Here is a 576,716-nt window from a genome sequence, read left to right on the forward strand (position 1 = left end):
CCAAGAGGGGTCCTGCACTGGGCATTATACCCAGTTGATCGTTTTGGTGGTGTTGGTTGAGTGAAAATGGTGCTCTTTGTTCAGAGGGAAATGTAGGCCAAGTCACTTGGAGAATTCCCCTATTGTCTTCAATGTCATCGAAACTTCATCAAACAGGTGGAAACTTGGTTTAAAGCTTACTTTGAAAAGTGGCATCTTTGAAACATCAAAGTAGTCTACAATTTGCACGATGGGGATGGAACTTCCCAAATTTAAGGGAACAAAAATTGCTATCAAAGCAACCAAAATGTCAGCGAAAAAGATTGTTATGACCAGTTTAACAGGGGTGAACTAACTTCTTTCTTTGTCCCACTCCTGAGATGGTCATAACAGAGTTTGAATTTTAAAAAGGCCTTATTCGCAAACCAAAATATATTTAACCATGTGTAGTTCAATGCAAGAAAGAAACCAGCAATTTGCCATAAGTTAACAAGTAAAGAGTTAATTTTATTGCTAAAACTCACAGGTCAAAATGGAGAAATTGTCAGAAGGTTCAAAATGTACAAATATGTCCAACTATCTACTAATGCAAAATCAACACACACACAATACCCCCCCCCCCCCCCCCTGCAGCAAGTGTCCTTTTCAAATAAGTTCAGTATATATTTATATCCACCATATCTTACATAACACATTTCCATAACAAGATGGCTGTGGATAATTGAGATAGCAATAGTAAAATGTGTTTCAGTTATGAAGCTAGACAACAATGAATAATTACTTTGTAGGGCTGCTAAAGGATTCCTCAGTGAAGATTCAGATGAACTCCCAGGAAATGGTAGAGAGTTGAAATGAATCAGTCAGTACTCCTCTCCCCTCTCTCCTTTAAGTCTGCTGACATCACTTCTCTCTTCAAAAAACACTTGACCCCACCTTCCTTGCAATCTGCTGCCCTATCTCCAACCTTCCTTTCTTTCAATTAAGTTTCAATCCCTGTCACAGAAACACCTCGTCAAAGACAAAAATGACATCCTATGTGACTGTGACAAAGATAATCTTTCCTTCCCCCTCCTTCGCGATCTGCCTGCCACTGTTGACCACACCATCCTCCTCCAATATCTCTCCATTTTAATTTAGCTGGATGGTTCTATTCTTATATATTTAATTGGTGCGAGAAAATCATTTGCAATGGGATCTATCTTCTTGCTTCCACACTCCAGTGACCCTCAAGGAATTTTCCTTGCCTGCCTCCAATTTCTCCTCATGCTTCTCCTCAATGACATCATCCAAAAATGTAATGCCAACTTGTACATGTACGCAGAGGACACCCAATTCTACATTACCACTTCCTTTCTCAACTCTTCCATTGTTCGCAAACCATCAGACTCCATATCTGACATCAGTAATAGATGAACAAAACTTTCCCCAATTTAATATTGGGAAGACTGAAGCCATTGTTTTCATTGTCCACTCCAACTGCATTGCCCATATACTGACTCAACCCCTCTCCCTAGCAACTATCTGAAATCAAGCTAGTTTGTTCACAAACCTGATATAATATTTCATCCCCGGATAAGCTCCCAACCTCACATTTACACCATCACTAAGACTGCTTATTTCCATTTTAGTAACATTGGACAACATCACTCCTGTCTCAACTCATTTGCTGCTGAAACCCTCACTCGTGCCTGGTTACTGTTAGATTTGACTATTCTAATGCACTCCAGGCTGCACTCACATGATTTACCCTCCGTAAGCTCGAACTTATTCAAAACACAGATGCTCTCGTCTTAACTCATAGAAAATCCCATCCATCACTTTATGTTCACTGACCTCCAATATCTCCCTGCCAAACACATCTTGATTGTAAAATTCTCACCCTTGTTTTCAAATCCCTACTTCACCTTGCCCCTTTCTAGTCCTGTAATCTTCTCCAGCACCACAACCTTCCAAGTTATCTGCACTCTAATTCTGGCCTGTTGAGCAATCTTGATCTTAATCCCTCCACCATTGGTGGCTTCATCTTAAGTTGCCTCAGCCCCAAGCTCTGGAAGATCCTCCTGCAGTTCTCCACCTCCCTTTCCTCCTTTACGACATTGCTTAAAAATTAGCTCTTTGACCGAGCTTTTGGTCATTTGACTGGTCATATTTTCTTTCATAACTCTCTTGAAGTACCTTGGAATGTTTTATGACGTTAAAGGTGCTCTATAAATATAAGTTGTTGTTGTATAGAACCAATAACGCAATATGCAGCTGGGCACTGAATGTTAATTTTCATAGATGACACAAATTTGACATTGAAAAGAATAGGGGATCTTAAACAGAAAACAACTGACATTGTTGATCCAGATGGTTCTACCCTAGATTGCGTACAAAACGATTGCTTGGCTAAGTGAGCCTGTACCTGTACGTTCATTGGTTTGTTGATGTTAGGGATGACAGGAAGAAGACTAATGTTTTAGCATCATTTAGTAGGAGGGTCAGAACCAGGAAATTATTGGTGCATTGGCTTGACATCAGATGCAGGAAAATTGCTAGAAAGGTTCATTAGGGATTAACAGAGAAAATTATATTAGGGACATGCAACATGGCTTCTGAAAAAGGCCCTGGCTCACTATCTTGGTGGAATTCTTTGAGGGAGTTAACAGTTCGTAGGATGAATGTGGCACAGTCGACATGATAGATCTGGACTGTAAGAAAGCTTGATAACTTGCCTCACCATGTGTTACGATGCATGATAGGGTTGCGTGGGTTTGGTGGACAGATTCTGGGTTGGATAAGGAGTTGGTTGCTTCCTCAAAGACAAAAGATTGTCATTCATGGTAATAGCTCCACAGAGAGATTAATTATTAGTGCAGTCCTGTGGGAATTGGTTTTGGGGCCATTACAATACACATCACTGACAGCGCCTGTAGGTTAACGGATAACAAGAAGATTTGTGATGTAAAGATCTTTTAAAAAATATGACATTGATCCAGTGGAGTTTATCGTGCTCGACATTTAAATTAAAATTTGTTGAGACGGCAAGGGACCTAAATTTTTTTAAGTATCAAGTCTCTGAAGGTTCCTGGCAAACATTAAATGGCTTTGGAAAGGCAAATATTAGGATGTATAGCTAAGATGGCCCATTATGAAAACACAGTACAGTGTCCCTGTACAAGACTATAGTATCCCTGTGCTAGTTATCTATCATCCAATACTGGGTGGGCAGAAATTTCCTTCACTATTAAGACTGAAACCATTGTTTTCAGTGTCCACTCCAAATTGCACTCCCTAGCTTCTGTTTAGCCCTGTGATGAATCTGAGAATAGTGTTCAGTTTTAGTCCACTTCCATGGTGTGAGATGTTGAGTACCCAAAAATACTTCTGAGGAGGAACACCAGAGCAATACCTAATTTGAAAACCCTGAGCTCTTTTGCTAGGCTCGGGGAGATTTTTTTTTAACCAGTATATTAGTTAGCATTTTCAGAGATAGTTGCGAAGGAAAGAGATGTGGCTGCGAAAGTGAGATTTTGAAGATAATTGTTCAAATATTAACAAAGAACCAAAAAGCAATAAAGATGAACAAGTTACGAGTCAAATGGAAATCCCGTTAAAGAGAAGAGCCGAACTTCTTCAAGGTTGGCATCCCTGGAAGAGAAATTACAGCAAATTAAACACAAACAAAAGCATACTATGGATGCTGGAAATTGAAATATTGAAATGAAAACAGGAAATGCTGAAATTACTCAGCAGGTCAGGCAGGATTTGTGGAGATGTGTCTATATTGTGCTTTAGTAATTCTAACCAAACAAAGCTGGAGAAACACTGGAGGTAACTTTCAACTTTATTGTCTGGGTCATAACTGAGCAAGAGTAAATCTCTAGTTTGTTGTAGAAAGTACATAATTTTTACTCCATTGATTTCAGGGGGGTGATCGGTTTTGCAAGGCGCCCATTTGATGGAGTCAAAGAAATTCTTCCATTGCCTTCTTACTGATCACATAGAGAATTCTTGCTTATTTATTCAAAAAGCTGTATGGAACTACCTTCAATCCTACTGTACCAAAATACACCTCATGTGTACTGCAGAGTGGCACTCAGTGGCACACTATAAGAGTGATCAGATATTTTATCATTACAGCATTACAGCATTAATTTCATACATTAAGAACAATGTACCTACAATCATCAAATTCTTCAACTATGCAAATTTAACTTTAATCTGTCATTATAAGTGTGGTAATACTACCGTCGTACATAGGTTAGAGCCAAGGTTTGTGTGTGTAAAGCTCAGGTTTCCCCTCCTGACAAGTTTTTAAAAATTGTATTCGAAGTTCAACAATTGCTTCACAGCTCCAGGGTCCCAGGTTTGATTCCCGGCTTGGGTCACTGTCTGTGCGGAGTCTGCACGTTCTCTCTGTGTGTGCGTGGATTTCCTCCGGGTGCTCCGGTTTCCTCCCACAGTCCAAAGATGTGCAGGTTAGGTGGATTGGCCATTCTAAATTGCCCTTAGTGCCCAAAATTGCTTAGTGTTGGGTGGGGTTACTAGGTTATGGGGATAGGGATGGGCTTGGGTAGGGTGCTCTTTCCAAGAGCCGGTACAGACTTGATGGGCCAAAAGGCTTCCTTCGGCAATGTAAATTCTATGATTCTACGAATATCATTGTAGATTTTTATATGATGTGCTCTGAGATTATATATTATATATTTTGTATAGCAGAAGTTAGACAAAGTTTAGGAAAGTTTTGATAGGGGGGCAGCACGGTGGAGTACTTAGTTAGCATTGCTGCCTCACAGCACAGAGGTCCCAGGTTCGATCCTGGCTCTGGGTTACTGTCCGTGTGGAGTTTGCACATTCCCCCCGTGTTTGCGTGTATTTTGCCCCCACAACCCAAAGATGTGCAGGGTAGGTGTATTGGCTAGCTAAATTGCCCCTTAATTGGTAAAAATGAATTGGGTGCTCTAAATTTATTGCAAAAAAGGGTAAGTTATGAAAGGATAGTTGTGCTCCTTGTTATGTGAATTTTGCAAGATGTGGAAACGCTTTAACAAAAATTTGAATAATTCGGACATTTTCCACTGGAGTAGAGAGGGTTCAAAGGTGAAGCGATAGATAAATAGTGCTAGATTATTTGAATGGGAAGTAAAATTGCATCCAGAAGGCATCAATTTTCACTGGAGGTGATAAGATGGCATGATGGCACAGTGGTCAGAACTGCTGCCTCACAGCGCCAAGGACAACTGTGACTGTGTGGAATTTGTACATTCTCCGGGTGGCTGTGTGGGTTTTCTCCGGATGCTCCGGTTTCCTCCCAAAGATGTACAGGTCAGGTGGATTGGCCATGATCAATACGTGGAGTTACAGGGATAGGGTGGGGGAGTGGTCCAAGGTTGAGTGCTCTTTCGAAGGGTCAGTGCCAACTCGATGGGCCAAAAGGCCTCTTTCGACATTGTTAGGGATTTGATGGATTTCTAAGCGGAGTGGTGAGAAATTATTTCTTTACATGGAGAGTGGTCAGAATGTTGAATGGCCACAAAGCACTTTTGAACCAGAATTCACACATGCTTTTAAAAGATTTGAAATGAAAAATTGTTAAGAAGGTATGGAGAACAAGACGAAAAATAAGATTAGACTGGTTTGTGTTGATAAAACTGGTAGAACTTGGTGGACCAAATTTCCTGTAATATTCTAGGATTCTGTGAAACTATTCCGATTTCTCAAGGGGAGATTCATGACCAAATAAACCTGTAAGAGTCTTGCAAAATCTATTTAATTCTTCGAGGTCTAGATGAAGAATATTTATTAACTTTCTCAGCAAGGGAAAGGATGGAGTGTGAGCAACTGAAGAAGAAAATGGGATACAAGAATAGAATATCATTGAAAGAATAAATAAGTTTGGAGAAGTGTCAACAATTGAACCATCAATTTTAGAAATTGAAACCCACCTCAATCAGCTACACAACAAAATGCTGAATTTTTATCACCAGTTGATTTGTAGTTTAGTGACTCAAATATAAGTTTCAGATAGGATTTTACAATCATAGATTATCACAAAATGTGGAATGTTTGTGAAGAGTTTGGTAATGTTTGCGTGTAATAATAATAATCTTTATTGGCGCAAGTAGGCTTACATTAACCCTGCAATGAAGTTACTGTGAAAAGCCCCTAGTCTCCACATTCTGGCGCCTGTTCGAGTACACAGGTGGAGAATTCAGAATGTCCAAATTACCCAACAGCACGTTTTTCGGGACTTGTGGGAGGAAACTGGTGCACCAGGAGGAAACCCACGCAGACACGGGGAGAGCGTGCAGACTCCACACAGACAGTGACCCAAGCTGGAATCGAACCTGGGATCCTGGCGCAGTGAAGCAAGAGTGAAAGGCTTTGAATGTAATAATGGACCAATTGTAGGTCACAACCCAGAATAAAACATGTAGGACAGAATTCAATTATAGGCTTATACGAGCAGGCTGGGAGGTATGGGAGGGGCCTATAGAATCGGGACGGAAAATGGGGGTGAGGATCCAAGAATTAAAACTTCCAGTTTTAAAATTTGATTTTATTAAACTTAACATGTGATTTAATATCAATATATATAGTAGCCATAAGAATATGAAACTTAAAAAAAATTAAAATATGTCTTAGATAACTTTTGAAATGACAATTTTGGTTAATGTTAGTACTGTAATGCAACATTATTGGTGGGTTAGATCTGATGAAAGGATCTATGCTTACCTGTATTTTGTGTTTACTTTAGAATTATGTAACTCAGCGGTTGCTTTGACTTTACAAACTTGTACATGCAAATGCTCACCAGAGTGATGCTGATCAGTACAACAAGAATCACCACAAAATCTGATGCAACATTTGAAACTACAAAAAAAGAAATCCATGTTACTACAGACAGGACAAAACAATATGTTGGTTAACAAATCTATCATGCTTAATTGTAACTTCATTATGAAAATATAATAAGCATCTCTATAATCCTCTTGCTAGATAGAAGGCTTGAAAAACATCTTTACTTGTAGGAGACAAGTTTCATTCTCTTGTAGCCCTTTTAAGTTACAGAAACGTAAAACAGGAAGTCGTTCTGCACATTTGAATTGAGGCCAGATCTGCACCAGTTACTGACAGAGTGAGCTGGGGCGAAGCAGCAAAGTACCATGACTCAGACCTGTAATCGGCACTGACATAATTTTGCTGCTGCTCACCTGCACACATCTTCTCCAGTTACTGGAAAACCCGAGGTAAAAAGGTTGTAAACCACACCTGCGCATTTGGTTTCGGAAAAAAATGTAAAAGCACTTACATTTACTGAAAATTTTTTAGTGGGTCTGGGGAATAATCTTGCGTTCAGTTTTAGGGCTGTTTGTATGTCATAGTGTTGCAAAGTGCCGCATAGTAGGTGGCACGGTAGCACAGTGGCTAGCATTGTTGCTTCACAGTGTCAGGGTCCAGGTTAGATTCCTGGCTTGGGTCACTGTCGGTGCGGATCTGCAAGTTCTCCCTATGTCTGTGGGTTTCCTCCGGGTGCTCCTGTTTCCTCCCACAAGACGTGCTGTTAGGTAATTTGGACATTCTGAATTGTCGCTCAGTGTACCCGAACAGGCACCGAAATGTGGCGACTAGGGACTTTTCACAGTAACTTCATTGCAGTGTTAATGTAAGCCTACTTGTGATAAGAAAGATTATTATTATAAAATGATACCGTTAAACAGGACACTGATAATAACATCTCAATATCCAGGGACATCAGGTTAACATTATATTTAAAGCATATTCACCTCTTGCTAAAGTAATACTTATTTCATTTGTTGTGAGATATTGCCTCCAATGACAAACGTGCTGACGAAAGCTTCAGCTTAACGTTTGAAGGCAACATACCGTTTTGAAAGTTGATTTCACTCCAGATTGCCCAGCCCCTTCCTGTCCTTGAAATAGCTTAGAACATAGAACATACAGTGCAGAAGGAGGCCATTTGGCCATCGAGTCTGCAGCGACCCACTTAAGCCCTCACTTCCACCCTATCCCTGTAACCCAATAATCCCTCCTGACCTTTTTTGGACACTAAGGGCAATTTTAGCATGCCCAATCCACCTAACCTGCATGTCTTTGGACTGTGGGAGTGTAGCCGTCTGGGATGGCCACTTACAAAGGATCCTGGGAAATACGACCACCTGCAAAGGACCATGGGAAATATGGTCAACTCAGGACTCAGACTCTCAGAGCTTATGTATATTGGCAACTCAGATAACCAGACGCTATCGAAACCCCCAGCTATTTTGCATTCTAATGGCCCATTTCCCCAGAACAAAAGACCTGTACTCAGGTAACAGATACAGAAACAGACTCATCGGCGCCACTCCCTTTGCTCAGGGAGCCCAAAAAGCCAAGGTCAATGACCGCTCAGGTCACGTCCCGCCATCAAGGCACCCGCCCCTTTATTGCCCAAAATAGAAGGCAGTAATTGAAGCCTGCCGAATTGTTGGGTCCAAAGCTAAGGACTTCCCAAAAGAGCGCAAAACCCCAGAAGGATAAAGAAAGACACTACCATGTGTTCGGTCTCTCTTGGCCCCGGCGCTCGGTCTCTCTTGGCCCCGAACTGTGCCCAAAACCAGGGTGCAGCATCACGACCAGAAGACAAGTTCAAAACCAACGATCGCTACCAGACGGATGAGCCCAGCAGAAACAAAGTCACTTCTCCAGACCCAGCCACGCAAGATCCGAACAAAGGCCTTGTTCCTCTGTATAAAGCCGGGTGCCTGAAGTTAAGTACAGGTTGTTGTAGTGTTAGGTGTAATTTAGCTTGTAGTGTTTTATGTTGCATGTCAAAGTAATTCTTGTGTGTAAATAAAATATCATTGAACTTGAACTAACTAACTGGTTGTTTGGTCTTTGATTGATATCCGGTAAAACCTTGTGGTGGTATCATTTGATACCTGGCGACTTAAGCAATATCATCATTAATAACTGTCATATTAGTATCCAGTTAAAAAGAGAATATTCTTGGCGTCTGTGGTGCGAATTGGCAACAGGAGGAAACCAGAGCACCCGGAGGAAACCCACGCAGACACAGGGAGAATGTTCAGACTCCACACAGACAGTGACCCAGCGGGGAATTGAACCTGGGACCGTGGCGCTGTGAAGCCACAGTGCTAGCCACTTGTGCTACCATGCTGCCCGACTTGTGCTACCGTGCTGCCTGAGCTGGTTTGAATGAAACCTCCCAGCTAGTGACGTGGCCCTAACTAATGGAAATACAATCGTTTTTAAACATCTCAAATGTGTTTGCTTGTGCATGTGCTTAAAACATTTTTAAAGAATGTGTTCTACAGCAGCACATGCTGCCATATCCATGGTGGGATAATTGAAGTCTGTAATGCAGATTCGTGGATCCCTAATCCACGCAGACCTTTTCCTCACATGACCAGAAATAAATTCACCAGCATGGGTCCGAGTAGTGGTTTCAGTTTTCTGCCGGCTCTTTAAATTTCAGCCCGCAAAGTAACCAGAGTGAATTTAATAATCCAGCGCATATTACAGAACGATTTGAATTAGAAACAATGATACCAAATAAAAATGATATAATTCAGCATTCATGGCTGAATTATATCAATGGAATTCAGTTGATTTCTATAAACATATACTAAAAGTGGGATTAAAGGCACCATCTCTAATATTTTATTCCCCAAACTGTAGATTAACATTGGATTTGGAGGCGACCTGGGAAGAGGCTAAACACACAAACACGCTTGGGCTTTATAAGAAACAAGTATATTGCTTAGAGACCAGGAAGATTGTGCATCTTTTAACTTTACTGGGACCACCTCTGCACGAGGATTCATCAACATTTTTCAAATAACATAGCTGCATTATTAAAGTATTCTGTAAAGTAGTTAACTTTTTAGTAAGGTTTTATGATTTCAAATAGCTATATTAATCAGACCATATCATCATGAACTGAAGGTTTTCATTGCTGGCAACTTCCATTTTGGATATCTTTTAATTAGGATACTTAAGTTTTAGAAAAATAGTCTCAAGCATGATGAAATTCTTAGAAGCCGCTACTGAAGTCCAACCATCGAGTAGGATGACAGTTTAAAATAAATTGGGCAGCACGGTAGCATAGTGGTTAGCACAATTGCTTCACAGCTCCAGGGTCCTAGGTTCGATTCCCGGCTTGGGTCACTGTCTGTGAGAGTCTGAACATTCTCCCCGTGTGTGCGTGGGTTTCCTCCGGGTGCTCCGGTTTCCTCCCACAGTCCAAAGATGTGCAGGTTAGGTGGACTGACCATGCTAAATTGCCCTTAGTGTCCAAAATTGCCCTTAGTGTTGGGTAGGGTTACTGGGTTATGGGGATAGGGTGGAGGTGTGGGCTTGGGTAGGGTGCTCTTTCCAATAGCTAGTGCAGACTCGATGAAAATGAAATGAAATGAAAACCGTTTATTGTTACAAGTAGGCTTCAAATGAAGTTACTGTGAAAACCCCCTAGTTGCCACTTTGTGGCGCCTGTTCGGGAAGGCTGGCAGAGGAATTGAACCTGCGCTGCTGGCCTGCCTTGGTTTGCTTTAAAGGCCAGCTATTTAGCCCTGTGCTAAACCAGGCCCTGGGCCGATGGGCCGAATGCCCTCCTTCTGCACTGTAAATTCTATGATTCTATGAAATCTTATAGCAAAAGTTGATAAAATACAAACTTTCTACAACCTCCTTCAGTTTCGTTTGATGGCCATTTGAGAAAATATATTCATCAAGACCAAACGGTGCTCTCCAGCTTATGCATTCCATCCCATATTTAGCAATTCACGACAACACAGGGTGGCACAGTGGTTAGCACTGCTGCCTCAACGCCAGGGACCCGGATTCAATGCCAGCCTTTACGACAGTCTGTGTGGAGTTTGCATTTTCCTCCAGGAGCTCCGGTTTGCTCCTGCAGTCCAAAGATGTGCAGGTTACGTGGATTGGTCATGCCAAATTGCCCCTTAGGGTGGGGTTACAGAAATAGGGCGGGGAATTGGGCCTAGGTACGGTGGTCTTTCGAAGGGTCAGTGCAACCTCGATGGGCCGAATTACTTCCTTCTGCACTGTAATGATTTTAGAAATTCATTCAGAAAAGAATAGCTAAAGTTGAGAGTTATGGTATTCAGATGAAAATTTATATTAGCAGTCAAATCCCCTAAATTAATACAGACCACTTTTAGCGAAATGAATAAATTGTCTTTTATTTATTTTTCAATTGGACTGTGATTAATTACAGAACCTTTAGAAAGTCAGATCTCTTATTTTCTACTGGCTGTAAATTAAATCATGGGATGATTGACATTACCATTCATTTTATCCTCAATTAGGATGAACTTACCGGCTGGCTTGATGAAAACAAATCTCTCTTGTTCTATTTCTTCACTTAAGACGACACACAGAAAATTTACTTCAAAATCCTTTGTTTTAACTTCTGAAAAATTTAGGTCAACTTCAACATAAGCTGCTTTCTTGTCTCTTCCTTCACTAGTGAATCAAAGGGACATGAACAAGAAAGAATTGAAATGCACATTGTGGTTTTCGGCACTAAAGCGTTCAAAATGTTAAGACATCATGCTAATGCATTCATATTTTGAGGATTAAGCTGAGTAATCATGTTGAATAGTTCATTTCCAATAACTTTAAGAAATTCACTTGTCTACGTAATGAGGAAATGGATTACTCACTGAGCTCATTAAGTTGTTGCACAATAACATCAAGATCACAACAGGGTTAATTCATCAACAATTTATCAAGAATCAGGGGCGGAATCGCCCGGGGCCGGCGTCAATCCCACCCCCGCCGTGGCCCGAATTCTCCGCCACCCAGGAATCAGCGGGGGCGGGAATTGCGCCGCGCCGGTCGGCGGGCCCCCCGCGACGATTCTCCGGCCCACGATGGGCCGAAGTCCCGCCGCTGACAGGCCTCTCCCGCCAGCGGGAATCAAAACACCTCTGGTGCCGGCGGGATTGGCGGCGCGGGCGGGGTCCTGGGGGAGGGGGGGGGGGAGGGCGATCTGACCCCGGGGGGGTGCCCCCACGGTGGCCTGACCTGCGATCGGGGCACACCGATCGGCAGGCGGGCCTGTGCCGTGGGGGCACTCTTTTTCTTCCACCCTGCCATGGCCTTCACCATGGCTGGGGCGGAAGAGACCCCCTCCCCTGCGCATGCGCTGGTATGACATCAGCAGCCGCTGACGCACCGGCGCATGCGTGGACTCCCGCCGGCTGGCGATGGCCTTTCGGCCCCAGCTGGCGGGGCGCCAAAGGCCATTCGCGCCGGTTGGCAGAGCAGAAACCACTCCGGCGCGGGCCTAGCCCCTCAATGTGAGGGCTTGGCCCCTAAAGGTGTGGAGAATTCCACACCTTTGGGGAGGCCCGACGCTGGAGTGGTTGACGCCACTCCAATATGCCGGGAGCCCCTGTCCCACCGGGTAGGGGAGAATCCCGGCCCAGGATCCTGAGCAATGCCTCGAGTATGTCACATTAATAAACATTAAAAGTCATCTAACGGAAAAGTTTCTAAATGTGGTAATGAGCAAGAATTGCCGGATGCTTGCCGACAGCCAACCCGCTGGGACTGTCACCTGTCTAATGCCAATTAGGGCCGGTGATAATGCCCCGCCGGCTTCATGTTGGAAATGACTGTCCCACCAGCTGATTTGCTAAGAACGTGCCTGGCAGCTCCCTGAACAGCTCTTAAACTGACCTCCCAGAGGAAACCCAGAGATCACCCAGATACGCCACCGCACAAAACCAGCTCCACTATTTGGAGATGCCCACTGGCCATACTGTTGGAAGCATTGAACTCCAGGTGGACATAGTCAGTGCTGCCTGAGAGGCAGTGGCCGTCAGCGCAGGGAGTTTCACCAGGAAGACCACCACTCAATGCCGCAAGAAGCTCAATAATATCCATCGTGTTGTATGGGTGAGTTGGCATCAGCTCCCTGGCACCGGTCCCACCTGCCATCCGCCCCCCCCCCCCCTCCCGACGATCGTGCAGATGGCACCGTGCACCCCCCAGAACAATACCGCACCTGTACCCCAGTACACCCTGGCACCCACCAGCACATTCCCAGCAGCGGTTCCCATGCCTATTCCCCAGCATCTCACCGCTCCCCCACTAGGCATGAAGTATACAGCTCATAATGCCCTCTCTCTGCCCCCACAGGAGAAGTTGCCCCATAACAGAAGGGAAAGGGTCCAGACGGGCGGCGGTGTGCTGAAGATTACAGTTCTCATCCCCTCATGCGGATGGCAGAGTGGTCACTGATGGCAAGGTTGGTCTACGCCGCATGTACTAAATGATCTGTTTGAGCTGTATGAGGAACACTACTTTCCAATGTACCACAGTACACGTGACAATAAACAAATCCAATCCAATCCAAAAGGGATATGTCAGCGATACTCCAGCGAGTCCATAGCTGATTGGATCAGTTCTGTAGCCGTCTGGGATGGCCACGTCCTGATTACAAAATGGACACTTTGCAAAGAATGCAGGGAAAATGGACAATACTGAGAAAGCAAGCAGGTGCAAGGTTTGTCTGTTGATTGGAGCTGTAGCTCCCCGACAAGAACAATACTGCAAAGCCATTACCATACGAATGAGCCATCTCCGGGGACAAGAGAGTAACATTTAGGTAAACAATACTGAGGCAGACACCCCGGCGCCAGAGGAGATTAGAACAAAGCAGGCCAACAGCCACCTAAGACACGCCCAGCCATCAGGGCACCCACCCCTTTATTAATTGGGGCCAAGTTTAAGGCCCGCCCAAAGTGCGCGAAGCCCCTTTTGAGTATAAGAAGAAGCCCCCAAGAGAGAATCGCTCCCTTGGCCTTGGCTCTCAACGAGGAGAGATCTGCCTAGCAGCTGCACCAGAACAAATAAGTGCAAAGTCAATGTACGCTACGAGACAGACGCTCCTAGCTACTATTCCGTACCAGCTCAACCCCAGCAGCCTCATAACCAGACAACGGCCATTGTTCCTCTGACTGAGTGGGCACCCAAAGCTAAGTATAGGCTTTAGTAGTAGTGATAGTTTAGTTGGTAGAGTTTTGTGCATGAGTATATTTGACTGTGTGTGTAAATAAATGAGCATTGATTTCGAACTTACTAACTGGTGTATCGAGTCTTTGATCAGTATTCGGTTTTGAACCTTGTGGGGGTATCGAAAGATACCTGGCAACTCTTAAGCAAACGTAATTAGAATTAAGGAAGCCGACCATATTAACCGCCATAAACAGAGCCAATTAAAGAGAGAACACAACGAGCAACAATCCCAAAGGCTTTGGGCGCAGAAGATGGCGACGGCAATGTGTGGCAGCATGGCCAACACTGCGAGGGTGGCATCCGCAGTGGAAAACCTGGAGCACAACATCAGCAGCATGAGTGATGATGCCAAGGCGTTGGCTCAGATAGTGATGTCCATGGCTGAGGGCCTCGACAGCATGTCCCAGTCCCTGACACAGGTGGACCTTGCAGAAGTGCTGCGGAACATGTCCCAATCTCAGGTGGGCATTGCCGAGGTGCACCAGAGCATGTCCCAGTGGCTGGGAACATGTCAGGTTGTGGAGGGCACAGCAGACTACCAAAAAGCGGGCGACCCTCCGAGGGGTGTACTGTAGTGACGCCACCAGAGCGGTCAAGGCATTGGAATCACATTTTCAGCAGTCAGATATCCCGTTGAACGACAGACCAGGTGGCCACATGGGCCTTATTGTAGCATGTTTCCGCATCAGTCTCTGGCCTCCGTACTGGCATCAGTAACCTGTTCTGAAGCAGGTACCCTCATCCTCTAGGGATCAACCAGGGATGTCCCTCAAAGATGCCAGGGAGCTCCGACTGCCATGGGATGCAGCTGTCATGCACACTGACTGGGAAGTGTGTACACACTTGCATGATTTTGAGGTGGTGGTAGTACACAAGTTGAACTTTCAGGGAGTGGAACCCTTCCTGTTAATGAAGAGCACTCCCGGAACATCCGGTGCGCACAAGGTGACATGCGTGCCATCTATTACACCCCTGCACCTGGGGCAGCCGGCGATGGTGGAGAATCCTGCTGCCTGGGTATCTTTGTGGGCTTGGTCCAGGTCAAAGTTTATCTAGTCAGCTTCCTAGGCAAACAGGGCACCCGTGACTTCATGGATACACTTGTGGGCCTTTGGTTGGAATATGCTGCACATGTCCCCACTTGAGCATGGAATAATAATCTTTATTAGTGTCACAACTAGGTTGACAGTAACACTGCAATGAAGTCACTGAATGAACCCGAGGCATAAACGTTCATGGTTGCCGTCACCTTGATGGCCACCGGTTCGGGTGTCCTCCTCCTTCACGTGAGGCCAAGTCCGCAAGACATGGCACAGGTGCCTCACCGGCTCCTTGTTGAGGTGAAGCCTCCTGGCGGCACATGCTGCCCGACAACTCCTCAAATGACCAGTGACGCCTGTACACTTGGAACATCGCTGGTCTACCCCTCTGGCCTGATGTGCACCCAGTTCCTCAGGTTGTTGGGCGGACCCCATGCACATAGGCTGCAGCCTCGAGCGTCTGTCCACACTTCTGCCACTGCCTGGCCGTCTAAGCTGCCACATGCAACTGCCACAGCGAGGGCAGCTGCTGTGCAGTCCATAATATCATCCATCATCTGATATCTGTAAGAAATTTAAGAGGGTGAGAGACCGACAGTCACCTTGGTACTCTCAAGTCCCCTCTGGCCTGCCTCACCCTTACATTCCCTCCCATCGCTTCCGGTGCCATCCAATGAACCCATTGTGCTGAGGCACCCCGCCCTGCACATGCACCCTTGGCCACAGCAGGGCCCTTGGGCACCGGATCCCAGACCCTTGCTGGGAACATTACCGAGACCGTGCGCAGGTTCCCTCCCCGAAACACTCACCCCCTGGTCACAGGGATGTCACTAATGCTGAGGCACAGCTCTTGGGTGTTTGACTGTTGGCTGCTGCCTCAATGGTATTGATGCCTCTAGTGTTCAGGCAAAGTGTCCAGACCTCTCAGGGTGCCATCCAATGAGCCAGTTGGGCTGGAGCACCCTGCCCTGCAAATGCACCCTTGGCCGCAGCAGGGGCCTCTGGGGTGCTAACCATTAACACTCACATTTGACAAGGCACGTCTACTCACTGGGGAGTTGTGAGTGCTCACGTAAATAACATTGCCAATTCCCTATTAGCAGTAGCCTTCAACTGTGCAGCAAGAGGCTGCGATACGGCTCTGTCCTTGGGGTGTTCGGGGGGACCGACGACAGCAGCTGAAGTTACCTCAGGTATGGGTATACACCATCTGGGGGATGGCATGACAGACCCGCAAGCGCTGAGCCCGTCACCCACCCCATCCCAGGGCAACCGCCCCACCGATGGCGGCCTTTACACCCCCCCAACTGCCCTCCCTCTTTATCTTTATAATCTAACTTACATCTGAGGACTGATTTAATTCTGAACTTCCATTTCCAGTGGTATCACTTTGAAGTTGTTGTGAGCCCCAAAAATGTTACTTATCTCCTCATCAAAAGAAAAGTCACTAGATAATCATTAAACAACTGATGAGTGTGGGTTTAATGCTTGTGAGGTGAGCAACAGCTATACCAACCTTGTCATAAGCAGTTTGGTGAGTAGCATAACTGACAATAGAATCTGGGAGTGAAGTGGCATTATACATCTGACCACAGCATGAACCCATCAGATCTAAGATAGAAGTTGTGTCAGATGTAGAATTTCCGCAGGAGCTACTTACCTATTTACAACCAATGATAATAGACACAGAACACTGGATTATCTTTAGTGGCACAGTGGTTAGCACTGCTGTTGCACAGCTCCAGGGACCGGGTTCAATTGCAGCCTCAGGTGACTGTGTGGAGTTTGCACTTTCTCCCTGCGTCTGCGTGGGTTTCCTCCAGATGCTCCCACAATCCAAAGAAGTGCAGGATAGGTGATTGGCCATGCTAAATTGCCCCTTAGTGTCCAAAAGGTTAGGTCGGGTCACTGGGATAGAGTGGTGGTGTGGGCTTAAGTTGGGTGCTCTTTCCAGGGGCCAGTGCAGACTCGATGGGCTGAATGGTCTCCTTCTGCCCTGTAATTTCTATGAAACAAATCCCACTAACCAGCTCAAATCTGAGTTTTCTCATCAAACAAGATGATGGACCTTTGTATTCAGAATGATAAGGGCCAACAATAAGCAAAATGCATGTGCCAGCCGCATCACAGAATCATAGAATTCCTATAGCTCTCTAAAAGAGACCCCCTAAAAGACCATACTACCAAGGCCCACTTCCACACTCTATCCTTGCAACCCCACCTAACCTACATATCTTTGGACACTAACGGGCAATTCAGCATGACCAATTCACCTAACCTGCACATCTTTGTTCTATGGGACGAAACCGGAGCACCATGCAGACATGTGGGGGAAGTGCAAACTCCACACAGTCACCCAAGTCTGGAATTGAACCCCTGTCTGTGGTACTGTGCTAACCACTGTGCCACCATGCCACCCCTACGTGTGCATGCAAGATATCCAAGTACAGTGTCGGATATCTCAGGTTTATATATCATCAATTATTTAATATGGTGCACAGTCAGCATATGACTCGGGCGAGAATGAGTAGGTTCTTCCAGGGGTTAGCAGATGAGTGTGAGATGTGTGGGCAAGGGTCAGCGAATCACGCCCACATGTTTTGGGGTTGCAAAATATTGGGAAGATTGTGGGTGGGAGTGTACGCGGTCCTAGCCAGGATAGTTGGGGGGGGGAAGAGGTGAACCCGGACCCTTTGGTGGCGATATTTGAGGTTTGAGAGACGCCGGAGCTCACGAAGAGGAGGAAGGCCGATGATGTGGCCTTCGCCTCTTTGATTGCAAGGTGGTGAATTTCACTGAAGTGGTGGTTGACATCGCCACCGGGGGTAGCGGCTTGGGTGAGTGACCTGTACGACTGCCTGCAGTTGGAGAAGATAAAGTATAAGTTAAGGGGCTCAACAGAGGAGTTTGAGAAAAGGTGGGGGATGTTTGTGACTGTGTTTGAGGAGCTGTTCGTCACGGGGGGGGGGGGGGGGGGGGGGGGGGGGGGGGGGGGGGGGGGGGGGGGGAATTGTACAGACCTGTATAATTAATTGCTGGGAAGTATACTTTCGAGCGTGTTTATTTGTTGTAAACTGTTTTGATACATGTTTGTATTAAAATACATTTAAAAAAAAAAATCAATTATTTAATCCAAATATTCAGGTCAGGAACTTCTGTAAATAAATGCCTGATATGAAGCTAACTTTTCCCTAAAGAGGAACTAATCAGAGTTCTCATTCTCTAAACCATTTCCTATTTTTGCTATAAGTTCATTTTGGTGCTTGGTCCTGGGTTTCACACTTGACACTGAAGAAACCTTTCCACTGTATGCTCGGGTGAACTAAGCCATGGAGGAGAATATTTTTGGACATAAGTTTAATCTGCAATCAGACTGAAGCACTGTCTCCACCCTGTTTATCTAGGTATATTTCCTGTCCAAAACGCTGACCAGAAGACCCACGAACAGCAAAGCAATCTTACATTTCCCGAAGTTTAATTGGAATAGAAAGTTGAAGAATACATACGTGTGAACTTCTTTAACCCTAGCACTTTTGCTGTAGTCTTCAATAAAACTGTAATTGGCTAGCCAGTACACAATTATCGGAACTGTTGGATGAAGTTCAGTCAATACTCTGCAAGTTATTTCTAGTTTTGAACCTGTAAAAACATGCACATTTCAAAGAATCTGGAGAAAAACTGAACAACATTGGGATAATTAACAGCTCCACTTGTAGTATACCAAAATTATTATTTGAAAACATTTAATTTTAGCCCAGTAGCTATACATTGTTTCCTCTAAATAAATGTTCCATACAATGTATTACATGGCTGGAAAAAGTTATGGAATTTTCCTATTTTATAATATTTGATTTTACATAGAGAAGAATAATCAGATTTCAAAATGGCTTCAGTTAATTTTATCTCCAGGGAAATGTGTTATTTTTGCATCATAATTGGCAAAATTAATTGATGAGTACTGTCATTGGAACGGACAATTTTTTTCTGATTGTTGACCCATTAAGGGGCATGTTTGGAGGAATGTGAAAACATATTCCTCGTTAATTCTATTGAGGTGTGGGATTTACCATATACTCAGTTTAATTGGTAACTTCAAAAATTGTAATATTAAGTATCTCCCACAGCTGGAGTTGCTGAAATGTACTTCCAACTGGAGCTGCAAACTCAGCCCCATCAGGAATATGTATATTAAAATACAATTTACAGCAGTAAAATGGTCAAAAGACAATTTCCTCTGAAGTCCCACCATTTATTAAACTAAAAAGGGACATTTTGGTCCTTTGTGGACTGATTCTATTCTCATTAATAAATAACGCACTGCGGCCTCATGGCGCCAAGGTCCCAAGTTTGACCCCGGCCCCGGGTCACTGTCCATGTGGAGTTTGCACATTCTCCCCATGTCTGCGTTGGTCTCACCCCCATAACCCAAAGATGTGTTTGCTAGAGCTGTTGGGGAGGGTTTAAACTAATGTGGCAGGGGGATGGGAACCGATGCAGGAAGTTGGAAGGTAGTAAAACAGGGACAGAAACAAAAGGAAGTAAGGGGGAAAGTGTAAGGCAGAGAAGCCATAGTCAAAAATCAAAAAGGGCGACAGTACAAGTTACAGTGACTGAGGGGAGCTCAATGAATAGGCCCAGTAATACTAAAGGGCATCACGGTAGCATGGTGGTTAGCATAAATGCTTCACAGCTCAAGGGTCCCAGGTTCGATTCCCGGCTGGGTAACTGTCTGTGTGGAGTCTGCACGTCCTCCCCGTGTGTGCGTGGGTTTCCATCTCGGGGTGCTCCGGTTTCCTCCACAGTCCCAAAGATGTGCGGGTTAGGTGATTGGGACATGCTAAATTGCCCGTAGTGTCCTAAAAAGTAGGTTAAGGGGGGGGGGGGGGTTGTTGCGTTACGGGCATAGGGTGGATACGTGGGTTTGAGTAGGGTGATCATTGCTCGGCACAACATCGAGGGCCGAAGGGCCTGTTCTGTGCTGTACTGTTCTATGTTCTATAAAAGGAATAAAACTGGAGATGTTAAGATTCAAAACAAAGGTAAAAAAACCAACATAAGTGTACTTTACCTGAATGCTCGTAATATTCGGAATAAAGTAAATGAGTTGATGGCGCAAATCATCGTGAATGACTATGATTTAGTGGCCATTACTGAAACATGGTTAAAGGATGGTCACAACTGGGAGTTAAATATCCGAGGGTATCAAATTATTCGGAAGGACAGAGTGGATGGTAAGGGAGGTGGTATAGCTCTGTTATTTAAGGATGACATCCGGGCAATAGTAAGGGATGACATCGGTGCTATGGAGGATAAGGTTGAATCCATTTGGGTGGAAATCAGGAAAAGTAAGGCGAAAAAGTCAATGATAGGAGTAGTCTATAGGCCCCCAAATAGTAACGTTATGGTGGGGCAGGCAATAAACAAAGAAATAACTGATGCATGTAGAAATGGTACAGCAGTTATCATGGGGGATTTTACTCTACATGTCGATTGATTTAACCAGGTCGGTCAAGGCAGCCTTGAGGAGGAGTTTATAGAATGTATCCGCGATAGTTTCCTAGAACAGTATGTAATGGAACCTACGAGGGAACAAGCGGTCCTAGATCTGGTCCTGTGTAATGAGACAGGATTGATTCATGATCTCATAGTTAGGGATCCTCTCGGAAGGAGCGATCACAATATGGTGGAATTTAAAATACAGATGGAGGGTGAGAAGGTAACATCAAATACTAGTGTTTTGTGCTTAAACAAAGAAGATTACAATGGGATGAGAGAAGAACTAGCTAAGGTAGACTGGGAGCAAAGACTTTATGGTGCAACAGTTGAGGAACAGTGGAGAACCTTCCAAGCAATTTTTAACAGTGCTCAGCAAACGTTTATACCAACAAAAAGGAAGGATGGTAGAAAGAGGGAAAATCGACCGTGGATATCCAAGGAAATAAGGGAGAGTATCAAATTAAAGGAAAAAGCATACAAAGTGGCAAAGATTGGTGGGAGACTAGAGGACTGGGAAATCTTTAGGGGGCAACAGAAAGCTACTAAAAAAGCTATAAAGAAGAGTAAGATAGATTATGAGAGCAAACTTGCTCAGAATATAAAAACAGATAGTAAAAGTTTCTACAAATATATAAAACAAAAAAGAGTGGCTAAGGTAAATATTGGTCCTTTAGAGGATGAGAAGGGAGTTTTAATAATGGGAAATGAGGAAATGGCTGAGGAACTGAACAGGTTTTTTGGGTCGGTCTTCACAGTGGAAGACACAAATAACATGCCAGTGACTGATAGAAATGAGGTTATGACAGGTGAGGACCTTGAGAGGATTGTTATCACTAAGGAGGTAGTGATGGGCAAGCTAATGGGGCTAAAGGTAGGCACGTCTCCTGGCCCTGATGGAATGCATCCCAGTGTGCTAAAAGAGATGGCTAGGGAAATTGCAAATGCACTAGTGATAATTTACCAAAATTCACTAGACTCTGGGGTGATCCCGGTGGATTGGAAATTAGCAAACGTGACACCACTGTTTAAAAAAGGAGGTAGGCAGAGAGGGGGTAATTATAGGCCAGTGAGCTTAACGTCGGTAGTAGGGAAGATGCTGGAATCTACCATCAAGGAAGAAATAGCGAGGCATCTGGGCAGAAATTGTCCCATTTGGCAGATGCAGCATTAGTTCATAAAGGGCAGGTTGTGCCCAACTAATTTAGTGGAATTTTTTGAGGACATTATCAGTGCAGTAGATAACAGGGAGCCAATGGATGTGGTATATCTGGATTTCCAGAAAGCCTTTGACAAGGTGCCACACAAAAGGTTGCTGCATAAGATAAAGATGCATGGCATTAAGGGTAAAGTAGTAGCATGAATAGAGGATTGGTTAATTAATAGAAAGCAAAGAGTGGGGATTAATGGGTGTTTCTCCGGTTGGCAATCAGTAGCTAGTGATGTCCCTCAGGGATCCGTGCTGGGCCCATAATTGTTCACAATCTACATAGATGATTTGGAGTTGGGACCAAGGGCAATGTGTCCAAGTTTGCAGATGACACTAAGATGAGTGGTAAAGCGAAAAGTACAGAGGATACTGGAAGTCTGCAGACGGATTTGGATAGGTTAAGTGAATGGGCTAGGGTCTGGCAGATGGAATACATTGTTGACAAATGTGAGGTTATCCATTTGGTAGGAATAACAGCAAACGGGATTATTATTTAAATGATAAATATTAAAGCATGCTGCTGTGGCAGAGAGACCTGGTGTGCTAGTGCATGAGTCACAGAAAGTTGGGTTACAGGTGCAACAGTGATTAAGGTGGTGAATGGAGTTTAAGACTAGGGAGGTTATGCTGCATTGTATAAGGTGTTAGTGAGGCCACACCTGGAGTATGGTGTTCAGTTTTGGTCTCCTTACTTGAGAAAAGGACGCTACTGGCACTGGAGGGTGTGCAGAGGAGATTCACGAGGTTAATCCCAGAGCTGAAGGGGTTGTTATTACGAGAGGTTGATAGACTGGGACTGTACTCGTGTGGAATTTAGAAGGATGGGGGGGGGGGGGGGGGGGGGGGGGTGGGGGGGGGGGGGGGGGGGGGGGGGGGGGGGGGGGGGGGGGGGGGGGGGGGGGGGGGGGGGGGGGGGGGGGGGGGGGGGAAAATTCTTATAGAAACATATAAAATTATGAAGGGAATAGATATGATAGATGCGGGCAGGTTGTTTCCACTGGCGGGTGAAAGCAGATCTAGGGAGCATAGCCTCAAAATAAGGGGAAGTAGATTTAGGACTGAGTTTAGGAGGAACCTCTTCACCAAAAGGGTTGTGAATCTATGGAATTCCTTGCCCAGTGAAGCATTTGAGGCTCTTTCATTAAATGTTTTTAAGGTAAAGATAGATAGTTTTTTGAAGAATAAAGGGATTAAGGGTTATGGTGTTCAGGCCGGAAAGTGGAGCTGAGTCCACAAAAGATCAGCCATGATCTCATTGAATGGTGGAGCAGGCTCGAGGGACAGATGGCCTACTCCTGCTCCTAGTTCTTATGTTTTTAATGTTATGTGCAGATAGGTGGATTGGCCATTCTAAATTGCCCCTTAATTGAAAACAAAAATGAATTGGGTATTCTAAACTTTCTTAAAATTAATTAATAAATGACAATAAATGAGATCTTGTCAGGTCCTATTTGCTTTGACATATTGTTCAAACGTAAATAAATTTATATGCATAGTCCGATGTTTTGGTATTTTTATTTTCACATAGTGAATGTTCTTACATGAGCCACTAACTGTTGCAACAATTAGATGATAATTGACAATCCTAATCTCTAATCCCCAAGATCACATGGAGAGGCAGTGATGTAGTGGTATTGTCACTGGACTAGTAATCAGAGACCCAGGGTAACCCTACTATGGCAGATAGTGGACTATGAATTGAACAAAAATCTTGGAATTAAAAGTGTTCAATGACCACAGAAGGATTGTCGAGTAAAATACGACTAACTGTGACTCCAGACTCACAGCAATGTGGTTGACTCAAATGCCCTGTCTTCAAGCCAAAGAGTTGTGAATGGACACCCAGCATGGACCTTGGCAATGACAACTCAGCATTAGTATCCCCAGAAACCTCAATCACCATCTGGTGGCAAGCAGTAGAGATGGTGGTGCAGTGGTATGCGGGAGGTGTGTTTCCCAAGGAGTCTTCAACATTAGCTCTGCAACCCACAAGTCTCATGACATACTTCAACCATGGGCAAGGAAACTCCTGACGATAACCATGTTCTCCCCAATCGCAGATGATTAACCAGTGCTACACCATGTTGAACATCACTTGAAGGAAGCACTAGAGTAACAAGGATACAGAATGAACTCTGGGATCACCAGCGTGGCTAGTAGCACCAGTAGACACTGAGCTGGCACAGTCCAAAGGATATAACTGTTAAGACTGGGTGAGGGAACCAAGAAGAGGGTGAAAAACATCCTCACCAACCTGCCTGTCGCAGATGCTCTGTTCATGACAGTATTGGTAGGAGTGGCCACCGCACAGTTCGTGCGGAGAGGAAGTCCCGGCTTCGCATTTAACGATATCATCCATTGCACTACCACTGGCTAATAGGGGGAGTCCAGCACATTAGTGTCAAAGATAAAGCTGAAGCATTTGCAAACCATCCCAGTCGCCTTGGTAGATCCCCCGCATCACAGATGCCAGTCTTCAAGCAATTTGATTCACTCTCCATTATATCAAGAAATAGCTGAATACAACATTCCAGCAACTGTACAGAAGGTGTGTGCTCAAGAACTTACTGCGCCCCAGCCAATCTGTTCCAGTACATCTATCTGACATGGAAAATGTTCATGTATGTATTGAACACACCAAAGCTGGACAAATGAAAGCCAGCCAATGATTGCACCATCAGTCCTCTCTTCATCTTCAGTAACAACAGTGTCGATCAAGTGGCAGACTTGTTTCGCAAAAATCTGTTCACTGATGCTTGGTTTGGGTTCCGCCAGGGCATTCAGCTCCTGGCCTCATCACAGCATTGATTCAACATGGACAAAAATGAGGGGAGAGTGGCTTCCCTCAATATCTTCAGCTTTGACCGAGTGTAAGCATTAAGGAACCCCAGCAGAACTGGTATCAAGTGGGATCAGATGGGAGACTGTCCTTTGGTTGAAGTCATCCTAGCATAAGGGAAGATGGTTGTGGTTGTTGGAGGTCATACTTCAGTCCAAGACAGCACTGTAGGAGTTCCTTGGGGTAGTGTCATCTTTGTCATCAATGACCATCCCATATCATAAAGTCAAAGTGCGGATGTTTGCTGACGTTTGCACAATGTTCAGATAATGAAGCCGCCTATGTCCGAATGCAGCAAGACCTGGATCCAGGCTTGGGCTGACAAGTGGTAAGTAACATTCACGCCACACAAGTGCAAGGCAATGATTGTCTCTAACAAGAGAGAATCTAACCATCATCCCTTGACATTCAATGGCATTACCATAACTGAAACCACCACTATCAACATCCTGCGGTTACCATTGACCAGAAACTGATCACCACCCTTTAGTCTTCCAACTCTTTCCAGGTCTCTGTGGAAGACATCCAGAATATCCCAGTCAGCAGCCCACAAATGCATAATACAGGCAACTTGTTTCCTAGAACTAACAATTTTATGGGGCGAAATTCTCTGCAGACCGTCGTAACGCCGATTTCCGGCGAGAAAAATCGGTGTAGATGACTCCGGCGTCGGGGCCTTCTTTTAGGCCGCTATTCTCCGTTCCCGGAGGGGGCAGCAGCTGACTGACGCGATACGCGTCAGTTTCACCAGCTGCGGAAGTGGTGAGACCCGGCGTTTTGGGGGGGGGGGGGGGGAGGAGGAGGAGAGAGACAGCCCGGCGTTTGGGGGGGGGGGGAGGAGGAGGGGAGAGACAGACCGGCATTTTGGGGGGGGGGGAGGAGGAGGAGAGAGAGACAGCCCGGCATTTTGGGGGGGGTGGGGAGGAGGAGAGACAGACCCGGCATTTTGGGGGGGGGGGGGGAGGACGAGAGACAGACCCGGCATTTGGGGGGGGGGGGGAGGAGGAGGAGAGAGACTGCCCGGCGTTTGGGGGGGGGGGAGGAGGAGGAGAGAGACAGACCGGCATTTTGGGGGGGGGGGGGGGGAGGAGGAGAAGACAGCCCGGCATTTTGGGGGGTTGCGAGAGAGGGGGGGCGGCGTTGGAGGGGGGTAGGGGTGGTGGGGAGGGGGGTAGGGGTGGTGGGGAGGGGGGTAGGGGTGGTGGGGAGGGGGGTAGGGGTGGGGGGGGGGGGTGGGGTGGGGGGGGGAGGGGGGTAGGGGCGTTGGAGGGAGGTAGGGGTGGTGAGGGGGGGGTGGTTGGGGTAGGGGGCAGCGGCGTACAGGGGGGGGCGCGATGGTGCGTTGGCCCCGGACATCCGTCGCCCCCCCTCTCTGCACGCCGCTGCCCCCAAACCCCCCTCCCCCAATGCCGCAACCCCCCCGATGCCGCAACCCCCCCCGATGCCGCAACCCCCCCCCCGATGCCGCAAACCCCCCCCCCCGGTGCCGCAACCCCCCCCCCGATGCCGCAACCCCCCCCCGATGCCGCAACCCACCCCCCCCCGACACTGAACGGCGTCAACCATCATCAATGGTTGACGCCGTTTTAAAGCAACTGTGATTTTCGCCGACGTGACCCTTGGCCACGTCGGTGGGACTTCGGCCCATCCGGGCCGGAGATTTGTGGAAACTAAAAAAAAAATGAAATCCCGCCGGCGCCAGCTGTTTTCAGAGGCTGCCGGCGGGATTTGCACAGCGCTGGTTTTTGGCCGGTCAGAGATTTAAAAACCCTGCGGGAGCGGGATTAACGCCGCTGCCGGCCGATTCTCCGACCCTGCATGGGGTCGGAGAATTTCGCCCATGAATTCTGCCTCTGTGACATCAGGTAAAATGAGCTAGAACAAGGGCTTGCATCTTTGACGATTTCTTACATGTGTAGAGCATATTTAGCTGCATTCATGTGGACCCTGACCAGCCGCAGATCAACTAGGTGCTGCTGTGTACAACCACCGCAAGATATTTATGTAGGTGTGTGTAAGACTCCCAACTAAACTGCCTTGATGCTTTCATTCCTGTGGCAATCCAACACCTCTGATGTCTTCAGACCACCAACCTCAGGTAAGGGGTGGCTTGCCAAAAGACAAGGAATATCAACTTCAAACTTGGCTGATGACCACTCAGATATGAACCAATAAAGCGCAACATGAAGGATGAATGTGCCATCTGACAATAAGATATATGACAGACCTAAACCATCAGCATGCTGAAGATATGCTTCAGGTGTTTTGACAGATGCCCTTCAGGACATAGTGACCAATGTGTCCCAGTGGGTCAATGTTTGCACTACTCTCCAACTGTTCCAGCAACCACGAGATGTGGATGGCAGGAGAAACTTGGTGCAGAGCTCAGACCTCTCGTAGATGATTCCAAAGATGAGGAAGTTTATACCCGTATACAACTATAAAGCTTTGTCTTTCATTTTCTCTCCAGTTCTGCTTGTTGCAATCCCTGTGACGTGGGGAGAGGTAAAGGCAGGTTTCTCAGATCCATGCTCTACTGCTGAGAAGCTCTTGGCCAAAGCCCTTTAGAATTTAGGATCTGTAACAGCCCTGCCAAAGACTGTTTCATTCGCACCTATGTGGGAGACGATGTGGCCAATGGAAGATGAAGTCTGGTATTGGTTGGAGGTGGAGGCAGGAATGGGTGCAGTGGAGGACCTCATGGGTATCCATGTCCCCTTTCAGTCATAGCTCTTCCATGGCCCAGCCTCACTCATTGCCAATGACATGCTGGACAACACTTGGTGCAGATCGTGCATGACAATAATGAGCAACTATCAAAGTATTTAAGGAGGGCATAAATGTTAACATTTGCACATCCAAGGTGTTGGTCTGTGTTTTTTTTGTTTCCCTTGTGTCTTAATAAAGTCCGTAGTCTTAAAGGTTGAGTAGAGATGCTTTATTGTTAGTTTTTGTTTCGCCTCTCAGGGTCCTCCTCGCTCGCTTCAGGATCAGAAACCATGCCCCCCCACCTCCCCCGTGACATCGTCGGGGGAAAACACACCCCCTGCCCATGCCCTCATTAAAACTTCCGAACCAACAGGGGGCCCAACAGGTTACCGCATATTTCTTATAAAATTCAACCGGGAACACCATCAGGTTCCCGACGCCTCTCCCCGACCGGCATGTTGGCCAATCCCAGCTGAACAGCTCCTCCAAACATCGATCGGTCCGCCCCCAGCTCCCTCCACCTGGCTCCTCCTTGCACCCTGTGGAAATTCGCAGCCTGTCCAAAAAGCGCTTCCATTCCCCTAACCAACACGCGGCTTCCGACCGGTAACAGTTCCCTGTAGAAGTCCCTAAAGGACCCCATTGACCTCTGCCCCCTGCCGCACCACATTCCCACCCCTATCCTTCACTCCACCAATCTCCCTAGCTGCGTCCCGCTTGCGAAGCTGATGCGCCAGCATCCTGCTCGCCTTCTCTCCATACTCGTAGACCACTCCTTGCGCCTTCCTCCACTGTGTCTCCGCCTTTCTGGTGGTCAATAAATCAAACTTGGCCTGCAGGCTACGCCGCTCCCCCAGCAATCCCTCCTCCGGGGCCTCTGCGTACCTCCTATCTACACTCAACAGCTCCCCCACCAGTCTCTCCCTTTCCCTCCTCTCCCCCCTCTCCCTATGGGCTCGGATGGAGATCAGCTCCCCCCCTAATCACTGCCTTCAGAGCCTCCCACCCCATCCCCACCCGGACCTCCCCAGTATCATTGACCTCGAGGGTACCTCTCGATACATCCCCGGACCCTCCTACACATCTCCTCATCAGCCAACAACCCCACGTCCAGACGCCAAAGCGGGCGCTAGTCCCGCACCTCCCCCAGCTCCAGATCCACCCAATGCGGAGCATGGTCCGAAATCGCAATAGCCGAATATTCGGCCTCCTCCACCCTCGGGATCAGTCCCCTACTCAGGACAAAGAATTCAATACGGGAATAAACCCTGTGCACATGGGAGAAAAAAAGAGTACTCCCGAGCCCTCGGCCTCCCAAACCTCCAGGGATCCACTCCTCCCATCTGATCCATAAACCCCCTCAACACCTTGGCCGCCGCCGGCCTCCTGCCTGTCCTTGAACTAGAACGATCCAGTAGGGGATCCAGCACCGTATTGAAGTCCCCCCCCCCCCACATGATCAGGCCCCCCACCTCCAGGCCAGGAATGCAGCCCAACATACGCCTCATGAAACCAGTATCATCCCAATTTGGGGAGTACACATTTACCAACACCACCCTCTCCCCCTGCGTTTTACCGCTCACCATCACATATCTGCCGCCACTATCAGCCACAACCTCAGACGCCTCAAACGCCACCCTCTTCCCCACCAGGATCGCCACCCCCTGATTCTTCGAGTCGAGCCCTTAAATGGAAACCTGCCCCACCCACCCTTCCTGAGACGGACCTGGTCAGGCCACCTTCAGGTGGGTCTCCTGGAGCATGGCCACGTCCGCCTTCAGCCCCTTCAGATGCGAAAACACCGGGCCCACTTAACCGCCCATTCAACCCCCTCACGTTCCACGTGATCAGCCGGATCAGGGTGGCACCCCGCCCCCCTCGACTAGCCATGGCCCATCGACTGCTTGCCCCCGGCCAGCACCCATTCGGCCCGTTTCCCATGGTGATAGACCTCACCCCGACTCCCCCGACCCACACCAGCTCCTCCCTGGGCCAATCCAAGCAGCAACCCAGTATCCCCCCCCCCCCCCCCCCCCCCCCCCCCGGCTAGGACCCCTCCTAGCCGCGACGCTCCCTCCATAGTACTCCCGTGAGCCAGCTGACTTCTGCTGACCCCGGCAGCTCCCGCCCTAACTCCGACCCCTCCTGATATGAGGTCACCCCTCCCCCCCTGCATCAGCTCCTTGGCACCACTTCAGCACGGGAAAACTGATCTGATATCCACACCCCTTGCCACCAGCTCCACCCCCCTCATCCCGCAGCGCGGGAAGCCAGAGGAAAGCCTTTCACACTGTCCCACCCCACCCCCCCCAATGCAGCTCCCAAACAGCAATCCCAACCCATCCACCAACCCCGTACAAACAAAAACAGATCAACCACAAACCCCAATACCCCCCTTAAGACACAAAACCATAACCAACATCATCCGAAAGCGAGAGAGAAAACAAAAAAAAACAAACAGAATAACCAGCAACAGCATAAACAGAAAAAAACTCCCACAGTCCCCAATCTCTAGTTCAAGTCCAACTTTTCAGCCTGCACAAAGGCCCACGCCTCCTCCGGGGACTCAAAATAGTAATGCCGGTCCTTGTAGGTGACCCACAGGCGGCAGCATGCCGAACTTCACCTGCTTGTCGTGGAGCACCGCCTTCGTCCGGTTGAACCCGGCCCTCCGCTTAGCCATCTCTGCACTCCAGTCCTGGTAGACGCGCACTACCGAATTCTCCCACTTGCTGCTCCTCACCTTCTTGGCCCATCGCAGCACACACTCCCGGTCACTGAACCGATGGAACCGCACCAGCACCGCCCGCGGGGGTTCATTTGCCTTCGGCTGCCTGGCCAGTACTCTGTGGGCCCCCTCCAGCTCCAGGGGCAGATGGAGGGATCCTGCCACCACCAGCGAGTTCAGCATCACGGCCACATAGGCCGGCAGGTCCGACCCCTCCAGCCCCTCCTCGAGGCCCAGGAACCTCAAGTTCTTCCTCCTTGATCGAAACTCCATCTCCTCAAAACGATCGTGCCACTTTTTGTGGAGCGCCTCGTGCATCTCCACCTTCCCCACGAGGGCCGAAACCTCATCCTTGCGCTCAGAGGCCTGCTGCTGCAACTCAAGTATCGCTGCACCCGGAGTTGTCTGGGTCTCCAGCAGCTTACCAGTCGTTACCTTCAGGTATTCCAACAACTCCCCTTTCAGCTCCGTAAAATAGTGCAGAAGGGCCGCCTGCTGCTCCTCCGCCCACTGCCTCCACTCCTCAGGGGCTCCACCGGCCGCTATTTTGTCCACCTTCCCCCGCTTTTCCAGGGGAGCTGCTGCCGTTTTTCTCCTCGCCCCACTCCGGGTCCGCACCATAAATCCCGGGGGGTTCTGCTCCAGACCCCTTTATCCACCGTGAATAGTCGAATCAGCGCTGTTTGGGGCCCTTAAAAGAGCCCACAAGTCCTATTAAAGCAGGAGCTGCCAAACGTGCGGCTTAGCTCCGCATAGTCGCAACCGGAAGTCATCTACACAGATATACAATCACCACATCCCCCCTTTTTTCTTTACATATTTTCTGTACATTTGTTAAAGAAAATTGTACAAACCAGTTAGATTACTTATGATATGTGTATCTATACAAGTGATGATGATATTGGATATTTTACAGAGCCAATTTATATTTATGAGTCCAATCTTAATAAAAACATTTATGAGTCCAAACTTGATGAATTTGTTCGTTGAGTTTTTTTCTTTTTCGTTTTTGACGTGGTGATATTGATATTGCAACTCCATTGGGAATGTTGTCGGTGTTCTTTTTTTTTTAAGTGACCAATTAGTCATCCCGAGGTATTTGAATGGTCAAACCACTGATGTTGACTGACATGGACTTTTTTTCTGTGCTTGTGGTATCTGTCTTGAAAGCTGGTGTGCTTGCTTGTCCAGGAGCAGATGTGAATTTGTGAGATTCGTTGTCGTGCCATGGCATGTTTGTAGTCTGGTCATTGTTTTGCAGTGTGCTGTGGCATTATCCTTCATGTGTAGAGTTGTACCACTTTGTACAGGCCGTTGTTTCATTGTTGTTGTTTCTGTCATTTCAGTCTTTGTTGTTTTCATTGTCGTTCTTGTTGCTGTTTTTGTCGTTTCTGTCTTTGTTGTTTTCATTGTCGTTCTTGTTGTTGTTTTTGTCGTTTCTGTCTTTGTTGTTTTCGTTGTCGTTCTTGTTGCTTCTGTTTTTGTTGTTTTCATTGTTGTTCTTGTCGTGCTTGGGCGTGGTCCGGGTCCTCTGACATCATGACGCTCATGACGTCATGCGTAGGAATCGATTGCGCCTGCGCAAATCGATCTTCCTTTACTGTGCGTTTTTTTGTCCACTGCGCATGCGCAGAACCATCTTCGAATGGTGCGATCTCTCCTTTCAACTGGGCATGCGCGGCTTGCGCATGCGCAGAACCATCTTCGAATGGTGCGATCTCTCCTTTCAACTGGGCATGCGCGTCTTGCGCATGCGCAGAACGATCCACGACCAAAACTTTTTTTAACTGCGCATGCACGGCTTCTGTTTCCTGCGCATGCGTAGATGCAGATTTTCGTCTTTTGTTCCCCAGAGACTGTAAAATGTGCTCAGATGCCATTTTACAGTGGATTTCAGCATTTTTTCTTGTAAAAAGTTCAAGTTACTTTTTCCTTTCGATCTGGGCTTTGCACTCGCGTTTTCTGGACTGAACCCTTTCTGTTCTGATAGTGATTGGTCGAGTTTTGCATCACTCAGTCCCTGTGCAGTTTGGTCTCTGAGCATACATAGAACATAGAACATAGAACAGTACAGCACAGAACAGGCCCTTCGGCCCTCGATGTTGTGCCGAGCAATGATCACCCTACTTAAACCCACGTAACCCGTATACCCGTAACCCAACAATCCCCCCATTAACCTTACACTACGGGCAATTTAGCATGGCCAATCCACCTAACCCGCACATCTTTGGACTGTGGGAGGAAACCGGAGCACCCGGAGGAAACCCACGCACACATGGGGAGGACGTGCAGACTCCACACAGACAGTGACCCAGCCGGGAATCAAACCTGGGACCCTGGAGCTGTGAAGCATTGATGTTAACCACCATGCTACCGTGAGGCCCCTCACGGTACTGTTCAAACACTGTTACAGTACTGTTCAAATTTTTTTGTATTACTTCTAATTTGGTTCTGTCTTCACCTTTGAAGTATTTAAAGCCATTATATATTTCTTTAGCTTCAAGTCCTGCGATGAGCAGTGCTATTTTCATTTCTTCTGAGGCTGCTTTTAAATCATTAGCTATGATATATATATCATATTTTTCATTCGTTACTTAAATTACCGATTGTGTTCAGCTGTGGTGGGGTTCCAATCAATATCATTGAATTAGCGAAGTCTTCCCACGTCGAATGTCCGTTAGGAGTTTTCCTTGCCATTTTGGTCTTTCTGTGTCTGCAGCTTGTGTAATATTATTGTAAGCGTTCTGAAGCCAGTCCTGGCACCATGTGTTGTTCCTTGTGTCTTTATAAAGCTCGTAGTCTTAAAGTTGAAATAGATGCTTTATTGTGAGTTTGTTCTCTCTTCAGTGCTTAACTTAAAGTTACATCCGTGATGCTAGTCTGTCTTGCTACCAGCTCCCGTTCCTGTGAAGTGTGTGCTGACTTCCTGTTTGTGTGTATTTATATCTCTCCCGTGCTCCCTCTAGTGCTTGCTCAGTTGTATTGCATCTGCACAGATATACAATCACCACAAGGTCATGGCATGCATATCTTTATTTGATTGGAGTGTTTGATATTCCATGGAGTTGGTCACTCTATCTGTGGAACAACATCACAATGACATCTACTCATTTTTGAGGTGGGCTCCTCCATTCTCTCTTTCCACTCTGTCAATGTGCTTGGAAGCCTATCTGTAGTTTCCACATTGTCTGTTCCTCAATTATTATGTTTTCATTGTCGGCTCCTATGGTACAACATCTGTGTTCAGCTAAACAGAGTTTATTTTACGGACAAACCCAGGAAAAATTAAAATCCGACCATATGGGAACAGCATTGGGAACTTGCTTCACTGCAGTATCACCCTGCATCAGTGGACGACACCTCAGAGTCCAGTTTAGATTCTGTTAAAGGACTGTGCATTTGTTGAATCAAGTGCTTTTATGTTGACCAAATATTTCCCCCTGCCAAGGCCAGTAATCTGCATGTGTCACTGCCTCTATTTACAAGACCACAAGATCTGCACACAACCAGCATTGGTTGGCAGCAGTGTGCACTATCCACTGGATGCATTGCAGAAAAACATCCAACTTCCAATCCCCACCACCTAGAGAAGGGCAGTAAGCGCATGGGAACATCATCAAGCCTACACCACACACCACCTTGACTTGAACATACAGCCAATACTTTATCCTCGATGCGTCAAAGTCCTGGAATTCCTGATCTAACACTATTGTAGCAAGAGGATTACAGCTGTCCAAAGTTGTCCCAACATTATCTCCTCGTCGCAGCTCGGAATGGGCAATAAATACCATCATTGTCAATGACACTTGCATCCCAAGAATACATTTAAAAAAAACATTTTTTTGAGGAATTGTTGGGTTCAAAGGCTCACTATATTGGGGGTACATTATTTTGGGCAGAAGTCAGGAAAAGGCAGAATGGATGCAAAAGTTTAGTTTATTGCTTTATTTTTCTTGACTTCACTTACCAACCAATGCTTCAATAGTATTATTGCATGGATATAAAATCTGGGGAACATGATCTGTGAAACGAAGTTTACAATAAAATGTAAGCTGTAAAAATGTAAGCTGTAAAAATCTGAGTAATATTTAAACATTGTTTATTATAAATTCAGAATTTAAAGTCACAAAACAATTTCCAGATGAAAGTATCCTTTTTCAAGCTTTCATAAAAAATATTTTCACGATCAATTATGTAATTAAAAATAAAATCGATGAAGAAAGCATAAAGAAAAGACAATCCAGGGTGAATTGGTGCCTACCAATGTGCACTGCAACAAATTATTACCAACTTAATTATTTTGAACCTTGCAAATGTCACCTTAGTTATATGTAATAGATCGCCATTGAGTAATAACTACATTTCTGGGAAATGTATATATTTTGATTTACTGCAAGTATTCAAACAAAGGAAACCAAAGCTACTCATGCATTTCAAGGACATTTGACGTTAACCGATATATGTTATTCATTTATATATTACTGGCAAGGCTATATCTAAACTATTGATTTTGTCAATCCTTTGAGGATAGGCTGGGAAGTGGAAAGGCTGGTAAAACATCTTCTCCCCACTACCATAACATCTTGCAAATCATGGAAAGGTTGCAGATCGATCACCTGCCTGGAGCTTATTGAGCCAAGTGGTCAATTAGAGCCTCCTTGCATCTTTGCTGGCATTTTACTAGTGCTTGTGAGGGCCCGCATGGGAAGACCACCAGGGAAACTCCAGTAGCCTCTTGAGGGGCAGGGTGGAGCCTCACAGGCCTCCAGAGAGGCCTCCAGAAGCAATGGAAGGAACAGCGCCACCTGCCCTCCTGGCCAACCCTTGGATAGCGTTGGCCCAACAATGGCCGTTGCCAGCAGCTTCATTGATACAACTACCTGATCTGCAGTCATTTACTTGGCTGCCAGGGACAAGATACAACCCGGGTACCACTGACCACTGAAGTGGGCTCATGTTCTACATTTGGCCACGGTGGTGGGACCTCTACCACCTTCATAAAATTAGGCCCATTCTGTACATTATACGCACCCTGCCTTTTATTATGATACTGGTGTGCTGGGAAGGGCAAGGATGGAAACAGATAATATAATTTACTCCAAACATAGAACAAATAGACATGAGATTAAATAGCATTCTCAAGCATGGAGATGACTTTCAGATATCTGGAAAATAAAGTTAAAGATGCAGTTACGTAGAAAGATGGTCAAATTCTGTGTGAAATATGACAGTTCTGGAGATAGCGAAACTTTAGAAATGCTGTGTTGAGATTGGCAATTTGTGATACGATAGGATAGAATGAATTGCCACAATTTGGAGAATTGGGGAGAATATTTGAGGGTGAAATATCAAAATACTATTTTCAGTTCTCTGAAATACTCTTCTGAAATTTTGCTCATCATTCACTGCCACAACAAATGTTGCAAAAAAGCTTAGTTAAAGCACAACCTAGTAATTACAGGCAATAGATCTTCAAGAGTAGTTTTTAAATTTCTATATATATATATGGTTAGTTCATAATTGTGCATTTCTAAAGGAAGTAATGGGAGACTAATTCAAATTTAGGAATGATCTATTACTGTTGGTTGAGCGGAAATCAACATTTTGGAAATTTCCTTCTTAAATTGTATACAGATCCTTCATGCAATTTCCATTTCCATTGAATGCAAAGTATTAGCAGCATGTGGTTGAGGAAATGGTACAAAATGATGCCACATCTGGATAAACTTCATCTGATATCAGACTGTTATCGATGTATTTGTAGTAATAAGTGGAGTGGGGAGAAACACAACACAAACCGGGAGTATAGGTGTGTACAGATGAAGTGAACATTGACCCGAGTTCAAAGTAACACCAACTGGACCATTACAGTTCACTTGATCAACATGTAAATATTTCCCATTTGGATATGATTGAGTCCAATCTTTCAACTGAGGTACACAAATTATATTTGTCTTATCATAAAATTCTCTAAAGTGCCTGATAATGGAGAAACAACTGTCAGCAATAACTGGAAGCGCAATGATGCTTTGACACAGATGGTAGAAGGATCCAATTCTTCCCCCAATCCTTTCCCTAATATGTGCCAGGTTGCACAATTCGCTGCTTGTACAGAAAATCTCCTCCCTTTCAGTTGCTATTTTTGTCCATTATCAAGTAAACGCTTCATCGAAGTGTCCTGGTTTGAGACGGGATGGAAAATATATATTAGTAAATATGTAGCGACTTCCGGTTGCGGCTATGACCAGCTAAGTCGCACGTTTGGCTGCTCCTGCTACAAAGGTGTTTTCGGGCCGATTCGAGGGCCCCAACGGCGCTGTAAGGACAAATCCCGGTGGGGGAAGGCTCCCTGAAGAGAACCAGACCAACTTTATGGTCGGTACCCGGAGTGGGGTGGTAAAGAAAGCAACAGCAGCTCCCAAAAAAAAGCGGGGGAAGAAGACCAAAATGGCGGCCGGTGGAGCACCCGAGGAATGGAGGAAATGGGCGGAGGAGCAGCAGGCCGCTCTCCTGCGCTTCTTTACGGAGCTGAAAATGGAGCTCTTGGAGTCAATGAATGCGACGACCACCAGGCTGATGGGAGCCCAGGCGACCCAAGAGGCGTCGATTCGGGAGCTGCAACAGGAGATGACTGTGAGGGAGGAGGAGGCCACGGTCCTCGTGGGAAAGGTAGAGGTGCACGAGGCACTCCATCTGAAATGGCAGAGCCGTTTTGAGGAGCTGGATACCCGAATGAGGCGGAAGAACCTGAGGATCTTGGGCCTGGCAGAAGGCCTGGAGGGGTCAGACCTCCCGGGATATGTAGCAGAAATGCTGAGCTCCCTGATGGGGGCAGGGGCCGTCCCTTCGCCCCTGGAGCTGGAAGAGGCCTACAGGGTCATGGCTAGGAGGCCAAGAGCAAATGAGCCCCCGAGGGCGGTGCTGGTGCGGTTCCAGCGACTCAGCGACCGTGAGAGAGTGCTGGAGTGGGCCAAGAGGGAAAGGAGCAGCAAGTGGGAGAATTCGACGGTGAGGGTCTACCAGGACTGGAGTGCGGAGGTGGCAAAGCGGCGGGCCCGGTACAAACCGGACGAAGGCGGTGCTACATGCAAAACGGATCAGGTTCGGAATGCTGCAGCCAGCGCGCTTGTGGGTCACCTACAGGAACCAACACCACTATTTTGAGTCCCCAGAGGAGGCGTGGGCCTTTGTACAGGAAGAGAAACTGGACTCGAATTAGACCCAGGGGATACTTGGCGGCCGTAGCCGCTCGGGTACTTTCAGCTGAATTCTTTGTTTGGATTTTGAACTCTTGCTGTGGTTTTTCTTCTGATGTTTTTTCCCCCTTTGCCAACTTCCCTTAGTTATTGTTATTGTGGTTATTCATGGTTATTTAGGGTTATTTATGCTGTTTGGTAGAGGGCGACTGTTAAGTACATTGTTATTTGTTATTTATCTGTTATTTATAATGTTAAGTTGGGGAGGTGGGACGGGGGGGAGAGCAGATCGGGGATATGGGCTCCTAGGGGGGGTTCTTTTACAGGCATGGACGGGGACGGGGGTGGAACTGAAGATGGCGGGGTGGGGTGTGGCAGGGCGAAAGCGCGGGCTTTCCTCTGTTTTCCCGCGCGCGGGGCAGAGGAGGGGGGAGGGGAGGAGTGCGGGGCGTGGCTAGCAATGGCGACCTTTCCCGCGCTGGAGCGGGGCCAGGGAGGAGTGGCAACGGGGGGGGAGGCCCCCACCGAGCCGGGGGGAGTCGGAGTGGGGCAGGAGCAGCCGGGTCAGCGTGAACCAGCTGACTTACGGGAGTACGATGGAGGGTACATCGCGGCTAGGAGGGGTCCTAGCCTGGGGGGGGGGGGGGGGGGGTTAGGGAGGGACACCGGGTTGCTGCTGAAAAGACCAGAAACGGGAAGTGGAGGACTGGAGAGGTGGGGGGAGGGGGACATCGCCATGGGGAGCGGGTCAGAAGGGGAGGGTCGACCCGGGGCGAGCAGGGAACAGGACATGGCTAATCGGCAGGGGAAGGGGGCGGGTCGTCCCGCGACCCGGCTGATCACTTGGAACGTGAGGGGGTTGAATGGGCCGGTCAAGAGATCAAGGGTATTCTCACACCTGAAGGGACTGAAGGCTGATGTAGCAATGTTACAGGAGACCCATTTGAAGGTAGTGGACCAGGTTCGCCTGAGAAGGGGGTGGGTGGGACAGGTGTTCCACTCTGGATTGGACGCAAAGAACCGGGGGGGTGGCGATTCTGGTGGGAAAGAGGGTGTCGTTCGTGGCGGAGGAGGTGGTGGCGGATAAGGAGGGTAGGTATGTGATGGTGAAGGGTAAGCTGCAGGGGGAGAAAGTGGTGATGGTCAACGTATATGCCCCGAACTGGGATGACGCGGGTTTTATGAGGCGCCTATTAGGCCTCATTCCGGGACTGGAGGCAGGGGGCTTGATCATGGGGGGGGACTTTAACACAGTGCTGAACCCCGGGCTAGACAGATCGAGCGCAAGGACCAATAGGAGGCCGGCAGCGGCAGAAGTGCTGAGGGGGTACATGGAGCAGATGGGAGGAGTAGACCCATGGAGGTTTGGTAGGCCGAGGGCGAGGGAGTATTCCTTTTTCTCCCACGTCCATAGAGTGTACTCCAGAATCGATTTCTTCGTGTTGAGCAGGGGGCTGATCCCGAGGGTACGGGAAGCTGAGTACTCGGCCATTGCGATCTCTGATCATGCACCGCATTGGGTGGATGTGGAAATGGGGGAGGCGCGGGACCAGCGCCCGCTGTGGCGGCTGGATGTGGGGCTGTTAGCGGACGACGAGGTGTGTAAAAGGGTCCGGAAGAGCATTGAGAGCTATCTGGACTTGAATGACACGGGTGAGGTGCAGGTGGGGATGGTCTGGGAGGCCCTGAAGGCAGTGATCAGGGGAGAGCTGATCTCCATAAGGGCGCATAGAGAAAGAAAGGAGAGGCAGGAGAGGGAGAGGCTGGTGGGGGAGCTATTGGAAGTGGATAGGAGATATGCGGAGGCACCAGAGGAGGGGCTGCTGGAAGAACGGCGCAGCCTGCAGGTCAAGTTTGACCTGCTGACCACCAGGAAGGCAGAGACGCAGTGGAGAAGGGCACAGGGCGCGGTCTATGAGTATGGGGAAAAGGCGAGCAGGATGCTGGCACACCAGCTTCGCAAACGAGATGCGGCTAGGGAGATTGGGGGAGTGAAGGAGAGGGGCGGGAAGGTAGTGCAGAAGGGGCAAGAAGTGAACGGGGTCTTCAGGGATTTTTACAAGGAGTTGTATCGGTCTGAGCCGCCGACAAGGAGAGGGGGAATGGAGGACTTCCTAAACAAATTGAGGTTCCCAAGGGTCCAGGAGGGGCTGGTAGAAGGGCTGGGGGCGCCAATAGGGCTAGAGGAGCTAGTCAAGGGAATAGGTCAGATGCAAGCGGGGAAGGCGCCGGGGCCAGATGGGTTCCCGGTGGAATTCTATAAGAAAAATGTGGACTTGGTGGGACCGGTACTGGTACGAGCCTTTAATGAGGCGCGAGAGGGGGGGGTTCTGCCCCCGACAATGTCGCAGGCTCTGATCTCCCTGATATTGAAGCGGGATAAAGACCCCGTGCAGTGCGGGTCCTACAGGCCTATCTCGCTTCTGAACGTGGATGCCAAGTTGCTGGCAAAGATCCTGGCAGCTAGAATAGAGGATTGTGTGCCAGGGGTAATCCATGAGGACCAGACGGGGTTCGTGAAGGGGCGGCAGCTCAACACGAACGTGCGGAGATTGCTGAATGTAATTATGATGCCGGCAGTGGAGGGGGAGGCTGAGATAGTGGTAGCGCTGGACGCGGAGAAGGCATTCGATAGGGTGGAGTGGGAGTACCTGTGGGAGACGTTGAAACGGTTTGGGTTTGGGGAAGGGTTTATTAAGTGGGTGAAGTTGCTCTACTCGGCCCCGACGGCGAGTGTAGTGACAAACGGGAGGAGGTCGGAGTATTTCGGGCTCCACCGAGGGACCAGGCAGGGATGTCCCCTATCCCCCCTACTTTTCGCACTGGCGATTGAACCGTTGGCGATGGCACTGAGGGGTTCAGGGGGGTGGAGAGGACTGACTAGGGGAGGGGAGGAACATCGAGTATCGCTGTATGCGGATGATCTACTGCTGTACGTGGCAGACCCAGAAGGGGGAATGCCGGAGATAATGGAACTATTAGCAGAGTTTGGGGACTTTTCGGGGTACAAATTAAATTTGGGCAAAAGCGAGGTTTTGTGATACACCCGGGGGACCAGGGAGAGGGTATTGGGAGACTCCCCTTCAAGCGAGCAGGAAAGAGCTTTAGGTACTTAGGGGTGCAGGTGGCAAGGAACTGGGGGACCCTCCACAAGTTGAACTTTTCCAGGCTGGTGGAACAGATGGAGGAGGAGTTTAAGAGGTGGGACATGGTACCGTTGTCGCTGGCGGGGAGGGTGCAGTCAATCAAAATGACGGTCCTCCCAAGGTTCTTGTTTTTATTTCAGTGCTTGCCCATCTTCCTCCCTAGGGCCTTCTTCAAAAAGGTGACGAGTAGCATCATGAGCTACGTGTGGGCGCATGGCACCCCAAGGGTGAGGAGGGTCTTATTGGAGCGGAGTAGGGACAGTGGAGGGCTGGCACTGCCCAATCTCTCGGGGTACTACTGGGCAGCAAATGTGTCAATGGTGCGCAAGTGGATGATGGAAGGGGAGGGGGCAGCTTGGAAACGAATGGAGAGGGCGTCCTGTGGCAACACAAGCCTGGGGGCCCTAGTAACGGCACCATGGCCGCTCCCCCCCACGAGGTACACCACGAGCCCGGTGGTGGCGGCCACCCTCAAGATATGGGGGCAGTGGAGGCGACATAGGGGTGAAATGGGAGGTCTGTTGGCGGCGCCAATAAGAGGGAACCATAGATTCATCCCGGGGAACATCGACGGGGGATTTCAGAGCTGGTACAGGGTGGGCATACGGCAGCTGAAGGACCTGTTTATAGAGGGGAGGTTTGCGAGCCTGGGAGGGCTGGAGGAGAAGTTTGAGCTCCCCCGGGAAACATGTTCAGATATTTACAAGTGAAGGCATTTGCTAGGCGGCAGGTGGAGGGGTTTCCCCTGCTCCCCAGTAAGGGGGCGAGTGATAGGGTGCTCTCGGGGGTCTGGGTCGGAGGGGGGAAGATATCAGACATCTACAAGATAATGCAGGAGGCGGAAGCAGCATCGGGGGAGGAGCTGAAAGCCAAGTGGGAAGGGGAGCTGGGAGAGCAGATAGAAGACGGGACGTGGGCGGATGCACTGGAGAAGGTCAACTCTTCCTCCTCGTGTGCGAGACTGAGCCTCATTCAATTTAAGGTGCTGCATAGAGCTCACATGACGGGGACAAGGATGAGCCGGTTCTTTGGGGGTGAGGACAGGTGTGTCAGATGTCTGGGAAGCCCAGCGAACCATGTGCATATGTTCTGGGCATGTCCGGTGCTGGAAGGGTTCTGGAAGGGGGTGGCAAGGACGGTGTCGAAGGTGGTGGGGTCCAGGGTCAAACCAGGATGGGGGCTTGCGATCTTTGGGGTCGGGGTAGAACCGGGGGTACAGGAGGCTAGGGAGGCCGGAATACTGGCCTTTGCGTCCCTAGTGGCTCGACGAAGGATATTAATTCAATGGAAGGACGCGAGGCCTCCAAGCGTTGAAACTTGGATTAACGATATGGCTAGCTATATTCAGCTAGAAAGGATCAAATTTGCCCTGAGAGGGTCGGTACAGGGATTCGCCAGGCGGTGGCAACCTTTCCTTGACTTTTTAGATCAGAGATAGACGTTCGGGGTCGTGGCAGCAGCAACCCGGGGGGGGGGGGGGGGGGGGGGGGGGGGGGGGGAGGGGGGGGGGGGGGGAGGGAGGGGGGGGAGGGGGGGAGGGGGGGGCAGCAAGGGTCGTGGGGGGACACGCACGACTGTAACGCGGGCAAGCCTGCTCGCTGCTCATGTCTGAAACTGTAGGCTGCCTTGGTTGTTAAGGTTGCCTGGGGGGGGGGGGGGGGGGGGGGGGGGGGGAGGACTGGTGCGCGCGAGAGGGCGGGCGAGGGAGGGACATTTGCCTAGAGGGATTGTGTTGTAAATAATTTAAAAATTAGTAGGGGTAAATGTCTGTATGGAAAAACTCTTTCAATAAAAATTATTTAAAAAAAAAAAAAGTAAATATGTAGCTGGATTCTCTGCCAGTAGCCAAGTTCCCAATGCGGCAGAGAGTCCAGCATCAGGGAAAAATGGGACCAGTGCCTAGCGCCATGTGCATCCTATTAACAAGCTTGACCGCAGATTCTCCACACCTCTGTGATTCTCCGGCCCTCTGGCCCTGGATTGTTACAAGGCTATTAGAATAGATGGCATTGAGGTGCGTAGGGTAGAAGTGTTGGCAATTCTGGACAAGGTGAAAATAGATAAGTCCCCGGGGCCCGATGGGATTTATCCTAGGATTCTCTGGGAAGCCAGGGAAGAGATTGCTGAGCCTTTGGCTTTGATTTTTAGGTCATCATTGGCTACAGAAATAGTGCCAGAGGACTGGAGGATAGCAAATGTGGTCCCTTTGTTCAAGAAGGGGAGTAGAGATAACCCCGGTAACTATAGGCCGGTGAGCCTAATGTTTGTGGTGGGTAAAGTCTTGGAGAGGATTATAAAAGATACGATTTATAATCATCTAGATAGGAATAATATGATTAGGGATAGTCAGCATGGTTTTGTGAAGGGTAGGTCATGCCTCACAAACCTTATCGAGTTCTTTGAGAAGGTGACTGAACAGGTAGACGAGGGTAGAGCAGTTGATGTGGTGTATACGGATTTCAGTAAAGCGTTTGATAAGGTTCCCCACGGTCGGCTATTGCAGAAAATACGGAGGCTGAGGATTGAGGGTGATTTAGAGATGTGGATCAGAAATTGGCTAGTTGAAAGAAGACAGAGAGTGGTAGTTGATGGGAAATGTTCAGAATGGAGTTCAGTTACGAGTGGCGTACCACAAGGATCTGTTCTGGGGCCGTTGCTGTTTGTCATTTTTATAAATGACATAGAGGAGGGCGCAGAAGGATGGGTGAGTAAATTTGCAGACGACACTAAAGTCGGTGGAGTTGTAGACAGTGCGGAAGGATGTTGCAGGTTACAGAGGGACATAGATAAGCTGCAGAGCTGGGCTGAGAGGTGGCAAATGGAGTTTAATGTGGAGAAGTGTGAGGTGATTCACTTTGGAAAGAATAACAGGAATGCGGAATATTTGGCTAATGGTAAAATTCTTGGTAGTGTGGATGAGCAGAGGGATCTCGGTGTACATGTACATAGATCCCTGAAAGTTGCCACCCAGGTTGATAGGATTGTGAAGAAGGCCTATGGTGTGTTGGCCCTTATTGGTAGAGGGATTGAGTTCCGGAGCCATGAGGTCATGTTGCAGTTGTACAAAACTCTAGTACGGCCGCATTTGGAGTATTGCGTACAGTTCTGGTCGCCTCATTATAGGAAGGACGTGGAAGCTTTGGAACGGGTGCAGAGGAGATTTACCAGGATGTTGCCTGGTATGGAGGGAAAATCTTATGAGGAAAGGCTGATGGACTTGAGGTTGTTTTCGTTAGAGAGAAGAAGGTTAAGAGGTGACTTAATAGAGGCATACAAAATGATCAGAGGGTTAGATAAGGTGGACAGCGAGAGCCTTATCCCGCGGATGGAGGTGGCTAGCACGAGGGGACATAGCCTTAAATTGAGGGGTAATAGATATATGACAGAGGTCAGAGGTGGGTTTTTTACGCAAAGAGTGGTGAGGCCGTGGAATGCCCTACCTGCAACAGTAGTGAACTCGCCAACATTGAGGGCATTTAAAAGTTTATTGGATAAGCATATGGATGATAAGGGCATAGTGTAGGTTAGATGGCCTTTAGTTTTTTTTTCCATGTTGGTGCAACATCGAGGGCCGAAGGGCCTGTACTGCGCTGTATCGTTCTATGTTCTATGTTCTAAGTATTTGCCAGTGTGGCCCTGATACAGTGAACCTCGTAGTGGGCCAAGAGGATAAGTATTTAAGGTAGTTACCCCATCGGAGTACATCAGAGATCCCCCTCCTCCCCACAATGCAAATCCTGCCCACCCCCTCCTCCCACCAAGACCTCATAAAAGGGACCCTCATAGCAGGGAACCTTAATGTTTATGAACAAATGAGTTAAGTGCTTTCATGTCCTCTTATTTCTCAGTAGAAAGCACTTAACTGCTTTTGTGTGGTCATTATTTGTCAATAATAGCTAGATGTTTATAAACATTGTGCTTCATTTCACAGCAAGGTACTTGCGATCCATTCCAGCATGAAGGGAAATTAAAATAATCAATCAAGACATGTCTCTGTCAATTGCAGGCTACTGAAAGCTATTTCTCTTTGAAGTAAATAGAAGCCTTGCAATCAAAGGATCTGAGGGGGTTGGAAGCCTTGCAATGTGGTTTTGGCTTTCTATTAAGTTACAGCTACTGGCACGGTGGTGCAGTAGTTAGCACTGCAGCCTCACGGCACCAAGGTCCCAGGTTCAATCATGGCTCTAGGTCACTGTCTGTGTGAGATTGCACATTCTCCCTGTGTTTGTGTGGCTTCACCCCCACAACCCAAAGGTGTGCAGAGCAGGTGGATTGGCCACGCTAAATTGCCCCTTAATTGGAAAAAAATGAATTGTATACTCAAAATTTATTTTTAAAAGTTATAGCTGCTGTTTTCTAGACCAGTGTTTTCCTAACTTTGTGCCCCCGGGACCCATTTTTGCCAACCAGCCAACCTTCAGGACCCATGCCAGCTGACCTTTGCAACATATGCCATGTTCACTTTCCTTTAATGCGAAAGGGGAACCTGCTTAGTCCTCACGATCTAATGCTAATCAGGTTCACATGAGAGGACACTGCGCATATCAGGTGCAGAGCTCAGCCTGTTATTTGTGCCATCTTCATGAGAATGGCAAATCCAGTACCCCTCACGTCTGGGGCAAGACCAGAACATGTGGGCGTGGTTGGCTGGGCCTCCTTGGCACAGTTCACATCTGTCCTTCACCTCCGGGAAGAACTACTCCTACGGGTTCTCGTTGAGTGGGCTCTCTGTACCACTTTTAGTTGCGTCAGGCTGAGCCTTGCGCACAAGGAGGTGATGTTGACCCTGTGCAGTGCTTCGCTCCAGAGTCCCCACCCTATTTCAATCCCCAGGTCCTCCTCCCATGCATTTACCTCCTCCGTCAGACTCGTGAGGTTGCATTTGTGGATCCCTTTCCAGTCATGGGCTATCTGGATCCCCAGGTAGCAGAATTTGTGTCGGGCTTGTTTAAACGGCAGTCCCGTTAGTGCTGCCCCCCTACTTGTGGGCATACCGGGAAGATCTTGCTTTTGCTCATGTTGAGTTTGTCGCCCGAGAAGGCGCCAAACTCTTTCAGGAGCACGATGATTCCATCCATGCTGGTTTGTGGGTCTGAAATGTAGAGGAGCAGGTCATCTGCATAGAGTGAGATTCTGTGCTCTCTGCTGCCCCTTCGGATCCCCCTCCAGCTTTTTGCTGCTCTGAGCGCGATTGCTAGTGGTTTGATCGCTAGAGCAAACAGCAGCAGGGCTGTGGGCATCCTTGTCTGGTGCCCCTGTGCAGCTGGAAGAATCGGGAGTTGGTGTTGTTGGTCCGTACGTTCACCATGGGAGCATTGCATAGGAGCTTTACCCAAGAGGTAAACCCTGTTCCAAGCCCGAACCGCTCCAGTACCTCTATGAGGTATTTCCATTCGACTAAGTCGAAGGCTTTTTCTGTGTCTAGGGAGATGATCGCCTCTGGTGTTCTCTCCCCAGAGTGGGTCATTATCACTTTCAAAAGGCGCCTGATGTTCGAGGTAAGCTGTCTACCTTTGACAAAGCCCATTTGGTCTTCTGTGACCACCTCTGGTACACAGTCTTCTAGCCGTTTGGCTAGGATTTTGGCCAGTATTTTGGTATCTGCGTTCAGCAGTGAGATGGGTCTGTGTGACCCACATTCTGTTGGGTCTTTGTCTTTCTTAGGTATCAGCGAGATTGAGGCCTGTGCTAGCGAGGGTGGCAGTGTGCCCCCAGCTAGCGAGTCTGTGAACATCTCCCGCGGGTGCAGGACCAGCGCTCTCGCAAATGTTTGTAGAAGTTCGCTGGGAATCCGTCTGGTCATGGCGTCTTCCCCGCCTGCATGGAGCTAATGCTGTCCATGATCTCTCCCAGTGCTAGTGGTGCTTCCAGGCCCTGTTTTCTGCCCTCCTCCACGACTGGAATGTCCAATCCATTAAGGAACCATTTCATCCTGGACTCTTCCACTGGGGGCTCTGAGGTGTACAGCCCTTGGTAGAAAACCTTGAAGGTTTTGTTGATCTTTTCTGGTTCTGTTTCTAATGTGCCTCTGGTATCCCTGATTTATGCAATTTCTCTGGTGGCTGCCTGATTTCTCAGCTGGTGTGCCAACAGGCGGCTGGCTTTGTCTCCGTGTTCGTATAGGGTCCCTCATGCCTGGCAGAATTGGTGCACTGCTTTCCTGGTGGAGAGCAGATCAAAGTTCCTTTGTAGCTCTTTCCTCTCTGCCAGGAGCTCTGCAGTTGGTGCCTCGGAGTATTTACGGTCTAACTCCAGTATGGAATCGACCAGCTTCTGCCTAGCCACCATTTCCTCCCTTACTCTTCGCACTTTGAAAGTGATGATTTCCCCTCTTAGTATGGCCTTTAGCGCTTCCCAGAACGTGAAGGGTGAGACCTTCCGTTTCTGGTTGTTCTCCGTGTGCTCTGCTATGGCCCGCGATATATTTTCATTGAAGGCCTTGTCAGCTAGTAGGGCAATGTCCAACCTCCATGTGGGGCGTTGGGCCCTGCCCGTCTCCAGCCTCACGTCCATGTAATGTGGAGCATGGTCTGATATCACAATTGCGGAGTATTCCACTTTGTCTATCCCTGTTTTGGGAGCTTGATCTATCTGTCGTTGGATCCTGTACACAGTTGAAGTCCCCCCCCCCCCCCCCCAATGATTAGTCAGTGCATCACTATGTTAAGGATTTCTGCCGTGGTGTTCTTGATGAAGCTCGTATCATCCCAGTTGGGTGCGTACCCGTTAACTAGTACTACCGGTGCCCCATCCAGGGCCCCGCTGACCATGACTTACTGTGCCCCTGGGTCCGTAACCGTCTTTGTCGCCCTAAACATCGTCCTCTTGCTGATCAGTATTGCCACCCCCCGGCCCATTTTTGTTCAGGGTACACTCACCGCGGTGGGGGCGGGGGGGGGGGGGGGGGGGGCTGGCATTGCCTCACCCCTCCCCTCCTTGTCGGCGTGTTGTTGACCCTTGCCAGGGGCCCCTTATTTCTACCCTAGCTGCTAGTTTTCCAGCCCGTGCTTCGGCGGGGGTTGTGAAGAAGTATTCTCTTTCTTGGTATGTGACCCAGAGTTTCGCTGGGTACAGCATACTAAAACGCACTTTGTTTTTGTGAAGAGCTGCTTTCGCTCTATTGAATTTGGCCCGTCTCCTGGCTAGGTCTGCCCCAATGTCCTCGTAAATTCTAATGAAGTGTCCTTCCCATTTGCTGATTCTGTTTTTCCTGGACCAGCGCAGGATTGTTTCCCTGCGTTCGTACCGGCGCAGTTTAGCTATAACTGCTCTCGGGTGGTTTCCTGCCTTGGGCTTCGGGCGCAGCCACCGATGTGCTCTGTCCATTTCTGGTGGGTTGGGGAAAGTTTTCCTCCCCACTAAGTTACCCAGCATCTCGGCCACGTATGCTGTGGGGTTCCTACCCTCAATCACGCCTGGTAGGCCCACTATCCTGACATTTTGCCTTCTCGAACAGTTTTCCTGATCGTCCACTCTGCCCTTCAGTCTCCCCTGTGCTGTGCCCAGTCTCACCACTGTTGTGTTATGCTGCTTCATGTAGCATAAGCTGCTTCCTTGATGTATGCTTTGACAAAGGAAGGTCCAGACTTTGAAATGAGTTCAATATGTTTACTGAACTATTAATACAGTTCTTAATTGAGTTCGACTTTCCTGCTAATCTAACTATAATAACTCAGTCTAACTAAACCAGTCTGCTCTAAGCCACGTGCTGGGTGTGATGCTTCTAATCAACCCTGATGTACTCTCTAGTTGTGGGCCTATGGAAAGAAGCAGGGCATGTGTGCCCTGTCCATTTATATGGGTTGTGAAGTGCCCCCTTGTGGTAATGCCACCTCTGGGTGTCCTGATTACCCATTGGTTGTGCCATGTTCTAATGACCCATTGGCTGTGTGTCTGTGTGTCATGGCATCTCTGGTGCTCCCTCTAGTGGTTACTTAGTGGCAGTGTATTTACATTAACCCCTTGTGTATATACAGTGATGCATATCACCACAGCCACCTCGTTCTCCAGGGCCGTGGTCCGATCGCTCATGTCAGGCGCGGCTTTGTCCAGCTCCTTAATGGTCGCCTCTTGGGCTTCCAGTTTCTCCTCTGCTCTGTCCAGGGCATGCTGCACCTCCGCCAGGGCCTTGGCCATTGCTGCCTGCACTGCGGCCTCTATGTCTGCCCTAGACTCTGCCTTGTTTTCCTGCTGATGTTCCCTCAGCGCCTTGGCAAAGGCTGCCTTCCAGTTCCAGTTCCCTCCTGGCCCAGGGGGAAAATGCTCCTGTCTGCCCAGTTCTTTTTGTTGCGGCAAACTTTCCGTTCTGCCGCTTCGGGTGCTGATTAGCTCGCCTGAACGGGTTCGCACATTGCCCAGTCTGCTTTTGGTGACCCTTCTCCCTCTGCTTTGACTCCCTTCTGGCAATTTTGTCCCCCCTTTATTTTATCTTTTTCCACCTTCCTTTTTTTTCCCCTTTCTTTCCCTCCCTCCCTCCCTTTTCCCCTCTTTTTCTTCTCCCCTCCCTTCACCACGTTTTTAAAACAAAATTCTTTTCAAGAGAATTTGGGGTTTTTTTAATAAAAAGGTGAAAAAAAGTGAAAACATTTCTTTCTCTTTAAAAGTTTTCTTTTCAAAGTTTGTTTTTGCAAAAGGGGAAGTTCTTTTTTCTTTTCCCTCACTCACCGAGAGTTGAGAGAGAGAGAGACAGAGCGGCTTCTGACCAGGAGTCCCTCTTTGTTCCTGCCTAATGGTGGTCGCTGCGGGGGGGAGCCGTGGGGGGGGGGCGGGGAGCCCTTGCTGCTGGCTCGGTCTCCGCTTTGATCCCTGCCTTGGTCAGGGCCACCGCTCGTCTTACCCTGCCGGGGGGGGGGGGGAGTCGTCGGTCGTTCCTGCTGGCTCAGTCCCCGGTTTGGGCCGGGCCGCCGCTCCTCCTGCCCTGCGCTCTGCTGCCATGCGTGGGTGGGGTGGGGGTTTGCTCCGCCCCCGTGCGCCCAGTTCGCCTGCTCTAATGAGCTTTGAAGGCCAGGTTTTTCTTCGTCCCCACTCTCTTGTTGCGGGGGAGGGGGCCGAAGCTGGTGAATTTGCACGCTTGGCTGCAGTTCTCGGCGAGGAGCGGGACGCAACTTTGTTCCCCTCCAGGAGCTCCTGCAGCCGCGACCATTCTCTTCCCCCGCCGGAAGCCCGTCTGTCACTGGACTGCTATTTAGCTTCCAGACCAGAGTAACTGGTGGAGAGGGAGGGAGGGTGTTCTTTGCTATGATGGGTTATTTGATGTGGGGAAATATCTGGTGGGATGGTTTAGTGTGGATTTCTGGGTCACCCCCGTGCATGTTCTGTAGGGAGGGCGTGACCCAACAACTCATGGGGCAGTGGGGTAAGATGCCCCTACTTGTCGGGGGGCAGAATCTGCATTCTGTGGGGGAAGAGGGGAAGCCGCTAGACCTGGTTATTGTGCTAGCCACTCAAAATGTTGGCCTGATAGCATGATTCGCAACCCAATCCCTCATGACTGCTGCCATGCACAAGATTGCATGATAAGGAACACTGAATCACTTCTGGGCGATGCTCCCAGCCCCAGTACGAAACAGAAGTGATTCAGCTCCAGTGGGAGAAAATAGTCTTCTGAAGCACAATCTAGTTCATAATCTCCGTCAGTTGAACTACTTTATAAGGGTATTTTGTCCATGTTTTTTCAAAATGGATGATTGCTGTGCTGATAAAATAGCTCCAGCGGATCACACATGGTTTCTGGAAGTTTCGGAGCAGTGTGAAAGTGAACAAATGCTAACACATCACACCTCCTGGAATTTAACACTCCCTGAATCGCATAAACATTCCAGCCAAGCCAACACAATGGCTGCACAGATGTCTGCCCCAGCCAACAAACACAGCTGTTTGAAACACCTCAGGCAGGATTCTCCCGTCCCCGACGGCAATTTCGTAATCGGCGATTGGGCAGAGAATCCCATTTTACAATGGAATCGATCTGTGGTGCCTGTTTTCGCATGGACGTTACACGAGGCCCTCCCCCGATGGGTCGGGTTCCCATCTGTGCGGGGGCGTGTGGTTTCCACGGTCGGAACCCGGCATGGCGGCTGCAGACTATGCCCAGCGCCGCCAGTCAGGCGGGTGTCATGTTGCTGGCCAGGGTGGCTTTGGCAAGGACCGGGGGGTGGGGGGGGGGGGGGTTGCAGGAGGGCACTATCTGGCAGGTCAGGTCCATGCTCGGCCGGCTCCATGTTGTACGGCACGACTGCTGCAGGTTGTCGCTCGGACCCAGCAATTCTCCACCCGTTTTTGTAGTGAAGGCCGGGCATTCTCGGTGGCGCGGCTGCTGGCCCCTCACCAGTCAGGGGATCGGTGCTGGGGCAGTGCTGATTTTTTTGACAGAAAACGCCACGGATATAACGGACATAGCCTGGAAATCGGAGAATCCAGCCCTTCATCTCTAATCTGTGCGAATGGCCTGAGGACTATCCGTTTTAACACACAATGGCTTTCAACCAGGGACCTCGTTCACCAAACTGAAACCAGTGTAACATGACCGAGACTTCAGCTGTCTGAATTCCTTTAACAAGCTGTTGGAAGTTAGGGCTTGATCTCTGAAGAGAAACAGTAGCTCCAGCAGCCGGCACTGTCTACCATCAAGCAGGTGGAAGCAGAAAGAACTCTGCCCCATGTCAAACTGTGGAACTACTAGAACATTGGAATCTGTACCTTCAAGACTAACTCAACTCTACGTATCTCCCAACGTGGTGGTCTCGTTTCTGGAAAAACGGATCATCTTCTAACAGTCAGTCAACTGCGATAATAATAATCTTATTGTCACAAATAGGCTTACATTAACATTGCAATGAAGTTACTGTGAAAATCCCCTAGTTGCCACACTCCGGCACCTGTTTGGGTACACAGAGGGATAATTCAGAATGCCCAATTCACCTAACAGCACGTCTTTCGGACTTGTGGGAGGAAACCGGAGCACCCAGATGAAACCCATGCAGACACGGGGAGAACGTGCAGACTCCGCACAGACAGTGATCCAAGCTGGTAATCGAACCTGGGACCCTGGCGCTGTGAAGCAAGAGCTAACCATTGTGACGTCCAGGCATTTTAGATGGCGTGGCTGCTAGCCCCTCACTGGTCGGAGGATCGGTGCTGGGGTGGCGCCTCTCTGTGAAGGAACATTCCATTAGACTTTGGATTCTGGACACACTTAAAATTCTAACTTCTATTTTATTGCAGTCTGGCCCTGAACCTGTCTGCTTTTCCCTTCTCCCTATTTGCATTGAATGGGTGAAAAGGGGCAGATGTTGAAAATCTCCTTTCTGCGTCGATTGTGCGTGCGAAATAAACTAAACCCTCAAGTTTGCTGTGCGAGTTTCATAGAATCTACAGTGCAGAAGGAGGCCATTCGGCCCATCGAGTCTGCACCGGCTCTTGGAAAGAGCACCCTACCCAAGGTCAACACCTCCACCCTATCCCCATAACCCAGTAACCCCACCCAACAATAAAGGGCAATTTTTGGACACTAAGGGCAATTTATCATGGCCAATCCACCTAACCTGCACATCTTTGTGACTGTGGGAGGAAACCGGAGCACCCAGAGGAAACCCACGCACACACGGGGAGGATGTGCAGACTCCGCACAGACAGTGACCCAAGCCGGAATCGAACCTGGGACCCTGGAGCTGTGAAGCGATGTGCTATCCACAATGTTACCGTGCTGCCCTAAGTTACTTATAAGGATCAGAACACTCCCAAAGTTAAGGGTTGGAGAACACCAGTCACCATTTATAAAGGGGGAAGTCAAACTCAAAACACCTGTTTACAGACAGGTAGTGAGAGGAGATATCAAGATTGCTTAAATTAATCCCCTGTCCGTAAGACAAGTAAACACAATACAAACTCATTTCAAAGCAGTACTTCAATTTGGAATTTCTGATCTCTCCAAACTCTAATATGTCGGTGTTTATTCCACTGTTTTATATAAATTAACATCTCTCATTTCTGTTAAGTATACTTTGGAAATACTTCAAAGTAAGCTGTACCCATAAGATTTTATTTTTGATTTGCCACATTGTTGCAGCTCAAAATTTCTGTTTCACCAGATTATAGCATAGATCTTCAGAACTGGTCACAATGAAACCTGTGCCTTCCTTTTCAAAAGATGTTAAAACGGACAAGGTAAAGACTTTTTAAAAATATAAATGGTATCTGCTCTTATCTCTTACCTGAAGGGTTACAGCACTGCACTGGCAGAGTGTACGCGTTAATGCTGCTGATGGATTCCCAGATGAAGAGAAACACAACCAATGGCACAGTCATCCTAAATCTGTATCAAAATGATACTGAATGGATTCTTCTCTTATTTTAGTTTCAAACAGTCAGTGTTAAATAGTTAAAATAAAAACTTCCGTGTAGGACATAGAGGAAGTAAAACGTGGATTAAACATTTCACTTAATTCAGCACAAGCAAGGCAATTATGCAATAGAGGAGTCATGCTTTTGAAATGCAGCTAATTGCGTCAGTTGCTGAAAATCAATGGTCCTTAACTCCCTTGGGGTTTTGTTGTCACTCTGGCAGCATAGGCTGGAGATGTGCATCGAGATCCCATGGAAGTCATGAGGCATGCACATTCACTCGAAAAGTGCACTGCCTTTAAACCTTCCGTCATTTTCTCTTGGTTGACAAATTGACCACACTACTACATTACAAATTGATGGGACAGTGCTAACTTTGCTTAGATGCCCAAATTGCAGGGGGGGATGCAGTAGGCATATCAGAGATTCTTTAGGTGGGTAAAATGTTTGTATATGTTTAAAAGATGTTGAAAGTATATGTGCAGAAATCAAAGAAAAAAATGTCAATCTTTTTACAACTTTGACATAATGGCATGAAAAATGCTTTCATATGTATTAAAGTGTTGATTTGTGAAAGTGTCTGTCATAAGCTTCAGCTAAAGTTAATTTGTAAAATGTGTTTTTATGATGAATTTTATTGCAGTGTGGTGTATCCAGTTTTAAGAATTTCTTTAATGAAATGTTGATCCTGAGAAGCCTCTGAAGTAGCAAATTTGATATACGTGAAAAGGAGTTCATAGAATTTACAGTCCTGAAGGAGGCCATTCAGCCCATCGAGTCTGCACCGGCTCTTGGAAAGAGCACCCTACCCAAGGTCGACACCTCCACCCTATCCCCATAACCCACTAACCCCACCCAACACTAAGGGCAATTTTGGACACTAAGGGCAATTTATCATGGCCAGTCCACCTAACCTGCACACCTTTGGACTGTGGGAGGAAACCGGAGCACCCGGAGGAAACCCACGCACACATGGGGAGGAAGTGCAGACTCCGCACAGACTGTGACCCAAGCCGGAATCGAACCTGGGACCCTGGAGCTGTGAAGCGATTGTGCTATCCACAATGCTACCGCGCTGCCCGAGTTCTGAATTTATTATGACAATTATAGAATTTGGTTATTTCGAGTGTTTTAGGAATGTTTAATGCATAAAGTGAATATGCAATGTCCTCTGGCAGGGAGTGAGGTTGAAAAGGCAGGGCCTTCATGAATAGTATTAGCCGGTACGGGAATCAAATCCGCGCTGTTGTCGTTGCATCATGAACCAACTGTCTGGCCAACTGAGAGAGCTAGTGGTGTCTATTTGTTTGGAATAGTGAGGAACCCTATACAACCCAGTGAGGAACCAGACCAGTTATTGTGTGAATATATATTAAAGTAAAAAAAGCCACGAGATTACTGTGGGGCAGCACGGTAGCACAATGGGGCAGCATGATAGCACAGTCGTTAGCTCTGTTGCTAACCACTGTCCCAGGTTCGATTCTCGGCTTGGGTCACTGTCTGTGTGCAGTCTGCACGTTCTCCCCGTGTCTGCGTAGGTTTCCTCCGGGTGCTCCGGTTTCCTTCCACAGGTCCCAAAAGATGCACTGTTAGGTGAATTGGACATTCTGAATTCATCCTCCATGTACCCGAACAGGCGCCAGAGTCTGGCAACTAGGAGATTTTCGCAGTAACTTCATTGCAGTGTTAATGTAAGCCTACTTGTGACAATAAAGATTAGATATACACAATGACACTTCAGTATATGAATAACTGGGAACATCCGTTGGGGGCATCGTGGCGGAAGTCTCACATTGGGTGGCTCCTGCTCAAGGCTTGATTTTTTTTTAGAATTTAATATCTGGTCCCAGGTGCAATTTGCAAACAAATAAGAGCAGGAAAAGACATAAGGAAGTTGGGGGGGGGGGGGGGGGATAGTCTGAAAACCGAAAGAAAACCACCGTGACGAAGAGGGAGAATGAAGGTTCCCATCGAGCGAGTCAGCTCAGCAACTGGAAAGATGGCGGAGACTGGGTCGCTGGGTGAGACCGCACTGCTCATGGCAGAAAAGTTGAACCAAAGTAGTGGTTTTGGAATTCGAGAAACAGTTTGCAAAGGTGTTGAATGAAAGAATGAAATGATGGCAGCATTGAAAGTGCTGGTGGAGGAATCGATTGCCATGGTGACGGTGGCGGTGTTGAGGACATTGGCTGAGATGCAGGAGCAGGGTGAGAAACTGAAGGGAGTGGAGGAGGCTTTGGTGCAACACAGCGATCAACTCCCATCGCCTCAATGGGTGAGGAGCTGCAGAGGATGGTCAAGGCCAACAAAGGTCTGCGAGGGAAGGTGGAAGACCTGGAAAACAAATCTAGGCGGCAAATTTTGAGGATCGTGGGCCTGCCCGAAGGTGTAACTGAGTATTTTGCCAAGATGTTGGCAGAGCTGTTGGGGGAAAGGATAGACACATCCCGGTACATCCTGGATAGTGCTCATCGGTCATTGAAGCCCGAACCAGAGGCGAATGAGCACCAAGAGTGGTGATTATTTGCTTCCACAGGTACCATGTGAAGGAGAAGGACCCGAGTTGGGTGAAGCAGAAGCGGGAGGTTCAGTGGGCTGGAGCTGTTATAACTATTTACCAGGACTTAACTGTGGAGTTGGCGAGGAGGCGGGTCGCCTCCGGCCGAGTGAAGATGGGACTGTATAACACTGGTGTGCAGTTCGGTGTAGCATACCCAGCTAAATTGAGGGTGATCTACAACTCCAAAGACTTTTATTTTGAGACGGTAGAAGCGGCAGAGTTATTTGTGAAGGCAGAAGGACTGGGCAGAAGTGAGAAATAGGACTGAGAATCGCTTCTGCACCGAGGGTAAGGGGAAATGAAAGATTGTATATAGTTCAATTTTTATTTCATTTTGGAATAGGTGTTAAATGGGGTGAAGTTGCCTATTTGGATGAGGTATGATTGGGGATTTTTTGGAATGCCAGTTTTCTGGGGCTTGTGTGTTTACACTGGGTTTGTTTGTTTGAAGGGGATTTCTTTGTTTTCCTCGGACCGGGTGGGGGGAGGGGATTGGGGTCTGGGCAGAGGCCTCCAATCTAGGAAGCTCCCAATGGGCAGCACAGTGGTTAGCACTGTGGCTTCACAGCGCCAGGGTCCAAGATTTGATTCCTGGCTTGGGTCACTGTCTTGTGTGGAGTCCGCACGTTCTCCCCGTGTCTGCTTGGGTTTTCTCCGGGTTCTCCGGTTACCGAAAGATGTGCTGTTCGGTAATTTGGACATTCTGAATTTTCCCTCCGTGTACCCGAACAGGCTATGGAATGTGGCGACCAGGGGCTTTTCACAGTAACTTCATTGTAGTGACAATAAAGAATATTTTTTAAAAATTAAGTTGACTCGTGAGCAGAGGTATGGTGGGGAGAGGTGGCAACAATAAGATGGGGTGTACCAAGCTTAGGGAGCAGGGCCTGGAGTTATGACGGTGGATAGGAGGGGCGGAGGAGTGAGACACCCCCGGTCAGGTTAGTTACGTGGAACATGAAAGGTTTGGGGGAGCTAGTGAAGATGTCGAGGTGTTTACGCACCTAAAAAGCGTAAAGTCCAATGTGGTTATGCTACAGGAGACTCATCAGAGGGTGAAGGATCAGGTGAGGCTCAGGAAGGGCTGGGTAAGGACAGCGTGATGACACAATGGATAGCACTGCTGCCTCATGGCACTGAGTTTCTAGGTTTGATCCCGGTTCTGGGTCACGGTCCGTGTGGATTTTGCACATTCTACCCGTGTTTGCGTGGGTTTCGCCCCATAACCAAAAGATGCGCAGGCTAGGTGGATTGGCCACGCTAAATTGCTCCTTAATTGGACAAAATGCATTGGGCACTCTAAATTTTAAAAAAATGTATATGAAGTCTGGGTAAGCCAAGTATTTCACTTGGCGTTCGACAGCAGGGCATGGGGGTAGAGGCTCGACAGCAGGGCACGGGGGTAGGGGCTCGACAGCAGGGCACGGGGGTAGGGGCTCGACAGCAGGGCACGGGGGTAGGGGCTCGACAGCAGGGCACGGGGGTAGGGGCTCGACAGCTGGACACGGGGGTAGGGGCTCGACAGCAGGGCACGGGGGTAGGGGCTCGACAGCAGGGCACGGGGGTAGGGGCTCGACAGCAGGGCACAGGGGTAGGGGCTCGACAGCAGGGCATGGGGGTAGGGGCTCGACAGCAGGGCACAGGGGTAGGGGCTCGACAGCTGGGCACGGGGGTAGGGGCTCGACAGCAGGGCACGGGGGTAGGGGCTCGACAGCAGGGCACGGGGGTAGGGGCTCGACAGCAGGGCACGGGGGTAGGGGCTCGACAGCAGGGAACGGGGGTAGGGGCTCGACAGCAGGGCACGGGGGTAGGGGCTCGACAGCAGGGCACGGGGGTAGGGGCTCGACAGCAGGGCACGGGGGTAGGGGCTCGACAGGAGGGCACGGGGGTAGGGGCTCGACAGGAGGGCACGGGGGTAGGGGCTCGACAGCAGGGCACGGGGGTAGGGGCTCGACAGCAGGGCACGGGGGTAGGGGCTCTGGTCAGTAAGAGAGTGAGATTCCAGATGGAAAAGGTGGTGACGGACCAGGGGGCTAGATATGTGATAGTAACAGGGGCATTGGAATGGAGGTTGGTGGCGTTGGCGAGTGTGTATGGCCCTAACTGGGATGGTGCAGGGTTTCTGAGGAAGTTGTTTGGGGCTATTCCAGACTTGGGTTCGCTTGAGCCAATAGTAGAAGGGGACTGGAACTTGGTACAAGGGCCTCGGTTAGATAGGTCATAACCGCGCTCGCTGCTGAGTCATGGGGGGGGGGGGGGGGGGGGGGATGCTGACTGGACTTATGAAGGAAATGGGAGGGGTGGACGAGTGGAGGCTTTTGCACCCGAGGGAGCAGAAGCATTCATTTTTCTCTTCAGTTCACAAGGTTTATTCGAGGATAGACTTTTTTGGTGTGGGGAAGGCTGGGGATCAGGGTATTCGGTGATAACAACATAGAACATAGAACATAGAACAGTACAGCACAGAACAGGCCCTTCGGCCCTCGATGTTGTGCCGAGCAATGATCACCCTACTTAAACCCACGTATCCACCCTATACCCATTACCCAACAATCCCCCCATTAACCTTACACTACGGGCAATTTAGCATGGCCAATCCACCTAACCCGCACATCTTTGGACTGTGGGAGGAAACCGGAGCACCCGGAGGAAACCCACGCACACACGGGGAGGACATGCAGACTCCACACAGACAGTGACCCAGCCGGGAATTGAACCTGGGACCCTGGAGCTGTGAAGCATTGATGCTAACCACCATGCTACCGTGAGGCCCCGATAATGATTGAGGGATGACTGTTGGCTCGGATACCCCTGCTTTTAATTTAAATAGTGCAGTGGGATCTTTTACATCCACCTGAGAGGACAGGAGAACCTCGTCGTAACATGTTACCCGAAAGATAGCATCTCATTAGAACGGTCCCTCAAATTTGCAGTGTTGTGCCTGCCTAGAAATTGTGTTTATGTCTCAACTGGCTGGAGTGGGACTTGAACCTACAACCATGTAACTCAGAGGTGAGAGCATTATCAATTGAACCTTGTTACTCATTGAGCTATGTCTGACACCCCACAACAATTTTGGATCACACACTGCATTGGGTGGACATGGTCCTGGAGAAAGGGATAGCCCAGGGACCAGGATAAAGTATACGAATAATGAAACACACTGTGTTACCTGAAGTTACTGCTGGTTCCCAAAATCCAGTTCATAGTTACCACACAAAACTGGTTCGGTGACCAAGTATTGAAAAATGCCTCTTCCTGGTTCAGCAAAGCCACAAACTGTGTCTTTTATTGGCGAATAGCCGAAATCCTTTGTGGCTCCAAATGTTAGATGGAACAAGCCTCCGAGGTTTGGCTCTCAGATGGAACTGGCCTGTGTGATTGTTGGATGGAAAACTAGCCTGCTTTCCCAATGAGGGTGCTCATAGTTATATTGATCAGTGTCTTTGATTTTCCCCCTTGTTTATTCTGCTGTCTACCTTGTTCAAAATCCTTGGGCTGGATTTGCCAATAATGGGGCTAAATCCTTGACTTTCCTTCAAAAAGTCAAGAGCGATTCCCCTATCTTCAGGGGGCTAGTGGGGCCCCGGGGAGCTGCTCGCAGGTCTGGCTGAGGAGCCGGCCCCCGCACGTCCAGTCGGGAGTTTGCACATGCGCACGGCAGTGGCCTGCCGCCAACGCCCCGTGCAACATGGCAGACTAGGACCACAGAGCGACATCCAAAATGTAGCCCCCCGCCCGAGATGGTTTGCGCCTGCGGGTCCGAGCTGTCCGATCACCTCCCTAGCCGCCCACGAGGCCCCCCCCCCACTGCTCGATCCCCCGCACCCCCCCCCCCCCCCATCAAGACGGCCACAGACTGAGTCCGCAGCCGCCACCAGAGGTTCCAGATGGTCAATACGTGGTTAGAACCACGCCGGGAACGCGGCCGGTTTTGCACGGAGAATCGTGGGAGGGACCTCTGTCAATAGCCCCCTAGCCGCAAACAGATGACTGGATATGCTATTTGATACAATCCACCTGTTTTTGGGACACTGGTTCACACTGCTACTATGCTGCAGCAACATGAATGATATTCACCACCAACATGATGTTGCAATCAAGCCAGAAAAATGTTCTGCCATTCAGACAATGAGTATTGTAGTATATGAATTTCAATGCCAGTGTGATGCTGGGTATGTAGCCTGCACATCCCATTGAGGTCAAGGCTTGCAAGATAGGGGCCTCTATTTGTGTGAACAATGGCTATTGCACATACTGACAGGAACATAAGAACTAGGAGCAGGAATAGGCCATTTGGCCCCTCGAGCCTGCTTTGCCATTCAATAAGATCATGGCTGATCATTTTGTGGACCCAGCCCCAAATACCTGCCCGCTCACCATAACCATTGGCTCCTTTACTGTTCAAAAATCTATTTATCTTTGCCTTAAAAATAATTAACTAAGTAGCTTCAGCTGCTTCACTGAGCAAGGAATTCCACAGATTCACAATCCTTTGGGTGAAGAGGTTCCTCCTCAACTCAGTCCTAAATCTGCTTCCCCTTATTTTGAGGCTATGCCCCTAGTTCTAGTTTCACCCGCCAGTTGAAACAACCTCCCAGTTTATATCTTATCTACTCCCTTCATAATTTTATATGTTTCTATAAGATCCTGCCTCATTTTTCTAAATTACAATGAGTATAGTCCCAGTCTACTTAGTTTCTCCTCCATAAGCCAATCCTCTCAACTCTGGAATCAACCTAGTGAATCTCCTCTGTACCCCCTCCAGTGCTAATATATCCATTCTCAAGTAAGCAGATCAAAACTGTATACAGTGCTCCAGGTGTGCACCCTGCACAGCTGCAACATTTTTAAACACCATCCCTCAAGCAATGAAGGACAAAATTCCATTTGCCTTCCTACTTGGTGCACTATCAATTGCACGAAAGACTCAGATTGGTACAACTGTGGCTTTATTACAGTCAGATGCATGGCCTCCTACTGCAGCTGGCAGAATGGCTGATCAGGAGGAGGTCATGCATATGTATACGGCTCCTTGTGGGCGGAGCTAGCCAGCAGGGTCTATCGGCGAACCTGTAGTGAAGGTACTACCGTACATCCCCTAATACAGGTGCACACAGTTAACACAGTGGATCACCACATTCACCCCGTTAAAAATGAGCCCGGCGGGGGTGGCGTGGAACTATGTACAGATTTGTGAATAATTTACAGAGGGGAGGGGAAAAAGGTATATGTCCATCTTGTAGTCCGGTGCCCGTCAGAGGTTAAGCCTGTCCGGTGGTTTGACGGTTCGCTGGGAGCGACGTAGCGGTGGTGGCGATGTCGGTACTGGTGGTGTCGGCGTCAACGACATCTGTGCTGGCGGTGTTGGTGCTGGCCAGTAGTTGGATGACTCCGGAAGCGTGCCGAAATCTTCCTCATCCTCTAGCGTGGGCAGGGGAAGGAGGGATGGACCTGGTGGGGCTGATGCTGGGAGCGCCGGGAGAGGGGAGGGTGGCACGTGGGTGGGGAAGTGTTTGGGAGTGGAACCAGAGGGAGCCAGGTCCCTGAGTGAGACTGTATCCTGGCGGCCGTCGGGGAACGCCACATGGGCATACTGGGGGTTAGCGTGGAGCAGGCGTACCCTGTCCACCAAGGGGTCCGCCTTGTGGAGTCAGACATGCCTACGTAGTGGAACCGGTCCTGGAGCTGCGAGCCAAGTCGGGAGTGACACCCCGGATGTGGACTTCCTAGGGAAGGTAAAACACGTTCATGGGGTGTGTTATTTGTGGCAGTGCACAGTAGGGATCGGATGGAGTGCAGTGCATCCGGGAGGACCTGCTGCCAGCGAGCGGCTGGGAGGTTTCTGGACTGTAGGGCCAACTGGACGGCCCTCCAAACCGTCCCGTTCTCCCTCTCTACCTGCCCGTTTCCCCGGGGATTATAGCTGGTCGTCCTGCTGGAGGCGATACCCCTGCTGAGCAGGAACTGACGCAGCTCATCGCTCATGAATGAGGGTCCCCTGTCACTGTGGATGTAGTCGGGGAAACCGAACAGAGCGAAGATGGAATTGAGGGCCTTGATGACCGAGGCAGGCGTCATATCGGGGCATGGAATGGCGAAGGGAAACCTGGAGAATTTATTGACCACACTGAGGATATATGTGTTGCGGTCGGTGGAGGGGAGGGGCCCTTTGAAATCCACGGTGAGGTGTTCAAAGGGGCGGGACGCTTTCACCAGGCGTGCGCGGTCTGGGCGGTAGAAGTGCGGCTTGCACTCCGCACAGACCTGGCAGTCTCTGGTGACTGTCCGTAACTTCCTCAATGGAATAGGGCAGATTGCGGGCTTTGACGAGGTGATACAACCGAGTGACCCCCGGATGGCAATGGCTGTCGTGCAGGGCACGGAGCTGGTCTACTTGTGCACTGGCACATGTACCTCGAGAGAGGGCGTCTGGGGGCTCGTTGAGCTTGCCGGGGCGATACAAAATCTTGTAATTGTGGGTGGAGAGCTCGATTCTCCACCGCAAGATTTTATCATTTTTGATCTTGCCCTGCTGCGTGTTGTTGAACATGAAAGCTACCGACCGCTGGTCAGTGAGGAGTGTGAATCTCCTGCCGGCCAGGTAATGCCTCCAATGCCACACAACTTCAACGATCGCCTGGGCCTCCTTTCCAACAGACGAATGTCAAATTTCAGAGGCATGAAGGGTGCGGGAAAAGAATGCCACGGGTCTGCCTGCCTGGTTTAGAGAGGCGGCAAGGGCGACATCTGAAGTGTCGCTCTCTACTTGAAAGGGCAGTGTCTCATCTATTGCGTGCATCCCGGCCTTGGCTATGTCTGCTCTAATACGGGCAAAGGCATGCTGTGCCTCGGCCGTGAGGGGAAATTGAGTGGACTGTATAAGTGGGCGGGCCTTGTCCGCGTAGTTTGGGACCCACTGGCCGTAGTAGGAGAAGAACCCAAGGCAGCGTTTGAGGGCTTTGGGGCAGTGGGGGAGGGGAAGCTCCATGAGGGGGTGCATGCAGTCGGGATCGGGCCCCAGGAGTCCGATTTGGACTACGTAGCCGAGGATGGCTAGGTGGTTGGTGCTGAACACGCAGTACTCCTTGTTATAAGTGAGGTTGAGGAAAGAGGCGGTGTGGAGAAATTTGGCAAGGTTGGCGTCGTGGTCCTGCTGGTCGTGGCCGCAGATGGTGACATTGTCCAGGTACGGAAATGTGGCCCGCAGTCCGTACCAGTCAACCATTCGGTCCATTTCTCTTTGGAATACCGAGACCCCGTTAGTGACGCCGAAGGGAACCCTAATAAATTGATAGAGGCGACCACCCACCTCGAAGGCAGTGTATGGACGGTCTGATTTACGGATGGGGAGCTGGTGGTAGGCGGATTTAAGGTCGATCGCTGAGAAGACCCGGTACTGTGCAATCTGATTGACCATATCAGATATGCGAGGGTGGGGGTACGCGTCGAGCTGCACGTACCGGTTGATGGTCTGGCTGTAGTCAACGACCATCCTGTGTTTCTCCCCAGTTTTAACCACTACCACTTGGGCTCTCCAGGGGCTATTGCTGGCCTCGATGATACCCTCCCGAAGCAGCCGCTGGACTCCCAACCTGATGAAGGCCTTGTCCCGAGCGATGTACCGTCTGCTCCTGGTGGCGACGGGCTTGCAATCCGCAGTTAGATTGGGAAAGAGGGAGGGGGTAAATCTTGAGTGTCGTGAGGCCACAAACGGTGAGTGGGGGTAGGGGCCTGCCGAATTTGAGGGTGAGACTCTGGAGGTTACACTGAAAGTCCAGACCTAGCAATAGTGCAGCGCAGAGGTTGGGGAGAACGTAGAGGCGGAAACTGCTGAATTCTACGCCTTGGACAGTGAGATTGACCACACAGAAACCTCGGATTGGAGTGGGATCCGGAGGCCAGGGGGATCCGTTGGTTGGCCGGGTGGACCGTGAGGGAACAGCGCCTTACTGTGTCCGGGTGGATGAAGCTTTCGGTGCTCCCAAAATCCAGTAGGCAAGAGGTCGCGTGGCCGTTGATTAGCACTGTCGTCGAAGCGGTGGCCAGGTTGTGAGGATGGGACTGGTCCAGTGTCATAGAGGCGAGCAGCGGGTGGTCGTCCGAGGATTCAGATGGAGAGCGACGGCGACCCGGGTCCAGCGTTCCAGTCCCATGGGGGAGACAGAATGGTGGCTATGGCGACATCCGGAGGGCCTGTTGAGGAGAAGATGGCAGCGCCCGTGCAGCGCACGTTGTCGGGGCGGGGCAAGATGGCGGCGCATACAGGCCGCACGTGGACCTGGGGGAAGAAGATGGCGGCGCCCACTGGTCGCACGTGGCCCCGGGAGCAGAAGATGGCGGCGCCCATTGTGCGATCAGCTGGGGGAAGGGAGCGATTTCGGGTGCGACAACGGCGACTGCACGGGCCTGGCACACCGCCGCAAAGTGGCCCTTCTTACCGCAGGATTTGCAAGTGGCGGCGCGGGCTGTGCAGCGCTGGCGGTGGTGCTTATGCTGGCTGCAAAAGTAGCAGCGGGGACCCCCAGGGTGCGTGGTGTGGCGGGTGGCACAGGCATATTGAACAGGAGTGGCCCCAGTCGGGGGGTCGTTTGCAGGGTCCAAGAGGAGTAGGAGGGGTGGGCCGCGCGGTGAGCGGGGTAGGATTGGACATTGCGAGATGCGACCATCATGGAGAGCGCTAAAGCTTTCGACTCCGCTAGGTCGAGCGTGGCCCCTTCCAGCAGTCGTTGTCGGATGGGGTTCGACGCAATCCACGTCACGAATGCGTCATGCACGAGGAGATTGGAATATTCCTTGGCCGTGACGGCCTGACAGTCACAGTCCCGTACGAGTGGGATAAGAGCCCGCCAGAAGTCTTCGATCGACTCACCAGGTAGTTGTACGCGAGTGGCGAGTACGTGCCTTGCGAAGAGTGTGTTTGTCTTCTGAATGTAGTTCTCTTTAAGGAGTGCCATCGCTTCCGCGTAACCCGAGGCATCCTGGATCAATGGGAACACGCTGGAGCTCAACCTGGAGTATAGAACTTGGATCTTCTGAGCTTCCGTCGGCGTAGGGGTCGCAGCATTGATGTAGGCTTCAAAGCAAGCCAGCCAGTGATTAACGTCCTTTCTGGCGTCTGGCGAGTGCGGATCCAGCTGCAGGTGATCCGGTTTGATCCTGATGTCCATAATGTAGAAAATCTGACTGTAATAAATTGATGCACTATCAATTGCACGAAAGACTCAGATTGGTACAACTGTGGCTTTATTACCGTCAGATGCGTGGCCTCCTACTGCAGCTGGCAGAATGGCTGATCAGGAGGAGGTCATGCATATTTATATGGCTCCTTGTGGGCGGAGCTAGCTGGCAGGGGCTACCGGCGAACCTGTAGTGTAGGTACTACCGTACATCCCCTAATATAGGTGCACACAGTTAACACAGTGGATCACCACACTCATTACCTGCTGGACCTGCAAACCAACATTTTGCGATTCATGCACAAGAACTACTCTCTTAATAGTAGCATGCTGCAATTTTTTACCATTTAAATAATAGTCCATTTTGCTGTTATAGCTACCAAAATGGAGGACCTCGCACTTACCAACTTAAACTATCTCTCTCCCTCTGCAAATTTTGTGTTCTCTCCACATTTTGCTCTACAACTCATCTTCATGTCATATGCAAACTTTGACACATTACACTTGGTCCCGAACTCCAAATCACCTCTGTAAATTGTAAACAATTGCGGTCCCAACACTGATCCCTGAGGCACACCACCAGCCACTGATCGCCAACAAGAAAAGCACCCATTTATCCACAACTCTTTGCTTTCTGTTAGTAAATCAATTCTCTATCCATGTTAAGACATTGCCCGTAATGCCATGCACCTTTATCTTATGTAGCAGCCTTTTATGCAGCATCTTGTCAAGTGCCTTCTGGAAATCCAGATACAACACATCCACCGGTTCCCCAATGTACACTGCGCTTGTAAGAGTTCCAGTAAATTAGTTAAACATGACCTGCCTTTCATGAACCCATGCTGCGTCTGCCCAATGTGACAATTTCCATCCGGATGTCTCGCTATTTCTTCTTTGATGAGAGATTAAAATATTTTCCCCACTACAGAATTTAAGCTCACCAGCCTATAGTTTTAACCTTTTTTATTGGGCACTAAAGGAAAATTATCATGGCCAATCCACCAAACCTGCACATCTTTGGACTGTGGGAGGAAACCCGCTAACCACTGCCCAACCAGCCTACAGTTACCCACCTTTCGTCTACCTCCTTTTTTAAACAGTGGTGCCACATTTGCTGTTTGCCAATCTGCCGGAACCGCTCTAGAGTCCAGCGAATTTTGGATAAATTACCGTGAGTGCATTTGCTATTTCCCCTGCCATCCCTTTTAACATCCTGGGATGCATTCCATCAGGGCCAGGAGACTTGTCTACCTTTAGCTCCATTAGTTTACCCAACACTACCTCCTTAATGATAATGATTGTTTCTAGGTCCTCATCTGCCATAGCCTCCTTGCCATCAATTATTGGTATGTTATTTGTGTATTCCACTGTGAAGACTGACACAAAATACCTGTTAAATGCCTCAGCCATTTCCTCATTTCCTGTCATCAAATCCCCCTTCTCATTCTCTCAAGGACCAATGTTTACCGTAGCCATTCTTTTTCATTTTACATATTTGTAGAACCGTTTGCTATCTGTTTTTATATTCTGTGCTAGTTTACTCTCATATAATCTATCTTACTTTTCTTGGGCTTTTCTCCTAGCTTTCTGTTGACTTTTAAAGATTTCCCAATCCTCTAGTTTCCCACTAAATGTTGCCACTTTGTATGCATTTTCTTTCACTTTGATACCCCTCTTTATTTCCTTGGATATCTATGTCTGATGTTCCCTTTTCCTATCGTCCTTCCTTTTCACTGGTATATATTTTTGCTGAACACTGTGAAAAATCACTTTGAAAGTGTTCCACTATTCCTCAATTGTCCCACCATAAAGTCTTTGCTCCCCAGTCTACCTTAACCAACTCTTCCCTCATCCCATTGTCATCTCCTTTGTTTGAACACAAGACACAGGTATTGGATTTTACCTTCTCACCCTCCATCTAGAACATAGAACATAGAACATAGAACAGTACAGCACAGAACAGGCCCTTCAGCCCTCGATGTTGTGCCGAGCCATGATCGCCCTACTCAAACCCACGTATCCACCCTATACCCGTAACCCAACAACCCCCTTAACCTTACTTTTTAAGACACTACGGGCAATTTAGCATGGCCAGTCCACCTAACCCGCACATCTTTGGACTGTGGGAGGAAACCGGAGCACCCGGAGGAAACCCACACACACAGGGGGAGGACGTGCAGACTCCACACAGACAGTGACCCAGCCGGGAATCGAACCTGGGACCCTGGAGCTGTGAAGCATTGATGCTAACCACCATGCTACCCTGCTGCCCTGTATTTTAAATTCAACCATACTGTGATCGCTCCTTCAGAGAGGATCCCTAACTATGAGATCATCCCTGTCTCATTACACAGGACCAGATCTAGGATAGCTTGCTCCCTCGTAGATTCCATGACATGTTGTTCGAGGAAACTACTGCAGATACATTCTATGAATGCTTCCTCGAGGCTCTCTTGACTGACCTGGTTTGACCAAACAACATGTAGATTAAAATCCCCCATGATAATTTCCGTACCATTTTTACATCAACTATTTCTTTGTTTATTGCCCACCCCAACTTGATGTTATTATTTGATGGCCTTTTGACTATGCCTATTAGCGACCCTTTCTCTTTACTATTTCTAATTAACACCCAAATGGATTCAACCTTATTCTTCATAGAACCTATTACATCGCTCACTACCGCCTTGATGTAATTCTTAAATATCAGAGCTATACCACCTCCCTGACCTTCCTGTCTGTCCTTCCGAATAGTTTGATACCCCTGGATATTGAACTCCCAATCGTGACCACCCTGCAACTATGTCTCTGCAATGGCCACTAAATCCTGCTCATTCGCGATGATTTGTGCTGTCAACTCTTTTAGCTTGTTTCAAATGCTACGAATATTCAGGTAAAGTGCCCTTATGGTAGTTTTTATACCTTCTTTTTGAATCCTACATTTCCATTAATAACATCTTCTGAGTTCTTCTTCTCTTCAACTTTTTTTGTAATTTTCCATGTAGTTGAACCCACCTCCCCACTTGCTAAACTGCTGCTTTCCTTCCCGTTTACCATTATACCTCGCTTAGTTTTATCCTTCCCCCATACTTGCTAGTTTAAAGTCCTTGAGTCCACCCTATTTATCCTTTCCGCGAGGACACTGGCCCCAGATCGGTTCAGGTGGAAAATGTCCCAATGGTACAGATCCTTCCTGTTCCAATACTAATGCCAATTTTCCATGAAATGGAACCCCTCCTTCCCGCACCACTCCTTTAGCCTAATGTTAATTTCCCCAATTTTCTCATCCCTATCTAACTTGCACGACGCTCAGGTAGTAATCCACATTATAATTAATTATAATAAGGATTATAATCCTTGAGGACCTGTTGTTTAATGTAGTTCCTAGTGCCTGATAATCCCCCAACGGGTCCTTTCCTAGTCTTGCCTGTGTTGTTTGTCCCAACGTGGACTACAACAACTGGATCCTCCCCCTCCCACTCCAATATCCTTTCAAGCCGGTCAGAGATGTCCCTCACCCTGGCAGCAGGCAGGCAACATACCGTGCGGACTCTCGATCCTGCTCAGAAACCAATCCTGCTAAATATAGAATCCCCTATAACTACCATGTATCGTTTGCTCCCCCTGCTTGAATGGCCTTCTGTACCATGGTGCAATGGTCGGCTAGCTCAGCCTCCCTACAGCCCTTTTCCTCATCCACATAACTGTTGGACAAGGTCAAGAGCGCAGGCTACTCCATTCCCGAATTCAGGATCCCTCCACCTGCCTCACTTGCAGTCACATGCTACTGCCCCTGACCACTGACCGAATTTGAGGTACTTAATCTAAGGGGTGTGACCACCTCCTGACACAAAGAATCCAGGTAACTTTCCCCCTCCTGGATGTGTCGCAGTGTCTGAAGCTCAGACTCCAGCTGATCAAGTCTGAGCCAAAATTCCTCAGGCAACCAACACTTGTGGTCACTGTAGCTCGCAATGAGCTCTGCCAGCTCCCACATCATGCAGCTCCAGCACATTGCCTGCCCAGCTACTTCTACTTAGTTAATTAGTTTTGCAGTGTGTTTTTCAAATTTAGCACAGATTCCTTATCAGCCAATCAGGCCACAGCTTTCCTGTGATACCACATTTTCAGTTTTTTTTCCAGCTTCAGTGGAATCCTTGAGGTAAGTTACTTTATACTCAGAGTTCGATGGTCCATCCACCAAGACTGCTCTGTGGATACTAGGCCGCGAAGTGTCTATTGTCATCGAGTTTGATGCTCTGCCCACCAAGACTGCTCCCTGGATACTAGGCCACGAATCTTCAAGCTAAGTTACTTTATACTCATCGAGTTCGATGCTCCACCCACCAAGACTGCTCCCTCGATATTAGGCCACGAAGCCCCGAGGTAAGTTACTTTATACACATGGAGTTCGATGCTCCGTCCACCGAGACTGATCCCTGGAGACCACCTCTCCTTATTACTTCAGTCTGAGAGCAATTTATAACAAGTAGGCCTTGCAGATTATAAACCACGAAATGTATTTTCAAACAATTTGATCAAAGTTGTAATGACTGACTGACCTTACCCACTACTTACCAATCAGCTCTCTCCCCTGTAGCCTCAGTTGCAGTCGAGCAAGACCCTCACTGAAGATTTAAAGTTACACAGCAGGGAGAAAAAACAAAGAGCACCTCTTCCCGCTCTGCACTGAATTCCCACTCTGCTTCAAATTCTCAAGTTTAAAGCTCCCTCTGTCTGTGCCACCCTCCAGATGGGCCCTCTCCCACTGCTCTTGTGCAAAGCTCACTTGAACTGAGATGTATGTCTCACACATGATTAAAAGTAACAAGATTAATGGTATATGTACATGACTAACTGTAAAAAAAGGTGGCTTCGATGAAAATCTTCAGAGTCAGTTTTTGAGGCCTCTCGTGAGATTCAACAGCCTTATTGCATCACTAATTCGGGTGCGACGAGGCCATTAAATTGCGCCCAACATCTAAAACTCTACTGAAATTATACTCAACATAGTTGAACTTTTCATGCGAAGTTTATTTTGGCATTGGAAGAGGTCAGGATTTTGAGGACGTAACCCATGTCTCAGGTGGTTTTGAGCAGCAGAATTTTTAATGACCTCAAGTGAATGGAAGATAGAATGCAGGACACCATATAGTTAAGTTCAGATATAACTGGTACAAATAATGGGGCCGAGGTTGTTTTACTGGGAAGAAGGTGCATGGTGTTTATTAAGACAACGTGATAAGACTGAGTCTCATGCTCCAGAAAAGTGCTGAGAATATCTTGTTGCAAAACAATTGTGCTTTAAACTGTTTATTTACTTGCAAGATAATAGTGCATTGTGATCTCAAAGATAGCTAGTCAGCATTTCTACCTGGATGCATGGCCCATGTGATTCACTTTGTCTAGCTTGTGGAAGGATCTCTAGTCACACTCCTCCCATAAAGGATAGTTCTGGGATTAGGATTTACAAAGCTAAGAATGGAAAAAGAACACTTGTCACTTTGGACTGACTTCCATTTCCAAGGTGGAATGTACAGCTGTGACTTGTGTTTTCAGTTGTGTTAAAAATGAGAAGGGCTATTCGTTCTGTGGTTTTATATGGAGTATTATGGGTGCACAACAATGGTGTTTTAACAGAGATTTTTGTCTAACATAATAGTAAATATCTTAAAATGGAAAATCTTGGGCGAAATTCCCCCATCGGGAGACTAAGAGCCGATGCCGGAGTGAAAACCGGAGTGTTTCACTCCGGCGTCGGAGGCCGCTCCTCGCCCCCTATTCTCCCACCCCCAGGGGGCTAAGAGCGGCACCGCGTCAATTACACGCCGCGTCAAAGCGTTACGCGGCCGGTGGCACGTACATGACATCACCCGCGCATGCGTGGTTGCCGTCCTCCCCGCGGGCGCGCCGCAAGACATCGAGGATTGATCTTGCGGGGCGACGGAGGAAAAGAGTGCGTCCTTTAGAGACGCCGGCCCACCAATCGGTGGGCACCGATTGCGGGCTAGACCCCTACTGAGCACCCCCCTGGTGCTCGATCCTCCCTCACCTCCCCACAGGCCGCACACGCAGCGTTCGCACGCTGTTCACGCCGGCAGCGACCAGGTGTGGTTGGCACCGGCGTGAACCCCTCGGATTGGGCAGGCCACTCGGCCCATCCGGGCCGGAGAATCGCCGCTCGACCGTTAGAAACGGTGAGCGGCGATTCTCCGAGCGGCCTGTCGTGAAACGCAGCACGCCGTTTTGGGGGTGGGGGCGGGAGAATCGCATGTGGGTGCCAGGGCAGCATGGTGGGAATCGCCTGGCACTCCCGCGATTCTCCCACCCGGCGTGGGGGTCGGAGAATTGCTCCCCTTGTGTCATTCTTTCAGCTATTAACTAAAGATCGAATTTCTTATTAAAAGTTCACTGTCTCTACAGGGTTTAAGGAAGGCATGAATGAGTGTTTCAGAAGCAAAAAAGCTGAGGCAGGGACAAAGATGGGTGATGTTATGGAGGTGGAAATGGATGGTTTTAATGATGGCATGAATGCATGGTTAGAAGCTGATCTCAGGGTTGAATATGATACCAGGGTTGTGAACAATCTGATTTCATCTCAACACAGCATTGTGATTCAGCTAGGGACCAGAAAGTTTGTTTAAAGTCGACAAAGTTTGAAATCCCAATTACCCACTACAGGAATAAAGCCATAAGATTCCAGTTTTAAACTAGCAAAATAAAATTTACTATACAAAAAAGTAAAACAATTTACAATATCGATCTCATAATCACATTAACATGAGGCAAATATGAATTAACAGACAGTGTTCAAATACACCTCACTGCACCATTGAATGGGAGATTTGACCAACACAGAACCCATGGATTTCTCAGTAATCCACACAAACATCAGTGATCACGGAGTGTCACAAAATCTCAGAAAACTCGAGGGATTTCAACTCTTCACTTTTATAGACCTAGCCTCTGAATTTCCTCAACACTGTTCCCAATCTGATTGCCTGAAAGACTGCTCACTTCCCAATGGTTCAATCTTTCCTCCTGAAACTACACTCCAAGATTCACAAAGCTGCAATCTCATTTCCAATTTCCAGCAGACCTCCAAGTCTTTCCCAGACCACTAGCTTCACTAAGCTGACACTGCCCCTTGGTTTCTCTGGACTCCAGTCTCCTAGCTGCATCCAAGTATAAATAGCCCGCAGGGCTTCTCTGAACTCTTAAGCATGGCATGGAACCAGTGACATTCTGCCACTTTCTCAGCTCCCCAGGGCCTCTGTGCCTTAACTGCCTGCTAACAGTCCCCAAGGCTTCTGTGAGCTGCAAACAATGCAAGTTTCAAACTTCAACCAATCCTTCCCCCTGAAAATACGCAGATAAACTGAAAGCAGAAAACCTTCTGAAACGCCATCCATTTCCATGACGATGTAGCCTTTCAGGATTCAATTCTGCTAAAAGTAATTTAGCTCTAACCCCAAAAAACATAACGGGCAGGATTCTCCAACATGCCAACCACGTGTCCCCCACCCCCACTGGCTGCAGGATTCTCCATCCCTGCAGTCGGCCACTGGGGGCTTCCTCATTGCGGCCATCTCATGCTGTCGGGAAATCCGCGGGCGTGGGCGTGCTGCGGGCGGGCTGGAGGGCCCCACTGAATGAGAATTCCACTGAACATCTCTCTGGACTGCACCTCTTTGCAAGCAGTGTAGAAAACACATCCAATTCTCCAGCTGAGTAATCCCATCTCCTGTTTTATGGCTCCAACTTCTGGGCTGCCAATTTCTTTTAGGTGTCCTGGCAATCTCTAAAGCCCAGCATTTTAGATATCTTATCACAACAACAATCTTCACAGGCGCAAACATTACTTTTAAAATATTAGCAGGTATTCGTCACAGCAGTTGCTAGGATCAGGGATGGAGTCAGTAGCGGGAAAAGGAGGATGAAAAGGGGATTCAAAACAAATGGCTTCAGTTTTCCCAATGTTTAATTGGAGGACATTTCTGCTCATCTAGTCCTGGATGTTGAATAAGCAGTCTGATAAGTTAACAACAGTGGAGAAGTTGACAGATAACAGAGGTAGGTGGCATCAACATACATGAAGATGTCCCTGAGAGGCAATATGTACAAAAGAAATAAGACCGAGGACAGCAGAGGTAACAGCGTGGAAGCAAGAGAAACAGCCAATTCAAGTGATACCCTCACTATGGTTACATAGATAAGAATAAAGTAAGACAAGAGCAGCCCCACCCAGTTGGACGACGAGCGGTTTGGTCAATGGTGCCGAAGGCCACAGGCAGATTGAGAAGGATGAGGACGACTAGTTCACTTTTGTCACAATCTCATGAGATGCTATTTATGACTTTGAAGTTTTGGGTAGGGTGTCTGGGATGGAAACCTGTTTCCAGTCTCAAATATGTTATTCCAGGAAAATGAAAATAGATTTGGGAGGTGACAACACATTAAAGGATGTTGTAAAGGAAAGGGAGGTTGGAGAGGTGACAATGACTTGCAAAAATGCTTGGTATTTTTGAGGCATGGTGATTGCAGCTTTAAAGAAGACTGGGGGCGCAATTCAGGGGCTGGTTTAGCTCACTGAGCTAAATCGCTGGCTTTTAAAGCAGACCAAGCAGGCCAGCAGCACGGTTCGATTCCCGTATCAGCCTCCCCGGACAGGCGCCGGAATGTGGCGACTAGGGGCTTTTCACAGTAACTTCATTGAAGCCTACTCGTGACAATAAGCGATTTTCATTTCATTTCATTTCAATTCAGCAGACCAACATTAAAGTCCTGCTTTGGATGCATTTGGCGGAATGTTTCATAATGGCCGTGTTGGCGAGATCGTGGCCCATATTCAACGGAATCTCGTGCCAAAAATGAATCCCCACGTGATTCTTGACATTACTGGTACCCTTGCCGTCTGATTCGCCTGACTTATGCCTCAGTTGCTTGCCGCTAACAAGGGAGAGCTGCTTTTAAATGCTCCTTGAACACTCATGCCCAGTCAAGAAATGAGGATGGCAGCACGGAGACCGACTCCTCGCTTTGTGGATGGCGACCTCACAAGGCTTCTCGGCACTGTGGATGAGGGGGGGGGGGGTTATATTGTTCCCCCGAGGGGGTCGGAGGATCAGCAGTAGGGTGAGCAATGTCACATGGAAGCAGTGGCAGTCTGTGCATTGCTGTTAGAAAAAGATGAACGATGTCCAAGGGCAATTTACCACCTTTCTTGGCATCAGTGCCGCCCGCCACCCCTCGAATACCCAAACTCCCGCCCCATCCACTGGCTGAAAACTCGCACCCTCCCTAGATCTGATCTTCAAACATGTGCCTCAGAACCCTCTGGCATCCACCAGCACAACCCGTTCACGGCCAGGTGTGGCCCACGTATGCCATCTGTTATAGACCTGGCCTATCAAACATGTAGATGACAATGTCCTCTCTTTGAACCCGCAGAAGATAGACCATAATAAACAGGAAATGGGGAGGGAGAAATCTCAGAGATTCAAGCCCCACCCCCAATGAGGAACGGGCCTGGGAAATGGCGAGGCTGACCAAGGAGACAGCAGTCACCAGCTGGGCGGATGGCCTGCGTCAGAGATGTGAGGACCACTGCCCCTTCACCCAGAAAGCCTGTGTCAATTGAGTTATTAATGTCAGACAAAAATGATCCTTCCCTCTCTGCCCACATTTCCATTGTCTCACAGGATCTCCATCTGATGAGGCTGGGCCATCTACAGTCACCCCACCTCAAAAGAACTCAGAGGCGACTACTGGGGAGGTGTCACAGCTATCACCCGCACCTTCCACCAGTGCAGAGACACACACCGCAGGGGCCAATATCAGGTGGAGGCAGGATCATCCAAGCAGACAGAGGTCTGCTGGATCCCTGGACACAGCTGGATCCCAGCCAGATGCTGAGCATCTGGGCAAAGTTCACCCAGAGCTTATGCAAATAATAGGACACAGCCGTGATAATCAGGAGGAGGTGTCAACAACTTTCCAGCGACTGCAAGGTCGATTGGAGGAGTTGCAAAGGCTTCAGATGCAGGAGAGGGCGCTGATAATGCGAGGTACTGAGGCTAATATTGCTAGGGTGACGACCACTGTGGAAAATCTGAAGCACAATGTCAGGGTCTTGAGTGGTGGTGTCCCAAGGTATAGCTCAGTCTACGAAGACCATGGCTGAGGGCTTTGGCATCACGTCTCAGTTGCTGAGGGATGTGTTGGGACTGATAAGATCTCTGTCCATGAATAAAGAGTGATTCGATAGACTTATAGAGGGGATGTAAAGAAAAACTTATTTTATCCAGAGGGTGTTGAGAGTTTGGAACTCACTGCCTGAATGGTGGAACGAGAGATCCTCATGACGTTTAAGAAGCACTTGTGATCCCAGAGCATATAAGGCTATGGGCCAAGTGCTGGAAAATGGGATTAGATTGATTGGGTGGTAATTTTTGACTGGAGCAGCTGTGATGGGCCGAAGGGCCCTTTCTGTGCTGTATGACTCTGTGCCACACAGGTCTCCACTCGAGTCCTGGAATGACCTAGTGGCATGGAAGTAGAGGGCTGCAATGACCTTCAGGGTCACTGGGAGCGAGTGTCCTCCTCCACGGGGTGCCATGTTTGTAAGGACATGGCACAGGCGCTGCAGTTTGTCTCTGCTGAGACAGACTTCTGCGGCATTTGGTGCCTGTCAGCTGATGGAACGACCAACAGCACCTGTACATCTTGGGCTATCGCTGACCTCCCCTTCTGGCTCCCTCCTCAGCCTGATGGGTGGCCTCCTGCACGAGGCATCACCTCCAACCTGCATTGTTGCTGCTACCTTCTACGGCATCTTCCCACCTTGGCTGTCACAAACACAGCGATGTGAGCCCCATGGGATACATACCAGCAAACATGGTTTTATCTGTAGTCTGTAGGTAATTAGAGGAGGGAGACCGACAATCCATCAGGGTTTCCACCCCGGGACCATCTTCTCCTTTCTCCTTCGACTGCCATTCAGCAAGCCTATTGTGCTGCCAAACCTCACACTGCACACCCACCCCCGACCAAATCAGGAGCCCCTAGTCCCTAGACCTTTGCTGGGGAAGTTAGGAAGACAGTATTCAGCTGCCCTCCGCTCATCCACACACTTACCCTTGGGCCGTGAGAGGATCCTCGGTGGTGAAGTCCTGCACTTAGTGTTTGATTGTTGTCAGCTCCTCTAAGTTGCTGATGCTCCGAGAGTACAGGCGCACTGTTAAGGATCAAATTTGTTGCATATGCTGTGCAGTAATCATCCTCTGAGACATGGCACTTGTGCCTTCGAGGAGGCATTTGAGCGTTGAGAAGCATTAAGTGCTGTCACAACTAACAAGGCTAACTCCTCATTTAAAATAGCCTTCAGCTGTGAAGCTGGAGGCTGCTCAGTCAAAGGGAGTGAAATTGACTTTCAGAAAAGAAGCTGCAGCAGGGCTCTGTCCTGGGAGAGTTTGCTGGAAAAACAGACAGGCTGCAGCTGTGGTTGCCCATGTTATGGGTCTCCACAGTATTTAAAGATGGCTTGAAGGCCTCACAGATGCAAAACCCCTCATCCCCCTGGCCCAGGGGTGACACCTGGCCTGAATTGCTTCAGTCCCCTGACCAAGCCCAAACACACTGGGGGGGGGGGGGGGGGGGGGTTCCCCAACCCGCCTCGGAGCAATGGCGTAGCAGCTCTGGTGCCCTGGAGCTGGTCCAGAAAATCAAAATAGCTACTTACCTCCTGACTTCCCCTCAGTCGCCATTGCGGCAGCTTCATGTTTGAAAGGGAGCACTAAATGACGCGCGGATGACTTCTCGCTGGGAGTCGGGTAAATCATGGGAGGCCGCTACATTCAACTCCAATCTTGTTAAGGAGATTGAAATGAATGCAAATTATGGTTAATGATATTCTCGCTATATTTGGAGGAGATCCGGAACTCACCCTTGGGGCCGGGTGAATTCCAAAATGGTTAACATCCAGCACGGTACTGTATTTTGCACTCTTCATCTGGCATGCCTGGAACTACACCGGGGCATGCCTGGGCGCAAAGCGGTCACTGAATAGTACCCAGGGACAACACCCGAAGAGAAAATTGTTAATACCAGCTAAAATGGGGATCAGGAAAGGAAGTTGGGTGGTCAGTAGTTCAGTGGGATTAGCGCCAAAGCAGGAGGTGAATATCATGGACAAGGTGAACTCAAAGGGCTTGAGGAAAGATAGCAGATGAACTGGAGAAAGATGCATGTTCACGGCTTGTGCAGGGGATAGTTTTAAAGGAAGTATGGGATTGTGGGAGGGAGAGATGGAGTAGAGGCAGCTAATTCGATATTTTTGTCATAGGGTCGAGGCAGTCCATGAGCTTATTATTTGCGGCGCGGTTAGAGGAGACAGGAATGAGGAATTTAAGATGTCAGTTTGCAGTAAAGCAGAGCAGCGGGGAATGATTTTGGAATTGTGATCAGTTTTAGCACGTAAACACAAGGCCCATTCGTGCTTTGTGTGGTTCAGCCAGATCCAGTGGTGGGTGGCAAAATCAATTGTCTGATATTCTTTCAAGCCCTTGGACTTAAGGAAGTAAATACGAATTTCAGATGGAGGGTGTATGGTTTTATGAAATGAATATCGCTTATTGTCACGATTAGGCTTAAAATGAAGTTACTGTGAAAAGCCCCTAATCACCACATTCCGGCGCCTGTTCGGGAAGGCTGTTACGGGAATCGAACCGTGCTGCTGGCCTTCTTTCAAAGCCAGCGATTTAGCCCAGGGTGTGGAGTCAGTAGCTGCAGAAATATTATTGCGAAGGAGTTCCCAAAGGCTTGACATGCACAATAAAAATATTAAGATTCTACACCTTTTATCCAAATATCAGTAACCACAATTACTCAACAATGCTCGGATAAATCAACAAAACAGAAAATAGAAGCAAAATGAGAAGATGGTAGCACAGTGGTTACAATCCCCACTTGGATCATAGTCTTCATGTTCTCCCGTGTCTGCGTGCGTTTCCACCAGGTGCTCCGGTTACCTCACAAAAGACGTGCTTATTAGGTCAATTGGCTATTCGGAGTTCTCTGTCAGTGTATCCGAACAGGCGCTGGAGTGTGGCGACAAGGGGATTTTCAAAGTAATTTCATTGCAGTGTTGCTTCACAGCTCTTTTATTACGCTCCTGTATTATCTTGATATACTACAGAGTGTAATATGTGTTACTCAAACCTTGGTTACTGATGAGGTCTTCTGAATCTCGATGAAGAAGACGCGAACTCGTCCAGTAGTAACAAAAGGTTTATTGAGTAACTATAACAATAATTGCATGAGTTCTTTACTTTAACATTGATACTAGTGATAAGGTTAACAAGATCTAACTAGTAACTATACGTAACTCCACTAACCCATCTGAACTATTCTGATACTGCCCTGGTCACAGTACACCCGCAAGAGAGAGACCCAATGTGGTTTCTTTTATACCCCTGTTGGTCCAGCCCTCTAGTGATCATGTGGTGCTACTGATTACACATTAACCCCTTATGTACATGCACAAACACAGATCACTACAAGCTCCAGGGTCCCAGGTTCGATTTCTGGCTTGGGTCACTGTCTGTACCGAGTCTGCACGTTATCCCAGTGTCTGTGTAGGTTTCCTCCGGGTACTCCGGTTTCCTCCCATAGTCCAAAGATATGTAGGTTAGATGGATTGGCCAAGCTAAATTGCCCTTGGTGTCCAAAAAGATTAAGTGGAGTTACTGGGTTACAGGGATAGGGTGGAACTTAAGTAGAGCACTCTTGTCAAGGCCTGGTGCAGACTCGATGGGCTGAATGGCCTCCTTCTGCACTGTAAAATCTGTGATTCTATGATTACTGCCCAAAAGAAAATTACTGCACCGCTGAAAAAGCTGGGGAGAGAAATCTCCTAGTCATGGTGATATCAATCTGTGCAGATACAGATGCAAGCTGTATTTGTAGGGCATTCGTAAATATAATTCATAAAATAAAAGGGAATTTGCACTTCACAAAAGATGAATATGGAAAAATAAAGATCACAATACTATAAACGATAGTAAGAGAAGGTTCTCAAGTTTTATTTCAAGCAGCAAGACGGCATTGTTGTCAAATGTGATATTGCCACGAATGGTGCCAAAAATATAAAATTTGAGCCTCTAAATTACAGGGCTAATAATTCCATAAAAAATAAAGTTTTGTGACACTAGTAAAATTATTAAATACTTAGGAGTTGTCTGAAAAAGGCAATGTATATTTTAAAGATTATAAATATTCACACTTGTACAATATTCACTTAGATTTACATAAAGTATACATTTCCTATTTAATTCAGGAACTAAAATTTAAGAAAATCTAAGCACCTTCGCTGTTAGACCATTAACCGGAGACTCCCTTTTTTCCTCCTTTTCTTAGCTGTTTTTTATAATTTTTTTATTCGTTCATGGGATGTGGCCGTCGTTGGCTGGACCAGGATTTATTGCCCATGATTTATTAGGGCATTTAAAAGTTCACATGAAGGCCAGACCAGGTAAGGATGACAGATTTCCTTCCCAAAAGGACATTAGTGAACCAGATGAGTTTTTACGACAATCGACAATGGTTTCATGGTCACCTTTAAACTTCAAATTCAAGATTTTTATTGAATTTAAATTTCACCATCTGCCCTGGTGGGATTCAAACCCTGGACCCCAGAGCATGACTTTGGGTATCTGGATTACTCATCCAGCGACAATACCTTATGCCATTGCCTCCACCAGGAGATGTCAGGCGAGAACTCTGACTGTTGCTGGGATATGTATAGGTACCTTGATAGTCAAAGTCAGCAACCTATCCGACTACAGAAAACTTAAAATCCAATGCAAATATTTTTCCGAACCAACATGAACAGATGAGCAGTTTCCAGTAGGATAACGGCGAGGAGTAAGAACAGCAATTAAATTTTATCCCCATTTCCCAAGACATTTGAGGTTAATTCTATCATTAAAATTTTTGTAATTCCCAAGATTCGCTAATTCAGCACATGGAAAAGATTGCCAGAATCACTTGCATGTCATCTCTGAAAATAGCCAGGCGGCAAGGTGCCACAGCGGTTAACACTGCTGCCTCAAGGCGCCAAGAACCAGAGTTTGATCCTGGCCTCTGGTCACTGTGAGTTTGCACATTTTCCCAGCGTCTGCCTGAGTCTCATCCCCACAACCCAAAGATGTGCAGGGTAGGTAGATTGGCCACATTAAATTGCCCCTTAATTGAATAAAACATGGGTATTTTATATTTATACAAATAAAATCAAGGAACTACACATCAATTACTCTTGCATCGACGGGAGGTAAATAAACTGACCTATCAAGAGAAACTTGGAACATTACCCAGGGATTCATCTTCTTCAATTAATAACCCTTTACCTATTATTTCTCTGTAAATGAGCTATATTCAGTAATTAAAAACTTGAATTTCGACATCGTCATTCATAATCTCAGGATGTCCGAAAGTGCTTTATAACCAATTATGCATTTTTAAGTGTACTCATTGTTGTCATGTAGGAACAATGACAGCCAATGAGAATTGCAACCTTCCAAAACAATAATATGGCAATTAACAGATAATCTGTTTTTAGTAGCAGATAAAAAGAAAATCAAATTCACAGACACACTAAATTAGGGCAACAGCTGGAATCTGTGTTCATAGTTCATAGAATTTACAGTACAGAAGGAGGCCATTCGGCCCATCGAGTCTGCACCGGCTCTTGGAAAGAGCACCCTTCCCAACCGCACACCTCCACCCTATCCCCATAACCCAGTAACCCCATCCAATACTGAGGGGAATTTTGGACACTAAGGGCAATTTAGCATCGACAATCCACCTAACCTGCACATCTTTGGACTGTGGGAGGAAACCGGAGCACCCGGAGGAAACCCATGCACACACGGGGAGAACGTGCAGACTCCGCACAGACAGTGACCCAAGCCGGGAATCGAACCTGGGACCCTGGAGCTGTGAAGCAATTGTGCTAATCACTATGCTACTGTGCTGCCCTGAGTTAGTATCCAAGGAGTTAAAGAAAGAACTGGACAAAAGTTGCCAGTAGGCAGAACTGCTGCAGATGAAATTTAATAATAAATACATGTTACAAAAAGAAAAATATGGGGAAACATAATGAATAATGTACTGATTGGGGTGAGGCTTTAAATGAGAAATGGAGTTAGCCAACTGCTGAACCAAAAACATATGCAGCCACAGATGGTTGTGTAAGTCATGCCCATTATTCTTCCAAAAAGGAAATCCAGATTGTACCTTTCAACTTACATTGGGGGTGCAAAACGGGCATTATCAGATCTGACACCTGTTGTACGTCCTACCTGAATAACATTGTCCCACAATATGCAGCCCACTACAGGGTAGCCATATCTTAGAAATGTAAGTGGAGACAACTGACATCATTTATATCGTTAATGAAACATGAACAAACCACTCACAGCAGTTCAAAAGAGGGTTAATCAGATGAAAATTAACATCAAACAAAAGGGATGTCATGAGGAGGTGAAAAACACCTTGGTCAAAGAGGTGGATATTAGGGAAAATCATCAAAAGTTTATGAAGAGGCAAGGAGGTTGGGCATGAAACTCCAGTGGCAAGGCCGAGGCAGCTAATTGCATGGCTGGCAGTGGTGAAGCAATAGTTATTGGAGGCTCTATAGTTCGGGATACACATCGGCGCTTCTGTGGACGTGTAAAAAAGTCCAGGATGGTATATTGCTTCTGTGGTGCCAGGGTCCATGATGTCTCTGAATGGTCAGAAAACATTCTGACGGGAGAGGGTGAACAGCCAGAGGTCGTAGTACACATAGGTACTAACGACATAGGCAGGAAGAGCGATGAGGTCCTGCAGCAGGTGTTCAGGGAGTTAGACAGCAAGCTAAAAACAGGAACTGGAGGGTTGTAATCTCAGTATTAATCCTTATGCCACGTGCTAGTGAGGCTAGAAATAGGAGGTTAGTGCAGCTAAATATGTGGCAAAACTGGTGGTGTAGGAGGGAGGGTTTCAGATTTCCGGACCATCTGGAGGGATCTCTTCCGGGGCAGGTGGGAGCTGTACAAGAAGGACTAGTTACATCTAAACCGGAGGGGCACTGATATCCTGGCTGGGAGGTTTGATAGAGTCACTCGGGAGGATTTAAGAGGTGGGAACCAGAGCGTTAGCTTTGAAGGTGTAATAACTGTTGGGGAAATAGAGAACAAGAGTAAAAGAACAACAACATTGCCCTGTCTGCTAAAACGCAGTGGTTTGAAGTGTATTTGTTTCAATGCCAGAAGTATAGCAGGTAAGGCAGATTAATTTAGAGCCCTGATTAGTATTTGGAATTATGATGTTGCGGCTATCACAGAAACACAGAGGTTGAGAGACAACCTGATAAGAGGACAACAAGATTATGAGAGACATGGAGAGTGGATGGGCAGGCACTCTTTCCCAGGATGAAAAGATCAGTCACTAGGGGGCTCAGGTTTAAGGTCCATGGGGCAAAGTTTAGAGGAGATGTGAAAGGCAGGTTTTTTTTTTTTTTTAAACAGAGTGGTGAGTGCCTGGAACGCGCTGCCAGAGGAGGTTGTGGAAGCACATACATTAACGGCGTTCAAAAGACATCTCAATAACGTGGATAGGATGGGTATAGAGGGATACGGCAGTAGGAAGTGCTGAGGGTTTTGGCCAAGGGTGGTATCATGACAGGTACAAGCTTGGAGGGCCGAAGGGCCTGTTCCTGTGCTGTATTATTCACCTGAGGAAGGAACTATGCTCCGAAAGCTAGTGATTCGAAACAAACCTGTTGGACTTTAACCTGGTGTTGCAAGACTTCTTACTGTGCTCACCCGGCATCTCCTCATCATGGTATTGTTCTTTGTTCACTATGTGCGTTGGAGAAACAAAGTTTGTATTGGGAGTGTGGCAGTTAGCAGATGATACAGAGGTAGGAGAGTTAAAGCCTTGAGAATTTAAAGAGGATGAAAATGTTGACCTGATGTTTTGGGGCGTTAGGAGAAAATGCAGGTCAGCAATGACAGGACTAATTTGTAAGCAGAATAACATATGCAGCTCTGAATAAGGTGTAGATTATCAAGTGTGGAGAATGGAATATCAGCCACAAAAGCAATAGAATGCCTAAGGATGGCACTGGCTTTGATGTGGCATGTTGCTTGAGTCAGGAGTGAAGGTGGGTTGTTTTGTGGATACAAGGAGGTGGTCATTATGATGGGGGGTGGGTATAGAGTCATTATCTCAGCCTCGGGTCAAATATGATGCTGAGGTGGCAACTTTCTGGTTTACGCTGTGACAATAGCTGGGAAGAAGTATGAAATCGGTGGAAACTGCATGAAAAGTGGCAATTGAGGACAACAAAGAAGCCTAGAACTGTGTGCTCATGTGGAAGCTGACCCATTATCTTCAGGTGACTATGCCAAGAAACATCACGCAGATGATAGAGAATGGGAGACAAGGATAGGTCCATGGAAAGCTCAGGGTAATGTCTTACATATAAAAGAACATATTTCTGAAGATACTCTGGCTACAATTTAGTTAAGAATGGAACCAAATTGCATTGAGCTGAACAATGGAGAAGAGGCACTGCAAGAGGACGGCATGATTGCCCATATGAAAGCAGTAGAGTGGTCAAGGAGGAAAACTGCATCATTGTCACAGAGGATGCTATTTATGACTAATTTTTTTCAGCCAGGTTACAGCACTGAAACACGGGATATCACACGAGGAGTTGCAGGAATGATAGGGACAGATTTGGAAGATCACAGTGCAGGCTGAGAGAGGACCTTGGAGAACAGGGAATTTGGAGATAGGAGATAGGCTTGCCCTTTTATGCCTCTAGTGGAGATGGCCTTGGGACAGAGGTGGGTTATATCTGTAAAAGTTTCAAATGCATCTGTTTTATTGAAAATGATTATACATGATAGTAAGTATCACTAGAATGCCAACATGTGTTGTCACCAAGATGGAGATTCTTACAGGTTAGAACACCTTTTCTACTGAGCTTTTAAGGCAATGCTCTGGTTTTGGCAAGAATGATTCACAGGAACATATTCTGCTGTCTTGTTTCGTTTGTGTTTAGTTTCCATCTAATCCAAGATTTCACCATCTGCACAGCAGACTACCTATGAAACTAGCAAATAATATCAGCCGAAAACCAGTTGAAGAAAGTTGGATGATGTGATAAACAGGCAAGCAGCAGGAGAGATAGCTCATTAACCTGCCACTTCTCAGTTGTTGTTAATTTTGTTTTTGCCAGTAAGTAAGTGTTTACCAGTCAGAACAGTCACCCTCTGATCTCATATGTATTGTGTTGGGGAGGGACCAAGTTGAAGTCCGGCAGACAGCTGGAGGACTGGTGGAGAGGTAACAATATTTTTACACATCCCTATGCAGCTTGGGAGCAGATCCTTTTCCCCTCAGTCGCAGGACATGGAATGGCACTAGGACAGCAAGTAAATAAAAAGTTGAAGCTTTGTGGACAAGCTTCACAAAACCACAGTGTTGTGTTATGCACAGTGTGCATTTAGTTGATTTTATTCAAGAAAAGATGAACGTCAGAGAAAATACAGGATTTCCCATAATACACAGAGGACATAAGTTAGATCACATAGCAGAAAACTGTTTGAAGAGGTTTACTCGTAACCATATTTCCCAATCTGCTTTGCAGCTAGACACAGTAATACCTCCATTTTGTTTTAGATCAGCTTCTCGGTTATCAGCAGAGTTCAGGGTTATAAACATCAAGTGTACTCATAATACAAAACTAAAACTTAGAACAATTTCAGAAAAAACATAAATATGTGATGCACATTAGTGTAACAAAACAATTTTTGTAAACATTTTCTCAAACATAACGTGCATAAGATAAAGGACACTGCAGTCATACAACAAGCGTTATTTGACAAAAAATAAAGTAGTAAAATTCAAAAATAATTATAGGCATTTTCACTAAATCTAGAAGTATTAAAACTTAATGTGTTGAAATTCTTCTTCAAACATATAGACGTAGTGGTTTTGTAATACTGTTACACCACCTTGGCACTTCTCATAGGTGGGAGTTACTAATCGCAGACTCTGCTGAGTGAGAGGATTACTTTTAACTGTCACCAGGACCTTTAACTGTTTTTATTAAATCCAAAAAATATTCTGCTCATGGTAAACCTACTTACGTCAAGAAGTTTCTATGATTACTTTTACAGTTCTTAACAGACGATATAGGACAAATATTGCAAATTATTCAGTGATCAGGAGCTAGGAAAAAAAATCACAGTGACATGAATGAATGAAAAATTCCCATGGTACATCTTTGATTTCACTGTACCACTAACTGAGAATATTTCATTGCAGAATGAACAGTCTCTATTGAGAGAACTAAGCCCTGTAGTGTTGAGATCCTGTGCACATAACAGCATAAGGCAGCTGTCCAAAAAGTACCAAAAAAGTTTAACATATCATAGGATCAATATAATGCTATTGTGCATTATTACATCACCAGTATAGTATATTATACACTATGGATATCTCAAGTAATTGAGTGACAGTTCAACAGATTATTACTGTAGACACATGTAAATGTCTAACATTTGTAAAATAAAATTCTGTTTACAGCAATATTAAAAAAATCTTTCCACGGCGAAATTTTGGATCTAAGTTTGGGAAGATATATTGTACTGATAAGCAGTTTCACTACATTCTTGAAATTAAGTGTTTTAGTGCATTGCATCTTAAATCAACCACCTGCTCCCTACTACATATACAGTTTACTCGAAAGCAACAGAATAGCTTAGTAAAACTATTTTCAAACTGCTACTTGAATCGGATTCTGACTGAGTAACAAGAAAATCAGTTATTACTATCTGCACATAACTGGAGGATTACAATTGTGCCAATCTATGTCAACCATATTTAGAACAGCTGATTATTTGCCTCCATTTTCTGCTTCTAACCACAACAGCAGACCACAGATCTGTCTTTCTGCTTTTAGCTGGCATTTTCCAATTACAAAACAGTCACACTGTTTGCCTGCTAAAATGAGCTGCAATTTAACCAACAGTAGACAAACATTTTGATCATAAATTTGGTATCAATAAACTTTAAATTAGACAAAGATGTGTAAGTTTTAGATACAAATAACATTAAAATGACTAAACCACCTCTTTTTTTCCTTGCTTAAACAAATGAGGTAGGCAAAACATTTTTTTTTTAAGTAGTTTGGGAGATTTACGAGTGCAGGATTTGTTAATCTGCTTTTGCACTGCTACAAATAAGTCAATTTTTGAAGAGAGGCATCTATAATACTGTAACATAACCAAACATCAAGTTTCTGGTCTGTCCCACAAAGCCGTACAAATCTGAAAACCTTGTCCTCCACGCAAATTTCAACTGACTTTTATTTTTTAAAAAGTTTTGGAGAACACAAGCGAAACCTGATATACAGAAAATGACAAAAAAACACCCTTCCCTTGCAAAGACCAACACAATTAATCGCTCTGACTCTGCCATTCACATTTCAATAAAAACTCCTAACTTGCAGTTTCTTTCTTCTTAACACTCTTGTCACCTTACAAAAGAAAAGTCACTTAGAATGATATACATTAAAAAAATTCCCCTATCCCATGTTACACATTTCTACTGTCAGCATATCACTGCTTCCACTTCCCATTTGCCTGGCCACATTAGAACCAACCTTCTGCATTCTCAGGGCACTTTTCTCAAGCAAACCGCAGTCATCTTAAGTCAAGGGATGTATAATTGAGATGAGGTGTTTTCTTCTATTCTAGACTGGCTTTAACCTGACAGTAAAATTCTAACAGCACCAGTAGCATTGCGTCCTTTTAACATCACCTCATTTCAGTGACAGATTTGGGCAATGCATTGCATCAGTGCAGTTTTGTTCTCCAGTTGTTAGTTAATTCAAGGTTTTGAAGATCTTCTGAAGACTCTGGTTGCTCTCAATGCATCACTTGTTTTCCTACCAGCTGAGAAGTGAACTCCTACCCAGAGTCATGAAGTAAACCTGGCTGCTTCCACCAGAACGGACTGAAGCAAAGAAGACCTTTTAAGAGAAAATTGAAACATGACACGTTTTCTACAGCACAGGCAGATGAGTAAAAGATTAAGCTCAAGTGCATGAATGCGCCTGACTGCACATACATTCATTTAAAAGCACATACCTTGTCATTTCTTTCACAAAGAAACTTTAGTCGTTGCGCTCTTTTGTGCATAAATACACCATCCAAATGTCCAGTTTCTACTGAACGGATTTCAATGGCCTTTTCTCCCCAACCCATAATCTGATTGGATCGAATATAAGCTGAGTTTTTAAAAAAGAGAAAAATGTATCAGAATTTCAAAATCCAAGTCAAATGTTTCTGGACACCAATGATAGTTACAAAGCAGGCACAGAATTCAACACTACTGTTAGCGACAGTATAAGCTCATGAGAACTACAGAGTTAGCAAGAAAAGTGCGTGATTAAAATATAATAAAAGCTTACTTCATATTTTCCTAGTGGACTCTGCTTCTTTTATGTGAATAAAAAGACTTTCTTTACTTGTGACAGTTTGATATTATTTCAATGTTTTTAATCAGTCGCAGTATTTAGCAGCACCCTTTCATCAATGTTACTGAAAGATTTGAGTCTAGATTCCCAGACACACATATGCAATGTAATTGTAAATGAAAAACTGCACAAATCTGTATACTTGAGCTGTTAAAAAATGGAAGGAATTTGTTGATGGCTCAGCAAGTTTACCAATCCAAGAGCTGAGGCACGCAGACCAAGGAAGTTGAGATATAAACGCCAATCCCGATAGCCTCAGTGATCAAACAGCCCATTTAAACTAAAACAGTGGGTCATTTTAGCCTGGAATCAGTGACATAGGCCGGGATTCTCCACCAGCATGGTGTAACGGAGACTCCCGCCGGCCGATCGGGCAGAAATGTGACGTGACGGGATGGAGAATCCCACCCATAGAAAGGGGAGAAAAATTGAGAGGAAACATTTACTTTAAGAGTTATTGATGTTCATAAAAATGTTTTCCTAATACAACTTTTCTGTTTCTCTGAAATGAATTTCCTAAACAATATATATATAATATGAAATTCCAATAATAGTTCTGCAGGGTTGGGTCCCAAGTTTTATTGTAATTGAAAGTTCAATACCTCCAAAATTCTTTGAAGAACGAACTGATCTTAATGTAGAAAATATTGAAGATGTTCAGTTTAAAAAGTAAATATTTACATTAGAAAGAATATTCGACAGTTGTGATTCACCCAAGGAGCAGTACTCTGAAAGCTAGTGATTTGAAACAAACCTGTTAGACTTCAACCTGGTGTTGTACGACTTTTTGCTCTTTAGTGAGGTAAAACAGGATTATGACAAATAAGGCATTACACAAACTGCTGGCAACTAGCATATTCAATAATACAAAAGGGTAAAATAAGATAATTACAAATTCAAAAGCACTAAGTTATTAATTTAATAAAAAACATTTCTTCTCAGAAGGCAATCAGTCCATGTGATCGCGGGTATTATTTTCCAATGATCCATCATTTACATACCGACAGATGTAGGCATCTCTCCCCATTGTAGAACCACATCTTTAGTAATTCGCCCATACGTGTTAACATAGACTCCTTCATCCTCATAGCAGACCAACAATTCCATTCCATCGGTGCTCGGAAGTATGATAATCGCATGTGGTTGGATGCTGCTTTGGATCTGCCAGAAAACAGCCTCAATGTAGACCATAGTGCTCAGTAACAACGGGAATTTCAATCTAGGTAATTTTATTGGATTTACTGCATAAATCATTTTAAATGATTACTGCAGCTTCATTATAGGTAGCTATTGATGCAGCAGTTTATTGACATATACATGAGGTGTTTAATGTTCTCCCACTTTCAAAGATCTCTTTTATATCCCAAGATTTTGGTTCCCCATAGTCAATTTAAGGCATGTTTGTTTTGTTGTTCTTTTCTCCACAATATAATGATTTATATTTTTCTGCATTAGAACTGCTCCAGCAGTCTAGCTTCCTGCATTATTAACCTGTCTTAGTCCTCCAGCAGATTTTTACATTCTTACTCTTTGCTGTACCCTGAATTAGATATCATCAGCAAATGTTATTATTCAACTTTACCATTTCCAAATCACTTAAATGAGTGGAAAGTAGATCAGATCGCAGTACAGAATGCCAAGACACACAATTGTCCACATTCCACCACCCAAAATATCTATATCTAACACATTTTCACAGAAGTAAATCAAAATGATAAAAATGGCCATCTTATTGTAAAAAGTATAATTTGGAAACTCATCGACCCAAATTGGAAGCTCAGGATATAAATGTGCTTCTTGTGATCTCCATTTTAAAAAAAAGGTGCAAATTAATTCAAAAAGTTGTGCATCTTATCTATTAACACTCTTCAAGATCTGCCATCAGAAGTGACTTCTGAAATGCAGTCTTGCACACTGTTTAGAAGAGTCTCAAATAGTCGTAAAACTAAATTTGTTAAATTATTCCTATTTTCTCCTTTTTTGTCTACTAGTCATCAATCGATTTAATCTAATCTATTATGCCGTTTAATACAGCAATAAATCTCTTATGTGGCTTTATACATGTACAGTATATTTATCTCTGTACATTGCTTGCTATTAGTATTTGGCAAGGATCTGCAAGGAAGGCGTGCTCAGCTAAAAATTGGCGGTCACAAAAAGCATTTGTTTTATGGATATTTTAGACCTGGTAGCGCAAAGCACAACAGTTTAAAACTCTTCTAAATCTTGTGCAGGCATCAACATGTTTCAGCAGTCATGTGTAATGCCAGAAATTTGGCGTTGCGAGACAAGATACACGTTTTTAAAAATTAATTTGGACTGTTGTGCAAAGGACTCAATCATTAGCAGCTCAATGATGCTTTCTGGTACTGAGCTTACACGAAAGACATTTTTATCCTGAGATTCAGATTTGCAACAGTTACTGTTTGAATTGTATTTTTTCAATAAGAAGCCCATTTCCAGCATTTTGGGTTACTTCTTAGAAATTATGAGGTGTTTATTCAGAATTTAGAGTTTCTTTTTAAGAAGATATATTTCTATAAGCTTGTATTAATCCACAATTATAGTGGGACAGAACAATTGGCCATTTTGACTACCTTGGATTTGCCATAAACGAAATTAAACTCTGAGTCATAGATCACAGGATTTACAGGGCAGAATGAGGCCATTTGGCCCATCGAGTCGGCACTGGTTCCTGGGAAGAGCTCCCTACCCAAGGCCACACCTCCACACTATCCCTGTTAGGCCACCTAATTTTTTTTGGACACTAAGGGCAATTTAGCATGGCCAATGCTAAATGTTTGGACATTGGGAGGAAACCGGAGCACCCAGAGGAACCCAAGCAGACATGGGGAGAACGTGCAGACTCCGCACAGTGACCCAAGCTGGGAATCGAACCTGGGACCCTGAAGCTGTGAAGCAACTGCACTATCCTCTGTGCTGTGTTACTGTGCCATAAGTTAGCACGTTTGTTAAAATAGTGAACAAACAATTTCAAATAAATAGTGTTAAACATTTGAACACCTTCATTGCATCCCATATCAGGACATGATTCTTAAGATGCTATTTTGTCCTCCAAGAAAGGGAATGAACATAATCTTACATGTGTTGGCAGATAAATATCATAGACTGTTCCCGAGTCCACATCAACAGCATGAAACCCAGCGCTGGAGCCGTAGATCACTTTCAGCCTCTGCCCTTCCTCCACTGTGAGATCTACCAGTAATGGCCTGTGCAACAGGTCTGTAAATGACTGCAAAAGAAAAAAAAAAACAGGATCAGGCATCACCACATACTTCTAATAACTCAGGCACATTTGCAGCAACCTCTTCAATCTATTGTCTACACATTTTCACATGTGCAGATAAACACTTGAACAATTTTTTCACCAAGTTACACATGGCTCAGGTCTTGACACTGAATGAAAATGGTATTCTGGAAATAGACATCTAGACTGTGTTCTTCTTCAGATTGATGTAGAATTAATGCTGGTACTAGGTACTAATGAAATAAGGAAAAGGCTGACTTGGAGTTGTAGCAAAAATTAAACTAACTAATTATTGTTAAATGTTCATAAAGGAAATCTTAAAATGACCTTCATTCTCAAGATGGTGTTACTGGAGTGTGCAACAGTTGAAACATTTTGCATCTATAAATACTACTTTGACGGTATGATTAGAATTCTTGATTTGAAAGAATCTTTAGTAAAAAGTTTGTTTTGGGGATCTGGATGAAACTGGTGAAGCAACATTTATTGTCCTGAAGAAAATAAGAATCAACTATGTTGGATGAGTGATCGTCATATGTAGGCCAGACAACAAGGGATGGCAGGTTTAATTTCCTGATGGGCAACCTAATCTGATCGCAGGAGATTCCTGTGGGTGAACAATAGGTTGGAAATAATAAAATTTCTACTTTACCACCACTCTAATCTTTCTTGCTGATCCTTAATATTTACAAGTCCATGTATTTATTTAAATAATTAACGTGCTCTTATGGCTTACATTATACAGTGCAATTTATATAACCTATACTGTTCAAGTCTTTTCCTTGGATTGCCACCTTGCTGTGCTGGAGAGGATTGAACTTTGCATTGATTCACGGAGTAATGCCGTTGGGTGTCTTAAATTCCTGGCAGGGTCACCCATGATGGTACGGTTGAAGGGGAGGAACCAGAAAATGCACAACCCAAAACAAGTCCTCAACGGCGGATCGGGGGAAGATATTAGTATGGTACCAAAAGCAGTGATGGTAGATATGACTACAGCAGTAGGGAGATCCCTAGTCATCAAGGTTCACTTGCTACTGAAACTGGAACTACCCTCTGCCAAGGACCGTGCGTCTGTTGAATGCAATGGCATACCCACGTTAAAAGATGTCCCACACCAGGCGTCCACCTAGTGGAAACCAGCACACCTCACCCCACACAGACAAGCCCTGCTGCAATCAACAAGAGGTGATTGGGACAGGACAATGAGATCTGGAAGCTCCTGGCTTCGAACTAGCACATAGGTGGTGGAGTTTGATTCAGTCATCTTGCTCTTGGAACAGGAGCAGGAGAGCGTTTTGGCAGCTTTCATGACTGAGCAGCCCTCTTTTGGATCCACTCTGCTCACTTTGCATGAGAAAAGGGCTAGAAAGATGCCCTAAATATAGTCTGTTCCATCCCAACCTGGCTGGAGAACTGTATCCAGCAGGCTCATCTATCTGCATGAACAATGACGGAAACAATCGACCGGAACAGAGAACTGCCCTCGTTTCCTGTGAACTCAAGTACTTCAACAGTGACGTTGCTGGCCTGCAAGAGACCAGAAGAACAGGCAAAGGGCAGCCAAGGGAAAACGGTGGTGGTGACTCATTTTTCTGGAGCGGAAAACCCAAGAATCAGCTCAGGATGCATGGAATTCGCCATCAAGAACAAACTTTTTAACCGACTTTCAGAGCTCCCTGTTGACATTAATGACATTCTGTCTACAACGTACCAAGAATCAGAAGACAATGACTGTGAGTGCTTACGCCCCCAAACCTTGATGCCAACGATGAATCCAAAGAAGCTTGTACTCTGCCCTGGACACCATACTCAGCAACATTCCTAATGAATTTATGAACCCAAAGGGCAAATATGCATTATTTAGTATGACAATACGAGTTGGTGTACTTTTCATGAAGCACCATTCTTTGTCCCGTACTTCAGCCACACCTATTTATAGACCAAATTAAAAAGAATGAAGCCATTTAATATTTTCAACTTAGAGCTCTTTATTTTGAAGGCAGGAGTGTCCAGGTTGTCAGTTTACCTGTGAGAACAATTTCATATTTGATTATTGGTTTGACGTGGGATTGTGCCCCAAAGCTGAAACTGGAGTGGGAAACAGAAGTAAGGACAGCAGAATATGATGCACTTTGAACTGGCGAGGCTATTGGGGGAAATCAAAGTGAGTCAAAGCAAAAAGAAAGAGTTCAATGGAGGACTTCATGATGGTAGGCATCGGGAGGGGAAGAACTAGAGTTGGCCAAAAACTTACCAGAGAGGAGTGACTGAGGATAGCAAAAAGTTCTGATCAAGAAATAGACACTTAAAAAAAAAATCAGGCCCACGGTCAATAAAAAAATTACTTCTAATATAATCAATACGTTGCTATTAAGACACATAGTTTTAAGAAAATGAATTTTAAGCAGAGGAGCAAGCCAAGCTGAGAAATGACTGCCTCACTTTACATACGCTGCACAGAAACAGGCTATTCAGTCCAACCAGGCCATGCCGGTGTTTATGCTCCACTCAAGCACCCTTCCCTCTTCCTTCATTGAAATCTACCATAATCACCCTCTATTCCCTTCTCCCTCAAAAGATTGCCCAACTTCCCCTAAATGCATCTGTACTGTTTACTTCAACTGTTTCCTGCAGTACAGTGTTGGTGGAATGGGCGGACTGGCGGCAGATGAAATTCGATGCGAGAAAGGAGTGTGATTCATTTTGGTAGGAAAAATATGGAGAGGACTGTATAAAGTAAAGCTGTTACGATCCCAGTCCATTTTACTACAAGACGGGAAGCTGCCAGATGGAACACTGGCTAAGACCATAACTTTTACTTTGATTTAGAAAGCATGGAAGAACAGAGTCATAGGAGTGCCAATGAGCTTTTAAGAACAAAAAAAAATATTTAGCAAACATGAAAGATAAACCATAATACAATACTCATTCACTCCCCTTATCTTCACAAACGGGGGAATGGTAGCATAGTGCTATTGTCACTGGACTAGTAATCCAAAGGCCCAGGATAATGATCTGGGGATCCAGGTTTGAATCCCATCATGGCAGGTGGTGAAATTTAAATTCAATAAAATATCTGGAATTAAAAATTGAATGACCATGAAACCATTGTCAATTTTCGTAAAAAACCATCTGGTTTAGTGATGTCCTTTCGGGAAGGAAATCTGCCACCCTTACTTGGCCTGGACTACATGCGACTCCAGACACACAATGTGGTTGACTCTCAAACGCCCTCTGAAATGGCCTAGCAAGCCACTCAGTTGTATTCAACAGCTACAAAAACACAAAAATGGAATGAAACCACATGCAGGTTTTCCAACTCGCCGTTACGTATTCCTTTGTCTTGAATGGCCACAGCATCCAAACCTCTATACAAACTCTCTAGGTACTAAGTCCCCAACAAGATACTATTATTTCCACAGGCTGGAAATAAGGACACCAAAGCAAGGATTGCTTTAGACATCTAGCTTTTCCCCAACCAACTTGCCCCAGGTCTGCACTTACAGCTCTGTCTTTAGTTTTAGTAACCAGTACCTAGTTCCAATGACAGCTCCTCTTTGTTCCTTTAATGTCAAACTTTCCAGAAACTTCTAGTTTCTAGAACTAACTATACTTTAGTTTCTCTGAAGTTTGCTTTTGTGCCCATTACTCCATTGTACAGTGTTCTTGCTTCTAGCAGAGCTGAGAGCTGTTCACTATCTAGCTTTCTACTTCCAACTGCCTAGATTCAGCTAAAACTAAACTCAAAATGTATCTTCTCTAAAAGTGGCCCTGGTTGCTAAGCAGCAACTCATTCTTTCACCAATCTCTTATTTACTTTACAGGTCAAACTCTCTCAGGACAATACAATCACAGTTTGAACTGAAGCCAAAAACCCTCCATACATGCAAACACTCCTTTGTCAAGGGCTTTACCCCTTCCTTACACAGAAATACAAAATTAAACTCACTTAAATCTATACCTATTTCCAATATCCAACAACACAAATGTAGATCATTTAAAATTATCTCTGCTTCTTGACAAAGGGTACAATTCCAAAGGAGGTACAGAAGCAGAGGGACAAGGGTGCATAAAACATTGAAGGTGGCAGGACAGCTTGAGAGAGCGGTAAAAAAGCATACAGTGTCCTAGATTTTATTAATAGGGGCATACAGTGCACGAGACCTGGAGATTACTTGCATAATACACTAGCTCGACCTCAGCTGGGGTATTTCATTCAGTTCTGGGCACAACATGAAATATCTGAAAGCATTGGAAAGAGTGCAGAAAGGATTCATGAAAGGGTTCATGAGAATTTCAGTTATGAAGACGTCAGGGAACTTGGGACTGTTTTCCTCTGAGAAAAAAGGCTGAGAGGGATTTCGATAGAGGTATTCAAAATTGAGGGGTCTGGACAGAGTAGATAGGGAGATTAGTTCCCAGTAATGAAAGGATTGAGAGCACAGATTTAAGGGAACCTGCAAAAGTGGTATTAGAAAAAAAATTCAAGCAAAGTGGTTAAGGTCTAGAATGCAGTACTTGTGCTTGTGGTAGAGGCAGGCTCAAGTGAGGCATTAAAAAGGAAATTAGAATCTTAGTTGAAAAGAAACAATGTACAGGATTATGGGGAAAAGGTGGGAGAGTGGCACTAAGTAAATTGCTCGTTCAGAGAGCCAGTGTAGAAACGATGGGCCCAACAGCCTCCTTCTGCGCTGCAAAAATTATGTAATTCAGAGTTCCACACTCTTAGGTAAAGAAATTTCTTCTGAATTCCCTATTGGAATTTGTGGGGACCAACTACATATTTTCAAGAGGTAGTGGAGCTGCCATGCACTGTTTGCCCTTGTCTTTTTAAGTGGTGGTGGTCATGCATTTGAAAAGTCCCTTAGTGAGTTGCTGCAGTGCATCTTTTAGATGGTACAGACTACAGCCATGGTGCACCAGTGGTGAAGAGAGTAAATATTTAATATGATGAATGGAGTGCCAATCAAGTGAACTGCTTTGTTCTGGATGGCATTGAGTGGTTTTAGAGCTTCACCCACTCAGCCATGTGGAGAGCAGTATTAATGATAATCCCAGCCGGCTGGAAAACAGTGGAGAGGCTGGTATGGTCAGTTTTGTCAAAGGCTGCAGATAAGTCGAGAAGGATGAACAGACATAGCTATTACTGAGACAAGCAATTATTCAATGACAACTCCTTCCTTAGCGTATCATTTAATATGTGATCATTAACTAATCTTGTTGCATGATTGGATTATGCAACGTTATTGCTGTAAAGAGTTATTCCTAATACACCATGAATTGTGCTAAAGACTACCTTTGCCAATATAATTTGTCCAATGTGTATGAAGATTGAAGTTGCTCACGATTATTGCAGTACCTTTCTAACACACCACTATTATTTTTTTGATTAATACTCTGTCCTACAGCTACCACTAGGGGGCATACAGATTACTCCCACCAGTGACTTCTTTCCATTGTTATTGCTCATCACCACTTCACTGATTCTACATCTCAACTTCTGAACCACGATCTGTTGTCAGTACTGTATTCATCTCATCTTTTATTAACAGAGCTACCCCACCTCCTTTTCTTTTATGCCCATCTTTCTGAAAGGCCAAGTACTCCCTGGTCACTTTGCAAACACATCTCTTAAGTGGCTATCAGGTTAAAGCTCTTTATTTATATTTGTGCCATCAATTCATCCATCTTGTTATGAATACTGCATGCATTTAAATAAGGAGTCTTTAATTATGTCATTTTATTATTTTTCCTGCTCTGACCTATGTTGGTACACTCTAAGCCTTCCTGCCAAACACCGGTTATCATTAGCTATATCGTCACCGTACACTATTGCTTTTCTCATTAACTTACTAAATTTTCCCTCGCTTAAACCTTTCCCCCAACCGCTTAGTTTAGCGTAGTATCTACAGCCTTAGTTATTAAATTCACCAGGACACCGGCCCTGCATGGTTCACGTGAAGTCCATTCTAAATATATAGCTTCCTCTTTCCTTAGCACAAGTGCCAGCACCCTATGAAAGTAAACCCATTTTCCCCCCACACAAAGCTTTGAGCCAAGCATTCAACTTTGAATTTATTGACCCAGTGTCACTTCACTTGTGGCTCAGGTAGCAATGCTGCATTGATTCTGCTTTTTAATTTAGCTTTGTGTCATATAGTTGTGGCAGTAGTACTTGTAGAAAATTGTCATCACTGTTGACGTGGCACAAACTTTCCAAAAACATGAACGACATTTAAACAGTGTCTTTCACAATCAGTGTTTCCTGGAACACATTGCAACAAACTATGTTTTTTTTTAAAAAAGTGTCGTCGCTATTGTCATGTTGGAAATTTGGGAGTCATTCTGCACACAGCAGGCTTGTAGAAACTGCAATGAGATAATGACCAGGCAATCTATTTTAGTGACATTGTTAGAGGGGTGAATATTGGCCAGAACACGCCTGCTCCTCTTCAAAAAAATGCCATTGGATCTTTTAAAAGCCTGAGGGGGCAGACGAGGCCTCAGCTTAACATCCCATCTGAAAACTGGCAAGTCCAACGATGCAGCATTCCCTCAGAATTACACTTGAAGGTCAGGATAGATTTTTGGGCTCAAGTCTCAAGGAATGGGACTTGAAACCACAATTTTCTGACTTGCGCTACTTATCTGAGCCATGGCTAATACCAAGTACAAACTAAAACTATGGCAAATATTCCACTTACCTTAAAGGCCATAAATTTGTGATATGGCTTTGGTGCCCATGCATAGACTTCCACAGAATTCTTCAAAGCAATCACTAAAAACTTGATCCTCTCATATTTTACTGGAAAAGGAAATTATTTTTTAGTATTGTATTGAAGCAAAACATCTTCAGCTTATAATCAAATAGTTGTAAGTATTTCAAGCAGTAGGTTAGCATGATGCTGCAATAAAGTTTACAATAAACAGAACATGTGATAGGGTGACTAAGGATTGAAGCAATTCAAAACTGTGGAACTATCTTGGGAAGAACTACAAACTGCAAATATCTTGGAAAACTCATTGCAATCAATTGTTAACCAAATTTGGGAAACCAGTACTCAGAAAAGGTTTCATTTTGACCATGAAAATTTAAATCTGAACAGTCAGAAATGCCTTATCAAATCTTCATGCTGCTGGGATTCAGAATAGAGCATCGATGGAAAAGGCACTAAATCTGTTGCGATGCTCCATTAAGCCGCCGATAGCTTCAGCATGCTACCCATCCCGCGCAAGATGATGCAAATCACCGAGCGCGCAAGATGATGCAAATCACCGAGGGGCCCCCCAACCCCCCCCCCCCCCCCCCCCCCCCCGGCAGAGCATGCATGCAAGTGACCCGACCCCCAATAGAGACCTTCCCTACACAGTAGAGAGCCCCATCAGTCACCCCTGCCAGAAAGTTGAAGACCAGTCCAGGCAGTAGAGTGAAAAATGACTATGTTTTCACTTACCCTTCCCTAATATCTGCTGCCTCAAACAAAAATGTTTAAAGCAGCAGCTGTTACAAGTTTCAGAGGCTTCCGTGAAAGCCAAGTACACTGGAAAGAGCTTCAAATCCCTTGACAGTGCTTGAAATGCAAAACATCCATTCAATTTCACACAGCAATACATTGCATTAGACAACGGTTGACAGTTTTATTACTCCAGAGATAGCTGCTTAGGGGGCTTGTTTATTTATCAATCTCTTCACGCTTGAATGCATCTCAATTACCCTGCTTTGGCGCCAACCACAATGTTTATAAATACTCTTGCTACAATTGACAGCTCCTCACCACACCAAACAGAAGTAAGTGTTTTCACTTCCTCTTTTCCCCCAGCAGAAAGGGTCTCTGATGAGGGAATTGTCTCTGATGGGGGGGTGGGGGGGGGGGGGGGGAGGGAGAGAGAGAGAGAGAGAAAAGAGAAGGAAGGAGCTCCGATGGGGTTGGGGAGGATGGGGAAAGGAAGGGTCTCTGCTCTGATGGGTGGGGAAATGAATGGTCTCCAGTGGGGGTCAGGTTTCCCTCATGCGCGTGTTCTGTGGGGGGGGGGGGGGGGGGCTGACCTGTTATTTCCATGGTTGGAGGAACTTGTCAGCTTGGGGGGGGGGGGGGGGGAGAGGGAGGAAGGATCTATATTGTGGGGGGCAGAGGAGCCTCTGGGAGACCTCTGCATTGGGCCATCTGCTCAAAATAGCGGCTCAATACCGGGATTCCGATGGAATCCAGCCAGCTCTCCCCTGTGCATAAATTAGCACGGCAAAGGAAAGGCTCTCATACCGGGCCCCACTCCTAAACCAGCGGAGACCTATAACAATTATCCGCTGCCGAGAGCACTTAGGCTCTAGAACATCGAATCCCAGCCAGTATCAAAGTTTGATTCAATTATACTGATTTATTTGAGTCTTATTGTATCTGCCAATTTAAAAATTGATATATGTCATTTTCATGAGAGCAACTCAATGAATCAAAAGAAAGATTTTAAAACAACTTCCTAACAGTTACAATAATAATGCTCTGAGAGCATGTGCAGTACAAAATAAAAGGTTAACAATTTCAACATAAACCAGTATACGGATTAAAGATTAGAGGGCTGAATTCGCCACCATCGGGATTCTCCGCTTTGCCGGCATCCCAGGGGTTTCCCGACGGTGAGGGACTGCCCCACAATGGGAAACCCTACTAACCAGTCGGCAAAACAGAGAATCCCGTCAGATTCTCCGAAATCTGGTGCAGCGGGATGGAGAAACCTGCCCATATTGTCAGCTGAGAAGTTAGACAGGAATTTCAGTTAAAATCTAGTGAAATTTTTTCCGCTTTATTTAGCGATATTTTTATTGTGTATACACCTACAGCACGGAGGCACAGTGGTTAGTACTGCTGCCTCACAGCGCTAGAGGCTCGGGTTCGATTCCGACCGCGGGTCACTTATCTGTGGAGTTTGCACATTCTCCCCATATCTGCATGGGTTTCCTCCGGGTGCTCATGTTTTCTCTTATAGTCCACAATTTGTGCAGATTAGGTGGATTGACCACATTAAATTCCCCTTAGGGTGGGGTTGCAAGAATAGGGCCAGGGTTTGGGTTTGGGTCTGGGTAGGATGGCCTTTTAAAGGGTCGATGCAGACCCGATGGGCCGAATGACCTTCTTCTGCACTGTAGCTTCAAACTTGCCACCATATCCTCCTATGCTTTTCTCTGTCATCTGCTTATCTGACTTCCCCTTAAAAGTTCCTATGCTATTTGGCACCTTAGAAACCAAAGGCCTATTGCAAATCTTAAAGAAATTATTAGCAAAGGAAAAGTACTGTGATATAAAAGGGACTAAAAAGCTGACAGATCTCCTGGGTCTGGTGACCAATATAGAGTTTAAAAAGGGATAGTTCCTAAGTTAATATCAGATTGATGCTGATCGCCCAGAATTCCTAGATTCTATATTGGAAAGTACTAAATGTAATCTCCCAGCACAAAAATGTGAGGGAGAGAGAACACAAGAGACTATTGTAAGAAGTCTTAGAACACCAGGTTAAAGTCCAACATGTTTGTTTCAAACACTAGCTTTCGGAGCACTGCTCCTTCCTCAGGTGAAGCAGTGCTCCGAAAGCTAGTGTTTGATACAAACTTGTTGGACTTTAACCTGGTGTTGTAAGACTTCTTATTGTGCTCACCCCAGTCCAACGCCGGCATCTCCACATCATGATGAGAGACTATTGGTCAGTTAGTATGACATCAGTAATAGGGAAAATGCTATAACAGAGGTTGCCGAGGGCAGCACGTTGGCGCAGTGGTTAGCACTGTTGCCTCACAGCGCCGAGGTCCCAGGTTCAATCCCGGCTCTGGGTCACTGTCCGTGTGGAGTTTGCATGTTCTCCCCGTGTTTCCATGGGTTTCGTCCCCACAAGCCAAAGATGTGCAAGGTAGGTTGATTGGCCACTCTAAATTGCCCCTTAATTGGAAAAAATGAATTGCATACTCTGAATAAAAAAAAACAGACGTTGCTTAACCTGAATAATTCCAGCATTTTCTTCTTTGATTATAGATTGTCAGCATTCACAGCATTTTGCTTCACAATTATGAAAGGAAAATGATGCCTGGCAAATTTTTTTGGAGATACAACTAATAGGGCAGGGTAAGGTAGAAACAGTGAATGCAGTATATTTGGATTTGTGAAGGCATTTGATAAGGTGTCATGCAACTGATGTTCCACAAGATTAGGACTCATGGATTGGGAGAAATATATTAGCATGGATTAAGGATTTGTTAATGGCGAAAACGTAGGTGGAGCAAACAGGTAATTTCTAGGATGGCAGGCCGTAACTAGTGGAGTGCTGCAAGGGTCAATGCGTGGGTCTGACCTATTTACTATTTATATCAATGACTTAGATGTGGGGACTAAGTAAAATACATCCAAGTTTTCCAACAACAGAAACCTATGTTGGAAAGTAAGCTATGAGGTTTGTAAGCTTGCAAAGGGTAAATGACTGTGAAGATGACATATAATGTGGTGAAGGGTGAATTATCCATTTTGGTAGGAAAAAATGAAAAGCAGAATATTTTTAAACGTGAGAGAGAGTAATAAATGTAGGTATTTAGAGGGATTGTAGATTTTTGTATGCAAGTCGCATTAAATTCAATGTAAGTGCAGAACACAATTAGGATGGTAAATGCTATGTCAGCTTTTATTTTTTTTAAAAATTGGAGTGCAACGAAAGAAGTCTTGTTGCAATTAAATGTGGCTTTGGTGAGATCAAACCTGATGTACTCTGTACAGTTTTTGACTCATTATCCAAGGATGGATACAATTTCCCGAGAGGAAGTAATGAAGGTTCACAAGATTGATTCCAATAACAAAAATTCTAGCCTATGAGGCGTGATCGAAGTAGATTGGGACCATCATCTCCAGAGTTTAGAACAATTAGAGATGATCAAATAGAAACTAAAGTACTTTTAGAGAGCTTGTCAGGGTAGATGCTGAGAGATTGTTGGACTTAGCTGGAGACTACTGAACCAAGGGATATAGGACTGGACTTTACATGCCTCTGCCCAACGTGTCTTTAGAGGGAGGGCACAGAAAATAGGGCAGGTGCCCACTCAATACACTCCCACCCACTGCTGAGCTCATCCTGATAATAAGGTTTGAGGGCAAGTTCTGAAATTGAAAACGTGGCTGTGATATTTGAATAAGTAATCAAGGGTAAATTTGGCTCATTATCAGCCGACCTGTTTGAGGCTGTTTAGCACAGGGCTAAATTGCTGGCTTTGAAAGCAGACCAAGGCAGGCCAGCAGCACGGTTTGATTCCCGTATCAGCCTCCCCGAACAGGCGCCGGAATGTGGTGACTAGGGGCTTTTCACAGTAACTTCATTTGAAGCCTACTTGTGACAGTAAGCGATTTTCATTTCATTTCATTTTCATCAAACCTGATAATATGCTGCCATGCCATAAAACATTTGGTGTGATTAGTAGAACAAGAGTAGGCAGGCAGATTGTTAAAATAATTCCATCAAAGGATGGGAAGGAAGGGTTTCTATCTATAGGGGATAATCCTTCTGGGGTGGGGCTGGGGAGTTGGTAGTCCCCTGTCTTCCTACCCACTTGCAGCCTGAAAGGTATCCCCCCCCCCACCTGTCCAACCCTCCCTGCCCAGGACATTGGACTTCCCTATCTCCAGAATTCATGCACTTTCTTCATCCTCCTCTTGCAGTAGTAATGTACTATTGTCGCTGCCAGGGCTGATGGAGCTGTCGGACATGCAGATTGACTGGCAGCTCCAGAAGATGGGACTTCCTCCCCAGTGGCAGGTGGAAGTCCCACAACCCTCTGCATAGTCTCAGGATAAGTGGTAAGTGGTTACCATTAGCACGGAGTTGAGGGAAAATTGCTTTGCTTGAGAGAATTGTGAATCTTTGGACTTTTCTAGTTCAGAAGGTTGTGGATGTTCAGTTAATTAATATAATCAAAAGTGTGCTCACTCAGGGAATCAATACATTTTAAAAATTATTTCATGGGATATGGCTGTATCTGGCTATTATTGCCCATCCTGAACTGTTGAAGGTGGTGGTGAGCTGCCTCCTTGAACTGCTGTAGTCCATGTGGTGCAGGTACACCCACAATGCTGTTAGGGTGGGATTTGGACCCTGTGACAGTGAAAGAATGGTCACACAGTTCCAAGTCAAACTGGCAGGTAGTGGTGTTCCCATGCATCAGCTGCCCTTGACCTGCCCATGGAAATGGGCAGGAAAATTGAGAGGACATGGTAGTTCAACATACACAATGGCAGAGCAGCTCAATAGGTCATATAGTTTACAACTTTTCCAGTATTTTAAAAACATAGTTTAATAAACATTCTTACCACTTTTTGGATCCCTATTTTATATTTATCGCCCCTAATTTTACTGTAAGTGTCTTTTCCATATCTACCTCATCAAGTCCCTTCATAATTTTCTATGGATACGTGGGTTTGAGCAGGGTGATCATTGCTCGGCACAATATCGAGGGCCGAAGGGCCTGTTCTGTGCTGTACTGTTCTATTAGGGGGTCACATCTTATCCTCAAGTATAAATGCTCAGATTTGGCATTATCCTTGTGAATTATATGTATATCTTCCCCAGTGCCTCTGTATAATTTTTTATATATATTTTATATACAAGGTAGCCAGGAAGGAACTCAAAAATGGACTTGGGAGAGCTAGAAGGGGGATGAAAAAGCCCTGGTGGGAAGTATTAGGGAAACTCCCAGGCGTTCTACACTTATGTGAAAAATAAGAGGATGATCGGAGTGAGAGTAGGGCCCATCATGGATAGGGGAGGGAACTTGTGCCGAGAGTCTGAGGAGATGGGGGAGGCCCTAAATGAATATTTTACTCACTAGAGAGAGGGACCTTGTTGCTCATGAGAACAGTGTGAACCAGGTTAATAGAATCGAACAGATTGATATTAATAAGGATGATGTGCTGGAAATTTTGAAAAGCATCAGCATAGATAAGTCCCCTGTGCCTGACGGGATATACCCAAGGTTACTACGGGAAACGAGGGAGGAGTTTCATGTGCCGTTGGTGATGATCTTTGCATCCTCACTCTCCACTGGCATAGTACCGGATGATTGGAGGGAGGCGAATGTTGTTCCCCTGTTCAAGAAAGGGAATAGGGAAATCCCGGGGAATTTCAGACCCATCAATCTTGCGTCTGTGGTGAGTAAAATATTGGAAAGGATTCTGAGAGATAGGATTTATGATTATTTAGAAAAACATAGTTTGATTAAAGATAGTCAGCATGGCTTTGTGAGGGGCAGGTCATGCCTCACAAGCCTCATTGAATTCTTTGAGGATGTGACGAGACACATTGATGAAGGTCGGGCAGTGGACGCGGTGTATGTGAATTTCAGTAAGGCATTTGATAAGGTTCCCCATGGTAGGCTCATTCAGAAAGTTAGGGGGCATGGGCTGCAGGGAAAATTGGCTGCCTGGATACAGAATTGGCTGGCCGAAAGAAGACAGCGAATGGTGTGGATGGAAAGTATTCTGTCTGGAGGTCGGTGACCAGTGGTGTCCCACAGGGATGTGTTCTGCGACCTCTGCACTTTGTGGTTTTTATAAATGACTTGGATGAGGAAGTGAAAGGGTGGGTTAGTAAGTTTGCCGATGATGCGAAGGTTGGTTGAGTTGTAGATGGTGTTGAGGGCTGTTGCAAGTTACAACAGGACATTGACAGGATGCAGAGCTGGGGTGAGAAGTGGCAGATGGAGTTCAACCTTGATAAATGTGAAGTGATTCATTTTGGAAGGTCGAATTTGAATGCTGAATACAGGGTTAAAGGCAAGATTCTTGGAAGTGTGAAGGAACAGAGGGATCTTGGTGTCTACGTACATAGATCCCTCAAAGTTGCCAGCCAGTTTGATAGGGTTGTTAAGAAGGCGTATTGTGTATTGGCTTTCATTAACAGGGGGATTGAGTTTAAGAGCCATGAGGTTTTGCTGCAGCTTTATAAAACCCTGGTTAGACCACACTTGGAATATTGTGTCCAGTTCTGGTCGCCTCATTATAGGAAGGATGTGGATGCTTTGGAGAGGGTGCAGAGGAGATTTACCAGGATGCTGCCTGGACTAGAGGGCATGTCTTATGAAGAAAGGTTGAGGTAGCTGGGGCATTTCTCACTGGAGCGAAGAAGGAAGAGAGGTGACTTATACAGGTGTACAAGGTGATGAGAGGCATGGATAGAGTGGATAGCCAGAGACGTTTCCCAAGGGTGGAAATGGCTGTCATGAGGGGGACATAATTTTAAGGTGATTGGAGGAAGGTGCAGGGGTTCTTTACACAGAGAGTGCTGGGTTCGTGGACTGCACTGCCAGCAGAGGTGGAGGAGTCCGAGTCATTAGGGACGTTTAAGCGACTCTTGGACAGGCACACGGACAGCAGTAAATTGAAGGGGGGTAGGTTAGGTTGATCTTGGATTAGGATAAATGGTCAGCACAACTTCGCGGGCCGAAGGGCCTGCACTGTGTTGTATTGTTTGAGTGCTCTTTCAGGGGATCGGTGCAGACAATAGCTAAAAGGCCTCCTTCTGCACTGTAGGACTTATTTTACAGAGAAGTATGTGATGGAGCTTACAGCAAATGGGAGGGAAAAGAGAGAAGAGCCTTTCAACAAAGTCAAACAGCCTTGCTTTCTCATTGAGAACAATGGTGAGGCTAATTAAGGCACCATTACGGTGCAGTAAATCAGACAGCAATTTCTGGAGTCAGTACATTTGCGGTTAAACATGGTAATCTGAATGTTGCTCTCCGAGTTATCTTGTTCCTCCACAAGCTGCTCCAAATTGACGGCTCGCCAACAAACCTTGCAGTAAACTAGATGCAGCCATGTGAAGTTGAAATGAGAAAGCAGCGAGACTTCGAGGGGGTGGGGCATAAAGCAGCGAGACTGTATGGGGGGCATAAAGCAATGAGACTTCGAGACGGGTGGAGCTTAAAGCACAAGACTGAGGGGTTGGGGCAAAAAGCAGCTGGACGTCAAGGGGGTGGGGCAGCACAAAGTAGTGAGAGTGAGAGGGGCGGGGCATAAAGCAGTGAGATGTGACATTGCAGGGGAGCACTGAATCGCTGGTCAGTATTTCCTATTTCTCTCATCTAAGCTAGGGAACGTCAATTGGGGAAAATAGAAGATCTGATTGAAATAAGAACTTAAGCAAAGGTAGAACGAGAGGCATTAATGCAAATTTATTTAATAAAATAATTAGTTAATTAAATTATTTATATGGCAGGACAAATTATGTGCTGCAGCACCTGGGAATTTTTGCACACAAGCATGATTCAAAATAAACATATCTGCAGTAACTTTATGACTTGAGGAACTTAGGTTCAGAGTTCATAAACTGGAGTCTGAGGTACGGACACTGCAATGCAATGGGGAAGGAGAAAGTCACCAGGACATTTTGTTCCAGGAGGTAGTCACACCCCTTGGGTTAAGGCCTTTAATTAGGTCCATAGTCAAGGATAGGAGGGCGTGACAAATGAGGTAGATATGGGGATCAAGAAGGTAAGTGTGGAGGAGCCGCAGACTTTGCATCTGTCCTAACAAATTTGTGGATCGTGCAGCTTGCGTGCATGAAAATGGGGGCTGCAAAATGGATGTTGTCTCACTGCAATGCAGGAACCCAATCAAGCGCTGGGGGGGGGGGGGGGGGGGAATGTAGCAGTGGTAGGACACAATATTGGTCAGGAGTGTCGGCAGCTTTCTGTCGCTCAGAGCATGTCAAGAAAACTGTGTTGCCTGCCCAAGTGCCAAAATTTGGGACAGCTGCTCTGGATTGGAAAGAACTTTCAGTGGGAGGGGGGAGGATCTAGTTTTCCTTGTCCATGGAGGTACCAACAACATAGATAGAACTAGGAAAGAGGTTCTACTTAGAATAGCAGTTCGGGGCTGAATTATAAAGCAGAACCACAAAGGTATTCATCTCTGGATTAAAAGCTGAGCCACGAGTAAATTGGCATACTGTAAATGGCTTTCGCTTCATGGAACACTGGCACCAGTACTGAAAAAGTGAGAGCTGTACTGCTGGAATGGTTTTCTCCAAAACACTGGGATCAGTGTTCTGGCAAGTTGTATAACTAAGGTGGTGGAGAGGACATTAAACTAAATAGTCAGGGCAACGGATCAAGTGAAGGAAAATGTGATAAATTAAATTGAGAGGACGGGGCAAGAAAGCAAGCTAGCAACAAGGGTAATGATAATCAGAGGGTAGCAGGTTACTACCAGTGTGAGAGATGGATGAGGTATCTAATAACTCTGCTAGCTGAACATCCATCTATGTGTGAGCAGGAAGGTTCAGACCAGCCTCGTGTTGGTGAATGAGCTGCAGCTCAGATCTAGGCATTCCTTTCAGGGTGCTCTGGATGATGGCAGCAGCTCCTCCACCCCTCTGCCTGAAACCAATGCAGCTGACAAGGCCACGGCAACTGAGGACTGTCCGGCCAGGACATTGGGCTCTCCCACCCAGAAGGGGCCTACACGAGCTCCAGTGACCAGAGGATGGCCGCCAAGGTCATCAAAGTAGTAGGCTGCCTCCAATCCAGCTGCCATCAAGGGACTTGTCTACTGGTCAACTTGTATCTTCCCATTAATTATATAAATGTAACATTATGTGAAATGGCCTTGCTGTACTTCATGGAATTGATAGGGAAAAGGCCTCTGAGTGGTGTGCGGCACGTATGAAGGGCTGCAAATTTTATTTCAGAGGGCAAAACTTGACTTCAGGTCACAGGAGTGCCTTATCATCAAAGATAATTAAGGTGTCGTAACCTTTTCCATCGCTTCGACTCCTTGATGTGGATGCCTACAAGACCTCCCATCAGGATCCTCACATTGGGATCCAGCTCCTCAGCCTAGGACTGTTCAGGCTCCTCCTAATACTAAGTACTCGATCAATCGTCTGGGGCCTTTCGTGCAGGTTCGCCATCTTTCTCTCTTCTCCACCCCCCCCCCCCCCCCCCCCCCCCCCCGGCATACTCAGGAGGATATTGCAGTGAACCGCCTGAGCCGGCAAGGCAGAAAACCCTAATTTGAGAAGGCCAATTGTCTTCTCAATTGTTGCCTTTGTGAAGGCATGACCGAGGTTGTAACTCTCCTCAGCTGCAGTCCTGGGTGTCTCAGCTAACTTTTCAGTGGAGAGCCTTTGTCCCCCAGGAGCCAACCATACAAGCCAGCTGGAGAAATAAAGAGTCTTGGCATCTGGGAGTGACGGGAGGATGTAGGCATCATGACAATGTCCTGTATCTCTGGCACAAACCTGCAGTATCTGACTCGTGCAGTTACGCACTGAATGAGCGAGTGGAAGCCCTTTTTATTGACAGAGGCCGCCGACTCAACTGCTGGTGCCTTTACGTGGGACACATGCATGTAGTCAGTGGTTCTCTGGATGCACAGGAATCCAATTTTCGCAGCAAATTCTCTGGCTCGCTCTGCCTGGCTAGCCTCAGTGGTCCTAAACTGAATTAAAGCACTGACTCTTCAGAAGTGCACCATCAGTGACTAGCTTGATGAGTCTGTGACCAGCTGATTGGGAGACACCACATAGATCTCCCACTAACACCTGGAAAGAACCTGAGGCAGAGTTCAGGCCAAGTCACCTTTATAGCCACAGGCATAAGGTGGCCACCTACATAGTTGGAGGTGATTTTAGGACCGATCATTTTGCAGAGAAGCTGTCAATCTCCCTGGAGTGGCAGAGTCTTCCTCAACACAACCTCATGTCCGGATAGAATGAGTAATGCATATAAATCCTGCCTGCTGGGTAAATGTTGCCTGCTCGGGAACCTTTTGATTTGCACTTCCTGCTGGCCCTGGACCCTTCTGATTGTGCCTCCCGGCCCCTGATTCCACTCGGGTGATGCCTGCAGGCAACTGGTCCACTCTCCGGTTTTGTTCATCTCAGGAGGTCCCCCCAGCAGGGTAGACAATCTCCATTTTTTTTCTAAAAGATGACTGCATAGAATTACAACACCAGGTTAAAGTCCAACAAGTTTGTTTCAAATCACTAGCTTTCGGAGCACTGCTCCCGCCTCAGGTGAATGCCGGCATCTCCACATCATGCATAGAATTATGCATTGAAGGCGGCACGGCCGCATAATGGTCAGCACTGTTGTTTCACAGCTCCAGGGTCCTAGGTTCGACTCCTGACTTCGTGCACTGTCTCTGCGGAGTCTGCATGCTCTCCCTGTGTCTGCATGGGTTTCCTCCAGTTTCCTTCCACAGTCCAAAGATGTGCGGTTTAGGTGGATTGGCCATGCAAAATTGCCCTTTGTGTCCAAAAAGGTTAGGTGGGGTTACTGGGTTACAGGGATAGGATGGTGGTGTGGGCTTGAGTAGGGTGCTCTTTCCAAGGACCAGTGCAGACTCGATGGGCTAAATAGCCTCCTTCTGCACTGTAAATTCTATGATTCTATGAAGGGGCCTCTCGGCAGAAAGCCTCTGCAAATCATGAGTCCACCAGAAACTATCTGAAAATAAACTGCATCCAACTCGGATCAAAACTCCTACTTACTCACCTTGCCAAGATCCTGTACACCTTTTTTCCTGCCCTGGATGTAGAATTCATGAACAATGTGAAGGCCTCCATGCTGAGTGACCCTTGTGCCAAGTGTAAAAGCATACGGATCATTCAAAATCAGTCGCTGTTTACATTACCTTAATTGGCCCTTTAACTGTCAGCAGCCACAGATTCAACTTCTGCGCATGCCTGCTGATTGAAATATCACACGTGGTACCTTCCAACACATCAGCTGTGTGCTTGTCCATCAAGCATAAAATTCTGGCCTTGGGGTCAGAGTTGAAAAATAAGGGCCGGGATTCTCAGAGCCTCGTGCCGAAATCGCGCTTGGCTCTGGGGCGGAGAATGAGGCGTTTGACTCACAATCGGGTCCGACGTCTTCCCATGATTCTCCGCGGACCGGAGAATCGCCGGCAGTCGTGCAAGCGTGATCGACACGGCACCAGTCGGGGGCCATTGAAAGAGGCCAGGACAGCCAGGGTTCTGATCGGGGGCCAAAGATCGGCGCACGATCTGGGGGGGGGGGGGGGGGGGGGGGGGGGTGCTCTATATTGTTGGGGCCGGCTTGCTGTGTGCGTCCGCCATGTTGCTCGGGGCCGCTGCCGCAGGCGGCCGGCACGCACATGCGTGGACCCGCGGCCAGAAGTGCTGGGTCCCGTATTGGCAGCTGGAGCTGTGCCGAGCACTCGGCGCCCTGCTGGCCCCCTTCAGGTAAGTGAATCGCTGGGTCAAGGGGCCCGTTGACGCCAGCATGAAACGCTCTTTTGTTTGCGCCGGCATCAACACTTAGCCGCCGTTTCGGAGATTCACGCCAAAGGATTCTCCCACTTAAGATGGAGATGAGACTCAGACTGGTCAGCCTGTGGAATTCTCTTCCCCAGACAGCAGTGGGGACAGGGTCACAGAATATTTTATGGATTCTTGATTGACAAGCAAGTTAAAAGGAGTCAGGAAAGTTGAGACCACAACCAGATCAGCCATGATCTTATCAAAGGGCTGAGCTGTCTCAAGGGACTGAATATTTGTATGTTTGTGTGAAGTACTTAGCCAATGTTTACCCATAGAATTCCTACAGTGCAGAAGGAGGCCATTCAGCCCATCGGGTCTACACCGACCCTCTGAAAGAGCACCCCACCTACGCCCACTTCCCCATCCTAACCCGCACATCTTTTGGCCACTAAGGGGCAATTTAGCTTGACCAATCCACCTAACCTGCACATCTTTGGTCTGTGGGGAAAAAAACCAGAGGAAACCCATGCAGAAAGTGCAAGCTCCACATAGTCATCCAAGGCCGAAATTGAACCCAGGCCCCGAGCACTGTGAGGCAGTAGTGCTAACCACTGTGCCACCATGCTGCCACTAAACATATAGGAAAAGCTTGTGTCTTCTGGTGTAAGTAAATTTTTAAGGGCAGCACGGTAGCATTGTGGATAGCACAATCGCTTCACAGCTCCAGGGTCCCAGGTTCGATTCCGGCTTGGGTCACTGTCTGTGTGGAGTCTGCACATCCTCCCCGTGTGTGCGTGGGTTTCCTCCGGGTGCTCCGGTTTCCTCCCACAGTCCAAAGATGTGCGAGTTAGGTGGATTGGCCATGATAAATTGCCCTTAGTGTCCAAAATTGCCCTTAGTGTTGGGTGGGGTTACTGAGTTATGGGGATAGGGTGGAGGTGTTGACCTTGGTAAGGGTAGGGTGCTCTTTCCAAGAGCCGGTGCAGACTCGATGGGCCGAATGGCCTCCTTCTGCACTGTAAATTCTATGTAATTCTATGTAAACCTTTCCAGCACTGAAAATGTAATTTCACAAAAGCAGAGTCTCAGTCTTTCAGAATTTAATTGGCGTTGCAGCATTTTAAAGTTAAAATAAAATGCTTTCACTTGATCTTTGTCTCTCAGTCCCACCTCTGTTTCCCGTTCTCTGTACCTGACCTTCAATGAGCTGAATCAAATGTACATATCCTGGTTTATACTTTTTGCACACAGTGTATTAGGCCAGGCGCAGAGTTAAGTAAGCAAATTCTGCTTTACAATGTTCTTTTGCCACAACATCAGTATAAAATTTCCAGCCGTACGAGTGCCATTTACACTCCCCGTTGCTCAATGCCAGTGAATGGGATTTCAAATATAGCCATAAGAAGTGTCAAATGCATATCGTGAACCCTGTGCTCAAGTCACTTCCAATCTGCCAATGTTTAGTTCACTCTGGGCTCCTGGCTGACAAATCTAGGAGGTTTATTTCCTCAGTTCGAGAGTGGTCTCCAGAGGCGTAATGCATTAACTGGCCAATTTCTCAAACACAATTACACTGTCAAATGATTTGGAATTATACTTTTTAAATGCAGGATATTTGTTCTTAATGTTTTCTTAGTCTAGTGACATTGCACACACTGGACGCTATTTTCATGGCAAAATTTAACCACTGCAAATGATGATGTGCTCGCGTACATACATCAAGACCCAGCAAACAATCAAACAACATGTCTGCAGGGACCCACACAGATACTACAGGCCAATTGCAGATGAAAATAATGTATATTTCATTGTATTTGTAATGCTGCAGACACGTCAATTTTGTTTCAACTTTGCAACTTTTAGTATATTTCAAAGTGCATATAATTTTCTCACCAACTTTGTAGTGTACACATCCTTCCAAGTCCCCAACTGTTGTCCAGCCTTGCTTTTTCTCTACTTCAGGATCATTGCGCAATATCTTGTTTCTTAACCAGGACAGATAATATACTCGCAATTTGTTTTTCTTCCCTTTAAGCAGATAATACAAAGTTATTGATGAATACAGCTTAGAATAGTTCAACTGTATAATGTAATACAATAAAATTATACATCAAAATATAATAATCTTTATTGTCACAAATAGTTGTAACAAGAGTATTAGATTACAAAGATATACTCATGAATCTGCAGACAACAGAGTTTTGAATGAAATGCAGCTTACAAGAGCTTAATGCACTCTAGGGGCTGGTTTAGCTCAGTGGGCTAAACCGCTAGCTTTTAAAGCAGACTAAGCAGGCCAGCAGCACGGTTCGATTCCCGTACCAGCCTCCCCGGACAGGAGCAGAATGTGACGACTTGGGGCTTTTCACAGTAACTTCATTGAAGCCTACTCGTGACAATAAGCGATTTCCATTTCATTTCATTAATGATTCATATCTGGCCTCGTCTCATTGCAATCTTTATACGTCATATGGTAAATATATGGAATGCGCTGCTTTGGGAGTTGGTAGGTGCAGGTACAATAGCGACATTTAAGTGGCATCTAGACAAATATATGAATAGGGTGGGAATGAAAGGATACAGACTCCGTAAGTGCATACGGTTTTAGTTTAGACAGGTACCATGGTCGATGCAGTGTCGGAGGGCCAAAGGGCCTGTTCTTGTGCTGTATTGTTCTTTGTACTGAAAAGTTAGAGAAATGCCTGCCTAGCTGATATTTGGAGGGGGTCTGAAGCAGAACAGAAGACAGCTTATGTTAAATAACTACACCTAGTGTTTGTTGTTTAACATGCTTATTTAACAACTAAAGTCCAAGTCATAATCTAATGTAGTTTTACTCTAATTCACATTCTCCCCGTATCTGCGCGAGTTTCCTCCGGGTGCTCCGGTTTCTTCCCACAGTCCAAAGATGTGCGGGTTAGGTGGATTAGCCATGCTAAATTGCCCTCGAGTGTCCAAAAAGGTTAAGTGGGGTTACTGGGATAGGGTGGAGGCGTGGGCTTAAGTAGGGTGCTCTTTCCAAGGGTGGGTGCAGACTCAATGGGTGGAATGGCCTCCTTCTGCACTGTAAATTCTATGTTTACTTGCAGTTCGAGTGTGTTTACATATCTGATAACTAGGTAGGAGAGTTTCTAAGTTTGAAGCTGACTTAACACGTTCACATTGACAAAACACGACAGGACAGCCTGTATCGATCACTGGGTAAGATCCACAATAAACAGTACAGGTTTTTAAAACTATCGATGATAAAGTAGAAGCTGTGCATGACTCAAACCAAGTAAGCCATTATAGAAAATGGCCAGGATTCTCCATTCCCTGTTGACAAGATCAGGAATCCCAATCGAGTGGAAAATCCCACATCTGCCCAAAAACGGGATCGGCGCCAGAGAGCAGACCCGTCCCCAATTCGGATCCGGTCGCACCATGCCGGCCATAGCAGGATTCCCACCATGCTCCTTCCAGCGCTAGAAAACAACTCCTTTGCTTTAATTTCAATGTGATTAACAGGCTGGAAGCCCAAATCTCCATGTCCCCATTATGCTCCACCCCTCCCAGCCAGGAGACATGTGACTTGTCAGAATTCTTTCTCTTTATACAGATGCTGCCAGGTCTGCTGTTTATAATCCAGAATTTTCAACAGGCAATATGATCTTGGCCAAAATGATATTCGTGGCTCAATAAAAATAAAATTACAGTACATTAATATTCTCTATAAGGAAGTCTTGTGGCGCAGAGGTTTTGTCAGATGAGTGGCAATCAGACTTGAACTGCTGGTCTGATCCTTTTCACTTAATAATAACAATACTAATAATCGCTTATTATCACAAGTAGGCTTCAATGAAGTTACTGTGAAAAGCCCCTAGCCGCCACATTCTGGCGCCTGTTCGGGGAGGCCGATACGGGAATTGAACCTGCGCTGCTGGCACTGTTCTGCATTACAAGCCAGCTGTTTAGCCCATGGTACTAAACCGGCTGCATAGGCTAGAATGCAGCTGCACCGTTCTCATCCGATGTTCAAATTGGGACCAGGTGAGAAAGGTGAAGTGCAGATGTTCAGTCAAGTGCAGGAGACCAGAGGGAATGGAAGCCAGGCCCCCTGTTTTTACAGCACTCGTGGGGGAAGGGGCATTAGATGCACAGCCAGGACATGGAGGGAGGGACACGAGAGGGAGAGCAGTTGGGGGACTCCCTGGGTGGTCCTGTGGAGTGTCGGGGGGTGGGGGACAGGGAAATCCGCATGATTGTTACCCAGGAATTACAAACGGTTTTAATTCTTCTAACCTTTCCCAGGTAGCTATTCGTTAAAGACAGTTGCAGGAACCATCTGAAGTCACTGATTTAAATCAGAGTATTGGCTGGTCACAGTAGAGGGTAATTGCCCATCCAAAGTTTGAACTTTGAACTGGCATGAGGATCTCCTGGGAGATCTCCCAGGGCACCTTCTGAGTATATCCCTACTACAAGCCTCTGGAGATTGGAAACTATGGGCCATCTATTTTTATTTAATTGTTCAAGTATAACATTATTGGCAGGTACACACTTTGAAATAATTAAGACATTTGAAATACATTTACGTACTTCAGAAATATGTGATATGGTGATTGTTGTACTATTGTTCCTATGCAAGATATCTCATGTGTCGAACAGCATTCATTTTGTATTTGTTAACCTGACTTTGCAAGACCCAATCAAAACCTTGCACAGCCTCAAAATCAGGTAGCACCCCCTTTTTTTCATGTATCAACATCCCTTTCTGTCACTTAATCTCAGTAGCTTTGACCCGTTTCACAGACCTTGCCTTTTGTTCTTCCCCCACTCCTCCCAACCGTGACCCCTGTACTTGCTAGAGACCCAGGCTATCTCCAGGCTTTTTAGTTCTATTGAAAGGTCATCAACTTAAAACAAATTATATTTCTCTCTCCGCAGATGCTGTCTAACCATCATTTTCTATGTTGAGTCATTTTTGGCATCTAGTAACTAAATTAAGCATTAATGAATGAAACCTGCTATAATCTGAACCAAACTACTTGATTACCAAACTTGTGGCACACCTTTCAACAGCAGTTTCTTTCCCCACATTGCACATCAGCTCTCTGGACAAGATTAGTCAATTTGGTGTCAGACTAGCAGTCTAGTGTGTGTTCCTAGTCGTATACAGACTGGGTTGAGACTACTATACCTTAATTATCAAGACCCTCATGCTTGCAAGGATGAGACCTTCATCTCAGTCTGAGACTGATTCTACCAGGGTTGTATGGATCAACCGAGGTCCCCCCCCCCACCCAAAAAAAAGGAGGCTACATCAACGATGCTGGTGCTTCACAGTGCAATAGAGGAGGAATTTCTGGGATGTATACAGGATGGTTCTCTCAACCAATACGTAGAGGAACTAACAAGAGAATAAGCTATCTTGGACTTGGTGTTGTGCAATGAGAAAGAATTGGTTGACAATCGAGTTGTGAAAGAACCTTTGGGGATGAGTGACCATAATATGTTAGAATTCTTTATCATGGTGGATAGTGAGGTAGTTGATTCTGAGACTAGGGTCCTGAATCTCAATAAAGATAACTGGTGATATGAGTCTTGACTTGGATATGATGGACTGAGAAACATTACTGAAAGGAAGGACAATAGACAGGCAATGTCAGGTATTAAAAGGAATCAATAGGTGAACTCCAAAAGTTGTTTAGTCCTATTTGACGCAAGAGTAGAAAGGGAAGCATGGCCAAGCCATTGCTTACAAGGGAAATTAGAGACAGTATTAGGTTCAAAGAAAAGGCATACAAATTAGCAAGAAAAAGCAATAGACCTGAGGATTGGGGACAGTTTAAATTTCAGCAAAGGTGAACCAAGGAATTGATTAAGGGGGGGAAAATACAATATTATAGTAAGCTAGCGGAGGACTTAAAAAATGATGTAGGCTCCTTACAGTCAGAATGGGGGGATTCATTAGGAGAACAAAAAAATGGCTGAGGAACTAAATTCGTACTTTGCTTCTGTCATCACAAAGGAAAACATGAAAAAAGAAGTTCTGAGAAATACAAGTTTCAGGGAGGAGCTGGAGGAAATTAGTATGAGCAAAGAAATGGTTTGGCGGAAATTAATGGGATTGAAGGCAGACAAATCTCCAGGACCTGATAATCTTCATCTCAGAGTACTTAAGGTTAAGGAAGTAGCCCTAGAAATAGTAGATCAATTGGTGGTCATTTTCCAAAATTCGTTGGACTCTGGAATGGTTCCTATAGATGCGAAGGTAGCTAATATAACCCCGCTATTCAAAAAGAGAGGTAGAGAGAAAACAGGGACCTATAGACCAGTGAGCCTAGACCAGGGAAGCTGCTAGAGTCCATTGTCAAGTATTTTAAATTACAGCATTTGAAAAGCAATAGTATAATCAGACAAAGTCAGCATGGATTTACAAAACGGAAATCATGCTTGACAAATCTACTGGAATTCTTTGAAGATGTAACTAGTAGAGTTGACCAGGGAGACCTGGTGGATGTGGTTTATTTAGACTTTTGATAAGGTCTCACTCACATAGCAGCTTACTATGTAAAGTTAAAGCACATGGGCTTGCGGGTAGTGCCTTCAGATCGATAGAAAGCTGGTTAGCAGATAGGAAGCAAAAAGGTTAGAATAAATGGATCTTTTTCCAATTGGCAGGCAGTGACTAGTGGGGTACCACAGGGATCTGTCCGTGGACCCCAACTGTTCATATGATATATTAATGATTTGGACGAGGGAATTAAATGTACAATTTTCAGATAGTATAAAGTTGGGTGGAAGGGTGAACTGTCAGGAGAATGCAGAGGTGCTTCTGTGTGGTTTTGACAGGCTGTGAGTGGGCAGAAAACATGGCAGATGCAGTATAATGTAGATAAATGCAAGGTTATTCACTTTAGTAGCAAAAAAAGGGCGGCAGATTATTATTTGAATTGGTATAAATTGAGAGGGGTAGATATTCAGCGAGATCTTGGTGCCCTCGTGCATCAAGCGCTGAAAGTAAGCACGCAGGTACATCAGGCAGTAAAGAAGGCAAATTGCATGTTTGGCCTTCAAAGCAAGAGGATTTGAGTATAGGAATAGGGATGCTTTACTGCAATTGCATAGGGCATTGATAAGGCCACACCTGCAGTATTACGTGCAGCTTGCTGTCCTTATTGGAGGAAGGATGTTCTTGCTATGGAAGGAGTGCAGCAAAGGTTTACTAGGCTGATTCCTGGAATGGCGGGACTCTCACATGAGGAGAGACTAAATTGGTTAAGATTATATTCATTTGAGTTGAGAAGAATGAGGGCATATCCTCGAAACTCTAACAGGATTAGACTGGGTAGATTCAGAAAGAATGTTCCCGATTGGGGGTGGGGTGGAAGAGTCCAGACCAAGGGGTCATAATTTGAGGATTAGGGGTAAACCTTTTAGGACTGAGGTGAGGAGAAATTTCTTCACCCTGAGAGTGGTGAATCTATGGAATTCACTACTACGGATAGTAGTTGAAGCAAAAATGTGCATTGCGAAGAAGGAATTAGATATAGCTCTCGAGGCTAAAGAGACCAAGGAACATCGGGGGGGGGGGGGGGGGGGTGTGGTGTGTGTGTGTGTGTGTGTGTGTGTGTGTGAATTAGGGTATTGAACTTGATGATCAGCCATGATCCTAGCAAATGGCGGAGCAGGGTCGAAGTACCGAACAGCCTCTTCCTGCTTCTATTTTCTATGCATGTGTCTATATATGTTTCATATCATTCATCAAATGCAGAATGGTGCTGCCACCAAGTGGCTCCACCAAGAGTTGCATCCATAAATATCTCCCACTGAGCATAAATCTGTCTCGAGCTTTGTTTGGGTGAATAAAGAGAAGCATTTTTTTCTTTCATGGGATTTGGGCAATGCTGGAAAGTTCAGCATTCATTTTTTTAATAAACATTTTATTGAGGTATTTTTGGTATTATAGCAACAACAAAATAAACAATGTACATGAAACTATAAACATGGTGCAAAAGCCGTCTCCCTCCCTTACAGGTCCCACCTTTATTAACCCCCTACACTAAGCTAAAGTAAACCCCCCTCCTCCCGCTTCTGCTGACGATTAATTTTCCGCGAAGAAGTCGATGAACGGCAAACCCCAACAGTGACCCTCTCGAGGCGAACTCGATTTTCTCCAGACAGAGAAAGCTAGCCATGTCCGATAGCCAGGTCTCCGACTTCGGGGGCTTCGAGTCCCTCCAAGCTAATAGTATCCGTCTCCAGACTATCAGGGAAGCAAAGGCCAGAACATCGGCCTCTTTCTCCACCTTGATTCCTGGGTCTTCTGACACCCCGGTTGATCCAGACACCCCTCTGGATTCAGCGCCACCCTGGTTTTTAACACCGTGGACATGACATCTGCAAACCCCTGCCAAAATCCCCTAAGCTTAGGAGATGCCCAGAATATGTGGACGTGGTTCGCTGGTCCTCCCGCACATTTTGCACACCTGTCTTCCACCTCAAAGAATCTGCTCATCCGGGCCACTGTCATGGGAGTCGAGTGAACGACATTGAATTGTATCAGGCTGAGCCAGGCACATGTTGTGGACACGTCAACTCTACTGAACGCGTTCGCTCATAGACCCCTCCCCTCCCTTCTCCTCCTCCCACTTGCGCTTCAGCTCCTCGGTCTGCATCGCCTCTGACCCCATAAGTTCCTTGTAAATGTCAGAGACACTCCCTTCTCCTACCCACCCTCTGGAAACTACCCTGTCCTGAATCCCCCTTAGCGGTAGGAGCGGGAAGGTTGACACCTGTTTACGTAGGAAGTCCTGGACCTGCAGATACCTGAATTTGTTTCCCCTCGCCAACCCAAACTTCTCCTCCAGCGCCGTCATACTCGGAAAGTCCCCTCTATAAACATATCCCTGCTCTCCGCGATGTCCAGAACCCCCCATCCAGTGATTATTACAGATTGGGGACCAGACCAATGCTCCCTCTGCTCCCACATGTCTCCTCCATTGCCCCAGACTCTCAGGGCCGCCACCACCATGGGGCTGGTGGAGTACCGTGCCGGTGGGAACGGCAGAGGCACAGTTACCAACGCCCCCAGACTGGTGCCCTTGCATGAAGCCGCCGCCATACGTTCCCATGGCGACCCCTCCTCCACCACCCACTTCCTGATCACCAGACAGGACACGGCTACTATAAAGCCAGAGGGCACTAGTTTTCCAGCTTTCTCGGGATGCAGCCTCTGAGACAGCCAGAGCCCGTGATCAGCAACACTAACATCTACCATATGCTAGCAGTATAGTCTGGTCAGGTTAGCCTCAGGTCTCCAGTCAACTTAACATAGTGTCAACCCATAGTGCAAGTATGTTTAACAGCTCATAGTTAAATAAAATAGAATTGTACTTCTACAAGTGTTGGTAGCCTGTCTCAATCACTGCTATGGTAAACGCAGTCCTCACAGACCCAGCATACCCAACACATCAGGGGAGACATTGAAACACGAACAGGAGTTTCGGGAGGACCGCCATCTTCACTGTCTGAACCCTCCCAGCCAGTGATAACGGAAGCGCATCCCACCTCCGAAAATCGTCCCCCCCGAACCAGCCCATTGAGGCTCTCAGAGCAATTGCCAACGGCTCTATAGCTAGCGTGAACAACAGTGGGGAGAGGGGGCATCCCTGTCTCCCAGTCCCCCGGTACAGTCTAAAATAGTCCGACGTTGTCCTATTTGTCCGTACGTTTGCCACAGGAGCCTGATACAGCAATCTGACCCAGTCAATAAAGCCCAACACAAATACCAACCGTCCCAGCACCTCCCACAGATAATCCTATTCTACCCGATCAAAAGCCTTTTCTGCATCCATTGCGATCACTACCCCCACCTCCCTACCTTTCAGGGGCATCATGATCACGTTTAACAATGCTCTTATATTGGCCACCAACTGCCTATCCTTAACAAACCCCGTCTGGTCCTCTCCAATAACGTCCGGAACACAATCCTCAATCCTGGAGGACAAAATTTTGGCCAGCAATTTGGCATCCACATTCAACAGGGATATCGGCCTGTAGGACCCACAGCGCTCAGGGTTCTTGGCCCGCTTCAGAATCAGCGAAATTGTGGCCTGTGATATCGTCAGGGCAGCACCCCTCTTTCCCTTGCCTCATCGAACATCCTCATCAACACCTGCCCCAATATCCCAGAGAACATTTTATAAAACTCCACTGGGTACCCGTCCGGCCCCGGGGCTTTACCCGACTGCAGGCCTTCAGACCCTCCACTATTTCTAAGTCCAGCATTCATTACCCATCCTTAATTCCCTTGAACGGAAGTGCTTGATGAGCCACTTCAGAGGGCATTTAAGAGTCAATCACAATTCTGTGGTCTAGTGTCACTAGGAGGTCAGACCAGTTAAGGATGGCAGATTCCCTTCCCTAAAGGACATTAGTGAACCAAAGGCAGTTTTACAACAAATCAATATTAGTCATCATGGAGCACGATTCTCCGGAAACATTTCTAAGCGTGGTAGGGAGTGAGAACTGCTGCGAGCTTCCCGGCGCTCGGCTGACAACAATATTCAATATTTTAAAAAATAAATTTAGTGTACCCAATTCATATTAAGGGGCAATTTAGCTTGGCCAATCCACCTACTTTGCACATCTTTGGGTTGTGGGGGCGAAACCAACGCAAACATGGGGGAATGTGCAAACTCCATACGGACAGTGACCCAGAGCCGGGATCGAACCTGGGACCTCGGCGCTGTGAGGCTGCAATGCTAACCCACTGTGCCACCATACTGCCCAGATATTCAATGTTAATTGGTCGACTTCACAAGGCCCCAGTGGCTTCGCGCCGCAAATGAAGGCTCGCCAGCCGATTCACCAGCACTGCACTTGCCAGTCCCCCACTAACAAGGTCGAGCAGCACTTGCTCAGTCAAACCCAACCAGCTCGCATCAATGGCACCCAGGAGGCTGGTCCCAAGATTCGGGGATGCAGATCTGGGGAGACTGCTAGACACAGTGGAGGCCAGGAGGAATGTCCTGTTCCCCCAAGAGTCCCGGAGGGTAGCTGTGGGGCAGCTAGTACTGTCTGGGACGAGGTGGTGGAGTGTGAGCCTGGGGGTGTGACCAGCAGGACTGGTCTTCAGTGCAGGAAAAAGGTAAATGATCTACACCGGGCAGGACGAGTGAGCAGACATCCACGTTCCCCCCCACAACGCAGGATGTCTTTCCGACCCAGGCAAGCATCCACCCCCCAACTCCCCATATGTACTCCACCCCCCTCTCCCTTAAACCCGCCCCAACCCTTCCTTCACACATCCCCTCCCACCGCTGTGAACCAGGTGTATGGCTAATGATGCCCCCTGTGTCTCCTCAGGAAAAGCTCTCCCACAATTTCCGGGAGAGGGCACAGCCTGGCGGTGGTGTGCCAACATAAGAATCCTCACCACTTTTGAGGAGCGGGCCCTAGAGGTGACTGGTGTGACAGAGGACAGGGCAGTCACCAATGCTGAGGTTGGCGGATGCCGCAGAGGTGAGGAACCACCGGGCTCCATCTGGAGGACCTGTCAAACACGCGTTGTTATTGCCTTGCTGACTGACCCATCCATCCCACTCACCATATATCCATTCTCCCGCAGGTCCACCAGCTGACGGAACCTGCCCATTCTGGGTGACCTCTCTCCAGCATCCCTTGAGACCACATTGGAGGAACGCTCCAAGGATGCCACCGCAATAGTAGTGTCACAGCTGTCACCCCACCCTCTACCAGCGCAGATAAATGTACCTCGGTGGGATATGTTAGTGGTCAGGCCTCTGGGGCACAATCTGGTGAGCACCTCACTGCTGCTGATGTACATCAGTTGGAGGTAGGAACCCCCAGGCGAGACAGCAGTCTGTTGTCTGCTGGATCCCAGGATCCAGCTGGGTCCCAAGCTGATGCTGAGCCTGTGAAAGAGGTCATCCTGGGGCTGTTGGAGACGTTAGGGTGCGGCCATGACATTCAGAGCAATGTTCGGCGTCACTCCAGCAGATCCATAGCTGCTTGGAGGAGTCCCAGAGGCTCCAGCACAGGAGATGTCGCCGGCAATGTGTGGCACCAAGGCGGTGAACGTAATGAGAGCCTGGTGCATGACGTTGGCACTATTAGTGAAGGTGTCCAAGGTGTTGCGCAGTCAGTGATGGCCATGGCTGAGGGTCTCGGGAGGAGGTCTAACTTGCTGGGGATGTCACTCTGTACCAGGCTGACCTTGAGGAGGTGCTGCGCGATATGTCTGGCTCTCAGATGGAAATGGCCAAGATGCTGTGGAGCTTGGCCCAGCCACAGGTGGGCATTGCCGAGGCGCTGCAGAGCATGACCCAGTCACGGAGGAGCATCACCAAGGGCGTCGACACCATGCTGCAGATCGTAGGAAACCGCCAGAGCTGGCAGAGCCAGATGATGCAGGGACAGCCACGACTCAAACCAGCTTCCCCTCCATCCCAAGGTGAACCCTGGGCACCGAGCAGGAGGAGGTGGCGCCAGTTGCCAATTTGGAACTGTCCAATGGAGTGGCGACAGTGGCCACCAGCTCTCCCGAGTTCCATCTCTCTGATGAGGCCACATCTCACAGCCAGCACCTGGGACAGGGCGGCACTGCTGTGCCTGTGCTGCCGACAAGTGCGCTGGGCCCTCCAGCCCTGGAGCCGCCAGATGGTACCCGTCGGGGCATCAAAGGCAATGGGACATAGTAAGCAGCTGGCTGCCTCCACCTCAGATGTGCATCCTGGGGACACACATAGACATAGTGGTACATGCTACATGGCACGTCCACCCATGGGAATCCACTTGGGTTGTGCGGCTTGTTCACTTAACCACAATTGCCAATTCCCTACTAGCGATAGCCTTCAGCCACACGGCCAGAGGCCTCGACAGTCGGTTGGGGGTATGGGTGGTCAGCGGGGAAGGCGGGCAGGGACAAGGGGTTCCCCCCTGACCGGTTACACGCGATCCATGGGTTGCCATGCTAGTGCCACGTGCAGTTGCCCGCCCTCCCCTGGTCGCTCCCCCAAACCAATGGTGGCCTACCCATGCGGAGGTTTCCCTAGCCCCAGCAGAGGATCCCCAACTCTGCCGAACACTAGGGTGACAAGCCCAGCACCTCTGGGCTCTTTGTCTGTGAGCAAATGTGGTGAGTCACCTCCTCGGCTGGACACAGAAGCCCTCCCCACCAGTGTGACCACTTGCTGGGGAGGCTACTAAATGACTGGAGGCCGTTGGCTAAGGGGTGGAGGGCCCAGCGCACTTGTCGGCAGCACATGCACAGCAGTGCCGCCCTGTCCCAGGTGCTGGCTGTGAGATGTGGCCTCATCAGAGAGATGGAACTCGGGAGAGCTGGTGGCCACTGTCGCCACTCCATTGGACAGTTCCAGATTGGCAACTGGCGCCACCTCCTCCTGCTCGGTGCCCAGGGTTCATCTTGGGATGGAGGGGAAGCTGGTTTGAGTCGTGGCTGTCCCTGCATCATCTGGCTCTGCCAGCTCTGGCGGTTGGATAAGGGGTGGCTCTCATTAATTGTATGGAAATAGGGCTTAAGTGGTGATAATTGGGTTTCTCACCATGCTACAGCGAGATTCCGATTTTGTGTACGGGAGCAGGCCGATTGCATCGCAAACTGATTGGTGCCTAGTGCGGTTCTTGTTTTCAGTCTCTCCTGCTATTCACCAGCCTCGCTTTGCTTGAGGGAGAGTGCACCGAGGCCAAAGAATCGTACCCATGGTCATGGTGACTGAGATTAGCTATATATTCTAGACTGGTTCACGGAATTCAAATTTCACAAGCTGCCATGGTGGGATTTGAGTCCATGTCCACGGGTCATTAGCCTGAACCCATGTATTACTAGTTCAGTGAATGTCGATCAAATTCATGCATTTATATGTTTTTTCTTGATGTCACAGCTTTCTATTGAGTGCAGAGTGTCTGCAACAGTTGTTGGAAAACAAAGGTAAGTTTAAGGGATTTATATTTGTGTTGGTAAACATTAGAAATAAGTTATAGTTTTAAATGTTCCTGTGGAAGGAAAGGTTAAACCTATAGATAGATTCATGCTGGGCAAAGGTGTCTGTACGTGTCGGGGTTGGTTAAGTTCCAACTGTGTCTCTATTGTGCTTAGAGGGGGTATGGCGAGAAGAATAAATAAAAGGCATAAACATGTGGGTGTTGCTTAGCAACTGGAGGCACTTGTAAGGATAGAAAAGCTTTTTAGTTTTAGCTGTATATATTGCAGTCGGAGACAGCACACTGGGAGTGAACAGCTCTCAACTCTTCCAGGAGAAGTGGGACAGATCAAGAGACCTGCAAAGGAACAAGATACAATCCAGATAACCAGGGAATTGGGGCATTTAGGACACCAGAAGTTTTTAAAAATAAATTTAGAATACCCAATTCTTTTTTTTTCTAAGGGCAATTTAGCGTGGCCAATCCACCTAATCTACACATCTTAGGGTTGTGGGGGTGAGACACACGCATATAAGGGGAGAATGTGCAAACTCCACACGGACAGTGACTCAGGGTCAGGATCGAACCCGGGTCCTCGATGCCGAGGCAGCAGTGATAGCCACTGCACCACCGTACCACCTCGGGCACTTGAATTTAAGAGGACAAACCAAGGTATTGTTCATAAGAATTCAAGGAAGAGTAAACAAAGTGCTCTGAGTTAGAGAGACAATCAGGGCAGACTTCAGAGGTGGATGAAACATTTGTTGTCATTTTTATAGTCTGGGAATTGAAAGTTAAAGCAATTGTGAGTAGTTTGCACTGCAGTCAAGACAAAGAATGCCCAAAAGGGGTTGGTGTAAAATCCTGGGCTGGATTTGTTGTGAAAAGGGGAGTGGAAGCTTTGTTTAAATGTATAATGTTTAAAACCTGGTCTGGGTTTCGTAATGCAAATTGCTAAGGAAAAAAAATTATTATTATTATAAGATGTTAAAGCAGGTGTTTGGAAATGGAGTTTGGAAACTCATGTGACAATCATTTGGGAGGATTCTAATGAGACACCCACAGACACTAATTTAGGTTTAGAGGGGAGTCTATCGCAGCCAAGCTGTGTGCTTGAAAGGGACTGTGTTTATGGGACCATTGTAGCTTAAAATACACTTTGCAATCCAAGTTCATCTTAAAATCGGTGTGTATTAGTTAAGCTAAGGGGGAAATAAAGGCGTACTGTCTAACAATGCAACTTTTCATTTATACAAAATATTTTTTCTTGTTGTTAAAACTAATTAGTGGTCCTGCAACTCTGATTCTCCGCGGCAGGGTCCTCTGTTTCAACGGCAGCGCACCCACGCCCGCAGGTTTCCCGACGGCGTGGTGCAGCCACAATGGGAAATCCCATTGACCGGCTGTCGGAACGGAGGATCCCGTTGCGCGAGGATGGCGAGTGCGCTCCGCACCGGAAAACGGGGCTGGCAGGACAGAGAATCCCGCCCATTGTCTTTTCAGCCAGGGCTTCATTCTGGAATCTTTTGATCCAATCGCACCATCAACTAGGATTGTAACACAGGACATTGAGATTTACAGTTATAGGCTGATGAAAATCTCTTTCACACAACTGTTCAATCTCGCAAAGATAAAGAAAGCAGAACAAGATCCTTCAAGCCCAATGACTCCTTGAAATTAATATTAAATGTAATGTGATACTTAAGACTATTTTATACAAAGAAAGTAGTAAAACAAGAACTCAAACTTCTCAAATCCTTTAATGAGCTGTGACAATAAACATACCATTGGCCTCATTTGGAGTCGGACATGGGGAAGCGACATCTGAGAGGTCAATGGTTCCAGTCAATCAGCATTAAGAAATAAACACAGGGTATAGGATTCCAAACACTAACCCTGACAGACCGGTTCGATTGATCTGACTAAGATAGCTTGGGTGCATGTGAAGAAAACCAAGGGGCAGGGCGCCAAGAGTAAAATCATGGGACCTGGTGCTTCTCCTGTTTCTGCACTTCCCACGTCCTTCTTCCCCCACCCCCCGCGTAAATCAAGCATTCTTCTTTGAACCTACTTAAATTTGTAGACGTTAGCCTGAAGCTAAATATCTAAAAGATAACTGCTTTTTATGTTAAGCCGATTTTGACAAGCTCAGGAATATACATTTTTAACCACCACCAGTTTTGCAAGTCATTCATAGCATTTTGATGGAGCATATGTTGTCTATGTTTCCTTAGACTTCATTTTCCGAGGTGAGATATTTTGGCACCTCCGCCCCCTTACCATGCTTCTTCTGCATTTATTTATTTGCAGGATACAGTGACTGAATTTCAATATGTACAGTTAACGCGCAGATGTTTAACTGCACTTTTCACCTGCTCGTGTGAACCCTACTGATGTCTTTATTTCCAACAGACCGTAATGCAGAGATGTCAATTAATTTACAACCATTTAATTTAGTTTGCAAGTATTTGCCTACATTCATTGTCCCTCATTATGATTTGCGTTAAGTCAGATATAAGAAATTAAACTAATTCTCTTTTTCAGTTTTGAAGTCGTTTGAAATCAAAACGTTGATGCGATGCACAGATGGTGCCAGATATTCTGAACTTTTCCAGCATTTTCTGTTTTTACTTTAGATTTTCAGCATCTGCCAAATTTTGCTTTTATTTTAGATTAAACACATTGTCTTAAATAAATACCATGAATATTATTTTTTTTTACGAACCAAAATGTGCTGGGTATCATCATTAAACCAAACAAGTGTATCTTTACAATATTTTTTCATCATTTATCATATCTGCATTTAATAATGTCATACTTGAGGAAATTCATTAAATCTTCCTACAAATCACGTCAGGGTTACAATAATTTCAACATCCAGATTTAAATCCTTCGCTGACACCTTTTGATATCATAAGACAAGAAATAGGCGCAGGAATGGCCTACAGGGCCAAGACAGCAAGAGCTTCTGTAAGCATATAAAAAGGGAGAGAGTAGTTAAAGTGAAAGTTGATCCCTTACAGGATGAGACTGAGGAATTAATAATTGAAAACAAGGAAATGGCATCGACTTTGGCCAAGTAGTTTGTATATTACCTCACAGTAGAAGCCATCCTTAATATTAATAGAAAATCGGGCGGGCCGGGGTAGAGGAAGAACTTAAACCATTTACTGAAGAAATTGGGACTAAGGGCCAACAAAGTCTCCTGGTCTTTATGGCCTGCATCTTAGTGTCTTAAAAGAAGTGGCTGCAAAGATAGTGTATGGATTGTTTGCAATCTTCCAAAATTCCCCAGCTTCCTGAAAGATTCCAGTGGATTGGAACACCACAAATATAATACCCCTATTTAAGAGAGGAGGAAGACAGGCAGCAGGAAACTATAAGCTAGTTAGCTGAACATCTGCCATTGAAAAAAAAGTTATTATCAGCATTGCATTTAAAAACCATTGTGGTTCTACTTCATTGAGAGGGAAATCATGCTTGATAAATCTGAGGATATAACAAGCAGGATGAATAAAGTGGAACCTTTAAAAACCACGGGGGCGATTCTCCCAAATAATTTTGAAGTTAATTTCTGGCGGGTTTTTCAGAGTTTCCCGCTGTCTCAGCCGGTGAGTTCCCCACCGCTATTCAATTACAGTTAGCCACTTTTTTGGGCCGTGGGGAGTTTCTCATCGGTTTAGCCCACACATAAGTTTTTTTTTAGCACCATGAAGCTGAACTCCGAGATCGTGCTGCCATTTTGAAAGGATGCCCTGATCTCTAATTGAGCTTCTGGGTCCCTCACACCACACCCCCCCCCCCCCCCCTCCCCAAACACACATGGACACTACCCCACACACCCCCAAGTGATCCAGCTATGGGTCCCCGTGTCCACCCTCTTCAGGCCCTCTCAAGCCCCCTTCCAGCACCATCTGCCTTCCAGGACCACCACCCATCATCACCTAACCTCCCAGAGGACCATACTTACCTGCCCTGTACCACCACCATCCTTCAAACACTCCTGCACCCTCATGTCATGGGCATGGACCCCCTCACCCCTGGCAGTGCCCCCCTGGCATGAGGGCATCCTTGCATTATCACCCTGGCACCCAGGCAGTGCGCCTGACGGTTTGGCAGTGCCAACTGGTACCTTAGCAATGCCAGGGCAGCAGTGCAGTGCCAAGCTGTCCACTTTCCAGGGGAAGGGCCGGGGGCCACACTGTACGTACCCTGACCATCCAGGGGTCTCCGATGGCGCAGGGGATCCCCCGGGTGGCGTCCCACCTGGCCCACATTTATATGGACCAGCACTGATCAGCGCCCGGCTACAGCCTCCCTGGGGAGACTGGAGAATCGAAGGATGCTGGTGGTTCCCAGGCAGGCAGATCATAAGTAGGTTTACAACATACTTCCGGGAGCAGCGTTTCATTGCACCCATTTGGGCCTGAGTTCCGACTCCGACATCTCGCGGGACTTTGGTGAATCTCGCGAGGTGCGAAGCTTGTCGGGAGGTTCTCTGCAGGCATCTCCCGGGATTCTCTGGCGGCGTTGCACCCTCGCTGGAGCGCAATGCGGCTGGAGAATCGCACTCCATGTATTTGTACTGCCAAAAGGTATTCAATAGCATGCCACAAAAGGCTATCATACAAGACAAGAGCTCATGAGGCTGGGGTGACATATTCGCATGAAGAGATTTGGCTAACTAACAGAAAGTCAGGGATAAATTAGTCATTTTTGAACTGGCACTAAGAAGATGCCACAGGAATTAGTACAGGAATTAGTACAAGGGCCTCAACTATTTGCAATCCATATTAATGACTTGAATGAAGGGATAGACTGTATTGAAGCCAAATTTGCCAATGATCAGAAGATAAAGGGAAAAGCAGGCTTGAGGAGGATCCAAAGGAGTCTTCAAGGGAATAGATAGGTTTAGCGAGTAGGCAAAAAAAATGGCAGATCGAACGTAGACTGGAAAAAATGAGGTTATCCACTTTGGCAGGAAAAATAAATTTGTGGTTCCCCCTGACATTGGTATTCTTGAAAATTGTCCTGATGAGTGCAAGATAAAAAGCTTTGACATGTCTCACTTTCAGCAATACTGTCCTACCAATAACTATTTTTTGAAATAAGGCATGGAAACCCTGGTCCTGTGACTAGGAGTGGGGCACCGTAGAGAGAAAGAGAGTTCCAGACAGGGGACAAGGTGGAGTCCCAAAGGAAGGTGGCACCGGGAGAAGTACCAGTTAAGAAGGAAAAGAGCAGAGAAAGAGGTTCCAAGCAGAAAAAGGGCAGCGGTTGTTCAACTTTAAGTAGTGAGGACATTGAGGAAACCCCGGCCAAAGAGGGTGCGGCGGAAGCCCTAGCCATCACAGAGGACATGGCAGAAGCCCTGGCCATCACAGAGGGCACGGGAGAAGTCCTGGCCATCACAGAGGACATGGCAGAAGCCCTGGCCATCATAGAGGGCACGGGAGAAGTTCTGGCCATCAGAAGAGGGCGCAGTAGAAGCCCTAACCATCAAAGATGGCATGGAAGAAGCCCTGGGCAGCAGAAAGTTCATGATTCCATGCTGTAGGACTCTGGGGCAAAGATAACTATTTGGAGCAGGAAGTATTTTGCTTGGCGCAGCTGAAGAGCTCAAGCTGTCTTTTAAGTTAGTGCTAGAATGTAGACTAGAACAGAATCTAGAAGAGAGTCTCAGGTGACAAGATTGGAATCCTGGGAGGTGCACCATCATTGAGGCTGTCCATGTTGAAGCAATGCTTGGAGATAATTTCAAGGTGGGATCTTGCGAGAGAGAGAGTGTTTTGACGATATTAGTTTACTCTCAGGCCGGGCATTTGCACCCATCCCCCATGACAGCGGTGGCAAGCCGTTGGCTACTGGTGGAATTTCCAGTCTTGTCTAAGTCAATGAGTGACCATTTGTGTGGCTCGCCAGTCTCACCGGTTGAGGAACCTGTCATGAGTCGGGCAGTGGCCGTTGACCTTGGCGGGACCAGAAGTTCCCGCCAGTAGGAAAAACCTGAAAATCTTCCCCTCCGTGTTTACTGACACCTGGGTCGAATCTATCGGTTGCATCTGCCGTTTATTGGTGTGGTGTATTCAACCATAGTTTATCTGTTAATTCACATGTGCCTCATATTAATCCTGAAAAATAGAGGAGAATACAGATGCTGTAAACTGTCTCATATTTCTGATCTGGTAAAGTATATTTTTGTTTGTCCAAAACCCATGAAATATTGTGACTTTATTTTCTGCAAGTGGATTCTCAAACTTTGTCTACTTTAAACAAAAGCATTATTGGTTCCTATCTGGATGTTGCCAAAAATGTGGGGTCTGGTCCAAAACCATAACAATAGTTTCAGAATATGGAATCTCCCATTTAAGGTGAAAGTTGAGGAGGAATTGCTTCTTCTAGGCAGTCGTGAATCTTTTGAATTTGCTACCCCAGAGAGTAGTGGAGGCTCACTCAGTACATATATATATATATATTTCAGGCTGAGATATACAGATTTTTTAATTATAGGCAAGTCAAGGGTTATGGTAATCAGGCAGAGAAGTGGAGTTGAGGGCAAGGTCAGATCAGCTGTTATCTTACCAAATGGTGTAGTAGGCTATTGGGACCACACTGACTATTCATATTTTAATAATAATAATCTTTATTATTGTCACAAGAAGGCTTACATTAACACTGGAATGAAGTTACTGTGAAAATCTCCTAATTGCCACACTCCAGCACCTGTTCGAGTACACTAAAGGAGAAATCAGAATGTCCAATTCACCCAACAAGCACGTCTTTCGGGACTTTCGAATGCTGAAAACTCTTTGCACAGGTAATACGTACTGATTTTCCCTAACAATGAATTTGAATTGAAATGCGCAATCTGATTTCAAGTGGCCAACTTCCGATTTTAGTTACCTGCAAATCACTTGACAAAAGCATGAAGCTATTTTCTCAATATACATTTAGTAAAGGCTGCCACAAAACAAAGTACTGCAACAAGTGTTTGATATGTCCAGGTGGCCAATTAACACTTACCTGATATTGTTACCAACACATTCAAACCCTCGAGCACATCCATCTGCTGAAAGCGTCTACGATTGATCAGAGGGTACACCTTCCCCTGACCGCTCCTGTCCAGCAGCATCAGCCCACTTTCTGTACCCACTAACAAATTCACACCTAAATAAAAAAAAAGCAGCAAAAAGTAAACACCCTGTTCATTTAACAATACAGAACATTTATAGCATAATTAATAATAATAGTCACTTATTGTCACAAGTAGGCTTCAATGAAGTTACTGTGAAAAGCCCCTAGTCGCCACATTCCGGCGCCTGTTCAGGAAGGCTGGTACGGGAAAGGAACCCACGGTGCTGACCTTGTTTTGCATTACAAGCCAGCTGTTTAGCTCACTGAGCTAATCCAGCCCAGTGGAGAGCAATTTTGTTTTGTGACGACAACTAAAGTTTGTATAAATCCAATGTCAACACAGAGCTGACTCTAGTCTCTTTCTATCCCATTTTATGATGTGGAGATGAAGGCATTGGATAGGGGTGGGCACAGTAAGAAGTCTTATAACATCAGGTTGAAGACCAACAGGTTTGTTTGGAATCACTAGCTTTCAGAGCGCAGCTCCTTCATCAGGGCACCCACCTGATTAAGGATCGCAAGAAACTGCAGAGTGTGGTGAACTCAGCCCAACACATCACACAAGCTTGCCAACCTCCCATTGATTCTGTATACACCTCCTGCTGCCTCAGAAAGGCAGACAGCATTGTCAGAGACCCCTCACACCCAGACATTGCCTCTTCCAGACCCTTCCATCAGGCAGAAGATACACAAGTCTGAAGACCTGCACATCCAGACATAGGAACAGCTTCTTCCCCATAGTTACTAGACTCCTCAACGACTCACCCTTGGACTGATCTGTTCCCTGTAAGAACACTATTCACGACGCCCTATGCTGCTCTTGTTTGGCCTTGTTCCGCATTGTAAGCAATCACTATTTGTTGATGCACCACTGTCAGTGTACTTTATCTACTATGTACGTACTGTGGATGTTCCATTGGCTGCAGAAAAATACTTTTCACTGTACTTCGGTACATGTGACAATAAATACCAAACAATCAATCAACTCAGATAAAAAGAGGGGCAGCACAGTGGTGCAGTGCTGCCTCATGGTGCCAAGGTCCCAGATGCCATCCCGGCTCTGGGTCACTGTCCGTGTGGAGTTTGCACATTCTCCCGTGTTTGCGTTGGTTTCGCCCCCACAATCCAAAAGATGTGCAGGCTAGGTGGATTGGACACGCTAAAATTGTCCCTTAATTGGAAATAATAAATTGTGTACTCTAAATTTCTAAAATAAAAACTCAGATAAAAAGACTAGACTGACAGGCAATGTGGACTTCATTATTCACACACACAATCTTACATTAATTTGTATTTTGACGTACAAGTAATATTGGACAGGTAAGTGAAAAGAACTTGCCCCATAAAGCAGCACAAAGAATCTCAGAGTTGAATCTCTTCTTGTACTTGCGGATTTCAGGTGTGTCACTTTGTGGCCTTATATTTGTTGGATTTACATTGACAACAGATCCTTTTCTGCTTGGATCTTGCTTCATCGACTCTGGTCTAATTTGATCACTAGAAAAAACAACTGGAAAAGACAAACATCAGAGTTCCAAATCAGTTCAACATGGTAAACATTCATACCTCCCCATAAATTATACTGATAAACCCAAAGTGAATATAACACTATTTGTGTTGTATTGATAATTTTCTCATATCTTTAATACTGCCAGACCACGAGCTTAAGCAGCTGAGTGTTCAAATCACAACCAGAAGTTTTTGTCACAGAATTGGCTGCCTTCCAAACTCTCTGGCATTGGTGCATTGCAGGAGTTCTCTGTTGAGTAGCCAGACTGAATGTTGCAAAGAAATTGAGAATTTCAGTTTAAAGAAAACGGTGGAAAGTTCAATTGGCTGCATCTTACCCCAGTATCACACCATCAGTGATTTGTGTAGCAGTTTTTGGTGCATCAGTGGAAAGTGTTCAATCACTTTCATCCTCTAGGCTAAAAGTTGGAATGTCACATAGTAAGTTCTCTTTTCCTAGCCAAGCTCTCTTTTCCTTAGCCAGTTTTTAAAGTACAAGATGAAACACTACACTTCTGCATGCAAGTAAGAGTTCTCCAGACTCAAAACGTTAGCTCCCTTCTCTCTCCACAGATAGAACATAGAACGATACAACGCAGTACAGGCCCTTCGGCCCACGATGTTGCACCGACATGGGAAGTCAAAAACTAAAGGCCATCTAACCTACACTATGCCATTATCATCCATATACTTATCCAATAAACTTTTAAATGCCCTCAATGTTGGCGAGGTCACTACTGTTGCAGGTAGGGCATTCCACGGCCTCACCACTCTTTACGTAAAAAACCTACCTCTGACGTCTGTCCTATATCTATTACCCCTCAATTTAAGGCTATGTCCCCTCGTGCTAGCCACCTCCATCCGCGGGAGAAGGCTCTCACTGTCCACCCTATCTAACCCTCTGATCATTTTGTATGCCTCTATTAAGTCACCTCTTAACCTTCTTCTCTCTAACGTCAGACCTGCTGAGATTGTCCAGTATTTTCTATTTTGCTTTTGGATTCTAACATCCGCAGTAATTTTCTTTTGTGTTTTGTTATTGCATGTTTGGTCTTTGAATTAGTGAAGAGATCTTTTTTTTTTAATATCATACAATGGGCTGGATATCAATTGACATAAGATTTTGCATTCTTGGGGTAGCCAATTCACCACTATAATGACAATTAACTGCCACCAATGTAATGCTATTTACAGATCTCAGTGGCCATTCTGATCAACTGCAGCTGGAGTTAACCTGGCTGATTGAAATCCCTTTTGTACGGTAACGGGGTAACAGATGTAGGTCATTTGAGACCTCACGGGCTGAAAATCCCTGCCCAGGTAAGAATCCCATGCTCATGGTTACAAACCATGGCCACTAGTGAAACCAATACACCTTTGACAGTGATGGTGGAGAAGCAAGAACCTTGAGAGACATTTGACAAAGTCATCGGACTCGAAATGTTAGCTCTTTGCTCTCCCTACAGATGCTGCCAGACCTGCTGAGATTTTCCAGCATTTTCTCTTTCGCTTGAGAGACATTTACTGCTTACATGTAGAGGATCTTTTGGGAGGAGGACTTGCATTTCCTTTAAACACACAAGGGAAACCACCTCATATATTCTTATACAGGGCCTTGGTAAGACCACACCTGGAATAGTGTGTGCAGTTTTGGTCTCCTTATCCGAGGAAGGCTGTTCTTGCTCTGGAAGGAATGCAACAACGGTTTACCAGACTGATTCCTGTGATGGCGGGACTAACGTACGAGGAGAGATCGAGTCGTACATTCGCTGGGGTTTAGAAGTGTGGGAGGAGGATCTCATAGAAACTTACAAAACTCTAATAGGACTAGACTGGGTAGATGCAGAAAGCATGCTCCCGATGGCGGGGGAGCCCAGAACCAGGTGTCAGCCTGAGAACAAGGCGTAACCATTTAGGGCTGAGATGGAGGAGGAATTTCTTCACCCAAAGAGAGGTGAGCCTCTGGAATTCGTTACCACAGAAAGCAGTTGAGGCTAAAACATTGTATGTTTTCAAGTAGGAGTTAGATATTTCTTTTGAGGCTGAAAGGATCAAAGAATATTGTCGTGGACGTTGTTTACATGGACTTCAGTAAAACCTTTGACAAGGTCCCTCATAGCAGACTGGTACAAAAGGTGAACTCACATGGGATCAGAGGTGAACTGGCAATATTGATACAGAACTGGCTTGGTCATAGAAGACAGAGGGTAGCAGTGGAAGGGTGCTTTTCTGAATGGAGGGTTATGGCTTGTGGTGTTCCCGCAGGGATCGGTGCTGGGAAGTTTTCTGTTTGTAGTATATATAAATGATTTGGAGTAACTGGTCTGATTAGTAAGTTTGCGGATGATACAAAGGTTGGTGGAGTTGTGGATAGTGATGAGGACTGTCAGAGTATACAGCAGGATACAGATTGGTTGGAGCCTCGGGCAGAGAAATGGCAGATGGCGTTTAATCCGGATAAATGTGAAGTAATGCATTTGGAAGGTCCAATACAGGTGGGAAGTATACAGTAAATGGCAGAACCCTTAGAGTATTGACAGGCAGAGCGATCTGGGCGTCCGGGTCCACAGATTGCTGAAAGTGGCAACGCAGGTGGATAAGATAGTCAAGAAGGCATACGGCGTAATTGCCTTTATCGGTCGGGGCATTGAGTATAAAAATTGAAAAGTCATGCTGCAGCTGTACAGAACCTTAGTGAGGCCACACTTGCGGAGTATTGCGTACAATTCTGGTTGCACACAGTCAATGGATGTGGAGGCTTTGGAGAGAGCAGATAAGAAGTTTACCAGGATGCTGCCTGGTCTGGAAGGTATAAGTTCGAAGGAGAGGTTGGATAAACTCGGATTGTTTTCACTGGATTGAAGGAGCTTGAGAGATGACCTGATAGAAGTTTATAAAATTGAGTGACATGGACAGAATGGGGAGTCAGAAGCTTTTCCCCAGGGTGGAAAAGCCAATTATTAGGGGACATAGGTTGAAGGTGCGAGGAGCAAAGTTTAGAGGAGATGTACGAGGCAAGTTTTTTTTTACACAAGAGGGGATGAGTGCCTGGAACTCGTTGTCAGGGTAGGATGGTGGAAACAGGTACGATAGCAACGTTTAAGAAGCATCTTCACAAGTATAGAAATAGGGTGGGAATAGAATGGTATGGACCCTGGAAATGCAGAAGGTTTTACTGTAGACAGGCATCATGATCGACCTAGGATTAGAGGGCCGAAGGGCCTGCTCCTGTGCTGTTCTTTGATATGGGGGAAAATGCAGGAACTGGTTTCTGAGTTGGATGATCAGCCATGATCATAATGAATAGCGGAAGACGCTTAAATGGCCTATGCCTGCTCTTATTGTCTATATTATTTCTTAGTCATGTTCATTGAAATTCCGAGCAACTGAAGGGGAAAGGACAAGATTGGAGCAGATTACCACCGGAGGTGCAGGCCACTGTTGTGACAGGATTTCAAATCTTTTGAGGTAACAGGGATAAGATGAGCTTCTAATGGATTCTGACACTGATTGTAAAAATGAAGTGATCAGCTTGGTATTACTTCATTAACTATTGAGCATGTCTATTATACGTTCTAATACTGACCCCATATCACCAATACAAAAGCATGCAAACCAAAACATGGCAATATCCCTAATCTACTGTTATCCTCAGATGGACAATAGCTACGACTGACAATGCCACAACTCCATTTTACTGCCACTGGGCTTACACAAAACATGGTGGTATCATTTTTAGAGTAGCAAACCAAGATCCAAACAGAAAACATCTATTATATCACTCAGGAATTGTCCATCCAGACTGCTCTGATTCGTTGCTTTAAGGGACACATCTGTTGGTGAGCAGTGCCTAGTATACACAGAGATCCATGCGACAAGCAGAGGTTTGGTGCACGTAAGACTGTTAGTCATGGTGGTGGCGTCTGGGTGAGGGGATGGCTGTAGAGAACAAAAACAGCATATGGCAAGAGAACCCAATGACAATGCTACCCTGGATGAAGAAACTTTTTCCCCCCATGAGACTGAGTGGGATGGCAAGAGCATGATGGGGTTGACATGGGGGGTGGAAGCAAAGGGTCAGATGGCATGAAGGGGATGGCATGAAGGGGATGGCATGAAGGGGATAGCATGGGAACTCAGAATGGCATTGGACAGGGGTGGCATGGGTCAGAAGAGGTGGCATAGGAGGGATGAATGATATGATGAAATTGGTCAAGTGTGGCAAAATGACACAATAATGACACAATGACATGAGATAATTATTTGATGCAGCTTATTGTTCAAAAGCTATTCTTTGTGCTAAAAATAAATATTAATTAGATTGTAACAAAAAGGTTTTAGAAAAGCTGTCAGGTGAAAAATATAAATCAGGGTTGACTAAGAGGAAAAGGGGATACTTTAAAACAATCCCGATCACTAAAAATCAAGTGCTAGGAAGACTAAAGACTGGCAAGTCCCCTGAAGCGGATGACTTGCATCCTCAGCTCTTAAAAGAGGTGGCTGCAGAGTTAGTGGATGCATTGGTTATAACCTTCCAAAATTTCCTGGATTCTGGGAAAGTCCCAGCAGATTGGAAAACTGCAAAAGTCTCTGAAAAAATATCCAATCTGAGTTTCAGGGTCCTGAAGTGCAAGGTATATCTTGAGGGTATATACAGGTTCCAAGAATCCAAAGACCAGAAGATCTGAGCGAATATAAATTAATAGTATGTATGTAAACAATATTACAATCACAGGGAATTTTAATTGCTCAAAAAGAGACTGGAATAGGTAATAAATCTGTTGAGGGAGCTAGTTCCAAGATTAACCAGCCTCTTACTGATATTTCAAATTAGTTTTTAATTCACCTTCCTTAAGCTCAAGGCATTCATTTCTTCTGGTTTTACTGAATTAGGTCATGTGACCTGTAGTGGTCTACATTTCCGAGCCCCTTTGAAATCCTAGTAATAGCATTCATATCAGATGGATGAATGAAGGAAGCCCAGTGACTTACATCCAAGTTTCCCGACTAAAACTAGCAAGGAAATGAGGGGCCTCGACTCAGATTTTCTAAAATTATGTGGAAAGGAAAATTGCGCTTGGGCATTTGAGTGGCACAATCACTCTCCTGATCATAATGACAGAAAAACAAGGCAATACTGAACAGGCATAGTTGAGTTGGTAAAATATTTCTAATACAGTAAGAAGTTATTCAGCACTTGGAGAAACAGGAGTTCATCAATTCAGCCTTGATTTCTAGCAGGCAAGTCACGGTCGACCATCCTTACACAACTTTTTGAATAAAGGAAAGGAACTGCAATTGTATGAATTTTCATAAAGTAGCTGATAATAGTGATATGATCAAGGAGAACATGACCATTTTGATAAAGATGGTTGATGGTTGGAAAACAATCGCAAGATACTTTCTTGTATTAAAATGTTTGGAGTCCTTTTAAGTTTTCAGTGTTCGGGCACATATATATATATATATTATATAATATACATTCACAAATCTTTGAGGTTTTAGGATACACGGATAAGACATTTAACAATGTCTTGGTTTTGTAGGCAAGGGCACTGAATGCGAAAACAATTAATTGCTAAACCTTTATAAATCATTGTAGTTAGGAGAGTAGTGTGCACAATTCTAGATACAACACTGTAGGAAGGATGGCAAGGCTCAGAAACAAACAGACAAGGCCGACCAAGATGATACCAGGGGTTTTACACTTCAGTTACATGGAGAATTTGGGGCAGCTGGATTGTTCTCAAAAGCAGAAGATTTAGATAAATTAGAAACTACTTCTGGCAAGTGGGTGGGTAAAAGATAATATTCAAAAATAGCTGGCAAAAGGACTGAGAAAATAAGGCCATTCACTCCTCCCCCTCCCCCCTCAACCCCACCCCTCAGACAGTTAAGATCTGAAATGCTTGTGCTGTGGAAACAGATTCTTTATGAACTTTTCAAAGGCAATTGAACAGTACAAATTTTCAGGGTTGACGGGGAGAAAGCTGGGATATGGAACTGAAATGGATAATTATTTCAAAGTGCTGGCAGAGGTACAACAAGCTGGATGCGCCCATTCTGTGCTGAGATACGATGGTCACAAGAAATAAGAGTTGGAGTAGACTAAACGGCCCATCGAGCCATGTATTAAGATCAGGGCTGATCCATGTTTATGCTGCACTTTCCTGCCTGTTTCCCATATCCCTTGATTCTCTGAAGCCAAACGTTTGTTCATCCCAGCCTTAAATATATTGAACAACAGAGCATCCATAACCCCCTGGGATAGCGAATTCCAAAGATTCACCACCATTTGAGTGAAATAGGGCCGAATTCTCCGGTCGGACCTGCCCGGCGACCGTAAATTCCCACCCAAGGTCAATGGACCGTTTCATGGTTCGCATCCCGCCCATGGTGATCTTGCGGTGGACGGGGCGGAAGAATCCAACCCATAATCTCTCCTAGCCTCATCCCTAAATGATTGGCCTCTTATCCTCAGGCTGTGCCTCAGTGGAAGGAATCGCGCAGCGTTCACCCCATCAACATCGAGGGGTTGCCATTGACCAGTAACTGAACTGGACTAGCCATGTAAATAATGTGGCTACAAAAACAGGTTAGGGGCTAAGAATCCTGAGGCAAGTAACTCATCTCCTGACTCCCCAAAGCCTGTTCATCATCTACAAGACTTAAGATGGGAGTGCAACAGAATACTCTCTCGCTGGGATTGAGTGCAGCTCCAACAACACTGAAGAGGTTTGACAGCATCCAGGACAAAGCAGTCAGCTTGATTGCAATCCCATCCACAAACATTCACTCCCTCCACCACCAATGCACAATGGCAGCAGTGCATACTATCTAAAAGGCACACTGCAGAAAATTAGCAAGGCACCTTAGACAGCAACTCCCAAAACACAACCATCTAGAAGATCAATGGCAGCAGAAACATGGAAACAACACCAATTGGATGTTCCCCTCCAAATCACTCTCCATCCTGACTTAGCAGTATATCAGGGACAGCTTGGCAGTGCAGTGGTTAGCACTTGGACTACAGCGCTGAGGACCCGGGTTCGAATCACAGCCCTGGGTCACTGTCCGTGTGGAGTTAGCACATTCTCCCCGTGTCTGTGTGGGTTTCACCCCCACAACCCCAATAATGGTCAACATGCTATTCACCTTCCTAACAGTTTGCTGTCCTTGGATTAAACTTCCTACATTCCTGTACAATCACATCCAACACTCTTTGAACATCAATACTTTCAAGTTTCTCATCTTTTAAAAACATTCTGCTTTTCTATTTTTATGATCCTATGACACCCAATTATGGTAGGTTATGACAAGGACGGCAGAAAACTGCAGGAGGACACAGGTAAATTAGCAGGTAAACTGTAGATGCCGTTCCATGTAAAAGATAAAGCTAAGTAGTGCAATTTAAATGCAAGAATGAGGATTCAAATTCACCTAAATGATAAGCAGATGAACTGGTATTGAAGGGTGGCTTGATACAGTACAAGAGGCATCCATTCAGTCCATTGTGCCTCTACTCATTCACTAGAGCAGCCTAGAAATAGTAGCCTCACTGCCATTTCTACACCCCATAATCTTTATTAGTATATAAAGACTTCTTAAAGTATCTTTCATTTGTCCAAACCTATTGGAGAACAATGGATGTATCCAAGGTCTTTAGGATGAGTGTTACAGCAAAATTGTACAATTACATTTCCTTCAAAAATGAATTACAGTCACAAGATTCTCACAAAATCTTGTATTATGACAAATTTTATCACTTACCCATGGAAGATATAGTGGTCCCACTAGATGGGGATATTTGCAATAATCTGGGATCTATAAATGGTGTGAATGATGAAGAAGATTTATGTTTCTGGAGTGTGTTTCCTGCTGACTGGGTCTGGAATAGGAACATTCAATTATAATTAAAAATTGAAAATGAAAAGTACAGAATGCATTCCTGGTTAATCATATTTACATATCTCTGAATGTTTTAACATATAAATGCTTGCCAAAATATGTATATACTTGTAAATAGAAATAAATTTTGCATTAACAGATCGTAAGTACTTCACACTAGAAAAAGAAAATTTGTAAGTTATGAGCTTATCTGACATGCACAATTTATCACACCTAAACCAGGTCAAGACATCTATGGTGTGTTGAAGAATGCAAGAATCCACGAAGAAACGTAAAGTGAATTCTGCACAAATTAACATATTATAACCTTAAAATATGTCAATTACAAATTGAAGTTGCATATGGTACACAAATAAAAATGTTGCAGGCAAGTTTTTTTTTAAATTTAAAAAACCCTGACATATTTAGTGATCAAAATAAATGGTCCGAAAGCTCTCTGGTCAAAGTTTAATGTAAATTAGATTTGATAGGCGAGATTAAATGGTGATTATGATCCTCAAATACCACATTTTGTTGTCCAGCTGTTTCAGTCTCATCTTTGTTACTGAATATTTTAACAATGCACAACTTCAACAAGGTGTACAGTAATTTAGGTTTAAAAACAGAAAATGCTGGAAATAGTTAGCAGGTCTTCAGAGTATATGTAGAGAAACAGAATTCAGATTTTAATTCTGTGACCTCTCATCAGTACTGGGTAAAGTTAAAAATGTAATAGGCTATCAGCAGGGGAAATGTGGGGTGAGAAGAACAAAAGGGAAATAAAGTGAGGTGAAGGAGGACAGGAAAGACAGAAGCATGCATGATGTCAATAGGGAATGAAAATGGGACAAGTAAACAAATAAAAGATGTGTCATGAGGTAGCATGAATAACAGGATCATGAATAGCTACCATCTGAAAGTAAAACCAATGGAAATAAGGAGAGAGGGACAGAGAGGGACAACCAGTGAAGAAAAAATGCACAAAATGGGAGAAGTTGCAACCTAAAATTGGAGATATCAATACCACCAAACAAATCTTCCGCTCAACTACTCTGTAGGCATTCCATTGGGGCCGATTCCCTCTGACATCCCGGTCCATTCCATCACCCCCCAACCGCAGCACTGTTCTATGCAATTGCAGGAGGTGGAACACCTTCCCCCTTACCTCCTCCCCACTCACTGTCCAAGGCCCCAAACCCTTCTTCCTAGTGAAGCAGCAATCACTTTCACCTTTTTCAATATAGTCTATTGTATTCGCTGCTCCCAATGCATTCTCCTCTATACTGGGAAGACTAAATGCAGACTGGGTGACTGCTTTATGTGGAACACCTTCGCTCAGCCCACAAGCATGACCCCTATCTCATACACTGCAGGAAAGGCTGTCCCAGGGCATGGTACATTGGCAAGACCATGCAGACGCTGCGACAATGGATGAACGGATATCGCGTGACAATCACCAGGCAGGAATGTTCCCTTCCAGCCGGGGAACACTTCAGCAGTCAAGGGCATTCAACCTCTGATCTTCAGGTAAGCGTTCTCCAAGGTGGTCTTCAGGACATGCGACAGCACAGAATCACGGAGCAAAAAATGATAGCCGGCCTCAACCGGGACCTTGGATTCATGTCGCATTACATTCAGCCCCCACCATCTGGCCTGGGCTTGCGAAATCCTACCAACTGTCCTGGCTTGAGACAATTCACACCTCTTTAACCTGTGATTATCTCTCTCTCCAGTTGCTCCATCTGGACCTGGAAAGAGTGAATTACCTGCAAAGACTCTGATTCAAAGTATCGTCTTGCATCTTTGACTTTGTCTATATATATGTTTCTGGATTCACCCGAGGAAGGAGCTGCGCTCCAAAAGTTTGTCATTCGAAACAAACCTTTTGGACTTCAACCTGGTGTTGTAAGACTTCTTACTGTGCTCACCCCAGTCCAACACCGGCATCTCCAAATAATTTCTGTCACTTGCCATTTCAATTCATCATTTTGCTCTCAACCCACATTTCTATCCTTGGTCTGCTACAATGTTCCAGTGAAGCCCAATGCGAACTGGAGGAACAGCACCGAATCTTCCGATTAAGCACTTTACAGCCTTCGGAACTTAACACAGAGTTCAGCAACTTCAGATCATGAACTCTGTCCTCCACTTCGATATTTCTTTGTCTCCCTCGCGTGGGGCGAGCCAGTCTGTAAATTGTTCTTATGTTTTCCTTTAAGAGAGCATGGACCCTGATTTTACTATCAACACCTTTAACTATCTGACCTTTACACCACTATTAACACCTGATTTAATTTTAGCACTACCATTAACACTCCTTTGTCTTTTGTCCATGACAACTTTGTCAAATCTCTCCTGAGCTTTCACATATTCCTGAACTATTTTATTTCCTGAACCTCTCTTAGCTCCTCTTATGCCATATGGACGTAAACTCTGCTTCTCTCTCTACATGTGCTGCCTGACCTGAGTTTTTCCAGCTTTTTCAGTTTTAATTTCAGGTCTCCAGCATCCATGGTGTTTTGTGTCCAGACAGCCTCGAGCTTGCATTGAGCTTCATTAGAACACTGAGGCAGGCCATACACAAAAGGTGGAGAATTAAAATGGCAAGTTGCCCTGGAACTCAGGGTCACACTTTTGAACTGAACAGAGGTGCTTGAAAAGTGATCACCCAAGTTTGCATTTGGTCTTCCCAAAAATAGATCATCTTGTAAGCAGGGAATATGGTATACTCAATTGAAAGAAGGACAAGAAAATTGTTGTTTCACTTAGGAGGAGGAGTTTGCCCCTTGAATAGGGAAAGGTGGAGGGTGGAGATAAAAAGGCAGGCATTGCATCCCCTGGATTGGTGCTGTAGGAATGTGTGGGTGTTCGGAGTGATTGAGGAGTAAACCAGGGTATTGCAGATGGAATGCTGAAAGGGGAGGCGAGGGGAAATGTATCTGTGGTAGTATCATGCTGGAGGTAATGGTAATTGTGGTGAATAATCTGTTGCATGCAGTGGATAGTGGGGGTGGAAGGGGACAAGGGAAACATATCATGGTTCTTGGAGAGAAGGGAAGAGGCAAGAGCAGAAATACATGAAACAGAATGACCAAGCGAGTGAGTCCCATCTAACATGACAGCGAGGAATACTCGGTTGAGGATAAAGGGCCTGAGGCTGAAACACCTGTCATTAGTAAAGGCCTCAGTTTCAACCTCTTAACACACACCTCAACTATTGCGCTTGATACGACACTGAGCTCACTTCAATTACCTTCACTTCTTTGCCCAGGCGCCTTCCCTTCCCATACCACATTCTTCCACCAGCCTCCAATATTCTCCCCCATATGGGTCCCTTCTTTGATTTTTTTACCCTCTCTACTCTCTTCCCCCCTCAGTCAATTCAACCAATCCTCTTTTGAGCTTGCTGCATTCTGCTACCTCAGGTCCAACCCTGATGTGGTCATAAAACCTGATGACAAGGGTGGTGCTGTTGTTTGGCATACCAACCTCTACTTAGCAGAGACTGAATGTCGACTGTCACTTCCTTCTACCCTCCCTCTAAACCATGATTCTGCCACATAACATCAAGCTATTGTTTACAGGACTGTAACTGACCTCAATGTCCTCTGGAAATCTTCTCCACACAACATCCATCCTGGTGGTCACCCAATCCCAAACATACCACTCATATAAAAGGTAGGAATGTTTTGCTGGAATTGCACAGGGCGCTGGTGAGACCATATCTGGAGTACGGTGTAGTTTTGGTTTTATTTAAGAAAAGTTCCAAGCAGGTCCAAGAACATGTACTTGACTCATACATGGGGGTGGGAAGGGAGCACAAGGGTTGTCTTACGAGGAAAGGTTTGACAGGCTGGGCCTGTAGCCATTGAGGTTTAGAAGATTGAGAGATAGAACATAGAACATAGAACAGTACAGCACAGAACAGGCCCTTCGGCCCTCGATGTTGTGCCGAGCAATGATCACCCTACTTAAACCCACGTAACCCGTATACCCGTAACCCAACAATACCCCCATTAACCTTACACTACGGGCAATTTAGCATGGCCAATCCACCTAACCCGCACATCTTTGGACTGATCTTAGAGAAACATATAATACCCTGAGGGACTTGACAGGGTAAATATTGAAATATTGAAAGGATGCTTCCTCTTGTGGAAGGAACTAGAACCAGGAGACACAGTTTAAAAGTAAGGGGTCTCCCATTTAAGACTAAGTAGAGAATGTCTTTTTTTCCTCAGAGGTTGTCAATCTTTGGAGCTCTCTCCCCCCGGAGAGCAATGGAAACAGGTTCATTAAATAATTTTAAGGTTGATACATTTGTGACTAACACGGGAGTCACAGGTTATCAAGGACAGGTGGAATATGGAGTGGAGGTGAAAATCAGATCAGCCACAATCTTATTGAATGGTGGAGCAGACTCGAGGGGCCAAATGGCCCACTACTGCGAATCATATATTTTTATGCTTTCTTTCTATTGAGGCTTTCTTTCTATTGAGGATTTCTTTCTCCCCACACCCAGTTTCTTTCTATCTACATTTGTGACTCTTCTGATGTCCTTCATCACTTAAACAATTCCCAGTTCCCTGGCCCTGTATGTCTCCTTGTAACCATGGAAGTCACATTACTCTACATCTCTACCCCACACCAGGCCAGTCTGAGAGCTTGTTGATTCTTCCTTGAAAAGATCACAATCATATCACTCCTCTGCCTTACTGATCTTGTTCTCATCTTGAACAACCTCTCCTCCACGTTCATTCAATTCCTCTAAATACAAGGTGTTGCTATGGTTATTTACATGGCTCTTAGCCATGCCTACCTTTTTGTGGGATATACAGAACACGTTTTGTTCCAGTTCTAACCAGGCTCACACCCCACTTCTTGTAGAACTCTATTCTATTCTCCCAGTTTCTCGGACATCAAAAGCATGATTTTGTCATTTATATGGACAGGGAAGATGGCGAGGATCCGAAGGGTGGTTCTGCAGAGGCTGCCTACTGGGTGGCAAATGTGGAGACGGCGTTGGGTTGGTGGAGGGGGACCAGGAGTCATTTGAGTAAAGGTGGAGGCCAGATCGTATGAGGGGACGGGATTACAGGTGTTGGTGACTGTCCTGCTCCCATTCTCCCCGAGGTGGTTTTTGGGTAACCCAGTGGTGATGGCTATGCTAAAAATATGGAGTCAATTACAGCAGCCCTTTGAAACAGGAAGAGGGTCGAGGATGATGCCGATCAGGCATAACCATATGTTTGAGTCATGGTCAATGCCAGGTTTAGGTGATGGGAGGATAAGGGGGTGGCAGTAATGGGGGAATTGTTCCTGGAGAGTGATTTGCGTGCTTGGCGGAGTTAGTGGCGAAGTGCAGGCTTGTGCAGTCTGGGGCATTCAGTTACTTGCAAGTCCGGAGTTTTGCGATGAAGGTTTATTTGGGTTTTTTTAGTTGCGCTGCCCACGTCATTGGTGGAGAAAGTGCCATCACTGGCCGAGTTGGAGGAGGGTATAACTTCGGGAATCTATGAGAGGCTACAGGCAGAGGACAGGGCCTCACTGGAGGGGATTAAGGGGCAATGAGAGGAGGAGCTAGGGGGTGAAGTGGAGAAGGAGGTGTAGTGTGAGGCTAATGGAGGGTGAATGCCACGTTGTCATGTGCGAGGCTTGGGCTCATACACTGAAGGTGGTGCATCAGGTGCACTGAATGAGGGCAAGGATGAGTCAGGTGTTTGAGGGGGTAAAAGATAAGTGCGAGCGGTGTGTGAGGGGCCCAGCAAATCACATTCAGATGTTCGGACATGTCCTAAGCTAGCGAATATTTGGGGCTCTTTTTTCAGCACCATGTTGCCGGTCTTAAGCAGGGAGCTGGAGCCAGGTGCCCGAGAGGCCATATGCAGGGTGACAAAGCTGCCGGAGTTGCAGGCAGGAGCAGATGGTCATAGGCGGGTTCTGCTGGAGTGGAGGTCAGCTTCTCCATCCAATGCCTCAGTGTGGCTGGGGGACCTCCTGGAATTTTGTATTTGGAGAAAGTTAAATACACACTGAGGGAGTCAATTGGAAGGTTCTTTGGACGATGGCAACTGTTGGTTATGTATTTTAAAGAGCTGGTCACTTTCAGCAGCTGGGGGTGGGGGGGGGGGGGGAGTAAGGGGTTTTGGGGCGTTGTTCCTATTTTGGGTTATGTTCAATAAAAAATTTGCAAATAAAAAGGTTTCTCGATCATCTGTTTGAATAACACAAATAACACAACCTGTCATGTGAGAGTACCTTCAAGAAATGAAAAAAATGAAAATCACTTATTGTCACAAGTAGGCTTCAAATGAAGTTACTGTGAAAAGCCCCTAGTCACCACATTCTGGCACCTGTTCAGGAAGCTGATACGGGAATTGAACCTGCGCTGCTGGCCTGCCTTGGTCTGCTTTCAAAGCCAGCTCTTTAGCCCTGAGCTAAACCAGCCCCATTGGGTGTTTTTATAGGTGTAGTGGGTGCACCTTTAAGAAATGGGTGTTTATTACTGCAGTGATGTCAGTATGGGTGGAGCTGAGCTTTTACTTTCGATTTGTGCTCGCAGCTTCAGGGTGTGCTTTAGTTTTGTTTTGGAGACGCTGCAGTCACAGCAAGATGTGTATGAATCCCTGCTAGCTTATGAATGTCCATTTGGAGATTTCAACGTGGTAACTGTTCTCAGTAGTGAAGTTAAACCTGATGTCTTTCTGTACAAAGGGTTCTTTTTGTCTTATGGATGTTGCAAGGAAAGATTAAGAGTTACTTATAGCGTACTGTATTCTTTGGGGATTTATTGGTGTTGATAGTTGTTAGGATGTTTACTATGGGTTTATAAAGTGTTAACTGGTTTCATAAATAAACATTGTTTTAATTTAAAAGTACTGTGGATCTCTGGTGCATCACACCTGTAAGATAAGCCTGTGTGCTCCCCATAACCACAATCTGTTAAAAGCTGTGGGTCAGGTGAACTCCATGATACATTTCGGGGTTCTCTAAACCCTGGCCCATAACAAACCTTCCATACAAGTGCTTCTTATATGCCTTCCATTTTGAGGATTTCCTCCAACCATGGTTGATGGAGCCCTGGACTGTGTGCATTCTACTATTTCATGCACTTCTTGTGTCACCCCTTCTGAACCCCCCACAACCCACTGTCCCAGATGCATTTGTGTTCCCTGTAACTACATCTTGCACACCATTAGGCTCCATTTCAACGGATCTTCCTCAAACATTTCCAACACCTCCAGCACTTTGCCACCTAACACATTTCCCCTTCCTTTCCAGTTTTACAAAATGGACAGTTTCCTCTGGTCCACTCCTCAGTTTTGCTCAACATCTGCTTCTTCTCCTATGACACCTCTCTATGAAATCATGAGTTGAAAGTGACTCTCATTGACATCAAGGCAGCACGGTAGCATTGTGGATAGCACAATGGCTTCACAGCTCCATGGTCCCAGGTTCGATTCCAGCTTGGGTCACTGTCTGTGCGGAGTCTGCACATCCTCCCAGTGTGTGCGTGGGTTTCCTCCGGGTGCTCCGGTTTCCTCCCACAGTCCAAAGATGTGCACGTTAGGTGGATTGGCCATGCTAAATTGCCCTTAGTGTCCAAATTGCCCTTAGTGTTGGGTGGGGTTACTGGGATAGGGTGGAGATGTTGACCTTGGGTAGGGTGCTCTTTCCAAGAGCCGGTGCAGACTCGATGGGCCGAATGGCCTCCTTCTGCACTGTAAATTCTATGATTTGGCTGAATGCATTATCAAAAAGCCCTAGAAAAACTGAAGTCAATGGGTTACCCGATTCTGCGGGCCCCGAAAATCGGTGTACTCAGGGAGTACTAGGACCGCCGAGGACCTACCTGGGACCATTGCCAGAGGCCCGCTCCGCCATTTGGCCGAAGTCCCAACGGTGTGGAATAAATGTGGCCCATCCGGTCGGGGATACTCGCGTGGCGGCTCCAGACTCAGTCCGCGGCTGCGCTGGTTGGGGTCTGGCCGATCCAAGGGCAGGGGGGCTTATAGGTGGCCGGGGAATGTTTGTGTGGGTGGACAGAGTCGGGCCCGTGGCCGATTGGGGGAGGTGTTTATTTTTCGAGTCTAGCTCCGCGTCCGCCATGGAGGCCGCCGCCATGCGCATGCACGACCACTGATCCGGAATTACGGGTGCCTGTATCTGCAGCAAAAGCTGCTGGATCTCCACCGGGTCACAGAATTTACAATACAGAAGGAGACCATTCGACCCATTGCGTCTGCACTGGCCATTGGAAAGAGCACCCTACTTAAGCCCGCACCTCCACCCCGTCCCCACAACTCCACCACATCCCCGTAACCCCACCTTACCGTACCTTTTTTGGGCACTAAGGGAAATTTAGCGTGGCCTACCTGCCTGCACATCTTTGGACTGTGGGAGGAAACCAGAGAACCCGGAGGAAACCTACACTTACACGGGGAGAACGTGCAGACTCCGCACAGTCACCCAAGCCGGAAATCGAACCTGGGACCCTGGCGCTGTGAAGTCATTGTGCTAACCACTATGCTACCCTGCTAGCCCATGCAGGGCTAGGAATTAGTGGTCCTTTCACGCCAGTGTTTCTGGCGTGAAACTCCACCGTTTTGACGCCGGCTTGGGGACATAGTCCCAGTAATGGAGAATCCAGTCCAAGATTTTTTTTAAAAATGTGACTACATTTTAGAAGTTTAACGTAATTGAATGTCTTCAAAGTTAAACTGGTTTACACTTTACGGTTCAAACAGGTTTTACAGCAGAAAGGTGCAGCTCATTTTTAAATAGGGGACACATGATTGCAGAGGGAATAGTTTAATATTATAGTACATAAATCAAATCATTCAGATTGGGTGACCAATTTAAAAAACTGACTAAAATTGCAGTCGCTAAAAACAGCTCTGTAAAAGAGAAGTTCAACTGCTTCTAATCTTCTATTAATGATGAGGTATATTGAATGACTAATGAAATTCATTGTTACACCTCATTTACAATGCAAACTGCATAATTTGGTGCAATTAAATCGGCAAGCATAATTAGACACAATTGTTCAGAAACGTGTTCAAGACAATTCATACATTAGGAGTTTGCATGTCAGAGCAATAAAATGAAAATCTGTAAAATTAATGAGTCCTTTGAAGACTTAATTGAAGGATTATGATACATTGTTCATCACTTCTTTTAAAAAACATGCTGAAAGATATATTTTGTATCCAGAAAAAAAGTAACAACAAAAATTACATTTTCGCACTATGAATATGCAATGCAGTTATTAACAGAAGGTCACTGTCTTAATCATAGTGTGTGTATATATATATATATATATATATTTTGAAGATTTAATTTAGAATGTGTGCATGCAGCTCATGTATGCTGAACTGAACAGCAACAAAATAACAAATTGTGCCGAATTCCTCCTTTAAAAAGTATTACTGTAGGACAGTGACCGTGTTATGGCATTTTGAACATTATCACATTACGAAATGTCTGATAGTATTAAAAGTTTTCACTGCCACCTACAAAAAAAAGTGAGGTTAATATTTAAATTACTTATTTTTCAATGTATTTCAACATATGAATGCTGACTCTGCTTGGATAGAGTGTTTTGCTCAAATCTGAACCAATAGCACGATGAAATCGATGATATGTATACTTAAAGCAGCAAGATGCTCAAACACTTTGGATTGCACTCGTGAAAGTTCAGATCCCTCACAGGCATATCCAATTAATTCCTCCAAGTTAAACATTACACATCGTTGCAAAGTCAATTAGACCACAGTGTATTTCCAATTACAATCAAGTTTTACTTTAGCTTACCCAAAACAGAATTATGAAGCCATATCCTGCAACGTTAATATTTCTGCTGTATATTCTACTTTGCAGCTACATTTTCACAAAAATAACCCAACCATATCATCCAAATGGAAGCTAAATTGTGATCAAGAGGATTAAAGAGAGGAAAGTCCGGAGTTTTTGATGGGGGGGGGGGGCAGGTAATGAGAAGGACTGGAGGGAGACAGACACACTACTAGTGTATGTATAAGATTCAACAATAGTGGGTTATTTTTGTGAACGTAAAGAATTTTACAATATTTTTCATTTAACCCTCTGAGTACTGAATGTCCTTCTTATAAAATACTTATATTTCCAAAAGCATACTTAAATGTACACATTAAAAATGGTCAAAGTTATGGACCAATAAATTACATAAGATTTAAAACACAGAAACAGACCATTCGGTCCAACAGGTCTATGTCGTTGTTTATTTCCACAACATCTCCCCACACCCCCTATTTCATCGTATCCTTGATTGAATCATTCAGAATTTGAATTTGGTGATGTCTCTTAAGCCAAATAATTCACAACAATTTCTGGGCAAATAAAATGTCTGAATTGCGAAATTGTGGCACAGAAATGTGACTGCAGTGATCAAAGGGTTAATATTGTTGTTTTCTACCCAAAACACACAAGCCTAATTGCACAAGCACAAGGAAATATGGAAGGTGGTTAAACATGAAATGGAAAATTAGTGAAATATATGAAATGGCAATGACACTTTTAAGAAAATAAAACTTGCCAGTTTAATGCTTATAAATGTTAGGATGATTACAATAAGATTAAAATGGAGTATGGAAGAGCTGATTGTTGTCTAAATGATGCTGCACGCTCGTCAAATCATCTTTTCTCAGCCAAAAGAAAACTTTGTTGTTTATACATCAAATGTGCTTTCACTATGCCTACACCTTCATATTGATTTTGTAATCTACAATAATTTGAGATTTAAATTGCTCATCAGGACTAAATATCATTGTGCCTTTTTCTTTTTATTTGCTGGGTGGAATGTGGGCATGGGAGAAAGGAGCATTGGAGAGAGGGCATCATACCCAGCTCCAGATCAATTATAGAAAAGTGGAGAATAACGTTTTCCTCAATAAACTTGGCATTTTAAAATCAATAGTTGATCAGAATCTTCAACCCCTCAAATTCCCATTGTCCTAATCTGGTTTAATTTTCAATTCTTAAAATATATAAAACCATTAGATCCACAAGGATTTTAAATGCACCGTTGAAAGTTAAATAACAATCTGGCCTAATTGGACAATGAATGAAACCATGTATTATTAACATATTTGAGAGGGCAAACTGGAGACAATCTTGGTTATCAGGTTAGTCACTGGATGAGACGGAGGAGACAGTGGATAATGAAAAAAGAACATACTGATTGGCAGGATGTGACAAGTTGCATTACCCAAGGGTGACTTGGATAAAGGAAGAGTTGTACATCTAAATTTTCAGATGTCAGTGAGGAGACACAGTAACTTGTATAGATAGTTGTAGAAAGCTACAAAGAGAGATACACAGAGATTGTGTGCGCACACAGATTTAATTCATGCAAGGAAGCACGGGGTCATCCACTTTGGAACTCTTTGAAGGCAAGAGTCCAGGAACTGAAGAGGCACAAAGATTTTGGACGTCCATGCACACCATTCACTAAAAGCTAGTGGGTAGGCACAAAAAACAAAATCAAGATGACTAATGAAATGTTGGCCTTTTTGTCAAGGAAATTGTAAAAGTGAGGAAGTCATGCTTCCGTTAGAGACCCCTGGTTCAGTCCTCATCTGCATTTAGATTTGGACACAAAACCTCAGCAAGAATATAGACTAACTTTGAAAGATGTACAATGCAGGTTCACTAGAATTATATCGGAGAGTTAAGGGGTAAACTATGAGGAGAGGTCACATAAACATGGTATATATTCTAATGGATTGGGAAAATGGAAGAGTGGTTTATTTAATGTTTTAAAGATGAAAAATGGATTTAATAAACTAGATATCAAAAAGTTATTTCCTCCGATGGGGAAATCTAGAACAAGAGGAACAAGCATAAAATTAGAGCTACGCCATTCAAGAGTGAAACCAGGAATAATTTTTATACACAAAGATGGTAGCAATCTGGAATTCTCTCCCACAAGACTGTGGATGCTGAGTTAATTGAAATGCTCAAAACGGAGATCAAGAGAGTGTTATTAGTTTAAGGATATCGAAGGGTGTAAATCAAAGGCAAATAAATGGAGTTGAAGTACAGAACAAGCATGAGCTTTTCAGGAGGCCGAGTTACTCCTGTAGGTGTCTATGTATTTACATAACGTGTTAACAAATGTAGCTTTATACCAACAGCTGCCTATGATCTCAATTAGTTTAAAAAAAAATTATGGTAATACACTTAATACTTTGAAGACACTTAATACTTTGAAGATAAAAGAAAAATGTCTGGCAAGTACAGCTTTAAAAGATGCAGTATTAATAATAATCTTTATTAGTGTCACAAGTAGGCTCACATTAACACTGCAATGAAGTTACTGTGAAAATCCCCTGGTCGCCACACCCCGGCGCCTGTTTGGGTACACAGAGGGAGAATTCAGAATGTCCAATTCACCTAACCAGCATATATTTTGGGACTTGTGGGATGAAAACGGAGCACCCAGAGGAAACCCACACAGGGGGGGGGGCGGAATATGCAGACTCCACATGCCAGTGACCCAAGCCGGGAATCAAACCCTGGTCCCTAGCAACAGTGCTAACCATTGTGCTACCTAATGTTAATTACTTATAGTATGATCATAATTACATAACACACACCCAAGTGGGGAAAAACACAAGAGATGAGTTTTAAATAATAATTTTAAGAATTATATAAAATGTTATCAATTTAATTTTTAAATAAGTTACAAGTGATAATTTAACTCTCACAAGGTGCTTCCCATGACCAGCATTTAATTTCATTGCAGAATCCTTCACTGGTTTTTGTGAGCAACATTTTACCTGGCACTATTGATATGGGGCATGAAGTGCACAGGGAACACAGAAAGAGTGGAGATAAGGGAAAGAGAGAGAGACAGATAGAGTGCAAGAGCAAGAGAGAAATAATTCAGAGATCAAAGCTCTGTGGACAAAGGTTCATATTCCATCATGGAATTCAAATTAACTTAATTCCGATTTTATGAATTAAAAGATCATCCCAGTAATGGTGACCGTGAAAACTGTCGGTAATTGCTGTAAAAACACACACAAGGATTTCAGCTATCCTTACTTGGTCTGGCCTCCATGTGACCCCAGCCGGACTGCAATTGGATTGGCTCCCAACTGATCTCTGATATGGCCTAGCAAGCCACTCAGTTATACCAAACTGCTATATTGTCAAAAAGGAATGAAACTGAATCGACCTAGATACCAGAGACAAAAGCACTCCCAGCCTTGCTGAACTTGTACAGTCCTACTTATGAACCTCCTCGGGCCTTGTGCCAAAACTGGGTTATCCCACAGATCAAATCAAGCAACAGCCTGACATAGTCATAGATCCCGAATTATACCTTACAGCCAATGCCTCTGATGACCATCACCATCCCTGACTATGTCCTGTCCCACCGGCAGGACAGATCCGCCAGTGGTGGCAGACAATGGCATACAGTGGAGAGGGAGTTGCCTTGAGAGTCCTCAATATGACTCTAGACCACATGAAGTCTCATGTCATCAAAGCCAAACATGTGCAAAGAAACCTCCTGCTGATTACCACTTAACTCCCTCCTCAGTATGAATCAGTACTCTATGCTGAACACCACTCTGAGAATGCACGGAGGGTGGCAAGACTATAGAATGTAGTCTGGATGTGGGCCCTCAATGTCCATCACCATGAGTGACTGGGTAGCACCTCTACTGACCGAGTTGCCGAATCCTAAAGGAGGCAGCTTCTAGACTGGGTCTGTGGCAGGTGGTGGAGGAACCAACAGAAGGGAAAAAAAACTATTTGACGTCATTAATTAAAGCAAAATACCGTGGATGGATGCTAGATCTGAAATAAAAATAAAGTGCTAAAAAAACCAGTAGGCCTGGCAGCATCAGAGCAGGGAGATAAAGGGTGAATCTTTTGTGCACCTCTTCTTTGGAACTCTACTTGAGCTTATCCACACCAATCTGCCTGTCACAAATGCATCTAACCATGACAGTATTGGCTGGAGTGACCACAGCACAGTCCTTATGGAGACAAAATCCCATCTTCACATTGGGGATACTCTTCATCATGTTATGTAGCACTATCACTGTGCTGATTGGATAGATTTAGAATAGATTTGGCAACTCAAGATTGGGCAACAATGATATGTTGTGGGCTATCAGTAGCAGCAGAATTATATTCAATCACAATCAATAACTTTATGGTTCAGCACAACTCCCACTCTATTATTACCATCAAGAAGGGGCGTGGGGTCAACCCAGGTTCAATAAAGAGAGCAGGAGAGCATGTCAGGAGCAGCACCAGCTATACTTAAAGCTGGGATGTCAACCTGGCGAAGCTACAACACAGGATTATTTGTATGTCAAACAGTGCAAGCAGCATGCAATAGATTTCAAAGCAATTCCACAACTGACAGATCAGATGGAAGGTCCGCAGTTTATGTGACATCCAATGTGAATGGTGGTGGACAATTAAACAACAAACCGGAGGAAATATTCCGATCTTCAATGATGCATAACAATGCAAAGGACAAAGCTGAAGCAAGAAGTGCGGAGTGGATGATCCATCTCAGCATCACAGATGCCAATCTTCAGCAAGTTTGATTTTCACTCCACGAAATCAAGAAATGGCAAAAGACTATGGACTCTGTCAATATTCCAGTAATAGCGCTGAAGACCTATGCTCCAGAACTAGTTGCACTCACAGCCAAGCTGTTCTAGTATAGATACAACACTGCCATCTATCAGACACTGCCCAGGTATGTCCCATCCACAAAAAGGAGGGAAAAAAAATCTAACCCAATAATTAGCGCTCAATAATCTAGCCTTCATCATAGGCAAAGGGGATGGAAGGTGTGTCTTTGACAGTGCTTTACAAATCACATACTCAAACAATAATGTGCTCACTGATGTTCGGTTTCGGTTCCACCAAGACTACTCAGCTCCTGACGTCATTGCAACCTTGGTTCAAACATAGAGAAAACAGCTGAACTCTAGAGATGAAGAGAAATTGACAGTTTTTGACATCAAGGCAGCATTTGACTAACCATAACATCAAAGCTGAAGTCAATGGGAATCGGGGAAAACTCTCCACTGGTTGGAGTTATACCCATCATGAAAGGAAGATGGTTGTGATTGCTGGAGGTCAATTACCTCAATCCCAACACATTACTGCAGGAGACCCTCAGGGTAGTGTCCTAGACTCAACCATCATCAGCTGCTTAATCAACACCCGTCCCTCCATCAAAAGATAAGTGGGGATGTTCGCTAATAATTGCACAATGTTCAGCACCGTTCTTGACACTGATATTGAAGCAGTCCATGTCTATATGCAGCAATTCAGTCTTAGGCTGATAAGGGACAATTAACATTTGTGCCACAAGTGCCAGGAAAATACCGTATCCAAAAGGAGGGAAGCCAACGTCTCCATGGCATTAGTATTCCTGACAAGGCAGAAGTCCAGAGTGTGATGGAATACTCTCTAATTGGCAGGATGCGTGCAACTACATCAACACTCAAGAAACCTGATGCCATCAAGGACAAGCCGGTGCATGGGTAGCCCAGCCAGGGAAGCCAACCACCCATAACTGAATAAATGAAAAAAGAGCAACCCCCCCCCCCCCTTTTTTACAACATCCTGGGTATTACCACTGACCAGAAACTTAACTGGATCAGTGATATAAGAACTTTAACTACAAAAACAGGGCAGAGGCTGGAAATTCCATTGAGAATAATTCACCTCTTGACTCCCCAAAGACTGTCAACCATCTACAAGGCACAATTCAGGAGTGTGATGGAATACTCTCCACTGGCCTGGATAAGTGCAATCAAGAAGCACATCACTATCTAGGGCAAAGCAGCCCGCTTGACTGGCACTCCATCCACCAGTATAAATATTCACTCCCTCCATCACCGACACAGTGGCAGTGGTGTATAATATATACAAGATGCACTACAACAACTCTCGAAGCTCCTTCAATAGCACCTTAAAAACTTTCAATATCTACTGTTTGCTTAGAAGAGCAGCAAATCATGGCAACATCTGCACACTCCCCTCCAGTTACACACAATCCTGATTAGAATTATATTGCCATTCCTTCACAGTTGCAAGATCAAAGTCCTGGAAGTCGCTTATTGGGTATATGTACACCACACGGACTGCAGTGATTCAAGGCACTGGTTCAACAACACATTCTGAAGGGGAATTAGGAATGTACAGCAAATGCAAGCCTAGCCAGTGATGTCCGCATCCTGTGAAGCAATAAAAAGAGGGGTGAGAGAAAGAGTGGGGGGAAACCGAGGGTAGGGACGGAGGGAGAGGCAGGGAGGGACGGAGGGAGAGATGGGCAGGGAGGGATGGAGGGAGAGATGGGCATGGAGAGACGGAGGGAGAGATGGGCATGGAGAGACGGAGGGAGAGATGGGCATGGAGAGACGGAGGGAGAGATGGGCATGGAGAGACAGAGGGAGAGATGGGCATGGAGAGACAGAGGGAGAGATGGGCATGGAGAGACAGAGGGAGAGATGGGCATGGAGAGACAGAGGGAGAGATGGGCATGGAGAGACAGAGGGAGAGATGGGCAGGGAGGGACAGAGGGAGGGGCAGGGAGGGACAGAGGGAGGGGCAGGGAGGGACAGAGGGAGGGGCAGGGAGGGACAGGGAGGGACAGAGGGAGGGACAGGGAGGGACAGAGGGAGGGACAGGGAGGGACAGAGGGAGGGGCAGGGAGGGACAGAGGGAGGGGCAGGGAGGGACAGAGGGAAGGGCAGGGAGGGACAGAGGGAGGGGCAGGGAGGGACAGAGGGAGGGGCAGGGAGGGACAGAGGGAGGGACAGAGGGAGGGACAGAGGGAGGGACAGAGGGAGGGACAGAGGGAGGGACAGAGGGAGGGACAGAGGGAGGGACAGAGGGAGGGACAGAGGGAGGGACAGAGGGAGGGACAGAGGGAGGGACAGAGGGAGGGACAGAGGGAGGGACAGAGGGAGGGGGAGGGAGGGACAGAGGGAGGGGCAGGGAGGGACAGAGGGAGGGGCAGGGAGGGACAGAGGGAGGGACAGAGGGAGGGGCAGGGAGGGACAGAGGGAGGGGCAGGGAGGGACAGAGGGAGGGGCAGGGAGGGACAGAGGGAGGGGCAGGGAGGGACAGAGGGAGGGGCAGGGAGGGACAGAGGGAGGGGCAGGGAGGGACAGAGGGAGGGGCAGGGAGGGACAGAGGGAGGGGCAGGGAGGGACAGAGGGAGGGGCAGGGAGGGACAGAGGGAGGGGCAGGGAGGGACAGAGGGAGGGGCAGGGAGGGACAGAGGGAGGGGCAGGGAGGGACAGAGGGAGGGGCAGGGAGGGACAGGGAGGGACAGAGGAGGGCAGGGAGGGACAGAGGGAGGGCAGGAGGACAGAGGGAGGGACAGAGGGAGGGACAGAGGGAGGGACAGAGGGAGGGACAGAGGGAGGGACAGAGGGAGGGGCAGAGAGGGGCAGAGAGGGGCAGAGAGGGGCAGAGGGAGGGGCAGAGGGAGGGACAGAGGGAGGGGCAGGGAGGGGCAGGGAGGGGCAGAGGGAGGGGCAGAGGGAGGGACAGAGGGAGGGACAGAGGGAGGGGCAGGGAGGGACAGAGGGAGGGGCAGGGGGAGGGACAGGGAGGGACAGAGGGAGGGGCAGGGAGGGACAGAGGGAGGGGCAGGGAGGGACAGAGGGAGGGGCAGGGAGGGACAGAGGGAGGGGCAGGGAGGGACAGAGGGAGGGGCAGGGAGGGACAGAGGGAGGGGCAGGGAGGGACAGAGGGAGGGGCAGGGAGGGACAGAGGGAGGGGCAGGGAGGGACAGAGGGAGGGGCAGGGAGGGACAGAGGGAGGGGCAGGGAGGGACAGAGGGAGGGGCAGGGAGGGACAGAGGGAGGGGCAGGGAGGGACAGAGGGAGGGGCAGGGAGGGACAGAGGGAGGGGCAGGGAGGGACAGAGGGAGGGGCAGGGAGGGACAGAGGGAGGGGCAGGGAGGGACAGAGGGAGGAGCAGGGAGGGACAGAGGGAGGGGCAGGGAGGGACAGAGGGAGGGGCAGGGAGGGACAGAGGGAGGGGCAGGGAGGGACAGAGGGAGGGGCAGGGAGGGACAGAGGGAGGGGCAGGGAGGGACAGAGGGAGGGGCAGGGAGGGACAGAGGGAGGGGCAGGGAGGGACAGAGGGAGGGGCAGGGAGGGACAGAGGGAGGGGCAGGGAGGGACAGAGGGAGGGGCAGGGAGGGACAGAGGGAGGGGCAGGGAGGGACAGAGGGAGGGGCAGGGAGGGACAGAGGGAGGGGCAGGGAGGGACAGAGGGAGGGGCAGGGAGGGACAGAGGGAGGGGCAGCCAGGGACAGAGGGACGGGCAGCCAGGGACAGAGGGACGGGCAGCCAGGGACAGAGGGACGGGCAGCCAGGGACAGAGGGACGGGCAGCCAGGGACAGAGGGACGGGCAGCCAGGGACAGAGGGACGGGCAGCCAGGGACAGAGGGACGGGCAGCCAGGGACAGAGGGACAGGCAAGGAGGGACAGGGATGGAGAGGTTATGAGCATGCACGAGGGGAAAGGAGTAAAGAGAGAAAGAGAGCGAAAATGGGAGTGATGGGTCAGGCAGAAGAGGATGGAGAAAAATGACAATGCAGTTTGCCTATGTCCAGGGGAGCGCAAGAAGGAAATTGTGTCTGAAATTGCTGGTGGGGTTGAAAGCGGAGCAATTTTAGTATTCGTGAAGAGCACCAATTGTATCATGCATGCGTGTGACAGTCAGGGGCTTTGTTAACTATTTGCTTGTGTGGGCCTTTTATTTTTAAAGTCTCCTAAAACATTCAGTGAAAAAGACAAAGATCAGTTTTAATGTTTACTGACTGCAAAAGTTGGGTTGGGTGTTGTCTACTCATGTTACAAGGTCATGTATCATTCAGTCACAGCCCCATCTACAAATGCAATACATTTGGACTGCTGGGATTTTCACTTTTAAAAAAAATTTATAGTTGGCTCTGGCAATAAGTTGAATGGGGGACAATGGGAGAAAAATTGATTTACTATATGCACTTACTTGTCATTCTGCTGCTAAACGAAGTCTAGCTTATTTTCCCCACAAGGATCTAGAGGTACACAGGGATAACATCCTGGATCTTCACACCAGCTTCACAATTTGGATTACAGATTATTGTTTTGACCACAGTTGAAAATCTGCGGTCAGAGACTTTATAAATTGCAATTTGCCAATGAGTACCAATCATACCTACTGCTGGAAGAGGATTTTTCTTTCTGCAAAATGTTGTGTCTGGTTACATTTCATGGTCATATCCTTAAAAGTCTAAATTTATTCTTTTTAAAACCCAACTCAAAACAGGTCATCATCTGCTTTCTTAACTCAAAAGCAAAACATTGCTCATGGCATAGTGAAAGTCTATTCTATTAGAACAGTTTGTTTTCCTTTTACTAATCCAACTTTTAAATATCCATGAACTGGCAAGTTTTGGAGTCAAAACATTCTACCATGTAAGAGGGTTTAGTGTTTTCTGCAATAGCAGTTTAGAAGTGATACACAGCAAAAATTAAAGATGAATAGCACCGAGATTGACTGGAGTGCTGTTGTGACTAACTAGTTTACAGGAGTGGTGCGCCGGAACAGCAGCCGGCAATGGTGTCAAACATACCTCATTAGTAGTAAGCTCGTCCTGGGGCAGCTGAGGGGACATGATGGGAGACTGCTGGCTGGTTGGGGAGGTGGAGGAATGGCTTTGCTGTATGAGATCTGGCAAGAGGTGAATGCGGGTTGCAAAGCCATTACTCTCATGGTGGCTGGCACGCTTTAATTCACCTGCGCTCTGTAGAAAAAACAGGCATACTTGTCTTGCTTAAGAGTTGCTTGAATACCTATCACCCTAGCAGTTAATTGGCAGAAGAGTTAATGCAGAAAAGTTGGATTGTGCCGCTTTTATCGCAGCACAATGCCTAGTTCTAAAAGCAATTAAATTTGGTATAATTTGACAAAATCACTTCAGTAACAAACACTTCACATTACTCCAAACAGAACAAACACTAGCTAGAGTTTCCGCAGTGCTTTCAATAAAAATGAGCATATTATCGTCATTCTAAAGCTCTTTTCAGATGAAATTTTAAGATGCTGATTAGATTAGAAGCATTATAATACTCACAGAAAAAGTGACAAATATTATAGCTTGATTTTGATGTGCTGTAGTGCAATGAATAATTTATACTGCTTGCAATATTTAAAGCAATGGAATTTAAAGAGAATATAATACGGGGAAGTCAACATACCCATCTCTCTCTCTCTCTCTTGGTTTTCATTTTTAAAGAAGGGCAAAAATATTGCTCAATGGAGTTAAAAATCTAGTTACCTGACTACAGCTGCAAATGCGAGATTTTAGTTTAAAAAATGTCTGAAGTTAGAGTTGAATGAATGGTGTCTTACAGACAGGTTAGTTTAATTTAAAAACATTTTGAATGAGTGTCAGACTTTAAAAGTGATGATTGCGTATCTCCATGATTTTTGTCCGCAGTCACTTCCTGTCCATCTGAACTCAAGTTATTAAAACTTTTACGATGGATATAGTAACACATGCAAGACAACTGCAGTGAACAGAGGAAACTCAAAAGTCCTTTGCGCTAATTAAAAAAAGGAAAACTAGTTTCAAGAACTGAAATCCATGTCAATTACTGAGCTATTAAGATAAAAAAAAGCACAGCAAAAAATAAGTTAATGGAAAAGAAACAGCTTTCGGCCTGAAAGACTGTACCTGTCGAACTATTAAAGTGCCATCTTTAGAGGGAGTAACAGAAGTTTCAGTCAGCAGCTCCAGATCATCATGAACTATCATTGTATCCACTGATTCAGTTTCTCCATTGCTCAGCTTTGAAGACCTAATAAAAGAAAATCACATGTATACTGCATGTAACGGGGAGCAAGGTTTGGAAACCCACATAAATTACAGATAAGTCCTAAAATACAAATTTGAAGCTCAGACCATTTATGGTTATTCAATCCCCAAAGCCTCGTACCAGCCCGTACCATTCCCGTACCAGCCTCCCCGGACAGGCGCCGGAATGTGGCGACTAGGGGCTTTTCACAGTAACTTCATTGAAGCCTACTCGTGACAATAAGCGATTTTCATTTCATTTTTTCATTTCAAAGCCTGTGTAAATACAGTGCAATCACCTCCAACCATTTTAACAATTATATATTTGAACCGATTCATTTAGGAAGAAGAGTTGGGGGGGGGGGGGGGGAAAGAGAGTCACAGGATGGCCAGGTCAAGGGATGAAGGGTGGGGGATTGAGGGAAAGGAAACTGCAAGGGAAGGAAAGAGGGGGAAATAAGTGGAAGAAAGAAAGGGAGGGAGTGTTTGGGATGGGTTTGGGTTGCAGATAGAAGCAGAGGGCCAAGGGTAGTAGCCCATTTAAAGTATAAACATTCTGGGCAGTGTTTACCTATGTCTGTGCATCAGGACTTCTGCAAGTTCCTGATGTACAGACATTCATCTTATTTCCAACAATCCAGAGTCAGGAAGTTGGGGACAATATGTACGAACTAATCATAGAAATTTAGAGGGTGTGTAAGAACAAGGAAACCTAAAACTAGAGTGCCCCAGATGAGAAAAGAAGTTGATAATAAAATAGAACTCTACAGGGCGGAATACAATGGGCAATAGTTTTCGGGTCTGTTAGCCACGGGTGCAAATCCCATATGGCTAATAAATCAAGCATGAGGGCCATAACTAGATTTGCACCTGCAAGATCTCGGTTTAAGATCTCCCCCCACTCCCCTTACGCCATAAATTTCAGCCCAGTGTAATGTTCCCCCCAGCGATGTGATATCATGCCGGTGCAAATCACTACTGTGTTTTGAAAACAAAAATGTTTAAAGCCCATAGGCAGGTGGTTTAGAAGGACTTAAAAATTCAATCTCTCTGATTAAGAGTTCAGAATGTTATACGGGCAGCAGAGCTAATGATCAAAAGCTGGCGCATAGAACCAAACCATTTTTCCATAATTTTTTAAAATCAAAAAACGATAGAAAATGGGAAGTTGTGAGAAAAGGTAGTCAAGGAATAGATGGAATGGCTGAAACTCAGTTTTCATGACCAGAGAGAGGACTGTAAACATTGTAATAAACTGGCCCACATGAAATCAAAATGCTGGCTATAAAGGGAAAGTCCGTTGGAGTTATCAATCTTGAAAAGAGAAAAACGATATCAGAGAATCGAGAACAATAGCACGTACGCATGGAGTGAATGAGCACCCAGTGGAGATTAACATGTGTGCACAATCTGTACAGGGGTAAAGTGAACAGTAGGTGGCGGATATCCTCAAGGATTCTGAGTGTTGAGGAAAAGTTTTTCTATGTGAACAGGATAGAACGGAGAAGGACATTAAAATTCTGAGATACACAAGGGAAAGTCAATCCTTAATGCTGGGGGGGAAATATATTTGTTGCCCTGAAAAGATGCTAAAAGAAGAATTTCTGATCACAAACATTCATGGGGAACTGAGGAACATTCCTCTAGGGATGATCAACTTAGGATAGGAGAAGTAACTGTAGGATGTACAGAGAAATTACCTATTGCAGGGATTCAGATTATTTTGGGTGATGATTTGGCAGGATCACAGGTAGGGGCTCACAGTGGTTGAATAACATGTTACAATCTGTCTTCAAAGTCCTTGTAAAATAATTTTCTGGAATGTTCCCAGATTGTGTAGTGTTGAGATCACAGCCACGCAAACTTAAAGAACAATCAGAATTGAAGGTGCCAAAAGCTAGTTTGCAGTCTGGCACAATAGGAGCAAGACCTAAATGCTACACCGTAGAGATTGGTAATGCTTAGAATGTCAGCAAGTACATTGATGATCAATTGAATGAAAGTAACATAAAACGAGAGCACATTGTTGAACAGATACACTTAGATAAGAAGAAAGTTAGTGTTCCAGTGGAATGTCAATCAGCCTGCAAAATCCCTATTGTTTACAGTTGGAATTGGAGTTCAGACAAATTCTGTATCTCCTTCCAGATGAAGAAAAGAAGTGATGTGCTACTTGGCGAAATGGAGAATTTCTATTCTGTTAGATACCCATCAAAATGAACTGAAGCAAACTATACCAGGTAAAACCAACTTAGAAAAACATATCCTCGAAATGGAAATTGACCTGGATGAATTGCAGACCACAAAGAAAAACATATCCTTGAAATGGAAATTGACCTGGATGAATTGCAGACCAGAAAGCAGTTTTAGGAAAATAATTCAAATCAAGTCAAAGGACCATTTCTGTTCAGGCAGAATAGTTGACTGAGCTTGAAACAGAAAATATTAGGGTTATTCAGGAATGCAGCACTTTAGCCAAGATAAATAATGAGTTTGAAGAAATGAATAAAAGGGGAGAGGTAAAAGTTCAAGAGATTGAAGGAGAGAACATCTATAATTTTGATACAATTGGGGGTTTAAAGCTGAAGCAAAGAAACTAACTAATCAGCTACAAGCTGTTCCTGAACAAATGGAGAAAGTTTCCAAAAAAAGGAGGAAGATATAATCCAGGCAGTCCAATATTTGGAGAAGAATTCTATGTTGGACACAGAAGTAAGGCAGGAATTGCAGCAGCAACTGAATCAGTTGAAGAAGGAAAACCTATCCATATTAGAGCAGACTGAAGTCATGCAAAAACAATATATTAATTTTGATAGCATCCGACCATATCATGACATTAGGGAAATACGCCATCGCTGATAAAGAGGGAATCAAAACAGTTTTCCGTTTACAAACACGTGGTGATATGAGTAATTAGTCCTGTCTGTAACACATCACATCGTCATAGAAAGTGGAGATGACATCAGCTTCATGGGGCATCCGATTTCCATCGGAGCACTTGTCAGGAGGACAGAGAATGGCAAATGGACAGACGATAGCAAACACAATTTAATGTGGTAAGTGTAAGGAAGTTAGTCTGGTAAGTCTTTGGGAGGAACTACATGGAGAAGCAGCATGATCCAAATTATACTATTCTGGGAGGGATACAAATGCAGAATGAACCTGTAAATACATGTTCACAAATTTTTCAAGGTTGTGGAATTGTGATAGTGAAGTTACAAGTTGGTAAAGTAACCATGTGGGATACTCAGCTTTGTATACAGAGACATGGAGTGCAATAAACAAGGAAGCCATGCGGAACGTTTACAAATGAATGGTTGGGCCTCAGTTGGCTTACTGTGTGCGACTCTGGGCACTACACTATAAGACCTCAAAGGCTTTATAGAAAACAAAGAACAAAATTACCAGGTAGATAGCAGGGATGAAGAACTTCAGTTGTGTTTTGAGATTGGAGAAGCCAAATTTATTCCCCTCAGAGTAAAGAAAATCAAAGGGCGACTTAATAGAGGTATTAAACATTATTTGGGGTTTTCACAGTTTCACCCTGCTAGCTCAGTTTCCTCTGGCACTTGGGTCTGTAAATGGAGTCAATGGAGTAAAATAATGGGCAGAAGAATCGCAGGGGAAATAAGAAGAATTCTTCCATACAGAGTCAAGATCTGGAAGGCACTACCTGCAAGTGTGGTGGAAGCAAATTACATGAGAAATTTCAAAAGCTAATTGGACAAGTACTCCCAAGAGGACTAATTTGCAAAGCTCATGGGGAAAAGGCAAAGACAAGGGAGTAAATTGGACAGCTCTTTCAAAGATCCAGCAAAGGCCAATGGATTGAATTGCCTTCTCCTGTGCAAGAATTAGGAGGCCTGGAGACACTTGGAGCCACAACTGTGCTGAGTGTCACAGGAAATGATATGCAAGGTATCCCAATTCATGCTATGAATGCACAGATAAATTAGTTTCACGATTACTATTAACTAAGATTACATACACTGCTCTAGCGTCATCTGACATGGGTCCGGTTTCATCCGTCCCTTCTTGTTCCAGATCCTCATCCTCCTCATCAGTAGTTCCTGAATCATCACTTGATGAAGAATAATCAGTAACCTTTTGAGGAGGTCGAACATCATCTACAGCTCGAAGCTCTTTAGCCAAGGCAGCAAGATCCTGAAACTAAGAAATTGAGTCACAGGTCAAGTATTTGGATTCAATATTCTCGTCTGATGCAAAATAATGACATGACAAATTGTGAAATACGAAGCTGCAAAATATTTTTCATGCCATGATCTAATCCTAGTATCTTAAATGATATCCATGAACATGGATATACTTTTGTCAGGTAAACAATCAAAATTAAAGTATTTCTAATGATCTGACAGTTTAACATTTTCTATTAAGTAAGCAATAAACGAGTTTGGAACCTGAAATGCATAAGTGAAGCTGAAGGGGAACAGTGGAATGAAATAAGGGTGGTCAGTCAAAGGTATATATGTATGTTCGAATGAGACCCCATTTGATTTCAAGTTAAAACATTTCAAACAAAGATAGATGAGGCAAATAACTAAACAAACATTGGTTTAGATTTGTACAGGAAAGTCCAAAGTTCTCACATTAAAAATGTCAAACCACAAATTGCAGTTTTCAAAAAGATGCAAGTTCAAATGAAACTAATTAAGTTTTACGGGACAGGGCAATCAAAGCATTTACTTTTCCACGCAAGCTATTTTAAAAAATTGGTAAAAAATAGTTTGCAGAAATACAGCCTTGATTTACATGAACTGCATCCCACAAGTCACCCAGCATACCATTAAGTATAATTCAGAATTTCATTGAACACAGCTTTATACCATTTTACTGTGAAAGTACAATGTTGATCATACTATTCAGAAAAGTTACTATCGTTTTCACTCCCTCCACTATTCCAAACGTTACAACTCCCAAGTGTTACATTTTCTGTTGATCCAAATACAATGTTCCAAACAATATAAAATCATAGGTTTAAGGTTAAAGAGATGGAAAATCTATTTTATCCGAACAAGATATTTATACCTTACATATTTACACTAATTATAAAATGGTTTCATTGTATCTCTGCAATTCCAATCTTGGATAAGAAGTCACCTTGACAAAAATAGTAACAGTACATCCAAAATGAACCAAAATATTTGAACCGCATTGCAGGGTGGGGCACAATTGTTTTATACAGAAAACTGTTTAAATTGTAATAAATGTAATTACAATCTTATAGGGTAAGAAACCAATTCACGCAATATAAAAAATGCTCCAAGAACTCAGGATACATTGGACGGGATTCTTTGGCCGCACCCGCCCAGCGACCGCAAATTCCTGCCCGAGGTCAATGGACCTTTACATTGTCCGCCTGCTGTCAATGGCGATGTTGTGCAGCCGAAGAATCCAGCCCATTGCTTATTAAAAATAGGGACTCGAACACAAAGAAAACACACACATATCACAGCTTTTAAACAGGGAAATAAATGCATGCAACTAAAAGTGCAAGCAAACAGATGAAGACTGCTAAAATGGCATAGCTTACCACATCCCCCTACAACATTCAGCAACCCATGTGTGGTCATGTGATTGAGTCATGAGCCATCATTGGTCATACCAACAAGGTGCAAAGGAAAGAGAAAAAGAAGAAAAACGAACATAAACAAGCATACACTTCTACCATATTTTTTTTAAAAAGAAATATATTTACTATTGCACTTACTGCAATCTGTGAATAATAAAAAACATATATGTAATGACCTGTGCTGTCATCTGGAGTACTGCTTGAACAGATTGAGTTGTGGTTTTAGAAATAATGAAGCAAAGATTTATGATTTCATAAACTGACTTTCAATATCAAATTGGATCATGCAATAACAGAAGGAATTAAAAGAATAGGTTGCACCTTGAACATACTTTAAAAATTAAAATCTTACTGTACTTTATTGAAAGTTTTCTCAAGAAAGCAAACTTTTAAGTTGGTATGAGCTGCATTTTGGAAAATGTGAAATGGAAATTTACAAGAAAGTAAGCGAGCTTTAAGGAGCTTACAGCTGGTCTACTTGGCCTGAAGTCCTTTTTCTCCTCTTGTTTTTTGTTAAGATTTTCATGGCGTTGAGATGGTGAACCTTCAGACTTGGATGATGCTGTAAACAAAATAATTTGATCAAAAGCCTAAGTATTGATGCACTAAATGTCACGATTTCCAAGCACATGAACCACAGCACCTGTAAACTGTTAACAGCTGAAGGAACAAAAACGTGGTAAACTAACATTTTCATATAATACATTAAAAATTATGTTGATTTATTAATGTGAGACTGGACAACATCAATGTCACGATATGCAATCAAGTTTTTTATTGATATTATAGGTGCGACTTTCCAGAAAAATATCTAAGTTCATTTGTGGCGAGTTTATCAGGGTGTTTCCACTGGTTTTGCTAACGAGTTCCCCTCGCTATCCAATGGCACTCAAGTCACTTTTTTGGGCCCTGGGGAGTTTCTCACCAGTTTAACCAACAATTAAGAATTTTTTTCAGCACTGGGGAGCTGAACTCAGAGATTGGGCCACCATTTTGAAAGGGTGCCCCGAACTCTAAATGAGCTTGTGGGTCCCCCACAACCCCCTCCATTGGGAAATGTCACCCCCCATACACACGAGCGCTACCTCACATCCCCCAAAATGAGGACACCCCACTATGGGGTCCCTGGGGGCCATCCATATCCCCTTTACAGTAGCCCCTCGCTTCCAGGACCCACACCAGTCGTCCCACCAACCTCCGGAAGGCCCCTGATCTGCACACACCCTTCAAACCCCGCTCTAGCTGAACGCAGCCAGAGAATTGCACCCTTTATCTTTTACACAGATACATAGAAGGTAGGAGCAGGGGGCCTTTCGGCCCTTTGAGCCTGCTCTGCCACTCATCACTATCATGGCTCATCATCCAGCTCAACAGCCTAATCCTACTTTATCCCCTTAGCCTTTGATCCCATTCTCCCCAAGAGTTACATCCAGTCACCTCTTGAATATATTCAAAGATTTAGCATCAACCACTTCCTGTGGTAATGAATTCCACAGGCTCACCACTTTTTGTGTGAAGAAATGTCTCCTTATCTCTGTCTGAAATGGTATACACTGAATCCTCAGGCTGTGACCCTTGGTTTTGAAGTACTTGTATTCATTTACTTCACAGTCTGGATGGTGGCATAAATTAATACAATATATCGTGATGCCACTAATTGTCCTGTACATAGCAGGGCATATGTCTTGTTTGAAGGAGCAATTACTTTCAAAAAGAAAACTCTGTTTCCTTGGCACATAAATATTAAATGATAATAGTAAGGGTGTCTAAATATTAGATTTCTATTAGCCTCAGACATCTAAATGTTTATTCTTAACAATTAAAATTGTGTATCTCAGATCAACATGGTCTCCAAGGGAACCAGTTTTTCAAGGGTGGGGAATGAGCAAAGCAGTGAATCATACACTTAAATAATTCGAAAAGGAAAATCTCACATCGTAGCCTGTAGCGTTCACCAGATCCAGTTTGAGAGCCAGGATGGGATCCTGGCTGTGAGCCAGAGTTGCTAGAGCCCGAGGAGCTGCCACTGCCTGGTCTTGGTACAAGTTTCTCCACCCTCTCCCACAACAGTCTGGGCTCTATATTGCTAAAGAGGGAAAGAATTTAAATGAAGAACTTTCACTCTTCACAGCTGGCCTGTCAACATAATATAAATAGATTAAATAGACACAAAGCAGTCGCAGTTTTAGAATACAATCTTTAGGTTGATTGTAGTGGAAGAGAAATGAAGGAAAAGCTCTGTGTATCTGAAACTGAAATATTGATGCAGATTGTTCTTAGGCCACAATTGAAGCTCCAAGACAGCATGTACAGCAAAACCTGCTGCCATTGCACTATCGATACCAATTCAGACACTCCATGAATGGGAATTTAAAACTTCCCAATGTAGTATTTTATAATAAAGAAAGAAGATAGTGTGGTTGTTGAAAATCTCAACTTAGAAACAGAAAATACTGGAAATATTCAAGACAGGCAGCATTGGAGGACATTTCGCTTAAGTTCGAAATGCAAAATGCCCAGGCATTCCTTAATATGCAGGTCTCCAGAATTCAAGAAGTGGTAAAAACAATATAATCTGTTTTTATAATTTTCCTGGTTACTTTTTTCTAATTTTTCCTCATGTTGTAAATGTGTCCTCCTCTCTGGAGGTCTCCCTTGTTTGGGTGATTTGCATGCAGTTTGAAACTAGCATCTTGGGCCTGACTACTAAGAACCATCATGTGTCACAGTATTCCCCAGCAGAGGGTAGATGCATGACTCATCAGACCAGCCTCAGCAGGCATTTTGTGTTGTTGAGTAAAATGCATGTGCAAAAGACATAGATGTTGCACAGTAAAGTTGGTGACCCTAGTGAATATCTCCAATGAACAACAACATGGCACTGACAACTTACTCTGAAGTGAATTAAAGACACCAACAAAATCTGACTTCTCAGTCAAATGCATTCCATACTTATGCCTCAGTATGGAAATTTTGATTTTTTTTCTCCTTTCCTTGGGTCTGCAGCTTGAAATTAGCGTTGTGAGACTTACTAGCAGAATTAACAAATTCTTTCCTCAATAATCTGTTATCAGTAAAACATGCAGGTTACCATCAGAATATTAAGGCAATTAATTGAGAGCAAACTCATTTTCATTATTTGGCGAATGAAGCGGATGTTGGCTGCAGCACTGAAAGGTCTGGATTTTGCAAGTGTCTAATGAAGGGCAAGGTTGCCGTTTACAATTATTTGCTGTCAATGGATAACTTTCTTCCTAAATTTGTTATTGCTCATTAGGAATTAATAGCACATGATATCAAAAAAATAACCAAGATCCGAACCTTGTGACACTTTTTGGACAACTCTGTCCACTTGGCTGACTACTGCCTTGCAATGGAGAATCCCGACGAGACAGCACAGGGGATCTAGGTGTTGCCCTCACTGCAACCTTACAGAAACAAAAATCTCAATTTGTTATTCATTCTGGAAAACACCTTCAATTAAAAACATAAATAACTCTTGCTGTTAATATTTAGGAAAAGATTTCCAAATTACAATTGACAAAATGATAAAACACCCCCGAGATGAATCAATGGCAGGAAACAAGAGGTGGTGGGGTGGACGGATGCAAAATTAGAAAAGGAAAAATATAGATCTTCAAGTGACCCTTGTTGAGCATACAACAGCGAATAAATGCAAACAGGATGCTAGAAAAATAGTGTTCTGTGGTCAGTTACATTACTGAACCACAAAAACAGTGTGAAAATATCTAGATTAATATCTTGTTAACCTGCGCTTGTTCTATTATTATTGATGCTAAAATTAAAATACTTTATGTTTCTATATACTTAATTAAGCTGTTGATCTATAATAACCAAGCATAAACGTGCCTGACAATCAAATCCATTGCAAAATAAGCATCACCATTGTTGCACACATATGACTTCTGCCTACCCATATGGAATCAGTATTCAAAATCTTCTCTGTCCCCAATATCACAAAAATTCTTTACTAATTGGAACTAATTCTGCAGTATCTGCTGTTAAGTACTGTACACACGTCAGCAATGGAGCTAAAATATAATGACATCCACATTGCTAAATTAATTTTAGAAATTAACAATGCTCACCTTAGAGACTAGAATGCTGCAATTGGAATTAACCAGCAACAACTTCATATTTATAATGAAATTCTGCCTCATAAGAGACACACAAATAGTCAGATAATATGGAGGGGAATTTGTAACTATTTTGCAATTAATATCTCTAGGCACCTATCCAATCCTTACCCTTAGAGGTGCCATCTCACTTTCTGATCTACCCCAGACCCCTGCATATTTTGCCTTCACTTAGTGTGAAATAGTCATAATTGCATAATTACAAATACTATGCTATAATACCACAATCTACTTTTAAGCTTATCAGAAAATCCATTCAACATAAAATACTATCTGCTACATAAAGCAGAAGTGGCCCTAATGCTAAAATGATTTTCAGATATTTGAAATAAAGTGCAAGATTATTTTCATTGGCTGTCCAATGAAAGGCTAATTTTAATCAATAAGTGATTTAATCGAATAAAATAAGACAAAAGACATGGGAGCTCTATAAATAACTAAGAAAGATATGGAGGGAAGCATTTGAAAACAAACTGCTTCACTCATGTAAACAATTATCCTCATACAGCAGTGTGCAGTGTTTTTGATTCTGTACCTGTGGCTCTGTAGGCCTGTGCAATGCAGCTGGATTGGATTCAGAACTTCCATTAGAAAATGATTCTGATCTAGAAGGCACTGGAGGCTCCAAGATTTTGCTATTCTGTTTTGATTGTGCTTGAGGTGAGCCCTGGTTACTCTTCCTGAATCTTTCATCAACCTGGATACAAGATTAAAATTCAGTTCACGCATTCCTGGAGAAAAACTGTTTCAATCAAATAGAAATGTCATGTTAAAGATAATTAAGCATGTACGACTTCTCTGATGATGGCCCAACATTTATCAAGTGTGTTGCTCAGTCACGCAGATCTGGAAGGTTCCCAGTGTAATTTGGCCTTTTACGGTCTCTTGTCTCAAAGTAAGCTGCGAGAAAGAGACAGGGAGTCTGCAAAATGATATAAACCATTTAAGTGATTGGACAGGAAGGTAAGATGGAGTATACATGAGGAAATGTGAAATTATCCATTATAAGAATGGAAATGCAGATTGTTTCTTTTAAGAAAAGTGAGACACAAATATATGTTGATGTGCACAAATCATTGCACAGATCAAATCATAGAGTTGACAGACAAATACAGCAAACAATTAGGAAGACAAATGGCCTTTGTCATGAGGGGGTTTCAGTATGAAAGTACTGAAATCTTGTTGAAATTATATGGGGTTTTGATCAAGATCACACTAGAGAGTATACAGTTGTGGTCTCCTTACTCACCTCAATGGCAGTACAACAAAGGCCCACTAGATTGATTCCTGGGATGAGATGATATCCTAGGATTCGAAATTTAAAAAGGGACATTTTTTCTGAAGTTTAGAAAAATGATAGGTGATCTCATTGAAAGCAATACACTTCTGAGAAGCCTGGAAAGGGTAAAAACTGAAAATTTGTTTTCCCTGCTAGGAATCTAGAACTAGGAGCCATAGTGTCAGAATAAGGGGGCAGTGATTTAGGCGTGGGATGAGGAGAAATTTCTCCACATGAGATTGTGAATCAGTGGAGTTTTCGACACAAAAAGGTTACAGGTTCAGTTGTCGAGTATAATTAAGACAGAGATTGATATATTTTTGGCCACTCAGGGAATCAAGGGATACGGGGACAAAAAAGGAAAGTGAAGTTGGTGTAAAACCTCAGCCATATTATTGAACAGCACGAGGCTAAGGAAAAAATGGTCAACACTTATTTCCCATGTTCTTAGTAAAGCTAATGGTAGAAGAGCTGCAATTATTCTCACTGGATAAGGAGGTAAAAATCAAGCAGTAATCTCTGGTTTAACAGAGACTCAGGATCATAATGCCTGTAACCTAACATTAGTGAAGCTACTGTTTCCTGCTCGTAAACATCAAAAATAACAGGTTAAAGCAGTGCCTCACCAACTGATAGCAGCAAAGTTCGACCACCTTCCTTGAGGTTACAATGAACACAAGGGTGCTTCATGAAAATCTCATCATTTATGGTGGTGCCCAGTATGTCGGTACAAGAGAAAAGGGCTGAAGTAACTGCACATCTTCAGCCAAAAATATCAAGTGTGCAAACCCATTCGGCTTCCTCCTGAAATCCCCAGCTTGGATGCCATGATCCTGCCAATTAGAGTCAATCCATGCTATATTCAGAAGTGGCTACGTGCACTGGGCTTGGCAAAAAGTTATGGGTCCTTGACAGCAATCTGGCTGTTGTACTGCAGACCTGAGCATGAAAGTAAGCCTTTCAGCTTGCCAAGCTACTTCACTACTGCTATAGGAACACAAGAAATCGGAGCAGCAGAAGGACATTCAGATTCTTAAGCCTGCTCTGTTAGTCAATAAAATGACGGCTGATCAGATGTGGACTTAACATCACTTTCCTGCCTGTTCCTCATTTTCCATGACTCCCTTTGTCAATCAAAGATCTGTCAACTCAGCTTTGAATATATTCAATGACTGAGCCCCCATTGCTCGCTAGGAGAGAGAATTCCAAAGACTAATAACCCTCCAGGTGAAGGAAGTGTTCGATGAGTAAATTGGGCCTATATTCTATGTGCTGTTAGAATAATGGGAGGCAATCTCAATAAAACATACAAGATTTTGAAGTGACTTGATAGAAAGGGACGAGATGGTGTTTCTGCTGGTCTGGGAATCTAAAACATGGAGGAACAATCTCAGGATAAGGAGCAGATCAAGAAATATGGTAAGAAAATGGTGTTGAAACCCAAGAGCAGCCAGGATCACACTGCATGGCAGAGCAGGATCGAGAGTTTGTCTAGTGTATTTCTGCTTCTGTTACTTGCTTTTTAAATGGGGGCCCCCTTATTTTGATTACTCCATCAAGGGAAACATGCTCTCAACATTCAAGGTTGAATTTACCGTTTTCCAATCCACTGGGACATTTCCAAAACCTGGGGAATTTTGGAAGATTACAACAAAGACATCCACCATCTCTCCGCCAATTTATTTTTTTAATAAAGACTTTAGGCTGCAGGCCATCAAGTCCAGGGCAAATGCCAGTCTCAAGTGCCATGAGCATTACCTTACTTTTTCTCTAGTGATCATGATTGTTCCAAGTTCCTCCCTTCCTTCTGCCAATGAATTTCAACTATTTTTAGGATGCTTTGTCTCTTTTGTAAAGATAGATCAAATACTTTCAAAATCTTCGCTGTTTCCTCATTTCCCATTATTAATTCACCAGTCTCACAGTTAAGGGACCATTATTCACTTTAGTAACCTTTCCTTTGTATACATTTACAGAACTTTTTACTACCTGCTTTTATATTTCATGCTAGTTTTCTCTAGTAGTTTGTTTTCTTCCCCTTTTCATACTGTTATCCATTGCTGGTTTCTAAAACGACAATCTGTTGTACCACTAGTCTTTGCAGTATTGCAAGCCCTTTCTTTCAATTTGATACCACCTTTAACTTCCTTAGGTTAGCCACAGATGGTGTAAGCATTTGATAGTATTTTTTCCTCAATGGAATATCTTTGTTGAGAGTTACGAATGATCTTAAATGACTGCTGCTACATCTCCACTTTTAACCTATTTTTCCAACCCACTTTGGCCAACTGTCTCCAAACCCCTGTTATTGCCTTTTAAGGCACCCACACTTTTCAATCATGTCATGATCACTCATGCCTACACAATCCTTTACAATGAGGCCTACAGAATAGCCTGGCAGCTTCCAGAATGTATTTTTCTAAGAATCTGTCATGACTTCACTTTAATTAATATTTTAATATTCTTTAATATTCTTTATTGTCACAAATAGGTTTACATTAACACTGCAATGAAGTTACTGTGAAAAGCCCCTGGTCGCCGATTCCAGCGCCTGTTCGGATAGACGGAGGGAGAATTCAAAATGTCTAAATTACCTAACAGCAAGTCTTTAGGGACTTGTGGGGGAAACAGGAGCACCCAGAGGAAACCGACGCAGACACAGCGAGAACGTGCAGAATCCGCACAGACCCAAGCCGGGAATCGAACCTGGGACCCTGGCGCTGTGATTTATGAACTCCTCCTATAGTCTACCATTACTAAAAGTCAAAATTAAAATCATCCACAATTATTGCAGTACCTTTTTTGCATGCCCCCATTAATTCTTGATGTACATGCTATCCTATAGTGTTGGTACTGTTAGGGGGCCTATAAACAACTCATCCCTGTAACTTCTTTAATTTGCTATTTGTTATCTCCACCTAAACGGATTCGACATTTTGATCTTCTGAACCAAGATAATTTCTCACTACTGTACTGTATTAACAGAACTACCTCATATCCTTATCCGTTCCTCCTGATCTAGGAAAATGTCTAAATATCGTTGAATATTCAGGTCCTACCCTCAGCAACATTGCAACCATGCCTCTGTAATGGTTATTATATCATACTCATTTATTTCTCTGTGTGCTATTAGTCATCCATCTTGTTATCTGAATGTTCTCCGAATTCGTGAAGAGTCTTTAACTCGGTCTTTTTTTTCCACCATTTTTGCTAACTCTGGCTTTATTTGCACAATTCTGTTTGTACATTCAATCCCTTCCTATCACACTCTGGTTATCATTACCTGTAGCATTAACCTGCACTATTGGCCTGCCATTTTTTTTTTACTTTCTAAAGCTCCCCATACACGAACCCTCTCGCCCACTATTTTGTACAATACCCACTTTACAGTCCCAGTTTTACGATTCACCAGAACATTGATCCAAGCGATTTAGGTGAAGGCCACCCCAATGGCACAGCTCCCTCTTTTTTCCTATACTGGTGCCAGTGCCACATAAAGCAAAACCCACTTCTCCCACACAAGTCTTTGAGCTATGCATTCCACTCTCTGATCTTATTTGCCTGTGGTAATTTGCTCATGGCTCAGATGGTAATCCAGAGATTATTACATTTGCATTTCTGCGTTTTAATTTAGTCCCTAACTGGTCATACTCTTTTAGCTGATCCTCTTTCATAATAATCTTTATTAATGTCACAAGTAGGCTTACATTAACATTGCAATGAATTTACTGTGAAAATCCCCTAATCGCCACACTCAGGCGTCTGTTCAGGTACACAGAGGAGAATTCAGAATGTCCAATTCACCTAACTAGCACGTCTTTCAGGACTTGTGGGAGGAGCTATGGGCCAGGGTTTAGAAAACTCCAAAGTACATCATGGAGTTCACCTGACCTACAACGTTTATTGAGTTTATTGAATGCTTGGATGAGCACAAGAGTCTGTCTTTCAGGTGTTATTCAACAGTAGGCGCTTTTAATAATAAAAAAAACTTTATTCTACAAATGTAGTTAACATTTGTATGACCACACACATGCAAGAATTTTATCAACTGCAAACATAAATACCCCACACAGCTACAGTAATCTATTTCTAATCCTTAATGAATCTCCCTTAACTGTTCCAATTTAATAACAAGATACAAATAAAAAACAGAACCCCCCCTTTCAAAGGTGTGGCCCAGCATATGGCATTCTTACTGGTGCATAACTTGATACTGATACTCTTGTATTCTTTTCCAAACAGCAGGTTGTAATTCCTTCCAGAAAGCAGTTATATCTTTTAAGTTATCAAGCAGTCTGGGAACAGCTTTTAACATGAAGATAGAGAAAACTTTCTTTCAACCTGTGCAGTACAAACCAGTCCAAACTCAAAGCGAAAGTAAAAGTCAAAAGCGAAAGTAAACTCAGAGCCACAACCCAGCTCCACCCACACAATAACATCACTGAAGTCCTGTGATAAGACAAAAAACATTTCTTAAAGGGACACTCCCATGACAGAGGAAACCGGAGCACCCAGAGGAAACCCACGCAGACACGGAGAGAACATGCGGACTACACAGTGACCCAAGCAGGAATCAAACCTGGGACCTTGCTGCTGTGATGCAACAGTGCTCACCACTGTGCTACCAAACTGTCCATATTCCTACCTATGTCATACTGGATGCTTCCCCTCCACTCAAAATCCCTCTCTAGCCCCGAGCTATTATCCTGGCATCGGGTAGACAACACACCTTTTGGGAATTGCTTTCAGCTGCAGAGAATTATATCAATCTCACTACCTATACTGCTCCCTACTACTACAGTGGAAAAGTTTAATAATTAGTGTGTAATTTGATTATGGTAATGGTCAAATCATCAAAATATATTAATTAACACAACATGATATTTTGTTGAATTGTAGTCAATACGGGACACTTGTAAGTCACATGACTAGGCCCCTGTTAATATTGCGTTTAGTAAAACAACTGTAAGATTCTATAGAATTAATCAGAACTAGCTCAGCCTTTTTAACTTGTACTAATGTAAATATGTAATCATCTTTGGTTTTGAAAATTTAGAGTTAAGTTTTGTAATCTTTTTTCACATATATATATATATATAGTTTTTTTGACTTGGATTCTTAATAAACCTGTAATGTATATCGTGTATCTATATCTTTCCATCTTAAGTTTAACACAGCAGTCATCTCCAGGCACTATTTTATAAGTATTTTTCAAAACGTTATGTAACCTCTGCAACTTTGTAATTTCTGGAAGACTATCCACTACTCTGTACACCTTTACTATATTTTCCTGAACTTGTACAAAGCAAAGACCGATAAGAGTTCTGCAGGACTTATAGACATCGATTAAACATTTGGACCGCAATCCGATGACTATGCCGTGCCAGAAAAGCAGCTCGCCACGGTGCAGCGCAGCCGATAAAAGCCGGGGGACCTCACTCCCAGAAGCCTAACTGGAAGAATCAAAAATACTCCGGCTGCTACAGCAGGTCAGAGGGTAGGAATTCTGCGGTAATTAATTCACCTGACTCACCAGAACAAATCCACTACTTATAAGGCACAAGTCAGGAGAGCGATGAAATACTCTCCACTTTCCTGGATGACAATTAGGGGGTCTACCAGGCTATCGGAGGCCCCCAGGGGGGTTGGGATTTGGGCAGGGTGGCACCCTGGCATGGTTGATGCCACCTGGGCACCTTAACACTGGTATCCCTAGCAATGCCACTTGGGCACCCTGGCAGTGCCATTTGGGAACTCTGGCAGTGCCACCTGGATGCAAGCCTGCAACTGCTAGGATGCCCAGGTGGCACTGGCAGGCTGACACGGCACTGCCAGAGTGCCAGACTGGCAATGCCAAGGTGGCATTTTGCACGCTGTGCAAATTGGACCCAGGGGTGCCCTGTCTGTGTGAGGTAGGGTGCAGGATCTCAACACCATGCAGGACAAAGCAACCCACGTGATCAGCACCTCATTATTCAGCTTAAACATGCACCTCCAACAACAGCACACCATGGCTGCAGTGTGTCCCATCTACAGGATGCATTGCAGCACTCACCAAGGTTTTTTCTGCAACACTTTATAAACCTGTGACTTCCAATATTTCGAGCATGGCATATGGGAATGCCGCAAGCTGCGAGTTCCCCTCCAACTCATAGGCCAAGCTGGCTTGGAAGTATATCATCATTCCTTCACTGTCACTGGGCAAAAACTCTAGGGGGGAGGCGATTCTCCGAGCCCGGTGCCGGGCCGGATAATCGGCGCAACCGCACCACGATGCCCCAACGCCGGGCGAGATTCCCGAGGTGTGGAGAATTGGCGCCGGCGCATTTGACGCGGCGCCGGCTGCGGGAATTGGCGGGGCTGCCGATTTCTCCGGCACGGATGGGCCAAGCAGCAGTGCGGATACGACAGAGTCCTGCCGGCGCCGTTCACCCCTGGTCGTTGCAGGCGGGAACTCTGTGCGAGCGTCGGGGGGGGGGGGGGGCCTCTCTTCTCTTCTCCCACCCCCGGGCCTACTACCCTGCTCGGCCGGCCCCTGAACACCGACGCCATATTGAATCGGGGACGGCACGCTACAGAAGTCCCCCGCACATGCGCATGTAGGCGGGGCCCAACTGCGCATGCACGGGTTGGCGTGGCACCCATTTGGCACTGGGAAAGGAGGCTGTAGCGGCGCGAACCGCTCCAGCGCCGTGCTGGGGGACAGAATAGGTCGTACCCGGGTCCGGTTCGCGCTGTCGTAAAATGCGACGGCGTTCACAACGGTGCGAACACTTGGGGTGAGATTCTCCGCAAATGTGGAGAGTCGTAAAGGCTGCCGTGAAACTGCCCGTGTTTCACGGCAGCCTTCGCGCCCGTTCCCGGGACCCGATTCTCCCCCCCCCCCCCCCCCCCCCAATCGGGGCTAGGAGCGGGACTCCGGGAATCACGGCGTCGTGGCCTTAACGACCGTCGTTAAGGCCGCGCGCCAAGATGACGCGCGGCCGGCTCCAACCCGCGCATGCGCGGGTGACTTCATCACGCCATTGACGGAACTCGTGCATACGCGGTTCCGCATTTCTCCACCGCCGCCCAACAAGATGTGGCGGCTTGATCTTGTCGTGCGACGAGGGGAAATAGTGCGTCCCTTTTGGACGCAGGCCCGACGATCGGTGGGCACCGATCGCGGGCCTGTCCCCTCCCGAGCACAACGGTGGTGCTCCCGATCCAAACGGGCCTCTGGATGCCCCAAACGGGCATCCAGCGCCCGTTTTTACGACGGCAGCAAGCAGGTGTGTTTGCTGCCGTTAACAAACGGGCGCAAAGGCCCGGCCGCTCGGCCCATCAGCCGCAGAGAATTGCCGCTCGCTGTAAAAAATGGCGATCGCCGATTCGTGACGTGGGTCGGGGGGGGGGGGGGGGGGGGGGGGGGGGAATAGCGGGAGGGCATGAAAAATGTCGGGAGGCCCTCCCACTATTCTCCCAACCGGCGAGGGCAGCGGAGAATCGTGCCCTTGGGCTCCATTTGGGAAAATCACCCCCTAAGATCTCCTTCCCGTCACTACTGTGGATGAACCTACACCCGATGGACTGTAGAAGTTCAAGGCAGCTATTGATTACTACCTTCTTGAGGGCAATTAGGGATGCTGGCCTTGCCAATGAAGTTCTCAAACCACAAACATAAAAATAATTAAGCTTGGTAGTAGCGGCTGTGCGAACCCACCACAATCAAGAACCAATACCGTTAGAAAAGAAGAAGAAAGGGATAGAGAGGGCGTTCGCGAGTAGAGCGGCTGCACTATAGAGGCTCCCACAGGTCCACAAAATCGCGGTCTTTTTCGGGGGGGCTCTCGGGGTTTGTTTTAAAAGAAAATTAAAACGTCCCCGAAGTCGCCCCTGCCTCATTTGCCCGGCCCAAGCGGCAAAGCTCCGTTTCACAGAGCAACAAATAAAAAACAGCGAGAGAGGACAGACTGGTCCCGGTGAGCTCAGCGGAGCGGCTACATGTGGAGGCGGGGTGGGGATCGCAACTTTGTTCCCCAAGAAACAGCGTGAAGGTCAGAGGACTCAAAGACCACGGAGAGGATAAAACTTTTTTTTTCTCCTCTCCTGACAATTTTGGGGGAAATTTTTATAAAAATAAAAAATCATTGGCGGTTTAAAAACCAAATTTCCACCAAAACCCTGCAAAAGGTGAAAGGCACATAACAGAAATATGCCTGCAAATAATAATAAATCGGGAGAACGGCGGGATGCGAGAAGGAGCAGCAGCGAAGTCGAAGGAAAAAGGCAGGAGCTGCGGCCGCGCAGGCAGGCTCGCCCCACAAGGCAAGGCTGAGGTTCAGGAAGCGGCAAAGCTGGCGTGCCGAACAGTGGAGCAGAAACAGGACCATCCCCCCCTACCCTGGGGGAGGAATCGGGAAGTGTGCTGAAAACAGAGCTGAACGCCATGAAGGAGGCGCTCAGGATGGAGCTCCTCACTATGATGAAGAAGATGCTGGCGGAGACAACGGACAAAATGCAGTGAACCATCGAAAGCTTGGGAAGGAAGGTGGAGGTGCAGGAGGAAATGATTCTGGAGTTGGAGAGGGCCGCCTCCGACCAGAGCGACAGGATGGTAGGTTTAGAAACCGAGGTGAAAAGGTTGGTAACAACCCAGGGGAGCCTAATTGGGAAAGTGGAGGACCAGGAAAACGGGTCCAGGCGGCAGAACATTAGAATAGTGGGTCTGCCAGAGGGGATTGATGGCAGAGACCCAACAGGCTACATCTCCCATATGATGGGCAAGCTAGTGGTAAGGGAAGGACTTCCAATCCCCCCAGAGATAGACAGGGCACACAAGTCGCTCACACAAGTCGCTCCGACCCAAGCCCAAAGCCGCCGAGCGGCCCTGAGCGATTATCGGAAGGCTGCGCTGGTGCCAAGACCGAGAGAAAATCCTAAAGTGGGCCCGGCAAACTAAACAGAGCACGTGGGAAGGGAAGACCATAAGGGTGTGTCAGGATATTGGGACGGACCTGGCCAAAAGAAGGGCCGAGTTCCAAAAGGCGAAATCAACACTACACAAAAGCAACGTGAAATTTGGGATGTTATTCCTGTCCAAACTCTGGGTAATATTTCAGGGGAAAGAGCTGCATTTCAATACACCAGCAGCGGCTGATGAGTTTGTTAGATCGAACAAACTGGGGGAGGAGCAGCCACGACCGCTATGAAAACCACGGGGACGGAAAAGAGAGGGAAAATCGTAACAGAGAGCAGAGGACAGACCGCAAACAAGGACAATAAGATCATGAACTGTGCACATGTGTTTTATGTTTTGCACAGGACTGTGCTGCCTCGTTCCCGGGCTTGTCTTCTCACTCAATGCGATGGGGGGAATGGAGCAAGAGAAATGAGAGGGAGAAAAATGGACAGGAGGGCGAGACAAGGGCCAGTAGGAGGAAGGTGAAACAAGGCCAGAGCTGGGCAAATACTAGTAAGGAGGGTCAACACGGGTGGGCAGGAAGGAAGGAGGGCCGCGGTGCGCCTCTCAGGGGAGAGGGAGCGCCTGGCGTAAGGAGTGGGGAAACAGAAGACTGAGGGATGGGGGCTGGGGAGGGGGAGGGAGGGGGGGGGGGAAGAGTCGTCGAGGGGAGAGCACAGTAAAAAAGGGAAGCAAAGAGAAGGGTGAGATAGAGAAGCAGTACAGACACAGGTGGTCGCAGAAGACCAAACAGGCTTTGTCAAGGGTAGGCAGCTCACAGCAAACGACTTCCAGCTACAGAGAAGAACAAGACAGGGCTGTCCAGTATCCCCACTCTTGTTCGCGCTAGCAATTGAACCCCTGCTGATAGCCCTGCGGGACGCGAAAAGTTGGAAGGGAATCTGGAGAGGAGACAGAGAGCAGAGTTTCACTCTATGCAGGTGCCCTGCTCCTCTATGTCTTGAAGCCACAGGAGGGACTGAAGGCAATACTGCAAATACTGAAAGAGTTTGGAACCTTCTCAGGTTACAAACTTAACCTGGGCAAAAGCGAGGCATTCCCAGTGGGGGGTGGGACAGAACTCGAGGGGCTCCCATTTAAAACGGCCCAGAACAGATCCCGTTACCTGGGGATCCAGATAGCCAGAGACTGGACACGGATCCACAAGTGGAACCTGACCAGCCTGGTGGAGGAAGTAAGATAAGACATTCAAATGTGGGGAGTACGGGGGGGTGGGGGGTGGGGGGGGGGGGGGGGGGGGGGGGAGTGAGTGTAGACGATCAAGATGAACGTACTGCCAAGGTTCCGCTTCCTGTTTAGATCCATTCTGATCTTCATCCCCAAGGCTTTTTTTACAAAACATAGACAGCCTAATCATGGCATTTGTGTGGGTGGTAAGAACCTGATAATTCCCAAACCGACACTGCAAAGAAGGAAAATCAAAGGGGGCTTGGCCTTACCAAACCTACAATACTCCCACTGGGCAGCAACGGCAGAAAGAGTGAGGAGATGGGTACAAGAACCCAACGCAGATTGGGTACAAATGGAGGAGGCATCTTGTAAAGGGATGACCCTCCGGGCCCTGGCCTACTGCAGCACTCCCACCGTCCTCAGCAAGATACACAATGGCAGCGGCCACGCTGAGTACGTGGACCCAGTTGAGACAGCACTTCAGGATAACTAAAATGTCCCCCATGGACCTCGTCTGCAGCAATCACAGATTCCCCCCAGCCATGCTGGATACCACCTTCAAAAGATGGAGGCAGGCGGGGGCACATTGACGGTCGGGGACTTCTACGTAGGGCGCAGACTGGCAATACTGGATGAACCGACGAGGAGGTGGAAACTAGCAAAAGGACAGGAATTGAAACACCTCCAAATAAAACACTTCCTCCGCAAAGAGACAGTAGGGTACCACGGGGCATCAGAAACCACACTACTAGAGGACCTGATAGGCACAAGCAGCGAGATGGGGGGGGGGGGCTATGTGGGAAGATTTATGGACAGCTGCTGGATAGAGCTAGACCACCACTGGACGAGACCAGACAAAAATGGGAGGACGAACTCGAGACAATGGTAGGGTGGGGACTCTAGAGTGAAGCACTGAGCAGGGTGAACTTCACCTCCCCCTGCGCAAGGCTAAGCGTAATGCAGCTCAAAGTGGTGCACAGAGCGTACCTGACCAGAACCCGAATGAACAGGTTTTTCTTGGAGGTGGAGGGCAAATGTGAGCAGTGCCAGAGTGGCCCGGCCAACCACACCCACATGTTTTGGGCTTGCCCCGAGCTTGCTGGGTGCTGGACAGCCTTCTCCGAGGCAATGTCCAAGGTTGTGGTGGCGAGAGTGTAGCCATTCCCAATTGTGCCAATCTTCAGGGTATCGGAGAAGCCAGAGCTACACATGGGGAAGGGGCCAACGCACTTGCTTTCGCTTCCCTAATCGCACACCGGAGAATCCTGCTCAGCTGGCGATCGGCAGCACCACCCACAGCTGCAGACTGGCTCGCTGACCCCTCGGAATTTCTCCACCTGGAGAAGATTAAGTACGCCATCCAAGGGTCGGAGGAAGGCTTCCTGGATACTTGTGGGGCAGTTTGTCGGTCTGTTCCAAAACCTGTTAGAGGCCTGCAATGATGAGTAGGCTAAGAATTAAAAAAACAGGCTGGATGAGGAACCAAAGGATTTGACTCCTGGTCAATCTCCAATGGCTTAAACTGAAAAGTACATGCAGCATACAGCTGTGACAGTCTCATGTTTGAAGAGACAGCTGATTCTCAACCTCCTGTGAGGAAAAACAACTGGAAATGTTTTGGAGAGTTGCTGCACCATTAAGTATAAGGAAAAGGAAAGAAAAACTTTCATGTATATAGTGCCTTATCATGACCTCAGGGCATCTCAGAATTCTTTATAGACAGTGAAGTACTTTTTATTTAACGTGTAGTCATTGCTGCAATGTAGAGAATACAGCAGCCACTTTGCACACAGCAGTCTCTCACAAACAGCAATGTGACAATAAACTGATGATCTGTTTTTGTGATGATGATTGACACACAACTATTGGCCAGGATACCAGGGATAACTCATCTCCTTTCATTAGTGCCAGGGTCTCTTTTATGTACACCTGAGAAGACAGTTAGGGATTTGGTTTGACATCTAATCTCAAAGATGGCAGCATCAGGCTGCCAACCATATTTTGTGTTTAAGTCTATTCTCAGAGGTAGGAGTACTATCGCCTGAATCATTGTTCACACCAATATCTCTAATTGAACAGCCAATTTCAAAAGTGAAAAAGTAAAAACATAAGACCACAAGAAATAGGAGCAGAATTAGGCCACTCAACCCATTGAGTCTGCTCCGCCATTCAATCATGGCTGATATTTTCTCATCCCCATTCTCCTGCCTTCTCCCCATAACCCCTGATCCCCTTAGTAATCAAGAACCTATCTATCTCTGTCTTTTTAAAAAATATATTTTTATTGAAATATTTGTAATATTTTATAACAAAAACAAAAAAAGAACAATAGGCGTTAAACATTAACATAGTGCAAAAATAGATATTTCCCCAAACTGCTCTGTCTTCCCAGACCATCAAAAATAGCAAAAATCAGACAAACACAACACTTACCCCCACCACCCGGAAAGCTGCTACTGCCAACATTTTAAATTAAATTTCCCCAAGAAAGTCAACGAATGACTGCCACCTCTGGGAGAACCCCAACATTGATCCTCTTAAGACAAACTTTATTTTCTCAAGGCTGAGAAACCCAGCTATGTCACAGATCCAGGTCCCTACACTTGGGGGCTTTGAGTCCCTCCACAATAACGGGATCCATCTCCGGGCTACCAGGGAGGCAAAGGCCACAACGTTGGCCTCTTTCACTTCCTGAACTCCCGGGTCTTCTGACACTCCAAAGATCGCCACCTCTGGACTCGGCACAACCCGTGTTCCTAGCACCTTGGACATTGCCGTGGCAAACCCCCACCAGAACTCTTCAAGCTTCGGGCATGCCCAAAACATATGGGCATGGTTTGCTGGGCTTCCCGCACATTCGTCTTCTCCCCTGAAAAACTTGCTCATCCTCACCACCGTCATGTGTGCCCGATGAACCACTTTAAACTGTATGCGACTGAGCCTGGCACATGATGAGGAGGAATTGACCCTACTTAGGGCTTCCGCCCATAGTCCTGGCTCTAACTCCCCTTCTAACTCCTCCTCCCACTTGCCTTTAAGCTCCTCCACCGGGGTTTCCTCCACCTCCAACAGCTCCTGGTAGATGTCCCGACACCGTTCCCTCCTCCACCCAGGTACCGGATACTACTCTATCTTGTATCCCCCATAGCGGCAGCAGCGGGAAGGCCACCACCTGTTTCCTCAGGAAGGTTCGCACTTGTAAATACCGAAAGCCGTTCCCTGGCGGCAATTTAAAACTTGTTCTCCATCCATAAACAGGTCACCCATCCTTCTAATACCCGCCCTCTGCCAGCTCTGGAACCCGCCATCCAACCTGGCCGGTAGAAACTGTGGTTATTACATATCGGGGTCCAGACCGCGCTCCCTCCACCCTCTTGTGTCTCCTCCACTGCCCCCAGATCTTCAGTGCCGCCACCACCACCGGACTTGTGGAGTATCGGGCCGGCGAGAACGGCAGAGGAGCCGTTATCAGTGCTCACAAACTCATGCCTTTGCATGATGCCGCCTCCAACCGCTCCCATACCGACCCCTCCCCCAATACCCACTTCCTGATCATGGCAATGTTGGCCGCCCAGTAGTAGTTGCAAAAATTCGGTAGCGCCAACCCACTCTCCCCCCGACTATGTTCCAACCACACTCTTTTCACTCGCGGGATCTTATTTACCCACACAAATCCCGAGATGATATTATTAACCCGCTTGAAAAAGGCCTTAGGGATGAAGATGGGAATAATCTATCTCTGTCTTAAGGACACTCCGTGATTTAGCCTCCACAGCCTTCTGCGGCAATAAGTTCCACAGATTCACCACCCTCTGGCTGAAGAAATTCCTCCTCATCTCTGTTTTAAAGGATCGTCCCTTTAGTCTGAAATGGTGTCCTCTGCTTCTAGTTTCTCCTCCAAGTGGAAACATCCTCGCTATCCAGGCCTCGCAGAATTCTGTAAGCTTCAATAAGAATCCCCCTCATCCTTCTAAACTCCAATGAGTGCAGATCCAGTGTCCTGAACTGTTCCTCATACAAGTTCTTCATTCCATCTTGTGAACCTCCTCTGGACCCTTTCCAAGGCCAGCACATCCTTCCTTAGATACAGGGCCAAAAACTGCTCACAATACTCCAAATGGGGTCTGACCAGAGCCTTATACAGCCTCAGAAGTACATCCCTGGTCTTGTATTCTAGCCCTCTTGACATGAATGCTAACATTGTTGCCTTCTTAAACTGCTGATTGAACCTGCACGTTAACCTTAAGAGAATCGTAAAAAAGGACTCCCAAGTCCCTTTGTGCTTCTGATTTCCTGAGCATTTCCCATTTAGAAAATAGTCCATGCCTAAATTCCTCCTTCCAAAGTGCATAACCTCACACTTTTCCACATTGTATTTCATTTGGCACTTCATTGCCCACTCTCCTAGCTTGTACAAATCCTTCTGCAGCCCTCGCGCTTTCTCAATACTACCTGTCCCTCTACAGATCTTTGTATCATCAGCAAACTTAGCAAAGTGCCTTCAGTTCCTTCTTCCAGATCATTCATGTATATTGTGAAAAGTTGTGGTCCCAGCACAGACCCCCGAGGCACACCACTCGTCACCGGCTGCCATCTGGAAAAATACCCTCTTCTCCCCACACTCTGCATTCTGCTAGTCAGCCAATCCTCTATCCATGGATCTTACCCTTAAACCCATGAGCTTTTAACTTATTTAGCAGTCTCCTTTGTGGCACATTGTCAAAGGCCTTCTGGAAATCTAAATAAATCACATCCACTGGGTCTCCTTTGTCTAACTTCCTTGTTACCTCCTCAAAGAACTAAAACATTAAAGATGGAATTGGAAAGGGGAAATGATTAATTTTTGAGCATACATTTACAGTTGTTTTGAAGAATTAATTATTTTCAAAACAGAATGAATTACCATTCATCTGAAAGTTAATCTTAATAAGTTTATTTTTCCATTATTGCAGGTCTCAGCAAATATATTCCTGCTATGGTTTGAACCTATTTGAACTGTACGATCAGGAACTCCCTAATTGGGGTGCCTAAGAATTTATATTTCATTATTTTTCACGGGTTTATTGTTAGAATTTATTTTAGATAGGGAAGTGCAAAGTAATGCAAGTTGGAAAGTAGCAAAAAGCTAATGGCTATTGCAAAGTCTAAAAGGAGGGAAAGTTAATTGTTTCAACTCCTTTATCCCAGGCTGCTTTTGTGACACACATCTGATGAACATCTCTTACCTCTCTACTCCTATCTGTTGCTTCAAAGTGAGGTTTAGACTCTGGTGCATGGTAAGGTTTATTTCTTTCTTGCTGCCTGTGGTCATGTTGGAGCGACAGAAGGTAAGCTTGCTCCTGCTGTAACTGGCGCTGCAATCTCTCAGCCTGTCGTTGTTCTTCCATTTCACGCCATTTGTACTCCTTTAAGAATATTTTAAATTATAAAATGTAACTACATATAGTGTTGAACGTGAATAGCATTATAAATTCCACAAAAATTTGCTCATAACTAACTCGCTGTAGCGGCTGAATCATCCCATTAGGCAACTTCATTCAAAAGATAGCTAAAGTATAATTTACACTATTAGCTATGAATTTACAACGATTGTGAACGTGCAGAAAATATTCGAAGTATCAGTCAAAGTTGCAGTCACCAACCTTGTGATATCACATTAGCAATCAGCTCGAAACAGAAAATTTATATCAAACATCCAACAAACAATGGTTGCAAATTTTCTGTTGAGAAGCAGCTCAGCTCACATCACTAACAAACTGTGCAATATAGGGCGTAAGTCAATGGAATACAGTGGTTATATTTCAAATCGGGAAGATTAATTTATGAGAGTAACAAACCTCAATTTGCTCATAATACAAATCTAGGTCAGATATTAAGCTGTGAGGAGGACACAGAGGTTAGAGACTAATATAGACAGGTTAAGTGGGTTGACAACAAGGTGACAGGTGGAGATAAATGTTGAGAAGTGCAAGGTTATTTACTTTGGTAGAAAGAACAGAAAAACAAAATATTCTTTAAAAGGCATGAAACTTGTAAATCTTGATGTCCATGTTGTAAATTAATTTGGATGCAGGCATACAAGGAACAAACAACTTTAGCATGCGGCTACAGCAAACAATTAGGAAGGTAAATAGCATGTTGCCATTGTTTGTTTGTAAGGGGATCAATCACAGAATTTTTACAGCAAAGGAGGCCAATCAGTCCATCATGTGTGTGAATGAACAATGCAGTAGTGACACTTTCCAAGCTTCTTCCCATAACTGTGAACATTCCGCCTTGTCAGATAACCATCAATCGCTCCTTGGAGATACCGCAAGTAAACCTGCCTCCACCACAATCAAAGGCAGTAGACTGCAGTTCTTAATCACAGAATTGTTACAGTGCCGAATAAGGGCATTTGGCCCTACATGGCTGCACCAGCTCTCAGAAAGAGCATCCTTTACCCCATAACCTTGCAGTCATCCTTTTCAAGTAACAGTCTAAAATATCCATTTTGAATGCTTCAATTGACACCGTCCTGTCAAGACAGTGCATTCCAGAACTTAACTATTCACTGGGTGAAAACGTTTTTAGTAATTTCGCTTTTGTTCCTTTTATCAACTATTTTGAACATGTGCCTTCTCGGTCTCAATCCTTTTACGCATGGGAATAGTTTCTCCCCATCTACTCTTTCCAGGCCCCTTGTGATTTTGACTACCTCTGTCAAATACCCTCTCAAGCCTGCTTGCCTCGAAGAAAAACAGTCCTGACTTCTCCAATCCATCTTCATAACGGAAATTCCTTGGGCTGGATTCTCCGATTCTGGGGCTATGTCTCCACGCCGGCGTGGGAGTGGTGGCGCTTTATGCCAGAAAAAATGGCATAAAACGGCCACTGATTCCCCGTTTTGCTGGGGGCTAGCATGTCAGCAGCGTAAAGCATCCGGCTCTAGCTGCCAATACGGCCCGGGGAATTGCTGGGTCCGTGGCATCTCATGTGCACGGTGGCAGCCTGCATCAGCCATGCCGTGCTACATGGCGGAGGCAGCTCATGGGCCCAGCCCACAAAATAGTGCCCCCCTTTGGCCGGCTTGCGTGCTGCAGTCCACCCCCCCCCCCCCCCAGCCCAAATTAATGTCCCCTCCCTGCCCGCGGATCAGCTCTCCCGACTGTGGCGGCGCTGGACTGAGCTCGCAGCAGCCATGTCGAGTTCCCAACGGATGAGACCGTACGTGACCAATGCAGTTGGGAACTCGGCCGGAGCATCGGGGGTCGGGCCTCAGGCAATGTCCGGAGGCCGTCAATATGTGGTGCGGCGTACGCTTTGGAGGGGGCAGAGCATCACAAATGCGGCGCCATCCCCAATTTGGTCGGAAACTCTGATTCTCCAGGTGATCGCCGAATGCTTTTTTGGCACCGGCGACCGGAGAATCCAGCCCTTTATCTCTGAAACCACTCACCAATTATTTTTTGACTACCTTCACATCCTTCGTAAAGTGTGGTGCCCAGAACTGGATGCAATACTCAAGCTGAGGCCAAACCAGTATCTCATCCAAGTTCAACATAACTTCCTTGCTCTTGTGCTTCATGCCCTTATCAATGGGGTTGGCTTAGCTCACCAGGCTAAATCGCTGGTTTAAAGCAGGCCAGCAGCACAGTTCGATTCCCGTACCAGACCTCCCCGGACAGGCGCCGGAATGTGGCGACTAGGGGCTTTTCACAGTAACTTCATTGAAGCCTACTCATGACAATAAGCGATTTTCATTTCATTTCATTTCATTTTCATAAAGACTCGGATACTGTTTGCTTTATTAACTGTGCTCTCAACCTGTCCTGTCATCATCAATGATTTATGCACATATAAACCATGGTGCCTCTGCACCTGCATCCCCTTTAGAGTTGTACCCTTTTTAAAAATATTGTTTCTCCATGTTCTTCCTATCAAAATGAATCACTTCACAGTTCTCCACTTCACCTGCCACTTGTCTGCCCATTCACCGACTTGTATATGACCTTTTGAAGTTCTGTAAATCTTCTTCATAGTTCTCAATGCATTAAAGTTTCGTTTATCTGTAAATTTTGAAATTGTGCCCTATAGGGCACAGGTTCTAGATCATGAACATATACCAGGAAAAGCAAGGTTCCCAACATCGCCACCCCTAGAGAACTTCATTACTAACCTTCCTCCAGTCTAAAAAAAAATCCACTAATTACTTTTCTTATGTTTTCTCCCACTCAGTCAATTTCATATCAATGTTGCTACTGTCCCTTTTATTCCATGAACTGCAATTTGCTCACAAGTCTGTTGTGCAGCACTTAATCAAATGTCTTTCTGAAGTCCAGGTACACCACATCAACAGGCTTACGTTCATCAACCCTCTGTTACCTCTTCAAAAAAATTTCAGCAGAACAGCTGAATAAGATTTGCTGTTAATAGACCATTAATAAAACATACTGGCCTTCATTAATCAACATATATTTACCCAAGTGAGTATTAATTCTGTTTTGAATTATTGGGCACGATTCACCCTAAAAGTTTGTGTCTGAATTTGGGTGGGTTTAACGAGTTGTTTTTCCATGGCTGCATTGATGAGAAACACTCGCTATTCAAAACTTTGCCAGTTTTTTTGGCCTCGGGTAATTTATTTCCGCTGAGACCGCACTTCTCTTTGCAGATCAGGGCATCAATTTGGATGGCTGCCCCAATCTTCTCCGCCACCCTTTCAACAAACTCCCCCCCCCCCCCCCCCCCCTTCCAATTATCAACCCACCTCCTCCCCTCAACTTTGGGGAGGCCCCAGGAACACCCCATTTACCCCCCAAACCTGGCAATGCCACCTGGGCACGATCTCTGGCAGTGCTATGGTGCCAGGAAGAGTGCCCTCCCTGACCATCCAGGGGTCTCTAATGGTCTGGGAAATGCCCCCCCAAGTACTGTTGTGTCTGGTCGACATTGGCGTGGACCAGTACTAAATGGCGCCCTGCGAGGTCTTGCAGGCGCGGCCACTGAGTACCAAATGCCGAAAGAATCCAGCGAACATTAAACGATTGATGGTCTGGGTCACACCCAATGAGGGCGAGAGTCAGACAGCAACGTCGTGCGAGATTCCGTTGGATCTCTCACGATATTTTGAGTGTCACAAATCTTGTGAAAGGCCTCTCGTAAGATTCAATGGCCTCGTCCCAACACCAGTTGGGCGAAACATAGCCGCTGAATTATGCCCATTGTTTCCGGAATCTTCCCCACCACTAAATTTAAAGTAACTGGCTTCTCGTCACTAGCCTTTTCTTTATGCCCATCTTTGAACAAGGGTGCAACATTTGCACTTCTCCACTCTTCTGCCATGACCCCTTATCCCAAAATGATTGAAAAAGTATGGAGAAAAGGAATAAAGAAGTCATGTTGCATTTACACAGGGCTTTGGAGACATCACACCTAGGGTGCCATGTGCAATTTTGTTCTCCATACTTGCATTGGAGTCAGTAAAGCAAAGGCTCACTAGATTGCTTCTTGGAATGAGAGGGCTGACTTATGCTGAGAGGCTGCCTGTATTCTGTGAGAAGAATGAAGGGTGATCTGTGCTTGCACTTTAGCTGTGTCTGCATCACACACTAATATCTATATTACGCCAACATCTATATGGGCAGTGCTAATTAAATCAGGCATGACCTGCTGATACAGTAGCCCTGATGATAACAATTTTAAATTATCTAAAGATGGGTCTTTACGATTTCAAGTATTGGGGTTGTCATTATTTCCTTTGGCAGCTTGTTCCATTATGGGATTGTCCTTGGGAAGAAAGATTATTGATGCATGGTCTTGGAAACAAATGGTCTTTGTAGTTTATGTGATTGGTTACCTCATGTTTTGTCATTGCCAGACGGCACCAAATACCTGTTTCTGTAAATTTCCACCGGTCCATTCCATATTTTATAGAACATGAACAGTCTATTGTTCACTCTCCTTTACTGCAATGATCAAGGGTGTGACAGATGGGTGTTTCGCAAATGTTTTCTTGCAGAAATGTACAAGATTCTGAAGGGAAACGTAGACACAGATTCTTTCTGCTGGTCGTAGAATCCAGAACACAGTGGCGCAGACACAGGATAAGAGACTGATGAGGACCGAGATGAGGGAAAAATTTCTCCACTCAAATCTTATGACTCTTTGCAATTTCATATCCCAGATAGTTGCGTTTGCTCCACACTTTGAATAGAGAGATGTTAGCACTGCTATCTCACAGCGCCAGGGTCCCATGTTCGATTCAAACCTCGGGTGACTATGTGGAGTCTGCACGTTCTCCCCGTGTGTGCGTGGGTTTCCTCCAGGTGCTTCAGTTTCCTCCAACAGTCCAAAGATGTGCAGGTTAGGCGGATTGGCTAAATTGCCCTTAGTGTCCAAAGATTGGTGGGGTGGTCTTTCAAAGGGTTGGTGTGGACCCGATTGGCCAAATGGCCCCCTTCTGCGTTACAGGGTTTCTATGATTTAAGGCTGAGGTAATAAGATTTCTGGCCTCCCAGACAATCAAGGGGAATATTTTGGGGAATGAGCTGGCACCGAAGATCATATTGAATAATGGAGCAGGCTTGAGGTGTCCCATGGTCTACTCCTGCTCCCATTTCTTATGTTCTTAAAGCATATTATGATGTAAACCTACATTCATTTTAGTTATGAAATAGCTAAAATGCTTGTATTCTGTAATTCTTTTGAGAATCAAAAAACAAGATAATTTGCATTTACTTTCAATACTCTGTCCAAATTACAGACTTTAAATCTTGATGAATATGTATGACATGATTGAAAGAATGCCAATGAAGAACACAGCTGTACTATCTAAACAAACACAATTGTAACCCATGCAAACCGCGAGTACAGCATTAATATTTTGGGCAGAACAGAGAAATGTGGTTTGAGATTTTGCTCGTAACATCACAATGATAAACCGGGTTTTCTGAGAGAGAACTGTTAGTATTTAATTATATATCAACAGCTTACATATGGAACTACAAGTTTTTCTGTGGAAAGAATCTCACTTAAAGCAGCAACATTCATTTAATGTAGATGATGCTAGCATTTGCAGTTCCAAGCACAGAGTATAAATCAGTGACAAATCATTGTCACATAACTCAATGACAAATTTGTGCAGAGGCTATTCTCTTGCGCTGTTAGACTACCATTTTTAACTTAAATTGACTGATTAGCTTGCTGTTAAATCTGAGCATTGCAATGCAGTGATGACACAGAAGCTGGCAGCTACATCAGTAGCGAACTACCTACCAGTAACATAGCCTGCTCTTGGAGCAACTGCTGCTGAAGAATTTCCAAATGACGTTGTTCCTCTTCAAGCTGACGTCTGATGTACTCCTGTTGCAAGATTACACAATAATGCATAAACAAAATACCATTTTAGTTAAAAATTATGTATTTACAGCTCATCTGTGACACTGCTTCATAGACCTTGTACGAAAGTATAACACAGGGCCTTGTTGAACGCATAATTATAATAACAACCATTTATTGTCACAAGTATGAAGTTACTGTGAAAAGCCACATTCCAGCGCCTGTTTACGTAAGCTGGTACGGGAATTGCTGGCCTTGTTCTGCATCACAAACCAACTGTCTAGCCCATTGAGCTAAACCAGCCCTTATACCAAACCAGCCCCATATCAAAGATACTAGAGAACAAACTAGGAAAATTACCTGGTTTCCATTGGTTAAAAAGGTATACCTTAGACTAATGAACAAAATTTTAGCAGATTTGCATCTCCTCCCGTTCCCCCAAAAGCAGCCAAGGGAAAGATACAAATTACCAGTCAAGAAACTGTCATAGTCAATCTGTGTACAAGATAATTCTAATTCTATTTACAGTTTTGTATGTGCTGCAACAACCAGAAGCTCCGTTATTTCACTGATAAAACATGCAGTAAGTTTAATTTAAGTCACCAGGATCACTCTTATCATGGCAATGTCTATGATTTATAACAAGGCAAATAAAACTACCTGTATATGAGATCAGGGCTGCCACTTTGAACACACTAACTGTCAGGTAGTAATTAATGGCATTCTCTTAAAGCAAAATGATACTGACAGTATTCACAAGATCATGTTTTAGCCACTATTAAAACATCTGGCATGCACCAACAACTGGAAAGGTTGAACCGGCAAATTACTTCTGAATTGCAACTGGCAATACTATTCTGGGCATTGTTTTAGCTTCATTTTGGTTCAGTAAATGGGATTTTTTTGCTGCACAGGGGTACAAGACAGTATTCAAATTGTGCAGTTTTAAAACATCATGGAAGCTTCACCGAGTTTAGATTTTTGCAGTCTTTTGAGATATGGTCATCAGTAAAAATCACCAAATTCACCATAAATTTGAATTGATCATGTCTATTCATTGTGGTACAACTTCATATCCCATGAAACTTCCGTAGACGAAATGTTTTAATTTGGAGTTATAAATTTTAGCTCTGATGCCGCCTTCACTATCAAACAACTAGTTGCTGACCATGGAGGTCTGCTGCTGTGCAGTGTTAACTGATGAAACAGATGGGGAGAGTGCATGAGTGAGAGAGAACGCACAAGAGGAGGAGTGAAGGACAGTACAAACCAGAAATGGAGAAGGGGGCAACTTGCTACCAAATAAATCACGTCATGCTTTTGAATGTTTTCAAGTTGTGCCATTAGTTGCAGGATTGCAGGAGATACATGTTTTACTCCATCATAACAGTCAAAGGAAATGGTATCCTTTGTCTCCGTTTGCTTGCCAACAAATCATGTTGTCACACTCCTGACAGTCTTGCAAAAGTTTATAGACAAATATTTGCTGAGACAGCAAAATGAGGGGAAGAAATTCAGAATGCCAAAGTCAGAATTTTGTTAAAATCCATCAATGACCCAATTCAAATACCACTCTGAAAATTGTGCACATAACTTTCTTGGATCAGTATTAATAAATGAAGAGACAATAAAAATCACCTGCTCTCTCTCCACTCGCCTCTTTTCTTCTTCCGCCCTTCTTCTTTCCTCCTCTTCCTTCTTTCGGCGTTCTAGTTCCTCCAACCTTCGCTTTTCCTCCTGTTCACGCCTTCTTTGTTCACGTTCCTGTTGCCTTCGTGCTTCTCGTTCCCTTCTCTGTTGCTGCTCAATAAAAAAAATGCTCACTAGAGGTCAAAATGCAACTGATTGGCAATATTTACCCTAAATCAACTTTGTCACAAATGTTGGTTGAGGTTTTCTATTATTCCCTTCCATTGGTGCCATATTTGCAAATACAAATAGACAATGCATCAAAAGGACATTAGGCTTATACTGATTTCACAAAGTTTGGATAGATAGATATTTGATTGCCAGAGAATATACACTTATGAATATAGCTGATTTTGCAGAAAACTGAAATTATTTATGTCCCTGATTAAGAGCACCATTGCCACTATAGCCCCCAACATGGATTCATCACCCTTCTACTGCCTTCTTGAATCTTTAGGGCTTCCGCTGAGCACCCCCCTCAATCACCTGGGTTTCCGCTGAGTGCCCCCCCCCCCCCCAACAGCAGGGCTTCCGCCGAGGCCCAAATGCCCCTCAATCACCGGGGCTTCAGCTGGGCCCCGCCATTTATCCTGATTATCTAGCTTTCATCTTCCTAATCCTTTTTTAAATAGTTTTCCCCAATTAAGGGGCAATTTAGCATGGCCTATCCACCTACCCTACACATCTTTGGATTGTGGGGGTGAAACTCATGCAGACACGGGAAAATGGGCAAACTCCACATGGACATCACACCGGGGCCAGGATCAAACCCAGATCCTTGGTGCTGTGAGGCAGCTGTGCTAACCACTGCGCCGGCCAAATCTGCTTAATCCTGGAGTTAATAATTGTTATTACGTCCCTGGAAAATTTCTGGATGAGTATAGGCAAGAATATGCCTAGAATATCCTTGGTGCTGTGAGGCAGCTGTGCTAACCACTGCACCGGCCAAATCTGCCTAATCCTTGAGTTAATAATTGTTATTACGTCCCTGGAAAATTTCTGGATGAGTATAGGCAAGAATATGCCGGGCAGTCAAGAAATCCGGCGATAAAAGGGTACAGTCAAATTCAGCGAGGGTCCTTTCAATATGGTGGCCTCTTCCCGAGTGGTCTCGCAACCTGGCACCCTCCGAGGCACTCTTGGAGGCGGTGAAGAGACTGCCAACATTATCAGTGCTATTGATGAGAGGTTTGGTGTGCTGACTTAAAAACCTAAGTGCTCATGAAGCTGAGTTGTAGAATACTAATAAAAGGCTTGGTGATACAAAGGAGAGAATCCTGAAGATTGAACATGCTGCTTTCTTGGCGGAAGATAGAATTCAACCAGGTTTGTGGTGCGTCGGAAATACTGGAGGATTTGAAGAACCGAGCCAGAGAAATAATGTCTGAGTCGTCAGTCTGCCTGAGGGAGTGGAGAGTAAGGTTCCTATTAAAGTCTTTGATAATTGGCTACCACATTTTCTTAAGTTGAATATATGAACGCTGGGTGTTTCAAGTTGGAAAGGGTGCATCGACTCCTGTCATCGTCCCAGGCCTATAAACATGCGCACCACAATTTTAAAGTTCACCAGAGGGTCTTGGAGATGACAAGGCATGGTGGAACCTGGTTCCATGAGGGAGTGAGGATTTTCTTCTTCCAGGACTTTTCTGTGTCAACACAGGTAACTCATCAAGGCTTCTATAAAGTTAAAAGGCATTACAAGGCAGCTAGAGTGAATAATGGTATGCTTAAGTCTATGACCCTAAAAGTCATACCCAATGAATCTGCAAAGTCTTTCATAAGACCATAAGAAATAGGAATAGGAGTAGGCCATTTGGCCCCTCGAGAATGCTCCGCCATTCAATAGGATTATGGCCGATCCGACAGTAATCATGTCCATTCTCCTGCCCTTTCCCCATAATCCTTGATTTCCTTACTGATCAATAATCTATCTAGCTCAGCCTTAAATATGCACAAGGTCTCTGCCCCACAGTTCTCTGTGACAAGGAGTTCCAAAGACTGAATCCTGAGAGTTCAAATTCCTCCTCACCTCTTGGCACCACTTTCGCCTGAGGCAATGCCCTCTAGACCTAGACTCGCTCATAGGAGAAACAGCCTCTCAGTATTTACCCTGTCAAATCCTTTAAGAATCCGATATGTTCTAATGAGATCACTGCTCATTCTTCTAAATTCCAATGAGTAGATCGCAGTCTGTTTAGCCTTTACTCATAAAATAATCCCTCCATACAGAGGATCATCTGAGTGAACCTTCTCTGAACCACCACCAATTAAATAATCTTTCCTTAAATAAGGGAACTGAAACCGCTCACAGTACTTCATGTGTGGTCTCACCAGTACCTTGTACAATTAAAGCAAGACTTCCCACACTTATAAGGTGGAGTTGAGGTCAGAATGGGATCAGCCATGATCACATTGATGGTGTTAGGCTCTGGAGGCTAAATTGCCTACTCCCGCTCCTAGGCCATGTGTTTTAGGGAGGAGATGCTCTGGCTGATTTTGAAATCCAGCTCTTGGCCTGTAACATTGCGGCACAGTAGCACAGTGGGTAGCACTGTTGCTTCACAGCTCCAGGGTCCTATGTTCGATTCCTGCTTGGGTCACGGTCTGTATGCTGTCTGCATGTTCTCCCAGAGTCTGCATGGGTTTCCTCCGGGTGCTCCGGTTTCCTCCCACACGTTTTGAAAGATGTGCTGCTAGGTAATTTGGACATTATGAATTCTCCCTCTGTGTACCCGGACAGGCACCGGAATGTGGCGACTAGGAGCTTTTCACAGTAACTGATGGAAGCCTTCTTGTGACAGTAAAGATTATTATTATTGTTGTAGGTAACAGATGAGGAACATATCAGCCATGATAGAATGGATGAGCAGATCCAATGGGCCAAATGGCCTAATTCTGCTCCTATATCTTATGAACTTATGAATATTCAAACCCCCTTGAAATAAGGGCCAAAATTCCTTTAGCCTTCCTGATTACCTGCTGCACCCGTGTGCTTGCTTCCTTTGTTTCATGCACAAGTACCCCAAGTCCCTTTGTGTTGCAGTTTTCAGCAATTTTTCTCCATTTAAATAACACACTATTCTTTTGTCTTCCCTTCCAAAATGAACTTCACATTTTCCCACATTATATTCCATTTGACAACTTTTCCCCACTTAACCTATCAATATTTCTTTGCAAATTGATTGTATCCCTTTCGCAACTTGCCTTTCCACTTATTTTTGTGTTGTCTGCAAATTTGGTTACAGTTCATTCACTTCCTTCCTCATGGTCACCAATATATATTGTAAACGGCTGTGGTCCCAACACTGACCCTTGTGGAACCCTACCGGTTACAGGTCGGGAACCTGAAAAAAATCCATATCCCCACTCGCTGTTTCCTGCCCTGATGTGGAGATGCCGTTTGCACTCGACTCATCAATCAACAGTTCCAACGCGTCACAGCAAAAAAACCGCACCGACCTCCTCAGAAGACAAACATGGGACACAACCGACAGAGTACCCTTCGTCGTCCAGTACTTTCCTGGAGTGGAGAAACTACGACATCTTCTTCGCAGCCTTCAACACGTCATCGATGAAGATGAACATCTTGCCAAGGTCATCCCCACACCCCCACTACTCGTCTTCAAACAACCACGCAACCTCAAACAAACCATTGTTTGCAGCAAACTACCCAGCCTTCAGAACAGCGACCACGACACCACACAACCCTACCAGGGCAATCTCTGAAAGACGTGCCAGATCATCAACATGGATACCACCATTACACGTGAGAACACCACCCACCAGGTACGCAGTACATACTCGTGCGACTCGTCTACAGTGTGATACGCTACAGGAAAGGATGTCCCGAAGCGTGGCGAGACCATGCAGACGCTACAACAACGAATGAACGGACATCGCACGACAATCACCAGGCAGGAATGTTCCTTTCCAGTCGGGGAACACTTCAGCAGTCAAGGGCATTCAGCCTCTGATCTCCGGGTAAGCGTTCTCCAAGGCGGCCTTCAGGACGCGCAACAATGCAGAATCACCGAGCAGAAACTTATAGCCAAGTTCCGCACACATGAGTGTGGCCTCAACCGGGACCTGGGATTCATGTCGTATTACATTCATCTCCCACCATCTGGCCTGGGCTTGCAAAATCCTACCAACTGTACTGGCTTGAGACAATTCACATATCTTTAACCTGGGGTTACCCCCATCTTTGGATCTGTAAAGACTTAATTACCTGCAAATGCTCGCATTCTAAGCATTGTCTGGCATCGTTGAATTTGCCTATATATATGTTTCTGGAACATACCTCTTCATTCACCTGAGGAAGGAGCAGTGCTCCAAATGCTAGTGTTTGAAACAAACATGTTGGACTTTAACCTGGTGTTGTAAGACGTCTTACTGTTTCCTGCCCATTAGCCAATTCTCTATCCATGCCAATATATGCCAATATACTACCTCCAACACCATGGGCCTTTATTATACGACTTAACCTTTTGTGAGGTCCCATGTTGAATGCCTTCTGGAAGTCCAAATACCACATGTCTACTGGTTCCCCTCTATCCACTCCGGTTGAGACTTCCTTGAAAAACCTCTAATAAAGGGGCAGCAGGGTAGCATGGTGGTTAGCATAAATGCTTCACAGCTCCAGGGTCCCAGGTTCGATTCCCGGCTGGGTCACTGTCTGTGTGGAGTCTGCACGTCCTCCCCCTGTGTGCGTGGGTTTCCTCCGGGTGCTCCGGTTTCCTCCCACAGTCCAAAGATGTGCGGGTTAGGTGGATTGGCCATGCTAAATTGCCCGTAGTGTCCTAATGAAGTAAGGTTACGGGGGGTGTTGTTGGGTTACGGGTATAGGGTGGATATGTGGGTTTGAGTAGGGTGATCATGGCTCGGCACAACATTGAGGGCCGAAGGGCCTGTTCTGTGCTGTACTGTTCTATGTTCTAAAAGATTGCTGCCTCGCTGTGCCAAGAATCCAGGTTTGTTCCCGGCCCCAGGTAACTGTCCGTGGGGAGCTTGCACATTCTCCCCGTGTTTGCTTGGGTCTCACCCCCACAACCCAAAAAGATGCGCAGGGTAGGTGAATTGGCCACGTTAATTGCCCGATAATTGGAAAAAACAAATTGGGGACTTAAATTTATTTAAAAATAAAGAAAAACTCTACTAAATTAGTCAGACACAATTTCCCTTTTATAAAGCCATGCTGACTCTGCTTGATTAGATTATGATTTTCCAAATGTGCTATTATTTCCATAATAATTGATTCCAACATTTTTAAAACAATAGATGTTAGGCTAATCGGCCAAGAATTACTAGCTTTTTGCCTCCCTCCCGCTTTGAATAGGGTGTCACATTGGCGGTTTTCCAATCCTCTAATATTTCTTCAGAATCCAAGGATCATTGGAAAATTCTAACCAATGCATCTACTATCTCCGTAGCTGCTTCTTTATGATTCTGGGATGCAAGCCATCAGGACGAAGGGACTTATCTGCCTTTAGCCCCATTAGTTTGTCTGATACTATTTCTCTAGTGATGGTGATGGTATTCAAATACTCCCCTGTATTCTTTAGAATTAATGGGATGTTTGAAGTATCTTCCACATTATGCAAAATATCTGTTTAACTCCTCTGCCATTTCCTTTACCCCATATTATGTCCCCAGATTCACTTTCCTTTACATATATTTTTAAAAGCGCTGGTCAGTTTTATATTCCTCGCTAGTTTGCCCTCATAGCTTATTTTCTCTCCTCATTATCTTTTGATTCTTCCTTTGCTGGATTCTGAATTTATCCCAGTCTTTGGGGCCAACACTGACTTTTGCCTCCTTGCATGTTTTCCCTTTCAACTTTTTTTAAAATTTAGAGTACCCAATTATTTTTTTTCCCAATTAAGGGGCAATTTAGCATGGCCAATCCACCTATCCTGCACATCTTTTTTGGATTATGGGGGTGAGACCCATGCAGACACAGGATAATGAGCAAACTCCAAATGGACATGACGGAGGGGCGGAACGGAACCCATGCAGACACGGGAAAATGAGCAAACTCCAAACGGACATGACGCAGGGGCAGAACGGAACCCGGTTCTTCGGTGCCGTGAGGCAGCAGCGTTAACCACTGCACCACCGTGCCGCCCATGTTTCTTCTTTCAACTTAATACTCTCCTTAACTTCCTTGGTTAGCCATGGTTGATTTAACCTCTGGGATATATTTTTGCTGAGAATCACGAATTACCTCCTTAAATGTTTGCAACTGCTTATTTACTGTCTTTCTGGCTAATCTATCCACCCAGTCCACTTAGCCAACTCATTTCCTTGTAATTCCCTTTAAGTTCAGCACAGTTGGAGTCCAACCCAAGTTACTCACTCTCAAATGGAATATTAAATTCTATTGTGTTACGATCACTACTTACTCAGGGATCTTTTACTCTGAGGTCATGTATTAAACCTGCCCCATTACCCACTACGAAATCCAAGAGAGCCTGTTCCCTGGTTGGTTCCTTGATATATCGCTCAAGGAAACTATCCCTAATGCACTCTATGGATTTGTGATCTAAGCTACCCTTTCCAAATTGATTAACCCAATCAACATGAAGATTAAAGTCCTCCATTATTATTGCTCTAATCTTTTTACATGCTCCTATTATTTGTTGACTTATACCCTTTCCTACAGTGTGGCTATTATTTGGGGACCTGTACACTACTCCTACCAATGTCGTCTTTCCCTTGCTGTTTTTTTACCTCCACACGAATAGACTCTACAACACCAGATCTCTCTCACAACTGAGCTTATTTCATCTCTTTTTGTTAATGCTCCCACCCCACCTTTTCCTCCCCTCCTGTTTATCCACAAGGTCAAATATCCCCAAATATTAAGTCACCAGTTTTGATCTTCTTGTAAGCATGTCTCCGTAATGATTATGAGATCACATCCATTTATCTTGATTTGCACCATCAGTTCATCTACCTTATTCCGAATGCTTCGTACATTAAGATACAAAGCCTTTCTGTTTGCCTTTTTGCCATTTTTAAGCATCCCAACTCTCCTTTGTACCATGGCCCTATTTGCCTTTTGCCCCAAATTACCCTGGCTACCATTTTTGTATTTTACTATTCTTTCTTTTATTACTGTCCTTGTTTCTCTTTCCCTCGTCACCCTGCTTAGGTTCCAATCCCCCAGCCTCTCTAATTTAAACCATCCTCAATCAACTAGAAAATACTTGCCCTGGACATCAGTCCTGGTCCTGCCCAGTGTAAACTGTCCACTTTTTACTGGTACCATCTCACCCAGAACAGGTCCCAAAGGCCCAGCAATCTGAAACCCTCCCCCTTGCAACATTTTCCCAGCCATGTTTCATCAGATATATCCTGCTACTTCTACTCTGACTAGCACGTGGCACTTGAAGTAATCCTGAGATCACTACCTTTGAAGTCCTACTTTTCAAACTTGCTTCCTAACTCCCTATATTCAGCTTTCAGGACCTCATTCCTTTTTTTTTTAAACCAAGGTCATTAATACCGAAGTGTACCACGACCACTGGCTGTTCACCCTTCCACTCCAGAATGTCCTGAAGCCGCTCTGAGGCATTCTTGAACCTAGCATCAGGGAAGAAACACATCATCCTGGAGTCTTGCTGATGGTTACAAAAATGCTTATCTATGCCTCTTACAATTCAACCCCCTTTAACCTCTGCATTCCCACACTTTCTCTTCCTTTCCCATGCAGCAGAGCCCACCACGGTACAACAAATTTGGCTGTTGCTGCTTTCCCTTGAGAGGTCCCTCCCCTCAACAGTATCCAAAGCGGTGCATCTGTTTTGCTGGGAATGTCCACAAGGGATTACTGCATTGCCTGCCTAGTCCTCTTACTCTGCCTGCTGGTCAACCAATCCCTTCCTGCCTGTGAAGCCACCTCTCCATATGTGTTGTCCACAATGCTCTCTGCCTCACGGATGCTCCACAGCATCCCTAGCCGCCATCCCTGCTTCAAAACCCAGCCTTCCAGGAGCTGCAGCTGGAGACATTTCCTGCACACATGTTCGACCCAGGCACTGGAAATGTGCCCGGCTTCCCACATAGAGCAGGAGGGGTTAATCACAGCTTTGAGCTGTATGACCATGACTTACCCCTTTAGATTCAACCTTTCAAGGAACTTAAAATCAAATAATATCAATTGCTTTAGTGTCCTTCTTCCCTTGACCTCATTAATACAGAATATAGCTCTGACAAATTAGAAACCCCAAAATAAAGACTTTACAGTAAGTAGAAAGTACACTTTCGATAATCCTGCTGCTGCCTTGGCCTTCATTAAGACCATGAAGGACAAGAATGCAGCTGATGTTCTGCAACTTGGACTAACTCAAAGCTTTAATCCGCACTCTTTCCCGATCATGCTGTTGTTTGTCTGAATTTGTTGTCTTCTTTCTTGGTTAAGGGAAGATGCTAATACTTGAGCATTATATGGAATGTTGTCTTGCTTCTTTTCCTAGAGTGTTTCAGGGACTCTCTTTAGTTCAATCGTGGTAGATGTGCTGTGCGCATATTATCCATTGTTTTTTCTTATTATCTGTATCTTAATCATGGTAGTAGCGAATTGCGCCATTGCTAAAGGGTGGGTGGTGGATGCCGGTCATCATGGATGGGCTTAAAATGCAAGAGGAGCATTTGATTCCCATTCCCTTTTTGGCTTTTTGTCTGCTCCTCCTTGTTGGGGAGGCTGCATTCTGGTGGCAATGACAGTATGGCCGTTGGATTAGTCCCATGGTTCCTCAGTCTTAATGAGGATTATTATGGGCATGATTTATTTCGCATTTTTATCATAATAGGGTCCAATCCTCTGTTTCTGACTCTGGGTTTAATTCCTGTACATAGAAACATACATAGAAAATAGAAGCAGGAGGACATTCAGCACTTCAAACTGCTCCGCCATTCATTATGATAATTGTTGATTATAGAGTTCAATTCCATAACCTCGACTCTCCCCGTCCCCTCATATCCCTTAAACCCTTTAGCCCAAGAGCTATATCCAATTCCTTCTTGAAATTACACAATGTTTCCGCCTCAACTATTTTTTGTGGTAGTGAATTCCACAGATTTCTCACTCGTTGGGTGAAGAAATTTCTCTTTTTTACTCCTTATCCTCAGACTATGGCTCCTAAGTTCTGGACTCCCCACTATTGTTGGGTTGGTTTAGCACAGGGCTAAAGAGCTGGCTTTGAAAGCAGACCAAGGCAGGCCAGCAGCACGGTTCAATTCCCGCACCAGCCTCCCCGAACAGGCGCCAGAATGTGGCGACTAGGGGCTTTTCACAGTAACTTCATTGAAGCTTACTTGTGACAATAAGCGATTTTCATTTTCATTAAAAACAATCTTTCTGAATTTAGGATCATTCTTTCTGAATCTGTACCAGCTGAAGTTATTCATGAAGGCCCACCTTCGCAGCCTTCCCCTTACCTGAGATGTGGTGACCCTTGGGTTAAGTCACCACCAGTCCTCTGGGACTGCAACATTTCCATTTCCATTACGGATCCCAACGAAAAGAGGTTGTACAAAATCCTGCCCATTGCAGCTCGCAAGAATATCCTATTTTCCTGGATCAGTGACAAATATCTCTCAATTCAAAACTGGCATCGGCTAATTATTGAATGCAGCCCTATGGAAGTTTTAACTTCTCTCTAAATCCGATGCATTCCATAAAGTTTGGGCACCCTAGGCTCCACTTTGACTTACTCCTGTTGATATTTCCATGAACTAATTCAATTCATTTAATTTGACTTTGTTATTCTGGATAGCACAATGCAAAAAGGCATCCGTCCTTTGCCCCAGTCCTTTTGCTAATCTATTGTTGAATTAATCTGCTATATAAATGAAAGGTCCCAATCGTCATGTTTGTTGCTATTTTTGATATAACTTTTGTTTTGCTTTGCACTGATTTTTTTGTTTCTTTGGTGCGTTCGTTTATTGTTAAATATATTAAAAAACCTAACACCGTATATTTTTAAGTGGAGCAAGTAATGTGAAGAGAAACCACACAAACTTCCCTCCCCTCAATAATCACTGAACTCATCACATCAGTGCAAAAGACAAGGTTGAACAATCTTCAGCCAGAAATACCCAGGACATGATGCATCTCTTCAGCCAATTTGACTCATTCCACATGATAAAAGCACACTTGATCTAACAAAGGCCTAGGTCTCTGACATCATCGTTCGGGGCTGGGGGCAATGTAGGCAGGCGGTTCGGGACAGACGAGCGACCAATGGGTCACTACTTTGGCGGTCCAGGTCCACAGGCTGAGTCCGCCATGGAGCACGGCACGGCTGCTGCAGGCTGCCACCATGCGCAGACTCTGAACCGGAATTGCTGGGAGCTGTATCAGCAGCTAGCGCTGCAAGCTCTACGATGGCTCCCTGCTAGCCCCCAGCAAAACAGGGAATCTGTGGCCTTTTGACGCCAGTTTTCCTGGCGTAAAAGACCACAGTTTTCACGATGGCGTCAGCACTGAGTCTCAAAATCGGAGAATCTAGCCCATTGCTTTTGACCAAATCTTTCAAGCCAATGCAATAGTGAAAGTTGACAATTTCCAGAAATTTAGAAAGTATCAATGTAAAGTTCAATAGGTAGGAGTTAGGATGGAGAACAGATCAATTTTCTTGAGATGAAAACGGGAAGAAAATTTCCACATAAAAGCAAAATTGACTGGTTATGAGAGATTGGAGATAAAGCTTGGGAAGGGGTATATTCATAACAATAGCCAACAACAAACAACATGCTTCAGCAGTAGATCTTAGTGGAAGCCCCCATTAATTCGGGTTAGCTATCAAAGCTGAATATATCTAAAAAGAACCATCACCTTTTCAAGAAGAAATGCTGTTAGACGTTAATGAAGACTACAATGGCAAGACTGATAGACAACTAGACAGGGGCTGGTTTAGCACAGTGGGCTAAATAGCTGGCTTGCAATGCAGAACGATGCCAGCAGCGTGGGTTCAATTCCCTACCGGCCTCCCCAAACAGGCGCCAGAATGTGGCGCCTAGGGGCTTTTCACAGTAACTTAATTGAAGCCTACTTGTGACAATAATTATCTTAGCACTGTCATTTATCACTTTTCTGCCCCATGCAAGGAATCTACAAATTAGAGAGTCTGATTACAGCATTATGCATCATTAACATTGAAGTGCAAAGATGAAAATCTCATTCATTTCTCCCATTCACAATCACATTCATCAGTCTAGATTAGTAACCGGTTACTATGATTTGAGAAATAATATCCCATTCATTATATTATACTTTTATCTGCATTCACTCTCTCATAAGGGAATCCATGCTTACTGATGTCATCAACTTAATTATTCCCAATTTTCTTAATTCCATAAGGTGGGCATATGTTTCCACATTTATCTTTAATTTAAACATAACTAACAAAATTGAAATGTTTTTGTCCTGGGAAACTGAAGCAGCGCATATCCATCAGTATCCGCAGTTTTCTGCAGAGCCCACTTTATCAGCTAAACTCCTTATCGACTTAATTATAAATCTCTTTCCTGAGGACGAATGATATGCCTATTTTAAACTAAGTAGGTAGAAAAATAAATTTAATATCAAAGAATGTTTGAATTTTGTTTCAATTTTCCCCATGTATGTTCACAACCACAAGGAGCAAAAAAACATGGGTGCATTTAAGAAACTTGATAAACACGCGAAGGAGAAAGGAGTAGGAGCTGAGTAGTAGTGGGAATATACAGAACAGAAACCGGCTATATAATTTTCTGTAAACCACTTTTCTGTTGATTAATAGTGCAACTCTTTCCAAGTAATTTCTATAGCTAATACATACCAACATAATGATTAATAATATATCTGATCTGTAATGCCTGGTCTGAAAAATTACGAAGAGCAGAAATGCACAATAAAGAACAAAAAAGTAATTTACAAAAAAAATGGCATGTGCCAAGTATAGTTTCAGTAAAGCTAAACCAATGCATTATAACTGCATTGTTAAAGTTACTATTACAAGTTACAAGATTAAACTTGCTTATTGTCTCAATCCACTTGACACAAAAATGTATACATCTTTAAGGCATTCCAATATCTTCACCAAAAATTTCTCAAAATAACATCAAGCTTTAAAAAAAATTCCTACCTCTTCAAGTCGTCGTCTTTGTTCCTTTTGTTGCTCGATACGTTTTTGACGCTCTGCTAGGAGCTGTCTTTTATACTCTTCTTGCTCTCGTAGCTGCTGTTCTTGAAGGAGTTGCTGCCTGCGCATAGCCTCAGAACGCTCCTTGTTCTCTTGCTGCAATCTCAGGAAGTCACGACGAAGAGTTGATTCTCCAGGCACATTAACAATTGAGCTGCAAGATAACAGACTTTTTTTTTCAATGTCCTCCTTCACACGGATAGGTAAGAACGCAACGTGAAAGAATCAGTTTGTAGACAAATTTGGATGCAATATGAGAAATGGGACATACAGAAAAGTGCTACATTATACGTTTGGACAGAGGGAAGTAGAAGCACATATATACCATGGGGAATTGCACACTCAAAGCAGAACAGGAGAAAAAAACCTAAACCATTGTGGTGAATAATTTACTGATAGGAACATTTAGGATACATAACCAGGACAATTAAACATGAACCTAGAAATATAGTTAAATACCTAGTCCAGCTACATCAAAAATAATTCAACTGGTTTCGGTCTCTTACATTATTGGGCATTTCAGTCCTTGAAGAAAGGTCTACAACAGGACTACTTGATTGATAGAAAATTTAAGAGCTTTTACGTATCAAAACAGAGTTTGAGTGTCAGGATTTTCCAATCCTGTTATGGTACATATGGCAAGCCAACCAAATGTCCATCGGCTACGGCAGGACTGGAAGATCCCGCTAGTGGATGGGGCCACAAAATCTCAGCCTATACCTGAAAGTTGAGAGATTGATTAAGCAGAGTAAGCAAAAGAGCACTTGCCAACATCAACACAATTTATAAAAACATAGGATTACATTTCCTGAAACTTGCTTCAACTGGTTAGAAAACAATTCCATGGAACTTTTTCTCTTAAATTAGATTAGATTTTCTTCTCTTTTTTTTTTTGCTTCACCGGTGACTTTAGATAGAAGGATGGGAATGGAACAACTCAATTGGCCAGATTGTCTTCCATAGAATCCCTACAATGCAGGAGGCCATTCAGCCCATTGAGTCTGCACCAACCATCTGAAAGAGGGTCACTCTTCTACCCCATCCCCACAACCTCACCTAGCCTGGGCATCTTTGGACACTAAGGGGCAATTGAGCATGCCCAGCCCACCTAACCTGTACATCTTTGGATTCTGGGAGGAAACCCGAGCACCCGGAGGAAACCCATGTGGACACAGGGAGAATATGCAAATTGCACACAGACATTCACCCAAGGCTGGAATCGAACCCTGGTCCCTGGTGCTGTGAGGCAGCAGTACTAACGACTGTGCCACCCTGCCACCCTTTTTCTTATCATTTCTCAAATGTTCATAAATTATTAAGAACTTCTAGATCTCAATACAGATTCAATGTAAAATGATTTTATCAGGTGATATTTTTTCTATGATACATCACAAGTTTTGAATTTTATGATTCAACTTAAGTGCAAGTGTAAAATAAGCAAATGATGCACGTTAGGAAACATTTTGTACATCAAGGCTGCTTATAATTTCCTCAAAGCATGCATGAACCTTATTTTTTGACGTTTTATGTTGGTAGTGTAGCCTGATGGGTATCCGAGAAGACACCAGCAAAGCCTGATGGTTAAAAAATTGAGGGAACAGCATAAACGGCTGCGATCTGCAGCAAAGAACAGGATGTGCCGCCATCGAGCAGGCAGTGGAGCTGATTGGGCAGTTATCGCACACGAGACACGGCTGTTGTTATGCCTCGAGTGGACAGTAATTGAACACAGACCCCTGTGAGTCGAAGTGTTCAGAATCACAACCTCCTGAGATAAACGCGACTTCCTGAGGAGTCGCGTCCCAAAGACAGTGATTAATTAGCCTGTCCTCGGAATACGTGCCTGTAAGAACAGTCAGTGCCAACAGGAGCTAGATAAATCGGAGACAACAGGAGTGACAACCTGCAGGAATAACCATTGTAAAGAAGCAAACGCTGGGCCTCAGAGGTCGCTGAATCCACCAAGAGGGAGACTGATCACCTCGCCTCAGGTGGTATTTAGGTCCAAGCATTGAGTTTTGATATGTTTTGTCGAGCATTTTGCAGAACAGAAGATTCTTGTACAATAATTTGCCAGTTTGAGTGTTTTGTCCGGAATGTTAGTTGGCTCAAGTTTGAGGTTCAATAGTAGATAGAATTGTTTCTCTTGTGGACACAAGTCAGGTTGACTTCTAGTGAGGTATGGAGTAGACAGAATTAACAGCATTTGGCTCAACTAGTCTGCAGGTGTTTATGCTCCACGAGACTCCTGCCACTTTACCGAATCTAACCCTATTGGAATATTCTATTCCTTTCTTCCTGAGCTTATTAGCCAACTAACCAAATGACCAGTCTCTAGGTAAAGAAGTTTCCTCAAATTCCTGATTGCATTAATAAATATAATATATTTACCTGACCTTGTGCCCAACTCCCCCAACATCTCCAAGTTTACCCAATCAATCCCTTCCAAATTTTAAACATCTCTAGTCACCCCTCAGCTTTCTCATTTCCAGGGAAAGCAGTACATCTTGCTGATAGTGCTGTGATCTCAGTAGAGACCAGTAATTATTTTTTATATCCAAAAATTCCAGTAGTTACTGAAAGAACAAAGTGATAAGGTTTACTATTAAAACCAAAGGACTTTACTACTAAATAAAAATCAAGAACATGAATACTAATAACTAAACTGTCTGAAGTAATCAGTTAAGTTAAAGATATTCAAAGTACAGTGAAGGCTCCAAACCATCTTAATTTAATCTTCCTTCCAAACCCATTTGACTTGCTTCCCAAAAATCCAGTCAGATACTGTGCAGAAATTGGAAGATTGACCACTTGGCCTGAATGCTGTTCCAAAGTTTTGCAGAAGGCTAGAAATTACCTGGGCCTTCTGCTTACTTCCGGCAAGGTTTTCCCTTCAAAATTCCCCCAATCATCTCACAGTTGTAGACTCTAAGTTCAACAGATTTGCTGTTTGTGTCTTAAGCATAGTTACCACAGACAGAACTCTCCTATTTCTAATGTTCTTTAATTCTGGAGTCTTGCCTAAAGGAACATTCTCTCACTGTTATTTTGCCTCTCCCAGAAGTCAAACTCATGGTTAATACTGTCCTTCAGTTATCAAGGATTTTAACCCCTTTTAGCCAACACAAAGCATTTCAGCTGAAAGAGATGTTTCCTGCAATAAATTTATTTGTTTACCCTTTGCTTTTGCTAATATTTATCTGAGGTAGCTTGGTCACACAATCAGTTCCTGGAACAAGTTGTTTTTTCATATAAGAAATCAGCTTCTCGGGAAATCTAGTTCTTAAATGGACCATTACCCCAACATAAAACATAATCTTTTCGTCCCAAAAACACATGGGCATCAAATAGTTACAAATGCACAGTTCTGAAATAATATTTGTAACTCTTTATTACTTCATTTAATTACAAACCTGATCTGTCCTTCAGAGCATGCATTATCAACTACATTTTTCAATTTTCTATTTCCATGCTGCAAAACACTGGGGACATCATAACTTGACATAAGCCACATTTGAGCATAACTTGTTTGCAACAGCATGGTAAACATCGAGCAACACTACTGGTACCATACAGATCAGAGGTCAGTCCTAACATACAGTTACAATAAATAACATACCTCAATGTAAAATTGGAAACGTAGACGGTTGAGGCTGGTCACAGAAATGTCCCCAAATTCCTTATGCCAGCCCCAACCTTAATTGACGCTGACTGCTTCAAGCAAATCCCTCAGGCTGGCATTCAATCTCTTAAGGTTAACCCAGCTGCTGAGGCATTGACCCAAACAAAATCAGAAATTTGAAAATATAGCTGTCTCCACTGCCAGTTGTAAAAGTACATCAGGCGTCAATAATTGGGGGAAGCAAAGATTAAAAACTAAATTGGGATAGAATTAAACTGAATTAATAATAGGAAGCAGTCTGAAAATAGTTTGAGATGCGAACTAGCATATCAGTGAGAAAAGCAAGTATGCACCTATGTGATGAGAGGAAATTATGGGATATTGAACAGGTAATTTTAAAGTGGAGTGATAAGCACATTGTCATGTATATGTTAAAAGCCAACTCCACAGGTAGATAACATTAATGGGGAAGAATTATATATCCATAGCACAATGATTGGGAAAAGGGACACAGACACAGCGACCATCACAGCCACACCCAGCTGCAGAAACCATACTCCGAAAAGTACCAGATTTTGCCTTTGCTGAAACTATAGACGTTTTTCTCAAACTTGGCAAATAGCCTGTGCATGGTAACTATCTGCTAGATTTAGCTCATAGCTACATAAGGTTGGATGTTAGTTGGGAACAAAGGGGTGTCTCAGAGTTCAGGGAGCATAGCTAGTTTGGAACAAAGGAGTAACTTCATGTAACACTGTGTATAGCCATCAGTATAATTCAGTGTTGTCATTCATTATAGTCCTTCTTGTCACGTGTTTTTTTTCTTTTCAAGTTAATAAATATTCTTTATTAATTGTTCACACAACAATTGGACTATTCCTTCCTGGTTCACATATTTTTCTCACAGCGTATCAAATTGAAAATATACACCATTAAGAACCAGTGCTTTAAGTTACCCTTCTGGGTTTTGGAATATTTTTGCATTCAACATCAACAGGATTCTTAACACAAGTGACAAATCCAAGAACTAAACAAGTGAATGATATAGATTCATGCAAACATGCTGTTAGCAAGCCAACAAGTGTAAAACATTCCATGTTCACTTCTGAATGGTAAATTAAATATTATGCAATGATATTTACACACCCATGAAAGTTGGTCCCATATATTAGACATGTTTTCAACAATAATTATTTCCCATTATTCTGTGACAATTGTTGGTCAACTGTCACAAGTGTGATACAGGAAATCTACTCATAAAAATGTTAAAAGATTATTTTTGTTGACTCTGAAATTAACATCCAGATTTTGTCAGTTCATTCAAATATGCTGCTGTATGTAATAGGTGGGTCCTTTCTCTGGACTTAATCACTCTGTTCCTACAAAACATCAAGCTAATTTAATGCTCTTGTATGATATTCATACCAGGTCACAATTATTCAAACGCTGGTCCCTCTTTTATTCTAAACCATCCTCAATTGCATGATGCTGTGGAGGAGAAATTTCCATTAAGATACAAATTTCAGCTAAATCTTCTCATCTCTCACATGACCTGTGGCAACTGAGCATGGTTTGATACAGATTATAAAAGTCTGCAGTGACAGAGAACATTGGTGTAGCAAGAAGCTGTGCACAAATTTTCACTCTCTACCACCAGAGGGAAGTACAGGTTAGAGAACATGCACATTTTTCAGACTGAGAGAAGAAATAAAAAGTGGGGGAAGGGAAGATAAAAACAGCTAAGACGACAAGAAACCCAGTGCTCCTAACTAATAATCAGCTGAAGGGTATTGAAATGAATCTGTGATAGCATTATCTACTCAATCCTTGAGCCAATGTAGAGCATAATGATGGATGTTTTTTTTTGAGTGGAAGAAACCAGAATGAAAAGTGGAAACTTAGATGTACGGGTCCAACAAAGTACCACAAAAGGGAAAAAGGAGGAAAAACTCAGAATCTGAGGACAGCACTGTTGCCTCAAGGCGCCGAGGACCCAGGTTTGATCCTGGCTCTGGGTCACTGTCCGTGTGGAGTTTGCACATTCTCCCAGTGTCTGCGTGGGTTTCGCCCCCACAACCCAAAGATGTGCAGGGTAAGTGGATTAGCCACACTAAGGAAAAAATTAATTGGGTACTCTAAATTTATTTTAAAATACTCAGAATCTGAAAGAGAAAGACAGGGATCCAAACGCAAAAGCCAAAACATTGGTCCATATGGGGCATTCTTAAGATTTTTCATTATTTGCCCAAATAATTCACCAATCTAGACTTATATAAATCCAGACAGGACAACAGAATTTTAATTAAAACTTTGTTACCTTGGCTCTCCTTCTTGCTCAGGTAACTCCTCCTCTTCTTCTTCACTCCCACTGTATTCATATTCAGTTTCATCTAAATTAAATAAAACATTATGCTTTACAACCATCATATCAGTCTTCAATAAGCCACTTATTTTTGTTTAGGTGATGAAGGAAGATGAAGAATATTTATTACTGATGTGGAGATGCCAGCGTTGGACTGGGGTGAGCACAGTAAGAAGTCTTACAACACCAGGTTAAAGTCCAACAAGTTTGTTTCAAATCACTAGCTTTCAGAGCACTGCTCCTTCCTCAGGTTTATTTCTGGGCATGGGAGGAAGAAAGGCCTCACTTAACTTTCAGTACCACAGAATCATACAGCACAGGAGGCCATTTGGCTAATCATGCTGTGTCAGCTCTGTGCAATTGCTATCCAATTAGTCTCCCTCTACCCCATATCCCCGGAAAATAATCCTTTTCAAGTTTATATTCAATTCCCCATTGAAAGCTATTCATATTTAGCAAGTAATTACTCTGCTACCAAAGAAGCAAAAGAAGTGAAAAACAGGGAACTACCACCAATTCACCAAACATCTGTTCATGAAATTCTGAGATTTTATAATTAAAGGTAGGGTGACTTCAACATTTTCTGCTGATCAGAAACAGCCAGTATGGATTTGTAAAGTTGTCGTACCTGCTTGAAGTTTTTGAAGAGGTGATTGTATGGTTAACTGGACAACTAGGGCTGTAGAGAGGGCTTTCAACTAAATTGTGAGTTCATATGAGATTTTGGAAGTTAAAAGAAAAAGAGCATTGCAATAGAGCAGGATAGCAATATGGGTAATAATAATCAAAGTGACAAGAATGTAGAGTATAAACATAAGTGTGCAACAGGAAATAAGGTCAGAGCAAGCAAAAAACATTTTTAAAATATACAGAATTAAAGGCTCTTTATCTTCTTGCACACCACATTCATAAGATGGATGAATTGATAGCCCAAATATAAATGAGATAGGATATGATAGCCATGACAAGAGACATGGCTGCAAAATGACCATGGCTGGAAACTGAATATTCAAGCGTATTTGGCATTTTGGAAGGACGGTGCTGCAGTGAGAAATGATATTGGTTTGGAGAATCAAAATGTAGAATCATTTGGGTGGAGATAAGAAAGAGCCAGGGGGAAAACTTGTTGGTGGAAGTCGTTTATAGGCCCACCGACAGTAGCACACCAAAGGAATTGTGAAGAAATGATGGGAGCTTGTAAGAAAAGATCTGCAATAAACTACGGTGATTTCATCTTCACACAGATTGGGTTAATCAAATTGGCAAAGGTAGCCTGGAGGATGAGTTCATAAGTGTATTCGAACAATTTGTTAGAATAATACATTCTGGCAACAACCAGGTAACAGGCTATTTTAGATCTGGTAATTTGTAATGAGATGGCACTAATTAAGGATCTCATATTAAAGGATCCTCTACTTAAGAATGATCTTAACATGATAGAATTTCACATTCAGTTTCAGGGTGAGAAATAGGGGTCTGAAACTAGTGCCTTAAACTTAAATAAAGGCAATTATAAAGGCAATTGTAAGGGTACAAAGACAGAGTTGGCTAGGTTAAAAGGTAAAGTGGAAGTACAAAAGAAGCAAATGGTATTTAAGGAGATACTTCATAACTCTCAAAAAATATATATCGAGTTTACAAAAAGCTTGCACCATCCATGGTCAACTAAGGAAGTTCATAGTGTGTCAAATTGAAAGAATGTATGTGCAATGCTACAAAGGCTAAAAGATTGGGAAATTTTGGAAACCAGCAGAGGATGACTAAAAAGTAACAAAGAGGAAGAAAATAGACTATGCGAGTACGAGAAAATTTTCAAGAAATACAAAGAAAGACAGTAAAAGCTTCTATAATTAAGGAAGAATGCAGCAATAGTGAGGATTGTGAGGATTGGTCCTTTAAGACAGAGACTGGTGAATTAATAATGGGAGACAAGGAAATGGCAGAGACTTTAACTGCGTATTCTGTATCTGTTTTCACAGTATAATACACAAAAGCAAACAAATAGCAGAAGAGCAGTGGATGAAATGGAGTGAGCAATACAAGACTATCACAATCACAAAAGGAAAGAAATACTAGGAGAACTATGGGACTAAAGGCTGACAAGTCCCCAGGACCTGGTGGTGTGCATCCTAGGGTCTAAAAGGAAGTGGGAGTGGCTGCAGAGATAGATGAATTGGGTACAATCTTCCAAACGTTCCTAGATCCTAGAAAGGTTACAGCGGATCATAAACCCACAAATTTAACACTGCTGTTCAAGAAGAGGGTGACAGAAAGGAGGAAACTATAGCCTAGTTAACCTAATATCTGTCAACGTGAAATGTTTGAATCTACTTTCAAGAACATAAGAACTAGGAGCAGGAGTAGGCCATATGGCCCCTCGAGCCTGCTTCGCCATTCAATTAGATCATGGCTGATCTTTTGTGGACTCAGCTCCACTTTCCGGCCTCAACACCATAACCCTTAATCCCTTTATTCTTCAAAGAACTATCTATCTTTATCTCAAAAACATTTAATGAAGGAGCCTCAACTGCTTCAGTGGGCAGGGAATTCCATAGATTCACAACCCTTTGGGTGAAGAAGTTCCTCCTAAACTCAGTCCTAAATCTACTTCCCCTTATTAGTAGCAGGTCATTCAGAAAATCACTAATGTAAAGGCAGGATCAACATGGTTCAGTGAAAGGGTTTGACAAGTATATTAGTTCTTTGAGGATGTAACAAGCAAGGCAGCAAAACAAATAGATGTCGTGTATTTGTACTCTAAAAGGCATTTGATAAGATGCCACATAAAAGGTAACTGCCCATGATAAGAGCTCATGGTGTTGAGGGTGATATATTAGCACAGATAAAGGATTGGCTAACTAATAGGGAAGAGAGCAGGGACAAGTGGGTCATTTTCTGATTTAAAAGGGTGAACCACTGGAATGCTACAAGACAGTGGTAGGACCTCAAAACATTTACAAATTATTTAAATTAATAACTTGGATGAAAGGACCGACCGTATTGTAGCCAGATTTGTTGCTGATACAAAGATACATAGGAAAGCAAGTTGTGATTCAGATACAGAGATTTTGCAAAGGGATTATAAATAGGTTAAATGGGTGGGCAAATATCTGGCAGATGGAGTATAATGGAGAGGTTGCCCACTTTGGCAGACAGAATAGAAAAGCAGAATATTATTTAAATGCAGCGATACTGAGAATGCTATGGTACAGAATGACTTGGGTGTCCTTGCACATAAACCAAAAAAAGTTAGTATGCAGGTATAAGTAGTAATAAAGAAGGCAAATGGAATGTTAGCCTTTATTGCAAGTGCGATGCAATATAAAAGTAGGAAAGTTTTGCCCGAACTGTAGAGAGCAGTGTTAAGATCACACCTGGAGTACTGTGTACAGTTTTGGTCACCTTACTTAAGGAAGGCTATACTTGCATTGGAAGCTGTTCAGAGAATATTCACCAGGCTGATTGCTGGGATGAAGAGGTTGTTTAGTGAGGCTAAGTTGAGAAGGCTGGACCTATACTCACTGGAGTTAGGAACAAGAGGTGAGTTTATTGAAACATACAAGATTAAGGGTGCCTGACAGAGTATATGCAAAGAGTATGTTTCCTCTTGTGTGGAACTCTAGAATGGGGGGCACCATTTAAAACGGAGATGAGGAATTTCTTCTCAGTGGGTCATTGGTGTTTGCTAGTCTCTTTGACAAAGAACATTCAGACTGGGTCATTAAATATACTCAAGGCAGGGCAGCACAGTGGCACAATGAGTAGCACTGCTGCTTCACGGCGCCAAGGTCCCAGGTTCGATCCCGTCTCTGGGTCACTGTCCGTGTGGAGTTTGCACATTCTCCCCGTGTCTGCGTGGGTTTCGCCCCCACAACCCAAAAAGATATGCAGGGTAGGTGGATTGGCCAGGCTAAATTGCCCCATAATTGGAAAAAATGAACTGGGTACCCTAAATTTATTTTTTTTAATGTTTTAAAATATATATATATTATATATATTATATATATATACTCAAGGCTGAGTTAGAAAGATTTTGGATTGACCGCGAGTCAAGGGCTATGGCCAACAATCAAGAAGGTAGAATTAAGGTCACATATATTATCAAACGGTGGCCATTTACATTATATTTCAGAGAATTGGTCACTTAGCAGTTGGGAAGGTGGGGGGGTTTCTTTTATTTTTGTTTTGTGCTTCATGGGTTGGAAGACTGTCAGGCGGGGTGTTTGGTTGAGTTTTTGTTTGTATCTTTTGTAATTTTGTATAAAATGCTGAAAATATAATAAAACAAATTCCAAATAAAATTTAAGACTTTTTTTTGTAATTACATCAATATTGCACTGCATACCTTTTTCTCCTCTCTTCTTCCTTGTTCTGTCAATATGGTCTTTCAGCTGGATTCGAACTTGCCGTTCATTTGGCTGGTCACGGATAAATGGATGTTTTAACAGGTGTTCAGTTGATGGCCGTTGCATGTAATTCTTCACCAAACAACTCTCAATAAAACTAAAAAATTTCTTTGACCTGCAAATGTGTCGAAAAAAGATTTGCTTGAAAGGCCAATAATGTCGAAATTAATTTCAGACAGAATTACTTAGAGTTACTCGCCAGAGGAATCCTACAGCGAATAACTCGCCTCCTGACTCCCCAAAGCCTGTCCACCATCTACTGATTGATTGATTTATTGTCACATGTACCGAAGTACAGTTAAAAACATTTTTCTGCAGTTAAGGGAACGTACACAGTACGTACATAGTAGACAAAAAGAATAATCAACAGAGTACATTGACAGATAGTACATCGACAAACAGTGATTGGTTACAGTGCGGAACAAGGGGCCAAACAAAGCAAATGCATGAGCAAGAGCTGCATTTGGTATCGTGAATAGTGTTCTTACAGGGAACAGATCAGTCCGAGGGAGAATCGTTGAGGAGTCTAGTAGCTGTGGGGGAAAAGCTGTTCTTGTGTCTGGATGTGCAGGTCTTCAGACTTCTGCCTGATGTGAGGGTCTGGAAAAGAGCAAAGCTTGGGCGGAAAGGGTCTCTGACAATGCTGTCTGCCTTCCTGAGGCAGCAGAAGGTGTAGACAGAATCACTGGAAGGATGCCAAGCTTGTGTGATGCATTGGGCTGAGTTCACCGCACTCTACAGGCACAAATCAGGAGTGTAATGGAATACTCTCCACTGGCCTGGATGAATGCAGCTCCAACAACACTCAAGAAGCTCAACACCATCCAGGACAAAGCAGTCCGCTTGATTGCTCCCCCTTCCACACATTCAAACCTTCTACCACCGACAAACAGTGGCAGCCATGTGCACCATCTCCAAGATGCACTGCAGTAACTCACCAAGGTTCCTCCGACAGCACCTTCCAAACCCACCACCACAAACTACCATCTACGTACGAGGACAAGAGCAGCAGATACCTGGGAACCCCACCACCTGGAGGTTCCACTCTAAGTCACTCACCTCCCTGACTTGGAAATATATCGCTGTTCCTTCACTTTTTCTGGGGTAACATCGTGGAACTCTCTCCTAACAGCACACTGGGTGAACCTACACATCAAGGACTGCAGCAGTTCAAGAAGGCAACTTACCACCATCCTCTGAAGAGCAACTAGGCATGGGCAATAAATGCTGAAGCCCACATCCCGCAAATGAATTTTAAAAATTAAATTAAAAAAATCTCCATTTGCTAATTTTATCTGGGTTTTTCTAAATTTGCATAAACAGCATTAGAGCTGACTTTGTGTGGAGTGCTTCAATGAACTTTGGCATTCCATGTCAACTTAAAAACAGTTTATACCTGCATGAGTATTTACTTAATCTACAATGAAGCTTCATTTCGAACAAATTCAGCATTTAATATTCATACTGAAAAATGAGACATATTACTGAAGATTTTCATCTGGTACTCATCAGGGAAAATGCAAGAATGCCAAATTTATTTATTTATTTTTTTCCAAGTAGGGGGCAATTTAGCATGGCCAATCCACCTATCTTGAACATCTTTTGGTTGTGGTGGCGAGACCCATGCAGACACTGGGATAATGTGCAAACTCCACACAGAGAGTGACCCAGGGCCGTGATTGAACCCTGGTCCTCAACACCGTGAGACAGCAGTGCTAACCACTGTGCTCACCCCAAAAATACCAAATTTCAAACGGTCACAACAATTTTTAACGACAGGAGAAAAAGGGGACTGATTGGTTTACGGGCCAATCCTGATTGGCCAAAGCAATGGAACTACTGGCCCCCAAGCCTCTGGGTAATTCAAAAAAGTCACAAGGTTGAACCTTTTGTTTGCAGAGAACAAGTGCCTTGTGTATGAAGGTATGCCACTTTGAGCAAACGTGAACGAGCCACGTCATGAGCTCAAGTGAGCATCTTAACTTGGAGCCCAAACTTCTTAACCTCAGATTATTTCTGATACGTAGATGATACAGTCATGAATGTTGGCGTATGTAAGAATTTTCTTGCACATCTTAAGGTACTCCATCCTGTTTTCAAATCCGTTTCTGAGAGTGGACCAGTGTAACACACTCCTTTTCCTCAGCATGCTAGTTTAGATTCCAGTGTGGTTCACCACAAGCCTATCTTCACATATTGCTCCACATACTTTAAGATGGGGGCGGGGGGTTCTTTTTAAGTATGTTTATTAAAGCTTTACATAATAACAAACAACCAACCAAAACACAAGAATGCAAAAGTTACAAAAAAGAAGAAAAAAAGTTAATGGACTTAAACACTATACCCAAAACTCCAAACAGCTGACGGTATCCAGGGGCGAAATTCTCCGACCACATGCAGGGTCGGAGAATCGCCCGGGGCCGCCGAAAATCCCGCCCCCGCCGTGGCAGAAATTCTCCGCCACCCGGGAATTGGCGGGGACAGGAATCGCGCCACGTCGAGCGGCGAGCCCCTGCAGCGATTCTCCGGCTCTGGCACGGGCCTAGCCCCCAAAGGTGCGGAGAATTCCACACCTTTGGGGAGGCCCGACGCCAGAGTGGTTGGCGCCACTCCCCTTCGCCGGGACCCCCGCCCCGCCGGGTAGGGGAGAATCCCGCCCCAGATCCTTAAAAATGGAAATAAATGGCTGCCATTTCACGTAGAACCTACTCACTGAATGCCTGATGATAAATTTAATTTTCTCCAAGTGTAAGGAGGACATAAAGTCCCCCAACCAGCCAGAAGAACTGGCAGAAGGGAAGATCTCCAACAAGAAAAGTCAATATAAAATAAACGACAGAATTTTATAGGAGCGGGGGAGCAGAGGAATCGAGGTGCATATGGGTACAAATCATTGCTGTAGGCAAGGCAGGTTGCGAAGGTATACAGAGTTCTCAGCTTTATAAACAGGAAAAGAGTACATAAATTGAGGATGTGATAAATCTTCAGAAAAATTGGTTCAGCCTCAACTGGAAGATTGGGCACCACACTTGAAGAAAAATGCGGCACCACACTTGAAGAAAAATGCGGAAAAGATTCACAATAATAGTTTGGATAGATTTAAGGGCATGTTCTCCTCAAAGAGAATGTTGGGGACTTCTGGTGGCGGCATGCAGGAGGTCGCAAAGAAACTGTTTCCGTTAGGCGAGGAGACGAGGACCCGTGGGCACAGCCTTAGAATTAGAGGGGGTAAATTCAGAACAGAAATGCGGAGACATTTCTTCAGCCAGAGAGTGGTGGGCCTGTGGAATTCATTGCCGCAGAGTGCAGTGGAGGCCGGGACGCTAAATGGCTTCAAGGCAGAGATAGATAAATTCTTGATGTCGCGAGGAATTAAGGGCTACGGGGAGAATGCTGGTAGGTGGAGTTGAAATGCCCATCAGCCATGATTGAATGGCGGAGTGGACTCGATGGGCCGAATGGCCTTACTTCCACTCCTATGTCTTATGGTCTTATGGTCGCGCATTGGATGGTTCCTGCTCGAAACTTGATTTTTAGAATTCAACAATACCCGGTACCAGGGATCATTTTTGATTAAATAAGTACAGGAAGACATAAGGAAGAAAGATATCCAAAACCCAAAGGAAAGCTGCCGTGAGAAGGAGCAAAAGAAGGTTCGCCGTTGAGTGGAAGGGTAAACTTGACAACTGGAAGGATGGCGGAGGCAGCGCCGGCCCTAGGGTTGCTGGCGCCCCGGGCAAGCTGAACTTCGGCGGCCTTCGGGGGGGGGGGAGCGGGCCCGGGGGGGGCGGGGCCGAGGCCGAGGGGGCGGGGCCGAGGGGGGGCGGGGCCGGGGGGGAGGACGGAAGGGGGACGGAGGGGGGGGGGCGGAAGGGGCCGCCCTGGGGGAGGGCGGCCACCGCGCATGCGCTGGTTGGCACCGGCCCAACTGCGCATGCACGGGACCCGAGTCTCTGGCGCCCCCTAGCACATGGCGCCCCGGGCGACTGCCCGAGTTGCCGGTACCTTGGGCCGGCCCTGGGCGGAGGCCGGATTGCTGGGCGGGGCTGCACTGTTAACGGCAGAAAAGATGATCGAGTGATGGTTGTGGAACTTGAAAAACAGTTTACAAAGCACATGGAGGTGACGAGGAAGGAGATGATGGCAGCATTGGTGGAGGAGGCGATTGTCCCAGTGAAGGCGGCGGTGTCAAGGATATCGGCCATGGTGTGGGAGCAGGGTGAGAAACTGAAGGGAGTGAAAGAGGCCTTGTCACAACAGAGTGATCAACTCACCTCGATGGGTGAGGAGCTGCAGAGGGTGTTGGAGGCCAACAAGGGTCTGCGAGCCAAAGTGGCGGACCTGGAAAACAGATCTAGGTGACAAAATCGGAGGATCATAGGCCTGCCCGCCGATGGAGTATTTTGTCAAGATGTTGGCGGAGCTGTTGGGGGAGGGAAAGGCCTCACGGTAAGAACTGGATCGGGCTCATAGGGCGTAGAGGCCTAAACCAAAGGCGAATGAGCCACCAAGAGCAGTGATTATTTGTTTCTGTAGGTACCGCGTGAAGGTGAAGGCCCTGTGTTGGCAAAGCAGAAGCAGGTGGTGCAGTGGGCTGGAGCTGGTATACGTATATACCAGGACTTTACTGTGGAGTTGGCGAGGAGATGGGCGGCCTTCGGCTGAGTGAAGACGGCACTGTATGACAGCAGGGTGCGGATCGGCATAGTGTACCCAGCTAATTTGAGGGCAACCTACAACGCCAAAGACTTTTATTTCAAGACGGTGGAAGTGGCGGTGGCATTTGTGATGGCAGAAGGACTGGGTCAGAAGAGAGAAATGGGACTAAGGATTGGTCTTGGACTGAGGGTAGGGGATGGAGGAGTGAATGTAGCTCTATTTTTCACTGCATGTTGTTATATGTGCTAAATGAGTTGAACTTTCCTATTTGGACAAGGTAAGAGTCGGGATTTTCTTTTACAATGATAGTTCTTTGGGGTTTGTTTTTTTTCTTTGTTTTCCTGAGACCTGGCAGGGGGAGTGGGAGTGGGAGGGGGGGGGGAGTGAGGCCTGGGCAGGGGCCTCCACATTGGCTATCTGGAATTATGAGGATAGTGGACAAGAGGGGAGGGGGGGAGGGGGTGAGGTGAGAGACCCCTGGTTAGGATAGTTACGTGGAATGTGAGGGGTTTGTTGGATGGAGGTTTTTCAGCATCAGCTCGGGGTTAGTGTTCGTGAACTTGGAACCAGGGCCCCTAGAAGTTTTTTTCGGGTGTCGGACCGGCTCGAGCAGTAGGCGGGTGTGGGTAAGATGTTACTCTTTGCCTCGCTGATTGCCCGGAGGCGAGTCCTGTTGGGGTGGAGGTTAGCTTCTCCATCCTGTGATACGTCTTGGCAGAGCGGGGCGGGCGGGGGGAGCTATTTCGGGAAGGTGAAGCTCAGCTGAAGGGGATGAAGGAAGGGTTTCACAATTCATGGGGGCTGTTTATTATACACTTCCGAGAATTGGTTGCCATTGAACATGTGGGGGGGGGGGAGCGCAGGGATGGAGCGGGGAGAGTGGGGGGGGGGGGGGGGGGGGGGGAGTGCAGGGATGGAGCGGGGAGAGTGGGGGGGGGAGCGCAGGGATGGAGCGGGGAGAGAGTGGGGGGGGCAGGGATGGAGCGGGGAGAGTGGGGGGGAGAGCAGGGATGGAGCGGGGAGAGTGGGGGGGGGAGGGCAGGGATGGAGCGGGGTGAGTGGGGGGAGGGCAGGGATGGAGCGGGGAGAGAGTGGGGGGGGGCACAGGGATGGAGCGGGGAGAGAGTGGGGGGGAGCGCAGGGATGGAGCGGGATGTACGGGTGGATGTTTTAGTCTGCATATTGAGCGGTGGGGGGGGGTGCAGTTTGTATGTGGGGTTTATCATAGTCGTAGAATTTACAGTGCAGAAGGAGGCCATTCGGCCCATTGAGTCTGCACCAGTTCTTTGAAAGAGCACACTGCCCAAGCCGACATCTCCACCCAACCCCTAACCCAGTAACCCCACCCAACACTCAGGGCAATTTTGAACACCAAGGGCAATTTGGCATGGCCAATCCACCTAACCTGCACATCTTTGGACTGTGGGAGGAAACCGGAGCACCCGGAAGAAACCCACGCACACACGGGGAGAACGTGCACACTCCGCACAGACAGTGAACCAAGTCGGGAATCGAGCCTGGGACCCTGGAGCTGTGAAGCAATTGTGCTAACCACCATGCTGTTTGGTAATGTATTTGTTTATGTTTGTTTTTTCTTTGGTTGTTTATTGATAAAAATGTTGAAAATGAGGAGAATAAAAAGGTTAAGAAAAAGAAAATGTTGAGAGGTATTGAATGAGGTCTGTCTTGCGGGAGAAACTGTCTTCAATGGCAGAAGGCCAAGAACCAGTGGACACTGATTTAAGGCGCATGGCAAAAGAATGAAAGGCAACGTGAGAAAAAAAACATTTTTACATCGCTGTGGTTAGGATCTAAATCCAAGAGTGTGGTGACGTAGATGCAATCATGAATTTTAAAAAGGAATTCAGCAATTATCTGAAAAGAAAATATATTGCAGGGCTATGGGGCAAGGGTAAGGGACTAGCTGAGCTGCTCTTGCAGAGAGCCATTGCATACATGTTCAGCCAAATGGCCACCTTGTGTGCTGCAAACATTGTGATTAGCGTATAGGTCAAGAATATGGAGGCAATCAAGTGGTTGCGAGTTGCTAAAACATTGGGCCAAGAAAGCAAGTATGCAAGCCCTACCTTCGTCAGAGGTTATTTGCTGATAACATTTTTGAATGTGAGCCATCAGAAAACCTGCCCATTTACAGGACTGCCTTGTGTTTTGTTCAATTAACTGTATCTCTCCTCAGTTAATATAATGAAGAATGGAACTCCTGATAATTAGTTAATTTGGATTTCCTGAAAACCTATGACATGGTCAAAAGCATTAAAGTTCATGAGAGAGGAGTTAACGTAGGATTTAGATCAACATCCAAATGGAGAGTTGGGGGAAATTGAAGGGATCGATCTGATAGTTGCAGAGGTTGATGCATGGAATGCTACTGATTCTCACGAACATAAATGATTCAATCATCAAACTTACAATTTTTTAAAAATCATCCATCGGGTGTGAACATTGCTTGCCAGGCAGCAATAACTGTCCACCCGCAATTGCCGTTGAGGTGGTGATGGTGAGCCAGCTTCTTGGCCCCCTGCAGCCCATGTGTTGCAGGTACATTTACAGAGCAGTTAAGAACGGAGCTCACTCAGGTTTTTAATCGAGCGGCCGTGAAGGATGGTGATACTGTTGTAAGTCAGGATGGTCTTGCAAATTGGTCAAATTTGCAACAACACAAGTATAGGGACAGAGTATACAATTTATAGTATTTAGCCCAATTATATATTTATGGGTTGTGAAAGGAAAACTTAATTTAAGGCTGATAAATTCAAATTTTGCATGTGAAAAAGAATCAACATCACATGTTTTAAATGAAAAGAGCAGAATTAACTTTCAACACTATTTTCTTTCATAAAAAGTATGTATTTCATGAAAGTATTATGATCCCAGGCCAGACCCCAACAGCAGCTAGGATACTGGACCGAAACCCCAATATTTTAGTTTATTTGTAAGACAATACGGAAAGAATGATTCACTCCAGGAGTGATTGCATGAAGAAATAGGGCTTCGGTATTTTTAGAACAAAATTTTATTATGAATACAATATTAAATGTTTTAACTTCACAGCTGAATACAACAGTTACAGTTACCCCTTAAACAGTCCTACTCAAATTCTCATTAAACAACATGAAAAGAAACATATAGTTCTCAATCTATCTTAAAATCAGTATGCAGTAGATTAATATTTGCTTTATAAAACAGATTTGGCTCTTGACAGAACCCCTCCAGACTCTGGCTGAATATCTTCAAAAAGTTGGTTCACCTGGCGTGTTTCAGCTTCATCCTTGTCCCCAGACAAGACTGCTCTGCTATAAATTCTTCAATTCAATTCTTTAATGACTATCCTACTGTGAGAATATTGTGGACTCGGTGTCAGACAGATCAGACTTCACCTTTTCTCTCTTCAAAGCCTTCACCAAAACTCAGCCTCTGCATTCCTCGACTCCACCCAGCAATGACCTCATCTGCCCAAGCTAAAGGAAAAAATTAACTATGCGGACTGAAAGTACACTAACTCTGCAGGGACTTCCCCCAGTCAACTCAGACTGAAGAACCACATTCCTATGGTCAATTTCACATTCTGGCTCCTAGCAGCTCCCGGGCCTTTACAAAATTCTTTTAAAAAACATGTCCACTTCAGTCAAACACACTATAATCCCAAGCTTTCAACCCTTAAATTGTCCTAACATTTAGACACCAATATTCCTGAAAAAAAATCCTCCATTTGTCACAAAAGGTTCTTTGAAAGATAAATTTATCATATCAAATGCCAACTTATTGTGTAAGGTTTTCCCCAAGAGCAGCAGCGAATTGTGTGGTGACGTAGCTGGAAACCTTTATGGATTAGAAAATCTAGAACGGCTGTTGCCATCAAAATGGGTTTTGTCTCCCGAGTTTATTTAATCCAATATCTTCCAGGAAATCTTTGTAAATTACTATTAACTGTGTAAAGGTGTTCTTGGATCTGTAATATTTTTCCTTTTTCACTTCATTTTAATAACTCTTTAAATTTTCTATTTAAACACATCACAAGTGATCTGGGATTTACTTAACTTGATTTCAGGCAACTTCTCATACTACACAAAATTGCAAACCATTGTGGCAGCTCGCTCCAAGTTCCCGTTGGGATTTGGGCAGCCTACCACAAAGAAAATTGTGACATGATTCATAAAACCGCTAATAATAGGAGTATACATTTTAAATGATTTTGCATGTAGAGAAATACTAATCAATTAGAAATCAAAACACAAAAATTTTAAGAACCTTACACTTGGAAACAGAATGGACAAAACAATGGGTGGAGGAGCACTGGATTGGAATGAAAAAATCTCCTTTTACCATGTCCTAAAAATTAAACAACTGCTACGTAAATGTAAATTAAAGTTCGGCCGGTCATGAAGTAATCAAGCCAGTCTTTTGCACTCATGCTGATTTCACTCTCATTCACAGCAGCCTTTTATCTGCAGTTTGAAAATACAATTTAACCATCTGCGAGAAATTATCAATCGGTGAAAAGTTAAAGAACTGAATTAAGCAATTAACTTGTTTGAACTTTATCCACTGACACAAGTGTACTAACCATTTCTTAGACTTCAGTCGTGGGGGTGGATTCCTGGGAATGAGGAAGAGTGCTCTCATTGGGTGCATGTCACAGAGGGCTAAAAGTAGAAATACAAACAAGAGTTGTATAAACTATAATACTTCAAAGAAACATAAATTAGCCAAAGCAAAATTTAAATTCATGATTCACTTCATGAAACTTAAATAATTTGAGGTTCATCTGTTGATTCTCCATCCACTCTTCTTTCCTCTAACCTACCGTGCAAGTCAAATATAGGCATAAATTTTCACCCAGAAGTTAAAATGAGAATACGACTGGGATTCTCCATTCAGGAGTCCAAGTTCTTCCGCCAGCGGAGAATCGGGATTGGTCTCCGCTGGCGTTGGGAGCATGGCCCGGGTGCGAGTCTCACTTCTTAGCCATGCAAATTGCCAGATTCCGTTAGAATCCCGGTATCGGGCCGGTATTGGGTTGAGCAGACAACCCAATCCCGAGGTCTGGCAGGAAGCCCCCCCCCCCCCCCACAATGCTAATCTTGTGCCCCCCACCCAAAACCCCGGGAATAATGGGCTTCAAATCTCTTGACAGCCTTTGAAATGTAAAATTCCCATTCAATTGCACTGAGAAATGCCTTTCACTAGTGGGTAGTGCGCTGCTGCCGACGATGGGGGATCGTAAGATGACGCTCTTGCTGCCCATCACCAAACCGGTTTTTCGGGGACACTCCATTCTCATCCCAATCGGGATTTCTGATCGGAGTGGAATTTAATGGAGAATCTCGAGCTACATTTTAGGGTAACAATCACTATTTCTATGATGTAAATCCTTAGCATCACACAGTTATATTTTCTTATATCACCTCTCTTAATCAACTTCTGTGTGTGTGTGTGTGGGGGGGAGGGGGGGGGGGGGAAGAGAACTGGGGAGAAAGCAATCTCATGCTGGAACTGAATTTGAATTAGCCAGCGTACATTGTGTGAAATTAATTCAGGAATCACTCCTTGCTGGTAGAATGTCCCTCGAGTCTCACTTAGAACAAATCTTTGTGCATTTAAGTTGGTCTCATTCTATTAAAATATGTTTTTCCCCAAAATGATATCAACTCATTTTCTCCAGGTCGCAAGTGGTTTGGCATTTAAATGATAAATTATGTGCTCAAGAAAATTTCAAAGAAGCCACATGCCAATGGGATTTGGGAAGCTAACTAGTGTAGCATGATAGTAATATCAAAACTTGTTTTAAAAATATAATTTTAAGCACAGCAGGTAATCCACATTCCACAATAGGAAAATAAACAATTATAGTTTCATCTTGAACTAGTAATGTGATCTGATAAGATTAGATTTTCATATCAAGTGGGACATACCATTCACTTACTTTTTTCATAAATTAATTCCGTGAAGACGGCACTGTATAATTAATTCAGTGAAGATGGCACTGTATAACAGCAGGGTGCAGTTCGGCGTAGTGTACCCAGCTAAGTTGAGGGGACCTACAACTCCAAACACTTATTTCGAGACGGTGGAAGCAGCCGAAGCGTTTGTGAAGACAGAAGGACTTGGACAGAAGTGAGAAATGAGACTGAGGATTGGTCTTGGACTGAGGGAGGGGAGTGGAGGAGTGTATGTAGCTCTATTTTTCACTGCATGTTATAGGCGCAAAATGAGTTGAAGTTGCCTATTTGGACCAGGTAATAATTGGGATTTTCTTTTGCAATGATGGTTCTTTGGGGTTTGTGTATTTACACTGGGGTTGTGTGTTGAAAGGGATTTATTTGTTTTCCTGAGACCGTGCGGAGGGTGGAGGGGTGAGATGAGGCCTGGTCTGGGGCCCACGCTGGTTAGTTCAAGCTGGCCAATGAACGGCAGTGTAGTGGGGGCAAGGGCTGCGGCCATCAGAGCCTGGTAGAAAAGGTTTTGATGGCCTCGGAAGTTTGAAAAGTTGGGCGGAGGGGACCAATACTGGGTGAGGTGTTTTTGAGAGGAAGTGGATGGGAGGATTCTGGAAGGGGGGGTGGCTCGATGGCAACAAAAGGACGGGGCGGGCCAAGCCCAGTGGGCAGAGCCTGGAATTATGAGGATGGTGGATAGGAGAGAGAGAGAGAGAGGGGGGGGGGGGGGTTGAGAGATCTCCGGTTAGGATAGTTACATGGAATGCGAGGGGTTTGTTGGAGGGAGGTTTTTCTGGATCATCTCGGGACTAGTGCCTCACTGATTGCCTAGAGGCGGGTCCTGTGGGGTGGAGGTTAGCTTCTTCTCCATCCTGTGACATGGCTTGGCGCGGGGTATTTGCTCTTGTATTTGTTTGTTTGTTTTTCGTTTGGTTGTTTATTGATGAAAATGTTGAAAATGAGGCGAATATAAAGATTAATTTTTTTTAAACTTTAGAATCGGAAATGACTCCTCCTCTTCCAGATTTCTAGCATCCGCTGTATTTTGCTTTTTTTTCATGTTTTAATTAAAGTTTTTAATTTATACAAAACAAAATAAACAAACCTGCACAGACCAGATACAATTTGCAATAGCATTGGGAGTAGCCCCCAAAACAACTCCGTAACGCCCCGTCCCCCTTTTTTGTTACATTGAAATATTTTTATTGAAGTTTTTACATATTGTACATTATGCAAGCAATAAGGATAACTGTGCCAATTTCACTATACATATCAATTTCCTTTTTGTTTCGGTGTCACCGTTCTCTCCCCCCCTCCTCCCCCCTCATTGTTTGAGGGCCCTACCCTAGGCCCTTCATTGCACAATAGATAGTTGCAATGGGCAGTGCCCTCCCTTTCCCGCTTCCCCTTTTGCTGTTGGGGAATCTCTCCCCCCCCCCCCCCCCCCCCCCCCCGCGGGTTCCCTTTCCAGTGTGTATTTTGCTTCTATTAATACTTTATTGATCTGCACCAAAGAGAAGAAATTATGTGCATGTGCAATTAATCACATGAATCACTCTTACAATATCACAGTGACTACTGGGCAGACCAGTGCTGGAGGGTAGTCAATCCTCCAGCATTTTTCCTCCAAGATTTTTTTATTCCACTAAAGTGCCAGAAAACCAGGTGATGGCCATTCTTCCGGATATTTGTCTTAAATTTCCCTTTCATCAATTTTAACAGACAACCCTTTTCTCTAGTGTCATGCTTTACTTTTGAGTAAGATGATCAGATTTATCTTATATGTGCTCTTTAGTATCTTACATAATGCAATGATGTCCACTTCTGAATGACCTGCCTCAAGACTGTGGATCTCTTTTTCTGCCTTTCCTTATAACTTAATCAGTTGCTGCTATGATTCAGACTAATTATTGTCCCTTTCATACACCAGTTTAAATGTCCTCCTTATAACCGAAGTGATCAAAACTATATCAGCTTTCAACTAAGATATGGTCTGTCCAATTTTAAAGTAACATTTTCTTATTTTAATTGACCTATCAATATAACATTTTATTTGTTCTGTTTATGGCTGTAGCATGGTGATTGCAGTCTCTAGAGCTGATCTTAACACTCCAATCCCTTTCCACTTCATTTTTTGGTATTTCCACAGGACCAAATGTACCTACTTATTGTGCTCCTCAGTCCACCACACCCCACACAAACAAACCTCTTCCACCACCCCCTCCCCGCCCCGCCCTGCCCCCCCAACCTCCCAGCAATCCTTCCTCAGTTTATCTGCAAATTTATTTTCAGTCTCATTCACAAACAGTAAGCCCCAGCACTGATACCTGTAGCACACTCCTCTGAGTGCTTCCTACTGTCTGCCACCCTGCCATCTGTCTCCTAACAGGTACCTGATGCCTCCTTTCCATCAACCAATTCTTTATCAAAAACCATGCCTGGAATTTTCCAGCCCCGCCAGCAGCAGGCATTATTACGGGCGGAATGGGAAAATACAGGAAGTGGCCAACTGTCAGGTTACTTTTGCCCGCTCTACAAATTTTCCCACCCCGCACACAATGATGCCCACTTCTGGTGGGGCCGAAAAATCCAAGCCCCAGGTTTTTACCCAGAGTTCCCACTTCTCTTTGTTTCAGGGGTGAATTTCAGGAGCAGTCTTTCAGAAGCAACTCACCAGCACGTACTCAACACCAAGTCGGGTTGGACTATTTCCCATGAACAACCAAAAAAATGTTTTACTAAAAATCTACAAGTTGTTTGTAATTTGTTCCATTATCTGACTAGTTTCTGAAGTTAGACTGATGTACTTGCCCAAATTAGATTTGCCCTACTTTTCGAAAAAACTTCTTTTCTATCTAGTGGGACCTCTGCAGTATTCAGTGATGTATTCATTATCGGCAGCACTTAACAAATTTCATCCCAATGTTCTTTGCAAACTCTGGGAAGAGATGTCATTAGTCTCTGTAGATTTGTTCATATTGAGGCCTTTTAATCCTGTCTGGAATCTCTGTTTGGCTATGTTGATGTCTGCATGTAAATCTGCATGTTTATTTCCATGAATGCATGACACAAGTTTTAAGCCTTCAACTGAATACTTTAAGGTAGCATCAAAGTTCTTTGACTGTTTCTCTTCATCATCAGGTCATTTCTACTGCATTCTTTAAGCTTTTCATGTCTCAAAGGTTTTTGATTAGTCATTCTATTTCTCTGCCCGTCTGATCACATTTTTAAACATGCTTCCAGAACCTCTGTATTTTTCCTCACTGGAACATCCTATCCTTCAGGGTCAACTTTCTTTCCCTTGCTCAATTCCTCTCACCCTTTGTAGATCCATTTATTACTGTGGTTTATTGAGGATAACTGTATCTGAACAAAATTCTGAGGTTCAGTGCATATTGATCAACTTCATTTTTCCCAGACTACCTCTGCCCTATTAAATAGACGTGACATTAATGCAATTTCCCTCTACACTAAGTTGGTCAAGCTGCAACATTTGAAAAGAATTAGTAAGAGTTTAACCCTTGCAACCACTGAATCATTTCCTATATTTGATATAATAATTTCAGTCTATTAGGAATGGAACACACTTCCATTTTATGCAATTAAGGTCAATACTTAGTGCTCCAAGGCAAGTTGCATAGGCCAGCTAGACAGCGAATGTGCTGGTCCTACAATGTCTAACAATGTGCCTCAACCCCAACCTTACGCTGTCCTAGCCTGGCATCTGCTTGCCCATTTACAGCTGATTCATGGAAAATCATAAGTTGTTTTGTGAGGCTCCGCAAACTCACTTAATTTAGTAGTCTCAGCCCGAGGATGACAATTTCATCCCATCATTTTGACTGAATTTAAATCTTAGTCTCTCATGAATCATAGCTATTTAATCACACATTTGCCCACTTAAATATAACTTACACATTTTATCACATTACTTACGAGGTGCTCCTTCTGCCATTTCAATAGCTGTGATCCCTAATGACCACAAGTCACTCTGCAAGAAAACAAGAAATTAACAACTTATTCAGCTTTTAATTATATAGTCATTTGGTGATTGCAGAACGCGATTCCATTCTGCTATACACAAAATTAATAACCAAGGAAAATTGGAATTACAAATATAAATCAGGAGGTATATATTAATTGCATAAATACATAAATACAAAAACAAAAGTGATTAAGTCTTTTGAAGAGTGGTGTGGCCCAGGGGTTTTTTGATTTCTATTTACTTCAAAGGTTTGTACATAAAGCATGAGAATGGTTGCAAAGTCTGTGGATAGCATCAAGTTAGAAGCATGACAAACTGTGGGAAAAAATACTGGAAGACACGTCAGTGAAATGGACAAATAGATGGGAAAAGACAAAAGTACGGTTCAATGCACTGAAACGCGAAACATGCAGGAGGCAATGAGCCGTTTGCTGGCAGCGCGAATCACTGCTTACGCCGCAGTCAATGAGAATTCCCATTAAAGCAACCCCCCCCCTGCCGGGAAACCCATGTGCTGGGGTGCGCTGCCAGGAGGATCAGAGAATCCCACCGCAAGGGAATGGTTGGGGAATTCCGGCCATAGCATCTACTTTGGCAACACGGCTGTGGTGCATGGAATTTTGATATCAACATTCAGTACTAGTAAAGAGCTTTCAACCAACCAACAAAAAGAGAATGTGTTAACTTGGTCGAGGTATCCGATTTCCTCCTAAACATGAACCTGAACTGCATAAACAACTTACGCATTCATCAACAAACTATGTAGTTAGTCAGGTTCAATTATAGTTAAAAGAAAAGAAACAAATCACAACACAACCGTAACTCTGCTTGCTCTATACAGTCTAATATCAAACAGAAATTAAATATACCACAATAGGCAAAGACACAACAATATGAGTCCACCGCCAAGAACGTACTTGCATTTATATAGTGACTGATCACTCAGAAATACCCTAAATGCTCAAAGAGCGTTGATCGTTAGAGTAGACAATTCTCACACAATTCTACAAACCATGAGATTAAACCAATTAATCTGTTAATTTATGGTGCTGGCTGAGGTAACAAGATTGGTCAGGATACCAGACAAACTCTGCTGTTCAAATAGGGGAAACAACCTTTAGAATCCATCTGAACCGCTTGATCAAGTAAATAGTGACAAATCAAATCATGGAGTATTACCTCAAATACTGTCCTAAAGTGTCGGCATAGATCATCTGTTCTAATAATTAACCACTAGCCACATTTAAGTGCATAAATTAATATATTTAAATCCAAAATACAAATTCTTTTGAACTGCTTTGCAATTAACATGTCATTTGTTTAAACTAAGCTTCAGGGAAACAGATTCATCACCTTCGATGTAAGCTTTTCTCTCCATTAGTTTTGAATTAGAAATAACTCAATTTTGTGATCAAGCTTCCTTTCCTGCATGATACTTGACATCCTTTTTTGTCATCAGTGCCCAGGCTTACAGTAAGAAATTGAATCTCAGATGTTCATTTGAAAGAAGAAAACAGAGCTCTAGCACCATTTAAAGGTTCCCAAGCGTCAATTAAAAATGGGAAAGCATCCCTTTCCTTCCTTAAAACAAATCCACGACAAAATACAGCAGATGGGTGTCAGTTCTGGAACAATGTGTATGCTTTGATTTTAATTTCCTAAAAAATTAGCAATGTATGTAACAAAGCACCACAAGAAATTCATAATGCTTCATGAATCAGGTGACGGAGAGTTATCTTTCCTCTTCTCTTTCCCCCCATGAAAAGAAAAACAGTAAAAAGTCAAAGAGTATTTTTATAAGAAAGTTAACAGTTTTGAACCAATCAGACTAGAAGATCCCAGATTTGATTCTCTGTGTTAGAATAATCCGAGTGGAACTGTAGAAGATGCACTACATGGCTCAAGCACCCGGCTGGAGAAATTTTTAGTCCAAACTCCAACTCCTGATAACTATGCTGTGATGTCTTCTATAAAGTGCATGACAGGGTCAGAGCCATATTTCAGATTTGACTGATGTCTTTCAGAGTTGACTAGTAAGCAGGGTATAAAGTCAGAAATTAATAATGGTCACTTAGGTGAGATACCGGGCAGTGTCCAAAGCCTGTGGAAAAGGGCAGCACAGTAGCATAGTGGTTAGCACTATGGCTTCACAGCACCAGGATCCCAAGTTCGATTCCCACTTGGGTCACTGCTTGTGCAGAGTCTGCACGTTCTCCCGTGTCTGCGTGGGTTCCCTCTGGGTGCTCCGGTTTCCTCCCACAGTCCAAAGATGTGCAGGTTAGGTGGATTGGCCATGCTAAATTGCTCTTAGGTTTGATGGCGTTGCAGGGTTACTGAGATAGGGTGGAGGTATGGGCATAAGTAGGGTGCTCTTTCCAAGAGCCAGTGCAGACTCGATGGGCTGAATGGCTTCCTTCTGCACCGTAAATTCTATGATTCTAGCAAGAGTCGAAAGATGAAGATACATTGGGGTAGGATGGTGGTGGGGGTGCATTTGCAATGTTATGTACAGGAGAAACCATATATATGGGTCCATGATAGGTGCGCCTAGGATAACTTCAGCTAAAAGAATAGGATTAGGATTTCACCAGCCTGGGAACAAATCTGGTTAACAGCAAGTTTTGGAATCAGTGCTTTGCATGTTGACTTTCTTGTCAAGATGATTCTAGAACAGCACCCAAGCCATCTTACAATTATGCTAAATCGCCTCCCAATAGACGGGTTCTCAAGTTAGTGACATCACTAACATAAAGAATTACGCGGTTGCCCCTCATCTCAAAACAATTACGCTGTTTTCGTGCTAAACAAACTAAAACTTTACAGTGTGGAACTAAAAGTAATGTCCACCTCTAGCAGGTCAGCTCATCCACAAGCAGCCAATTGTCTAAAACGCAACGATTAAAATCTGGGCTTTAGTTTGCCGAATTTAATTCCCCAATATTTCTGGGTCACACTTGAAAGTAGATTTCAAAGTCAGACAGGTGACTGTCCCAGTATCAAATCTGAAAAGGACAGGAAAATAACTATTAAAAAATAATCTTCCTCTCACCAAAGATATTCGAAAGGAATAAGTTCAATAAAATTATTGGATAAGTTCTTATATATCTAATTTTATGTTGCTCTGGTAAAAGAACCTGCATGTCTATCTTTGATTTTTAGTGCGGCAGAATTTCCACTGATTTGTTCTCCATCCACTTATTTATAACAAAAACAGTAAGTAATTATAGAAATATAATTTACTTAATTTTAAGTTATTTATGGACCAGAAAACACACCGGCCCAGAAACTTTGGACTCCGGGGGTTCTCTCAGAAGTCCCCACACAAGGACTGCTCGACAATTGCCCAGGATGTTCAAACCCCAGATGGACGACTACCCTGCACTGGGAACCAACTGATACTCCGATTTATATCAGAGGCTTCGGATGATTCAGGCTCGCTTAGCAGAATAGTTACCAAGGAAATGTTTAGAAGGACAAAAGCACTTCTAACTTCTAGGTAATGATACTTGGAACACCCCTGAACCCGCCCGACTACACCACCCTAGCCACCACTGATCCCACCCAACTACAACATACCTCTCACTTAACACCCCGGCTACAGCCCCCACCCCTCCACTGGATCCCCACGCTACACCCCTCAACTACATTTGTCACACCCCCCAGCCCCAACTTCCTCCAACCCACCAACTTCCCCCCATCTCACAATTACCCCTCAACCCCCGAGAACCCCACCCACTAACCTCCCCTCACCCTTCCTGCACTATCCTGCCTCATCGCCCACTCTCACCCACCCCCCAACCCAAGGACCTTTAAACATAACTACATGACAGAAGAAATAGCTGTTGTAAAAAAAAGGACATGGCTTCACTTCCCCTCGACACTGCTGTCTCGGGTTTTTTCTCGCCAGGCCCAAGTTGGAAGGTTGGACGAGAAATGTGCAGCTCCAACTCAGGTAAGCAACGAGAAGTAGAGTAGAAATCTAACTGTGACTGCCTCTCCTCGGACTTTCTAGCACGATAGGTAGCATAAATCTCTGCACCATAGCTGACGAAGAGTAAAAAGTGGCCACCACTGTACATGGCATTTCAACTTCATTACTCAATCAACAAGCTACTGTTAAATGGTGGTGCAGCCTTTTTTCTCCAACATTTGGAGTTTAGAATTTTTTTAAAATCTGGAACAGTATTTGACTGCACAGTTTGAGACAAAAGCCAATGTAAATGAGTTGCACCACTTTGCTATAAACATTAAAACCAACCCACAATGGGACAGCACAACACATCAGTGAACTGTGAAGAAAACAAATTCAGTCACACAAACACTCATGATCACCTCCAATCTGTGGGGGTAAAAAAATGCTATTCCCTGGGGGTAATTCTGGAGAGCATGGGCTATTCGCAGCAAGCTCCATGTGGTCAGTTAGGGTTAGGGTTAGGGTTGCCAAAACAGCATTGACAAAGTCAGTCTGGAATACCCCTTTGACTTCTCAGCGGAAAAAAAGCATTTAATCAAGAAAAATATAAAATACAGTTAGTGTCAGTATCCAAGGATCCCATTTTTTAAAAACAAACATTTTGCTCCTGCTCGCTATACAGATAATCTTCATTAGGCTGGGTGCACACAGACAGGATTGAAAAAGGCAGGATTGGGCCTGGTAGTGGTAAATCCCCCAACACCCAGATGACAAGCCAGCTCAGATGTGAATCATGGTCAATTAAGAAAACAAAACGTTAGGAAATATCCAATAATCAAGGAATTGCATCCCAATGTAACAAAGTAGTCAGGATAGTAAAGGACAAAATCAATGACGTGTGCAGCTATGACTTTAATTTCATTTCTGTGGTGGCTTGATTTTAACAAAACAAAATAAACCCTTAAGCTTTTTTGCATTCGGTTGTGGGTTCGGCTAACAGTAATCTGTAAGCAAACTCTGCGGCAAAAAATTATTTTTACTCAAAAAACAAAATGCTGGAAATGCTCAGCATCTGTAGAGAGAGAAACAGAGTTAACATTTCAAGCTAAATGTGACTCCTCTTCGAAACTGACGTACAGTGGAAATGCATTGGGTTTCATGCCAATGGAAGGTGTGGGGAGAGAACAATATGAAAGGTCTTGTATAGGGTAGAGGGCAGTAGAGGGTAAATAACAAATGTGCCATGGATCAAAAGGCACAGGGAGAGGTAATGGCTGGAGTAAAGAACTAAAGTATTGGCCCACAGTGAGCAAAGTGTTAATGGCAGAATAATGAAAAGCTCGATCGGAAAACAAAAATATTCAAAACAAGATGCACAGTGACATATTAAAAAAATAAAACAATCAAAATGAAAGACAAACGGCGCGATTCTCCCAGACAGGGAGAAATCGTAAGGCTGGCGTCAAAACCGGGCGGGTTTGACGCCAGCCTCCCCCTCCCCGACCGGGAACCGATTCTGGTCCCCGGTCGGGGCTAGTATGCCGCGGCCGTGAACTCCGGCATCGCGGGCTTAATGAATTTCGTTAAGCCCGCTTGCCAGAGTTTGCGCCGGCTGACGCGTCACATGACGTCAGCCGCGCATGCGTGGATTGGAAGACTCCAACCCGCGCATGCGCGGATGACATCATCGCGCATTTGCGCGAAACCCGTGGTACTGCCGTGCCAATCGGTGCCATGGTTTTCAAAATCGGGACTTTACGGCCGTTTTTACGAACGGCCAGACCAGGTGTGTTTGCCGTTCGTAAAAACAGCCGTAAAGGGCTTGGACTTCGGCCCATCGGCCAGCTGAGAATCGCTGCTGGCCGTAAAAAAACGGCGACAGCGATTCGTGTCGGGCGTGGGGGGGGGGGGGGGGGGGGGGGGAATAGTGGGAGGGCGTCAGACTAGCGTGGCCGTAAAAATTTACGAACCCCGCTATTCTCCGCACTGTCGTGAGTGCGGAGAATTGCGCCCAAAGTTCCTGGCCTGAAATTGTTAAACTCAATGTTGAGTCCATAAGGCTGTAAAGTGCCTAACTGGTAGATAAGGAGCTGTTCCAGCAGGCCAAAGATTCATATGTAAGCCAGGTGGTGAATTAAAATGGCAAGCAATCAGAAGATTACATGTGAGCAGAGTGGTTTCACAAAGTGAAGATCCAATCTCATCATTTGTATTACATTCGCAGAAAAGTAGATCTTTAATAGGTCTCATAACATCAAAAAGAGGAAGACCCAAATACGGAAGCAAAAAAAAACACACAACTTACTCTGTAATCATACGTTGCGTCAGGATTCTCATCACAAGCAATGACCTCTGGTGCCATCCAGTAGGGTGTCCCAATAAACGTATTTCTTCTACCAACAGTTCTGTCCAATTGTGCACTGACACCAAAATCCACTGTAATGAAAGATTTAGGGCACATCGTAACCACCATAGTTAGAACATGAACATACAAATTAGGAGCAGGAGTAGGACACAGCCCCTCGATCCTGCTCCACCTTTCAATAATATCATGGCTGATTGTGACCTCAACCCCACATTCCTGCCTACTACTGGCAACCTTTTACCTCCTTGTTAATCAATAATCTATTTATCTCTGTTTGATAAAGATTCAACAATTCTGTTCCCACTGCCTTTTGAGGAAGGGAGTTCCAGAGACTCATGACCCTCAGAGAAAAACAGACAATGAATAGCAGGATCGTTTTGCTTAAAGTGAGCTAGCTGTGCACAAACTTCATATTCATCTCATTTATAAGCATCAGAGTGTTGAATTTCTGAACTGATTTCCCAATCTCACTAACTATAATAAAACGATCAAAGAATACATGGAGGAATAACATAAATGTTCATTTACATTGTTTCCCTGGAATTACCAATGGTATGGTAGATAATTTGAAGACCGACCCCAGAAATTATCATACAAATGCAAGCAGCTCCATTCCATTCACGTGGGAAATTATATTACAGTATAGCCTGCATATCATGAGGACTAATTAACAATCAACACTTGTACTAATGATACATTATGGATGAGTAGGCATTCATGGAGTGATGAATCTTGCACTTTATTTTGTTGTGCAAATTCCCCCTCAATTCAAAAGTGAATCAAGCAGGTATTTGGAAAGAGGGATAATTCTCGGTTATGACATCCGTCAAGTTCCAAGAAATTCCCATGTGACCCAAGATTGTTATGAAGACGAAAATTGAAGCAAAAAGTAAATAGACAGCTAATTGGTTACTGAATTACAGCTGGGTCCTTGAAGCAAAATCAGTTGGCGGAAAACAGACAGTTCAGAACAAAACTTACGTTTCAGAACACAGAAAACGTGAGGGGAGCAAGCAAATATTTCGCCAATAGATCAGTTTTCTGTTTGGCAGTAAGAAGTATAACTCCAGGCATTCCGGGTGAGACATGTGTGCAAGCTGAGTATTTGTATTAGAGAATAATGTGTGTTCGTTGGTCGATTAAGGGGAAACTCAAGAAAGCTACGCCATCAGGACTGTTGTGGTTCGAGTGTGAAAAGGTTCAGTAGGTGTACACCCCATCAGTGTCTGGGACTTTGGATGAATTCTGGTTTCAGTTGCTGATGAATGCAACTCATAATTAAATGGAAATCAAGAGATCCTACATTCTAAACACAAACTGCATTGCAAGTGGTAAGGAAAGTAGACTAATACTTTTGCACCTTCCATCCAACATCGTGCATATGTATACATTATTCTGCTTATTGTTTATGAACTTGCGTTATCTATCTCAGGAACATGTTTAAAACTGATGAGTTACTTTAAACTTCAGGCTTCCTGTTACCATTGTTAGTTACATACCCAGTTTCACTTCAGCATTTTCTGTCAGCAATACATTCTGCCCTTTGATATCACGATGAATGACATGGTGTATATGAAGATGCGATAGGCCCTAAACACAAAAGAAAAAGTATGCAGATAATTTATATTTTTATCTAAATGCAATTTATGCAAGGGGGAATATTAGTACCACTAGATTGGCTTGATTCCAAATTTTCCTTACATTTATTTTTCAAAATTGTCACATAGGGCGAGTGTGTCACTGGTAAGGTTAGCATTTGTTGCCCAACCTTAAGTACCCTCAAGAAGGTGGTGATGAGTCACCTTCTCAAACTGCAGCAGTCCATAAGGAATAGTTACACCTGCAGACTATTACGAATAAAGGCTCAAGGTTTTGATCCAGCAACAGTGAAGGAATGGCAATATAGTCCCAAGTGAGGATGTTATGGGGCTTGGAAGGGAACTTGCAGATGATGGTCCCTGCTCCTCTTGAACTTTTGGAGGCAGACGTCTCTGGTGAACTGGCGAGTTGCTGCAGCGTCTCATGTAGATACAACACACACTACTGCCATCGTTTACCAGTGAAGGAGGGAATGAATGCTTAAGATGGGATGTCGGTCAAGTAGGCTGCTCTATCCTCGATGATGTTGACTTTCTTTAGTGTTTTAGTGTTGTTGGTGCCCACTCCATTGAGGAAAATTAAAGTCCCAGATTAACATAGGCTGCTCTTTCCCATTTGAGAGAGAGCTGGCTGGTGGTGGTCACCCTACCTCAGACGAGGGCAAGGTTAAGAAGGCAGTGTCTTCATGAATAACCTCAGCCAGTAGGGGAATTGAACCCATGCTGTTGGCATCGCTATGCACCACAAACCAGCCATCCAGCCGAAAATAGAGGATATTCCATCACAAACCTGACTTGCACCTTGTAGATGGCGGACAGGCTTTGGGGAGTCACGTTGAGTTATTTGCCAAAGAATGTCTAGCTCTGGCATGACCATTGAACATAAACTATTCTAAAACCCACTTATTAAAAATAATAAACCGGGACACATAGCAATTTTAAAAACAGAGATCAGATTTTACTGGAGAGTTTCAGTTGTAACCAAGACAGAATCTAACATTGACATTTTATAACAGCTATAGGATTAGTCTTTTAAGATTAGCATAGAATTCTGAAACCGTATCTATACACCTATATCTGGAACTGCTGAGATGGAAATGGGTGGATTTCATATTAAATTCAGATGCTGCACAGGTCTTTCAAATTGAAACCAGTTTCATGTGCTGTCCATAAAAGTAGTAATAATAATAATAATAATAATAACAACAACAACATCATTCTGGACAGACTACAACCAAGAAAGGAAACAATCAGATTTTATGCGATGCCTGGATTACCTCTGCATTTTAAATACATTTCAAAGTCTGAAGGAGATGACAAATGCAGCTGACCCAGAGTGATAATTTGTATTCTGAGAATATTTCTGTGAAGCGAAAAGTTTGGAAAGTAATTTTGACAGGTCTTTCTAATTTGAAAGATGTGGAACTGCAGAACAAAATTCTTACAAAGAACAAATCAATTTTTTTGTTTTCTGAGCAGTATGGTGCATCCAATTTGGTTTGTGTTCCATTATCACTAATAGGCCCAGAAACCACAAGATTAGATGATTAATCTAATCAATTGTTCACTTTCTGCAAATTTCACACATACTCCCTTTAAAGGTTTGAACACAGGCCAAAGTACAGAAGCATGACTCTCCAAAGGATAACTCAGATGCTTGAAATCTGAAATAAGAAGACATGCTCGTCAGGTCAGGCAACATCTGTACACAGCGGGCTCGATTTAGAGGCCAGGACCTGTGGAACCGGAACAGGGTGTGGCTGGTAGATCCTGGGATCCCCAATGGTCGTAACACTTTGCGAGATTTCAGGATCTGAATCCTGCCCACAATGGGCAGGACCCAGTCTCGCACGGTTAAGTGAGTTGAAAAACTGAGTTAACCACGCTGACATTGGATCGAACGACCATCCGGTATCTACCAGCCTTGCCGAGGAGAGCACAGTCAGGCACCACATAGCCCTGATCCCCACAAACAGGGATCAGGTGGAACGGCACTTGGAAGTGGGGGGGGGTGTCTACAAGGCAATCGGAGGCCCCGGGTGCCCGGCTTCTGGGCAGAGTGGCACCCAGGCACTGCTGGTACCACCTGGGCCTGTCAGGGTGCCCAGGAGGCCCTGCCATGTCTGGCAGGGGCACTGCCAGTGTGCCAAGATGGCATTTTGCCCACCATCAGGCCCAGGGGCGCCCTGCCTGTATGAGGTGGGTGGGAGGGGGCACGATCCCTTCTAGGTGAGAAGGTGCATTGGGGGATTCAGAGGTCACCATGGGGGGGGGGGGGGGGGGGGGGGGGGGGGGTTGGAAGATCAGGACGCTATGTATAAATTGCACCCCAATATCTCCCTGCACTGAGGAGCTCTGCTCACCAGAGCTCCACAGTTCAGGAAATGTGACTGAGTGCAGCCTTGATGGGCTAGAAAAAAAAGACAAAGGGCCATTTAGATAAGAGGGTTGTTCCTTTTTTTAAAATTAAATCGATCATGCCCAGAGAAACAGAGTTAATGGACGCAAATCTCCCCAAAGTTTACCAAGTGTCATCTCCGGCGGGAAAAGCAGTGCGATTCCCACTTTGTGGGTCACCATGATTTTGATCGCAAGAAAAAGTCATTTTTTTTTTGAAGGGAGTGCATTTTACACCAGCATTTAGAGGGTGGGGCCTAAAGACACCAGCAGGTTTGGCTACTTAGAGATCGAGGCGCCATTTTGAAAGGGCACACCGAAAGTAGGAGGGACCTGCCCACCCGCCCCAAAATGAGCGATCCTCAGCTCTGGGGATTCCAAAGGCCCCATCCCAGGTTGGCACTGCCAGGTCACTGTCTAGCCATGCCCCTGACCACCTGGGGGGTACAAAGGCCTCTCGAGCCCCCAGCATGGTCAACACATCTATCCAGAGAATTCAACAGTGGCTACGAGAAGGTTCTGATTGAGGAACACTTGAAATTACATGTTGTGCCAGCTGCTTCTATTGCAGAAAACTACCTCCAGTACAGGCATACTGATCAGATATAAAAGGTTGAAAAAGACCGTCTTTGAAAGAAATGCAGCCCTGCTCTTACTCGGAAGCACTTCAGACTTGAAAATGACCCTTCATGAAAAAAATGCAGTCAGACAGATCCCCTGCTCAAGAGAGGAACCACTTTAGAGTTATGAACCTTGAAGTGCTATAAAAGCCAGCACAGCTAATCCCTCCTTTGAGGACCCTTCAGCTGTCAATCAAGAGACTTGTAAAAGTCAACAGGATGTGAAATGGAATATAAACAAGTACAAAGGGACAAAAGTAATAATACTGCAGCAGTGAAACTCAGAGCCCATTGAAACTTCAAGGGGAGTGAAATGCTTCCCCAAAAGAGATGAGCTGCAGAATGGCGGTGTTGTGTGAGAGGATTTTAGGACAGACAGGCAGCAGCTGCGCTTTGCCCTATCATGGGGCGTTAAATATAAAAGAAAGCAGGCTTCACAGACCCAAAGTGACCCCCATCCCAGGGAAGACTGCCAAACTGCCCCCTCCAACCCTAGTTCAAGCCCACAAATCCTCCGCTCCCTTGAAAGGCACTGACATGGCACTTGGCCAGTGCCTGCTGTGCCCTTGTGCCCTGGAATTAAGTGGAGGGGTTACTTGCGTCCTTGCTCCCCTCTGTCCATGTCCCCGCTTTTATGAACCTGCAGTCAATTGTGCCCATGGCAGCAACATGTCGGGAGGCCACTGTATTCAACTTCAATCTCACTAATGAGATTAAAATGAATGCAAATGAGTTTGATCAGGTTCTTGCCCTTTCAGGGCGAGATCCTGACCATGCCAGCTAGAGCAGGCCAAGTGCAGTGGGAACTATTTAACAACTGGTGCAAATCCCACTTCAGGCCTCTCCCAGAATTGTCCCAATGTGCCGAGATTTGCACCGGGCAGAGAACCGCCCCCAATGCTTCAGGTCGATGTTCTAATGAAATATCATCGAACTGAAATCTTACATTATTTCTCTCCACAGATGCTGCCTGTCTAGCCGAGTAGATACATCTGTCTTCAATCTGTAAAGGATACGTTGATATTAACTCTGCCAAATTATAGCAATGGGAATAGCTATTCCTTCACTTTAATAACCTGTGGTCTTTCACATTTGTCATCAACACCTGCACACAATCAGCCTTTGGATTCTGTACAAGATTCATGCTCACCCGAAGTATCTCTCTGCAGATGTATGCAATCCAGTCTTCCTTCAAAGAATTTCCTTTTGTGTTTTTAACCAAGTCTGTAATGGATCCAGCACCACAGAACTCCATGACAAGCTGTTTAAATAAAAAAAAAATAACTTACTTCAGTTATGCAAATAAGATCTTATTTACATACTGTACCTGTCAAAGATTTTTCCCCCATTGTCTCATGAAGATCAACAAAAGTACAAAACTACTGCTTTTAATATTCCTTTATAAAGTGCTTTGCATTGTGATGTGGCCAACTTATAGAAATTGATAAAGGTTGGAAATAAAACATGGAACAGGACATAAAATGAGAATGAATGGGTTATTTTCAAGATTATAACTACTGGCACGTCACAAGGATCAGTGCTGGGGTCTCAGCCATCTATCATCTACATAAATGACTTAGATGAGGAGACCAACTCTAATGTACTTCAAATTTTCCAGGTGGAAAACTAAGTTGCGAGGAATGAACAATAAGTCTGCAAATAGATAGACAGGTTAAGTGAGTAGGTGCCAGATGGAATGGAATGTTGTTTAGGGTATTAGTTTTGATGGGAAGAATGGGAAACAGGGCTAAATTAAAACTTATTAAATGCTGGTGTTGAGGGTGATTGGATGTCCAGGCATATTAAAAAAAAACTAACATGCAGGTCCCCCAAGCAATTAGAAACGTAAATGAAATGTTGGTCTTCAATACAAAAGGTTGGAGTACAAGAGTAAAGAAGTCTTGCTGCAACAGTACTGAACATTAGTGAGACCACTCCTGGAATAGCACTCCTGTACAATTTTTGACTCCTTGTCGAAGGTTTCATTGAATGTCAAGGGGAGATGGTTAGATTCTCTCTTGTTGGAGATAGCCATTTCCTGCCTTTTGTATAGAACCAATGTTACTTATTAGCACAAGCCTGAAATGTTGTCCATATTTTGTGACATGCAGAAACAAACTGCATCAGTATATGAATAGCTGGAATGGTACTGAACACCTTGCAATCATCAGCAAACATCCTTACATATGACATTATATTGCAGGGAAGGTCATAGATTAAGCAGCTGAAGATAGTTGGGCTGAGGATGTTATCATGAGAAGCTCCTGCAGCAATGTCCATCCCAATCTCATCCCAATCAGGAGAACATAACCCTTTTCTGTGCGAGGGATGACTATAACCATTGGATTTTCTCCCATAATTCCCATTTACTGCAATTTTGCTTGTGCTCCTTGATGTCACACTTGGTTAAATGCTGCCTTCGTGTCAAAAGCAGTCATTCTCAGTTCACCTCTGGGCTCCAGCTCATGCTTGGGTCTGTAAAAGAGGTCTGAAGCAGAGTTGCCGTGGTGGAACCTAAACTTGGCATGAATTAGTAATTTATCGCTGAGCAAGTGCCATTTGTTAACACCAGCAACAAAACACACCATCGCTTTGTTGATGATTGAGAGCAGACCAAACTGATAAGGCAGTATTGGGCCAGATTAGATTTTTCCTGCATTTTGTGGAGCAGACATTCCTGAACAAATGTGACCATTGTGGAGTAGATGCCAGCGTTGCAGACTACCAGAAGGATGTGGAGGCTTTGGAAAGGGTGCAGAGGAGGTTTACCAGGATGTTGCCTGGTCTGCCGGGTTTTAGTTATATGGAGAGGCTGAATAGACTCGGACTGTTTTCATTAGAAAGATGGAGATTGTGGGGTGACCTGATAGAGGTCTACAAGATTATGAGGGGTATGGATAAAATGGATGGGCAGGCACTCTTTCCCAGGGTGGAATGGTAGTCACCAGCAGACATAGGTTAAGGCCCATAGAGCAAAGTTTAAAGGAGATGTGCGAGGCACGTTTTTTACGCAGAGGTTGATGAGGGCCTGGAAAGCGTTGTCAGGTGAGGTTGTGGAAGCAGATACATTAATGGTGTTCAAAAGGCATCTTGACAAACACATGGCTAGGATGGGTAGAGAGGGATAAGGCACAATTAAGTGCTGAGGGTTTTTTGGCAAAGATTAGTACCATGACCAGTCCAGGCTTGGAGGGCCGAAGGCTGTTCCTGTGCTGTATTGTTCTTTGGTCTTGGATTGGAAAAAGGCTAGTGTAATGTCCTGGTTTAAAAGGCAAGAAAGCTTGTATGCAGGTGCAGCAGATAATTGGAATTTTGGCGTTCATTGCTGCTGAAATAGAGTATTAAGTAGGGAGGTGCTGTTGCAACAGTGTAGGGCATTGGTGAGAGTGCACCTGGAGTACTGTACAGAGTTGTGGTACCCCTTACTTGAGGAAGCATGAAAATACATCAGAGACGGTTCACTGGATTAATTTCAGGGTGAAGGACAGGTCTTATGAAGAGAGGTTGAGCAGTTTAGGCCTATACTCGCTGGAGTTCAGAAGAATGAGAGAAGAGCTAATGGAGGTTTATAAGATGCCAAAGGAGATTGACAGGGTAAATGTAGTGCGGATGTTTCCTCTTGTGGGACATTCTAGAACAAGAAGACCGAGTTTTAGACTAAAGGGTGGCAGATTTACTACAAAAATTAGGAGGAATTACTTAACTCAAATGGGTCATGAATCTGTGGAATTCTCTATCCCTTAGCGCAGTGGATGCCAGAAACAAATTTGAGATGATAGATAGGTTTTTAATTGGTAGCGGGATGTGGGATTTTGGGAAGCAGGCAGGAAGGTGGAGATGAGACAGAGGTGAGATCAGTCATGATTGTATTGAACATCAGAGCAGATTCGAAGGGCTGAATTGCCCACTCTTGCTCCTAGTTCTTATGTTCTATATTCAACTAGTCTGTGGGATAGATCTCCCAATTTTCACAAGTCCCCAGATGTTAGTGCAGAAGACTTTGCAGGGTCAACTGGGTGGTGTGTGCCTTGTAATTTGTCATCTAGATCAGTGCTGGGCTACCCATCTGGTTTTATTCTGGTCAATTTTTCTATAACAGTTTGGTAGGCATTTTGGAGAGCATTTGGTGTCAAGTCACTTTGCTGTGGATCTGCACAGACCATGGACGCAATCTACCGGCCGCAATGCGCCCAAAAGGCGCTACAGCAGATGCCTGGAGATCCCTCTCCTGGGAGAAACCCCGTTCACCACACCTCGTGAGATCTAACGCGATCTGAATCCCGCCCAGTGTGGGCTGAATCACTATTTTGTAAATCTGCATATTAGAGCGAGACAGCTAGTCTCACTCCAAAATGCACTCCCCTGATCTACCCAAGGCATTGGGATCTAACCCCTTCACCTCGGATACCTCAGGTGAGTGCCGTTCAATGCTGGTCTCCACAAACTGCGACCGCAAAGAACAGCACTTTTGGGGGACTCCCAGGGGATCAGGAATTCCCAGGTGCTTGCCCTCTGGGCAGGTTAGCACCCTAGCACTGATGGGCATCTTGGCACTTCCAACCTGGCACCCACACACTACCACCCGAGTGCCAGCCTGTTGGTGCCTGGGTGACACTGCCAGCTGGAAGCAGCACTGCCAGGTGCCGGGCTAGCCATGCTAAGGTGCCAGACTGGCAATTTTCCCACAGTGGGGATCGGGCCCAGGGGTGCGCTGTGTGTGAAGTGAGTTGTGGGGTTCGCATTGCCGGGGAGGGTGAAAAAGAGCAAAGCTCCTCAGTGCAGGAAGTGGGTCTCAGAGCCTTGCTGATGCCCCGAAATGAAACGGTGTCCCGGTGTTTCTCAGCGCCGAGAGCGCCAGGAAACACCCAGCTAAACGTGCTCTTCATGGGACTCCTTTCCAATTTGGTTAGATCACACCCCATGCACGGTAGCACTGTAGTTAGCATTGTTGCTTCACAGGGCCAGGTCCCAGGTTCGATCCCCGCTTGGGTCACAGTCTGCACGTACTCCCCATGACTGTGTGGGTTTCCTCCGGGTGCTCCGGTTTCCTCCCACAAGTCCCGAAAGATGTGCTTGTTATATGAATTGGTCATTCTGAATTTTCCTTCTGTGTACGCGAACAGGCGCCGGAGTGTGGCGACTAGGGGCTTTTCACAGTAACCCCATTGCAGTGTTAATGTAAACCTACTTGTGACAATAAAGATTATGTAGAGACCAGACCAGGTAAGAACAGCAAATTTTGTTCCTTAATGTATTTTAATGAACTCAGAGGGTTTGTACAATAAAGTAGTTTCAGGGTCGTCATTATGAAGCCAAGCATTTTTTAAATTCCAGATTTATTAATTAATTGCAGTGGTGGTGGACTTGAACTAGTGTTCCTTGTCGAGCAAGATTATCACTAGCCTACTGTTGGCTTATTATTCCATAAATAAAGGTTCACCAGATTGATTTCTGGGGTGAGGGAGTTGTTTCCCAAGTAGAGATAGTGTCACAAGAATGTGGTGTGTGTGATGTGGAACATTAATGTTTAATTTTATCAGCTATATGTATTGAACGTCTCTAAAAGGACTTTTGCCAAGCAAAAACAAGGACTTTAAAATAGCTGCTATTTTGCATTTATAAAGCCACATTCCTCACTATAGAGTCATCAAGTCTGTCGAATTCAAAGGCAGTGGCATTCCCTTGGAGATGTAAAAATCTCCTTTCCATGTTATCAAGGGGAAAATGGACAATTCAAGGAGTTCAGCTGAGATGTTAATATTCCATCACCTTTGAGTATCACAATGGCTAACCGGATACAAGGAGCTAATCATCTGACCGGTTGGAGGCCACTATTGATCTATAGAGTTTCCAACAGGTGAGGGAGAATCCCACTGCCAGAAAAGACAATGACTGTGCAGCTGGAAATCCAACAGCCATCTTTACTGCCAAGTGTAGAAAAGCACAGTTCAAGCTGCTAAAATCAGTAAGGAGTCATTTGCAGAATAGATCAGCAATAACATTTCTCTCTCTCTGCTATATTCTAGTTTGATGCCTTATACACTTTGGACTACATCACAGAGATAGAGTACTTCAATCAAAAGGAACTTAAGTGTCACAGCATCCACTTTGGAAAAAGACAGGTTATGGCTGAAACAAGATTGTTGTCTCCAGAAAATTAACAAATGTCCATCAGTTGCAACACCTGGAATTTCAAGACCACCAAAAGGAACATCAGATCGTATATTCTTTCGGTCTTATGGACTTTAACTCTCATCAGTTCCATGTCCTCCAACCTGTAACTTGTTCCGTTTCCCACACGCGTGTGTGTGTGTGTGTGTGTGTGTGTAGGACAGGCATTTTACCTTTTTAATATGTCTTATTCTTTCAACCAAGTTGAGTTGTTAAACAATAAAACTAACTCTTTACTTGTTAATCCAAGGGATCTGGTTGCTTTATTTCTTCATATGGCCAGGAACACACTGATTGAAAGAATCACAGCTTTTTCAAACTCTATTATGTCAGCCTCGGAATGGAAAAGGGAAATTTATTCACCCCTTCAAACTTGATTAAAACAAGAGGCCTGAACATTTTTGAAGTTTAGAAGGGCGAGAAATATCTCATTGAAATAAGATTCTTAAAGGGCTTGAAAGGGTAGTTGCTGACATTGTTTCCCTGCCTGGAGATTCTAGAGCTGGGGTCACAGTCTCAGGATAGGACTGAGATAAAACATTCCTTCGTTGATTTTTCTGAATCTTTGAAATTCTCTGCCGATGAGCCTCAGGACTTAGTTAATTAGTATATTCAAGACTGAGAGGGAATCAAGGGAATTGTGGATTGGGCAGGAATGCAGAGTTACGGTTGAAAATCAGCCAAGATCTTACTGTATTGTGGCACAGACTCGAGGGACCAAATGGCCTACGCCCACTCCTAATTCATATGTTCTTAAGTATTAGAAAACCCTGTTGTATTATCACATATTCTCTAGTATTGTGGGTAAAAATTCAAAACCAAAAATGTCTTTGAAAACAGACACTGTTTTAAAAAAACATTAACTATCTTTTAAAAAGGATTATGTGTCTTGAAAGACAGATCTGATTTTGCAGCATATGGCATAACATATGTGTCAAGGCCTCCAATGAATGCAGTGCAGGTCACATTGCACAAAGAATTTGCCCACATGTTATCTTTCCTCTGCTGCTTTAAAAGCTTTAAATTGATTATGTCCAAGCACACTATTGTGCAATTTAGCCAAATGGCCAACATTTCTCTCGCTTTGCTTTATTTCATAATAAGTGTCAATTTTTCTTGGTTGGTAACACTTTTGCCTCTGAGCCAGGAGCTTGTAGGCTAAACCAAATTCCAGGATGTGACTATAATCTAGTTCATGTTCTACTATTTTCTGGGATTGGAGCTGCACCATTTCTTTTTGATGAGGCATTAAACAGAGGACCCAAGATAGCCAGATTCCAGGACAGGAATAGGATAATGAGGATTATGTAAATGGTAGTTCATTTTATAACCCAATAAATAGAATATTAGTTATTTTTAGAAAATAACCTATTCCACGGCAGTTTATGCAGAACTCATGAAGGTGAGCATTTAATTTAAATGCTTGAAATGATTATGTGATGGGAAAGTCTTAACACTCCTCCGCAGATATGGCCCTTACTACCTCCTTAAAAAGCCCAACGTTCTATCATTGTTTCTCCTTCAATAGGTAATGATTATTAGGACAAGAACACAACAGATGAGATGAGTGATTAGTTTCATAAATGACAGTAAACAGATTTGCAGTTAGAAAGACTTTATATACAAAAAAGATATAGCTTTGAAGGCTTTAGCTTCATCATTTGACCACTTGAGTATGATTATATTAATCAATTCAGCTGATTATTTTGGTCTTTCTTGGCTGCAGTCTACTTTAACTTAATTTTTCAATATTCTCTGCAGACTCCATCCCACTTTCCATTTAATTTGTTTTCCCCTATTTACAGAGTCTTTACCACAGTTGATGTCAGAGAATCCAAGCCTTATTGAAGGAGCTAGAGTCTGTGAGTACAGCCATAGAGGCAACACAGACACTAAGTATTCTCCCACTGACAGGCAGACTGAGTGGTACAAAAGATTCAGTGGAACAAATTTCGACGACCTGTGTGGATCTTCTCCAGCCAATGGAGAAGACAAGAGAGCAGGACCTTCCAACTCAAAAATAGCTTTGTGTTCTGCTTTATGAATCATCCTACAACTGCAACAGGGTTGTCATATACTATTGAGACAGTGACGGACTGTTGCAAAACCTCCTCTTTGTTCTGAAATATAAGACTTCGAGAGCAATCCTTAAGTATAGTCTGCAACCCCTGTATGTACACCTCTTCCTGCTGTAGGAGATCACAAGTCTCAACTACAAGTCTTATTGATAATATATATTTCAGTTATTGATAATGTATATTAAGTGTATGAAAATGTTTTGGTCTCGAAGAAACATTTTTTAAAAAAACTTTCAGAATACAGAAAATAACAGAAATATTCACTGTTTAAAGTAACTAATTCCGGACATCTATAAAGAACTCATGGGATCAGAAGAAATGCAGACCGAGGAGCTGAAACACAAATGGGAGGAGGAGTTAGGAGGAGAGATAGAGGATGGTCTCTGAACGGATGCGTTGAGTATAGTCAGGGCCCCCACATCATGCGCCAGACTCAGCCTGACACACAATTTAAGGTCGTTCACCGGGCACACATGGCAATGGCCCGGATGAGCAGGTTTTTGTGATAGAAGACAGGTGTTTAAGATGTGCGGGAGGACCAGCAAACCATGTTCATATGTTCTGGGCATGCCAGAAGCTTAGGGGATTCTGGCAGGGGTTTGTGGATGTCATGTCCAAGGTGTTAAAAACAAGGGTGGCACCGAGTCCAGAGGTGGTGATTTTCAGAGTGTCGGAGGATCCAGGAGTCCACGAGGAGAAAGAGGCAGACGTTCTGGCTTATGCCTCCCTGGAAGCCCGGAGATGGATACTATTAGCTTGGAGGGACTCAAAGCCTCCAAGGTCAAGAGACCTGGCTCAATGACATGGCTAGCTTTCTCTCTCTGGAGAAAATCAAGTTCGCCCTGAGAGGGTCAAGTCAGGGTTCTTCCGGAGGTGGCAGCCGTTCGTCGACTTTTTTCGAGAAAATTAACCGTCAGCAGAGAAGGGGTGGGTGGTGTTAGCTTAGATTAGTGTGTAAGAAAGGTGGGACCTGCGAGAGAGGAAGACGGCCTTTGCACTATGTTTATATGTGTATGTACACGGTTTCTTCTGTTATTGTTTACAAAATCACAAATACCTCAATAAAATGTTTTATATTAAAAAAATGTAACTAATTCAACTGACAGGGAATACAACAGTCTAAAAATGCACATACATTAAGCTCAACAGAAATTCTGTGCACACCAATACTATTCTTAAATTTAAAGCTCAAATAGGAACATGCAAGAACTTTTAATTAAAAAGGTCAGGAAATGAGGGGTGAAAATGTAGCTACAGAATGAACAAAAAGATGAACACAGGTGTTTCTAAAAATGGAAAGAAAGCTACAGGGTCCTGAATACAGAGGATTTGAGAGAGATCAGGTGGCCAGATGCCCTTGAAAATCTTTGCTTGTCCAATAAAAAACAATAGGGTTTTAAGAAGCAGATGACATTTTCAAAACAGTGCACAAGATTGTGCGGATACCTTCAATAAGTTGACAATAATTTCTAAAGAATGGTTATACTAAATTGGATTCAAAAGTATGTTAACCCGAATCAAAACTAGATTTCCTGTGCAGACACATACAGATGAGCAAAGCTTTGAAAACTATCGCCCAGATAAATAAGACAACAAAGTGAGCACTAATCTCATGCTGATACGATTGGAATTTTTTTTTAAAGTCAGCAGTATGACGATTGAGGACTTCAATAATACTTTAATTTGTAATGTTACAGTCACAGAACTCAGGATCATTTCCATTACTCAAGCTGAAAGAAATAATAATAATCGTTATTGTCACAAGTAGGCTTACATTAATACTACAATGAAGTTACTGTGAAAATCCCCTCGCCGCCACATTCCGGCACCTGTTCGGGTACACAGAGGGAGAATTCAGAATGTTCAAATTACCTAACAGCACATCTTTCGAGACTTGTGGGAGGAAAGCGGAGCACCCGGAGGAAACCCACGCAGACACAGGGAGAAAGTGCAGACTCTGAAAGATCCAGAAAAAGCGTCATAATTAACACCCATAAGGGTTTGGGTGAATATACATACCTGCCCTTGTGGGTCTAGTTGGTATGCGCCATCTTTCGGCACGACATGGAAAATATTCCATGGGCAGCACGGTAGCATTGTGGATAGCACAATTGCTTCACAGCTCCGGGGTCCCAGGTTCGATTCCGGCTTGGGTCACTGTCTGCGCGGAGGCTGCACATCCTCCCCGTGTGTGCGTGGGTTTCCTCCGGGTGCTCCGGTTTCCTCCCACATTCCAAAGATGTGCAGGTTAGGTGGATTGGCCATGATCAATTGCCCTTAGTGTCCAAAATTGCCCTTCGTTTTGGGTGGGGTTACTGAGTTATGGGGATAGGGTGGAGGTGTTGACCTTAGGTAGGGTGCTCTTTCCAAGAGCCGGTGCAGACTCAATGGGCCGAATAGCCTCCTTCTGCACTGTAAATTCTATGATTCATCAAGAAATATCTCAGGTGATAGTAGACCTGCATTAATCACAAAGACACCTCGTGAACTTGGAGGAGGTCTTGAGGTGATTTTCCAATGCAGGCATATGTCCCAACAGAGAAATGTGTATTGCAGGCAGGCAAAATGATCTATCTAGGGTGCCGGGTAGATAAGATAGGATGGATCCCATGGAGGATAAAGTCAAGGCCATCAAGGAGGCACAAACCCCTCAAAATACAACATTGTTGAAATCATTTTTAGGGCTGATGAATTACTATGGAGAATTCACCCCAAACTTGACCACTTTGTTGTCACCCCTGTAAACGTTACTGAAAAAACATCAAAAGATGATCATGGCAGGCACTGTAGGATGAGGCCCTTGTGAACATAAAACAGCAATTGCTGTCCTCAAATATGCTGGCCCATTATGACTCCAGAAAAGCACTAATACTGATGTGTGATGCCTCTCCGTATGGAGTGGATGCAATCCTCTAATATTGACAGGAAAATGGCACCAAAAAGCCCATTGCATATGCATCCAGGACCCTGGCGGATGCTGAGCGGCGTTATTCACAGATTGAAAAGGAAGGGTTGGTTGTTATTTGTAGTGTGAAATGTTCTGTCAGTGAATCTATGGCCGATATTTTGTAATTATAACAGACCACAAGCTTTGCTGGGGCTTTTCAAAGAAGATAAAGCAATACTCCTCATCCCCTCTTCTCAATTTAACATTGGGCTTTGTTACTGGTGGCATATAAATACTCCCTCAAGTGCTGCCCTGGAGTGAGTTTTGCCAATGCAGATGCTCTGAGTCGGCTCACACTGCCCATGAGCAGAGCCCCTTTGCCACAATTGGAAGAAGTCATCATGGCTTTAAATTTTTTAGGTACCATACCAATATCTGCAAACCAGATTAAAGCTTGGGTCCAGGAGGACCCCACATTGTCCAGGTTGCACCATATGATGCTCAGAGGCGGAATGCAAGGACGCCCACAGATGACATGAAGCCCTTCCTCATGAAAAGGCAGGAACTAAGTCTTGAAGATGGTATTATCCGATGAGGATACGGGGTAGTCATCTCCTGCCCAGGTTGGCACCCAATTCTGATGGAGTAACACAACGGTCACCTCGGGGTATTCAAGTTGAAGATGCTCACAAGGAGCTATGTTTGGTGGCCAAGGCTTAATGCAAATAGAGGACTTGGGGAAGCAATGTCTTTGTGCCAGAAAAACAAGAGGCTCCCACCTTTGGTCTCCTTACACCTATGGTAATGGCCAGGAAGAGCATGGATATGGTGCACTAGTCTGTTCTGAGGGTCAAATGTTCCTCATTCTGGTCGATGCCCATTCGAATTGACTGGAAGTGCATCGCATGGCCTCCACGACTTCCCATGCAACACTAGAAAATCGCCAGCAAAGCTTTTGCACCCATGAGATGCCAGGGGTCCTCGTATCCAATAATGATACCACCTTCACCAGTGGGGAGTTTCGGGCGTTCTTGAAGTCGAACAGGATCAAGCAGATCCGGAGGACGCCGTGCCGTACCGTCAATCGTCCAATGGCCTGGCAGAGCGGGCTATACAGACATTCAACAATGGAATGAAGAAACAGCTACCTGGCTCGATGGACACAAGATTGGCTCGATTCTGGTTTGACTACCGAACACGCCGAACACCACGACGTGAGTCTCCCTGGCAGAATTATTGATGAGACAACGACTGCAGACCAGGCCGAACCCGTTATTTCTTAATATGGCGGGGAAGGTGGAGTCCATGCAGGAGAGCCAAAAGAGGAATTACAAACTAGGAGGCCCAAGAAAATATTTAAAACAGAAGAAGCAGTATACTTACGGACCTTTAGGAATGACTCCATTAGATCCCTGGAGTCATGTTGGAGAAGATAGGATCTGACTTCTATAAAGTCAAAGACTAAGGAAAGGCTGTGAAATAGCACCTGGACCTACTTGAGAGTAGAAGCTTGCTCCAATGGAATCTGGGTTCCCAACGCCAGTTGAAGCCACCTCCAGCAGAATTTCAGTCCATGGGGGACCATAGTGTCATTCTGCCCAACAATGGAACCTTAGAATCTGAGATGGAGATAGAGGAGGCTGTTTTGCCTCCAGAGGCCAGCAAGAACAGAGGTTGAGGTCCCTTCCATAACCTTCAGACTGGTCGAGGAAAGTGAGATCCCCAGTCCACTTCATGCATCCCCCCCCCCCGTCCCCCAATCTGGTTCTAACTGCCACAGACCAGAGGCCTAATGCCAAAAGGTGAAGAGGTCCAATCGCCATCAGAAAGGGGTGAAACAGACTTTAAGGGGGGGATGGATGGTATAACCCTCACAAAGACCACGGGAGATTGCTGATTGATCTCCCTGTGGGCTTCATGGAAACAGACTTCCTACCGTCCCAGGCAGGGATATTTGTTTTGTACGCCATGACTGCGTCTTTACTTGTGTTTAAAAATAAACCTACTTTGTCTTTTAACCTGCACCTCCTGGAATTATTACACCAGCCCTCCCCCAATAACCATCATCTCACTTGTTAGTCAAGAATTTATCCACCTCTACCCTTAAAAATATTCAATGGACCCGTCGTCATCACTTGGTGGGTGAGAGAGTCCAAATGGCTCACAACCCTTAGAAAAAAAATACTTCTTATCTCCATCTTAACCTTTATTTGCAAACTGTGTCCTTTAGTTCTAGTGTCTTCCACAGGGGGAAATATCTTTTTAGCATCCATCCTGTCAAGTCCCCTCATAATCTTATATAAGATCACCTCTCAATCTTCTAAACTCCAATGGATACAAGCCCAGCCTGTCCAACCTTCCCTCATAAGATAACCACTTCCAAATCCCAGGTATCAGTCGAGTGAACCCTCTTTGAACTGCCTCGAACACATTTCTACCCTTTCTTAAATATGGATGGAAAATCTGTCCACAGCACTCCACCTGTACGATTGCAGCAAAATGTGCCAACGTTTGGATTCCATTACCTTTGCAGAGTTGACTTAAAAATAGTGCAAAAATTGGGAGTTTGGCAAGAGTAGAGATTTACTGGCAACATTGGCGTAATGGTGAACCTCTGGATGTGGTATACCCAGATTTCCAGAAGGCTTTTGATAAGGTGCCACATTAAAGACTGGTCCAGGGGATTGGGGATATAGTGCTCGATTGGATTGAGGATTGGCTGACTGACAGAAAGCAGAGGGTTGGGGTAAATGGGTCCTTCTCTGGTTGGCGAACAGTAACTAGCGGGGTGCTGCAAGGGTCAGTCCTTGGACCTCAACTGTTTACAATTTCTAGTAATGATCTGCAGGCAGGGACAGAGTGTAACATAGCAAAACTTGCGGATGATACTAAAATAGGTGGTAAAGCAGGCAGTGAAGAGAAGATACAGGTTTTACAGATGGATATAGATAGTTTAGGAGATTGAGCCAAAATTTGGCATATGGAATTTATTGTAGATAAGTGTGAGGTTATCTGTTTTGGCCGAAAAAAATAATCTTTATCTTTATTGCCACAGGTAGGCTTACATTAACACTACAATGAGAGGTGACCGTGAAAAGCCCCTAGTCACCACACTCCGACGCCTGTTCGAGTTCACAGAGGGAGAGTTCAGAATGTCCAATTCATCTAACAGTAGGTCCTTCGTGGCTTGTGGGAGGAAAGCGGAACACCCGGAGGAAACCCACGCAGACACAGGGAGAAGCTGGGACCCTGGCGTTGTGACGCAATACTGCTAACCACTGTGCTACCATGCAGTCCTGTTGGTTTTAGACAGCTAAAGACGGAAAACATCTCTCTCAGCCTTGCTGGAAGTTTGATGGTCGTGGGAAATCAATTTGTTTCTTATACTCCACATGTGTGCTTGAGCAGCGAGAATGCAGTGTGAAAAGGTGTAGCATTTTGCCTCCAGTACCTGTAGTGAACCATTTAAAGTTGGAACAATAAGCATTTACATTTTTTTGTCCATTATTTCTGACAAGCCAAGTACAAATAATCTAGCCTAGGATAGGCATAGTAATTTATGTGCCTCGACTTTTATGTGGAGGTTTGTGGGCAGCGAGACAAACCCAACTGAACAAATTGCAGTTGATGACCCGGTCTTGAATTCCAGCAGTTCAGTCACTGGGAGGAGGAGAAACATTATGCGATAGCTTCAGAGATTCACTAATTAGAGGAACAGTTAGCATACTATGGGTAAGATCAAGTGTTACATGGTATGCCAACTGCCTGTTGCCAGCTGTAGCCACCTGGGTTGGCCACTTCCCGATTCCAAAATGGATGCCCGCAAAGAATGCAGGGAAAATCGGCCAGCCACAGGAAAACAAGCAGGTGCAAGGTTTCCTGTATATTAAGACTTGCAGAACTCAGACAGAACCGAAACCAATAGCCATCTACATACTAATGAGCAATCCCCAGAAACAATTCGAAACATTGAAGCAATGGGGACCAAACCAGACTCCCCGGCGCCAGCGGGAGCCAGGACAAAGGCAAGCCAACGGACACATAGGGCCCGCTTAACGATCAGGGAACAGCTCCAGTATTGGAGAAATCGATAGAACCGATTGGGACATGGTCCAATTAATTGGGACCAGGTCCGGGGACCGCCCAAAAGGGCGCAAAATCCCTGGGGACTATAAAGTAGAGTCCCCAAGTTCAGTTCGCTCTCTAGGCTCTTAGCGAGGAGAGACCTGCCTAACAGCTGCACCAACCAAGTAAGTCTCCAGTCAACGCACGCTACGAGATAGGCGCTCCTAGCTACTATTCCATACCAGCTTGAAACCTGCAGACACAGAACCGGACAAAGGCCATTGTTCCTCTGACCTGGTGGGCCATTTGAAAGCTAAGTATAGGCCTTTAGTTATAGTGATAGTCTAGTAAGTAGCCTTTTATGCATGAGTAGTGATTGACTGTGTGTATAATAAATGTGTTTTGATTTGAAACTTACTAACTGGTGTATTGAGTTATTGATCAGCACTTGGCATTGAACCTCGTGGTGGTATCAGAAAGATACCTGGCGACTCTAGAGCAAAGGTTATTAAAACAGAGCATTTAAGTAAAAGCATAACGAGCAACACAGGGCAAGGGCCATCTCAAATCAGTTTGATAGGATTTTGGAAAGAGATGGGTAGGGGCCTGTTGGAAGGTACAAGCAGATTCAAGAAGTGAACAAAAAGCTGTAGGAGTGAGTGACGTGGGAAAGAGGGATCCCGTTTCATAGGACAATGGCATCGATACTGGACGTTAACATTGGGACGCATTCCACCCAAAATGGGCTGGGACCCTCACCCCCTCTCTCGCACACCCTCACCTCCCCTCGCACCCCATCAGAGGGCAGCTCGCGCCACCGCCCCGCTCAAAGGCTCGCTCTGGATGGCCTCCCGACTCGAACTGGCCCTGGCTCCAAGACCCACACTGGATGCCCCCTTCTCTGTGGCCCATGCGGAAACCCTACACTCAAGCACCCACTCAGAGTTCTGTTCAGAGGCCCTCTCTTCCCATCACTCCACTGTTCCTGTTCGTCCAGAAGGTGGCTTCTCCAGATACCAGCCTCTGATTGGATAATCAGGTCTGCAGCATTTTTCAAATTTGACAATTGTGCCTGTATTATCACTGACCCCCGATGACCCCCCCCCCGGGAGACTCCCGGCCGACCCACCCCGGGAGACTCCCGATGACGTCAATTTGGGACGCCAGTCATACTATAATTTGTAATGAGCCAGATTGTGTTCACAGCTTTTAAAGGTAGAAGCACATTTATCTACTAGTGATTTTAATCCGATTGAGTTCAACTTGGTGTTTAAACAGGATAAACATGCAACAGCTACTTGCCTGGTTTCAATACAATGAGGAAGCGACTATCCACAGTAAACTGGGAAAACTTGTACAAATCTAGTCATGACAGAAGACCTGTGGAAGGCTTCAAAAACACTAAAGCAGGAACGCCACTTGCCAAAAGGACAACCATGGATAAGATAAGAGACAGCATAAAACTAGTGAAAAAGCGTACAAACATCACAGGTCCTCATTAATTGGTAAGATGCAAAGAATAGCAAAGGATGACAATCGGTAGTTGGAGCTACAAAAAGGGAGACTGAAAAGAAACTTTTAAGGATATCAAGACCAAAAAAAGTTACAATTATGTGAGGAAAAGTGTCATGGTCAGGAGCATTGCGGGTCCCAGGGAAATTAGAATAGTGATGCTCACATTGAAAATAAGAAAATAGCGGTGATTTTATTAACTGGAGTTAGAATTTATAGTGGAAGAATTCAGCATGCTGGAATCCCAACTAACTGATATTCAATCAGGGCTGGGCTCTCCAAAGTTAACAGAAGCAAAACAACAATGAAGAAAATAACTGCACCAAAGAGTGACAGTCCCACAGCTCAAATGGCTTTTAGCCGACGGTTTTAAAGTGGAAAAAAGTGCTGATGTCATAACCATAACCTTCCAATGTTCTCTCAATTTGGGAAGCATTGCTTCAAAATAAAATTACACGTGTTCCAATGCTACTTAAGAAAGGTAAAAGAAAGAGAGACCAGGGAACAATTGACCAGGTCAATAGGCCAGAAGTCTAACTTCTGTTCTGAGAAAATTGCTAGAATCTACAATTTGGAATAAAGTGTCAGAAGAGACTGAAAATTTTCAGTTGATCAGAGAGTCAGCATGCAAAGATTGATCATGCCTGACAAACGTGCCTAATTTTTTCAAAAGGCAGTTAAAGGAGCAGACAAAGAAATGTTTATGAAATTATTTATATGAAATGCCAAAAGGCATTTCGCAAATTCTCGTAAGAGACAGTTATGTAAACTTGAAGTTGGAATTCAAGGCAAATTATTGATCTGATTAGGAAATTGGCCCAATGGCAGAGAATAAGGATGACCATCAGGTAGTCCGATTGGCAGGATAAGACTAGTGGTGTTCCACAAGCATCTATGTTGGGGCCTCAACGGCTCCACCCTATTTATCAAATCAGATAATGGAATAGAAAGCCACTGATGCGAATGCACCAATGAATCAAAGAAAGACAGAAATAAGTCTTACAACACCAGGTTAAAGTCCAACAGGTTTGTTTCAAACACTAGCTTTCGGAGCACTGCTCCTTCCTCAGGTCATTCACCGACATCGCCACATCAAAGAAAGATAGCAGTGTATGCAACACAGGTGAAATTACAAAGAATTATTATTGCTGAATAAAAGAGACGTTTTTAAATCAAAGCTTTTCATCTTGCACCCATCAAGACATTTGCAAGTATATAATGCAAGGGAAATTAAATAAATACTGCTTGAGAAGTGAGTGCTGACTGCTTGGCAAGCGAACTCTGATTGGTATACACATTGCCATGCAGAGTTTACAAGTGCCCAATTCGTTTTTTCAATTCGGGGGCAATTTAGTATGGCCAATCTGCTTGCCTTGCACATCTTCGGGTTGTGGGGGCGAGACCCACGCAGACACAGAGAGAATGTGCAAAGTCCACATGGACAGTGACCCAAGCTGGGATCGAGCCCTGGTCCCTGGCGCCATGAGGCCGCAGTGCTAGCCACTGTGTCACCATTGGAAATTTAAACCAGGCAACCTGATTCTGATTGGTCACGGCATTGCCCTGAGGAATGGACCAGCAACTGAATGGCTGTCGCTTATTTTGTTTTGCTGAAACAGGCACAATTTGTGTGCATACTCTTTCTGTCTGCAAAGAACAGAGCCCTGTGTATTAATGCATGTAGCCTCTAGTACACAAGAATGCGCCACACTGCGAGCCCAACTAATGATCCTAAATTAGAAATTAGATGTCAGCATAATTGTTAGCACAGAGGCTTATTCAGCAAATGTTGTTCAATTGAGCATCACATCTAATGTTGGACACCAGGTTTTGAGCTTTAAAAGCATAGGCTGGTTGGGAGCGATTGCGTTTTCACAAGCTCCAGTTCTGCTTGTCTTTTAATCCTTCAGCTCATTTTGGTGCTCATTTCATACTTGCTTTTTCTTGTAAGTCCCTGACTGGTTTGTTTACCAGGAAGAGCAGAGATAAAATTCAAAAAGCTTAATTTATTCATGGTGGTCAGAGTGGACTCGGTTGAGGCCCAGCTTATAGTGGTGTTGTCGCTGCTGAGCGGGCTGTCGCCTTGGTGGCGTTGTGTGCATCTGGATGATGGCCACCTTCAAAGATGCTGTCTTATAGAACAGTACAGCACAGAACAGGCCCTTCGGCCCTCGATGTTGTGCCGAGCAATGATCACCCCACTCAAACCCACCCTATACCCGTAACCCAACAACCCCTCCACCTTACTTTTTAGGACACTACGGGCAATTTAGCATGGCCAATCCACCACACCGCACATCTTTGGACTGGAGGAAACCCACGCACACACGGGGAGGACGTGCAGACTCCGCACAGACAGTGACCCAGCCGGGAACTGAACCTGGGACCCTGGAGCTGTGAAGCATTTATGCTAACCACCATGCTACCGTGCTGCCCTTGGCTGAGAATTTTGGCTCTGCAATGCAGGAAGTTAGAGCTCATTTTGAGGGAGTGTGGGATACCTTTAGAAGAGAGGTGGAGGTGCATGAGAAGATTCTTATACTCGAAGGACCATTGCCGTCTTTGTGTCGTCAAAATCCTGCTGCACGGTGTGTCGTTTATCCTGGCAGGTTCGGGAGATGGGAGCCAAGTGGGGTTTTCCCCGAGCCTGGCTCCTGGCGAGTTCCCAATCTAGTTCAAAAATTAGCTACCGTGCATCCATAATCGTGATTTGGAGGTGTGTGCATCAGATTTTATGGAACACATCGTATCGTATCCTGTCTTCAAGGCCAGGGATCAGTGGGGTCCAACAATCACTGCCCCTATATCTTCCTATTGCCCATGCTCATCATGAGGGGCTTGAGGTGGCTGAGCAGGTCGAGTTATTTCCCCTGGCCTTACCCCATGGGTAAGCATGATGTTGATTCCTGATCTGGTCCAGTGCTTATCCTGACACCTAGTGATGTATGCGCGTATGTGCGTGTGGGAGAGTGTGCACCATTTTGTCATGTTTTCATGATCCTATCCTGTTTCTCCCTCTGTCTCTGTTGCAGCTATTTGAAATATCTAATTTTGTCTAATGATTGTATAGAGTCAGTTGTGGTGTTTTTCTCCTGTTCCATTCTGTACTCACGTAGGTCAAGCCATTTTTGTTTTTCCCTTCTTGCTATGGCAATATATTATTTTGTAACTTTATTCCGTTACTCTCTAAAATGTAACATCTTGATAAATATACTTTGCAAAAAAGAAAGCTAGAGTTTCAGTCTCTGAATTTAGAAAATTAACATTTATTTTGATCAATGTTGTCAAGATTTAAGAGAAACAGATAGGGTATATAGAAATTTTTGTTGCTGGTTGGGGGACTGTAAGACTATGGGAAAGAGACAACAAATAAGAGTCCAGTGCTTCTGGATTGCAATTAGGAAAAACCTCTACACACAAAGGGCGGCAGAAGTTTGGAACTCACTCCTGCAAACGTGAATTGGGCTGCATCACTGTCGATTTTAATTTGCTGATTAATTTCTTTCTTATTTATCAAAGGTATTAAGGGATATGGGGCAAAAACAGATAAGGTGCTTGGTCACAGATAACCCATGATCTCAACAGATGACAGAACAGACTCAAGGAGTTAAATTACTCCCACTCACATGTTCCTACTGTTGTGCACTAATCACAAGATGGTACAGCTCCAAATGCACAAATAATCCATGGAATATTTGTGCATTTGATCTGCACCATCTTGTGACTAGTACGCATCAGCAGGAAATGAAAAATAGTTTTAACCCTGTACTACAGACCCATGCCAAATATCAGTGCTTCACTGATGTGGTATAGACTCCACAAATCCCAACTGTCAGATGACCTGGGATGAAATGGCAGTTGGTGACATTAGTCCACTTGAAATCTTCAGCTAATTACATAATGCTGCAGAACCCAATGTAAATTGTATTGGACAGACTACGGTGATTTAAAAAAAATGTATCATGGTTAGATAATACCATCAGCTTTTCAATGCTGTTTTTGATAAGTGGAAACATCAACCTTTAAGATTTTACTTTGGAGTAACTGCTTCTTTGGAAACTCTATCTGAGGCACACATTGAGGCACAGTATTGCACAACAGTTGTGGTTTCTATGCTCGCAACAGTTCCATACACTATAGAATTACGACAGTGCAGAAGGAAGCCATTCGGCCCATCGAGTCTGCGCCGACCACCTTAAAGAGCACCCTACCCAGGCCCAATCCCCCAGCCCATCCCTGTAACCCCACCTAATGGACACACCCTGAGGAGCAATTTAGCATGGCCATTACACCAATGCACCTAACCTGTATATGTTTGGTCTATGGGAGCACACGGAGGAAACAGGGAGAAAGTGCAAACTCCACAAACAGGCACCCAAGGCTGGAATTGAAACCAGGTCCCTTAGGTGAGACTAAAAAAGTTACCAAAATTGCAGATACAAGTATCTCTTGAAGGATAATTCAGGCACGCATTTTGAATGCTTTAGAAGCTAGTGTAATCAGAAAGGAACATGCTGCAATTTCCTCTGATGAGAAATGTTTACATTATATATTGGCATTATTAGAGCTTAGAGTGCCAAGGGGCCCAGGTGATGCCCACCCACATTGATTTTTTCCACAACCTTTTATTTCGTGCAGTTAGAGACTGAAAACTATGAAAGTATGCAGACTTTTTCCTCCCACAGGCTATCTAGTTCTACTCCAGAAAGTCAGAGGACAGCTGATACTGGAGGCAATCTTTACTCAGTGTTATGCTTATTTACAGAGTAAAACATGACAAGCATACAGCTCTTAACTCAGCATTTACCCGTTTCGGTAGGTGTCTCTTTTTTCCCCAAAATAATCTGTTAAAAATTTAGTGAAACCTCAATTAATGATCTCCACCTGCCTATAATTCACCAATTGATATACAATTAACAATCTATTCCAGCAGCAGGATGCGAATAGAGATAGATCCATGTCTGAAGAAATGAGTGAGGTAAAGTGATCCACTGTTATTCAGAATCATCAAATTTTCATTGGTTTGCACAGGGGCAGCCGGAAATGTCTGTTATGGACATTTTAGGAAGAATTGTGGTTTAATTTTTCCAAGGTAATAACATCTTGTTGGTGGGTTCCTTTGGGGATCCACTGTATTATCTCCTTGAAAAATAGGTTCACCAATAGGATACGAATGGGTGTCCTAATTAAAGTATTATGCTTTTGTATGGCTTAAGGTATTAACAGAGACACAGGGAGCATTTGATACATTATTGATGCAACCCAGTTTCTTGGGGTCTTGACCTCAGTGCTTCAGGTACAATACTCACTATGTATTATCACAATTGTACAAAAATCAAAAGGCAATTTAAATCTGTAACAAGGACATTATTTTGCTTGAATATCTTAAGTCCATGGGAGGGAAAAGAGATTGCTGTCATGAGAATGGATCAAGCCCCAAATTAAATAGACATAATGAACTTTAAGGAGTGTTTTTTGTTTAAAAGGACATGTAGGCAAAATGTTTCTGACATTGTAAAGTGGAATCCCTATGTGGATTATACTTGGCTAACCTGACCAGACAGAAGGGAATATTGTACGATTTTCAGGCAGAGACTCTTCAAAGGAAGATATGTAATGCAAAAGGAAGAGATGTAACACAAAAAACTGAACTGTAATCACCTGTATAAATAATGAAGGCTGATTTTTACCATCTCTGCAGAAACCATCTCCTGTGAGTTATATCGCAGATAAGAGTTGAAAGAAAGCGGTTCTTGACAAAAGACATGTTTGTGTTTTTTCCACTTTCAGGAATACACAAGAACAGGTATTAAAAACCAATTGCAACCCTGGTGCTCTAGTCCTACAGTGCTGGTGCATGCTGTGAAGGTCACAGCTGAAGAACATCCGATTGGCATCCCTGTGCTTACAGGTTAGAAGTCTCTGTTTCACTGATTGCTGGAAACAAGTCACAAACCAGCAAAGCCACCACTGAAAAGGAAACAGGGCAACTCCTTTCAGGTAATCTGCAGAACCAAGAATCTCCAGCCAACTTCTCAACTGCAAAAATCAGCACTACTGGTATCCCCCACCTTAACAGCTGCAATGTTTCACCTCACAGACCAGTCATAGACTGATTCATATCTGGTTTAACTTCAATTTTACACTCACTCCTCATTTCTAGTCTGTGTATATGCACATTGCTTTTTATTATTTTATTCTTTCATTTTAGTAACTGATAAACTCACTTGTTCTTTAACACAAAAAAGTCTGATTAAATTGTCTCCTTTTAAAACATAAATACATTTGGACTGGGAAAATGTAGCCCAAGGGAAGGGATCCTTCTCAAATTAACCTTTTACGACCAACTAAGGGGGGTCGAGTAAAGAAGGAGAGCCAGTTCATCATTCCTCACTCGGGAATTTGTATAACAAATTTGGGGTATCTCAACCGGAATCATAACAAATTGGGAGAGCTTGCCTGGGGACAAGTCTTAACAGTACACATCATTCCTCTTGGAAATAAATAGCATCTTCAGTGCACATATCTTCCTTCAGAAATGAACCCATTTGCCACAGCAGAACAAAAGAAGCATTTTGTAAATTTCAGTACACTCCAATTTAATATGGCTTTACCTGCATTTGAAGTTCCCAGAAGCACGTGTCCTCTTTCATTATCCATGTAAAAATATAATTTAACATCACAAGCAATGTGGCCTTGTTTTGCTTTACACAGAAAGTCAGGTGACTTGTGTAATATGGTTCTCAAGATACCTAAAAATATCACATTTCTAAATAATACCGAATTGAATGTATTCAGGTACTGAGGCGGAGGCTATCGGCTATACCTGCTTGTGATTTGTAAATTGATTATTGATTTGCAATCACCTTTGATGTATCCATTATCCAATTTCTACAATATTATAAACATTTAATAGATACTTCATGAGAATCCTTTTTTCAACAATAGCCCAAAATTTGATGCAAAAAGGACAACAAGCTTAAGGCACTTGATTTCATTAGTGTGCTAAAAAAAAAACTTAGTAGTTGCATTTTTGTTACTAAATTCTCATTGTTACTTAAAATTATTGGATAATTCTAATTTTTGGTGTGCAAAAGAACTTAGAATTAACAGTAAACAACACTTTTAAACTGTTCATTTGTTGAATATGAATCACTGAGATCCTTTTAAAGCACAATATTTCTTTTCCTTACCCAGAGCTGATCATCATGACCAGGAGGACTCTTCTTTATAAAAGCACCATAATAAGTTGCTATATTCCTGTGGTGAGAATATTTTTTCAACATGTTGATCTCCAATTTAATTTCTTCTTCTTCATCCTGTAAAAACAGAATTTAAATATTTTCATAAATATTAACTCGGATGAATCATAATTAATGCATCCGACAACATTTTTTAAACTTCTAGTATTAAATGAATCTCTGAATTCCTTTTCACCAGAAACGACATGCAAAGGAGCCATGCCCACAGTTGGCAGTGCCCCAAATGCCTTCTTTCTTCCCATTCTTAATCAAAACATATCAAGCTGTATAACCTTAAAGTTCTCCGCTTCACGTAAACATTCCATTCCAAATACCAACTTTTCCTCTCAAACGATCAGAAGGCCGAATGCTCATTAAAACACCTTTTATTTAAAGCAATTAATGACATTTGAGACAGTTTTTGTTGTCAATAGAGCAAGACGGTATTAAAGTTCCACACTGGAGTTATATGTATTCAATGCCAGCATCTAGAGTTCCTACTTATGTTTCTGCAAGTTTTGTTGATGTAGCATTGACAGCACTTGTATCTTTAGTCGGTAACATGTCATAATAATGCAAAATGTAATTATAATAATTTAGTGACTGGGATCCCACCAATATACGTCATGGCATACTGTTAGACTGCAATCCAACAGACAACATTGTTTTGAAAGTAAACTGTAATAGAATATTCCAGCATAGCTTTCCCAATGGTTTGATGAGTCATACGGCCTCGAAACGGTAACTTCTCCCATCTTCACAGATACTGCCAGACCTGCTGAGTTTTTCCAGAATTTTCTGTTTTTATTTTCCAATGGCCGAGTGAACAGCAAGTAGCTCCAAATAACTCATTAATAAAATGAAGGTCCTAGATGTGATCCTCAATTTCTGCTGAATGAATCAGTCTCTGTGGCTGTCAAGATGCTACAATACAAGTTCAAAGAATCTGGTTTAAAGGGAGTGAAAAATTAGCCCAAGCTCTGCCACTAGACTCCAGATGGATAACTATTTTGCTGCCATATTGGGCAAGGTTATTTTGGGTATGGCAATGAGCATAATAATCGGCTAGTCCGTGCTGCCTGCTAGATGTGAGTCAGGAATTCTTGTCCTCTTTCAAGTACAAATCTTCATCATTTTCTTGGTGAGCAGCTGACATTAAACCGATTTCCCACTGCAGCTCACTTGTGTAGTCAGGAGACAATTGCCCATCAAGTGCACCTAATTACAGTAGTAAGCAGGAGTTGCAGTGAGTACAGGGGTGAGAACACACTGGCCAAAACATTTTTGTGAGCCAGCAGAGTTTTAAAATGAAGCAACGCACCTTTCAAGAGTTTTAAGAATCACAATTTAGGCCTCTCAACACCTGGAATAGGACGTTGTACATGTTCCATCCAGTTGCAAGTTATAACTGGAGCCTCGTCTGTGTATGTAAAGATCCTTTCCATTTGTTTTAGTTGGCGAGTACTGGGCATCGATTTTAAGGCATCGATTTCTGAAGGTGGTTTCTGATGGGAAAATAGGTACTTAATATGTGCATTCAATTTTGAACAACTGGTCAGTCATTTGTCAGCAGGAAAAAGAGAAGATAGCAGTTGAATGTTGTCCTTTGAGCACAGGATTGGGCTTGGTTTTAATGCACCCAATAGCCGGTCAACAAATGGAGCTCACACACACAACTAATGATGAGCTACTGGGTGGGATAGTCATTCAGCTGCTCTAAGGAATCAATATCTTCAAGCGAGGAGAAAATTTGCAAAATTGGTGGCAGAAAGGTTGTAGATATTCTATTAGTATAACCTTTATGATTTTACAGCATTGAAACCACCACATGAGAATCTTTTTCTTGAAGAACCACTTACTTTACTTTCTTTCCTATTTGTTTTCCCTATCCTTTAAAATTCCTTTTCAAACAACTATCAATTTCTAATCAAAATAATTCATAGTTTATGCTTCACAGTGCAAGCACAGCACCTCACATTTGGCATCCGCAGGACCAAGGGCATGTCAGGAATTGAGATATTGCCAGATTGGATGGGTGAGGCTGTGGACGGTTTGGGCCAAGCCAGGTTGGGTGGCATCAAGCGTTGCCTGGAATGAGGGCAGCAAGGTGGCGCAGTGGTTAGTATTACTGCCTCGCGGTGCCGAGGTCCCAGGCTTGATCCCGGCTCTGAGTCACTGTCCGTGTGGAGTTTGCACATTCTCCCCGTTTGCGTGGGTTTTGCCCCCACAACCCAAAGATGTGCAGGCTAGGTGGATTGGCCACGCTAAATTGCCCCGAATTGAAAAAATGAATTGGGTACTCAAATTTTTTTTTAAAGATTTGCCCGGAATGTGCAATTGAGCGACCCGTGAAGCAGAGAAGCCTGTAACTAGTCTGCAGCCACGCAATGCAGCCTAGCCATATTATCCAGGTAATTCTATTTTTAATTTTACTCAATTAAAATTGATGCACAGAACATGGTAAAAATGCTCACTTTTCAGACCATCGGATTTGAACCACCCCACCTGTACGACAAGAAAAACAAATTCCACCCTGTCTGTGGAAGTTTATTTTCCTATCTTCTTCATTATTTTTACAATGTGATGGCTGTAGAAATTTCAGATATATTGTATAATGTGTATTTGGTTCAGTAAATGTTAGCCTGGGTTAGTGTGTTTATGACTTGCAGTAATATTTTTTACAATCCTGGTTTGCAAGACAGTTAGACTTCTTGGGAGCCAGAGGTGCAATTAAAGCATCATAAAAGTTTGGGCTGAGGGTTCCTGCGGCATGCTTAATTAGAGACATTGTGTTCAGTTTAGTGAGATGATGTAGTTAATGGGAGGAGCCAGAGGTTGAAACAGTCAGATGTTGAGGTTCAGTTTTAGTCTGTGACTGGAAGATAAGCTGAGAAGTAGTTTCTGAAACAATACAGCCAGAGGTTCTGCATTGTTCTGACAGGTCTATCTTTTCAAACTGTTATAGCCCGATCCAAGGCCACGGGGTTTGCATCAACAGGTTCATCATGGCCTCACCGGTGTATGATCTCCCTCGATGAGGGGACGGAACTACACCTTAGCCTAGGGGACCCTGGGACATAAATATCCCAGCCCGAGTGTGGGCCAGGCAAGGGAGATCCTTCGGGCAGTAGGAGTGTATTTGATGAATAAATAGTGTTTTTCTAATCCGTCATCGCTTACTTGTGGTCGCTCGCTTGGAACTTCACAGTCTCAAAAGACAACTCTAAACAGCAAGTATTCCTGAGTGCTAACTGTCAAAGTAGATTGGGATCAGAGATGGTTTTGTTGCCTGAGTGGGAATAAAGATAGCAGTTAAGGGTTAATGTATCGCTGTAATGGTTAGCATTGTTTGTGGAGTAATTGTAAGCTATTTTCTTGTGTGATGTTAAAGATATGTTAATACTGTGTTAGTAATAAAGTTTATTTTAATGTACTATTTTGCTTGAAATTACTCCTGGAGCAAGGTATCCTTTCCTCAGTCTCACAAAATTTAAAATGTTGGGGTTTTGTCCATTATCCTAGCCACTGTTGGGGCCTGGTCCAGGATCATAAAATATCCAAAGTTGTAACCTTTTGTAACAATATCAACACCAAATGGAAATACTTAACAATAATTTAAACCCATTTGTGATTGTGAAGGTTGTCACTGCTACTCTCTCTCTACAAAACTGTAACTCATTGCCCCCCCCCCCATTATCATGGTGATGCAATGCTCAAGTTTTCCATTATTTTACATCTATCCTACAAAGGAGTGTCTAAAACAGCAGCCAGTACTCTACTACTTGATTATGATTTTGTACAATGTTACCTCCTCGCATTTGATTATTCTTGATTTAAAAGAAATTAAATCCTTAATTTTACTTTTTCAATGATCTGCTTGTTCTACCTCCACTATTAATGACGGATGTATCAAGGACCTTCTGCTAATCTATTCCATCAAAAATCTTAAGTACATACTGCCGTTAAAGCAATAAATGGTGGATTGCTCCACTGTTATGATCCCTGAAGGGTCCACAGATCATTAAACTATGGGCTGGTGTCAGATTCAGTTCCTGTACTGAATGAGAGAACCACCAGCAGAAAATGAGCGATTGCCAGCAAAAATAAAACATAGGAAAGATGCTTAACAGAGCCACTACTTCCTGAAGTTCTTGTGGGGATAAAAACTGAACATTGCACATCCTGAAATACCAAACCAGGGGTTAATGAGAGATGAAACACTATCCAAAACAGCGGTGCTTTGTGTATTATAGTAAGAAGTCTTACAACACCAGGTTAAAGTCCTTCCTCAGTCTGGATCTGTAAAGACTTAATTACCTGCAAAAGCTCGCATTCAAAGCATTGTCTTGCATCTTTGACTTTGTCTATATACATGTTTCTGAAACATACCTCTTCATTCACCTCAGAAAGGAGCAATGCTCCGAATGCTGTTTATAGAACATAGAACAGTACAGCACAGAACAGGCCCTTCGGCCCTCGATGTTGTGCCGAGCAATGATCACCCTACTCAAACCGACGTATCCACCCTATTACCGTAACCCAACCCCCCCCTTAACCTTACTTTTTAGGACACTACGGGCAATTTAGCATGGCCAATCCACCTAACCCGCACATCTTTGGACTGTGGGAGGAAACCGGAGCACCCGGAGGAAACCCACGCACACACGGGGAGGACGTGCAGACTCCGCACAGACAGTGACCCAGCCGGGAATCGAACCTGGGACCCTGGAGCTGTGAAGCATTTATGCTAACCACCATGCTACCGTGCAGCACAGGGACTGTTTAGTACAGGGCTAAATCGCTGGTTTTGAAAGCAGAACAAGACAAGCCAGCAACACGGTTCAATTCCAGTACCAGCCTCCCCGAACAGGTGCTGGAATGTGGCGACTAGGGGCTTTTCACAGTAACTTCATTGAAGCCTACTTGTGACAATAAGCGATTTTCATTTCATTTTCAAGCTAGTGTTTCAAACAAATCTGTTGGACTTTAACCTGGTGTTGTAAGACCTCTTACTGTGCTCACCCCAGTCCAACACCAGCATCTCCACATTTTGTGGATTATAAGTAGCACCTCTATCACGGGGGTCTTACAGCTAAATACTAAACTATTTGCTTGATATAGACAGCCAGTTCATAACAAATATGGATGCAACATGGATGGGATCTGCATTCCATTTCTCAATACTTGCTTCCAATATATATTACCTCACAGTGTTATAACCGGAATGGGAGGAATGGCAAATTATCTAGCTCCATTACTCCACAGGTCCTACCATCAGTTTGAAAGTTTAATTTACCCACAAAAATGGCCAATTGTTTACCTTCACTACTAGCACCCAGAATAAAAAGACTTTAACCAGGCTTCCTTCAATAAATTCAGAACTATTAATTATAAAGCAAACTGTCTTTTTAACAAATTGCAAGAACTGGAAATATGGAATTCTAACAATCTATCTCTTCCCAAAGCCTCCCCAGGCCCCACAGACAAAGGACACACAAGTAGTCCCTACAGAGATGGGTGGTGGGAAAAGTATGTCATAACAATAAAGTGTGCAGGGTTTGACACCATCGCTCTAGAGCTCCCTCGCTGGAGAAGTTCTCACCAATATAGCTTTGGCATGGAGGAATATATAAAGCTGGATCAATTATTTTTGTCTCCGCTTTAACGGTTTCCAAATGTAGACAAGTTAAACTCAGATGAAGATCCTCTGGCTACAGGTTGATAATCACAGAATTCTAGGCAAGACGGGGAGGGAGTCAGTTAGGGTAGCTTTTCTTCTCGGCTTCAGAGAAACTTTATCAAGAGGATCGATAGATTAGCCATGCCAAATTGCCCCTTAGTGCCCAATGGTTAGATGGGGTTACGGGATTAGGGCGGCAGAGTGGGCCTAAGTTTTTCGAAGGGTCTTTCGAAGGGTCGGTGCTGACTCGAAGGGCCAAATTGCCTCCATCTGCACCATAGGAATTTTATGATTCTATGAGAACAAAAGAATAATCCGTGGTTAAATGGTTAGAAAAAATTATTATTGCCATCCAAGGTAGACAATATATTGAAGAGTTGGTGAAAAGTGGTGAAGTGCATCTCAGAACCCAAAGATCCTTTCATTCAATGGTCAATCACACAAAAAATCATGAGATTGAGAACATGTCAATTTCTTTGAAGTGGAAGGGAAAGGGTCCCTTGTTCTGGTTCAAATCGAAACGTGGATACATATTGAGCCTCGGCCCAATATCACAAGGTGGAAAACTATTGAGGTTTTGAGAAGTTGGTTTGCAACTTATGAGTTTCCAATGGTGTTCGTGTCAGATAATGGCCCACAGTTTATGTCAGAAGAGTTTGAAGTACGTCCAAATAAGAATGGAGTCAAACACAATCTAATGTCATGTCAGCCAGCATCTAATGGTGCTGCAGGAAGTGAAGAGATCTTTGAAGATATATTTACTGAACGACAAGCTAGGCAGTAATTTTCAGTTTTCTCTTCGATACAAGCAACTTTCTCTTCTCTTACAAATTAATCCCAGAGTCCACAACAGTTGCTCACCTTATGAGTTAAAGTTTGAACACTGTCCAAGGACAAGGTTTAAGTTGTTTAAGCTTGACATCAACTACAAACTAAAGAGGAAAGCAGACAAAACACTGATACATAAAGCATGTAACTCGAGTCCAGGAGACAAAAGCTCGAGATAAAATGCCACCAAGGTGGTAAGGTAGTTGGAGTTTTGTGAGGAGACCAGGTGTATTCACATAGATCATTTACCTGAAAGAGAAAACCTGACAAAGGGAGAGTATGATAAACCCCTTATAGTCAAAATTCCTCTTACATCTAAAGTCAGAGAGAAAGTGAACGTCACAAAGAAACCAAAAGCTTAATATCGTAGAGTACACTGACAGAGCAAAGTGAGTCAGAGGGTCACTGATCAAATCAATCAATGTCATAAGTGGATTGAGTGGAGTTGGTCATCGGGGTTGACAACATAGATGTTGAGCGAGCAGAGTTAAGTCAAGGGAATGGGAAGAAGATACCGAGACAAGAAGAGAAAGAAGCCAGAGAAGTTATTTGCAAGTATGTAGGAAGAAAGAAGGAAAAAAGTTACTTACATTACTTCTTGTCAAAGGATGACATTCTGGAGATAATAAAAACAATTCTGTACATGTACGTTATCCTGGAAATATTGGTCAGGTGTACTTTAGTTGGGATTAAAGTTGCAATTTTGCATTCTAACTTCTAACCTGATAAATTTCAGTTATTGTTGATATTGCATTCATCATCTTGTATTTTTGGAAAATACGTACATTATCATTTTACATTTAATGTTTTTTTAAGTGGGGAGTGAGTGTAGAGCTGCCCGCTCTGCTGTGCCTTCTGTTTCTACTGGGGAGTGTAAATAAGTTCACAAATGGTTACTGACTGATAGTCCAAATGGTGAGTCTTTTCTCAGTGCAATACACAACATTCATAATTACAACACCCTGGGCTACTGCGCAATCAAATCCAGCCCGATTTGGCCCGGAGTCGTAACACAATTGAAATTAACTAGTAATTTTGAGAACATATCTCAAAATCTTTGTCTGCCCCACAACAACAGTCACCAGGTTTGTAAGTTTAAACACAATCACATTTTTATTAACAATAATTATAATTAAATAGGCAGCAAATACAACTGGTTAATTATTATCCAATTTGTTCTTTAAACTCATCCCTCCTTCCACACACAAAACAAACAAATACATAGGAGAAGGATGGAAAAAAGAACACAAAAAAAAATGATAAAAGTCTTGTTTCAGATGGGCATCTTCCAGTTATTAGATTCCTTTTTAGTCTACAATCTGTAATGGTTTTCACTGTAGCCTCATCAGGATCTCACAATTGCTCTGCAATCTGAGAAACAGCAAGCGGGAAACATTTTTTGGAGAGAGCAAGAGAGAGATCTCAGCGCCCAGGAACTTCTCTTTCTGGGTCCTCTGAAAACCCCCACTTGGCTGAACCCAATCATTGTCTATCGCCGGGCAGGATACAGTCCTTAGCCAATACATTGAGTACCAGCCAACCAACCAAACCAAATCCCTCCGATCTCCAGGTGGCAGAACACAGGTTTGATTCTTGGGTTACTGTCAGAGTGGAGTTTGCAAGTTCTCCCCATGTCTGCGTAAGTTTCCTCCCACAGTCCGAAGATGTGCAAGTTACGTGGATTAGCCATGCTAAATTGACACTTAGTGACCAAAAATGTACATGTTAGGGTATGGGGCTATGGGGATAGAGCAGGGAGTGGGCCTGGGTAGAGTGCTCTTTCGGAGGGTCGGTGCATACACGATGGGCCGAATGGCCTCCTTCTGCACTGCAAATGATTCTATGGATCACAACTCCAATATATTTTTCACAACACTACCTTGTACCTTTTATACTGTAAAATATCCTAAGATGCATCACAGGAGAATCTGTGCTAAGCCACAGATTGATATGTTAAGGAAGATGATAAAATGCTTAATCAATGAGGCAGCTTTTAAGGAACATCATTAAAGGCGAGGCAGAGGAAGGAAATACCAGGAAATGCAAAATCCATCAATGATGGAATAATCCAATCTGAGTGCTCTACAGGACAGAATTAGGTGTACAGATATTATAATCTTTATCTTTCTTAGTGTCTCAAGTAGGGTTACATTAACAATGCAATGAAGTTACTGTGAAAATCCCCTAGTCGCCATACTACGACGCCTATTCGTCTGCACTGAGTGAGAATTCAGATTGTCCAATTCACCTACCAAGCACGTCTTTCAGGATTTATGGGAAGAAACCAGAGCACCCAGAGGAAACCCACGCAGTTACAGGGGAAATGTGCAGACTCCGCACAGAGTGACCCAAGCCGGGAATCAAACCTGGGACCCTGGCACTGTGAAGCCACGGTTCTACCGTACCTAATAAAGGGTTGTGGAGCTACCAGACTATTAGGAAAACAAAGGTAGCTTTAACGGAATTATATTTATATTAGAAATAAGGTATAGTTATAAGTGTCCCGGCCCTGGGTCTCTGTCCGTGTAGAGTTTGCACATTCTCCCCGTGTCTGCGTGGTGTCACTCCCCACAACCCAAAAGATGTACAGGGTATGTGGATTGGCCACACTAAACTGACCCTAAATTTGGAAAATAAATAATTTGGCACTCTAATTTAAAAAAATATATAGTTGTAAGTGGGTTTAATTTAATGTTTCTGTGCCTGGAAGGGTAAAACCTTTCATTAGACTCATGCTGCACAACGGTGTTTGTAATGTGGGGGTTGGTTAGGTTCTAACTGTGTGCTTGGAGAGGACTATGGTGTGAACAATAAATAGGCCAGCAGATGTATGTGACCGTTGCTGAACAACTGGGGCCTAGTAAAGTAGAGAAGCTTTTCAGTTTTAGTTTGGTTAATTTGATTGCAACTGGAGGTAGGCAGTGTGAAATAAGGCAGCTCTCACAGCTCTGCTAGAAGCATAGAACCATAGAATTTACAGTACAGGAGGCCATTCAGCCCATTGAGTCTATACTAGCCCTTGGAAAGAGCACCCTACCTAATCCCACACCTCCACTCTATCCCTGTAACTCCTCCTAACCTTTTTGGACACCAAGGACAATTTAGCATGGCCAATCCACCTAACCTGCACATCTTTGGACTGTGGAAGGAAATTGGAGCACCTGGAGGAAACTCACGCAAACACGGGGAGAACGTACAGACTCCACACAGACAGCAACCCAAGCTGCGAATCGAACCTGGGACGCTGACGCTGTGAAGCAACAGTGCTACCCACTGTGCTATCCTGTTGGATTTAGACGGCTAAAGAGGGAACATCTCTCTCAGCCTTGCTGGAAGAAAAGCCATACTACAGAGTAATGGTTCGGAAAACAGATGCCAGAAACCTAAAGTCCAGCTGGTTAAGGAAATTAGAAAGTAAAAGAAATGTTCAAGAAGTTTGGAGGTAACAGAACAGAGAAAACTGGGAAACAGAAGATTATTGTTCAGTCAAGTCACAGGGAGTTGAAAAGGCATTGCATCCTGAGAGGCCAGAAAGATATCTGAAAGATATCTAAGGCATGTGGGAAATTATTTTTGGAAACAGTATTTGAAATATTTGTGGAAATCTGTGGCTGAAGCTTGGAATTTGTGTAAAAGCCTTCAAGAAGGGAGAAGTGTAAAACCTGAAAGCAAAACCTTGATAGAAGCAGCGCAGGGAAAGTATAAATTCAAAGACGATTTAAAAGCGTTAACTTATGAAAGTGGAATCTGAAATCACACGTGTGGAAGACGGAGTTCAGTGAGACAGGGCAGCTCACAGTACAAGATTCTTATGGGGGATTTGAAGGTGAAATCCACAGACATTCACTTGGGTTCAGAAAGGAACGCGTCTTACCACAATCATTGTGTGTGCTTAAAAGGGATTTTTGTGTTAATGAGACGATTGTAGCTTAAGATACACTTTGCAATCCATGTCGGAAAAACTAGAACCCAAGGGCACAGCCTCAGACTGAAGGGACAATCCTTTCAAACTGAGATAAGGAGGAATTTCTTCTGCCAGAGGGTGATGATTTGTGGAATTCTTTGCCGCAGAAGGCTGTGAAGGCCAGATCACCGAGTGCCTTTAAGACAGAGATAGATAGGTTCTTGATTAATAAGTGGATCGGGGTTATGGGGAGGAGGCAGGAGAATGGGGATGAGAAACATACCAGCCATGATTGAATAGCAGAGCAGACCTGATGGAACGAATGATCTAATTCTGCCCCTATCTTATGGACGTCTTAGTAGCACAGTGGTTAGCACTGTTGCTTCACAGCACCAGGGTCTCAGGTTCGATTCCCAGTTTGGGTCACTGTCTGTGCTGAGTCTGTACATCCGCCCTGTGTCTGTGCGGATTTCCTCCTGGTGCTCTGGTTTCCTCCCACAAGTCCCGAAAGACGTGCTGTTAGGTGAATTGGACATTCTGAATTCTCCCTGTGTACCTCAACATGTGCTGGAATGTGGCAACTAGGGGATTTTCACAGTAACTTCATTGCTGTGTTAATGGTCTTATTCCTTAAATCTGTGTATATTTGTTAAATTAAGGGGGAGTACAGAGTATTGAATTATAATCCAATTTATCCACGTTTAATCATATTTTTTCTTGTTGTTAAAACTAATTAGCAATCCTGTGACTCTGTTCCTCCACATTTTATTTCAAAAAAGTAAAAGTTACAGTCTTTTGAGCCATGGTTCCATTCTGGGATCTTCCCTTTCAGTTATAACATCAACTGGGATCATAACCGGACATTACAACAATAGAATGGGGGAAATCATGGAGGGATTTAAAAAGCAGGGGTGAGAATTTTAAGATCAAAATACTGCTCAACTGGGAGCCAATGTAGATCAGCAAGCATGAGGGTGATGGGTGAATGGCACTTGGGTGTGAGTAGAAGCGGAGTTTCAGATGGTCTTAAGTTTGTTGATTCTAAAATGTGAGAGGCTGGCCAAGAGTACACTGGAATGCAGGTAACAAATGGATCGATGAGGATTTCAGCACCAACTGAAGTGTGGCAGGGCAGAGTGAGGCAATGTTACAGAGTTGAAAAGAGGCAGTCTACCCAGTTTTCCAACCCCTCTTGGCTTAAAATGAAAGATGCAGTTGGCTACCCCTCTTCATAATGACAACAAAATCCAACTTCATTCTGTTTCTCTGTGCACAGATGCTGCCTGACCTGCTGACTACTTCCAGCATTTTCTTGTTTAATCTCAGATTTTCAGTGTTCACAGTATTTTATTTTTGTCTTGCCAAAATAAATGCTGCTTTACTGTGATCGACAATAGGGCCTTGCAGGAACCACCGATGGAAAAACAGTAAAAGGTATCTCAGAGGCAGTCACCACCTCTTATGGGGAGAACAGTGATCCACCCTATACCCCTCATTCCACCAGCTGGTATTAAATAATCTCATGATACATTTTAAAAGGTGTTACTATCTTAAAAGGTGTTACCAAGTCCATCTGTAATTTGTTTCACTGTCAGGAAACACAAAGCCCGAACCCTAAAAACACACTTTTCACTTTCAATTACATTCATCATTCCTTCTTCTAAAAATATAAAACCTAGCAACACCCCTGGGAGAAGATGCTTTTTCAACACTTTTTCGGAAAAATATAATCTATTAATCTCCAAGATGCGCATCTCAGAATATTAAACCAACAGCGTTTGTGGAGACAGTCAGACATATCTTGGGACTCTGCAGTTAATAGCATTCATGCTTCCAAATTTCAATTCCTTGTCCACCACTATCATTGTAGATCAAGTTTTTGCTCAGTCCAGAAATCTCCACCCTCTGGTTCTTTGGCCAATGACCTTAAATCTTTGCTCACTGGTTACTGACCCTTGGGCCATCAGAAATTAGTTTTCCTTATTTACTCACTCAATATCCTTCATGATTTTGAACATCACTATTAAATATACCCTTAACTTTCTCTACTATATTAGCAGCATGGTGGCGCGGTGATTAGCACTGCTGCCTCATGGTGCCGAGGACCCGGGTTCGATCCCGGCCCTGGGCCACAGTCCACGTGGAGTTTGCGCATTCTATCCATGTCTGCGCGAGTCTCATCCCCACAACCCAAAAAAGATGTGCAGGGTAGGTGGATTGGCCACCCTAAATTGCTCCTTAATTGGAAAAACAACAATTGGGTGCTCTAAATTTACTTTTTTTTAAAACTCACTCCACTATAAGGAGCCAACTCTTCTCATCTCCCCACATAACTGAAGCTCCACATCCCTGGTACCATTATAAATATGGCTGTAGTAATTTAAAATGTAAAAGGTCAGCAGGTTACGTTAATAAGTGTATACATAAAATAAATTAAAACTACTTTTATAAATTTGCTCTTGTATGTTTGTTCCAATTGCACAAAAATAATCAACAATTTGTGTTTTAACTCTTCAATGCAAGAACTTTTCTCAGGGATTCCAGTCAGTTATCTTGGGAGATTCAATGGTCGGATAAGTATGGGAAACACTGGCCTATATTTAATTGGAACAAAGTTCTGTTGATCCAATACTGGACATGCGACAGTCTAATAATTTTATTTTTAAATTTAGAATACCCAATTAATTTTTTTCCAATTACGGGGCAATTTAGCGTGGCCAATCCACCTAACCTGCACATCTTTGGGTTGTGGGGGCGAAACCCACGCAAACACGGGGAGAATGTGCAAACTCCACACGGACAGTGACCCAGAGCCGGGATCGAACCTGGGACCTCGGCACCGTGAGGCAGCAGTGCTAACCCACTGCGCCACCGTGCTGCCAACAGTCTAATAATTTAACGACAGTAAAGAGAAAAGAAGAGGTGGTCATGAGGGAGAGCTAGGTGTTGGCACACATGTGATAACTGATGCTATGTCAAGGAGGGGCAACATGTAAAGAAGAAAAAGGAAGGGGGTGAAAAGATAGCATGCAGTGGGGTAACGGTGCAGAAGTAAGAGGGAAGCCATCACAAGTGATTCTCTGGCTATGACTGGATAGAGAAGTGTCATAATAGCCACTCATGTATATCATGAGATGCAGACAGGCAGTGATTGACACACAGGATAACCAATGAACACACACAACACAGAACAACCACTCACCAGACAGGACACCACCACTATAAAGCCCACAGGGCATTAAGACTCTCCCTCTCTCACAGGACACAGCTAGGGAGATAGTCGCAGTGCACAGGTCAATGAACATCATCACCATATGATAGAGAGCTAGTCTGGTCAAGCCAGTAGGAGGTTATCAGTTAGGTTAATAGAGTCAACCCACAGCAGGTTATGTACAGCAATCAACAGGTTCAATAAAACAGTGTTGGACCATCTCCTGTGTCGGAAGCCTGTTTCTCGTTTTACTGCATCCAGTTGCAGTTGATGTTAGACCAACGCAGATAACACATCAAGAAGAATCATTCAATTATTCAAAAATTAAAGAGCATGATTGAAGCGTGTCATTTGTGTAACTGCTTTTGTGCAGACATTTTAAGTGCTTTTGAAATTAATTCCAGAACATTGTATGGAGATATTCTCTTCTGTTCACTTCTGTGGAAACATTACAAACGTACAAAATATAATTTTCTTTTAAACTGCAGTTGCCTACAGTGAACACATTATAAAATGAATGAACATAATTCCAACCCTTATAAATGTTAATTTGCTAACCAGTCATGTTAATAAAACAATTTACCAATTCGGTATCATAATTTCAGCTGATCAAAAGGGTTCAAAATTATCCTGTTCTAATATAGAAAGAACAATCCTGTACAAAATAGCTTTTGCTTGCAACATATTATGCACACAACTTCTTTGTGTATACATCAAATGATTTCTTTTCATGCATCCCCTGTTGACCACGGAGGTAGACTCTCCAGTGGCCAACAACACTTCCTGTAATAATCCGAAACCAGACACACCGAAGATTCCAGGATCAAATTTTGAGAGTTAGTTCCTTTGAGTTAAGGCAGCAATTCTGGCATTACAATAGATCTTGACATCAGATCTTATTTTCATTGTCCTGCCTTTCCAAAGTTTCCTGTTCCATTTTACCCTTTCAGTAGTTTTTTCCTATGCGCTGTTTGTCAATACGTTTTGGAAAGCTCAACTACATTACATCAGAAATTGAATTGAGTGTGTCAGGGCAAGCCACCTAGAGGTGTAACTTCCTCAGAATGTTGTGATCACACATTACTTTTAACACATCAAACACACACGAGTCTCCTTGAGCAAAATAGCTCATAATGGGCTATTCAGATTCTCAATTGATTGGCATATCATTGCAATGCAACAGCCAAACGATAAACTCTCTACATACACAAAATACTGGGACCCCACTGTAGGGTCTATCTGGTCTCCTGTAACAAGGGGCTCAGCAAAACATGGATCTGTCCTGGATCCCAAAATTTTCAGTTAAATTTATGTTTAAATGTTTTTTGAAGTAAAGATGCTCCAGAAATGATTCCGAACCAGTCAATAAGATAGCAGCATCGTGATTAATTACAGTGCAATTTTATGTCTAGAAATACAGAAATACAGATCAGATCATAATTACTCCGATCCCTACATAACAGTCGATGTAAAATCACTTGTACTAAATCACAGGAGAGAAAATCATATGCTACCACCAAGAAGCTGAAACCCATCAACCAGATTAAGGATGCACTACACCAGGACGTGTTTCACGAATAATGGGGGTCACTGAATCAAAGCTTTTATGAATGGATTAAAAATGAAGTGACATTGAGAAGGCAGTCAAGAAAACACAAAATGCCGACAACACAACTCTTGACAGAAGCCATTAGCACCGCAGAGAGCCAAGAGCATAGCATTAGCTTGAATAACAGGAGTGGTTACTCACCAAATGAGTGAAAATAGCATCAACAAAGCTAGAAAAGGATGGTTAGCAACTCTGAAGAACCAGCATGGCATTTTGTTAGTTGCTGTTAGAGAAGAGTAATTGTCGAAGGAGGATACACTGAAAATCAAATCTACAACTGTGGCAAGTTGTCCCTGAACTACAAAATGTTAACTGAAGGAACACTAGTGACAAAAGATGACACCAACGAAACACCCAGATGTAAACAGATAAAGACACGCTTGAAGTTCTCCTTTGCTACGAAAGAACTAGCAAAGTAACTAGGCAAGTCATCAGAACATTTGCCAAGCCATGATTGCTTCCATCACCTAAACCTAAAGTCACTACCATAACAATAAAACAATTGCACCAAAACCTTGATGACCTCATCAATTTTTGAAGGCGGATTCCACCAGTAATTCATGCCAAATATCAGAAAACATCTCAGGTGGAACAATGACTGAATGAGACCACCTTGCTGCTTGGCAACTGCCCTGCATATCCATTCGAGAGAACCTGGTAACAATAGATGGGATTATTAAATGTATCTCTCTCCTGAAAAGCACAATAGCAAAAATTCAACCCTTGACAAAGACATTACACTTACCTTCAAATGTGACTACAGAAGGGAACTGATTAACTTCTGGTGGCGGCTATGAGGGAGTAGGGTGCACATTTGGTGGCTCCTGTCTCGGTCGGACTTTTGGACCCTTTTTCCACGACTTTTTTGCGCTTTTGAGCACGGAACTGGAAAGCAATAGTACTCAGGCACAGGACCAATACAGAATTGTATGGACCTCAGAAGCCGGAGGGACCGTAAACAGCAGAAGAAGTGGCCGAGTAAGGGCACAGTGGAGGCTGTGAGAGGGACCAGCACGGCTGGTGTTCAGAGCATGGAGTCAACAGCCCAGCCCACAATGGAGCAGCTGCTGAAGATTATGCAGGAGGGCTTTTTGGCTCTGAAGCGTGACAACTTGGAGCCGCGACAGAAGTCAATTGACCAGATGGAAAAAAGGCTAGATGATCAGGCTGTTGCAGGAGTCAGTGGAGCAGCAGGCTGACTTTCAAAAGGTGGCGAATGTGGAGATTCGGAGGTTGAGGGACCAGCAAAAAGTGCTTCTGGAAAGGCTGGAGGACCTGGACAACAGATCTCGTCGGCAGAACGTGATAATCGTGGGCCACCCGGAGGGGGCAGAGGGGCTGGACGCTGCCGCGTATGTGGAGGGTGTGTTTCAGAAGTTGCTGGGGAACGAGTTGTTCCCCCACCTGCCGGTGGTGGACAGGGCACAGAGTGCAGGTGAGGCAGCCCCGATGAGGGGGTCCCCCACGAGCGATGGTGGTAATGCTTTCACAGGTACCTCGACAAGGAACGGGTGCTGCAAGGGCAAAGAGCACACAAAGCTGTACTTGGAACAATACCACCCTGTGTGTTGACCAAGATTTGAGCACTGAGGTGGCCAGGAGGAGAGGAGGCTACAGGCAGGTGAAGGAGATACTGTGTAAAAACAAGGTGAAATTCAGGCTGCTTTTTCCGGCGCGACTGTGGGTTACGTATGAGGGTCAGCACCACTACCATAAGAGGCGATGGACTTCGTTAAGAAGCAAGGGCTGGCCCTGAGCTGAGGGCGTTTACTCTCATGTTAGAACTTTTAAGTATATGAAATGAAATGAATGAATGAAAATCGCTTATTGTCACGAGTAGGCTTCAATGAAGTTACTGTGAAAAGCCCCTAGTCGCCACATTCCGGCGCCTGTCCGGGGAGGCTGGTACGGGAATCGAACCGTGCTGCTGGCCTGCTTGGTCTGCTTTAAAAGCCAGCGATTTAGCAGAGTGAGCTAAACCAGCCTCATATGTATATGTATATGTGATGTCTCTCCCGGTTTGAAAATTGCCTGTATGTTTGGGTCCGTTTTTGTCGTTTCTTTTTTCGACCTTTTTAGGGGGTTGGAAGGTGGTAGGGATGTGGTTTTTTTGCGTGCTTTTTGCGTGGTTTACCAGAATGTTTCCTTTTTGGGCTCTTTAATTAGTTGGAGCTTGACAGGGGGGAAAATAATAAAGAACACAGTTAAAAGGGTTGGGTTAAGATGGATGCTTCAGGGGAACTCTGCAATCTTTTTCTGTGTCTGTATGGGAAGGACTGTGAGTGTCTGTTATTCCTTATCTCTTTTTTGTTTGTTTGTCTTGTTTAACTTGAATTGTACTATTGTGGGGGTTGTTTATGACTTGCATAGAGTGTTTGCTTAAGTAAGACAATGTGGATTTTATTAAGAGGTTGCTAGGGAAGATCCCCGACTTGGACTCGCGTAAGCTGGTCATGGGTGGCGACTTTAATACAGTCCTGGACCTGACCGGTCACGTTCAAGAATGGGCAGGTTGCCAGCGATGGCAAAGGAACTGAGGGTTCATGGAGCAAACGGGGGGGAGCAGCTCCGTGGAGATTTAGCCGCCCGATGGCGAGGGAGTTCTCGTACTACTCCCACACTCAAGGTGTATTCCCGAATTGACTACTTTGTTGTGAGTTGGGACCTACTGGCCGGAATGCTGGGGGCAGAATACTCGGCAATTGCCATATTGGACCATGCTCCACACTGGGTAGACCTGCAGTTTTGCAAGGACAGCTTTCAGCGCCCACCATGGAGGCTGGAAGTTGGATTACTCGCGGACGAGGCGGTGTGTGAAAGGCTGAGGAAATGCATGCAGAATTACCTGCAGGTGAACGATACTGGAGAAGTCTAGGCAGCGGTGCTCTGGGAGGCACTGAAGGCAGTGGTGAGAGGGGAGCTGATTTCAATCCGGGCGTACAGGGGCAGGACAGACAGGGCAGAGACAGACCGACTGATTAAGGAAATTCTACGGACGGACAGGAGTTACGCGGAATCCCCAAGGCCAGAGTTACTCAGGAAACAACAGAGGCTGCAGGCTGAATTTGGGGTGCTGACTACAGGCAAGGCTGTAGAGCAGCTTAGAAAGGTAAAAGGCGCGATTTATGAGCATGGGGAGAAGGCTAGTAGAATGCTTGTGCAACAACTAAGGAAGAGTGAAGCAGCTAGGAAAATAGAGAGGGTGGTGGAAGGGGAGGGTAATCTAGTGGGTGACCCGGCAGGGCTGAACAAGGTCTTCAGGGACTTTAATAGGAAGCTGGACACTTCGGAACCCTCTGGGGCACTTCCTGGACGGACGGACCTTTCCAAGAGTGGGGAGGGTTGGTGGACGGACTGGGGGCCCTGGTCAGGATCGAAGAGGTATTGGGGGGCCTGAAGGTCATGCAGTCAGGGTAAAGCCCTGGGGCCGGACAGGTACCGGTGGTGTTTTACAAAAAATTTGCCGGGATAGTGGGGCCGGTGCTGGTCAGGGTCTTTAACGAGGCAAGAGACAGAGTTTACCCCCCGACAATGTCGCAGGCCACCATCTCTCTTATTCTGAAATGGGATAATGACCCGGAGGCTTGTGGGTCATACAGGCCGATCTCTTTGATCAACGTAGACACCAAGTTACTGGCCAAGATCTTGGCGACCAGAATTGACGACTGTGTACCGGATGGAATTGTGGAGGATCAAACCGGATTTGTAAAGGGGGGGCAGCTGGTGGCCAACCTAAGAAGGCTGCTCAACGTGATTATGATGCCCCCGGAGAGTAGGGAGGTGGAGATAGTGGTAGCCATGGATGCTGAAAAGGCTTTTGCCCGGGTCGAGTGGGATTATTTGTGGGAGGTACTAGGATGGTTCGGGTTGGGGTTCATCGACTGGGTTAGGCTATTATATCAGGCCCCGGAGGAGAGTGTAAGGACAAACATCGGACTACTTTAGACTGTGCCGTGGGACAAGACAGGGCTGCCCTCTCCCCCCACTGCTGTTTGCACTGGCCATAGAGCCGCTGGCAATTGCACTGAGAGCTTCTGGTGGATGGGAAGGGCTGGTCCGGGGGGGGTGGGAAAGAGAGAGAATGGAACATAGAGTCTCAATACACGCAGACGATCTGCTGTTATATATATATATATATATATCGGACCCGATGGTGGGGATGGACGGTATTATGGAAAACCTGAGGGAATTTGGCCGGTTCTCCGGATACAAATTGAACATGGCTAAGAGTGAGATGTTCGTAATTCAGGCGAGGGGGCAGGAGAGTAGGCTGAAGATGTTGCCGTTCAGGCTAGTGGGGGAGAGTTTCCGACATTTGGGGATTCAGGTGGCACGGGACTGGGGTAAATTGCATAAGCTCAACCTGTCCCGATTGGTGGAACGAGTGAGGGGGAGGTCCGGAGGTGGGATGCACTCCCACTGTCATTGGCAGGGGGGTGCAGACTGTTAAGATGACGACTCTCCCGCGGTTCTTGTTTGTTTTTCGTGTCTCCCCATCTTTATCCCGAGGTCCTTCTTTAAGAGACTGAATAAAATTATTCTGGCATTTGTATGGGCAGGGAAGTCCCCGCGGGTGAAGAGGGTGATGCTTGAAAGGAACAGAGGAGAAGGGGGCTGGTGTTGCTGAACTTCAGCAACTATTACTGGGCGGCCAACATAGCTATGATAAGGAAATGGATGGTGGGTGCGGGGTCGGTTTGGGAGCGGATGGAGTTTGCTTCGTGCAGGGGCACTAGCTTAGCAGCCCTGGTCATGGCGCCTCTGCCGCTTCTGCCGGCACGGTACTCCACCAGCCGGATCTGGGGCCAGTGGAGGAGGCATGTAGGGGAGGTAAGAGCATCGGTGTGGACCCCAATCTGCGGCAACCACCCATTTGCCCCGGGGTACATGGACAGAAGGTATCGACTGTGGAGGAGGGCGGGGATTGTGAGGATGGGGGATCTGTTCCTGGAAGGAAGCTTTCCGAGCATGAGGGCTCTGGAGGAGAAGTTTGGGCTGGCGAGAGGGAACGACTTTAGATACTTACAGGTGCGGGATTTTGTACGCAGACTGGTGCCATCCTTCTCCGGCCGAAGGGGTGGCAGGACAGGGTAGTTTCTAGGGGAGAGGTGGGAGAGGGTAGAGTCTCAGACACCTACAAGGAACTAATGAGAGCTGAGGATATGCAGACTGAGGACCTGAAGCTTAAGTGGGAAGAGGAGCTCGGGGAGAGACAGAGGACAGTATCTGGGCAGTAGCCCTGAACAGAGTAAATACGACCGCAACATGCGCCAGGCTCAGCCTGATCCAGTTTAAGGTCGTGCACCGGACCCACATGACGGTGGCCCAGGATGAGCAGATTGTTCAGGCTGGAGAACAAGTGTGCTAGATGCGCCGGAGGGCCGGCTAACCAAGTACACATGTTCTGGTTGTGCCCTAAACTCAGGGGGTATTGGCAGGGATTCGCAGATGTCATGTCCCAGGTATTGAAAACTGGGGTGGTAATGAGCCCTGAGGTGGCAATCTTTGGGGTTTCGGAGAACCCGGGAGTCCAGGAAGAGAGAGAGGCCGACATTCTGGCATTTGCTTCTCTGGTAGCCCGGCGACGAATACTGCTAGCATGGAGGGACTCAAAGCCCTCGAGGGCTGAGGTATGGCTATCAGACATGACGAGCTTTCTTGGCCTGGCGAAAGTCAAGTTCGCCTTGAGAGGTTCGCTATTAGGGTTCGCCCGAAGGTGGCAGCCATTTATTGACTTCTTCGCAGAGGAGTAAGCGTCAGCGAGGGGTGGGGGTGGGGGGGACTAGGGTAGAGTAGAGTAGGGGGATATTGAGGCAGGTCCATGCGTGAACAGAGCCATGGTTTGCACTATGTTTAATTTGTGTCTTGACTTCTTTTTCTTTGTACTGTACAATGTCACTTTTTCTATATGCCTAAAATACCTCAATAAAATTGTTTGTTTAAAAAAAAAGGAACTGATTAATGGGTAGTAAGAACAATGTGACAACCTGTTTGAAGAAACTCTGTGAAAGAGGAAACATACATTTGCGGTGTAGTGATAAGGCCCAGCTCCTGCTAAAATTACTTACTACAGGTCTGTTGGGAGATTTGGTCAACTTCAAATGACAATATTCAGAGACCCTTGTGACCTGAAATTTTAAGGAAAGCTTGCAATGTGCAAAAATAGGAGTTTGCAATGCACAAATAACAGGAACGCTATCTGAAGGATGGAGCTGTGGTTAGAAAAAAGACATCATTTGGAATCTCGGAGCAGAACATAAGGGTCTGAGATTTCTCTGGAATACTCATAACAGAAAAGTGTAAAAATCAGAGATCTGAGACCATTTCTTTAACGATGACCCATGGGACCCACCGCGCCCCCGAAGCATCCTGAGTAAAGGCTCAGCGCACAGGACAGACCTCCGAGAAGAACCTGGGCAATTCAAAGTAGTATCTACTTACATCTAAAGCTAAGAGTCTCGAGGCAAATTGTGATCATTTGTACAGGATTGGAATATGTAGTGTATTTGATTCAAGTTTAGTGAATAAAATAGTGCTGAATCGTAAGTTGGTGTGGAGTGTTTGATATGTAACTGTTTGACCTCTTGTAACAGTACAGAGACCAGTAACTGGTGCTCTTTCAGAGGTTGGTGAAGATTTGATGGGCCAAATGGTCTCCTTCTGCACTGTAGGAATTCTATGATATTAAAGTATTGGAGGGCACTTATTGGGCACAATCATGAGGGCACTTATTGGACAAATGGGTGCTAAGTGGACATTTTGAGTCATACTATCCTAATATTCTCTTCTTTGGCTCAGCACTTGAATATGATCCCCAAAGCATCTCCAGGTGTTTTCCTACATTAAAGTGCCACTACAATTATTTGCTGTTCTTTGAGCCAGTAAATGACTCAAATTGTAGATTAAGAATGGTAAGTGTCAGAAACCAGCGGGCTAATGGTTACACTGCACATCCTTTAGATATGCTACCTTCACTATCAGTAGTGTGTTTTGTTGCTCTGAAATCATCACTGACTTGCCATTTAAAGTGCTGCAGTGGTATTGAATTTCCCACCCCTACATAGTCAAGCTCCAGAGTGCACATATAATGAGGGAAAACTGGCATCAATATCAATATTAAACTGCTCCAGAAAGAATGACAGAATGGAGTGGAGTCTCACTGGCAATTCCCACACTTTTACAGCAGCAGTTCTACTGCACAGGAAATTCCAGCCCAGTGGCTCATCATGTATCAGATTCAAGTACTCACTCACACTGCGTGAAAAGCTCGATAAAATCAAGAAGATTAGCAGTACAAAGGAGAGCCGGGTCAGTAGAAAAGACGGCCAGGAGGAAGCTAAAATTTCGGATTTTCATCAACTTACATTAAAATTATTAACAACGGAATAATATTATTGCTCGATGCATGTCGCTAAAACACTGAATAAAGTAAAAAATTGTATTCCATTTGGTAGTGAGGTATCCAGAAGTACAGTTAAAGTTTGTGATCAGAGGTTTTTTTCAGAAAATTGTAATCTGTACCATATTTTTTTTGTTGCTAGTTTTATGAAAGTTGACCAACTTGAACCCTAGCAGCAACATAACAATTGAGCACCACTATGCTTTAAAACAAACAAGGTAAAAGGCATTAAGAGGGAACAGACTCCAATTATGGCGTAATTCACGAGACTGAATTGCCCAGAGGATTGTCACCCGGGGAGTGACTAATCAACAGTCTTGCCCAGGCTGATCTAATAATCATTTTTTAAACCATTATAAAAGGTATCTTGCCAATGTAATATCATACGGCAAAATTTTCAGTTGTTAATCAACTAAAACAGCATTACTAAGTACAGAGTTATACTAAGTGTTACATATGTGCACGGATATTGCTCATTAATTGGAGATCAATGATGGCTGCATTTGAATGATATGACAGGTTTTGATCAGAGATCAATCTGGGTTGCTGATTTAATTCCTAACCAATACAAATAGAAGAGTTGCTCATTTTCTGAATGAAGAGTGTTTATCCATTGTGAACATCTGTAAATTTGTGAATCAGGTAGTCTACAACAGACAAAATATAGCTTCATGTTGATTGAATAATGTGTGCATATAGTCAGTTCCACATGTGCACAATATCGTACTGCTGATTATGGTTTTTGTACTTATGGCGGCAGTATCGCAATTGCCTGGGAGCATGACTCCCATGATAAGTAAATGTCTAAAAATAGGCCATTGAAAACGTATTACAATTCCAGAATTTCTGTTGTTCTATCAAACTGAAGACAATATTAACTGCAGCAGACTTTCCATTGGCCATAACTTCCGATGGGATGGCAATCAATTGAATTGCCACTCTACTCAAAATTACTTTCCTGAAAATCCAAGAGATCATATCTCACCTGACCTTCCTTTCTCGATGCATTGCAGTGCACTCCTGAATCCTTCCGTCAAGGACTAGAGTCACAGGTAAATACCCACGTCCCTTCTTTTTTACAACTCTAGCTGCCGTAAACCAGGTAACTTTCACGGTCCAGTCAAGTTTCAAGTCTTTGACAAGCCATGGAGAAGGTAAATGGATAAGTGGGTGTAACATTTGCGTCAGTACCAATAGTTACCCAGGAACAAAGTGTGTTTAATTCTTCTAACTTTTTCTGGGTTACTATTACTGTATGTCAATTCAAACCATCCGAAGTTTGTGATTTTAAATAGCATTTTCGGATTATTCACAGTGCAGGGCCATTATCCATCAGAAATTTGAACTTCCCATGCAATCCTTCCCTGGGGACTTCCAAGATCACCTTTGGGTTATACCCTTGATAGCCCTGGAGCTTGGAAGTTGCGGCCCATTATGCTGATGTAACTACTGGTATATAGGAACACAAATATAAAGGACAGAAAATATCACTGTAGCTCACCTGGCTGGTGTGAAAAAACATCAAATGAACTCTGTTTACATTAATCAGGAATTTATCTTGACATCTAAAAAGCTCATGCACAAAGATAATTTATTCATTGCACTTTTTATTTAAATTTTGGTTTTCACTGTGCTATTGTGGTTCCCCTCCCTATTATTAGTTTTGGTAGTTTATTGGTGTTTGATAGCCACCATTCCCAAGTGAATTTGATATTTCAGCATGAGATTGCAAATAGTCTAATTCACAGATTACTGCAAGCAAGAATAATAGCGAATCCCTCAAGTCACAAAAAAGATGGCAAGAGCAGATTGCACAATATGGATTATTTGCAAGGCGTCGATCCAATCATACAACTGGCCTTATAGTTTTGTAATCCTATCTCTGAAAAACATTCCCATGCGTACCCTGAAGTCCAGCAGCTGGATTGTACTTGCAAGTTCGTTTCTCGCAACACTTAAATTATTTAGTGAAACAAAGCGGTTGCTTAAAAACCTAAAAATGTAACAAGTGACATCAAATAAAAGTTCTGCAAAAAAAAAAATCCACGATGCATGGCAACGGTTAGCACTCATGATACATTACACCACACCACAAAGATGAAACTGTCGTCAGTGGTGCTTAATATGCCTAAACTGCTTGCCCCTAGCCAAACCAGATGTGCTGGTAGCAATAAAGCAAGTATAAAAGCAAATGAATAGTTTTTATGTACAGAAATTGCTCAGAAGACTTTTCAACCATGTGGAGAAAATGTAATTTCCCCCAAAACCGGGCAAGCTGTTCTTTGTTCTTAATGAATTGTTCATTTTTGAAGCTTTTATGTAATGTGTGTCCCCAAAGGATTTTTGAAATTAAGCAGATATTAATAACATTTAATTGTTTTACATTAATGAATTTCAGAATAGGTTGATAATACACAAAAATAATTCATCTTGAATTAATCTCTTCCCCCCCACCCCCTCAGTTTCAAAGTAAAGAACATCTCTGAGCCAATCCCAGTTTCAAAGGCCAACACGTGGGCCAGTCACAGCATTTCAAACTATAATATGGTTAGGAGTTAAGTGGAGCACAAATCCTGTTATTCCTTCATATTATTTATATTACAATTTCAGATTGCAGTTGGTAATATTTTTCAGTAATTTCACATTTTAAGCTGAATGGAGTCCAGCTCAAGGGTAATCGGTTTTTCGATGAGAGGTGTATGCTAGGGTGGGGAAAGTTTCCTTTTGTTTTGAGAATGCCCTGAGAATAGGGTGAGGCACACAATGTGCAACTTGGCTATAAGAGGTTAGCAAGTTAAAGCCCAGCATTTGTTATTGCTTTGATGTTTTGGTTTGGTTCTGTACATTAAAATATTGAATTTTTGAATACATTCATAGCATATATGTAATTGATATTTTACTTATTTGCAAAAAGATGCCACTGTCAATCGGATGGGATTATATTTAAATAGGAATTTATTTTGAATCTACTAGCTAGGCTTTATTGGGTAGAATGGCCAATGGGAATTTGTACAATATGTGGTAATGCCATTTACACAATACTTGAATTGCTGAAGGTACATTTGTTAGCAATAAAATATAATAAAAGGCTTAGCTCTATTGATGGAAGTGGAAGTATATTCAATATCATTGTAAATTGTACCATAATTATTATAAGGTAAGATAACTGCTTGTGGGGAGATACCTCAGTTACTGTTTGTGGTCTTGTGTGCTTTCAAACCGTTCATTGGATGTATCCTGGGACCAGATATTTTATGCAGAATTCCCCATGTAACAATGGTTCCATGGATGGGGGAAGGTGTGAGCGACACTCCCTGTTTATCATGTCATATTAACAAATGCACACAACAGGTTGTATTTAGGCATTGGAATTGAATAATTAAATTGAGAAAACAAATTAGGGCGCATACAAAAAAAGCTGCAAACATTGGGAAACTTAAGAATTTGACTGATTTAAAATGAAATAGATGCATAGCATAGTAATTAGGTCCAAATACAAGTTATACAGTATATATTTTTTTCCAAACAATCACAATTTATTGGCTGAAGTGTTGGCATGGCAAAATCAAGGGGGAACAATAGGCTCTCCAAGCTACTGGGTAATTCAAAAATGGCTTGAATATATTCCTTCGTTTGCAGAAAATGGGTCCTTGTATCAATGTATCCAACAAACAGATGGGTAAAGACAGGAGAGCCAACAGAGGGGTGGTTGGGGAAGGTGGCATTCTCGGTGGCTGGGGTTTGTGCCCAGGGGGTTTGTTGGTTATATTATTGTGTTTTTGTTTCTGTTGAAATTTGATGTTTAAAATTGTTAAAATTATAAATGCCTCAGTAAAATATTTTCTTTAAAAAATGTATCGGGCTACTAGATGAAGGCACGTAAAATCACCGGCTCCAATGCATCCCTCCCAGATGAGCTCAACGCATTCTATGCACGCTTTGAACAAGAGGTCAGCGAGAGCAAGCCCTCCACCCCAGACAGCGCCAGGCCCTAGGGTTGCTAGGCGCCCCGGGCAAGCTGAACTTCGGCGCCCTTGGGGGGGGGGGGGGGGGGGGGGGGGGGGGGGGGGGGGGGGGGGGGGGGGCGTGACCACCGGCGAGCCTGGATCCATCTGCCATGTTTGTGCGGGGCGGCCTGAGGGAGGGCGGCCACCGCGCATGCGCTGGTTGGCACCGGCCCAACTGCGCATGCGCGGGACCCGAGTCTTTTACGCGGCGCCGGGTCTCTGACGCCGGTCACGCACTCCTTCATGGCGCCCCCTAGCACATGGCGCCCCGGGCGACTGCCCGAGTTGCCGGTACCTTGAGCCGGCCCTGACCCCAGAAGCCTTGGATGAACTTGTATCTGAAATCACCATTGCGGACGTCAGAGCAGCCTTCTCGAAGGTCAACCCTCGGAAAGCCACTGGCCCGGATGGGGTACCCGGACAGGCACTCAGGTCTTGCGCGGATGAGCTGGCGGGAGTATTCGCAGACATCTTCAACCTCTCTTTACAACAATCTGAGGTCCCTATCTGCTTCAAAAAGATGACCATCATCCCTGTACCATAAACAAGCTAAGCAGTGTGCCTTAAAGACTATCGTCCAGTTGCTCTGACATCCATCATCATGAAGTGTTTCAAAAGGTTAGTTATGGCATGAATCAACTCCAGCTTCCCAGATTGCCTTGATCCACTACAGTTTGCCTACCGCTGCAACAGGTCCACAGCAGACGCCATCTCCATGGCCCTGCACTCAACACTGGAACACCTAGATAACAAAGACACCCATGTCAGACTCCTACTCCTATGTCGACTACAGCTCAGCCTTCAACACTATCATTCCGACAAAACTCATCTCCAAATTCCATGGCTGGGCCTCGGCTCCTCCCTCTGCAACTAGGTTCTGAACTTTCTAACCCACAGGCCACCATCAGCAAGGATAGGCAATAACACCTCCTCCACGATCATCCTCAACATCAGTGCCCCACAAGGCTGTGCCCTTAGCCCCCTACTATACTCCTTGTACACCTATGACTGTGTGACCAAATTCCTCTCCAACTCTTTTCAAATTTGCTGATGACACCACCGTAGTGGGTCGGATCTCTCACAATGACGAGACAGAGTACGGAATGCGATAGAGAATCTGGTGAACTGGTGCGACGACAATAATCTCTCCCTCAATGTCAACAAAACGACGGAGATTGTCATCAACTTCTGGAAGCGTGGTGAACATGCCCCTGTCTACATCAATGGGAACGAAGTAAAAAGGGTCGAGAGCTTCAAGTTTTTAGGTGTCCAGATCACCAACAGCCTGTCCTGGTCCCCCCCTGCCGACACTATAGTTAAGAAAGCCCACCAACGACTACTGTCTCAGAAGACGAAGGAAATTTGGCATGTCACCTACGACTCTCACCAACTTCTACAGATGCACCATAGAAAACATTCTGGTTGAATCACAGTCTGGTATGTATCCTGTTCTGCCCAAGACCGCAGGAAATTACAAAAGGTCGTGAATGTAGCCCAATCCATCACGCAAACCAGCCTCCCATCCATCGACTCGGTCTACAATTCCCGCTGCCTAGGAAAGGCAGCCAGCATAATTAAGGACCCCACGCACCCCGGACATACTCTCTTCCACCTTCTTCCGTCAGGGAAATGATACCAAAGTTCGAGGTCACGTACCAACCGACTCAAGAACAGCTTCTTCCCTACTGCCATCAGACTTTTGAATGGACCTATCTCGTATTAAGTTGATCTTGTCTCTCCACCTTGCTATAACTGTAACATTATATTCTGCAGTCCCTCCTTCCTTCCCTATGTACAGTATGCATTGTTTGTACAGCATGCAAGAAACAATACTTTTCACTGTCTACTAATACATGTGACGATCATAAATCAAATCAAATCAAAGCCTCTCCTTCAACAACCCTGCCCCCGGGGCCTCAGGGTAACCCCTGTCCACCCTCAAGATCCTGTCCAGCAGTCTTGCCATCATTGATCCTTCCTCTTTTGCCTTGTGTGCCCAGATCGAAATGAACTGGATGGCAGCCCTCATCTGCTCGCACACCACCTCATCTGCTAACAACCCCATATCCAGCTTCCACTGCGGGTGCTGAGCCCATCCCGGTCCACTCGCAAATACACCCAGTGCGGCGCGTCATCTGAAACCACGATCGCCAAGTACCCTGAGTCAACGACCCCCACCAGCAATGTCTGGTCCACCACCAAGAAATCAATCCAGGAGTACACCGTTTGTACATGGGAAAAGTACAAAAGCTCCTTCACCCTCCGCCTCCCAAATATCCACGGGTTCTCTCTCTTTCCCTCCCCACCCCCCTCCATCCAATGTGCTCCATAACCCTTTCAGCTCCTTCGCCACTGCTGGAACGCTGCCCCACCTCGGGCTGTGCTGCTCAAAGCAGGGCTCAATTACAGTGTTAAAATCCACCCCCAACCCTCCCCCCCAGCAAGATCAACCGGTGTGAGTCCATCTCTGGGATCTTGCCCAGCACCTCGTGAGTGGCGGGGCACTAAACCCAACAAAACATCTCAAAGGAGAAACGTTCTCCAACAATCACCAAAAGAGAAAAGAAAAACAAACCTCCTCACACCATCTCCAATGTTCAGTGTCCTCCTTCGCCTGCCAGTCCATTGCCACTCAAAGATTCCATTGCCTCCTCTAATGTTCCAAAATAATATTCCTGGTTGTGAAAATCACCCAGAGGTGACTTAAACCCGGCCCTCCCCTTTGCCAGGTCTGCGCCCAGGTCCTGGTACACCCGCAGCTCGTTCCCTTCCCAGGTTCCCCTCCTCATCTGCTCACCTATCACAAAATCTTTTCCTTATCCAGGAAACGGTGCAGCCACACCACCCTTGGCTGCCTCCTCATCAGCACCCTTTGCATTCTGTCAAGCTCCAAGGACCGGTCGAAGGCCCCCTCCCCCATCAACCTTTCCAACATCTTAGCCACATACGTGCCAGCATCAGCTCCCTCAATTCCTCCAGGCATCCCCGCGATCCACATGTTTTGTCTCCTGGAGCAGTTCTCCAGGTCCTCCACCTTTTCCTCCAACCGCTTTTGGGTCTCCCGCATCACACCCATCTCTGCCACCAACGAGGCCAGCTGTTCCTTGTACTCCCCCACCGTCTCCTCTGCTCTCCTAATCGCCTGGCCCTGGGACTCTAGCCTCTGCTCCATGCGGTCAATTCCCGCCTTCAGCAGCTCTACCACCCTGGCTAGGTCCTCGTGGACTTCCCTCCTCTGCTGTCAGAATTTCTCGTTCACAAAGTCCACTAGCTGCTCCGTGGACCACTGGGCGGGCAAGATAGGCCCATTACCCTCAATTATCTTGACCTGTGGCGCATGAAGATTCTCCTGCTCCCAACTGCTCCCTTCTTTTCACCCACTTCTGGTCCATGGATCCATCCACCAACCCCAAAGGTCTCACTCTCTTCAATCGCTCCTACGCCTTTTTTCATCCGAACTTCCACCCTACGAACGGGGAAAAGGTCTGAAAAATCTGCCTCGAGTGGGAACTGCCAAATGTGCGACCGCTCACTCCATGGCCACCGGATGTCCTTCAAGTTATACAGTATAAACATACACAGTATAATTTTTCATGTGTGCATGGTATTTAATATAATTTAAATGCAATATATTATCCTTTTAAGTGTTTTTACATGATAGAGAACTGTTGGCTAGGGACAGCAATACCTACAAAAATTGTATGAATCTATAAATAGTTTTCAGTTTATTTGAAGTAATGTGGAATCACAGTTTTGGTATGATTAGTTTTTTTTCTTTTATTTTAGTACGTGGTTCCCAGTTAGAAAAAGATGATAAGACATAGAAGAGATCTGATGGCTTAGAAGAGCAAATGTTTCATGGTATCACTAATCAACTAAATTTGGAAAGAATTTGTAGGGGAGTGGGAATCTGAAAAAGACAATGATCAGAAATCATGACCAACAGGCAAGAGTACATAATGTTGCTAGACCGATGATAAGCTGGGAAAGGGAGCTCGAGATCCCAACAAGTGATGATGAGAATGTCGGACACAATTATCTCTGAAGAGGAGCATATAGTTGGCATACAGAAGGAACAGCAGTAATGGAATGCAAGATGTAGTGAAAAGATGGCAGGCGACAAAATAAAGCTACGTAGCAAAGCAAGGCAGTAGTGTGAGGAGCAGATCGGAGAGGCAATTCAATGGCAAAGTGAGGGAGATGACTGGAGTGTGGTAAGGGAAGGCTTGTTAAATCATGGAAGGAAATGACTGATGAGTAATTGGTACTGGAGCACAAATACTAATGGTGGCTGTTCAGTTATCACATAAATGTCACCTATTTTAAAAGTCATAAGAAGTGTTAACATTTTCACAAAAACATTACTTAATCTTAAAAACAAGCCAATACTTGATTAACAAAGAAAGGGATTAAAGTTTAATACATGATATAGGCTAGTTGAACTTCTGTGGCATTTTCACAGAGAACAAATATTTCTTTCCCAACTGTGCTTTATTGCCAATTCTTTTTGGATGTCTCTTCACATTTTGAGAGTTTCTCCAACACTGTACAACTGTGAGCATAGCTAGAGATTGTGGATGAGAAGCCCAAAAGATCACATGTAACTTCCGTATACAAATAGGGGCTTCAAATTCTCAGATTGGAGCAAAGGCAGGCATCAGCGCCCCAAAGAAATTGGAGATCCTTATATGGCTATTAAGTCATTGAGTTACTGTGAGTAGATGAGTTTATTGCTAATATTGCTGTATATTTTTGGTATGTTAATTTTTTTTAATACAAGAAATTGTAGTTATATAGTGTAGAGAGTGGAGAACAATCATGGCCCTTAGAGAACTTAGGGTAGTGAAAAGAATCAGATGTGATAGTTATCAGCTGTTCATCAGTTGTTTTTTTAAAAAAAGAGATTTCTATTTAATGAAGTAATTTTGAGTTACTTCCTTTCCCAATTGATTAAAACTCCTTTGTTCTAAAAATCACACGGCATGTCATACGCTTTCAAACATTGTGCAGACATGCACCAGATGCAGAATTACTTGTATAGGTATATTTAAGAATATTCTAATCTTGTTTACAATTCCAAGTGGCATTTCCAGCCTCCAATCAAGCAATGAAAGAACAGTGTCACCCAAAACTCTTCAACAAGACAGTTGGAGTGGAAATTTACAAATAAATAAATAGGAAAGTAGTCAAAGGGGAAAAAATGCACTTGTATTTACCCTGTAAATTCAGTGCAAATGTTGTTTACACTTTGTGCAGCGCATGCTGGGAGGTCATAAGCAGATTGATCTCCTTCACCCATCTGCCCTCCAGATGCGCACTTTATTCAGTGAAGCGTCCCTAAAAGGAGAGGCTGTCTCTATTCTCAAACTCAAAATAGAAAGAGGGCTGAAATGACAACTTCTGGACGATTCTGACATTATACATTAATTTCATGAACAATCTAGCTTAAATAAAGCTGCCATGAAATCAAACACTAAGAAGCTTTGCGAAGCATCAAATCCTGAATGACAAATATCCCTTGATGTTCAAAAACTCTGGAAAGGGGTATTGTGCCAAATTTTTATTTACAGTTAGAAGGGAAGTCCAGGTTTATCTTAAAGTTTTTTTTTGCTACTGTAAACTGCAACAGGATGGCTCTGCAGATCAAGATTTACCTCTGCAGTTGATCTAACTCTGAGGCATGTTAAGACAAGCTGACAGTACAAACTGATTTGCAAATTATCCATTGCCTGTCAGTCTTGTTATGCAAATACCACTCCATTATTTAAGACAATTGTGAATGGAAACCTGGAAACTGCCAACCTGTCGGTTACGCTGTCTCACTGGAAACTATCAGAGTGAGCATTATGATCAACATGTCCGGATCCGAAACCAAGGCCAGATTTGTTATAGGTGGATCAAGTCAATAGTGTTCAGTTCTTATATTAATATAATTGAGACAATTTCGTAGGTTACCAGAATATTGAATTTGCAAAAGATACCCGAATGAGTTCTACAATATGCAATAAAGATCATTAGTACTCAATTAGCTCTCATAGAGCACTCATAGAAATGAAAATACATGGAATTGAAGACTAACTTGTGAAATGGATTAGCAATTAGTTGAGAGGTGGCAAGTCAGAGTAAGGATATAATAAATATCCTCCAATTGGTGAGACGTTATTGGAATGTTCCTAGATTGTTTTATATCCATGTTTGCAAACAACAGTAAATTAGGAAGCACAACTAATTGTATAGGTGGGAACACCCAATGGATATTGACCAGATTGAATAAGTAGACAATAGTGGCAGATGGAGTCCAATGGGGGCAGGCATAAAGTTATCCACACTGGATTCAAGATAGACAAGTTGGAATACTTTATTAGTGATGAGAGACTAAGAACTTCAGAGTATCAAAGGGATTTTGGTGCCCAGGCACACTATTGACTAGTGCACAGGTACCAGAAGTATTCAAAAACACTAATGAAATGTTGGCCTTCATATCAAGAAAGTTTGAATACAAAAGGAAGCAATGCTTCAATTGTACAATCTTGGTCAGATCCTATCTGTATTCAATTAAGTATATATTGGCCTTGGAGGGACTTTAATGCAGTTCAACAGAATAATACACGGTCTAATTATGAGAAAAGATTGCAAAAATTGCATTCCCTTGACTTTAGACTGTGAGGGGTGGTCTTGTCGAGGTGTTTAAAAGAATAATGAAATGAAAAGAAAATTGCTTATTGTCACAAGTAGGCTTCAAATGAAGTTACTGTGAAAAGCCCCTAGTCACCACATTCCAGCACCTGTTCGGGGAGGCTGGTACAGGAATAATAAAAAGATTAAATGGGGAAGATATCAAGAAGCTATTTCTTCTGGTAGGGCAATGCAGAATGGGCCACAGAGTGAGTGCTCCAATGAACTACGTTGTAGGCACATTTTGGCTCAATGTTCTTCATTGAATCCTGCATATTTAACAATTAATGCTCTTAGATAAATGACAAATTGCTGCTTTTTAAAATATTTCCTTAATCTATTATAAAATTTAGCAACTTAATATATGCAATCAACAGGGTGCTAACTCAAATATTAGTTGGATCTTATAGCATGAAATGCTCTTCTCTGTCATGGAGCTATTAAATCCAAAACGTAGCATAAATTCAGCTTTAAGAATAATTTATTAAATTTAAAAAACAGTAATTGTTGTGAAAATAAATGGAAAGACATATAAAATGAGGAAAAAACACTGTTGAGAAGAGAAATGTACAGGAAAATAAAACGGTGCAACAGAATTATTGAGGTAAATTTTCCGGTCCCATCCACCATGGGAATCATTATGTGAGGGATGGAAAATTTGACAGACCATTTAAAGGTCTGTTGACTTCAAGCGGGAATTTCTGGTCTCAGGGCGGACACCATCAAAAGGTCCTGCTCCCTGTATATGCTTTAATTGACAAGCTTGAAATATTTCTTTGCAATGCATTAACTTTGGTGAATATTTATATTAAAAGATAGAATTTACAGCACAGGAAAAAGGTCATTCAAGTTAAGTGGCTGGTCCATGTTAATATTTATGCTTTGCATGAGCTTTATTCACTAAATCTCATTCTATTCTTTATTTTTCCCCCTCACTGTAGTCATCCAGCTTCCCCTCAAATGCATCCTTGCCATTGGTCACAACCACTCCATGTGGCAGCAAGTACCACATTCTCACCACTGAGGAACAAAGTTGCTCCAAATTCCTTATTGGTTTTAATTGCGACTATCTCTACATGACCACATCGAACCCCTTCATAATTTTGAAGATTCTTCCAGGTTAAGTTTTTGTCTTCTCATTTCTAGTTAAGAAAGGAGCGCCAACCTGTTAAATTTTTCCTGATGATGACCTTCCAATTCTGATATTTTAACAATTAATTTCAGTACTACTTTAGGCTTTTCGGGACATGGAGACCAGAACTGTGTGCAGTACTTTTAAATGTTGTCTGACCAAGGTTTGACATGAGGTTAACATAACATCTCTGTTTTGAATTCCTCTAGAAACGATCAGATTTGCTTACATTTTTGATGGTGTACTGGTGTATTCCTTTGCTCTGATATCTCATTTAGGCTCTTTACTACCCCTCCTCCCCCCCCCCCCCCCCCCCCCCCACCCTCCCCCAAAAGGAGTAAGGGACATCTGCATTCCTCTTCCCAAAATGCACATTTATACATATTGAAATTCATGCCATTTTTGAATATCCATTTAAAGTGCATTATTGGGTGATGCACAATGCAAAATGGACCGGTTTGCCGTGCTTCTGGAAAGCTAACATACATTGGGCTTTTTGAAACCGAATCTTAATTTCTCTTTGAAAGGTCAATTTTTACTCCCATCAGTTTGATGGTGTGATGATACATCTGGAGCACAATTATATTTGGGGAGGGGGTAATTTGGTGAAAGTAGCCATTTACAAAAATTGTCTTATGGAAGACAACTTGGTGTAGGCTGAAAAGCTCCAAATCCAGAACTTCTGAAAGATCACTTTTATACCACAGAGTCAGGGAACTGAAGTCTAATTTTCAAAACAAAACTAATTGCTTGGGCCATCAAAATGCAATCGGGGCCAAATTGCTGCTCTGACACCTTGAGGTAAATTTTCATCTTCACTACTGGCCAGAGATCTACTGAAGCCATCAATCACCCGTTATAGAACATATCCAATTTTCAGTCTGTTGCAATCCGTGGCGATCAGTGCTGCTAGATTCCCACTCAGGCAATGAAGGGGATGGGATCATTCACTCTCTTGGTTCATATTAGCTTTAGCACTGCAGAAAACCTACCTAGGTGCATAAAGACACCCATTAAGACCACAGTGGAAAGTATTTGAGTGTAATTAAAAGCAAGTATATAATCCTACTAAGAAATGTTTTGTTTAAGAAAGAAACTCGGAAAGATTTGGGCGGCATGGTGGCACAGTGGTTAGCACTGCTGCCTCAGCGCCAGGGACCCGGGTTCAATTCCGACCTCAGGTGACTGTGTGGAGTTTGCACGTTCTCCCCAAGTTTGCGTGGGTTTCCTCCAGGTGCTCCAGTTTTCTCCCACAATCCAAAGATGCGCAGTTAGGTGAATTGGCTATGCTAAATTACCCCTTGGTGGGATTATGGCGATAGTGTGGGGGATTGGATTGGGCCTAGGTAGTGTATTTCTTCATAGAGTCATTGCAGACTCGATGGGCCGAATGGCCTCCTTCTGCACTGTAATGATTCAATGATTCTTGTTGCTAGAACATGCAGGTTCTGTAATTCCCTAGAAATTGTTCCTATAGTGCAGGACTCATACAGTTAGCAGCATTGAACAAAGTTAAATAGGACCAGGGGTGACAATCATGTCCTATTATTTATACAGCTCTCTGCTGAGAGAAATATGTCTTAACATATTTCACATGTGCCAGAAATGCAAATTTTAAAAAAGGTAGATTTATAAAGAACTGTCTGCAGTTTCAGAAAGTTGGAAAAGCTTTGGACACAGTTAATTTAAATACACAACGATTTTGATTAAATTGCAAAAACAACTGCACTTTTATTTGTATTAATACAACACACCTCAAATTCATCATACAATAATTATAGGGCACGACTCAACGGAAACATTTCTAAGTGTCATTTTGGGCGCATATGGCAGAGCGTTTCACGACAGCCACATTGGCAAGATCGTGGCCCGTATTCAATGGCACTTAATGCCAAAAAAACCTCCACATCAATCTCGCCATTACTGACTGTCTCGCCATGTGATTCCCCAGACTCGCAACTCAGCATCCCGCTGCTATCAAGGAGGATCTGCTTTTACACGTTCCCTCACCACTCACTTCCAGTCAATGCACAAGGATGGCAGTGCGCAGATCTGCTCCTCACTTTGACAATGACATGGCCAGGCTTCTTGACGCCAATGCTATACAAAGAACAAAGAAAATTACAGCACAGGAACAGCCCCTTCGGCCCTCCCAGCCTGCGCCGATCCAGATCCTTTATCTAAACCTGCCTCCTATTTTCCAAGGTCTACTTCCCTCTGTTCCCACCCATTCATATACCTGTCTAGATGCTTCTTAAATGATGCTGTCGTGCCCGCCTCTACCACCTCCGCTAATAAAGCGTTCCAGGCACCCACCACCCTCTGTGTAAAAAAACTTTCCACGCACATCTCCCTTAAACTTTCCCCCTCTCACCTTGAAATCGTGACCCCTTGTAACTGACACCCCCACTCTTGGGAAAAGCTTGTTGCTATCCACCCTGTCCATACCTCTCAATTTTGTAGACCTCAATCAGGTCCCCCCTCAACCTCCGTCTTTCCAACGAAAACAATCCTAATCTACTCAACCTTTCTTCATAGTTAGCACCCTCCATACCAGGCAACATCCTGGTGAACCTCCTCTGCACCCTCTCTAAAGCATCCACATCCTTCTGGTAATGTGGCGACCAGAAATGCACGCAGTATTCCAAATGTGGCCGAACCAAAGTCCTATACAACTGTAACATGACCTGCCAACTCTTGTACTCAATACCCCGTCCGATGAAGGCAAGCATGCTGTAGGGTGTATTTCACCTTCTTGACCACTCTATCAACCTGCGTTGCCACCTTCAGGGTACAATGAACTCCCAGATCTCTCTCCACATCAATTTTCCCCAAGACCCTTCCATTGACCATATTCCGCTCTTGAATTTGATCTTCCAAAATGCATCACCTCGCATTTGCCTGGATTGAACTCCATCTGCCATTTCTCTGCCCAACTCTCCAATCTATCTATATTTTGTTGTATTCTCTGACAGTCCTCCTCGCTATCTGCAACTCCACCAATCTTAGTATCATCTGCAAACTTGCTAATCAGACCACCTATACCTTCCTCCAGGTCATTTATGTAGATCACAAACAACAGTGGTCCGAGCACGGATCCCTGTGGAACACCACTAGTCACCCTTCTCCATTTTGAGACACTCCCTTCCACCACTACTCTCTGCTCCCCTGAGGGGGTCGGAGTCCCAGAAGCAAGGCCCAGCAAATGCCACCTGGGAGGCAGTGGCAGCGGCCGTCAGTGCAGTCAGCATGACCAGCAGGACCGTTGTCCAATGTCAGACAACAACCAACGTCCTCCACCGAGCTGCAAGTATAAGTTACTATCTCTCTCCTGGCATCAGTTCCTCCTGCCACCTTTCAAATGCCAAACCACATCCTCCCCACAGATCGGTGGCTGACACCTTGCACCCTCCCCACACCAATCTTCATGCTTGTTCCTCAGCACCCACCAGTACAACCCCTTCATGTCCAGGTGCGCACACGTCACCAGTTTTTGACCCCCCCCCCCAAACCCATCAAGGGTGTGGCTAACAATGCCCTCTTTGTCCCTGCAGGAGAAGATAGTCCATAAAAAACAGGAAGGGACAAGATCAGGGAAGGGGGGTTGTCACAGAGATCAGAGTCCACCCGTCCCCATGAAGAACAGACCCAAGAGATCACGGGGTTGACCAAGGAGAGAGCAGTCACCACCAGCGAGGTTGGTATATGCCGGAGGTGAGGGTCCAGTGCCACTTCATCCGGATGACTTGTCTCATGTGAGCAGTACATGTCAGACAAAATGATCCTTTCCTCTCACTTACCACATGTCCAATGCCTTGCAGGATTCCCATCTGATGGTGAAGCAAAGCCATCACCCCCACGTTCCCCAAGACCGAGACATACACCTCGATGGGTGACATTAGTGGACAAGTTTCATGGGGCACAACCTAGGGAGCACTACACAGTTGCTGATACACATCAATTGGAGGCAGGAACATCCAACAGAGACAGCAGTCAGAGGTCTGCCGAATCCCAGTACTCAACTGGATCCTGTAAGATTGAGCCTCTGGGCAAGATTCTCCCAGAGGCAATGCAGCTGATAGGTCACAGGAGAGAATATCAGGTTCATTCCAGCGGCTGCATGGCCGACTGGAGTCCCAAACGCTTCGGGCGCAGGAGATGTTGCTGACCATGAGTGGCACTGAGATCAACATGGCAACTGCAGTGGAAAACCTGGAGCACAAAATTCACATCTTGAGTGATGCTGTCCAAGGCATGGCTCAATTTGTGATATCCATGGCTGAGGGCCTGGACATCATGTGCAAGTCACTAAAAGAAGTGTCCCAGATCCAGGTGGACATTGCAGAGGCAAAGTATGGGCTTGATTGATGAGAAACCTCCCAAGCCGAAAGAAATAACCAAGTGTGAGTGAATACATGTCTTGATCTCACCCAAAAGGCCAGCGGGGAAACACCCTTCAAACTAGCCCAAAATTGCACAAGGCTGGATTCTTCTGCCCCAAGATCATCACGGGCAAGAAGCGGACAGTGGGAAAGTCCATTGACCTCGGGCAGGATTCTCCGGTCGTCGGCATTTTTTGGGAAATAGTGCCCACAACATTGATGTTTAAGCCAACCAAGACTTAGATTAGACCAGAGATCTAATAAATATGGAGGGAATTGGGAGGAGTGGGGGAAAGAGTAGGGAGTAAGGAAGGAAATAATGATTTGCCACAAATTTTATTGGCACAATGTTGTGAAGTAATTTAGCACAAAGTTGTTGGGGATAGGGAACGAAAGAAGGGATAAAATGGAAAAGTTGATCCATAAGCATTTGCCAGCACTTGGCATCTCTAGATTTGGCACATTTATCTTCAATCCATGAATGCAATGATTAAGTACAGCTGGCCAAGTGGTGGACAGACACAAAATATGAAAGAGGATTGGAAACAACCCCTCGAGGAAGGCACCCTCAAAAAGAAAGTAATCAAATGCTACAATACTTCTAGTGACACCATCGCTCTTGCACCTGCAATTTTTGAAGAGATCCCAATTTTTTTTCGTTATAGCTTTGTATTCTTGTGAACACGTTTGGCTCTTGCATCCGAACCTCTATTCTGCTCTACTGTTTTCTGCGGCAGATGTTTAAAATTCCTTTTGCCTTTTCTTTTACTTTACTGAGCTCTGGCAGATGATGCTCTCGTTCATCTCTAACCACCCTGCTCCCTTTTGGCTGCAATGAGCTCTGCAGCTTCCACTGCCGTTTTTTTAAAAATAATTTTTATTTTGCTGCTGCTGCTGACCATCTCCTAACGCTCCGCCAGGAAGTCTAGGAACGGCTGCCACTGCCTGAAGAACCCTTGCACAGATCCCCTCAAGGCAAATTTCACCTTCTCCAATTTAATGAACCCTGCCATGTCGTTAATCCAGGATTCCACGCTTGGGGGCCTCGCATTCTTCCACTGAAGCAGAATCCTTCGTCGGTCTACCAGGGACGCAAAGGGCAGAATACCGGCCTCTTTCGCCTCGTACCAGCCTCCCCGGACAGGCGCCGGAATGTGGCGACTAGGGGCTTTTCACAGTAACTTCATTGAAGCCTACTAGTGACAATAAAGCGATTTTCATTTTTTTTTTCATTTTCCTGCACTCCCGGCTCATCTGAACACCTCACACATCTGTCCTCACTCCCAAAAAACCGGCTCAGCCTTGCCCCGGTCATGTGCGCCCTGTGCAGCACCTTAAATTGTATCAGGCCGAGCCTCGCGCAAGAGGAGGAAGAGTTTACCCTTCCCAGGTTATCTGCCCACATACCCTCGTCAATCTCCTCCCCCAGTTCCTCCTCCCACTTACCTCTTAACTCCTCCGCCGAGGCCTCCTCCTCCTCCTGCATCACCTGATAAGTTGCCGAGATCCTACCCTCTCCAACCCACACCCCTGAAAGCACCCTGTCCTGGACCCTGCGCGCCGGCAACAGCGGAAACTCCACCACCTGACACCTAACGAACACCCTTACCTGCATGTATCTGAAGGCATTTCCAGGGGGGCGCCCGAATTTCTCCTCCAGCACCCCAAGGCTCGCAAACTTGCCGTCAATGAACAGGTCGCACATCCTCCTAATACCTGCCCTGTACCAGCTCCGGAGCCCCCCATCCATTTTCCCCAGGACAAACCCGATCAACCCCTCACTCCCCCGATCTCCCTCGATGCATCCCGCTTCCGAAGCTGGTGTGCCAGCAACCGGCTAGCCTTCTCTCCGTACTCGTACACCGCCCCTTGCGCCTTCCTCCACTGCACCTCCGCCTTCCTGGTGGTCAACAGGTCAAACTCGGCCTGGAGGCTGCGCCGCTCCTTAAGTAATCCCTTCTCAGGGGCCTCTGAATACATCCTATCCAGCCTTACCGTCTCCCCCACTAGCCTCACTCTCTCTCTCTCCTCCCCCTCTTTGTGGGCCCTGATGGAGATCAGCTCTCCCCTGACCACCGCCTTCAGTGCCTCCCAGACCACCCCTACCTGCACCTCCCCATTATCATTGGCCTCCAGGTATCTCTCTATACAACCCCGCACCCGCCCGCTCACCTCCTCGTCCGCCAACAACCCCACCTCCATGCGCCACAGCGTGCACTGGTCCCTCTCCTCCCCCAGCTCTAGGTCCACCCAATGCGTGGCATGGTCAGAGATCCACTGCCCTGTTAATCATAGTCGCTGCAGAGTGCTTCATGAGAATATTTAAAAAGAAAGTAATCCTGCCCAGAAGCTGTACCTTTCAGTATCCTATCATCTACCTCCAGCCATGTAGCCTCCTAATCCAAGGTAGCCTGATCAGTGAACAAGGGATGACAGAATGAAAAAAAAACTGAATAGCAAATATCGGCAATATTAGGAGGACAGGTTTCACACAAGGAAAAAGTTGCAGTGAGAGTGATAGTGAGAGAAAAAGGAATAAAAAGGAACAAAGTGAAATTAAAATTAAAAATATAGTATTAAAAATCTCAATAGACCAAGGGATTACTGGAAGAAAGAATGGAAAGTATACAACAGGAAGGAATACGATAAGAACAATGACATAGAAAAAAAAGCTCAGAATCGTTACGAGGAGACAACTCGAATAATGGAAGAACGAACAATAAGTACTGAAGAGGTTGCCATGGAAATCATAACCTAACCAGTACCTTGCCTGGGAGTTTTGGGCCCAGTTGCTAATCCATACGGGGCTATTTCACTAGGGAGTTGCAAAGAAATTGCAATTATATTGTGCCTTTGATATTCTTGGGACTTCCAAAGCATTACACTGTCAAAGAACATTTTTGTCATCTCAAAGGACTGTTTTTGTAGGAAAATTCAACTATCATTTACAAATAGTAAGGTCTCACATACTGAAAATGAGAAATCATCAAATCAATAGTCGTGACATAGGGGCATAGGTTGGCTAAGAAATAAGGAAAACTCACTTACTCTTCTTCACATAGTGCCTTGGGATCTATTATGTCCATTTGAACCAAGGACAATCTTAATTTAACATCCTATCTGCAACACTCCCTTATAAATGTCAATCCAAGGGCAGCACGGTAGCCTAGTGGTTAGCACAACCGCCTCACGGCGCTGAGGTCCCAGGTTCGATCCCGGCTCTGGGTCACTGTCCGTGTGGAGTTTGCACATTCTCCCCATGTCTGCGTGGGTTTCGCCCCCACAACCCAAAAATGTGCAGAGTAGGTGGATTGGCCACGCTAAATTGCCCCTTAATTAGAAAAAAAAATAATTGGCTAATCTAAATTTAAAAAAAAAATAAATGTCAATCCGGAAATGGTACATATGTCTTGGTATGGAATGTATCCACTAACTTCTGCCTCATATACATTAGTCAGGCAGCATGGTAGTGCAGTCGTTAGCACTGCTGCCTCACAATGCCAGGGACCCAGGTTCGAATCTGATCTCGGGTGACTATGTGGAGTGGTACTTCAAAGTGTCGGTGCAGACTCGATGGGCAAATGGCCTCCTTCTGCACTGTAGGGCTTCTGTGATTCTAGTCTAGCTTTCTCCAAAAAAGCTTTCTCTCCTTAGTTCTGCCTGCCTTACCAGCTGAGTATCTGTGTGCTGGACAGGAAGCCAAAGGACTGAACTCTACCTGCTCCTTGTTATTCAGCAATAATCTCAGTTAACACCCCTGTGCATTCTTGGGTACTGTTTTAGTTGCCATCTCTCAGATGGGATGTTTAATCAAGGTACCATATGTTCTCTAAAGTTGGACTATTTTCTGGCACTAAAGTTGTTTTTTTGAAGAACAGCAGGGGAGTTCTTCCTCCAGTATCCTAGTCAACTTTTATCCCTCAATCAATATAATTGAAACGGATCATCTGGTCATTGTTACAATGACATTTAAGGGAGCTTGGTATGTGCAAATTAGTTACTGTATTTCCTACATTACAACAGTGAGAACATTTGAAAAGTACTTGATTGGCTGTAAAGTGCTTTTGGACATTGAGGTCACGAAGGGCATTATATAAATACAAGTTTTTTTTTCTCTTTAATCCCAACTACACCCACTTTTGTCATCAACACCTCTACCCATGTCCCATCCAATTACCTCAGAAACCTCACCCATGCCTTTGTCCACTCCAGACTCAACTCTTCCAATGTCTTCCTGACTGGTTTTCCTTCCAGCATGCTCCATAAACCTCTGATTATTCGAAGTGTGCCATTGTAGCATGTCTTGTATCAATCGTATTCCATCACCTTTGTGCTCACTGACCTACATTAGCTCCACTTCCCCTAGTACTCAAATCCTTCAGGGATTTTGCTTCTCCAAGTAGCACTCATCATCCAACCCTACACCCCTTCGAGAACTCTATTCCTCAAACAAAAGACCTCCTGTGCTGCACCCACACCCTTAGCCCAACAAAATAACCACGAAACTGAAAGAAAGGGAGAATTGGATATGAATGTAAACTAGCAAAAAATATAAAAATATAAAAATTGACTGTAAAAGCTTTTCTAGGTATGTAAAAAGGAAATATCTGACTAGACAAATGTGGGTGCATTACAAGCAAGTAGGAGAATTTCTAATGGGGAATAGAGAAATGGCAGAGAAGCCAAATTATTACTTTGTGTCCATCTTCACTGAGGAAGATACAAGAAATCTAACAGAATTAGAGATCCAGGAGAAAAGAGAGAATGAGGACTTGAAGAAAATTAGTATTAGTAAGAAGGTTGCATTGGCAAAATTAACAGGACTGAAGGTCGATAAGTCCCCGGATGTGATATTCTACATCCAAGAGTGTTGAAAGGGGTAGCTATGGGGACAGCGGATGCATTAATGATCATCTTCCATAACTGTACAGAATCTAGGCTGGTTCCTAGAGATTAGAATGCAGCAAATGCAATCCCACTATTCACCTGAGGAAGGAGCAGTGCTCCGAAAGCTAGTGTTTGAAACAAACCTGTTGGACTTTAACCTGGTGTTGTAAAACTTCTTTCTGTGCCCACTATTTTGAGAAGGGAGAAAGAAAACGGGGATCTACAGATCTATTAGCTTTACATCAGTTGTATGGAAAATGCTGGAATGTGCTTTAATGTATAATGGATGCTAAGATAATAAATGAGAAATCATGTTTGAACCAACGGCAGTGTGTTTGGGGATGTTACTAACAGATTTGATAAAGTGGAGTCAGTGGACGTAATGTACCTGGATTTTCAGGAGGCATTTGATAATGCAGGAGGTTGGTTAGCCAAATTAAATCACAAGGGATCCCGCAGAATCCCTACAGTGTAGAAGGAGGTCATTTGGCCCATTGAACCTGCACCAATCCTCTGAAAGAGCACCCTACCTAGCCTCTACTGCCCTATCCCCATACCCCACCTAATCTACACGTATTTGGACATTAAGGGGCAATTTTAGCTTGGTTAATCCAAATAGGAGGCAAGATATGGCATGGATTAAGGGTTGGTTAACAGACAGAAATCAGAGAGTAAGAATAAACATGTCATTCTTACATTGGTGGGTTGTGGCTAGTGGGGTACCACAAGGATCAGTATTTGGGTCCCAGCTGTTCACAATATACATGAATGATTTGGATGTAGGGACCAAATGTAATATTTACCAAATGTAATATTTCAAAGTTTGCGCATGACACAAAGCTAGGTGGGAATGGGTGTTGGGGAAAAAATGCAAATTGGCTTCAACAGAATTTAGATAGACTTAGTGAATGAGCAACAACATGGCAGATGAAATATAATATGGAAAATGTGAGGTTATCCATTTTGATGGAAGAAACATTACAAGTATTTTGGTACAGAATATATTTCTAACATTGTAAGGGACTAGAAAGTATAGGTATACAAATGGACCTGGGGTATCCTCGTTAATAAGTCTCTAAAATCTAACATGCAGGTGCAAGAGACAATTAGGAAGGCTAATTATATATTAGCAGTTATCCCATTAGAACAGGAGTACAGGAGCAGTGAATTCCTGCTTCAATTGTACAGAACATTAGTTAGACTGCACCTGGAGTACTAAGTGCAGTTTTTGGTTCCCTTGTCTCAGAAAAGATATTATTGCCATAGAGGGAGTGCAACGAAGGTTCACCAGACTTATTCCCAGGATGGTGGGACTGTCTTATGAAGTGAGATTGGGCAATCTGGGCTGGTGTTCTCGAGAGTTTCTAAGAATGAGAGGTGATCTCAATGAAACCTATAAAATACTTGAAGGAATAGGCAGGGTACATGCAGGTAAGATGTTTCTCCTGGTTAGGGGGGTCTAGAACCAGAGCACACAATTTCAAAATAAGAGAGAAGCCATTTAGGACCAAGGTGAGGAGAAATTATTTAATCCAGAAAGTTGTGAATCTTTGGCATTCTCTACCCCAGCGAGCTTTTGAAGCTGAGACACTGAGGCTGACATATTTCTAAATACTAATGACAAAGAAATATGCTAATAGTGAGGAAAAAGTGCATGTAAGTGGTTGGGCAGCACGGTAGCATAGTGGTTAGCACAATTGCATCACAGCTCCAGGGTCCCAGGTTCAATTCCCGGCTTGGGTCACTGTCTGTGCGGAGTCTGCACGTTCTCCCCGTGTGCGCGTTGGTTTCCTCCGGGTGCTCCGGTTTCCTCCCACAGTCCAAAAATGTGCAGGTTAGGTGGATTGGCCATGATAAATTGCCCTTAGTGTCCAAAATTGCCCATAGTGTTGGGTGGAGTTACTGGGTTATGGGGATAGGGAGGAGGTGTAGACTTGGGTAGGGTGCTCTTTCCAAGAGCCGGTGCAGACTTGATGGGCCGAATGGCCTCCTTCTGCACTGTAAATTCTATGATTCTATGATCAGCCTGATTGTATTCAATGACGGACAGACCCAATGGGCTGAATGACTAACTCCTGCTCATATATTCCAATCGCGACCATATCGTCAAACACTCTGGGCTAGATTTTCAAAGCATGGTGGGGAACCTGATGCCTGGATAATTGCCGGTCCTGCTTACATTACAGTATTTTGAAATGTAATTGCCATAATGGGCTTGGCACCCAATTATTGGAATCAAGTATCTCCAGAAGGATCCCAATGATTTCATTGGATCGATAAAAGCCTTACTTCTTCCCACATTGAACATGACAGGTGTGCACCAATGTGAACATTGATCATTGCATTCTCGCCTTCCCCAAATTGCGAAAGAGACCCCCAAGGAGCTCAATGGGCTATTAACTGGAGGCACGTGGGGTCCTCATTCACCACCACCCATCTTCTCTTTAAAATTGGAGTGTGTCCTGGCGGCATTGGGATCGAGTGATCGCAATTTTTAAATACGCATTCCCGATTACACCCGCAAATTTGTCCCATAGACTCTAGACCAGGGTTTTTCAAACTCAGGGTCACGACCCGCCGGTTGGTGACGGGAGGATCGTGGAGCGATTGGTTGTGGCATTCTTGATCACAGGCGAAGCGCCCAACAGCGATCCGCTTTTAACAATGCTGGCCGCCACTGGCCTTTAAATACAAACGATGGAGTCTTCCCACCACAAGCAGTCGGAGTGAGCAAGTCACAAGCCTGGCACATATATTGACATCACGTGCCCTGTACGTCCGTGCTTTGGGCAAAATCATAGAGGAGAGATTCCTCCATTTTGTAGATGCCAATTGCAAGCCAGTAACAGGAGTGTGTGAAGAACTGAAAAAGTGTAATTTTATAGTAAGGAAGGTGGGGCCAAAGACACAAACAGGCCAAGATCTCACAACTGAATCTGCTGGAGAAAGCTTCACAGGAGAGTCAAGACAAAGCAGCACTGGTGTGAGCTGTATGCAGAGCTCTAAGGCTTCTGGTGAACACCCTTTTGGAAAGGGTGCAAAGGAGATTTACCAGGATGCTGCCTGATTTGCAGGATAGGTCTTATGAGGAAAGGTTGTGGGAGCGAGGGCTTTTCTCCTTGAAGTGGAGGAGGATGAGAGGCGACTTAATAGAGGTTTATAAGATGATGAGAGGGATAGATAAGAGTGGACGTTCAGAGACTGTTTCCTCGGGTGGATGTAACTGTTACAAGGGGGCATAACTACAAGGTTCAGGCTGGGAGATATAGGAGGGATGCTCGAGGTAGGTTCTTTACTCAGAGTGGTTAGGGTGTGGAATGGACTGCCTGCTGTGATAGTGGAGTCGGACACTTTAGGAACTTTCAAGCGGTTATTAGATAGGCACATGGAGCACACCAGAATGACGGAGTGGGATAGCTTGATCTTGGTTTCGGACAATGCTCGGCACAACATCGAGGGTCTACAAAGAAAAAAACTGAAATTGGGAACAAAGCAGTAGAAAAAGGTTTTTGAGGTGTGGCTTTGTTAACTGTGCCAATGCAAATAAAGATGCAATGCCATGTGTGTTATATGCAGGTAAGTACTGGTAAATTAAAGTTTAAAACCCCCCAAATATCAAGGGCACGGCAAGTTCAAAGGTTAGTCTGTTGGTAAAAGTGGATCCCAGGAAAAAAAAACTTGAAAAACAAACTGCTCTAGACTCTGAAAGTTGATCCCTAACTCTAACATTTGTTCTTCCTACATTATGTTTTGAGACTTATTTGAAAACAAAAAACTTTGCTCACCTTTAATAACTCTTTCTATGGTTCAACATCTATTTTTGTCCATGAAGCACCTTGGGTCCTTATAAACACAAGTTGTTGTTGGCAACTCTTCAAACTCAACTACTCAAAATAAATTATGTTGAAGGCATTAAAACCCAAATCCTGACACTCGGAATGAAGTAAACATTACATACCTCAATGTACATTTCACACCAAAGACCACCATTCATCGTGTCTTCCCGTCTTTTGTACATAAAGTGAAAAATTGAGCACTCAAATCCCACCACTGGATCTCCATACTGGGAAATCAGCCAGTTGAGTGCATCCAACAGGAGATTCAGAAACCTCAAACCTTCATGCCCGATGCCTGTTGGAGGGGCTGTGCAAATATTTTCAACATGTTTCCACTTTCAGCAATTCTAACAGTATGACATAACTAATGCAAACAATGATTGGTCTTGAGATCCAAGGCTCGGTGGTTACTGGCTCGGTGGTTACTGTGTCTGCCAATAGGAAAAAAATGTTTCCCACAACAAGCAAGCTACCACAAGTTTCAACATTAGTTTCAAGAAGGTGCATTCTCTCTGGCGAAACAGAGCCTTGTTCAACCTGCACTCTCACTACCACCACCCTCCCATCCCATTGAAACATGTGACGGAAACACAAGTGGGACATATACCAGTAGGTAATATTCAATCTCTACTCAGAGTATCACATTTTTGGAAACCTCCTTAATACAAAGAGGAAAATGTCTTCAGGCAGTGAGTGATTAATGGCAGCACAGCAGCACAAGTGAATAGCACTGTGGCTTCACAGCACCTGGGTCCCAGGTTCGATTTCCCGCTGGGTCACTGTCTGTGTGGAGTCTGCACGTTCTCCCCGTGTCCGAGTGGGTTTCCTCTGGGTGCTTGGGTTTCCTCCCACAGTCCTAAGATGTGCAGGTTAGGTGGATTGGCCATGATAAATTGCCCTCAGTGACCAAAAAGATTAGGAGGATTTATTGGGATAGGGTGGAAGTGAGGCCTTAAGTGGGTAGGTGCAGACTCAATGGGCCAAATGGCCTCCTTCTACACTATATGTTCTATGAAATGCACTGGCTGAGAGTGTGGTGGCGACAGGCTCAATAAGGGCTTTCAAAGGGCATTAAATGGTTATCTGAAAAGGAACAACCTGCAGGGTTATGAGGAGAAGGCACGCAAACGGCAGTGGTGAATTGCTCATTCAGAGAGCCGGTGTAAACACAATTTCTGATTACCGAATGGCCTCCTTCTGTGCTGTAACCATTCTGAAGTTGGTACAATACCAGCCCACCCAAATATCACAATTCCCACCCCAGCCATCCCTCCTTCACTATTGGTCACAAAGAGCAACATTTTCAATGGAAATAAGAATGAGAATGAAGGAGCTCACACTTCCATTCCCAGGCCTAACTAACCAGCTGAAATCAGGCCTAATCTATTTCCAGATCTGCTTTGCACCCTCTCTTGATGGATACATTCATTCTTTATGGATCGTTGATAACAGAAGGGATTCACCAGGATGTTGCCTGGGCTGGAAGATTTTTGCTATGAAACGAGGCTGGTTAGACTGGGGTTGTTTTCCTTAGAGCAGAGAAGTATGATTGGGGACCTGATCAAGGTGTTTAAAAATTTTTGCGATCCTTGGATAACGAGGGATATTGTAGGCCTCGTCAAAAAGAAAGAGAAAAAATCAGGGCTAGAAGGTTGGGAACAGACGAAGACTGTGTGCAATATAAGGAAAGTACGAAGGAACTTCAGCAAGGGGTCACAAAAAGTCATTGGCAAATAGGGTTAAGGAAAATCCCAAAACTTTTTACACGTACATAAAAAGCAAGAGGGTAGCCAGGGAAAGGGTTGGCCTACTGAAGGACAGGGGTGGGATTCTATGTCTGGAGCCAGAGGAAATGGGCGAGGTACAAAATGAATACTTTGCATCAGTATTCACCAAAGTGAAGGAATTGGCGGATGTTGAGTCTGGTGAAGGGTGTGTAGATAGCCTGGGTCACATTGAGATCCAAAAAGACGAGGTGTTGGGCATCTTGAAAAATATTACGGTGGATAAGTCCCCAGGGCCTCATGGGATCTACATACTGAAGGAGGCAAGAGAGGACATTGCTGAGGCCTTGACAGAAATCTTTGGATTCTCACTGTCTTCAGGTGATGTCCCGGAGGACTGGATAATAGCCAATGTTGTTCCTTTGCTTAAGTAGGGTCGCAAGGATAATCCAGGGAACTACAGGCTGGTGAGCCTTACATCAGTGGTAGGCAAATTACTGGAGAGAATTCTTCGAGACAGGATCTACTCCCATTTGGAAGCAAGGGGTCGTATTAGCGAGAGGCAGCATGGTTTTGTGAAGGGGAGGTCATGTCTCACTAACTTGATGAGTTTTTCGAGGAGATCACAAAGATGATTGATGCAGGGAGGGCAGTGGATGTTGTCTATATGGACTTCAGTAAGGCCTTTGACAAGGTCCCTCATGGCAGACTGGTACAATAGGTGAAGTCACATGGGATCAGAGGCGAGCTGGCATGATGGATACAGATCTGGCTAGATCATAGAAGGCAGAGAGTAGCAATGGAAGGTTACTTTTCTGATTGGAGGGTTGTGACTCGTGGTGTTCCGCAGGGATCAGTGCTGGGAACTTTGCTGTTCGTATTATATATAAATGATTTGGAGGAAAATGGAACTGGTCTGATTAGTAAGTTTGCGGGCGACACAAAAGGTTGGTGGAAAGTCATGTTGAACCTTAGTTCGGCCACACTTGGAGTATAGTTTTCAATTCTGGTCGCCATACTACCAGAAGGATGTGGAGGCTTTAGAGAGGGTGCAGAAGAGATTTACCAGGATGTTGCCTGTTATGGAGGGCATTAGCTATGAGGGGAGGTTGAATAAACTTGATTTGTTCTCACTGGAACAAAGAAGGTTGAGGGGCAACCTGATAAAGGTCTATAAAATGATGAGGGGCATAGACAGAGTGGATAGTCAGAGACTTTTCCCAGGGTAGAGTGGGCATAGGTTTAAGTTTTTTTTTTACACAGAGGGTAGTGGGTGCCTGGAACACGCTGTCAGAAGAGGTGGTGGAAGCAGGGACGATAGTGATGTTTAAGGGGCATCTTGAATAGGATAGGAATAGAGAGATACGGACCCCGGAAGTGTAGAAGATTTTAGTTTAGACGGGCAGTAAGGTCAGCGCAGGCTTAGAGGGCCGAAGGGCCTGTTCCTGTGCTGTACATTTCTTTGTTCTTTATGAGGGGCATAGGTAGGGAAGATAGGAAGGAACCTTAGTAGAGAGGTCAATAACCAGGGGGCATAGATTTAAGATAATGGGCAAGAGAATTAGGGGGGCTTTGAGGAAACTCTTTTTCACCCAGAGAGTGTGGCGGGAATCTGGAACTCACAACCTGAAAGGGTGGTAGAGGCGGGAATCCTCACAACATTTAAGAAGCATTTAGATGAACACATGAAATGCCACAGCATATAAGGCTGCGGACCAAGTGCTGGAAAATGGGTTTAGAATAGATAGGTGCTTGATGGCTAGCGCAGACACGACAGGCCAAAGGACTAGTTTCTGTGCTGTAAAGCTCTATGACCTTTTAATTAACTCATCCTGCAAAACTTCATAAAATCTATATATAAATGTGCATTCATATGGACAATGGTTGAAAAAATATGCTGTGTATGTACTTTCCTGAGAACCAATGAGAAAGAACAAGTTCAACATGAAAGGGGGGGGGGGGGGGGGGGGGTGGTCCAACTGAAAGAAAGAAAGACAAATCTTGGGATATAGAGGAGCCAAGAATAATGAACAAAGAAACATCTGAAACCAAGTTCTTGCAACTGTTGTTCGCAAAAGGGATGCCCTTGACACCTGAGAGTTTGCCCATTATAACCATTTCCTAATTGTCTTCATAAGTAAAAAATACATTTGAAGCTTCATTGTGGTGAAATAAACAAAAAGGGAATCTCTCCAAAGAACATTTAATTACTAGAATCATTTGTTTCTTTTTGAATTAACATTTGCAAAGACTAACATTCTCTTGCTTTATTGCATCCATTCTCGTCATGTTTTTAAACTAGTTATAAGCAGTTTAGCTAAAGAGTGATTATCCTAATGAACGGAACAGAATAGACCTCCCAGGATCCAGAGGGCACAGCTAATTCCTTATTCTGCATATCAGTTTCCATGCTGAATTATTATCCTTTGAATCAGCATAACATTGTAAAAAAATGTAATCAGTTAATTACGTTACTCCCTTATCTGAACTAAGGCATTTCCTGGACAGTTCATATAAACGGTGTCTGACTAAACTTCTGCTTAAGCAATGAGTGCCAATAACATCTTTGGTCAAGTTGGCTTGGAAGCATTACCAAATCCAATAGTGAGGAAACTAAATTGAAGTAAATAGTTATTCTGAAGCATAAGTTCAAGAATATATTCTTACTCATGCTTAATTCATGTAGTTATCTTCTTTAGTTACTCCTGAAGACAATAATTCCCAATGTCAACAAAACCCACTTCTTTAAATGAAGTTAAAGCAAAAATAGATATGGACAGAACAAAAGAAAATTGACTGAGAACAACTACGGGCATGTGGACTTTACAATTTGCACTAAAGAACAGAAATATCATCCTTTCATAAGTATAATATTCTAGTATGCGAACATTTACACAAACTTTGGTGGAATGCATTGAACATAGATGCCCTAGCAAATGAAGCATTTCATCATTAAGCACAAAGACAGAGTATTGCTTAACGAGCAATCAATCAACGGCAGATAAAGCCCTCCACAAAATTAATACGACCAAGGAGCTGACACATTTATGACAGACAGCAATGAATTTTGAGCAAATACATTTCTTAGCTCAGATTAGAATTTGTAATCGTAGTAAATTTAACATAGATACATGCCATAACATTTTGCAGACATGCGGAGAGTATTATTCAAGGGGCCACAAGCCTGAATCAAAACATTGTGTTTTCAGTAGGTTTTTGAAAGAAGGAATTCTAAAAACTAGGACCAAATCAGTTGAAGGCTTTTTCATCAACAGTGAGACAGGGCAAAGAAGCAAAGAAAGATGAAAATCAGGACAAAACGACGTAGGAGGGAAATAAAGGCTGCAGAATAGTCAATGCACCATTTTGATCCTCCAGAATCCCATAGATTCTACGACAGTCACTCTGGATTGGAAAGTAGCAACTGTAACAATGCTGTTTAAGACAGGAGGGAGACAGAAAGCAGGGAATCATCGTCCAGTTAGTCGGACATTGATACAAGCGCAAGGTATATTTGATTATTGTGCTTTGGGTCTACGGACAAACCCCCACCCCCAACTACAGGAGTGCCACAGAGGGACTGGAAAATCCTAACATTGTGAACAACCAGGAGGTCTCTCGCTAGATCTTTTGTTTGAAGATCACCACGATTGGGGACTGTATCTTAATGAAAAGAGGCATGTGACCGATGCTGGAATCTTCCTGACAGTAAAGCTGGGTGGTTTAGTTAGATCAAAAGGGAGAGTCACATTGCATTATTGAAAGACAGGTGCCAAATGTCAATACCTGGGGACAATAACAGTGGTTTCTAAGTCGACATAGAATCATAGAATCCCTACGCTGCAGAAGAAGGCGATTTGCCCCATCAAGTTTGCACTGACCCTCCGAAAGAGCACCCTGCCTCATCTCGCACCCCTGCCCGATCCCCATAACCTCCCATAAACTTTAGGATACTAAGGACCAATTTAGCTTGGCCAATCCAGCTACCTTGCATATCTTTGGACTGTGGGACGAAACCAGAGCACCCGGAGGAAACCCATGCAACACTGGGAGAACATGCAGATTCCACACAGTCACCCAAGGTCAAAATCCAACCAGGGCCCCTGGCCCTGTAAGGCAGCAGTGCTAACCAATGTGCTACCATGCCGCTCAAAAAATAAGATGCCTTGATGTTTCCTAAAATGTAGAAAGGTGTTATCTGTCGCAAGTTCGAAACAGTTGTGTTGGAACGTGTCCTTTTATTTCCAAAGTTAACATTAATGTAATTAGAGATTGCTGATTAACATTTCTACTTGGATAGAGCTGGTGTATTTCCCATTGCATCAAAAAAAAGGGCAGAGGAAGCTATTTTTAGATTTCAAAGCTCCCTATAAACCTAAAGATATCATGGGAAGAAAGCAGTTGCCATTCTGATCTTGGGTAATCTGCAGCTAACAGAGAAGAGACCACAGCTGGATGTTGGCCAGGCCTGCACCTTAAGCAAATAAAATGCTGGCTCTTATCGGCCATTATGTGCAATGCAGATGGGAGTTCACACTCAGTTTAAAAACCAAGTTTGTGAGGGGTTTAAAAAACATTGGAGGCTTGCTAGCTGAAGTGAAAGGAAGAATCACCAATAAAACGCACACTCTGGAAGATAGCATTAGGAAAGGAAAAGGGCAAAAGTAAAAAGTCTTAAGAGCTGCAAAACACTTTGGATTGTTCCAAGGAGTGTCTACTTAAGAGACAGAGTAATATAACAAAATATAATTTTTCAGTTGTCAGTAAAAGCGGAAGAGGAAAATTTATTTTCAGTTGTTTAAGAAGTGTTATATTAATAGTGCTTTATCTTTAGTCATTGATGCAATAAAGTTTTTTTTTAAATGTGAAATCTTGATGTGTCATCCTTTCAACTGGGAGTTCAATTTTTTCTTTAAACCATTATCAATCCTTCCAGAGATCATATGAACATTAGTAAGGAAAATTGCAATAATTGATCATCAAGGACATAATAATGGAGCACTTGGAAAATCACCATATGATCAGGCAGTCAACATGGTTTTAGAAAAGAGAAGTCAAGCTTGACAAATCTATTAAAGAATTTATGGAGGGTATAACCAGCAGGATAGGTAGTGTGAAATCAGTGGTAGTAGTATAATTGGATTTTCAATAGTATTTGATAAGGTGCCACAAAGAGTTGCTACACATGGTTAGGGATCATGGAATTGGGAGAAATACATTAGCATGAATCGACAATTGGTTCAGACAAATTGCATGATTTCCAGGTTGAGAGGGTGTAAATAGCAGAAAGAAGAAAGAATCAGTACGGAGCCTCAGCTATTTATAATTTGTACCCATGAATGAGGGGACCGAGCGTAATGTATCATAGATATCAGCATTTAATCAACATCTGAAACTTTGCAAAATCCCTCCAAAGCAGGTGTTGACTTATACGGCAAGTATAAAAGTGATCCGTCAGCATGGGTGTGGGTGGTTGCCATTTTTAAAAGTAATCGACATTTCATTTGCTGCAAACAGCATGTATTAAGCTCCCACGCAATCTTCACAACACAGCCTGCTTGATTCCTTTGCACCTGGTTACAAGATACTGCTAAGTAAAATTTGCATCCGAGGTGTGAAAAACTGATATTGATTACAAATGTAAAGATAGCATGTCATGGCTGAAGGGCAGGGGTTAACTTGCATGCAAAAAACATGATTTTTGGAGCTGGAAAAATGTGGCCTTATATGTGAGGTGAACCTAAATGCCGCAATTTGCAGTTTCGAAATTGGCTCACGCCACAAAGCCAGGTGAGAAAGTAAGCAGTGAGCAGGACACAAGAGGACTGCAAAGGGAAATAGACCAATTGGGTGATTGTGCATGAATATCACAGGTGGTGTAATTTTCATAGATTTTTTCACAGAATTTACAGTGCAGAAGGACGTCATTCGGCACATCGAGTCTGCACCGGCTCCTGGAAAGAGCACCCTACCCAAGGTTAACACCTCCACCCTATCCCCATAACCCAGTAACCCCACCCAACACTAAGGGCAATTTATCATGGCCAATCCACCTAACCTGCATATCTTTGGACTGTGGCAGGAAACCGGAGGACCCGGAGGAAACCCACGCACACACGGGGAGGATGTGCAGACTCCACACAGAGTGACCCAAGCCAGGAATCGAACCTGGGACCCTGGAGCTGTGGAGCGATTGTGCTATCCACAATGCTACCGTGCTGCCCCTAATGCGCATGAAGATCACAGTTGGGTGTAATGTAAGAAAATGTGAAACAATCCAAAAATTTAAAAGCAGAAAGCTGGATGAGAAAATAGCAAATGTTGGCATTCAGAGGTATTTGGGGCCCTTACATATTAATCAGAGATACAACCAGTGACCAGAAAAGTAAATGGTATGTTAGACTCCAAACTTGCAATAAAATATATAAAAGCGATGGAACCCCGTTGCAATTATCTACATCTGGAGTAATGTACACATTTTTGGTCATCTTACCCAAGGAATTATATATTTGCCTTGAAGAGAGAGTAAATTACAGTTTCCTAGAATGATTTCTGGGGGTGAGGGTTCGCCTCATGAGGATATTGAGTAGAATGGGTCTTTACTTTCTGGAGTTTAGAAAAATGAGAGAGAATTTCATTGAAATGTATAAAATTCTTTAGGATAGGTGGCAAAAGGCAAGTTTCCCCTGGAGAGTCCAGAACTAAAGGTCTTATTCTCAGGATGAGGAAATGGCCATTTAAGACAGAGATGAAGGGAGATTTATTCACTCGGAGCATTGTGAATCTTTTTGGGATTCTCTACACAAGGGCTGTGGCTGTTGAGTGAGTCTATTAAGACTGAGGTCAATAGAGTTTTAGCCATTGGAGATTCAAAGATATCGAGAAAGGGTGGGAAAGTAGAACTGACAGTGAAAGTTTAGCCTCAACTTTATTGAATGGGGTTATATGACCACTCATGTGTCAATTTACGTTCTTATGGAGATGGTTGTAGGAGGTAGATCAGGGAGAGGCAGAAGAGAAATTTCAAAACAATTGCAGGACTTCAATTTTAATATATAGCAATGCCAGAGTTAATAGGTGAACAGGACTTTCTGTTCGATATGCACAGCTGTGTTTAGAACAAGTGAATAAAGGCAAATCTTGGGAAATCAGTAAAGAGCACATTGGTGTACTTCATTTTAAAGTGAACAAGTGTTGGCAGGGGTAAGTGAGGTTGCAAAAAACGGAGTTACGTTGTTTTCTTGATGGCAACAATGTAGGGCTGGAAGCACAGTTCTGGGTTCAATGGGGATGTCAAAGTTTTAGTCTTTCCGACAATCTATTAAAATAAATTTTGACCTACCAAAACAGAACATTAGACAGGTTATCTGACAGCACAAAAGTGTGTCTTCAAATCAACTGGTGGAGATGTCGAGGTGGGTGTCATCAGCTTGTATATGAAAACAGATCTCCTGCTGCAGATAATCTCACCAAAGAACAACATGAAGATAGTCAAGAGGCATCAAGAATAGTGTCATGGAGTCTCTAACGGATATGGTGTAAAGAAATCCTAGCTGGAGATGTGCTGGCAGTATTGGGACAGGTAAGAGTGGAACCACGTAAAACACGTTTCGCACAGTGGGACAGTTGAAGAATGCAGAGGACAGGTGGCACCACTACCATAGGAATGGCCAATGATGCCAGGGGGTCTCCCCATTTGCTAGGGAGTGCCCAAAAAGGAAAGCCACCAGGATTTAGCTGACAGTCAATCCACATTGCAGATCATCCCGAAAGGGGCAAAGTGGAATGGCAGCACAAGGACTTTGGGAAATCCTCAGGCCTTCCGGTACAACTTTCCCCACCTTCCAACCAGAATCTCATCCAAAAGAATTTGTAAAATTGGGCTCAAAATTCAGGTTGGTGACCTTCCGAAATATTCAGTTTTTCTCTCTATAGATTCTTCCCGTCCTGCTGAGTATAAAAAAAATTCTTTAAGGGATATGTGCATCGCTGACAAAGCCAGCATTTATTTTCATCCCTAGTTGCCCTTCAGAAGGTTGTGGTGAACTGTCTTCTTGAACCACCCGCTGCAGTCTCTGAGGTGCAGGCACACCCACAGTGTTGTTAGAAAGGGAATTTCAGGATTTAGACACAGTGACCGTGAAGGAATAGCGATATATTTACAAGTCAGGATGGTGAGCGACTTAGAGTGGAACTTCGACGTGCTGGTGTTCCCAGGTATCTCTACTCCTGTACTTCTAGATAGTAGTAGTCGCTGCTTTGGAAGGGGTTCCAAAGGAGCCTTGGTGAGTTCCTGCAGTGCATCTTGTAGATGGCACTCACGGCGGCCACTGTTCATCCTTGGCGGAGGGATTGAATGTTTGTGGATGGGGGAAGCAGTCACGTGGGGCATTGTCATGGATGGCATGAGCTTCGAGTGTTATTGGAGCTGCACTCATCCAGACAAGTTGGGAGTATTCCATTTCACTCCTGACTTGCGCCTTGCAGATGGTGGGCAGGCTTGGGGAAATCAGGGGATGAGTTACTCTTAGCCTCTGACCTACTGCTGTAGCCACAGCATTGAATTGGCATGTCCAAGTCAGTTTCTGGTCAATGGTAACCCCCAGGATGTGGATACTGGGAGATTCAGCAATTGAATGGGGAGATGGATGGATTTTCTCTTGTTGGAGATGCCATTTTCCTGGCACTTCTGTGACATAAATGCTACTTGCCACTTGTCAGCCCAAGCCTGAATATTGTCCACGTCTGGCTGACATTTGGATATGGACTGGTTCAGTATCTACGGAGTCAGGAATGGTGCAGAATATTATGCGAATAATTAAAGTCTCCACTTCTCACCTTATTATGCATTCGTTTTGATGCCATGTGACTATGTTTATGGTTGCCTTGCTGGTATGAATAGTGTAGAAATCAGATTGAAAGTAGCCGACAATGGTATTCAAAGATACAGATGCAGCTGGGCAGCAAACAAGCCATTTGCAAGCCGTGTCGAGGAAAGGAAGGTCAGAGTTGCTGGGGTAATTGGAAAGGACAGATGGGATCTGGGTAACCTTTAGAGGAGAGAGGCAACGGTGATCTCAAGAGAGAGGAAAATGCCGAAGCAAATGGATCCATGCTTTATAAAGGAAAGCTGTTGAAACTTCAAATAAATACACCATTAGCCATGGGCGCACTAACAGCTTTCGTCCATTGTTGATTGAAATTTGCTGCAATGCATTGTCATTTTAGTACATTTAAAAGTGAATAATTTAGTGATCAACATGACAATCAAGCAAAAATACACTGATGAATTTTTTTATCCCAAAATATTGAGACCATGGGTGGGATTCTCCATTGACCGACGCTGGAATCGGGAAATGCGATTAGCGGGTCCAACCCGGTTTTCCCGGGGCTTCCATGATTCTCCACCTCCAATGGCCCCACACTTGTACTTTTAAAAATCGTGAAACCGGCATCTTGGTTGATGAGGGAGAGAGAGAGAGGAGATGGGACACAGAAGAGCAACAGTGGTCTGCAGGGCTGGGCACTGGCCAGGCTGGGGGCCCTGCCAGGGCCAGGATGTGGGGTGATGGGGAACAGGCCAAGTGGCTGGGGTGACCCCACACAGGACTGGGGCCTGCAAGGCACCCATCTTACTGTGCACCCACTGACCACCCACCTTGGCGCTGGTTCTTCAGAGTGACACCAGCCATATGGATGCTCCCACCCCTCCCACTGTCACCCCCACACCCCCTCCCAACACCACCCCCCCTCCCAACACCACCCCCAAACCCCTGCCGCCGCCACCCCCCGTCCTCCTCTCCCGCCACCATCCCCACCCACCACCCACCTACAGGGGTGCCGGAAAGGAGCTGCAGAGCGCACCCCTGGCAAGGGCAGTGGCAGCTGATGGTACCCCGTGCTACAAGGCCAGGCACCAGGGCCAGAGGCCCCTACGGTGCCAGCGACCTATGGGGCCAGAGGTGTGCAGATGTGGGCAGAGGGGGACATACGAGCACAGAGCCCGCAGTGCCAACCGGGGCCACTATGTAGCCATTTGGACCCGATTGGGCACAGATGCATGCACCATGTTAACATGACCTCCTTTCATCCCCTGCAGACGATAGATATTGAAATTCAGACAGCAATGGTGGCCTTCCTGCTAGTCGTCACAGCCCTGGGGGATGCCCTGAAGCTGTACAAACTGGCACTGCTCGAGGAGGAAGAAGTTTCAGTCACACAGCGTGCTGCAGAAGGGAAGTTGGAAGCTGCCCAGAATGGAATGCCAGCTGTCCAACAGGCCGAGAAAGAGTAGATGCAAAAGAGGCGCCGCATGAGGCTTTGCGTGTACCAGAAGCACCCGTCATTCGAGAACCTGCCGGAAGACTCCGGCTGAGCAAGGAGACAGTACGACATATCCGACAGATGATGGCACACCTGGCACCGTGGGGGCATGGGGAGTACACCTGCTCCCAGTTCCAGTCAAGGTGACAACCGCCCTGAACCTTTACGCCACGGGGTGCTTCCAGGCACCAAGTGAGAACCTGTCCGGGATCTCAGACCTGTGTGCACAGGTTCATCCGTGCCGTCACAAAGACCCTATATGCCCATCCGGCTCAATACATCCATTTCAATGTGGGCCAAACCACCAGGCTGGCCGGGCAGCGGGTTTCACCATCGATGGGCTGCCCCGGGTCCAGCCCACCCCTCACATCCTTCTGACAGGGCACTGAGACAGGTTGTAACAGGTGTTTAATGTGCACAAATATATACAGATGTGTGCCCAACCCCTGTAACTAAACTGTGCCCTGCACTCGTGTCAACTTAACTGGTGTCAAATTTTATGGCTTACGGGCCATAACACTCCATCTAGGTTGGTCCCCAGATGGTACAGCTGGAGTGGAGGAGGCCTGTTGTGATTCCCACCCTGCGACCTGGGTCCCCATTGGCAACCAGACCTGGGTGGGCCTGGCTGCTGCTTGGGTGTCCCAGGTCGCATGGTGCTTCTCTGTTCCACCCACTGCCTCTAGATGCACCTGGGACAGTAGGGGGGGGATGTCCGAGGTGCTACGGTGTTCCAGCACCATCCTTGCAGGAGTCACCGGCAAGGGTCCCATCACCACCTCCTCCCTCAGGGTGCCCGATGGCCCCTGGGCTACTCCATGGGTCGGGGTGCGGATGGAGCTAACCCCTGAGGCTCGATGGGTCGAAGGGCTTTTTTGCAGAAGGATAGGCAGTCAGGGGGGTTGGCACTACCCGATTTGTTGTATTATTACTGGGCGACAAACATAGAGAAAGTGCGGGGGTTGTTTAGGGAGCCGGAGTCAGTATGGAGGAAGTATCTTGTATAGGTTAGAGCTTGAGGGCATTTGTTACTGCTCCTCTTCTGTTAGTTCCTCTTCAAGCCCAGTGGTAATACCCCCTCAGAATATAGAATCAATTCAGACAGCACTTTAAATTAGGGTCTATGTCACTACTGGCACCGATCTATGGGAACAATAAGTTTGTACCAGCTGGGATGGACTCAACATACAAGATCTGGAAAAGGGAGGGTTTGAGAGGTCTGGGATTTGTTCATAGAGAGTAGGTTTGCTGAGCTGGAGGAGTTAGTGAAGCAGCTTCAACTCCCGAGAGGGAATTCTTTTAGGTCCCTGCAGATGCAAAAGCTGCATGCACCTTCGCTTATTTCATAGAATTTACAGTGCAGAAGGAGGTCATTCGGCCCATCGAGTCTGCACTGGCTGTTGGAAAGAGCACCCTTCCCAAGCCCACATCCCCACCCTATCCCCATAACCCAGTAACCCCACCCAACACTAAGGACAATTTTGGACACTAAGGGCAATTTATCATGGCCAATCCACCTAACGTGCACATCTTTGGACTGTGGGAGGAAACCGGAGCACCCGGAGGAAACCCACGCACACACGGGGAGAACGTGCAGACTCCGCACAGACAGTGACCCAAGCCGGGAATCGAACCTGGGACCCTGGAGCTGTGAAGCAATTGTGCTAACCACTATGCTACCGTGTTGTCCCAAGATGTTGTCTCTTGACAGGATAGGGGAAGGGAAGATATCAGATATATGGGCAGATAGTGGCAATGGAAAAGGCTTCACTTGAAGAGGGAAAGGAAATGGGAGGAAGAGTTAGATATGGTTTTGGATGAGAAAGGTGTGGAGCAAGACTCTACATAGGGTTAACTACACTTCCTCGTGTGCAAGGTTAAGGTTAATGCAATTTAAAGTTGTGCATAGGCCGCACTTGGCCAGTGAACCTATAAGTGGGTGTTTCCTGGGTGCAGAGGATAGCTACGAGCATTGTTCAAGGGGACCGTCGAACCACTTGCACATGTCTTGGTCTTGTCCTAAACTGGTTAAGTTCCAGGCTTTCTTCTTTGAAACAATGTTGGGCGATTTGGGGAGTTAGAGTGGAGCCATGCCCAATAGTGATGATCTATGCAGGTTTTGGGTTAATTTGGGGTTGTGTCGGGAGGATACTTTTATAAATGTTGTATACATTTGCTGGACTATTCTGTATGTTATAATTGAAAATGTTTTCGGAACAAAAACAGTCATCTCTGCCATTTATATAAATTACAAACAATACGAGACAGCACAGATCCTTGAGCACTGCCTTCCAGTCACTAAAGTAGCCGCCTGTCATCACTCTCTGCCTCCAAGAGCTGAGCCAATTTTGAATCCATTTTATCAAGTTACCCTGAATCCCATATGCCTTCTTTATCTTTGTCTTTATCTTTTATTCTTTGACCTGGTCAAAGGCTTTGCTGAAATCCATGTAAGCTACATCAACTGAACTACCCTCATCACATGCTCAAAAAATTCAATCAATATGTTAAGCATAACCGCCCTCTAACAAGCCATGCTGACTATTCCTGGTCAAACCTTGCCTCTCCAAGTGGAGATACATAGATACATAGAAGATAGGAGCAGAAGGAGGCCTTTTGGTCCTTCGAGCCTGCTCCACCATTCATCACGATCATGGCTGATCATCCAACTCAATAGCCTAATCCTGCAGTATCCCTATAGCCTTTGACCCCATTCTCCCCAAGTGCTGTATCCAGTCACCTCTTGAATATATTCAAAGTTTTAGCATCAACTACTTCCTGTGGTAATGAATTCCACAGATTCACCACTCTTTGTGAAGAAATGTCTCATTATCTCTATCCAAAATGACTTATCCTGAATCCTCAGGCTGTGACCCCTGGTTCTGGACACACCCATCATTGGTAACATCTTGCCTGCATCTACCCTGTCTAGCCCTGTTAGAATTTTATAAGTCTCTATGAGAACGCCCCTCGTTCTTCTGAACTCCAGCAAGAACAATCCCAACCTAGCCAATCTCTCCTCATATGACAGTCCCGCCATCCCTGGAATCAGTCTGGTAAACCTTCGCTGCACTCCCTCAAGAGCAAGAACATCCTTCCTCAGAGAAGGAGACCAAAACTGCACACAATACTCCAGGTGTGGCCTCACCAAGGCCCTGTATAATTGCAGGAACAAATCCCTGCTTCCATACTCCAAACCTCTTGCAATGAAGGTCAACATACCATTAGCCTTCTTTACCGCCTGCTGCACCTGCATGCTTACCTTCAGCGAATGGTGCACAAGGACGCCCAGGTCCCGCTGCACCCTCCCCTCTCCCAATTTACAACCATTCAGGTGGTAATCCACCTTCCTGTTTTTGCTTCCAAAGTGAATAACCTCACACTTATCCAAATGATACTGCATCTGCCATTGGTTTGCCCACTCGCCCAACCTGTCCAGATCTTGCTGTAGGATCCCTGCATCCTCGTCACAATTCACCCTCCCACCTAATTTGGTATCATCTGCAAACTTTGAGATGTCACATTTTATTCCCTCATCCAAATCATTAATATATATTGTGAATAGCTGGGGTCCCAGGACCGATCCCTGGTTACTGCCTGCCAATTTGAAAAGGACCCATTAATCCCTATTCTTGGTTTCCTCTCTGCCAACCAGTTTTCTATCCACCTCAATACATTTCCCCCAATCCCATGCGCTTTAATTTTGCACAATAAATTGCAGATAGATTCTCTCCTTCAGAATTTTCTCCAATAGTTTCCCTAACACTGACGTGAGACTTACTGGTCTGTAGTTCCCTGGCTTGTCTCTACAACCTTTCTTAAATAGTGGGACCACATTAGCTGTTCTCGAGTTACAAAGGTAGGATGTAGAAGCTGGGGTTATTCTCCTTATAAAGCTCATATGAGACTTGATAGAGGTGTTGCAGCCATCTGGGATGGCCACTTTCAGTATATAAATTGGACACTAGCAGAGCCTATAGGGGAAAATGGACAATACTAAGCAACAAGCAGGCACAGAGCCTGAATGTATATTTCGAACGCAGTCAGCAGACAGAGTCGAAACTCTGGGTCGATTTACATATTGATGGCCCATCTCCAGGAAACAAAGAATGAGTGCTCAGGAGCCGATACTGTCCCAGACAGTCCGGCGCCACTACCCCCAACCAGAAGATTGGTTTAGATCGATGGCAGCGGCCCAATTAATTGGGACCAAGTTTAAAGCCCGCATAAAAGCGCGCAAAGCCCCTCCAAGTATAAGAAGGAACCCCGCCAAAGGTTCAGCCTCTTGGATTTGGCTCTCAAGCAGAGAGACCCTTCCATCAGCACCACCAGAAGCAAGTAAGTTCAAGTTCTACGCTCGCTACCAGACGGACGACCTTAGCTGTACTCCTGTTACCTCTTCTAACCCAACAGCCTCAGATCCGAACAACAGCCATTGTTCCTCTGACTGAGTGGGCACCCGAAGTTAAGTATAGGTGTTAGTGATAGATATAGTTTAGCCTGTAGTGTTATTGTGCATAAGTAGATCTTACTGTGTGTAAATAAAGTAGTATTGACTTTGAACTAACTAACTGGTGTCTTGGCTCTTTGATCGGTATTCAGGTTGAACGTTGTGGCGGTAGCGAGAGATACCTTGCGGCTCTGAAGCATACTCATAATTAGGATTAAAAAAGGCAACCTTATTAACCGCCATATTTATAGCAAGTAAACAGAGCAACAGTGTTCAAAATCATGAGACGTCTCGACAGAGTAGATAGAGAGAAATCATTCCCAATGGTAGAAAGGTCGAGAACCAGAGGACACCAATTTAAAGTAAAAAGCAAAACACTGCGGATACTGGAAATCTGAATTAAAAACATAAAAGTCTAGAAATACTCAGCAGGTCTGGCAGCATCTGTGGAGGGGGAAGCATTTCAGGTCCGTGACCTTTCCTGACAGATGCGAGTATTTCCAGTGTTTTTGGTTTTTAATATCAATTTAAGGTGCTTAGCAAAAGAACCAGGCAGCAACTTGAGGAAATACCTTTTTACACAGTGAATGGTTAGAATTTGGATTGCCCTCGAGTATGGCAGCATCAGACACAAATCAAGGCTTTCAGAAGGAAATTTGGGAGAAGCTCTGAAGAGGGGGAAAAAGAACTTGCAGTGCTACTGGGAAAAGATGGTACAATCAGAATTGCTTTTCTAGAGAACCAGCAAGAATATGTATCAGAGATGGGCAAAAACAAGCTACACCCAATCCCTATTTAACAAAATAATAGTAAACAATCCAACAATTCCTGCCATGCCTGCAGTCTAAGATTCTCTGGTTCCAAATAAGTGTTTATGTCTGTTCCCTGGCTGTGCCTCAATTGACTACCCAATATCCTAAATTCCAATAGCGACTATAATCTAAAGAATATCTCATTAGTTGTAAAGCACTTAGGGACATCTTCAGACACCTATTCTGAAAGACCCTATATAAATGCCAAATCTTTCTACCAAATGTAATATTTAAGCGGCCTATTGTATTTAACATTGCTGGGAAGATAAACATGGGTGCAAAAAAAGTGGATACATAACACCAGTATTCCCTTTAAACTGTATACCTGCAAGGCCCGCAATAGTCCATCAAGTGTCATCATGCACTAAACTGTTACAGCCACACATATCCTGATGGCTAAATGAACCTCACTGCCATTTGAGCCCAGGACCAAAGAAGTGGAAGTAGCGGGGGGTGACTCAAGCCAGCAAGCGAGAGGTAGTGGCAAGTTGGAAGGGTGGGAAGGGAAGTGGCAAGTCAGGAGAGGCAGAGGAGGGAACCAGCAAGGGTAACTAAGCTGTTTAGAATAACACGTGGCAATAACCAATAATGCCACTGATCCAGTCACTCTGCAGCTGGATTTGTAGAACTACAGTATTTAACAAAGATTGATCCCAAAGACATTCAACCATTAAAAGCTAAGCTCAAGGGAAATTCTTGGGAATTTGGGAAAAGTTTCAGATTGCTACCCCTGATCTCCAAATGATAATGCAAACGTTACTGTGAGCTTAACACATGGGACTTTTAAAAGTGTGCTTACTTCCAAACAGCTCTCCCCAATTCACTTTTGTTTGCATCTGAGTCAGTTTCTATGAAAAATGGTGAACTAGTTTATTTATTTCAAATTCACAGATTTTTAATCTAAAAATGCTATTCGTGGAATAAATACCACCATTTCCCCAAAAGCGACCTCAAAATTAATTCTCCTTCCTGGGATTCCAGTCTTTGCCCCAGTTTTCGGTGTAGTTTTATCCATCAATATTCATTTAATTTGCAGGGACAGTGTCTCTCTTGACTTTCACCCTCCAATTTACAAAAACCAACCTCTCAAATTCAGAGTCATTTTACCTCTGCCTAATTAGGTTTGTTGACGTGAAGAAATGACTCAGATATTTTCCTCACTATTTACAAAAGTTTTAAGGAAAGAAAACACTCAAACTGAAAAAATAAATGTTGCCTTTTCCACATTTGTCGATACAAAAGATAAGCCTCCTTAGCTCTGTTTTGAGATTGCCAAATTGAAACAAAGGATCCTTGTCAATATCTTAAGCCATCGTCACCTACTCAATTTTACTTCAGTTAAATGTTAAAAATATAAGCCACAAGATAAAAATAACAAATATCTCTCTCACTGACGAGATGCCGGCGTTGAACTTTAACTGACAGCAATGTGGCGGTTATGGAACTGAACTTAAAACCTAGAGGCTGTGAAACCTAGAGGCTGAGAGTTCAAATGGCACTGTGGTCAATTAATCTGAATTCAGTAAATCTAGTAATTTTTGGACTAACATGTTCCTGTATCAATGGCTGGATATGGTATTCTTTCTTCTGCTTTCACACCTTTGGTAACTTTTTAAAAATACGTAACTATTATATAGGACGCGATTTACTATCGGGATGGGACACAGCCGGAGCCAGGAGAGAGAGGCCTCTCCTGGGATTCCCGACAGTTGTTATGCCTTCCAAGAGCTTGTTGCAATCTGGACCCAGACTTGCAGTCAGGGAGTTTGAAAACTCACTTAACTATCCCTGTTACAAGTGGGAGGAAGGGTTGGGAATGGGAGGAAGAGTTGGGAGAGGGTATGGAAGAGGGGTTCTGATGTGAGGTGCTCCAGAGGGTGAACGCACATCAGAAGAGCTGGAGCAGTCGGGGGCGGGGGGTGTTGTTGTTAGCGGGGTCATTCCCAGTAATCCCGCCTAGAACCGATTTTATTTTCGTTAGATGGCACCAAAGCTTTTATTTTTACTGGTGGTACACATTCACAAATTACCTCGGTACAGTGCACATGACAAATTAATTCCGAACAAGAACAGAAAAAAATTGAGGGATCCATAGATCTAAAATTGTGCATGCGACACAGACATTTATTTGTTCATTTCTTCTTGTGGTGGACCTAGTGGCTTCAAAGTTTGTATTTGTTCAGACAGGACCTAATTGAAAAGGAAACAGAGAAAGGAAACTGACTATTCCAATTTCTATGGAATACAAGGCCGAAACTGAGATTGGAAGCGAAGACTGAAATTGATGAAAAGCATAGAAAAGAACACAGAGCCATCAGAGCTCAGGTGATGATCCCAGTGGTGCTGTACAGGCAGGCTGAAGATGACAGAGGCTAGATTCAGAAGCTGAGAAGAGGCAAATATACAGTTTCAATACAACATTGATGGATCTATGCCATCTAGACCGCCATAAAAACATATCAGCCATGATCGAATGGTGAAGCAGATTTGATGGGCTGAATGGCCCAATGTGTTCCTGTGTCTTATGGTTTTAGAAGCAATAGGAGGAGGTTCTGTAGGTGTGCACCATTGTTGTACACTGTTCTAAGTTGAGGATCAGGGTAAATCCCAGAGGATGAGCTACAATTTGAAGGGTTTTGTGATTGAGATTGAAAAATGGTTGATCGTCTAAACTGGGATCATGACTTGTTTATTGCCGAAAAAAGGAAATAACGCTACAAGACTATTGGAGAGGCTTTTCAAAACACTGCTGAATAAAAAGTCTGATGCTGATTTTGTTAAATCAACAGCGTTTGAAATTATTAAAGTAAAGACAGTGACCATACTATGTATGTTGAAATATAATGCAAACCTAAATGCATAGGACAAAATAGTAACATTGCCTCACTTTCATTCTTTGTCATGCCCTATGGAATGTCAAACCTCCAGCAGATGTGGCTACGTTAAACAAAGGATATAAAGTCAACATTTTCATGAGAGTATACAGTTTTATATTGTGTGTTATCAAAGCAGAAAAATGTAATGTAGGCATTGTAATATTATATAGAAATGCTGTTGGCTCACCTCTGTAACATCCATAACTTTAATAGCTGCGAGTTGACCTGTTTTGACATGACGACCCTACAAAAGAAAGTAAAGATGTTAGAATACACAAAAAAAATTCAAAGACATGCAATGTTAGATGTCTTGGTAAACTTAAACCAAATAAGCATAAATGAAAATATTCTTCAATCTGAACCAACTACAATTCTCCAGTTTTATTCACAATGCCAGCAAAGTCTTAAAAAAACTGCCTCTATTGCATATGCAAGACATATATTCTATATAAAGTGAAATATAAGAAGAACTGTAGATTTATTCATTGTCAACACCGGCAACCAGTTTGAGAGCTATTTGTTAAGTTGCATGCAACAAAAAAATAATTCCCTTCCAATAGGGTACTGCGCGGCACAGTAGCTTCACAGTGCCAGGTTTGATTCCCGGCTTGGGTCACTGTCTGTTGGGAGTCTGCACATTCTCCTTGTGTCTACGTGGGTTTCCTCCGGGTGCTCTGGTTTCCTCCCACAAATCCTGAATGACGTGCTGGTTAGGTGAATTGGGCATTCTGAATTCTCCCTCAGTGCACCCAAACAGGCGCCAGAGTGTGGCGACTAGGGGATTTTCACAGTAACTTAATTGCAGTGTTAATGTAAGCCTACCTGTGAAAAAGATTATTAAAAATAATCAAGTATATCCAAAGATTTTAAAATTAAATATTTCCTTTATTTTTCCAAAAGTTTTGTCCAAGAAGTTTTTTGCCGTCCCTCCTCAAAGCTTAAATTCATACTATTCCTACAAATTATCATTCTAACCTCCTGCACTAGTAACTATCAGACCACAATCCAAACAGATAAATAGATGCAAATATTCAAATTTCTTCTGTCCCCAAAATATCTCCCTTTTTTCCTTTGCCGTTCCACCAAGTAATTCCTCAACTTTAGTGCATGCAGCCTTTTCAGCTTCTCCTGATCTAATCCTTCAGTTTCTCATCCGCTCTAACACTTCCCTTTAATACATGCCCAGCCACCTCCTAAACCACATCAAGTCCTCCAGACGCATTTACTTAAAACCACTTAATCTGTCACCCTCAAACCTTCTTAGGGTGGAGACATGGGCTGAAATAGGGTGATTTTTTTTTCTCTCTCTCTTCCCCCCCCCCCCCCCCCCCCCCCCTTCCCCCTCCCAAAGGGCCGGTGCAGACCCGATGGGCCGAATGCACTGTAAATTCTATGATCTATGATCCTCCCTTCTCAACCACACTTCCTTCTACATCCACCCCAGGCATTAAAAAACCTCCACGTCGCTAATCACTGCATTCCCCAACTTAACTAGGGCTGGGCAATAAATGCTGACCTACCTAGTGGCACCCACATGTCAAAATTGCATTCCTAGCCTTTGACCCTTTAGATAACAGCTGCAAAATTATGATAAATTTCTCAACCACACCCTTACGTCCAACTTTGATACCCTCATCACCAACAAAGCCTCACCACCTCCCATCCCTGCTCTTCCCAAGTAGAGTTGCAGGTCCACTCTCACAAATATACATGATACAACCTTCAAGACCTGGTACACACAAAGAATTTCACCAATCACCAGCTCAGATAGGACTGCAGCAAGCTGCACTGCCCGTCACCCTCCTCTACTTCAGGATATTCTAGATGGTATGATATAGTAATTTATTAAAGGCAGTTTTTGCAGATTTATAGATATAATTTTAATGCTAATTTAGTCTCTTCGCCCGCCATGTGGTGATGGTCTTCAACACCACAATGGAGATTTATCCCACTTGACCTATTCTTGTATCATAAGCAAGTCGAAAAGCTGTTTAACTTAAGATGGTAAATTGTACCACCAATTTAACTTTCACAAATTGTTTATCACAAACTGCTCAATTTACTGGCAGAAACTTAGTCCAAGAAATGTAATGGATGACAGATGGCCTTTGCAGTTTCTATACACCGTTGGATAGTGATTTTCATCCAAATATTCCGAACCAAATCATAACCATTTCCATATTCAAAAAAAGTGTCTACTGTAAAAACAAAATATAACTTGTCAAACTGTGCTGGTGCAAGTGTATATTATGCAAAAGCCTTGTTCCATTCAGCTCCTAAGCAAAATGAAATTTCTTTCATTTCAAAAAAAGGAAAATTATAGTAATTATAAATTCATTCTCCAACAATATTGTGACTAAAAGTGTGCAGACACGTCAATTTCAACCTTGCTCTACGCCTTTTTAAATATTAAAAATCTCAATATAAAAACTCCAAAAAAAAGGCAACATTTTTACCACGGAACTGAATTTATAAAAACTAAATTCAATCACCCATTAACTGAAATTGTGATTTGCAGAATTGCTCAGAAAAACCCATTTGCCTTCATCAGTATCATATCAAGTGCAAATGACTCTTCCCAACAGAGGTTGGTACGGGCAACACAGTATGGTTCAGAGTCATATGGCACTTTGTTAGTGTCTATCAACAGCAATGTGCAGAACCCCTACTGTCAATATGATGAAACGAAACAAATGAACTTCACACCTCTATGAAAGTACAGATCCCTTGTTTCGTCCTCCAGAGACAGTCAGCACACAGGCACAATAAAAATATCATTGCACTTCGAAGTGTCACGTCTCTGTTAAAGTGCCAGAGGAACAACGCAACCTGTCCAAACACACCAAGAGTAACCAAAATCAATCGACAGCCTCTACTGACTAAGCTGGTCTAATCTAAGGTGATGGAACCGACTTCAACCATCATAGTAAGTGCTATACATTAAATTGAAATGCTATTTGCCTAATCGGTTTCAGTGGCTGCTTATTGAGTTACCGAATTCCACAATAATGAGAAGCTCATGAAAAACTACTCATAAATCTGCAGTTTTACATAATGTTCCTTCTTTTAAATAAGCACGGCATTAACCAGGAATCAAAATCAAAAGGTAGATTATAAACATTTTCAGTGCTATAACAGAAACATAAAAAATAGGTAGGTGGAGTAGGCCATTCAGCCTTGCTCTGGCATTAATTATGATCACTGCTGATCATCCAACTCAGTAACCTGCTCTCCTCCAGATCCTTTGGCCCCTTTAGCCCCAAGAACTATGGGCGGTATTCTCCGCTCCCGGGACTAAGTGCCCACTCTATTATGAACACCGTTGCATTTCACGACGGCACAAACAGGTCCCAGGCACGACCTATTCTGGCCCCCACAGGGAGCCAGCATGGCACTGAAGTGGTTGGGGTAGCTCAGGGTAGCTCATTCCTGCGCATGCGCGGGAAACATCTCACACGCGCCGGCCCCGGAATACCGCCCTATGTCTAACGCCTTCTTGAAAACACCCATTCACCTCTTCATCTGGCCTCAACTGCTTTCTGTGATAAAAGATTCCACAGACTCACCACTCTCTAGGTGAAGGAATTTCACCTCATCGCGGTCCTAAATGGTTTAGCACGGCTGCCTCAGTGCCAGGGACCTAGGTTCAATTCCAATCTTGGGTGATTGTGTGGAGTTTGCATTTCTTCCCTTGTCTGTGTGGGTTTCCTCTGGGTGCTGCAGTTTCTTTCCGCAGTCCAAAGATGTGCGGGTTGGGTGGATTAGCCATGCTAAATTACCCCTTAGTGTCCAAAGGTTAGGTGGGGCGATGGGAATAGGGTGGGGGATTGGGCCTCGGTAGAGTGCTCTTTCAGAAGGTTGGTGCAGACTTGGTCGGCACGGCCTTAGAGGGCCGAAGGGCCTGTTCCTGTGCTGTACTTTTCTTTGTTCTTTGGTCTTTGATAATCCAGGGAACTACAGGCCGGTGAGCTTTACGTCAGTGGTAGGGAAATTACTGGAGAGAATTCTTCGAGACAGGATCTACTCCCATTTGGAAGCAAATGGACATATTAGTGAGAGGCAGCACGGTTTTGTGAAGGGGAGGTCGTGTCTCACTAACTTGATAAGAGTTTTTTGAAGAAGTCACAAAGATGATTGATGCAGGGAGGGCAGTGGATGTTGTCTATGTGGACTTCAGTAAGGCCTTTGACAAGGTCCCTCATGGTAGACTAGTACAAAAGGTGAAGTCACAAGGGATCAGAGGTGAGCTGGCAAGGTGGATACAGAACTGGCTAGGTCATAGAAGGCAGAGTAGCAGCAATGGAAGGGTGCTTTTATAATTGGAGGGCTGTGACTAGTGGTGTTCCGCAGGGATCAGTGCTGGGACCTTTGCTGTTCGTAGTATATAAAAATGATTTGGAGGAAAATGTCTGATTAGTAAGTTTGCAGACGACACAAAAGTTGGTGGAATTGCGGATAGTGATGAGGACTGTCAGAGGATACAGCAGGATTCAGATCCTCTGGAGACTTGGGCGGAGAGATGGCAGATGGAGTTTAATCCGGAAAAATGTGAGGTAATGCATTTTGGAAGGTCTAATGCAGGTAGGGAATATACAGTGAATGGTAGAACCCTCAAGAGTACTGAAAGTCAGAGAGATCTAAGTGTACAGGTCCACAGGTCACTGAAAGGGGCAACGCAGGTGGAGAAGGTAGTCAAGAAGGCATACGGCATGCTTGCCTTCATTGGCCGGGGCACTGAGTACAAGAATTGGCAAGTCATGTTGCCACTGTTAGGCCACACTTGGAGTATAGTGTTCAATTCTGGTCGCCACACTACCAGGAGGATGTGGAGGCTTTAGAGATGGTGCAGAAGAGATTTACCAGGATGTTGCCTGGTATGGAGGGCATTAGCCATGAGGAGCGGTTGAATAAACTTGATTTGTTCTCACTGGAACGACGGAGGTTGAGGGGCGACCTGATCGAGATCTACAAAATTATGAGGGGCATAGACAGAGTGGATACTCAAAGGCTTTTCCCCAGGGTAGAGGGGTTAATTACTAGGGGGCATAGGTTTAAGGTGCAAGGGGCAAGGTTTAGAGGAGATGTACGAGGCAAGTTTTTTTTTTAAACACACAGAGGGTAGTGGGTGCCTGGAACTCACTGCCGGAGGTGGTGGTGGAAGCAGGGACGATAGTGACGTTTAAGAGGCATCTTGATAAATACATGAATAGGATGGGAATAGAGGGATACGGACCCAGAAAGTGTGGAAGATTTTAGTTTAGACGGACAGCATGGTCGGCACGGGCTTGGAGGGCCGATGGGCCTGTTCCTGTGCTGTACTTTTCTTTGTTCGCTGGGCCGAATGGCCACCTGCACTGCAGGGATTCTATGATTCTGTTCTGACCCGTATCCTCAGACTGTGACAGCTGATTAACCCTGCACTTGCTTCAAAATAACGTAATGTATTTGTTTATGGTTTAGAACAGTACATTAACGATTCAAAAGTATACAGTGGTTCTTACAATCCTTTGATTTGTCAAATTGATTTTTAATTATGAAGGAGCAGCACTGATCACACTGTGGGGAAATTTTGCATAAGTGGTAACCCCACACCCAGATGGCAAGCCCACCTCGATTTGACCAAGTCACCCAGAGATTATTTTACCGGGGGGGTTGACTGTGTGTGGAATTTGCACTTTCTCTCTGTCTGTGGGGTTTCCTCCAGGTGCTCCTGTTTCCTCCCACACTCCAAAGATGTGCAGGTTACATGGATTGGCCATGCTAAATGGCCCTTAAGTGTTCAGGTGGGGTTACTGGGAAAAGGTGAAGGCGTGGGCTTAACTAGGGTGCTCTTTCCAAGGGCCGGTGCAGACTCAATAGGCCGAATGACCTCCTTCTGCTCTGTAAATTCTATGATTCTATTTTAGCCCCGCCTGTTCCTGAAGGAGATGAGGGAGATTGCCGGGTGGGGGATTTCTGTTCAAGGGGTGCAAGGTAGAAATGATATATTAAGAGGAAATTAGGCTGAAACAGCCGAAGGCCCTATTACTGGTTGCGGAGTGGAGAAGGATGAAAACAAAAATAGCACAGCTGGAACACGTAGCCGGTGGCAGGATCCTCTGGTCCCATCATTGTCAACGGGATTTCCAATGGAACGCACCCTTTGCCAAGATCTTGCTGACATGAACAGCCAGAAAATATTGCCCAGAGAGTGGGAGAAAACGGTATGGAATACTTAGAAGCCGCAGGTGGGAGCCGGTGTAATTCAGTTGGCTGGACAGCTGGTTCGTGATGCAGTCCAACAGCACAGGTTCAATTCCCATAGGGGTTGCGGTCATTCGTGAAGACCTGCCTCTCAAACTTAGTTTAGCGACCCTTAAATCACCACCAGTCAGCTCACCCCCTCAAATAATAATAATAATCTTTCTTATTGTCACAAGTGGGCTTACATTACACTGCAATTAAGTTACTGTGAAAATCCCCTAGTCGCCACACTCCGACGCCTGTTTGAGTACACTGAGGGAGAATTCAGAATGCCCAATTTACCAAACAAGTCTTTCAGGACTTGTGGGAGGAAACCGGAGCACCCTGAGGAAACCAATGCAGACACGAGGAGAACGTGCAGACTCTGCACAGACAGTGACCCAAGCCAGGAATCGAACCTGTAACCCTGGTGCTGTGAAGCAACAGTGCTAACCACTGTTACCGTGCCACCCAAAGGCAAAATCAGCCGATGGTCATCTGCGACTATGGTGACTTTAATTTTTAGATGGTTTCAATATATCCAAGTTTGAACTGGAAAAAGTTCTGGTCAATTCGCAACTTGTTGGGCAAGCAGTCTGACACCAAGGTAGCCAGGGTCAATGATATATCTAGATATATCTAGTTACAGATACAAAACTGATCCCATATATGAGGATTTTGCCAATCAAAGCAATATGTAAAGCAAGTTCGTGAGGCATGAACAAACCATATGTTTGTGGAGATCCACATGCTCCTCTTTAGTCTGGTCTCTCGAATTTTTTTTGTTAAAAACAGACAAATATTTCACTGGTTCACAAAGTGATGAAAAGCGGATTAGAATAGGGGAATTGGTTACTCTTCTCGAAACTAAAAATGATTGAACTCCTGAATTGCTACACAGGGGCTGGTTTAGCTCACTCAGCGAAATTGCTGGCTTTTAAAGCAGACCCAGCAGCACGGTTCGATTCCCGTACCAGCCTCCCCGGACAGGCGCCGGAATGTGGTGACTAGGGGCTTTTCACAGTGACTTCATTGAAGCCTACTCGTGACAATAAGCGATTTTCATTTCATTTCAGTTCATTTCATTTCAATTAAAAATCGCCACACATTTTAAAAGGTATGAATTATCTTGATGAAAGGCCTTCTATCTGGGACCAGGCCATAACAATTCTGAAGAAGGAGAAGATCTCTTACATGGTGGAAAAAATAGTTCTCATCTTATTCATAAATTTGCTCACAGCAATTCTTGGAAATGTTCAAGTGAAACTTCACCACACTAAAATTCCCAAATATTTATATGAACTCCATAGGCAGAGCTTTCTAAATGGCAAGATAGCTTTTGTATTTTGGAATTTTAAACAGAAATTATATCCACAGTTCTGATGCAGAATTAAATCCCAGCAGTATTATTTCTTGGCATCGGCCTGGTCCTAAACAGAACTCAGTTATGCAGAAATTAGAGATGGAAAAGGTAAATTCTGAATTAAATTACAAAGACTAGAGTTAGGTCTGGCAGGGTATGGTTTCAGCCCCTGGCTTGAGCCATTATTCAAAGCCACCCAATATAGATTTCAGATCGAATGGGGGAGACAGCCAGACCCTGGTGTCTAAACTGGCCTTGGAAAGGGTCCAGAGGAGGTTCACAAGAATGATCCCTGGACTGAAGAGCTTGCCATATATGGGGCGGTTGAGGACTCGCTGGAGTTTAGAAGAATGAGGGGGGATCTTATTGTAGCTTACAGGAACATCTTGATGGGCTGAAAGCCCTAATTTTGTTCCTATGTCTTATGGCCTTATGGTCTTAAATTCACTTTGAAAATATTTTCTGCTCTATTCCTCCTACCAACCAATAGAACAAGGTTGCAACAAGTTACTCAATATTGACAGGCGCAGTTTTAAATTTAGGATCCAGGAAGAGCGAACAATAAGTTAACAGGTTTAAACGTTAAATTTTTCACTCCATCAGTGTCCCAACGGAGGTAGACTAACTCAGCACAGACCAGCAACCTGTCTTTTGCCCAATGTCACTGCATGTACAAATTGATCCATTCAACCACTATGACGGCAGTAATTTTTGAAACTTTGCACAGAAAAGCAGAGCATACGGGGCAGAATGATCTCAACTTCTAGCAATATGCCAAAACTAGAGACGGATTCTCATTTCCTGCTCAGCATCAGAGTAATTGAGAACCGATATAATTTTGATGAACAAAACAAACTGAACATTCCTCCGTCGCAGCTTAAGTATTATTTTCCCCAGATAGCCCATACTTCTACTCATCGACATCTTGTTTATGCTGGGATTAGCAATCACTCCAAATAATCATCTTGTTTAGACAAATTTCCAGTTGACCAATAATACTTGCACAACTGGAATTCCTGATACAAGTCTCCCCATTTCCACTGAAGTGTTATGTATTGGTATACACATTCATTAAATTATGCGTACACCAACCTGCACAAGATAATACTGAAATTGAATATTTAAAAATATTTCAAATACAGTTAAAACGGTTACGTTCCTTACTAACATTGATTGCGTATAAACTAAGTCCAGTCTCAACAAACCAGATATGCCGGTATTTCTAGCCACAACCATAATTTCTAACGGCCAAAAATTGACTGTATACAAATGCTAAGAACTGACTTTATTTTCGTCTTAATTGTATTCAGCTATAATTACAATTTTAAGCAGTGAACATTTTTAAAAATGAGATCATTTTGCATTTAAAATTAGATGCATGGAAATCCTTTCGTATGTAACCCCAAGATGATACTCTCTTTAATGCAGACAAGTTAGTCTACACTTTCATATTTCTAATACATTTGAACAAGTACATTTATCTCTGTCGACATTCTTAAATCAGATTTCTTCAAAATAGATAATTTTGCTATTTTGTTTTTACATTTTGTTCCAGTTTAACAAAATCAAGGAATTTATTGGGCTTATTAAGCCAACTGGCACTACGTTGCTAAAAAAAATAGTTGCATTAGTGTAATTACTGCCAACTGCCAACTTGAGATTTTTACAGTTCCACAGGCTACAGATTTAGTTTTGCAGAAACCTTGTAAATAGGGCCCAAGCTATTTCTCACCATGCATGCTTGATGCTGAAAATTGAATGAAACAAAGGCATCCTCCAGAATAATAGCTATCCTGATCAGATCATATCTTGCTGTATATTGCACAAACACATGAATGGGATTAAGGCCATCACTTTTGACCCTGTAAAGCATCTTATATTTGAGCAACAGGTGAAGTTAATTGTTTCACGCAGTTACTATGCAATAGCTCTACAAATAGTATTCACCACCAACAAGATGCTATCAAACCAAAAAAGATGTTCTGCTTATCACACAAATGAACAATGTGATATATGAATTTCAGTGCCAGCGATGCTAGGAATATAGGCTGCATGTTCCAAATACGATCAGATCATATCAAGCAGCATATCCCAGCTGCTGTTCACAACAGCCACGGTACAGACCCTAGGGAGACAAGGTACAGGCCGTACCGAACTAGTCCGTGTTTGCAAACCTCAATCGCGGCACGGTGGCACAATGGCTAGCACTGCTGCCTCACAGAGCCAGGGATCCGTGTTTGATTCCTACCTCAGGTGACCATCTGTGTGGAGTTTGCTCCTTCTCCGGATTCGCCGGTTTCTTGCTGCAGTCTAAATATGTGCAGGTTAGGTGAATTAGCCATGCTAGCATTGCCCAAAAGGGTCAAGTGGGGTTATAGGAGTGGGGAATTGGAGGGTGCTCTATCGGAGCAAGGGATGGTGCAGAATCGATAGGCCGAATAGCCGCCTTCTGCACTGTAGGGATTCTATGATTAGATGTAATTCTGTGATCGGGCAACATTTGCGAAATAATTCTCAGTGTGCTAAAAACAACCACATTTAGATGGTCAGTCAGGCTTGCAGTCTGAAGCATTTGCGATACTGGAAGCTACTTTTATTCATACACTGGGGGCGGGATTCTCCCAACACGAGTCTAAATGCCGACGCCGGAGTAAAAACCGGAGTGTTTTACTCAGGCATCGGCGTCCGTTCCCAGACCCCCATTCTGGGGCTAGCAGGGGGGTGGCGTGATTTGCAGGGGCGGGGCCTCAGCGCAGCAGAGACCCGGCGCCATGTAAAAGACATTCCGGCGCCTTGAGTCCCGCGCATGGGCAGCTGGCAACTAGCGCATGCACAGTGGCCGTCCACCCCAGGCTGCCCCGCACAACAATGGCACAGGGCTCCATCATTGCCGGCGAAGAAAAGGAGTTCCGCCAATAGAGAGGCCGGCCTGCCGATCGGTAGGCCCCGATCGCGGGCCAGACACCATCGGAGGCCCCCCTAAGTGAGAGAGCCCCCCTATCCCCCCCCCCTCCCCCAACAAGCCGCCACCCGAGGGTTCCTGCAGAGTTCCCGCCGGCAACGACCAGGGGTGAACGGCGACGGTGGGACTCTGTCATGTCGGAGCAGCTGCTCGGCCCACCCGGGACAGGGAATCGGCGGCCCTGCCAATTCCAGCGGCCCGCAGCCGGCACCACGCCAAATGCGCCAGCGTAAATTCTCCGCCCCTCAGTGTTACTGTGAAAATCTCCTCGTCGCCACACTCCAGCGCCTGTTCAGAGGGAGAATTCAGAATGTCCAATTCACCTAACAAGCACATATTTCAGGACTTGTGGGAGGAAACCGGAGCACCCGTAGGAAACCCACGCAGACATGGGGAGAACATAGTCTCTGCACAAACAGTGACCCAAGCTGGGAATTGAACAAGTCCCTGGCGCTGTGAACCAACAGGGCTAACCACAATGCTACTGTGCTGCCCATATTGCTAAGCGTTTTCCCCACTGCTCCAACCCGCTATACTGTTTTTAATATATTCAATACCCCTACTTTCATCCATTGTCGCTATGAAGTATGAGTAACAGTACAAAATAATGTGTTATTTAAGACTGTCCTCCAGGCAGCACGGTGGCGCAGTGGTTAGCAATGCTGTCTCACAGTGCCAAAGTCCCAGGTTCGATCCCGGCTCTGGGTCACTGTCTGTGCGGAGTTTGCACATTCTCCGTGTTTGCGTGGGTTTCGCCCCCACAACCCAAAGATGTGCAGGGTAGTATATCCACCTGGGGTGGCCACGTCCCGATTACAAAATGGACACTTTGCAAAGAATGCAGGGAAAATGGACAATGCTGAGAAAGCAAGCAGGTGCAAGGTTTGTCTGTTGATTGGAGCTGCAGCTCCCAGACAAGACCGATACTGCAAAGCCATGACCATACTAATGAGCCATCTCCAGGGACAAAAGAGTAACATTTAGGTGAACGATACTGAGGCAGACACCCCGTCGCCAGAGGAGACTAGAACAAAGCAGGCCAACGGCCACCTAGGACGCGCCCAGCAATCAGGGCAACCACCCCTTTATTGGAGGAAATCAATACCGATGATCAAGATATGGTCCAATTAATTGGGACCACGTTCAAGGCCCGCCCAAAAGCACACAAAACCCCCTTTGGGTATAAGAAGAAGCCCCCAAGACAGAATCGCTATCTTGGCCTTGGCTCTCAGCGAGGAGAGACCTGCCTAGCAGCTGCACCAGAACAAGGAAGTCCAAAGTCAACGCACGCTACGAGACAGACGCTTCTAGCTACTATTCCGTACCAGCTCAACCCCAGCAGCCTCAGAACCGGACAACGGCCATTGTTCCTCTGACTGAGTGGGCACCCAAAGCTAAGTATAGGCTTTAGTAGTAGTGATAGTTTAGTTGGTAGAGTTTTGTGCATGAGCATATTTGACTGTGTGTGTAAATAAATGAGCATTGATTTTGAACTTACTAACTGGTGTATCGAGTCTTTGATCAGTATTCGGTTTTGAACCTTGTTGCGGTATCGAAAGATACCTGGCGACTCTTGAGCAAACGTAATTAGAATTAAGGAAGGCAACCATATTAACCGCCATAAACAGAGGCAATTAAAGAGAGAACATAATTAGCAACAGTAGGTGGATTGGCCACACTAAATTGCCCCTTAATTGGAAAAAATTAATTGGGCACTTTAAATTTATTTTTAAAAATATAAGATTGTCCTCAGCACCCTACTCTACGCCACTGGGAAAAATTGCCTCCTCTAAACAAATGCAATGAAACTTAAAGTAAAATTGTGAACCCTCAAAACTTCAAAATAAGTCACAAGCTCTTTATACATTTAATGTATTCAATTCAGTAACAGACAAGGTTGATAAAGGATGCTGACACGTTACTTAAAATCCACTTGGACTAAATACCACACAAAAGGTTGGATACAATAACTTGGATATTGAAGTTCAGAATAACATGTCATGATACAAAACTTGGGAGATATGGCAAAATTAGGATGGTATCAATGGACATCAACAGGACATAGCAAAGCTAGCATACTAGGTAGACAAGTCGCAGAACTTAATAAAGTGCAAGGTGGTAGAAGAGATAGGGAAAGGCAGCATAGATTTAATGGAACAATTCTAAAAAGTGTGTGCAGGAACAGAGGGATGGGCGGAATTATGCCATTGATCCTTGAAGGCAGCAGGACTCAGGGGACCTTTGGTTTTATGGAGGCATTGAGTACAAAAGGAAGGAAGTTACACTGAATTACATAAAACTCTGGTTTGGCCATAACTATCATCTTGCACTTAGCTCTGGTCACCACACTTTAAGCGGGATGTGAGGGCCCTTGTTATGGTGCCAAGGAGATTTATCTGCTTCGTTCCAGGAATGAGAGAATTTAGTTTTTAGATTAGATTGGAGAAGCTGGAGTTTTCTCTTTGAAGCAAAGGAGATTAAGGGAGATTTTGACAGGAGGTGTACAAGATTATACCAGGTTTAGAGAAGGTAGACAAAAAAAAAGCTGTTCTTATTAGATGATGACACAAGCACTGGGGAACACAGATTTAAGGTATTCAGCAAGATATGCAAGGGGGATATGAGGAGAGAATTTGTTTCATGCAGCGAGTATAATTGTCTATGAGGCTGTGGAAGTGGGGATGATGAAGAATTTCAAAATGAAATTGGATGACCACTTGAGGAAAATGAACATGCAGGGCTACAAGGATGAAGCAGGGGAATGCAACCAACTGGAGTGCTTTACAGAAAGCGGAGAGTCATCATAGACTCGATGTGGCGAATGGTTTTCTTCCGATTGTAATGACTCTTATAATTCTAACCAGTTAAATTACTATATGGATTAGCATTCAAAAATCTACTTTTGTTTTATCTCACAAACTGTGTAAATTCCAAAAAATATATATTAAAACAAAACTATTTTCTATGCATTCAAAAAGCATACATTTCTTTCCCATCTCGCGTGCATGTTCTGATGTGACTGTGCATTTGAAAACCTCTTGGTCTAACAAATTAGAGCAGCACTTTCCTGTCACTGCAGAGAACCATTGCATCAACTGTTCATCTCTGCAAGCACCAAACAAGGCTTGACCACGTCAAAAGGTTATCAAAGCCAGAACATTCCCGTTACAGCCTCCCCGAACAGGCGCCGGAATGTGGCGATTAGGGGCTTTTCACAGTAACTTCATTTGAAGCCTACTCGTGACAATAAGCAATTTTCATTTCATTTTTCAACATTAGCAATTTTAAATCTCAATATACAAGCTTAACCCTCTCAAAAAAAACTGTTATTCTTTCAAAATAGAAACAAGATATTTTGTTGAAAAGTATTTCACTGTTGAACTTGCCAAATCAGAATTTTGTACAGCACAAACTCTTCCTAAAGTTACTCCCTTCAACAACATAGAAAGATTAATAGTACCAGGGGATGTAAACAGGGTTGATAGACTTAAAAGTCCCATTTTTGAATTGTTTTGATTACATGACTACCAATTATCTCTTTGAAGAATTTAGTTGATGTTTTGTTGAATAATATTCCAAATTCAGATCAAACCTCAATTAAAAATATTGAATAATCCAAATTAACCAAATTAGTGCTCGATTTATTCTAATACAAGCAAGCAATCATGAAGCAAAACACAGAGTGTATTTCTTATATTGGAAGAATGTTTCCTGAACTGTTACTAGAAATGAATAATTTTGAAAGGAAACAAGATTAGAATGATATGCAAGCTGTAAATATCCAATATACTTATCACAGAATCATAGAAACTTGGCTGCTCAATATGGATAAATGGTGCCCAAATAAACAGCTTTCAATTGTGCTGATATTGCCTTGCTGGGGAACTGTTGAAACTGGGAGTACAGCATAACAATGTTTGCCATGGACAGCAAGGTGGCACAATGGTTAGTACTGCTGCCTCATGGCGCTGAGGACCCGGGTTTGATCCCGGCCCCAGGTCAGCACCCGTGCAGAGTTTGCACATTCTCCTCGTGTCTGAGTGGGTCTCACCTCCACAACCCAAAGATGTGCAGGATCGGTGGATTGGTCGTGCTAAATAGCCCCTCAATTAGAAACATTAAAAACAATGGGCGGGATTCACTGTTCCCCGACACCCATTTCATGATCGGGCGGAGAATCTCTTTTGACGGCGGAATCGGGGGGGGGGGGCACCTGTTTGACACAGGTTTTGGATGCTCCCCTCTGAAATGGCGTCGCGCACATCAAGGATGGGGCTTAGCAGGTCACCTGGAGGCCCTCCCTCGAAGCTCCGCCCCTGATGGGCCAAGTTCCTGACCGTGCGGGGGATGTGTGGTCTCAGCGGTTGGGAACACGGCATGGCGACTGCGGACTGTGTCCAGCACCGCCACAGTCGGCCGGGAGCCGTGCTGCTGGCTGGGGAGGAGTCTTCCATGAGGGCTGGGCAGACTGGTGGATGGTAGCCAGAGGTTTGCCAAGGGGGCACTATCTGCCAGATTGGGACAGCGCACAGCCGGCGCCATGTTTTACAGCGCAATCTCTGCAAGTCATCGCCGTGGGCATGCGTGGCCACGGACCCTGCCATTCTCCAACCTTTTTTATCATGGGAGCCATAAGTTTTACGCAGTGCTGCTGTTAGCCCTTTACTGGTCGCAGGACCGGTGAGGGATGGCGCCAATTTTTTTTGACGTTGAACGCCACAGATCCTCCAAACATAGGCTCAAAAACGGTGAATCCAGCTCAATGTTTGTCATTTTCAGCTCTTCACTGTGTTTGCACAATTGTTAATAAAAACAATTTCATTTGAGTCCTTCACAGGTGCATCAGTATCCAGACAATAAACAATTCCTTATTCAGATTTGCATATATCCTACATTCAAGTACAACACTTCATTCTGTACTTAAACACAGTAGCCATGTATTGCATGGACAATCTAAATTGTTCAGCTGCATGCACACAATGTCACAACATAGCACATTTTTGTTAACAGAACAGGAGACACCAAACATCCTTACTTGGTAAATATATAATGAAGTGTTATCCTGCTCGACTTTTCCATCATTTCCAGCTACAGTTGGCATGGAGCTAGGCAATGTTACTATATTAGTGTAATAAACGGAATTGCTTCTGGTAGCAAGGTTAGGCCAAAAAAAAGTTAAAAGCTACAGAGTTGTCACTGAAACATTTTACTCCCTGTAAATACTGCAATTCACATATCTGGGGCTGGTTTAGCTCACTGAGCTAAATCGCTGGCTTTTAAAGCAGACCAAGCAAGCCAGCAGCACGGTTCGATTCCTGTACCAGCCTCCCCGGACAGGCGCCGGAATGTGGCGACTAGGGGCTTTTCACAGTAACTTCATTGAAGCCTACTCGTGACAATAAGCAATTTTTATTTTTCATTTCATCTCCACAACCGCTCCACAGCAAATGCCATCTCCCTAGCCCGACACCCACCCCTGGAGCATCTCAACAACAAGGGCTCCTACGTCAGAATCTTTATTAACTACAGCTCCACCTTCAACACTATAATCCCAGCCAAGCTCATATCAAAACTCCAAAACCTAGGACGTGGCTCCTCACTTTGCAACTGAATCCTTGACTTCCTGACCCATAGACTACATTCAGTAATGATAAACAACAAAAAGTCCTCAATACCGGAGCCTCACAAAGCTGCATACTTAGCCCCTTACTATACTCCTTATACACACACCACTGTGGAAAAATGTGGCTACAAATCTGATGACACAACCGTAGTGTTCGGAACTCAAACAACGATGTGTCAAAGTACGAGAACCAAGTGGTGCGGTGTAATGACAACAATCTCTCCTTCAACGTCAGCAAAACTAAGGAGCTGGTCATTGACTTCACGAAGCGATCCAAGAGTTCGAAAAGATATCGACCAAGCAGAGCGACCGAATTGTCGCCCTGAAGGCAGATAAAAAGGTTGGTGGCGACCCAAGGGAGCCTGAAGAGGAGGTCGAGGACAAGAGAACCGATCCAGGCGACAGAATATCCAAATAGTGGGTCTTCCAGAGAGATCATGGGTGGGGACCCAATTGACTACGTGGCCCAGATGCGAGGGCAGAAGAGCACAGGAGAGGGTGAGGAAGAAACAGAGGACAGCAATGGAATGGGCACAGGAAAGAGGAGGGGGGCACTACACTAGCAGGGTAAACTAGCACTAGGAAGCATGAGAGAGAGAGAGAGAGAGAGAGAGAGAGAGAGAGAGAGAGAGAGAGAGAGAGAGAGAGAGAGAGAGAGAGAGAGAGAGAGAGAGAGAAAGAGAGAAAGAGAGAAAGAGAGAGAGGTGGGGTCTGCAGCAAATCCCCCAGCGCGGAGATCGCCTGCCCCCATAAGGGAGGGAAGGCCTCTAGACTGACTTCAGCAGGTCAAGTTCGGGATGATGGAACCAGATGGCACCGTAAGCAGCCACTTTGGAGGATCCCCAACAAAGGGGAACCCCGGAGTGCAGGGTTCGGCCTAATGGTGAGAACGGTGAATGTGGCCATTTTGGATGATCCCAGAACAAAGGGAAACATTGGAGTGCAGGAACACATCCACCAGCGAAGTATGGTCGATCCCGCAAGGGGGGGTGGAGGGGGTCACCTGGAACTTTAGGGACTTAACGGCCCAGTGAAAAGATCCCGAGACTTTGCCCACCTGAAAAGTATGAAAGCTGACTTAGGTGCATCTCTTGGAAGAACACTAAGGGAGAAGGGCCAACTGTGGGTAAGGGAGAGCTGAGTGGGTCAGACCTACCATTCCTGCTACGGGACTAGGGCAATGTGTGGTGGGGGGGGGGGGGGGGGGGGGGGGGGGGGGGAAGCTATTCTGATAAGCAAGAGGACAGCGTTTTTGCTGTCCAAGGAGGATGGTACGTCCTTGAAGGGGTAGTTCTGGTAAATGTGTACACGCCCAACTGGGACAACTGTTTGTAAAAAAGACCATGGCGGGGCAGCACGGTGACCTAGTGGTTAGTACAACCGCCTCACGGCGCTGAGGTCCCAGGTTCGATCCCGGCTCTGGGTCACTGTCAGTGTGGAGTTTGCACATTCTCCCTGTGTCTGCGTGGGTTTCGCCCCCACAACCCAAAAATGTGCAGAGTAGGTGGATCGGCCACGCTAAATTGCCCCTTAATTGGAAAAAATAAATGGGTAATCTAAATTTATTTTTAAAAAGACCATGGCGGAAATCCCTGGCATAGATACAAGCCGATTGTGGGGTGAGGGGTGTCTTTAACTCAGTACACTGACAAACAGATCAAATCCCAGAATGGGGAAACGACAGGCATGGCTCGGGAACCGGGAACGTTCACGGAGCAGATGGGGGCAGTGAACCCATGGCGGTTCCTACACCCAGGTGAGAAGGAATTTTCGTTCTTCTCACCAGTCCATAAGGTCTACGCGCATATCGACTCCTTTGTAGTAGGGAAATCGGTGCTTCCAGAAATAGTCAGAGCACAATACTCCACGATCGTAATATTTGACAACGCTCCAGATTACAGTGATGTGAGGTTGGAGACGGCCCGTACCAAACTTGCCACATGGAGGTTGGGCATGACCCACTTAGCCAACAAGGTCTTCTGACAGAAAAAGTCACAGGCCATAGGCGAGTGCATTATGAACAACCAAAATGAGGAAGTCTCACTTACCACTTTCTGGGAGGCACTGAAGCCAGTGATTAGGAGAGAAATTATAACCTACAAGGCACGTAGAGATAGGGAAGAGAGGGCGGCAGAAGATACTCTGAGGCCCTGACTGTAGAGCTTCTGGCGGAGAGGAAAAGGCTACAAAATGGACTTCAACGTGCTATTCACCAGGAAGGCAGTGCATCAGCTCCGCCAGACACAAGGGACCTTTTATGAACATGGAGAGAAGGCTAGCTGCCTGCTAGCTTACAAGCTGAGAAAGCAAGCAGCCACAAGGGAAATAAGACAGGTTAAGGAAAGCAGAGGCGGACTAGTCGCCAAACCAAAAAAGGTTAACAAAGCATTCGAGGCCTTCTATTGTGGATTGTACACCTCTAAACCCCCCAACAGGGATTAAACAGTTCCTCGACGGACTGAACATGTCAGTCATGGGAGCAACAGACAGGCAGAGCTGGAAGCAATGAGAGAAATGAGAGAGGTCATGGAAAACATCAACTCCATGCAGGGAAGGCTCCAGGACCAGATAGGTTCCCGGTGGACTTCTACAAAACATTTGCGCCGCCTCTCGCCCCGCACCTGCGGGAAGTGTGCGCATATTCACTAGTGAGAGACACCCTGCCTCCAACACTAACACATGCCACCAAATCGCTGATACCCCCCAAAACAAAACAAAGATCCAACAGAATGCGGATCTTACCGACCCATTACACTGCTCAATGTGGACATGAAAATACTTGCAGAAATCCTGGCCAAGAGACTGGGCCACTGCGTACCGGAGGTGGTTGCAGAGGACCAGACAGGCTTTGTTAAGACAGCTAACTGCAAACATCAGATAGCTGCTGAACGTGATGCTAACCCCTTCCGGGGAGACAACACCAGAGGGGATTGTCTCCCTGGACGCAGAAAAGGGCTTTGACAGAGTCGAGTGGAAGTAACTCATTGACAGGGTTCACCTCTTGAGTGAAACTCCTGTACAATGCCCCCAAGGCAAGAGTTCGGACCAACACCACCAGCTCTGAATACGTCTAGTTGCAGAGATACCAGGCAGTGATGCCCACTCTCCCCACTCCTGTTCACCCTGGCGATCATCCTGCGAGACACTCGATGTTGTAAGGGAATCTGAAGAGGATGAAGAGAGCACAGAGACTCACTCTAGGTGGATGATCTGCTCCTCTACATCTCCGAGCGGCATGAGAGAAATCATGAAGCTCCTGGGAGAGTTCGGACCCTTCTCAGGGCTACAAACTCAAACTGGGCAAAAGTGATGTTTTCCCGGCGAACCAGAGAGGAGAGAGTTAAAATAGACCGAAACAATGAGTTTTGCTTTTTAAAAATACCTCAGAAATATGCAACAGAAGGTGGTGCCAATTGCCATTTTAGGCCTAATATAACAGTAATGATTTTGTAATTGTTTCCAAATGGTATTACAGTAAATCGGATTGCACTTTTCACCTGTCGATTTAGAGAATTTGAATTTAGCTTTGTTCAGCCGTCCCCCAGTTAAAACTAGACAATATAAATGTGCAAAAATGAGAACTTGATAGCAGTCTCTTCCGCTCAGTCAAAAGATTACGGAATTTCTCCACAGTGGAATTCTTACGGGAACACATTAGACTTGGCCTCACTAATGAACCCCCAGTCCAACCTCGGCAAATCATCCCAGAAAAATATCATTTGAATGCAAATGGCAGTTTCTGACCAATATTTCAGTTGCCAATGGGTCAATCATAGATTGCAATGTTACAATGGCTTATTCATGACCTTCAAAGCTGTGAAATATATATGGGGAAAAGCTAACTTACGTTCAAACAAAAATTACAAAGTGCAATTTGTTCACTTTTGTTAATGATGAATAACTCCTTTAGATTTAAGTTGACAATTAAATAAGATGAACTGCTCACGCCATCAAGTTGATTTGCGATCTTCAAGGAGATGGCCGTAAAGGAGAACTCTCAGCCAGGAAACAATATTACATAACTAAATGTTTTATCTAAATTAATACCTCAGTTTAGGCATTGCGTTTACGGTTTTCCTTTAAATTTGCTAGGAGTATCCTTTGTGAGGATGCAGATGATGTTAATGCTGTCCATCAAATACAGGTAAAAGAGCTAAATCCCAGAGGACAGGACAGAGTGGCTGTCCTTGACATAGAGATAACATTTCATTGAGTGTGACATCAAGGAGCCAAAGTAAAGCTGAATCCACTGGAGTTCAGGGGGAAAATTTCCACCGACTAAGTCATACACAGCGCAAAGGAAGATGACTATGATTGTTAGAGGTTAATCATCTTAGTCCCAGGACATTGCTGCAGGAGTTCCTCAGGGTATACCCTCAGCTTCATCAATGGTCTTCCCTCCATCATAAAGGTCAGAAGTGAAGATGTGTGCTCATGATTGCAGTGTCCAAATTCATTCACAACTCCTTAGATACTGAAGCAGACCATGCCCATTTGGAACAAGAACTGGGCAACATTCAGGCTTGGGTTGAAAAATGGTATTTGATGCTTTTCACAACCAGATGCTAAGCAATGAACATTCCCAACAAGTAAAAATCTGACCATCTCCCTTGACATTCAATGGCACTAACATTGCAAAATTCCACCCCAAATCCTGGATTTGGTTCGAAACTTAATTAGCCCAGTCATATACTGCGGCTGCAAGACCACGTCGGAGGCTGGGTATTCTGAGTGACCCACCCTATGTCTCAACACCCTTTTCACCATTCACAAGGTTAAATCAGGGGTGTGATGGAATTATCTCCACTTTCCTGGATGAGTGCAGCTACAACAATACTCAAGAAGCTCAACATCAAAGATAAAGCAGCCCGCTTGATTAGCACCCCATCCACCACTTTAAACATTCACCCTCAAGCACTAGTAACACCATGGATGCAGTCTACATCATCTGCAAGATACACCACAGCAATTTATCACGGCTTTTTTTTTTTTTTTTTATAAATTTAGAGTACCCAATTATTTTTTCCAATTAAGGGGCAATTTAGCGTGGCCAATCCACCTTCTCTGCACATTTTTGGGTTGTGGGGGCGAAACCCACGCAGACACGGGGAGAATGTGCAAACTCCACACAGACAGTGACCCAGAGCCGGGATCGAACCTGGGACCTCAGCGCCGTGAGGCGGTTGTGCTAACCACTAGGCCACCGTGCTGCCCTTTCACGGCTTTTTCTAAATCAGAATGCACTGAACCAGAATGAGAAGATAGCAGAAACATGGGAACACCATCAATTCCAGTGTCCCTTCAAGTCACACACCATTCTAACATAGAAACCTTTCCTTGGTGGTTGCTGGATCAAAATCCATTAGTTCCTTACCCAATAGCACCTTCAGGAGTACATTTGCCATCTGGAATGTAGCAGGACAAGGATGCAGCTAACCATCACCTCAAGGATTTATAGGGACATTTTAATAAAGTCCCATGAATGGAACATTTTTTTTTTAAAAGATTGCCCGTTCATCCATTGTTCAATACATTGATTGCTAGTTTAAATCAGAAGCACTTCAAAATAGCAATGCTGTATCATTTTAGTTTAGTTCCTGTGGAGGTACACTATAGTTCCTGTAGCCAGGTTAATTTGCATGAAGCTTTGTTACTTATCCTCAGCTTGCTGTTCAAAACTTAATATAGCCATAAAGATTAATGAAGATACTCAAGACCAGACTCAAATATGAAAGTTAATCTGAGAGGCTTCAATATCTGTGTAAAGGGGAAAAAAAGAACTAAAAAAATAATGCAGCTTTCTGGAACTAAATTGAATTCCTTTATTTCCCTCTATTCCGCCTCACTGTCTCCTGTCCAGGAGAGCTATACAATGAACTATGTAATGGAATTCCTAGCTCATCCAATAAAGTACAATATGTACCTGTATTTGATCTCTTTGGCCCTGCCATTCACATTTCAAATCATACTTCTGCACTCAATGATCAAGCCAAAATTTGCAATTCCTAGCTGGCATTGACATGGAGATGAAGGTTCAAATTCTACTCAGTTTTACACGACCCATGCTTTATCATTAAGAAAGGGTTTTCCTTTTAATCTATCACCATTGTGTCATTATTGGGAGCATCCCAAGAATAAGTATCTATTCGAAGATGGAAACAGTGATTAGGGTTGTGACTGTTTCTTCTGTTGAAAACAAACGTGTAATTTTTACTGATTTGAGGAGGACACTTCAAATTGCAGCTAATTACAGTTGCATCCCCCCCCCCCCCCCCGGATGGTGGTTTCAGTCAGTTGTTTCAATTGCAACCAAGTTACGAGAATTCCTCTCTTGCACAGTTGCTAGTAGAACGAGTAGGAAATTTGGTGCTACACCAAGTTCTCCCTGCATAATTAAACTGAATCAACTATATATCCAATATTGTGCAGGATATTGAAACTCCCCCATTTATCACATTTACAGTGAAGAAAAACCAATGCAGCTTAACTATGTATATAGAAAAAGGTGCAGCCACTTGTTATGTTTAGAACTTTTGTTGAAGCACAATACAAACAAGTACAGCACACATGAGCAGGAAAATAAGTGGCATAGGCATTCCATAAACAAATATAGATGAAGCTGAAAGAAACATAGAAGTTCTAATGAATTGGATGCTAAACATATCCAATCAATGCTAAGCAACTAAGTAACAAAGCCAATGGAATGTTCAGCTATATAGCCAAAAAGAGCCAGAAGTAATCATGATCAAACTACATAATCTAGACAGAGTACACAGTGAATATGGTGCCCAGTTCCTGTCACCAAGACAGAAGTAAAATATTCAAGCATTGAATGTAATGCAATAAGAGCCACTGATGCTGATCCCTGGTGTTAAAGATCTGAGTTTGGGGCAGCACGATGGCGCAGTGGGTCAGCCCTGCTGCCTCACGGCGCCGAGGTCCAGGTTCGATCCCGGCTCTGGGTCACTGTCCGTGTGGAGTTTGCACATTCTCCCCATGCATGTGTGGGTTTCACCCCCACAACCCAAAGATGTGCAGATTAGGTGGATTGGTCACACTAAATTGCCCCTTAATTGGAAAAAATGAATTGGGTACTCTGAACTTTTTTTTAAAAATCAGAGTTTGTGATCAAAGATTGGAGAGACTTGGGTCTTTCCAGCTTTGAAAAGACAGATCCAAGATGCGTTTTTATGCAAATTAATTGTGCACCATAACTAACAGGGGATTTCAACTTGTAAAAAGCAAATTTAGGATTCTTATCAGGAGGTTGTTCTTCACAGAAAGAAAGATCCTTACATGAAATAGACTCCAAGCTTCAACAATGAAGATAAAAATATTGAAATCCATTATGGCCATTTGAGTGCTGCAATGAGCAAAGTCACTTTCCTTACCTATCTAGGGAGCTGGAAAATCCATCATAATCTCAAATGGGATAACAGTGGAATAGATGGAGATGGATTGGCATGGCACGTATACATTTATTTATGTGTTGGCCACCTGTGGCATATTCTCAGAAGCAGGCATTTTCTAGGCGATTCCATTAAAGCCACAGGTATAATTCCTCACAGTTTAATTGGCTTCCGCTCTCATCGAATAACAAATATCTTTCAATCTGTACACTTCGCTTACCAAACAGTAATTAACTGACTGAACTCCGGTAATTTGGCTACTGGACTTAAGGACATAAAGCAGCTCCTCCATAGAAACAGGATATTACAGTGCATGTAATATGGTACAAGGCTTCTGACATCAGAACACAGCATATGATTGGACTTAAATTTTTCACAGTGTTGCATGTGTATACCTCAAAAACTCTTCCAAATAAAGTGCGTCATCAGACTCAAATGTCACCCTTGCACCTCGTCAACCCATATGCTAAGATGGCAAACAAATCCAAGTTTTATCTCACATATGGAGAAGGCAGGTATATGAATATAAAAGTCTTACTTCATCCTTGCAGAACGAGAACTATTAAATTTGCTAAATTTCATTTTCTACACTGAATTTGAACTTGGAACCTGATTGAACCTTAATCAATGTACTGTATCCAATCTCACAGATAAAATAATAGAACAATGTAAATTTTCCTGATAATCATAGAACGGGCAAATCCTTAACCCTCAAACAAGAGTTTGGGCGCGGTTCTCCAGAAAGATTTCCAAGTGCTGTAGCGAGCGGGAATTGCCACGAGCTTCTAGTCATTCAGCTCAGCGGTGATTCTATTCTGATGCTTCAGTCCTCTGCTGGTGGCTCCTCCGCTCTCCCACTGAAGCTCTTCCGCAAGGTTCACATTTGTCAAAACAAGTGCTAATCGACGCCAGCGTGACCACTTGCTTGGGAGGCCGTTGGATTTGGGGTGGCTCGTTGATTGTATTGAAGTACTGCTTAAGTAGTGATTTGTCGCTCTGGCGAGATCCCGATTTCGCTCACTGGAGCGGATCAGTTGCATCGCAAACTGGCGCCTGGTGCGGTTCTCATATTCAGCCTCTCCTGCCATTCACCGGCCTTGTTTCGCTTGAGCGAGAGCGTAACCAGACCGGAGAATCGCACCATAGACCTCTGGCATAGCATGATACAAAGATAAAGGCATTAAAACTTCTATCCTTTTATTAATTCTCATTAAAGTTTACATATTTTAGTATGCAAGCATATTGCACTCTACACAGGCTACATAGTAAGGACCGTTAAGTGGTCCTCGTTCTCTGGATAAATAGGTGCCTGATAATTCTTCCGTGCACATGAGAAATATATACTTTACTACAGAGCTGCTTTGGAAATACCACTGAAAAACACATCTGCAAAACAAGGTTAGAGTGTAAAATCTCTGGGTGAATCAATAAATAAATTTGGCTATCATTGTCATGTCTTGATCCGATACATTATCTGCTAAAAATGATAAAGCTAACAGAAACAAATCCTGATCAGCGAGAATATTCAGCAGTTACTGTGGCATTCTTACTGATATTTTGGGTTGGTTGATCCAGTTGGGAGAATAAGGGCAGAATTAACAGGAACATTTCTAAATTCATTGTTACTGGGTTTTACAGGGAGTTTCCTGCCGAGTTCCCACCACTATCAAACGATGATAAATAATGTTGTAAACGACCTCCGACCAGCTGGTGGCAGTGTAAATCTACCACATGACTGTACCTCGAGGAGTCTGGAGATAGTCTAGTGGATGGTCATACTTGCAGTAGCCCTACATAAAACATAGAAAATACAGCACAGAACAGACCCTTCGGCCCATGATGTTATGCCGAACTTTTGTCCCAGATTAAGAACAAATCAATCTACACCCCAGCATTCTACTGTAATCCATGTAACTCTCCAATAGCCGCTTGAAGGTCCCTAATGTTTCTGACTCAACTACTTCCACAGGCAGTGCATTCCATGCCCCCACTACTCTCTGGGTAAAGAACCTGCCTCTGACATCCCCCCTATATCTTCCACCATTACCTTGAATTTATGTCCCCTTGTAATGGTGTGTTCCACCTGAGGAAAAAGTCTCCGACTGTCTACTCTACCTATTCCCCTGATCCATCTTATAAACCTCTATCAAGTCGCCCCTCATCCTTCTCCGTTCTAATGAGAAAAGGCCGAGCACCCTCAACCGTTCCTTGTGAGACCTACTCTCCATTTCAGGTAACATCCTGGTAAATCTCCTTTGCACCTTTTCCAAAGCTTCTACATCCTTCCTAAAATGAGGCGACCAGAACTGCGCACACTATTCCAAATGTGGCCTGACCAAGGTTTTGTACAGCTGTATCATCATCTCATGGCTCTTAAATTCAATCCCTCTGCTAATTAACGCTAGCACACCATAGGCCTTCTTCACAGCTCTATCCACTTGAGTGGCATCTTTCAAAGATCTATGAACACAGACCCCCAAGATCTCTCTGCTCCTCCACATTGCCAAGAACCCTACCGTTAACCCTGTATTCCGCATTCATATTTTTCTATTCCACACTATCCCATGCCTCCTTACTTTCTGCATAAGCCTACCATGGGGAACCTTATCAAATGCCTTACTAAAATCCATGTACACTACATCCACTGCTTTACCTTCATCCACGTGCTTGGTCACCTCTTCAAAGAATTCAATAAGATATGTGAGGCAAGACCTACCCCTCACAAATCCGTGCTGACTATCCCTAATCAAGCAGTGTCTTTCCAGATGCTCAGAAATCCTATCCCTCAGTACCCTTTCCATTACTTTGCCTATCACCGAAGTAAGACTAACTGGCCTGTAATTCCCAGGGTTATCACTATTTGTTTTTTGAACAGGGGCACGGCATTTGCCACTCTCCAACCCCCTGTTACCAACCCTGTTGACAGTGAGGACAAAAAGATCATTGCCAACGGCTCTGCAATTTCATCTTCCATTTAGCCCCTCAAGCCTGTTCCGAATTTATCATAATTAGTAGTTTGTAATATATTTCTCAGTTATCTGAACCACGCATTTATTTTATAATAAAACATTTTAACTAACCAAGCATTAGGCGTTCTATTGTGCATAATTCCTGCCGGACAAGCACCAGAAATTAACAGACACTTGGTCACTTTTCTGGGCCCTGGGGAGTTCCACTCCGGTTTAGGTCGCACTTTGAATTTTTTCCAGCACTAGGGAGCCGAACTCAGATCAGGCGACCGCAGTTTTGAAAGGGTGCCTGATCTCCAAGGTGAGCTTGTGGGCTCCTACCCACCCCCCCCCCCCCCCCCCCATTAGCAACGTTACCCCCACACACATGGGTATCACCCCACCACACCCCAAGTGTGAACACCCTGCTCTTGGGTCCCTTGGAGGGGGGGGGGGGGGCAGGGCTTTCTTCAGGCCTGCCCCCAGGACCCCCATCCGTCACACCCCAACCTCCCAGAGGTCCCTACTTACTTGCCCACTCCCACTCTTCAAAGCCTCCTCCACCTTCCTTTCCTGGGCATGGGCCCCTTGGGCTCTGACACTTCACAGTGCATCCTAGCACCCCTGCACTGCCACCCTGGCAGTACTGCCAGCATGGCAGTGCCATCTGGGTATTTTGGCAGTACCATAGTGCCAGCTGGGCAGTGCCACAGTGCCCGAGTTCCAGTGTGTGGGCCAGGGAGCCAGCCTGCACTACACCTGGCCACCAGATGCCTCCGAGTGCTCGTCCACGTTTGTGTGGACCAGTACAAAATGGTGCCCGGCTGAGGCCTTGCTGGGGAGGCTAGTAGATCCCAGGAGTTTCGTAGATCCTTGTTAAGCTGGTCTAAGTAGGTTTAAAACTTATTTAGGCGCACGCCATTTGATCATGCCTCCTTTGAGCAGGATTCTGATTTTGACACCTTGTGGGACTTGGGTAAATCATGTGATGCGGAAAGGCTGCAGGGAATCCTGCGGGAGACCTCTCCTAGGATCTGCTACCAATGTTGCGCGCTGGTAGTTCACGCCCAGTGTTCCCGCCAGAAATGAATAGCGTGCAATTAGTGTTCCTGTTGGAGGCACTATTAGTTCCGCGATTCAGGACATGTAAATTGGCCATAACTCTGCCCATGTGAATTGCGAGCAGTTCCTATTCACACTGGCGTCTGATTTGCTGGGGCCACCAGCGGAGAACTGAAGCATTGGAATGGAATCATCGTTGAGTGCAAATTATGATTTTCCCATTGCGCGCTATTCTCCACCCGATTGCAATTCTCACTGCCAACGACAGGAAGCGGTGAATTCAGCCCATGATCTCCCCTTGGCATTGTTCACGTTTGGTGTGTTCGGCTTGGTTAAAGTAGATTACTTGGGATTTACCTCATCATTGTTGTGGAATCTTGCCACAAGAAAAGTAGCTGCCATGTTTGCCAACATTCCAACAATGACTTCACTTCAAAGTGCTTTGCAGCCTGTGATGCACTTGAGGATATCCTGTGGTTGTGAAAAAGGCTACATAAATCAAAGTGCTTTTTTAAAAAATTGTATGACTGCCATTAACTACATAATAAGACATTACTCGGAGTAAAAAAGGATCTGTGTGTGTCTCTCTCTCTCTCTCTCACACACACACACAAAACATACATTTTTAAAAATAAAGGTTCAGGCTAATCAATTTGATCAGAAACTTTTAAATTAAAAAGTTTCATTTTCAGACTCCAGCTCAGAAGAATAGAACTTTTTAGGTTTACTTTCAAAGTATAAAAAAGCCATGGTGCCAGATTTTGAATTAATCAATCAGAAACAACTCAACTGAGCATAAGCATTGCCCCCATAGCAGGTAGGAATATCAACCAGCAAGAATAGTGTTAAGTAGCAGACAGGTCAGAAACAGCTGTTTTGTTTTAAAGAAGCAATTTGATTAAAATCATAAAATATTGCCCCACATTTTAGTTGGTCGTTGTGGAAATTATCCCGAAAATATGGTTTGCGACATAATGGAAATCTTAAAAATACAAAATTTAGAACCAAGAAATTCAATTCAAATTAAATTAAATTAAATTAAATTAAATTAAATACTATTCAAAGTACTTCTCCTGGTGTATGATGGGTGAACTGGTTGGAAATCACATGGCATCTCAGAGCGATGTATCAACATCAAATTCAAAGGCTAAACAAAGGAGCAGCCTACAGATTCCTGTATGTACCAGTTTTTAAGAATTTGACTGACAACAAGACTGCCCAAGCACAAAACAATGCAACATTGCTGTCTTGCAAATCGCAAGTCTTCAAATACCATAGGGGAGATTAAATTATTGTATTTGGGGTAACTGAAATGCAACTTGGCACAAAACATACCTCCAACATTTTGACACCAAGACAGTTGACATTGAGCATAAATGCAGTCTCTTATAAATACGGTGACAACTAAAATGTGAAAACAAAGGTGCAGCAAATATTTACTTCATGCTTTTATATTTTGTAATCTATTGGCTGAAGTTTGGGATAACCAGAGTGTGAAAAGCACTGTGTAAATGTCACTTGTTTCCACATATTCTGTGTTTCCCCCAAAGTGTGATACTCAGAACTGAAAAATAAACATCATTCACATCAAAAAATTACAACTTCTGGCCAGACTATGCTATTTAGTGCTCAATATTCAAAGTTCCAAGGTTCCAAGTAAAAATCTTGATTGAGGTATCTGCTCAAGTAGAACATTTTGGTAAAATAAATTACTTTCTCTAGATATTTGATAAAAAAGTAAAGAAATAAACCTATTCTTCAAGTTTTACTCTAAAACTTCAACTACTAACAGATGGAAGATAAAGGTAATCAGTTATTGCCATTTATCAAATGCGGAGATCAACATACTTTAACTGTGGTGTTTATTTATTCATTCAGCAACCTGCAACAGGTCAGAATAAGGGCTATAAACAGAAACTTCATTCACAACATATTCTTATTTTGGCGTTTCAAACATTTTTTATAACACCAATAGAAAAGACCACAAGTGCATGTAATATCACCCATTGTCTCACACAATCCAATCTCCTTCATATCAAAAATTTTAAATATCCTAAATTTGTTAACAGTAACATGGCATGATCATAAATCTGAAATTAAATTATACACAAGTAACAGTGGTAAACTTAAGTACATACTCAACTGGTTTTGCCTAAACCAGTGTTTAAGGCTGCTTTGATCTATTTTACTACCTTGGGTTACAGGAAACTAGGGCGCGATTCTCCGGAAAGATTTCTAAGTGTGGTAGCGAGCAGGAATTGCCGCGAGCTTCCCGGCGCTCGGCCCAGTGAGGCAGGGAACACTATTCAATGTTAATTGGTCCACTTAACAAGGCCTCACAGGCTTCTAGCCATAAATTAAGGCTCGCCAGCTGATTCGCCGGGACCGCACTCGCCAGCCCCCTATTAACAAGTCAAGCAGCACTTACTCAGCCAGCTCACAATAGTGGCGGCGAGAAGACCAGCCCCACGATTTGGGGACGCTGCCCTGGGTAGGCTCCTAGACACAGAGGGATGCTCTGTTCTCTCTCTCCCCTCCCCCCCCCCCCCCCCCCCCCCCCCCGGTGGGACAGCCAGCTGGTTAGAGGTGGTGGCAGCTGTGAGCTCAGGGAGCGTGACCAGGAAGAGTAGACTCAGGTGCCGGAAAAAGGTTAACGGTGCTCTTTCCAAGGGCAGGTGAAGACCTCGATGGGCCGAATGGCCTCCTTCTGCACTGTAAATTCTCTATTCTTTGATTCTATGACCTACACCGGCCAGCACGAGTGAATAGACACCAACTCTTTCTCCCCCCCCCCCCCCCCCCACATCAGCTCATGGAGGCCAGTACATGCTATCACTGAAGGCCTCAGCCTTGGGCCTCGACTTTTCCAATCAAGGATCCAATACACAGTTAAAAGTCCCCTCTGTGGATTAGCTAATAAGAGTCCAAATCGGGGATCAATGACAGTAATTTTTTGATAAAAGCTGTGTCATCCCAGTTTGGCGCATATACAATGACCAGCATACCTGGGCACCCACCAACAACCCACTAGCCATAACATGTCGCCCATTCGGATCCGTGAAAAAGCCACTTTCATGTTAAACAAGATCGCAGCCCCTCGGGTCCCAAGTTGCACAGTGGTTAGCACAGTTTCTCCACAGCTCCAGGTCACTGTGCGGAGTCTACACGTTCTCCCTGTGTCTGCGTGGGTTTTGTCCGGGTGCTCTGGCTTCCTCCCACAGTCCAAAGATGTGCGGATTAGGTGGATTGGCCATGCTAAATTGCCCCTTAGTGTCCAAAAAGGTTAAGTAGGGTTACGGGAATAGGGCGGAGGCAAGGGCTGGAATAGGGTATTTTTTCCAAGGACTGGTGCAGACCTGATGAGCCTAATAGCCTCCTTCTGCACTGCAAATTCTATGACTCTATGATTGTAAATCCCAGCCCTCCAGAACCAGATCCTCCATTCTTTCCAACCCTTTCCCCTCCTACCTCGCAAACCTGGCTCCAACCTCACAGGCTCAAACATATATGAGTCATACAAATCGGAGCCAGCTTCAATCTTAACTGATCTTTAACCCACAAATGGATCTCCTGAAAAAGCACCACATTAGCGTACAAACACCTCAGGTGCGCAAACACCTGAGATCTCAGTACCGGTCTGCTCAACCCCCTCACATTATATGACCCCCCCCAACCCCCCACTCTCACCCCAGGATAGATCTCACGAGGCGGAATGGCTGACAGGAAGCCATGGGAGGCCTCAGTCGTCATCTACCAGCCACTTTGCGACCCCATTCAGCGATGCACGGTCGGTAGATCATGCCCTACATCTTTGTCAATGTATCTCAGTTAAGCTTTGCCCTGCTGTATGTCATTTATTTGCCAACATGCTTCCTTTTAAGAAAACTCCTTTCCTCTTGTAGAACATAGAACATAGAACATAGAACAGTACAGCACAGAACAGGCCCTTCGGCCCTCGATGTTGTGCCGAGCAATGATCACCCCACTTAAACCCACGTAACCCGTATACCCGTAACCCAACAATCCCCCATTAACCTTACACTACGGGCAATTTAGCATGGCCAATCCACCTAACCCGCACATCTTTGGACTGTGGGAGGAAACCGGAGCACCCGGAAGAAACCCACGCACACACAGGGAGGACGTGCAGACTCCACACAGACAGTGACCCAGCTGGGAATCGAACCTGGGACCCTGGAGCTGTGAAGCATTGATGCTAACCACCATGCTACCGTGAGGCCCCTCGTCATCTGAGAGCACCTTTAAAAAATGTGTTTAGAAATGGGTATGTATATAAATATCTGTAGTGAGAGTACCTTTAAGAAATGGGTGTTTATTACTGCAGTGATGTCAGAGAGTGGGTGAAGCTGGGCTGTCTGCCAGCTTTTTACTTTTGTTTTAGGCAGTTTGCTGCAGGGTGTGTTTTAGTTTCGTTTTCAGAGTTGGATAGCTGCAGTCACAGCCAGAAGGTGTATCAGAGTCTCTCTCTGTAATCTAAAGAATGTAAGTCGATCCTTTGGTGATTTAAAACTAATAACTGCCCTCAGTAGTGACTTAAACCCGATGTGCTTTGTTAAAAGTTTTGTTTTTAGTCTTATGTATGTTAAAAGGACAGCTTAAGGATTACTTAGTGTTGTACTCTTTGGAGGTTGTATTTGAATTAATGGTTGCTAAAATGTTCACTGTATGTTTTAAAAAGATTAACTCGAGTTAATAGAATAAACATTGTTTTGCTTTAAAGAGTACTTCTCCATTTCTGTTGTACCACAAGAGTGGGCTGTGTGCTCCCCATACCACAATCTATTAAAAGTTGTGGGTTAGATGAACTCCATGATACACTTTGGGGTTCTCTAAACCCTGGCCCATATCACTCTCACAGAAGCATTCACTCAGCTTTTGTAGAACTTTGTGAAAAAGTATTAATTGTTAAGATACTCACAGCTGAATATTTCTGAGATGACAATACTAGTTGTGATTAAAATGATCAATTACAGCTGTAACAAACAGGTTTCCTGAACAAATCAGGACTGGAACAAAAAATATTTGGCAAAGCACAATCGTGAAAGTTCTAATAATTTTTAAATAATTGAGACGTGACCTGTATTAGTTTATTAACTCAAGTTATACCAGTATGCTTTAGGTTTTTTTGAAGGAACCCTGCAGTCATAAGAACCCAGAATGCTGGCTGATTGCTGTGTAGCATAGTATCTCCAGATGAATTACAGTGGTTCAATGTGGCAACTCATCAACACCTTCTTTAGGGCAATTAAGGATAGGCAATAAACGCTGGCTTTGCCAGCAATGCTCACATCCCATAAATTTATTTTTAAAAACATGTTTATGGTAGCATGCATACAAAGTTGTAAACTGCATTATGAAAATGTCAAAGAAGTGGCAGCATCAACACTGAAGTAAAGATCTAACTAAGATAATGCATTATATTCATCAACCATTCCTAACATTTTAGACTGCAAACACTGGAATTATTCAATATTGTGGGTTGACACATTAGAAACAAAGCAATATAATTTTTGTTGTATATTTTTTCCTTGATTAATCAAAACATGGTTTTATTAGTGCAGTTTTCATATTTATAGTGACTAATGTTAAACAGATGACAACTTTTTTTTTCTCTATTCCTCCATAATTTTTCACCCACTGGCCAGTTTCAAAAATGTTAATTTGCCCTCGAGAATATGACAGATTTCCAAAAGAAGAAAACGGAGGTCTTATTTTAAGCAGTTTGGTAGACTATTACACCCAATGTAAAATTGGCAGCAGGTTAATTTGGCATCCGCACAAATGTCATCATTTCAAAAAGGAAGCATATCTGGACACTGGATATGTATCTTAAGCAGTTGGATACCCTATGAAAACAAACTCAGCTGTTTGGCTTACGAGGGCCCCTCCAAGGGCCAAACCAGTATTGTTTATTATAAGAAGCCTCTAGACAATTTTAGTTGTTAAAACCATTTTAACTATTTGCAACAACAATCAAGAGCAAAGACAAAAAAGAAGAGTACAGTACAGGAACAGGCCCTTCAGCTCTCCAAGCCTGTGCCAACCATGCTGCCCGTCTAAACTAAAATCTTCTACACTTCCTGGGTCCGTATCCCTCTATTTCCATTCTATTCATGTATTTGTCAAGGTGTCCCTTAAACGTCACTATCGTCCCTGCTTCCACCACCTCCTCCGGCAGCGTGTTCCAGGCACTCACTACCCTCTGAGTAAAAAAACATGCCTCTTAAAACTTACCACTTAATAAATATTTTAGATTACTGGCATCTTCAAAAATTATTTCCATCAAAATGAGTAAATCAGCTACATTATTTTGAAAACATTCAGGGTTTCCCCCTCACCGAGCAGCATTTTTTAATGTTTAAGAGATTTTACAAAAATAAACACATCACAAACCATTTTCAAACCATATACTACCCTGTATATTTCACTGCATGGGAATGTCAAAACAATTGCACTTCCATGTTTTGATCAAGAGCATTGGGAATGTGAATCGAAATCCACCCCTGAAGAGTTAAATGCTTCACAAATTGTGGATTACTAGTCAATTTTTGATCCAAAACAATTGTGTTAAAAACAAAGAGAATGTGCATATTCCTTACTATTCTGATAATGGAAGAAAAAGGAACTGATAAAAGTTTAGTATTACAGTTTAAAAGTATTTCCTGTATATTCCACTTCTGTTGCACCTACACTTTAAATGATCACTTTCCACACAACAATTAAGTACTGAGTGCACTTTTGATGCTTTTTTTTCTTCCATGCATTGTGGGCGCCACTAGCTAGTTCAACATTTGTTTCCCATCCCCTATTGCCCTGAACGGAGTGGCAGTCAAGAATCACAGAATTGTTACAGTGCAGGTGGTGGTCATTTGGCCCATTGTACCTGCACCAGCTCTCCAAATGTGCATCATGGCCAAGTGCCATTCCTCCATCTTTTCCCATACCCCTGCACATTGTTTCTATTCAAGTAATCACCTAATGCCCTCTTCAATGCCTTGATTGAACCTGCCTCCTCCACACTTCCAGGCAATGCATTTCAGAACCTCTCCAATCAATCTTCAAAACTGAAGTTTCTCCTCCCTGGAACCATCCTAGTAAACATATTTTGCACTCTGTCCAATGTATTCAGTTCCTTCCTACAGTGTGACGACCAGAACTGTACACAATATTCTAATTGAATTCTAAATAGTTTCTTGTCTAAGTTCAGCATAACCACCTTGCTCCTGTACTCTATATGCCCCTAATAATAAAGTCCAGCTTTATTAACTGCTCTCTCCACTTGTTCTGCCACCTTCAGTGATCTTTGCACATATACACCCAGGTCCCTCTGTGCCTACATCCCTTTGAGAATCTTACCCCTTATTTTGTCTTGCCTCTCCATGTTCTTCCTACCAAAATGTATCAGCTCACACTTCTCTGCATTGAACTTCATCAAACCACACTGTAGTGGGCCTGAAGTCGTACGTAGGCCAGACCAGGTAAGGACAGCATGAAACTACATGAAATCATGTGAAGTATGCTGACCTTTAACAGATACCCAGCAGTTCAGTAACTGCATTTTATTATATTAACAAAAGAGTTGAGTTCTAAGTGGAAATAGAACTTTAAATTGGGATTTTCAAAAACGTTTAATTATCCTCCTCTTCCTTTCAAAGTTGGAAATAAACAACTGGATATTTCATTCCCCTGCCAGTGGGTTTGAAGGTGGGGGAAATCGCATGACATCCAGCCTTCCCGCTGTCTACCCATTTAACAAGGAACGGGGGAGGTGTTAGAAGACCTGTCTCACCTTGGTTCGATTATGCCCCTTAAGTTACCGATTAATTGTCATTTAAGAATCTCATCCCATCCATTGATATTTTATCTGTGATGACTGTGAAAGACTCATGTTATGCAGGACGCCCAACAGTTTTAGCTGCACATGCTGGTGTTAGGCAAAGTGGGGAAACCTCCTGTGGTAGCACAGTGGTGAGCACAGTTCCTGGGTTCTCGCTATCGATTTAACTTCATTCCTTACTAACAAGGCAACCCTGCCCCCTTTGCCCATCTGCCTTTCCTCTCAATAGGACACATACTTTGTATATTTAGATCCCAGCCCTGATCCCCTTGCAGCCGCGACTCTGATGCCCACAACATCGTACCACCCAATTTCAACGTGCGCAACAAGAGCATTTACCTTGTTCCATATACTGCCTGTATTTAGGTACAACACCCTCAATCCTGCATTGACCAACTCCTTCTCACACTTGTCACCTTTTTTTACTCTGCCTGAGGGTTATGCTGTTCTCCATTTCCCCTTCAGTTGTTACGCCTTCTCAGCTAACATTCTGGTTCCCACCCCCTGCCATACTAGTTTAAATCCTCCCAAGTGACTCTAGCAAACCTCCCAGCCAGGATATCGGTGCTCCTCCAGTTTAGATGCAACCTGTCCTTCTTGTACAGGTCCCACCTGCCCCAGAGAAATCACAATGGTCCAGAAATCTGAAACCCTCACTCCTACACCACCAGTTTAGCCACGTGTTTATTTGCACTATATATAAAGGTGAAGCAATGATTGTAGATCTATTGAAAAACAGCGTAGCTGTAAATCCCATAGAAAAGTATTAGAGATGTAATCCAACAGTAGATATTGAATGTTTTACTTTCATTTTGAAAATTAAAATATACACAAGAGTCCCATCATCTCATTATAAGATTCAGCCTCCTGGATCATGTGCTCTATAAAAACTTAAGTGTACCGCCCTCGGCTCCCTCAATACCCTCCTTAAAACCCAGTTCTTGATTTTAGTAACTTCTACTGTGGCTCAGTGTCTATTATTTCGATCTTACTTCGGTGAATTGTTTTGGGATGTAAGTATTGTAGTGGCTGTTGTTGAAATGTGCATCAATCCAAGCCCTTACAAGAATAGTTATTTTTGTTATACTTTTTCAGTTGTTATCACTAGAAAATAAATAAATGAAACAAAAACAGAGGCTAATTTTATACACAAGAAATTAAATGCTTCATGTGCTTTTTTTCCCTGGTAAACCATCAGTAGAATTTGAAACCGAAAACCCTAGCAACATCAATTCAGAATGCTAGGATCAGGCAGCTGCTTAAAACTCTGATTTCTATTCAAAGGCTTTTAACAATGATCTAAACCCTGCAAAATGATGCAAGATGAGCTCACTGGACTCTAAAACTCCATCTGCAGTCAACAATCTGTATTAATGACAGCAAATCCATTAGACTGCCCTGCGGGTGATCATACTGATAGAATCTAACTGACTCAAGTGAGGCACTACACTGTTTTAAGTGAATGAAAAGCAAACAAAAATAAGACATATCTAGTTGATTACCTTGCACTCAGAAAATTCATTATTCTTGAAATCAACACCATATGAAATTAAGCTGCAGTCTCTTAAAGGTGACAGTACATAGCTTAGCCATAGGTACCAAAGAAAATGAAAGTTCTCTCCAAGGTCAGTAAGTAAGGGCAGCACATAGCTGAACTGTAGAGACCACAAGGTCCCACAATTAACTGTTGATCTGAGACAGCTACATTACCATTAGTTAAAACTGGCATCAATGGCTCTTTGTTAGGGACAAGGGAAATTACACTTCTCCGATTGTCTTCCAGAGACAGTTGGAAGTGCACGCATGCGAACTTGAACCAAGATCAAGGATACCCAGTGTTCAAACAGCCTGACAACACAATATCGTTTGGGCAAAGTTTAACTTTTTTGTTACAATAGATGAATGAGATTAGAAAAGAAAATGGACAAAAAATGAAGATAATGAAAGCTTGTCTGCAGTATATCAATGTTTCTTGCACTACCATAGCTATCAAGTGTTAAGCCAGCACTGATTTTTTTTAACATACTAGGTGGTATTTAACTCATGAATTTGAGCACAGCCGAATAACCGATAGGTAAATAAACAAAAATATTATTCCACCCCATGGTAGGCTCATTCAGAAAGTTAGGGGGCATGGGATACAGGGAAACTTGGTTGTCTGGATACAGAATTGGCCGGCCAAAAGACAGCGAGTGGTGGTGGATGGAACGTATTCTGCCTGGAGGTTGGTGACCTGTGGTGTCCTGCAGGGATCTGTTCTGGAACCTCTGCTCTTTGTGGTTTTTATAAATGACTTGGCTGAGGAAGTGGAAGGGTGGCTTAGTAAGTTTGCCGATGACACGAAGGTTGGGGGATGTTGTAGATAGTGTTCAGGGTTGTCGCAGTTTACAACAGGACATTGACAGGATGCAGAGCTGGGCTGAGAAGAGGCAGAGGGAGTTCAACCTTGATAAATGTGAAGTGATTCATTTTGGAAGGTCGAATTTGAATGTTGAATACAGGGTTAAAGGCGGGATTCTTGGAAGTGTGGAGGAACAGAGGGATTTTGGGGTCCACGTACATAGAACCCTCAAAGCTGCCACCCAGGTTGATAGGGTTGTTAAGAAGGCGTATGGTGTGTTGGCTTTCATTAACAGGGGGATTGAATTTAAGAGCGTGAGGTTTTGCTGCAGCATTATAAAACCCTAGTTAGACCACACTTGGTCACCTCATTATAGTAAGGATGTGGATGCTTTCGAGAGGGTATAGAGGAGATTTACCAGGATGCTGCCTGGACTGGAGGGCAAGTTTTATGACGACAGGTTGAGGGAGCTAGGGCTTTTCTCACTGGAGCGAAGAAGGCAGAGAGGTGACTTGATAGCGGTGTACAAGATGAGAGGCATGGATAGAGTGGATAGCCAGAGACTTTTCCCCAGGGTGGAAATGGCTGTCACGAGAAGACATTTAACATAGAACATTACAGCACAGAACAGGCCCTTCGGCCCTCGATGTTGTGCCGAGCAATGATCACCGTACTCAAACCCACGTATTTGGTGATTGGAGGACGGTATAGGGGAGATGTCAGAGGTAGGTTCTTTACACAGAAAGTGGTGGGCGTGTGGAATGCATTGCCAGCAGAGGTGATGGAGTCAGAGTCATTAGTGACATTTAAACAACTCTTAGACAGGCACATGGACAGCAGTAAATTGAAGGGGTGTAGGTTAGTTTGATCTTAGATTAGGATAAATGGTCGACACAACATTGTGAGCTGAAGGGCCTGTACTGTGCTGTACTGTTCTATGTTCTATATCCTTTTCGATCATCCATCCCTGTAATTAACGTATAGTACAAGTGTAGTGAAGGCTTAACAAGAGAGACAACATGTAACTCAACACTAGATGTCGCTACTAAGTGATCATGTAAAAGGCTGTGGGCGGGATTCTCTCAGCCCAGGCCGGGCCAGAGGATCGCCATGAAAGGCGCGAATCGAGCGACGACATCCCATCGCCGGTCCACCGATTCTCTGGAGAGCGGAGAATTTGCGCCATTGGCATGGCACAGTCGGCGCAGTGCCGGTCGGGTGCCGCTCTACGTGGCACCCCCGGCGATTTTCGGCCCAGGATGGGCCGAGCGACCGTACAAAAAAATCCGAGTCTCGCCGGCGTCGTTCTAACCTGGTCTTACCTGGCGTGGCCTCGGGGTGAATGGATCCAGAGGTGGCCTGGTTGGGGGTGGGGGCCTTCGCTGCGGCTTGGCCCGCGATCGGAGCCTACCTATCGGCAGGCTGGCCTCTCGGGCTGGGGGCCCCTTTTGTTCCATGCCGGCCCCTACAGCCATACGCCATGTTGCGTTGGGGCCGGCGCAGAGAAAGGAGCCACCACGCATGTACGACAATGGCATGGGTCACTCCAGTGCCGTGCTGGCCCCCTGTCGGGGTCAGAATCGCTGCTCCTGAGGCCATGTTGACGCCATCGGGAAAAGCGAGCATCCCGCCCTGTGTCTCTAGGCATGCTGTGGGAAGCTGATAGATATTTCAATGTAGAAGGATAGTGTGAGATTCAGTTTTAGTGTGTTTTATAAATTAGAGAGATTATTCATTACAGTATTACAGATTCAGCACTATTATTTTATTATCTGTTATTCAGTAAAGTGTGCAACCTAATTAAGTTAAGTAGTGTAAAATAAATTAGTTTTATATTCTTTGTCAACGCTACATATCTGGCAATCTTGGAGAACAAGACTAGGAATATAACAATCCCTAACATTAAAATGACTTGGGTTATCATCAACCCATCTCTAAAATAACAATCTAGAATTTAGACCTCCTATAATTTATGAATGATGCCCAACTGAGATCAAGTCACATTATTGGAGTAATGTGATATTTAGTTTGGCATAGTTAAGCATAACAGCATAGTGCAATTGTAATAGAGTGCATCACCTCTCAATACTCAAAATTCATAATCTCGGAGTAATATTTGGAGGAATTGTACATTATCAGAACTTGTCCCGATGTTCACTAAAGATTTCTCAGATTTTTTCCAGCTTGGTGGATCAACCAATTGCTACCGAGCTCTTTAGAGATGGAAAAAAAAATATCAATCCAGTGGTAATGATCCCGAGATGTAACATTTCAAGTCAGTAATTTTTTCATTGAAGGTTATCGAAATATATGTGCATTCTGAAAAAAAAAAGGAACCTCACGCAGTTTTTTTTACATACTTATAAGAATTTGAGAGATATGTTAAATGACATCTTATGCCTACTATATGTGACCGGAGATGCTGAAAAAGAAATTAAGGTGGCATTCAAATAAGATATTGTGATAAAATTTAACAATGTTGCACACTTAGCAGACAGCATACAGATTATTGGTCACACATTATCAGTTATAATGAAAATGGAATGAGAAAATAATTAAAATGTTGAAAAGGTGTAAAACTGTACGGTGGAGTCTAAATCAAACTAAAATGCGCCCGAATAATGACAATAATTTATAAAATTGATGCACTGCATAGAACAATTGCAGAATACCACTCATATCACATACTTGTTATATTACACTTTGTGGCAATATGTCATTACTCTTTGCCTCGTATTCCAGAATGGTCTGATTGATGGTGTGATGATCAAGAAACCGCCAACCTTTAACTTGAAGCAAAACTGATTTATTGAATAACTATCAAATTCAATAGAGTTTGCACACTCTACAAAGCTGTAACTGTTAGTAAAGTAAGACTGAGTCTGTTAAACTATAATCTATGATCAAGTATTAACTAATGAAGTTCACGTGCTAATTTTCTCTAACCTAAACTAATCCTCGCGTTGTGATCTCTCTCTCTCCTCTGCTAACACTACCCAAGATTCCCTGAGCTTTGATATTTATACTGGGAACTGGTGGTGCCCTCTAGTGTTTGAATTACACTGAGATGTAATAATTAACCCTTTTGTGTTACGCCTATATACTTATTACATTACTGAATAACCACATTTTGGCATGAATGAAGACTTGAAAAAAAAATGTTCTGTATGTTGGTGATATGCTGCTTTAATCACACATTTCCAATCGACATTTTGCAGTGCAGTCTATTTTTAAAATACCATAAATGTACTTTACTGTTAAAGTAGTCACTAAAATCATGGAAACTGTTGCTCAGAAAAAGACTGCAAACCATTTTATACAATATTAACAATAAAAATCAATGTTTTACGATTTTTCTGCAAATTTACTTTGTTAAATTATTATTACCCCCTCCCCCCCAATTCCTCCTCATTTTTGAATCTTAGAATGGTTACAGCACAGGAGAAAGAATATTCTCTGAAGGAGCAATTTACTTTGTGCCACTCCACCACCTTCTCCTCATAGCCCTGCACATTGCTTTTCAGATAATAATCCAATTCTCTCTTGAATGCTTTAATTGAACTTGCCTCTACCACACTTTCAAGCAATTGTATCAATGATAAAATTCCATTTTCATCTCAGCTCAGCCACGACTAGTGACTCCAATTATGTTATGACAACATTATAATCTAACCTTGATGACCTCCTCACTGCTACCCCAGGAGAAAATATGGTCCTTCTGAGGGACTTTAATGACTCTGATGTGTGGAGAGGAACCATTGGGAAAAACAGTGTGGGCTAAGCAAAAGCAAATGGCGTCCTCCTGCTGTCAAAGTATGCTTAGCATGGCCTCATTCTCGCAAACACAGTCTTCTGGGTTGGATTTGTTTATTGTTACGTGTACTGAGGTACAGTGAAAAGCATTGTTCTCTGTACAGTCCAGACAGATCATTCCATACATGAAAACGAACATAAAGGGCAAACATAAATACTGCCAGAAGGACAAATAAAAATCCGCATGTAGGCATCCTAATCAAAGCATTTATTGTTCGGGTCAAAGATGGAAGTGACATCTGTATTGCTCATCCATGCAGGGGATTGATATCTGTTGGACAGATCTTAGACTTGTTCAATCGATGATGAGCATCCATCTAGCTCCAAGGCATTGCAAAATCCAAAAATCCCAGATCAACAAGTTCAATGACCCAAGAGAGGAGAATCCAAGTGCAGTTCTCAAGAACCTGGAGAACGTTCACAATTATAGACCTCAATTCCAGAACAATAGAATCTAATAAACCGAGCTGTACCAGACTCCTATGCACAGACTATTGAGTTTGAGCATCATCATCGCCAGAACTGGTTAGACAAAAACGATGCTGAAATGTGTGACCTCCTCAAACAAAAACAAGCAGGTTTCATTATCTGACAGAACAGCCCAAGGTTGCAAGTTAAGATGGCAACATTCCGACAGCTTAAGATGGTCATCCAAAGACAAATGTAGAAGATAAAGGACAAGTGGTGGGCAGATAAAGCCCAACAATATACTCATCATTGTGATCTGCATAGCTTCTTCAAAGCCACTTAAGTGGTCTATAGATTGAGGTCAACAAATGGACAAAATCCCCTTCACTCACAAAGTAGTGTTTCGCTTAAGGATAACAATGTCATCCATCAATGCTGGAAAATAATGTTTTCAAAAACTCCTCAATTGTAAATCGACAGTGGCAGTCTCCAGGCTATTCCCCTGTACCCTGTGGTAGAATCCATGGGTGAACCACCACACTGGAAGAACTGCAATGAGCAATCTGACGAAAAACAGCAAAGCCTGCGCTCCAATGGCATTGCACATATGGTTGTCAAAGCTGATGGAAATCTGCTCCCAACAAGACTTCATGCACTCCTTCAACAGATTTGGGAGGAAAAATAACTATCTGGCACTGCCACCCCCCCTTTTGAAACCATCTTCAAGAAGGGAGATAAGTCATGCTGTGGAAATTATTGTTGCATTTTCCTCTTGTTCATAGCAGCAAAACTTCTGAATGACCTACATCCTGTGGCTTTAGACTTTCAAGAGCAACCCCGGACATGGCCCTTTGCCAGACAAATCAAAGAAAAACGTCAAGACAAACGCCAGGAACTCTTCATTGCATTCATCAATCTGAGCAACGGATTTGACTCAGTGAATCCTTGGGTCATAAGACAATCTGTGGGTTTCTGACTAAGTTGGCAGGGGACCAGTGGCAGTGCCAAGGGACGAGACGTGGAAGCACTGAGCAGAGTCCAACTACCACGTGCCCTTTCTTCATCTTCCTTCTCATTACTCACCCGTAGGCTAGATCTCTAACAAGAAAAGGCCAGTTCTTGAATGTAGCTAAAGCAGAACACATAATAACAATAATCATTATTGTCACAAGTACGCTTACATTAACACTGCAATGAAGTTACTGTGAAAATCCCCTAGTTGCAACATTTGGGCGCCTGTTCGGGAGTATTTAGAATGTCCAAATCACTAACACAAGTCTTTTGCGACTTGTGGGAGGAAACCAGAGGATACCCATGCAGACATGGGGAAAACTTGCAGACTCTGGACAGACAGTGACTCAAGCCGGGAATCAAACCTGGGACACTGTCACTGTGAAGCAACCGTGCTAACCACTGTGCTATCGTGTCATATCAACCCACAGTTGATCAGCCAAATATTCCACCATCCATATATATAATATATTGAAGGAGACGCTTTGGAATATGTTAAGTGGTGTACAGAGCAGTTGTGTTATATGCTTGTACTGCAGTGAGATCTGAACTGTGCTTCAGCAACACATAACAGCACTAGAGCAATTCCAATACCTCTTCCACATCCCCCAGATTCAATGGGAAGACAGTCAACAAACACTTTAAGGCATTCTGTCATAATACGTTTGATGGTCCAGTCAGGTGTAAAGCACATCACTCGCCAGGTCCTGTTTTCTCAACACTCAAATAAATAAAGTGCCGGGGGTGAGGAAGGAAAATGCTTTAAAGACACTCTGAAGCTCTCCCTATAGCACAGCAGCATTCACATTAATGACAGAGAGAAGTTTACTGCCAATTGTTTAAAAGGCTGACAACCTAACCATCAAGCTACATCATGCAAAGTCACAACTTAATAAGGCAGAGCAGCAGCAGAAGAAGAATTAAGGAAGCAAACGCTGCACTACATATCCCACTACTGCATGGGATATCCTGATCTATGTGCCCAAACCCTGTGGGTCAAGAATCAACCTGTTCTAGCACTGCTGCCTCACAGCGCTCAGGATCCGGGTTCGATCCAGCCCTGGGTCACTGTCCGTGTGGCTTTTGCACATTCTCCCCATGTCTGCTTAGGTCTCACACACCCCTCCCCCCCCCACCCACCCAAAACGATGTGCAGGGTAGGTGAATTGGCCACATTAAATTGCCCCTTAATTTGAAAATAATTAGGTACACTAAATTTAAAAAAAAGAATAAGCCTGTTCCATTGGCAAAAACGCACGGCCCCGAATAGATATTATTCTCAAAACGAGGGAAAGTTGGCAATGACAAAAAACAGTTTTCCCTGTGGATTGTCCACAGAATTAAAATCTAATTCAATGTGATAATTGTAAGTTGGAAACAGTGACAGGTAACAACTTTGCCATGGTCGTTAGCACTGCTGCCTCAATTCTGGCCTTGGATGACAGTGCGAATTCCACACATTCTCCCTGTGTCTGCGTGGGTTTCCTCCCAGAACCCAAAGATATGAATGTTAGGTGGATTGGCTAGCCCCTTAGTGTCCAAAAGGTTAGGTTACATTACCTCAAGACACCAAGTGTAATTTGCTGTTCAGTGAAAGGGGTTCAGTGATCTTCTACCCAATTACAAAAGGGTTACGGGGATAGGGTGGAGGCATGGGGTACTCTTTCCAAGGGTCGGTGCAGACTAGATGAGCTGAATGGCCTCCTTCTGCACTGTAAATTCTATGATTCTATGATTTTTTTTTAAGTCATAACAGCACAGAAGCAGGCCATTCGTCCCATTGTCAGCAAGTTTGCTCTTAGTGCGATATATCCCTGTCACCCTGCAAACTTGTTTTCCACAAGCACCAATCCAATATCCGTTCAAAATCATTGAGTGCCTCCACTTTTACCACCCTTGCAGGCAGCAAGCTCCAGGTCATCATAACTTGGTGCTTAAAAAAGTTATTTCTCAGATAGCCCCTGGATCTCTTGCCAAAATCTTTAAATCTGTGTCACTTAGTACCATTAGACAATGGATGCATCTTTTCTCTATCAACCTTACCTGAACCAGCCATTTCCTATGCTCCTCTATCATCACTAGATTTTTTGAGAATACAGGCTGCTCACATTGTCTAGCTGTGTCATTTTACAAATTCTGGTTCAATCAGGTGTTCCTGAGACACCAGGGAAGGTTTGCTGCCAAAATTGACTCTACTTGTAGCTGTTAAGTAACTGCACATGCAAAGCTTGCATATACAATTATTTTTCAATCGCAGCCCTGCAGTGCAAGTCGAAATCCAGAGCAGCTAGAACCTCCGCATACTGCAGAATAATTTTGATTAATCTGGCAATTACTGTAAAATACATTGCCACATTACCACTAGATACCAAGTGCAATTTTAACAAGAAAGGAGTTTAGTGATCTTCTACATAATTATTTTAACATCCTTTTTGCCAAAGAAATTGGGTGGCACAGGCTCAATGAATAGTAAAATAAACTAGACAGTTACTCCTTGTTAATTAAGGTATAAAGTATCTCCTGTGCTATCCCAGTACAATGCTATTTTTACACCTCTTGGCCTCAACTTTTAACATTAAATACATTTGACATAATTTAAATGGCAATATTGTAGTCCATCCCCAATTGCCCTTGAATGGAAGGCAGTACCACATTGCTGTGGTTCTGGAGTGACATGTCGGCCAGAACAGTTAAGGAAAGTCTATTTCCTTCCCTAAAGTACATTAGTAACCAGATTAGTTTTAACAACAATTGCCAATTAGACTTTTCTATTCCAGATTTTTTACTGAATTTAAATTTCACTGTCTACCATGGTGAGATTTGAACCAGGTGTCTGGATACTAGTCCAAGTGACAGCACTACAACGCCAAGTTCTGCCCTGTAACCCAGTTTTCCTTTGAAAATCTAGTAATATCCCAAACCACAGACAGATAGTAAGATAGTACTAACAAAATCTAAAAGCAATACCGAAGATAAACCTAGGAGAGATTTTTCTAACATCTAAAAATCACACACTGTCAGGGTTGCATCGATGCACTTCGGACCGTTTATTAATTGTAAGTGATTTATATTTATATTGGCAAACATTAGAAATTGGTAAACATTCAAAGTAAGGTATAGTTATAAGTAGGTTTAATTTAATGTTTCTGGCCTGTTTCTGGAAGGGTAAAACCTATAATTAGATTCAGGAAATCTGCCATCTTTACCTGGTCTGGCCTACACGTGATCCAGATCCACTGCAATATGGTTGACTCTCAATTGCCCCCTAAAGGGGCAATTAGGGATGGGCAATAAATGCTGGCTCAGCCTGCGATACCCACATCCCATGAACCAATCTTTAAAAAAGAGCACATTTATATTTCAGAACAACTTTTTTTTCATTCTTTCATTGCATGTTGGCGTTGTTGACTGGACCAGCATTTATTGCCCATTCTTGAGGGCAGTTAAGAGTTGTAGATCTGGAGTCAGACCAGGTAATGACGACAGATTTCCTTCCCTAAAAAGGACATTAGTGAACCAGTTGGATTTTTATTTTCCACAATAATCGACAATGGTTTCATAGTCACTTTTGGATTTTGAATTCTAGCTTTTTTTTTATTGAATTCAAATTTTACCAGCTGCCATGGCGGGATTCAAACCCCAAAGTATGACTCTGGGTTTCTGGATTACATGTTCAGCGACAATACCACAAAGCCACTGCCTCCCCTGGGGTCCCTGGTCCTAGTGTTATCATAATTGCTTCAAATTATAGTCATGTGAAATTCCACCAGAATATTGTGTATAAAATATTCCAATTATTTAGCTGGAGGAAATATTTTCTAATAGTTGAGAATTTTTAAAAAAGATACCAACTTGAAAATGTAACACTAAACTAGCAATAGGAAGTCAGAATGGGATTAAATATATTCCTGGTGGTTTCCATCATATGACTTGCCCTGATGCCCCAGTCACTTGTCAGCCAATATTTTCAACCTTGTGACGTACTACCGTCCAACACCAATGGAAAGCTTATTGCCCAATTGGATGATGCAGCCAAACAGCTTTCATTTTCAATATTTTTTCCTGGTAAAGAGAAACATTCAGAAAAATGTCAAAACAAACTTAATTTTAATAAAAGAAAAATACGGGCGGTACGGTGGCACAGTGGTTAGCATTGTTGCCTACGGCCCTGAGGACCGGGTTCGAATCCCGGCCCTGGGTCACTGTCTGTGAGGAGTTTGCCCATTCTCCCAGTGTCTGCGTGGGTTTCACCCCCACAACCCAAAGATGTGCAGGTTAGGTGGATTGGCCACGTTTAATTGCCCCTTAATTGGAAAAAATGAATTGGATATTCTAAATTTATTTATTTTTTTAAATACTGGGAATGCTGGAAATCGGAAATAAAAATAGAATATGCTTAATAAACTTAGTAGATCTGGCAGTATCTGTGAAGAGAGAAACAGAGTCACCTTTGAGACCATATGACCCTTCTACAGAATCTTTTTCTAACATATCCTGATGTTTTTTCTCCACGCTGGCCGGTTTAAGCCGGCCAGTGAACGGGAGTGGGGTGGGGGGAGGGGCTGCGGCCATTGGAGCTTGGTAGAACAGGTTTCGGTGAGTCTAGCCGGGGTGAAAAGTTGGGTAAGGAACCAAGGTTGGGGGGAGGAGTTTACAAGAGGAAGTGGAGGGGAGGCGTCTACAATTCATGGGTGTCATTCACGGTACTCTTTCGGGGATTGGATGACATTGAATATTGGGGGTGGGGTGGACTGTATATGTCAACGGTGACCATAGGCAATTCCTGATTCCTTTTTCTTTTTTCCACCTTGGGAGGTTTTATTTTATTTGATGCTTATATTGTAGTCAGGTGGGTCGTTGTTTGGGGGGTGGTGGGAGGATGGGATCATTGTTGCTGATAAGGCGATTGACATTGTTTTCATTACCGTTTACTGTTTGTTGGTGGGGTGTAAATTCTGAAGAAAATGTGAAAATGGAGAATAAAAATATTTATAAAAAAAACTTCACCCCATGACTATGTCTAGGTGCTTAGATTGTGTATTTATCGTATGTCCTATGTTTTTTTCATGCATGTAACAATCTTCCTGGATTGTACACAGAACAATATTTTTCACAGAACTTCGGTACACGTGACAATACATCTGGTCTGTGCAGTGTACAAAACAGAACCGTTTCTTTATTGTGTCATCATAAGAGAGAAAACCGCCTAAGGAGCAACTGAAATTTACTTATTTTACTGCTTTGCCTTATCCTAGTGATCAGTCAAGACCAAAGAAAGTAGTTATTTTAAAAGTAGCGCATGCCACATTACATTCTATTAAATTTTCCATCCAAAGAATTTTTTTTAAATGATCCGATACCAATTGCTGCTTTGAACAAATTTGAAATGAAACATACCTTTATAGAACATAGAACAGTACAGCACAGAACAGGCCCTTCGGCCCTCGATGTTGTGCCGAGCAATGATCACCCCACTTAAACCCACGTAACCCGTATACCCATAACCCAACAATCCCCCCATTAACCTTACACTACGGGCAATTTAGCATGGCCAATCCACCAAACCCGCACATCTTTGGACTGTGGGAGGAAACCGGAGCACCCGGAGGAAACCCACGCACACACGGGGAGGACGTGCAGACTCCACACAGACAGTGACCCAGCCGGGAATCGAACCTGGGACCCTGGAGCTGTGAAGCATTGATGCTAACCACCATGCTACCGTGAGGCCCGGTTTATCCATCTCATTTAGTGGCAACTTGATCAAGGAAATTACATTCTACATTATGGTCGAATGATGATAACACCAGTTAGTTAGTTCAAGATCAATGGTACTTTATACACACAAGATTAACTTACACATGCAACATAAACACCACTAGCTAAACTACACCTAACAACTATGACAACCTGTACTTAACTTCAGGCACCCGGCTTAGGTCAGAGGAACAGTGGCCTTTGTTCGAATCTGGATCTACTGGGTCTGGTTTTATTATCCCAATTCCTTGAATGTTCACTTAGAATGCCCCTCGCCAACTCTCTTGTGGCCTTCTCTTTGCATCTTTATTAGGCAGCATGACACATCCAGGTTTCAGTGGAAGGGAAAGGGGATATATAACCAAGGTGTAGCTCCGTTTCGTTTTGGTGTGGTGTTCTCTGGTGCTCCAAATTAGTTTATATTTGATAGTGTATAACTTGCAGTGTAGTGACTTTTTCGTAGTTATTCATTTGTACTTAAACTGATCTAAATTCCTTTGTACACTGATGATTAATGGGGTCCAAACCTAAGGACTGCCCAAAAGAGCGCAAAATTCCCCAGGGATAAAGGGAGACACTGCCATGTGTTCGACCTGTTTTGGACCTGGCGCTCCAGCAACATCCATCTCCAATCGCAGCACCACCACCAGAAGCAAGTTCACGTTCAACGCTCGCTACCAGACAGATGAGCCCAGCTGAGCAGCAGTTACTTCTCCAGACCCAGTAGATCCAGATTCGAACAAAGGCCACTGTTCCTCTGACCTAAGCCGGGTGCCTGAAGTTAAGTACAGGTTGTCATAGTTGTTAGGTGTAGTTTAACTAGTGGTGTTTATGTTGCATGTGTAAGTTAATCTTGTGTGTATAAAGTACCATTGATCTTGAACTAACTAACTGGTGTTTGGCTCTTTGATCGATACCCGGTTGAACCTTGAGGCGATATCATTTGATACCTGGCGACTCTGAAAGCAATATAATAGCGATATCTAAAGAAAGAAGGGCAACCTTATTGATTACCATATTTATAGCAGGTAAAAAAGGCAACAGAACCCTAGATCATAATTTCATAATTCAATACCTGTTTCACATGCAAGGGTTTCTATTACAGCAAAGCTATTCTTCATGTGACTGAGGACAACTATCAAGTTTCCATATGTTCTGGGCATGCCCAGCACTGGAAGAATTCTGGAAGTGGGTGGCGGGGACGGTGTCGAAGGTGGTTGGATCCAGGGTCAAACCAGGGTGGGGACTCACGATTTTTGGAGTTGCGGTGGAGCCGGGAGTGCAGGAGGCGAATAAAGGCCGGTGTCCTGGCCTTTGCGTCCCTAGTAGCCCGGCGGAGGATCTTGCTACAGTGGAAGGATGCGAGGCCCCCAAGTGTGGAGACCTGGATCAGTGACATGGCGGGATTTATAAAACTGGAAAGGGTCAAATTTGCCCCGAGAGGATCAATAATCAATACAGGGGTTCTATAAACGATGGCAGCCTTCTCTGGACTTCCTGGCTCAAAGATAGGTATCTTAGTCAATAGCAGCAGCAACTGGGGGGGGGGGTTCATGGAGGTGGGGCAAATGTTTATGATTGTTAATATTATTGTTATTTTTGGTATTTTACTAAGGTGCGTTATTGTTGTATAAATTCAAAATTTTTCAATAAAAATTATTTCAAAAAAAAACTATCAAGTTTCCTGGGATAAGACAGACTCGTCTTCTTCAAAGTATTACTTTTGGCTTAGTGGTCGGTGCCAGAGTCAGAAGATAACAGGTTTAAATCCCACTGCAAAACCTTGGGCACATAAATGTTAAGTGCCAGCTTAGATTAGTGCTACATTGTCACAGCTGTTATATTTCAGATCAGACACTAAACCAAAGTCTCCTCTGCCCTCACAATTACGCGTACGCAAAAAGCCACGGAGTTATCCCTGTATGCTGACCAACATTCATGCTTCGATGAACACCACTGGATTTATTTCTATGCCATTAACATGTGATTTTTTTTCTTTGCTTTGACCAGACAATAACCACGCTTCTACAAGGGAGCTTTGGCTATGCTTCACCATCTCCAGTTAATCAGTTAAAGGAAACAAATATGATGCACATCAGTTATGCCATCAATGGGCTTTATGTTGGATGTACAGGGTGTGCTTGCAAACCACCATCATTGCAAAACACTTTGAAAAAGTAAATAAAGTTATATCCTCCCTCTTATTGTAGGTTTTCAAGTAAAACTAGGAAACTAGAAAACTAGTAAAAAAAAAGGAACGTAATAGAAAATAAAAGAGAATGGAAATATATTTATTTTCAATTATTGTAGAGAAATAAAATAATTTGGAAATAAATCACTACGTGAAAATTTGCAGGTATAATTCTTCCCGAGTAGAGTTCTTAATCTTGGTTAGAATGAGGCAGCATGGGAAGGACAAAGTATGAAGCTGAACACCTCTTACTAACCACTTGACATCAACTTTGATCAACTTCTCTATCTCTTGATTGCACATAACAGAAATTGTTTTCAAAAGAGGGAAGGGAAGAAACTTTCAAAATATAAAAAAGCAAAATTTGCACACGGGTAAAATATTTACAGGGTCCAGTAAATCATCCTGGTCAAAAAATTGCAGTTAAAATTGTACTCTTTCCTTAAACATCAAGGGTTGACAATTTGTAAGAAAGAAATAATGCATTAACAAAGAGACAATGAACACTGTTTTGATGCTGTCTTGACATCCATTTTCACATGCGTCAGCAGGATATGCTGGTTAATATCAGCAAACATAGTGCAACAGGCTTTCCTGAGGAAATGCCACAGGGATGGAGTCATGCTCGATCACTTCAATGAAGAAAGCAGGAGACTTAAACTGAAAGAGACGCCAGCCTTTTATGCTAAGAAAGAGAGCACTGTATTACTAATCATTCCAATTGTAACACTGTATTTGCCATTGTTCACAGGAGTGTGCCTTTGAGGACAGGAGGGGGAGAGGAAAGGGAGAAAAGCCAGTGAATGCGGAAAATGCAGCATGCAAGATTAAAAGTTTGCATGTCTACAGTAGACAAAATACAGATTTTCAACAATTAAAATGAAAACATTTAGACCAGCTGATTTGAAACCCCAATCCACCTTAATTCAATTTTAAACAACCTCAAACATGCAATTTGATTCATAACATTTTAGCAATATACTAACACAAATGTACACATGGGCTGAGTCATCCACTGCTCAGCTGATAGCACTGTTGCCAGAGTCTGAAAGTCACCAGCTCAAGTCCAATTCCAGAGACTGGAGCTCAGAAATCTAGGTTGACACAGAAAGTGTCATAACAAAAGGATGTGGTATCTTTCGGATCAGACTGTAACAGGGGTGCTACCTGCTCCCTTCAGGGCATTTACCTTCAGTGTCCTGGCCAATATTTATACCTCAATTAAAATAAGACAGATTATCTGGTCATTATCACATTGTTTTCAATAGAAGCTAGATGTGTGCAAACGGACTGCTGTGATACAACAGTGACTCGGCTCCAAAGCTTAGTTGTAAAGCACTTGTGAAATAACCTATATAATTTAAAATCTTTCTTTTGTTTACTTCATTCTAAAAGGAGCTTTTGTTACCTTTTGGGAGGTGGCAAATCCTTGCAGCTTCTGAATGGAACAATTTTTTAAATTGAGAAACCAAGGTGACAGGCAGAGGTCAATAACATCGGGTCTGATTTAAAAATAAGTTAACTTAGGAATCAGTGATAAGGTGACACCAAACTTGCATTTTAAAAAACCTGAAGAATGTAAAAGGGAGAAAAGGAAAATAATCGGAGAGAGTTGTTACAAGGAATTTCAGTATTAAGGCCCTGGAAAGTAATTAGTCACATTAGGAGAATGTGCGGTCAAGTCTTGATTTCAGTATCAAGATCCAGAATTTCAAAACCATGTTGTCCCTGATGTCAAGAACCTTAACTGTTGTCATTATGGCCAATAGCCTCACCCGTATTCCATTCACTCTGCTCTTAAGGGGTTCATTAATCAAACAAAACTCCTTCCCTCAGTAACTCTCATATCAGTGGTTCATGTTGTTTCACTCTCAAAAACCTACTAAAATTCTGTCTCTTTGACATGTACTCTCTTCCCCCCCTCTGCAGATTTCATCCTTTCTTAAAATCTGTGAAATGCTCAGAAATTATTTTCATTAAAAACAATTAGCATTTTTACAGCATCCTGAACATAATCAAATATCCCAACAGAAATGTAATGAGGCAAACATTAGATTACAAGCCACATAGAGAGACACTAGGATAGCTGGTCAAAAGATTGGTCAAAGAGATCAACTTTAAGGACCATCATAAAGGAGGACAGAGAGGCAGGAAAGTTTAGGCAAGGGGATCCTGAGATTGGGGCTCAGGCAGTTGAAAGTAAAGCCATCAATCATGAAACAATTAAAATCGCGGATGTTCAAGAAGCCAGTATTAAATGAGCCATGTGGTAGTATAACTAGAGGTATTATGGTACCTAACAATGCCGAGACACCATTGGTGGATAAGGCTCGCTGCTTATTGGTCCATTGGTATGTAATACTGGTCATCTATTGGTTAAGGCTGTAAGGTAGCTCCGCCCAGTAAAGGCAGGGTACAAGAGCCCGTGTATCCCCCACAGCTTCCTTTCTGTACCTGAGCTGCTGGGGGAAACATCTAGCCTATTAAAGCCTTCAGTTCGGTCTACAACCTCATTTCTGTGGTCATTGATAGTGTATCAAGCCATAAACATCTCTGGACAAAATTGACTGAACCATTCTGCTCTGGCAACTGAAATGTCTCCCACAATGCAATTCACAGGCTCCAGTTTAAATCATTCATTATTAGATATTTCCAGACAGAGTTATATTCATTTTGGGCAGAAGTTCACGGAAAAAAATAAAAAATTATTTAAAATGTAGCCAATCACCCTGGCCTTGCTGTAATATGAATGAAGACGACAACACGCAGAATCTTTTGGAACTTAAAAAGATGGATTTGCCAAAATAAAAACCTTGATTAAGTCATGCTTTAAGGCATCTTCAATTTGAATTTAAGGTACCAAGGCCTGAAGTGTCAATATGAACTGGTTTTTCTCCTCTATTTGGATACCAAACTGGAAATCTCTTGCGCCAAGAATGATGTCTGAGATACCACATAATTGTGACACCTTGGAGCTTGCCTTTGCCATTAGGTTATCAGCTGTACAAGCACACCAAAGAATGCTAGAAACTCTTCAACTTTAAACTCTACAACTGCCACCACCATTCTGGCAGGGTCACTGCCAGGATGCCAGGCTGGCACATCCAAGGTGGCCAGGTGACATCTTACCTGCGCCAGCCATCAGGCCGGTGAGTGCTCTGCCCTTATGAGGTGGGGTGCGGACTGCTCGAGGACCCCCTCTTTGGTAAGTTTGGGCACGAGGGAGGTCGGGAGGCCATGGTGGGGGGTTCAGAGATCAGATGCCATTTCTGATCTCTTCCTGCACTGGCGAGCTGAGCCTGATAGAGGAGGAAGTGAGCCCAAGTGCAGCCCCGGCAGGGCGTTCCTCGCCGAGGCCCAGATATGAAGCAGAGTCCCACTTAGTAGCAGGGTCATTCTCGGCACTGCCAGCATCGAGAAACACAGAACTCTGGTTTAATTTCTCTTAAATCGCACTCACTATCTCAAATGCCTTTTGAAATAGTATATCTCCAACATCTTCTAGATCAGCTATCCAGTTAACTTTTCTCTTTGCAATGAAATGCCAAACATTGCTGTCAAACAGATATGTTCTAGTCTAACTTTAGCTTATTGGTTGACACTTTTGTTTCAGAATACTGTGCTAAACTCCCTACAATCACATCAGTTATACTGTTTCTGAGAAGCAGCAGGGGAACGGTGGAAAGGATGACAGTAAAAGCATTTCATTATTCAACGTTATGTTTAATCACCAGTTCTAACTCCTCGATCTGTCTAAACATATTTGAACTTTATTCAGCTTTCTTTACAACACCAAATATGAAACAGGTTCTTAGAAATTAAATGTAGTGGCGATATTTTCTTCAAGTTTTTTAAGTTTTGCAAAATAAATATCCAGCCAGTTTAGATTTTAATGCTGGGGATTTAATATTTTTTGTTTATCCCAATAAAAACACCAGTGCTTTTCATCTTAAGGCATTTGGAGTATTGGGGTTATGCATGACTAGCCGTTTCAAACTGGACATCATTTCCTTCTGAGCATGCAACCCAGAGATAAACCTCCAGTAAACATTAAAATAAATATATATACAATCAATATTGGTTCCTGGCTCTTTCTCTCCTGTTTATGAAATAACTGGCATTTTCTTTATTTCAGTAAGTGAATAAAATATGAGGGAGAAGGGATTAAAAGGGTTGGTTACACAGAAAGTTAGATGAAGAAAGAAAGGAGGACGGTCAAGTGCCAGAATATTATAGTTGGGCCAAATGGCCTTGTTTCTATGCTGCACATTCTATGGTAAGTGGCATAGCGTGGTGGAGTCTTTTGATAACATACCAAGCAAAGTGCTAGAAGACAAATCCATTAAATTCAATTTGGACTTTCAAGTCATACTTGCACGTTACAAATAAAGTTTTATGGTGGTGTGCGGTGGGAAATATAGGTTCTATGCAAACAGTCCATAATAGCTAATTTGTATCACAAAAGTGCAGCTTATGTACAATGCAGTATTCTTTGGAGGAGCTTTAACCCAAGAAGGATATTTTTAAAAACTAATCAGACAAAAAAAGTTAAACAGTCTTCCTGTAACTATCTATTTCCTCCTACACTACAATGCTTTGTCGCAGTTTTTAACTGTCTCTTCCTCTCAATGCTCTTATTATCTGCTCATCTCGAATTCATCTTTCTTATGACCAAGCTTATTCCTGTCACCAGAATTGAAACTTTTGTTTTTTAAAGGGGTGCTCTCAGAAAAATAACTTTGATGACAGAGAAAAACAAATATTATATGGCAAAAGAATACTCATTTTAAAAATGTGTTTAGAAACTAGAATCAGTTTAAAAGCATTTTATGACAATGCCAGGTATAATAAAATGGTATGTAATAGAAAAAATTTGTGGAGCTAATTTGCATTGCAGTAAGAAACAAAGATACTTCAAAAGGAACACTTTAATTTATCTTGATTATGCTTTTTGTTTGGTTGGGAGATTCCTCCAAGTTTCACAAGTCCCAACCAGACTGTTTCCTCAGCCACAAGGTTGATCTTCAGCATCAGAGATTGTAAGGAGACTGGGGAAATTAGAGCTTTTCAACAATGCAAAATAAACTGAAGGAATAGAAAAATATTTAATTTGAAATAATTTTATACAGAGGACTGAATTTATGATCCACTTGAAATGAATTTCAAGACCCTATGAAGGCAAGCATGATGGTGGGGGGTGCATTTGTTCCATGCAGTCAGCATACCGGTTTCCAAGCACCAATGTGCCCCAGGCTATTTTGCATGGTGGTGGTGGGGAGTAGCTGCATGGCAGGAACTACAGACCATTCAATGATTCTTGTTAAAGGCCAACCACGGCTCAATACCAGAAGCCGACTGTTTTTTTTCAGTTGGTCCCCATGCTCCCAAAGTCATCAGGGAACAGTGTATCCCAAACTCTAATGTTTATTTAAGTTTTCCAATTAAGGGGAAATTACTATTCACGATGCCCTATGCTGCTCTTGCTCATGTATTGCTTGTTTGGCCCTTGTTGATGTACCATTTGTCAATGTACTCTGCCGATTATTCTTTTGTCTACTATGTGCGTACTGTGTACGTTCCCTTGGCCGCAGAAAAATACTTTTCACTGTACTTCGGTACATGTGACAATAAATATCAATCAATCAATTTAGCATGGCCAATCCACATACCCTGCACATCTTTGGGTTGTAGGGTGAGACGCACGCAGACATGAGGAGAATGTGCAAAATCCACATGGACAATGACCCGGGGGCCGAGATCGAATCCGGGTCCTCGTGGCCGTGACCTAAACCTTAAATTAACAAAGGTGTACAGAGGGCACTTCAATTATGGTGAGTCTATTCTCCCACTCAGCTGAAAGGCAGCCTGCTGGTGGCACAGTGAGTAACACTGTTGCTTCACAGCTCCAGGGTCCCAGGTTTGTTTCCTGGCTTGGGTCACAGTCTGCGCAGAGTCTGCACGTTCTCCCCATGTCTGCGTGGGTTTCCTCCGGATGCTTCGGTTTCCTTCCACTAGTCCTGAAAGTCATGCTTATTTGGTGAATTGGATATTCTGAATTCTCCCTGTATCCAAACAGGCACCAGAATGTGGCGACTAGGAGGTTTTCACAGTAACTTCATTTCAGTGTTGATGTAAGCCTACTTGCGACAATGAAGATTATTATAAATTGGAGGGCTTCCTATTCACGTGAGTTTTTTTGTGAAAATGAGCGGATACAACTTTGTTTTGGTACCAATATGGAACAGTGACGTTTCTTTGTTGTTTAATGGTTAGTGTGATATGTGGAATGTTACGGAGTTGGTTTACAAATCTTTGGTACTGTTGACCGTCGAATAAACAAAATACTCTCCAGCTTTGAGAGCTCAAATTGGAAAATAATCACAGCCAGGTGACTGGCCCCCATTTATTATAAGCTTCTAATCTCCACATGGCCCTAGCAGCAAGGTCCTAAAGCCCATGGGGAAGAAACTGCCCAGAGTTGGACAAAGGAATTCAAATTACTAAAACATCCGTGATCAGTGATGCTTTTCTATACAAAGAATGGAATGGACTTCCAGAAAAGTAGCAGAACCTGCAACCTTGGCAATAATTGGCCTTCCCGCACCAGCCTCCCCGAACTGGTGCCGGAATGTGGTGACCAGGGGCTTTTCACAGTAACTTCATTTGAAGCCTACTTGTGACAGTAAGCGATTTTCATTTCATTTCATTCGTATTTACCTTGTGTTCGATGATATTGATATCACGACTTGATGCTATTTTTAAAAACTTACTCAAATCAATTGACATTATCTTACCTACTTCTACCTTCAGTTACTTCCCTGTAGCATTACTATTTCTAGCTAGAATTAATCAGTTTTCACTCCTAAACACCGTTCTTTTTAAAATTTAAATTTAGAGTATCCAATTGTTTTTCCCAATTGAGGGGTAATTTAGTGTGGCCAATCCACCTACCCTGCACATCTTTGGATTATGTGGGTGAGACCCACGCAGGCACACAGGGAGAATATGTAAATTCCACATGGATGTGTACATCCCCGTCTCCCGTAAAGTCAGTTTGCATTTATTTCTATTTAATCTTTAGCGAGATGTGAGTCCTGCTGGCATGGCCAGCATTTGTTGTCTATCCCCAATTGCCCTTAAACAGAGTAGCATGCTAAGCCATTTCAAAGGGCAACTAAGAGACAACCACATGCCCTGTGGAACACGAGTCACACATAGGCCAGACAGGGCAAGAGCAGTAGATTTCCTTCTTAACAGGATAAACAAAGTGAACCAGATGGATCTTTACAACAATTGATGATAGTCACCAGTACTGAGAATAGCTTTATAGTCCAGATTTCTAAATTGAATTAAAATTCCCTCCAACTGCCATGGTGGGACTTGAACCCATGTCCATGGACATTAGCCTGATCGAACTATACAGCCTCTCATCAGAAAGCAGGTTAACCCATGGGCACATTGCGGAAAATGTCTCCAATCCCATAACAGCAAAATTTAGCACCCGTATTTTCACAAATTTCTATTCTGATTGGTCAAGGAAAGAAGAGGATCGAGCAGATTAATCGAGCAATGTAAACTCAAAAGACACAAGAACCGAAGGACCTGGATATATATTTGCAGAAATCACTGAAGTGTGCAAAGCAGTTTGAGAAAACACAAGATAAATGGGATCCTGAGGGCAGCACGGTGGCACAGTGGTTAGCCCTGCTGCTTCACGGTGCCGAGGTCCCAGGTTCAATCCCGGCTCTAGGTCACTGTCCGTGAAGTTTGCACATTCTCCCCATGTTTGCACGGTTTTTGCCCTGACAACCCAAAGATGTGCAGGATAGGTGGATTGGTTGTTCCTTAATTGGAAAAAAATTAATCGAGTAATATAAATTTAGTAAAGATAAATGGGATCCGGGCAGCACGGTGGCCTAGTGGTTAGCACAACCGCCTCACGGCACTGAGGTCCCAGGTTCGATCCCGGCTCTGGGTCACTGTCCGTGTGGAGTTTGCACATTCTCCCCGTGTCTGCGTGGGTTTCGCCCCCACAACCCAAAAATGTGCAGAGTAGGTGGATTGGCCACGCTAAATTGCCCCTTAATTAGAAAAAATAATTGGCTAATCTAAATTTTAAAAAAAGGAAAAAAAAAGATAAATGGGATCCTGCACTTTATATAGGAGGCATTGTAGCCATCTCAGATGGCCACCTGCAAAGGACCATGGGAATTATGGCCAATCCAGGACTCCGGCACACTCAGCTTGTATGTGTATTTGCAACCCAGATAGCTAAACGTGATCGAAACCGTTGCTCGTTTGCATTCTAATGGCCCATTTCCCCAGAACAAAAAGGACTGTACTCAGGTAACCGATACAGATGCAGACTAATCAGCGCCACTCCCTTTGCTAAGAAAGCCCAAACAGCCACGGTCAATGACCGCTCAGGACACACCCAGCCATCAAGGCACCCGCCCCCTTTTTTTAAAATTTAGAGTACCCAATTAATTTTTTCCAATTAAGGGGCAATTTAGCGTGGCCAATCCACCTCGCTTGCACATTTTTGGGTTGTGGGGGCAAAACCCACGCAAACACAGGGAGAATGTGCAAACTCCACACGGACAGTGACCCAGAGCCGGGATCGAACCTGGGACCTCAGCGCCATGAGGCCGCAGTGCTAACCCACTGCACCACCGTGCTGCCCTTCCTGCCCCTTTATTGGCCAAAATCGAAGGCAGTGATTGAAGCCTGTCGAATTATTGGGTCCAAAGCTTAGGACCGCCCCAAAGAGCGTGAAATCCCATAAGGATAAAAAGAGACACAGCCATGTGTTCGGTCTCTCTTGGATCCGGCCTCTGCCAACCCAAGTGCAGGATTACGACCAGAAGACAAGTTCAAGACCAACGATCGCTACCAGACAGATGAGCCCAGCAGAAACAGAGCCACTTCTTCTACCCAGCCACCCAAGATCCAAACAAAGGCCTTGTCCATCTGCATAGATCCAGTTGCCCTGAAGTTAAGTATAGGTTATTGTAGTTGTTAGGTGTAGTTTAACTTGTAGTGTTTTGTGTTGCATGTCGAAGTAATCCTTGTGTGCAAATAAATCATCTTTGAATGTGAACAGACTAACTGGTTGTTTGGTCTTTGATCAATATCCGGTAAAGCCTTTTGGTGGTAATATTTGATACCTGGAGACTCTGAAAAGCAATATTATTAATAACTGTCATATCTAGTTAATTTGGCAACATTATTGGTGAAGCTGGTGGGATAGTATTCCACTCATTAAAAAAAGCAACAGCATAGAGTATAAAAACAAGGAATTTAAAGCAAACCTTTATAAAACACTGCCTTTCCAGCAGAATATTGTGTCCAATTCTTCGACACATTTAACCATAAAAAAAGGTTAGATTTAAAATGATTAACAGCAGCAATGTATGCAACTGTAAAGATAGTTATCAATGACCCAGAACATTTGTATTTATGTTGGGACTCGGGAAAAATACTTCATAGAAGTATAATCAGAAAAAGAAAACATTGTCAGCCTTCTCACCACTCACTGCAATGTCTTTGCAATCAAATAATGGCAAATCTTGAAGTTTGTGTGCAATTTGTATTTTAGCTGTAATTCTTGAATGCTTACAAGTCTAAATTATAGTCACATCAGACATATTGCTAAGTAGCCTGCACTTGGATACAGATGTTAAAGAATGTTTAATATATATATATACTCAAAACATGTACAAACACATTCATAGATGGAAAGTGAAAAACTTGTTAACATACAACAATATTAAACATTGCATCTGAACTCAAAAATAACAGAATCAGAACAGAGAAGCTGACAAATAACTTTTGCGAGAAAAAATGCAAGTAACAGAAAATAATTTTGCGTTGAACATGTATTAAATTTGGCAGTGACCTTTCGTTTCTTTCAATTTGCTGACACTTCCATTTCAGTGCTAGCAAATAGTAAAAACAGAATATCTTGGTGGAAACTACTTGACTTCAGATTAGCAGAGTAGGGACAAAAAACCGTTGAGACAGACTATAAAAGGAACAGTCACAGACCTAATTGGGGGAGGGTTAAACAAAGCTTTTTGCTTTCACAGATATTTCACTTTGTTCAAAGGGCCAGGGAGAAATGGATCAGCAAAAAAAACAATGGGCTTTCAAGTAGGAGTCCCAAAAGGAATCCTTCAAGCATTCCAGCACAGAATCTGACTGCGATTGTGTTTTATATCATACTGTAACACCAGTACAAATATAACCAGGTGAAAGAGGGAATAAAGTCATGACTGTAGCTTTAACAAGTATCTATACATAGAGACAACATGCATCCAATTATTATGTTCAGACAATGCAACAGGAGGTATTCTTAAACTGAAAATGAGCAATATAATATTTTCAAACACATGCATTTAAACAGTACCCTCAATGTAGAACAATATCCCAAGGCACTTGCATTAACAAAGTCACTGAACCCAAGGACAGTTGACAAGTGACTAAACAAAAAGCTTTGGTACAAGAGGGGAGTTTTAAAATCTTAAAAATATGCAAGTGGCACAAAAGACAAGAGGCATTTACTTCAGGGATTCCAGAGAGCTTAATGATTCAGGTGAAGACATGACTGCCAATGACAGAGTGAAGGAAAGAACAAAGTAGAAGATGCTAGAGTCAGAATAACAAAGATTTGGGAGAGGGGAAGAGAGGATGTGGAAGGATTTCAAGTCAAAAAGGAAAGAATTTCAAAAGAATTTCAAATTTGAGAGCCCAAACGTCATCTAGGTCAGCAAGGATGGGGTGAAAGGTAAGTAGAACAAAACATAAGTAGCAGAATATTGGCCCGGTTGGAGACTAGAGAGAGTAAAGAGTAGCTGTTTGAAAGAGAACATTGGAGTAATTGAATCCAGTTGCAAAGAAAATTCATGCAAAATGTTTCAGCAGCAGAGCAAAAGGGATAGACAACGTTTCACCTCTAATATTGCTTGCCTTCCCCCCCGCCCCACCTCAACTCATTTGCCATTGTCACCCTCATCTTTGTCTCTATCATCTCCAGCCTCAATTAAAGCAATGCTCTCTCCATGCTGACTTCTCAACTTGCCCTGTCGAGAACACGGTTTCCCAAACTTTTCCAACCATGGAAGCCCCTCATGTCATTCCAAGAGCATTGGGGAACCCCAAACGTTATGTCAATGACACGTTTTAACCCACTCACATTAATCCCATCCCCAAACCCCCCTTACATAGCATTGCTTAATTACCAGGTTTTACATTATTTTTAAATGCATTCTCAGCAATGTGGCTGACATAATCACGGTAACAGTTCATCTTACTGAATCAGAGTTATCACGACCCCCTAGGCTAGTGCACAATCAATTCCAGCCCCACTTGACCCAAAGTCGCAACACAGGTGAAATGTGGTGTTATTTTTAAAATACCCAAGGATCATGTCTGAACCCAATGAATATCAGTCACCAGGCTTGTGATTTTAACACGAGTAACATTTTTAAAAATGTACATTATTATAATTAAACTGGCAGATAATATACTCTTCACACACACATCGACAGGTAAAGAAAACATTAATAAAAGGATGAAGCATCTTTGATGCACCAGGTTGACTTCTAGTCAATACCTTTCTGAATGTTAGGCCTTCAGTTGGGTTATTATTTTCTTGCAGGCGCACAAAGACATCAAGCAACCGGCAGCAGAGAAGGGGAGAAAACACGGCTCCTCTTCCTTCAAGGCTCTAGAGGCTTCTCTGACAAGGTTTTCTAATTTCTCTGTAGATTCAGGATTATTTCAAGTTTACTGCAAAGATGTCAGACTCACACAATGGTTTTAGGACTAGAAAGCAGTTATTTCAGCAAGAGAGAGAGTGTGCGTTCGTTCTCCTTCCGAGGTCTAAATACATCTGCCAGTTCTCTCAGAAAACATCACACATGAACCAGTCACTGAATGATGTCAGGAAGAACTGTGTCCCTGGCCAACCAACAGGTTCACTTGGCGCCGACAAGTTTGTTTCTACTCTCCAAAATACAAAACTTGGGAACACAATATCCTGGCAAGCAGGATGCTTCAACTTGGGTCTTCTGCTTAAAGGCACATTCTGATTATGGGTCCACAGACCAAAAATATTAAAATAAAAGAAATGGGAACAAAGAAAATAAACAGGAAGAACTCTTAGCTTAGGTCTGCTGCAGCTCCTTTGCCACACAAGTCGCTGCTTCAATCATTCAGCCGTTTTTCTGCCCAGCAACAGAAAACAAGAAATGAAATTGGCTAATCAGAACTCTGCCTCGACAAGCATCGACTACTGATCGGCTAAATACTGAGTTGTCAATTTGATTTTTTGTTCCATGGCCATGCTCTTTCGCGAATCTTTGGTTCTTCAACTGAATTACATGGGCATTTTAGTTCTTGCACTATTTTTTCAGGTTTAAAAAAATACTGCCTAGTTGTCACGTGGCTGTTGGAACTGGCTGGAGACCGGTCATGGAGCACCAGGGTTCCATTCCGTGGGCTCCAGTTTGAAACCCCCTGCTCCAGAAGATTCACCCAAAACTCTGCAGTCTGCACCAAGTTCTGATCACCCATCACATCTATCCTTCCTAACAGCCATTGTTCCTGGTTCTCCAATGCCGTAAATTAAAATGTCAATCCTGTATTTAAATCCCCTCCATGCCATGTCCTTCAACCCAAAGCTTTTTGACTACGCAACTCAAGTCTCTATAAATTCCTGCCCTTTCATTACCACTGTGTCTTCAGCCACCTGGGCCTCATGCTTTTGAATTACCTCCCTAAACCCATCTACATCACCATAAAACCCACCCGTCAAAGCTTTTGGCCATCCCACTTTTCTTTCTTCCTTTGCCTCAGCATCTCTTTTTCCACACGTCTCCAAAGTACCTGGTTAGATTGTTCAATGCTAGAGGCAAACATACTTGTTTGTTGCAATCTAGAACGGTTGCAAAACTTCTTAAAGGTGAAATCTTAGAGTGACAAATTTGAAGCATAAATTGTAGTTTCATTCCAAAACAACAACAAAAAACTACTAAAGGCAAAATACTGTGGATGATGAAAATTGTAACTAAAAAAATAAAGTGCTGGAAAAACACAGCAGGTCTGGCAACATCTGGTGGAGAGAGAACCAGTGTTAACCTTCCAAGTCCAATATGACCGTTCTTCAGAACGGAGTTTGTATAAAATATACATCAACCCGTTTCACCTTTTGGTAAATGCAGCACGTGGGGTTTTATCCCAGCCCCGAGGCACTGCCAGTGTGGAGTTTGCACATTCTCCCCATGGGTTTCCTACGGCTGCTCCGGTTTCCTCCAACAGTCCAAAGATGTGCAGGTTAGGTGGATTGGCCATGCTTAATTGGCCTTAAAGGTTAGGTGGGGTTAGTGGGTTACAGGAATAGGTTAGAGATGTGGGTTTAAGTAGGGCGCTCTCTGGCACAGTGGTTAGCAGTTAGCACTTGGGACTACAGTACTGAGGACCCGGGTTCGAATCCCAGCCCTAGGTCACTGTTCGTGTGGAGTTTGCACATTCTCCCAGTGTCTGCGAGGGTTTCACCCCACAACCCAAAGATGTGCAGGTTAGGTGGATTGGCCACGCTAAGTTGCCCCTTAATTTGGAAAAAAGAATTGAGTACTCTAAATTTATAAAAAGAAAAAAAGTAGGGCGCTCTTTCCAAGGGCCTGTGCAGACCCGATGAGTCGAATGGCCTCTTTCTGCACTGTAGAATCTATGATTCTAAAATTTTTTTTTTAAAAAGGTAAATGCCCCATTGGAGAGAACAACCCCGGCAGTATATGTAAGCAGCTGGGTCTTGAAGAAGTCCAGTAGATTTGCTACTAAAATATTTACATAAATCTTTAAAAACGAAATGTGATTTAAATGACCGTCTGTTCCGCCCAGTGTTCTGAAGTGATTTTTACCGGTAGGGATATTTTGGCACTCCTCACACTCAAGATACATATCAAAGCTTCCAATCCTATTTATAAAAATTAACATCTATTAACGCCTCCCGAGTAATCAGTAACTACTGAAACCAAATACCAAAAATGTTTAATAACCCATTTACATTGCAGAAGCAATTTACTATATGTGCCTGCTTGTTACCCACCTCCAAAGCTACGCCCGTTGTTTGACTTATAGCTGTCCCTGGCAGAAATGTAAAGAAATGTAGTTTATACATAGGAGCAAAGTAGAAAGGAATCAGCAATTTCAGATCCTGCTTTAAATCTAAAACAAGTATACTGTTTGTGACATTTGTACCCTATTTATTTAAGACAATTTGCATTTCAATAATTCCTGAAACATTCAAACATGTTTCGAATAACAGATGTTATCAAAAATGAGCAAGCAGTCCAAGGGGGTGTTATTAATCGGATTGGGTGAAGGTGAAAAGTTTGGTCAAAGAACAGGTTGAAAGGTGGGAGGGATGGAAGAAATCCCAGAGTGAGATATTACACCTGAAGGCACTGCTACCAACAGCAGCAGAAATAACTATTGGGAGGTGGCAGAAGAGTACTAGAAGCCAGCAAGAAGTAGAGATTTTGAGGATTAGAAATAGGGAGCAGCAAGGCTTTAAACACAGAAATTTTAAAAAGCATTCAGATATCAAAAGTCCAGGTAGGTCAGACGATGGGTGAGCAAAATAAATGCAAGACAGCAGTTTTGGAGTCAGCTGGAGATTATTGTGGATTAAAGTAGAGAAGCTTGTCAGGACAATAAATGCAATAAAAACAGAAAATGCTGGGCAATCTCAGCAGGTCTAAAAGCATCCGTGAAGAAAGAACAGAGCTAACATTTCAAGTTTGGATGACTCTATCAAAGCACAAAATGCTCACATGCAATAGTTAAGTCTAAACATAAAACATGTCCATAGAAGGCCAATTGGCAAGAGGCCAATCAGCCCATTGAATCGGCACCAGCCCTCTGAAGGAGCACCCTACACAGGCCCATTTGCCTGCCCTATCCCCACATCCCTACCTAATCTACACATGTTATGACACTAAGGTGTGTGTGTATGGGGCCGCACATGCAAACTCCACAGTCAGTCAATCACGGTCAGAATTGAACCCGGGTCCATGGTGCTGTGAGGCAGCAATGCAAGCCACTGTATAAAATGTTTCAACAGGCAATAGGCTGAGATCATGACAGACCAAGCAATATTACTGATGTTCCTGCAGGCTGACTTTGGAGATATGATTGAGAAGCTCAAGGCACAGCAAAAGAATGCGATCAACTGTGTCAAAGGTTGCAGACCTGTTGAGAACAGATATTTTACCTATGTCACGGTTACACAGATGGCATTTGAGACTTTGATAAGAACGATGTGCACACATCTGGATACTTTTAGTGCAGGGTAAATTCAAGACTTTCCACAAGTGACATTTGTCATTTCTCCTCTTCGGAATCATTCTTGTGGGATGCCTTTTCAAGGGTGGCAGTTGTCCACCAAAATATCAATTCTTTAAATCCTGACTGAGTATTAGGGCATTGCCATTTTGATCAGTGTTGTTTTCATATGTTCCCTGGAGTGACAACACATTTGAGGACAACTAAACATTAAATAAAAAATATTTAATTGGCTGTATGAAGTATAGTCACTGTTGTAACAGAGGAAGCTTGGCAGCCAATGCACACACTGCAAGGTCAAACAGAAATATGATAATGTCCAGGTTATCTGTTTTTAGTGCTGCTGATTTAGGATAAATATTTGCCAGGACACAACGGAGTACTCCCCTTCTCCGACTTGACATGGGACTATCAGATCTTTTACATTAATCTGAGGGGGCAGGTTAGGCCTCAGTTTTTGTCTTATCTGAGGAATTCGATCAAAATGTACTTCTATATGAATGCAGTTTTGTTCCTGCACCAAATCCTTAGAGCTCTGCAAAATTGCCCTTGATCGCCACATCTATATAAAGGGGGGAAACCAGATGGCCCTCTTCTGTAGAATATCCAGTTGCTTTGTTGCAAATATCCAAGCACAGGGAGCATATGAAAACAACACTGATCAAAATGGCAATGCCCTCTTACTCAGTCAGGATTTAAAGAATTGATATTTTGGTGGACAACTGCCACCCTTGCAAAGGCATCCCACAACAATGATACCGAAGAGGAGAAATGACAAATGTCACTTGTGGAAAGTCTTGAATTTACCCTGCACTAAAGGTTTTGTTCACATTCACTGTCCTCTTAGCTACTGCCTCTCTTAGATTCTCCATTTTCTTTATTCTTCATAGCTACACCTCAATTTCAGAAATCCTTGTTGAAAATCCTTTATGCAGTCATGCAAATCTTACGCAGTATCAACCAAAATCAGTTCTGCTGCAGTAGCCCTCAAAATGAGCTGAATTGCATACGGTATCGTGCATCTAAACATCTGGAAAAACTGTTAATATCTTAACCATATTAAATAATTTATCCAAATAATTTTATCGACACACCACAATGGAAAATGAACTAGGCAAGTCTGACCTGTTCAGAACAGCCTTATATTAGAAAAACAATTCATTTCTTCAACTGTATGTTTCAAAACTGTCAAGAGTGCAGTTATAAAGAGACTATCTTGCACTATAACGCACGGCATGAAAGCAATTGGTTAGGCGAGTGGAAGGGGGAAGAGAAAAGGGAGAGAAAAATTAAAATGAAATTCCACTGCATCTATTAGACGGCATGGTATAAGAATACTCGAGAATATGAAAGCTTTGATGAGCACTTGACCTTGTATCACCTTCTGCTCACTCATACTTTATCTCCAGAAACTTCATACTCTATTCTTATTCCTGGTAATCCTAGAATGACGTAGCTCACCATTAGGATATTGTTACACAGTCTTGGGACCCAAGATCAAGCAACACAATGACACTATCATGTTATCTCAGGTTCCCTTTAAATAACACTGATTCAATTCCGCAGCTGCAATCCTGCAAATTATAATACAAACAAAATCTCAGAACAAAGCTTTTAACACAGCACAACATATTTAGGAGTTTCTGCGTAAAAGGTACCATTAAATTACTTGAAGAGGGGGTGGGGGGTGTTAATATTTATCACTCAACCAATGGGACTAAAACTGACAATCTGGGCATTATCCTACTGCTGCTTGTGGAACTTGGCCATGAGAAAATTGTCTACCCCTTTTTCCTGCAATACAATTGTTCGCACTTCAAAAGTACTACTTTGGCTGTAAAACACTTTGGATCATCCTCAAGTTAGAAAGGCACTATAGGAATGCAATTTTCTTTCTCCCCCCCCCCCCCCCCCCCCCCCCCAGAGGATGGAAGGCTGCTTGGAAAGCACTGAGATAGTCGAGTCTGGAAGTGTTAAATGCATGAGTACAGACTACACAGAAAGCAACTGGGAGAAAATGGACTTGCTCTGATTAAATAGAGGGAAAATTTGAAAGTAAAACTACAGAATTGCACAGCAGAGGATAACTATTTAATCCATTTCCTGCAACTCTCTGAAAGAGCTTCCAAATTAGCTCCAGTCTGTGCTCTTTTATTCACATATCCATACACTTTTTCTGTTTCTAAATGTGTTCCGCATCCTAAAACTGTAAATTTATAAAATCAACTAGTCTCTCCCTTTGTTTTTCTGCTGATTTGAACTTGCACCATCTAATTATTGACTCACTGATCAGTAGAAAATGCCCCTTAGTGCTGAGGATGTGCAGGCTACATGGGGTTACAGGGTTTCAGGGTAGGGCAGGGGAGTGGGCCTCAGTGGGGTGCTCTTTCAGAGGGCTGTGTGGACTCAATGGGAAAAATGGCCTCCTTGTGCACTGTCGAGATTCTATTCTAATTTCCTCATTCTTGCTCTAAAGTAGTTACCCAAATGGAAAAAAAAAATCAGAGTAACTTCCTGGTTCTACCCCAACTCCTGCTACTCAAAGCTTACATGTGAAATTCCTCCAGAACCTCTGACCTAAATAAATAGTTGGCTGCAGCCAATTATATACACATTGATTCTGCACACCACTTATATTTCTTGCACTCATTTATTGAAGCACTACATTTTTCTTTTAAAAAGGCTACTGAAGACATAATTTATGAAAATTCTAATTAAAGCATAGCTTTTTTGATAATCTAGCTATGCTTTTATTAAAGCCTAGATCATATTTGCATGTCACAAAAACAGTAAATAAGGGCAGCACGGTGGCACAGTGGTTAGCATTGCTGCATCATGGCGTTGAGATCCCAGGTTCGATCCCAGCTCTGGGTCACTGTCTGTGTGGAGTTTGCACATTCTCCCTGTGTTTGCATGTGTTTCGCCCCCACAATCCAAAGATGTGCAGGTTAGGTATTGGCCACGCTAAATTGAGCTTAATTGGAAAAAACTAATTGGGTACTCTAAATTTATTTTAAAAAACATAAAATACTATTGCAAAGCTTTGGCATCCAGGCTCGAAACGTTAGCCCCCTTCTCTCTCCACAGATGCTGTCAGACCTGCTGTGATTGTCCAGTATTTTCTGTGTTTGTTTCAGATTCCAGTATCTGCAGTAATCTGCTTTTATCATATTTGCGTGCAAGAATTTTGGACTTTTACTATTGCCTGGTTTAGGTGAATACGCACAATGCTTAATATACCCGTCGGAACTCCTCGCGCCCAATATTGAAAAGACAATAACATAGGCCAAGGAAGAATCTGTGATCAGGACAGGACAATATTTCATAAGTCCTTTGGGTGCACAAAGACCCTCTGCAAACCCTGTCCAAGGATAGATTTCAACAGTTTGAACCTGGTTCATAATGGACCAAGTTCTTAGAAGGAAGTTTTTTTAATATAAATGTGACACGGAAACTTTACCCATTTTATTTTTTTCCTGGAGAAATCTTTCAATACCAACTCAAATGATCAGACTTTCAGTTTCATTCAAATCACAGACTGCTTGTCTTTCTAGGCTTCAGATTTGCTAAACCTGCACTCAAATTCTCAACTAGCTGAGAGCAGTTCAAAAACAATGGCTGGGGCTTTGTGGAAGGCATAACAAGGAGGCTATCAACGTTCACTGTTAAAGACTAAATCAAACAGCAACTTACAATGTCAAACGCAGAGTTCAGGAAGGCACTGCGTATTTTCCCTGCATTTCCAGACGTTTTGCTGTGCTGGTATCATTCTATAATTATTTCATGCTATGTGGGTACAGGTAGCCAACATCATAATTTCTTGCCCTTCCCAAACTGTTCATGTGAAGGTGGCCGTGAGCAGCCTTTTTGAACCACTGCAGTGCAGATACGCCAACAGTGCTATTAGGAAGGACGGCATGGTGATGCAGTGATTAGCACTGCTGCTTCACAGCACATGGGACTCGGGTTCAATTCCAACCTTGGGTGACTGTATGGTCTTTACACATTCTCCCCGTGTTGCATGGGTTTCCTTTGGGCCCTCCGGTTTCCTCCCACAGTCCAAATATGTGAAGATTAGTGGATTGGCCATGCTAAATTATCCCTTTGTGTCCAAAGTTAGGTAGGTTATGGGGTTACAGGGATACGGTGGGGCAGTAGGCCCAGTTAGAGTGCTCCTTCAGAGGATCAGTGAAGAGTCGATTGGCCGAATGGCCCTCTTCTGCACTGTAGAGATTCTATGATTCCGAGTTGCAGAATTTGATCCAACGGCACAGCAGGAATGGTGATACAGTTCAGTGTCAAACTGCTTGTGACTTAGAGGGGAATTTGTAGGCGAGGTTCCCATGCATCTGCTGGCCTTGTCCTTTTGAGGTCCAAAAGTCTCAAGTTTGGCGCTCATCAGGAGATATAGCAAGTTGCTGTACTGGATCTTATACATGGTGTTCACTATTGCCCCTGTTTCAATAGTGGAAGAAGCGAATGTTTAAGGTGGTGAAAAGGGTGCCAATCAAGCAAACTGCTTTGTCCTGGATGTTATCGAGCTTCTGGAGCAGGGTTTTTCCAAGGTGTGGGTCATGACCCGCAGGAGGATTCTGGAGCGATCGGTGGCAACATTCCCGCTCACGGAAGAAGCGCCAGTGGCCGCTACCGATATTTTTTTTACTGAGAATGGTGGCTGCCTTTTAATTAGCAGGAAATTAGGATGTCAAGCGCTCTGTGTGCACGTGCTTTTGGCGCCAAATCACAGAGGAGAGCTTGCTCCATTTTCTAGCTGCTAGCAAGCAAGGCAAGAGGACTGTAAAGAGGAATTGTTTTCTTAGAAGTAATAGATGGCCAGACACTCAAATAGGCAGTGTACCGATTGGACAGATTCTCAACAGAATCTGATGGAAATACTCAGGAGAATCCAGGATAGGACAGTGCGGTGTTAGTGTTAGCTACAGCCTACAAAGAAGAAACTGAACTCGGGAACAAAGCAGTATAAAGATGATTTATTGAGGTATGGTTTTGTCAATTATGCCATGCAAGTAAGGATGCAAAGCCCATGTGTGCTACATGCAGGGATGTACTGGCAAATGAGAGGAGAAATTTCAGATTTTGAAAGTGAAGTGGTGGGTGAAATGTTAGGAATGTTAGTATTCTAAAGTAGCATCTCCCAGGTGTATCCAGTGTTGAGTAAAACAAACATTTTGTTGGTGTTGCCCTGCATGATGACCTACATGTGCGAGGTTGGATTTTCCATTCTCACAAACGGGAAGACAGCACTAAAAACTAACTGAAGTCTGCACCCAAAATGCACATTGCCCTCCCTCCTGTGAACCTGATTGGAGTGAGATTGTGAGGACCAAGCAGGCACCCCTTTCACATTAAAGGTAAGCAAACATGGCATGTGTCACGAAGGTTGGCCAGTTGGCAAAAGTGGGTCCTGGGGGAAAATAGTTTGAAAAACACTGTTTTAGAGTATAGGTGGAGCTGCATTCATCAAAGCAGGTGGACAGTATCCCACCACACTCCTGCTTTGTATCTTGTCGATGGTGGAATGACTTTGGGGAGACAGGAGAGTTACTTATCAAACACCTTAACCCCTGACCTGCTCTTGTCACCACAGTACTTCTTTGGCAGGTCAAGTTCAGTTTCTGGTTAAATAGTAACCCATCAGGATGCAAGTGCTGATGTGTTCAGCACTGGCAATGTCATTAAACATCATGGGAGATGGTTACATTTTTAGTTCTGAAGAGTCATATTAGACTTGAAATGTTAACTCTCTGCATAGATGCTGTCAGTCCTGAGCATTTCCAACACTTGGTCTTTATTTCAGATTTTCACGTCAGCAGCAATTTGCTTTTATTTTAGATTCTCTCTTGTCAGAGAAGGTCATTGCTTTGCTTGTGTTGCAAATGTTATTTACCATTCATCAGCATTAATCTGAACATTGTTCAGGTCTTGCTGCACATGTACACAGACTGCTCCAGCACATGAAGAATCATAAGTTATACTAAATGCTGTGCAATCATCAGCAAACACCCTACCTCTGACCTTATGATGGAGGCAGGGTCACTGGTGAAGCAGCTGTGGTTCCCTGGGACTGAGATGATTGGACTCCAACAACCACAACCATCTTCCTTTGCGATTTCTTTGGCCTTGGTCATCTCAGTCAATAGGAATCAGTAAAAACAATGTAATAATAATTGTCACAAGTAGGCTTCCATTAACACGGCAATGAAGTTATTGTGAAAAGCTCCTAGTTGCCACACTCCGGCACCTGTTCGGGTACACAGAGGGAGAATTCAGAATGTCCAAATTACCTACCAGCACGTCTTTCGGGACTTGGAGGAAACCGGAGAATCCGGAGGAAACCCATGCAGACACAGGACAACATGCAGACTCCACATCAGCAGTGAACCAAGCCGGGAATCAAACCTTGGACCCTGGCGCTGTCAGGGACCCTTGATGCCACACTCTTAAGCCTACTTGTGACAATAAAGATTATTAACCATCTGCCATGGTGGGATTCAAACCTGGCTCCCCGCAGCAGTACCCTGGGTCTCTGGATTAGTGACAATACCACTGTGCCACGGTTTCACCAAGACACTGTACAACAGTAGTAACACCTCTGGGTTCCCCTTGCAATAAATGTCAATATTCCATTTGCCTTCCTAATTACCTGCATTCTCACCTTTTGTGATTCATGTACCAGAACACCCAGATCCCTCTGCATTGTGAGTTCTGCAGTCTCTCTATTTAAATAACATACTGTTTTTCTATTCTTCCTGAGAAAGTGGAAAAGTTTACATTTTACCCCATCTGCCAAATTTTAGTCCATTCATTTAATCTATCTCCATCCCTTTCATAAATTATTTGTGTCCTCAACTTGCTTTCCCGCCTGAATTTATACTGTCAGCAAATTTAGTTACAGCACATTGTTCCTTCCCCAAGTCATTGGTCTAGATTGTAAATAGTCGAAGCCATAACTCTGACTCCTGTGGTGCTCCACTAACAGCTTGCCAACCCATAAATTACCCATTCATCTCTACTCTCTGCTTCCTGTCAATTAACTAATCCGGTATCCATGATAGTATATTCCCTCCTACACAATGATCTCTTATTTTATGTTGTAATCTTTGATGTGGCACCTTATCAAGTGCCTTTTGGAAATCCAAGTACACCACATCGACAGGTTACCTTTTCCCTATGATAGATATTAGGCTAACCGGTCCATAAATCCCTGATTTCAGTGTCTTTTTTTTCTTAAATAGAGGCATTACATTTGCGATTTTCCAATCCACTGGAACATATTTCCAGAATCTAACGAATTCTGGAAAAACACAACCATTGCATCTATTATTTTTTCAGTCACTTCTCTTTGAATACTAGGGTGCAGACCATCAGATCCAGAAGAAATATCAACTTTTAGTTCTAATAATTTCTCCAGCACCTTCACCCGCACGATTATTTCAAGTTTTCCCCTGCCTTTACCTCTTGGATTTTCAAATAATCTTGGGATTTTTTTTTTTTATGTCTTCTTGTGCAGACAGAAAAAATACCTATTCGCACTTCAGCCATTCCATGTTTCCCATGAGTAGATCCCTAGTCTCAGCAGCTAAGGGACCAACACTCACTTTAGAGGCTCTTCTCCTTTTAAAATACTTTTCCCCATTTAGTTTAGCGAACGGTGTCTTTATTTGTTTGTAATTAACTTAATTTAAGTTTAAAATACTAGTCTTAGACCTACACTTCTCACCTTCAAACTGAATGTGAAATTCTGCCGTATTATAATCACTGTTTATCTGTAACGGAGTGGTAGGTCTTAATTCCTACCAAAAAGCTTCTCTGGCACTGAAACGGTGTGACATCGCATTTCTTCAAATCTTAATTATTATTGGAGAATTTTTTAAAATTATTTATTTTCTTTTTTGTGTCACCTATCTCTCAATCACAATTAGCTCTCCCTCTCTTTCACCTCTTGTACATGATTTTACCTAACATTAAAATATTCTAACCTCCTGGTATAGACTCTGCAAGCCTCAGTATCCATTCTTCAATTCGACTTCTTGAAGAGAGGCACTGAACAGGGTTCTCTTCCCAGCTGGGTGTTTTCCGGCGGTGGGAGACGGCGCGCAGTTTACTGATGGATCTTCTGCTGCCACTGCTATCAATGGGGTTTTGCAACAAAGCCACCCCATGCCACCGGACCATGGGCAGGGGTGTGCTGTTGGGAGGGACTAGAGACTCCAGCTGCCAGCAAATGGCTGGAGAATTCCAGCAATGGTTGCCTTCCCAGTAGCCAGAAGTTCCTAAAAGGCACCCGGCGATCAGATTTCTGCTTGCAAGCCCACAGAAAGTCTGTTGAAAACTTATGCATAACAAATGGAAAGCAATTTTCAGAGGTCACTGGCAGCAAAACTAGGTCATTATCCCCAAGTCCAAAAATGTCTTTGAATAAATCCAACTAGAAAAAGCTTTTTTCTCTTGGATGTGGATAAATCAATTCCAATTTGCAGTCGCAATACCTCATTGTTCTTGCCATGGAATAACCATGGTAATAAAATATGAAAACAACTCCAGAAGCAAAACGCAAGTTAAAGGAACCAGACTTCTGAAATGCTGAAGTAAAGAAGATAATCAAAGCTAGGTGTGTATTTACATTAGGTATTGTAAATTCTGGAAATCTGAAATAAAAACAGAAAATGCTAGAAATACGCAACAGATTAGGCAGATGGGTAACTTTTTCCAGTTCTGCTGAAGGTCAACATGTTGTTTGATCAGAGAATTTACTGCATTCCGTGTTTTTATTTGGGCCAGACATATTGGGACTGCATGTACTGCAACCAGCAAATGAACAAAAGGATTTCCTCTGCCCATCTAACTGCATGACCTTCTGCACTGGCAGATGCTGAAAATTTGAGATGCCCTCCACAGGGCACCTGTGTCCTCGAAAGAGGGTGGCCAACTGTGTAACTCCATAACTGAAGTATTGTTAATGTACGGTGCAGTCTGAACCAGGAAGTGCAAGCTAGAATAGTGAACTTGATGTAAATTTGGTCCAATGATGTTTCACTCTGTGACAAGATGAAAGTTTGTTTCTTGCCAACTGCTCAGTATGCCTGCTAGACAGTATGTTGCAGATAAACCTTAAGAGAAGTACATTTCATAAATAGTTGACAACGACAAATCTTTAAAATTAGTTTACACTTATCTATGAAACTAGGACGATTTATCCCATATGTTGATCAAGGCAAGAAAACTGACTCATTACTTCGAGTCTGTGATACATACATTTACTGACGTGTAAAAATGACTGAAGTTGGAATTATTCTCATTTTAATTAAGCAATGTAAACACATTAAACCTCTTTCTTAAAAAAAACATACTTTAATATAACATTTTGACATTAAGCTACACATCAAAATGGGTAGAAAACATTCACAGAGCCAGAGCAAGAAAGGTAGGCTGTAACTTTCTCTCTCAGGATGTGCCTTTCTGTGCACCATATCATCAGGGTGCAGTGCAACAGCAATTACAAGAGCCCATGGCCTCAAACAAAAATGGAAGCAATTTCAGTTTGGAAGTGATTAACAGTTATGACAAACATTCATATTTTAACTTTCTTAGGCAATTGTTTCATAGTCTCTCAAATGGATGATGCTGAGGTATTCTTCTCACAACTTTCTTCTCAAAGATAAATCTCTTAATATCTGGAGGAAGTTGGGGGTGGATGCTGGAAGAATGCATCAAGGAAATCTACCCCGAGGCACTGGAGGTAATTTGGGGCACTTCATGACTATGGTCTGGATCTGGATGCTGCTTTTCCTTCTCCTGTCCCTTGCTCTTTGATGGGTTTTCATTACATGGAACATTGACACACAGGTTATGTTGTGCATCATATTAAGGGCATTTGTTCAAAATGGTTGAAGAAACTGCTCAAAAATACAAATATACTATGCGAGCAAAAGACTGTAGTCAAAGTAATGTTTCAAACATGGGCTGTATTTTCATAGAAATTTTGAAATAAACTAAGCTATTCAGTTAGCATAATTTCAAACTTGACTGCAAACATTTGACATAATAAATGTAATATGTTGCAAGATTTAATAGACACAATGGTTAGCACTGCTGCGTCGCAGCACCAGGGACCCAGGTTCAATTCCAGCATTTGGTGACTGTGTGGAGTTTGCACATTTGCCCAGTGTCTGCATGCGTTTCTCCAGTTTCATTTCATAGTCCAAAGATGTGCAAGTTAGATTGATTGGCCATGATCAATGCTCGTGTTATGGGGCAGGCCACGGTAGGGTGATCTTTCGGATAGTTGGTGCAGACTCAATGGGCTGAATGGCCTCCTTCTGCACTGTAGGGTTCTATGGATTTAATGGAAGTAACCAAAAGCATGATCAAATATTTAGACTTCTAAGAGGTGTCAGAAAGTAAATGGAAAAGCAACAAGTAAAGATTATGGGGTAGAGATACAGATAAATGGTGAAGATGGAGGACTCTGCATGACAGTAGGGTGTTGCGAACATCTGATTTCATAATTCATGTCTTTTAGACGTAGAAGTTTTCAGAATTAAAGCGTAAACTGCAAGGTAAGTAGAAAAAGTAGTAAGGAGACACCAGCAAATTCAAAGAGAGGGTCATTAACTGCATTAGAGATAGAAATTCATCAGAGTCTCAGAATCAAAATTTTGGTTTTGAGGCTTGATGGGAGTTAATTTTAATATCCGTCACTCATTTAAACTATCTTCTGTTACTCTAGAGATGAGCGATTCTGAGCAGAGCCATGGTTAGAATTCTAGGGAGTTGTCTGTAAGATTTTTCCCAAAGATCTTGGGGGTTGGAGGAGAAAGCACCCAGGTTGGTAGATGTGAACTCAGAGTTCACAATGCAGTGGAAAATAATTTGCCCAGAGCTGTGGAACAGCTGGTGACCAGAATAGTGTTATTAGAAACCAGGAATGTTTCTAATTTTCTGTTAAAGTCACTGCGCAGGAATTGTGAGTGAATCTCAGGTCAGAGCTGAAAAATCCCAGAACTTGCAGTTGTGGAAAAGTTTGGAGTTAGTCCCAAGAAAGTGGATAATTTCAAGAACCTGATAAATAGCCAAAGATTTTCTGGAGGAAGTCGTAGTGGAAAAAGGAAGGTTCAACTGAGGATTTTAGTCTCTGTGGTTTGATTTTATTATGCTTTTCGATGTGAAGTAATTATCTGAGACTATTTATTCAGGAGTCTTTCCTTTACTTAATTCTTATGCTGAAAAGTTTGTTTTAAATTGTGAAATACTGCGATTTCATTTTTTCAATAACCAAGTCTTCAAACTTCACTTTGAACTTTAAAGGTTTCTACGGGTATCAAAACAAGAGGGTATACGGCAATAGTGTACAGCAATTACAATGCTCCGTTTTTTTTCTTCTCGCCCGGTGACATTTTTTTGCAAACACAAAAAAGTTTTGCATTTTTTCATATGGTCTTTCTAAAAAAATAATTCAGAACGGAATGGATATTGAAATTGTTGGGCACATACTGGACAAGTAATCCGATTCAATTTTAAAGAACTAATAATTACATAGAAACAACACATAAACAGTCAACTCAATCAGCCTATGTTGGTATTTATCTACTATTTGAACAGGAGCCCTAATTTGTTACGTCCACCTGTTCCTGTAATCTTTCAATCACTGATCGAACATTCTTCAATGTTGCTATGATCTTCAATGTTGCTTCAAACACTAACTGTAATACTAAGTGCCACTCTCAGCTCAGATTCAGAAAGTGATGGGTTTAAACACAACTCAAGGTTCATATTTTCCACATAGTATCCGTGACTGCACTTAATTGGTTGTCAAGTGCTTTAAGACATGGTGAGTCTCTCTTTCCTTTATAATCAAAGCTGAAACTTGTACTCTGAAGTGTTACGTTGCTGGAACTACCGTCTTTCTGATGAGAGGATAAATGCAGGCCCCTTCTGCTCCCTCAAACAGACTTGCAAAGATCTCAAGCCAAATTTGCAGAGGAGTTGAGAGTTTTGGGCGAACTGTTCGCCATCATTACCCCTCAGACTGTAAATTCAGATTGTAGGTGCATGTGCAGATTAGCGTTGAAATCCTGCACTATAAATCCTTCCCCCAGAGCCAACGTACATTGAAATCAGAGAGATATTAAATTTTTCAGCAACATATCACTGTTTAAAAAGCCTTAAAAAGTTGCATCTTCTTCAATCAGTTGCAACTGCGCTGTGTTTTTAATCAGCCATGTGATTTTTTTCAAATTAGGTAACAGAACAGGGCCGGACAAAATAATTTTATAATAGAGGTATTGGTAATTGAACAATTTAGTATCTTTGACTTTTTAGAAAAGAGTTGGCAGAATATTTTAATTTCTACCTTCACCACATATGGAACTTGCTTCATGGAAAGGAAATTTAGGTGAATTTATTTTTCTGCTTTTGGTTTACAGTTTGCGTCTCTGAAAATCTTTTAAATGCGATTGGTTGCTTGATCAGCCTAATGACATGACTCCAGTTTCACAAAGTGCTTGGTAAAGAATGCTGCAATCAGTTGCAGTACCACGACAGTACAGGTAGAAATTGTTGCCAGCAAGATTGATTTGGCTCTCAGCAAGACTTACTTCGTGGTCAGTGGCGACAGCCCCTGCTTCACCGCTGACCACAAAATCCAGCCCAAATATCGAAAGACAGCAGGGAGTCCACTCTCATGTCATTAAAACAGATTCTCTCATTTCTGTCTGTCGGACCTAGCATTGTGCAAATTGGTTGCTACATTTCAATACATTATCACAGTGAAATCACTTCAGAAATACTTCATTGACTGCAAGTCACTTTGGGATGCCTGGAGTGTTGAGAGGTGATTTGGTGTCGCTGCAAAAGGTCTGGAGGATTGTGTGATTGAACATAAACCATTTATTGGTAACCCAAAACAATACATATCTCCAGGGTACTGCCCTGCCCCCCTTGCTGGTCAGCAGCTGCTGGCCCCAACCAAGTGGACCCCCATCTCACAGATTTCACCCGGCCCCAGCGCCTCGCTGTTCCTGGCTGCTCTGCCCTCATCAGCCCTGGCTGGGTTAAGCCATCCCTCGTCTACTCCCCTCAATGCTCGACAGCTACTGACCGTCTGGCTTGTGGCTTTCGCCTGGCACCTTGCCTCACTGCTGCTGGTTGCCCTGCCCTCAGCTCTAGGGTTGAGAAACCTGCTGGCTGCATCTTTTTTCACAAAAGTAAAACACAGGATCTTCTGCAACAGCCTCTCTCTGACCTTGCCTTTCGTTCCTTGCACGCGTACCTCAATGTTCGGACCAGTCAGTTTTCCCATTCTAAAGGGATTTGCCCCCCTCCCACACCACCACCAGCATCGTGGCACAATGATTAGCACCTCTTCCTCATAGCGCCAGGTGCACCTGGGTTCAATTACAGCCTTGAGTGACTGTCAGTGTGGAGCCTGCACATTCTCCCAGTGTTTGTGTGGGCTTCCTCCAAGTACTCCAGTTTCCTCCCACAGTTCAAAGCTGTGCAGTTTAGGCAGATTGGCCAAGCTAAACTGCCCCTTACTGCCAAAAGATGTGTACGTTAAGTTGGGTTATCAGGAAAGAGGGGGGGGGGGGGAAGAATTGGGCCTAGGTAGGGTGTCCTTTCAGATGATCGGTGCAGATCCAATGGGCTAAATGGCCTCCTTCTACACTGTAGGGGTTCTATGGACCAACCAGAGTCTGATGTTACACTGTATTGCCTCTATGAGCTTATCAACAGGCAATGCAGAGCGACATCAGTATCTCATTGGTGTCTACAGACACCAGCCGGTGTTGGGGGCCGAGGGAGGGGCCATTGGTCAGGCCCCTGTGCCTAGGAAATGTGTGTCTTATTGTAAATCTATCTGACAGCCAGTCTACCATCAAGTGACTCTCAATACCATACCATGGACAATGCTGTTCTCCAGTCCCACATTAACCCTTGCTCTTCCCAATTAACCCAATACAGACCGAGGTTGTGAAATGCTACCTGAAAAAGTTCTGACTTTTCTTAAGGAATAGTTAATCAGCACGGTAGCACAGTGGGTAGCACTGTTGCTTCACAGCTCCAGGGTCCCAGGTTCGATTCCCGGCTTGGGTCACTGTCTGTGAGGAGTCTGCACGTTCTCCTAGTGTCTGCATGGGTTTCCTCCGGGTGCTCTGGTTTCCTCCCACAAATCCCGAAAGACATGCTGTTAGTAAATTTGGACATTCTAAATTGTCCCTCTGTGTACCCGAACAGGTGCCAGAATGTGGCAACTAGGGGCTTTTCACAGTAACTTCATTGCAGTGTTAATGTAAGCCTACTTGTGACAATAAAGATTATTATCTCATGGAATCATGCGCATGTTCAATACAAGCATGAGGATACTGGATATTACATCAATGCCTGTCGGCAGGCAACAGCCTTTGGCCAATTGAACCGAATCCCTTGATCTTTTGGGTGCCAAAAAGTCTGAGTTTTTTCTGTGCAGAAGCTAAACCTCCATAGTTGTGTTTCACCTTTTGAGCTCCTCACTTCCTCTGCTCAACTTAAAGGTATATGTCCATTAAATATCCATGGGTCTAAATGATAACCAGAAAGTAAAAGAAATTGGAAATAAGGAAATTATCAGGAAGAGCTCTTACAACCCTTTTAACATTCCACCTGCAAATCTGTCAGTAAAGTTAGGAAAATAGTCTCAACAACTCTAGAGGTATCAAAACTGTTGCCAGTTTGTTTGATGGACATTATTGTGCTCCATTAAGCGATGTAAACTCCACCTGCTGGCATACCCATCTACAAGTGTTTTTCTTCAGATGAATATCTTGGAAATACAGCATTTCACTGGCCCAAACACAGCAAAATTTCACCATCCACCCAAGATTGAAATATGACAATTTCAATCCCAGATATCACTTCGATTCTATTGAAACTGTACTGTCCCACTTTGCACATCTTTGTTTGAAACAAAGTTGACATTTTCTGAAGTTGCAACATTTTGATTACTTGACCTGCTTGTTCTTCAGATAGACAAAATAGGGGCAAACTGTAACACTTGTATCTTGGCTGGCTGATACAGAATTATATACAACTGTCAGAATTTGAAAACATTCAATGGCTGGCAAGTAGTATTTATAGAACTTGTTTATTTACCACTTGCACTTCAGTAGTGGAACTGAGTCCCCATCCAACAACCTTGCAAACAAGGCAAACCAAAATGATATCTTTGTCATTTGCAAATTTGTACAGTTAAATTTATAAATATCTGTAAATGATTATCCCATTGTTCCAGTATAAAAAGCCATGTAATACAGCACAAAAAGGTATGTTAAAGTATTATATTCCAGTTCAAAACATGCTTCATATGACATTGGCAGTACATGATGACCAAGCAAATGTCTCCCTCATGTTACTGCCTGAAGCTCTTGTTTTTTTTACTGCAGATTGGAAAGAGCACACAATTCACAAATTCGCAATTACGTCATAATAAAATGCTAATATTTTGTAGCTTGAAACTTGGATGTAAATTAGTGTACCAACTCATGAATTTTTGTGCATTACCACAAGCACCAAATCTGCACGCAATGTATCCTTAGTTTGTGTTTTTAAGAATTTTATACAAAAGTGAGCCAAGCAAAACCAGTTTTAAACTGTTCAAAATTTACAACTACTTAAACAACCCCACCCTTTCTCTTTCCTCAGTGCAAGACATTGCATTGACACACATGCATTTTTGGCAGTGTGGAACCAGCAAAATGAGCTGCAATTTTCCACAGGACTTGACAGTGCACCATGACCCAGAGTGTGAAAGCATGTCCCAAAGTTGACTTCACAAAATACATTAATTTGGTTTCATTCCTGTTGAGAAGCAAATATGTAGAGTGGCCGAGAAAACAAATATGTAGCGGGCTTAATAAGGCATGTTTATATCAAAATCATTTATTTTTTAAAAAATAAATAAATTTAGGGTATCTAGGGTGAAATTCTCCGACCCCCCGCAGGGTCGGAGAATCACCCGGGGCCGGCGAAAATCCCGCCCCCGCGTGGCAGAAATTCTCCGTCACCCGGAAATTGGCGGGGGCGGGAATCACACCTCGATCGGTGTGCCCTCTGCGCCGATCGGCAAGCCCCCCGCGGCAATTCTCCGGCCCACAATGGGCCGAGGTCCCGCCGCGGAGAGGCCTCTCCCGCCGCCGTGGTTTCAACCACCTCTGGTGGCGGCAGAATTGGCAGCGCGAGCGGGCCCCCGGGGGGGATGCGGGGCGATTGGACCCCAGCGGGTGCCCCCACGGTGGCCAGACCCGCGATCGGGGCCCACCGATCGGCGGGCGGGCCAGTGCCATGGGGGCACTCTTTTTCTTCCGCCGCTGCCACGGCCTCCACCATGGCGGAGGCGGAAGAGAATCCCCCAGCGCGCATGCGCTGGTGGTGACGTCAGCAGCAGCTGACGCACCGGCGCATGCGCGAACTGGCGAAGGCCTTTCGGCCAGCCCCGGCGCCAGGCGGCAAAGGCCGCTGGCGCCGGTTTTGGCACCAGTCAGCGTGGTGCCAACGACTCCGGCGCGGGCCTAGCCCCCAAAGGTGCGGAATTCTCCCGACGGCGGAGTGGTTGGCGCCACTCTGCTACGCCGAGACCCTCCGCCCTGCCGGGTAGGGGAGAATCCTGGCCCCAATTCTTTTTCTCCCCAATTTAGAGGCAGTTTAGCGTGGGCAAGGCCAATTCATCTACCCTGCACATATTTATAGGTTGGGGTGGGGAGGGGGGAGACCCATGCAGACACGGGGAAGAATGTGCAAACTCCACACGGACAGTGACCCAGGACCGGGATCGAACCCGGTCCGCAGCGCCGTGAGACAGCAGTGCTAGCCACTGCACCACCATGCTGCCCTCTACCAAAATAAAATTGGTTAAATTAAATTCTTGTATGGGTTTGATGCACGTGGTTTTCTTTTCTAAGAAGGGAAATTCAAAGATTTTAATGTCTACCTCAGCCAACATGACTGAAACATTAACTTTAGGTGAAGCACCAACTCCAGATCATAGCAATGTTGCAGACTTCAGATTGAAACAAACTTGATGGAATTTTTCTTCCATGCCCTCACCACTTCTTGCAGTTACATTTCCTTACTGTACGCCATGCCCATCTCCATGGCGAGGTGGAAAGCAACTTGGGTGGAAAATGTAGGCTAACAAAGAAAAAAAGGAATGACAAAAAAATGGAGATGAACCCTAAACAGCACAATTTGCAGCAAGATGCAGGAAGGCAAACTCAAAACTATTTAGCAAAATAACACACCCGACACATGTTGCACTAAATCAAGCACTCCATACCAGCCAACTGCTGGAGGGAAGTGTGGCTAGAGGAACACTCTCAACCACATATCCTGCTTATAGCTCTGCTATCCAGATAATAATTAAGAACTTGGCAAATGTAATGATTTCAGGCGATGTAGCTCACTACTTTATGTTATGGACCGACTCATTCTGGGCCTACTCAGAAATAAAGAATCCACAACTCCCATTATTAGCTACAAAACTTTGCATTCCCCCTCTCTATTGTGGAGTACAGTTTGCTCACATAAATATGACACTGACAAGTATGTTCAGCCTTTAACTTGTATTGATAATATACTAGGCAATCTCGGGGTTGTTCTTGGAGAAGCACTAAATAAGCACATCACACACTGATCAGGAGAGCTGTCAACTACAAACCAATTCAACCTCCAGTGTGTAGGACAGGGGTGGGCAAACTACGGCCCGCGGGCCACATGCGGCCTGCCAAAGGTCTTTATGCGGCCCACCAAGTCATTTTAAAAAAATAAATAAATAAATTTAATGGGGGGGGGGCTGTTGGGTTACTTACTGGTATAGGGTGGATACGTTGACTTGAGTAGGGTGATCATTGCTCGGCACAACATCGAGGGCCGAAGGGCCTGTTCTGTGCTGTACTGTTCTATGTTCTGTGTTCTATATGAGGCGCCCAGAATTATAACCGGGTGAAGTAATTATTTTACTTAATATACTATGCGGCCCTTTAAAATTGTGAATTTCTGAATGTGGCCCTTGCACGGAAAAGTTTGCCCACCCCGGTGTAGGACACTGCCCCAGTCCCAAAGCCTAGCTAGTCCTCAGAATTCAGGAACAAAAAAAGGTTCTTGACTGCATGGAAAAATACAAAGCATCAATCCATAAAATCTCTGCAGTGCAGGAGTCCATTCGGCTCATTGAATCTGTACGGACTCTCTGAAAGAGCACTCTTCCGAGGCCCACTCTCCCGTCCTATCCCTGTAACCCCGCGCATTGATCATGGCCAATCCACCTGACCTGCACACTTTTGGACTGCGGGAAGAAACCGGAGCACCTGGAGGAAACCCACACACATACATGGAGAGAATGTGCAAACTCCACACAATAACCCAAGGCCGGAATCTAACTGAGTGCCTGGCGCTGTGAGGCAGCAGTGCTAACCATTGTGCCTCCCGACAGGATGCGCAGTGATTCCACAAATGATGAGCTGAATGTTTCCAGCCCATAAAGTGTTGGGGGAAGGTAATAGGTGGAGAACAAGTTGTTTTCCACTGCCTTGCTTTTTTACCAGTGGTCAGAGAGGTGGAGAACTGAACTTCCACCAAGAGGCCAATTTAGCCACTTATAAAGTGCCAATTAAGAGCGGTTGCTGCTGGCATTTTACCAGTGGTGTCAAGGCCCTCCACCATATCAAATGACTACCTGGCAAAACAGCCAGCCCATGGGTTTAGGAGTGAGGCCCTGCCATTTGAGGACCCTGTGGCCCATGGAGGGCACACCACCAATAGAAATATCACCTCTATGGCAATGGTATCACCAGCCCTCACCAAATGTACCCCAGCCAGGGCCGACTGACTGAGCCCGGCGGCCCAGGCCCACTCACCTGATTGACAGACAGTGTCCTTCCATGACATCCTCTTCTTACAGGTACAGTCTCAGCATTGGCCACCACTCCTAGTGGCACTGCTGAGACCAAGTCACCTGGCCTCTAGTTAGCCAGCAGCTTGTTGGAATGGGCAGACACTCTTTAAAGGTGGCACTGTAGTACAGTGGTTAGCACAGTTGCTTCACAGCTCCAGGGTCCCAGGTTCAATTCCCGACTTGGGTCACTGTCTGTGTGGAGTCTGCATGTTCTCCCCATGTCTGCGTGGGTTTCCTCTGGGTGCTCTGGTTTCCTCCCACAGTCCAAAGATGTGCAGGCTAGGTGGATTGGCCATGCTAAATTGCCCCTTAAGTGTCCAAAAAAGGTTAGGTGGAGTTACTGGGTTACGGGGATAGGGTGGAAGTGTGGGCTTCGGTGGGGTGCTCTGTCCAAGGGCTGGTGCAGACTCAATGGGCTGTATGGCCTCCTTCTGCTCTGTAAATTCTATGATTCCTATGAAAGGGTCAGCAGCACCACCGGAAATTAGTTAGTTGACAGGCACCCACAAAATGCACTTGAGGATCCCAGGGTCGTCCCCAATCTTTTGGGCCGCCATCAAGGATCACACAAAGACGTTAAAATTCCAGCCTACGTGTGGGAACGTCCACTGATAAAATGCATGATTAGGCATCTAAATATACAACGGCTTCAAAATATTAAATGACTCTATTCTACATTGTACAATTGTTTGCTTCACAAAATAGGGATGAATGTACATCTATGTGTAGAATACAGTAGCTTCATAAAAATGAGTACACCCTATAAAAACAGAACTCTTAAGTGTAACAAATAGAATTAGAATTGTATCAGTGAAAACAGTGCCAATGCAACTTTCACTTTTCAAAGGAATGTACGCTTGGGATTCAAGTGTACAAGTACCCAAAATAACGATCACACACATCCTTGCCACATCAGCAAAACATGTTGCTATAAATTATTTATACATGCTAACCACCTGCTTTTCAATCCATGTGTCAGACCATTAGTAGCTTAGAAGAGAAATAGCATTTATTTAATTTATAACAGCATTTAAAAGTATCAACCTGAAAAGTTAACTGTTCCTCTCTCCACAGATAAAGCCAGATCTCCTGAGCATTTTCTGTATGATTTATACATACATTAACTGTTGCTACTTGAACATTCCTGTCACACACTCTAGAATTAGCAATGTTCAGAAATTTTAAAAAGTCAGGGTTGGAATGTTTGGATGGCTTTTACTTGGGAGAATTACACTGAATCCCCATATATAGGGTTTTACTACACTATACGGCTATAGTCTATGATGAGCACAGCTGGATTCTAATGCCCAGCTACATTGTGAAACTCTGAAAGCAGTTTTCAGTAATTTGCACGTTTATGAAGGGCCCTTTGTCACCATGAAGTAAATAAGAAAGAAAGCTCACACTGTCCTTACTCACTGTTACACACAAATAAAAGTGTGAATGTGAGCAATTAATAAGTATAAAGGATTGCAATTGTGAAAGTAGTAAATCTGAACATAAAATTGTCTCTCCCATCCCAACCCCATTAGTTTTAGTTTTGGGTGTTCTTTTTAAATAAATGGTTGCATTGTGCTTCAAGCACATGGTCACAGGAGTCATTATGGCACTGAAGGAGGCCATTCAACCCACCTTTACCTAGCCCTCATATTATCATCAGCTAAAATAATGCTGAAAATGTTAGTCTAATGATATCAGTGATCAATTTTTCAGGAATCCTGGGACCTGTTGCAAGTTTCACTGCCTTAATTTCTCACCTCTTAAGTAAGGGTAAGTTAATTTAGTGCATCTGAAACCATCACAATAGTTCTATTTTGTTGCAAGCACACCACACAACAAAGAAAATCTCAATTTTCTGATCTGACGTCTTGTGAGAGATAAGAGAAGTAGTACTCTGACATCTACTTTGTCTTCCTAAATTGACCTCAACTCTGCACGAATATAAAAATCACCTACCAAGACCTGCAAGGCTCGAGTGAAAGACTTCCTCCACCATGCATGTTTTTAGACTCGCTGAACATTGACAATGAGATTCATTGAAAAGCTAAAATAAGACAGCGAATTTAAAAATAGAAGTTACTAATGAATATCATGTTCCCTTTTAGTTTACCTTATTTCAATCGTATATTTTCTAATAAATATGAAACATTCATAGTTAGTGTTGTGAAACCAGGAGAATCCCACACCCAAATATCTGAAGGCATTAATATTGTGACTCAGAGGAAATGTGGTGCATAACTAGTTATCAACCTACAATTAGTGTTTCAAGAATGACATTGTGCAACCTTAATATATAGCTCAACCCAACCCAAATCTGAAACAGCATATGCATAACAGTCATACACGGGCAAAATACTGCGGATGCTAGAAATCTGAAATGCAAACAGAAAATGCTGGAAGTTCCCAGCAGGTCAGGCAGCACCTGTGGAGAGAGAAGCAAAGTTGACCTTTCAGGGTGGTAACTTTTTCCAGCTTTAGTGAAAGGTCAAGAGATGTAACATATATTAAGCAAGTACAGTGGCAAGAAAAAGCAGGATGGGACTGAAGTGAAAGTCTGTGATAGGTTACAGGTGATTAAATGACAAAAGAGATAATGATGCAAAATGGAACATGGTAAGCAGAGAAAGTAAATAAACAAAAGATAGATCTAGAAGAGCAGTAAATAGCAATAGCAGGTACATTACCAGCACTGCAGTGGTTATGGTCCAAAATTGCTGAACTTGAATTTGCCATTTCACAGTCATTGTCCACATCTATATGAGGCAGCAATATTTTGCATCAAAATTCAAAACATTTAAATAATTATGTAGAAATTAATTATACACGTCCAATCTTCGACGCTCAACATTTTGTTAAATGATTTTTAATGGTCAATTTCCATTAATGCACTTTAAAGAGTCAAAATGTCCTCATGCTTTGCTGAGTGTTTGATAAAGCATTAAATTAAATTAAAGCAAGTAAGGGAAGAGAGAAAATATACAGAGGAATAAAGATTGGGTATGGAAATGAGAATCACCAAGAGGGGTTTTTACGCACCCGCATTGCGCTCCCCCGACCCCGGCAGCTGGCTAATGAAGGGATCTTCTGATCAATGGGATTTCCCATTGAATCCACCTCAGGTCGCTGGGATGCACCGTCAGTGAGACCAGAAGTTCCCACTGGCGGGAACAGCAAGAAAACACTTCGCCGCCCCCCCCCCCCCCCCCCCCCCCGCTCCCAAATCATCTCAGTTCACCATCCACTGTTTAGCAAGATTCAAATAAATAATCACACCTACACATTTGTATCTAGTTTAGGAAGTTAAAAATTAAATTGGACTGGCAGACTTCCCAAACCACCAAAACCTACAGGTGATAGAAATGCATTCTCGGAATGTTTTTTTTTCAAATAACATGTTGCCAAAGCTTTTAGTCTTGCACGCGAACAAATGTAAGAATTAAAAATTTCAAACCATCACAATTTATACCAGTGGAGAAAACGGTACTGATTGGTTGGCAAGTAGGCTAGCTGGCCTAGGAGAAAGCAACAAAAAATTCCTGCTCCCAAGCTCTCAAAGCCTGAACATATTAATTTTGTTCACAGAGAATGAATGGGTCACTGCACAAGAATGTTATGTTGCTTCTAACGAGTGTAAATGTGCCATGATAAAAGCTTTGCTAATTATCTTAAATGGATTGTTTTGTAGCTATTAGCATCCTCAGGATTGATCAGTAAGTGCCACCCAATCATGGAAACACATCTAAGAGCAGTTACTTCGTTTTGAACTTTGCAAATGCAGGCTGATTGAATTCAGTATTCCGATAATCAAATCAACATTCGATCTAATCGCTGGGACATCGAGCTTACAAACCTGGCACCTCACTAGCACTAAAATTCATACACAACATTGCTCAATTGTATGGTTGCCAGTACATCTTTTTGAATTGATGGCAGAATCCTGTTGGTGGAAAATAACACCAGTGGAAATGTCAATATACACGTTAAGATTTGTACTGCTCAGTGTGCTAGAAAATTGGTCTCATCAGTAGGGCCCTAGCCATTTATTCACCTTGTAAGCTAGTCATAGAATTTACAGTGCGGAAGGAGGCCATTCAGCCCATTGAGTCAGCACCAGCCCTTAAAACAGCACCCTACCTAAGAACACATCTCCATCCTATCCCCATAACCCAGCAATCCCATCGAACCTTTCATGACTAAAGGGGGAATTTATCATGGCCAATCCACTTAACCTGCACATCTTTGAACTATGGGAGGAAACTGGAGCACCTGGAGGACACCCACACAGACACAGGGAGAGCGTACAAACTCCACACAGTCATCCGAGGCTGGAATTGAAGCCAGGTCCCTGGAACTGTGAGGCAGTGCTATCCACTGTGCCACCATGTCGTCACAGAAAAACAGTGCATCAAACCTATCTGCGGGACAATGGTAAACCGATCAGATTATTGCTCACTGTGCATTGCACAAACTCACAACAGGGCAAAAGCCACAAATTTCAGGAAACATGCCTGGTCTACCATAAATTACCCTGAAAAGGCAAAGTGTATCAACAATTTGATCATGTTCAGCATGCCGTTTGAAGCTACTACTATGCAATGGCCCTTCTCCTGTCATGAGCTATTCAGATCCTACCAACTTTCTGGTCACTTCTAAGTAAACATTAGCTGGTACACCAACAATCTCATTAGTTTCCTCCAATTTTTCTGTCCTTGCATCACTTGAACTTTATATTGCAGTATTATCACAAAATAAAAACGGCAAGATGAAATGGAAAGAAATGTCACATTTCTTTTTTCTTTTTTTTAAATTTAAGAGTACCCAATTATTTTTTCCAATTAAGGGGCATTTTAGTGTGACCATTTCCCCCAGCCTGCACATCTTTGGGTCCTGGGGTTGAAACCCGAAATGTCATATTTAAATAGCACTTTCACTAACTCAACCTCCCATATATTTTAGAGCAAAAATGGAATGGCACTGAGAAATAGAATTAATGCAAGTAGTACAGATTTATCTAATTATGTATCATTTTTAGCTGCAATCTGGTCTATTTAAATAATAGTTCAGACGATTGTTTTTATCAGCAGAAAACAACTTTGAGTTTTAATATTGGGGGGAAAAAAAATCACAATTTAATGTTCTATGACATTTACTATGTTAAGGCCACAAAACAGATAGCAATTATAGACAAGGAAACATCAAACCAGCTAGATAGTTCACAACAGTCTTATTTGGCACCTGGTTGAAAGACAATTTGATAGCATCAAAACTTGCTTGCTAAATCACCAATTCATATGGAAAGTATGCCTATAGAATATTTGCCTATCTAAAGGAAGTGACCCGGGAAATCTTGGATAGAATTATATCTTGTGCTTATTGCAACAGAAATCCTTTTCAAAGTAACAAAATACATTCCAGCATAATACAGCCAATCGTTTTGAGAGTTATCCTGCAGGTTATCATTCATGACTAATTTCTGCCTCACAAAACAATAATTTGTATTAGTTCTATTATATCCATTCCCTGCTTTAGTCTTGATTGTGTAGTTCCATTTAGTAGTTTAAAAATACAACCAATTTATTCATTGCAGCACTACCTACTACTTTATTGGGAACCAGGTGCCGAAGTTTTTTGTAACCCCCCTGCATAGTTACCAGCTGGATGATCAATGAAAGGGCCATTTCCCCACTCTGCTCGGCCTCTAGCCTCCACGCTTCCTGTTAATGGTCAGACGACATTTGGCTGGATCCACACCAAAGGCTCCGCATGCCAGTGGGCAGCACGGTAGCATTGTGGATAGCACAATTGCTTCACAGCTCCAGGGTCCCAGGTTTGATTCCGGCTTGGGTCACTGTCTGTGCGGAGTCTGCACATCCTCCCCGTGTGCGCGTGGGTTTCCTCCGGGTTCTCCGGTTTCCTCCCACAGTCCAAAGATGTGCAGGTTAGGTGGATTGGCCATGATAAATTGCCCTTAGTGTCCATAATTGTCCTTAGTGTTGGGTGGGGTTACTGGGTTATGGGGATAGGGTGGAGGTGTTGACCTTGTGTAGGGTGCTCTTTCCAAGAGCTGGTGCAGACTCGATGGGCCGAATGGCCTCCTTCTGCACTGTAAATTCTATGATAATCTATGATGTTCCAGGGCAGCAGCGGCACCATTACAAAAGCAGCCCACAGTCACTCGCACTCTCACTCGCCCCAGGAGATTAACCAGGATTCTACGGCTCTGACCCTGTTCTCCACCACCACACACCCCTGATCCTGCAGAGCTCACCAAAGTACCCAATGGCCACCAGCATTCGGTGAAGCGGAGCCAACTAACATCCCCACCACCCAGGAGGGTGGTCACTGTTTCCCCAAAAGGAATATATTGAAGGCGAAGTGGATTTTTGATCAACAAAGGAGTCAAGGGTAATGGGGATCTAGCAGGGAATTAGAATTAAAGCCACAATGAACAGTGAATTTATTAAATAGCAAAGCAAGCTCAATGGAAAAATGGCCTACTCCTAGCTATCATATGATAAAAGGGCCAAGGCAGATAAGCGGTCAGGTATTTGCAAAAGTGATGGCCGCTCCCCCTTCCCCACCATTCAGAAGAATCATCAGTAGAGATCTCCATCTCAATACCCTCAGTGGAGTGTGTCACAGCATTCCAGAGCTGTGATCAAAATTCTCCTGAACAAAATATTAATGAATAATCCAGATTTATTATATCGGAAGAAAAAGCAACAGAAATTAGCACAGGCAACCTGGGCAAGGGATAGGGTCATAGAGTTTTTGGGCCAAAGTCTTGGGAGTTGGGAACACATAGCTTGATTTTACATACATTTAAATGGAAAAACTGGCTATGATAAGCAGTTTCAATTTAAGTAAGAACATCAAATTAAATTAAATGAAAATCGCTTATTGTCACAAGTAGGCTGCAAAAGAAGTTACTGTGAAAAGCCCAGAGTAGCCACTTTCCGGCGCCTGTTCGGGAAGGCTAGTACGGTACATACATGTTTAATACCCTGGACTAATAGATCATGATCAGTATTACCAGGTTCCACTTATCAAGAATAAACACAATGCCAATAACTCCATCCGTGGTAGCTGCTATGTAAATGTGTTCATGTTTTCCTAGACATTGTTTCCAAGGTAACAACCTTCTAATTATTCAAATAAAAACTGCAGTGGCCCAATCTTAAAGAACTAAACTGTGGGGCAAAGTTTAGAGGAGATGAGCGAGGCAAGGTGTTTTTTGTTTTGTTTTTTCCCCACAGAAGCTGGTGAGTTCTTGGAACGCACTGCCATGGGAGGTTGTGGAAGCAGATACATTAACGGCATTAACGACAAATACATGGATAGGATGGGTATAGAGGGATACGGCACGAGGAAGTGCTGGGAGTTTTGGCCAATGGTGGTATCATGACCGGTACAGGCTTGGAGGCAGAAGGGCCTGTTCTTGTGCTGTAGCTCTTTGTTCTCTGCACCTCCTTCTGGTTCCCCATTATCACCTGAAAAAACTGAACTGCTTAATAATTCACGAGATTCAAGATCACAAATTAATGTTAAGCTATCTTGCTAGTTTTAAACTTGCAGAAGCAATTTAAATGAATTCATCCATTCATACTTGATATGCAATTGAATTACCGGACCTCGGACACATGTAAATGCTGTAGCCTCTTTTAGTCAATAATGTAGCTTCTCTTATATTATTTTCATTCAAGTCAGAATTGCCAACATGTTGTCACAAAGGTTACAAATATGTACCCTTTACTGAAACTGAAAATATGGGTAGTATTATTATCTGGATTATTCCACAAGGCTTCACTATTGTGACTCAGAAGCTTGAATTGGTGGCATGGTCGCACAGTGGTGAGCACTGTTGCTTCACAGCACCAGGGTCCCAGTTTCAATTCCCGCTTGGGTCACTATCTGTGCGGAGTCTGCACATTCTCCTCGTGGGTTTCCTCTGGGTGCTCCGATTTCCTCCCACACGTCCCAAAAGACGCGCTGTTAGGTGAATTGGCCATTCTGAATTCTCCCTCTTTGTACCCGAACAGGCACCGAAATCTCAGCAACCTCGGGAATCTGCACATTAAAGAGAGAGTCTTGCTTTAATATGCAGATTTGCCAAAAAGTGATCCCGCCCACAATGGGCAGGATTTACATCGTAATGTCTCGTGAGATATTGTGAGCCAGGTAGATCCCGGGAACAGGGTCTCCCAGCTTTTATCAGCCAAGCTGCACCGCCATTGTTTTCGGGGTAATTGTAGGCCATTTTCTAATGTGATGTTAAAGATATTTTAATACTGTATTATTAATAAAGTTTGTTTGAATCTACCATATCCCTATTTTGTTTGTGAAATCGTAAGCGAGGTATCTTTTTCTCACATCCGTACAAAATTAAAATTAAATGTGGAGGTTTCTGTCCTAGCCTGTGTTCGGGTCTGGTCTGGGATCATAATATTCGGCTTTTATCTGCTGGAGTTTAGAGGAGCAAGAGTAACATAAGAGATCTTGACACAGTCTACTTGGAGAGAATGTTTCCTCTTGTGGGAGTGTGTGATGGTGACACAGCACCAGGGACCTGGGTTCGATTTGGACCTTGGGTGACTTGTGTGTGGAGTTTACACGTTTTTCCCCGTGTCTGCTTGGGTTTCTTCCAGGTGCTCTGGTTTCCTCCCCACTCCAAAGAGGTGCAGGTTAGGTGGATTGGCCATACTAAGTTGCCCCTTGGTGTCCAAAGGATAGGTGGGGTTACAAGGACAGGGTGAAGGAGTGGGCCTAAGTAGGTTGCTCTGTTAGAGGGGTGATGCAGACTCAGTGGGCTGAATGGCCTACTTCTGCACTGTATGAATTCTATGATAATCTGGTACATGGGGTCACTAGTTAAAAATAAGGGGTCACATATTTAGGACGTAGATGGTGATATTTTTCTCAGAGGGTAAAGAGTACTTTCTCAAAAGCAGTGGAAGCAGAATATTTGAATATTTTTAAGACACAGATAGATAAGATTCTTGATAAAGGGGTAAAAGGTTATCAGGATAGGCCAGAATATGGAGTCGAGGTTACAATTAGATCAGCCCTGATCTTATTGAAAGGCCGAGCAAGCTTGAGGGGCCAATTGATCTATTACTGCTCCTAATTTGAATGTAAAATGAATGGAGTGGGCAGCACGGTGGTGCAGTGGGTTAGCCCTGCTGCCTCACGGCGCCGAGGTCTCAGGTTCGATCCCGGCTCGGAGTCACTGTCCGTATGGAGTTTACACATTTTGCCCGTGTTTGCGTGGGTTTCGCACCCTCAACCCAAAGATGTGCAGGGTAGGTGGATTGGCCATGCTAAATTGCCCCTTAATTGGAAAATATGAATTGGGTACTCTATATTTTTTTTTAATGAACGGAGTGAGTTTTACTATTAGCCTCTTGTTACTTGTGAGCAGCTAAAAAGTATTGCACATACATTTCATGTGTCCAATTTCTTTGCTTTCAAAAACAAGTTAAATACAAGAATTTTTTAGAATATTTAACAACTGGAAACCAATGGAACCAATTCAATTAAAGGTTTAGGTAACCACATCACGACATAGACGTCCTCTACAATTATACTTGTCAAGTTGCGTAGTATGGAATCCAACTTTCTGGACCCACCCATTAGTCTATACTCATTTGTGGGATGTGTAGGTTACTAGCCAGCATTTAATGTCCATGCCTAGTTGCTGTTAGGCTTGTTACAACCGTAAATGTCCTCCTATTAACCCCAGTTTCCGAACAGGCACCAGAATGTGGCGACTAGGGGCTTTTCACAGTAACTTCATTTGAAGTCTACTTGTGACAATAAGCGATTTTCATTTCATTTATTTTTCCCTTTTAATTTCTGTTATTTTGCTATTTCAATTCTTGTGCATGACAATTAATGTGCCTATGCCTTCAAGATGAACTTCACCTTTAATTTGAGTGACTGGTAAACTGAGGATTGATTTGTGACCTCAGACAAAGCAGGTTGCAAAGAGCTGTTTATATTTCAGATCAGCAGATTCAAGGGAGATCAGTGCTGACCTACCTGGCTGTCGGCCAAGGGACTGTTTTGAATTGCCGGGACTCATCAATGGCCCTGCCGATTGGTCGGGGTTTTCTCTGGAGTGTTCCTTCCTCAGACTTTCTTTTTTAAACTTTCATTTTTGTAAGAAACTGGAGGGTCACAGCCCAGCTCGCTCTCTCATCGAATGGATTCTTTCTGCAGATCCAAAGTAAAATTCCTTTCTCTCTTCCCAGCCAGACTGAACTCCAAGAGCAGGGTCAATTGTTTAAAGCCCTTTTAAAATCTCATGTGGGAACTCTGTTCTTATGTCAGTAAGGCAGTTGGTCTTTCTGGTGGAGTTGGAAACGGGTAAAAATTAAATAGGCCTGAGGTGGTTTCTTTCAGTGAAGACCCATTTTGGTAAAAGTTAGTGTCACTCCAGAGGAAAACCTATTGTCTGTGAGACCATCTCTAACCATACGCCTGTGGTTTGGATCACTCAGCATCCTGGAAGGACAGCCTGCTGCAATGACCTCAGCATCGGAAGCAAGAACACTCATCTTTCATTTCATTTTAATTCCTATAATTTTACCCTTCCCCCTTCCTCTGCATGTCTGTGGGTGTTTGGATAGAGGGAGAGAAAGAGTAGTAGATTAACTGACCATTATTCTGTTATAATTATTGCATATTTCAACTTTGTTGCTGTTATAAATAAATAGTTATTGTGTTAACATACAAACCTGGTGGCTATAACTTTTTGCAGAGTCTTTGGCCCTTGACTGTTCAATCTTTATACAAATTATTGACTGATTCACTTGTGTTGTGACTCTGGGGTTTGTGGGGTCAGAATCGACCGCACACTGGCCCAGGGTGTCGTAACTCAACTGAGTGGCTTGCAACACCCTTCAGAGAGTAGTTAAGAATCACCCACGGTGCTGTGGGACTGGAATGACAAATAGATTAGACCAGGTGCAGGTATCCTTTCCTCAATAACAAAGTTGCAAAATACCCCAAGGCATTCAAGAAGCCGATCAATAAAAACATCTTTGATACCAAGCCACAGGACAGATATTTGGCCAAAGGCTTGGTCAAAGAGGTATGCCTTACAAAACATCTCAAAGGAATGGGAGGGAGAGATTTGTAGGGGAGAGGTTTAGGGCATGAATTCCAGAGCTTACGACCAAGGCAGACAAAAGTGCAAGGCTACTGCAAGTAAAAATCAGGGATGCAGAAGAGGCCAGAACTCGAGGATTGCAAAAAGAAAATCGCCCCCAGTCTTGTTCTGCTGAAGGACGGGTGTGAAATTTGTGTTGTTGAGCCAGAAGCCAGTGTCAGTTTAGCAAGTTTAGGGGTGATGGATGAACAAGATTTTATGACTTGGTGCAAGTTAAGATACAGATAGCGGAGCTTTGAATGAGCACAAGGACATTACACTACAGCTTCGGGATTAATTTACTGATGCCAACCTTTTTTGCAAATTTAATTTTATAAACAAAAATCAAGTTCTCAAACTGACATTGGGAGATTTAAATTTAAGCTCTCTGGATTACTAGTCCACTAACAGCCCCAAATGTATCTCCTGGAAAACAATGATCCAAAGTAATTAACTGGCTGTAAAACACAGACGCCCCAAGGACATGAAACTGCCATAAAAATTCAATTGGGTCTTTTTTTCCGACATTTCACATCCTGTTGCTTCCCTTTTACCATGCACCATTTTATGGCCGAGAGAGCCGAAACAAGTTGAGCCCATGAGCTTTGCTCTACACAGGCTCAGAAATAAAATTTCATTTCCCCAAAGAAAGAGTCTGAAAGTGGAGCTGAAAGAGTCTTGAAATTTTATTCAGTGCCTTCAGCCTTGCAGAAAATCACAAGTAGGCATCTCTCTTCCTGATGGCTGAGAGGCTTCCTGATGGGGAAGAGGCTTCCAGACAGGGGTACGTCTTCTGGGTGGAGGGTGGGGTCTCCATTTAGGGTGTGTCTGTGGAGAGGTCTCTGGTTTGGGGTGGGGTGGTGGGGGGGGGAGCGCCTCGGATGGACTTTGGTTGAAACTCCTTTAAAAAAAAGTTATTCTCCTTGGCACCCAACACATCAGGGCCACACTTACCAGTAGTGATTTTCACCCATTTGATTCCCAGCCCAGAGGACCGGAGAATCGTGCAGGCCAAGAGAATATAGTGACCGGCCTGCTAAGTGGATGCAAATTTGAACATGTAATTTTTTTTACTTGTGTTTTTGTTAATAATCAAAAATGCATGCTTCATCTCAAGCATCCATCTTTACTTGTGTTTGTTCCCATGCACTTGAGCAAGCGTTTTTCCATTAAGTTTAAATTTTGGGTATTGCATGAGTAAACACTAGGCCAGATTTAACCAAATACTGCCAAGCGTTTTAGCCAATGGGAACTGCCATGAGCTTCCAGGCGCTCAGTCCAGGGAGGCTGTAGCCGCAAGAAAACATTATTTGATCCCCTTAACGCAGCCCCACAGGCTTCACGCCGCTAATGATACGCCAGTACCGCACTCACCAGCCCCCTGCTAACGAGGGAGAGCAGGACTTAAACCAACCCCCACAGACAACCCCACTTAACTCACAGCCATTCCACAGAGATGACCAGCCCCATGATTCAGAGATGCTGAGCTGGGAAGATTACTGGATGCAGTCAAGGCGAGATGGGATACGCTGTTCCCCAGAGGTTCCTGAAGGATCAACCACAGGGCAGCCAGTGCCATCTGGGCAGAAGTGGCGGCAGCCGTCAGCTCAGAGAGTGTGATCAGGAGGCACCCAGTGCCATAAGATTAACAACCTCCACTGGGCCAAACAGAGGGGTTAGCACGGGATGCCCGAACTCCCCAACACTGGCACTGCACCACCCAGCATCATTCCATGCCCCAGCCCACCCATGTCCAGCAATGCCACCCATGCACCCACCCACACTCCAGCCCTGTAGCGAATGATGAGTGCAGCTAATAATGCCGCCTGTGTGTCCCACTCAGGAGAAGTTGGCCCACAACAGAAGATAGAGGGCCCAGACAGGCAGCGGGGTGCTGGACATCAGAGTCTTCACCCCCTATGAGGAACGGACTCTGGAGGCCGCAGGGGTGGCCCACGACAGATTGGTCACCAACATATATGAGGTTAGCATACAGCGTAGAGGTGAGGATCCACTGGCCCCCACACAGATGACCCATCACACATGGGTTGTTAATGCCATGCAGAATGACCAATCCCTCCCACTTACCACGTCTATTCTCCCGCAGAATCTCCATCCGACAGAGACAGCTCATCCGGGATGGTTCCCCTCGGCCACCTCCCATGAAAACACCTCGGAGGAGAGCTCCGAGGATGCCACGATTGCAGCAGTACAATTGTCATCCTAATGAATGGTGGAACAGGCTTGAAAGGCCAAATGGCCTATTGTGCTCCTATTTTCTATGTTTCTGTGACATAATCGAGATTTCCCAATGTATATATCAAAACAGCATTCAGCCATCTCGGTACCCATCTAAAATGGGCTTCAAATGGTGGCTATGGTTCGCCAGCTGTTTTCAGAAAAGAGACCTGAAGTAACATTTCTAGCAACAGAGGTTCACCCATCACACTATCCTTGCTGAACTACATTGACTCCAATGGCTCTAATGTAAAATTCTTATTATTGTATTGAATGCGACTCTGTGGCACGATAGTACAATGGTTAGCATTGCTTCCTCTCAGCGCCAGGGGTTTGATTCCAGCCTTGGGTCATCACCTGTGCAGAGTTTGCACATTCTCCCCTCGTCAACTTGGTTTTACTCCATGTGCGCCAGTTTCATCCCAGAACCCAAGGGAGACAACACTGTGCTGCAGACTTTAGGGAGCCATGAGGGTTGGCAGAGCCAGATGACCAAGGGGCAGCCGGGGCTCGATCCAGCTGCCCGTCGCCAAACCCCAAGGCTCTATGGGCACACACCAGGATGGGGTGCTGGGTGCCAACCTGGAGCCACCCTACGGAGTTGCAACAGTGGCCACCGGCTTCCCCGAGACCCACCCCACTGACACCAGCGCCTCCTGGAGTCAGCACCCGGAACAGGGCGGCACAGCAGGACATGTGCCGCCAGCAAGTGCGCCAGGGCCTTCAGCCCCCTAGAGGAAACTCGCCAGGGGCATCGAAGGCCAACTGACGCGGTAGGCAGCAGGCTGTCTCCATCTCTGATGTGCATTCTGGGGACCCACCTAGACGCAGTGGTAGAGCACAGAAGGCTAAGCAGATCGAGGATCACTGAAGGGGGCAGTTAGGGACACGTGTAAGTTATTAAAATTTGTTGACCTTGACCAATATGACACCTCTAATTTTCTTCCACAATGCAGGCCGAACACCAATCTGCTGCTCCACGGCCTCGGACACGGAGGTCCTGGATGCCTCTCCTCTCCCCCACTCCGGCACACCATGTGCAAGTGATGGGTGAGTGAGTACTCAGCAGACAGGCAAGGATCGGATTATGGCTTTGAATAAGGAGCACTGGCTCTCAGCTCACTGTGGGTTATCACCCTCCTGCCCTCGACAGTGACGGCACAGTGCCATCATCCTGCAGAGTTGTTACACAACAGACCACCACAAAGCAGGCGACCCTCTGTGGGGTGTACTACAGTGCACCACCAGAGCAGTTCAGGCATCAGAACTGCATTTTGAGGTGTCCGATGCACCGGTCAATGACAGCCCAGGTGGCCACATGGGCCTCATTGTATCAGGTCTCCGCATCAGTCACCGGCCTCCATACTGGCGTCATTAGCTAGAGCCTCAGCGGGTATCCCTTATCCCCCAAGAGCCAACAGACCATCCTGCGGTGGTCCTCAGAGGCCGGGGATGCCTGACTGCCATAGGATGCAGCTGTCGTGCACACTCCCTGGGACGCGTGCACACACGTGCATGATTTTCATGTTGTGGTCGCACATGAGCTGGATGTTCAGTGAGTGGAATCTCTTCCTGTTGATGTAGGGCACTCCCTGGCGGTCCATGAGTGCAAAGCGAGATGCGTGCCATCTATTAACCACTGGACCTGGGGCATCTGGTCGATGGCAGAGGAACCTGCTGCCCAGGCACCTTGTTGAGCTTGGTCCATGTGAAAGTTTATATAATCTGCTGCCCGGGCAAACAGGGCATCCATAACCTCATGGGTAAGCTTGTGGGCTGTAGCTTGTGAGATGCCCCACAAGTCTCCGCTCAAGCCCTGGAATTATCCCGAGGCACAAAGGTTCAGCGCTGCGGTGACGTTAATGCATACCAGGAGCCGGTATCCTCCTCCTCCACATGGTGCCAGTTCTGCAAGGACATGAAACAGGTGCTGAACCATTCCCTTGTGAGGTGAAGCCTCCGTGGCACACGCTGTCAGTCATCTGTTCAGAAGACCAGCGATGCCTATATACCTTGGGCTGTGGCATTAATTCATATCAAGAATTTGAATATGAACTACACTTATAAATTGTAGCAGCAATTTGCCTGTCGGTACCTTCCACAGGTTGAGCAGCACAAATTACTCCAAAGCATCTTACTCTTATTTGACTTGCCTCAGAATACCCAACATCTATTTATTGATAACCGAGGGATTTAATAGTAGCATCTGTTTTTGCAAACCAAATCAGGTGTGTGTACATGTGTGTCTTTCGCAAGTGTCTTTCTTCAATCACTCTGAAGAGAGATTACGTAAACACCAAATGAGGTGAAAGTTGATCCAAATAATTAATCTACCTTATTTCACATCAGGTGAACGTTCAGATCAGTTATAATCGATTTCACTTATTTTAAATTGATACATGTCTTGAACCGATATAAAATAATGAACATGCTACAATTCCCACAGGACCTAGGTGCCTTCGAGGATCTAATCTACTATTGAAATGTAGGCTAACGGTATATAGACGAATCATAGGGGTGCATCACACTTACATTCAATTCCAATACCCACAGACTTTCACTCATACAATCTTCTACCATGATTGAAAAAAAGTGATTAAGAGCATCAATATTGCCAAAATTTTCCTTCCCAATCCCAAGAACAGAAGAGGAAAATTGTACAGGCATTACCACTGACGCAGCTGAGACCCAGCCAACTCAGCACTAACAATGGATTGAACCCATGTCCTTAAGCCAGTTTACAAATGTGCGATATTGACATTTAAGAACTTTTAATATTCAAGGTCACAAATCAAGATTTCCAGAAATGCATAATAATCATCTCAAAATTTTTCCCATTGAATTTCAACCAAGTACCACTATATAACATTATGGAGGTGAGCAGGTAATTTGCAGAGACTAACAAACCAACTTACAATTCTCCAACCTTACAACATGGGATCCAGTAGTACATAAACAGTACAAATCTTCAAATTTCAGATTGGTACACAAGTAATTGCTGGTTAACGGTCATTTAGCCTGTGGTAACTAAAACAAAGTATCTCAGAAACTGAAAATGTTCTAACATTCAAACTCTCAAAATATAGAACCAAGATAAGGTTTTCCAAAGCCACAGTTTCTTCCCAAAATGCACAACCTATTTCTTGTGCCAATCAACAACTAAGTCTGGAATTAAACATGATTGCCTTCCGCAAGAACTGCCCCTACCTTGAACTTTGAATTTAGAAATCTATTAAAAGCTCAAAAACCACAGCCGTGAGGTCTGAACCTCTGACTAGATCGACGGCAGCCGCTGGAGCTCAATATAAATATTCAATCACAGCCCTCCTCCCCTCCTTTACAGTACAGTAATGCTGCTGTCTTAATTATTGTTCAGCTGCTCCTGTGGACATAGTCATGCTTCTAGCAATCCATGCTGTCACCTTTCTGGTCGGTTTGTCATCGTTGACCTCAAGGGACCTTTCCTTACCAATGTAAACAGTTGGATTCTACAGCATCATTAACCCTATGAGGGAATTGCTTACACTTGAAATGTTTTCAACCATATTGAGGAGAATAAAAATGTCTTTTAAAGTTAGATTTGCAGGGCCACTATACTTTAATGTTGTTTTGCTTTATATGCAAAATATATCAGCAACCTAAATTAATAAATCAAATTTTCTTTCTTTCATTATACTGAATGGTGTTTAATTTCCTTTTCTTTTGTTAAGTCGTTACCACAGCCCAATTGCATACTTAAACCATATCCGGATTGCTGGTTAAGTTGTTAATCATTTCAGTAAAGAAACAACTTTGCCAACTTTCCTGTAACTGTCACTAAATACTAAGCAGAAACTGCATCTGTAGTCAGTGTGTCAACCACTTTCATACACTCCTAAAAATACATAACAGTTAACATTGACATATTCACCAACAATTGAACCAATAACCCAAATTCAACAGCACTTGTGTTGAAGACAAATCAACACCTCAAATTCCACACAGATCATCCCTTTTGTAGACGAACATCAAAACAAGGAAAAAAATATTCTTCTAACAGGAATTAAAGTTGTTTCTTAATTTTTTTAAAACTGTGATATAAAGGCAGGAGCTGGGACCAAGGGTAGTAATATTCACTCCCTAAGGAAATTACTATGTAACTATTTTCAAGGCCAAACAGAATGTGAACTAAATTTAGAACTGTGAAAAGAAAGGGGGTCACAAGTCCATTAGATACTAAACTGAATAAAATTACTCAGTCCTATTAACTGAGCTCTGCAAATCATAAACATGACACAATGATTAGAAGGATCTCAGAATATTTAGTCATTCATACACTATCAATTTAAACATAATTCTGAACTTTAAGAATGGCCAAGTCAACAGCCAAACACTGACAATTACAGCAAATCTAATTTACTTTATTATGTTACACATCTTCAACTGTTTCAACTCAATTTTTCACAAATTAGAAATCGGTATGTTCAATCTGACGAGACTGTATTACCCAACAATAATTGTGCATTCCAACATCAATGCAGAAAGCACCGGAGTTTTCACAGTAATATTTCATCACAAATGCCTTGCCATGTTCTACAAAATATGGTGATCGAAGAGATGCTACTATATAATAACAGTCAATGCCATTTTAGAAAGGACTGGGAAAGTTTACAAAACAATTATTGGATGTAATAGCATGCACTCATCTTTGCAATAAGCCACAATCAGTGCCTGAACTGTGATAAATACATAACTAATAGAATTAATTCAAAGTGTATGTAATTACCAGCATTCCCAGTGATCAAGTCACTTAACATCTATTGCTTGGCATTGTAAATAAAATTCAACTTAGGCACATATTATCAATTTTCAATAGCTGCAAAAGACACAGTAATGAGTTATTTTCTTAGGCGTCTAGACTTGCTGGAGAGGCAAGTTTGACATGCACTTCAGGAGGTTGAATCTGTAGAGGAGGTTTAGATATTGTAACAGTAATGTAATACGTGAAATATTAACATGTCTAGTATTTGTGAAGCTCATCATTCATTCAGACATCCTGATAGCTCAACCAGCTTCTCCAGCACACAGCTGAATCACTGGTGGGAGTGTCACAATTGTCCTTTGATTCCTGAATGAGGGAAGAGGAAAATCACTAACAGATCCAGCTCCCAACGTCTGTCAGGTAACCCCTCGAAGTTCACAAATTAATATCAGGTGAATTAGGCTTGGCTATGATGTATCACACCCCCAATCCCATTATATAATGGCTGTTACGGTTGATCCATGAATAATGATCACTTGGGTGAAGTGCCATAATATACTAATAGAACTTCAGGACATCAACTTCTTCAAGAAAGATAGTTTCTAAACAAAAATCTACTACGTTCTATTTGAAGAGCTTCTGCTACTCCCATGTAAATTACACTGAAATCTAAAGCTTGTGCTTCCCAGACAAAAATTGGTGACTTTCCCCACATTCTCATAAAACAAATTGCAGCACAAAGCATATACTCAGAAAATGCTAAACAAAACTAGTGAAATTTGATTACATGTTTTAGAGTTCTGTTAATAAAATTAATTTGCTGAATGGCAGGAGACACCATGGGCAACTACATAATGTATTGACACTGGTTAAGGACGCAAGAAAAAAACTACTGTACTCTGAAGTGTTAACTCCTGCCAAGTTGATTGCCACCATGGATGCCTGTGGATCAAACTTTACTCGCAAAGACACATTAATGCGTAATTCGTTTGTGCATTTTTGCTAACTATAAAAAAGATTTGTAGTTGTATAGTGACTTCAATGTCCTCAGGACATCCCAAAACATTACACAACCAATTAAGCACTTCTGAATTGTAGCCATTGTTATAGTGTAGGATACTCAGCAGCCAATTTCCACACAGCAAGCTCCCGTAAATAGCAATGTTGTAAGGATCTCAGACTTTCATTGATGTTCAGGGAGAGATACTAACCAGGACACTGGGAATAACTTCCCTGCTCTTCTGCAGAATAGTCCTATGCAAGAACACATAGACATAGATATGGAACATACAGTGCAGAAGGAGGCCATTCGACCCATCGAGTCTGCACCGACCCACTTAAGCCCTCACTTCCACCCTATCCCCATAACCCAATAACCCCTCCTCATCTTTTTGATCACAAAGGGCAATTTATCATGGCCAATCCATCTAACGGCACATCTTTGGACTGTGGGAGGAAACGGGAGCACCCGGAGAAAACCCACACAGACACGGGGAGAACATGCAGACTCCACCCAGACAGTGACCCAGCGGGGAATCGAACCAGGGACCCTGGCGATGTGAAGCCACAGTGCTAATCAATTGTGCTACCGTGCTGCCCAAACAGTTGAGGTCTTATTCAAGAAACAGCATTTCCCACACTTTTTTTTTAAATTTAGATTACCCAATTATTTTTTCCAATTAAGGGGCAATTTTAGCATGGCCAATCCACCTACTCTGCACATTTTTGGATTGTGGGGGTGAAACCCACGCAGACACGGGGAGAATGTGCAAACTCCACACGGACAGTGACCCAGAGCCGGGATCAAACCTGGGACCTCAGCGCCGTGAGGCGGTTGTGCTAACCACTAGGCCACCATGCTGCCCTGCATTTCCCACACTTTAGCACTGCACTGGAGTGTCAGCCTAAATTTTGTAATCAAGTCTCCAGAATAGAACAGCAATTTTTCCCCACAAATGCTCCCCAACAATCTTTGTTCAGAAAAGTGTAAACACCACTCAAGAAGTCTTTCAATTACAGTTGCAACTCACATATAGAATTGCAGTGAAATCTTCCAGAAGTATCATCTGACATCCTCAAGTACAGTATATAGTCACTACACTCAAGGGTTGCACCATAAGTGCAAATGTTTAATTCACTCACTAAATTGGCCAATTGTTTAACTTCGCAACTGCAGGACCCAGAATAAAGACTTTTATCAGTCTTGCTTCAATTAACTGAAACTTTTTTTTGTACCCCTTTTACAATACACACCCCCACACCAAACAAAGGAAAAGACAACTTTTTGAAAAACTTTGAATAAATACATTTTTTTTAAAAAGACAACAAGGTTGGTGTAAGGAACACTATGAAAAAAGATAAAGTTTGAAAAGATCTTAACGCTGTTGATTTGATGTTCCTGTATGTGTGTGTGTGTGTGGGGGGGGGGAAGATAAAGAGAGAGAGAGAGAGAGAGAGAGAAAAGAGAGAGAGAGAGAAAAGAGAGAGAGAGAGAGAAAAGAGAGAGAGAGAGAGAGAGAAAAGAGAGAGAGAGAGAGAGAAAAAGAGAGAGAGAGAGAGAGAAAAGAGAGAGAGAGAGAGAGAGAGAGAGAGAGAAAAGAGAGAGAGAGAGAGAGAAAAGAGAGAGAGAGAAAAAAAAAAGAGAGAGAGAGAGAGAGAGAGAAAAGAGAGAAAGAGAAAAAGAGCGAGAGAGAGAGAGAGAGAGAGAAAAAGAGGGAGAAAAACAAAGAGAGAGACCATATGACCATAAGACATAGGAGCAGAATTAGGCCACTTGGCCCATCGGGTCTGCTCTGCCATTCAATCATGGCTGATATTTTCTCATCCTCATTCTCCTGCCTTCTCCCCATAATCTCTGATACCCTTATTAATCAAGAACCTATCTATCTCTGTCTGAAAGACACACAGTGAATTGGCCTCCACAGCCTTCTGCAGCAGAGTTCCACAGATTCACCACCCTCTGGCTGAAGAAATTCCTCCTCATCTCTGTTTTAAAGGATCGTCCCTTTAGTCTGAGATGGAGTGCTCCGGTTCTAGTTTTTCCTACAAGTGGAAACATCCTCACGTCCACTCTATCCCGGCCTCGCAGTATCTTGTAAGTTTCAATAAGATCCCCTCTCATCCTTCCAAACTCAGAGTACAGACCCAGAGTACTCAAATGTTCTTCATACGACAAGTTCTTCATTCCAGGGATCATTCGCGTGTACCTCCTCTGGACCCTTTCCAGGACCAGCACATCCTTCTTTAGAAACAGGGCCCAAAACTGCTCACAATACTCCAAATGGGGCCTTATGCAGCCTCAGAAGTACATCCCTGGTCTTGTATTCTAGCCCTCTTGACATGAATGCTAACATTGCATTTGCCTATTAACTGCCGACTTAACCTGCACATTAACCTTAAGAGAATCGTAAACAAGGACTCCCAAGTCCCTTTGTGCTTCTGCTTTCCGAAGCATTTCCCCATTTAGAAAATAGTCTATGCCTAAATTACTCTTTCCAAAGTGCATAACCTCTCACTTTTCCACATTGTATTTCATTTGCCACTTCATTGCCCACTCTCCTAGCTTGTCCAAATCCTTCTGCAGCCCCCTTGCTTCCACAATGCTACCTGTTCCTCGACAGATAGTTGTATCATCTGCAAACTTAGCAACAGCGCCTTCAGGACCTTCTTCCAGATCATTAATGTATATTGTAAAAGGTTGTGGTCCCAGCACCAACCCCTGAGGCACACCACTAGTCACAGGCTGCCATCCTGAAAAAGACCCCTTTATCCCCACTCTTTGCCTTCTGCCAGTCAACCAATCCTCTATCCATGCCAGGATCTTACCCTGAACACCATGAGCTCTTAATCTATTTAACAATCTCCTCTGCGGCACCTTGTCAAAGGCCTTCTGGAACTCTAAATAAATCACATCCACTGGTTCTCCTTTGTCTAACTTCCTTGTTACCTCCTCAAAGAACTCTTAACAGATTAGTCAGACATGAACTCCCCTTGACGAAGCCATGCTGACTCAGTTCTATTTTAGCATGCGCTTCCAAGTGCTTTGCGATCTCATCTTTAATAACAGACTCTATAATCTTACCAATGACCGAAGTCAGGCTAACCGGCCTATAATTTCCTATCTTATGCCTCCCTCCCTTCTTAAACAGTGGTGTTATATTAGCCACCTTCCAGTCCTCTGGGACCCTTCCTGCCTCTAGTGATTCCTGAAAATTCATCATTAATGCCTCCACAATTTCTTCAGCTATCTTTTAGAACACTGGGGTGTAGTCCATCCGGTCCAGGTGACTTATTCACCTTCAGACCTTTCAGTTTTCCCAGAACCTTCTCCTTCGTACTGATCACTGCACTCACCTATGCCTCCTGGTCTCTGGCATCCCACTGGTGTATTCCACCGTGAGGACTGATGCAAAGTAACTATTCAGTTCATCTGCCATTCTTTGCTTCCTATTATTATTTCTCCAGCCACATTTTCTAGTGGCCCAATGTCTATTTTTGCCTTTCTCTCACCTTTTATAAATTGAAAAAAAGGAGAGAGCGAGAGAGAGATTGAGATTTCAACCACTCAGTAGGAGCCCACACAATTGTTTTTGAAAACAAAGTAATTCATCTCCCCAGGTGTCTTGCTGGTCACTTAGTTGAAGTAATGAGATGAGATCTCATGGAAAAGCAGCTTGCTTACAGACCAAAATTAATTTGTAATACTTGTATTATTTGGACCCTAAGTTTTTTTTTAAATGCCCTTCCAATGTTTTTAAAATCATACAGTTCTTGGAGATATGGATTCCTAATGATAGGTTTACATGCTTGTTTGCAGAAGTTAATTTCTTCACTGACAAACCCACAATCTCTCTGCCATTCCTTCATTAATCTCAATTCAATCTTAAATTCACATGATTTGTGAGAAACAGCAGCTGTTAAACGCCATCAACTGTCAGTAATAAAAACATCCATATGGTTATATTACAGTGGCAAATTTAAAGGAACTCAAGAGATGGAAGCTATTTTGCATCTCTTACCAACAATAATGAATCATTTGTAAAAGTTCTGATGAGTCATACCAAGTTCAGATACATTAACTAGCAGAACTGATAGATTTGATCAAAGGAAGTGGGATGGAATTTTTTGGAGATGGGAGAAAGGAATTAAGACACTAAAAGATTTGCTGGGAGCAAAGTATGGGCTGGAGCACGGGAAATATTTAGATACATGCAGCTTCGAAACTTTGCCAGAAAGGAGATACAGTGCTTCCCGGTAGAGCCGGCTTCCACATTGCTGGAGGAGGTGCTGACAACAGGGGGACTGGAGAAGGGGGTAGGGTCGGCGGTTTATGGAGCTATTTTGGAAAAGGAGAAGGCACTGCTGGAAGGGATCAAGACAAAAGTGGGAGGAAGAGTTGGGAGAGGGTATGGAGGAGGGATTCTGGTGTGAGGTGCTCCGGAAGGTGAACACCTCCATGTCTTGCACAAGGTTGGGGCTTGATGCAGCTGAAGGTGGTATATAGAGCACACCTCACGAGGGAGAGGATGAGCTGGCTCTTTGTGGGGGTAGAAGAAGTGCGTGAACGTTGCCCCCGGGGGGGGGAGCAAACCATGTTCATTTGATTTGGTCCTGTCCAAAGCTGGAGAATTACTAGAAGGAGGTTTTTACGATAATTTCTAAAGTGGTGCACGTGAAATTGGACCCGGGCCCTCGGGAGGGCATATTCGGGGTGTCGGACCAGCCGGGGTTGGAAACAGGTGCGGAGGCAGATGTTGATCGCCCAAAGGCGGATCCTATTGCAGTGGAAATCAACCTCTCCATCCTGTGCCCTGGCATGGCGAGGGGGGCCTGCTGGAATTCTTGATTCTTGAGAGAAGGTCAAATTTGAATCGAGGGGAAGGATGGAGGGATTGTACAATTCATGGGCGCTATTCATTATACACTTTCAAGAATTGGATTGCATCGAACATGGGGGGGGGGGGGGGGGGGGGGGACTGTATGTGTTAAAGCTGACTACGGATGATTCCTTTTTGTTATTTGTTTGTGTTAACATGCGGGCTAATGTTTGGGGGTTTGGTGGGAGGATGGGATTGTTGTTATTGATATGGGGATTGACATTGCATTCGTTACTGATTATTGTTCATTGTTGATGGGTGTAAGTTTGGGAGAAAATGTGAAAAAGGAGAATAAAAATATTTTTTTAAACCAGAAGTACTGATAAAAACATGCAAGTTTATGTTATGAGCATAGCATTCCAACTTTTGGTAAAATAGCTGCCAACAGTTTTGGCTCAAGATAGTAGTATCACCTGAAAGCATGTGTCAATTTGGAAAACAAATTAAACCTGGCGACTAGCTGGTATCGTTTGATTTTATCTCTTTACTAACCTCAGTAAGATGATTAAAAGGGAACCCTTCCATGAATGAGGTGCAACACTAAAATTACAATCGAGTGAGGTGGAAGAAAATTTCAGTAGTGGAAAATGCTGCATATATATTATAGCTACAATAACGCTTCTCATGTCACACCACAAGTTGACATTTCCTGTATATCAGTACAATTGCATCAATATACATTATAAACACCCACTGTGCTAACACCACCATTTAGCGAGAATTGTAATGTTACAATTCAACAACAAATTCACTCATTTCTAGCTTGACTTTTTGGAGGGATGATCAATAGGACCATCAGTAGGACCACATCATGCAGGTTTTTATAGAAGGATGGAGCAACACGTTTTTATTTTCTCTTTTCAGACAGAAAAAGTTTGACTTAAACTAGTCAGTCATCATGGCAGAGTCAGCTATGTGGCTGAATAAGAAACATTATGTCGCAACCTGAAATTTCAAATAAGAAATGACAATTATAAGTCATTTGATCTGCTTAATTAATTTTTGAACCCAAGTCAGACAATGCAAACAGCAATTATTGAGTGGTTTAACTATTAAATACTCCACATTGTAAAGCTACAGCAAAATGTACCTTCTAGGTGACACCTGTATCATTTTAGTCCAGTTGTAAAATCTCAGTAAGACAAATCCCCATTTCAGTAGGTCAGAAACCTAGGTCAAGAAATGACTTTAATATTAGGCTTCATCATTCTTGGAATTAGCCCATTTTCAATGATCTTGGAAAAATTAATATATCCCACAACCAAAAATCCCTAACATATAGGTACGGTAGGTCAGAAATTCGAAAATCATTGATTGGATGACTTATTTTTTTAAAGTATCATAATGTATATCCACTGAAGGTTATGATCCTACTTCTAGCCCATAGTTATCCTGTTGGCCATTGTGGAGCAGTCCATCAGACAGCCACGCTCCCTCCCCACAATGCAAATACTGCTCACCACTCCCCTATCAGAGACCCTCCCCCATTTTAGAGACCCGCCCACATCAAAGGCAGTTACGGTACTATCTGCAGAGCAAGAGAGGAAATGAGAGCACATAACTGCCTTTGATGTGGTCCAGAGAGCTGTCAATCATTGCTGGATGTTGATAAGCATTGCAGTTAATTTTCCAGCAGGCTACTTGAAATCCACTCCATGAAGGGAAATACGATTAAACAATCCAGACAGCTGGTTGTGTGCAACCTGTCAATCACAGTCCAGTACAATCAATTTCCCAGGGGTCTCTGTAATGGTGGGATTTCCGGGCAGGAGTCTCCGTATGGGGGAGCTTTCAGGTGGGGGTGTCGGGTCACCTCGTACTGTGGAGAGGGGGCATGACCCAGAAAACCCCATGGCGAAGAGGGGGGGGGGGGGGGGGGGGGTGAGATGCCAGCTTCCAGACCTCACTATCGGGCCACTCATTCAAAATAATGGCGGGATTAGTGACAGAATCCCTCGCAATCCCCACCATGCATAAATTTGCATGCCAAGGGATAGTGAATAACCTCTGGATTTGCACTCCCAGCAGAGGCACAAATCAGAGATGACTCATCTCCGATGGGAGAACAGTCTCCCAAATGGAGAATCCCAGCCTCTCTTCATTTGCTCTCTTAAGAGAGTTCTTGGTTGTCATGTTAACTAAAGAATGTTGTGCATTAGTAAATGAACTTGAAGAAATAAGCAAGTTAATTGTAAATTTTAAATTGTAAAAAAAACATCGATTGATGGATCTTGACACACTAATGGATTGTTTGGAATGTGATTAAATTCGTGAGCTAAGTAAAACATGGCTATTCACTATCTGCAAATCTGTTCTCTGGTGAAAGTCTAATCGACTCTTACAACATACCTAACAGACACCACACAACAGTCCTACTGTATTTGAAGATTGATGGACAGGAAAAGGCTTATTTATATACTACAATACTCCACAATTGGACGACAAGCACAGAGTGGGAGCAATGTGAAGGACAGTAAATAACATGGTTTGCATTTCAACCAGAAGTTACACCCAAGCAACTCCTTTTTTACTTACAATGTGAATGAAGATCAACTTTTATGCAAACCACAAGAGATTAACATACTCAAAGCTACAGTACTTACCAATAAACTCAAAATGAGATAAATACTGCCACTAGCTGCAGAACTCTCAACTAAAACTAAAATGTTCACAGCATAGATGTTTACAGCATCTATTGTATACAAAAGTCTGCATGATTTAACAATTACAAATCAACATATAATTTGAATTTGATATCATCCTGATAACCTACCTGTCTTAATGCAAAGAAACAGATGGATTAAAAACTTGATTTGCCCATACTTGGTATACATGCATGACAAAATTATGAACTTCTCACCCTTGCTTTTCCATCCTCTGTTTAAAGGCAGAAGATCACTCGGAGCAGGTGCATCAGAACTTTTACCAGTGTTGTGTGAACACCTGATACTTTATACTCAAGCTCTAATCGTTACAGATCTTCAAACGGTAATACAATGCATACTTGAGTCTCGGACAGGGGTTAAGCGCCTTGACTATCCACTACCATATGAAGAAAAACCTGCATTCGTTACTTTCTTTACTCGACAGCTTCTCTTTATTCTTCTCTCCCATTGCCCCAACCTACCCTCGGAATTAGCAAGGGCATCAGTCAACAATTAGGATATCTTTCATTCACCACGAGAATGATTTCATCCAGCCAGCCAAATTCCAATCATCAAGTTAGAAAATAGGCAAATTCTCAGTAAACCAAATATTGCCAATATTAAAATGTTGTGTGTACATACTTCAAAATGCAAAAAATGAAATGATACTGGCATCTTTCTGAAAGAGAAGTAATCCAATTTACCGTACCTATAATTATGTCATATCGAGCAAAATGGCAAGTTGTACAAAAAAAGCTAAAAATGCAAACTAACTATTAAACTCACTTCTTTCCATTTTTCGAAAACAAAACTCTGCAACATGGTTAAGGAATTCTAGTTTATACACCATGGGTACAATCTGATGGAAATGAAACAGTCCCGTGTCGAGCTACTTTAGCCGTACGTTTCCCAGTGCTTGCAGTGCCGAGAAGGACCCCGCTATCTAATGGGACTAATCAATTGCGGGGTCTCAGCAGGGGAAGCCCCACTGATGCCATACTTAGGTCTCATTTCCTGCACTGAGGAGCTCTGCTCACCTATTCAGCAAGAGATCAGAGACGCTCCAACATGACCCAAGGACCCCTCCAATGCATCTATAACGGGATCACCGAGACTCCCACACCCCATCTAATAAGGCCAGGGCTCCCCCGGGCCTGATCCCCGGCGCAGGCAAAGTGCTACCTGGGCACCCTGGCAGTGCCACCTGCGCACCCTGTCCAGAGCCCAGCCACCCAGGGGCCCCCAATCCCCTGTGGAGTTTGCACATTCTCCCCATGCCTACGTGGGTCCTCACACCCACAATACAAAGATGTGGAGGGTAGGAGGATTGGCCACGCTAAATTACACTTTTATTGGAAAAATTTAAAAGTAAAATTTTCAAAAAATTGCCAAAGAAGGATCCGGCCACGCAGGATTTACCAGCCACATTGCGCCCAGAGTCGGGCCCGCTCAGTAGATCACTCCCCATATATAAATTCGGGGCAGTTATCGACAAATCCCTCATGTACAGGGCAGCATTTTTTTCATACTGTTCATCTCAGGATTGACAAAGCACAGTGACTAGCTAGAATTGGAGGGGAAGACAATATCCCTTGCTTTTGTCCAACCCTCTAAAATAGATTTGATGTCTTTTTTTTTTAAATAAATTTAGCGTAGCCAATTCATTTTTTCCAATTAAGGGGCAATTTAGCATGGCCAATCCACATACCCTGCACATCTTTGGGTTGTGGATGCGAACCCCGCACAGACAAGGGGAGAATGTGCAAACTCCACACGGACAGTGACCCACAGTCGGGATCGTACCTGGGACCTCTGCGCCGTGACGCAGAGTGCGATCCACTGCGCCGCCTTGATTGATGTCTTAAAATGCAACAATGACCGTCTCTGCAGATATCTACCTTCATTTAAACACTGATTTCCCACACTATGTACCTCTTTCTTTTTAAATTTAGAGTACCCATTTCATTTTTTCCAATTAAGGGGCAATTTAGCATGGCCAATTGACCTGCCCTGCACATCTTTGGGTTGTGGGGGTGAAACCCACGTAAATACAGGGAGAACGTGCAAACTTCACATGGACAGTGACCCAGAGCCGGGATCGAACCTGGCGCTGTAAGGCAGCAATGCTAACCACTGCGCCGCCCATACTATGTACCTCTTTGCAGTTAGCCTTCAACTCAATTATCGAACATGGACCAACAATTAATATTTCAAGATTAAGCCAGGCAAAAGTCATGGGGATTTATATGCCAGACGATTTCTCAAATTATTCTAACAAATAACAGCTAGCCTTAAACAAGCTACAGTTCCTCATAGCTCAAGGGGTGAAATAAAAGTAACTCTTCGAAAATATTTTTTAGAACATAAGAACTGGGAGGAGTAGGCAATTCAGCCCCTCGAGCCCCCTTCACCATTCAATACGATCATGGCTGATCTCACCTCTACCTTCCTGCCCACTCCCTATCACCTTTCACCCCGCTACTAATTAAAAAACCTATCTATCTCCTCAAATATTTGTGTTCTGACATTCACTCCACTCTGGGGTAGAGAATTCCACAGATTCATGACTCGAGTGAAGTAATTCCTCATCATTTCGGTTTTAAATCTGCACCCCCTTAGCCTAAAACTATGGCCTCTCTATAATAATAATAATCTTAATTAATGTCACAAGTAGGCTTATATTAACACTGCAATGAAGTGTGAAAATCCCCAGTTGCCACATTCTGGCACCTGTTTGGGTACAGAGAGGGAGAATTCAGAATGTTCAATTCACCTAACAGCATGTCTCCCGGGACTTGTGGGAGGAAGCCCACACAGACACAAGGGAACGTGCAGACTCTGCACAGACAGTGGCCCAAGCCAGGAATTGAACCTGGGCCCTGGTGCTGAAGCAACAATGCTAACCACTGTGCTACCATGCCGCCCAATTCTGAAACCAACAAAGGCGAAACATCCACTCTATGTCTACCCTATCGATCCCTTTTAGCATCCTATATACCTCAATTAGATCTCCTCATTCTTCTATACTCCAGCAAGTATAGGCCTAAACTGCTCAAGTCTCTCTTCACAAGACAAGTACTTCATCCCTAGCATCAATCTAGTGAATCTTCTCAAAACCATCTCCAATGTGTTTACATCCTTCCTCAAGGGGACCAATTATAGAACATGGAACATACAGTGCAGAAGGAGGCCAACCGGCCCATCGAGTCTGCACCGACCCACATTAAGCCCTCACTTCCACCCCATCCCCGTAACCCAACAACCCCTCCTAACCTTTTTGGACACTAAGGGCACTTTAGCATGGTCAATCCACCTAACCTGCACGACGGTTGGATGAAACGAGAGTACCGGAGGAAACCGACGCAGACATGGGGAGAATGTGCAGACTCCGCACAGAAAGTGACCAGCGGGGAATCGAACCTTGGACCCTGGTGCTATGAAGTCACAGTGCTATCCACTTGTGCTCCTGTGCTGCCCCTAAATACTGTGCGTAGTACTTTAGATGCAGTCTCACGAATGCCCTACACAGTTGCAACAGCACCTCCCTACTTTTGTACTCTATTCCTTAGCAATGAGTGCCTAAATTCTATCTGCCTTCCTTATTACCTGCTGTACCTGCATACTATCGGCGATTTGTGCAAGGGGACTCAAATCCCTCTGCACCAAAGCATTTTGAAGTTTCTCTCCATTTAGATAATAAGTTGCCTTTTTATTCCTGCAAGCAAAATGGATAACCTCACACTTATCCACATTAAATTTGATCTACCAAATTTTGTCCCACTAACCAATCCATTTGCCTTATTGCAACTTGCTTATCCATCTATTTTAGTGTCCTCTCTAAATTTGACGACAGTATATTCTATCCCTGCACCAAGTCAATAATATAGATTGTAAGTAGTTGGGCCCCTGAGGATCCAAGCCTGTGGCACACAGCTAGTTACAGCTTTCGAACCAGAAAAAGACCCATTGATCCCCACTCTCCATTTTCTATTGGTTAGCCAATCCTCTATCCAAGGTAATATATTGCCCCAACCTCATAGGATCTTACCTTGTGTACGTATTAATCTTTCTGTGTGACACCTTATCAAATGCTTTCTAAAGTCCAGACAGAAACATAACGGGCAGGATCCTCCGTCCCACCGCACCCGTTTTTTGGCAGATTTTTTTTATTTTATCCGAGTTACAAAGCCAGGGCTCAGATTGTGGATCAGAGGCAAACCCCTAATCCAGCTCCTTGCCTGCTCCAAAAACCAATTCAAAATGAATTCAATTCATGGTCCCCATAAAGGAGACACACCAGATCTGAGCCAAAAGGCTCAATCTACACTCGATCTTAGCCAAAAGGCCAAGAACAGATACTACACTTGATCTTAGCCAAAAGGCCGAGAAGCGATTCTGGCAGATTTTAATCAACTTTCATGAATAAAATCATTGATTTTTTTTTGAGGTGGTAAATTGAGAAAATCAGTTTTTACCCAAATTTTAGAAACACACTTAAAATTCCTATTATTCCCTTGTTGTGAATCATTTCAAGCAATTCACATGCCAATTGCATCCGCAAGTCCAGCTCGCACATTGCATACCTTATGCCAGGGGTGGGCATGCGGCCCGCCAAAGGTATTTCTGCGGCCCACCAAGTCATTTAAAAAAAATAAAAAAAAAAATTTTTTTTTTAAATTTTTTTTTTTTTAATTTTTTTTTTTTAAGGTTAATGGGGGGGTGCTGTTGGGTTACTTACTGGTATAGGGTGGATACGTTGACTTGAGTAGGGTGATCATTGCTCGGCACAACGTCGAGGGCCGAAGGGCCTGTTCTGTGCTGTACTGTTCTATGTTCTATATGAGGCGCCCAGAATCATAACCGGGTGAAGTAATTATTTTACTTAATATACTATGCGGCCCTTTGTGAATTGTGAATTTCTGAATGTGGCCCTTGCACGGAAAAGTTTGCCCACCCCTGCCTTATGCAGTGATAACCTGCAGACTTGATGCACGTGCATTTCGGTTTCAATTTTCAGTGGAGAAAAAATAAAAACTTTGCAATTTGGATTGAGCGTGTTTTTGAAGAACCAGAGAAGTTACAATGCAGAAGAAGAGGCTATTCAGCCCATTATATCTGCACCAGGACAAAGAAAAAAAAAGGAAGAAAAGGAACTAGCCACACATTTTAATCCCACTTTCCAGCAACTGGTCCATAACCTCACAAGTTACAGCACTTTAAGATGCAGATCCAGCTAACTTTTAAATCAGTTGAGTGTTTCAGCCTCAACCATCAACTTCGGCATGAATGGGGCGGCACAGGGTGCAGTGGTTAGCACTGGGACTGCGGCGCTGAGGACCCGGGTTCGAATCCCGGCCGTGGGTCATGTCCGTGTGGAGTTTGCACATTCACCCCGTGTCTGCGTGGGTTTTACCCCCACAACCCAAAGATGTGCAATCTTCCACAGCACGATAGCATAGTAGTTAGCATTGTGGCTTCACAGCACCAGGGTCCCAGGTTTGATTCCCTGCTGAGTCACTGCCTGTGCAGAGTCTGCACGTTCGCTCTGTCTGTGTGCATTTCCTCCGGGTGCTCCAGTTTCCTCCCACAGTCCAAAGACGTGCAGGTTATCCTATCCCTAGCACTCTATCCTACACCCCCAGTGGCGGCAGTAGCGGAAACTCCGCCACCTGCCGCCTAACAAATGCCCTAACCTGCATGTACCTGAAAGTATTCCCGGGGGTGGGTGGGGGGACCCCACTTCCCCTCCAACTCCTCTAAAGTCGCAAACTTCCCATCAAGGAAGAGGTCTCTCATCCGCCTGATGCCTGTCCTATGCCAACTCAAAAACCCACCATCTATTGGCACAAAGATATTAAAGCACCAATAGTCCCTGAAGACGGAGATCATTAGTCAAAAGTGATTCATAGAATTATCGTAGAATTTACAGTGCAGAAGGCGGCAATTTTGGCCCATCGGCTCTGTACCAGCCCTTAGGAAAGAGCACCCCACTTAAGACCACACCTCCACCCTATTCCTGTAACCCAGCAACCCCACCCAACCTTTTTGGCACCAAGGGAAATTTAACATTGTGGAAACCGGAGCACCGGGAGGAAAACCACGCAGACACTGGGAGAACGTGCAGACTCCACACAGACAGTGACCCAAGCCGGGAATCAAGCCTGGGACCCTGGAACTGTGAAGCAACTGTGCTAATCACTGTGCTGCCACACATCAGTCCAATGTCATTGCATTGTTTCCTGATGACATGATCATAACTATTCCCTGTGCACAATGATTTTTAATATCACACCATAATAGCGGCAGGTAAGTAAACATATCGATTGATTGATATTTATTGTCGCATGTACCGAAGTACAGTGAAAAGTATTTTTCTGCGGCCAAGGGAACGTACACAGTAGACCAGCGTTCTTAAAACTCGTGGGTCGCGGGCAGGTATCGGGAGGGTCGTGGAGCCGTCCTTCACGGCGCTCCCGATCGCGCAAATCCCTGTGCAGCAGCCGGCTGTTAATAACGCCGGCTGTAAGCGGCCATTAAAATGGCCGTGAACATGTAAAAAAAAAATTGGCCGCATTGCGCATGCGCGCCCGATCATCGGCGCACATGTGCAGTGCGGCCACTATTTTTGTTTTACAAGTTCAGGGGGTTTTTATTCATTTTATTCATTTATTTTATTCATTTTTATTTTTTTAATTTATTTTATTCATTTTATTTCTCTTTACAAGTTCAGGGGGGTTTATTTGATAAAATTTTACAGGAAAAAATGCCGAACTTTGGACAGATGTAGACTCCATACTTTCCAACACCTGAAGGCTTCACCTTCATCCAACAGGTTCCGTTAGAGGAGTGTGTACGAGGGCCAAAGGGACCCAAAACCATTTCCTCCATTTTTATCAGCAGCAAACAAGGTAAGTGAAAATAATGGGTCGCGAAGGTCGGCCGGGTTGGGTCGCGAAGGTCGGCCGGGTGATAAATATGGGTCCCCGGAAAAGAGTTTGAAGAACACTGCAGTAGACAAAAGAATAATCGACAGAGTACATTGACAATCTCAACATTGAATTATAACTGCTTCCCCAGTCATATAAAGCCGACAACCCAAATAACCCAGGTTTTTCAATTTTATTTTTAGTTTTTAAAAAGGCTATCTTGGGATTAAGCGCAGGTCTTACAGTGAGTGCCAAAAATGTGGTGCCTATGATCTGATTGAATAACTGTGCTTGTCATGTAACTTCCTGTAATGTTCTTCAAATCGTTAACTTGTTTTCAGTTTCTGTGAATTTACCCAGGTTTTTAGGGTATAACTTTTACCAATAATTTCCCCCTTTTTAAAAACAAAAATACATTTAAAAACCCATAACTTCTGGCCATTAGCAATTATACTGACTTCAAAGAAGGTCCTTGAGATTTTTACAAGGTGAAGGAAGATTCTCAAATTGTAGAATTGAAAGTGAAAGGATCAAAATTGACCTCACAAGCGTACATCAATTGGTCTATAATTAATAAATTTAGGCAAACACACAAGTCATACCAATTCCGCATACAAAATTCAATTGGTGAATCTGTTACTATGTGTAGCACAGGGTAGCTAAATTGGGCTACTTATTCAATGGCCAGTATTAATTCTAGGGCAAATTGATCCAAAGTTCACCCCTTTTGGAGGTCACTGATGATAACTAAATAATTCTTACTGGAAGTACTATTGGAGGATTAATACCGACAAGAGAGGCACAAGCTTCTGTTAGCGCTGTTGAATTCCACCCTCACGTACAGGAAATTGATGGGACTTGACCGCTTAGGAGCCAGGGCATGTAAGGGAGTGACATCCAGAGGTATTGGACTGATCCAAGGAACATAAGCCTTTTCTTCCTTTTCAAACTTCACCTGACAACTGACTTTTGTTGAATTTGAGAGAAGGAAAGATGCAGGGAAAAGTTGGATTTTTAATCAAAGAAAACAGACAAGAGAGTTCTTCAGCGATTAATGGTACATAGATCATTACAATGTGTCTTGTGAATGAAGCAGATGACCTGAGAACACAGACAGACTCCATGATATACCTATTACTGTAACATGGCGAAAAGGAGGCCAAAATAGGCAGCCCAATGTTTCTGCTTATAAGGTTTTCAGACAGGATAGAGAGGAGGTTAAAAGGAGAGGGCAGGATAGGTGGGAGCCTTGCTGTATTGGATAAAGAAACAATTACAGCTCTGAGGCAGAATGATATGCTAGAAGCAAAATCATAAAAAGCCATTCAGGTTGAATTGTGGAACAAAAGCAGGCAATGACATTGCTGGGGGTACAGACCAGCCCAATTCAACTAAACTAGTCAACATAACTACAGTCAACATGGAGTTATCGAGAGAAAGTTGATTAATCCGTGTTCCTCCTCAATTCATATGGTGTCTCAGAGCCTTTACTCACCAGTGAGGTCATGCCTATAAATACTTAGGCTATCACTTCTTTAACAATATAACTTTAGCAGTCCAGCAGTCCTTTGGCTGCAGGCGTGGTACCAAGAGGATTAAAAAATGCTGGTCAGAGCCTTTGATATTTATTTCCATGCTTCCCTTAGCAGTCTGGGAAGCCTTTTATCTAGGCCTGGTGGTTTAACCACTTTTGAGGATGTCGAACAGTAACATTTCCTTTCAAGTAAACATCATGGACACATAAATCTATTTTATGAATACATTTTTTAAAAAGGAGAAGGCAGTGGTAGACTCCTCGTTATTAAAGTGTTTCCGAAGTTATAACTAAATTCATCTTCTTTGGGTCCTTGCATGACTGAAGAGTCTGATTGGAGACCAGAAATTTTAAACTTTTCTCTCGAGTTATAACTATTCTAAATCTAACTGGATTATGATCACTACCGCTAAAACGCTGTTACATTAATACACCTTCCAACAGCTCAGATCCATTCTATCTCCATCTGACTATTTAGAAGGTTAGTTGGGGGGTGGGGAGGGGGGGGGGGGGGGGGGGGGGGGGGAGAAGGCAACTATGTGCCTGGAGATATTAGGCAGTGGCATGATCTCAATTACATTTCACAGAAGAGGGAGTTAAAGCAGACATTGTAGATTAGGAGGAGAAATATTAAATATTGGATTGGATACACACAAGAGGGGAAATATTACTGTTCAGCTTCCTCGAGGCCTAGATAAAAGACCTCCCAAACTGCTACAGGAAACAAAGAAATATATATCAATGGCTCGGACCAGCATTTTCCAATCCTCTCTGGTACTATGCAGTAGCCATTGGACTGCAAGACTGCTAAAGTTATATTGTTGTTTAAAAAAGGAAGAAGGGATAGTCTTAGTAATTATAGGTATAACCTCACTGGTGAAAAAAGTTCTGAGACATCAAATAAATTATCTTTTGGAGGGGCACAGATTAATCGACTACAGTCAGCATGGAGTTAAGGAAAAGTTATGTTGACCAACTTTGTTTAATTTGTGAGGACGTAACAAGGGCCAATGATGGTAGCACATTTGATTTAGTACATACGAATTTTAGCAAAGCTTTTGACGGTCCCACATGGCAGACTGTCAGAAAGTTAAAGGCTCACGGGATGCAAGGGAACGTGGCAATTAGGATCCAAAATTGACTTTGTGGCAGGAAGCTAAGGTTTATGGTCAATGTTTTTTTTAAGATTGTGATTGGAACTTTGCTTTCAGTAGGTTCTGTAGGGTTGAGCACAGAAATCGCTTGCCATTCATGGTACATCAATGATTTAAATTTAAATGCAGGGGGCTTGATTACGAGGAAGAAAGCTGGAAACTGCAGGAACATTATTAATAGACTAGTAAGATGGACAGAAATGCAATAACTAGAATTCAGTCTCAAACATATGACAAAACGGAGTTGAGGTGGACAAACAAGGCAATGGAATATAAAATTTAGGATTCTAAGTGTAAGGGAACAAAGGGAACTTGGAATATATATCCAAAGAGCCTTGAAGGTAACAGGACAGGTGGATAAGATAACTCAGAAGGCTTATGGGAAGGTTTCCTTTACTGATCAAAGCCAACAGTTAAGAGCAGGAAGATTATGCTGCAACTGTGCAAAACACTAGTGAGACGACACATGGTGCACGGCATAGTGTTCCGGTCAACATAGTAAGGAAGGGTGCGATGAGATTTGGAAAGATGTATCCAGGAATGGAGAATTTTAACTGTGATAGAGATTGGATAGGCTGGATTCTTTTCTTTGGAAGAGAGGAGATTGAGGGGAGATTTAATTGTATATATAATTCTAAGGGGCCGAGATAGAGTGGACTGCAACTGTGTGAATTGGTCAGTAACTGGGGTTGGAGAGGGCACAATTTTAAACTAATTGCTAGAAGAATTAAAGAAGAGTTGAAGAGTACTTTTTCACCCAGAGTGTGGTGGAGGTCTGGAAATCACTGCGTTGGTTCAAAAAGAAAACCCGGATACACACTAGAAGTGCCATAACCTAACTACTTATAGGTTAAGAGACGGAAGATAGGATTAAACTAGATAGCTCCTTTTCGACTGACATGGACACAATAGGCCGTATTACCTCCTTCAGTGCTCTACATTTTTCTGTTTCTATAAACCAGCCATGCTAGTTTGGTTGTTAATCTTTAAACTTATATCAACTCAGGAAACAATGTCCCATGGCATTCGGGAGTAAAGACCATCTGGATCCAGACTGAAGACTAATATAGCCTAAGGGACAATCTCGTACAATAACGACTGCATTTGGGTTGAAGTAAAACCAGATGGTCAGATGCTGGGAGAAAACAATCCCAGCATGATGGCTCTACACTCATGTTCAACATCTCCAGAGTTTTAAACATTTTCAAGGAATATAGCATTAAGTTCAAATATAACTTACTTGAAGCACAATTAAGTAACAACACTGCCAAGAAATGCCCTTAGCTCCTCTAACTTAGGGTTTTTCAAACTCAGGGTCGCAACAGGTGGGTCAGGAAGCGATCGATCGGAGCATTCCTGATCACTGGATAAGCGCTCAACGGCTGTGAACAGCTTTTAGGTTTGGACTGCCGGCTCCCCACACATGCATGCCCCCTCAGTCGGATCCAGCAGTGCACAGGCTTGGAGCCCCAGGGGCACACCATCTCCTCCCGACGACATCACACTATCCCAGGACCAAATTTATTTTTAGAAACAGCAGAATCTTCCCACCAGAAGCAGTGGCAGAGACCAGGTCACATGCTCGGCACATACACTGACGGCACCGTCACGGTCTGTACTTTTGGCGCAAAATGACGAGGGAGAGATTCTTCCATTTCGTAGGTACCAGCAAGCAATCAGCAGGACTGTGTAAAGAACCGAGGATGAATCATTTCGTAATAAAGGAAAAGAGCCAGGGTTTCAACTGAATCTGCTGGAGAGACCTACTCAGGAGGGTCCACGGCTGGTGTGATCTCCAGGATCTCTGATGAGCAACCCATTAAGAAGAAGCTGAAATCGGGAACAAAGCAGTAGAAAGATGCTTTCTTGAGGTATAGCTTTATTAATTGTGCCAATGCAAATCAAGATGAAAAGCCCATGTATGTTATGTGCAGGGAAGTATAAACAAATGAAAGCTCAAAACCCTCAAAACGTCAAAGACATTTGAAGACTAAGCATGGCAAGTTAGAGGCCAAACCTCTTGATTTTTTTGTCAAAGGAAGCAGCGAGAATTGAATCATCAGCTGAAGTCCTTAGCAGAAATGTAATATAGAATGACAAAGCAAATGAGATTGAGGACTAAGCAGGCTCACCGATCGCATTAAAGGCAAGCAAAAATGGTGTGTCACGAAGTTCAGGTAACGTGGATCCATTAGGCCCAGCCTAATGCTCTCGGAACATAGGTTCAAATCCCACCATGGTATAATTTTTCCTTTAATCTGGAGCTGAAGCTACGATCAGCAATAGTGATCATGAAATTATTACTGATTGTTATAAAAACCCATGTAGGGGCAGCACGGTGGCCTAGTGGTTAGCATAACCGCCTCACGGCGCTGAGGTCCCAGGTTCGATCCCGGCTCTGGGTCACTGTCAGTGTGGAGTTTGCACATTCTCCCCGTGTCTGCGTGGGTTTCGCCCCCACAACCCAAAAATGTGCAGAGTAGGTGGATTGGCCACGCTAAATTGCCCCTTAATTGGAAAAAATAATTGGGTAATCTAAATTTATTTAAAAAAATAAAAAAATAAAATAAAAACCCATGTAGTTCACCAATATCCTTTAGGGAAGGAAATTTGCCATTCTCACCTCATTTGGCTTACACACAACTTCAGATCTGCAGCAATTTGTGATCCACAGAACTGTAACAGAATAAATACTCCCAAATATGTCTAAACGAATGCAGCTTTAACAAAATTTAAGAACAACAACATCATCCAGGATAATGCAGCCTGCTTGTTTGGTACCATATCAACTGCATTAAACATTCACCCCAGAACCAGCACACTGTAGCTGCAGCATGTACAACTTAAAAGACGCACTTCAGCAACTTGGCACAGTGCCTCTGACAACACCTTCCAAACCTATGATGGACAAGGACAGAAGACACATTGGAAAGCCACCATATGCAAGTTACCCCTCAAAAGCTTACATCATCTTAACTTAGAACTATATTACTATTCCTTCATCAATACTGGGTCAAAACACTGGAATTCCTTCTTGAACAGCACTGTGGGCGTACCTGTGCCACATGGACTGCATCGTCCACGAAGACTGGTCACCAACATTCTGCCACCCACACCGAATGGATCAACCTGTAAATACTACAGCCACAAAATCAGGGCAAGGTACAGGAAATCACAGCTTATTCAACTCTGTAAAGTTTTTAACGAAAATATGTAATTTTAAGAAAGCACAGAATAGTCAAGCAAGAATCAGTCACAGTCGTACTCAGAATTATATCGGTCAGCCGTATGGTAGTACAATGGTTAGCACTGTTGCTTCACAGGGCCAGAGACCCGGGTTTGATTCCCAGCTTGGGTCATTGTCTGTGCGGAGTCTGCACGTTCTCCCCGTATCTGCATGGGTTTCCTCCGGGTGCACCAGTTTCCTCCCACAAGTCCAGAAAGACTTGTTAAGTGAATTGGACATTCTGAATTCCTTTTATTCTGAATTTTCCCTCTGTGTATCTGAAAGGGCACCGGAATGTGGCGACGAGGGGATTTTCACAGTAACTTCATTGCAGTGTTAATGTAAGCCTATTTGTGACAATAATAAGGATTATTATTATAAACTTCTCCATCACCATCATCATCATCGCCAGAAATGTCCTGTGAGGTCAGAGTCATAAATCATTTTGCATGTCAATGTCAACTATGGGTTTCTGGCATAAGTTCAGGCAACACAAAATAAATACTACGCATGCTCTGGAAAAATAAAAAGGGTTTTTCTCACTCAGCTGGACAATCTGATCTTAAATCTGTACAACTAACAATCCAACAGAAATCACTAGCTAAGGTTACCTCAATATGGTGCAATAATTTATTTATCAATGTCATTAAAATGTAAAAATGCTCTTTATTTGCTCTAATTTGTTTCCTTTCCAACTTTCTTCATATTCCTTCTCAAAGCACAATTCCACAAACAGTTGCTCTCCACTTTTGCATGAAATTAGATGTTGAGTGCTGGCAAACTCTCCGGTACCACAACTAAACCCAAATCACACCGTCACCGCACATCCACACCACTTATACTCGCAGCTAAAGTTCTTCGTATGTGTACTGGTACCATGGTAAACTGTAGGATCCATTGCCATTGCACAATCCAGGAATCAAAACGTGGAAACGTTCTACTTTTGTATTGCTCAAAAATAGGCACTACAGCAAGCCATCAAATATTGCTTAACCATTATTTAACAGCATTTCTGATCATCTTCCATTTTTAATCATCCGTGGATGTGGACATCACTGGCTGGGCCTGCATTGCCTTCCCAATCCCTAACTGCCCTTGAACGGAGTGGTTTGCTGGTTCATTGCAGAGCCAACCACATTGCTGTGGACCTGGCGTCACCTGGAGGCCAGACCAGGCAAGGATGGCAGATTTCCCTCCCTAAAAGGACATCAGTGACCCAGCTGGGCTTTTACGACAATCACAATGGTGTCATGGTCATCATTAAACACCTGCCACGGTGAGATTTGAACCCAGTCCCCAGAGCATTACTCCAGCTCTCTGGGTTACTAGTCCAATGGCAATATCACTTTGCCCAGATGAAGGCCCAGATCTTCCAGTCAGCAGAGGCGTGCATCCAATACGGTCTGTGATTTAATCTACCCACTAACTATTTCACACAAGAGCCTTCACATCGTCCAATCTCAGCTCCACCAAGGTGTCAGGAGTCCAATTGTTGAGTATAATTTCCGAGCAGCCATGCCTCCTTTTCTCATCATGAACTGAAGACATACGGGCTGCCTTCAGTTCACTGACTTACACTGTTTTAAATTAAAGTTATCAACCCCAACAATGCACAACCTCCCTTCACTGACTGTGCTCTCCTTCCTCCCTCCCACACGCCCTCAAGAATGTTTAACATCCCCACATCCCGCAGCCACTTCCTGACAAAGATTTTTTAAAATAAATTTAGTATACCCAATTAATTTCTCCAATTTAGCGTGGCCAATCCGCCTGGCCTGCACATCTTTGGGTTGTGGGGATGAAAACCACGCAAACACAGGGAGAATGTGCAAACTCCACACAGACAGGTGACCCAGAGCCGGGTTCGAACCCGGGATCTCGGCGCCGTGAGCAGCAGGGCTAACACACTGCGCCACCGTGCTGCCCTTCTTCCTGACAAAGAGGACTCTTCTGGCATTAGCCACACTGGAGTAAGGTTTCCAGAAAGCGAGTTAGAAGGGTGCGGGAGGGGTTGAGCAATGCCCAGCGGTGGGGGGGGGGGGGGGGTTGAACATTGCTGGGGGTTCTAGAGTGCATTCACGCTTCAGCCAATTTACTTGTTACATGGGCTTTGTAACGCTCTAAGTAAATCCATGTAAAAACCAGCAACGGTCAAATCTGCGCAGCTCTGGCCATTTCATCCACTACCGTGGGAATCGCAGAGCAATCAGAGCAAGGTAAAACTAGCAATCAGAGTCGAAGCATCCTGTACAAATACCACGATCGTGCGCATGTTGGGACTCCCTCAGAATCCCAACACTCATCAACAGCCTAAGTTGCATCTCCCCCATTTCGGAAGGTCTGGGCCATGATTTTCAAGTATCCAATTCATGCATACATATTTTCTACAATAACACATTTTATATTCTACATGCATATATGGTTTCACACAAAATTGCACTCAATACTGTGCACAGGTGAGCAACTTGCGTTACAAAAATAAACATTAACTCAGTTATAATGGATATACGAGGAAAAACATTATTGTGCAGCAAGAACAGAAAGCATACACTACCAACATCAGATCTCTTGCTGGATTTCTGCCATTATTGGTTTCAGTATTCAAACCCAATGATCTAATGCCAACAGAATTATTAATCCTCATCAAATGTCCTCCAACAAACCTGTTGGAAGAATGCAAAATAGATACCACTGCCAGGGATCAGGAAAAAACTGCCAGTTAATCATAATCTACTGTCCACTCATTATTTTGTTAAACACCATCTATGGGGGTAAATATATTAATGTAATTTTTAAAAATCGGAGGCTCAAATGATCCAAAAACTGACTGGTGACTCGCACAAATCTTTTATTTGTCGTGACTTGAAATTAATTGTGCATTTGTAATATCATATGCTTAAGACCCTTTGAAATAAGCAGTATCTTAAGTATACATTAATCGTATGCCAATTGTCCAATATGAAATTTGAGATGAAAGAAATAAGAGCATAAGACATAGGTGCAGAATTAGGCCACTCGGCCCATCGATTCTCCTCCACCATTCAATCAGGGCTGATATTTTTCTCATCCCCATTCTTCTGCCTTCTCCCCATAACCCCTGATCCCCTTATTAATCAAGAACCTATCTATCACAGTCTTAAAGCCACTCAATGATTTGGCCTCCACAGCCTTCTGCAGCAAAGAGTTCCACAGATTCACCACCCTCTGGCTGAAGAAATTCCTCCTCATCTCCGTTTTAAAGGATTGTCCCTTTAGTCTGAGATTGTGTCCTCTAGTTCTAGTTTTTCCTCCAAGTAGAAACATCGTCTCCACATCCACTGTATACAAACCTCGCAGTATCCTGTAAGTTTCAATAAGATCTTCCCCTCATCCTTCTAAACTCCAAGTACAGACCCAGAGCCCTCAACCGTTACTCATACAACAAGCTCTTCATTCCAGGGACCATTCTTGTGAGCCTCCTCTGGACCCTTTCCAAGGCCAGCACATCCTTCCTTAGATACAGGGGCCCAAAACTGCTCACAATACTCCAAATGGGGTCTGACCAGAGCCTCATATAGCCTCAGAAGTACATCCCAGGCCTTGTATTCTAGCCCTCTCGACACGAATGCTAACGTTGCATTTGCCTTCCTAACTGCCGACTGAACCTGCACATTAACCTTAAGAGAATGGTGAACAAGGACTCCAAGTCCCTTTGTGCTTCAGATTTCCTAAGAATCTTCCCATTTAGAAAGTAGTCTATGCCTTCATTTCTCCTTTCAAAGTGCATAACCTCACACTTTTCCACATTGTATTCCATCTGCCACTTCTTTGCCCGTTTGCCTAGCCTGTCCAAGTCCTTCTGCAGCCCACCTGCTTCCTTAATACTACCTGCCCCTCTACAGATCTTTGTATCATCTGCAAACTTAGCAACAGTGCCTTCAGTTCCTTCCTCCAGATCATTCATGTATATTGTGAAACTTTGTGGTACCATCACCGACCCCTGAGGCACACCACTATTCACCGGCTGCCATCCTGAAAAAGACCCCTTTATTCCCACTGTCTTCTGCCAAGATATCTATCCAATCAGCCAATCCTCTATCCACGCCAGGATCTTATCCTGAACACCATGGGCTATTAACAGTTTCCTATGCAGCACCTTGTCAAAGGCCTTCTGGAAATCTAAATAAATCACGTCCACTGGTTCTCCTTTGTTTAACTTCCTTGTTACTTCCTCAAAGAACTCTTAACAGATTTGTCAGACATGAACTCCGCTTGATGAAGCCGGCCATGCTATTGTATCATGCACTTCCAAGTACACCGCAACTTCCCTGCTAGGCTTCTTTTCCAATCAACTCTGGCCAGCTCCTCCCTTATGTCTTTGCAGTGACCCTTATTTAATTGTAATACCATTACATTTGATTGCAGCTTTTCTCTCTCAAACTGCAGGGTAAATTCTAATATATTGTGGTCAGTGCTCCCTAAGGGTTCCTTCATCTGACTTTCACTAATCAAGTCTGCTCCATCACCAAATCCAGAATTGCAGGGTCTGTCACAAGCTGCTCCCTTCTAGTGGCGCCTTCTCCTCCAAAACAGCCCGTAAACCACCGATACTATCCCCTTCTCCAGTCCCCCTATCAGCACCTCCTCCAGCAATGCGAAAGCTGGCTCAACTGGGAAGCTCTGTATCTCCCTTCTGGCAAAGTCTCAAACCTGCATACATCTAAATATCTCTCCCTGCTCCAGCCCATACTTTGCTCTCAGCTCCTTCAATTCCACAAACCGACCCCCAAGAAACAAATCCCCTTCTCCCATCTCCGAAAATCTCCATCCCACTTCCCTGGTTCAAATCTATGGTTCCCCGGAAGTATTATTACCTTTTTTACATGGCTTTTCTATCCCTTGATTTATTTTCTGCCCCACATCCTGACTACTGCCAAGGGGCCTGTACATAACTCCCATCAGGGTCTTTTTACCTTTGCGGTTCTTCAACTCTACCCACAGAGATTCTATGTCTTCTGATCCTATATCGCTCCTTGCTATCGATTTAACTTAATTTATTACTAACAATGCAACCACGCCCTTTTTTGCCCTTCTGCCTGACCTTTCGATAGCATTCAAGATGTATTGTAATGTAATTGGTAAAATTCTATTTTGAAGTAGAGAATTCAAATTATCTGGTGTATGCATCATGAATTCAAATTAATTGGCTGGTTGAATCATTCCCTCCCACAGGTCAACTACAAACGTCAACTGTAGCCCCAAACTGAGATCATAAAAAATTGGGAGGAGGCGGCCTTTTGGCCTAAATCAGCCAAAAAGATCATAGATGACCTTCCTGCCTGTCCCCGACATAACTCCCGACTCCCTTGAAAATCAAAAATCTTCGTAACTCAGCCTTGAATATATTGAAATATACCAGCCTCAATTTTTAAAAAAGATGCCCCTAGTTCTCGATTCTCCCATGAGGGAAAATATCCTTTCAGCATCTACCCTGCCAAGCACCCTCAAATCCTATGTTTCAATAAGATCACCTTGCATTCTTCTGAACTCCATGGAGTACAGGCCCAACCTACATAACCTTCCCTCACAAGACAATCCCTTCATCCCAGGAATCATCTGAATGAACTTTCTCTGAACTACTTCTAATCAAAGTATCTCTCTCCTTAAGTGAAACCCAAACTGTACAATTGTCTCACCAATGCCTTGTCTCACCAATTCCTTAGCTTTCAACTTAAATCCCCTTGCAATAAAGGCCAGCATTCCATTGGCCTTCATAATGACTTGCATGCCAACGTTTACGGATTCACGTACAAGGAGGGGCAGCAGTGGCAAAAGTGGTTAGCATTGCTGCCTCACAGCTTCAGGGACCTTGGTGACTGTGTATGCAGTTTCTCCCCGAGTCTTCGTGGGTTTCCTCCGGGTGCTCCAGTTTCCTCCCACAGTCCAAAGATGTGCGGACGTGCAGGTTAGGTGGATCGGCCATGCTAAATTGCCCCTTAGTGTCCAAAAGGTTAGATGGGGGTTACTGAGTCACGGTGATAGGATGGAGGCATGGGCTTACATAGGGTGCTCTTAGGGCCGGTGCACTCGATGGGCTGAATGGCCTCCTTCTGCGCTGTAAATTCTATGACACCCAGATCCCTCTGTACCACAGCATTCTGCAGCCTCGTTACATTTAAATAATATGCTGCTCTTCTATTCTTTCCCCCAAAGTGGATAATCTCTGGTTTTCCTAAATTATACTCCTCTGCCATTTGTTTTGCCCATCTACTTAACCTCTCCATATCCCTTTGCACCCTCCTCACAACATGCTTTTCCACCTATATTTGTATCATCCAAACATTTGGCTAGAATACATTATTTTCCTTCATCCAAGCCATTAATATAGAGCAAAATAGTTGAGGCCCCACATTGAACCCTATGGCACTGCACTAGTGACTGACTGCCAACCTGAAAATGACCCATTTATCCAGTACATTTCCTGTCACTTAGCCAATCCGCCACCCATTGCTAATATATCACCCCTATGTGGCACCTTACTAAACATCTTTTGGAAATCCAAATACTCATTTACTGGTACCCCTTTGTCCACCCCACTCATTACATTCTCAAGGAACTCTCATAAATGGATCAACAAATTTCCCTTTCACATCCTGTTCCATTTGGGAACTCTGGAACATCTCATGCGTCTCAGATAACCAGATGTGTAGGAATTGCCAAATAACTTTGCCAATAACAGGAAAACTCAAACCTATAACCTTCTGACCACAGGCGGAGATGATATTCTTATTGTAAATCAGGCCTATGCTTACTTGTCAATCGTTAAACAAACAATTCAGTTCAGTTGGCTGGACAGCTGGTTTGTGATGTAGAGTGTAGTATAGGTTCAATCCCTATACTGACTGAGGTTAATCATGAAGGCCCCACCTTCTCAATCTTGCCTGAGGTGGTGATCCTCAGGTTAAATCACCAAATTAGCTCGCCCCACAAAGGGAAAAGCAGCCCACGGTCATCTGGAACTATGACGACTTTACTGGATTTATATTTAGCATTTCCTCTCACTTTTGTGTTGTATTCTATTGTAAAAACCATTAGAACACTATACTATTGCTGCTGCTCAAGTCACATATTTTTGACATCCTTCATATGCACCATTCTCAATGCCAACAAAGCCGTTAGTCTGTATCAACCGCACAAACCAAATTAATTTTTAAATAATCTAAAATTTGGAACAATTGGTTTCATATATTTTTCCCGTATTATTAAAAATACACAAAACTGTACCCATAAAGATATTAAAATGCAGTGCAACATTCCAGCCTTAATTCCTTTAAAGAAAATTACTTTCACGCCATATTGGTCTACTGTTGAGACTTTCGCAAACATGTGTCCTTAGAGGAGTAATACAATACCAATGCAAGCTGTACTGATCTAATTTCTGCAAAAAGGCAAAAACAAAATTTTCTAATGTAGCGTTGTATTTAATATTGATAAAAATACGTACTAATATTAACATTCCTACAAGACATACTAATATTAACTTGACGTTCAAGGACGGGATGGAAGTTGCCACAGTTCTTCATTTGGACCCCAAAATAACTAGTTACGCTTCAGGTTTTATGCAAACAGAAAATCAACAAAACATTGACTATTCATACTAATTGAACTACAGTACTATTTCTACACAAATTTTCAGCAACTAAATAAGTTTTTATTCATCCATCGGATGTGGGCATCACTAGCTGGGCCATTCCTAATTCCCCTTGCAGTTAAGAGTGAACCACATTGTTGTGGATCTGGAATCACATGTAGGCCAGGCCAGTTAAGGGTGGCAGATTCCCTTCCAAGGGTATTAGTGAATCAAATGGGGTTTTACAACAATCGACAATGGTCATTAGACTTTTAATTCCAGAATATATATGAACGTCAAAATTTGAAGCAGGAGCAGGCCATGCGGCATCTCAAGCCTGCTCCACCATTTGATATGATCATGGGTGACCTGGCTCTGCCTCTATTTCAATTTCCTGTCTACCCCCACACCCTTTGACTCCTCGTCTGTTAAGAATATAACTCAGCCTTGCAGATATTCAATTACCCTGCCTCCATTGCTCGCTCGGGAAGAGATTTTCACAGACTAACAATACAAAAAGAATTATATGGCTCCATTTTAAACGAGAGATCTCTTATTTCTAAGCTGTGCCCCCTAGTTCAAGGCTCCCCAACAAACATAGAACATAGAACAGTACAGCACAGAACAGGCCCTTCGGCCCTCGATATTGTGCCGAGCAATGATCACCCTACTCAAACCCACGTATCCACCCTATACCCGTAACCCAAAAACCCCTCCCTTAACCTTACTTTTTAGGACACTACGGGCAATTTAGCATGGCCAATCCATCTAACCCGCACATCTTTGAACTGTGGGAGGAAACCGGAGCACCCAGAGGAAACCCACGCACACACGGGGAGGACGTGCAGACTCCGCACAGACAATGACCCAGGAAATATTCTTTTGGCATCCACCTTGTCAAGTCCTCTGAGGATCCTAAATGTTTCAATAGAATCACCTCTCATTCTTCTAAACTCCAATGGATACAGGCCGAACCTGTCCAACCTATCCTCATAAGACGAGCTGTCATCATCCCAAGAATCTGCTTGGTGAATCTTTGCTGCACTGCCTTCAATATAATTATATTCCTTCATAAATAAAGGAGTCTAAAATGGTACACAATATTCCAGATGTGGTTTTACCAATGCCCTATACAACTATAGCAAAACTTCCTTAATTTTATACTCAATTCCCTTTGCAATAAACAACATTCCATTTGCCTTCCCAATCACTTGCTGTACTTACATACTAACTTTTGTGATTCATGTACCAGGACACCCATATCCCTTTGTACCACAGAGTTCTGCAATCACTCTCCATGTAAATGACATAACCAAAGTGGACAAGTTCACATTTTTCCACATATTACTCAAATGTTTGTCCGCTCACTTAACCCATGTCTCTTTGCAGATTCCTTATGGCCTCTTCACAAATTGATGTATTACCTATCTTTGTCCTTTCAGCTTGTACTCCTTATTTTAAGCCTCAGGTACCCAAAAGTAATCTTTTGTACTTCAAAAAATTCAGGACCGAATGTGCCTCATGAAACATGAAAAGCTAAACTTCCAAGCAGCATTTTACAGGTATGGCGACATTAGAGTGAACACAATTAGTGTAGTACGATGCTGCAATATCTTGGTTGTAAATTATACATCTCAATTTTTTTTTTAAAACAATCTGGAATGTGAAAGTAATTTGCCCTAAGGGTTTCTATTGTTCATTCATTAAAACATTTTCCTACAACTTTATTTATGACTACTACTAAACTCAAACGGCATAGATTGTTGTCCTCCCAGTGAATTAGTCAAAATATCAATAATCAGAATAGTTCCAAGCATCTGGATTGCGACTTAAAACTCCTGTTACCCATTAGATTATCCGTGCCATTTTCTAACCTACCCAAATTGAGCTCTGCATCAGGAGTTTCCCAGTTTACTTTAGACTGTAACTTTAGCAGCCAATTCATTCTGAACAGACAACTGCAATTATTTCCACGTATATGGCACATCCTTTCAACAACATGTATTTAAATAGCACTTTTAATAAAACATTCCAGGGTGCTTCACAGAAATGTTACATGCGACTCCAAACCACATAAGCAGATAATAGGCCAGCTGACCAAAAGTTTGGTCAAAGTAGTAGGTTTCAAAAAACAACTTTTTTTTTTCAAAAAGCAACTTAAATGGACAAAGGGAGTAGAGGGAGTGAAGCTTAGAACAGGGATTCCAGAGTTTAAAAGGTGTAGACAACTGAAGGCAGGGTGGTCAACGGGCTAGATAAAGGAAATTGGGACTCACAAATCAACAGAACTGAGAAAAACGAGTTCTCGGAGAGCTACAAGAGATGCAGAAGATGATAGATAGGGGAGGAACAGATGGATAAGATTTCTTTTAATAACTCCGCTGCTGGATAATGAAAAGTATTGAACACAGGTGAGGGGTGAACAGGGCTTGGTGCAAGTCAAGATGCAGGCAAAGATTGGACAGGGCTGAACGTTGACTAAAAGAGCATTGAACAGTCAAGTCTAGTATTAAAAGTCTAGCTGAAAGTTTCAGCAGCAGATTCATAAAGACTGGAATGAGTTATATTACAGAGGTGGAAGTAGGCAGCCTTGATGAGAGAGAAAGGATATGGGGTTGCAACCCCTAGTTGCGTTGGCCGTCAGGTTTCTCCCCCCTCCCCACAAAACTCCAGTAGCTCCAATGTAGTATCGAACTCCAGGCCACCTCAGTGCTGCCATTAACCAGGGACCCAATTGCAGTGCTATTAAACATAACACTGCCCCCTAGTACAAGTAAATAGTGCCTCTCTTTCTTCCCCCCCCCCCCCCACAAAACACCCCAAGCTTATTAGAGCTACATGCCAACAATTAATGCACCTTACATAATATCTTGTTGTGTCACCCTAGCGGTAAAATGTCGCATATTTAGCATTTATCATTTAACTGACCTTTGTCAGTTTTCAGACAATAATAGATACAGCTGTAAAACTGAACCTTAAAAGTACCATTAAAACCTAGTGATAACATCCTTATTTCATCACTATAAACTTGTAAAACTAATGAACTGTTCTGCACAGCATAAAGACATATCTCTAGGTATAAAATACCAAATCTGCTGGCATGTATTTACACAAAAGGTAGTGGAAATCCAACATAGATATCTCGAACGGGTTTCCTGAAAAGACTGTGGTGTTGAGTGAATTGGAGACGTCACAAGCTGTGGATAATGGGAAGCTGATGGATGTACTGCATTTAGATTTCCAGAAGACGTTTAATAAAGTGCTACAAATGTTATTTCGGAGAATAAAAGCTCATGGTGCGGCTTGGTGCACAGTGGTTAGCACTGTTGCCTCACAGCACCAGGGACCCTGGTTCAATTCCGGCCTTGGGTAATTGCCTGTGTGGAGTTTGTGCATTCTCCCTTGGTCTGCGTGGTTTTACTCTGGGTGCTATGGTTTCCTCCCAAAGTCAAAAAATGTGCAGGTTAGATGGATTGGCCATGCTAAACTGTCCCTTAGCATCCAAAAGGTTAGGTAGAGTTATGGGGCTATGCTTGGGGGGAGGGGGGGGGGGGGGTGTGACCCATGTAGGTGCTCTTTTGGAAGGTCAGTAAAGACTCAATGGGCCAAATTGTCTCCTTCTGCATTGTAGGGATTTGATGATTCCATGGTGTCAGGGGTAACCTATTGGCATGGATATTGGCTGGCTAACAGGAAGCAAAGAATAGGCATAAATGCATCTATTTCCAGTTGGCAGAATATAACAAGTGATGTGCCACAGGGATCAGTGCTGGGGCCTCAAAACCTTTTACCATTTATAGAAGATGATTTGGATGAAGGGACCAAAAGGTATGGTTGCTAGGTTTGCTGATGACACAAAGAAATGTAGAAAAGTAAGCTGTAAAGCAAGCTGTTTATAGGCAGCACAGTAGCACAAGTAGCTAGCAGTGTGGCTTCACAGCGCCAGGGTCCCAGGTTCGATTCCCCACTGAGTCATAGTCTTCGGAGTCTGCACATTCTCTCCATGTCTGCGTGGGTTTCCTCCCACAGTCCAAAGATGTGCAGGTTAGGTGGATTGGCCATGATAAATTGCCGTGTAGTGTCCAAAAAAGGTTAGGAGGGGTTGTTGGGTTATGGAGATAGGGTGGAAGCGAGGGCTTAAGTGGGTTGTTGTGGGCTCGATGGGCCGAATGGCCTCCTTCTGTACTGTCTGTTCTGTGTAAAGAGGACTCAAGAAGGCAAACAAGGTGATCTAGATTGGTTAAGTGAGTGGGTAAAGGTCTGGGGGATGAAGTAGAATGTGGGAAAGTGTGAAATTGGCCATTTTGGGAGGAAGAATTTTAAAAGTATATCATTTAAATAATGAGAGACTGCAGAGCTCGGAGATGCAGAGGGATTTGTCCTAGTGCATGAATCTCAAAAGGAGAGTATGCAGGTCCAGCAAGTAATTAGGAAAGCTAAAAGAAAATAATTTAATGCAAGAGGAAACGAATATAAAAGTATGGAGGTTCTGCTTCACTTGTACAGGGTATTATTGAGGTCATATCTGGAGTGCTATGTACAGTATTGGTCACCTTATTCAAGGAACAATATAACACATTGGAATCAGTTCAGAGGTTTACCAGGCTACTACCGAGAATGCGTGGGTTGACTTATAAGGAAAGGTTGATCAGGCTAGGCTTGTATCCAGAGTCCAGAAGAATAAAAGGCAACTTGATTGAAACCTTTAAGATCCTGAGGGATCATGACAGGGTGGATTGGAGAGGATGTTTTGGCATGAGAGGATCTAGAACTAGGGATAACTTTTTTGTGACTTCTGATGGTGGCCATGGAGTGAGTGGTCACACAGGGTAGCTCTGTTTCAAAGGCATTGGTTTGAGCTTGTTTTACCCAAAAGTGGGGTCGTTTTGACAGGAAAGTGTAGCAAGATGTGGAGGAGAAGTTAACCACAGGTTACCAGACCCAGCAAAAAAGTTATGGATCTGGCCAAGGAACTGAAGGAGACCTGTGACGCAACAATAACTGTGAAGCTGGCAGAGGGAGAAGGGTCATCACAAGTGGGAAAAGCCCAGATGGAGCAGTTGATGGCGTTTATCAGAGAACGGTTCTGTCAGCAAAGTAAGGAGATGGACCTTGACCGATCAAAGGTCATTGAGGGAGCAGTAATTACCCTTAAAAGGATCGATGGGGCGCCCCTTGTTGTTTGCATTGGCAATCGAGCCGTTGGCGATGGCGTTGAGGGATTCAGGGAGGTGGAGATGTTTGGTGCGAGGTGGGGAGGAACATAAGGTGTCGTTGTATGCCAATGACCTGTTACTGTATGTGGCAGACCCGGTGGGAGGGATGCCGGGGGTAATAGAGCTGCTAGCTGAGTTTGGGACCTTTTCAGGCTATAAACTAAATAAACTAAGAGTGAGGTGTTTGTGGTGCACCCTGGAGACCAGGAGGAAGGCATTGGTAGGCTCCCGCTTGGGAGGGCAGGGGAGAGTTTTAGGTACCTGGGGGTGCAGGTGGCCAGGGACTGGGGGACTCTTCACAAGCATAATTTCACCAGGCTTGTGGATCAGATGGAGGAGGAGTTCAAGAGGTGGGACATGCTGCCATTGTCGTTGGCGGGGAGGGTGCAGTCCGTCAAAATGACGGTGCTTCCGAGGTTCTTGTTCCTCTTTCAGTGCCTGCCCATCTTTATCCCCAGGGCCTTCTTTAGGAGAGTGACTAGCAGTATTTTGAGCTTTGTGTGGGCACATGGGACTCCGAGAGTGAAGAGGGTTTTCCTGGAGCGAAGGGAGGGACAGAGGCGGGCTGGCGCTGCCCAACCTTTTGGGGTACTATTGGGAGGCCAATGTGTCAATGGTGCATAAATGGGTGATGGGGGGGGGGGGGGGCAGCGTGGAAAAGAATGGAGATGGCGTCATGTAGAGGTACGAGCCTGGGTGCCTTGGCAACGGCGCCGTTGCCGCTCTCTCCTAAGAGGTATACCACGAGCCCGGTGGTGGCAGCGACCCTAAGAATCTGGGGACAGTGGAGACGGCATAGGGGGGAAACAGGGGGCTCGATGGAGGCTCGATTGGGTGGAAATCATCGGTTCATCCCGGGGAACAAGGATGGGGGATTTAGGGGGTGGCAAAGGGTGGGCATCAGTAAATTGAGGGACCTATTTATTGGCAGGAGGTTTGCAGGCCTGGGGGAACTGGAAGATAAATTTGGGCTCCCCCAAGGGAACATGTTCAGATACTTGCAGGTAAAGGCGTTTGCAAGGCGACAGGTAGAGGAGTTCCCTTTGCTGCCCTCGCAGGGGGCAATGGACAGAGTGCTTTCGGGGGTGTGGGTCGGAGAGGGGAAGGTGTCTGACATTTATAAGGTAATGCAGGAGGTGGAGGAGTCGTCAGTGGAGGAGCTGAAGGCTAAATGGAAGGGGGAACTTGGGGAGCAGATAGAGGACGGGACTTGGGCGGATGCCTTGGAGAGTCAACTCTTCCTCTTCGTGTGAGAGGCTTAGTCTCATCCAATTCAAGGTGCTGCACCGGGCCCACATGTCCGGTATTAGGATGAGTAGGTTCTTTGGGGGTGAGGACAGGTGCACCAGGTGTTCGGGGAGTCCAGCGAATCATGCATGCCCGGCACTGGAAGAATTCTGGAAGGGGGTGGCGGGGACGGTGTCGAGGGTGGTTGGATCCAGGGTCAAACCAGGGTGGGGACTCGTGATTTTTGGAGTTGCGGTGGAGCCGGGAGTGCAGGAGGCGAAAGAGGCCGGTGTCCTGGCCTTTGCGTCCCTAGTAGCCCGGCGGAGGATCTTGCTACAGTGGAAGGATGCGAGGCCCCCAAGTGTGGAGACCTGGATCAGTGACATGGCGGGATTTATAAAATTGGAGAAGGTCAAATTTGCCCTGAGAGGATCAATACAAGGGTTCTATAAACGGTGGCAGCCTTTTCTGGACTTCCTAGCTCAAAGATAGGTATCTTGGTCAATAGCAGCAGCAACCCGGGGGGGGTTCCTTATTATAGTTTCTATTTTTTTTTTACTCTACAGTTATGTAACTTAACATTGTGCTAATTTAAGTTGTGGTTAATATGTTGTGTTGTTCATTGAGGAGGGGTGGATGTTTATGATTGCTATCATTATTGTTATTTTATTATGGTTCGATGTTGTTGTATAAATTCAAAATTTTTCAATAAAACATTTTTTTTTTTTTAAAAGGATCGATGGGGCGAATGGAGAAATGCATCGAGGAACAGGGTTCATGGATATGGAAGATGGAGAAGGTCGTGTCCGGTCATAGTGATTGAGTGGTGTTGTTGGAGGCAGAGATGGGGTTCCTGTGGGGCCCTTTTGCAAGTCGCTGAGAGCAAAGGTAGAGGAGCAGGAAAACAGTCCAGGAGGCAGAACCTACATATTGTCGGCCTGCCGGAGGGTTCGGAAGGTACAAGCGCCACAAAATACGTTTTGAGGATGCTGTTGAAGCTGGTGGCAGAGGAGTTGCTGGACAAGGCTCCAAGGTGGACAGGATGCACAGGTCGCCAAGGCAAAAGCGAGAACGGGGAAACTGCCATAGACAGCAACTGTGAGGCTCCACAAGTTTGTGGAGAAGGAAAGGATTCTGTGATGGGCCAGGGAGAAGTGGAACTGTGAATGGCAGGGGGACCGGATGAATTTACCAAGATATTGGCACAGAGCTGGCAAAGAGGCATGCCGGATTTAACAAGGCCAAGGCGGTGTTATATTGAACGCAGATTCGGTTTGGGGTACTGTGCCCGGCCAAACTGTAGGTAAGGGGATAATGACGATTGGTAGAGGGGAGTGGAGGCATAAACCTCAGGTGAGATTCGTAACATGGAACGCCCGGGAACTGAACAGGCTGGTTTAGATTCACACACTCGAGGAGTCGAAGGTGGGGTGGTCTTTCTGCAGGAGACGCACCTCCAGGTGAAGGATCAGGTCAGATTAAGGAAGGGATGGGTGGGGCGGGTATTTCACTCGGAGTTTGACTCAGTCACGGAGGGTGGCTATCTTGATGAGTAAAATGACAGCATTTGTAGGAGCCAAAGAAGTGCAGGACCCGGGGCGGTGGGGAAAGATATGGGATAGTACGTGGGGTGCTGGAGGAGCCGCCAGTGGTGCTAATGAACGTACATGCGCCGAATTGGGACAATGTGGGGTTTGTGATGGGATTGCTGGGAATTTCATAGAATTTACAGTGCAGAAGGAGGCCATTCGGCCCATCGAGTCTGCACCAGCCCTTGGAAAGAGCACCCTACCAAAGCCCACAACCCCACCCTACCCCCATAACCCAGTAATCCCACCTTTTTGGACATTAAGGACAATTTATCATGGCCAGTCCACCGAACCTGCACATCTTTGGACTGTGGGAGGAAACCGGAGCACCCAGATGAAACCCACGCAGACACTGGGAGAAAGTGCATCTCCACACAGAGTGACCCAAGCCAGGAATTGAACATGGGACCCTGGAGCTGTGAAGCAACTGTGCTAACCACTGTGCTACCGTGCCCCCAGGAATGTTTCCAGAGCTGGACACACACCAGTTGATAATGTAGGGCGATTTCAATGGTTGAAACCAAGGGTGGACAGGTCGAGCCCTAAGTTAATGGGAAGGTTGAGAATGGCAAAGGAGCCAGGAGGGTTTTTAGAACGCACGGGAATGGTGGACCCATGGAGGTTTAGGAACCCGGGTGGAGAGTGGGAGTACTCCTCTTCGCACGTGTACAAGGTATACTCCAGAACTGATTTATTTTGTGGTGAGTCGAGCAGTGTTGGTGGGGGTGGTGTACACGGGAATCGTGATCTTGGATCATGTGCCACACTGGCTGGAGGTCAGGCTTAGTTTGAGGCTGGAGCAGAGACCAGGATGGATGCCCGGAGCCAGACTTCTATCCGGCAGAGTTCTATAAGGAGTTTGCAATGGATTTGGCACCGCATTTGATGGGGAAGGTTTAGCGAGGCACTGGAAAAGGGAGAGCTGCTGGAGACATTGCATAGACGTCGATTACACTCATTCTGAAGAAGGGGAATGACCTGCTGGAGAGTGGGTCATGTAGAATCATTTCACTGTTAAACATGGATGTGAAAGTATTGGCCAAGTTAGTGGCAGGGAGGATGGAGGTGCGTGTCACAAGGGTGGTCGCTGAGGACCAAATGGGCTTCATAAAGGGCAGGCAGCTCTCCTGTAAAATCAGGAGACTGTTAAACAGGATTATGATCCCCATCGGCAGGGTGGGTACCAGAGGTAGTGATCTCTATGGATGCGGAGAAGGCTTTCAGGGTTGAATGGAGGTATCTGTTCGAGATCTGGGGAAGGTTTGAGTTTGGCCTGAAGTTTATGACATGGATGCATCTGTTATATGCAGCCCCATTAGCGAGTTTACTGACAAATGAGAGGAGTTCACGGAGCTTTGAGTTGCATAAGGGAACGAGGCAGGGGTGTCCATTGTCGCCGCTTCTGTTTGCAATGACGATAGAGCCCTTGGTGATGGCCCTTTGGGGGTCAGTGGAGTAGCAGGGGATTGTGAGGGTAGTAGGAAACACCAGGTGTCACTCTATGTGGACGGCCTGCTGCTGTCTGTGTCTGACCCGCTGTAGAGTATGGGGAGAATTATGGATACGCTGGAGAGGTTTGGGGCCTTGTCGGGATTTAAGTTAAACTTCAAGAAGAATGAGGTGTCCCATGAATGCGGCAGGCCAGAGGCCAACCTAGGGGTGTTGTCATTTGTGATAGCCAGGGATAGCTTTATGTATTTGGGGGTCCGGGTGATGGGAGAGTGGGCATTGACGCACAAGTGGAATCTGACAATGTTCATGGAGGTTAGGGGAGATTTTACGGGAGGGTCAGGTGGTTAAGATGAATGTGCTGTCGTGGTTCTGGTTTGTATTCAAGACCCTTGCGATCTTTATCCCCAATGCTTTTTCTGGAAATTGGAAGCTGTGATCTCAGAGGTTTTTAATGGGTGGGGAAGGTACCAAGGATATAGAGGGTCCTTCTACGGCAGCAGAAAGGGGAGGCTGGCACTCCCGAACCTGCTGCATTACTACTGGGCAGAGAATGCGGAGAAGAATCGTAGAATTTACAGTGCAGAAGGTGGCCATTCAGCCCATCGAGTCTGCACCAGCCCTTGGAAAGAGCATCCTACCCAAGCGCACACTATCCCCGTAAACTAGTAACCCCACCTAACCTTTATGGCACGAAGAGCAATTTGGCACATGGCCAATTTACCTAACCTGCACATCTTTGGACTGTGGGAGGAAACCGGAGTACCCGGAGAAAACCCACGCAGACACAGGGAGAACATGCAGAGTCCACATAAACAGTGACAGAAGCCGGGAATCGAACCTGGGATCCTGTAGCTGTGAAGCAACTGTGCTAACCACTGTGCTATCATGCTTCCCAAAGGTGAAATGGTGGTGGGAGGGGGAGGGTAGAGTGGGTTAGGATGGAGGAGGAGTCCTGTAGAGGGTCCAGCTTGAGGGACATCGTGACGACGTCGCCTCCGCTGGCACCAGGGAGGTATGCACTGAGCCTGGTGGTACAGTCGGCGATCAGGGTGTGGAACCAGTTGAGGAGTCACTTTAGGATGGAGGGGACGTCAGTGCTGACAGAATTGTGTAAAAAAATAACAGGTTTAAGCCAGTGGAGGTGGATGGCAGGTATAGGAAGTGGAGGGAGGTGGGGCTGGGGAGGGCAAGGGATTTGATCTTGGAAGAGACGGTTGCAGGCCGGGAAATGCTTGAGTTGCCAAGGGGAATTGAATTCAGGTATATGCAAGTGAGGGATTTTGCGTGGAAGGAACGGAGTGGGATTCACAAGCTGCCGGAGTATATACCCTGATGGAGCAGCTGATGCTCCCGAATGTGGAGGGGGAGGGCACGATTGGCAATTTATATGGTTGTCTGGGGGAGCAAGAATAACTTGGAGGAGTTGGGTGGGGTGGGGGGAAAGAGAGAGAGATAGGATGGAGATTGTGGAGTGAGGCAATGTGTAGGGTAAATTCAACCTTCTTGTGCGTGAAGATGAGCTTGATTCAATTCAAGGTGGTGCATTTGACCCGGTCGAGGATGAGTGGCTTCTTCTAGGGGGTGGCAGACAAGTGTGAGTGAGGGCCAGCAAACCGTGTGCACATGTTCATAGAATTTACCCAAGGTCAACACCTCCACCCTATTCCCATAACCCAGTAACCCCACCCAACACTAAGGTCAATTTTGGACACCAAGGGCAATTTATTATGGCCAATCCACCTAACCTGCACATCTTTGGACTGTGGGAGGAAACCGGAGCACCCGGAGGAAACCCATGCACACACGAGGAGGATGTGCAGACTCCGCACATACAGTGACCCCAGAGACCCAAGCCGGAATCGAACCTGGGACCCTGGAGCTGTAAAGCGATTGTGCTATCCACAATGCTACTGTGCTGCCCTAATGTTCTGGGGCTGTGAAAAGTTAGAGAGCTCCTGAGAGGCAGTATTCGGGATGTTTTCCAAGATTGTGGGGGTAGCGGTCAGGCCAGACCCAATGGTGGCAGTCTTTAGGGTGTCAGAAATGCCGGAGCTGATGGAAGGAAAGAGGGTCGATGTTGTGATCTTCACTTCTCCAATTGCCCGGCGAAGGATATTGCTGGATTGGCATTCGGCGACACCACCATGGTGGGGGCCTGGCTGGGGGACCTGGTCAATTTCCTTCAGCTGGAATAGATCACGTTCAAGTTGAGGGGATCAGCGAAGGGCTTTGAGACACAGTGGAGAGACTGTTCATGACAATGTTTGAGGAATTGTTTGTCGCGGGGAGGTGGCGAATACGGGGGGGGGGGGGGGGGGGGGGGGGGAGGATTGTACACACTGTGAACTTGTGGGGGTGTTGTGAATGCTATTGATTTGTGCTGCTGTATTTTGAATATGTTTGAAATAAAATATCAGAAAAAAGAACTAGGGATTACTGTTCAAAAATAAGGGGTCACCCATTTAAGATAGAGATGAGATTTTCCTCAGAGGGTGGCGAGTCTCCTCAAAAGGCAGTCTTTGAAGAATATTTTTAAGGTAGAAATTGATAGATTAGTGACACCTTTCACCGCCTGGCTTTCGGGGGTAGGCAGGAGGTTACAATCATATCAGCCATGACCTTATTGAAGGGCGGAGCAAGCTCAAGGGTCCAAATGCTCCTAATTCAGATGTCCATATGAAATTGAAGACGGTCATAAAATATTATGCAAGGGCATTGAGGCAAATGGGTAAATTAAACGGAGGCCCATCAGTGAAGGATTAATCCACTGGCAGAACAGTCTACTCGGTTCCTTTGTCTCATGATGAGCAATACAACAGATCTACTATTATCTATAGATTCAAATTGAATGCAATTTCTGTCTATAAAAGGTACTTGCTGGTCTCATGCTTTGTCACACTTATTGCATCAACTTTCCAATATAAATTCCAATCTCCACGTTTACAATGGAAATTGACACAAATTTAATTACATCATCCGGTCCAAAGCATCAGAGTAACATTTGCTAACTCCTTTAGACTATGATGCAGAAATGCTTCTATAGAAATTAAGTAGAAACCCTCTACTTTTTTGCTGTTTAAATATGTAATAAAACAACATGCTTTGTGAAAATAAAGAAATTGAATAAATTAAACAGGGACTGAAATGTTTGCGTGCCCTGCTCTAATTTATCCCCTGCCCTATAAAACAACTTTACTTGCAGACTACAGTTGGTTTTGACTATCCTTTGCAATGTCCCAAGAGATCAATTATTTCATGCATATACACACAACACATACAAAAAACAAGAGGATGCCTATTTCTTACATTTTATTCGTTGAATAACTTGACTTTTCCTAAAGTCCTGGCACTATTCATTTAAGTTAAACACCTAGCTTTTAACAATATACATATAAATATACTGGAGATTGGATTGTTTCATGCCATGGTTACAGCAGTTAATGCATAGAAACAAGCAAAACTGATGCATTATGTTTGACTACTGAAGTCCCCCATCAATCCTTTGAAGCTGACAAATCAAAAGTAAACAATACAAAATGTACACCTAGCATAGGGTTTTTAATTAGTCGACTAAATATAGAATTGTGAGATTATACCCAAGAAGGACAATATGTAGGGGTCACAATTTCTCAATGCCCCATGAAGGATAGATTTTAATTCAAACAGTCAATACAAAAAATTCTTAAGCGGTTTGGCAGACTAGTGCATGGAGGCTTGTAAAATAATGCTAATGTTCAAAATGCTTTTTATTGGCAAAAGTACAATGTAGAGTTATAGAAAGATAGAAATGGGAGGATCTTTAGTACAAAATATCAAAGCACTTTTTTGTACCAAACAAGTCTTCATGTAACCTGCACAACGGCGTTCAATGGGAATATTTCTCCAAGCTAGGTTTTCTGAAGTGCCAGTCCACTTGCGTAGAGCATGAAAGTGGAAATCAAGTCAGTCCTTCCCCACCTATTGCACCTTCAGTATGAACTTAGTACTGAAGTAATGTGCATTATGGACAAAAACAGATTGCCCAGTGTGGCACCACTAGTGAGGTGTCAAATTCAATTTCCTGTCTAAGATGGGCCTGAATTTTATAGTGGAGTTCACCAACTCTACATTGGAGAGTAGAGGAAAATCAACCAAGATTTCTGATGTTGCTCTTTTTCAGTGACACTGTCTTGAAAATGCACACAGCGATAGTTATGGACAGAAATCTGACTCTGTTGCGATGCCCACAATAACATTGACTGTTGAGGGGTTCAGACATGAGGTATTACATCGCTGTCAGCACCCATTAAACACTTTCTGGAAGTCAATAACTTTGGATGAAAGAAAACCAAAGTTGAAATGTTCATCCACTATGCTCTATCAAATATAAACATAGAATTCAAGTGAAATTCAAACAAAACTACATTATGTATTTAGCACTCTTGAATTTCCAAATCACCCTTAAAATATTCTGTGTCGGCAGCACGATGGCCTAGTGGTTAGCACAGCAGCCTCACGGCGCTGAGGTCCCAGGTTCAAATCCCGGCTCTGGGTCACTGTCCGTGTGGAGTTTGCACATTCTCTCAGTGTCTGCATGGGTTTCGACCCCACAACCCAAAAATGTGCAGAGTAGGTGGATTGGCTACGCTAAATTGCCCCCTTAATTGGAAAAAATAATTGGATCATCTAAAAAAATTTTTAAATATTGTGTTTACTTTACATTATAATAATAAACACAAGGTGCCACAAGTATCATTTTCATTTGCACTATAAATTCTGTAGATTCAGAAACTGGATCATAATTAAGCATAAAGATATTGAAAAACATACTTTTGCAAGTTTGTTGTGTGCCCATCATAATAAATACCAAAAAGTTAAACATACGCATGTTGTAAAAAGACTGAAAAAATGAAAAGCACGATAGCTGTGATGCAAGAAAACCGTCTTCTTATTTAACCCTCCCAAAAGACTGTTTTTTCAGCAATCTGAAAAAACCTTAACAATTGAAAAATCTCCATGAACAGTAAAAAAAAAAACAAGATCTGGAGAGCAACTGCTTAAAATTCATTCAGGATGTCTCCCATGTCACTTCTGAATAGAAATGGATACCAAGTTGCCTAGACATCCAATACAAAATCAAACCTTTTAAGTTTCAAAGAAAAAAAGACTTAGCAAAACAAAAATCAAAAACAAAGCCACCTTTTCACTCAAACAGGTCAGTGCAATAACTCCTTTCACATCAGATTTGGCATTAGGTTTGTGCCAGTGAATCTGATTAGCATTAAACAAGAAGCTTTAATAACCCTATTCCTCGACTTCCTTTCCCCCTTTTCATTTTTGGTAAAATTACAATATTAATGTGCGACATAGGTTGAATGGTAAAAAGAATAAACAATAAATGTTTTGCTTCCATAACTTATGAATGTACACAAATCAACATTAAAATATGCTGTGCACCCCACTTTCCTTATGGCTTGAGCTGTGGTGGCAATGGCCCAATAGAGTGAAGTAATTGGTACGAGCATGGATGATCAACAAAGGGCTTGCTTCGTTTCAAGCGATCCAGCTGGCTGGTACGCCCAGATCAACATGAGCTTGCAGTGGATGTACTAAGAATCATTGCTGTTCTGGAGGAATTAAGGGGATAAAAGATCACTGAATTTAACCACATCAGGTACTATACTGGAAACCCAAGAATAAATGAAGCAAATATTACCTCCAGAGTGGTAACTCATCACTCGAGTGATGCTTCAATTTAGAATTACTTGTGAACATGTTGGATCAGATATTAGTCCGAGAATTCGTTTCAAACGAACACCTCAAGCCAGTTGTAACAGAATTAAGGAACTTCAAATCCTGCTCATAATAATTTGGGGCTTCTCCTGTTGTGTGCCTGCCCAGATACATCACCCTGACATCATTGCCAACTACATATCTAATCAATCCTTAATACTGCAAAACAGAATTTAGATTGTCAATTCATAGAATTGTCGTCCGTTGGAATAAGTACGGTTAGCACTGCACGCACACATAGGAGATAACCCATGGAATGGGACAGAAATTAAATAAATTAGACTAACCTTGTACACTTGCCCATATGTGCCGTTTCCGACCACTTCAACCAATTCAAATATGCCCGCTGGGTCCTGAAAAGAAATGTTTTTTCGAGATGTAATTATATTGTAAATCCCAAATCTGATCTTGCCGGATAATGGTGAAATGCAGCTGTTGCGCCCTATTTCCAGGCACATGCCAATACATGCACAAACAAAGAAAGCTCTCAACTGCCTCTGTTCTTCCCATCAAAACCTAACAAACTACAAAAAAAATTCTGACAACTGGCTGATTTTTATCGCAACGACTTCACTCTTCAGTGAGATTGAACACATTTGTCCGTTTACGTCTAGAGAGTTCACATTGTCTTTCTGCAAAACTGTTTTTCTCCTCCTTCAAAGCCAAGCCTATACTCACCCGCAAAGAGGAGAGATCTATCTCCACTAGACTTTTAGCAGGAGAGTCGTTCGCCATTTTCGTTAAATTTATGACAAATGTTCTTCTGTACGATCCTTATCGGGTACGAATCGTGCATTTACGAGCTTTGGGAAGTTGCTTCCTTCTCTTTATGCCATGCCCAAGTGGCAGCAGCTGCAGCTCCCAGCTCTCCCCTCCCTGAGACACACAAACACAGGAAACCGCCCGGCTCACTCACTCTGACTAACTTGCATCAGAGCGAGTCTGCGCCTCCGCCCTGCCTGCCCCTCCCCTCTTGTCCCGCCCCGCCCCGGGAGGCACGCGCCCAAACCCAGGAGCTGGCGCGCGCCGCGCCCGGGTGGCGAGCTTCGCCTGCTTGGGACCAGCCCGCTTTCAGTCGGCAATCCGAGTGCGGCATCTCGAGAGCAGGGCCGCGGACTCTCCTCCCTCCCAGGCTCAGCACATCGGATGGGGGGGTGGGGTTGTTTATTTATGTACTGCCAGGTATCACCCGCTGCTGACTCTTGAGCATGCTCATGATGCCAATGGAAACAAAGGCAGATAACGTGCGCGCGCGGCGCGTGCGTGTGCACGCGCGCCGTACAGGCTGAGAAACTCTTTGCAACGCGTCAAGCACCAGCGGAAAACACGCAAGCTTTTGGCTTCTGGGTAACATCCCAGTGCTACCCCCCCCCCCCCCCCCCGTGAGCAGGAGAGGGCTGTCCGCAAAGCCAGACAGAAAGGTCATTCATATTCATAAAGGGGTGTGGTGAGAAGGAAAACAGGAGTTCGCCAAACTTTCCGACACATTTAATATGGACACAGGCGAGCATTTGTAACGTGGGCGTCAGAAGGTTTTGTGCGAACGAGTGAAATAAGAGTTCGTTCGGCCAATAACTCAAAAGCAATGTAAACAGCGAAGGAAAATGTTCCACAATAACATGACGAGCTGTAGGTCGTCTCAATAAGTATCTTGTGATGTGTATGGTCCATCGGCACCTCATTCAGAAATATACATTTATCTGTGGATAAATGGTAGCCAATTAACCGAAAACGTTAAAGGTGATAAAATTTCCTAAAACAATAAATCTTTTCAGTAAAAACCATGTGGGGAAATGGCAATTATATTGGTTTGATAGACTAAGCAACCGCGAGATCATCAATAATACAGACATGCAGTGCAATTTTCCTGACAGTGCCATGCACAGCCTTTTAGTGAACATTTGTTAATTTAATTCGGAAATTACAATGCAAATATTGCATGCAGGTCGATGTAAGAACTGCAAAACGGTTTGTATTTTACACCGCTCGTACACAAGAGGCTATAAGGGATATTTGAAATTCTGAAGTGAGTAACAACTTTTTTTTTAACGTTTCTGCAGCCAATGCACACCGTGTCCATTTATTAGCGCCAACAACAACATGTCCAACACTGAATTGCTTTGTGATGTCGCGCGTTATGTTTAACAGATTGAGAAGACTAATATTCGGCTTATATTAATCGACGACTATGGATCCCAAGTTATGATTGCAACATGCGAAACTGAAGAATAAAGATGATACATTCAGTGAAAACACCATTTCACCAAACGTGTAAAATCATCTGCAAGAAATGTGCGGCCCGGTGAGAAATCACAATATAATAACTGGAATTGCCTTATGCAATGTTTGCCGGGGCTGTATGATGAGGAGATGCGATCATTCCTTGAAGCCCGAGGGGAAGGTCACCGTCCATCGAAAATGTTTTTTAAAGCATTTTGTTTCACCGTAACAAGTCACGTCAGAATGTTAAATGTCAGATGTTAATTGTTGCAACTGGCTGTAAGTGTATGTTGACAATTAAGTATGAAACTGTGCAGGGAAACAATCGGGACTTGCGACCATTCTACTTCCGAGACCTGCAGCCGAACCACTGATATAGGCAGTTTGCGGCACCTCGTAGGGAATGAGAAGGCCAACCAATGTCCAAACAGCGAAAACCGATGGAGGAATGTCATACGAAATTGAAGGTACACTTCCAAGGAAACGGTTGGACCCATAACTTCCTGGTTGCCCAGGGTCGCATTTGGAGGGTACCCCAATAATATGCTGAGGAATCCCTTTAGGAAGTTGCCACTTAAGTGTTTCCTGGTCAATTGCCCAGAAATGCTAACTTCCACTGGACAATTGTGCTGGGCTGGAAACCATCTTCCAGAAACGATTTCGCTGACTTCGGATGGTTCTGCCAGTTTTACCCTTGCACAGGACCCTCCACCCCACCACACACACCCCCACCCCCATCAGGAGACACGCCACGCCTGACTTAGCGTCTGACCAGACACCACTCCTCTCCCCACCTTGGTCCTATCCCCCTCCTGTCTAACCCTCCTCATACCCCCGATCCTGTCCAGTCCACCCTGCCCTCTACCATCCAGATCACCCCCTTCAGTCTGCCCCATCCCTTCCCCTCTAATCCACCCCCTCGAGTCCACCCTCCCCCCTCCCAGTCTATTCCCCCCTCCCGTTCACGCCCCCCCCCCCAGTCTCTCCTTGCTTCATTTCATGGTCTCCCTCTCCCCAGCCCCACTTCCCGTCCCACCCACGCCTATCTCCCCCCCCCGTTTCTCTCCCCACCCCCCCGTTTCTCTCCCCACAGTCTTCGCCCTTCTCTCCCCACAGTCTTCCCCCTTCTCTCCCCACAGTCACTCCCCCAGTCTCTCCCTCCCAGTCTCTCCCCTAGTCTCCCTCCCCCCATTCTCTGCCCCTCCTCTCTGTTCCCCCCCCACTCTCAGCACCCCCCACTCTCTGCCCACCCCCACTCTCTGCCCCGCACTCTCAGCCCACCCCACACTCTGCCCCTCCCCACTCTCTGCCCCCCCACTTTCTGCCCCCATTCTCTGCCCCCACACACTCTGCCCCCGCACTCTCTGCCCTCCCACTCTCTGCCCCCCCACTCTCAGCCCCCCCCCCACTCTCTGCCCCCCACTCTCTGCCCCTCCCCCACTCTCTGCCCCCCCCCACTCTCTGCCCACCCCACACTCACCCCCACTCTACCCCCTCACTCTCTGCCCCCCACTCTCTGCCACCCCCCACTCTCTGCCACTTCACTCTCTGCCCCACTCTCTGCCCCCCCACTCTGCCTCCCCACTCTCTGCTCCCCCCCACTCTCTGCCCCTCCCACTCTCTGCCCCCCCCACTCTCTGCCCCCCCACTCTCTGCCCTCCCCCACTCTCTGCCCCCCCCCCCACTCTCTGCCCCTCCCCCACTCTCTGCCCCCCAGTTTCTCCCCTCCCCAGTCTCTCCTCCCTCCGCCCAGTCTCTCCCTGCCCATCTCCCAGTCCCCCACCCCACAGCCCCTTCCATGCCCCCCACCCCCACAGCCCCTTCCATACGCCCCACCCCCACAGCCCCTTCCATGCCTCCCACCCCCACAGCCACTTCCATACGTCCCATCCCCAGAGCCCCCTCCATGCCTCCCACCCCCACAGCCCCTTCCATGCCTCCCAGCCCCACAGCCACATCCATACGTCCCATCCCCAGAGCCCCTTCCATGCCTCCCACTCCTACAGCCCCTTCCATACGCCCCACCCCCACAGCCCCTTCCATGACTCCCACACCCACAGCCACTTCCATACGTCCCAATCCTAGAGCCCCTTCCATGCCTCCCACCCCCACAGCCCCTCCCATGCATCCCACCCCCAGAGCCCCTTCCATGCCTCCCACCCCCACAGCCCCTCCCATACGTCCCACACCCAGAGCCCCTTCCATACCTCCACCCCCACAGCCCCTTCCATGCCTCCCACCCTTACAGCCCCTTCCGTGCCTCCCACCCCCTCTTCCGGTCTCCCCCGCCCCATCTCCCCCTTATCTCGATTGCCTGAACCATCAACATTTGAAATGTATTTTCTCCCTTTAAATTATCCCTTTAAACACTTCCTGTACCGCAGCTAGTGCCATAAAATGGGGTGTTTCTCACCTCTCTGTGTCCCAGTTACTCCACACCAGTGCAGCAGGGGAACACTTCACTGCTACTGCCTGACCCAGCCTGAGTGAGACAGGGGCTTTGGAATTGTAATGGAGGTAAATTCATCCAGAGTGGCAATCCTCTGGAGATTGCCACTGAGGAAGATTATATTTTCTAATTGAGAGTCTTAAAATGCTTGACAACCAATGAAATACTTCTGAAGTCTAGTCAATATTGTAATGTAGGAAACATGACAATGTGACAATGGCAGCACGGTAGCACAGTGGTTAATGCTGTTGCTTCTCAGCACCAGGGTCCCAGGTTCGATTGCCAGCTTGGATTCTGTCTGTGCGCAGGTTGCACATTCTCCCTGTGTCTGCGCGAGTTTCCTCCAGATGCTCCGGTTTCCTCCCACAAGTTCCAAAAGACATGCTTGTTAGGTGAATTGGACATCCTGAATTCTCCCTCAATGTACCCAAACAGGCGCCGGAGTGTGGCGACGAGGGGCTTTTCAGAGTAACTTCATTGCAGAGTTAATGTAAGCCTACTTGTGACAATAAAGCTTCTTAAAAATTAAAACTCAGTCGCACTCAGCAAACCTCCAGCAAAACAGCAATGTAATACATGCAGACAATCTGTTTTTGTGAAGTTGGTTAAGGGATAAATATGAGACAGGACAGGCAGCACGGTGGCGCAGTGGTTAGCACTGTTGTCACACGACGCCGAGGTCCCAGGTTCGATCCTGGCTCTGGGTCACTGTCCGTGTGGAGTTTGCACATTCTCCCCTTGTTTGCGTGGGTTTCACTCCCACAACCCAAAGATGTGCAGGGTAGGTGGATTGGCCACACTAAATTGCCCCTTAATTGGAAAAAATGAATTGGCTACTCTAATATGAGACAGGACAGTGGGGATAACTCCCTTGATTTTCAAAATTGTGCCATAGGATCTTTTACATCCATTTTAGCTGGCAGATGGATTGTCAGTGTAATACCTCATCAAAAAGGTGGCACCTCTGACAGTGCAGCTCTCCCTCAGTACTGCACTGGTTGTCAACCTTGCCTTTAGTGTTCAAGGCCTAGAGTGGGACGTGAACCCAGAACGTTCTGACTCAGAAGCAAGTTTGTTACCATTTATGTGCTTTTGAAAGTAAGGAATTTACCGCCTTTTCCATTTTCAGCTTCAAAGCATTTTCATCATAGTTAGAATACCAATTGAAACAGAAGTAAACCTCCTTCTCCCAAAATAGGACCCATAGGTGGGCCACTATCATGTGTGATGGGCAGGGAGGAAGAGTGGAGATTGAGGGAGGGGGAATGCAGCAATGAATGTCAGGTGGGGGGGGGTATGTCAGCAATGAATGTTGCGGGGGGGGGGGGGGGGGAGAAAGGATATGGCAGTGATGAATGTCAGGGGTCAGGAAGGGGTATGCCAGCGATGAATGTCATGGTGGGGTGACGGGGGAGGGTATGCCAGCGATGAATGTCGGTGAGTTGGGGGGAGAGCCCCCAAGACCTCTGTGATGTGTGCCTGGGGCCATTCAGCTGCAGCCTGGTTGCAGCGCCCTTTAAAGATGGTACCCAAGCTGTTTGAAGCTGTTTCTCGGCTCTATGAGGCCCCACCCCGCCAGAGTGATGGCATAAACCACGCCTACTCCTTTTTTTGTCAAAGAGGCTTAAGGTTCCTTGAGAAAACTGGAACTGGAGAATTCCATGCCATGTTTTCTGTGTGAGCCTGACAATGTTCAAAATTCTGGTGAGACTTCACCCATAATGTGAGGTTTCAGTGTGATTTTTAAAACAATTGTGATGTTTGCTATGCTGTCTTGTTTATTAAATTAATGGATAATTTACAGACAGTAAGCATGTCAGGTTAAAGGCAGAAACCATAGTTTTTCTCCTCAAAGTATATCAGTTGATTTGAGAATCATATGGATATTGCAGACTACCTATTTTGCTCGCAAGGCAACCACCCAAATAATCTTTTTAGTCTGGGAAAGCGTTTGCTTATGGAGTCAGGAGGAAAATGCTGAACAAATTTAGAGCACAAGGAGAGTTTCAAGAAATAAGTAGAAGGAGATAGCCAGTAGTGTGATTTCCAAATTTATGCATGTGACTACTCAGCGTTGCAATAAGTTTAATGACCTTACCAGGTCAGTCAAGTTTTTCAAGAATGCACCCTACAAGGCATATATGCCACTTACAGTTATTTTTGTTAACTGTGTTTAGGTGCTTGAATAACTTACAGATAATACAAACAATTGGGTGTAGCGTTCTTTCCACAGAAAAGCGTCATTTGGATGAACTCCTTTACCCAAAACCATACATGCATTCATCCCACAAAAAGCCTCATATCGAAACACATTCCTTTTTCAGTCACCTGTCATAACAATCATTATGGCTCACCACTTAGCAGACTCCTTTTCTTTCTCATTCACCCTCTTTCAAGAGGAAGAAAGAGAGGGGAGAAAACAAAGAGCGAAGGAAGGGAGGAGAGGAAAGAATGAAAGGAGAGTAAACGGAGATGAGAGGAGGAGGGGTCAGGCAGAGAACAGAAGGGGGAGGAGATGAGGAAAATAAGTGATATAGAGGAGATGACAATGTATCCAATGTGTATTTTTTAAATAAGAGACACTAACAATAAATTGTAACTCTTAAACAAAAGGAGAGTTTGTAAATAGTAAAAATGTAACTAAACTTTAAATCAATACAGTCAAGCAATGAAAGAAGTTACCAGGGAAGGTTTGAACAGAAAAACAGGTAGACACATGAAAAAAATAATCAGCAGATAGTTTTGATCAGCTACCAGAGCACTATATAAATAAGCAAAATATGTAGAAAATACAAAAAACTTAAACATGAAAATGATCATCCCAACCAAACCATGAAAATAAATACACAATAATCAGCCAGTCTCATACACCATTGCAGGCTGAGAAGATCAAGTAAAGACAGCTATAAGCCTGAAAATAGACTAGATCTGAACCTGTCCTGTTTCAAAGTAATTGTTTGGGCAGATACACAGTGCCACGTGGATGATGATTATTGTTTCAATTAATGTATTTCATCCACATCACAAATGGAGAGAGGTCACAAGCCTGGCTGCTACATACCCTGTGTAACTTCAGATAATAAAACATTGTTCTTTACAATCTTGTGCATGCGGTGGTGACCATGTGGTGAACTGCAAGGAATTTGTAATAGATACCGATGGTCTGCAGAATTAAATTAATTGCATTTGTATGTGCACTGAAGTACCTCCTCTGAAAATCCACGTAAAATAGATGTACCATGCAATGGTGTTTCAAAAATAGAGTCCAGCCTTTAAAGATGGGTCTGCCTGAAGGTTGCAGCAACAGGCTGATTAAGCAGTGGTAAAATAGCATAAAATTTCCTGTGCATGAGGACTCCTCCATCCTCACCCATTCCATGTTTGGTTCCTTTACCCATCCCCTTACTCTCTCGGCTGTGGCTGCTCAGTGGCAGTATTGCAAGTTCGGGATGGCCAGCTCCGCCACAATCATTTTGTCTATTCTTTGGAAAAAAGCCTTGGGGATGAAGATCAGTGTGGATCTAAACAGGAAGAGGAACCTTGCCACTATGTTCATCTTAATCATCTGCACCCTTCCCACTAGGGAAAGCAGGAGTGCATCTCATCTCTGTAAGTCATTTTTAATTTCCTCCACCAGACTAGTCAGATATCACTTGTGGATCTGTGTCCAATCGTAGGCTATTTGGAATCCCAGGTAGAAAAATTAGTTTCAGGCCATTTTAAATGGGAGATCTTTCAGCTCTGCCCTTCCCACTTGGGTTCAACGGGAAGACCTCACGTTTCCCGGGTTGCGTTTGTAGCCTGAGAAGGCCCAAAATTCTTCCAGAAACATCATGATTTCATTCATGCCGATTTGCAGGTCCAAGACGCAGAGGAGCAGTTTATCTGCATATTGGAAGGGTAATCGCCAGGGGTTCAATTGCCAGGGTGAACAGGAGAGGGGACAGCGGGCATCCTTGCTTGATGCCTCTGTGCAACTTGAAGTATTCAGAGCTGGTGGTGTTGATCCGAACGCTCGCCTTGGGAGCGAGGTACAGGAGTTTCACCCATGAGGCGAACTTTGCCCCCAGCCCAAACCGCTCCAGGACCTCAACGAGGTACTTCTACTCATGTCAGTCAAAGGCTTTTTCTGCTCATCTTAGCCATGTTCACATCTGGTGTTCCCTCCCCAGATGGGGTCAGTGTGACATTCTGCAGCCGTCTGATGTTCGCAGTTAGCTGTCTACCTTTAATAAAGCCTGTCCGCTCCTCTGTGACCACCTCTGATATGCAGTTCTCCAGTCTCTTGGTGGCATAGTGGCTAGCACTGCTGCTTCACAGCGCCAGGGACCCGGTTTCAATTCCACCCTCGGGTGACTGTGTGGTGTTTTCACTTTCTCTCCCTGTCTGCATGGGTTTCCTCTTGGTGTTCTGATTTCCTCTGTTATGGCCCAGAGTTTAGAAAACTCCAAAGTATATCATGGAGTTCACCTGACTTACAATTGTTTATTGAATTTGGCTAAGATGAGCACAAGAGCCCACCTTTCAGGTACTATTCAACAGACTTCTTAGGCGCTTTTATTTAAAAAAAACAAGCTTTATTCTAAGAATTTAGTTAACATTTGTATAAACACAAACGGCAAGAATTTTTATCAACTACAACCGTAAGGACCCCACCATAGTTACAGTAATCTATGTATAACCCTTAATGATTTCCCCCTTAACTGTTCCAATTCAATAACAAAATCCAAGTAAAACCAGAAAGTGGCCCAGCACACGGCATTCTTACATGTATAAAATTTGCTATTGATACTCTGTTCGCCTTTTCAAACAGCAAATTTGAATTCTTTCCAGAAAGCAATTATCTCTTTTACGTTACCACGTAGTCTGGAAACAGCTTTTAAAATTAAGATAGAGAGACACTTCTTTCAACCTGTGCAGTTCAAACCAGTCCAAACTCAAAGCGAAAGTAAAATCTCACAGAGCCACAGCCCAGCTCCACCCACACAATGACATCACTGAAGCCATGTGATAAGACAAAAACATTTCTTAAAGGGACACTCAGATAACACCTCCCACAATCCAAAGATGTGCAGAATAGGTGAATTGGCCATGTTAAATTGTCCCTTAGTACCCAAAGGTTAGGTGGGGTTATGGAGTTACAGGGATAGAATTGGGGTGTGGGCCTAGGTAGGGTGCTCTTTGAGAGTGTTGGTGGCGACTCGATGGGCCGAATGGCCTCTTTCTGCACTGTAGGAATTCTATGATTCTATGACTTTTGCGCGTATTTTCACATCCACATTGAGCAGCGAAATGGGTCTGCATGATCCAAATTCTGTCAGGTCTTTGTCTTTTTTGGGTATCAGTGATATGATGGCCTGAATTAGCATTGGAGGAATGGCGCCCCTCACTAGTGAGTCTGCGAACATCTCCCGCAGGGCGGGGCGAGAGCCAGTGTGAATTTTTTGTAGAAGCCATCGGTTGCATGGAGATTTTCTTTTCTCTTCAGCATGGAAACAGGCCCTCTGGCCCAACTTGTCCATGCCTCCCAGTTTTTACCAGTAAGCTAGTCCCAATTACCCGCATTTGACTCATCTCCGTCTACACCCATTTCACCCATATAACTGTCTGAATGCTTTTTAAAAGATAAAATTGTACCTGCCTCTGTTCCTGCCTGTGGCAGCTCGTTCCAGTCACTCACCGCCCTCTGTGTGGAACAATTGTCCCTCGGGACCTTTTTGTCTCTCTCCCCCCTCAACTTAAATCTATGGCCTCTAGTTTTAAACTCCCCTACCTTTGGTAAAAGATGTTGACTATGTACCTTGTCTGTGCCTCTCATTATTTTATCGACCTCTATAAGATCACCTCTAAGTCTCCTACGATCTAGGGGAAAAAGTCCCAGTCTATCCAGCCTCTGCTTATAACTCAAACCATCAAGTCCTGGTAGCACCCTAGCAAATCTTTTCTGCACTCTTTCTAGTTTAAAAATATCGTATAACAGGGTGAACAGAATTGTACACAGTATTCCAAGCGTGACATTATTAACGTGTTGTACAACTTCAACAAGATGTCCCCAACTCCTGGATTCAATGTTCTGACCAATGAAACCAAGCATGCCGAATGCCTTCTTCACCACCCTGTCCACCTGTGACTCCACATTCAAGGAGCTATGAACCTGTACTCCTAGATCTCTTTGTTCTATAACTCTCCCCATCATCCTACCATTAACTGAGTAGGTCCTGCCCCTATTCGATCGACCAAAATGCATCACCTCACATTTATCTAAAACTCCATCTGCCATTCCTCGACCCACTGGCCCAATTGATCAAGATCTCGTTGCAATCCTAGATAACCTTCTTTGCTGTCCACTCTGCCACCAAATGTGGTGTCAGCTGCATCTTCACTAACCATGCCTACTAAATTGTCATCCAAATCATTAATATAAATAACAAAAAACAGTGGACCCAGCATTGATCCCTGAGGCGCACCGCTGGTCATAGGCCTCCAGTTTGAAAAACAACCCTCTCACACCACCCTTTGTCTTCTGTAGTCAAGCAATTTTGCATCCAATTGGCTACCTCATCCTGGAACCAATAAGATTTAACCATATGCACTAATGTATCATGCAGTACCTTGTCAAAGGGTTTGCTAAAGTCCATATCTACAATGTCGACTGCAGGGCCCTCATCTTCCTCCTTGGTTACCCCTTCAAAAAACTCAAGCAAATTCATGAGACATGTCATATGACTCCTTTTTTTAAAATATAAATTTAGAGTACCCAATTCACTTTTTCCAATTAAGGGGCAATTTAGCGTGGCCAATCAACCTACTCTGCCATCTTTGGGTTGTGGGGTGAAACCCACGCAAACACGGGGAGAATGTGCAAACTCCACACGGACAGTGACCCAGAGCCAGGATCGAACCTGGGACTCCGGCCCCATGAGGCAGCAGGGCTAACCCACTGCACCACCGTGCTGACCCTCCTTTTTGACCAGGGCCTCAATATTCTGAGTAATCCAGGTTCCCTAATCCTACCAGCCTTTCCCTTCAGTCTAAAGAGAATATGCTTACCCTGAATCCTGGTTACACTTTTCAAACCCTCCCACTTACTAGCATCCCTTTGCCTGCCAACAGACTACTCCAATCAACTGAAAGTTATCGTCTAATACCATCAAAATTGGCCTTTCTCCAATTTAGAATTTTAACTTTTGGGCTCGACCTATCATTCACCATAGCTATTCATTGATTGATTGATTTATTGTCACATGTACCGAAGTACATGGAAAAGTATTTTTCTGTGGCCAAGGGGACATACACAATACGTATACAGTAGACAAAAGAATAATCGACAAAGTACATCGGCAAATAAGTAATTGAACAGATAAGTAATTGACAAATAAGTAATTGACTTAAGCTATCTTAAAACTAATGGAATTATGGTCACGTGTCCCAAAGTGATCCCTCACCAACACTCTGTTACCTGCCCTTCCGTATTTCCCAAGAAGAGGTCAGGTTTTCCCCCCTCTCTAGTTGGGCCACCCACATACTGAAGGAGAAATTCCTGCTGAATACACTCAACACATTTCTCTCATCCAAGCCCCTAATGCTATGGCTGTCCCAGACAATGTTGGGAAAGTTAAAGTCCCCAACTATTATCACCCTAATTTTCTTGCAGCTATCTATAATACAACAAAGAACAAAGAAAAGTATAGCACAGGAATAGGCCCTTCAGCTCTCCAAGCCAGTGCCGACCATGCTGCCCATCTAAACTAAAATCTTCTGCACTTCCGGGGTCCGTATCCCTCTATTCCCATCCTATTCATGTATTTGTCAAGATGTCCCTTAAATGTCACTATCGTCCCTGCTTCCACCACCTCCTCCAGCAGCGAGTTTCAGGCACCCACTACTCTGTAAAAAAAGCTTGCCCCGTACATCTCCTCTAAACCTTGCCCCTCGCACCTTAAACCTATTACCCCCTAGTAATTGACACCTCTACCCTGGGGAAAAGCCTCTGACTATCCACTCTGTCTATGCCCCTCATAATTTTGTAGACCTCTATCAGGTCGCCCCCTCAATCTCCGTCGTTCCAGTGAGAACAAACCGAGTTTATACAACCTCTCCTCATAGCTAATGCCCTCCATACCAGGAAACACCCTGGTAAATCTCTTCTGCACCCTCTCTAAAGCCTCCACATCCTTCTGGTAGTGTGGCAACCAGAATTAAACACTGTACTCCAAGTGTGGCCTAACTAAGGTTCTATACAGCTGCAACATGACTTGCCAATTTTTATACTCAATGCCCCGGCCAATGAAGGCAAGCATGCCGTATGCCTTCTTGACTACCTTCCCCACCTGTGTTTCCCCTTTCAGTGGCTTGTGGACCTGTACACCTAGATCTCTCTGACTGTCAATACTCTTGAAGGTTCTACCATTCACTGTATATTCCCTACCTGCATTAGACCTTCCAAAATGCATTACCTCACATTTGTCCAGATTAAACTCCTTCTGCCATCTCTCCGCCCAAGTCTCCAAACAATCTAAATCCTGCTATATCCTCTGATAGTCCTCATCGCTACCCGCAATTCCGCCAGCCTTTGTGTCGTCTGCAAACTTACTAATCAGACCAGTTACATTTTCCTCCAAATCATTTATATATATATTACGAACAGCAAAGGTCCCAGCATTGATCCCTGCGGAACACCACTAGTCATAGCCCTCCAATCAGAAAAGCACCCCTCAATTGCTACTCACTGCCTTCTATGACTTAGCCAGTCCTGTATCCATCTTGCCAGCTTACCCCTGATCCCGTGTGACTTCACCTTTTGTACAGTCTGCCATGAGGGACCTTGTCAAAGGCCTTACTAAAGTCCATATAGACAACATATCATCTCCTTACATAGTTGCTCCTCAATTTCCCGCTGACTATTTGGGGGCCTGTAGTACAATCCTTTCAAAGGGATCTCTCCCTTCTTATTTTCCAGTTCGACCCTGTAGACTCAATAGACGAACCCTCGGATATAACCACTCACAATACTGCCGTGATATTCTCCCTAATCAAAACGCAATTCCCCCTCCTCTCTTACTATCTTTCCTGTTCTATGTTTCCTATTGTATCTGTACTCTGGAACATTGAGCTACCAGTCCTGCCCCTCTCTTAGCTATGTTTCAGTAATAGCTATAATATCCCAGTCCCATGTACCCATCCATGCCCTGAGTTTATCTGCCTTGCCCATCAAGCACCTTGCATTGAAATAAATGCAGTTTAATCTAGATTCCCTTGCTCTCTGCCTGCTTTCTCTAAGCCTTACTAGATCCATTCACTGAGTTCTCCACATTCTCTGTGATCTGTACTGTGGCCCTTTATGATTTTTGACTTTGGTTTCTCTGCCTTTCACCTTTTCCCCTGACTGCCTTTTGCTTTTATCCCCATTTTACTTCCCTCCGATTTCCTGCATCGGTTCCCATCCCCCTGCCACATTAGTTCAAACCCTCCCCGGCAGCACTAGCGAACGTTCCCCCTAGCAGGTGGTAGCCATCCTGTTTGTATTGGTCCCATCTGTCATAATATATACCAAGATATCATGGTGCAGACACACACTGATGGACACACACAGGGACCAATCAACATGTACAAACACCGCAGCCAATCACCAGTTAGAATACACACACTATAAAGGCAGAGGGCACCACGGTTCCCGCTCATTCTGGGTGCTGTCTCTGAGTGTAACAGGAACTTATTCAGCCCAGCACAGACTTACAACACATGCTGAGAGAATCAACTGGTTCGGACAAGGCTTAGGTCTCTAGTTCAAGTTAGCATTATTTAGACCCACAGTCATCATGAGTTAGTTAGTTAGAAGTAGTTAATAAAATTGAGTTGAACCTTCATCTGTGTTGAAGTGTCTATTCATCTCTCCAGCCTACACAAGCCAACACATCACCACCTGCCCCAGTACTGGTTCAAATGACTCAGGAATTTGAATCCCTCCCTCTTGCACCATCTCTCAAGCCACGTATTCATCTTACCTGTCTTTTAAAAAAAAAATTTAGAGTACCCAATTAATTTTTTCCAATTAAGAGGCAATTTAGCATAGCCAAACCACCTACCTGGCACATCTTTGGGTTGTGGGGCCAAAACCCACGCAAACACGTGGAGAACATGCAAACTCCAGACGGATAGTGACCCAGAGCCGGGATCGAACCTGGACCTCAGCGCTGTGAGGCAGCAAGGCTAACCCACTGCGCCACCGTGCTGCCCTCATTTTACCTATCCTGACATTCTTCCTCTGCCTAGCACATGGCACTGGTAGCAATCCTGAGATTACCACCTTTGAGGTCTACTTTTTAGTTTAACTCCTAACTCCCTAAATTCAGTTGGAGGACTTCATCACGTTTTTTACCTATATCGTTGGTGCCTATCTGCACCACGACAACTGGCCGTTCACCCTCTCCCTCTAGAATGCCCTGCAGCCGCTTCAAGACATCCTTAACCCTGACCTCTCCTAGTTCTATTGGTGCTTCGAACTTCCCACATCTCTAGTCCCCTATGACTGGCATGTCCAGTCCATTGAGGAACCGTTTCATCCCCGAGTCCCCGTCGGGGGGCTCAGAGGTGTACAGTCCCTGGTAGAAGGACTCAAATGCTTTTTTGGCCTTTTTTGGTTCGGCTACCAGTTTGTCTCTGCTATCCTTTACCTGGGCTATTTATCTCATAGCTGCCTGCTTTCTCAGCTGGTGAGCCAGCAGGCGGTTAGCCTTCTCTCTTCATAAAAGGGCTCCTGTGCTTCGCAGAATTGGTGCACTGCCTTCCTGGTGGATAGCAGGTTAAAGTCCATTTGTAGTTGTTTCCTCTCCACCAGAAGCTCTACAGTCAGGGCCTTGGAGTACCATCTGTCGACCGCCAGAATGGAGTGAATCAGTCACTGCCTAGCCGCCCTCTCTTCCCTGTCTCTATGAGCCTTGTAGGCTATAATTTTTCTTTCAACCACCGCCTTCAGTGCATCACAGAACCTGTCATATGAGACTTCCCCATTCCGGTTGTTCATAACATGCCCACCGATGCCCTGTGATGTTTTCTGGCAGAAGACCTTGTCGGACAAGGCGGCATGTCCAACCTCCATGGGGCTCGTTGGGCAATGCCCATCTCCAACCTCACATCCATGTAATGTGGAGCGTGGTCAGAGATGGCAATTGTGGAGTATTCCACCCTGCCAATTTCTGGAAGCACCAATTTCCTGCACTCTGCTGCCCTCCTTCTTGTGAGCTAGTGTTCTTGCTCAAAGCGAGGCAGTCCCGCGCAAAAATTGTTCATGTCCTTAACTTTCTTTTTCTTTTCTCTCCCTGCGTCTTCCTCATCGTTGCTTTGTCTGTCTTTTGTCTAGGCCATTTGCCCGCATGAACCTGTCCGCCTCTGCCAGGGTGATGAAATATTGTTCTTTGTTCTGGAATGTCACGCAGAGCCTGGCTGCGAATAACATCACAAATTTTATACCATTCATGTACAGGGCCGACTTCACTTGGTTAACTTCGGCCCTGCATTTTGCCAGGTCTGCCCAAATGTCTTGGTACTGCCGTATTATGTGTCCTTCCCAACTGCTCGCTTTGTTCTGCCGAGCCCAACACAGGATCCTCTCCCGATACTGGTACCTGTGTAACTTGGGAATTATCATCCTTGGCTGTTCCCCGGCCTTGGGTTGGAGTGACATCTGGGCCCTGTCAATCTTGGGTGGCTCGGGGAAGCTGTCCTTTCCGACCAAGTTGCGCAGCACCTCGGCCACATATTCAGCTGGGTCTCTGCCCTCAATCCTCTCTGGCACACCCACAATTCAAATATTCTGCTGCTGAGACTGATTCTCCTGATCCTCGGCCTTCCCCTTCTGGCTCCCTTGAGTCACCACCAACCTTTTTATCTCTGCTTTCAGAGCGACAATCCTGCCACTCTGGTCGGTTGACACCTTATCGAGCTCCTGGATTGTCTTCCCCTGAGCTTCCAGCTTCTTCCCCGTTCCATCGAGCGCCGTGTGCATGGCGACCAGCGCCACCTTGACCACCATCTGGATATCCACTTTGATCTCTTCCTTCATCGCAGCCAATTCCTTGGTTTAGAATATCTTCCATCCCTCTCCAGGTGAGGGGGGAGGAGACCGTTGTCCGGGTTGGTCATACTCTTTCGGGGGGTGGCCAGGGACCCCTCGCCTCATGGACTAGTCAACTCGCTCACCCTCTTCTCCTGTCCTGTTCCATTGCTTCTGGCTTCCCTTTGGCCTCTGGAGATACTGCTTGCTGGCATAATGCTCTTCACTTCCTTTTCTGTTAAGGAATAGAATACGTCCAAATTTTTGGGCTAAATTGGGCCAAAAGTGTCTATTTTACTGTATTCTGGAGGAGAGCCATCTGATATGTGACAGCTCAGCACGTCAACATGCTCATACTGAAAACAGGCATACTGGCCCCTCTGCACCTGCTTCTGAAGAAGCACCAGGCCTGCCTATGGGGTTCGGCCCAAGAGACAGATTTTTGATATATCAAAAGGTGGTTGTCGTCCTTGGGAGTGCTGGCACACTGCGATTCGAGCAAGCCATTGATCATTGCATGTGACGCATCGCCTTACGAGATTGGGGTCTTTCTGGCCCGTCGGTTGCCAGATGGTCGAGAGGGCCGATGGCTTTTGAATCCCTGAATGCTGACCGCGACCGAGTATGAGTGTGCACAGAGGGAAAGGGATGGTCTGGCAGTGGTATTCGATGTAAAAAAAGTTCCATCAGTATGTCTTTGGCCACCATTTATATTTCAGGGTGGACCATAAGCCCTTCCTAGGTCTTTTTCGCAAGGCCAAGGCAATCCCACCTATTGCATTGGCACGGATCCAGCGCTGGGCCCTGCTGCTGGCCACTTATGAGTACTACTGTGGGTATCGACCAGGGACCCACATAACATACACTGATGCACTGAACGAGTTGCCACTGCCAGCTGTGGCTCTCCCACTGGTGGACGAAACCATTGCCCTTTTGAATTTCATGGTTTCCCTGCCGTCACTGTATCGCGTATCCGCAACTGGACTCAGACAGACCCCACACTTGCCAAAATGCAACATCTGGTATTGGTTGGTGGCCAGCAGCTCGACAGCTTCAGGATGTCTGAATTGAGTGTGGAGGACGGTATTCTGCTGTGGGGCACTCGGGTTGTGGTCCCAGTGAAGGGTCAAGAACTCGTCTTGACGGACCTGCACAACGGACAACCAGGGGTGTCTATGGTGAAAATGTTGGTGTGGAGCTATGGTGTGGAACATTGAGAAAGTGGCTCAACAGTGTTCTGTTTGACAGGAGCACCAGAAACCCTCTTCTGTCATCCCTGGGAATGGCCAGGCCATCCCTGGGCCTCATTTCATACCAACTTTGCTGGTTTGTACATGGGCTTGATGTTTCTCCTCTTGATGGATGCCCATTCCAAGTGGTTGGACGTTAACAGAATGACAGTGATCTCCACTTATGCGGCTCTCGAGAAGCTGCATGTCTTTTTTTTGATGTATGGTATCCTCTCCTTCTGACATGGTGGAACAGTCACTGAAGGTTGGCATGCAGGTATAGCAAGCGATGAGGAAAGCATGCTGGCATTCATAGCAAGAGGATTTGTGTACAGGAGTAGGGATGTTTTGCTGCACCCAAACAGGCCTTGGTGAGGCTACACCTTGAGTATTTTGTGCAGTTTTGGTCTCCTAGTTTGAGGAAGGACATTCTTGCTATTGAGGGTGTCCAGCGAAGGGTCACCAGACTAATTCCTGGGTTGGCAGGACTGTCATATGAAGAAAAACTGGATCGACTGACCTTGTACTTACTGGAGTTTTAAAAAATGAAAGGGGATCTCACAGAAACATGTCAAATTCTGATGAGACTGGACATGTTGGGGATGTCCAGAACTAACACAGCCTAAGAAAAAGGGGTAAGCCATTCATTCAGGACTGAGATGAGGAAGAATGTCTTCTCTCAGAGAGTTGTGAACTTGTGAAAGTCACTACCACAGAAATCTGGTGGGGCCAGTTTGTTGGATACATTCAAGAGGGAGCTGGACATCGTCCTGGCAGCTAAAGAGATCAAGGGGGATGGAGAGAAAGCGGGAGTAGGGTATTGAATTTGTTTGATCAGCCATGATCATGTTGAATGGTGGTGCAGGCTCGAAGGGCCAAATGGCCTACTCCTGCACCTATTTTCTATGTTTCTCCTCTTCCTCTTTGTCCATAGCCTTTGATCCTTCAGACTTTCGGGGGAGGGTTGTAATAACCTACATCCGCACGGGACTTACGGAGTGAGGACAATTGTATTCCTTGTGTCCCTTGCATAATACCAGCTTCCCTGTGAAGAGGGCGGGGGAAGTTTAATTGCTATTGTACATAAGGTCGGTTGTTTGGGGACCACATTATGACCACACTGCCAGGAGCAGTGTACCTGAAGCCTTTTAAATAAACATTTGTTTTTTTTATTCAGCTCAGCGTGGACTCCCCGTGTCTTCATAAAAGTGGCACTTTATCAGGTACCTTTGGAAATAACACCATATAAGTCCAAAGATGTGCGGGTTAGGTGGATTGGCCATGCTAAGTTGCCCGTAGTGTCCTAATAAAAGTAAGGTTTAGGGGGGGGTTGTTGGGTTACGGGTATAGGGTGGATACGTGGGTTGAGTAGGGTGATCATGGCTCGGCACAACATTGAGGGCCGAAGGGCCTGTTCTGTGCTGTCCTATTCTATGTTCTATGACGTAGGAGCAGAAGTAGGCCATTCGACCCATCAAGTCTGCTCTGCCATTTGATAACATCATGATTGACCTGATTCGAAAATCCTCAACTGCACTTTTCCACCTTATCCCTATAACCCTTGATTCCTTTACTGATTAACAATGTGTCTCTCTTAGCCTTGAACATAATGACCCAGCCTCTACAGCTCTCTGCGACAAAGAATTCCACAGATTCACAACCCTCTGAGAGATAAAATATAAACACATCAACCATGTTATCCTTATCAATCCAACAAATAATTGTAAGAAATCCATGCTGGCTTTCCTTAGTTCATCCTTACTTAGACATTTGTCTAAGTGGCTTTTAATTTTGCACCGATTTGTCATTTATAAAAGCATTCTCATCACCAGGGTTAAAATGACTGGCCTGTCATTATTGGATTAATGTTCATAAAGTTTTTGGAATAAGGGAGGAATGCAATTTTCCAGGTCTCTGACACCAACCCTGCACCTCAGGAGGATTGGAAGATTATGGCCTGAAACTCTGCAATTTCCACCCTCGGAAATTCTTTTGTGAAAGCCTTAATCTGTGAGAAGAGGCACTTGTCATTTCCCTCTGTTCAGAACAAAAAGTTATTCAAGTAAAGATAGTTTGTTCTGTACTATTTATAAGGGAAGTGCTGTCCTTATCAATTCCTTTCAAAATTCTAACGCTCTTAACCAAAACTGCCCTTAACTTTCTATATTCCCGGAATTACAAGCCTAATTTGGATAATTATCTTCAAAATATTGCCTTTGAACCCCTGGTAACACTCTGCTGAATCTACACTGTACTCCTTTCAAAGTTTTCTAAACCTTCCTGGAGTGCTGGCCACCTTGTCCAGCCTGCTACACTGTTCCCAATGCCCTCAAGGACCTGGAGAACTGGAAAATTCCAGTTAGCCTCTGACAATAGGCCTTAGAAATACATTAATGAATTGAGTTGACAGCCTTCCACGTCCTGCTGCTTCCAATCCTCCCATCTCCAGGAAAATGGCCCAGGGGCAGGTTGGAGCCAAGGAACTGGCACACTGGCTAGTGCTAAATCTTATCATTGCCAATCTCTATACCTGCCCATCAGGGCCTAAATATCAGCCCAATATCTAAAGTTATAACAGGACGTGGAAGCTAAATATTCAAAGTTGTCTGTGGTTGACATTGGTCTTGATTTCTCCCTTCTTCATTTGGCTCACCAATGGAATTTTAGAGGAACCAGACTTCTGTTACGATTAGTCCCCAGGCAAGGTTCCCCAATCTCTTACCTCCGTCCCCTCTGTGGGAACTATTTCAGCATAAATTCCAATTTGGTAAATTCTGGAAGGGACAGCCCTGAATTGTTATGAGAGGGATGAACTGGCTCCCTTCCTTTATTCAGTCCCCTGGTTGGTCACAAGATTCATTTAAAAATAATTCCCTCCTTTGGGGATACCTTTACCCAGTCCAAATGTATTTACATTTTTAAAGGAGCCAATTTCACCATGCTTTCTTAAGTTAAAAAAAGAGTGGGTTTATTAGCTACTAAAACTTAGTAGAGTCTTCATAGGAACAACTCGAAGACAGTCACTAAATTTATATTCTCAATCATCTTTACCTTATATGTCCATTTTTAAAAATAAAGTCTATGTCCTTACGTAATTTGGTGTTTTGATCCATTGCCATAATGCTACTAGCTAATTAAAATAATAACAGCCTTGTTACACAGATTATGTGGCTTTTTAAATGTTGATTTTGACATCATGCCTAAACTTGCTGTCCCAAAGAGGAATTACCACTATAATGAAAACAGAAATGATCACACTATCAATTTGTTTGCAAATAAGTTTATCAACAACAAATTGGTATATTAACCACAAATTGCACATTTAGTTTGCTATTCCACCACAAGTAATCTAGCAAATCAGGAAAATATACAGGGTGATTTGAATGCTATAATTGGTAGACAATACTAAAAATATAGTTCTGGCTAATATTTCCAACAGTAGATCTGCCTCAATTGTAACTTAAATGGAGAATAATTTTCCGTTAATGAGAGGGATCCACGCACATGGTTGCTGTCAGGCTGAAAGGTTGAAGAATTTACACACACATCAAGGACAGCAAAATGATTTTCTAATAAGGAACACCGAGAAAGTAATTGCAAACAATGGGTTTCACAATTCGCAACCATTTTCAAAGTACTTTAGGGCAAAACTGCAAATAACTTTGGGTGCAAGTCATCCCACCTGTTTTCCACTCCAAAGTCAATCTCAGAAATTTCCACAAGCTTCTTAGCACTTCCTGTGACCTTGTTAACACCTATTGTAATTAAGACTAGTGTAGTTTCAGCCTGAACTTCTCGTTTTACACCCATATTGAACTAGGGATTATTCAGGGATCATTTAGAATGAAAAGTATAAGGTGCAGCAGGGACTAGGTTCCATGATTTTATGATGGGGTTTGATAATAATTTACTCTCCCTCTTCTTCATCACCCTCCTTGTGTTCATCACTCTCATTTGATAAGGGAAGAAGTTCCTTCTCTGTGGGCGGCACGGTGGTGCAGTGGTTAGCACTGCTGCTTCACAGTGCAGGGGACCCAGGTTCGATTCCGGCCACCGGCTCACTGTACATGTGAACACATTCCCTCTGTGACTGCATGGGCCGCACCCCCACAACCCAAAAGGATGTACAGGATCGGTGGATTGGACATGCTAAATTGCCCATAAATTGGAAAACAAAATTGGGTGCTCTAAAATAATTAGAAGTTCCATCTCTCCTCATCCTCATCCTTGGCTAATGCTACTAATGTGCATTTGTGAAAAGGAGGTTATTAGCTGAAAATTGGTTAACAGGACATCTCATTATCCATGGCATTCAGTAATCCTATCAAAGGACTGGACCTACATTATGCAAATATTTTTGAATTGAAGGGAGAGGCTGAAAATTGGAGAGTTGCCCTGCAAATGCTTTGAACTCACCTTGAATATAATGCGATTTTACCCTGTCTTCCCTATTGGAGAGGAGCATGCAGGGGGTAATATTGAATTTTCAGGCAATGCCACCTGGCCGGATCATCTCCCTCAGCTTCTTCCTGTCTAAACTAGCAATTGCAAAACATGTAGCAGATTATATCAATTCGATTACTTTGGAGGTACTTCATTATTCCTCCTGGCAATACCAGGCAATAGTAGCTTGATTTATTTCCTAATGGCAGAAAATATCTTTGTGAGTTTTCTTTCTGCGGCAATCTGTGGATTTTGGACAGATGTCAGTAGCTAATTTTTCAAAAGCCTCCCTGGTCTCCCAGAAACAATCCATTGAGTGAACATTTCCTGGATACCCTGGCATCTGCCTACATCATACAATGCCTGTGATTGTAGACATGTTGGGCATTTATCAAGTAAATCCTCTCTCTGTTGATGAACGGTCTTGCATTAGTGTGAGTTGCCAGTCTGGCCTTATGAGTGCCATTGATGAGGTCTTAACCTTGTTGGATTCCTGCCACCTCGTAAAAGTGCTGAACATTCTCCTGCTAATCCCTGAGAGCATGTGATGAATTTGTTCTTCTTTTGAAGCTATCCCTCTGTGACCTGCTGAATACCTCAAGGAACTGTTATACTGGTTTATCTAGCACAGAAATCAAAGACAATTGTTATCTTTAACACCATATGATATGCAGATGTTCTTGTGATCAACAACTTAGTTCCAATACTGCTTGGCTACATTGGGTTTCTGATAACTCCAGTAGTCTTGGGTGACCTAGTAATGAATAGGTCCTCTGTTTTCCCCCAGAGCAACTACGCCAATACTGGGCAGGGGCTCCTTATGTCATGGGTTTCTCTGTTCCTAGTACAGAACAGATGTGGAAATGATTACTGGAACATCGCATACGAAGAGAAATGAGACAGACCGTAATCAAGATGGGATTACATAAATCCAACAGGATATCCAGATAAGTAGAATGCTGGTACCACTGCAGTAGGTGATTCTGTCTTTGTTTAAAAAGGTTGGATGGGCAAGGGAGAGATATATGGGGCCAAAATATTTACAGGGAAGAGGGGCATAAGCAGAGCTGTGGGGCAGTTTAGGCAATTTGAAAACCCAGAAGAACATGTACCACAAAAGTCCTCCTGAATTTAACAAGCGTGTTAAAGAATGCAATCATGGTGTGCGTAGTCACATACTCCATGCAAATGTGTTGCGCTCCAATTGGTGTTACTCAATCTGGATAGTTCAATACTCCACAGCACTGGCAGATGCAATCTTGGTAGGTGGTCTATGGACATTTGACAGTCCAGAATTTCAACTTTTTAGTCACTAACCCGTCCTCGTCATCAACTGTCCTATACTTCAAAGCAGAAAACAGTAGTTTGTAAAAATAAATTTAGAGTACCCAATTATTTTTTGCCAATTAAGGGGCAATTTAGTGTGGCCAATCCACCAAACCTGCTCATCTTTGGGTTGTGGGGGAGAAACCCATGCAGACAAGGGGAGAATGTGCAAGCTTTCCAACTTTAGATACACTTCCTCAAAATGATTGTTTGGAAATCATCATCAAACTGTCCAGTGTCTTGGTCAAGACAAATCTTGATTACTGTACCCAGTACAGATCACTGACATTCAAGGGAGACATTCCAGTACTGCAGGCTTCCAGGCACCCCAAGGCTTCTTCTTAATACTAAAGATTCAGTTTATGAAGAAGGATTGGAAAAACATGGAAGGGAATTATTTGCAAGAAGATCTTATTGAGATATGAAGGATGACTAATAAAATGGAAAAGGTAAATCGGGAATATCACTTCAAGTTCAAGTGAAAAATAAAAGAAGGGTTCAAAGGTTCAAATTAATAGAAGATAGATTTAAGACTAATAACAGAAAATTCTTCTTCAGATAAGGAATGATCAGTGTATGGAATAGACTTTCAGATAGATTAATGGAGGGGAAGACCCTGAAATCATGTAAGAAAAAAAATGGATGTTACATTGGGGCTACATTATAATCCTTCGGGATGGATCAATTATTTAAAATAAATTTAGAGTACCCAATTCATTTTTTCCAATTAAGGGGCAATTCAGTGTGGCCAATCCACCTACCCTGCACATCTTTGGGTTGTGGGGGTGAAACCCACGCAAACACGGGGAGAATGTGCAAACTCCACATGGACAGTGATCCAGAGCCGGGATCGAACCTGGGACCTCGGCGCCGTGAGGCAGCAATGTTAACCACTACACCACCGTGCTGTCCTGGATGGATCAATTAAGATATTTTGAACAATTTCCTCATCCATTAGAGACTTACCAGTCAACGTAATTGCAATGTCTCCTCCATCTGCACCTTTAGCCAATTGCAGCAACCCCTTCACTCTTTCGGGTAAGCAGTGAACTTTAGGAACAGTTGGTTGACCTAACTTTGTGATATGCCATCAAACGACCTCCAGAGTTACTCCGGCATACACTTACCATGCACAGGGAGCCTTCAAATGAGGAAAAGAAGTCTGAATAATAAAATTGGGTCAAGCCCATCTCACACACTCCCAACATAAATGCATGCATGCCATGGACAAAGCATCAGTTTGGTCAGACCCGGGACAGCACGGCGGCGCAGTGGGACTGCGGCGCTGAGGACCTGGGTTTGAATCTCGGCCCTGGGGTCACTGTCCATGTGGAGTTTACACATTCTTCCTGTGTCTGCGTGGGTTTCATCCCCACAACACAAAAGATGTTTAGGTTAGGTGGATTGGCCATGCTAAATTGCCCCGTAATTGGGAAATAAAATACTTGGGTAATCTAAATTTATAAAAAGAAAAGTTTTGTCAGACCTTTGTTTTAACTAGTCTGAACTGTATAACCAAAAAACAGTTATGTTGTGTTTATATGGACACTTGCTTCCATGCACACTAACATGGTGTTAATTGTGAGTAACTAATTAAATGTAAACAAATAAGAAAATTATTATAGTGGATCCTTTGGCCCATTAAATTCTGATAATTTTGCACATTGTTATGTCTTACGGTTACGTTTAATATAGATTAATCAATTTTTTGAAGTCAAGCTGCTGAACTATGCATACCCAGTCTGGCTGCAAAGGTTGCTGACAATGCCAGAAATATAAGAACTGATCTTATCAGGCTGTATTCTTGATGAATTTGCAAATATTTGTTTTGCTATGTCTACTCTCTAGAATGGCCTTCACCTCTAAAGTACCAAACTTTTATCTTTAAATGAAAGAAATTTCAACACAATGTCTAAAAACAAATAAGGCTAAGTTATTGAAGTGCAGTAGAATTGTATTGGTTTTGTCCCAGGATGTTTTTGTTTGGCCAATCTTACGATTTTTAGTCGCAGGATTTAATGCCAATGAAAGAGGACTTACTGTGAAGGCCCAGCTTCTGCTGGTTCTACAAACTAATGAGCTGGCAAACTCACCATGCAAGAAAAACAATCACCTCCATCTCCTGTCAGAGCAAAGTCTTTCCACTCTTTCTAAGTGTTAACAGGATGTATCTTTACAATTGCCTGCAATCTTGGTTGGGAATTAGGATTGTGAAGATGGAAATTCTACGTAGTGAGCCAATTTGACCACAGGTTTGCTCATTCCTTCCAACTTAATGATTCTGATGTTACAATCGAGTTCCCAACTATGCACATAATGTTGAATATTTATTTTTGCAGTTTGTGGTTCAAAAAATATTAATTTTTAAAATTTGCTAATCTCTGTGAAGTTCAGCCCTCCAGTGCTCAATAACATGCAATTAAAGTGTTATGGGCCAGGGCTTAGAAACTCCAAAGTATATTATGAAGTCCACCTGACCTCACCTTTATGTTGAATTTGGCTAGGATGAGCACAAGAGCCTTTCCTTCAGGTGTGATTCATCAGTCTTTCTGGACACTTTAATCAAAACAAGCTTTATTCTTTTTTTGAAATAACAAGCTTTATTCTAAGAACTTAGTTAACATATATATATATAAAACAAATGGCAAGAATATTTATCAATTACAAACATAAAGATACCACACAGCTACAGTAATCTATGTGTAACACTTAATGAATTTCCCCTTAACTGTTCCAATTCAAAAACAAAATCATATAAACCAAAAAAACCTTTTCAAGGGCATGACACAGCACTCTGCATTCTCATTTAAAAAAGACTGGCTTTCCCTGAGATTCTGACCCCATCTCACCAGCAGGTTTAAACCCTTCCAGAAAGCAAACTATATATTTTAAATTACCAAAGCAGGAGCTATAATCAATGAGATTTCTTTTCTGGAACAACTCTTTAAAATGAAAATAGAGAGAGACAGGCCAAAACACTTATTTTCTCTGTCTGTAATCCACGGCAGTCAAAACTGAAAGTGAAATTCAAAAAACCCTCACAGCCACAGCTCAGCTCCACCCACAAAATGACATCACTGAAGCCATGTGACCAGATAGAAACCTTTCTTAAAAGGGGCACTCCCAAGACAAAAGGATTTCCTTTGGGTCATATATAAGGTGCAGGCTGGATTTATAGCAAAAAGAGGAAAACATTGCATTGAAGGAGGGCTTTGGTTGACATGAAAACTTTTCTAAGATTCATGGAGGAAGATTCAACTCTAGAATGGGCAAATCTCTGCTAACTCATCTAAAATTGTTGTATGGATACATATAGCAAACTCAAAGAATTTAGATGGATGTCTCAGACTGTGGAGCATGATATGACCAATAGTATAGTGCAATAGATCAGAGTTGGAAGAGTAGAGGGTATGGGTATACATATGAAATTGAAGGATTTTGGAAATGTAGTGAGGGATGATTTAAATTCCAGAATTATAAAATTAATGAGCTGAAGGATAGGGCTCTCATCAAGGGTGACAAGATCTGGGATGATCAATGAGCAGAATTTTGTGTGGAATAGAATGTAGTTGGGGGAACCTCCTGAGGGTTTCCAGTGTGTTCCATTTTTATTTCCATGCAAAAAGGCATCTTTGTTTTTGTTTTAATGAGAAATAGGGACTGGTGTGCAGAATGTTGCTAATTGTGGTTGTACTTAACTTGCTCTGTTTAATCACCTTGCTCTAGAGTCGCCAGGTATCTTTATGATACCACCATGAGGTTCAAGTTCAAGTGCTGATCAATAACTCAATACACCAGTTAGTAAGTTTCAAATCAAAACACATTTATTAAATACACAGTCAAAGCAATCGCGCTCAGGGAAGCAAAAAGCTTGAGGGGGATCCGAAAGGGAGGCAGAGAGCACAGAGTCTCACTCTATGCAGATGACCTGCTCCTCTACATTTTGGACCCACAGAGCAGCATGGGCGGAATCATTGCACTCGTGAAAGAGTTCGGAGCCTTCTCGGGCTACAAACTCAACATGAGCAAAAACAAGATCTTCCCAGTACACCCGCAAGGGGGGGGGGGGGGGGCAGCACTAAACGGGCTGCCATTTAAACAAGCCCGACACAAATTCCGCTACCTGGGGATCCAAATAGCCTGTGACTGGAAAGGGATCCACAAATGGAACCTCACCAGTCTGACGGAGGAAGTAAAAAAGGACCTGCAAAGATGGAACACACTCCCACTCTCCCTCGCGGGGAGAGTCCAGACGATCAAAATGAATGTACTGCCCAGGTTCCTTTTCCTGTTTAGATCCATCCCTATCTACATCCCCAAGGCCTTTTTCAAAGCGCTGGACAAACTAATCATGGCGTTCGTATGTGGGGGGGGGGGGGGGGGGGGGGGGTAAAAATGCTAGGATCCCAAAGAAGGTCCTACAAAAAACAAAATCCGGGGGGGCTAGCCCTCCCAAACCTACAATTCTACCACTGGGCGGCGACAGTCAAGCGAATAAGGGGATGGATCAAGCAGCCAGAGGCCGAGTGGGTGCGCACGGAGGAGGCCTCCTACGTGGGGACCTCCCGCCGGGCCCCCGCTACGGCAGCACTCCCATCCCCACCCAAAAAACACTCCAGCAGCCCGGTGATGATAGCCACCCTCTAATCCTGGAACCAACTGTGGCAGCAATTTGGACTGACCAAAATGTCGGACAAAGCTCCCATCTGCAACAACCATAGGTTCACACCAGAACTGACTGACGCCACCTTCAAAAGGTGGAGGCAGGACGGAGGGACACTGTCAGTCAGGGACCTATACACTGGACGAACTGACAGAGAAATTTCAGCTAGCCAGGGGGAGCGAGCTAAGGTATCTGCAGCTTACAAACTTCCTACGAAAGGAGACAAGGACGTACCCACAACCGGCACGACAGACACTACTGGAAGAACTACTGGATGCAAGCATACTAGACAAGGGAAACTGTAGTGACATGTATGACTGACTGACAGAAAGGGCCGACACCGTACTGGACGCAACAAGAAAGAAATGGGAGGAGGACCTGCGGATTGAGATAGGGTGGGGACTCTGGAGCGAAGCACTACATAGGGTCAACTCCACCTCCACGTGCGCAAGGCTCAGCCTGACGCAGCTAAAAGTGGTACATAGAGCCCACTTAACAAAAACCCGTATGAGTAGGTTCTTCCCGGAGGTGGAGAATAGATGTGAACGGTGCCAAGGAGGCCCGGCCAACCACGCCCACATGTTCTGGTCTTGCCCCAGACTTGTGGAGTACTGGACAGCCTTCTTTGAGGCAATGTCCAAAGTGGTGGGGATGAGGGTGGAGCCATGCCCGGAAGTGGCGGTCTTCGGGGTCTCGGACCTGCCAGATCTATTCCTGGGGAGGAGGGCGGACGCCCTTGCTTTTGCCTCCCTGATTGCCCGCCATAGAATCCTGTTTGGCTGGCGGTCAGCAGCACCACCCAGAGCTGCAGACTGGCTGTCCGACCTCTTGGAATCTCTCCAAATGGAGAAAATCAAATTCGCCATCCAAGGGTCAGACGACGGCTTCCACAGAACGTGGGAGCCATTCACGCCAATATTCCGGGACCTGTTTGTGGCCAACGAACAAGAGGAAGAATAGCCAGGTAGCCAAGAATCAGGGGAAAGTAGTCAAGAATCAGGTGACGGTAGCCAAGGCATTAAAGGGAGAGATAGACTGGGAGGGAGGGAGGGAGGGATGGGAGACAGCTAAACCTGAGGAAAGAAAGGCGAACCGTGGGGGGGGGGGGGGGGGGGGGGGGGGGAAAAAGAGAGGAGAACCAGCGGGGGGGGGGGGGGGGGGGGGAAGCGGGAGCCGGAAGGAAGGCACGGGATGCCGAAACGTGCATGACATCTCCAGGAGCGGGGATCGAGGAAAATAAAGATAGAGGACTGTAGGAGCAGCAGAAGTGGAGGCGAGCACGGGACGACAGCCAGACCCGTCCGGGAGAAGCAGGCGACAACAACACAAAACATAGCCAAGTATCGCACACTGTAATTATCTCCCCGGCACCCAAATGTATATTTACCTCCACAATCCCCCCCCCCCCCCGCAAACAGTCGTCTACTTACGTGGTGTAAATAATTTTGCCAGCCGTTCAGAGCTGCCTCTGTCGAGCTGGTGTACAATACCTTACCAGTTATTCTATTTCATATTTTATTGTATTTTATGTTGGGGTGTGCCCTTCCCTTCTAAATATGTGTATATATATATATATATATATGTGTTTCTTATTCTGTGTACATAACGGTAATTATACCTTGTTCAAAAACCCAATAAAAAAAACATTTATAAAAAAAATACACAGTCAATCGCTACTCATGCATAAAACACTACTTACTAGACTATCTCTAACACTAAAAGGCCAATACTTAGCTTTGGAAATGGCCCACCAGGTCAGGGGAACAATGGCCTTTTGTTCAATTCTGAGGCTGTAGGCTTCAAGCTGGCATGGACTAGTAGCTAGGAGCGCCTATCTCGTAGCGTGCGTTGACTGGAGACTTACTTGGTTGGTGCAGGTCTCTCCTTGTTGAGAGCCACGGTCAAGAGTTCTTTGAGAGCTGCCAAGAAGACCTGCCAAGAAGGATGAACTGAACTTGGGGGCTCTATTTTATAGCCCCCAGGGGTTTCGCGCCCTTTTCAGCGGACCCCGTACCTGGTTCCAATTGATTGGACTAAGTTCTGATCATTTGAATCGACCTCTCCAATACTGGAGCTGTTCCCTGATCGCTGGGTGGTTCCTATGTGTCCGTTGGCCTTCCTTTGTCTTGGCTCCCACTGGCGCCGGGGAGTCTGGTTTGCTCTCGATTACTCTTAATGTATCCAATTGTTCCCGGGGATCTCTCATTAATATGCAGATAGTTGCTGGTTTCAGTTCTGTCTGGGTTTCTGCAAGTCCTAATACACAGGAAACCTTGTACCTGCTTGTTTCCCTGTTCCTGACCAGTTTTCCCTGCATTCTTAGCGGGCCTCCATTTTGGAATCAGGCAGTGGCCAACCCAGGTGGCTACAAGAATCCTAAAATTAAAACTTCTAACTCTTGCAAATAATGAAAGATTCCTTACTTAATTGCACTGGGCATCTGGACATCTACTGGTAACAATTATGGAAGACAATATTATTTGTGGATGTGATTTTCACTTGGTGCTATACCCATGAGAAATATGTAATATTCCATCAGAATGATCAGGATTTGTCTATTTTATGATTAGCAACAAGATTGGTCAATCAAAGACTTTAGGTGGAATTCTCCAATGTCCCTGCATGCGGGTTCAATGGCGAGCAGAGGGGAGAACTTGGCAGGAGGCCCAAAAATAGGTTACGCTGATGTGAAGTTACAGTAGGATCTTCCACTGCTGCCCAACATAGCGGCTCAGGAAATCCACTGGAGGCTGGTGTTAATCTCACCTGCATTCCACTGTGTATTTTCAACATGTTTGACTCATGTTAATGCTGGATATTAGAGTGTAGGATAGGTAGTTGATTGATGGATAAATAATGGAGAGCGTACTGTGGATATATCTCCTACTTTTCTTCAAAATAATACCATTGTATCTTTTACATTCAACTGAAAGGGAAGGCAGCATCTTAATTGATAGACAGCACAACTGACATGACAATGCAGCACTCCCTCAATACAGCACTGCGACGACAGCCTTGATTTTTTTGTTCAAAATCTGGATTGGGACTTGAACCTGCAAACCTCCTAATTGGGAGGTGAGAGTGCTTTCCTATATACCACAGCTGACACAAAAGATGTGGGCAAAGAGCTGAATTCCAGGGACACCATCCTTTGGAACACGAAGGAGAAAACCAACACATTTTCCTTCTCTAAATTTTAATGTATCTTTATAAGAAATAAAACTTAGTAAAAGAAGGGTAGCTATTAACCACATTTTATGTGTTTATGTATTTATGTATCTGTAAGCAGTCTTCTAAAAACAAAGTTTCTACAGTTTTAAAATGGAAAGATAGACATTTCTGTTGGTGGTATTAGCAGCTCTGTTTAAATTAGTTAACAACACTTTGACAAGATTAGTTGTAGTGACTTCCAGAAAGGTGTGAATGGGTCCCATGGAGACCAGGGATCAGTGAACATAGGCTTTTTATTATTGGTCCCTTACAAATGGTATCTCCAGGGGTAAAAACAGGTGTCAGAATTCCCAACCTTTATAGGTTGTCACCAGCCCCAGACAAATAAGGCGCCTATTGTAAAAACGCACATTCTGAAGGCTCTGACAGGCACTAGAGCTGTGCACTTTTTGAGCCATCAATTCCAACAATTTTGAGGTATTCTGAAATGTTAAGAAATACATTAATAGGCATAAAATGGAGCTCAATGGGTATTTTTAATTCTGGTGTCAGAAATTATGCTTTTCTTTTGTATTTTTAAAAATGTTATTTTAAAGTTTATTTTAAAACAGAAATTTCAGATGCTGAGAAAAATGACATGAACAGTTTTTCAAAAAACAGTTTTGAGTGACTTGATCATCTAAAAAACCACAGGGCGAGAGGGTCACATGATGTGAGCATGGGAGCATTGTGATTCTGTGAGCTCCAGCTCTGCTCATCGTTTATTCCGTCATTTTATCGTGGCGCATACTGCATTTTTTGGCTTTTTTTGGGGTACATGGTGTGCTATATCCCTGGAAGTTCCTGATTGGTGTTTCTGTGAGCCAAATTGAGATGTTAAAATCCTTATTTGTTCTTGGCAGCCGGAATGGATATGGGTGGAATCCGGCTTGCAGTGGTGCAGTTGCTGCTAAGCGGGCTCTCGCCTTGGTACGACTGCGAGCATCTGGATGACGGCTGTCAGCAAAGATGTTGTCTTGGTTGAGGATCTCAGCTCTGCAGTGCAGGTCTTTAACGATCACTTTGAAGAATTGCAGGGGCAGCACGGTGGCGCAGTGGGTTAGCCCTGCAGCCTCACGGCGCTGAGGTCCCAGGTTCGATCCTGTCTCTGGGTCACTGTCCATGTGGAGTTTGCACATTCTCCCCGTGTTTCCGTGGGTTTCGCACCCACAACCCAAAGATGTGGAGACTAGGTGGACTGGCCACGCTAAATTGCCCCTTAATTGGAAAAAATGAATTGGGTACTCTAAAATTATTTTAAAAAAAGAATTGCAGGGTACTTTTATGAGAGTGCTGGAAGTGCACGTGAAGGTTCATGCACTTGAAAGAACGCATTCTCAGGTGAGGGCCTCCCCTTGTGTTGTCAAAATCCTGTTGCATAGTGTGTCGTCCATCCTGGACGCGATTTAACTAAATGGGAACAAACTAAATGGCAGCGCCGAGAAACACAAGGATATAAAATGTGACCTGTGTTTGATAAGGGACATCAGAAGGGAACGCACAAACAAGGCCGACATAACCCCATTTTGTACACTGAGGAACTCCTCAGTGTAGCGAGAGATCAGGATATCATTTTTAAATGGCACCCTGATCTCTGAGACCCACAAAGCAACCCCTGACCCCACCCCCAAGCCCAACTCAATATGGGAGGGGCGCCCGGCTTCCCCCGCACCTCCCCAACGCCAGAGCAGGGCATCCCAGGCCCGATTGCAGCTTGGCACCATGGCAGTGTCAGCCTGGTAGTGCCCTGGCCAGCCAGCAGTGCCACCTGGGTACCTTGGCAGTGCCAGGCTGTCACACAGGTACCAGCAGTGCCAGGGTACCACCAAGCCCAAAGGGCATATACCAGGGGCATCTGATACCCTGGGGGACCCCCACAAGTGCCATTCCATCTGGTGCCTGTTTCTGGAAACCAGTACTGAATGATGCTCGCCCAGTCTCCGAGGCGAGAGAAATTGATCCTTCACCTTAATCGGGAAAATTGCCCTGCGATTCTTCTCTACTCCTGGACATCACCCCCTGTTGGTCATGTTGTTGATTATTTGTTGTCTTTGATGTGATCATGATGGTCTGTATCGTTGATTATCCTGATCTAGCAGAATCATATTGAGGCAATTATGAGGAATATGATTTGTGCACAATTTCACTCCTGTTGCTTATTGGGGAGGATGGGTGGGGCTGCGGCTGGGGAGAGAGGTGGGTGGTTGGGTTGGTTGGGTTATTTCACTTCTTGCTTAGATCAGGGAAAGTCTCCAGTTAGAGCTAATCTGTGTCGCGTTTCTTTTTTGACATTATTTAATTTTTTTTGTTAATTTTTATATTATCAGATTTAAGAATCCAAGCCTTTATCCTGCAATGGCCTGGGCAGATTTCTTTATCCTGGGGAGGACTGGCTTCCTTCTGACTCTCCCTTCAAGCGGAGTCTTTTTGTTTGCTTCCTCTCTGCTTGGGTCTGTCTCTCCCTTTTTTCCTTCCTTGAATTATTGGAACCTATTGATTATTATCAGCGCAGGTTGAGGTTGGATTGGTAATTGTGGCTGGTTGTTGAGGAGGGGGGGGGTGGCACCGGGCATCCCTTCTACGATGATAGTCGTCTTGAGTTAGTCTGGGCGCTCCCTCGTCGGAAGTTTCTTTTATTCTGTTCTCCATTAGGGTGTGCAGTGTCTTTGCTCTTATTCTGTTCTGGCCCGGTGGGTTGTGCGGGTTTCCCTGTGTTTTAGGAGGATGGGGGGGTAGCCAGCCCTCCCTCTCAGGGCACCCAAGTGTTGGGTGTCCTGATGGTTTTGGCCTGTGTTTTGCTGCAGTTATCCTCTTTTTCCTAATGGGAGTGGGGACAGTGCATTGCCGTGACGGGCTTGGAAGGGTGCGTGCTCAGCTGGGGTGTTGGTATTTGGGGGTTGCTGGCGGACCAAGGGGCATAGTTGCTGGTGTATTAAGTGGTGCTGGGCTAGGCCAGGCCCATTGCTGTGGCACAACCTGTTGCCCATGGGGTTTGGGATGCTCCACTTTTGTGGATGCTGTCGGGGAAAAGTGGGGGGGGGGGGGGGGGGGGGGGGGGGGGGGGGGGGGGGGGGGGGGGGGGGGGGGGGGGGGGGGGGGGGGGTGGGGAGTGTCCTGAGAAACTGGGTTCTGCTTGGGGACCTGGGGTTGGGTTGAGTTCCGTGCCTTGGTGGATATCCCGCCTGCTATTCCTCTGGGGGGTGGGCTGCAGTCCTGTTGATTGAGTTCTCTTCATTGGTGCATGCCCAGCAGATGCCAGGGAAGTATGGGGTCAGATTTGGGCCCTAATCCTCTATATTCTATGGGTTACTTCTGGTTGTTCTTGTTCCCTCTTCCTTCTGTTTTGGAAGGCCCTGATGATTAGATGCTCCACTGGGTTTCCCTTTTTTGTCCTTCCTTTCTTTTCTTCTCTGGGAGACTCTGCTGGATTGAAAGTACTCTGAATGTGTCACTGCCGGTACTCACTTTACATTTGTCTGGAATGATTTTGGTTCTGCCTAGTGCCTGGATTGGAGTTTAGTTGTGTTGTGTGGCATGTCAGTAACTCCCGTTCGGGCAGGGATTTTCATGCATTTTCTTCTGTTTTTGTAAGGATGAATCTACTCTTACCTTCCACATGGGTGGGTCTGGTATCTGAAGAGAGGAGGCTGCAATGGTGTGTGGGGCCTTTGGCGTTGCTGTAGTCGAGGGGGATGTATGTTGGTGCGCACTGGACCATGGCATGGGAGACTGACCATGATGTTTCGTGGTGATTGTGGGCCTGTGGGGCGTGGGAGGGAGTGCACCATTTGATCATGTTAACGTGATTTTATCCTCTGTATCCCTCGGTCTGCGCTGGGGCTATATGAGTGCCTAATCTTGTCTAATGATTGTTTCCAGCAATTGTGATTTAATTCTCGTTCCACTCTGTACTGATGTATATTAAGCCATTTTCTTCTCGTACTCATGGGGATATATTCGTTTGTAATTTTGTTGTGTTAGTCTCTATAATGTAACACCTCAATAAATATACCTTTTAATAAAGCAAACCACAGAGCTAACATATTTAGATTATAGAATCCACAGTGCAGAAGGAGGCCAATTGGCCCATCGAGTCTGCACTGGCCTTTGGAAAGAGCACCCTACTTAAGCCCAAGCCTCCACCCTATCCCTGTAACCCCACCTAACCCTTTGGACACTAAGGGGCAAGTTAGCATGGCCAATCCACCTCACCTTTTTGGACTGTGGGAGGAAACCAGAGCACCCAGAGGAAACCCAGGCAGACATGGGGAGAAAGTGCAAACTCCACACAGGCAGTCACCCGAGGCCGGAATTGAGCCTCGGTCCCTGGAGCTGTGAGGCAGCAGTGCTAACCACTGTACCACCATGCTGGTAATGTAAGTTACACATAAGCTACTGACAGTAAAATCATAATGGGCAGAATTTTTAAATTCAGATGGGAAAAGCTGTGTGTAGCCCGCTGCCCCATTGCTGGCTTTTCGTGCAACATGTTTTGACACCACAGACACGGAACTTGCTCCCCCCTCCCCCACAGACACAGTCACTGACCTCCCTCCACCGAGGAAACACATCCTACCATCACAGGACACCCCCCCCCAACACGGACAAGGGACCCCTCCCCATCCCACAAGTCTCCCAAACGGATGCCCCCGCCCCCCAGCAGTGTCTCCTGGCACTACTCCCTGACAGGGTACTGCCTCAGCATGATACCCCTTCTCCCTGGGGGCTGTACTTACATGTGCACCTGGGTGGGCACCATTGACTAGGTTCCCATTTGTCAAAAGCAGTTGTGAAGTCCGCCGATGTGAAATACCAATGTGATGGGGATGGGGGACGGGGACGGGGTGGAGTCAGTGGGGAATCCCACTAATGTGGTGGCTAGGGTTAATGTAAGCCTTCTTGTGACAATAATAAAGATTATTATTATAATGATGTTTAAATGTATGGAGATGGATAGGGCAGCACCGCGGCACGGTGATCAGCACTGCTGCAACACGGTGCCGAGGACCCGGGTTCGATCCCGGCCCTGGTTCACTGTCCATGTGGAGTATACACATTCTCCCTGTAACTGCGTGACTGCCCACAACTCAAAAGATGTGCAGGGTAGGTGGATTGGCCCCGCTAAATTTCCCCTTAATTGGGAAAAAAGAACTGGGTGCTCTTAATTTAAAAAAAAATAAAATAAATGTATGCCAATTGGTTCCGAATCTTACATGGTGAGAATCCCATTACATCATTGGCAGGGAGCGGTGACAATGGGAATGAGAGTTCCCGCCATTGTAACAGCCATTTGGGGACTCCAGTTGGATTCTCCGCCACTCCCAACGTCTTTCCCACCTGCCGAAAACAGTCATGGAGAATCCCAGTCAAGATTTCTGCTTGTCGAATTACGAAACTGAATGTAGTGAGTAGCTGAGCCACACAGACAAGAACAATCTAAGTATCAATCTCTGATTTGTTCTGAATCAACTGATCACACTCAGAGTGGTCAGATGTTTGGCCTCCATGAGGAAGGAAGAAATTGGGCAGGTTTGAATGATTCTCGCTGGAAGTGAATTTTTGTCACAATCCGACAAGGGAGAATGTTGCTTAACTGTGATGATCAGAAAGCCAGCTGACAATACACTCACACATCTAAAGTGCCCATGAGATAAAGGTGCCAGAGGGCATATTGTTCCTGTACATCTGGCGACCATCAAGGAATCAGTGTCATCAGGAAAGGCAAAAGCAGTGAAATAAAATGAAAGAGATAATTTGTGAGTGAAAAGAACATTCCTGTCAGACTGATTTGATGTTTTTGTGAATGTTGTTAAAATGTCAAATAACTCTAATATGCCATAATTGCTGTGGTTGTTATGTTTGCTTGTTGGGTGATTTTCCCTTATTAAATTGTTTGACAGTAACACGTTGCAGCCAGAATGTAAGCGTGTAGACTTTAAAATGTTGATGATTGTTAAATAATGACAGTAACATAAATGTCCACAATTGGATGCCATTGTGTATTTCCGGTTGCTTCTATTGCTATTACCAAAAGGATGTCAGAAAAATCACAACATCTGCATTATCAATAGCACAATATTGCAATGAGCGTAAGAAAATAGAACATGCCTTTGTTATGACATTTCTCAAAATGTTAATCATTGGAGTTTGATGAAAGCATTAAACCAGTTACCTAATTGGCCATATTTTATTTGCACTAGTCATTTTTTCCGATTATTATCTGTCTCAATTTCATCCCATAATATGTTGCAATGTTTCACAACTGTATTAGTGTCTATTGTGACAACTTTTAGGTTAGTCAGAACTTGAGAGTTGAATCATGTTCCACCCTTTTTTTATGGCACATGGCCAGAGATTCATCATAGGAATAGGTGAAACTCATTAGATCAATTGCATGACAATACCTGTTTATAGTGTGCTATATCCCGCAAGGGTCTGACAGGGAGGGAACAATTAACTTCCACGCGAACCTTGCAGAATATGAGCTCCTCTGTTAAGGGGTGATGGACCTCAAAATAATGAATAGTTGTAGGGTATGTAAGGCCAACAAGTTTGGCACTGGCAAGGCAGACCCAGTAGAGATCTCCCATGTGATGTATATAATAGTTATTGTAGATACACTAAGTTTCTTTGGACAACTCGGTGTGGACTCCATTGTGGCCTTAAAAAACTGCCAATGAGGGTAAAAGTGGATAGTTATCGACGCTGTTACACCATCGGATAAGCCACCTCCTAGTCCCTGTTGGATATGACTCTGTTCGGACTGTTAGATGTCTTTGATGTCGGCTTTGAAGACTGAGATCAGTATGTGGAGCAAATGCGCTACTTTTTCACGGCAGACAATATAATGGAGAATGATCGTCAGACGATCATCTTGATCTTGATCCTGTGGCGCACATACATTTAGAGTGATATGAAGCCTTGCGTACCAAGCAGCGCTCAACACACAATCCTTCAACCAACTAGTAGCTCTTGTGGGGCAGCAATTTAACCCAACTCCATCCGTTATTCCACAGTGGTATTGTTTTAATACGATGGAGAGCATCCCTGGTGAGTCCAAGACAGAGTATTTGTCACGATTGTGGAAGATTGCTGTGCTCTGCAAATATGGCACATCCCTGCAAGAAATGCTGCAAGATCATTTAGTTTGCGGCATTAACAATGCAGCCACCCAAAAGAAACTACTGGCTGAACCTTCCCTGAATCTACAAGCCACACAAATCTTGCTGTCCCGGGAAAGCGCAGAACGAGAGGTGCAGGAAATAAAAGGCATGGAAGTAAATGCCTTAGGGCGCACCCGTTCCCAGTGTGGGACCCCTCCATGAACCTCTACCTGCCCGACTGAACACCATTAAGACCCGACCTGCTGGCCAAAGGCTGCATTATCCCAATGGGAGACTTCACCGGAATCCAATGAAGGCGAGCCGGGTCATTCCGTGATGTGCGGTCGCCAGTCCATACAAGAGTGCAGCCCGCAAACCAACCAGAGATCCAGGCTCCCCAGTAGAGGTAGGCCCCTTACCTTCCACATGGATGAGCCTGAAGAAGATGACTGCATGCAGTTAAACTACATAGCAGTGCCCCGGGTGACCCTCATAAGGGTTACGGTGCAGGTGAACGGGCATTTGCTGGACATGGAATTGGACACTGGCACAGCGGTTTCCGTTGTGGGACAGAGTATGTTTGACTGCACCAAACAGGGAATACAGGATTTGGACCTGACAGATACCAAAGCTGGGTTGGCCACCTACACCAGTGAGCTATTAAACATTGCTACCACCATGACTCATAGTTATCATAGAATTTACAGTGCAGAAGGAGGCCATTCGGCCCATCAAGTCTGCACCGGCTCTTGGAAAGAGCACCCTACCCAAGGTCAACACCTCCACCCTATCCCCATAACCCAGTAACCCCACCCAACACAAAGGGCAATTTTGGACACTAAGGGCAATTTATCATGGCCAATCCACCTAACCCGCACATCTTTGGACTGTGGGAGGAAACCGGAGCACCCGGAGGAAACCCACGCACACACGGGGAGGATGTGCAGACTCCGCACAGACAGTGACCCAAGCCAGAATCAAACCTAGGACCCTGGAGCTGTGAAGCAATTGTGCTATCCACAATGCTACCGTGCTGCAATACTCCTATGGTTTATGGTCAACAATGGGTGCACCTTCTGTTTATTGTGGTCAGTGGACAAGACTGAAGCTTGTTGGGCCATGATTGGTTGAGCCATCTATAGCTAAATTGGCAACGATTTGGGCCTAAGCGAAGTGTTGGGGGAGTACCCCGTAGTATTTCAACCCAGACTAGGAAAGTTAAAAAGGGCCGAGCTTGCATTCACATAGACGCAGGAACCCAATGTCGGTATTTCCAGGCACGGCCAGCCCCCTACGCATTGTTGGAAAAAGTGGAAACTGAACTCAGTTGGCTGGAGAATCTGGGTATCATCAGGCACATGCATTGGGCAGCACGGTAGCACAAGTGGATAGCACTGAGGCTTCACAGTGCCAGGGTCCCAGGGTGGATTCCCTGCTGGGTCACTGTCTGTGCGGAGTCTGCACGTTCGCCCCGTGTCTGCGTGGGTTTCCTCCAGGTGCTCCAGTTTCTGTCATAATATACATCCATGTATATGATGGTGTGCAGACAGGCAGTGATTGACACACAGGATGACCAGTGAGCACACAGAACACAGCAGCCAATCACCAGACAGGACACGACCACTATAAAGCCAGAGGGCACCGGTTTTCCTGCTCTTTTGGGATCCAGCCTCTGAGACAGTCAGAGCCCGTGAGCAGCAGCTAGTACAAACACCATGTGGTAGTCAGTTAGTCTGGTCAGGCTAGCCTCAGGTCTCCAGTCAAGTCAGCATAGTGTCAACCCACAGTTAAGCATGTAATATAGTTAGATGTTAAATAAAATTGTGTTGCATCTCATCAAGTGTTGGAAGCCTGTCTCTCTCTGCACTGCATCAAACGCAGTTTACATAGACCCAGCCTGCCCAACACATCAGTTGCCTCCCACAGTCCAAAGACATGCAGGTTAGGTGGATTGGCCATTATAAATTGCCCTTAGTGACCAAAAAGGTTAGGAGGGGTTATTGGGTATAGGGATAGGGTGAAAGCAGAACTAGGGGGCATAGCCTCAAAATAAGCGGAAGTCGATTTAGGACTGAGTTTAGGAGCAACATCTTAAACGAAAGGGTTGAGAATCTATGGAATTCCTTGCCAAGTGAAACAGTTGAGGTTCCTTCATTAAATATTTTAAGATAAAGACAGATAGTTTTTTGAAGAATAAAGGGATTAAGGGAAAGTGCGCCACAACCAAGAGCTGCAAGGGTGCTACCCCGTTTGATGTTGATCAGGCGCTTTGTACCAGATGACACGGTGTATATCCGAAACTTTTCAGACGGCACCCAGTGGGTCTGCGGGACTATCCTCCACCAGACAAGGCCGATTTCCTATCAAGTACAAGTCCAAGGTCGGATCATGCAGAAATCATCTTGATCACATTCGGTCCAGGCGACCAATTCTTTGAAAATCTCCTTGTTGGAGTAAGCTTTTCATCCAGCCGACTCTGATGCCACAGCAGCCCAGAATGGAGCCCCAAGGGATCAAGATTCTGAAATGCGAGAGGTCGTGGACACAGATTCAGAAATGGAAACTCAAGCATCGGAAATCTCTGACAGGTAACCAGTAGTACAGCAGCCAACGGCAGATCAGCCAAAACGACTTCCCAATCAGACTTTGTGAAGGGATGTTAGAACCCGTAAAGGGACTTCCGGTTGCGGTGATGCGGAGCTGAGCCGCACGTTCAGTAGCTCCCGCTATTTTTGGACTTTCAGGCTCTTTTAAGGGCCCGTAGTGGTGCTGGTTGGACTTTTCCCCTGGTGGGAACACATCCACTGTGCTCATCTGCCGGTGGATGGACTGGACCAGGAGCGGGGCTTTGGAGCAGAGAAAGGTGCGAGGCAGGAAAGGCAAGATGACGGCGTGCGGGGAACCAGCAGTGTGGCAGCAGTGGGCGCAGGAGCAGCAGGAGCTGCTCCATCGCTGCTTCAGAGAGCTGAAAGCTGAGATCCTGGAGCCGTTTAAGGCCTCGCTGGACAAGCTCATGGCGACTCAGGCGGCTCAGGGTGCGGAGATCCGGGAGCTTCAGCAAAAGGCCTTGGAGAGCGAGGACAAACTCCTGGGCCTGGCAGTGAAGGTGGAGTCGCACGAGGCGCTTCACAAGAAATGGCTGGCAAGGATGGAGGAGATGGAGAACCGCTCCCGTTGGAAGAACCTGCGGATTTTGGGCCTCCCAGAGGGGCTGGAAGGTTCGGATTTGAGGGCCTACGTGGTTGTGATGCTGAATTCGTTAATGGGCGCGGGGTCATTCCAAGGACCCTTGGAGCTGGAGGGGGCCCATCGAGTGCTGTTGAGGAAGGCCAGGCCGAACGAGCCGCCTAGGGCGGTGCCGGTCCGCTTTCATCACTTCGTTGACCGTGAGTGTGTGCTGAGATGGGTGAAGAAGGAAAGGAGCAGCAGGTGGGAGAATGCGGACATTATGATCTATCAGGACTGGAGCGCGGAGGTGGCGAAGAGAAGGGCTGGTTTCAATCGGGCGAAGGGAGTACTTCACATGAAGGGGGTGAAGTTTGGCCTGTTACAGCCGGCTCGCCTCTGGGTCACTTACAAGGACCGCCAGCTCTACTTTGACTCTCCGGAGGAGGCCTGAGCCTTTGTCCAGGCAGAGAAGTTGGACTCGAACTGAGGACTGGGGGGCTGGGGAATGATGTACATAGTCCAGAGGCTCTGTCCTCCTTGGTATCCTTTCGTTTTTATCGGCTGTGTTTGATGTTGCCTTTTCGCTGTTCTGCTTGTTCGCTTTTTGGGGCTGTTATTTATTTATTGGGGTGCTTTTTTTTGTTTTTTCACTGGTGGACGGTTGGGGAGCTGTTCGCGGTCCCGCTGGGTCAGGTGGCCGTCTTTTTCCCGCGTGTCGGGTCGGGGGCGGGGTTTGGGATGGAAGCGCGGGCTTTCTTCCCGCGCTGGAAGAGGAGGGGGTGGGGCCGGCACTGGGAGGAGGGATTGGTGGGTGTGTTGCATCAGGGGTGGGGTCGTCGGGATGGCGGGAGCAGCCAGGGTCAGCAGGAGTAGGCTGACTTACGGAAGTACAATTGTAGGGGTTATGCAGCAGGGGGGGGGGGGGGTGGGGGGGGCCTAGCCTTGGGGGGGGGGGGGAAGTAGGGGGGGTACCGGGCTGCTGCTGCAGGGGCCATAGGGAAACGGCTGGTGAAGGGGGAGGCTGGTGGGGGGGGGGGGGGGGGGGGGGTGTCCGCCACCGTGGGGAACGGGCCTGGGGGGTTCTCCGGGCACGTGGTGAGCTGAGGGAGAGCTATGGCTGACCGGCGCAGAGGGAGGGGGAAGACCCCCAGATTCGGCTGGTCACATGGAACGTGAGGGGGCTGAATAGACCGGTGAAGTGGTCCCAGGTCTTGGCACACATGAAGGGGCTGGGAGCGGACGTAGCTATGCTCTAGGAGACGCACCTTAAGGTGGCGGATCAGATGAGGCTGAGAAGAGGCTGGATGGGGCAGGTGTTTCACTCGGGGCTTGATGCGAAGAATCGAGGGGTGGCGATCTTAGTTGGCAAGAGCTTGTCGCTTGTTGCGTCGAATGTGGTAGCGGACAGTGCAGGTAGATACGTAATGGTGAGTAGACTTCAAGGGGAGCGGGTGGTTCTGGTCAATGTGTACGCCCCCAACTGGGACGATGCAGGCTTCATGCGGCGAATGTTGAGCTGGATCCCGGACCTGGAGACGGGGGGTTTGATCTTGGGAGGGGGGAGGACTTTAATATGCTGTTGGATCCGGCTCTGGATCGTTCGAAGTCTCGGACAGGCAAGAGGCCGGCGGCGGCCTCGGTGCTGAGGGGGTTCATAGATCGGATGGGAGGGGTAGACCCTTGGAGGTTTTTGAAGCCGGTGGGTAGGGAGTTCTCCTTTTTCTCCCATGTCCACAAGGCTTATTCCCGGATTGACTTTTTTGTTCTCAGCAGGGCGCTAATCCCGAGAGTGGTGGGGGCGGAGTATTCGGCGATAGCTATATCTGACCATGCTCCGCATTTGGTGGACCTGGAGCTGGGGGAGGGGAAGGATCAGCGCCCGCTGTGGAGGTTAGATGTGGGGCTGCTGGCAGAGGAGGAAGTATGGGCCGGGTCTGTAGGGGCATAGAGGGGTATTTGGAAGCCAACGATAACGGGGAGGCGCAAGTTGGGGTGGTCTGGGAAGCGTTGAAGGCAGTGGTTAGAGGGGAGCTGATATCAATTCGGGCGTACAGGGAGAGGGGGGAGAGGGTTGAGAGGGAGAGGCTGGTGGAAGAAATAGTAAGGGTGGACAGGAGGTATGCGGATGTCCCGGAGGAGGGGCTGTTGAGGAAGCGTCGCAATCTCCAAGAGGAGTTTGATATACTGACCACCCGGAAATCGGAGGCGCAGTGGAGGAGGGCGCAGGGGGCGGCGTATGAGTATGGGGAGAAGGCAAGTCGGATGCTGGCCTACCAGCTCCGGAAGCGGGAGGCAGCGAGAGAGATAGGGGGAGTCACAGATGCAGGAGGGAACTTGGTGTGGGGTGGCAGGGACATTAATGGGGTATTCAGATCCTTTTACGAGGGGCTGTACTGGGCGGTGCCCCCTAGGGAGGTGGGCGAGATGGACCGCTTTCTGGATGGGCTGGAGTTCCCAAGAGTAGAGGATGAGCGGGTAGAGGGTCTGGGGGCCCCAATCGAGTTGGAGGAGCTGATGCAGGCGCTGGGGAGCATGCAGACAGGGAAAGCACCGGGACCTGACGGGTTCCCAGTGGAGTTTTACAAGATAAGCGGGATAAGGACCCCCTTACAGGCCGATTTCGCTCCTCAACGTGGATGGAAAGTTTTTGGCGAAGGTAGTGTCCAGAAGGGTGGAAGATGTTGTCCCGATGGTTATCCATGAGGACCAAACGGGGTTTGTGAAGGGGAGGCAGCTGAATGTCAATGTACAGCGGCTTCTTAATGTTATGATGATGGCGTCGGCGGCTGGGGAGGCGGAAATAGTAGCATCAATGGATGTGGAGAAAGCTTTTGACAGGGTGGAGTGGAGCTACCTGTGGGAAGTGCTGAGGAGGTTCGGGTTTGGTGAGGGATTCATCAGCTGGGTGAGGTTGCTGCACAGCTCCCCAGTGGCGAGTGTGGTGACGAATGGGAGGAGGTCGGAGGACTTTTGGCTTTCCCGGGGGACGAGGCAGGGGTGCCATGTCCCTTGTCTCCCCTGCTCTTCACGTTAGAGATTGAGCCCTTGGCCATGGCGCTAAGGGATTCGAAGAACTGGAGGGGGATTGTGCGGGGGGGGGGAGCATCGGTTGTCTCTGTACGCGGATGATTTACTGTTGTACATCGCGGATCCGGCCGGGGGGGGGATGCCAGAGGTGTTGAAGATACTTGGGAAATTTGGGGACTTTTCGGGCTACAAGCTCAACGTGGGGAAAAGTGAGCTGTTTGTGCTGCACCCGGGGGACCTGGAGAGGGAGATAGGAGAGCTGCCGTTGAAGAGGGCGGTGAGGAGCTTTAGATATCTTGGGGTCCAGATAGCTAGGAGCTGGGGGGCCCTGCACAGGCTAAACTTTTCGAGGTTGGTGGAACAGATGGAGGGGGAGTTCAGGAGGTGGGACGCGCTGCCACTCTCTTTGGCGGGCAGGGTCCAGTCAGTTAAGATGACGGTGCTCCCGAGGTTTTTGTTTCTTTTCCAGTGCCTCCCCATATTGATTCCGAAGGCTTTTTTCAAGAGGGTGAATAAGAGTATTCTGGGTTCATGTGGGCGCGGAAGACCCCGAGAATGAGGAGGGTATTCCTGGAGCGAAGAAGGGAGGCAGGCGGTTTGGCGCTGCCCAACCTGTGTGGGTATTACTGGGCTGCGAATGTGGCAATGATTCGCAGGTGGGTGATGGAGGGGGAGGGTGCCGCATGGAAGATGTTGGCGGTGGCGCCCTGTGTGGGTACGAGTTTGGAGGCTTTGGTGACGGCCCCACTTCCACTCCCCCTGGCAAGATATTCCACGAGTCCGGTAGTGGTGGCGTCCCTCAAAATGTGGGGGCAGTGGAGGCGGCACAGGGGGGAAGTGAAGGTCTCAGTGTGGGCCCCGATACGGGGCAATCACCGGTTTGCACCAGGGAGAATGGATGGTGGGTTTTTGAGTTGGCATGGGGCAGGCATCAGGTGGATGGAGGTCCTTTTCCTCGACGGGAAGTTTGCGACTTTAGAGGAGTTGGAGGGGAAGTGGGGCCTCCTCCCGGGAATGCTTTCAGGAATATGCAGATTAGGGCGTTTGTTAAGTGGCAGGTGGCGGAGTTCCCGCTGCTGCCGCCTAGGGGGGGTGCAGGATAGGGTGCTCTCGGGGACATGGGTCGGTGAGGGGAGGATCTCGGCGATTTATCAGATGATGCAGGAAGAGGAGGAGGCCTCAATGGAGGAGCTGAAAGCGAAGTGGGAGGAGGAGCTAGGGGAAGAGATTGACGATGGGACATGGGCGGATGCACTGGGGAGGTTGAACTCGTCCTCTTCTTGTGTACGGCTCAGCTTAATTCAGCTGAAGGTGCTGTATAGGGCGCACATGACTGGGGCCAGGATGAGCCAGTTCTTTGCGGGGGGGGGGGGGGGGAGGAGGACAGGTGCGGAAGGTGTTCGGGAGGCCCGGCGAACCACACCCACATGTTTTGGGCATGTCCGGCGCTGGAGGGGTTTTAGAAGGGGGTGGCGGGTACTTTGTCCAGGGTGGTCGGTTCCAGGGTGGAGCCGGGCTGGGGGCTCGCGATCTTTGGGGTAGCATCGGAGCCGGGAGTGCAGGAGGCGAGAGAGGCCGGTACCCTGGCCTTTGCGTCTCTGGTAGCCCAGCGCAGGATTCTCTTACAGTGGAGGGACGCGAAGCCCCCGAGCCCGGAGGCCTGGATCAATGACATGGCCGGGTTCATCAGGCTGGAAAAGGTTAAGTTTGCCCTGAGGGGGTCGGTACAAGGGTTCTTCCGGCGGTGGCAGCCTTTTCTCGATTTCCTGGCGGAGGGGTAGAGGGTGGTCAGTCTCAGCAGCAACCGGGGATGGGGGGGGGGGCGAGGGGGAGGGGGGAGGGGGAGGGGGAGGGTAAGTGGGTGGGTGGGTTCGGGGTTTGTTAAGGGGGTTTGTTTTTGCGACGGTGTGTTTGCTATTTTCTTCTTTCTTGTATTGTTATTAGTTATTAATTTATTCTTTGTATTGGGGGAGATTTCTTTTTCTGTTTCTGTTTAGTTTTACACCTTGTTTACTTTAACTGTTGGGAGAAAATTTGTTGTTGAAAAATTTGAATAAAAATTATTTTTTTAAAAACCCGTAAAGGTCTTACAGGGTGGGAACAATTACCTTCCCCATGAACCTTGCAGAATACAAGCTCCCCGTTAATGGGGTGGGAACTTCTAAACAATGTATCGTATGGGAAAAAAGCCAGCCAGTTTGGCACTGGCAAGGCAGACCCAGTTGGGATCTATCGTGTGATGTTATAACAGTTATTAAGTTTATTTGAACTGCTCAGTGTGGATTCTTTTGTGGCCATATAAAAAGTGCCATTTTCTGTAATAACTTAAATACTGAATCTTACCCTCCATTACATTTTCTGAACTTCCTAACAAGAGAGAAGAATGAGCAAAATGTGTTGCACCATCTAGTGGGTGAACACTATAACACTGGTGTGTTCAATTATGAAAGGCTCCTTCAAAGTTACTCATAACCATTTATGAAGATAAACTGCAGAAGTTGGAATTGTTTTCTTTGGAAAAAAGAAGGCTGAGAGGGATTTGTTGGAGGCATTCGAGATCATAAGGGGCCTGGACAGAGTAGATAGAGGAAAACTGTTTTCATTTGTGAGAGGATCGAGAACAAAAGACGCAAAAGCAATATGGAAAAAAACATTCACACAGTGAGTGGCTAAAGTCTGGAATGCGTTGCCTGAGAGTGTGGCGGAGGCAGGTTGAATCAAAGCATTCAAAAGGGCATTAGACTGCTTTTGAAGAGGAGCAATGTTTTTTTATTCCTTTATCATAGTTACAAAGCCAGAGCTCAGAGTGTGGACAGGGGTAAACCCCCTAATCCAGCTCCTTGCCGGCTCCAGAAAACAATTCAAATTGAACCCAATTCATGGTCCCCACCAGATCCAGGCATTGCCCTGACCTCACGCTCATCTTAGCCAAAAGGCCGAGAAGCGATGAAAAGGAGCAATGTTAAGGGTTATAGGAAGATGGTGAGGTAATGGCATTAAGTAAATTGCTCTTTCGGAGACCCAGTGCAGAAACGATGGGCTGAATGGCCTCCTTCTGCGCTGTAAAATTCTGTAATTCTGTTGCTACTTTGTTTAATCCTTCCATTTCTTTTATATTCTTCTACAATTGACCTCTCCAAAAACTGACTTCTATCACTATGGTTCATTATTTGTCAGGGGAATGGAATATTGCTTCACAGCCGCCATTGTTGCCACTCCTTGATTTTCTGCCACACAGCTGTGCTTTTGTGGGTGAAACTGGTTCTGCTGCTTCTACTTGCCTTTCAGCATCAACTACAGATACAGACGTGCCCCATTAAAACACCGCCCTCGAATCATCTAACTATTCAGTAATAGTAGATTGATTGAGAGTCTAGGTGCTGCATTGTTTATTATTTTTTAAGTAAGTATGTTGTGTTGATTTTCAGCTTGATTATGCTATATCAATTATTGTAATTAGGGGATAACTCACCAGATTTACGGACATATAGTCTCTGTGTGCTGGATTTCCATGCACAACATTCATAACGTATAGAAGATTGAGGGGCAACCTGATTAAGGTGCATAGGTAGAAGGGCATGGATGGATAAAGAGCAGCTGTTCCCCTTAGTTGAGGGGTCGGTTATGAGGAGACACCAGTTCAAGGTCAGGGGCAGGAGGTTTTGGGGGGATTTGAGGGAAAACAATTTTACCCAGAGGATGGTGACGGTCTGGAATGCTGTGCCTGGGAGGGTGTTCAAGGCGGGTTGCCTCACATCTTTTTTAAAATACCTGGGTGAGCACCTGGCCGTCATAACATTCAAAACTATGGCCCAAATGCTGGTAGATAGGTCAAGTATTTTTCATGCATGGGTGCAAACATGATGGGTTGAAGGGCCTCCTCTGTGCTGTATTATTCTGTGATTTCCAGTTGGATGAATGTTAGGTACAAGAAACTCGTGCTGAAAACAGACAAGTGTTAATTTTGATGTTAAAATCAAGTGAAATCAACCTGTTCGGATGCCACGGGAACATTAGAGACAGGGATAGATCATTCAGTCCCTTGGGCATGCTCCAGCATTCAATTAGATTGTGACTGATCAACATTTCAACTCCAATTTTCTTGCCTTTCTCTATATCCCTGAGATACTCTTACTTAACAACAATCTATCTATCTTAGACTTGAGTGATCCTAGAAATTGTAGACTTTTGGGGAAGACGATTTCGATTTCCATTAACCGTTTTGTGAAACAGTCATGATTATATATGGTGTGAAGCTAAGTCACCAATACAGAGATAACTGGGGAACACCATTGGCTGAGCAGAATCCTCCTACCTGGGGACTGCGTCCCATGGCAGGGGCGGGAATGTGGAGTGTTTGCTGCTGCGGAGTCCGGTGGGAAAATACACCATATTTACATCCCCAACTTAATTAATTATGCAACCGTGTGTTTTGTGCCGTATTCCATGGCATAGCAGGCCTGATGGCAGAGTCCGCCAACATATCTGGCCACCATATTGAAAAGGTACCCAACATCACTGACCCACGATTGAAAAAAGAAGATGGACCTCCTGAAAATGAAGGTGGACCTCCTCGAAGACAGTGAAGATGGAAGGTCCAGCTGTAGATTCCCCCCCCCCCCCCCCCCCCCCCCCCCCCCCCCCCCCAACTGCTGTGGTTTTCCTATGTCCAGGGTTGCTGGTAGCCTCTGTTTCGAACTCCGGAAACAGCCCTAGGCATTGTTCAAGTGAGTTATGAAATCTGTTGCAGACGTGTTTTGCACTGGCGTGTTTTCCCACTGATGCCGTGGAGAATTGGGCATGGGGGGTGGTGAAGAGATTCCCGTCGAGATTTTATCTGTATCCCATTAGCAGGGCGAAAATCTGTTACACACTGGCCTCCAGTAGGTTTTCCGATCCACTATGATGGGCACCGACAGAAGATCCTGTGGGAAATTTGCGCTACGGTAAAAAACGATCTTTTTGGCCTCCTGCCAAATTCAGTTCCACTCCCCAGCTTGCCATTGAATGTGCCAGCAAGGGCATGGGAGAATGCCCGTCATGTTAAATAAATCTGAGGATTTCTACTCTCGCTACTGTGACTCATGTTAGAGTTATCTCCAATTCCATGCACTTTCATATGGAGTGAATTGAATTCGTATGTATATTGGAGACCACAGGACGAGGAGACCACTGACTGAAGATACTTGCTGACCTTACAGCCTATTCTCCTGCATGCATGTGTTTCACTTTTTCATGGTTATGGATGAGGGTGTTTATGGATTCTTCATCTATTAATTGCTTAAGACCATTAGACCATAAGACATAGGAACAGATTAGGCCATCCAGTCCATTGAGTCTAAACCATCATTCAATCATGGCTAATGTGTTTCTCATCCACATTCTCCTGCCTTCTCCCCATAACCCCTGATCCTCTTATTAATAAAGAACCTCGATGTGTTGGGTCAGCTGGGTCTGTGCGGACTGCGTTTGATGCAGTGTAGAGAGAGACAGGCTTCCAACACTTGAAAAGATGCAACACGATTGGGTGGGTTGACACTATGCTGACTTGACTGGAGACCTGAGGCTAACCTGAACAGACTAACTGACGACCACATGATGCTTGTTCTAGCTGCTGCTCACGAGCTCAGTCTGTCTCAGAGGCTGGATCGAGAGAGAGCGGGAAAACTGGTGCCCTCTGGCTTTATAGTGGCCGTGTCCTGTCTGGTGATTGGTTGCTGTGTTCTGTGTGCTCACTGGTCATTCTGTGTGTCAATCACTGCCTGTCTGCACTCCATCATATACCTGGATCTATACAGGGTATTATGAAAAACCTATCTATCCCTGTCTTAAAGACACTCAGTGATTTGGTCTCCACAGCCTTCTGCAGCAAACAACTCCACAGATTCACCACCCTCTGGCTGAAGAAATTTCGCCTCCTCAGTTTTAAAGGATCATCCCCTCAGTCTGAGATGGTGCCCTCAGATTCTAGTTTTTCCGACAAGTGGAAACATTCTCTCTATGTCCACTCTATCCAGGCCTCTCAGTATCCTGTAAGTTTCAATAAGATCTCCTCTCCCCTCATCCTTCTAAACTCCAACGAGTACAGACCCAGAGTCCTCAACTGCTCCACATATGACAAGCTTTTCATCCTAGGGATCATTCTTGTGAACCTCCTCTGGACCCTTTCCAAAGTCAGCACATCCTTCCTCAGATACGGGGTTTAAAACTCCTCACAATATTCCAAATGGGTTCTAACCAAAGCCTTATATAGCCTTAGAAGTACATCCCTGGTCTTGTATTCTAGCTCTCTTGACGTGAATGCTACCATTTCATTTGCCTTCCTAACTGCGGACTGAACCTGCACGTTAACCTTAAGAGAATCTTGAGCTAGGACATCTAAGCCCCATTGTGCTTCTGATTTCCTAAGCCTTTTCCCATTTAGAAAATAGTCTATGCCTCTATTCTTTCTACCAAAGTGCATAACCTCACACTTTTTGCTTATCTGTTTTCTCAACTGGATGTTTTCGAGCTGGAGAGTTTTGCTATGATGGAATTGCTAAGCTTTGTATAAGTCTAGTATTTTGCCTAGTGCTGCTAGTCATTTAGAGTAGGTGAGAGCAGCCTACCACTTGTCTGATTTTTGAAGAACCTACTTTTTTTTCATTTTTAAAGTAGTTTAATGCACTTTTTCCTTTTCTTGCCTGCTTCTCAACGGAATTTGTTCATACTGCGTTCTTGCATTTCTTTTTATTCCTCCATGGGTGTGGATGTTGCTGGCAAGTCCAGCATTGTTGCCCATCCCTAATTGCCCTTGCACTGATTGGCTAAGTAGGCCATTCCAGAGGGCAGTGAAGAGTCATCCACATGACTTTGGGTCTGGAGTCACGTATAAGCCAGTTCCAGCAAGGATGGCAGATTTCCTTCCCTAAGGGTGAACCTGATGGGTTTTATAAATGGCAAATGATGGTAGTTCCATGGTCGCTATTACTGAGTTTAACTTTCAGTTCCAGATACTATTAATTGAATTTCAGTTCCACCAGCTGCCGTGATGGGATTTGAACCCAGACATTACCTGGACCTCTGTATGCTCATCCAGGGGCTGTTTAGCTCACAAGGGGCTGTTTAGCTCACAGGGCTAATTGCTGGCTTTGAAAGCAGACCAAGACAAGCCAGCAGCACGGTTCGATTCCCGTAACAGCCTCCCCGAACAGGTGCAGGAATATGGCGACTAGGGGCTTTTCACAGTAACATCATTTGAAGCCTACTCGTGACAATAAGCGATTTTCATTTTCAGTGGCATTACAAACGTAACCATGACCCCCCAATATTTATACTCACATTTTAGAGTGGGGGAGGGGGTGGGGTGGCGGCGAATGTTCCGACAGCTGCTAACGTACCAAGGTCTGAAAACAAAATTCAGTGTATCAGAAAGAATAGCACTGAAATAAATATATTCTCCCACCTGTTGAAGGTTAAGTTTGGAGAATAGTTCAAATCCATTGCTATAATAGATTTTTTTCTTGTTATTTCTTAAATCCAGTATCCCTTTCAACCTGGTTTTGAATTCAATGAAATGTGGAGATCTTGCGAATGTTGAGATTGGCCCTCCAGTTTTCTTTCTGTCGCCAGTATATTACATTACAATTATCTCTGTTTGACAGCTCTCCTTAGATACCACTCAACACAGTGGCTCAGCATTTATAGTTCTGAGTCACTGTAACATCAAGCTGTTTCTTGAGAGATGATTAGATTTAGTGACCAAAGTAAACTCAGAATGGGAGCCATCATGACATAATTGATTTGGCAGCAAGGAATGACTCAATGCATTAACCAGCTTATTGTTGTCTACTGTTTTGCAGTTACGTTTTCCACCACTCCCAACTGACAATAGCATGTTACTGATTTGTTTTCCACCTGGGGTAGCTGTCAATTCTATCGGAAGTAACATGTTTTGTTCCTGTGCTTTATATAGACCGAAGAATTTCAAAACAAAATGTACATGTATTGCAAATCTCCTTCAAAATAAATCAGGAATCCGTTAATATGATAATTATTTTTATATAAACTATGCTGCAAATAATATTCATATTTGTTGCACATCTTTTGTGGGACATTCCACTGAGAATACAGAGCTCCCTTTTATAACCTTGGAAATTTAAAAGCTAGCTAAAAATAAACCAGCAAGCTAAGGTTTGCTTGGCAGTCAAGAAATTAAGCTGAAGTCCAGAAGACGCTGAATTCCTTGTAACCCCAGCTGTGTAAACAAAACAGCTATCACTGGTGCTGGAGTCAAAATGTCTGATAACAAACTGGATTTATAACTATTAAAGACTCAAAGGAGCAAAGGAGATACTGTTAGCTTTCTTAGTCACAGGTAGGAACCAGACTTTAAAATATAAAACAAATTAACTGTTTTCTTCGTCCAAGATGAAGAAACTGACAGCAGCATAAGATAGATAATATGCAAGGCAGGGACTCACTTTCGGTATTTGGGGGTGCAGGTTGCCCGGGAGTAGGGAAGGCTTCACAGATACAACATCATAGTTTGGTGGGGAGAGTGAAAGCCGGCCCTGGCGAGGTGGGATGGTCTCCCTCTGTCACTGGCGGGTCGGGTGCAGGCGGTTAAAATGAATGTGTTGCCGCGATTTCTGTTTATTTTTCAATGCCTACCGATTTTCCTGCCGAAGTCTTTTTTCAGGGAGATTGAGGGGAGGATTACCTCGTTTATATGGGGAGGGAAGGTGGCCAGAGTGAGGAAGGTGCTGCTACAGAGGGGAAGGCAGGCAGGGGGTTTGGGTCTCCCGAACCTGATGTACTAATACTGGGCGGCGAATGTGGAGAAGGTGCGGAGCTGGGTCCGAGGGGTTGATTCCCAGTGGGTCAGAATGGAAGAGAGTTTGTGCAGGGGGTGGGGGCTGAAGGCACTAGCAACGGCCCCGCTCCCGATGGGTGCGGGGAAATACTCAGGGAGTCCGATAGTAATAGCTTCATTGAAAATCGGGAGGCAGTTTCGTCAACACTTTGGGTTGGCGGCAGGGTCGAGGGAAATGCCGATCCACGAGAACCACAGATTTGAGCCAGGGAGGTGGGACGGAAGCTTTCGGAAATGGGAAGAGAAGGGGATTAAGACTCTAAAAGATTTGTTTCCTTGGGGTCGATTTGCAGGATTGAGGGAGCTGGAAGCGAAGTATGGGCTGGAGCAGGGAGAAGTGTTTAGGTATATGCAGGTTCGGGACTTTGCCAGGAAGGAGATACAGAGCTTCCCGGAGGAACCGGCCTCCATGTTGTTGGAGGAGGTGCTGGCGGCAAGGGGACTGGAGAAGGGGGCAGTATCAGCGGAGTACGGAGCTATGTTGGAAAAGGATAAGGCACCACTAGAGGGGATCAAAGCGAAGTGGGAGGAAGAATTGGGAGAGTTTAGAGAGGAGGGGGTCTGTTGTGAGGTGCTCCGGAGAGTAAATGCCTCCACCTCATGTGCGAGGTTGGCGCTGATACAGCTGAAGGTGGTATACAGAGCACACCTCACGAGGGCAAGGATGAACCAATTCTTTGAAGGGGTAGAAGATGTGTGTGAACGTTGCGGGGGTGTGGGGGGGGGGGGGGGGGTGGGGGGCTAATCACGTTCATATGTTTTAGCCCTGTCCATAGCTAGGGGAGTACTGGGAGGAGGTGTTTAGGGTAATTTCCAAGGTGGTGCATGTGAAGCTGGACCCGGGTCCCCGGGGGGGCCATATTCGGGGTGTCGGATCAGCCAGGGTTGGAAACGGGTGCGGAGGCAGATATCATAGCCTTCACCTCGTTGATCGCCCAAAGGCTGATCCTGCTGGGATGGAGAGCAGCCTCTCCACCCTGTGCCCTGGCATGGCGAGGGGACCTGTTGGAATACTTGACCCTTGAGAAGGTGAAGTTCGAACTCAGGGGAAGCTCGGAGGGGTTCTACAAGTCATGGGCACTATTTATTATGCACTTTCAAGAACTGGATAACATCGAACATTAGTTGGAGGGGGAGGGGAGGGTGGCTATGTATGTTGAAGATGGCTATGGGTAATCGCTGATTCCATTTTTTTTCTTTGTCATTTGTTTATGTTAACCTGCGGGCTGATGTCTGGGCATGGTGGGAGGATGGGATCGTTGTTATTCTTATGGGGTTTGAGATATTTGTTGTTGGTTATTGATTGTTGCTGGGTGTAAATTCGGGAGACAAATTGTGAAAAAGGAGAATAAAAATATTTTAAAAAAGATAGATAATATGCACATTGAATATAAATACAATATATGGCATATGTCACATTAGGTGGTAAATATGCCAAGAACTTAAACTGAGCCCTTTTTGACATTCATGGTGGGCTCACGATACATGTTCTGCACCTGGTGCAGCATCGGGCCTATTTCAGGGGCTGGTTTAGCACCGTGGGCTAAACAGCTGGCTTGTAATGCAGAACAAGGCCAACAGTGCGGGTTCAATTCCTGTACCGACCTCCCCGAACAGTGCTGCAATGTGGCGAGTCGTGGGTTTTCAAAGTAACTTCATTGAAGCCTACTTGTGACAATAAGCTATTATTGTTATATTCAGTGGAGATTTGAGATTGTCAATGAAGAGGAGTACAAGATTGGGCTGCTGTTGGCAATGCAGAGGCCCTCAGGTAACTGGATCTGGGCCCTGGGCTGTGTCAAGGGTTGGGATTGGGATGGGATCAGAGTTTGGAACCGCAGGGCCAATGTCAGTGATTCCACCTCCAATCTGACCAGCTAAACAGACTTTTCTTCCAATTGCCAATATTTTTCTAACTAATGAATGAAAGTGTTCAGAAATGAGAAAATACTTCTTTATAATGGCCGTTTGATTTTGCTTCTGAGTTATTGCAGAAAAATCTAAGAGATTAATCTTCAACATTTCTGGGGGTTTGGCAAGGAAGCCTTGCTGTGTGTATAGTGCCTGCTATAGAACATAGAACAGTACAGCACAGAACAGGCCCTTCGGCCCTCAATGTTGTGCCGAGCCATGATCACCCGACTCAAACCCACATATCCACCCTATACCCGTAACCCAACCCCCCCTTAACCTTACATTTATTAGGACACTACGGGCAATTTAGCATGGCCAATCCACACATCTTTGGACTGTGGGAGGAAACCGGAGCACCCGGAGGAAACCCACGCACACAGGGGGAGGACGTGCAGACTCCACACAGACAGTGACCCAGCCGGGAATCGAACCTGGGACCCTGGAGCTGTGAAGCATTTATGCTAACCACCATGCTACCCTGCTACCCATCTTTATATCTTTATATCTTTACCTATATTATAACAATATATGCTTTATTGGTTGTGAGGCACTGTGGAATGTCCTAAGATTATGAAAAGCACTTAACAATACAAGTTCTTCTAGACTTTTCACCTGAATCAGCTTTTGTAAATTATCACATTATATTAACATATTGTAAGTCATTATCATTGATTAGAAGACTGCTGATCATTTTTTCTGAATCGTGTATAAGAGTGAGCCCTTCTTGATTCCGTCATTTCTATTGGTTGTTTAGAAAGAATGGACTCTAAAGACTGCAGGTTCACAGTGCTCATTGTCATATCCTAACCTGACTCCATCGTGGTATTTTAATTATTCGAGCACCAGGTCAGAAAAACCCACTCAGGATGGTGCAAATTGTGATTCAGAGGGGCGGCACGTGACCCAATGGTTAGCACTACTGCCTCACGGCGCCGAGGTCCCAAGTTCGAAACCGGGCCCTGGGTCACTGTCCGTGTGGAGTTTGCAAATTCTCCCATGTCTGCGTGGGTTTCACCCCCACAACCCAAAGATGTGCAGGTTAGGTGGATTGGCCACGCAAAATTGCCCCTTAATTGGAAAAGAAAATAATTGGGTACTCTAAATTTTTTAAAAATTGTGAGACAGAGTGCGATTCTCCGACCTTGTTACATTGTCGCTCAAGCGAAATGAGGCCGGGGAAAGGGGGAAAGGCAGAAAATGAGAACCACGCCAGGCGCCAAACATTGGCGATGCAACCGGCCCGCTCCCATAGGCAAAACTATCACCACTTAAGCTCCATTTCCACAGGCCTTTATCTGGATCCTCACGTGTGTCAGCTGGAAGTCTTCGGGTTCGTCTCGGCTGCGGCTCGTTCTTCAGGTAGCGATCGCGGGTCCTTGAACCTGGCTGGTCGATATGCTGCAGTTGGTCGGAGCAGAGGCCGGTCCCAAAAGAGACCGAATACTGGTTGTGCAGTTCTTCTTATCCCCCGATCTTTCGCGCTCTTTTGGACGTTCCAAATTTGGGATCCAATGGATCGATAGGGTTTCAATCACCCTAATCGATTCTGGCCCATTAGGGACGGGTACCGCAATGGCTTGGGCGGGTCGTAGCTGCCATTGTCCAAGGCACCTATGCACTCCCATATCAGGTAAATAGGCGCCCCAGAGTCTGCTACTGTTGCTACGTTTCGATCTGTGTCCCATTGTCCTGGGGAAATCGGTGATTGACCTTTAGCAGGTGTGAGTTTCAGTTAGGTCTGGTTTTCCTTTGCACAATACACAGGGGCTGTGTACCATCTGTGTCTCAACCTGATGATAATTCCCATTATCCTTTGCGGGTGGCCATTTTAGATGGCCACAAGGGGATACGGGGGGGGGGGGGGGGGGGAGCCTAGGTAGGGTGCTCTTTCAGAGGGTCGATGCTATTACAAGTACGATCAAGATAGGATGACTTTAGAATTTCAGACTTTATGAACTACTGTCCAACTTTAATGCCAGATGAATCAGAAAGAACCAATTAGGGGGAGAAAACGGCTCTTTGAACAAGATTGGAGAACATCTCAGGCTGCACACCTTTATGTATTGCGAGATCAAACCATACAATGTGGCTCAAGGGGAACCGAACAGGAGTAGATCAGAAAAAAACGAGTCTATGAGTTTGAGATAGTGGTTGCAAACTTTATGGAATATATCAGACTTGTAACAATCACAGATGTTAGGAATTCCATAAGAATACATTCCATGACTAATTTATGCAATTTTTAATGGAAGGATTTTTATAAGAAGGACTCCACACCAAGTAGTTCAAAGAAACTTAGTTTATTTACAATAACTATTATATACATTACACGGTAGATCTGAACTGGCTCTACCTACCAGTGCCTAACTGGCCGGCCTTACATACCCTACAACTATACATTGTTTAGAGGTCCATCGTCCTCTTACCGGGAGAGCTCATATTCTGCAAGGTACACCGGGAAGTTAATTGTTCCCACTTCTCAGGTACTTGCGGGTTACAACATCCCTCCTCCCCCCTCCTCCGACGTCTGTGGGGAAACAGGGTGCCGGACTCTCTTTGTGCCTGCTTGGTTGTTGTGCACCCGAGGTGCCGGATCAAGTGGTGTGAACATGGAACACGAACGCCGGTTCTGCTTTGAACGTTGAGGCAGTTGTTCTGCCAGTGGCTGCCAAACTAACGACTCCCCATCAGAGATTTCCGATGCTTGAGTTTCCATTTCTGAATCCGTGTTCATGATCTCATTTCAGCCCTTTGGTGCCCCATTATGGCTGCTTCGGCACCAGAGGTGGCTTGATGAAAGCATTGCGTTCACAAGGAAGCTGTCAAAGAAGCAGTCGCCGAGACCGTGCATGATCAAGGTGCTTTCACCTGATCCAACCTTGGACTTATACTTGATAGGAAACCAGCCCTGTCTGGTGGAGGATAGCCCCGGAGACCACTGGGTGCCACCTGCAAAGTTTCAACCAGACACCAAATCACTTGGCACAAAGCATTGAGTTGGCATTGAATGGGACAACGTCCTTGCAGCTCCTGGTTGTGGGGCGCTTTTACATCTATGTCCAGGAAAATCATACTAAGGCAGGTTCGAAGCATATGGCCCATCAGCATTTCAGCTGGGCCACCTTGATGATGTTGTGCAAAGAGAGTAGTCCTGTAGTAAAATAAGAAATGAGCTGGCCTAATGTCCATTGATTGTGTAGACAGCTTCCTGGGGCCTCTTTTGAACGCCTCTGACGCCCGCTCCATTAAACCATTAGAAGCCGGGTGGGACGGAGTGGTTAAAATGTGCCGTACCCCATTCGCCTTCAGAAACCCCAAGAACTCTTCATTCATGAAAGGGCTCCCGTTGTCTGTAACCAGCTTTTCAGTGATGGCATGCGTGCAAAATGCCAAATGCAATTTGTTGTTGTCGCCCGGGAAGTGGTTGCCACCATCTTGTGGACCTCCAGCTATTTTGAATGACATCATTTAAGAGGAGGAACATTAAATCCTGAAATGGGCCAGCAAAGTTGGCGTGCAACCAAGTCCACGTCCATCCTGGCCAGGCCCAAAGATAATGGGGTACAGATGCTATAGGAAAGATAGAACAGGGGTAAGAGAGGAGGGGAGTTGCATTTTTGATTATGGAGAATATCACAGCTCAACTAGAGAGGGGATATATCTGAGGGTTCGGCCACTGGTCTATCTGGGTAGAAAGCCTGTGGGATCTTCTGGTGTTCCTGACAGATGGAGCAATGCTGGGCCATCTTCTCAATGTCTGCATCCAGCCCCAGCCACCAAATGCAATTGCGTGCCACACCTTCATTTTGGACACCCCTGGATGTCCATTATGGAGTTCCTTCAGTATCAAATCCTGGCCTTTGTCAGGAATGACAATGCACGAACCCTAGAGCAGTTTACCGTCCTCCACACTAAAGGCAGACAGCTTGCACGAAAATGGCCGTAATCCGTCTGGTAGCTGTCAATGCTGACCTCCAAATAACACAATGGGCGAAATTCTCCGACCCCCACGACGGGTCGGAGAATAGCGGGAGGGCCTTCCCGACATTTTTCCTGCCCTCCCGCTATTCTCCCCCACCCCCCGCCCAACTCCCGACCCGAATCGCTGCCGCCGTTTTTTTACGGCCGGCAGCGATTCACAGCTGTTCGATGGGCCGAAGTCCCAGCCCTTTACGCCGTTTTTACGAACGGCAAACACACCTGGTCTGGCCGTTCGTAAAAACGGGGTCACAAACTCGCTTTTCATAACCATGGCACCGATTGGCACGGCAGTACCACGGCAGCGGGCCTAATGCCCGCGCACTCTTTCTCCTTCCGCCGCCCCGCAGTATCCATTCGCGGGGCGGCTGAGGGGCAACCCGGCCCGCGCATGCGCGGGTTTCGCGCAAATACGCGATGACGTCATCCGCGCATGCACGGGTTGGAGTCTTCTAATCCGCGCATGCGCGGCTGACGTCATATGACGCGTCAGCCGGCGCTAACTCCGGCAAGCGGGCTTAACGATATTCGTTAAGCCCGTCATGCCGGAGCCTACGGCGTCGGGCTGCTAGCCCCGACCGAGGACCAGAATCGGTTCCCGGTCGGGAAGGGGCGCGCAGGCGTCAAGCTTTACGATTTCTCCCGTTTTGGGATAATCGCGCCCAATGGGTTGAACGTTTGCGATAATCAGGTCTGTCTGAGTCCATTCGCGGATCCGAGATGCCGTGACAGACAAAGAATCCACGAAGTTTAGAGTGATGACCACATTGTCCGTCCTGGGGGCCAATGTGGGGCTAGTTGGCAAAGGCAAACAGCTCAGCTCGTCAGTGTGCAGTAACTGGGTCCCCGGCCGGCACACGAAGGAATATTCACAGGCAGCCAATAGCAGGGCCCAGCACTGATCCTCGCAGCGGCAATCGTCTTGTCCTCCTTAAAAAGACAGAGTAAAAGCTTATGGTTTGTAACAATAGTAAAATGGTGGCAGTAAACGTACTGGTGAAATTTTTACACTGTGTAGACCACCGCCAAACTGTCATTTTCGATCTGTGCATATTTGTGTTCTGCCGCAGCCAGCATCCGAGAAGCGAAAGCAATCGGCCGTTTTCCGCCATTCTCCATCTGATGTGACAGAACGGCCCCAATACATAAGGCACTGCATTGCACATGACGAGTAAGGGTTTGGTGGGATCGTAGTGGGTCAGTAACCCTGAAGACAATAACTGTTTCTCAACCTGCAGCCATACTGTCTTGTCTAGTTTTAATACCAGGACCACCACCTGATACACAGATTTTCTAGTTGACTGAGCTCAGTTTTTACTTTTTCCAACAACACATAGAGGAGTGGGCATGTCCGCAAATACCGTGGGTGGGCTCCTGAGTTGGTATAAATGCGAGCTACGGCCCCTTTTATCTTCCCCAGTCCCAATTGAAATACTTTGGGGTATTTACCCAATCGTCGATGGGGTACAGATGCTATAGGAAATATAGAACAGGGGTAAGCGAGGAGGGGAGTTGCATTTTTGATTATGGAGAATATCACAGCTCTACTAGAGAGGGGATATATCTGAGGGTTCGCCCACTGGGTCTATATGGGTAGAACTGAAAAATAAGAAAGGAGAGATCACTTTGATAGAATTGTACTGCAGGCCCCCGAATAGCCAGCGGGAAATTGAGGAGCAAATATGTAAGATTACAGATAGCTCCAAGAAAATTAGGGTGGTGATAGTTTGGGACTTTAACTTTCCCAAATTTGACTGGGACAGCCATAGCATTAGGGGCTTGGATGGAGAGAAATGTGTTGAGTGTATTCAGGAGGAATTTCTCATTCAGCATGTGGATGGCCAGACTAGAGAAGGGGCAAAACCTGACCTCCTCTTGGGAAATAAGGAAGGGCAGGTGACAGAAGTGTTAGTGAGGGATCACTTTGGGACCAGTGACCATAATTCCATTAATTTTTAAGATAGCCATGGAGAATGATAGGTCTGGCCCAAAAGTTAAAATTCTAAAGTGGGGCAAGGCCAATTTTGAAGGCATTAGATGGGAACTTTCAAAATTTGATTGGGGGAGTCTGTTGGCAGGCAAAGGGACGGCTGGTAAGTGGGAGGCTTTCAAACATGTGTTAACCAGGGTTCAGGGTAAGCACATTCCTTTTAGAGTGAAGGGCAAGGCTAATAGAAGGAGGGAACCCAGGATGACTCGGGATATTGAGGCCCTGGTCAAAAAGACGGAGGAGGCATGAGGCATGCATAGGCAACTGGAATCAAGTGGATCCCTTGAAGAGTATAGAGGTTGTCAGAGTAGAGTTAAAAGAGAAATCAGGAGGGCAAAAAAGGAACATAAGATTGCTTTAACAGATAAGGTAAAGGAGAATTCAAAGAGCTTCTACAAATACATAAAGGGCAAAAGAGTAAAGAGAGCGTAGGGCCTCTCTGGGATCTACAAGGTCATCTATATGCGGATCCGCAAGAGATGGGTGAGATCCCATATAAATATTTCTCGTCGACATTTACTGTTGAGAAAGGCATGGATGTTAGAGAACGTGGGAAAATAAATAGTGATGTCTTGAGGAGTGTACATATTACAGAGAAGGAGGTGCTGGAAGTCTTAAAGTGCATCAAGGTAGATAGATCTCTACGACCCGATGAAATGAATCCCAGGATGTTGTGGGAGACGAGGGAGGAAATTGCTGGTCCCCTAGCAAAGATATTTGAGTCGTCGGCAGCCACAGGTGAGGTGTCTGAAGATTGGAGGGTAGCAAATGTTGTGCCTTTGTTTAAGAAGGGCCGCAGGGAAAAGCCCAGGAACTACTGACCGGTAAGCCTAATGTCTGTGGTTGGTAAGTTGTTAGAAGGTATTCTGAGAGACAGGAACTACAGGCATTTAGTGAGGCAAGGACTTATTAGATTAGGGACAGTCTGCATGGCTTTGTGAGTCGAAAATTGTGTCTCACAAATTTGATTTGAGTTTTTTGAAGGGGTAACCAAGAAAGTAGATGAGAGCAGTGCAGTCGATATTGTCTACATGGACTTTGACAAGGTACCGCATGGTAGGTTGTTGCACAACATTATATCTCCCAGGACCCAGGGTGAGTTGGCCAATTGGATACAAAATTGGCTTGATGACAAGACAAAGGGTGGTTGGTGAGAGTTGTTTTTCAAACTGGAGGCTGTGACCAGCGGTGTGCCTCAGGGATCAGTGCTGGGTCCACTGCTATTTGTTACTTATATCAATGATTTGGATGACAATTTAGGAGGTATGTTTAGTAGATTTGCCAATGAAACCAAGATTGATGACAGTGGACAGTGAAGAAGATTATCTAGGATTGCAACGGGATCTTTGATGCACTATCCATCACGACGAGACGAGAGTAGAAAGTAATCGAGGCTTTATTACACAGAGATGTGGAGCCTCCTGCAGCTGCTGCCAAAATGGCTGCAGCTCGGAGAGCCCACACATTTATACTCTGCCTACCGGGCGGAGCCAGCAGGCAGGGATCTATCCCCGTACCTGTAGTACAGGGGCCTTACCGTAATACCCTCGTATGCAGTGCAGTATATACAATATAATACAACAGTGGTGACGACCACATTCACTCCCTGTTAAAAAGGGTCCAGCGGGGGTGGTGGAAAACTATTTACATACAGGTTGTTTAAAATTTAACAAAGAGGTTACAAATTTAGACGATCGGGCGCCTTGATCCGTCGTTGCGAGCGCCACAGTTCTGGTGACTCCGGGAGCATGTCGACCTCATCTTCATCCCTGGGTGGGACCAGGGGGAGGGCGGATCGTCCTGGAGCGGGGGCAGTGGTGAGGTGTGCCGGGGGGAGGGAGGGTGGCGCCGGGGCAGAGGGGGGGGGTGTGTGAGGACCGAGCTGGCGCCAGGTCCCTGAGGGAGTCTGTGTCTTGGCGGCCGCCGGGGTACGCTACGTAGACGTACTACGGGTTCGCGTGGAGTAGCTGTACCCTCTCGACCAACGGGTCCGCCTTGTGGAGCCGCACATGCTTGCGGAGGAGAACGGGCCCTGGAGCTGCCAGCCATGTTGGGAGCGAAACCCCGGAGGTAGACTTCCTGGAGAAGGCAAAGAGATGTTTATGGGGAGTTTCGTTAGTCACAGTGCACAGGAGTGACTGAATGGAGTGAAGGGCGTTGGGGAGGACCTCCTGCCAGCGGGAGGCCGGGAGATTTCTGGACTGTAGGGCCAGCTGGACGACCTTTCAGACCGTTCCATTCTCCCGTTCCACCTGGCCCTTTCCCCGGGGGTTGTAGCTGGTCGTCCTGCTCGAGGCAATGCCCCTGTTGAGCAGGTACTGGTGCAGCTCATCGCTCATAAATGAGGACCCCCGGTCGCTGTGGACGTAGGCGGGGAAACCAAACAGAGCGAAGGTAGTGTTGAGGGCTTTGATGATGGTGGCAGACATCATATCGGGGCATGGGATGGCGAAGGGGAATCTTGAATATTCGTCGACCACATTAAGAAAGTACGTGTTGCAGTCGGTGGAGGGGAGGGGCCCTTTGAAGTCCATGCTGAGGCGTTCAAAGGGGCGGGAGGCCATCACCAGGCGTGCACGGTCTGGCCGGTAGAAGTGCGGTTTGCACTCCGCGCAGATCTGGCAGTCTCTGGTGATAGCCCTGACTTCCTCAATGGAGTAGGGCAGTTTGTGGACCTTTATGAAGTGATAAAAGCAGATGACCCCTGGGTGACAGAGAGCATCGTGCAGGGTGCGTAGTCGGTCCACTTGTGCACTGGCACATATACCTCAGAACAGGGCATCGGGGGGCTCGTTGAGCTGACTGGGGTGACATAAAATCTCGTAACTGTCGGTGGAGAGCTCGATCCTCCACGTCAAGATCTTATCATTTTTGATCTTACCCCGTTGTGTGCTGTTAAACATGAAGGCAACTGACCGTTGGTCAGTGAGGAGAGTGAATCTCCTGTCAGCCAGTGCCGCACAGCTTCAACGATAGCTTGGGCCTCCTTTTCGACAGAGGAGTGCTGAATTTTGGAGGCATGGAGGGTGCGGGATCAGAATGCCACGGGCCTGCCTGCCTGGTTGAGGGTGGCGGCCAGAGTGACGTCTGATGCATAGCTCTCGACTTGGAAGGGGAACGTCTCGTCGACCACGTGCATCGCGGTCTTGGCAATGTCGGCCTTGATACGGTTGAAGGCCTGGTGAGCCTCGGCCGTCAGGGGAAAAACTGTGGAGTGGATGAGAGGGCGGGCCTTGTCCACATAGTTAGGGACCCACTGGGCGTAGTACGAGAAGAACCCCAGGCATCGTTTGAGGGCCTTGGGGCAGTGGGGAAGGGGGAGTTCCATGAGGGGGCGCATGCGATCGGGGTCGGGCCCTAGAACTCCATTCTGAACCATGTAGCCGAGGATGGCTAATCGGTCCGTGCTGAACACGCACTTCTCTTTGTTGTAGGTTAGGTTGAGGAGTTTGGCAGTGTGGAGGAATTTGGAAAGGTTAGCGTCGTGGTCCTGCTGGTCATGGCCGCATATGGTGACGTTATCAGGTACGGGAGAGTGGCCCGCAGTCCGTGCCGGTCAGCCATTCGGTCCATCTCCCGTTGGAAGACCGAGACCCCGTTAGTGACCAGAAGGGAGTGGTAAAGGCGGCCGTCCGCCTCAAACGCGGTGTTCTGGCGGTCTGCCTTGCGAATGGGGAGCTGGTGGTAGGCAGATTTCAGGTCCACTGTTGAGAAGACCCGGTACTGTGCAATCTGATTGACCGTATCAGATATGCGTGGGGGGGGGGGGGGGGCTGTACACGTCAAGCTGCGTGTACCGATTGATGGTCTGACTGTAGTCAATGACCATCCTGTTTTTCTCCTCAGTTTTCACCACTACCACTTGAGCTCTCCAGGGGCTGCTGCTGGCCTCGATAATACCTTCCCGCAGCAGCCGCTGGACCTCAGACCTGATGAAGGTCCTCTCCTGGCACTGTACCATCTGCTCCTGGTGGCGACAAGTTTGCAATCCGGGGTGAGGTTCGGAAACATGGAAGGTGGGTCAACCTTAACGGTAGTTGGGCCACATACGGTAAGGGATTGCAGGGGCCCGCCAAATTTCAGGGTTAGGCTCTGGAGGTCGCACTGGAAGTCCAGGCCGCGTAGTAAGGCAGTGCAGAGGTTGGGACGGACGTCGGGCCGGAAGCCGCTGAACTCTACGCCCTGGATAGTGAGGGTGGCGGTGCAGTACCCCCGGATTGCCACGGAGTGGGATCCGGAGGCCAGGGAGATTCACTGGTTGATGGGGTGTACCGTGAGGGAGCAGCGCCTTACCATTTCGGGATGGATGAAGCTCTCAGTGCTCCCAGAGTCCAGAAGGCACGATATCTTGTGCCCATCAACCTTCATTGTCGTCGATGCGGTCGTGAGGTTGTGCGGTCGGAACTGGTCGATCGTGATGGAGGCCAGACGTGGCTGGTCAGTGGCTGTTGCAGGCGATGAGCCCAATGAGGTGTCCGACGAGCAGGGGTACTGAGGCAGGGTAGATGGCGGCGCCCACGGGCCGCACGTGTTGTGAGGGGAGCAAGATGGCGGTGCCCACAGGCCGCACATGGTCTGAGGCGAGGAAGATGGCAGCGCCCGCAGGTCACACATGGGGGGTGCCGGGATAATAGCAGCGACCGAGCGGGCCTGGCACACAGCAGCAAAATGTCCTTTCTTCCCTCAGGCCTTGCAGAGCGCACTCTGTGCCGGGCAGCGCCGTCAGGGATGTTTTGATTGTCCGCAGAAGTAGCACTTGGGTTGGCTGCCGCGCGGCGCAGGCCTGGGGTGGCTGGGGGAGGTCGCTGATGGGGTCCACGGTGGGTGTTCGCTGGCGGGGTCCACAATGCCCAGGAGGGGTGGGCTGTGCGGTTGGGGGCATACGCCTGTATATTGTGTGAGGCGACTGTGAGCGAGAGCGCTAGTTGCTTGGTCGCCGCGAGGTCGAGGGTAGCCCCTTCTAAGAGGCGCTGGCGGATGTAGGCCGACCCTATGCCCGTAACGAACGCGCTTCTAAGTAGCAAGTCCGAATGTTCAGCAGCCGAAACGGCCTGGCAATCGCAGTCTCTCACTAGGGGCTGCATCCTCCACAGACTCACCAGGGAGTTGATGCCGCGTGGAGAGGAGGTGCCTGGCGTAGATTTTGTAAGTCTGCTGAGTGTAGTTCTCCTTCAGTAGTGCCATGGCCTCAGCGTAGGTCAGTGCGTCCCGGATGAGAGGAAAGATATCGGAGCTCAGCCGTGTGTAAAGGATCTGGAGCTTCTGTGCCTCTGAGGGTGGTTCAGCCGCAGATCCAATGTAGGCTTCAAAGCAAGCTAGCCAATGTGTGAATGCCGACTTGGCGTTGTCTGCTTGAGGGTGCAGCTGCAGGCGATCAGGCTTGATGCGGAGATCCATCGTTGTAAAATCACTGCGTAATAAATTGATGCACTATCAATTACGACGAGACGAGAGTAGAGAGTAATCAAGGCTTTATTGCACAGAGATGTGTGGCCTCCTACAGCTGCTGCCGAAATGGCTGCAGCTCGGAGAGCCCACACATTTATACTCCACCTACTGGGCGGAGCCAGCAGGTAGGGATCTACCCCCGTACCTGTAGTACAGGATCCTTACCGTAATACCCTCGTATACAGTATACACAATACAACAGTGGTGACTACCACAACCTTGATCAATTGGGCCAGTGGGCTGATGAATGGCAGATGGAGTTTCAGATAAATGTGAGGTGATGCATTTTGGTAGATTGAATCGGGGCAGGACCTACTCAGTTAATGGTAGGGTGTTGGGGAGAGTTATAGAACACAGAGATCTAGGAGTACAGGTTCATAGCTCCTTGAAAGTGGAGTCACAGGTGGACAGGGTGGTGAAGAAGGCATTCAGCCTGCTTGGTTTCATTGGCCAGAGCACTGAATACAGGAGTTGGGACGTCTTGCTGAAGTTGAATAAGGCTACACTTTGAATACTGTGTACAGTTCTGGTCACCCTATTATAGAAAGGATATTATTGAACTAGAAAGAGTGCAGAAAAGGGTTAGTAGGATGCTACCAGGACTTGATGGTTTGAGTTATAAGGAGAGACTGGATAGACTGGGACTTTTTTCCCTGGAGCGTTGGAAGCTTAGAGGTGATCTTATAGAGATCTATAAAATGATGAGGGGCATAGATAAGGTAGATAGTCAACATCTTTTCCCAAAGGTAGGTGAGTCTAAAACTAGAGATGATAGGTTTAATGTGATAGGGGAGAGATACAAAAGGGTCCAGAGGGGCAATTTTTTCACACAGAGGGTGGTGTCTGAAACGAGCTGCCAGAGGCAGTAGTAGAGACAGGTACAAGCATTTTGACAGTTATATAGGTAAGATGGGTAAAGAGGGATATGGGCCAAATGTGGGCAATTGGAACTAGCTTAGTGGTAAAACTTGGGCGGCAAGGACAAGTCGGGCTGGAGGGTGTGTTTCCATGCTGTAACCACTATGTCTCTCTGACTTTGCTTAAACCCCCGGACCCCATCTGGAAGATACATTGTCAATCTAGTTGCAAATGGCACAACCAATCACAGCCCAACAAGCTGTGGCCTTGCCCTCTGACCACAATGAGCGGGAGGTGTGCTGTTTGGTGACCATAAACCAACGGAGTCATGGTGGTACCTGCACTGTCCAATGGTTCACCAGTATAGATGGTCAACTTAGCTTTGGTAGGAAATTTCTCGTCAGGACAAATCAGTTTTTAGCCAATGGAGCAGGCATTTACGGTACTCAATCCAGGGTAGCGTAGCCATCTGGAGAGGGGTCCCACGCCAGGAGGCGCACCCAAGGTGTTTACTTCCATGCCTTGTATTTCCTGCACCCCTCGCCCTGTGTTTTTGTGGCACAGCGGAATTTGTATTGCTTGTTGTAGATTCAGGAAAGGCTCGGCCAATAGTTTCATTTGGGGAGCAGCATTGTTAACGCCGCAAACTAAATGGTTTTGCAGCATTTCCTGCTGGACAGTGCTGTATTCGTAAAGCTCTGCAATCTTTCTCAACTGTGACAAATACTTGATGATGGACTCCACATGAGGTCTGCTCCGCTGTATACCGCTGTACGATAACGGATGGAGTTCGGTTAAAGTACTGCCTCACTAGAGCTACTAGTCGGTCGAAGGTGTGCTTGTTGGACGTCGCTGGGTAGGTAAAGCTTCGTATCACTCCAAACTTATGCGTGCCACAGACAGTCAGCAAAATGACTGTCTGGTGGTCAATGTCCGCAATATTGTAACACATTCGCTCCACATACTGATTCCAGTCTTCCAAGCTGGCGTCAAAGACATCTAACTGTCCAAACAGAGGCATAATGAAAAGAGAAATCCAACCTTCATCTCACTCTCGCCGCCAATTTTATAAGGTCACGAAAGAGTCCACACTGAGTAGTTCAAAGAAACTTAGTTTATTTACAATAACTATTATACACCTCAAATGGTAGATCCCACAGGGTCTGCCTGCCAGTGCCTAGCTGGCAGGCCTTATTTACCCTACAAATTTACATTGTTTAGAGCTCCCCCACCTCTTTAACAAGGGAGCTCATATTCTGCAAGGTTCACGGGAAAGTTAATTGTTCCCACCTCGTAAGGCACTTGCGGGTTATAACAAGGGTACTTGTCACTGACCTAGGAGCAGAAGATATTTTTGTGAGCTGCTAACATTAGGATGTTGGACAGCTTTTTTTCATTAATTCTCCCACCTGGGATACCCAGAATTAGGAACAAAGGATTAAGCACTAAGGCTTCGTCAAATATCCTCTAAAGCTTCCTAACTACAGCAGACCAATAGGATTGAATTTTAACACAGGTCCATATGCAGTGTACTGAATCACCGTCAACTACCTGACACTTTAGGCACTTCGGAGGTACAGCAGGATCTTATTGGTATAAACCCAAATACCACCCCATGTCTCCTCATCAATATTAATTGCCAAATTGTTTTCCTAAGACTGGAAGATACCAATGTGCTAACACAGGATCTAGAATGCGAGATGTCATAGAACTTGTTTTTTTTTGTAAAATATTTTTCTTCTCCATTTTCACATTTTCTTCAGAATTTACACCCCACCAACAAGCAGTAAACGGTAACAAATACAAAGTCAATCCCCTTATCAACAACAACAATCCCATCCTCCTACCGCCCCAAATAATGACCCACCTGACAATATAAGCATCAAATAAAACAAACCCTCCCATAGTGGGGAAAAACAAAGGGAAAAAAAAGGAATCAGGAATCAGGAATCGCCTATGGTCACCATTGACCTATAGAGTCCACCCCCCCCCCATCCCCCTAACATTCAATGCCATCCAATCCCTGAAAGAGTAGCGTAAATGACACCCATGAATTGTAAACCCCCCTCCCCAACTCCTCCCCTCCACTTCCTCTTATAAAATCCTCCCCCCAACCTCTGTTCCTTTCCCCCAACTTTCCACCCTGGCTAGACTCACCGAAACCTGTTCTGCCAGGCTCTGATGGCCGCAGCCCCTCCCCCCACCTCATTCCCGTTCACTGGCTGGCTTAAACCGGCCAGCGTGGAGGCCCCTGTCCGGTTCTCTTTCCCCCTTGCCCGGTCCCAGGAAAACCAAGAAATCCCCTTTAGCACACAAACCCCGCATACACACCCAAGCTCCAAAGAACCACCATTGCAAGTGAAAGTCCCATCTCTTCCCTTGTCCAAATATATACAACATTGGCTCATTTAGCACATTGACCACAACGCAGATAAAATACAGTTACATGAGGCTACATCGGTACATGACCATTTCTCAATTCAGCCACAGTCCTTCCGCATTCGCAAACTCCTCCGCTACTTCCGCCGTCCCAAATTAAAAGTCCTTGGATTTGGAGGTCACCCTCAACTTAGCTGGGTATACAATGCTGCACTGCACCTTACTGATGTACAACGCCTTCACCTGGCAGAAGGCAGCCCACCTCCTCGCTGTGGTGATGTGCATCACTGTAAATACACAAGGGGTTAATGTAAATACATGCAGTCTAGCTAGACACTAGAGGGAGCACCAGAGACATGACACACAGACACTCAACCAATAGATCAGTTAGATAGGACACGACCAATGGGCATTCATGATACACACAGATGTGACACGACCACAGGAGGGCATTACACCAACCCATATATAAAGGACACCACACACATAATCTGCCTCTTTCCAGTGGAGACAGTCAGTGAGTACAGACACAGGGTTGATTCAATATCACTCCCACCATGTGGATTGTGAGTCTTGGTAGCTATAGAAGGATTAACAGTAGTGTCGAACCCGAGTAATAGAAGTGTAAATAGTTTAATAAACGTGTTGAAGTTATCTCCACGTCTGAACCTTCCTTTGTCAAGTGCACTACAAGGAAGCCGCTTATGCTACACCTAGAGCATAACAAGACACTCGCCAGCTCAACTGTAAAGTCCTGATATATGCGTATACCAGCTCTAGCCCACTGCACCACCCGCTTCTGCTTTGCCCAGCACAGGATCTTCTCCCTCATGCTGTACCTACAAAAACACAGGGTCACTACTCTTGGCGGCTCACTCTCCTTTGGTACAGGCCTCCACAACCGATGAGCCCGATCCAATTCATATCGGGAGGGATCATACCCCTTCCCCAATAGCTTCACCAACATCATGGCAAAATACTCAGTCGGCCTCGGGCCTTCCACTCCTTCGGGCAGACCCACAATCCTCAGATTCTGTCGCCTGGATCTGTTTCCCAAGTCGTCCATTTTGGCTCGCAGACCCTTGTTGATCTCCATCACCTTCTGCATCTCCTTCCCCATTGAGGTGAGTTGATCACTGTGCTGCAATAATGTCTCTTCCACTTCCTTCAGCGCCTCACCTTGCTCCCGCACCTCCGCCACTGCGGTCAATACAGCCGCCCTCACCGGGGCAATCGCCTCCTCCACCAGAACTTTCAATACCACTCCCATCTCCTTCCTCATCGCCTCCATGTGTTTTTTGAATTGCCTTTCGAGTTGCACGGCCATCACCTTAGTCATTTCTTCATCCGCGCACAATGCGGCCTCCCCTGGTGCCCCAGCCTCCACTTTTCTTGCCGTCCCCGCAGTGACCTTTCCACTCCCCAACGGACTTTCAGTCACTTATTTCACGGCCATTTAAAAAACTTATTTTCGACATTTCCCTTCACTGTGCCTTCTCCCTGCTTTTGCCGTCTCCGTTGCCCTGGGACCAGGCGTTAAACCCCTAAAATGCCGTTCCCGAACTGGAGCCCTCCAATGTGCGGCTGCCTCCTGCCCGCCGTCACCGGAAGTCGTCATAGAACTTGTTAATCACTGGTCTAAGCTCCGCAGAAATCAGGATTTTTCCCACTGGGGAATTAGCGGAGTTAAGACCCAGGGTGCTCTTATTCAGGATAAAGTCTCTGAGTTGCAGAAACTTAAAAAAGGAGTGTCTTGGGATGGCAAATTGCTGGCATATCTGCTCAAAGGAAGACAAGGAGACATAATTGAACATATCTCCTAGCCTACAAATGCCTCTATCTCTCCAGCTATCAAATCCATGTTCCATAAGATCTGGTGGGACGTCCTGGATGGTAGAAATGAAATGAAAATCGCTTATTGTCATGAGTAGGCTTCAATGAAGTTACTGTGAAAAGGCCCTAGTCGCCACATTCCGGCACCTGTTCAGGGAGGCTGGTACGGGAATTGAACCGTGCTGCTGGCCTGCCTTGGTCTGCTTTAAAAGCCAGCGATTTAGCCCCGTGTGCTAAACCAGCCCCTGAAGAAAGAGTGGAAGCCGGTTCAGATCTCCCTTTTAATTGGTGGACCATTCTCCATACTCTAAGAGTATTAATACAGTAATAGGATTTTTGCATCTAGCAGAACCTGTCCTATTGTCCCCATAAAATAATAAGAGCTGCAGAGGGTAAACTGACTCGGTTGCTTGAATATCGAGCCAAATAGAGGCAGGGTCCTTCCTAACCCAATTCCATATAAATCTAAGGTGAGGGACTAGTTGATAGAACATAGAACATAGAACAGTACAGCACAGAACAGGCCCTTTGGCCCTCAATGTTGTGCCGAGCCATGATCACCCTACTCAAACCCACATATCCACCCTATACCCGTAACCCAACAACCCCCCCTTAACGTTACTTTTATTAGGACACTACGGGCAATTTAGCATGGCCAATCCACCTAACCCGCACATCTTTGGACTGTGGGAGGAAACCGGAGCACCCGGAGGAAACCCACGCACACGGGGAGGACGTGCAGACTTCACACAGACAGTGACCCAGCCGGGAATCGAACCTGGGACCCTGGAGCTGTGAAGCATTTATGCTAACCACCATGCTACCCTGCTGCCCTAATATTCTAATAGCCTAATATTCAGCCCCCCCACCCCCGTATAACTGCCTAAAATAAGATGTAATTGTAACACCAAAGGTACTTAAATTCCTCCAAGAGCCACCTAAATGGGAAATCAGAAAGGTTTGTTCCTCAACTCTTCCAGAGACAAGGGCAGCACGGTGGCCTAGTGGTTAGCATAACCGCCTCACGGCGCTGAGGTCCCAGGTTCGATCCCGGCTCTGGGTCACTGTCCGTGTGGAGTTTGCACATTCTCCCCGTGTCTGCGTGGGTTTCGCCCCCACAACCCAAAAATGTGCAGAGTAGGTGGATTGGCCACGCTAAATTGCCCCTTAATAGAAAAAATAATTGGGTAATCTAAATTTATAAAAAAAAAAAAAACTCTTCCAGAGACATAGCCTCCGATTTTGTAAAATTAATCTTATAACTGGAGAAGGCACTAAACCTATCCACAACATCAATAATTGCAGGAACTGAGTCATACGGCTTTGACACAAGCAGCAGCAAATCATCCGCTTGAAGCATAATCTTATGCTTCCCCTCCCCACAACTTCACAGTGGTGGAGATTAATGTGATAGAAGCTTCACATATATCAAGTGTCACAAGTCTTAATAGTGAAAGTTTGACATTTCCATTCCCCCTAGCTATAGATAGTGACTGCCCTAACCCCCACTTAGTGTTCCTCTCTCGCTTGATATTTCGTGGTCTACTGCTACATCTAGGTGTGTCATCAGGATGCACATCAGAGATGGAGCAGCCTGTTGCTTTCCGTGCCTTTGGCCTTTAATGCCCTTGGCGGACATCCTACAGAGTGCCTGAAGCCGAGACCCCTGGCCAACTTACCAGTGACAAAGACATCGCCGTGCCACCCCGTTCTACCTGCTGCCCTTTGGATGCGGTGGAGTCAGGAAGAGGGATTCAGAAGAACTGGAGACCACTGTTATCTCCTTGGTGGCAGGCCCCAGATTGACCTCCAGTGCTTCTTCCTTCCTGATGGTGCCTTAGGACCCCGGGGATCTCCATGGGATTGGGGGGGCAGCTTGAGTGAGTTCCAGAGGGCTCTGAGTCATCTGGCTCTGCCAGTACTGGCGGCTCCCCATTGTCTGCACCATGGTGTAGATGCCATCCGCTATGGTCCTCAGTGACTGGACCATGCTCTGAAGTGCCTCGGCAATTTCCACCTGCACCTGGGACATGTTGCTTAGTGACTGGGACATGATGTTAAGACCCTCAGCCATGGTCGTCATGGAGTGAGTCATGCCTTGGGCACTACCATTCAAGATGCTGACATCATATTCCAGGTTTTCCACTGCAGTTTCCACCCCAACAGTGTTGGCCTCTGTGCCACACATTGTTGGTATCATCTCCAGTGCCCGTAGCCTTTTGGACTCCTCCACTCAGCTATGGACTCGCTGGAATGTCGCTGACAATACCCTCCTGAATGTCATGGCTGTGTCATCCATCTGCATCAGCTCTGGAAGAACCTTGTCCAGAGGCTCGGCATCTGACTGGGACGCAGCTGTGTCCTGGGATTCAGTGAACCTCTGACTGCTATCTCCCTTGGATATTCCTGCCTCAACAACAATGGTGCTCACCAGATTGTGGCCCAGAAGCCTATTCACTAATGTTGCCCACCGAGATATGTGTATCTGCGCTGGTGGAAGGTGGGGTGATAGCTGTGATGCGTCAATGGTGGTCTTCTCAGATCTCTAGTCCAATGTGGTCTCTTGTGTGGCAGGAGTGGGTACAACTCCAGATGGCCCATCCCCATCAGATGGAGATCCTGCAAGACGATGGACATGTGGTCAGTGCGAGGGAAGGATCATTTTGTCTGACATGAGCAACTCACTTGAGAGAGGTCATCTGGGTGAAGGGGCAGTGGATCCTCACCTCTGTGGCGGAGGCCACCCTCACTGTCTGTGACTGCTCTCTCCTCGGTCAATCTCACAATTTCCAGGCCCCTTTCCTCATAGGGGATGAGGTCTTTTATCCTGGGAATTCCCCCCCCCCCCCCCATCATCATGGCCTTTTTCTGCTTATCGTGGGCTATCTTGGGCAGCACGGTGGCACAGTGGTTAGCATTGCTGCCTACGGCGCTGAGGACCCGGGTTCGAATCCCGGCCCTGGGTCACTGTCCGTGTGGAGTTTGCACATTCTGCCGTGTCTGCGTGGGTTTCACCCCCACAACCCAAAGGTGTGCAGGATAGGTAGATTGGCCACTCTAAATTGCCCCTTAATTGGAAAAAATGAATTGCGTACTCTAAATTTATTTTAAAAAAGAAAAAAAAAATCATGGGCTATCTTCTTGTGTAGGGACAAAGAGCGGGCTTTGTGAGCCGCACGCTTGATACAAACAATCAGAGCAGATAGATGCAGTTGACGGCCAGATTGTCACAAGGCAATATTGTTGACCATATTTTGAGACAATTGAAAGGGCACATCACCACATTTTTCTTGCCATACCATCCGAATTTGGACTGTTTACTCTTGGAAAGAGCCCATGTCATTTTCAGTAGATTATTTAGGGAGAGTTTGAGGCAATGTACAAGAGGGACAACTGCCAAATTTGCTGATGTGTCTTAATTTTGTTTTTTAATTCAGCTATTTATAAACCACACTACACATTTCATATCATATAAAATACAATATTCAACATAATTTTGTAACTGCTTGCATTTGCAATTACACATGATGCAATACTTTACTTATGTAGCAACAGGTTAATTCTCCATGGTTGTATTTAGAACACTTTAAATGTTCTCTCTTTAGATGAGCTTGGAACAGTTTCAAAGGACACCATCTGCAAGGAATCAAACCAAGGGCTGGAAGTCCACCATAGCACCAGCACCCACAGCCAACCCAGGGAATACACAGAAGCGTATGTCATAGCATCATACACAAATTGAGCCCTCACCAGTTTCAGAGGATATAGTGTTGTTAGATGAGGAAGCATCTGCATGTCTTTCTTTCCAAATCTGAAGGAGAAGAAGGCCACAGGGAAAAAATAAGGAAAGCACGTGAATAGACCTCATTGTTCCTTTCAGGGAAAGGAATTCTGCTGCATCAACAGGATGTGGGAAAAAAAGCAACAAAAGTAGAGATTTATGATTCAATATAATATTTCATTTTACATATCAGTGTTCAGACACAGATGTAAATCTTGCAAAATTAGTGATTTATATGATGTATTAGATTAATGTCTTGCCGATATTTAATCCACTATGTGAATTTGTTAATGCCTGGTGATGTGTAGATTGCAGATTGACTTGCTGCAATCCACATCATGTTGATCCAATAAAATTGCATTCACTGAAGGCAGAGACAATGAGGTACTTTCATACGTCTTCTATATTTTTACCTTGTGGTCTTCTTCAGATTTGGAAAGAAAACTGAGCAAATGTATCTAATGTTCAAATGGCCTAGGATTGGCCAACAAGGGGCAGCACGGGTGACATAGTGGTTAGCACTGCTGCCTCACAGCGCCAGGAACCCCGGTTCGATTCCGACCTTGAGCAACTGTCTGTGTGGAGTTTGCACTTTCTCCCCTTGTCTGCATGGGTTTCCTCCCACATTCCAAAGATGTGCAGATTAGGCAGATTGAAATGAAAATCGTTTATTGTCACAAGTAGGCTTCAAATGAAGTTACTGTGAAAAGCCCCTAGTCACCACATTCTGGCGCCTGTTCGGGGAGGCTGGTACAAGAAATTGCTCCTTAGGGTGGGGTTACAAGGCCTTGGTAGGGGGGTCTTTCGAAGTGTCAGTGCAGACTCGATGGACCGAATGGCCTCTTTCTGCACTGTAGGGATTCTATGATTCTATGAATATGGGTATCTTGTAAAAGTTATTCATGGTACTAATTACCATAGTTACTCAAATACCCAACATGATTGTGCTCTGGACATACTCAAGAACAGGTACAATTAACTGTTGGTTTTTTGCGAAATTGCTGCTGAACTCCTAAACTTCTTTCCTTTTAACCATAGATGGATCTTTCAGTGGCTACCAGCTACAGAACTCAATACAACTATTTGAATTAAGACATAAAAAAACAAGGGTCTGGATTCTCCGCCCCGCCGTGCCACGTTTCTGTCTCACCCCACCGGCAGGAAGCTCCGTTCAATAGGGTTTCACATTGTGGGGCTGCCCCACGCCGTTGGGAAACCCCCGGGCAGCCGGCAAAACGGAGCATCCCAGCGGCGGAGAATCCAGCCCAAGATGTAAGAATAGTGCAATGCTGTATCTCACCACACAACGAACAAACTCTAATGATTGTTAAAACTTTGAACCTTGGTAAGATCCAAACCTAATGACCAGGTCATTTTTTTAACTTTGTTCTTTCTATCATGTTTCATATTTTTATATTTTACTTGGAAGTTTGATTGCAGAACTCACCTTAGTTTGGCTCTTAGCCACAATGGAAATTAATTTTGAAATAAATAATCCTTTTATAAATAAATAAATAGGCACGGTAAAGTCACCATAGTCCCAGATGACCATAGGCTGCTTTCCTCTTTGAGGAGGAGAGCTGACTGGTGGTGATTTAACCTGAGGATCATCACACCTCAAGTGAGGAGCAAGGTTGAGAAGATCGGGCATTCATAAATATTCATTAAATAAATAAATAATAAAACATCAACTGATATCAAGAGGGAAAATTTGATAGCCTTGGAAACTAAAGCTGGAATAAACAATTGACTCCTTCCAAAGCAGGTAGTATGCAAGCTTTTGTGCAGGTTACTCATTCACATAATTGTAGTGCACTACTATTGCTAAACTCACTGTTGAATTGAAGTCATGGTCCCCACCCCCCAGTATGCATCAGAAACATGGATAATGTCCATCAGAAACCCCAAATCCTTGGAGAGATATCACCAACACTGTCTCCGCAAAATCCTGCAAATCCACTGGCAGGATAGGCGCAGCAGCATGAGCATCCTCTCCCAGGCCAATGTCCCCAGCATCGAGGCACTGGTCATGCTCGACCAGCTGTGATCAGCGGGCCACATTGCCCGCATTCTCGACACAAGACTCCCAAAGCAAGTGCTCTTCTATGGCTCGCAATGGTAAATGATCACTAGGTGGGCAGAGGAAACGCTACAAGGACACTCTGACAGCCTCCCTAAATAAATGTGACATCCCCACCGACATGTGGGAATCACCTGGCTTAGAACGCACGAGCTGGAGAAAAAGCATCCACAAAGGTGCCAATCACCTCTAGCGTCATGTGTTGAGGCACGTGGAGGCCAAGCCTAAACAGCAGAAGGAGAGCACAGAATACAGAGCATCCCACCCACCTAATCAAGCACCAGCTGCCAAACCTGTGGCCGAGTCAGCGGATCCAGGATAAGATATTTCAGCCATCGCAGAATCCACCTCCCCGGAGTGGAAGCAAGTCATCCTCTGTTGGACTGCCGAAGACTACGTCAACTGTTAATACAGTATTGTCCTTCCCCTCTCTCAAGTGCCCGAAATGGAGGGGATTGTTCCCATAGATGCTGAAAAAGCGTTTGATAGGGTGGAGTGGGGTTACATAGATACATAGAAGATAGGAGCAGGAGGAGGCCTTTTGGCCATTCATCACGATCATGGCTGACCATCCAACTCAATAACCAATCCTGTTTTCTCCCCATAGCCTTTGATCCCATTCTCCCCTAGTGCTATATCCAGCCGCCTCATGAATATATTCAAAGTTTTAGCATCAACTACTTCCTGTGGTAATGAATTCCACAGGCTCATCACTCTTTGTGTGAAGAAATGTCTCCTCACCTCTGTCCGAAATGGTTCACGCTGAATCCTCAAACTGTGACCCCTGGTTCTGGACACACCCATCATTGATAACATCTTCCCTGCATCTACGGAAAATGCTGGAAAATCTCAGCAAGTCTGGCAACATCTGTAGGGATAGAAAAGAGCTAATGTTTCGAGTCCGATGACTCTTTGTCAAAGCTTTGTCAGCTTTGTCAGCTTTGTCAGCTTTGACAAAGAGTCATCGGACTCGCAATGTTAGCTCTTTTCTCTCCCTACAGATGCTGCCAGACTTGCTGAGATTTTCCAGCATTTTCCCTTTCGTTTCAGATTCCAGCATCCGCAGTAATTTGCTTTTTTCCCTGCATCTACCCCGTCTAGTCCTGTTAGAATTTTATAAGTCTCTATGAGATCCCCCCTCATTCTTCTGAACTCCAGCGAGAACAATCCCCACCTAGTCAATCTCTCCTCATATGACAGGTTATCTCTTTTAGATTCTCTGGAGGTTTAGTTTTGGGCAAAAATTCATATCCCAGATTAGTTTACTTTCTAGGGCCCCCACTGCTAGTGTTCGCACAAATGCTTTGAGCTCAGGTTATTTTATGCTGAATAGGGGTATGAGGCAGTGATGTCCATTGTCTCCGCTTCTATTGCTTCAGCAATTGACCCACTGGCCATCGCGTTAAGATATTCCAATAAGGAAACTGAGAAATCAGGGAGGGAGAGAGCATAAGGTGTCCTTATATGCAGATGATCTGCTTCTTTATATTATGGACGCAGTTTCAATTATGGATGAGATAATGAAGTTCCTTAGGAGTTTTAGCTCCTTCTATGGGTATAAGCTGCATTTGGACAAGAGCAAATACTTTCCGGAAGCAGGCGAGTTATCATTGGTGTCTTGTCCAATATACTTCAATTTGCATCACAGAAGTAGTGGAAACCCCCCAGACTGTCTATCCCTCTGCAAGAAAGTCCTATTCACCCAAGGGTTTGTCTATCCAAACAAAAATAGATATTAATTTATTTACCCTCCCAAAGAAATTCTTAGAAAGCAAGACTGGGAGACATGGAAACAAAAACAAAAGCTTTGGAAGAATATTCATTTTCACCGTCTGGGTTCTTCCTGCTCAAGTCAAAGGCAGGGCATCCCACCTCTTCAAATCAGCCTTCACCCCATCAACCAGCTGACAGTTACCATCTCTAACAAACCCTGTCTGCTCCTCTGAAACCAGCCCTGGCAGACAAGACTCCAAACGAGTTGCCAGCATCATAGCCAACTGTCAACATTTAACAGAGCATCAACATTTAATAGAGAAATAGGACTGTATGATTCACACTGAGTTAGATCCTTGTCCTTTTTCAAAATCAAAGAGATCGATGCATGCACCAGCGTAGCTGGCAGTACCCCCCAAGACAAAGAGATCGATGAACATCTCCAACATAAGTGGAACCAGCAGCCCACCAAACTATTTACAAAACCTGACGGAGTCCATCTGGACCCGATACCTTACCCGTCTGCGTCAGACAAATACAGTTCAAGATCTCCTCCTGCCTAATTGGCACCTCCAACTCCTGCCTTCTCTCCTGCTCCACCGCTAGAAAGATCAGCTAATCTAAAAATAGTTTTTAAAAATAAATTTAGAGTATCCAATTTATTTTTCCAATTAAGGGGCAATTTAGTATGGCCAATCCACCTAACCTGCACATCTTTGGGTTGTGAGGGTGAAACCTACGCAGACACGGGGAGAATGTGCAAACTCCAAACAGATAGTGGCCCGGGGATGGGATTGAACCCGGATCCTCAGGGCCGTAGGCAGCAGTGCTAACTACTGGGCCACCGTGCTGCCCTAACTCATCTAAAAATTGTATCATTGTCTATTCCTCCTCTGGAGGCTCAGACTGATATAGCCCAAGTAAAAGGTTTCAAACACCTCACTGACCTCCTGTGGGGCAGAAACCAATTTGCATCCCAGTTTCTGATCTGAACTATCTTCCGGGAGGCTGCCTTTCTCCCCATGCTAATAACTGCCTCCCCCCCCACCCTGTGTGCGGTGAAGCTGGCTCGCTGCCTTCCCATTAACAACTCAAAGTACATCTGTGACTTCTTTCTCTCTGCCAAACGTTCCGGCGTTGGCCACTCGAATATTGACGATCCACCTCCAGAACAGAGTCTACCAGCCTCTGCCTCTCCACCCTCCCAAATCTATACCTATATGATCTTATATGAAATTATCTTCCCCCCCCCCCCCCCCCCCCCCCCCACTCCCCAATAATTGTCTTCATTGCTTCCAACAGTGTGGAGCATGAGACTTCTCCATTTTTATTCAACTCCACATACTTCCTAGTGGCACAGAATATCCACTCACAAAACCCCTTCTCCGCAAGTAACGCCATGTCCAACATCCACAGGAGTCACTGAGAGCAGCCCAGCTCCAACAGCAGATCTACATAATGTGGGGCATGATCCGATATTACTATCGTCAAGTACCCTGCACCCCCCACCCCCCCACCCCCCCTGACCTAAGGCATTGAAGACCTACCCAAAACAAAAAAAATCATTCCGGGAATAAACCCGATTCACATGGGAAAAGGAAGAAAACTCCCTATCACTTGGTTATCTAAATCTCCAAGGGCCTACCCTTCAACATCAACAATTCCTTTGCCACCCCTGATGTAGTGAAGGGCTTGGGACTCGATCTGTCCAGCCTACGGTCCAACACAACAATTGAAGTCCCCCCTATAATTAATGGCTGCGTATCGAGATATGGAATAGACACCTCTGAGTAAAATCCGTGTCATCCCAATTCGCCACATATATGTGAACCAAATCGACCGACGTGCCCGCTAACTGCCAACTTACTATTACATACCTCCCTCCTGAGTCTGCCATAATGTTACCCGCTGAAAAAGCCACTGTCATATTAATCAATACCCACGTCCTGCATCAAGGTTAGAGTGAAACACTTGTCCAATCCTTCCCATCCGCAGCTTTGTCTGATCATTATCTCCCAAATGGGTCGCCTGTAGAAATACCACATCAACCCTCAAACTTTTCAAATGTGCAAAAACCCGGGACCTTTTAACTGGTCCATTTAACCCCCACACATTCCATGTAACCAACCGGACAGGGGGCCTCAGGCAGCATCGCCCCTCCCCCCACCCCTCCCAGGATCAGCCATATCCCTCCTGTGATTCAGAATGGTGGGACCTCAACCTATGCCTGCTCCAGGCCCACCCAAGATGGCCACCATCACCCCCATCCAAGCAGTTCAAACACAAAGGAACCTGCACCGCCAGCAAACTACCTTTCTCCCAACTCTCCCATTCCTTCCCACTCAGCTCTACCCCTGAACACCAGACAAACAACCCATTGAAACCCAACCATGCCCAACAAAACAAACACCCAAAACCTAAGCTTGTTACTATAAGAAACGAAAGAACCCCCCCCATAGATCCAGCAAACACCCACACTCCATTCCCACTAACTTGCTAGTCAGGTGACCCCATCTAGGATGAATAAAAGGGCAAACCCAACCACACCATGTGTCATATCAGTCCCCCAACCCAAACCCAATTTTAATAACAAACATTATAGGAAGAAAACGGAAGCCCACATCCCAATCCCCTCCCTCAAACAGTTCCAACAATATCATAAATACACCGCAAACCAATAAATCCCATTACAACAACATACCCTTCCACTTTACAACCATCCCACATACCCTTCCACTTTACAACCATCCCACATACAACAAAACAAAACACAAGTCTGTCCAAACAAAAATGATTAGAGTCCTCAAAGCCTTCAGTCTCCCCCCCCCCCCCCCCCCCCCCCCCCCAATCCACATTTATTAACAAACAAAGTAATTTGCCTTCTCTGGTGCGTCAAATAATAATCTCTGTCGCTGAAAGTAACATGAAGACGAGCCACGTACACCATCTCAAAATGTAAGTTGCTTCTGCAGAGGGTGGCCTTGGCATTATTGAACACCGTGCGCCTTCTTCCCAACTCTACCTCAACATCTTGATATTCGAATGAAGTGGCCCTCCCTTCTACACTCTTGGGTGTCTTTCGCCCATCTGAGGGCCCACTCCTTATCCTGTGAAACTGGACAATTATCGCCCATGATGGCTCCCCTGATCTGGGCTTCTGTCTCAGCGATCAATGGGTCGGGTCCAACTCAGAAGGGGTCGAAATGATCTCCTCCCCACCAACTACCCAAATATCTTAGATATATAGCCAATGGTGCTTGTACCTTCCAGGCCCTCCAGCAGCTCAACAAACCTTAAATTTGACATCTGGGCAGTTCTCCAGGTCATTGACTTTGGCGTTTAACATTTTTCACCTACACAGGCTGATCCAACCTGTCGAAGGTCGCACGAGTAAGTGCCATGGCCCCCTCAATCACCTTCCTCAAATCGTCAGCAACCACTTGGAACAGTTTCTTAAATTCCCCCTGACAAGAATTCCACCAACTTCTCAGTCGTCTACGGAGGGGGCAACAATGCCACAGAGACCGCTGCCATTTTCTCCCTTTCTCAAGCTCAAGAGACTTCCAAATCAGACAAAGATCCCTTGCCCGATTTATTCCTGGTATTATTCTGCTAAGACATCACTCGACAGAAGGGATCTAATTCTGTCACTCTGTACCAATTTCTTTTGAAAAAAAAAACACCTGATACAGACGCAAAGCCTCTCACACCCCAACCTAGGGGCGACCCCGACCTAGAACACTTCAGTCCCCGTCCAAGCCCCTCAGGTACTGGGGCAACAGCTCCGGTCCCCTTGAGCTGCATGCCGGAAAATGGAAATGGCTATTCACCTCCTCAGACCCCCTCAGCAGCCATTGCAACAGCTTCACGTTTTAAAAATGAGTACTAAACAACGCCCACGTGATTTCTTGCTGGGGAGCAGATTAATTCCCAGAAGGCCGTTGCATTTGACTCCAATCTTGCCAATGAGATGGAAATGAATGCAAATTAAGGTTAATGATATGCTCACCATATTTGGGAGAGATATAGAACTTATCATCGGGAGTGGGCTGATTTGATTGCAACTTGCTTCGCATCCAGCACAAATCTAGATTTTAGCTATTTAACCACTGCACCCAGGTCCGTGCTAGGTGCACTGCGGTGGTTAACCAACCCAATGTCAGTATACATTGGGCGGCACGGTAGCACAGTGATTAGCACTGCTGCATCACAGTGCCAAGGATCTGGGTTCGATTCCTAGCTTGGGCCACTGTCTGTGCGCAGTCTGCGCGTTCTCCCCGTGTCTGCGTGGATTTCCTCCGGGTGCTCAGGTTTTCTCTCACAAGCTCCGAAAGGCATGCTGTTAGTTGAATTGGACATTCTAAATTCTCCCTCAGTGTACCCGAACAGGCGCCGGGTTGTGGCAACTAGAGGATTTTCACAGTACCTTCATTGCATTGTTACTGTAAGCCTACTTGCAACACTAATACAGATTATTACAGCAGTCGACAATGAACTGCAAGATGTTGCAGATGCCGCTTGCTCATTATATACTTTCTCTATGACAATTTGTACTCAGGTAATCATGCAACCCTGTACAGGCGCAGCTTACAGACACCCTCAGCAATACAAACTGCTTGGCATATATATATTTAATGTACTGATGATGCTCAATCACAGCCTGTGATGATGCATCACAGCCTGGTATGTCCAAGATGCAAGAAACTGCAGAGTGTGGTGAACTAGCCCATCGTAATACACAAGCTTGCCACCTCCAGATTGATTCTATATACACCTCCCACTGCCTCAGGAAGGCAGACAGCATTATCAAAGACCCCTCACAATCAGACATTGCCTTCTTCCAGAACCTTCCATCAGGCAGAAGGTACAGATGTCTGAACATCCGCACATCCAGACATAGGAACAGCTTCTTCCCCACAGCTACAAGACTCCTCAACGACTCCCCTTCGGACTGACCTGTTCTCTGTAAAAACACTATTCATGATGCCCTATGCTGTTCTTGCTCATGTATTTGCTTTGTTTGGCCCCTTGTTCCACACTGTAACCAATCACTGTGTGTCGATGTACAATTTGTCAATGTTCTCTGTTGATTATTCTTTTTGTCTACTATGTATGTACTGCGTACGTTCCCTTGGCCGCAGAAAAATACTTTTCACTGTACTTCAGTATATGTGACAATAAATCAAATCAAATCAAAATCACTAAGCTATGTTTAGATGGAAACTGTGTGAGATCTGAGTCTCTGAGGTGAGCAACAGCTAAACTGGCCCTCCACCTGCAATTCCATTAAAAAAACATTTAGAGTACCTAATTCAATTTTTCCAGTTAAGGGGCAATTTAGCCTGGCCAATTCAACTACTGTAGTCTGCACATTTTTGGGTTGTGGGGGCAAAACCCACGCAGACACGGGGAGAATGTGCAAACTCCACACGGGAAATTCCATTTTTTATGAACTTCATTTATCTTCTGTATTTCAGTTGGTGCTTCCTCTTCCAACTTTTGTTGCTATCCTTTCCCCTCAGTGTAGGTATATGCTGGTGCTTGCCACTGAAGACTCATTTGTGGCTGATTGACATCCTTCTTTTCAAACATCCAGGGGAGCAGAAGAAAAATCTTATCTTTGATACAGCTTTACTTGTATTGCAAGAGGCTGTTGTGCGTTATCTGCAGTCTGTGTTTGAATGAATGTGGGTGAATGAATAAGTGAATGTAATAAAGAACGAATAGCAAAAGCAGCGCCTTGTTTTTCAGGTATCAGTAGCCTTGATTTGATGACAGCTTCTTGGCCGAGACAGACGATCATGGATTCAAGCCTCATTTCAAAGAGTTAACTACACTCTTTATTGCAATACTGAAGGATGTGCTGTCTTTCAGATTATGAGTTTAACAAAGATCTCCCTCTCCCCCCATTGCTCTCCTCTGCTGCCTCATGAAGACATTCAGGAGCCTGTGGCAATATTCAAAAAAGAACAGGGGAGTGCTCAAAGTCTAAATTAATCTGTATACCTCAATCAATATAATGAAACAACATCTAATCGCTATTTTAGGAACTTGTGTGTACAATATGGCTGCTGAACTTCCTTACTTTCTTGGCTAACAAATAGCCTGGGAAGTGTTGAGGTATTGAAAGGTGCTCTATAAATCAAGTTCCCCTGCTTTTGCCAAGTCCTTGGGAAGTCCCCTACTTTGTTCTTTCCACTTCCCATTCAGCACCAGCAGGTGATTGTTAACTTTTTCTATGAGCATATGAGAAAATGGGCCTTTCACTAAACACTCAGAAATAAAAGGTCCTCTTCCTCACTCTTCAACACAAAACCTCACTGTGTTGATTAAAATCAGCCATGCAATCCTGGAAAATATGAATCATTTCCTATATCTTCAGAGCCTCCTCTTGATTAAGGCAGATATAGGGGATGTAATGCATCATTGCTTCCAATGGGGGCAGCACGGTGGTGCAGTGGTTAGCACTGCTGCCTCATGGCACCGAGGACCCGGGTTCAATCCTAGTTCCGGGTCACTCTTCGTGTGGAGTTTGCACATTTTCCCCGTGATTGCGTGAGTCAACCTACAGCAAGTACCTCAAAGCATTGGTTAAGTACCTGCTGCAATGCCTTTGCAAGGTCCTCCAAATTCAATGCACAAAAGGTGGCCCAACAGCTGTGTCCTTGCCCAAGCAAACATGCTCAGTATCAAGACGCTAATCAAAACCAGCTCTGCTGAACAGGACAGGGTCTGAATGCCTGACACCAGACTTCCAAAGTAACAACTCAGCTCAGAACTCAGTTGCCGCAGGAGACTCCCAGGAGGACAGAGAAATGTTTTTGAAATATCCGTAAAGCAGTATTTTTCAAACTTTTTTGCCCGGGACTCATTTTTACCAACTGGCCATCCTTCTGGACCCAATCCTGTCGACCTTCGCGATCCACACCAACCGACCTTCGCAACCAACGCCGCCTGAACTACGTGACCCACCATTTTCACTTACCTTTAATATGACTGGTGAACCTGCTTGGTCCTCAAGATCTCACTTACTTTGTTATTCAATGTTATATTTCTGATAATGGCCTCCGCTGATGATTCAAGATCTCACTGCATCCATTGAAGAAAGAAGCAGTCTGTCCTTGAACTCGCCAAGCTTAGTCTTCAAAAATCTTTGAAGTTTTGAGGGTTTTAAACTTTTATTTGCCAGTGCGTCCCTGAATATAACACACATGAACTTTGAATCCTGATTCGCAGTGGCACAATTAAGAACCCATACCTCAAGTAATCACTAGATAAAAGCAAATTTCGGCGGATGCTGGAATCTGAAACCAAAGAGAAAATGATGGAAAATCTCAGCAGGTCTGACAGCATCTGTAGGGAGAGAAAAGAGCTAACGTTTCCAGTCCAGCGTCCTTTGGGTCATCTGAACTCGAAACGTTAGCTCTTTTCTCTCCCTACAAATGCTGCCAGATCTGCTAAGATTTTCCAGCATTTTCTCTTTGGTCTCAAGTAATCATCTTTATGCTGCTTTCCTGTCTTCAGCTTCTTCATCATGGTTGTTCACCAGATGCTCTGGAGTTTACACCAGCTGCCAGCTGCAAAATGGAGGAATCTCTCTCGCACCCAAAACACATGTCAGCGTACAGGGCATGTGACCTGCTCTCTACCGCCACTCAAGGCAGAAAGACTCCAGCGTTTAAAAAAAAATCTGCTCCTGTGTCAGGAGGAGGCGTTCTGCCCCGCTGGACTCTGGGCCTGCGCATTGCTGAGGAGGCATGCATACATGGAATGGCCGGCCTTCAGAAGGCTGGTCGTGGTCGTCATTTTTAAAAGCAATCAGGAAAGCCGTGACACATGGTCCCGCGACCCTCCCGACACCTGCCCGCAACCCATCTATGGGTCGCGACCCTTGCTTTTGACTGACCAAAATAGAAAAGGTTCTTCTGGAAAGCACAAAAACATCAAGAGACTTTATCGAGAATATGCAGAAGTGAAGTTGAGCTGTTGGAGAGAAAACATAAACTTCTGAACAACTCATCCACCCAACCCTTCAAGTACCAGCATGTGTCAGAGTTTGCAAATTGTGCATTGGACTTATTAGCCATCTCAGAACCCATTCAACAGGAGTGCAAACGAGCCATCCTTGATCCCATCCTTCTTAGGCATTGCCCAAGAAGAGTATGCAGAAATTCAAGCACCGGACTGATGCAGAATGCTGAATTTGATCGATTGTTATGAACAACTGTAATTTCATGAAATATTGATATTACTGATTTTACAGTGCGATTTAATGTATTAGAAAACGGTAAGACAGGAGAAATATACTGCATACTTCAAATGTGATGCCTAATTTTCTTACAAATCTAAGTTATACTGAGTTCTATACTAATTAGCTTTTGTGAGCTACATCATCAGAATAATGCCAAACCACATAGCCCACATGCCAACAAAGTCTTAGAATAGAATCAGAGAACAGAATCATAGAATGGTACCAGTCCACTCTCTGCAAGAGCAACTCAGTTAGTTCCAATCCCCATTCTTTCCCTATTGCTCTACATTTTGTTCCTCTCTTCAGATACTTACCCTTTTGAAAGCCATGATTGAATCTGCCTCCATCACAGTGACAGGCAGTGAATTCCAGATTCTAACCACATGCTGGCTGAAAATACTTTTCCACATGACGTCTTTCGTTCTTTTCCCACTTTAAATTGGTATCCTCTGGTCCATAAGCTGCCCTGGGTTTTCTCGCAGCGGAGCCGGCAAGTTGTTGAAACACCTGCTCATATTGCCGAGACCAGAAGATTCTGTTGGCGTGAAGGGCTGGAACATTCCGGCCAAGTGATGGAATTTACAGGGAGGGACAGTTGGGTATCGGGTTACACAGACCGGAAGGTGGGGGATAGAGGAGCTGTATAACTTTGGGATTAGTTCCCCCAAAGGGGACCCCCCCCCAAAAGGAGAGGTACACCCCTTCCTGCCCGGCAGCAGTGAAAATTGTCAGCTGCTCGCCTTGCCCTCGCCTTCCCCAGCATTACAAAACATTGTGGTAGAGGCAGAATGAGGCCCTAAGTGGCAGTTAATTGGCCACTTAAAGATCTCAGTGGGCCTAAGAATGGGTGGGCTACCTGACATCTTGCCGCCGTAATATAAGAGATAGATCAGGAGTGGGCAGGAAAGTGATGGCTGGCCTTATTTTATGAGCAACCCCCCCCCCCCCCCCCCCCCCCCCCCCGTCCCACCTTCAAATATGCAAGTGGGGTGCTGTAAAATTCAGCCCAATACTTCAGTTAAGGCCAAACCAATATTTTATAAAAGTTCACCACAATCTGCTTACTTTTGTATTCTATGATGACTCAGGAGCCCTCTAAAAATAGCAGGCCCAATTTCAAGACCCCCAACTCCTTTCCCATGGTGTCTGATTTTTAGGCGTGCTTTTAAGGGTGCGGGCTGGTTCGTGTTGTGAGATTGCACCCTGCACTCCTGATCTGGCCCGCACCATAGCAGGGTTATACTCTATGAAGCCACTGCCACCCTCCTGACATGGTGCTTCAGCAATCCCCATAATACCCCAGCCTTCTTCCATAGCCTGAACCACCAAAAGCCTCATCAGAACCACTGCCTGGCAAGCTGACACCAACGGTATTCTTTCCACAATCCTGGCTCCCATACACCTGTTCCCTCTGCTTCACGACATGCAGATCAAGTGATGATATCCCTTCATCTGCATTGTTTTCTTTCTCTTCCTCCAATGTTTGGGCAAGTTTCAGTTTTTGGGGATCTGAAATGAAAAATGGGTAATATTTGGGATGTGATTAGGTGAAAGGGGAAAGTAAGAGGTGCACGCTTACACATTTTGCAGCGTCTGAGTTAGAAAAGACTGAGGGATGAGGGAGAATTGTGTGATTTAAAAAGGAGTATGAAGTATGTGAATAACCTCATCCTCAATCATTTCAGCACAAATTGGCTGTGACCTCTGCAATGTCTTTTCTCATGGTCGCCATCAATTCATGTGTTTTAAAATATGTCAGCACACATGTATGTGGGTGATTTGTGATAAGGTAGACAAGGGAAAGCTTTTCCCAACAGATTTTGGTACAAGGACTAAGGGACACAGATGTATAAGGTCAAGAGCTACAGGGGAACATGAGGAAGAATGTTTTTATGTAAGTGGCAATGACCTGGAACTTGCTGTCCATGAGGGTGGTGGAAGCAGAGATGATCAATTATTTCAAAAGAAAATTAGATGGGTACTTGAAGGAAACAAACTTGCAGGTCTAGGGGATGGAAATTTCCACAGGCTCACTGCTCTCTGGATGAAAAACTTCTTCTCATCTCAGTCCTCTATGGTCTCCCTGTATCCTCAGACTGTGGACTCCCGCTATCGGGAATATCCTTCCTGCATCTACCCTGTCTAGTCCTGCTAAAATTCTATAGGTTTCTCTCCAATCCCCCTCATTCTTCTGAACTCCAGCGAATATATTGCTAACTGAATCAATGACTCCTCATATGTCAGTCCCCTGGAATCTGCCTGCATTTGCCCACTCACTCAACTTTACAAATAGCACTGAACCATCTCTTCATCCTCTTCACAGGTCACCCTCCCACCCAGTTTTGTGTCATCTGCAAATTTGGAGATGTTACGTTTAGTTCTCTCATTAAATCATTGATATATATTGTGAATAGCAATGATCCCTGCGGTACCCCACTAATCACTGCCTGGCATTTGGAAAAAGACCCTTTTATTCCTACTCTTTGTTTCTTGTCCACCACCAATGTTTGATCCATCTTAATACACTATCCCCAATCCCATGTGCTTCATTTTATGAAAGTCCAAATAAACCACATCCATTGGTTCCCCCTCATCGACTCTACAAGTTACATCCCCGCAAAATTCGAGACGCTTTGTCAAGCATGATATCCCTTAATCCATGCTAACTCAGGACAGAATGGTGGCGCAGTGATAAGCACTGCTCCCTCATGGCGCCGGGGCCCCAGGTTCGATCCCAGTTTTGGAGTTTGCACATTCTCCCCGTGTTTGCATGGGTTTCTCCCCCACAACCTAAAGATGTGCAGGGTAGGTGGATTGGCCACGCTAAATTGCCCCTTAATTGGAAAAAAATTAATTTGGTACTCAAAATTTTTTTTTTTAAATTCATGCTGACTTTGTCCATTCATGCCACTGTTTTCCAAGTACTCCGCTATTAAATCTTTTAAAATACATATTTCTTTTTTAAAATAAATTTAGAGTATCCAATTATTTTTTCCAATTAAGGGGCAATTTAGAGTGGCCAATCTACCTATCCTGCACATCTTTGGGTTGTGGGGGTGAAACCCACGCAGACACGGGGAGAATGTGCAAACTCCACACAGACAGTGACCCAGGGCCGGGATTCGAACCCAGGTCCTCAGCGCCATAGGCAGCAATGCTGACCACTGTGCCACCGTGCTGCCCAAAAAATAGATATTTCTTTAAGACACATCTTTTAAAATGTCACTGGCACTTCATAACATACGTTTAAATGCAAATTGCTGCAAGAAAACCTGAACAGTAAATTGGATGGGGTGCTGAATGTGTTGGAAATGTGTGATAATGTATCTACTACACCAATTTCTTCATTCAGTTACATCCACTTTACACTCGTTAACCATATGTAACACCATGTGTAAAATGTATAATCTTTAAAAAGAATATTCAGGTGTATAATTTGTTCACTTCTTATTAATTTCCCAATGTAACAAGTTCTTGGTGATAAGTAGTCACAAAGATTACATACAAATTATACAGACATTTAAAAGACTCATTGAATCAGATTGTGCTTAACCTTGTCTTCCTTATCTGTTGTCGTTATTCTTGCAGAATTCCCTCACTTCTCGCCTCTTTGTTATGTTTTATCCCCTATTTCGTTTCAGTTCTTTTGGTCATTTGTTTACTTCTATTAATCCAATCAACTCTATCAAACATTTTGGATATATCAATACATTTACATTGTAAACCTGCTCCTGATTTAATTTGTTTTATTGTCATTTTAATTTCTTCATTTTGTTTTGCTCTTATTGTTTGTTCTCATTCTTGTTCTCAATATCCCCTCAGGTTGTGTTCACATTCTTTGCAACGTGGCCAGTTCATTGTGTTTTTCCTTTTGTTAAATAAATTTAGAGTACCCATTAATTTTTTTCCCAATTAAGGGGCAATTTAGTGTGGCCAATCTACCTAGCCAGCACATCTTTGGGTTGTGGGAGTGGAGACACGGGGAGAATGTGCAAGCTCCACACGGACAGTGACCCAGGGCCGGGATTCAAACACAGATCCTCAGCACCGCAGTCCCAGTACTAACCACTGCCCCACCGTGCTGCCCTCACCGTGTTTTTCAAGCCAGTTTTTGATGGTTGATATTTTCTATTTTAACATTACATTAGCACCAATTTACCACCACTTCATAGCGTCAATATGAGGGCAGTAAGAACATGCAGGATCCAAATAGCATCTTTCACAAAGGATAACTAACCAGGGACACTTCACTGAGAGGAAAAAAATCATAATAGGATAGGATGCTATGATTGTTATAACCCAGGGCACTTTTGCTTACAGAAGGATTGGGAAAAGCACTATTATTATTATGGAGAGATAAACAGAAGTAAAGTTTCAGATCTGGGAACCTTAATCAGAACTCAGAGCTCTGGGGTAGAGTAAATGGGCAATAAAATGGGGTAGGCACGTTTTAGGCTGGCTCCTGATGTGTCCTTGCTGCTGACCAATTTTACCACTGCCAGTGTATTCGAGACCACCTGTATCTGTGGAGTGGCTTTCTCAGTTATTAGACCAATATGCAGTGCCAACACCGCTGTCAAAGCAGCCAACTATCTGCCTTCAGCTATCGAAGCACCTTGGAGAGGAGCCCCCCCCCCCCCCCCCCCCCTGCTTCCAGCCTGCCCGTCCTCTGCCATTTCCAGCCCCACATGCATTCCCATGGTTGCCTCGAGTGGATTAGTTCTTAGCAATGGGGAGATGCATGGCTGGTCCATCACGCCCACCCATCACGCCACAGACCTCATGGATGAGCTATGGAGATCTGTGCACACCCCCTCCATTCACTGAGTGCTATGTTCCATATGTCTCTCCATGAGGGTCAAGATTCAATGGAGGATGCCATATGCCACATGTCTGAGGTATGGAGCCACTCATGGCATGAGAGGACTCCTCCACCATTTGCACATGAGATTTCAATGCCTCTGAAAACTCTGATTGATATTCACACATTTTTGAAGCATTTGCCACTTTGTTCTGGACATGCTCTGCAAGAAGTTGAGCATAGCTGGGCCTCTCCTCACTCCTTTGCCTCTCCTGTTGCATGTCTGTGCAATGCTCAACTGTTCTACACACACAACCAATGTGACTGTAACTGCACTGGTGGAGGATGTCCTGGAATAAAATGACACAGTTACATCTGTTGCAGGATTCCTAGTCTGTACCTCATTTACCTGGTGGAGAAACATGATTTAAATGGAACAGCTGCTCCTGCAACCAGGCCCTGATGCTTCCCTGGTCAAGGCTTCCAGTGCGGTTAAAGGCACAGTCAGGCACCAAAGCTCACACATGGTTGAGGAAATGTTGGATGCAACCATTCCTTAACTCATCCACCATGACGTCCACATCAGCCACATCCACAGTGAGAGGCTGCCTTGTCATGATCTGTCCAATCCCTATGGCCTCTTCCATCAGTGACACCATGGTAATGGAAGGCATCCTACCTCTGATTTGTTTTTTTATCTGAATGTGTCCTTTGAAATGAATGAAAATCGCTTATTGTCACGAGTAGGCTTCAAATTAAGCTACTGTGAAAAGCCCCTAGTCGCCACATTCCGGTGCCTGTTCAGGGAAGCTGGTATGGGAATTGAACCGTGCTGCTGGCCTGCCTTGGTCTGCTTTCAAAGCCAGCAATTTAGCCCATTGTGCTAAACCAGCCATTCTTTTGAATGATAAGGCCTCGATTTCAAATTGAATTAAACATTACATTATTCTTTGTAGCATTGTGAATCAGCTTTATATTCCAGACAGTGCATTCTTTAATAATGCCACTCTCATTTCTCATTGAAAATTTGTTGTTTGATGGAGGGTTTCAATGCTTATTTAAACTCGTTCTAAATCATGGAGTTGAGCACACCAAAGGGCAATGGAGTAGAGTGCAGCAGTAGAAGGATGAAGAAGAGGAAAATGAATTTTAATGAAAAACCAAAAGGGTTCAAGAGAAGCACCAGATAATTCATTTTTATTGACCCAGATTTTGGAGTGAGGTAATGGTAAGGTTAGCAGCACCAATGTAATTTATGTGGATATTGGATGCAGCTTCCGGTGTACATGTGCAGTTAAATGCAGAAATCAGGAAGCATGCTGCCTGAGATGTACTACACATCCAAAAGTTAACAATGGTATATCATTGAGAGACTTGCTACTTAAATTCATCAAACTGTGCAGGGGTCAAAGTATTTTTTCCTTGAGTGCTCTGTTTGAGATTCTCTTGAGGGAT

At 44.7% G+C, this 576,716-nt stretch overlaps 2 protein-coding genes and 1 pseudogene across 12 annotated transcripts; all 3 read right to left on the reverse strand.

Annotated features, from left to right (window-relative positions):
* Positions 1 to 611: 611 nt before the first annotated feature.
* On the reverse strand, positions 612 to 58,497 carry LOC119977606 (interleukin-1 receptor type 2-like). Its single transcript, XM_038818730.1, has 7 exons — positions 58,464 to 58,497; positions 52,602 to 52,702; positions 34,015 to 34,068; positions 18,575 to 18,707; positions 11,321 to 11,466; positions 6,697 to 6,834; positions 612 to 3,609 (listed from the first exon to the last, which is right to left on the reverse strand). Exons 2-6 carry the CDS (start codon positions 52,693 to 52,695, stop codon positions 6,710 to 6,712), a joined length of 552 nt encoding a protein of 183 aa, XP_038674658.1. The 5' UTR covers positions 52,696 to 52,702; positions 58,464 to 58,497; the 3' UTR covers positions 612 to 3,609; positions 6,697 to 6,709.
* A 25,506-nt stretch (positions 58,498 to 84,003) lies between these two features.
* LOC119977609 (mitogen-activated protein kinase kinase kinase kinase 4) lies at positions 84,004 to 483,422 on the reverse strand. 11 transcript variants are annotated; one of them, XM_038818733.1, is made up of 32 exons: positions 483,170 to 483,421; positions 482,779 to 482,844; positions 335,063 to 335,119; positions 267,093 to 267,218; positions 244,337 to 244,447; positions 240,071 to 240,161; positions 238,512 to 238,642; positions 232,245 to 232,299; positions 226,937 to 227,015; positions 217,632 to 217,807; positions 213,242 to 213,314; positions 207,246 to 207,456; positions 195,064 to 195,225; positions 193,363 to 193,449; positions 187,332 to 187,511; positions 171,231 to 171,392; positions 169,860 to 169,966; positions 168,473 to 168,624; positions 167,006 to 167,100; positions 166,500 to 166,508; positions 164,937 to 165,118; positions 160,829 to 160,952; positions 159,725 to 159,895; positions 139,950 to 140,067; positions 132,010 to 132,180; positions 130,560 to 130,703; positions 111,480 to 111,614; positions 97,040 to 97,140; positions 90,168 to 90,317; positions 88,066 to 88,225; positions 86,676 to 86,815; positions 84,004 to 86,557 (listed from the first exon to the last, which is right to left on the reverse strand). In XM_038818733.1, exons 1-32 carry the CDS (start codon positions 483,224 to 483,226, stop codon positions 86,474 to 86,476), a joined length of 3,867 nt encoding a protein of 1,288 aa, XP_038674661.1. In that variant the 5' UTR covers positions 483,227 to 483,421; the 3' UTR covers positions 84,004 to 86,473. The 11 variants fall into 11 exon arrangements, 10 of the variants coding, with proteins under 10 accessions (XP_038674661.1, XP_038674664.1, XP_038674663.1 ...); XM_038818736.1 differs by lacking the exon at positions 195,064 to 195,225; XM_038818735.1 differs by lacking the exon at positions 193,363 to 193,449.
* Positions 450,952 to 451,180, reverse strand: LOC119977913 (annotated as a pseudogene).
* Positions 483,423 to 576,716: the final 93,294 nt, after the last annotated feature.

Source organism: Scyliorhinus canicula, chromosome 14 (genome assembly GCF_902713615.1).
Source record: "Scyliorhinus canicula chromosome 14, sScyCan1.1, whole genome shotgun sequence".
Classification (NCBI taxonomy): domain Eukaryota; kingdom Metazoa; phylum Chordata; class Chondrichthyes; order Carcharhiniformes; family Scyliorhinidae; genus Scyliorhinus; species Scyliorhinus canicula.

What these genes read in the sequence shown, in the direction of transcription:
- LOC119977606 (XM_038818730.1), bottom strand. Translation starts at nt 52,695, where the DNA reads ATGACTGTGCCATTGGTTGTGTTTCTCTTCATCTGGGAATCCATCAGC. An exon ending in TACTATTGAAGCATTGGTTG is followed by an intron (nt 18,708 to 34,014) that starts GTAAGTGAAGTC and finishes ATGTTTTTACAG; the next exon opens with GTTCAAAACTAGAAATAACT. An exon ending in AGGGTTAAAGAAGTTCACAC is followed by an intron (nt 11,467 to 18,574) that starts GTATGTATTCTT and finishes TTGATTCACTAG; the next exon opens with TGAAGGAAGAGACAAGAAAG.
- LOC119977609 (XM_038818733.1), bottom strand. Translation starts at nt 483,226, where the DNA reads ATGGCGAACGACTCTCCTGCTAAAAGTCTAGTGGAGATAGATCTCTCC. An exon ending in CGACTGAAGTCTAAGAAATG is followed by an intron (nt 217,808 to 226,936) that starts GTTAGTACACTT and finishes ACACATTTGCAG; the next exon opens with GTCAAAGAAATTTTTTAGTT. An exon ending in GACCACTATATCTTCCATGG is followed by an intron (nt 132,181 to 139,949) that starts GTAAGTGATAAA and finishes TGTCTTTTCCAG; the next exon opens with TTGTTTTTTCTAGTGATCAA.